At 39.0% G+C, this 557,449-nt stretch overlaps 6 protein-coding genes, 2 non-coding genes and 2 pseudogenes across 11 annotated transcripts; 5 read left to right on the top strand and 5 right to left on the bottom strand.

The window, feature by feature from the left end:
* The first annotated feature begins 19,797 nt into the window (after window positions 1-19,797).
* Window positions 19,798-69,342, top strand: Rpgr (retinitis pigmentosa GTPase regulator). Of its 3 annotated transcripts, XM_077106397.1 has the most exons (17): window positions 19,798-19,998; window positions 23,129-23,254; window positions 23,679-23,771; window positions 25,176-25,238; window positions 26,336-26,494; window positions 27,871-28,020; window positions 31,485-31,643; window positions 36,490-36,645; window positions 39,713-39,837; window positions 41,416-41,601; window positions 42,742-42,901; window positions 48,394-48,491; window positions 48,876-48,941; window positions 61,562-61,741; window positions 63,299-63,356; window positions 65,132-65,223; window positions 68,817-69,342. In XM_077106397.1, exons 1-17 carry the CDS (start codon window positions 19,836-19,838, stop codon window positions 69,021-69,023), a joined length of 2,241 nt encoding a protein of 746 aa, XP_076962512.1. In that variant the 5' UTR covers window positions 19,798-19,835; the 3' UTR covers window positions 69,024-69,342. The 3 variants fall into 3 exon arrangements, with proteins under 3 accessions (XP_076962512.1, XP_076962511.1, XP_076962510.1); XM_077106396.1 differs by lacking the exons at window positions 61,562-61,741; window positions 63,299-63,356; window positions 65,132-65,223; window positions 68,817-69,342 and adding exons at window positions 51,215-51,479; window positions 51,540-53,755; XM_077106395.1 differs by lacking the exons at window positions 61,562-61,741; window positions 63,299-63,356; window positions 65,132-65,223; window positions 68,817-69,342 and adding an exon at window positions 51,215-53,755.
* Window positions 69,343-82,394: 13,052 nt separating this feature from the next.
* Window positions 82,395-85,237, top strand: LOC143638875 (pre-mRNA-splicing factor CWC22 homolog pseudogene; annotated as a pseudogene).
* A 14,452-nt stretch (window positions 85,238-99,689) lies between these two features.
* LOC143639379 (uncharacterized) lies at window positions 99,690-100,430 on the bottom strand. Its single transcript, XM_077107526.1, has one exon. It carries the CDS (start codon window positions 100,428-100,430, stop codon window positions 99,690-99,692), a length of 741 nt encoding a protein of 246 aa, XP_076963641.1.
* Window positions 100,431-141,030: 40,600 nt separating this feature from the next.
* Window positions 141,031-235,729, top strand: Srpx (sushi repeat containing protein X-linked). The gene is made up of 10 exons (XM_077106918.1): window positions 141,031-141,219; window positions 205,360-205,419; window positions 209,860-210,051; window positions 211,471-211,647; window positions 219,867-219,993; window positions 223,731-223,852; window positions 224,582-224,761; window positions 226,891-227,024; window positions 229,979-230,100; window positions 235,194-235,729. The coding sequence occupies exons 1-10, from the start codon at window positions 141,126-141,128 to the stop codon at window positions 235,375-235,377; spliced, it is 1,392 nt and encodes a 463-aa protein (XP_076963033.1). The 5' UTR covers window positions 141,031-141,125; the 3' UTR covers window positions 235,378-235,729.
* An 18,967-nt stretch (window positions 235,730-254,696) lies between these two features.
* Window positions 254,697-254,770, top strand: Trnas-aga (transfer RNA serine (anticodon AGA)). The gene has a single exon. It is a non-coding gene; the product is annotated as a tRNA-Ser (tRNA).
* Window positions 254,771-258,670: 3,900 nt separating this feature from the next.
* Window positions 258,671-364,906, bottom strand: Sytl5 (synaptotagmin like 5). 2 transcript variants are annotated; one of them, XM_077107446.1, is made up of 17 exons: window positions 364,788-364,906; window positions 336,577-336,786; window positions 317,265-317,380; window positions 314,544-314,652; window positions 310,272-310,406; window positions 301,001-301,142; window positions 295,844-295,973; window positions 294,128-294,234; window positions 286,673-286,759; window positions 285,246-285,311; window positions 280,790-280,968; window positions 278,189-278,288; window positions 275,580-275,741; window positions 266,321-266,429; window positions 264,088-264,223; window positions 260,268-260,476; window positions 258,671-258,813 (listed from the first exon to the last, which is right to left on the bottom strand). In XM_077107446.1, exons 1-17 carry the CDS (start codon window positions 364,904-364,906, stop codon window positions 258,671-258,673), a joined length of 2,259 nt encoding a protein of 752 aa, XP_076963561.1. The 2 variants fall into 2 exon arrangements, with proteins under 2 accessions (XP_076963561.1, XP_076963562.1); XM_077107447.1 differs by lacking the exon at window positions 285,246-285,311.
* On the bottom strand, window positions 346,150-346,222 carry Trnaa-agc (transfer RNA alanine (anticodon AGC)). The gene has a single exon. It is a non-coding gene; the product is annotated as a tRNA-Ala (tRNA).
* Window positions 364,907-390,292: 25,386 nt separating the features above from the next.
* On the bottom strand, window positions 390,293-390,706 carry LOC143639170 (V-type proton ATPase 16 kDa proteolipid subunit c pseudogene; annotated as a pseudogene).
* Window positions 390,707-403,332: 12,626 nt separating this feature from the next.
* H2ap (H2A.P histone) lies at window positions 403,333-403,668 on the bottom strand. Its single transcript, XM_077107525.1, has one exon. The coding sequence runs from the start codon at window positions 403,666-403,668 to the stop codon at window positions 403,333-403,335; it is 336 nt and encodes a 111-aa protein (XP_076963640.1).
* Window positions 403,669-546,480: 142,812 nt separating this feature from the next.
* On the top strand, window positions 546,481-555,973 carry Dynlt3 (dynein light chain Tctex-type 3). The gene is made up of 5 exons (XM_077106773.1): window positions 546,481-546,579; window positions 549,042-549,083; window positions 553,737-553,860; window positions 555,008-555,085; window positions 555,436-555,973. The coding sequence occupies exons 1-5, from the start codon at window positions 546,550-546,552 to the stop codon at window positions 555,510-555,512; spliced, it is 351 nt and encodes a 116-aa protein (XP_076962888.1). The 5' UTR covers window positions 546,481-546,549; the 3' UTR covers window positions 555,513-555,973.
* The last annotated feature ends 1,476 nt before the right edge of the window (window positions 555,974-557,449 follow it).

The raw sequence follows: 557,449 nt of genomic DNA, 5'->3' as shown, positions 1-557,449 counted from the left end.
GGCCAGTTGTTGGACAGGTTTCAGAAAAGTCAAATTGCTCACTTAATACAAGGGAGGGAAACTGGATGTTTGCACGGGAAGAGTGCATATCATTACCTTGTTATCGTCAGCAAATTGTGCTAACCACACAAACAACTTGCATGAGCAATTCTCAGGGAGAAGTCATTCTTGTCTTCTATGTTTGCAGTTCTGAGCTAGAGAACGTGGGTACCACTTCCGAGATGCTGAAACAACACACAAATCTGAATTCTAAGGAAGTAGGAGCTCAAAGCTGGAGGGGACTGAGGGAAATGGATGCTGCCCATAGAAATTAGTAGCTGCACTTAAAGTGAGTTGAGATTAAAGGCAATTTCACTGAATCTGAAAAGATAGGCTCTCTCACTGATTAAGCCATCTCTGGAGCCTATTTACCATATTAGCTTTGATGTCCATCCTCAGAATTCATCCAAGGGCTCTTGTTGACCCCTCCGTGATTTCTGTAATCCAGCTTCAACTGCCTAGTTGGACTTCCTACCTTGTTCCCTTTGTTTATTCTGTCTTCCATTCATTCATATTTTTTTCTGTGCTGGGTGGGCTCTGAGGAATATAGTGATGAGAGATGAGTCCCTTCTCATCTGGAGTTCATCATTTGGAATGACTCTGGGATACAACTTTTGTCTCTGTCCTTTGACTCTGTACATCCTAACCAAGGGAGAGGGTTTTGTTACCTACTCCCTTCTTCAGGCCACATGAGATCCCTCAGCTTTGCTTGACCCTCAATCATCTTCCACCATCAGAGGATAGGGATTAGATAGGTTTTCTGAAGGAGGTGGTCCTGATCTTCAATGAATTGCAAGAACTGGAGAATTTTCAAAATTGGAAAGATCTAAAAGGAATTTATAGCAAATGAAGGAAGCTTTGAGTAGACACAAATAGAGTATATAGGGTAACAACCAGTGATTTACAGATGAAAAGAATGGTCCACCCCAACCATTAACTATTTAAATGAAGTCCTGCTACCACCAAGAACACCATGGAAAATATAAAACCATGAGTGTCTGTGTCCTGTTTGTATCTCCTTGGCATTCAGTCTTCCATGACATACCTGACACTCCTTTTTATTATTATAATTAACACATATTAATTGTGTAAGTTAATGGGATATTTCCATACATGCATATATTCTGCTTTATTGTGTCCATCCTTCCTTTTCCCCACAACCCCCTTCCCAGTCCCTCAAAGTCCCTCTCCTATATTTAGACCATCTTCTTGTTTGTTTAGTTTCCTCATTGACAGAAAACATGATACTTGTCTTTATATGTTTGGCTTATTTTGCTTAACATGATGTCCCTCCAGTTACATCCCTAGTAAAATCAAAGCACTAGACAGGGAATCAATGTGATGTAAAAGAAAGAATGAAGAGAATGATGTTTGAAGATCAAATGTGATCTCTGACTCAGTCACTGATGGTGAACTTGATTGAATCACTTGAGATCCTCAGAATCCTCATCTATCCAACAAAAGTTTTTATAAAATGACTTATGACAGTGCTTGGGAAACCTTAGCATGCTTACCAAACATGAGGTAAAGTGTCTAACAGCATGGTATAGCTATTACAAAAAAACATATATTGCAAATTTGAGCTCTATACAAAAAGGAATATGGTTGTTACTATAGTGAGAAGCTCTGATTTATTTCTGAGTTTGACTAATTACATAAATAATGTTTATAGCCAGTTGTCTAGACTCCTAAAGAAATCACAGCATTTGCATGCAATACACCCTTTTGTTGTCTTCCAAGTTCTGTGAAATTGTTGCAGATGTTGTATTTTCTACTGGATATGAACAAAAAAACTTGTATCCTTGTCTGAGCCCAGTATCCATCCTGTGGACATGTGAGGAAGTAGCCTTAGAATGAAATTGTGACTGGCAGAGTGGAAAAAGGAAAAAACTCAGTCATTTATGACATTATTAAATTTTAAAATCAGCCAACATAATTACCTTCACTACCATTTAACACCTTGTTATGTGAAATAATTAATGTCCTTGTTCTTGAAATCACTCCGAAATGGGGTTTAGTTACTTGTTGCCAAATGCCTACTAATACACAATTTGGATTAAGTTTTGAACGTTTATTTCTTATATAACAACATGGAAAAAATCATGTCTAGTTCAGAACCTATTGCTTATTGGTTGAATAACCTTAAGCAAGTCAATTTCCTTATTTATAAATAGAAACAAGTTCCATCACACCAGAAAATCTGCCTTTATTATTATTTTTTTAGTTGCTGATGGATCTTTATTTTATTTATTTGTACATGGTGCTGAGAATCAAACCCAGTGCCTCATGCCTGCTAGGCAAGTGCTCTACCACTGAGCCACAACCTCAGCCCCGGAAAACCTGCCTTTAAATCTATAAGTAATCACACCCTCTCCTCTAACCCATTGTATACTGATGATTTTTCTCTCCCTTACAGCTTTGCCTTTTTCAGAATGTAACAAATTGAATCATACAAAATCTTTTCAGATTGGCTTCTTTCACTCAGCATAATGTCTTCAAAATTTATCTTTGCTGCATGTATCACTAGTTTTTTCCTTTTATTGTTGAACAGTACCCAATTGTAAGAACACATCACAGTTTATTTATCCATTCCCCATAAAGGACACTTGGGTGCTTCTTGGTTGGGGAGCTTATAGTAAACAGATCTGCTATAAACATTTCTGTAAATGTTTTTGTGAGAATATTCGTTTGATTTACCTAGGGTAAATATCTAAGAGTAGAAAGACTGGATCTTATTGTAGTTATATGCTTAACTTTTGAAAACACTGTCACATTGTTTTCCAAAATGACTACACATTTTGCAGTCCCAGAAGTAAAGCATGAGAGATCCTTCCAGCACTTGGTATTGTCACTATTTTTCAGATATGTAGTGCAAATTATGGTTTTAATTTGCATTTCTATAAAGGTTAATAATTTTGAACATCTTTTCATGTGATTATTTGTCATATACGTCTTCTTTGGTGAAATTTCTGTTAAAACCTATTGTCCACCTTTTAAAATTAATTTATTTCTTATTGTGTATATATAGTCACATACATATATATTCTTGATACAAGATCTTTATTGTATATATGACATGAAAATACTTTTTTCCCAGTCTGTAGCTTGTATTTTATTCTCCAGACAGTGTCTTTTTTCCTTATTTTTATTGGTGTATTATAGTTGTACATAAAGTAAGGATTCATTGTTACATATTTGTACATGCACATAATATAACAATATAATTTTGCAAATATTATTCCCCAGTATTCCCCCTTTCTCTTCCCTTCTCCCTCCCACTGGTCAGACAGTATATATCTTTTAAGTTTTAAAAAAATATTTTTTTTTAGTTGTAGATGGACACAATACTTTTATTTATTTGTTTATTTTTATGTGGCACCAGGGATCAAACCCAGTGCCTCATGCATGCTAGGCAAGCACTCTATCACTGAGCCACAAACCCAGCCCCTAGGCAGTATATTTTGTAAAGAAAAAAAATTTAAATTTTGATCAAGTTCAATTTACCAATTTTTTTCTTTTCACGGATCAAGTTGTTGATACTATATCTATAAACTTTTTGCATAACCCAAGGTCACAAAGATTTTCTTCTCTGCATTTTGAAAGTTTTATGGCCATACACTTGGTATTCAGATCTATGATCTATTTGAGATAAGTTTCATCTAAGGTTTGTGGTTTAGATTGAGGATTTTTCCCCCAACATATTGATGTCCAATTTCCTTTTTCTTATGAGCTCTCTATGTCCTGGATCAGATCCAGTATGGGGAAGAATCCAATAATTCTTATGCATTAATATCCCTGGAATGCTTCGTAAGCTGTAAAGCTCTGCCTATGGAAGAATTATTATGTGACTTGGATCTTCATGGGAACAGGCAATAAGAAAAAAAATTAGAATTATGGTAGTGAAAGAAATCACCTATCAGCTGGCTATATTTTTCTCTCCCCATGTTTATATGTTACCCAAGGAGCTCCTGATTTACAGAAAATCTGAAAATTACTTTTCAATTAACAGATGGTAATGGGACTTTGTCTAAAAATATTGATTCAGGGGTGTTTTCTTGCTACGACACTGCTAAGTGTTTGTTCAAATGGCAGGCCCTAAGGGAAATTGTGAAATCGGTAAAGATTATCTCTATCCCTTTTCCCACTATATACTTTCAACTGAGGCATTTGAAGAAGGTAATCAGTTTCCCCATGAAGTCCAAAATTCTGAACAGAGTGTGAAATGCTGTTCATCAAATTTAAGATTGGCTTAAATCTTAAATTTGATGTAAAGAGAAGAAAGTATAATCTTTCTTCTCTTGAAATATAGACCACATTGCCATTGAAGTCATTCTGATGTTCACTTAATCTTGCAGTTCTTGGTTTTAATCTGAGCTCTGAATTTTCCAGAGCTTAGAAGGGACAAAAATCTCAAGTTTTTATGCCTAATGCCTTTTACTTTATGATCTAGTAAATTTCAGCATAAAAGATAAGAGTAAGAAATGCACAGCACAATTTATGAGATAGGAAAAGGGTAAAAATTTTATGGTTAATGATCCAACCTCATGTCAGAGGCAGATGAGATGCAAAGGGCAAGTTCTTTTTCAAGGGTACCCTTTTATTTGCTCAAGCTCCCACCCAGAATCCTAGAGCCATCTCTTCCCCCATAGGCTGATTCCAATTCCTCCCCTTGGAAGTGCAGAGGTCAAGTTGTGCATAAAGGAGATTTATTGGCAGACCAAAGACTATCAGGCATTAAGCAAACAGGGAAATCACAGATGTTCAAAGTTCACCAGTGTCTCAACCATCATCCCTGAAGCTCCCTGGGACTACTAGACACTTCCAGGCCTGAGTAGTGAAGACCTTGTGAGATCATTGGCATTGCTTCCTACTTAGTCTACAAGCACTGTGTTGGGAATAATTTCCATGACAATATTCTCCCCTCAAGTCCAGGACACATATCCTTAGATGTACTCAAAAGCCATGCTTATTGAATGCCTTCTATGCCCATTTCTACTTCTTGATGAAACATGCAATCATCTTTGTGGTTGATGCCTCTCTCCAGACCCTACTTGAGAAGTCATCTTAACTTACTCTTGATTGTTTTTTAAGCTACATGTGCTAAGCAAGTGCTCAGCCCTCACCTTCAGCTGTTGGTTAAACACAGCCTTCTTTTCTTAAGGCTGATCCATTGGAAACAACTCGGTGGCCTGTAAAGATGCAACCTATCCAGTGTCTAGAAGATACACTATGGGAATCTTTTGTCCCTAATATAAAAGAGAAAGAAGCCCTTTTAATGCAACTTAGTTGAATATTTGGAGGCCAGGTTATGAGACTGGGCACCCACCATCGCTGATTTCATCCTCCAGAATTTTTCAACTGGAGTTCAGGATCATTTCTTTTGGAAAACCAAGTAGTTCATTCCCAGGTCACCCTTGATTGTTACCCAGTGTATTGCCATTAAGGAATAAGCAAATCATTTGGGAAGCAGTGTAGGCAAGTTAATCCAAGGATTTGGGAGGGAGCAATTTATCTTAAGCAAATTAGTTTCTCTAACCCTCAGATCCCTCCTTTGTTGATTGGTGGCACTATTAGTTCCTACTTGTAGCTATGTTGTAAGGATGGAATGTGATAGTGGATTGTAGGGTACATGGCTCAGTGTTTGTCATGAGACCCAGGAAACAGGGCTGGAGGTCTGGCAATTGAAAGATGAGATGCATGGTGGGGATATTGGTCATCCTTTATTTGGAGGCTGCCATCGCCATTAGCAAGCCCCCAGCTTCAGCTTCAACCACCAGCCAGTTTCATTTTAGTCCTCATTTTGTCCCAACTAGCCTATCCCTTTTATATGCAGGCCAAACAAAGAAGGCACACTGCCAACAGGTTACATAAGGGGGCGCACGCTTACAACTTAATATTTATGACCTTAAATCTAAACACTGAATCACAATGTTAACTAACCATAAATAACTGAATCCCTGCCTTGGTACACACAAAAAATATAACATAGCCCCCCAGAAGTCTTGGCAAAGGAGACTAAATACAGCCATGTTTGTGCCTAACCCATCAGTGTTCAATAAATATTAGCTTTTGTAAATTACTACAATCAGTACATGTGGTGAGAGCCCCCACCTCTGGTCCTGTGGTTGTTTTATAATAGTCACTTTCCTAGAAATAAAAGTATTTGGGGGCCTCACTTTCTTTCATCTACTCTTTGGGGTTGTATGAAATTTCAAATCACCCTGTTGTTCTCTAAATAAAAAAATAAGAAACAAGTGCAATGGTTTTCAGTGAGTACCTATGGTGTGGTTTCTTTTTCTCTTTTCCTTTTTCCCATAAATGATGTGAAAACAAAGAACTTTGTTCTCCCTCAATACATCAACTGCCTAACATTGTAAGTTTCTAATCTTTTATTGTCCTTCTGTGACCCTGTCACGCTAAGCAACCTATCCCATTTGAGATGAAAATGAGATAAAGTAATTAATGATTGTTAAGTGCTTCAAAAATACAAAGCACTCTATAAATGCCAAGAGTGATTATTGCCTTCCAGTGTAAAGAAGTATAATAAAAATGGATCATAAAATCTCTTCACTATCATGGCCACTACTCTTTTTGCCACTTAAAATTTACAATTACAGTCTGCTTATTCAAAGCAATGAGGGCCATGAAAACAAGGCAGTCATTTTCTAAAGGAGGTTTGCCCCAATCAATTGAACACAAAATGACTCTGGAGACATCAACAATACATTTTACAAAGTCCATGTGGAAATAACACATCAAAATCACCTTTAGAAGCCAGGCATGGTGGTGCATGCCAGTAATTCCTGTGACTCTGGAGGCTGAAGCACAAGTTCAAGGCCTCACTCAGCAACTTAGTGAGGCCCTGTCTCAAAATAAAAAATAAAAAGGGATGGGGCTAGAACTCAGTGGTTGAGTGCCCCTGGGTTCAATCCTCAGTAGTAGAAAAAAATAATTTTAAGCCAAACATGCACTTAATACACCTAACCTACTGACTATCCTAGCTTAGCAACACAGCACACCACAATTGTTAGTTGTTTCCCCCTTGTGATTATGTAGCTTACTGGGAACTGGAGCTTGTTGCTGCTGGTCAGAATCATGAGAGTATCAGATTGCATAGAGCTAGCCCAGGAAAAGATCTAAATTCAAAACTGCAAGTATAGTTTCTGTTAAATGCATATCATTTTTGTACCATTATAAAGAAAACAAACAACAACAACAAAAAAGCCAAACCATTGTAAGTTAGGAACCATCTATGTATCACTACCATGTATTTGTTCTCATACTCTCTGCATCATAGCAGCAGGACACTAGACAGAGAGAATAAATAATCCAGATAACCTTGGGTTAGGAAGAGGGCAAAGGGTAAATGCATTATTGAGTTCAGAAGAAACTATTTGATCAACTTAAAGTGAAAGCTATTTGCTAGTTTCCCTACTTTAATTCCAAATTGAACTGCATTTTAAACTTGCCAGGTATAACTGTCATGTCTGGAAGCCCACCTATTTCTTTGAGTTTAAAGAATCCTGGGGACTTTAGTAGGATTCTACAAAGGGTTAAGACATGAGGAGGGATGTAAACAATTGAGTTTTTCATTGGAGGGCATGAACATATTCTTGGCCCAGGATTTAAGGTTGTTTTGGAGCCACATTATTATAGAAGTGTTTTATACTTTTGAAATGGACCACAATTTTCAAAACATTCTGAGGTATTTTCTTCTTTTTCATCCTGACTCTGCCCTTTGATTTGACAAAGTGATGTTGGCACCTGACACCATTCCTTAACTTTATTAAGAGAGTATAATTAAAAGTTATTTGTGTTCAATTATTTGCTTATCTGCTTCTTTGATTGTGCTTTCTCTTTTCATCAATACCAATTTTAGCTTCATTTAATCAAAGTGGTGAAATAATTAGATAGATAAGAGATTTAAAGTAAAAGTGATGCATCAACCTTGATAAGACCCTAAGGCCTCCTGGAATATCAACTTCCTTTATCACTGTTCTCCCTAAGATTCACCTTGATTTTTATATGCATTTTAAATTGGCAGGGGAGGAGGTTACCAAGGGAATTATTAAAATTAACAAGAAATGTCATAAGGCAAGTAAGGTAAAAAATGCTTCAGTATTTAATATTATAGGGAAATTCAATAAATATGTAGAATGTGACATATGTAGAAATATTATATTTAATAAACAACTGGGTCAAAACGATCATTTGAAACAACTCATTAGATAAAAGGTAAGAGCTTAAATTATGCATGCATTAAACTCCTAATGTTAGCCTTGTACAGGGATAAGGCGTGTGCCACTGCGTCTCGCCTCTTTTTACTCTTGATTGAGGGAAAAGGAGGGGTTTTCACTGCCCAGCATCTAAACCCCCACTTCAGTTAGTATAAAGTTTTACTCTCTCTCCACCCTTCACAAATATAACTTATTGGCACACAGTCCAGTAGATGCTCCTACCTTGGGCTTTGAATCTTGAATGACTAAAGAAAAAGATCCAGTGAAATGAAATTTACCATGTATGGGGTTGGGGAGAGCACCATTGGCTCATTAAGGGGTTCCTCTTCCTGCCCAGGATAATCTACTCTAAAACAATCTCAAATAATTAGTAAATAAAAAAGCACAAATACTCAGAAATATATTTTCAGAAAGCAAAGCCCCTAATAGATCTAGTCCACATGGATTCTGAAACTAGACAAAGACAAAATGACATCTAGTGGTTTATTTAAGGGGGCACATCAGAGGCAGGGATAAGGTTTCAAAGGCAGAGTTTTGCTTTGTGATGTCTTGTAGTCAGCAGGTTAATTGACATCTTGGCAGGTCACACCCATCTCAGGTGCTGTGTGGGCCACAGCAGAGTGGGATAGAGGTTCACATTGTCCCTGGACAATTGACCAGAGGAAATGTCCACTGGCCGTTCCCAGACACCAGATGTCTCTATCCACGAGGCTTCCATGCACAGTCACCCACATGCAACCCATGGACGGATCCTGACAACCATGCTTGTATCCACCAGTATTTCTGGCCATATCCAGTGGTTAGCAAGGTCTTGCCTTAGTGACAAGGTCCAGTAGTAGCTGTGGAATACAGCAAAGATACTGGCTACACTCCAACCTAATCTCCTATTGCCTCCCCTCTCTAGTTTCCCACCTTTACCCAAGCATTCCTCTCCAGCCTTCCTGTTAATTCTATGAGTTCCCTGATGGTTTCCCACTAAATCTTTTTTTCCTCCAAGAACCCTGATTCAGAAATTGGTATCATAAAATAAGCTGGAGGCAACTGACCTTCAGAGAAAATTGATAAAACTGGAATTGGTTGACTGACAGTAAAACTCCCCCTTAGAAACACAGCAGCGAACCAGTTTATTAAACAATTGCCTATGGTTGCCTGGAATGTCCAATGAACATCCAATTCAAAGGAGAATAGTATGAAGGGCAACAGGAGTTCAATGGCAGCTGATGAGGTGACTGCTTCTTATAATAAATAGCTTAATGGTGTAAAAAAAGTCATTTGCCTCAGCAGATCTGAGATGGTTGAAGATAAATTCAGACTTTGACTTGATCCAGTGTGTTGATGAATTACAATATCAGTAGTATTCACAGCCCTGACAGGTTTCTGAGTTGCATATTGTGGCAATATCTGGGTTAGATTGAAAGCTGGAAAATTGACATGGAAATATATGAGAGGATTTAGAGGACCCTATGAACGTTGAACCCTTAATTCTCATTGAATTTTCCTTGCCAGCTTAAGAAACCTTTCCTACCTTGCCTGATGAGACTATTCTTCCCTTGATTGAAGATGCTCTTTCACCTGAGGGAGTTACCTTGCAAGATGAAGCTGGTTCACTTCATCCTCCTCCCTCCCCCATCAATTCCCAAGATTGTCAGATGTCAGCATGACCCTGAGAAGGAGGTGGCACTAACAAAGTCAAAAGCCAAAGAAAGTCAATGAACTTCCAAATTTCTAGTTTTTGTTGGTAAAACTCTGAGAAGTGTATATGGGAATAGAATATAATGATGTTTGATCAAGGATGAGAAATGTAATTTTATATTGGTCCAATAATTCAAGAATCATTGTAGATTGAGGAGCAGCCATCTTGAATCCAAGGAGTGAATAAGGTAATGTTCCCAGTGAGCACACTGCATTTTACCTGAAAGGAGAGATGATCCAAGGCAAGGATCTATACCACTTCATGAGCAGTGGTTCATGATTTGGCCAGATAATTAGGCATATGGGAAGAACAAGATTAAAGACTGGAGACAAGAAGGTTTTTGCGGAAAATGTGGACAGACTTCTTAGCGGGTAGGAATGTTGATGTCCCTATGAGTACACACCAGAAGCTATATAGGATGGCAGCCTCTTATGTCTGTCATGTTTATTACTCAGTTAATAAATGTTGCATTTCATTTTAAGGACATAACTATCATATAAATGTTTCCTATAAAGATAGCAGCTGAAAAACTCCAATACTGTATTAGCAGAAATGCATGTTCGGTGACGTTTACACATCCATAGCCCAAAAGGTTTTAAGCATTCTACCAAGAAAATATTGACTAGAGAATTCTACTAGATGGACCTGTATATATTTTTGACTGCCCAGCATTTGAACTCCTAACTAAATTTGGGTATCATGGTCTTACATAAAGATCTAGAGACATAAAGAGGCCTTCCTGATTAGGAAATGGAGGAGGGAAGGAAATGAGAGAGAGAGAGGACAGGGAGGGAACTAGAAATTTTAAAAAGTCAGTACTCTTGTTTGATAGTCTTACTGTTGCAGATTAATAAAAACAAAGACTAATGAGGTCATTTGTTAGTAGAGACTTGTCTGTTTTTAGAAAGGACACAGCCTTGTTTCTGAACTTTTTTTTAATACCTAGAAATCTCTAATTGTGTGAGTTTCAAAAGGCAGTTTCCCAGTTCCCACCAGGAAAGCCAAAGACAGGCAATATTGCCTCTACCAGGCACTTGGAAAAGAGGGCGTGGACAGGTGAATTATCCTCAGCCAATTGAATGTTCCCACTCAGGACTTTGCTCTTGAGAGTGTGATCAAATGGTGAAGGAACAATCAATGAAATTAGAAATATGGTGAAAGCAGCAGCTACATCCAGAAGTGATGTCTGAGCTAGATTACTCCTGCTGAGTGGCCTTTCTTGATCTCTGTCTTTGCTATTACTGAGCCTCCTTCCCCTGTCATCCTCAGCCTTTGCACTGATTCTGCCACAGTTGATTGCTCCACATATTAGATATCTACCTCTGAAAGTTAATTTGTGTGGGCTACATCAATGAGCTCTCTTATTCTTCCAGCTTTTGGTTGGATTTGACTATTGGAATCCCAGCAGGAAAATGGGGAAAGGTCAAGTGAAGATTGTTTATTTATTCTCATTGTTCTCTCCCTATCTGGATATCATGGCTTGCTCTTCAATAGAAATTTACTTTTCCTTTCAAGGTGACCTGCTTTACACAACTCCTTCTCTTTCCAAATTCTAATAAACTCTCCATCCCTTTATGTCTTTGGGCCAAAGGATAGTAACACCTTCACTGCTGTTAGCCTTGGGTGTGTCCAACATTGATATTAGCACTATGCCTTGGGTTTGTGCCAACACCTTTAAAATTGGTTCCTTTTTAAAATTTTTTTAATTTGTTCTTTTTAGCTATACATGATAGTAGAGTGTATTTTGACATATCACACATACATGGAATATAACTTCCCATTCTTATGGTTGTACATGATGGGGAGTTACACTGGTCGTGCATTTATATGTGAACATAGGAAAGTTATGTCCGATTCATTCCACTGTCTTTCCTATTTCTATCCCCACTCCCTTCCCTTCATCCCCCTTTGTCTAATCCAATAAACTCCTAGAAACTGGTTCCTTTTAAATTCTGAGATTATCCTAACAAGAGGGTGTCATCTGTTAGTTGGAAACCTAGTTGATGGGCCTTCAAGTACATTCCTTTTCTAGTTAACTTTATGCCATGGAAAACCAACAGACTTAGCATTTTAAGAGGAGGATAAGGAGGGAACAAAAGTTCAGAGTTGGGATCAAAGGTGAAATTTTCAGTGAATGGTAATGGTAAATGGGCTGAATGTATCCAAGCGACCCCGTTAGGAAAAAGTGACCCATGGAAAGGCTGAGATAAAAATGGCTCAGAATACACTGAGAGAGTTTTCAAGCCTGATTCCCAGTCACAAAGGGCAATGACAAACAGCTGATGTAAAAGGGAACCTCTGTTCACAGACACAATTGCTGAACAGTTGGGCCATTCATTTTTAAGTGTCTGATAGTCATTAAGTCCTCCCTCTCTCCCTCCCGATCCTATAGTGCTTTACACAAAGTAAAATGCACACAGGTTCTTCCAGATGTCTCCTGCCCAGTTTTCTTTGCTGTGGAAGAGAAACAGCTGCGCCATGTTTAGAATGATGCAGCATGAAAAAGCTATTAATCTGGCTCCATCTAGATGCACCAAGCCTAACTGCAAGTCTGCTTCCAACTTAATTACAGGAGTGTGTACAAAGTAATGAAACTTTAAAAACAGACCATGAAACACAAATGAGGGGAATCAAAACTATGAGGCAAAGTAATATGTAAAGAGCTTGCCAAAAGACAGGAACTATAGTTTTGTTCACAGCATCTCATTTAAACTATATAATTCGGCAAATTAGAAGTTATTATCCTGATTCAACAGATGAAGAGTCAGAGGCAGAGAGCAAGAAACTGCCCAGAGTACTAGGGTAATGCCTGGATTCAAAACCTTGCTATCCCAAGCCTAGTCTGGGATGTGTGTCCCCCATGGGATATTCAAGACAATCCATCTCAGTGAAGCAAAACAAATAATGGAACTTTTAGTTATTTTTTTTAGTCTTACCATTTTAAATCTTCTATTGTTTTATGAATGTTTTACAATGCATACAACATATTAACAGTAGTATATACATATAAATATGTAAATACACATTACTGCTTTGGCTGTGTAGTATCTTTTGATCTCTGCCCTCTCATCTGAGCCTCATTCCTCAGTCTCCCCCCACCCCGAGTGTGTGCACCAGCTGATAGTCTTAAGTGCCAAATATCAACCCAGGAAAGCTGATTTGCGGGCTACATAATGAGCTCTTATGTCTTCTGACTTTGGGTTTATGAGAAGTGAAGACGTGTAATCTAAAAAATTTGAAGGGTACTGCTCAGTACTGTTTCAAGAGACAGTAGTGTAGTTTTTAAAAGCATAGATTCTAGAACCAGTTTGCCTGTGTTCAAACCTCAACCCTACTGTATTTTAGCTGAGAGACCATGGGTAACATAATCTCTGTATACCTTGGTTTTCTCTCCTGTAATATATAGAGTTAAACAGTTAATACATGGAATGCTTAGGAAATAGCTAGTGCATAATAAGAGAGATTAATCTAAGCTATAATCACCACACTACACGGCCCTTCAAAGTAGCTATCCAGGACATTGTCTCATCATACAACTATGGTCACAGTTACTGGAAAATTCTTCTTTTGGAACTGTATCCTGATTTAATTTATGAGCCATCCAAGATCATCAGATCTACTTCTTGGTAGTCATCCTGTATTTGCAACTTATTTTTGTTCTTGACAATATTTTAAATTTTCACCAATTTACGCTTCAAATTTTCTTCAAAATAACTTGGTTCCCTAAAATCTAATCAAAAGAAAATTGTTTTCTAAAAATCTTTCTTATATGCGAAGATTAAGGATTTTCCATTTCCATAGTTTTTTAACCAAAACATATCCCATGCTTTGGTGTCTCTTCCAAAAAAAGAGTCCAAGAATTTTCTCAGCAATTTGCAGCAATGCTAGGCTAGGTGACCTCCCAAAGAAAGGGACTCATCTCATTTGGATATATGAGTTATGTCTAGCAAAAAGTAATGCTCATATTAGAGCAAAAAATCACCATCTTACTAGAGCATGGTGTAACGGAGGGGGTCCAGTGTGGAATAAAACTAGGTTTAAATCCTGGTTCAATATTCGCTAACAGAATCACTTAAAAATCACTAGCATATGTAAAGTGATTTAATTATTCTTTGCTGTTCAGATTTAGTGTGGGAGATAAGCTCAGTGAGGTAGAGAGCCATATAATGCAGTCATGTAGGCTATGGTTGGGACTTTGGCTTTCAGACTTTGGTTTTCATTTTGAATGAACACAGTAGCCACTGGAAGGTATTTCTGAGTTTAATTTTTTAATAAAATAGCATAATATAATATACATCATTTTGTGATTTTATTTTTCTCTCATAATTATGTTTTCATGAATTCTTCACTTTCATACATGTAGAACTGGTTCGTTAGTTTTAACTGCTACATAATATCCTGCTATATAAATAAACAGTGTGTCCACTCCTTTACTGATGGACATTTAGGTTAAATGTTAGTCAGCTCTCCATTACTGTAACAAAAATATCTGAAATAAGCAACTTATAGGGAGGAAAGTTTTATTTTGACTCAAAATTTCATAGATTCAGTTGGTTGGCCCCACTGCTTGAGGCAAGGTAGTACATTGTGGAAGGAGGTGTGACAGAGGAAACTTCTCACCTCATGGCAGACAGGAAGCAAAGGAAATGAGAAGGGACCATGGTCTCAATATCTACTACAAGAACATGTCCCCAATGACCTAACTTCCTTCAGTAGGCCCTACCTACTAAAGGTGCCACCATCTCCCATTATTGTGGTAGATTAGCAAACAAACCTTTAACACATTTCCCTCTTTTGGAGGAAACTGATGCAAATCATATCCATTTTTTTCCTAGGTTACTGCTGTAATGAGAATCCTCATGTATGCCTCTTTGGCACAGGTTACCTTTTCAATTTGATTAGTATTAGCAAATTAATTTCTAATGTGATTGCAGTAGTCTTCCTGTGAAGATATATCCTGCATAAACACTCAAAACTAAAGTTATTGATATTATCACATTTAATGCCAATATTACAAGTATAATATGTTATCTAATTATTACTTATTTTACATTTCCCTTATGTCCAGTAGGGTTGAATAGCTTTTGGTAAATATATTGGCCATTTGGATTTTTACCTCTATGAAGGCAATATCCTTTGCCCATTTTTTATCTTTATTTTTGTTTATTTTTATGTGGTACTAAGGATTGAACCCAGTGCCTCACATGTGGAAGGCATGCACTCTGCCACTGAGCCACAACCCCAGCCCCTCCTTTGCCCATTTTTTCTCATCTTTTGCCTTTTCCTTATTGATTTATTGGTGTCCTATACATATTCTTAATACTAGCCTCTTTGTCCATTAAAAAGGATACTGACCATAAAGGGAGAACCTACAATCACATATATCAGTCTTTTCCTTTCTGGCTTCTATAGACTAGTTTTGATACCTTTCCACAGTTTAAGTTCTTGTTACCTACTATTGTTTGGATATGAGGTATCTACCAGAAGCTCCTGTGTTAATGCAGAAATGTCTGGGGTGAAATGATTAGATTAGGAGTGCTATAACCGAGACAGTAGATAAATCAGATTTTATGGATTAATAATTTGAATGAACTAACTGGGTGGTAACTGTAGACAGGTAGGTGTAAATGGAAAAAGTGGGTCGTTCCTGGCTCCTTGTGCTCCCTATTCTGTTATGAGTTGAACTACTTTCCTCTGCCATGCTCTTCTAGAAAGATCTTATGCTTTATCTCGGGCTCAGGGCAATGGAGTTGGCAGACCATAAACTGAACCTCTGAAACCATGAGCCCAGAATTAACCTTTTCTCCTCTAAGTAATTATTGTCAGATATGTTGATCCCAGTGATAAAATGCTGATTAACACACTACCCAAAGTGTGATCTATAATCAGCAGCAACAGCAGCAGCTGGGAACTTTTTAAAAATTCAGATTACTCTAGATCTGTAGAATCAAAATCTTAACAAGATCTCTAGATGATCATTGTACAAATTAAGGATTTTAAAATACCAACTAATTATGAAAGAAACAAAAATGCAATTTTTTTCCGGTGGGGTAGTAGCATAGTACACCCCACCTACCTTTGTCTTTTTCATAAATAAACTTTGGCCAAGATTTGTACTCGTGAGTCCTCAGTGCTGCATGAAAAAATTCAGAAATCAAAAAAGCTATTAGAATATGTTTTGAAATTTTGGATGCTTGTGGAAATTTCATAATGGAGGTTGCAAAGTGGAGACACATCAGTTTATCTGGTTCCAAAGAGAGAAATAAACAGTGATGGCAGCTGCACTGTAATGCAGCTCAGAACGCAGACCTTGGAAGTTTTGATGAATGCTGTCAAAAAAAGAAATGAATTCAGCTAGGAAGCATAATCTATCAAATGTCTTCCCTGTTCATAAATGCCTCTATTTTTAGTTGACACAAAATGCTCCAGAAATGAATAACAACTAGAATTAATAGAGGAAATTGCTAAGTCTTGTACATGTTTTCAGATGTATGATGACTTTTGTGTATCAACACGATTTCCTGAGGAGTATCTGAGTGTTTGGCCCTGTATGCAGAGGACATCAAAAGAGCACATGACTGCTGCTGAGAGTCATAAACTGTGGAACACCCTGCCTTCTCCAACATGAGGGAGGAAACTCCATGAGCTGAAGCCATCTGACTGCAGTGATTGCAGCAGAGGTATTTACTGCTCACTGAATGTTCAAGGGCTCTCCCACATTCTTCAGCCCCCTGGTAGAACACAGAGGCACATAACACTGGATCTGGTCAATGGGTTATAAAAAGGAGAAACATGTCACTTCTGACCTCAAGCATTTAATTTCCTGCTCCATCTCTCTGGCCCTGCTATAGCATCCAAAGAGATCACAAGTTGCATATGATGTAGCTACAAGGTAACTGATCCTCCATCAGTAGCCTGGGTCCCTGTGTAACCAGAAGGAGCAGTTCTCCCCATTGACCCACATTGAACGTGTAGCATGTATGAGAAAGTAACTTCTTTGTTTGTGTTAGGCCACTGAGATTTGGGTGTTTGTACTGAGGCACAGCCTAAATTTTGCTGATGAGCACAGTTGGCACAGTCAACTCTGTCTCATTAATAATAGCTAACATGATTGAGTGCTATTCTATTCCAGGCTCCAAGCTGTTTCACATGCATTACCTAATATCTCCCAAAAGCCTTCTGAGCTGGACAACAGTATCACCATATATTGTATCATATATTATCTAGAACTATATCATAGCTATAAGTATGATGTATATGACATAACTCTAGATCATATATATTAACAATATATAGATGTCATCTATCTACATATATAAATGTATCATATACATCAAAATTATATTGTGAAATGGGGTCTTTCTCCCTCACTTCCTGTATTCTAGAAATGTTGTCTCCTTCTAACTAAGGCAGCTCCTCCACATGGGGTCTAGATGTTATCTCCTCCTGCTCTATGTTATTGATCATTCTCACACTCTCCTGACTCTGCACACTCTCTCTCCGTCTATTCCATTTGAGTCCTAAGTATTCTCAAGTTTCTCCAAGTTTCACAAAAGCCCTCCATCCACCTAACTTCCCTGACTATTATCTCCTCTTCCCACTGAATCCATCTCTATATCCTATCCAAAGCTAGCACCTTGATGTCTCCCTCAGTTTCTCCCATTCTGCAACTATTCAAATCATCCTACCAAACAGCTCTTTTCAACAACACTAATGATCACCACATTGCTCAATTAAGTAGCCATTTGGCTTTTACCCTATTTGTCCATATTATGTAACCCAATAGGCCATGCCCTTCTTGTTGATACACTTTTCTATAGGTTCTTCCTTTATGGTCAGTTTAATCTCCTTTTCAGTTTAACCATCTTTTGCTGAGCCATTACATTTTAAATTTTAAATTCTACACTACTTATAATAGCCTCTTTTTCCTTCCCATTCTAGTTTACCTGTCCCCAAGGTTGTTATCACCACATAAACCCAGGAATTCACCAAATATGTGCCTCCATATGGGGCTTCTGCCTACCAATTGCCTGCTCAGCTCAACACCTCCACTTGGATATCTTAGTGTGCTCAAGGCTGAACTCACTGTACCCCATCTATCTAACCCAAGTCTCCTTCCTTAGAGTTCCCCATATCCATAAATTGTGCCACCCCACTCCAATTTGCTTATGTTGGGAACCTGAGTGTTGGGTACATCAATACTTACAGAAGTGCTCAGCATCAAAATGTGCTTTACCGCATTCTGAAAATTTTTTAAAAAAGCAAATGAAAGCATATCATAACTAATGTAAGTCTTTTTTTAAATTCTGATTTTCCCACAGTAACTATTATGATCCCTTAAAAGTGAACAACAAATCCTTTGGGCCCTTTTTTTGCTGTTGATCTGTTATTTGGTAATCCAGCAATTTTTAAGAGTTGATACACAGACAACATTTCCTATAGATTTTACCACCTAAAATATTTTTAAATCTGCCTGCTCCTTTCCAGTGCCAATGCACTGAAATCCAAGTCAGCCTGACCATTTATCAGCACCTGTGATAGTCTTTGAACTGTTTTCACTGCTCTAATTTACTCCCCACGGAGTAGCCAAGCCAGGCAGAATGATTTCAGGAACACGTGTAATTGATCCTGTCCTGTCCCTCCATTGCTTAAAACCCCTCAGTGGTTTCCTGAGGATAAAATCTCAGATTCTTTAACAGGCCCCAAACCCTGCCCCTCACGTGGAGCCAGCCTCTTTGAGTTCCTGGAAAGAACCAACTGCCTTATGAGCCACACAGCCAACTTACTTTGCCCAGAGGTCTCATTTCCCTTTCAGCTTCCCCTTCTTCAGTTTTTAGACTTAAAGTCTTTTCTGTAGATAAGTCTTTTTTAACATCCCACACCAGATCAGTGTTTCTTGTTAAACAGTTTCTTAGTACGCCTCAGTGTGCTTTGTAAGTAAATGATTAATGAATGATTAATGGATAATTTAAACTGCCATTTTAATGTGAATTCCCTGAGAAAGAGTTGGGAACATGCTCTAGTTCACACAAATAATTCAAGGATCCTTGGGTCTGATTCTAGAGCCCTTGCTTACAACTACCACAGATATATAAATGTACTCATTCTGGAAGATGACTTTTTGCCTCTTTATTTTATGATGGTTACATATTAATGCATAGGAAAACAAGATGTGTCCTACAAAAATACAATATTACTGAGTGAATTCTATACACCTCAGTTTTCCCTTCCTTTGGGAAGCAAAGTTGTTCAGACTACAAACTGGACAAGCTAAGTGGGACTCCTACTCTCTCCATATATAATCTGCCAGATTTGTAAATAGGGTGACATTAACTGCCTTACAGGTCTGTAATAGCCCTCATTTGTTTAATAAATATTTAATGAACATCTAGTGTATGCTATGCCTTGGTTGACATACTGGGGGTACAAATGTAATTTAGGATATAAAATGTTTAGCAGAAAGCCTAGCTCATTTAATGCTATATATGGTTACTATTAGTAGGTTGTCATAGCTGCGCATCGACATTCGCATGTGTCACAAAGCCTCAGTGATCAAATATGTGAGATTTGTGACGTTTGCCACTAATCCAGGCAGGGTCCCTGTGGAGCCAGTATTCCTCCCAGCAGAAACGCTCACTGCAGGAATCGCAGCTCGGTGGGGCCGCTCCTCCCCTTTGAGCCGCCAGAGGGCGCGCGGTCTCTACCGCCCCGCCCGCTGCCATCTGCGCTTGCGCCGCACTGGCCGCCCTGCCTCCGTTCCCCTCCCCCGTCCCACACTGGGCGCCTGTCCCGCCTCGTGCCTTAACGCTCCGCCTCCGTTGCCCATAGCGGCTGTTTGTTGACTTCCGGGAGCGCGGCAGCGGCCAATGCCAAGAGGGTCGCTATGGGGGCCCCCGGGGGTACAGAAGCCCGCACTGTGGCTGAGGCACTGCCTTAAGCTCCCCCGAGCTGCCCCCGCACTCTTCCTAGAACTGACGGAGACTTCCCTTACGGCCCTCAGCATGGGGGAGCCCGAGATTCTGGTGCCCGGTGAGTCGCGCCCTCGACGGTGGCGGCGGGCCGGGAGGGAGGGTCCGCGGGCGGGCGAGCGGCCAGGCTCCGCCTCCAGGCGGGCCCGGTCGGGGTACAGGCCTGAGGCTTAGCGACCGGACTGAGACCAGATCTCTTGCCCGGCCTCCGCAAGTAACTGAGAGGACAAGATCAGACGGGACGGATGGGTTAGGGGACAGTGGGGAAAAGGGTTCCTGACTTTCTGAGTTTTAAATAAACTTTTGATGAGTTTCTCCAAGGCAGGGACACCTTTTTCTTCACTACAAACTTTCCGAAGCACGACGGGCTTCAGACTTGGGCGCCTTGGAGATCGGCAGGACCCGGTTACATATTCAGCGCAGTAAAAAGGGGCTGATGCGGGGGTTCGGGTTAAAGGGAGTGGAAAAAACGAATTGGAGAAAGAGGAAAGCTTGAGATAGTGATTTGGGGTTTATTTGTTTTTTAAGACCCCCACCATCAGCTCTACGATTTGAAATACATTTGACATTGTGACCTGTACCTTCTACGACATAATAGACGTTTCACGAAGCACTACTTGTTATAACCATTTGAGATGCTCTCGGAGTTTTCTATAATACATTTGTTATATGTATTATAGAAAACTCCGAGAGTTTTAGTCGTAGATTACTAAATTGATTTTCCTGACCCACTAGTGGATCACGACCAACAGTTTGAACTTTAAAAAAGCACTGACTAGAACAGAATTATAGTCATTGAAATGTGTGTTGCGTTTTGTGCCATGCTCCAGGCTCAAACAGTCTTAGATTCCTGGCCTCCTGGAGTTGTAAAAGTTGACAAGAAATTAAAAAAAAGAAAAAAAAAAAGTAACAGTGCAGTTTGACAATAGATGCCGGGGGACCAGAACAGAGCCACTAAACCCTAGCCTGGGGTGGGGTGGCAGAGGGAGGCTTCCTGGAGAATCAGGAGAAAACAGTAAAGTGATTCATTCTGGGGAAACTGTTCTTGATCCTGGCTTCCCAACTCTCAATTATTAATTCGAAATGTGATGCTTCACAAGGATTCTCAAAAGATTCTCCATAGTGGCTAGTCTCATGAGCATTGATATTTATTATTAATACTTATATTTGCTACATTTTCCTTTCTGGTACCAATTAGTTTATGTGATGATCCTCCTTAAGATTTCCTCAGAAGCTGGATCTGGCCTATTTAGTACAGGCATGTGTTTGTATTTAAATGGTTATTGGGAACTTACAGGGGTTTTCAGTCTCTCTTCAAAATGGTACTGGGCCAAAACAATTTGTGAATACTACTCAAATCAAGTAATGACTTAATTTAAGAATATTAAATTTCTACATTGCTGCCCCCAATCTCCTAGAACCATGGCATTTTGTTATAGTGTTTGAAGGAACAAAATAAACCATTCTTTCCCTTACAGAGCTTATGGTAAAAAAAAAAAAAAAAAAAAAAAAAAAAAACTCTATAACTAATGAGAAGCTTCCTGAGTACTTCTATTGAGAGAATCTTTTCATTATATACATGATCCTTAAACTGAATCCTCAATTCTCAGTAAAATCAGTAGGAAACTGAAAAGTTTCTCTATTAAATACTTAGATAATCTTATCTTTAACATTAAGAGTGTTGAAAGTTATGTTTGACTACCTGCTCACCATTAAGATGACCTGAAAACAGTTATGAATGTATGTGTGTAAGAAGGTAACAGACTTAAAAATAATTGAAGTTTATTAAAGGACCACTTTGTGTAAGGGAGTATGGGTACTGAGGACAATCTACACTCTCTGAAACTTTAGAATATAAGTGAGAAAACAAAATATTGAGCAACAAAAGATGTGTGTAACGATTTGATTGGAGAGGTTGCTTAATAGTGCATAGTTAATTGCCATATAAATTCTGTACATCTCATAATTCAGAGAAACCAATGATCACTTCCAGCTCTTAGAATAAAGGAAGTGTTTTAAGGTGGCTGTGAGCTAACATATTGGCCATTCTAGGCAACATATACTAGATTCTTTACATATACTATCTCATTTAACCCTCAAAACAACCCTATGAAATTGGTGTAGCCCTGTATTTACACTATTATAAATGCATTTTACATTCATTCACTATCCTGCTTATACCTGTGTGACATTCAGGGTATATAAGATGGAATATTGGTACTTAGACACTATCAAATAAAGACTAATCATCAAAGAGAAATCAAAGTCTTGGTAAAGTAACCTGTTCAAGATCACATAGCTAATTATTCAGAGTGAGAATCTGAAGACCTGATTACGCTTAAAGCCTTTTTGTTTAGCTGCCTTCCCATAGTACAAATGAAAGAGGTATTGTGTAAATAATTTGTTTCTGTCTTGACCCTGGTTTTATGGGTATTCATGGTGATTTCCAATAGACACATAAAGAGTTGACCATTTGTGGTTACATTCCTTTCCCTTAGCTTGAGAACACTGGAGGTTTTTTGGAAAAACTGGACCAAAGAAAATTCAAACTGACTTATATAAATCCTCCCCTAGAATGTCCTGGTGATCCTAATGAAGAAACTCAATACTGCCCTATTTCTGAATGTAGAAAAGAGCTCTTGGTCCAGGGACCAGACTTTGAGGTGTTAACCAGAGTGAATAGGGTACACATTGTACCAGCTCATTCCCAGGATCAGATGTCTACCTGATGACAGTAGAACTATTAGAAATAGATGACTGACTTCTTTGTGATAATATATTTCTCACTAATAGATTTTGTAGGTCAAACTAGAATGACGTTTAAGGAGTAAGACTGAATTAAGGGGGAAGAAGGGAAACTTGAAGTGCTTGAAGCTGGGTATGATGGTGCATGGCTGTAATCCCATCTACTCTAGATGCTCAGGCAAGAGGATTGCAAGTTTGTAGGCAGCCTCACCAATTTAGTGCAACCCTGTGTCAAGATTCAAATTAAAAAGGGCCGGGGATATGGCTCAGTGGTAGAGCATCCCTGTGTTCAATCCATAGTAACCCCACCATCCCCCCGAACAGTGCTCCAGTAAAGGCAGAACTGTCATGAGACAGGGATTTGTGTAGATATATTACTAAAAGTGTATTTTCATAACTGGCAGCATATTAAAAGTTGTTAAATAGAAATTGTCTTATATTTGCAGATTCGGGTGCTGTGTTTACATTTGGAAAAACTAAATTTGCTGAAAACATGCCCAGTAAATTCTGGTTTAAACATGACATACCTATATATCTCTCATGTGGAGATGAACATACTGCTATTGTTACAGGTTAGTATTACAATCCTTAATCAGAACAATAATACTTTGAGAATTCTAAATAATATAGATGTGCTGTGTTTTCAACATGTTGAAGATATATAGAAGGTGTTGTTTTATACTTAGCCAGAGAATTCTTCACAAACTGATTTCATCAAGAGTCTTTTGATTTTAAGTTACTTTAATATATTTAATTAAAATATGATTTCCTATACACACAACTTTCTTCAAATAAGTCTATTTCAATATAATAAAAATTGTTGCTGTATTATCTTAGAAGCTACTAATAAAATCTGGTCATACATTGAAGGTAATATGTTTTAACATAGAAAATCAGTGACTTTTTTAGGTGTGACTTTTTTATTGTCATGTGATAATGTTATCTCACATTATTTATTTGATGAGTGCTTTAATTTGTTATTTCTCTTCCCACTAGGAAATAATAAATTGTACATGTTTGGCAGTAACAACTGGGGTCAGTTAGGATTAGGATCAAAGTCAACCATCAGCAAGCCAACGTGTGTCAAAGGTTTGGGGTCTTGTCTTCTTTTTCACTTTAAATACTTAACAAACTACATTAAGTACTTCCATACTGATTGTGTAGTTCTTTAATGTCATAAATGATAAAGTCTTTAGCTCTTCATTTTGTAACATTCACTTGAATATTATCAGAACTTTATATGAAATTCAAACCTACTTTCATGTGGTAAAGTCTAAAAATCACACTGATTTTTAAACCCAGGGATCACAAAGGAAGTCATGATTTTACAGTATTACATTTGGACATCCTCTTTTTGCTTCTTTGTAAAACTACTTAAATATTACTGTTATTGCATATATAGATAACAGACATTATAATGTGCTAGAGTTTTGAGCTCTCATATATCATGGTCATATGTAGTTGTTAGTTTTGTAAAACATACTTTATGCTGTAGTACATAATGAGTGGATGAACTGAACAAAACATTAAGACTGGGATTGATTAGTACTAGTGTGCAAGAATTTCAGGACTAAACATCTGAAATCATGACTGTCCCAGAAAACCTTTCTCTCTATTACAAGCAAAGCCTCTGGGTATAACCATGAACATCAACTAAATTTGAAAGGGTGATAGACATTTCTTAGGATATGACAAGAACAGTATTCTTTATCTTTCTACCTAAAATTTAAATTGCAGCTCAGAATCTCAGGTGCAAGCTTATCTTATCCATGCTCTTTATATAGGTATTGTTGTGGGACTTTTGAAATATTCCACATGGTCAAACTGCTAAATGCTTGTGGGTATTCACAGTGCCCATAGTGCTTACTCTTTAATATCTTATCTAATAGTCTAAAAAGGAGATCCTTGAGACCAGGGGCTTTTAATCATCTGTGTAGATGCTATGCCCAGCAATTAGAAGATATTCTAGAAATGTTTTTTTAATATGTAGATAAATTAATGAACAACTTTAACATAGGTGTATGCCTATGAATATTGGACTTATGGTTTTCCATTGGATATGGTAAAAGTGAGCTTGATAATGGTGATGGCAGGTTAAGTAATGGATCAGGTTGGTGAGGAGGCAGCACAACAGAATCCAGTGGATTGTGGCATCTTTTAATTACCTGTGGGATTTTAAAAATATACCAATACTTAAGCCCTACCTCAGACCCACTGACTCACTGTTTTCAGTGACTCACTGTGTTATATTACAAAACTAGTTAAGAACATCAACTTTGGAAACAGGTAAACCTGCTTTTCATCTCAGTTCTGGGGCTGGGGATGTAGCTCAGTGGTAGTGCACATTCTTAGCATGCACAAAGCCCTGGGTTTGATCCCCATGACCAAAATAAATAAACAATTTCTTTTACCACTTAGTTACCATTTGACCTGGACTATTTATTATTTTCATAACCATAAAATATTTTAATTGTCATATTCATATATTTTTAGCTCTTAAACCTGAAAAAGTAAAACTTGCTGCCTGTGGAAGGAACCACACCCTAGTTTCAACAGGTATAGTATTTAACTGGTATGACTTCTTGCCCGGCTTTGAGAACTGAGATCTCACTCTGGTAATGTTTTGGGGTTTATAAAATTAATAGAAAATGGTACCTTGGCAATAGATAGATAGGGCTTTTAAAAATGTGTTTAGTACATGTTTGCCTTTGTAAATATGCAGATAAATGTTAAATGACTAAAGAAAAAGCCTTTGTTAAATTATATCAAGGGACAGCATCTCCTTACCTATAGGCACACCTCAAGATCTAGTTGCTTCTGTTCTTGTTCTTACCTCTTCCTTACTGAGGGTAAGTGGAAGCCAACCAAAGTCAGCGTGGTTCTGATCAAAATCCAAACAGGCTGTGTGTGTGGGGTGGGTAGAAATTGACAAAGTGATTCTAAAATATATGTGGAAAATCAAAGGACATAAAACAGCCAAAACAATTTTGAGAAAGACCAATTTATAGGACTGATACTACCTGATTTCAAGACCTATAAAGCTACAATATTCAAGACATCATGGCATTAGCAAAACGATAGAGAAAGATTAATGAAATAGAATAGAGTACAGAAATAGATTCTCACATATATGCCCCACTGATTTTTGACAAAGGTGCTACGGCAATCAGTGGAGAGTATTTTCTTTCTTTTTCTTGGGTGGGGCGGGGGGAACCAGGGATTGAACTCAGGGGCACTCAACCACTGAGCCACATCCCCAGCCCTAGTTTGTATTTTATTTAGAGACAGGGTCTCACTGAGTTGCTTAATGCCTCGCCCTTGCTGAGGCTGGCTTTGAACTCATGATCCTCCTGCCTCAGCTTCCCGAGCTTCTGGGATTACAAGCATGCACCACTGCACCCAGGGAAAGTATTTTCAACAAATTTAACAATTAGCAGTTCCTGACTACTTAACAATTCTTCTTGTCTCCTTCCTTTCCTCCAACCCTAAGCTGCTTCTATCTTTAGGCTGTTCTCTCTGCCTTAGCTCCTCCTCACCAGTCTGCCTTTGTTTATACTTTTCTTCACTGTTAATAGAGGGAATATCTGGTATACACTAACCTGTCTTGTAAGCAAGATGACTATAGTATTACAATGTTTCATTTCCGTGTACAGAAGGAGGCAGTGTATATGCAGCTGGAGGAAATAATGAAGGGCAATTGGGACTTGGTGACACTGAAGAGAGAAACACCTTTCATCGAATTAGCTTTTTTACATCCCAGCATAATATTAAACAGCTTTCTGCTGGATCTAACACGTCAGCTGCCCTAACTGGTAAGATGTATTTTAATTGCAATCTGGGACACATACTTTCATTTAGACCAAGATATATCAAGTTGGTAAACTCAAGACAGCATTGTCATTTAATTTTCTTGCATTGACTGTGTGCTTTCAGAAGACATTTGTTTTTATTATAGAGGATGGAATACTTTTTAATGTAGGGTGTAAATTCTGAAGGGCACATTGGTTTTAAAAATATGAGTAATGTGTGTGTGCCTCATATTTCAATATATTTTTAGTGAGATATAAATATACATTTAGAGGTAATTGGTAAATAAATTTTAAGCTCTACTATCCATCTACTAATTTAGATATTCTGAAATATTATCTTAATTGTTATATACTTCCAGTTTTAACTGAAGTTACTAATCAGAAACCTGTTGGGCATACGTTATAAAAATATTATGGTTTGTAATGTTTATTGCATATCTCAGCCATCCCTGTCAAAAGCACATATAAGAACTTTAAAAGTTGGTGTCAAGATCACCTTGGTGTCACTGAAGCTGTTTGCTATCTGTTTTGTTCCAAATAGGAGACTATACATGTCCAGTGTTGCTCTACTAGGAAAGTCAGAGTTGTATCTGAAGCTTTTCTCTTCAGTTTTGTCATCCAGATAGTTAGCTTTTTCATATTCTTCTTTCAGTTATCATTTTATTATTAAACAACTTCAAAGACTTTTAAAATTTTTAATAAAAAATTAAAGCAAATAATCATTAGTAATTCCTTTCTAAATTTTTTATCCTAATTTTAACTTTTTCCAACTTTGAAAACCCTTATCAGAAAGGTCATAAATGAACACGTTTTTGAGATGCTAGATATGGTAATATATCTCCTCATTCTCTGAAACTAGAATTTGTGTTTTCAGGTGTAAAGAAAAGAGATTAGTGAAACATATTTCTTTTCACTTCTTCTTCTTCTTCATTTATATAGTGTTCTCAAGAGCAAGGTCTTCCATTCACTTTTGACCTGGAACTTGCTCTTTTGATCTGGAAATGTTTTGTGTGACTTGTGCTGGCTCTCAGTTCAGTGGCAGGTAGACTGCTTGGAAGAAGGAAAATATTTCTGTTTAGAGACATTATAATGAGACAAGGTGATTATAGGAAATGACATCCTGTGTTTGCTATTGAGATAAAAGTATGAACATAATCAAAGAGATTTACAATCATTTCATTCTGTTTTTTATTGTTATTGATGTATTTCATAATAGAAATTGAACTCTTTAGTAGCCAGCTGATATAATTGTCTTGGTACTTTTCTTTTAAGACATATAATTTTTCTAAATTAAAAAAATAAATGGCCTGTTGGAATTACAATAGCTGCAGAATCCTACTACCTTTTAAAACTTTTCTCTCCTTGTGTTTTCTTTACAGAGGATGGAATACTTTTTATGTGGGGTGACAATTCTGAGGGGCAAATTGGTTTAAAAAATATGAGTAATGTGTGTGTGCCTCATCAAGTGACCATTGGGAAACCAATCTCCTGGATCTCTTGTGGATATTACCATTCAGCTTTTGTAACAAGTAAGCAGAACATTTTGGATTCATCACATTATCTCTCATTTCTGAGCTATTCAATTAATAATAAAATTATATTAACATATTCTACAGTTCTGTAGAAATAATGCCATGGTTATCCATGTAATGAAATGATTTCCATCTGTTTTACATCACAGTATTTCTCTATTTCTATAATAAATTTTGTAATTTTAGATTCTCTCTGACATGTTGGCTTTTTAGGTGAATGTTATGTCTATTGATATAATTGAATGTTATGTCAATTGATATAATTGAAACCTTTCTAAACATTGATTCTCAAGCTTTTTAAATCCCTTTGGCATTGAAAAAAAGACCTATGAGCCACTTTCCTCTGGACCCACTTGCCTCTGAATCTTAACCTACTCTACTCTTTTGTACTGATCATTTATTTTATTATTTCAAGTAAATGAATGGGAAGTGAGGTGAAGACTAGATCAAAAAGGAAGAGAGCTCAGTATGAGATAGTTTCCTTGGGTGGGACTTTTCTCAGCATCTCCAATTTCTCTGGGCCTACTGACAATCTCTTCTGCCTTAAAATATTTGAAATGTTGGGCTCTATTATAGTCTGCATCTACACTATTAATAATAGGAAAAGTATGGTTGTGGATTTCCATCTAATTTACTAGAGAAAATAGTCTTGTGAACCCTCTTAGATACCTCTCTAAATATTTATTTAAATACTTACTCTTGGGGCTGGGGTTGTAGCTCAGTGGTAGAGTTCTTGCCTCACATGGGTGAGGCACTGGGTTTGATCCTTGGCACCACATTAAAGATAAATAAAAAATAAATGTTAAATTTTTAAAAAATAAATAAATGTTTACTCTTTGTTCTGTATACTACAGATTGAAATTTAGAAGTGCTGACTGACCAATCCCAGTACCCCCAGAGTTACCAACAGATTGGTAGCAGCGTGATACCAAGATTGGGCAAACCTGACTGTTGGTATTGTTCATCACTGTATCTCTGGTTTATTGCACAGACTTAATAAATACTAAGGGAGCAAGCCAAGTTTATTAATAAACTCTGCTTTAGCCATTAGAGGAATACATAGAATTGTTATCTTAAGCCAGCAAGCATTATATTGAGTTATTTTGTTTTTGTTTTTATATCTTTTTTAAAAAATAGCTTTATTGAGATACAATTTAAATACTGTACTATTCACCCATTTAAAGTATACAGTTGAAGATTTTTTTTAGTATATTCACAGAAATATATTTACCATGAACTGTTATACTAAACATTTTTGCTGGAGATTCATTTATAACAACTGATTTGAATTGTGAGTAATTTTCACAGTAGCCATTATTTTATGACTTTAATAGTTTAAAGCAACTTTTTACACATCTTGGAAATAACCCAAGTATAAGAGATTTTACTTAATATGTATTTCATGATAGGTAAAAACGTTATATAGAAAAGGACTGTAGTTATCTTTTTGTCTTTGTATGTCAAGCTAGGAGACCAAAAAGAAGAGTGTAATTTTTAATAAAAATGCAGAACATATCACCGAGATAGTCACATTTAAGGCTTCCTACAAATTTTTAATTTACTTGTGTATTTGAATGCTTATGTTCACATTCTAAATTCAAGTTCATGGTTTTAAATTATATAAAATATTTAATTTAAATTTTTTGAAATAAAATATGTGGATTTTTCAGGTGTTATCACTGATTTCTATGTCTTTCATCTGATGCGTTAATAGTTGGGGTCTGAGCATTGCAACCAATGGACCATATAGTAAAGAGGGAATTATGTGCAACACAATAGAGAATATAAGTAAAGAGCTAGGGCTGTGAGGACTCAGGGCAGGGATGTGTGGAACAGGCTTCAGAGACTGGAGAAGAGACACATGGCAGGGTGGTTAAGGTCAGAATCTTGGAGAAGGCAGATATCAGAACCAGGTAGGTAGTTTGAGGAATCCAGATTTTATAAAAATTAGTAGACTCAAAGTAAAAATGAGTAAGATGAAATTACTATTTCTTTATCATGATGTTATTTTATTTTTATATATAAATAAGAAAAAGAATTTGAAGTTAAATTGAATGTTTTATACAGATAAAAGCACTTACCTTCACCTTTAAAGAGGGTCTTAGTGGTAGCTACAGGAAATGTATTTTCTAACCCTTTGTAAATGGTTTAAAAAGTTGACACTGTAAGAAATGATTCAGCAGTTTACCATGTACAAGTCATCTTAAAGTATGTTTCTTACAATGCCAGGTTGATTAAAACAAGTGCTTATCTTTCAGGAGTTTACAGTCTACTCACTCCAAAATGTATAAGGTTTTGGCATCTACAACGTGTTTCAAGTACAAATTACATTTCACTTAATCTCATGATAACTCTGAGAGAGAGGCAGTGGTGTCTCTTGATTACATATGCAGAAGCAGGTTTAGAACATGCTTTATTCAAGGTGGTGCTGCAGCTGAGTTGCAGAACCAGAATTTGTACCTTGATCTTTGGACTCTATAGGCCTAAAGGACTTTTGTTGGCACCCAGTTTTTCTAAACCCACATGAAGAGGAGGAGAATGTAGTAGCAACTCATAACAACTGAGCACTGACTGTGTGTTCTAAAGAGTATTCCTGAATGCATTAATTAATTTATTCCTATTAAATAACAACCCTACATCATAAGTACTTTTATTCCCATTTTACAGACACAGTGATTACTCACTATGACTCAATGAGTAAGTGGCATTATTACAGAAATTTATAAAATTCCTTTCAAGAAACTCACAGTCATAATATAGTGTTATAAGTGGAATAATACAAAAGCATATCATTAGTGTTAGTACATACAAGGCAGTCATAAGTGTTAGGCGCTCCTAGGGTAAGAGAGTCTAGAGAAAGTGCCATCTAACTGTAAAGTCTGCTATCTTAAGAATCACTCGACATTTGTACTTAACAAATAAAGTGAGTTTTCTAAAATGAGTTTCATAGAAAGCATATATTCAACAAGTATTCATTAAATTCTTGTGCTTGACACAGCTGGGTTTCTGGGATACCATGATGATAAAAACAAAAATCTATGTAGTTATGGGAGCTTAATATCTAGTCATCTGCTTTATTAAAAGCAAACAGGGCTGGGGGTATGGCTCAGTGGTAGAGCACTTACCTGGCATTTGGGAGGCCCTGGGTTCTATCCTAAGCACTGGGAAAAAAATTGAGCAGAAGATGATATCTTTTGAAAAAGAGCTAAAACTGTTTTCTGGTGATTTATTAGTAGTGACAGTCATGAATTCATGAAGATTATTGAAGTAAAACAATCAAGGGAAAAAGAAAATCTAGTTTCTTTCTTTACCATATAGTAAGAATATCTCAATAAAGGTCAAATTTAGTAAGTTTTCATTGTCTAAATTTTTTATGGAGCTTGAGAACATATACTAACAAGACCAGTGTTTTATTCATATTTATGCCATCATTGATCACTCTACTTTTCCTTCTTCAATAGTGGATGGTGAGCTGTATACATTTGGAGAACCTGAGAATGGAAAGTTAGGTCTTCCCAGTCAGATGCTAATCAATCACAGAATACCCCAGCTGGTGGCTAAAATTCCTGAGAAGGTGATCCAAGTAGCTTGTGGTGGAGGGCATACTGTTGTTCTCACAGGTATGTGTGGAATCCCTGCTTCTTGGGGTGACTCATGACATTTTTTTGATGATTTTTTTTTACTGTGGTAAGAACACTTAATATAAGACTTAACTTCTATGCAAAATTTTAAGTGTATAATAGGCATATCATACAGCAGATCTCTAAAATATTACTTGTATACTGAAATTTTGTGAGCTTTGTACCGCATCTCCCCTTTCTTCCACCCCCAGCTCCTATCAACAACCATTTGATTATTAGCTTTTATGAACTTGATTCTTTTAGATTCTTTATGGAAGTAGCCTTCCATCTAAGATCCCCACCTTTTAACTCTATAGTTAATATACATTGCTGGCCTATGGAATAATTTTTAAGTAGAAAAGAATGAATCTTGTCGAATTGTTTCTGCTAACATAATATCTTCATGGCCTTAAATACCTTTAATATCAGCAAATAATGTTTTTTTGGCTCATTTTCAAGGACAAACTGTTTTCTTCATATATATGTTTATTTACTTATCTATCTAAAGTTGATATTATTTTTCCTAAAATACTTTCTTTTGGAGAAGCTTCCTGTTCATGCTATTTTCAACATGTCATTGATAATTCTTTGTGATAGTCACAATATATAACTTAGGGATTTCTTTGTGATTTTACATTGTTATAGTAATTCATTAAAAAGTGGTAAGTTTTTAAATTATAGGTAATAAAAATTAGAACCTTAATAGTAATGTCACTTTTGGCTTCTGAATTTCATATTTGGTGTGTGACATGTCAATTCTTAGAATTCTAGTCAATATATTGAAATATATTCACATTTGAAAATATGCCTGCTAAATTGATGTTCTCAAATTTATTCAGTATTAGATTTATTTTAGATGAGTAATATAGGAGTAATGTAGTTAAATAGTGAATTATTATCATGAGTTTTAAGAAATTAACAGTTTGTAGTCACTACTTAATCTTTAGTAACTTAAAGCTAGAAGTATTCTAGACAAATTCTGAATAACCAATTCTTAGATGATATTTTTAATGCTGCAAAATGGAGGAGCAGTATTTTATCTTTAGATTTTCCTTTGTTGTATTTCTTTTCTTTGACTTCCTGTTCTAGTCCCAGTCATGTTTATTAAACTTTAGTTACCCAGAATTACAACTTCTAGATGTAAGTTTTCTAAGTTAGAAATAGTTTTTTCAAAATCTCTACTCTAAATTTGGAAATAATTCTAAGGTTTAAGATTATTTTGAATTCCTGCTTACAAAATGAGCTTTCATGTAATTTTAAAAGATGTATTCTAAATTAAATCTTTATAAATTGTTTGAAAATCTAACCTATAGTTAAAAAGACAACTTAGTTTTTATGCATTATGTGTTTTCTCTAGTTTTTACAAACAGAAAATTTACTGGGTGATTCAAGATTATTTGGAATGACACAGATATTGATTATATAATTACAATAAACCATTCAACTATATATTGTAAAATATATAATGTGAACAAGAAAGTAATCAATGATACTTTAAATTTTTCTTTAAAATTATGAATACACTTAAAGTGTGATTTTTTTTTCTTGTACTGTTATACATTTAGCTTTCTGTGAATTTGATTTTGAGTTTACAAATCATGTTTCCAGAAATTGATTTTTCTCTCCAGATTTTTGCACTTTGGGATCTCACAGATCAGTGAAGGTTTTTTTTTTTTTTAAATATGAGATATATTTATTGACAGATCTGGAGCAATTACTGTCTACTGCAAAGGTTTCTACTACAGATGCAGGAAAAAAAGTTTCTTTGTGTTTCCTGTCTTTCTGATTGTGGTAGACTGAACAGGGGAATAGAAGAGAAAAACCTGTAATACAGGGGAAAATATGAAGATAAAATTTGTATAAATTATAAGTAACCTTGGAAACAGTGAAGAACATGTTTTCTTTTTAAGTAGAATTTAAATTTTAAGTTAGAAAAATAATGAGAAATAACAGATGGCTGTCAAATTCTGACTTGCATTTGCTTAAATATGAGCATTGAAAAAAGTGACTGTTTTCACTATCATGTCATAAAATAAGGAACATTTTCAAAACAAAAGCTCCTAATTTTGTAATAAAATATATCTAGTTAGCTCTCCTTTTCCCTTTCCCGTTTCTTTGTAGATGTGACCTCTGTGCGCCTTGATCACTCTTTTGAAATTCAGGACAGATTACATGTACATAGTATTAGAAGAGGATAAATCTGATTCTAGTTTTTCAAAAATGTCTGAAATAGGTATTTTATTAAGTTTATTCAGAATGAGATGAGTAGAGGAGATGAGTAAAAAACTGGCTTCTAGGAAATTAAACAAGTTATTTTACTTAATTTGAAAGTCTATATGAGAATTTATAAGAACTGAATATTATTGAGATCATGCTCATTTGAATAAAATAAATTATTTCACATTTCAAAAAAAATATATCTAGTTAGATTGTACAAATTTATCTATATGGAAAATTCACTACTTTGCCTATTTTCCACATTGCTCCATGAATCTATGAGAGCTTTGTTGTTATTAGCCACCACTGGTGAGGAACCTGTGTACTGGAATTAGATAGAAATATTTAATATTTAGTCCTAGGTAATGAAGAAATGGACCTGAAGAGTATGTTGATCATCATTTTCACTAAGTACTAAATTGGATAATTAAGAAAGTTATGGAATACTTTCTGAGAACTTAGGGTAAAATAAGTAATCATCTATTCTAGATCATTCCTTTCACTTAAGTAGTGATTAGATGATTCTACGGAGGCCCTCCCCAACTTTGTTTTTTTTGTGTCTATAACTCTGATCTTACAATCAGTTTGGATCTCACTCATTAAACCATTTTAAAGATAAGCAGATCATTGCTGATCAATTTATCTAAAAGGTACTATAGGCATGTGACCACAGTAGGTTAGAAAATACAACCACGGCTTGTAGTGATGGCATAATTATAGTTTCTCCTTAGAAGCAGGAACAGTGGACTGCTGTGGAGAAAGGGCCAGACAGGAACTTGGGACACACTGAGACAGAGTGATGTAATCTTTTACATTACCCATAGCAGTTACCAAAAGATGAGAAAGGCCAATTATAAGAGGGGTCCACAATGAAGTCTGTGGGTCCTGAGGCAAATGATAATTAAGCTTCTCTAGATTATGTTTGGACAAATCTGAGTTCTCTACAGGGTAATAAATTGCACTGTTAAATATCACAAAGGTGATATGGCTAAAAAAAAGAGTTTTAGATATTTAAAAACCAGAAACTGCTGTCATCACTAATCATCCAAGCACCTGAAAGTGAACCTAACAGGATAAAATGAAACTTTTAAAATATGATTAAGCTGCCTACCTAAATGGCCTCATTTCACAGACTAATATCAGACAGCCCAAGGAAAGTTGAGTAATTGTTGATAAGCTAACAGTAAATAATTGTTTTAATTTACCTAACATTCTACTATTAAGCTGAACATTTAGAACTGGAAATATACCATGTGGTTATTAATTAACTAAAAGATTTTTTATATTAAAACAAGAATGTGTTTTGCCATTGCCTCAGTATGGCTTCATATCCTTGACACAGCATATTTTCTAAAAGGAGTAATATCTATGTTTTACTGATAAAGCAAACATTCTTATTAGGCAGAAAATGATGTAAAATGATGTGGTATTAGACAGTTTTGAATTCATCAGTAACCCCTGCAATTGCCAGAATTAGATGGGTTGATTAAATGATGACTTTTTCAAAGATAAATTGTTCTTTAAAACTAAATGTCTTCAAATCTACCTGAAATAAATAAAGATTATAACATAAGAGAATCTAAGAAACTTATCTACTGGCCACAGCTGGTAATACCACGATTTGAGTTTGGGCCCTAATGCAAATTTCTTGTTCTTTCTCCACATGATTGAACCAAGGACACTGTACTTCCTAACACATTGACCAGGGAAATTGTGTCTAAAAGAACCCATTTGTCACCATGCATATATCCTGCTTTTGTACTTGTGCATGTCTAGAAAATATATGAGCTAATGGAGTTATTGGAGGTCCTTTGTATTGACCCCAAAAGTATCAGTATAGAGGAAAGCTTCTCCTGTCCTTTCTTCAGCATTGCATTTCCTAATAAAGGAGCTTTACTTATGACTGAATATAGCATATCCATCATAAATCTTAATTTCTCTGCAAATTATTTTCAGAAATTGTTTTATAAAATAGATTTATTAAACTTCTTTTAAAAGTTAGAAGCTTATTTTTGTAGGAGACACTATTCATATTTTTATTTGTGGCAGTGAAAGAAATTGCCTTTATGAAGATTTATGATTTTTGAATTGACATGGTAATTATAGGGACATGTTGGTTAGTGTTCCTTAAGTTATGTATCTTCTGTTGTATCAGTTTCTTACTTATAGAAGTTCCTTTTGTGGTTATGGATATGAAAGATAAAACTGAACACCTGCCATAATTTTTTACAGTGTATACCTTTTCTTTATTATTTCTTCGTTTTTGGTTTTTGTGTGGATCCAGGAATGCTCTACCACTGAGCTACATCCCCAGCCCTTTTTATTTTGAGACACGGTCTTGCTAAATTGCCAAGGCTGGCCTCCAACTTGTGATTCTCTTACCTCAGCCTCCCAAGTAGGCAGGAATGCAGGTATGCACTGCCACACACAACTAATTGTGTGCCTTTGATTTTTGTCTTTATCACTGAAAAAATTATACTTCAGTATTAGTATTCTTAAATGAGTATTTCTTTCAGAGAAAAGTTACCTTTGTTATATAAAAGGAAGAATGTCACAATCTTTTTAGATATGATGGTGACAGTGTCTGCTTCCACGTAATCCTTTTCTTGTATTGTGCCTTTCCTTTCAGAGAAAACTGTGTATACCTTTGGGCTAGGGCAGTTTGGTCAGCTGGGCCTTGGCACATTTCTTTTTGAAACTTCAGAACCGAAAGTCATTGCAAATATGAAGGACCAGAGAGTAAGTTATATTGCCTGTGGAGAAAATCACACAGCTTTGATAACAGGTATGGATTAGATTTTTCTGTTTTATATTTCTAGAACTGGGTGTATTTTATTATAAACTAAATAATATAGGGAATGAATGTATCTAACTTAAGTAAAAGAATTAATAATTGAGAAAATTGGAATTCTTTGATAAATATCCCAAAGTATAATAAAGTTGTAAAATCCTTTTGATTATTTTAATTCAATTTAAAATAAATGTAGGGTCTGGGGTTTTAGTTAGGTGGTAGAATGCATGCTTAGCATGTATGAGACCCTGGACTCAATCCCCAACACGAAAAAAAAGTAAAAGATCTAAAGATTTAGAACGTCAAGATAGACCAACTGATGTCAGAAGACCATAATATACTGTACTTTGGCGGAAAGTTAGAATCCTACTGAAATTGAAGGCTTTTAACGCTGTGCAAGCCACAGGGAAGAAAGAAAGAAGTTTTTCAGAAGAACATTCTCATGTTCATTGTGACAGAGCTACATTCAGGCTGAGTAAATTCTTTATGCTGCTTTTGCCACCAGGAGGCGTTTTCAGGAATAACTCCTCTTTCCACAGTGATAGAGAGAAAGGTACCTCAAAGACCCCCAAGTGAATACATCTCTCAATATTGTGGCTTCTCCTTTATCCAGGGAGATGTTCCTTTGGGCCTGCTTCTTAACTTCAGAAATTAGGTTCTGCTAATAGTGTAGAACTCAAGAAAATGCTTCCCCGAAATAATTCAGTCACTTACTTATAAGTAATTGATAGACTCCACAACTTAAGTGCTTTATAAGAAAACCGTCTGTAATTTCACTATTTCTATCTGAAGATGAAATAAAGCACCAAATATTCAGAAATCATCTAGTATATTGAAATAATTCAGATACTTGTATTTCTACTTTTTCCCTCTTTCTAAAAATGCTACTGCTACAGTGGAGCTCATCTAACGATAACAGGTTAGGGGAAGTGTAGGAATCAGCATACACAAGGTAAACAGTTCTTTTTTCCCCACAGAACTCTTCAGAGAGGATGACCTGCCTATCATCAATTATTTATGTTCTTGTTAACATGGCATGAAAATAGTACTGTATAGAATGTAAAGAAATGTTATTCATTTGTTGTCTCATTAGAGTTGATATGTGTCCCTTACTGTGGGGTCCTAATCTCAGTTTCTCTGTCCTTACTGCCATTTTTCATCAACTCCAAATTGCAATTGATGGTAAACAGACTTTCATGTATCATCTAATATACAATTAGGTTATTTAGTTAAGATTTCATAGTATCTTTCTTCTTAATGAAAAGAGTTATATCACAAATAATTGAACATAAACTTCACTTGCCTTTTTGCTCTTCTGTCCTCCCCAGAGGACAAGTGTAGTTTTTTTCCCCTATAGACTGATGAGATGTGTATACTGAGTTATCTGTAAGTTCTTATCAATTCCTCATTATAGCCAGTGGCTCATATTTTTTAAATCACTCTGAGGTTTGAAGTGTAATCAGGCAGCTTGGATCAGAGTTTAGTTTTTCAGGCAAAAGATAATCAAATTAGAAAGGCAAGCCTTAAAAATCACTTTTGAACAAAGAAATTGGGATCAAAAGAAGGGAGAGGAAGGGATAACACTAATAGAGTATATAAAGAAAGGAAATAGAGTTATAAGAGCTAACACATCTTAACACTGGTTATTGGTTATTTATACAAATCTATTTCTGTAAGTTAATTTTTGAACTTATCACTTTATTGAATTATGTTATTTACAGTCATTTTTTTCCCGTCAATTTTTATATATTTTCTTGGTAGGCAGTTACTTTGCCTTCTTAAACCAGAAGTCCCTAAATATCATCTAATCATTTCCCAGCCTAAAACCATTCATTTGGCTTCTTCTTGCCTTTAGAATTCAAAAATTTATAATCTGAACTAATGGAATCCTCTGAGGTATGGTTCCATCTTCCTCCTCAGACTCATCTCATACACTTTCCCCTTTGTGCTTTGGGCTTGTTGGTTGCCTTCACCTTCTTGTCTTAGCTCTGATTTCTCTGGATTCAGGTGTTTCTACTTACTGCTGACTCTGCCTGGAGAATTCTTCATTCCTTTCTTCTTCCAGCTAAACCCTAGTCATCCTTTAGGTTTCAGTTTGAATGCTTTCCCTAATCCTCAAACTATAGGGAAATCCCTCTCTGCACACACATTGTCACTCATTAATTCTGCTTCCATGGCACTTACCTCACTTGAGATGCAGTATATGGAGGAGAGGCCTGAGAAGAGGAGCTGAGGTTCAGAATATCTGCTATGGTAGCAGGCAAAAAAAAAGATAACTGGAGAGAAGTAACCAGATCACTTATCAGCAGCTCAGCTATAGATGAGACCCAGTTATTGGTATAGGGACTGGTCAGCATTATTGATTGGCTTATGGTAGGTAGTTCTTTAGGCAGCATTATTCAGTCCAGGAACCTAATTAAGAAAAGAGAGGAGTTGGATTGATCTAAGTCAGTAGTTCTCTACCACTGACAATTTTGTTCCCCCCAGGAGACAGATGTGATGTCTGGAGAAATTTTTGACTGTCACAGCTGCAGAGGAAAGTTTTACTGGCATGTAGTGGGGCAGAGGCCAAAAATGCTGCTAAACATCCTACAATGAACAGGACCGACTGTCACAACTAAAAATAATTCAGCCCAACTGTCAGTAGTGCTGAGGTTGAGAAACTGATCAATCAGTGATCTGAGGAAAAAATAAAATAGGTTATATCACAACATAAGAGATCAGAATACAAGCATCTCTTTCTCCTTGAGAATATGATGTACATCACAAGATCTCATGCTGTATTGTTAGTGTTCCATATAATTTCTTGCACCACAAGGCATCAACTTTACCAACCACCAGGGTTTAGTGATTTGTTCTCAGAATATCTACTGCATATTGTTATGTATAGGACCATAGAAATCAGTGTGTGTGGAAAGATCAATGGACCAGAGTATTCAATGTAGAATTTGATGGGAAAATTATAACTGCAGTGTGAATTAATATATTCATCTGATTATAAATAGATGAATGCAAGTAACACTTGTATAATTTTCCTTATTTAATTATTTTTGCATTTTAGATGTAGGCCTTATGTATACTTTTGGAGATGGCCGACATGGAAAATTAGGACTTGGACTGGAGAATTTTACCAATCAATTCTTTCCAACTTTGTGCTCTAATTTTTTGAAATTTACAGTTCATTTGGTAAGGTTATCACATTCCCCTCCTTATGTTTTTTATATTTCTATAATTAAGTCTTTCAGTATTTCATAGATAATACTTACCTTTTTGTTTATATTAGAGACTATCATGTATTTATCTACTCAATACTACTAGTTTCTAAAAGTCAAATTTCATACATTATGCCACTCTGAAAATCTGCCCCTTTCCTAATTTTCCTCCTTTAACATTTTCCTTTTTGTTGAAATCTTAACTCTTCTGCTGTATTTTCATATGTCTCTTGAAACACAGTAGTATTCAGTAAATATTTGTGCAATTAAATGTTACTGAGACTCTCAAATCCTGTACCAGAGGAATCTGATAACAAATGAAGAGGTGTGAAAATGTTTTATTGACTAAATATTATTTGGATAAGAATGTGTGGCTTTAGTTTAACATTACCATCACACATTATATGTCTATTGTTTCTAATACTTTCACTAGTTAAGAGCTATATAGACTTGTGAAAATTCTGTTTATTTGACAATAATATTACTTCTCCAAAGATGCATTGTCTCATACTATGGAGCACCATTTGTTGATTTGACTATGTGCAAGATACTGGATTAATTATTAGGAATACAGAGTATTCAGTGATGAAGAAACTAATCCTCATTCATTGGGTTTATAATCTTACAGGGATTATCACTTCAAATGGTGATAAATAAAATTGTTCATGAATTTTAAATTTGAAAATATTATAAAAGAAAGATATAGTCAAAACACTATAAAATGGCTAGAATCTATGTATTAAAAATACTGGGGCCAGGTATAGTAGTGCACCTCTGTAGTCCCAGTGACTCTGGAGGTTGAGGTGGGAGGATCACAAGTTCGAGGTCAGCCTGAGCAATTTAGTGAGACCCTATCACAAAATAAAAAATCAAAAGGGATGGGGGTATAACTCAGTAGTAAAGTGCCTCTGGGTTCAATCCTCAGTACCTCCCCCAAAATACACTATGGGATCTTTTTTGGCATTTTCTTGGAAGCCATTGATATCTCAAAATTCTTTTTCATTGTTCCATCATTGTGAATTCTTGTTTTTCTCTAAGGACTTTTAAGCTTTAAATGTAGAAAATATTCATGTAAAGAAAAAGTTTTGGTTATATAATTATCTCAGGAGACTGTTTTATTCTTGGCTCATTTTATTTCCCAGTAGATCTTCTCTGAATAGTTTTTAATATTGCTCCCAGTTGAAAATACAACACCTTCTAACTTGTAATGAAGCATGTAGTGACAAGTACTTTTTCCTCTATGTTATGTTAAATGAAAGCAAATGGTGAATTAAACTTGTTCTAATTTTCAATTGTAGTGTTTAAAGAATATATACATTAATTCACATAGATATAATTCAGACATGTGATGTATACATGCACACTCACACATGTATATCTAAATGAAAAGAGGGAGAAGAGAGATTAAAAGAGAATCAGTGAGTCCGTCAGTTTAGGAAGTCTGCTGTGTACCACTAAGTAAATTTCTTGTAGCTGACCTGATAATTGTTACAAAATCCATTTGTGTTTGAATCCAATGTTGATTAATTTTTCTGTGGCTTTATGCTTGCAGGTTGCCTGTGGTGGATGTCACATGCTAGTTTTTGCCACTCCACGGCTCAATATATCAGGAGAAGTTGAATTCGATGAAATAAGTGATTCTTCCTCACCTGCAGCTAGTTCTCTGTCCACCACTGATCTGACCTCAGGAAATTTACTGCATAGAACTTTATCAGCACGTCTGCGGCGAAGAGAGCGGGTACAGTTGTGGCCTATTCTATATAATAGTATTGTATAGCACTGCTAAGAAAACATGAAGAAAAAATCTATTTTCTTTATAAAATCAAAGGCTCCTCTCAGATAAAATTGCTAATAAAGTGATTAGAGCTGAAGATTTTGGACTTTTAAAGTGAGTGCAGAATTAAGCCATTAAAGACACAAATTAGACAATTCAAATTATCATGGATAACCTCTGCTTGTAGACAGTGATAGTATACAAAGCATCCTTTTACAGACCTTTCTTACACCTCAGAGTAGATGCTACATTGTTTTTTTAACTTCATGTGATTCATCTTCTACTTTAACTTGTCACATCTTTTTTTTCTATTATTGTAGTAAGAACATGAGATCTACCCATGTAACAGATTTTTAAGTATACAATACAGTATTATTAACATAGGCACAGTGCTATGTTGTACAGCACATCTCTAGGACTTCATCATCTCGCCTAATGCTATATTCTTTTATCTTTTAGTTAGACCTCATGTGGTGGAAGGTTATATACTATAAACTATGAAACATGAAAAACCAAGAAGGACTTTAGTTGGAGAAAAGGAATATTTTCTTTCAATTAAATTTAGAGATTCTCATGTGCTTTAAAATTACTGTTTCAGTGACACTTATATTTTTTTAAAAAATGAAAATGCCAAATATTTAAAGGAGACATTCCTCTTTGAAAATTACTTTAAGTTCTTAAATTCTTTCCTTTTGGAGTAAAAGTTAAGTGTGACTTTTTATTTACAAAAAGTATATATGGAAATGTTGAGAAATATTCCACCCGTGTTTTGTAATTTTTTATATCTCATGAGCAAATTTTTGTTTCTATAAGAGAAAGCAGAGAAAACACACACACACACACACACACACACACACACACACACACATTTTTTCCCCAAAATGTGAAAAACAGGCTTTCTGATTGACAATTTAGAGCAACTAAGATACAGAGACAACAGAACAAAACGTTTTTGATCCCCTGGGGATTATTAAGAAGTGAATGTTATGGAATGTTGGTAGACTTTGGACTCTTTCTCTTAAATATTTTTAGCAACCGCAAGGAAATTTATGCCAATGTTATATATAACATCATTTGACAGATGTTTATTATTTTATTTTAAAGGAGAAATCCCCAGAATCTATTCACATGGTTCGAACACTACCTCCATTAGAGGAGACTGCCTCCGTACCTTATTTTTCCCCTTCTTCAATCTCTTTCCCTGTGCCTATGAATTACCTCTCAGAGAAATGCACCTCTGACTTCATAGAGCCACTGGATCCAGGTAATACTTGTCACCCTGCCTGCTCTTAGGAGAAATGTGCCTTTTATTCCTATTGCTTTCATGTTTTATCTTAAGATGTTTTCTCCAGTTCATTAAATTGTTTCGTCCCCAATTAGAGCCTGATATCACCCACTTGAACTCAAACCCAGAAATACCCTTACAAATACAAAGCACCATCAATGAATCTTGTAACCATAGCAGCATGTCTTTATAGAGTAATGGATAATATGCATGCCATAATTATATTACTTTCTATAAAACCTGAAGCAACTTCATGAAATAAGTGGGAATTATATTCTTTATTTTACAAATGAGAAAAGCTAGACCTGAAGAAATCAAGTGACTTACCCAAGGTCAGTCAGTTTATATCTGAAGTGGACAGGATTTGAATGCAGGTCTTCTGGATCTATGTCAAGTTCTATATTTAAGCAGTGATTCATAGTGGATTGAATTCATCAATTCAAAATTGATCTAGGGTTGCATGCCAGCTCTGACATTTATTAACTATGTGACTAAATCTAAGCCTCAGTTTCCTTATCATTTAAATAGTTTTAATGATGCCTACTTCAGAGAATGATTTCAATGATTAAGTGATATCAGGCATGTAAAATATTTAGCATTGAGCTCATCACCTCCAGAAACCCCTAAATAAATATACTTATGATTATCAGTAACACCTCTATCTCAGTCCCTATTAGATATTCATGCTTTAAATTGTAATCCCAACTCTTTTACTACTATACACCTCTTCCACATGATTGTGTTCATAGACTTTATATCTTGAAGGAGTGTCTGTATGGTATTAGAGGGTGTATGCTTGGATGATGGGCGCAGGACCAGGAGATCAGAAGAAGAAGTAGATTTGAAATTAAGTAGATAAACCAGGCTAGGCTTGGTGGCACAGGCCCATATTCTGTGACTTGGGAAGCTGAAGCAGAGGATCACAAATTTGAAGCCAGACTCAGCATCTTAGCAAGGCCCTAAGCAACTTAGAGAGACCCTATCTCAAAAACTAAAAAGGGATGGGGTATGTAGCTCAGTGATAAAGTGCCCCCTGGGTTCACTCCTCAGTACCAAAAAAGAAAAGAGAAAGATAAACCTGTACATTGGGAATTAAGAACCATGGCACATAATTTTTATTGTTTGCGATCTATCATCTAGACAGGACCTTGATAATGAGCTGAGTTTCTTCACCACAACTTTTGTATGTTGTTTTTTTAAGTCGTAGATGGACACGATACCTTCATTTTATTTATTTATTTTTATGTGGTGCTGAGGATTGAACCCAGTACCTCATATGTGCTAGGCAAGTGCCCTGCCACTGAGCTACAGCCCTAATTCTCCTGTATGGTCTTTTTGAAATAAGAATCAATGTCAAGGCTGGGTGCGGTGGCACACACTTGTAATCCCAGCAGCTTGGGAGGCTGAGGCAGGAGGATCACAAGTTCAAAATCAGCTTCAGAAACTTTGTAAGGCACTAAGCAACTCAGTGAGACCCTATCTCTAAATAAAATGCAAAAAAAAGGGGGTGAGGATGTGGCTCAGTGGTTAAATGCCCCTGGGTTCAACCCCAGGACCCCCACCCCCCAAAAAAATCAATGTCAAATGATGCTTTTCAGTCCTAGACATGGAAAGCGTAGTAGTAGATTCTGACAAGCACTGTATACAGGGAAGAAAAGTATGTGGTTTGGGGAAAGAAAGTCATTTCCCACTTCAAGAGATTTATATGTAAATATATACATAATTTTGTACCTAGATCAAAAGGAAAAATTTCCCTTATCTTTTTGTGACTGATAAAACTTTCTTTATAATAAGTAGCTTATAAGTTATACTCAGTATATAATGTGATTTGTTCTAAATCATTTGCAGACTTTTGTCTTTATAAGGGAAGAAAATGGATCAGGGTAGGTCTTGCTGAGAAGATGCCATTCATGCTAAAACATAAAGGATAAGAAATAGCCCCATAAATTGACAGTAGTTGCATTCCTGGCAGAGAAAATAAGAGGCAAAGAAAAGGAAAGACCAGTAGGGCTATAAAGTGAGGGAAAAGACAGAACAGGATGATGTTGGAGAAGAGACAGTGAAAAATTATTCCTCAGTTTATAGGCCAGAAAGAGCCTATTCAATTTGAATGGTTCTCTCTCTCTCTCTCTCTCTCTCTCTCTCTCTCTCTCTCTCTCTCTGTGTGTGTGTATGTGTGTGTGTGTGTTAGTGTGTATGTCATTAGGGATGGAACCCAGGGATACTTTACTGCTCAGTTACATCCCCAGTCTTTTTTATTTTGAGACAGGGTCTCTCAGTTGCAGAGGCTGTCCTCAAACTTTGATCCTACTGCCTGAACCTACTTAGTAGCTGGAATTACTGGTGTGCACTACTGTGTCAAGCTTGAATGGTTTTAAATACAATAAAAAGCAACTAGTGGGTTTTAAAGAGTGGACTGATATGTTCCAATCCAATTGATATTTTAAAATGATCATTTCTACCTCCATGTGGATTCTAGGGAAGCCATATTAGAAGAAGAAGAAGAATACTTGTCAGATTTTTTTTTTTTGCAAGAGAGAGCAATGTGTGGACCAAGGTCTTTGCAGTTGAGATGATATGTTTCAGACATACAACCAACTAGACTTGCTTATCATATTAATAAATTACACACAGGGATGACATAAAGGGAAGAATCAAGGGTAGTTCCTAAGCAATAGGATGATGGACAAGTTTGAGGAAGAAATTTAAGAATTGAGCCTGGGGTATCTATGAGACATGCAAATGGAAATATTAAGCAGGCGGTTGAAAAATAGCCTAAAGTTCAGAAAAGAGCTCTGAACTAGTGATAAAATTTGGAAACCATCAGTAGAGAAACAGTATTTAAAATGTACAAAGTTGGTGAAATCAACAGAGTAGAGTCAGAAGAGAAGAGGGACCAGGATATAGACATAAGAATATTTATCTTTCTCGATCTCATCAGTCAGTAAGAGAGGAGGAGGAAAATTAGGAAAAAGTAGAGGCATGAATGCAAATCTCTGCTCAAAGATTAAGGGAAAAGAACTCAAAGAAACATCCAGTGCATTTGGTATCCTGGAGATTACTGGAGACCTCAACAAAGAGCAGTTCCAGGGAAAGATCACAGAAGCCAGAATGATAAGTATTAAAGCATGAATAGGGAATGAGGAAGTGAAGAGGAGATAGGCTGTGCAGATCATTATTTTGCTTATTTGGTCATGAGATAGTCCAGAACACTTGGCAGGCAGCTAGAGGGAACTGTGGGATCCATGGGAAAAACTGGAACACATATGTATACCTATAATCGGGAGATCTTGGTAGCCCTAGGAGACAAGATGCAAAGCTCTTGGAAGACAGAAGAGGCTGGCATACAGAGCAGTCTTTGGTAATAGGAAAGACATTTTACATTAACAGGAAAATGAGAACTTGGGCACAAATTTAGGTAATAGTGTATGTTGGTGAGAAGATCAAGCACATCAGGTCTAGTGATTTCTGTTTTCTCTTCTGAGACAAAGCCATCAGCTTAAAAAAGCTACTCTATTTTCTAAACCTACATTTTCTTACCTCCAGTATATCCAGTGTAACACTTTTCACATTAATCTCCCTTAAGTCCAGTTCAGATCCTATCTGCTCCACTGTCTTCAGAGGATCCCTGATATTTATGAAAATAAATGTTTCCTTATAACTCCCAACTGCTTTTCTGGCTCTCTCTCTCAGTAACCTTTTTTTCTTATAACATTTATTTAAATAAGGAGTCTGGAAACTATGACCCATGGACCAAATCTAGCCAGCCACTTGTTTTTGTAAATAAACTTTTATTTGAACCCATTCATACCCATTCCTTCATGTGTTGTCTATGGCTGTTTTCATTCTATAATGTCAGAGGTTAAGTTAGGACAGAGACTGTATGGCTCACAAATCATAAAATATTTACTGTGTGGTCTTTTAGAGAAAAAAAATGTAACCCCTGATTTTGATCAAACTGAGCAATTCAGAGTCTGACTTACTGGAAAGAACATGGGCTATGGAGTTACATAGACCTGAGATTGACATTAGGTACCATAATGGTAAATTAAGTATACTTTTCTCATTCGTAAAATGAGAATATAATGTTTAACCTTTCTTGTTATCATAGGATTAATCCAACACAAAAAAGAGTATATGTTCTTAGGACATTGGCAGCCTTCAACACAAGTTGCTTCCTTCTATTTGCTTCTCTCCCTACTCCTTGGCTTTATTAGGAATGGGAATTCATTTATTCCCTTTCCAGCTCTATCTCTGCCTGCCTCTCAGAACACTACTCATCCTTCCATGCACCTCTTGAAACCATTCCTGATTCCCAACATTCATGTGTGATTTCTCTTTCCTCTATGTTTTTATATTCCCTTGATAATTGATACTTCTTAATGAACTTATAGTCTATGTATATCAACATCTGTTGTAAAACTTAAATATAGATAATGAACAACAAAAGAATTAGCAGTTAAAATTTAAGTTACTGTCTCTGCATATTACAACACATGGAATAGATACAAAATGAGTTCTTGCTCATGGAGTTGAATAGATTTAAAATGGAGAGATCAGTGTGGACTGGCATTTGTAGTTAAGACTTCATTTAAGAAACTCCCCTCAAATAAATGGACAGGTGATCAAAGAATATAGTGAGAAATTTTAGAAAAATGTAAGGTCAAATAGAGCTTATGACTTTTAATTTTCTGCTTTATGATATAATAACTTGCCATTTTCTGTGAAAGGTACTTGAGATAGTTATTTGTTGCTACATTTAAAAATGACCATAAAACTTAGCAAGTTAAAATGACAGACACTATTTCACATAGTTTCTGAGAGTCAAGAATCCAGGATCACATTAACTGGGTAATTCTGGCTCAGGCTCACTTATCGAGTTAAAGTCATACGGTCATACAGGGCTGTAGTTGAATTTCCAGCTCATTCATGTTGCCATTGGCAGAGGGCTTCCTGTACTCTTCACATAGGCTTCTATGTAAAGATGCTCACAAAGTGGCTTCCTCCAGAGCAAGTGATCCAAAAGAGAGAACATGCATACATGTAGCAAAGCAGAGCTAGAATGACATCATAGTTATGTATGCTTTATTTAATTGGCCATACAACCTGATATGATGTATAGGGGAGCTACACTGGGGTAAAAAGCCAGGAAAATATGGGTGATTGGAACCTTTCTTGGGGCTAGCATCCAGTGCTCAATATGTGGGTTGTAGGTATCCCAAAGGAACAGTATTAACCTGTCCATATGAATGACACAGTTATTATCTAATTGGTGTCAAAGTTCTTAAACCTTGAAAAAGAGATTTTAAAACACATTATCACTGTGGTTGACTTCTGTTCAGCTCCCCTGACATTAAATCAAAGGACCTTTGGTAAAATTGTACTCACACTTTGTATTATAGAATTTCTGTCTAGTTGCTTTTTATATTTCTATTGAAATCTGAATTTCCTTTTTCCTTCTCATCTTTCAGACTTTTTTCAAGATAACATGACCAAAGAGAAAGAGACAGAAAATTCTTCAGCAGCAGACTCAGAAAGCCTTGAAGAAACTAATGATATCTTAAATATGGTAATGATTCTGTATCTATCTAGATGAGTTTGGTATAAATTTTGGTTCATGTGTTTATGTGTGAACATGTATGTATATGTCTTCTATATTCTCGTGCACAAAAAAACTATTTCTTTGGTGTTGCTAATTTTAACCAACTTTATTGATTAAAAATTAGCAAACAAAGTTTAATTAATGTATGATAAAATTTATTTCTATCTTCACACCATTAGCATGACAATTGAGAGTAGATTATATTATTGTCTGAACTGTTTGGCATTCATTTTACTGTGTGTGTGTGTGTGTGTGTGTGTGTGTATTTAGAATGCACGATCATATATATAGCCTGCATTAGCCTATATATAGCCTATATTTTTGAGAACATATACTTCTCTTTTATTTCAGACACATATGATGAGCCTGAATTCTGATGACAAGTCATTAACATTTTCGCCAATTCAAAAACAAAAGGTATAATATAGAGAGTTATTTTTATTATGGTAGGTAAGAACAGTTTAAATTATTTTGCTTTGAAAAGTTTCTGGGAAGACCACAGAAAGGTAAGTATTCATTTATTTAAGAATTTAAAGGACAGAGGAGCACAATGTAGATGACCTCCATTTGGCTTGTTCTGTTGGTATGTATTTTCTGTGATGCAGCAAGAATGCTAGAATTTCATTACTGAAATTTGTTCTTTGGAGTTACTAACTTAAGTTATGATAATTATATTTTCTTCTTTCTAGCAATAGTTCATAATTGTATTTCTTACTTATAGAAAGAGGCCACTGTTTATCAGAGTGGCTCTCTGACTGGTTGAATATGACTTTGGTGAGTTACTATGCTGACTTTACTGGGTGATATTAACATTTTTTTCTAGGTCTGATATTTTGTGATTTTTAGTAAAAATATTTGATAATCACTTCCAATTTTTGGATTTGTCTTTAATTTATTAAGGAATGGATAGCATAAAACATGATTAAAATAAATATTTGGAAACTCGAGACTGTTTATGGGTGAAAAGGAGACCTTTAATGAATAACAAATAGCAAGATGAAGGAGTAGTCTATGTCTTCCACAACCCTGGAGAAATAAAGGCCTTCCCTTAGATTTTTTGCTTTCCCTGGCTTTAACAACTAGTGGGATAAAAGGATGAGGAGTTTGGAGATTAGGAAAATAAAGCAGAGAAATGTAAATTAAAGGAAGGAGGCTGTAAAAAACATTTTCTATTTCTAGTGTCTTCGCCACATTAAGATAAAAATTCTTCCATCCAAAGCCACTGAAATGAAAGAGCATCTTGATAAATCATAAAAATTTAGAGCCAGTCTTCATTAGTCCTGTGTATATCAGTGAGAGTCATGGTGAATAACAGCATGCCTTTGAATATGGCTTCCACCGCAGTTGTGGAAGCTCAATGAATGTTAACTGCTTTAGTTACTGACTATACTTCCATCTTTCCTCTTTCCTTTCTCTGCTCTTAGACTCTGGGCTCTGCCTCTTCTGGGCTGCCTTTACTGTTCTGGGAAAAGAAAGGCACATACATTTAGAAATCAGTTCTGACTGTTGGGCCAGTTTCTCTTAGGGGTCTGGAAAGAACTTTCAAGTTTTAGCACTTTTGAAATGACAGACCTAGGACATAATAGAAAAGTACTTCCTTTTAAGCTGATATGTATTTCATTCTTTAGATAGTCCTTTTAAGTTTAGGCTCTATCAGGCCTACTTTAGTGAGTAAAACATATTTGTTATACCATTTCTCTATATCAGTTTGTTAATTCATAACTTGTCCTGTTTTAATTATTTCTTTGGTAAAAGTTGAACCTCTTCCTATGCCTTAACACTCATCACAATTTATAAAATTTGATTTTGTGAGCTTTTACCATCCAAAGATCCAAATTCATCAAATATTTGAATTCATTAACTTGTAGAATTTAGGTCAACAATTTGGTTTTGCCTTATTTTGTTCAGCAGGAAATTATTTTTATATTGTTGATATATCATTCAAATCTCAATGTGTGATTTCATAGTTTTTACCTAAATCTTACATTTTTCCCTAAGTATTTTTTCTTTTTAGTGATTTTTCATGTTTGCAAATTATTTTAAAGAATATAATAGGGTACAACTTTTGAAAATTCATACAAAGATTTTGATTATGAAAGAAAAACACTGTTATTAGCTTATAGATTAAAAAAATTCATGTGCGGTTTTCCTTTTTTTCTTCTAAAAATAAGCTACTCATTTTTTTCAATTTTAAAATTTTCATATATTGATTAATTTTGTGGATTTCATGAACTCAAAGACTAATCAAAATTTGGAAATTAAAAATGATAGAGAAGGTGGAAAAATTATACTGAAATGATTCATGCAAGTGCGGTGTAAATTTTGAAATAGCATCTTGCAAAATCAATCTGGAAATGTCATAATGTAAGGATTTACTCCAATTGAGAAAAAGGGTAGATAATAAATATTGGAATTGTGATTGGCAGAATTAAGGCACATGATTAAAACTGAAAGCTAAACAAACACAGATACATGTTACTAAGTCAAAATTAGGTATTCTGCAGACCTAGAAAGGTGGTATAAGTTATTCCTAAAGAAAATAAAACCTTAGCAAAATATCTGGTATTTTTATTCTATCTGGACATTTTTATTCTACTTTTAAAAATGTAAAATTGTAGCAGTAATTTATAGAAGAAAAGTTGCCATTGTCAACTAATAGTAGTATGATGATTACTTCAAAAAATTTACAGAAACAAGAAGCAGTTGACCAATTGATTCAGCATGCAGCTTGTACTGAAAATGATGATAGTAATGAATATGAATATGAAGAGGTATCAAAAATGAAAGAAGGGAAAGCATATAAGGAACAGGTAGATGAAGGGATCTTCATGATGCAAGCAGCTGAGACTATGGAAACGTTTACAGATGAGGAAGTAGATAATGACTCAGACCAGGAGGACCCTGAGGCCAACATCAATGAAGAGGGCTTGCAAAAAGAGATATTTAGACATGAGAGTAAAAGTGAGGTTGATGAACTTGATACTAAGGACACAGAAAAGGAAAGTGATGGAGAAGAAATAGTGTCTGAGAAGAAAACTGAGCTGATGGAAATGGCAGGTCTGAAAGATACACAAGAAAGAAAAGAGAATATAGAATGTTTACCATATGATACGTTCTTTGATGAGTTACCAGAAAAAGATGTGAATTTTGAGGATGAAGACGACAAAGGCTTTACTCAGGAAAGGAAATGTAGGCAGCAAGATATGATCTTTGACCCTGAAAGAGAATTGATAGAAGAGCCAGACAGTTACATGGAATGTGAAAGCCAGAGACAGATGGGTACAGCCGACATATTGGATCAGCCCGAGTCAATAGAATTTGATAGTGAAGAGAAAGAGGATGAACTGGAAACTGATCATCACATGTGGTTCAGCAGAAAATATGTCGAACAAGGACTCGAGACTGAACCCAGAGTATCCAGATTCATGTCAAAATATGATTTTAAGTGTGATCACTTGTCAGAGATACCAGAGGAGCAGGAAGGAACAGAGGATTCAGAAGGAAGTGGAATAGAGGAGCAAGTGGTAGAGGCACATAAGGAAAATGTCGAGGTGGAAGGACAAACAAAGGAGGAGGAAGCAGGAACCCTGTCAGATGACCTTTCAGACAGAGCAGAGGTGAGTGAAGGCAAGGGAGAGGCAGAGGATGGGACTGACGGTGAAAGGAACCAAATCTGTGAGGAGGGTAGTTCAGAAGTGGAACAATGGCATGGGAAGGAGGAAGGGGAGAAAGATGGAGGAAGAGGAAAAATGGAGAGTCTGGATAAGGAAGGCAAGTACCTAAAAGAGGAGGAGGAGTGGGAGAAAAGAGATGAGGTAAAACAGAAGAAAAAGGAGGGGGACAAAGGCCACCAGGAAGAAAGAAACCAAGAGATGGAGGAAGGAGAAGGGGAGGAGCAAGAAGAGGAGGAAGAAAGAGAGGAGGAGCAAGGAGAACAGGAGAAAAGGGAGGAGGAACAAGGAGAGCAGGAGGAAAGGGAGGAGGAGCAAGGAGAGCAGGAGGAGGGACAAGGAGAGGAAGAAGAGGAGGATGGGAAGAAGAAAAAGGGAGAGGGAAAAGAAAGAGCAGAAGAGGAAGGAGAAAGTGAAGAGGAAGGAGAAGGGGGAAAGGAGAAAGAAGATGGAGAAAAGAATGGAAGGGAGGAAAGAGACAGAGAAAAAGAGAAAGAGGAGGGGAAGGAAGAGGAAGGAGATGGGGAAACAGAGGAAGGAGAGAGGGTAGAGAAAGAAAGAAAGGGAAAAGAGGAAGAATATGAAGAGGAAGGAGAGGGCAAAGAAGAAGAAGAGGAAGGGGAAAATGAAGGAGAGGGAGAAGAGGAACAAGGTGAAGAGGAAGGAGAAGGGGAAAGTGAGGGAAATAGGGAAGAGGAAGAAGGAGAGGGGGAAGAGGATCAAGGGGAGGAGGAAGGAGAAGAGGAAAATGGGGAAGAAGAGGAAAATGGGGAAGAAGAGGAAAATGGGGAAGAAGAGGAGCAAGGTAAAGAGGATAGAGAAGGGGAAGATGAGGAAGGAGAGGGAGAAGAGGAAAGTGAAGATGGAGAGAGGGAAGAGGAAGAAGAGGAAGGAGAAGGGGAAGAGGAGGAGGAAGAGGAAGGAGAGGAAGGAGAGGAGGAAGAGGAGGAAGGAGAGGGGGAAGAGGAGGAGGAAGAGGAAGGAGAGGGGGAAGAGGAGGAAGAGGAAGGAGAGGGGGGAGAGGAGGAGGAAGAGGAAGGGGAAGAGGAAGAAGATGAAGGAGAGGGGGAAGAAGAGGAAGGAGAGGGGGAATGTGAGGAAGGAGATGGGGAAGAGGAAGAAGGAGAAGGGGAAAATGAAGGAGAGGAGGAAGAAGAGGAAGGAGAAGAGGAAAACGAAGGGAAGGGGGAAGAAAGAGAAGAAAGGGAAGGAGAGGGAGAAGAGGAAGGGGAGACTAGGGAAAGGAAGGAGAGGGAAGGGGAGGAGGAAGAAGAGGTAGACAATGAGGAAAAAGAGGGGAAATACCAGGAAATGGGTGAAAAAGAGAAGGAAAGTCAGGGTAACAGAAAAGAGTCCAAAAAAGAGAGCAAAATAAAAGGATCTATGAAATGTGTCAGACATAGAACATATCAAAAAAAGTCTGTTACTAACTCACAGGGAAAGGGGAAAGAGCAGAGGTTCAAAAGGCCAGTGCAGTCAAAACAACTTTTAGAGAATGGGCCACCAGGTTCCAAAAAATTCTGGAATAATGTATTACCACATTATTTGGAATTAAAGTAATAGACTTTAAATTTGACCTGATTATGGCCAGCTAAATCATTTGAACACCTTGCATGTGATTGGCACTTATTTTACTAAACTGATTTTGTATTGTGGTTATTTTACATGTGGTAAAGAAGCAACTGATGCAGGTTGTGTTAAGGGGTCAAAGGCAGAAAGAGGCACTGCAAAATTAGTTTCTTCTAAACTGGCATCTCATTGTAGTTTTGCCCCAAATTATAAATTTATAACCAGAAAATATTAAAAGACCATAACAGATAATTGACATTATATTTTCATCATTAAGTCACATTTTGGAAATAGAAATATACTACAAGAGTATTTTGTTTGTATTAATAATCAGTCCATTTAAAAATAGTATAGATTCTTAAGGGCTATCAGAATTTCTGAGTTCTTATACATATGTTAGCACATTTTTTTCAGTCTGTGTCTACAAAGTGACAGCTATGTTCAGGGCTTACATCCTAATTGAGCTCTCCATTTCATTAGAATACCTAATGAAATGGAGATTTACTTAAATGTGTAATCTGAAAGTATGTATAACTTTTAAGTGTTTATCAGATGGGCAGAGTGATTCAGTAAGCTTGTTTCCTCATTCATGAAATAGAGTGGATGAGATGATATAACTATGGTCTTTTCTAATTCTTAACAATCTTTCCATTCTGACAAGCAGATTTGCTCTATCATTTATGTTATTTGTATAATAAGTTTTTAAGGAAGAAAAATATATACTTTAAAGTTAACTTAAGTTTTTATAAATTTTTGTTTTCTACTCTTAACAAGTTTTGTTGGCTTTAATGTCTCTTGTCTTCTGTATTTCTAAACTATCATTTCTGAGCTCTAACTGTACTGTCAGAACCTTCAAACTCAGTGTCTGTTACCTGCCCTGTATGTACTCTTCATTGACTATCCTGTAATTCTCAGTTTGTCTATTGCATATCAGGATGTTTCCAGTAAAATAAAGATTAAATGTATACAGTCAGTAATTGTGTGTGAAAAGAAACTGTCTAGTACTAGATATTGAATTTTAAAGAGACTAAAGTAGATTTAAGACTAATTTCCACTAGAGTAATTTTAGTCTTCCCATAAATTTTCAGTGTATAAAATGCAGTTAATTTGATTGTTGTGTATTTATTGCTCCCTTTTCAACTGATTTCCTTTCCCAGTAACTTCCATATTTTGGACATGAGGGATTTCTTATTTTTTAATCAAAGAAGATTTTGATGGTAAACTTCCTATGAAATTTGTGTAGATGAATACTTTGCACATTCGATTCTCTTAGGTAAAAGTGAAAAAGAGAAGAAAGACTAGAATCAAAGTGAAGAATTTTCTAGAAACAGCTATAAATTGTCTCTTAACTGCTGGAATCTCTGGTAGCTTCCCATATCTAACCGAATACATTGATTTAGCATTGCAGCCCTCAACCAAATTCTACCACATTCATTAAGTGTTTGAGAAGTGGGATTAATAATACTGTAATAAAATTTATGTGCCAAACATGGTTATTGAAAAAGTAGACTTAAAGTGATTAAGTAAGATGGATGATAGAGACAGAGTTCAAAAGGAAGCCCATAAAGGAACTCAAGGTCTCGAGATGAGAAACTCTAAACTCAAGTTACTAAACTTAAAGGTAGCGGCATTCATCTTCCAATTAAGAGATAACCGGCCAGCAATACTGAAATCATGTTCTAATATGTGCACGTATTAATATTTCAGCTGGTCTGGATATCCACTTTTAGACAACATTTCTTACCATTTCTTTCCATTTCCATGGCCAAAAACTTAGAAGCAGTAGTTTCTATAGGGATAATGTTCTGGTCAAAATCAGTATACTAGTCATTTTGAGGCCAAGGCCCTGCTTCTAGATTTGTACTTTAAAGCTATATGAATTTGAGCCAGTTTTTTTTTTAACCTTTGCAGGCTTTGGTTTCTTTACCTGGAAAAGTATGGAATTAGAATGGGCAAGTTAAGTAATTCTATAGGAACGCTAAGTGTTCCTTACCAACTACAGCTTTGTCAGAACCAGAATTGCTGGTATCTCTTTTTCTGAGAAAAAAAAGTCTTAATCACCAAAATCATCCCACCTTCAAGCATACTAACAGACTAAACTAAGCATGCAAACTTTCAGTGCCCACTGCTCAATGAACATTTATTTAATCATGTATGTGGCAGGCCTCCTGCCCTCTGAAGTTTATGGAAGGGAGTTTGTTGCTAGTTAGTGGTGGGATGGTGTGGGTAAAAGAACCGAGACCTTTATGAATAGAAGGGATTTGATTATTTATAAATATTATATATAAAAATTGCATTTTTGTAAATATTATATAAAGATAAGGAGAGAAAGGAAAGGAAGTTAAGAATGAGACCACATTGTCCCTCATGAATTAACACTTGGTTACCTAGATTAAAATCACTGGTTGCTTCTTTATCATTCCTATCTGCTGGTTTCTTGAGCTTTTACTATAGCTTATCACTGGTCATTACTGAGGGAAGTATAAGTTATATATGTAGAATCCATTGAGTTACTATTTCCTAATAAGGACTTTGGCAGAAAAAGACTTTAAGGTAAGCTGCTGAGGAGTACTGGCAGAAGCACCTGCTGCTGCTGAACAGCAGCACTTGAGGTGAGTGCAACTGAAATGTCTTTTGTTAATTCATGATAGAGATAAACTGCTCTTCATGTGTATATAAAAAATAAATTGTGCACCTAGAAGAAGGTGCTGTAGTTCCTTCCTTTATTCTTTTTATTGTGCAAATTCAGTACCAGTACCTGAATCATGGCTTAATATTTGGTACCTATTATTCATTCAACAAATACTTATGTACCAAACACCAAAAAAGCAACAGAAGCTTCCCCAAGTCAGGTCAATCTCAAAAAGTGAGAACAGCTTACAATCCACCTCTTGTGGCCCTCTTAGCTGTCGGGGACTTTAGGTATATATTTCTCCAAAGGACATCAGGGAACACCAAGGCAGCTCTGCCTTAACTGTTTCTTAACTGTGCTATTTGTTTCCTGGTACCCCTGTGTTCTTTGCCAGGACTGCACAGACAAAAATATGACCCCCAAAACAACTCCATGACTTTTTTCTTCCATTAAATTACTTAATGAGTAAGAAGAAAAGGTTTTCATGCTTTGGGTATGCAGGGAGTAAGATGTGGCTCCTGATCTCAAGGAACTCTGTAGTCTGGGAAATTAGTGTTTGTTTGGCATGGAAGTTCAGCTGCTAGACAATGGTTATGAAAAAGCTTCCTAGGAACAAGTGGGAAAACTTGAATTGAGTCATGTCAAATAAAACAATCAGGTAAACGGGTCAAGGAGATATGAGGACTTTCCAGGCTGATGGGAGTCATGAGAATGTTTGAAGTAATGACAGCCTAGGGTATACTTTGGTCTTAGAAGTAGAGAGGCAAAGGGCCTGATGTGTTTGTTTACCAAGATGTTAAAGGTTTTTTTGTGTGATCATTCTAGTAGCAATATGGAAGATGGATTTGAAGAGGACAGGATGAGTTGGGAGTCCCAGTTAAGAGGCAGTTGTTGTAACCAGACAAAGAATGACAAGGGCCTGGAATAGGATAGGGAGGATGAAGACAGGGGACCTTTGCAGGGAATGGAATCAGTTCTAAACTTAGAAAAATAAATATCAAGCATAGAGTGCTCCTGGCATATTTCTCAGTTTAGAAAGGGAAATATATATTCTCAAGACTTGGATACTTCGAGGAAAATATTCTAAATTTTTATTTGTTTATTAATACGTACAGTGGTACATAAGAATGTTATTGGCAGGAGCTTATGAACCACAAGAAGAGTCTGTGATACTTTAAATATCAGTGTTGGAGGGGAAAAATAGTTGTGAGGGCAGCCCATATGATCTTCAAATTATTTGGGCAGAGTTGGGAAATAATATGGGTTCTAGGGTCCAGACCTGAATTCAAATCTCAGCCTTCCACTGATTAGCCCTGCGTCCCTGGAAAAGGTTTCTAGTTATTGTTTTGTTTACCTTTCTGAGTCTTATTTCCTCTTTTAATAAAGGAGGGGTCCTTTGATCCAGAGTACTTAGTACATGAAGTATGTTATGGGCACTCAGCAATAGTATTCTGTATCCTGTAATTATCGTTTCTGATCACACCAAGTCACACACAAAGGTACAGTCAGGAATTTTCAAGTCACTGACTGATGTGCATGAGTTTAGTCCTATGAACTTGGCTTTTGTTTAAATACAATACACCAACCAAAAATGACTTATGGGAATAGATCTTTGGGAATAAATTAGATTATAATATTGATAACCCTTTAGCAAGAGGTGGAGTGAAACTACTTTTATACACCATTATGTGGGTCAGTAATGCCCCTCCATGTTTGAAGTGCAGTGAAAGGCTGATCACACTCGAGTGGTTAATCTAAAATGTAGGTGTTAATGCTGTCACACAACAGATTTTCCTGTGTACCAACATTATTGTCAAATTATATAAAGTAATTAGCACAGAAAGTATGATCATGCATCATATATTTGTCTAAGATACAAAAAGGAAATAAACTGTCTAAAGAAAAAGAAAGGGAAATAAAGAATAAATATGAAAATGCCTATCAGCAGGAAGGTCTGTGTCTTTCAGAGTTAAATTACAATACATTCAGCAATTAAAATGCAGAATTAAGAATGGAATAAGAGATTGGTGCCTAGAAAGAAGGAAGACTTAAGAGATTTTAAAGTGGTATCAAGACAATAATTTGGAAGTCACAACTGGTAGCCCATGAGTGTGATCTGCCCTATGTACACAGTGATTTTTTAAAAATTTGGATTGGTTGCCAATGTTGAAATATGGGGAGATTTTACATTATTAAAATATTAGTTGGACTTCGCTTGGAAAGCCTGAGTGCCTAGGAGCATCATTCTCTGGGGCAACCCTAGCCTGAAGTAGAGTCAAGGCTGACGCACCCCCAATTTGCTAAGGTCCCATGGATACTTCTAACAGGTATGCAGCTGCCTTCTCACATGCTTAGCTGCAAGACTCCTGGCTCAGAAGAAAAGGATGTACAGATGAGGGTAGAATAAATACAAGGGTACTTTAAACAAACTATTTTCTAATGACAAGATCTAGGACATAAGGGCAAAAAATGTCCAACTTTCTTATTTTTTTGCCAATCCTCAGTGCACACTAGAAATACTCTTTATGGAGGGCCCTGTATAAAATAACTGATATTTATGTACAATATATACACTATTTACTCATGTTATTTTTGTGTAAGTAGTCTTTTTAATATTTACGCAAACACTCCGAATAAGGTGTTGCTAATGTTATTTTCCCATTTTACAGATAGCCTGTAAAGTACATTGATTAGGTGTCATGCTGAGGCCGTGAGTTATAGAACAAGGCTTAGAAAACAGTGCTTAAACCTTTGTATTTAATGTCCTTCCCACTCCTCACTACTACCTTGGTAATTTCTAGTGTAGTTAAAACATGAAGGCTGGGGGTGTAACTCAGTAGTAGAGCATGTGCCTAGCATGCACAAGGCCCTGGTTCAGTCCCCAGTGCCATACAAACACACATCCAAATGCACAAAGAAAAAAACAAAACTTATCCTTAAAAAAAACCCTGAACTTAAAGTCTAAAAATAAAGACATTTTCCTGACAGATATAACTTAAGATGCAAATGTTTATGGCTATAATAACCTATTTGGAAAAAGTTCACTAAGTGACATGGAAGCATATCACAAATACAGAATTATAGCACAGCATTTTATGCTTTATAATTTTGTGGAATTTAGGGTTCTTTTAACTGTATAAAACTATACTATACACAAAATGCATATCCCATACATACATAGTTCAATGTATTTTTCACAAACTGAACACAAGTTACAAACTAATCAGCATCCAAATCAAGAAAAAGCACACTATCAACTCCCCAGAAGCTCCCTTCCAGTCTTTTACCATTTCCTCCCCCAGGGTAACCACTATGCTGATTTCTGACACCAATTTCTAGTTCTTAAAATATGCAATGCAGATTTTTTAATGTCCTGATATTTAAAAATACTGGTAATTGAACCCAGGTCCTCACATATGCTAGGCAAGCACTCTACCACTGAGCTACACCCCGAGCCCTGTAATTATATTCTTAAGCAAACTGAAACTTACAAGGAATGTTGGCTTTCTTGATAATCTCCATCAGAAATATTTTTTAAAATGTCACCTGGAACCACACCAAAGACTTCAGCTCATTGTGCTATGTCTGAACCAAGAGGTCAAGGCCCACTTGTTTCTTTACTGATGTCCTAACATAAGACACATACTTGACCATTTCAGACTACCTTACATGCCTTATATGGTTCTAGTGCCAAGAATGTGCTTAAATTTCACCCTTTCTTTTTATAAAATGACAGTATTCTGCCAATCTCTCCTAAATTGTTTCAGTTTGAAGGTAAAGTGCTTTCTGTGATTTAAACTAGTTGTCCAGATGTGTATAGAATAATTTAAATGTGCTTAGTAAGCTCAAAGTCTTACAATTGATGTAATTTTTAGTGAACAATGTCATTTTCTAATAGCTTTCTCAAATTTTAGAAAATGATGCAGTTCCAAAAGTTTTTTTTATTATAGATTTTCTTAGTTAATGAGTAAGATTGTAATTCATTATAACAGATGCTGTGTTTTGCTTATTTTTAAATAAGGTAAAACTCCAAATCCCTTTTTATAATAGCATGCTCTTATCCTATGATGACATTAATACCTTAGTTAACAAGCCTGATTGGAGTTGACCCAGGTGCTAGATTAGCCGGACTCTCCAGGTGAGGATTATTCTGGGAACACTGCTCACTGACCCTCCCTCTGTGAGATGGGGGTGGAGGCATGGGGAGCATAGTCTGGAATTCTATTTCTCAGGAGCACTGTTACATCTAGTTAGCCTTTCATTTATATTTATGAATATATCTATTTATCACCCATTACCCTTTGATCTAGTAGCCTTGCTTCTTATTCCCTTTCAAAGTGAAGTTGTCCCTGATAATGTTAACTACCCACAATGTGTACTGGCTAGGCATATATACCATATAATACACTTAGAGGGAAAACATGCAGAAAAAAAGTTTTAGAAGTCTTTGGTAAGTGGTATCTACCTCATGGTTAACCCTACCTAACTTGACTGCAAATATGTTTTCAGTATAGAACAAAGACTAAAATTAATATTTTATGTCTTTTCTTAATATCATTATATGATTTATTAACCATCTGTTTGATCCATACACTGGGTGTTTTATAATTTGGATTGGGTGAATAGTAGCCAGATAAACCAAATTCTATCTCCAGTTGGTTTTCCCTTTGTTTTTAATAACCAAGAGCAAAGCATTTAAACTATGTCCTTTTATCTTTTTGCCTGAAATGTAAATAGTTATACTTGCCTCTCTTATGGAATATCAGTGAATTGGACCACTGGAGGAATTCTAAATCCCTATGTCTTAGAAAATGAACATAATAATGTTATGCTGCTATAGTAAATAAAAAGCTTTTTAACTTCTCAAGTTTAAAAGCACTCTGGAGACAGTTAAGAAAATGAATTTCATTTTCCCACTTTAACCTTGCCATAGGTACTAATAGAATTTTGGGAATCTTAGTAATTGAAATAGAGAAGCATGCATAAAATACAGTACATGATATTCATCATGGATTATACAGTATTTTATTCTTTCAGCTTCTGTATGTGATTTTATTTGCTACATGTTCTTTTAGGTGGTATGAATTATTTATGACAGCTGTATCAAATCTCTAATTTTTAAAAAAGAAATTCTTACTCTTCTCTGATGATCAATTTTGTCACAGAATGAGGAATCTTCAGAAACTGAAACAGAATCAGAAGACATTAATAAGGATATTAATAACAAATATCTGACAGAAGAAAAGAAATCTGTAAGAAGTGATGAGAGTATTTCTGCAGATGACCATGGTGAAACAGAGAAGTTGAACAGTATCCATGACAGCCCAGCTGCAGTTGATACAGAGGTATGATGATGGATGCTTAAGTCCTGAGATCATGCCAAAGAGAAGCATGGGGTCCTCTGGTCCCTTCAGAGGGAAGATTACAGTTTCCTTTGGGAATAGAAATAGTTATGTGAATAACTTCATTTATGTGCCAGGAAAAGGCTTTGGCTGGTTTATGAGTCAAGCAAACATCTATAGCATATTTGCTACACTGCTTGGTAGCATGCTGTTCCCTACATGAGTGGAAATAAACTTGTATGGGCCACAATAGTACATTGTTGGGAAGTGAACCAAAAAGTTGGGCACCCAGTCTGAAATGCAAAGTTAGGAGCCTCGTGCTGGTGGCAGAAATGGGAGATATATATATATATATATATATATATATATATATATACACACACACACACACACACACACACACACACACACATGTATATGTATATAGGCAAAGAAAGTTGGTCACAGCAGTATCTGAGGTTGTGATCAGTTCTTCCTTAGATTCACTCTAGACAAAAGTATATGTAGGAGAAATAAGAGGGAGAATCACTGAGGAAACAAAGACTATCCTGAAAGTGGAACTAGAAATTCCAAAAATATAATCTGCATTTGGTGGTTTTGTCTGAGAATGACCTTGCTAGGAGACAGTTGGTAGGTTTGAAATCATTTGTTTTGCTAACAGTACTGTGGATTCACTTCAGAGGCACAGAATTCTGAAAACCAAAACTAAATGACATTGTATTAATTCATTTGCGCTTTTGGGACTCTCATGAAGAACATGAGTTAGTCTTGCCAATAGCTGAAACACTCTCATCCTTGCTCTGTACCCAAGGTCTTCTCTCTTATTTAAATTCATTCCCTTTTAGGCCTCTGCCTGTCTCCCTTTTCCCTAACATAGACAACTACTGAATCATATCTGTCCTTTATTTGAATGTGTAGTTGTGAAACATGCCTTGTTTTATATGCATGTACTTTTAACTTAACAAAATATCACTGTTCTACAGAGGTCATTCTCTTCATTGGTTCCTTCTTTTTTCTAAGACTCCTTCCTCACACTGAGGAAAAAAAAATGTTCTAGCAGTTATTTGTTTTCTTTCAGAAGGGGAAATGATTCTGTTCATAGAGAACATTTATGAATTCAAGTTAGGATGGTCCCTAAAAGTTTTTAATGTAGAATCATTAAACACCAATTTGACATTTTAAAATATTAAGACAAGTCATATACCAATTGGTATTCCTGAATCTTTTTTGAGAATTCTTTAATTGTATAGCATATATATTATATGTATGTAATGTATATAATATATATGCTATATAATTATATATAATATATAATATAAGTAGGTATAAGTATGATATATATAAATATATATCCATATACATCTTACAGTTATGAGCTAGGAGGATATTAGCAGTTAATCAACATCTAAAATGCCCCATTTTACAAGAGCCCAGTTAAGTGATTGTCACACATTTAAGTCATTATAAAGGCTTGCTCTGGAACCTTGCTTTAAAACTAAGACTAAGTTTTCTACCACCACATAAATGTTTTTTGTCATATTGTTTCTTTGTTATTTATAGGAGAAAAAAGTCAACCTAGAGGAACGGGCCATTCGTGAATACAATGAAAATCCAAAAGGTATGAGCATACTTCACTTCAAAAGCATATTTTTAAAAAATCTAGATACATAACATACATACATATGAACATGTATGTGTTTGTGTGCTTGCACGTGCACCATGATTGGGTAACTATAATACATACATTCCTTTTTAAAAATTTTTTTTTCAGTTGTAGTTGGACACATGCCTTTATTTTACTAATTTTTATGAGGATCAAACTCAGTACCTCGCACGTGCTAGACAAGCGCTCTACCGCTGAGCCACAACCCCAGCCCCTGCTTTTTATATTTCTATGTCAGAGGACCCTCATAGCAAGTTATGAAATATGTAACATACCCTTATCTGTTCTCATTTATAACTACCACAGCTCTTTCATATATAGATATTCACTATACTCGTGTGTATTCATGTGTCAGTGTTCAGAGATTTAGGACAGCTTTTTTTACTCCCTATTTTTTTCCAACTCAATCAGTATTATTAAGTTGAGATTTTGCCCCAAATCCCAGTTTATATCTATGGTGAGCACTGTGGATCTCTTTACCCATGTTATGTTGGCCAAGAGTCCCTGTGGCCATCCAGTTATTCCACCCGGGGTCCAGACCTGAGTCTCTGACCTTACATGAGCATTGAAAAGAAGTCCTTTCCCAAGCCAGGCTATTGGCATTAGAGAACAGGTGCCACAGAATAGAGCAGATTGTCACTGCCCTCAAGACCTACATTTTCTAGACCCAAATCATCTGTGATTTTGCTTCATGGTCCCTACATTATGTTTTAATACCCCTACACCAGGGTGTGATTTTTATCATGTTCTCATGAAAAATAACTGTGCATGGGCTGGGGATGTAGGTCAGTGGTAGAGTGCTTGCATAGTATGCTCAAGGCCCTGGATGCCATCCCCAGTATCACAATTAGTCAATCAGTTAAAAAAAAAAAAAACTGTCCATAATACTGCCTATCTGATCTAAACTTAAGCAAGGGAAGGAATAGGGTTTTTTTTTTTTAATCCTTTTGTCCTTCTAACTTCTACAAAAAGAGTAGTAAGTTTTAGAATATTTTAAGCAAAATGTTAAAGTATTTATCACCTCTTAAATATTTTTAGCATATAGCCAATAGTGTCAAAAAGAAATTAAGCCAGGCACAGTGGTGCATGCCTGTAATTCTGGTGGCTCAGGAAGCTGAGGCAGGAGGATCACTAGTTCAGCATCAGTCTCAGCAAAAGTGAGGCGCTAAAGTCTTTAAATTAAAAAAAAAAAAATAGGGCTGGGGATGTGGCTCAGTGGTCGAATGCCCCTGAGTTCAATCCCTGTTATCCTCCCAAAAAAGAAAAGAAATTAAATACAAGCTGTAAGAAGTCTATAATGTTAAAATATTAGCATGCTTTATAAGTGTACTTTAAAGATTGTTATTCAACCACATAATATGTGGATTAATTTGAAAATTTGAAACACCCTAAAATAACACGTCCATTTGAGTACAAAGAATCTAAATATAACTAGGCCAAGTTTTAAAAAGTGATTTATGTTTTTACAGAAATCTTCTCTAACTTTTTCTATTACCTTTGTGACTATATTTAGATACAGATCACTGAAACATTTCAATACTGGTCAGGTTATTCTGGGCATTTAACCTTAACTCACCTTTTTAGGAACTACAACTATATAGACATTGTCCAGTGGTGAGCTTTTATTTATATTACCCTATAAGTCAAGGTCAATAGAGTTTGCTGAAGTAAACAGCTTTTTTCTTTTCCTCATCAGTTGGAACAATATTTTTAACTGTATTCAATTGTAGGATGCGTGTATGATCGTGCAAAGAGCAGTTCTTCAGAAGCTTCAGAAGTTAGTGAATCAACACCAAATAAGGATATTAAAAAAACCAAAAAGGTGAGTGAAATGAATTTTCCATTGTAGTGTTAAGACCCAAGTATCAAATTGCCCCTTTTGCTTTTCATATGGTGATCCACAACATTTAACTTTTTTTTTTTAAACTGTAGTTGGATACAATATATCTTTATTTATTTTTATGTGGTGCTGAGGATTGAACCCAGGGCCTCACACATGCTAGGCAAGTGCTCTACCACTGAGCCACAATCCCAGCCCCCCTTAACTATCTTAATATAAGTTTTTATGTCCCAAAAATATGTGAAGAATTTCAGGTTGATGTTTTACATATTAATAAAATATCTTTCCTTTAGTTAGCATTTGCTTGATAGATTTTCTTTCCACCTTTTACTTGTGTTTTAGATACCTTGTAAATGACCTATACAGCTGGATTTTGTCTTTGAAATTTTTGACATGCCTACCTAAAATCTAAAACTAATCGGAGTTCCTATCTTTTTCCTGAAAGATAAGATCTTAGAATAGTTTTCTTTCCTATCACCTTTTCCTTCCCATTTTACAAGTTGTCATATCATACCCTGTTTTAATTTTTTTCATTTCACAAATCAAGTTATTATTTGTCTTCTCTACTACTTGGCTTTATTCACCATTTCTTTTTACATCTCCAATGTCCTTTCTGGCATCCTTATTAGTCTTCCTGAAGAAATCCTTTGGAAGTTGTTGTCATAGGTGTCTCTTGGTAGTTCTTGAATGATAGAATGACTAGTTGGCAGTTATTTTTCCTTAGTGTTTGCTTCCATTGTTAAGAATATTGCTTTAATGTAATTGCTGACAACTTTGAATGTAGTCTGTCATTTCATTGGCTGCTTTTTTTTAAAAAAAATCACTTTTTAGTTGTAGTTGGACACAATACCTTTATTTTTAATTTATTTATTTTTATGTGGTGCTTAGGATCGAACCCAGGCCCTTGCACCTGTAAGGCAGGTGCTCTACCTCTGAGCCACAACCCCAGCCCCTCCCTGGCTGCTTTTTTAGATTCTTTGATATATTTCTGTTCACAATGAGTTACCTAGGTGTAAATTTTTTTATTTTAACTTTCTTGTAATTTTTTATTACTCTTAACTCTGAGAATTTATAACATTTTTCATAGTTTTTAAAATTATCATCCATTATATATTTGATTCTTTCCTCTCTTCCTCTTCAAACTCTGATATAAAACTTTTCAATCTGTTATTCATGTCTTTTATGGTTTGTTTAGGGTTTTTTTTTGTTTTGTTTTGGCGGGGTACTGGGGAATTGAACCCAGGGCTTCCCTCATACTAGACATGCATTCAACCACTGAGCTACATTCTTAGCCCTTGTCCATATCTTTCAATGTCAGTTTCATATTTTCTATATCTAAGTGATATTCTGGGTAATTTCAGGGTTCTTATTGATTCCATAGTTTCTCTTACCAATCATCTTAAAAATTAGCATCTTGTTTTGTGCTTTAAATAATTTAAGCGTACTGTTTCTTTTCTTTTTTTTTTTTTTTTGAAAGAAAGAGTGAGAGAGAGTGAGAAAGAGGGAGAGAGAGAGAATTTTTAATATTTATTTTCTAGTATTTGGCGGACACAACATCTTTGTCTGTATGTGGTGCTGAGGATCGAACCCGGGCCGCACGCATGCCAGGCGAGCACGCTACCGCTTGAGCCACATCTCCAGCCCCGCGTACTGTTTCTTAATTCCAATGTCATTCATCCTTAAGATTGAAATTTGTGTGTTGCTTTGGCTGACTTGCTAGTGATGACTTATTTCCATATGTGTTTTGGAATTTGGATTATAAGTTCATGTTTAATCAGGTTTTGTGGAAATCCTATAAAAGTCAGATTAAAGTGAGTCTATCCATAGAGAATGTTTATTAGTCTGTTCTGAAGCACCTAAGGGTTAAGGGTCACTCACTCACACTGGTAATATGAACCTCAAACTCACCTCAACCAAACATTTTTCTTCTTCACTCAAATGCCAGGCCAAGAGAGACATTTTGTTATCCCCCAATGTTTGTGGCCTTATGTTAAAGACATAGTCCTTATAGGATACCCACATTATTTAGGGGCCTCAGCTCCAATTTCCCACATTTTGTGAGATTAAAAGCCGAGCAAGTGTCTGTTATGAGATCAAACTATGTCAATACTCACCTCTGAGGCTTTTTGAAGCTCCTGCCTTATTTTTTCATCCACAGGGGATTTCCTTTAATTTTTTTCAGAGATTACTCACACATTATAAAACTCTACTTTTTATACTTAGCATTTCTTGGTATTTAGTGGTGGCAGAATTTTTCAAGATGTGTATTCTTCCAATGTAGCAAAAACAGAAATGCCTCCATTTTCATTCATAGACCCTAAACTTTGGGGGTTACAAGTTTTCACGTTCTCCTATTTTTTAAAGATAAAGGTTTAGCTACTATTATTGTCACCATTTTGACTTCTGAAAGAGACAAGTTTTCATCTAGTGTTTATTTCCTCTTTTTCGGGTTTTGGCATATTGTCAGAACCATTATTTGTATTGTAACTCTTTAATAATGCTATTATCTTTCTCTCTGGCTAAATCTTCAAAGGGCCTAAATTAGATGAATTATGTCATCATCTTGCTTGATCTCTCCTGTATGTAGGCCTGTTGGCCATTCCCTTCTTGTATTTTCTTCCCCTGACTTCCAAGCTGCCTCATTTTCCCAGTTTTGCTCCTACAAACCTCCATCCTCAATGTTGGCTCCTCTCCCTCAGCTTGCCTCTCATATTTTGCTCCTCTTCAGTCTCTTTTATTAATATTTTCTTTTCTGCATACCAAGAATCCCTAGGTTACTGAATTTTATCAGTTTTCTGCATATCTACAGCCCTGGCCTCGCCTAAGCAGCATCTCCATATTCCTACTGCCTACTCAGTCCCACAGGGTGCAGACTGCTATTATTTGTCAGCACTAACATTTTGCCAAAAGATCTGATCCACAGGAATAGGGAAATAATATCTTCCTTCACCAGCACATTACAATAGAAATTCTATGTAACTGTGATACACCGGCAGTGGCAGAAATGCCCCCAAAACAACCCATCCTGGTTAAGTTTAAATATTATAATAAATGATATCCTTGTTTTCCTCTTTTTTTCTTCTTATAATGCAACAAAATGAAATATTAAATGTGTCCTTTGAAGAAAAATGATAATATATTACCAAGATGCTAATGTTGTTAGATATTAAATCCTGAAAGGTCTTGCTTTAGAGTGGAATCAGGACCGCAATTTGGTAAAAGAGAAAAGACAGATGGATGCTAAGAACATACCATTATACATGTACAGCCCCATAAAGGTGTGAGAAAATCATGTTTGTACTTGTTAAAAATTATACCCCTAGCCAGGTGCCATGGCTTTGCCTGTAATTTCAGCTACTTGAGAAGCTGATCACAAGTTCAAGATCAGCCTGGGAAATTTAGTGAGACCGTGTCTGAAAATAAAAATAAAAAAACAAGGCTTGGGGATGTAGCTCAGTGGTTCAATCCCAGTCAGTACCCCCCCACACACACACACACACAAAATGATACCCCTCAATACTAAGTGAACAGTTGACTTACTGAAATGAAATATCTTGTTTGTGTGTCTTTTCCAGATTTTCCTCTTTAAGCGGATGTCATTGACAGGTCAGAAAATTATGCAGAATAATAGCGAGCCACTCCCAGAGATAAAACCAATAGGAGATCAAATAGCTTTACAAAGCAATAAGAAAGATGCAAACCAGAACCACATGGGACAAAACCTTCAGGATACTTCACCACCAACTATGGAGGCAAAGTCAAAATCCTGTACAATACTATAAATATACATTTATGTTTTCATGATCACTGAGCACATTCATAATTTATACTTGAAAAAATGGTATGACTTCTGAAGGAGATTTTCTGATAAAAGACTTTTAAAAATATAAGTTAATATGTTTGGATCTGTTTAAATAGTACGACCAGTTTTGATATTTATTTATGTTAATTTTTTAACAGCAGTTTCAAAATATGTGCATCTCAAACTCTTCTTAAAAAGTGTTGTGGCCTTAACTGTTCAGTGTTTCATAAAACAATATATTTTTATATGTGAAAACTGAATTGATATTTCATAATTTTTACTAAACAGGTTTACATCTTTATAATTTCATAAGACAATGTTTGCAATCTTATGACACTAACAGTTTTAATGTATTTGCACTTTTTAAAAACTGAAACAAAATTGTAATGATTTATTTTAATAAACTTTGGTCGGTTCTGCTGTGAAAATGGATGAGTATGAATAAAATTTGGAGGTACATGGAGTTCTCTATTGATCAAATGGAAGCAAAACATCTAATTTTTTAAATATTGAAAGACACAAAATATCTTTACCCCTGAGTAAAGAAAATATTAATGCAACTGTGTTAACATATTTCTGGAGAAACTACTAAGTGTTGAAATTTCTTTGCTTCTCATTCCTTTCTTTAGGGAGGTGATTGAACACCTTTAAAACATTATAGATTATGTGGTGTGATCTGGAGCATTGGACCCTGCCACAGACTGTTAGCTTAAAAGACCCAAACATAGGCAGGCTTGCTCATTTCCAATGTCTCTAGCATTGACAGTGGTAATCAAATTTGGTTCAATGACACAGTGCACTGCCACAAGGATGTGAAGGATAAAGATTTTATGTTTATTCTGATAGAAATATTGCTTTCCTTTCTCACAGGTGCTACTTACTTAATGGCTCAAGCCACCTTCATTTTCCCCATGTAGCTTGTGAATAAAACACTTTGCTCTTTAATCACATTAATCCTTGCCCCATTTAAACAAAGAACAAAACTCTTGTGTTTCATGCACAAAGATTGTAAGAATGTTAATCCAGAGTAGATATGATTTTTAAATCTCAAAGTCTTCTGTGTGAATATTACATTTAGTAGAATTCTAGTTTTATTGAAAGTAAATGCAGTTTTAAAACTCTGGCTATTTACTAGTACAATATTGCAAAAAATACCAAGACAAACTATAAGAGCCAAGTAGAAGTAGGGCTCACAAATGGTACTAAGACATACCATTTGTAGTGTACAATTCTAACATAACCCTAAGGTTCCTACTTGCTGGTGCCACATGCCCTTGAATTATCCTTTTCCTTGGAATATGGATGGGATCATTGAATACAATTGGATGACACTCCCTTGGTTAGGTCACATCATATGGAAAGAGTGAAAGATTTTGAACACATAAGTAAAATTCCTAGTTGATTAATTTTAAGTTAAAGAAAAAAATGCTGGGCTGGGGATGTGGCTCAAGCAGTAGCATGCTCGCCTGGCATGCACAGGGCACTGGGTTCCATCCTCAGCACCACATAAGAATAAAATAAAGATGTTGTATCCACCAAAAACTAAAAAATAAATATTAAAAATTCCCTCTCCCTCCCCCTCTCCTTCTCCCTCTCCCTCTTTTAAAAAAAGAAAAAAGTGTTGATCTAAGGTGGCCCTGACCTAAGTCAGGTGAGCCCCTTCACAAAAGAGACTCTAGAGTTCCAACATAAAAGTAGTCAGTCCTGAAGACATAGCTCAGTGGCAGAGTACTTGCCTAATGCACAAGGCCCTGTGTTTGATACCCAGTACTACAAATAAATAGGTAAAATGTAAGTAAAAATTAAGAGGAAAAGTATTTTAAAAAAGAGAAGTGAGCTGGGTGCAGTGGTGCACACATGTGTCCCTAGTGGCTCAGTAGGGTGATGCAGGAGGATCACAAGTTCAAAGCCAGCCTCAGCAGATTAGTGAGACCCTATCTCAAAATTAAAAGAAAAAAAAGATGTAGGCCAGTGGTAAGGAGTCCTTTGGGTCCACAAATAAAAGAAGGAAATAAATCAAATAGCTGATTTCCAAGGAAAGAAACACTTGGAAGAGGTACATGAGAGAAACCTCACTGAACTGATAAAATAACCCTGCTCTATTGGAGGTTCCTAAAGTAATTTATATTTATAAGGTGGTTTTTTGAGAATCAACATTCAAGTGTCAGTTTTAATGGTGAGAGTAAATGCTTTTACAAAAACTCATAAAAACATACCAACCATGTACCCTTGGACTGTGAATGCTTATATTTCTTTTCTAAATTTGGTTTCCTATCTGGCTTTTACATTGAAGAAATACTACTTCCTATGTGCTAGATGTTATGCCAGAAACTAAGAAAATGGAAAGTCACAGTTATGTGGAAGAAAAATGAAGAATATGGGATATGATTTTAATGATCAGTTGGAGATAATAGGGAAATTTTAAGACCTAAGTTTCTTAATTAGATAGAAAGGAGATTAGTGAATATTAAAACAAAAAAAGTAAGCTAACATATTTGAGAATGCTTTAAAAGAAACATTGATTGAACTAAATATACTAATTTCAAAAATAAAAGTATTTGCCAGACATGGTGGCACACACCTATAATCTTAGTGACTGGGGGGACTAAGGCAGGAGGATCGCAAATTCAAAGCCAGCTTCAGCAACTTAGCAAGACCCTGTCTCAAAATAAAAAAAATAAGGAATGGGGATGTAGCTCAGTGTAAAGCACCCCTGGGTTCAATCCCCAGTACCAATCAATCAATCAGTCAATCAAATAAAACAAATTGCATTTACTGATTACCTTATAACTTTACAAAAAGTTAAATGAATTTTAATACCCAATCTATTCATATTTCTTATCTTTATTCCTCTTTCCTCTCTATAAAGATGTTGCTTCAGACTTTCATTTTTTTTAAAATTTTACTTACCTATTTATTTATATGCAGTGCTAAGGATTAAACCCAGGGTCTCACATGCTAGGCAAGTGCTCTACCACTGAGCCACAACTCCAGCCCCAGACTTTCTTATTAATGTTAATCTGACCTGAAAATAGAGACCATTGATACGAAACTTGGGAGATCATTGACATTGTTCTTATATATTCAGGATCAATGATAAATGGATATTAATTTTTAAAATATCAATAGTCGTAGGATTTTTAAGATCTTATAAAAGATCCTACAAATCCATGTCAAAACATGAAAGATAAAAGAAAAAATTAACAGTCATGAAAGACCCTCCTATGTATGAAGAACAAAATGTATAGTTCTGGGAGGGTGTTATATTAGTTTTCTGGTGCTGCCTTAACAAGGACTGCAAACAGGGTAACTGGAAATAACAGGTACCTATTGTCTCACAGTTCAAGAGGCCAGAAGTCCAAGATCAGGGTGTTGGTGGAGCCATGCTCCCTCTGAAGGTACTAGGGAAGGATCTCCTCCAGGTCTTCTAACTGCCGACAGTCTTGTAGATACATCATTTCAATCTTTTGTCTTCACATGGGGGGTCTGTTGAGAGCCACAGCCGAAGGGGCCCCAGCAAACTTTCAGACTGCCAGCTGATGAGCTGAAGGGGCCCCAGCAAACTTTCAGACTGCCAGCTGATGATTGGCTCACAGCGGCCCCAGCAACATCTAGATGATTGGCTCCTCTGCGGTGAAGCTCATTGGGCTGTTTCCCTGCCCTTTCAGGCCACGGAGCTGCTCATTGGGGGACTTTTTGGCTCCACCCATGCGACCCAGCCAATCGGCCTCAAGAGGAAGAGGATTGTGGGAGGTGTGGAGGCTGGTGGTTGGGGAGTGTGGCTTGTGGGAAGCCGGTGGTGGCAGTTGGGCTCTGAGGGTTTTTTCCTGAGGAGCTGTTTTGTTTGGCTTGTGTGGTTCTAAAAATAAAGTTAGTTTCTTTTGACAAGTGGCTCCTGAATTGTGCCCAGCCAGATTGCGGCATTTGGTGGCTCGCACGGGGAGCGACTGAGGGTAAGTAAACTGTTCGCCCCTAAGGGCAGGGCGAGAGGATGGGTAGCCATTTTCCTCTTTTGTTTTGCTTCACTTTTGTTTTAAGTTGCCTGTACCTGGAGATGTGTAAGATGGAAGAAAAACCGCTCACATCTGAGGAACAGATAGGGAGAAAGGACGGATGGACATTTCAGGAGGATAGAAAGGCTATAATGATTTTCTGTTGTTCCAATTTTGTTTCACTCTGTTTCAGTTTTGTTTGGCGTTATCTTCTTGGGTTGTATTATAGTTATAGTAGAAATATTCAAGTAAAAGAGAAGGTCTCTTGAGCTAGTCAGACAGAGAAAAAAATTCAAGTAAAAAAGGTCTCTCGAGCTAGTCAGACAGAGGAAAAGATTCAAGTAAAAGAGAAGGTCTCTCGAACTAGTCAGAGGAAAAGATTCAAGTAAAAGAGAAGGCCTCTCAAGGTAGTCAGACAGAGAAAGAAAGTGTAAAGCAGAAAAAGCCATCAGGGGGAAAGTTACAAAAGGAGACTGCTACTAACACCTTTCTATCACCAGAGGGCTTAAGTGAACAATAACAGCACCACCTCTACAGGAGACTGCTACTAACACCTTTCTATCACCAGAGGACGTAAGTGTCCAACTGACAAGGCCACCTCCATATGCTGAGAGGCCCCCAACCCCCACAGTTGATAGTTCGGATCCTGAGACAGGATCTCAAGTATTAACATGCCCTGTATTTGAGGTAGGAGGGCAGCAAATTTACCATACTTTAAATTTCAAAACAGTGAAGCAGTAAAAGAGGCTGTAACAACCTATGGTCCTCAAGCACCCTTCACTGTAAGCTTGGTCGAATCCATTACCAACTTGAACATGACGCCAGCAGATTGGGCTAATATGTGTAAAGCTGTGCTAAATGGAGGACAATACCTGTTATGGAAGGTTGCCAATGAGGAATTTTGCAAGGAGACGGCTAGGCGAAATGCAACAGCTGGTTATTCTCAGAGAAATCTAGATATGTTGTTAGGAAAGGGACCTTATGAGGATCAGCAGCAACAAATTGCATATGATCCTGGTATATATTCACAAATTGCTGTAGATGCAGTTAAGGCATGGAAGACTTTACAAGGACATGGAGGTTTACAAGGTCAATTATCTAAGATAATACAAGGAGCTAATGAATCTTACGCTGAATTTGTAGATAGGCTTATTCAAACAGCTACCAGAGTTTTTGGGAATATAGAACAAGCAATGCCATTAATAAAACAACTGGCTTATGACCAAGTGAATCGTTGGTGCAGAGATATCATTAGACCATGGAAACATGAAGATTTAAACACATATATTAAATTATGTAGAGACATTAATGAACAAGAGCAAGTCATGGCAACTGCAGTAAAACAGGCTTTAGATGCCAGAGACATTAATGAACTAGGGCAAATTGTGGCAGCTGCAGTAAAACAGGCTTTAGATGCCAAGCCAAGAACATGCTACAATTGTGAACAAACAGGACATTTTAAAAGGAATTGCCCCATAGGAGGAGGGTTTAACAAAACTAGGTATCAAAGGAGTAGAATACCAGGTATTTGCCCACAATGCCGCAGAGGGAGACATTGGGCTAATGAATGCCATTCTCAAACCACCATAGAGGGTATTCCATTATCAAAAAACGAACAAGGACCAAGTGTTTATCCACAATATCGTGGAGAAAGGCATCGGGCTCCATTGCCAAAAAATGGACAAGGAGGCCCAATGCTCCAGGGCCCAAAACCACAAATATACAGAGCACTGGAGGAACCCATCAGGGTAGTGCCCAGGACACATTGTCCATCAGATCCCTCATCAGACAAACCAGAGGGAGCGCAGGGTTGGACATCTGTGCCTCCGCCAGAGCAGTACTAACTCCAGAGATGGGAGTTCAAATCATTCCCACAGGGGTAAAAGGACCTCTTCCCAAAGGAACAGTAGGCTTATTATTGGGACGCAGCTCTTCTACTCTAAAAGGACTTATGATAAGTCCTGGGGTAATTGATCCCGATTATGAAGGTGAAATAAAAATTATAGCCAGTTCTCCAAACAGTATATCTCTAATTTCACCAGGAGATAGAATAGCACAGTTACTAATAATACCAAGCCTACATGATAAATTTTCCAGTCGTGCTGTAGAAAGAGGTTCCAAGGGATTAGGCTCCACAGGTGTAGATTGGGCTATGCTGTCTTTAAATTTAGATTCTCGCCCCATGCTAAAACTAAATATTCAAGGACATGAATTCAATGGGCTACTGGATACAGGTGCAGACCTTAGCATCATCATCTCTTCAAGAATGGCCAAAACATTGGCCATTACAACAAGCCACTCAAACACTTCTAGGCCTAGGAGTGGCGACTAATCCCCATAGAAGTGCAATGGTATTAGATTGGAAGGATCCTGAAGGATGTGAAGGAACTATACAGCCATATGTATTGGATCATCTTCCTATAAATTTATGGGGACGAGATGTCCTAGATCAATTAGGTTTGACATTAACAAATAACATCAACCAAAATGCACCCACTATTATGACTAGACAAAGTTTTAGGAAAGGAAAAAGATTAGAAAAACAAAAACAAGGTATAGCAGCACCAATACAAATAGATCAAGGAACAGACAGACATGGGTTGGATTTTCAGAAAGGGCCATTGAGACAATAAAAATTACTTGGAAATCAGAAAGACCAGTATGGGTTCCTCAGTGCCCCCTGACTAAAGAAAAGATACAAGCAGCCCATGATCTGGTCAAACAACAATTAGCGGAAGGACATATACAACCTTCTGTATCTCCCCATAATACTCCCATTTTTTGTCATCAAAAAGAAATCTGGTAAATGGAGATTATTGCAAGATTTAAGAGCCATTAATAATGAGATGGTTATTATGGGACCTGCTCAATCGGGGATTCCTCAATTGTCTGCTTTGCCAAAAACTTGGTATGTTTTAGTTATAGATATCAAAGATTGTTTTTTTTTCAATTCCAATTCATCCTGAGGATAGTCCAGGTTTTGCATTTACTCTCCCTGCACTGAATCATGAAGGTGCTGATCAGAGATATGAATGGAAAGTACTCCCGCAAGGGATGACTAACAGCCCAACTATGTGTCAAATTTATGTTAACAAAGCAATCCAGCCACTTAGAAATCAAAATCCTGAACTAAAAATATTTCACTATATGGATGATGTACTATTAGCACACAAAGCTAAAAACACATTGCTAGAATGTAATGCCACACTTACAAACTTATTAAAAAATTATAATCTAGAGATAGCAATAGAAAAAGTACAATTAAATTTTCCAATTAATTATTTAGGAGTTCTATTATCCTCAACCATGGTCCGTCCACCAAAAATTCAAATACGAGTAGATCAACTCAAATCACTTAATGACTTTCAAAAGTTATTAGGAGACATAAATTGGATAAGGCCTTATCTAGGTATACCTACAGGAGAGTTGGGACCTTTATTTGATATCCTAAAAGATCCATCAGATCCAAATTCACCCCGAATGTTAATGCCTGAAGCAAGAAAGGCATTAAAAATCATTGAAACATATATGGAAAATATGAATTTGGATAGAATTGATATGTTTGCCTTTATTATTTATTGTACTACCAACAAAAAATATTCCTACAGGAGTATTTTGGCAAGAAGGTCCATTATTATGGATACATTTATCTTATTCTCCTAATACTATTCTTACTAGGTATCCTGAGGCTGTAGGACAATTAATACTCAAAGGAATAAAAGCAGCAAAGGGAGTGTTTGGAATTTCTCCCAATAAAATTATTACTCCATATACTATGAATCAAATTGATGAGTTAGCTAATGAGTTAAATACTTGGGCAATAATCATGTGCAAATCTAATGTTTCATTTGATAACCACTTACCATCTTATCCTTTATTGTCTTTTTGGTCATCGCATCCTGTAATTTTTCCAAAAATGACAAGAAAAACACCTATCGGGAATGCTCCAAATATATTCACTGATGGATCAAATAATGGTACAGCAGCAATAGTTACACCTGATCAAACTTTTACATTTTTAGTACCCAAACAATCAGCTCAAAAGGTAGAGCTTAATGCAGTATTACAAGCTTTTGTGATGTTTAAAGATTCTGTATTTAATTTATTTTCCGATAGTCAGTATATAGTTAATGCTATAGTATCCCTTAAAGATGCTGGTAGGATTTCCCCTTCCTCTACTGTTTTCTCTTTGCTTTCCACTATACAAAGTCTAATCTGGGACAGAAAAGATCCATTCTTTATAGGACATATCAGGGCACATACAGGATTGCCTGGAGCCCTTAGTTTGGGCAATGATTTAGCAGATAAAACTACACATGACATACATATTTTCTCTACACTAGAAGAAGCTACAAATTTTCATAAAAAGTTCCATGTCAATGCTAATACTTTACAAAAGCGTTTTAAAATAACTAAGGAACAAGGTAGACAAATAATAAAACAATGTCAAAATTGTGTGACCTTTTTACCACAAGTTAATCTTGGAGTCAATCCTAGAGGACTGATACCTAACCATATTTGGCAGATGGACGTCACACACTTGCCAGAATTTGGAAAATTGAAATATTTGCATGTTACAGTTGATACTTCTTCTGGATTTTTGATGGGCTCCCTTCATGCCGGAGAAAAAACTAAAGATTTTATAGCTCATTGCTTACAAAATTTTGCCACTGTGGGCGTTCCAAAACAGTTAAAAACAGATAATGCCCCTGGTTATACTTCTGCCTCTTTTAAACAATTTTGCTCATCATTTGGCATTACTCATATAACAGGAATCCCATACAATCCACAGGGACAAGGCATAGTTGAAAGAGCTCATCAAACTATTAAAGTGTACTTATTAAAGCAAAAAGAAGGAATTGGGAAGGGGTATATATTCCCCAAAGATAAACTTAAAATAACCCTTTTTACTCTAAACTTTTTAAATTTGGATTCATCAGGGCTTAGTGCTGCGGAAAGGCATATGTGTCCAAAAAATGTATATAAGCCCAAGGTACTTTGGAAGGATATTCTAACAGGACAATGGAAAGGTCCTGACCCAGTAATTGTCTGGAGTCGGGGGTCTGTTTGTGTGTTTCCACAGGGAGAACAGCAGCCGATTTGGATTCCAGACAGATTAACTAAAGCGATTTCTACAGACCAAAAAGAAGATGTGATATCCAGAACTCCAGTTTGGTTATTCTTACATCTGCGACAGAACCAGAATGCTTTTTTCAATATCTATTTTATTATTGCCCTTTCCCATATTTTGTTTTTTTGAGCTCATACAGACCTAGGTTAATGTTTTGCTGATCAGTTCTATTTTTTTGACTATAGAGTTTTTAAACATTGCAATGGAGATTTCACCTGTAAAAAGTTATAAGGCCTTTACTATTATGTTATGTGTCATATGTATTATGTGTGCACACTTGTGTTTTGTGTTTGAATGTACGTATGTCCATATGTCATATATGATGAGCGCTCATGAAAAAATGGATCCAAATATATTTTTTTTTATTCACGTGATTTAAATGGTTTAATTTAAATTGGGTAAACAGCTGTTGAGGATTGTTTTAAAATGTGAACAAAAAAGGAGGTTAACAGATCTGTTTGTTTACTTTCACCTTTCCTTTTCATTATATTTAATAATTCTCTTAAAATTGTTAAGAAAATTGTTTTCTTTTAATGCCTTCTGGAATGTTACATAATTTTTTCTTTAGCCATTATTGCCAGAATTCCTATCTTCATCCCAGTGCATGAAGACAAAGATAAAACCAATCTACAGCTTCTGCAATAGCCATCACTGAACTGCTTGCAGAACTTGCCTGGACTATGTATCACTTATATGCATTGTGAACTCGCTTGTATGCATTGTGAACTATCTGTTGGTGCAGCGACTTCTGGTAGTGTTGGAGTATTTATGCTGATGGTGTCATCGGTGGTACAATTTTTCCAAAAGGAGCCGTCAGCTGGCTTGATGTATCTTCCTCCCTTCTGCTTGTCATGATCGTTCAGCTAAAATTTGGGGGCCAACAGAGGTGAGGCAAAGAACCTCACCCCCCCCACTGGTACGAAGACCTCTACACAGGTGTGGCTGTATACTGGACTGGTAGTCAGTGACGGGTAAGATCCAATTACTATGGTACCAACCTAAGACAGGAGGCTGACGCCTTGAGGTCAGCTCATCCGATAACGGGTAAGGACCATATGTACTATTGGACAACCTAAGGCAGGCACGGTCCCTAAGCCACATGCTTGTTGTTTAAACAGAGAGGGGGAGATGTTGAGAGCCACAGCCGAAGGGGCCCCAGCAAACTTTCAGACTGCCAGCTGATGAGCTGAAGGGGTCCCAGCAAACTTTCAGACTGCCAGCTGATGATTGGCTCACAGCGGCCCCAGCAACATCTAGATGATTGGCTCCTCTGCGGTGAAGCTCATTGGGCTGTTTCCCTGCCCTTTCAGGCCACGGAGCTGCTCATTGGGGGACTTTTTGGCTCCACCCATGCAACCCAGCCAATCGGCCTCAAGAGGAAGAGGATTGTGGGAGGTGTGGAGGCTGGTGGTTGGGGAGTGTGGCTTGTGGGAAGCTGGTGGTGGCAGTTGGGCTCTGAGGGTTTTTTCCTGAGGAGCTGTTTTGTTTGGCTTGTGTGGTTCTAAAAATAAAGTTAGTTTCTTTTGACAAGTGGCTCCTGAATTGTGCCCAGCCAGACTGCGGCAGGGGTCTCCCTATGTCTCTCCATATTGTCTTCTATGTGTATCTCTATACATATTTCCCTTTAAAAAAATATTTATTTTTTAGTTGTAGTTGGACACAAAATCTTTATTTCACTTATTTATTTTTATGTGGTGCTGAGGATCGAACCCAGGGTCTCGCACGTGCAAGGCAAGTGCTCTACTGCTGAGCCACAACCTCAGCCTATATATTTTGCTTTTATATAACACCTGTCATATTAGAATTGAACCCACTATAGTTACCTCATTTTAACTTAATTACCTCTGTAAAGACTCTGTTTCTAAATAAGATCACTTTCTGAATTAATTATTGGGGGTGAAGACTTCAGCAAATCTTTTTGGGGGGATGCAGTTCAACCCATAATAGTGCTTCAAGTTGAGAATTCCTGGTCATACAAAATAAACCTCAGTTGTTTATAGTTTAAATGCTTTAAATTCTTACTATTGCTTTCCTAAAATACAGAGCCTCTTGCTAAATCCTGGATCTTTAATGATACATCTCTAATAGAGATATAACTGTGTTGTTGAAACTTGCATTTAATGTGTCACCAGTTACACCAATCAAAGCAGGAATTATAGTGAGGTCACTTTTATTGGGATTCCAGACATAGTGAGCAAGTATTGAAAGTTAAATGATTACCAAATAAATTGACCCAGTTAGGGTTTTAGAGTTGGATGGGGATTTATTTCTTAGAAATTTCTGCACCACACTTTTAAGGTTTAAAAAGTATTCCTCTAAAGCATGTACCATATGGTTCTTTACAGTATAGTTTTACCCTTAGGTTATTATAAATCCATAGAGGGAAAACAAAGTCTTTCCAGAGCAGGAGAGGCTCTGTCTCTTCCAACTGAAGCAGTGAACACCATCAAAAGGGAAAAGTTTGTCCAGCTAGTTTTATAATCACTGGGGCTGGCAATAAGAATGAGAACCCAAGTTCTTGTCAGACCTCTGCCCACAGGAGAATGGAATGGCAATAGAACTAGAGACAAGACTCGCGATAATTACTTTGGAACAGAGCCAGACTGATTTCCTTTATTATACTCATCAACTTAAGAGTTTTTCATCCCACTTTGATTTTATGAGACTATCAAAGTTGAAAATGCTTCCATATTTAAAAATCCCTTTTTCCAGGGCACATAGTTCAAAGATTTTTCATGTGAAGAGTTGAAGGAATGTAGCGAAGATATTTCTGCTGGAAGAAGCTACAATAAAGAGAGAACAGGCTCAATTCTTTAAAAGCTTTGAGTATGTATTTAGATAGTCTTTAAAATGTGCTTTACTTTTTTAAAGATAAAGAATAAGAAATCGGCAGGCTGGGGATGTAGCTAAGTGGTAGATTGCTTGCCTAGTATGTGCAAGGCCCTGAGTTGAATCCCCAGTACTGAAAATAAATAAGAAGTCAGTAAGTGACAAGTTCATAGCCAGCCTCAGCAACTTACCAAGACCCTGTCTCAAAATAAAAAGGACTGGGGATGTAGCTCATTACTAATTATGGAAAACATCAGGAAACATTATCCTAACCTTGAAATAAAAACTACAGCAGGAAAACTTACCTGACCAGGGCAAGCTGCATTCCCATTAGTTTCAACGGCTTCCATTTTCATCTGGTATGGATAATTTGTTTATTACAATAGATGAGATGTTTTGAGGGGTGTAGGTTTGGGGGTTTACCAGGGATTCAACCCATGGGTGCTCTATCACTGAGCTACATCTCCAGTCCTTTTAATGTTTTATTTTGAGAGTGTTGCTAAGTTGCAGAGGCTGGCCTCAAACTTGCGATCCTGCCTCAGCCTCCCTAATTGCTGGGATTACATGTAAGTGCCAATATGCGCAGCTTAGATGAGATATTTTTAGTAGCAATGGACTAGAAAACTGTCTCTAACTTTAAGGAATGTGTAAGTGACAATAAGATACCTTATTTTTACTTAAGAAAAATTTTATATTTTTCAGTGGTAAAAATCTATCCCAAAGTACATCATTTTTTGATACTCTAGAAAACCTTTTGAGATTTCTCAGAAGCAATCTTTCCACCTAATTTGTTGAGAACTTGTAAAAATAGTAGTAAACTACTTTTAAGGATTTTATAGGATTTTTTTCCTGTGGACTGAAAGTTATTACAACAGAAAAAAATTCTGGTATATTTTTAGTCTACAGTTATTTAAAAATCCATGCATAGGAATTTCCAACTTGCCATTATATTTATATTGATTTGTTATTATAATATCTAATTCACTACATATAGCAATTTAAAATCATGACAATTATAAAAAAGTCTAAACCAGTTTGGGAAAAGTTTAAGCATCACATAGATGTTTAAGTTGACTTCCTCAGTAATAATTAGATAATATAAGATTTATAAATTAAAGCTAGAGCCAAGTATGGTGGCACACACTATAATCCCAGCAACTCGGGAGGCGGAGACAGAAGGATTACAAATTTGGGCCCAGGCTCAGCAACTTAGTGAGGCTCTAAGCAACTTAGTGAGACCTTGCCTCTAAATAAAAAAATAAGAAGGGCTGGGGATGTGGCTCAGTGGTAAAGTGCCCCTAGGGTACAGTTCCCAGTTCCAAAAAAGAAAAAGATAAGACATTAAAGCTAGAAAAATTACTCTGTAAAAAATATTTATTAAAATTGATCCATTGGCGCGGTGGAGCTTTAGGTGATGTTTGCAGACAGAAAAAGTAAACTGTCCAGCAATCCAAACTATTGTGTACTTATTACTTGGACCAACTTGAGGAACGATTCTTTGATCAGACTAGTTGGCAATAGAAAATGAAAAGTAGTGTGGCACAGATAAAACATTCTTCTAGTCATGACAGAAGGGAAAACTATAATTCATATCAGAGGACCTCTTCTCCAGAAGACAGATATGCAGAACAAGAAAGGTCTCCTCGGGATAGAGATTACTTTGATTATAGCAGGTCAGACTATGAGCATTCAAGAAAAGGACATTCTTATGATGCTGGCATGGAATCACGAAGCAGGGATCGAGAAAAACGCAGAGAGAGAGAAAGAGATATGGATCGGAAAAGGTCCCGAAAATCCCCATCTCCTGGGAGAAGAAGCCCAGAACCATCAGTAATCCAGAGTTCTTCCCAGGATGAACCTACTGCAAAGAAGAAGGATGAATTGGACCCTCTTCTTACTCGCACTGGTGGAGCATATATTCCTCCTGCAAAGCTCAGAATGATGCAAGAACAGATTACAGATAAGAACAGCTTAGCATACCAAAGGATGAGCTGGGAGGCCCTAAAGAAGTCAATCAATGGTCTTAACAATAAAGTCAACATTTCTAATATAAGTATTATTATTCAAGAGTTTCTTCAGGAAAATATAGTTAGAGGAAGAGGACTCCTGTCCAGATCTGTTTTGCAAGCCCAGAGTGCTTCTCCAATCTTCACCCATGTTTATGCAGCATTGGTGGCAATAATCAACTCAAAATTTCCACAAATTGGAGAATTAATCCTCAAGAGGTTAATTCTTAATTTTCGAAAAGGCTATAGAAGAAATGATAAGCAACTTTGTCTGACTGCTTCAAAATTCGTGGCACATCTTATTAACCAAAATGTGGCACATGAGGTTTTATGCTTAGAGATGCTCACTTTGCTCCTGGAAAGACCAACAGATGATAGTGTTGAAGTAGCCATTGGTTTTCTCAAAGAATGTGGCCTCAAATTAACACAAGTGTCACCAAGAGGTATCAATGCTATCTTTGAATGCCTTCGAAACATTCTGCATGAATCTGAAATTGATAAAAGAGTTCAGTACATGATTGAAGTGATGTTTGCTGTACGGAAGGATGGATTCAAGGATCACCCTATTATCCTGGAAGAACTTGACTTGGTTGAAGAAGATGATCAGTTCACCCATATGCATCCTTTGGAGGATGACTATAATCCAGAAGATGTTCTTTATGTTTTCAAGATAGATCCTAATTTTATGGAGAATGAAGACAAGTACAAAGCTATTAAGAAGGAAATTCTTGATGAAGGAGATAGTGATTCAAACACAGACCAAGATGCTGAAAGTAGTGAAGAGGAGGAGGAAGAAGAGGAGGAAGGAGAAGAAGATGAAGAAGGTCAGAAAGTGACTATCCATGACAAAACAGAAATTAATCTAGTCTCATTTCATCGTACAATATATCTTGCTATTCAGTCAAGTTTAGATTTTGAAGAATGTGCTCACAAACTGCTGAAAATGGAGTTTCCTGAAAGTCAAACAAAAGAACTCTGCAATATGATACTTGATTGTTGTGCCCAACAAAGAACATACGAAAAATTTTTTCGCTTACTAGCTGGGCGATTTTGCATGCTTAAAAAGGAATACATGGAATCCTTTGAAAGCATATTCAAAGAGCAGTATGATACAATCCATCGCTTGGAAACAAACAAATTGAGAAATGTTGCTAAGATGTTTGCTCACCTTTTGTACACTGATTCACTTCCATGGAGTGTTCTAGAATGTATAAAACTGAGTGAAGAAACTACTACATCATCTAGTAGAATTTTTGTCAAAATATTTTTCCAGGAACTCTGTGAATACATGGGCCTTCCTAAACTTAATGCAAGATTAAAGGATGAAACTCTACAACCATTCTTTGAAGGATTATTACCACGAGATAATCCAAGAAATACTCGGTTTGCCATCAACTTTTTTACTTCTATAGGTCTTGGAGGTTTAACGGATGAACTTCGTGAGCACCTTAAAAATACACCAAAGGTTGTTGTGGCACAAAAACCAGATGTTGAGCAAAATAAATCCTCCCTGACTTCTTCATCTTCAGCATTGTCCTCTTCTGAGTCTGACTCCTCTGACTCTGATTCTGACAGCAGCGAGAGCAGTTCAGAGTCTTCTAGCAAGGAGAGTGACTCTTCATCCACCAGTAGTCAGAGCTCTGCCTCAGCTAAAGATGTAAGAAAGAAGGGACAAGGGAAGACTAGAAGTAAAGAAGTAGATAAATCAATCAGGAACCAACAAACAAATGATAGAAGACAAGAAGAAAGAAGACCAGAACAAAAGCACCAGGAAACAAGGACTGAGAGAGAAAGAAGGTCAGAAAAACAAAGAAGTCAAAATTCAAGAGATCTGAATTGGAGAGATCCCATAACAAAACACATGTCAGACAGAAGTATTCCTTCCGATGGAAATAATTATAGTAGAGTTGGGAATAACCGAGATGAGGACATGTACATTGATTTGGAAAATAGACGTGGTGATCCAAAAAAGAAGAGAAGAGAGAGAAGAAATTCTTTTTCTGAAAATGAGAAACACAGACTCCAAAATCAGGACAGTGAAAATTTTAGAAGAAAAGATAGATCAAAGTCAAGGGAAAAGAACAGAAAACATTCAGGCTCTAAAAGTGATGAGGATAGGTATCAGAATGGTGCCGAGAGACGATGGGAAAAATCTGGGAGATACTCTGAACATTCCAGAGAATCAAAGAAAAATCAGGACCGACGAAGAGAAAAATCTCCAACGAGGCAAAAATGATTCTACAGAATAACATAAACTGAACATGCCTTATATTCAGTTCAAACAAAGTATTTTTTACATTGATTAACAAACTTTGTAGAGAACTGTTGTATAAAGTACTGGTTTGTATTTGTAAATTTTAAAAATGTTTTCAACATGTTTTGTAATTGATATATCTCAAGGCCCTCCGCATAAAATTATTGGGAGAGAAAAGTCTCAACAGAAGGAGGATGTTAAGTCTTACTTATATTTTGTGAATAAGATGATCAAATGCTTATTGAATCAGTGATTTCTTTTCATTGACAAAATAGTTTTTCCTGAAAATAATGTTTTTAGTTACTTAAAAATGTACTATAATTATTAATGGCTTTTTGTGTCTCACTGAAGACCAAAATAGATAAACCATTTTAATTTAGTATTTTTACTTTAGTAATGAAATGTTATGAACTTTTTACAAGTTACCACATTTTTTTCAGAGTAGAGGATTTATTACAAGTTTCATATTATGTCAAACAAATTAGGTAATGTGTAATTTTTTTCTCAAGTATTTTGGTGAAGCAGGGTATTTGTTAATCTTTAAAATGATGCATGGCTATATTATGTAAAATTATTTCTCTGTTTGGTAACAGTTCTTTCTCTCTGAACTACCACATATGTTAAATTAAAACTCTTCTATTTCTCAGCCCTGAAGTTCTATCATTGGTGAGTTAATGTGTATTTAATTTGGATTAATATATCTTTGAAAAACATATGGTCATGAGATATGCAAAAAGCCTATGATATAATTCCAATTTTTTATAAGATTTTTAAAGGTTCCCATCATTGTAACTTTACTAATTATTATGTGACTATATTATTTATTACCATTGAAATAAAATATCACCTCTGAGAAAAAAAAAAAGAAAAAAAAATTGATCCATTGTGGGGCTGGGGTTGTAGCTCAGTAGTAGAGATATCAGATTTTAAGCAAAGGACAGTTAAAGAATTAACTAGAAAAGTGATATTCTACTAAGGTGATTTAAATTTTAATAAATATTAAAATTTATTTTAATAGATTTTAAATTTTATTTTTAAATAAATATGAACATGTGAGGCACTGCGTTCAATCCTCAGCACCACATAAAATAAATAAATTAAATAAAGGTATTGTGTCCACCTACAACTAAAAAAAATTTAATTGATCCATTGTGGTTATTTAAAACTTCTTTATTCTGAAATATTTAAAATATACAGAAACGTAAAAAAAATTAATATACACCCATATAGATTTGTCATTTACACTTTGCTATGTTTTCTTCCTATTTTAGCTAAACATCCTGACATGCCACCTTAATACATCAGGATGCAGTTCTAAAAATGACATTTTGTATATTTTTGTATATAACCACAATGTAGGTACCTTGTCTAACACAGTGAAAAATTTTCTGATGTCAGCTATTACCCAATCTCATATTCAAGTTTCCTTTCTTCTCAAGTCTTTTGTAAGCTAGTTCATTTAAACTGGGACTCAATACAAATCTATGTATTGCATTAGGTTGTTATGACTTTTAAGCCTCTTTTAATATAGAAGAGTTTCCTCCCCATATTTTGTCCATGGTAATGACTTTTTACAAACAGGAACAGTTGTCTTATATTGTATGCATTTAAAAAGCAAGTCTCTAGTCTTCCGGTAATTCCTAATAAGTTGCTGAGACCACCTTACCACTGGGAACAGAAAAGCTGGACAAAAGTATATAGATTTAAAAAGCATTTGCAAGTATCAGAGTGCTACCAAGACAGTAAAGAATTGTGGGACTACCATTTGGGAGAGGAAGGAAGCCCAAATGAATGTGCCTGGTACCTGGGGCTACTGTCCAACAAGAACTGTTAATTGCTTCTGAAGTTTAATATTTTTAAAGAATGAATATAAGAATGTGGATTTTAGTAAAACATTGAAACTATAAAACTTTCTATAACTAATTATAAGCAATGAAATTAAGACATCCATGTATGGATTTAGTAATAGATTCATAGAAAGAATGAATAGAGAGATAAAGCCCTCACCAGAGTGGTCACCTGATCATGAACTTTCCAGTCTCCAGAACCATAAACCAAAATAAGATTGGGGGAGGGACAGGTACTGGGTATTGAACACAAGCCATTTTAACACTGACCTACATCCCCAGCCCCTTTTTTAAAATTTTGAGATGAGGTCTTGTGAAATTTTCCAGGTTGGGCTCAAACTTGCAATCCTCCTGCCTCCACTTCCTGAGTAGCTGGAATTACAGAGGTGTACCACCATACCCGATTTCCAAATTAGAATTCTATATCCAGAGAAACATAATTTCAGAAATGTTAGATATAAGTTTTTTAAGATAATAGATGGCATTTGTCACTAGCAGGTTCACACTAAAGTAATACTACATGTCTCTGTTCCCCTAAGACAGTAGTTATCAGCCAGGGAAATTTTCCCCCTTCCACACCCCTGGGGAAATTTGACAATACCCAGAAACATTTTTTGTTGTCACACTTGGAGGGAAAGAATGATATCTGGGGAGATGAGACCGGGGATGCTACTAAACACCCTATAATGCACAGGAGAGTCCCCCAAAACAAAAGAATTCTCAACCCCAAAGTGTTAATAATATTGAAGTTAAAACAAAACTGTCCTGGAGAAAGGAAAACTTGAGTACACAAAAAAAAGTATGCAAATATTTTCTAGCAGCTCTATTCACAATCCACAACACCTACAAAGAACCCACATATCCTTCAATAGTGAATGGAAAGCAAAGCACAGGGCTGGGGATATGGCTCAAGCGGTAGCGCGCTCTCCTGACATGTGTGCGGCCTGGGTTCTATTCTCAACACCACATACAAACAAAGATGTTGTGTCTGCTGATAACTAAAAAATAAATATCAAAAAAATTCCTCTCTCTCTCTCTCTCTCTCCTCTCTCTCTCTTTAAAAAAAAAAAAAAGCAAAGCACAGTAGGTCTATGTAATGGAATATTTCTGAGCCTTAAAAAAGACAAATTGCCAGGGCAAAGGACAATTAGAGAATTAACTGGAAAAGTGATATTCTACTAAAATGATTTACTGATTTACAGTGGTGCACACCTGTAATCCCAGTGGCTCTGGAGGCAAAGGCAGGAGGATGGCAAGTTCAAGGCCAGCCTCAGCAACTTAGCTAGGTCCTAAGCAACTCAAGGAGACCCTGTCTCTAAATTAAAAAAAAGAGAGAGAGAGAGAGAGGTATTCAAGATGGTGGAATAGAGGAGGTACTGATTCTGGTTGTTCTGTGCAATTAAACCAAGAAAGCAGTCAGGGGGCGTCTCCACAAGATCTCACCTAGACAGAATACAACATCCCAGAGCGATCGACAGGACCCCTAAACAGCAGGTTTTCGCATAAACCATCAGAGCTGCTACCAGCTGCACAGAAATCAGAGCCTCTGTGTTCCAGGAAGACTCCGGACTCTGGAACCAAAGTCCGCAGTTCTAGTGTGCACACGGGCTCAAGCAGAGTAATACAGTCACCTAATCTGCTGCGCGGGCTCCCAGGCGGGCCACACAGCTGCAATCTAGCGACAGCACAAGGCCATCCCAGCTCCTCCCAACTCACCAGACACCCCAGCGCAGGAAGCAGACGGACTCCATGTTGGAAAACCTCTCTTGCCATTTTTGGTGGGTGTGGCTCTCAGCCTGGACCTCAACTTGAATGGGCACCTGGTTCCCACCTTCCTTCCCCGTGCCCCTCCCCAGCTGCCACTAAGCGCACAGTGACTACCCTGCGCAAAAAACCGCTCTCAGCTGAATGGGAGAGCAGTGCGACCAGGGCACCGCCCACCTGGTGCGAGCCTGAGGGCAAGAGGTCCGCAGTTGGGACCTGATGAGCAAGAGAGGAGAGGGGTCAAAAAACCTGAAGCAAATCAGAGAGACCAGGATTGGGAAGCTCCAGGCAGGAGAGGGAGAGGGTTCCCAGAGGCTGTCCACCATGAAAAAGAAGTATCCTGTGAAAGGCACAGTGTAAACAATCATGACCGCCTCCCCTGGAGTCCATCAGGCGGGACTAAAGTTCACAGCCGTGCTCCAGAGAGAGACCTCAAGATCAAAGTAGAGGATTCTTTGGAAACGTGACTGTTTTATGCTGTTTGTCTTTTTAAAAATGGATTTAAATTATAACAAGTATAAAATAATATTCCATACGCCTTCATTCAGTTAATTGTGAAAGCACATGAATTTGCTTGGATGGCATAGAGAGTAAGAATGTTGAGTTAAGGCAATTTTATTCTCTTCCTGGGCTCACAATTAGCCTGCATTTTCCAACTTCCCTCACAGTATGTTGGACGCATGTCACTGAATGCCAGTGGAATGTGGACAGAAGTTATATGAGCCATTTCAGGCCCGTAGAATGAGAAAACCACCAGATGATAGAAGCCAAGTCCCCGAATGACAGAGACACAGAAAGTAGATTCATGGTTTCTAGGATTGGGACAAGAGGAAAAAAGGAAGTGACTACTAATTGGTATGGCGATTCTTTTTGATATGATAAAACTGTTCTGCAACTAGTGGCATTGGTTGTATAGTTTTGTGAATACAATGAAAACCACTGAATTGTATACTTTAAAAGTGACCCTACTAAAAGGTATGATTTCCTTTTTCCCCACCCCCGTAATACCAGGGGATTGAACCCACGATCTTGAGCATGCTTGGCAAGCCCTAAGTCCAGGGCTTCTTAGTATATAATTGCAGTCAATTCCACGGAGTGGCCACATCCATAGTTCTTTGGGGGATATAGTTAACAGACCTGGCACATATATTGCTGCTTTGTTAATCCTTGTTCTTTCTCTTTCTTGATTTCATGGTGAGGGAGTCTACAAGAGACAGAGAAAGCCATAATCCTAATCATAATTTTCCCTGAGTAATTTTATGCAAGAAAGAAGTTAGTGAAAGCCACAAATTTAATCTGATCTTTACCCCACTTTTGAAGAAGAGCTTTATTGAGATGTAACTGAAATATAATATACTGCAAGTATTTAAAGTTCACAGTTGAACAAGTTTTGACATATAGTCACACTATCACCATACTTAATATGATGAACAAATATGTCACTCCTAAAAGTTTAGTTATACCCCCTTGTATTCTTTCTTTTCCACCCATCTCTTCCCCTACCCCAGGCAATCACTAAAAGATTTTCTTAATGTAGATTAGTTTGCATGTTCTAAAATTTATATTAATGGAATCATACAGTATATACTCTTTTTGTCTGATTTTATTCACTTAGCTTTATTTCAAGTGGGATGGCTGTATCATATGGTGAGTGGGAGTCAGTTTTTTTAAAGAAACTACCTAAATCTTTTGGATGTGCCATTTAATATTCTTGCCAGAAAAGTAGTATTTCAGATTCTCCATATTTCCCCAACAATTGGTATATGTGCTCATTCTTTTAAATTTTAACCATTCTAAATATGTAGAATGTAGGTATCTAGTGATATTTCATTATGGTTTTAATTTAAATTTCTCTAATGATGTTGAACATTGTTTCTGCTCTTATTTGCCATTTGCGTATTTACTTTGTTAAAGTGTCTATTCAATATTTTGAGGGGTTAAAGCCGGGCATGGTGGCACGTCTGTAATCTCAACAATTCAGGAGGCTGAGACAGGAGGATCACAAGTTCAGGGCCAGCCTAGGTAATTTATCGAGGCCCTAAGCAACTTAGCAAGATCCTGTCTCAAAATAAAAAAAATAACAAGGACTGAGGATACAGTTCAATGTTAAATCATCCCTAGGTTCAATTCCAAGTACAAAAGAAAAAAAAAACTTGGGCAGTATTTATTATGATTGGTTTTAGTAGTTCTTTATATATAGTGGATATGTAATTGAAAATATTTCTCCCATCTGCGCCTCATCTTTTAATTCTCCTAGCACTGACTTACAAAGAGCAAAAGTTTTCATTTTGATAAAGTCTACTTAACATTATTATTTTTTCTTTTATGGATTGAGCTTTTGGTGTCATATCTAGGAATCTTTGCCAAGGTCACAGAGATTTTCTGTTCTGTTTTCTTCTAAATATGGATCAAAGTTGTTTTTCTATTGGCATATGGATGCTTGATTGTTATAGTATGGTTAATTGAAAAGGGTAGCCTTTTTCCACTGCATTGCCTTTGCATCTTTGTCAGAGATCAATTGATCTTATTCAGTCCCCAGTAAGACTGAGGGCGGGGGGAAGAAATAAGGGAAGAAGAAGAAAAAGAAAAGAAATTGTTTTATTGAATCAACTTCTGGAGTTTCTGTTTCATTGTTTTATTGGTCTACAGTTATGCCAACACCACACTATATTAATTTATGTAGCTTTTAATGAATCTTGAAGTCATAGAGTGTTAGTCTTCCAAATTTTCAAAGTCATTTTTCTGCCTTAGGTCCTTTACAGTCCCATATTCATTTTAGAATTAGTTTGTTCATTTCCACCAAAAAAAAAAAAAAATTCAACTGAAAGTTTTATTTGTATTCAATTGAACATATAGATCGGTTTGGGGAGAATTGGCATTTTTAAAATATTGAGCATTCTCATCAGTGAACTTGAATTTCTCTCAACAATGTTTTATTGATTTTAGTATATACACCATGCACATCTTTAGCCAGATTTATCCATAAATCTTCCATACATTTGATGCTGTTTCAAAAGGTATTATTTTAAAATTTCAATTTCCAATTGCATGTATAGTATAGAGAACTTGCTTATTCATTCTAACCACTTTACAAGTAGATTCCAGTCAATTTCCTACACAATTACATCATCTTTGAATAGTCAGTTTTACTTTTTTTCTTCTCAATCCAAATACATTTTGTTTTCTTTTCTTGCTTGATTTCACTGTTTAGAACTTCCAGTACAATATTGCATAGAAGTGGCAAGAGTAGGGCTGGGAATGTAGTGCAATGGTAGATCACTTGCCTAGCATGTACAAAACCCTGATTCAATCCTCAGTACCTCCAGAAAAAAAAGCATTTAAAGAGGAGTGGCAAGAGTAGATATCCTGATCTTAAAAAAAAATTATTCCATCTTCACCATTAAGTATATAATATTTAAATTTTTTTTTACTTGTAGATGGGCACAATACCTTTATTTTTGTTTATTTTTTAATGTGGTGCTGAGGATTGAACCCAGGTCCTCACACTTGCAAGACAAGCGCTCTGCCACTGAGCTACAACCCCAGTCCATTAAGTATAATATTAACTGCAGTTCTTTTGAAATATTCTTTTCTGGGTTCAGGAAGTTTCCTTCTAGTCTTAGTTTGCTGGAAATTTTTTCCAGAAATAGATGTCAAATTAAAGATTTTATTTTTTGATCTGCTAATGTGGTAAATTATACTGGTTGGATTTTCAATGCTACAATTAGTTTGTGTCCGTAAGATAAACTCCACTTGATCATGATGTATTACAATTTGAATGCTATATACCATTTGATTCAATTTGCTAATATTTAAAGAACTTTTACATCTATTTTCATGAGGGAAATTGGCCATAGTTTTTTTAAATATGTTGATTTTATTTGTTTATTTTTATATGATGCTGAGGTTCAAACCCAGTGCCTCACACAAGCTAGGCAAGTGCTCTACCACTGAGCCACAACCCCAGCCCACAGTTTTCTTTTTTGTAATGGGTCTTTGGTTTTGCTGTCAGAATCACACTGGCCTCTTAGAATGAGTAGGAACATATTCCTTCTTCTCCAATTTTCTCTAAGAGTTCATGAGAATTGGTGTGAATTCTTCCTTAAATGTTAGGTAGAGTTTATGAACGAAGTCAACTGGGCCCAGAGTTTTCTTTGTGGAAAGGCTTTCAACAGCACAGGCCGACACTTACATGCTTAAACCTAGGAATGAAACATTACATTTTTCACAGAACCAGCCACATGATTTCACCTAACCACAAGGCAAGGAAATGTAAAGGAGCACATCAATATTTGGTGGTCAGTAAATGTCTGTGTCTTAGGGTCTTTCTGAAAAAAAAATGTCTAGAAAATTAAAATCCTGAGAGGTAGCAACTATGAGATTGGGCTGGATTGTTCTCTCCAACACTCTGCAAAAAGGCCATTGCTTTTATCATACAACTCTGAAAATAAAATCCCATTCTCTGTGCTGTGACTCTCTTCTCTGCTCAGTGGAAACTCAGTTTTCTCCTCCTATGGCTTCTGCTCCACATTTGTGAAGGAGAGGATCTTATCCAAGTTAGACTTTGGCAGGAAAAAAATAATTTCTAGATTGGTTCCAAGATGGAAAGGGTTCCTCAGTCTTATGGAAACACAAATACCATGAGTCTTCCTGTCTTCCACTATAAATTTCCAATGTCTGCAGCAGCTTCTTTTGGCTGCAGAACTGTTTAAATATTTCATGTCTGCTGATGTTTGAGCTACAAAAAACCACAGAAGTTTTAATTTTATTAATATTTTCATGTTATCAACACTAATTTACTAGGCAGGTCAAATAAGTTTATTTGTTCATAAATGAAGAACTTACTGGAACTTAAATTCCTCAGAGCAAATGCCAAGATACTGCAACAGAGGCCCACTATTCAATGGCTGATTCAAGATATATGTTTCTCTTTCAGATAATAGTACAGAAATGTGTTGGTTAAGGCCAGTACAGCCATTTTGTCTGTGTTCCTCAATATGGGGTTTCCATTTCATGGCTCAAGATGGCTGACCAGTTCTCATCTTCTCCCAGCCAACATTACAGGGAAATCCTTAGGAGAACATAAGAGCATTCCATTGCAGAGGAACAACTTGGAAGTAGCATATATTACCTCTTCTTAATTCCAATGACCAGAATTTAGTATCATGGCCACATCAAATTTCAACGAAAGGTGAAATATCATCCTTAGCTTAGAATTCAAGTGCCTAACTAAAACTTGGGAGTTATGTTACTAAATAAAGGAAAATTGGATATTAGTAAAAAGTGAGGATTTTTGGAGTATACAATGTTGGCAGGAAGGCAGAAGAAAAAGGTTTGGATACAAGCAAAAGAAAGGCTGCTTTGTGAAGGAGTTGGGGCAGAGGATTGGTAAATGGGCATTGTAGAAACAGATGATGCTATTGAGGATTTTTAAAATACAACAAATTTCATCATTTCTTCTGTCACTGATTCTATAGTCAACGTCCAAATGGCTAAAAAAAGGTACTTACCTTACACTGTATTGAAGAAATAAAGAAGAATCAGATAGTTTCTACCTCTTGGAAATTGTTGGCCTTTAATAGTTGGAGGGGAAGCCATTTGACTTCCTATATGACCAGATGTTTCACAATAGGGACCAGTAGTTCCCCAGAAAAAAAAATGGGCATACCACTTGTAAGGGGTGCTGAGCTATGACAAAACACATATCTATTACATCAATCACTTAAAATATCTGCCCGAATATTGGTTCAATCATTTGCTCCAAAAACATAAAAGGTTGGAACTATTAAGTCACCGGAGTACTCCAGATGCTACCAAGACCAAGGTTTTACTGACACTTTTTTTTTAGTTGTAGATGGACCTTTATTTTATTTATTTATTTGTATGTGGTGCTGAGGATCGAACCCAGTGCCTCACACAGGCTAGGCAAATGCTCTACCACTGAGCTACAGCCCCAGCCCATTACGGACACTTTCTTTATGACATTTTTTTTTCTCCCTGTGCGTTTTCCATCCATTCTCTGTATATTTTCCAAAGCTTATCATCTTTTGCCTGATGATCTTGGCTAGCATGCTTTGGATGCAAGTAAGAGAAACCCATAACTCAACTGATGCACAAGAAGGACATTTATTACCATCTTTATAAAGGAGCCCAGAACTCCAGGTATTCTCCAGACACCACATATATGGCCTCTGCTTCTGTTTCTCTTGCAGGTCTCTTCCTTCTCTTCTTCTCTGTATGTTGGCTCGAATTTTAACCTGGTTCTAAAATGGCCACCTCATTCCAGGCATTACATTCATATGGAACATCAGTGGGAAAAGAGGGGCTTTCGCTTGTCTGTATGATTCTTTTAAGAATATGGTGGACACTGCACTATACTGCATATATCCCTCTTTAGGTCTGAAGGACTTATTCTCCAAGCTTCTGGGAGTGTTTCCTACAAAGAGCCTGCAGTTGTCAGCCCTTTTGGAAATGCCCTTTGCTGAAGACTCCTGCCTTGTTCTAAGTTCACCTTCTCTACCAAGGAGTAGCCAATATCCAATAACAGTTTTCCACAAGCATATTAAAAAGTCCTGTTCCCTCACCCCAACTGAATACAACTGCACAGAGCCATCTTCAGAGTTTCTTGTTGAGTCATTTGAGGCCTTCACCAAAACTACATCACAGCTCACCTTTCCTTGGGTCTCTCCTGCTGCCTTCCTTTTTCTCCCATAGGTGTCCTTCATGAACTTCCAGTATGCTCATCACCATCCCAGTCTGCTTTCAGGGAACCCTGTCAGCAATGAGAAGTGAAGGAAACTTTCACAAGTCTTCCCTCACATCTCAGTATCCTGCTGTGCCACACCAGCACCCCTAAATGGATTCCTGGTAGGGGGATTAGGTCTTTCTCAATTGGCTAACACCAAGTAGGATTTGCCCCTAGAGTTGGAGATGGAGTGAAATTCACCTGACTCTTATAGAGCAGGTGGGGGGGAATTGGAGAAATGTGGGGCTCTGCCAGCAATGAAAAGTAGGCAATGGATGTTGGGTTGATACCCACCAATGTCTGAGGCACCAACTTCCTCCCTCTAGATAGCCTTTCTTCTTACTCTTTGGACTCACTATCACATTTATCTTTTGACAACCCCAGGAAGCTGTATTGGGGTATGTTTTACCTCATCTTATTGCATTACAGATGCCCAATTTCATGTTTCTGGTCACATTGCTTTTTCCTTCCTTCCTTTCTTTCTGTTTTTTTTTTTTTTTCATATTAGGGATTAAACCCAAGGGGACTGAGCTACATCTCTAGCCCTTTTTTAAAATTTTGAAACAGGATCTCCCTAAGTTGCTAGGGTGTCACTAAGTTACCTAGGCTGGCCTCAAACTTGAGATCCTCCAGCTTCAGTCTCTCATGTAGCTGGGATTACACATATGTGACACTACACCCAGCTGTTTCCATTTTTCACAATACCTTAAACCTGCCCCCTTCATAATGGCTTTCTTGACTTCTCCAGTTCTCTTTGACTTCTTTTCTACTTTACTATCCCCCAATAAATCTCCTTATGTTACTGCTGTTTACTGGTGACAAGTCCTTGCTTCCCCAAATACTGAAGTATAGCACCAGAGAAGCACGCAAGGCAAGTGGAGAGTGGAAAGTGGAAGGCTTTATTAAAGGACAGTAGAAAAGACTTCTCCCCGGAGGAAGAAGGGGACCCGAAAGGCAGAATCCATGGAAGGGCGAGGTCTTCCCTTTTTTGTACCTAAGGTCTTCTTTTAGTCTTCCCACATTTCTGTCCTTTACCCTGCAGTGATAGAATGCAGGTGGGAAGGCCAAAATGTGGGAGATAGGTGGGCTGAAGGAGTAATCTGGGCAGGAAGTGCCTGGGGTGGTTTTTGATGAGCACCTCCCTGTTTGCTGAGAGCTGCTTCATTAACAGTTCCTTCATTGGTGGGTATCAACCCAACATCCATTGCCTACAATTCAGGGCCTTGGGGACATTAACATTTCAATTTCCCCAAGTGCTTCTCTGGTTTCCTGGACTCCATTCTCTATAATGGCCTTATTTTCTTTATCTTACTGTATGTTAGACCCGATTAACTACACTAACTACCTATCTGTAAATCTGGCTTCATTCCCCCCTCTAATTTTAGGAACTCCTTACTGCTGTAAGGAAAGTGGGTGATGTCCGTTCTGACTTCTTCAAGCTGAAAGGGGGTGGTGTGGAGCAAGCAGTTCTGGAGTCCCCTTTTTAAAAAATCGGGTCTATCAAGAGGTCCATGATAGAAGTCCAATTGAGAAGTAACAGGCTGGAGGGCCATTTGAGTGATGGGTGGTCTATAAGAGAAACGAAGTTATTAGTACTGGAATGAGATTAATGCAAAAATAAATGCCACAGAATAGGACTATGCCAATGACTATAAAGACAATGATAGAGACTAACAATGTTTTCCACCAGGAGGTACCAGAAAACCAGGAGCTAAGGTTGGTGAGGACATGGCTTCAAGTTGTCCGTCCTCCCCACGGAACTGTCCCATCCTTTGTAATCCTGGGGGCTTCTTGGCAGAATTCAGTGGATTTTAGAGTCAGTGTAAATATTAATTCTCTGTTGTTTCCCTATTTCAAGTGCTCTTGTTAGGGCTATCAATTCAGCTAGTTGTGAGCTTGTGCCTGGGGGCAAAGATTGTGCCTCTATGGTGTCATGTAAAGTCATCATAGCATATCCAGCTTTGTGTTCTCCATGTTCTATAAAAGAACTCCCATCTGTGAACATGGTGAGGTCTGGTTAGGACAGGGGAAGGTTTTGAAGGTCCTCTGGGCTGAGTAATTTATAGCTAGGATTCGTTGGCAGTCATGTTTAGGATTTCCTTCTAATTTCTCTGGGAGGAAGGTGGCTGGGTTTAAATTAGAGCAAGTCTTTATTTGAGTTACAGGTCCTTCTAAAAGTAAGGTTTGATATTTTAGAAGGTGATTGTCTAAGAGCCATAGTTCTTTTGTATTTAAAATTCCTGAGAGATCATGGGAGGTATAGACAATAAGGTCTCTACCCAGGGTGATTTTAATTGCCTCAGGGACTAGTAAGGCTGCTGCTGCTGCTACCCTCAAACAGTGAGGCCATCCTTGAGACACTAGATCAAGCTCCTTACTGAGATAAGCTACTGGCTGTTGAGAAGGTCCCTTTTTGTGTGTGATCACTCCCAGGGGTATTCCTCCTCTCTCAGTGACAAATAGGTTGAATTTTTGTTCAGTAGGTAAACTGAGGGCAGGGGCTTGGAGTACGGCCCCTTTCAATGCCTTAAAGGCTTTAATGTGTTCTGGTTCCCATATCAGGGAAGTTGTTCCTTGGCGTAGTGTCTCTCTGAGGAGGCTTAAAGAGGCTCAGCTAATTCCCCATATCCAGGAATCCAAAGCCTACAGTATCCAGTTATCCCTAGGAAGCCTCTGAGTTGCCTTATGGTTTGAGGTAGAGGATATTGTCGAATAGGAGTTATTCTTTCTTGTCCTAGTTTGCGGGTTCCTTGAGACAGCTGTAATCCTAAATATTGAACTTGTTTTTGGCACAATTGAGCTTTTTCCTTTGAGACTTTATAACCCTTATCAGCTAAGAAGTTTAAAAGTTCTTTAGTGGCTTCTTGACATTCCTTTTGAGTGGAGGAACATAAAAATATGTCATCTACATATTGCAGGACAGTCAGAGATGTTTTATCTCTGAATTCTGTTAAGTCCTTAGCTAGGGTTTGGCCAAACAGATGAGGGCTATCTCTGAATCCTTGGGGCAATACTGTCCAAGTTAATTGAGATCCACTATCTGGTTCCTCAAAGGCAAACAGATATTGTGATTGGGAGTCTAAGGGTATACAGAAAAAGGCATCTTTAAAATCTAACACAGTAAACCAAGCAGTGGCTGCTGGAATCTCAGATAACAGAGTGTATGGATTAGGAACTATAGGGTGGAGAGGAACAACTGCTTCATTAATTATTCTCAGATCCTGAACTAGTTCCCATTCCCCATTGGGTTTCTTAATTCCTAAAATGGGTGTGTTACATGGGCTGTTGCAGGGCACTAAACGTTTTTGTTGTTTCAGGTTCTGAATGCTCTTCAATAAGCCCTTTTTTGCCTCTGGGTATAGGGGATATTGTCTCTGATGTGGAAAGACAGAAGGGTCTTTTAATACTATTTTGATTGGAACTGCACTTTTTTCCCTTCCAATTTTGCCTTCAGTAGCCCACACTTCAGGGTTTATATTACATTCTAATAAAGGCAAACATAATGGTCCTCGCGGTCCTAAATTCATTGTAATGGAAGTCTGAAGTTTTGAAAGTAAGTCTCTTCCCAATAAAGGGGTAGGACATTCTGGGACTATCAGAAATGCATGAGAAAACATCATCCCATCCCACTCTCAACTCAGTGGGGGAGTAAGCCTACTGGTAATAGGCCGTCCAGACACCCCTTGTATGGTTACAGTATTAGAGGAAAGAGGTCCAGGATAAGAGGTGAGCACAGAATAACTGGCACCAGTATCTAAGAGGAAGTTGACCTCTTGGATCCCTACAGAGAAGCATACTCAGGGCTCACTTGCGGTGATGGGAGCCAGAATTGAGCCGGGGCCCCCACAGGCCTGTGTGGAGGAGTCTGGCTTCAAGGACCTACGCCCCTGGGGACAGTCACTCCTCCAGAAATTGCCTTGACATTTAGGGCATGGCTTTTGGGGTGGTCACTTGGCTATTGGGCAATCCCGTTTGAAATGTCCTTCCTCTCCACAATGGAAACAAGTCCCTTTTGTGGATTGAGGAGCATTTCGTCTTCCTCCTTTTTCACCCTGGGAGCTTACTCCTCTAAGAGCCACTACCAGCGCTTCAGTTCTTTTTCTGTCTCTGAGTTCTTTCTCCTTCTTTCCTCTTGATCTGTATTATAAAAAACAGAAGTAGCAAGTTGGAGGATGTTATCTAAAGATTGATCAGGGCCATATGCCAATTTTTGTAACTTCCTCCGAATGTCTGGGGCTGACTGAGTGATAAATTTGTCCTTTAAAAGTAGGTGGCCCTCTGTGGATTCAGGATCCACGGTGGTGTGTTTTCTCATTGCCTCTCTGAGTTTTTCCATGAAAATAGCAGGGCTTTCCTGGGGGCCTTGAATAATTTCTGAAACCTTAGAATAGTTAATGGGCTTCTGCTTGATTTTCCTGAGGGCATCGAGGACCAACATTTGGAAATGTCTAATTTTCCAAGCATCTTGCTCGTCATTTGGGTCCCACTCAGGATCATTTCTGGGAACTGCCTGTGCCCCAGATGGATAATTGGGTTTGCTCCTACTCTGTGCTGCTGGGTCATGAGCAAGGTACAGGTCATCTCCAAACTGTTCAGCTGCTCTTAGGGCTGCTTCCTTCTCATTGGAAGTCAAAGTCTGGTTGAGTAATAGCATAATATCTTTCCAGGTGAGATAAAACACCTGGCATAGGTTTTGAAATACCTCAATATATTTATCTGGGTCCTCCAAAAATCTCCCTAAATCTGTTTTTATCTGCCTTAGGTCTTGAAGGGAGAAGGGGGTATGTACTTTGATTGGTCCAAATTTTCCTCCTGGCATCTCCTAGAGAGATAATATATTTGATCTGTCTATTGGGGTAGATGGAGAGAGGCCAGGGTATGGGGGACAGGAGGGCCGCTGCTGCACATCAACAGAAGATGGAGATTTCGTGTGTCCTCCTGATTGTTTTTCCTCAGCAAGTGACTCCTTAAGATTTTCTCTCTTCATGGCAGATATCATAGATAAGTCTACTTTACATTGTTGACATAATTTGGGGTTTTCCCTTAGGGCAAAGAAAACCTGGACATATGGCACCTCACACCATTTTCCTTCCCTTTTGCAAAATTTATCAAGCTGTAAAATTGTATTAAAGTTGATACTTCCCTCTGGTGGCCAGGTTTCTCTATCAGGGAGTTTGTATTGAGGCCAGGCCTGGTGGCAGAAGAAAATGAGGTGCTTTTTCTTGAGCATCTGTGGATCAAACTTATCCCAATTTTTCAATATGCAGGTAAGTGGTACACCTGGCATACTGGAGAGAGAGTCTCCCATCTGAGTGAGAAGAGAAAAAACAGGACTCAGGTGCCCACACTGTAGAAAACTGTTCTCATTAGGGAGGTCTCCCTATGAAGTGGCACCCCCTTTCTCCATAGAAAAGCCCTCATCACCATGGCTGATTTTAGGACTGTCAGCAAAAGAGTCCAATGTAGATAAACTTTCTATTTTCATGTCACCCTGTTTACTTGACCACTGGCTGAGAAGATACCAGCACTCCAGGTGCTGGACACCCCCTTACTAGTTTTTCACAAACATGTATCCAGTATAGTACTTTGTAGAAATGTGCAAACAAGGCCTCTGGCCTTGAGCTGGGCTTCACAGAGATGACTACATTTTTAAGATAAGTTACAAATGGGCTCCATGGTAACAGGTGGCAGGGGGAGGAAAGAAAGGGGAGAAGAGGCTCTCCCCTTCTCAGGAGTTGTCCTTGAGAGTTAACTTGCCCAGAACAGTGAAAGAAAAGGCTGCTTTTACATGAACTTCTGCAGACTGTGAACTTCTGAGCCCCTTCCCTTACATGCTGGGTATAAAACACTAAAACTCTCTGAACTCGGGGTTCAGGGGATTGATTGATTACAGCAAAGGCTGTACCCTCTGAACCTGGCTGCAGCCAAATAAAACTGTTTCCTGCTATCTTTGGTGCCTTGCCTCGTTTGTCCCTACAACATTTTTGGTGAGCCAGATGGGACAGAGGAGGTAAGGAAGGCTATTCTGTCTCTCTTGTCTCCAGGGACCGGCTTCCCTGGGGCGATGGGGAACAGCGGTTCCCTTGGTCCACCCAGGCCATTCTTGGCCTGAAGGATGATCATTGACTCACCCAGCGCCCTGGGGCTGCCACCGGAGCACAATGGAACCCACAGGCAGCAGGAACCAGAATTAGGGTTTTGGAGCACCGCCCATCTGAACAGGTAGGACCCAGGTCCATTTGGTTTTGTAGCTCACCTGACTTCCTCTTTGAGGCCTAAGCAGGTGGAAGAGAGGCTTGATCACCCTCTGTTGGGTCCCAGTACCCTCCAAAGTGGTTGGAGCTTAAACGGACCCGGGGAGTCGCCCGAGTAGTCTCTGTTCGGGGTCAGCAAGCAGAGGGGAAACCGTGACTCCCTTTTCTGTTTGGTTTGGAATTGTTGGAATTTGAGCGGTATAGAAATTCTGTCCTGGCCATGTCTGTGTGAAAGTGTGTGAATGAGACCAGCAAAGGGAAGGGTTCCGACCCAACCCGAGGGCCGAAGCGAGTGCAGAGTCCTGATCCGGGGTTCCGAGGCACCTCATACAGTCTATGGCGGAATTTCACCAACCAACGTGTAGGTGAAAGCTCCATTTTGGGGGTTGATACCGACCCGCACGGCTAAGAGGGCCCTGAGTCCCAGCAAGGGGAGTGACTGGAGATGGACGAAACAAGTCTTGTACTAAATGTGTTTTGTTCTAAGTGTGCGAGGCTGATGCAGGATGGAACATGGGAGGCACACTAAGGAAACTGAGCCTTCTGAAATGTGTGTTAGAAACCTTTAGGAAGGTTTTCCTGGTAACTGTGGGGTGAGATTCACTCCACAAAGGTTGCATACTCTGTGAATTAGAGTGGCTCACCCAAGATGTGGGCTGGCCACCAGAAGGATCTTTAGATGAGAGAGTCATTGCTGAGGTCCTTTTGATGGTTGTTGGAACCCCTGAACCAATTCTCTTATATTGATTGCTGTCAAGAGATAGTACAAAAGCAGTCCCCTTGGTTGAGAGCCTGTCTAGATGGATGTTAGCCAGGAGCACAGTGGTCTCTAAGACCCAGCAGAAAGCAGCTAAACAGAAAACCTGACTAGGAAAGACAGAAAAGGAAACAATTTTCCCCGTGAGCCAGAAGAGGACCCAAGACCAACTTTGCCAAGACCACTGGGACAGCAGGCTGTCCCTTCAGCCCCCTTGTCCTCAGAGGCAACAAATGATGGCCCCCAATACTGGCTATTCCTTCCTCTGTGACGGCCTCAGAGCAAAGGCTTCCTAGGACCAAAGACTCTTTCACCTCCCAGGATGAATGTGGGAGATTTATCCCGAGACCAGAGCCACAACTCAGATGAGAACTCTCCAGATGCCCCTGCAAGGGACTAAAGGATCTGCCCATATTGACCAGAAGGGAAACATCTGAGGGAGACAAGGCAGTTTTGTGTGCCAGCCTTTCTCCACCATTGAGCTCATAGCTGGAAAAATCATACTCCCTCCTACACGGAGAAACCCTGGGTCATGACTGATCTGATGCAGCCCATTATCCAGACCTAGGATGGGGCCCCAACAAAGAAGAAGGTCTAAAATAAAGAGATGTCAAGAAGCCCTCATAGAAAGTCTAAAAGAAAAGAAAGAGAGAGAGAAAATAAAACACACTGTCTGTTCCCAAGAGTTAGAATGAATCGGAGCCATCTCTGAGCCCTAGCCTAAGCCGAGCATCTGCAGACAAACAGAGCCCAAATAAGCCTCCCGATGCTCCAGCATCTCCCTCTCGCACCCTCGATAGCCCTGAACATTTCTCTTGGCCCCACATCTGCCTAAGGCCCCTCTGCCCTATGAAACTGGCAGCAATGATCAAAAGAGATGTGCCCAACTGACTCAGAGCTAAATGTCCAGGCCACCGCTGCTGCCACCCCTCTCTCTGCCCAGAGGTGCCCGGGGGAGGAGGGGCACATACAAGTGTAGCAGCCACAGTGCAAGTTTGTCAGTGAGGAAATGCACAGGCGCAAGCAACAGGTGATCAATGCAGCCTTTGTGGGTCAGGCTCAAAGAGCCACTTGCCAAATTTACAATCCTAGACGGCTTTACTGAGAAGTGTGCCAATGAACTGATTAAGGTGGCCACCACAGTTTGCATCAATGGAGATCCAGAGACTAAAAGATAGGCAGACCAAAAAGATAAAAAGGAGGATAGATCTCCTTACAGCTGCCCTCACCACAAACCCAGAGGTCACTTAAAGGGGGATCTCACTAGAACAAAGACAATGGTCCAAATGTTTATAAGGAAAAAAAAAAAAACGTGGCCAGACAAAAGGGGAAGCCCCCAATGGCCCTGGCAGACAAGTACCCACTGCCATGCTCAAAAGCTAAGACTTGAACAGAGAAGGAATGAATGTTTTTGCCTCAGCCCCTCCTTTCAGTTTGTTCCCACTTGCTCGGAAGTGATTGATGAATATGGCATGGGTCTGATAGACCCACACAACCTGCATCTGATGCACGGGACCCAGCACCTCAGGAGGGCTCAGCTGCTGCAAGCCCCCAAATGAACCAGGAATAAGTTCATGTTAACAGCTGATAGTGAGCCATAGGGTGCTCACTCCAAAAGGACATGCCACTCTGGCTCCAAGCCACACGCTGTGAGCCACCAGCAGGAAGGGCCACAGAGCCCCATGCACCCAGGCTTACTGAACAAAACACAAGTGGGGCAGCCGCTATATACAATTAGAGCAGGCTCCCACCTGGCAAGAGGAAAAAGCCACGAAGTCAAAGAGCAACACCTAGGTGGGCACAATGTGGCTGCCACACTGGGACCTTCACGGAACAGTACCGCTGCCCTCAGTATGCAGACAGCCCACAGCAAAATTGACATAGGTGCCTTTTACACAAATGATGTCCCAGGTCATCAGTCTCTGCTAAGATTTACATTAGATTTAAGAATTGGAGAATCCCAGCAGCCAACATCCTGCACTGGGAGATAACAAAAAATTTCTGCATCTTAAAGTGCCAGATGCTCTATGTATGCCTCCCTTCCCTAAATGACAGTTCCTCCCAGGGGTTCGAGTACAACCATCCTTGGGACAGCACTGGACTCTGACTTGAAAGCCCATATCTATCAAGAAAAAGGTCAAATACTTTGGTTACCATCTGACTCGGCAACAGAACAGACAATAGCAACTGGGTCTCAAAAGAAACAGGAGATCTGCTCAATTCCAGTCCCTCCAACCTGCCATCAGACTAGAGAATTCTTGGGGGCTACTGGGTTTAGACATATATGGATCCCCAACTTTCAGTTTTGACAAAAGCCATCTATGAAGCCACAAAGGGGGGAAAATGGGATCCTCTCATATGGAGGTCAACTAAGCAAAAGGCCTTTGAGGACATTAAACAAGCACTCACCAGTGCACCTGGCTTAGGGCTCCCTGACCTCACAAAGCTTTACTTTCTGTATGTCCATGATCTGTCTGGAGTAACTGTGGGAGTTTTAACTCAGATGCTGGGGACATGGCACCGTCCAGTGGCCTATTTGTCCAAACAGCTGGACTCTATAGCCCAGGGCTGGCCACCTTTTTTGGGCCCTTGCAGCCACAGCTCTTCTGGTATCAGAAGCTGACAACCAGTTCTTGTCCCAAGGCCAGTTTGTCAGAGTTCCTCATTCAATTGTGACATATAAAGGACACTATTGGTTGACTAATGAAAAATTGGTCAAATATCAGGGCATGTTATGTGAAAACCCACATATCTCTGTTGAGGTCGTCAGAACTCTAAACCCAGCAACTTTGCTGCTCATTGGACCTGGGAAACCTGATCACAAATGTGTTGAGGTCATAGATGAAGTGTTCTCCAGCAGACCAGACCTAACAGACCAGCCTCTGGAGGATGCTGATGCAGAGTACTTCACACCTGGAAGCAAGTTTAAAAGATGGGGTATGTTTTGCTGGATATGCAATGGTCACTCTGGACTCTACTGTCGAGGCAGAACATCTGCCTCAGGGAACTTCAGCACAATAGTAAAACTTATTGCTTTGATTCAAGCACCTCAGTTGACAGCAGGAGTCTATGTGGATATTTACAGACTCAAAATATGTGTTTGCTATCTTCATGTTCATAGGGCCTTATGTAAGGAAAAGGGGCTCATTAACTCAGGAGAAAAAAAAAGGCATGATGTATGGGCAAGGAATTCTTGAACTTTTGGATGCACTGTGGGCTCCCAGGAAAGTTGTGATTATATATTGCCAAGGTCATCAAAAGGGAAACACTGTGGTTTTTCAGGGCAACTGGAGAGCTTATAGAAAGGCCAGGTTAGCTGTCTGCAAGAAACGGAAAGAAAATCCAGTCCCAGGTTTAAATGCTGCCCTTCTGCCTGGCTGACTAGCTAACAGAATAGGAGCCAACACACTCCCAACATGAAAGTAAGTGATTTAAGACTGAACAAGAAAATTTTCTCCTAGGTGGATGGTGGAGATTTTCTGATGGCTGGAATAGCCATCCCAGAGTTTCTAGCCCCAGCCTTTATCAAACAGTTTTGCAGGAAAATAGTTGGACATACAGCACTTGAGACAGTTCTGAGCCAACATTTCTATGACCCCCAGCTCACAAGCAACACCTGGATGATCTGCAAACAATATGAGGTTTGTGCTCACAACAATTCTTGTCAGGGGCCAAAGCTTTCACCAGGAATCCAAACTATAGGAGGAGCACCTTTTGAAGACTTGGAAGTAAACTTCACTGAACTACCATGCTCAGGGGGCTATAAATAACTTTTGTTTTTTTTGTGAGTTCATACTCTGACTGGGTGGAAGCCTTTCCCACCCGCACTGAAAAGGCTAAGGTGTCCCAATAATTATTGGCTCAGACAACGGGCCAGCTTTGGGGCAGAAGTGATAGATTACTAACCAAGAGTTTAAATATCAGATGAAAGTTACCTACTGCCTATAGGCTGCAGAGTTCTGGTAAAGTTCAAAGGATGAACAGGACTTTAAGGCTCAATTGGGTAAGCTATGTCAGGAGATTTACTTCTCCCTATCACACTGTTGTGGATTAGATCCACTCCCACTAGGGAGGACTGGATTCTTTTCTTTTGAGATAATATATAGGAGGCCCCCCTCTTATTAGGGGACTACCAGGAGACTTAAAAGAGATAGGAAAATTAACCCTGAGTCCACAGCTTCAGGTCTTAGGGAAAACTTTACAGGTTCTCAACCAATGGGTTAGAGAGAGATTGCCAGTGAATTTGACCCAGGTGCACACTCCTTCAAGCCTGGAGATTGAGTCTGGGTAAAAGAATGAAATATTCAGCCCCTAAACTTCTTTGGAGGGGCCCTTTCAATGTTATTTTATCCACCCCAACTGCAGTAAAATTTGCAGAGATAGGTCCCTGGATTCACTACACCAGACTCACACCTGCAGCTGCGGACTGGGAGTGCTCTCCAGATGCTGCTACGCCCTTGAAGCTGACCATCCTGAAGAAAAAGGAGCACGGGAGAAGCTTGAGGATCAGCAGGACAACAGCCCTGCTCCAGTCACTCCCGGAAGCTGACTGGTCTATGCAGGGCCAAAGCTTGAGGAGACTACGGCCCTGTTTCAGCCACACAGGAGGGACTAACTGATCAATACATGGTGAAAGATAAACTTCCCACCAGGATTAATAAACTCTTTCAACCTCTGAGATAGTTCTTATACAGTAATGCATTGCCACCCCTTGCTTCTGAATATATGCACCGTTCTCTGGTTTTAGCTACTGGTTTGTTAACAGTAACTCCTAACTGACTGGACTCTGGGTAACAAAATTTCACTTTTTTTTTAACTTGCTTATATAAGTTTTCTAGGATTTGTTTGGTGTTATTAGTTTGGCTTTGTTAATTCATGCTGTTTAACCTATGCTAACCAAAACATTACTCTATTATTTAGTTTGGTTTCCTTTGATAACCTTAAGGGATCCTGCCCTACTCCTATTCCAACCACAGAGATCATGTGAACCATGTGTCAAGACAATCCACTATAACCAAGAGGTGGTAAAACATATATTTAGGACCTGTCCCACCAGAGGAATGTTATAGATGTATGACTTTTTGGAAAGGAAAAAGAAGTCCATTGGAAAGAAACTTGATTTAGGAGGTCACTAATCTTGGGGTGAAGGTAACTCGCCACCCCAGAGGATTATTGCCACTTATGGTCTCACTATCTGGGCACAAAATGGCAGTTGAAATTATAGAACTCCTATTTACATGTTAAACAGAATTATTCACTTACAAGCTGTACTAGAAATTATTATTAATCAGACTTCCACAGCCTTTGACATCCTAGCCACACAACAGATCAGATGCAAGTGTCTAACTATCAAAACTGCTTGGCAGGAGATTACCTACTGGTTGAGGAAAAAGAAATATGTGGAGAGTTCAACAGCTCAGATTATTGCATCCAAATGGATGACAATAGACAAACAGTTAAGTATATAGCCAACAACACAAGAGAACTAGCACATGTGCTCATTCATACGTAGAAGGGCATTAAAGTTTGGGTCCCAAACATGCTTTTGGGAGATGGTTTTCAACTCTTGGTATATTTAAAAGCTTAACTGGTGTAATAGGTATTCTTCTGTTAACCTGTTCATTGCTCCCATGTTTGGCTCCACTGTGCATTAAAACTATTGGGTCCACTAAAGAAGCTGCTGTTGAAAGGATGACAACAACTAAGGTTTTGACATTCTATAAGGCTTTAAGCCAAGATAATGGTAATGATGCTCTTAAATTTAAAGGATTAAATTATGGGGAGCATCATTAAAGGGGGGAATTGAAGTGGCACCCCCTTTCTCCACAAAAAAGCCCTCTTCACCATGGCTGATTTTAGGACTGTCAGCAAAAGAGTCCATTGTAGATAAACTTCCTATTTTCATGTCACCCTGTTTACTTGGCCACTGGCTGAGAAGATACCAGCACTCCAGGTGCTGGACACCCCCTTACTAGTTTTTCACAAACATGTATCCAGTATAGTACTTTGTAGAAATGTGCAAACAAGGCCTCTGGCCTTGAGCTGGGCTTCACAGAGATGACTACATTTTTAAGATAAGTTACAAATGGGCTCCATGGTAACAGGTGGCAGGGGGAGGAAAGAAAGGGGAGAAGAAGCTCTCCCCTTCTCAGGTGTTGTCCTTGAAGAGTTAACTTGCCCCGAACAGTGAAAGAAAAAGCTGCTTTTATGTGAACTTCTGCAGACTGTGAACTTCTGAGCCCCTCCCCTTTCACACTGGGTATAAAACTCTGAAACTCCCTGGGTTCAGGGGATTAATTGATTACAGCAAAGGCTGTACCCTCTGAACCTGGCTGCAGCCAAAAAAAACCTGTTTCCTGCTATCTTTGGTGCCTTGCCTCATTTGTCCCTAAAACACCTAAGCTTGAGCTTCCTTATGGTCCAGAAAACCTATCTCTCACCTTGCTTTGCCAAGGTTGTTTCTGGTAAAGTGCGAGGTCCCAGTTTGCCCTGTGCCAGAGACCCTGGGAGGATTCAGACTTAAGGACATTACTACTTTCCTCCCTGCCACTATAAAACCCACAGCAAAAGAGAATCCACACTCTTCTTGTTGCCTTTTTGCCCTGTAGATAAAGGAATCTCCTGAGGGTGAGGGATATCTACTGGTTGTAAGGCATACAGCACTTTCTATTGGAGGGACTCACAGAAGGGTTAACTTAAAGAGAACACAACACATTTTAAACATCGGAATGGTAATGGGAAATTTTAAAACAGATTAGTGAAAGTTACCTATGCACATTAGGGAACCTGGGCAGCTTTGACTAATCATCCCATGTCTTTCTCTCAGTCCTACAACCTGAATTGCTAGTGTTTCTGACAGGCAAAGGAAGAGGAGCATCTAGGAGGGTATGGATGCAGGGTTGGGAGTGTTGCCCAGCCCACATGGAGGCAAATGTAATTGGGGCTTTCCCTCATTCATCTACCGATTACCCCAGATATCCCTTAGGGCTGTCGGGAAGGGGTTCAGGAGAAAGGAACGTTAGGAATACATCTGAGTGTAGCCCAGAGTAGAATTCCGCAGTTGTCCCAAACTCCTTCCTCCACCTCCATGCAGATCAGCATTAGGGACACTGTGCACTCACGCCAATTGCTCTCCGGGCACAGACAGAAAAGTGGGAAGCGGCTTTGGCAGAACCCAACATGCCTGCTCTGCATTGAACAGGTGATTGAGAGCTGCCTAGGCCAGGAAACCTGAGTCTTGAAGAGTGGCGGCTGCACTAGTTGCTTAAATAGATGTAGGGTGCCCACATCACCCTCCAGAAAGAAAGAGAGAAAGATGCACCTCAGACAGACGTGCAGTACATGGAGAGGTGCTTACCTCCTTGTAGATCCCACTGGGAAACTCCAATCTGTTACCGCTGTTTACGGATGACAAGTCCTTGCTTCCCCGAATACTGAAGTATTGCACCAGAGAAGCAAGCCGAGGCAAGTGGAGAGTGGACAGTGGAAGGCTTTATTAAAGGACAGCAGAGAAGACTACTCCCCAGAGGAGAAGGCAGAATCCGTGGAAGGGGGAGGTCTTCCCTTTTTTGTACCTAAGGTCTTCTTTTAGCCTTCTCACATTTCTTTACCCTGCAGTGACAGAATGCTGGTGGGAAGGCCAAAATGTGGGAGATAGGTGGGCTGAAGGAGTAATCTGGGCAGGAAGGGCCTGGGGTGGTTTTTGATGAGCACCTCCCTGTTTGATGGGAGCTCCTTAATTAACAGTTCCTTAGGATGGGTTCAGGACCCTGGGGACATTAACATTTCAATTCCCCCAAGTGCTGTTCTGCTTCCCCGGCTCCATTCTCTATAATGGTCTCCATTTTCTTTATCTTACTGAATATTAGACCCAATTTACCTAACTACCTATCTTTAAATCTGGCTTCACTTGACATTCACAAAAGCCTTCTAAACCATCAAGATATAAACTAGAGATATTTCTCTATGTGTTCCTAGACTTTTCCCTAATCACATTTTGGTAGAATCAAGTGATTCCTGAATGTAACAGTACTACAAGTTAATTGATTCAAAAATACAGAGGCTTAATCAGTTTAACAGCATGTAGCTGGACATGGTGGTCCATAACTGTAATCTCAGTTTACCAGGGAGGCTGAGACAGGAGGATCACAAGTTCAAGGTCAGCCTTTGCAAGTTAGCAAGGCCCTGAGCAACTTAGCAAGACCCTGTCTCTAAATAAATAAAGAAAAATGGCTGGGGACATAGCTCAATGGTTAAGCAGACCTTAACACCAGGCCCTTCCTGCCCAGATTACTCCTTCAACCCACCTATCTCCCACATTTTGGCCTTACCACGCATTCTATCACTGCAGGGTAAAGAAATGTGAGAAGGCTAAAAGAAGACCTTAGGTACAAAAAAGGGAAGACCTCCCCCTTCCACGGATTCTGCCTTCTCCTCTGGGGAGAAGTCTTTTCTGCTGTCCTTTAATAAAGCCTTCCACTGTCCACTCTCCACTTGCCTCGGCTTGCTTCTCTGGTGCTATACTTCAGTATTCAGGGAAGCAAGGACTTGTCATCCATAACAATCTATAGTACCAAGAAAAAAAAGGGAGAGAGAAACACACACACACACACACACACACACACACACACACACACAGTGAGAGAGAGAGAGAGAGAGAAAGAAATATACTATTTAACAGAAGGAAAAGAAAATTCTAATGAGATTTAGATGCTAGAGTCAAGATTGTTCATGTACCAACTAAGCAGCTACACCTTTAAGATTCAAATAAGTGGGCTGGAACTGGGGCTCAGTGGTACAGTGCATGACTAGCACGCCTGAGGCACTGGGTTCAATTCTCAGCACCATATATAAATAAATAAATAAAATAAAAGTCCATCCACAACTAAAAATTAAATAAATAAATAACCTTTTAAAAAATTCAAATAAGTGCTTCATTAATTTTTCACCAAAAATTAAACTTAGTTATCTTAGTCTATCCAGGCTGCTATTAAACTAATTAATGTATTGAAAGGATAAAAGAAATTGAAGTTAAAGTGTAAAGGACCGGGTATTGTAAAGTTTCTAAACTGCAAAGCCTGAGTTAAAATGTAAAGGACCAGGTATTGTTAAGTTCCTATGCTACACTCAAGGCCTGAAATTCCTTTAGCTGTTAGGACAATTCCCGGGACTGCCCATTAGATAATCCCCCCTGACCACTTAGTTGTTTAACAACCTGGACCCTGTGCAGCTTGGCATGTAGGCACCTCAGGGCCCAAACCAATCATTTTGAATGTATCCCCCTCCTTAGGACTGACCTATCACTCCAGCCCTACCTGTTCCCGCCAACGAATGTACTAATCATGACTGAGAATTGTTGTTTGATTTTCCTGTGGTGTATGGTGATTTGTTAAAGGGGACTGTGATGTATGTAAAGTCCCTGCCCTCCCTAAAAGAAGTGTACTTAAGCACTGCTCAACCCCTGCTCGGGGCTCTGGGCCGGTCTCCCTTGTTGAGTGAGCACGGAGCCCCAGCGCGCTGGATCCCCAATAAACCCCCTTTTGCTGTTGCATGAGTCGGTCTCTTGGTGGTCTCTTCCTCCGTCGTTCGCCGGACCCTTACAGTATAAACAACAGAAATTTATCTCTCACAGTTCTGGAGACTGGAAAGTCCAGGATTAAGGTGCCCACAGATCTGGTGTCTAGTGAAGGCTTGCTTCATGGTTCCTAAGTGGTGCCTACTCACTGCATCCTCCCATGGTCAAAGGAGTAACAGAGCTCCCTTGGGCCTCTTTTATAAGGCCACTCATGTCATTCTTGAAAGCTCTACTCTGATGATGTAAATTATCTCCCCAAGCCCTCATCTCTTAATATAAGTTTGTGAGGGGCTAGGATTCAATGTATGAATAGTGGAGGAATACAAACATTCAGACCATAGCAACAGGGAATGTGGAATCCTTAAATGCCAGTGGTCTCTGGAAGTATTCTACATGTGAGTAACCAGAGCACAGAAACACTGTGGTGTAATTTTTGATATTCCCAAAGTGCCTTTGTATATGGTCAACAAACATTTGATGAACTAATGTTAAATCATCATTTTATTATTATTATTATTATTATTATTATTATTATTATTATTTGGTACCAGGGATTGAACTGAAGAGTGCTTAATCACTGAGCCATATCCTCAGCCCTTTTTATGTTTTATTATTGAGGCAGGGTCTTGCTAAGTTGCTTAGGACCTAGCTAAGTTGCTAAGGCTCACTTTGAACCTTATGGTTTCTTGCCTCAGCCTCCCTAGCTGCTGGGATTACAGGTATGTACTACCACACTCAGTATCATTTATTATTTTTTACTGTGAAATATCACCTCAAATAAGCATTAAGAGATCATACAATTATATAGTTTAAAGTGTTCATTCAAGCTTTCATGTGAAAAAGTTGGTTTTCTTTTTTTTTCTTTCCCTTTTTCTTTCTTTCCTTTTTTCCCCCGTGTTGGGGATAGAACCCAAGGTCTCTCTCACACATGCTGGGCAAGTACTCTGCCACTGAGCCATATCTCCAACCCTGACATGAAAAAGGTTTTAAGACTTGCACAGACAATGGAATTCATTCATTTATTTTTTTTTAATGCTCACAACTTCTTTTTTTTTCTTTTTTTAAAATATTTATTTTTAGGTGTAGATGGACACAATGCCTTTATTTTTTGTGTGGTGCTAAGGATCGAACCCAGGTCCCACTCATGCTAGGCGAGTGCTCTACTACTGAGCCACAATCCCAGCCCATCATTCACTTATTAATTTACTCCAAAAGTGTTTTGTGAGTAACTACCATGTGCTCATTGCTAGTGCTATAATACAATAATGAACAAGCAAATAGGACAGTGTCCCTACTTGCATCAAGGAGATTTTGGTCTATTAAGAAGTGCAGATATTATCCAAAAGCTTTATATAAATAAATACTGTGATGAATCCAAACAGTTTAGACAAATAGAATCATTCTATTACTTAGCTATCTTTTGCTGCATAATGAATAAATTCAAAATTTATTGGCTTAAAACCATACCTATCATTTATTATTATTTTTCACATCTCTGAGGTTAATTTGGCTTAGCTGAGCAATTCTCACTCAGGGTTTCTTGTGCTGCTGCAGCTTACAGTGATGGGGTTAGATTAATCTTGAAGATTTTCCTAATCCCATGTCTCACAGTTGATTCTAGCTCTTAACTGGGATCCCAGTGACCCCTTTATTCCACTTCTTTATAATATGGTTCCTGGCTTCCAAGAATGAGTATCTTAAAAAAAGGTGGGGGAGCCTGTGTGGTGGTGCACACCTGTAATCTCAGGGGCTCCAGAGGCTGAGGCAGGAGGATTGCAAGTTCAAAGCCAGACTAGCAATGTAGTAAGGCCCTGAGTAACTTAGTGAGACCTTGTTTCTATATCAATATTTAAAAATGGGCTGGGAGATGTGGCTTAGTGGTTCAATCCCAAGTATCAAAAAAAATAATAATAAAGGAAAGAACAAAGATCAGTCAAAAGTGGTATCACCTTTTGTGAGTTAGCCTTGGAAATCATATAGAATCAGTTCTGGCACAGTCACAAAATCACCTTGATTCAAGAGGAGCAAATATATTAGAGACTCCATGGGAGGAGTGACAATGTCATGTTGTAAGCAGAGCATAAGGATTGGGAAGTATTGTTACAGCCATCTTGGAAAATATGCAGTTCATAAGACAGGCAGGCAAAATCACCTATAACAGAATCAGGGAAAGCTTCCCTGAAGAAGTGTCATTTAAGATAAGATCTGAAAATAAGATGTTGGGCTGGGAATGTAGCTCAGTGTTAGAGTAGTTACCTGGCATGTAGGAGGTCTTGGGTTCTGTACCCATCACACACACATACACACATACGTTATCTAGAATAAAGACTAAGAAAAGCAAGCAGTCAGAAGAGTATGTGCAAATTATCAAGAATACAAGTAACAATAAATTTTGGCAAAAACGTGAGGGAAAAAGGTACACTCATACATTGCTGATAGGACTGCAAATTGGTGCAACCACTCTGGAAAGCAGTATGGAGATTCCTAAGAAAACCTGGAACCACCATTTGACCCAGTTATCCCACTCCTCAGTTTATATCCAAAGGACTTAAAATCAGCATACTACAGTGTGCAGACCCATGATCTAAATCATGGCCTATCTGACTCTTGTGGCTGCGTTTGCACTGAGAGCTGCCTGTGCAAAGGTGCAGGTCAAGATGCCCCAGTTGCTGTGGTAATTCTGGTATGCGTATCAGTTGAGGTGGCTACATGCGTATCAGTTGAGGCCTTGAGTTCAGCCCCTTCTCCCAGGGATGGTGAATTCGGAGCAAAACAAGATGACCCTAATGTCTCACCAGTCCTGTGTCCTTCAAATTCCCTACTTTTTTGAAACTTTCCCACAATTAAGCTTTCAGTGGTGAAACCTATATAATAAACTTGCTGAGCTAGCTCCAAGTCAGTCAAGCCTCACCAGGGCTTGGCTATCCACCTGGCCCCAGCTTTCTCTATACATGTGCCTGTTTGTTTTTTTCTTTATCCCCCATCACCCCTGCATGGCTGATATCTCCCTTAATTATTGGCCATGGCTCCAAGAAATGAAAGGGTCACAGCAAATGGTGCCCAAACAGGGACAGGAAAAGGCCACGGCACTACAGTGATGCAGCCACATCAATATTTATAGCAACTCAGTTCACAATAGTCAAGCTATGGAACCAACCTAGGTGCCCTTCAACAGATGAATGGTTAAAACAATGTGGTCTATGTACACAATGGAATATTACTGAGCCATAAGTGGCTCAGTGGCAGAGCGCTTGCCTAGCATGCATGAGGCACTGGGTTCGATCCTCAGCACCACATAAAAATAAAATACAGATATTTTGTCCATCTAAAACTAAAAAATAAATATTTTTAAAAAGAGAGAAATGAAATTATGGCATTTGCTGGTAAATGGATGGAACTGGAGAATATCATGCTAAGTGAAATAAGTCAATCTCCCCCAAAACAAAGGCCAAATGTTCTCTCTGATTTGGGATGCTAATTCACAATGAGGGGTGGGATAGAAGCTCATTGGATTAGACAAAGGGGAATAAAAGGGAGGGAGGGGGATGGGAATAGGAAAGACAGTAGAATGAATCTGATATAACTTGCTATGTTCACATATGATTATGTGACCAATGTAATTCTACATCCCATACAAACAGAAGAATGAGAATTTATACTCCATATCTGTCTAATATGTCAAAATACATTCTACTGTTATGTTTAACTAACATGAACATATAAAAAATTAAAACAACAAAAAAGAAAAGTATGTGCAAAGGTCCTGAGACAGAAAGGAACAGAACACAGACTGAAGGAAGTGTTCTGTGAAGAACAGAGAGTGAAGGGGAAGGACAGTGCTGAAAAGGTAGATAGAGTCCAGATCAGATGGGCCTTCGCTGCCTATGTTCAGAGTCTTGTCCTTTATTCTACACACACCAGTAATACATCAAGGGAATTTGACCTGATGAGTGATAGTTGGCTCTGACTTTAGCAAGTGAATGTAAGGGATCGGCGAATGAAGGAGGAAGAGACCACCAAGAGACCATCTCATGCAATAGCAAAAGGGGTTTATTGAAGAATCCAGCTAGCTGGGGCTCCATGCTCACTCAACAAGGGAGAGTGGCCAAGAGCCCTGAGCAGGGGTTAAGCAGTGCTTAAGTACACTTTTTGGGGAGGGTGGGAGCTTTGCATACATCAGAGCAAATCATCATGAGGCACGGGAAAATCAAACAACAACTCTCAAACATGATTAGTACATTCATTGGCGGGAACAGGTTGGGCGGGGGTGATAGGTCAGTCATAAAGCGGGGTGCACATTCAAACTGATTGTTTTAGGCCCTGAGATGCCTACGTGCTAAGCTGCACAGGGTCCCAGATTGTTAAACAACTAGGTGGTCAGGGGAGATTATCTAATGGGCAGTCCTGGGAATTGTCCTAACAGCTACAGGAATTTCAGGCTTTGGGTGTAGCATAGGAACTTAATAATACCTGGTCCTTTACATTTTAACTCAGGCTTTGCAGCTTAGAAACTTTACCCTTTCATTCCCCACTCCTTTTTCTGACTACTTTTAATCTTAAAAGTAATGAATTGTAATTACTGGGGAGTCTCATTTTCCATCTCTGTCAGTGGAGCATATTGCTGTCTGATTACCATGAGTTGTCCTGCGTTTCCTGGAATCATTTTCAGCATGGCCTCCATTTTAGATTTCACTCGGTATTAGACACCGATTTACCTATCTACACTGACTACCTAACTTTAAATCTGGCTTTATTCCCCCTCTAATTTGGGAACTCCTTACTGTTGTAAGGAAGGGGGGCGAAGAGGATCTTTCTGGCTTCTTCAAGCTGAAAAGGGACGGTGTGGGGCAAGCAGTTTGGAGTCCCCCTTTAAAAATCGGGTCTATCGAGTGGTCCATGATAAAAGTCCAATTGAGAAGTAATAGGCTGGAGGGCCATTTGAGTGATGGGTGGTCTATAAGAGAAACAAGAATTCATTAGTTCTGGAACCAGATTGATGCAGCAATAAATGCCACAGCTCAGAAATATGCCAATGAGTATGATGGCAAAGACAAAGACTAACAATGTTTTCCACCAGGAAGTACCAAGAACCAGGAGCTAAGATATTGTTCCCATGACAAAGTTGCTGAGGACATGGCTTCTGTCTGAGCATGTAAATCTTTAAGGATATTTGTCACATTGTCAGAAATGTCAGGGATGTAAACATCACAATTAACATTTAGGTATAGTCTAACAATTTAATGTCATCTGTTCTTGCAAAATCCTTTTACTAGTATGACCTGTGTCTAATAGAGAAATCTTTAATTCTGTTATTTGGGGCTGGATAACCATACTAGCAAACATTAAGCCTACCTGTGTTGGTTAGAAATAAAGGCCTTAAACTAAAAACTACTTTGGCAGTTTCCTTTGATAGTTATCAGGCATTCCTGTCTGAGAATCTCTTTTGTAGCCTCCAGTTTATTTATTTTTGGAGGTTACATTTAATTATTATTATCATTTAAAATGCCCAGGAACAGCTGTGTTTTGGCTTTGACTGTCTTTGCTAAGTGTTTAAGATGAAGCAAGTCAAACTGACTTTTGTTTCTATCTATTGTTAACAGTCAGCTGAGTTTCCCTGGGAGTCCTCGGGGAACTTACAGCAGCTTCTCAGATCTGCTAGTGCCATTTGCACTAGGATGGGTCCAGGCCTTACTTGACCATATGGCTTCCCTCGGAAGCATCAGGGATGTCTCCCTTCTCTGATGACCCTCCTCTTCATAGCAAATGCACTGATTGGCTTTTCGTCCTCCAGCCGTCTCATTAATCTCCCTGATCTGATCGGTATGTTATGTGGCCCAGAGTTGCAAAGCTCCTTGGAGAAGTCCCCTATTCCCTGATTCAGACTGATCAGAGGGCAAGAGCCAAATATTGGTTTTCTTTGCCCTTTTAATTTAACTTTAATTTTAGAACTTAATCTTAAACATCCAGCAAATAAGCTAACAGCCTTATATTAAGAGCACTGGGCTTTAATGTCTCTCTCTCTATCCTGTAGGTGGTAACTCCTTATCTTAAATTAACCCAGGTTGTGAGTTCTTAAAGCAGTACCTCTTTAAAACATTAACAGGCAATCCTTAGACCATCTATAAGCACACTACAAACTAAAATTAACTAGGGTAAAAACATATTTAGTTTATATAATAGCTACCTTGAATTTTGGCAGAGTATATCCCCTGTTTGAGATCCTGGCAATCGTGACAAAAACCAACTTTTGGACACAACTTTAAATGTACTGAAATCTGGCCTACTTCTTTCATAGTCTCTTTCACATGAGGTGGGACATAGAGCCTTATCTCAAGTAAGGCAGGGCTCTTCATAAATCTTAAGTACTATAGTTCTGAAGCTGATCTTTGCTTTTCAGACATCATTTCATAAAGCCTACATAAATTGTTGCTCAAGTTTACATGAATATTAGCTAACACAATATAACACAATATAATATCACATCTAAAACATGAATTAAAGAAAGGGTGACAGTTTTTAACCTCTTGTAGAAAAGTAGCAAAGTACTTTTGTGTTTTGTAATAAAACCTTTACATAGATTAGGCTCTCATTAACTTAAAAATACATTTAAATTGTATCTCAGTGTAAAAAGTAACATAGAAATTTACATAACTTAATGATAACAAGTCCAGTTATAGAACACAAATGATATAAATAAATCTCCAACCTGTTTTTCTTTTAAGCCTAAAATTACCATACAACTTTAGAACACCAGCTTGATATAATGCTCTTTTGAAGCTTCTACCTTACAGACTTGTATACCTGGAAGATATGAATACATTAATAACACCACAATTACATTGATGATTTTATATTAACCAAATTTAGCTTTTAAACAAATAACATTACAATATTGAAAAATAACAGTTGTTGTTTAACCATAGTTGTATAATTTTTAATTTCTTTAAGATTACTTACTCAAAAACTTACACATATAACCAACTTACACAAACCTTCTTTATCACTTACTTAAACCCTCTTAATTACTTAATCACATAGACTCTCTTATCCAGAAACACATTTTCCCTCTATTAAATCCATATCTAGAGCCTTCTAGTTTTTCTTTTCCTCTATTAAATCCATATATAGAGCCTTCTAGTTTTTCTTTTTCCTCCTTCTGTTCACATTTTGAAACAATACTTGTAAATTTTTGAATTTAAGCAGATTATTTTATAGACATCAACATTTTATTAGAGCCTTTTTGAACACCTAGAAAAACTTATAAGCTTAATTTTAAAGACATCTTTACTTTTTTCTGTTTACCCAATTTAAATTGAACCACTAAGCAAGGGGGTGTGAAAGGAATCATTAAGTCTCAGAGTTGGGGTTAGGTCCCTTACTGGAGGAGGGGAACCATAGAGAATCTCATAAGGGTTGAGGTTACATAAAGAGGTGGAGGGGGTATTTCCTGCACGAAACAGTGCATAAGGTAGGAGCATAGTCCAATCTTTTATGCCGATATCCAAGCTTAATTTTGTTAAGGTCTCTTTGATGGTTCTATTTATCCTTTCTACCTGTCCTGAGCTCTGGGGTCTATAAGCACAATGTAACTTTCAATTAATCCCCAGGGTCCTGGCCAATCCCTGACTTACCTGGGCCACAAACGACGGTCCCTTATCGGACCCCATTACCTTAGGCAATCTGAATCTTGGAAGGATGTCTTTTAGGATCTTTTTGACCACCATCTGAGCCGTTTCTTTCTTTGTGGGGAAGGCTTTGACCCATCCTAAAAAAGTATCTACAAAGATGTTTTGGAGGAAGCTGCTCCCGTCTGTAAACTATACGACCTCAGGGCGAGGCAGTGGCTGATCCTTTAGGTCTCGTTCTACACTGGTCTCCTCTGCCAGTATGTGTTGACAATCACGAGCGATGGGTCCTGATGATTTTTTTGGCAGCAATGTAGCCGGGTTGAGTGGAGCAGGGGGTCCCAGCGTTATTCTGTCTTTGTCAAGCAAGAGGCTCTGGTAGTGGGTTATTCTGGAGTTTGATAGCCACCTGTCTGGAGGCTGACGGATAATGCTCTCCAGGGCATGTGGGGCTATAATATTCAGATTCTGTCCCAACGTTAATTTACCAGCATCCTTTATTAGAAGGGCTGCCGCTACTATAGCTCTTAGGCAATGGGGCCACCCGCTAGCCACTGGGTCCAGTTTCTTTGATAAGTATGCTATCGGCCTTTTCCAAGGTCCCAAAGTCTGAGTGAGCACTCCCCGTGCTATTCCTTTCTTTTCCTCGATGTAGAGAGTGAAGGGTTTTCCTACATCTGGGAGTGCTAAGGCCGGAGCAGATAGCAGTGCCTTTTTGATATTATCAAAAGCTTGTTGGTGTTCAGGGGTCCATTGGAATTGGACATCCCCCTTTATCAGCGGGTATAAAGGGGCAGCCAGAGACGCAAACCCAGGAATCCATAACCTGCAAAAGCCGGCAGTCCCAAGAAACTCTCTGAGTTGTCCCTTATTAGATGGGGGTGGTATCTGCACAATGGTTCGTTTTCTGGGCTCAGTGAGCCATCATCTGCCACCCCTAAGAGAATAACCCAGGAAGATTCCTTCTTGCTGGCAAATTTGGGCCTTTTTGGCAGAAGCCCTGTATCCGAGCTGAGCAAGCTTGGATAATAGTGCTTGGGTCCCAGACTCACAGTTCTTCTTGGTGTTGGCTGCCAGCAGCAGATCATCACATATTAGAGTAGGGTGACTTCAGGGTGTGCAGTTCTGAAGTCGTTGAGGTCCCTGTGGAGAGCTTCATCAAAGAGAGTGGGAGAGTTTTTGAACCCCTGTGGGAGTCTAGTCCAGGTTAGTTGGCCAGATGTTCCTGTTTCTGGGTCTATCCACTCGAAAGCAAACAACAACTGACTGTCCTTATGCAGGGGCAAGCAGAAGAAAGCACAGTGTACGATTTCTGCTCTGGATTCAGAGTGCTAAGCAAATTACATGGATTTGGTACCATGGGGTGAATGTCCTGCACCCTGTTGTTGATCTCTCTTAGGTCTTGAACAGGACGGTAGTCCCCAGTTCCTGGCTTTCTTACTGGTAGCAGGGGGGTATTCCAGGCCGACTGACAGGGCCTTAGGACCCCAAGAGCCAGGTATTTCTGAATATGAGGCCTTATCCCCTCCCTAGCTTCTTTGCTTAGAGGATATTGTTTAACACTGATTGGAGAGGCAGAGGCTTTTAATTCTACTACTATTGGAGGTTGTTTTATGGCTAGACCTAACCCAGCAGTTTCTGCCCAGGCATCAGGATAATCTTTTATCCATTTCTGGGGTAATTTGCCTGTTTGATCGGTCCCAGGGGGCACAAAGAGTTGATGTTCATCTTCTACTGACATAGTCAAAGCCGTGACTATGGGGGTTTTTACTGAAGGATTTAGAAATTCCACTTGGGGACCATCAGGGTTAAAGATTATTTTAGCCCGGAGCTTGGTGAGTAGATCCCTGCCCATTAATGGGGCCGGACATTCTAGGATTACTAGGAAAGAGTGATGAACTTTTCCCCTTCCTAGGTCCATAGTCCTCTTTGTTGTCCAAGCCCGATATTTATTGCCATTAGCCCCTTGAACTAAGGATCTTTTATTAGAAAGAAGGCCCAGTGGGGTCTTAAGGGCTGAATATACTGCTCCTGTATCCATTTCAAAGTTCACTGGGGTTCCCTCCACTTCAAATGTTACCCTGAGCTCAGGGGGGGATCCGAGCCCCGACTTTCCTAGTCATCTTCTAGAGTTAGCATGGCAGGCTGGCGTGACTGCTTCTTTTGGGGGCACTCTTTGGCCCAGTGTCCTTTTTCTTTACAGTAGGCACATTGATCTGAGGCCAGGGGCAGCCTTTGGCATGGGCCCAGGTATCCCTTCCTGTCTCCCTGCTTTTTAACTTCTGGTCTATCTGCGGCTGTGACCAGGACCTTTGTCAATGCTTTAGTCTGCCTCTTGCTCCTTTTGTCTTTCCTTTTGTTCCCTCTCTTCCTCAGTTTCTCTCTTATAATATACTTTCTCATCTTCTCTAACTAAATCTCTTAAGGTCATATCTTGCAATCCATCTAAACGTTGTAACTTTTTCTTAATATCTAGGGCAGCCTGCCCAATAAAAGCCATTGCAACAGATGCCTTTTGGTCCTCCACCTGAGGATCAAAGGGGGTATATCTCCTATATGCTTCCATAATTCTCTCCAGAAACATTGAGGGAGATTCATTGGGCCCCTGGATAATCTCTCTTACCTTGGCCAAATTAGTTGGCCGCCTGGCGGCCGCTCGGAAACCCACTATAACAGCCCGGCGATAAGTGGACAGATGCTCCCTACCTTCAAAGGTGTTAGGGTCCCAGTTGAGTCTGCTCAAGGGGAAGCCAGCTTCAATGATGTTGGGAAGTTGAGTTGGCCTCCCATCTGGTCCGAGGATATTCTTTCTGGCTTCCAGGAGGATTTTCTCCTCTTCCTCTGTTGTGAAGAGAGTCCCCAAGAGTTATTGGCAGTCATCCCAAGTGGGCTGGTGTGAGCACATCAGTGACTCGACTAAACCTGTGAGTCAGGTGGGGGAAGGAGTTGGAGTGGGAGCTGGAATAAGGAAAGGCTTCACCCATGTGGGAGGAAATTTGCAGAGATCCTGAAAGGTTAAGATATATGGCTGTTGATCTGGATGGTCATGTGGCCCTGGGTGAAAGACAATATCTCTGACTTTGCGGATTAGAGGGAGGTGGAAGGATCCTTCTGGGGGCCATTCAACTCCGAGGGTGGGCCATTCTGAAGCGCAGAGAGTCTGCCAGGTCTGGTGTTTCACTGAAAAAGAAAGATTCTGGGCCCTTGAGCGGACATCCATCCAATGACCAAGGGTCAGGGACAGAGGCATGGAATGGCTTTGTCCCATAATGGGAGTTACTCAGACAGAGACAGGGACAATACAAACACGACACAGACAAGGACAAACAGTAAACGTTTAACACGAGTACCCTAAAGGCAGACAGTAAACTCAACACGAGACAATGAACAAAACTAAGTAGCCGGCAGAACCTGATGGGTTGGCAGCAGAATCACTGAATACACCTGAGTTGAGGGCGCTTCCCCCAGTTTCCCCGAGTCCTCCAAGGCGTCCCTTGGGGACGTGGCCTGTGGCTTCAGGACACATCTGTCCACCACCGCCAGGGGGAGCTCATGCTCTCCACCGGCAGCCACTCTGCCAACCCTTAAACCGAAAACTGAAACTAAACTGAGAGCTAAAAAGGCGCCTTACTTACCCCTAGAGGAGTCCGTTGGGGTCTCCTTGTCCGGCGCTGCGGGATTCCCGGCCAACGCACCAAATGTAAGGGACCGGCGAATGATGGAGGAAGAGACCACCAAGAGACCATCTCATGCAATAGCAAAAGGGGTTTATTGAAGAATCCAGCTAGCTGGGGCTCCGTGCTCACTCAACAAGGGAGAGTGGCCAAGAGCCCTGAGCAGGGGTTAAGCAGTGCTTAAGTACACTCTTTGAGGAGGGTGGGAGCTTTGCATACATCAGAGGAAATCATCATGAGGCGTGGAAAAATCAAACAACAACTCTCAAACATGATTAGTACATTCATTGGCGGGAACAGGTCGGGTGGGGGTGATAGGTCAGTCATAAAGCGGGGTGCACATTCAAACTGATTGTTTTAGGCCCTGAGATGCCTACGTGCTAAGCAGCACAGGGTCCCAGGTTGTTAAACAACTAGGTGGTCAGGGGAGATTATCTAACGGGCATTCCCAGGAATTGTCCTAACAGCTACAGGAATTTCAGGCTTTGGGTGTAGCATAGAAACTTAACAATACCTGGTCCTTTACATTTTAACTCAGGCTTTGCAGCTTAGAAACTTTACCCTTTCAGAAGACTATATTGAGGTTACAGTAGGGACCGGAGTAGATTTAGGGGACCACTTAGAAGGCCATTGATGGGAGCCCTCTTGAGAAATGATGGTATATAGCTTTGGCTAACTAGGTGGCAATGAATATTGAGAGACAAGGTGGCCTTCAAGCACTGTAGAGAGGAAAATCAACAGGACTTAGGGGTGGGTTACATAAGGATGGGCTATAGTGGAAGGAAGGAGTCAATGATTAATTGAGGTAACAGCCATAGAGACACAGAAGACAACTTGGTTTGCAGAGTAGAGTCCACCATGCGGCCAGCGCATTGGTTTCATTAATGAGGTCCTTGGCATAAAAGTTAGCTAGTGAGATCGAAATAAACACACAGACTCAGTTACCTTTTTCTATGACCAGGTCTGAGATGGCTCCCCTCTCTGGCTCCCACCTCTAACCACCCATAGGGCAGCAAGGATTACTCAGGGCTAACAGGAGAGAGAGAGAGAGAGCATGCCAGGGAGTAGCCTTTTATTGGGGAACAAGAAATTCAGGGGAGAATTCCATCCAATGAAGGTTGAAGGGGGGCCGCACTCCAAGGTCAGGGTCAGTGATTGGCCCCCGGGGTCAGTGGTCAGTCACACCCCCACCGGACGGGTTCTCTCATCAGGAGAGGGCCAGGAAAGCTCCGACATAGTTAGCCAGAGCGCCTTAGACCCAAACCGGGAGTCGCCCAGTCACGTGTGAGAATGGCTCTCCACAGTAGAGGTCCTGAATTTATTTAGCATACATGGAGTTGGTGCATTCAAACAATCCATGAAAGAAAAATCAGTAGGACCAAGAACACAGATGAGAATGGGAAGATGCACATTTATAAAATCTCAGTGTTTAGCTGGTAATTAAAGCTGTAAGTCTGGATAAGATGACTGACTGAAAGACAATATTCTCTTGGAATCCAAAATCTCATGGTTTCCCAGAGACTGATGGGTGGCCAGAGACTAAAAAGCATCCAGAGAGGTTACAGGTAGGATAATATGGTTTCCTGGAAGCTAAAGGGGGTCACTGTTACTGAGGTGGTGGAGTGGGAGGAGTTGGGGGACAGTCAGCATAGATAATGAATGATTGGGTTCCCAAGATGGGGACTGATATCTCCCTTAATTAATGGCCACACCTCCAAGGAATGAAAGGGTCACAGCAAATGGTGCCCAAAGAAGAAGAAATAAAATGCTAATGACCTCCAGAGGAATTCCTCCTTCTCCAACCCGTTGCCAAGGTTACCTGCCTTCAGGGAAGTGTTCCTCCCAAAAAGGAGTTGTTAATAAAGTACCACCTGGTGGGGGGGCTCTCTTCTTGTCTGTACCCCTGGAAGGCTCCTTTCCTACCTTTTGCCCTCTGGGGCAAGATAAGGGGAGGAGGGGGGCATGAGAACAAAGGAAATCTGAAATCTATAAAAGGAGCAGGACACCCCCACTCCCTCAGGCATCAATTTGAACCCCCTCCTCTGTGGAGGAGCCTCTGTCCCTCTCTCTCTATATTCTATACTTTAAATAAAATGTTTTGTGCTTCCCTTGGCATTTCTCAGGTTGAATCTCCAACACCAGGGGAACAGGACTCCAACCCAATTCTCAACACTGGTATCATTACTAGAAGTGATATGCAGCTGTTAGTGGTGGGTACTCCTGCGAGGAATATAAAGAAGAAAATCGCTACTGGGGTCAAAATCATCCAGATTGTGAAAACAAGAGCTATTTCATAGGAGTATGGTGATGAAAGCAGAGAGTTTAGTCAACGTTTTGAAAGGGAAGGAAAGAGTTGGAGAAAAACTATTTAATATGATCATCATGTAACAGAGACAATTTTGAGAATAAAATACTAAATATTGGATTTCACAGTACCATATCGTATGCTGGAATGTCACATCACTGTGTTTGTTCTCCTTTTAAAAGAAGGGAGCATGCTGGGCATGGTGGCACATGCCTGTAATCCCAGGGGCTTGGGAGGCTGAGGCAGAAGGATCGTGAGTTCAAAGCCAGTCTCAGTAACAGCAAGGTGCTAAGCAACTCAGTGAGACTCTGTCTATAAATAAAATACAAAATAGGGCTGGGGATGGGGCTCAGTTGTTGAGTACCCATGAGTTCAATCCCTGGTACCAAAAAATAAATAAAAGAAGGGAGCATAATGCAAATGAGGAACAAGCATGTATCTTATGTGTTCCAGACAAACAGAAATTGGAACCCACCGAGAGAGAGAGAGAGAGAGAGAGAGAGAGAGAGAGAGAGAGAGAGAGAGAGAGAGAACCTAGCACAATGCAGGAAAACTTCAGGCAGCAGCATTGAAAATATTAATGTAGAATGCTGAGTGCTAAGACCAGGGCAAAAGACAGGTAGCTGATGATCAAAGAAAAGGAAATGGGTAGATAGCACTTCCCCATCAACGAGTTGCTAACAGCCTTCCAGGAGAGGAGAAGGATTGCATTTTCTTTCTTTTCTTTTTTTTTTTGGGGGGGGGCGGTTACTGGAGATTCAACTCAGGGGCACTCAGCCACTGAGCCACATCCCTATTCCTGTTTTGTACTTTATTTAGAGACAGGGTCTCCCTGAGTTGATCAACACTTCACCTTTGCTGAGGCTGGCTTTGAACTCATGATATTCCTGCCTAAGCCTCTCAAGCTCCTGGGATTACAGGTGTGTGCCAGTGCTCTCAGCTCAGGATCATACTTTCTAACATGAGCAATCACCCTCTGGAAGGCTCTCTTCCTGCCTTTTGGTCATGTAGGCATGAGAAGAGAGGAAACCTAAAATCTATAAAGGGGCAAGACACCCCCACTCCCACCGGCGTCAGTTCTGGGTCCCTGTTCCTCTCAAGATCTCTCTCTCTCTCTCTCTCTCTCTCTCTCTCTCTCTCTCCTCTATCTCTTAAATAAAATGTACTTTCTGCTCTTGCCTCAGCATTTCTCAGGGGTTTAATCTTCAATGCTGGGAGAACAAGGACCTGATCCTAATTATTTTTTATAATTTATTTATTCTAATTAGGTATTTATGACAGCAGAATGCATTTTAATTCATTGTTGATTTTTCAAGACTGGTATCAACTCCAACATCAATAGCTCAGAATCTATTCAGCTTCAGTGTGTTCAACTCTTGTGGGTCTTTGTGCAACTCTTGTAACCTTTGCACACATATACTTTTCTTTAGCTAGTTTCTCACAAAGGTCAGAGAAAGAGTGATCCTTGGAAAATCCTCGGAACAAAAAGTCCAACAGGATTTGACTAAATGAAGCATTTGATTACTTATCGCTAACAGCATGATGCAAACCCAGGAAGTTCTATTAACTCATTGTTTCTGAACTTGGCCTGATTTTTGTACTTGGCTCCAGCTCTTAGAGCTCTGGCCAAATAGCAGGGTTTCTGCATGTCCTCTGGCCTCCCTGAGGACCTCCCAAAGAGCCAGAAATGCTCAACATCCAAGAGAGGTCTTTAGGAAAAAGAGGAGAGAGGCCATGGACATAAGCACACGGAGAGGCAGCCTATGCTGAGTGCACCCATAGAGGAAGCAGGGAGGACAGAGGGAAACAGGAGATGTGTGTTGGCTTCTCTTGCAGCTGGAAGCCCTACTATAGCCTCCAGAACAAATTTTCTAGTCTAAGTCATGGCAATGATGATGGCCTTTGGGTGGATTACAAATGAGTATTTGAAAGCATTCCCTCTCCTCCACACATTGTTCTTTGACTTGAAATATGTGACTAGGCTGATAACCTCCAGCAGATGCTATCTGGATGAGTCAGCACTCTAAAAGACCCAGCCCCAGATGTACCAAAACATCAATACAATCAGCCAGGGGAGAGACAGTTGAATGGATGCAGGGGAGGGGAGACAGTTACACCATGTTCAAAGTTGGCAGCCCAAGACTCTTGTTGAGAATAAGGGGTGAAAGGATCAAAGCTACCTCAGTGGAACAGAGCGGATTCCACTGTGCCTAGGGCTGGGTTGCTTTTTTTGGTTGAGAGGAATCAATATCATAATAGTTGGGTGGAGGCACACCTCTGAGAATAGTTTTCATGCAGAAAAAGTTCCAGTCCCACAACTGTTATACTCCTTTTCAGCTGCATAGCCTCAGGGATCCATATTGGTTGCTTCTTCATTCTGGCATTAAAGTGTCCTTGCCTGGATATTCTGGCCTCCTGCTTCTTTCTTATGCAGAAAGAGTAGTGCCACAAGCCAAATTACAATCTAGGCTGAGGGCTTCCAAGTGATGGGGCTCAAACCTTACAGGAAAAAAAATTAGCAACACAATACAATAGATGTTTCCTCACCTTGTTCCATTATATCCATGTGGGCTCGCCTGTACTTGTATACATTCATCTCCAGGTCTTATTTGGAAAAAAAAAAAAAAGTCCTTCCCTTGGGATTCAGATGACCTGCATCAAGATCCAGAAGCTTATGTTTGCTACGGCTTCCTTCATTCTCCCTTGTTTGAGTTTTATATCCTAATACCTCTCCATTTTTTCCCTTCCTTGGGGGATTGAACCGAGGTCAATCATGCTCAGCAAGCTCTTTTCCTCTATGTTACATCCCCAGCCCCTAGTTCTCCTGTAAGTGTCCCACGAACGACGGAGGAAGAGACCACCAAGAGACCGACTCATGCAACAGCAAAAGGGGGTTTATTGGAGATCCAGCGCACTGGGGCTCCGTGCTCACTCAACAAGGGAGAGCGGCTCAGAGCCCAGAGCAGGGGTTAAGCAGTGCTTAAGTACACTTTTTGGGGAGGGCGGGGGCTTTGCATATATCAGAGGAAATCATCATGAGGCATGGGAAAATCAAAAAACAACTCTCAAACATGATTAGTACATTCGTTGGCGGGAACAGGTCGGGCTGGAGTGATAGGTCAGTCCTAAGGAGGGGGATACATTCAAAATGATTGGTTTGGGCCCTGAGGTGCCTACATGCCAAGCTGCACAGGGTCCAGGTTGTTAAACAACTAAGTGGTCAGGGGGGATTTTCTAATGGGCATTCCCAGGAATTGTCCTAACAGCTACAGGAATTTCAGGCTTTGAGCGTAGCTTAGAAACTTAACAATACCTGGTCCTTTACATTTTAACTCAGGCTTTGCAGCTTAGAAACTTTACCTTTTCACTCCCTGTGTTTTTTTTTTTTTTTCTCCAACATCCTCAAGGGTCTCATCTACTGCATTAACTTCTGCTTTTACTTCCAGGCAAGGATTTTAAATCTACACCCTCTCATGTCTTCTTCTAAATTTTAAATTGCATTTTTTTTTGGTACTGGGGATTGAACTCAGAGGTACTTAACCACTGAGCCACATCCAGCCCTTTTACTTTTTGAGTCAAGGTCTCAGTAAAGTGCTCAGGGCCTCACTAAATTGCTGAGACTGACCTTGAACTAAAGATCCTCCTGCCTCAGTCTCCTGAATCACTGAGATTACAGGTGTGCACCACTGCACCTGACTGCATTGAAATCTTGATATGTTCAAAACTAATCTTATCTTCTCTCCACACTGGCTCCTCAAATGTGTTAGTCCAAGATCAATCAGAGAAGCAGAATCAGTAGGGGATAGAGAGCATCAGACCAGCATGTATTTGTTACAGGCAATTGCCTGTATGTAACTGTGGGAGCTGGTTAAACAGTCTGTGTGTGGCTGTTTTCTCAGAGTCTGTTGCTGGAATCTGAATCTCATGGGGCAGACAGTAAAGGAGGAAAGACAGATGCAAAGTGGGAAAGATTAAGAACAAACTGGAACCAACAAGCCTGAGCTAGAACTCCATACTATGAGGAAGGACTGGAACTCAGCATGTTATTTCTTCCTCTCTCTGACCTTGCAGAAGTGGGGCTTCTTGTCACAGAGCCAAATGCACACACCTGGCCTAGGACTCAGACACTGTGTCAAAGAAGATCAGTTGTAGGCGCTGTGGTTGCTTCACACCAACGAGGTGAGTCAGCAGAGCAGCAACATGTGTGAGTTCCAGAATGGCCAGTGTTTCCCTTCCAGCCTCCAAATCTCCCCCAAACCTCCCTGAAATTTCCCCTGTGGCTGATCCTAATTGGAAACAAACAAGAGTGAATTCTGGGAATGTAGCTCAGCCTAGGCAAATTGATACATTACAAAGCCATCAAAATCCACCCCTGGTCAATTTGGCATCCATACACATCTCCTTAAAGTTGACTTACTCCTTGAATAATGATAATACCAAAGTCGTACTTCTGTTTAACTTTATGCAACTGAGAAAAACATCAACCTTTTCCCCAGAAGAGAATACAAAGCTTTCATTTTGTTTTTTGTTTCTTTGGTAGTGCAGATTAAATCCATTTGGCATTATACCACTGAACTACAGCCCTGGCTTTTTGATTTTTTTTAAATTTTGAGACAGGGTCTTGCTAAGTTGTTGAGACTGAGTTTGAATTTGTGATTCTCCTTCCTCAGCCTCCTGAGGCACTGGAATTACAGATGTGCACTACCATGCCCAGCTACAAAGTTTCTTCTTTTTTTACCTAATATGTCAATGATTCTATTCCAAGCTGATTTACATACTTCCTTTAGAATCTCATAACTTCAATTTGCAAATACTGAGATACAAAGTAAACTCTTTTTAAGGCATCTTGTGTTAGATGATAAGATGATGAGAAAGGGAAGAAAATAAAAATATCTGGTTAGCATATATACAAACATGATTGTATTGAAATAAGGATGAAATACTCATAACTATTATAGTCCTCATTACTACAATGGTCAATTTGTCATAGCTGATATAAACAACTACCTTCTTCCCATATTCTACCCATTGCTCTTCATTTTGGTATCAGCAAGTACCTCACCTGGTCATATTTCTTTTCTTGGTGAACTGACACAAAGCTTTATTCTAACAGACTATTGGCTATTAGCAGTCCTGCCTAAATTGGATTATTATAGTTTTCTATTGCTTTTAATCTAGGGCATAGGAGTATTAAGAGGCACATCTGAGGATTTCCTGTATTCATATATGTTCCTTGTTAAACTCATTGTGCAATAGTTACAACACAATTTTTGCCTGATAGGACCAAACACCCTAGCCAGTTACCTCTCTTTCTGTCTGTTAAATGGAATCATTGTTGTGTTCCCTATTGGAAGAATACCTCCCCTTGGAACTAGGACCCACAGAACCTATATCACAGGGAAGGAAGCAACATTTTGCTTCTAAATCACTAGAGTCAAGGTCATTGTACTGTCATGTATAACTAATTAAAACAAATAAGAAAATTTAAAAAAAATAATAAATGAATCACTAGAGTTAATAATGAGTGGTGGTCCTCCCATTTTTTGCTCCTGGCCTCCTGGATCTAAGAATCCTGACTCTAGGAGAAATAAGCCCACATGTTGGACTCTGACTTAAAGCATCTGGGAGGACATTGTCCAATCCCAAAAGGTGTTACTACCTAGCTGGTGCCATATCTGCCTGTGTCTTCAAAAGGCCATTCTATCAATTCAGCTGCTTCTGGATGATGAGGTTTTTAGTCAGCTTTTGACCAAAAGACCTGACAAGAACAATCTTAGAGGAGAAAAAGTATATTTGGTGTTCATGGGTTTCAGAGGACTCAGTCCATACACAGATGATTCCATTGCTCTGGGCCTGAAATGAGGCATAACATCATGGCGGAAGGTGTGTGGAGGAGAAAAGCAGCTCAGCCCATGGCAACCAGGAATCAGAGAGATCTCTACTCAACAGGGGCACAATATAAACCCCAAAGCCACACCCCAGTGGTCTGTCTTCTCCAGCTACACCATACCTGCCTGAAGTTACCACCCAGTTAATCCATTCAAGTGGATTAATGCACTGATTAAATAACCCAATAATTTCACTTCTAAACTTCCTTACATTGTCTCATACATGAACTTTAGGGGGACATCTATCTCCTATCTAAACCATAACAATGAGGAATAGAGTAAAACTAATAAGTATCATGAACCTGGCTCTACTGCTACACTTCATTTACTGTGAAACGAGTTCTTCATGTGGAGGTGACGCTTTGTGGAATACCATGATGGTAGATAAGGCATTATAAAAGTCCATAGATGTTTTGGCAGAAGCATTGTGAACAGTGATGGAAAATCCATATCCAATTTAAGTGTCCATTCACGTAACCAGGTGGACAACTCGTGATCCTGATCACTGTGAGGATTTCCACACACACTTGTCTTTCAAGGATGTCATAGAATAGAGCTGTAGATGCTGCTTGTGTTTGTCTGCCTTTAATTACTGTGACACAATATACCTGAAAATAACAACCTGGACAGGAAAAGTTTATTCTGGGCTCGTGGTTTCAAAAGTGCAGCCTATAGTAGGATGACGCCATTGCTCTGTGCCCAAAGTCCATCATGGTGGAAGGGCATGGCAGAGGAAAACTGCTCAGCTCATGGCCACCAGGAAACAGAGAGAACAAGTAAGTCCCAGAGCCAGAGTCAAGATAGCCCCAAAGAAATGCCCCTGTGGACCTACATCCTCCAGCCATGCCCCACCTGCCAACAGTTACCACCTGTACAGTAGTCCTTTCAAATCATTCATCTATCAAATGGATTAATCCAGTGATTAGGTTAAGATCTCATAATCTAATCATTTCACCTCTGAATAGTGCTCCATTGCCTAATAGGAGCTGTTTGGGGAGCAACATCTAATATCCAAACCATACCACTGCTTTGTCTACTTTCAGATGGGGACTTTATGCCATGAAGAACCACCAGTTGGGCTGGGGATGTGGCTCAAGCGGTAACGCACTCGCCTGGCATGCGCAGGGTGCTGGGTTCGATCCTCAGCACCACATAAAAAAATAAAATAACAATGTTATGTCTACCAAAAACTACAAAATAAATATTTTAAAAAATTATCTCTCTCTCTCTCTCTCTTAAAAACAAAACAAAACAAAAGAACCACCAGTAAAGAGTCCTTAGGTTTTCTTTTTCTGTGAGTTCATTATAGAGAACTGTCCATCAGGTCACTGGTGTGGCCTGGAAGAAGGCATTTGAGCCACCTTTTCATATAATTTGCTTGTGTCTTCAGGGCCTGCTTGAGACTGATCACATATACACCTCTTCCATTTGATGATGGTGAGATTCTAGGCATACCCAATTCATGGATTGTCCAGTTGAGCTATGATGCTCAGATTACATGGTAACTTGGTGATTCATGGTGTAATACTCAGTGTCTCCTAAGGCCAAGAGACAAGTCAAAACTTGTTTCGAAGAGTAGTTACCTGCAGAGGATGTCATTGTCCCACAAGGGCTTGCCATACACTTCAAAATTCACCTCTGTCTGTCCCTGGTACTTTAAACACTATTGGATCTCCTGGGTTACATGGCCCAAGGAGCAAAGCAACTTACACAGTAGCCCAGATGAAAGCCTTCTCTTGTTCTGGGGTCCACATGGAACTAGCATTTCCTTCATCACATTTATACAGTGTCTAACCAAAGAGGAAAGTAAGAGGGATTCTTTCAACCAGCTTCTGTTTTTAAAATTGCTCACCAGGACTTGCTTCTGACTGGCTTCACTGGGACCTGTGCTTACCCCTGTAATTACAGAGACCTGGGAGCAAAATTCTACTATTGATCCAGCCTAATTCATACAACCACACCTATGACTAGGGTTGGCGGGCTCTTGTGTCTGGAGGTGTTCCTCAAATGATGTTCAGTGCCTATTCCTGAGCTTTCGTGGGAAGGTGAGTACTGGAGATTGAATCCAAGGGTGCTCTACCACTGAGCTACATTCTGAGCCCTTTTTATTTCTTATTTTTAGACAGGGTCTCACTAAATTGCTCAGGCTACCCTCGAACTTTTGATCCTCCTGTCTCAGCTTCCCTAGACACCAGGATTACAGACATTACAGGCATGCATTACCCCATCACCACGCCTGGCTGGATTAAGTTGTTTTTTTGTTTGTTTGTTTTGTTTTTTAGTACCAGGAATTGAACCAAGAGGTGCTTAACCACTGAACCACATCCCCAGCCCTTCTTATTTCTTATTTTAAGACAGGTCTTGCTAAGTTTCTTAGAGCCTCGCTAAATTGAGGAGGCTGGCCTCAAACTTGTGATCCTCCTGCTTCAGCCTCCTGAGCCACTGGGATTACAGGTGTATGCCATAGCACCTGGCTATCTGAGCATATTTCAAATGATGGATCTTCCTTTCCTCTCACAAGAGCAGGAAGGGACTTTCTTGGACCTTCATCATGAAAATTTGGGAGGATTTTTGAAGGTAAAGTGCACAGTAGTGTGTGGGTCCCGGCTATGCCTCTAGCCACCAGGAGTCTCTCATTCTCATATTATTCCACACTAAGCCTCTAGGAATTTTTCCAATTTGCCATTTAAGTTTATGGCTTCAGCATGTCTTCTGCTTCAAATCCCAGCTATGACTCTCTGGACTTGTCTTTCCAGATGGTGAAGGATGGCAATTTGCCCTGAAAACTCAGTTCTCTTTTGAGTTGGAGAAAAGTCTTCAATTTTCAGTATGCCCAGCTTTTTCTTGTTGTAAGGACAAGAACGATGCTTCCAAGCTTTTGACAGCAGCAATTGAAAGTTGTTAATTTCATTTTTTAATCTTTGCATTCTTATAATTCTCCATCCGCCTTATGACCACCTATTCCTAATTTATGAAAGTATTTTCCTTGAATCTTTACTGTAAACACCAAATATTTTCTGAAATTGCCTTTTCTTTTTTTTTTTTTGCAGTTTATTTTTTTATAATAGAGATCTGTTTTCCTTTTAATCTTTAGAGTAAAAATATTCCCTTTCCCTTGTGTTGCAGAATGTTTTTCAATCTGGAGATCTTGGGTTGTTTGATTCTGAATATTTATCCTAGAAATAAAAGAAATCTCTTTAAATCAGAGGATTGTAAACAGATACTATTGTTATTCAGTTCTTAGCTTCTTTGATCTTGACCTTGAGTGGTGGTCTGATTTTAACTCTCTCAGAACTAGATTTTTAAAATATGTTTTAATTGTCAATGGGATATATATATATAATCTGAGAATTGAACCCAGTACCTCACACATGCTAGGCAAGTGCTCTACCACTGAGCCACAGCCCCAGCCCCCTCAGAGCTAGATTAAAAAAAAAACAAAACATTTTTAAGGCGGTATAGGGGATATTGGGGACTGAGCCCATGTCCTTGTGCATGCTAAATTAAACACAGGGGCTGGGGATGTGGCTCAGTGATAAAGTGCTTGCCTGGCATGTGAGAGCTCTGGATTTAATCCCTAGCACCAAAAAAAAAAAAAAAAAAAAAAGTTAAGCACAGCCTCCACCATTCACTAAGCTAGATTTTTACTAGACACCAGTGAGCACAAGTTCCAGCCCAACTCACACTACTCATCTGGCATTCATTTAGCATGGTTCCATTAGATTTGCACCAAATCACCTTGTCCTTCTAGTCTTTAGTTCTTGGAAAGTCTGATATAGTCCTTAGTTTGTATGGGTACATTATGTGAAAGACTAAGCCCAGTGTGGTCCCAGGACTGATGTTGCTCTCTGAATTAATACTATCCACCTTAAGATAGGTACAGAAAAGTAGGGAAAGACTTTAGAAATTTAAAAAAAAAAAAAATTTTTTTTTTTTTTTTGGTACCAGGGATTGAACCCAGAGGTGCTTAACCACTGAGCAATATCTGCAGCCCTTTTTTGTATTTTATTTACAGACAGGGTTTCACTGAGTTGCTTAGGGCCTTGCTAAGTCGCTGAGGCTAGCTTTGAACTTGCGATCCTCCTGCCTCAACCTCCCCAGCCACTGGGATTACAGGTGTGCGCCACTGTGCCTGGCAAGACTTTAGAAATTGTTACTGCAATTTGATAAAATAATTTGACATTTGTGGAATTGAATAATACAATCTTGAGCTTTTATTTTGTATGTCATAGCACTGGGACAATTTGTCTCTCCAGTGTATTCACTTTTAAGAATTTTTCCTTGGATATTCATACTAAAACATCCTAAAACCAAAAGTCAAAATACCACATTAATTAACAGGAAACTATTCTGATTATGGAATTAAAGGAAACATCATATTAGTTAACAGGAAATTATTTTGCTATATTCGGTGAAAGGAAATTGAAAGAACGATTTCCCAATCAATCATACCACATAAATTTGGCCAAATTCATGACAGACTTCTATATGGTCTTGCACTTTGTTTTACATTTGCTTCAATAGGACCCACAGTTTTGGGTATGCATGTCAAGAGGTGACACAAAAGTTGGGATTATTGTGGTAGATCTGAGAATATCAGAAGCGCAGAGGCTGAATGTCATACAAAACTTATGAATTGGAGTAAATGGTAGATCTAGGTTGAATTATTTATTTCAAAAGAGACAGAAAATTTTGTGTAGCATGATCCTGATGAATAACAAATAACTGATTGAGGAGTAGTATCTACAAAAACAAAACCCTGTATTTCCCTTTCTGGAGCATGGCTTTGATATATTTGAATTTTGTGGCTAACATAGGACTCATCAATTTGTAAGTAATGAGCTGGCCCACCAGGTTGTACGAGATGTAGCTCAAAGTAATATTTGCGTATTTCATGACAAATGTTGTTCAATTGAAGAATCCCTGGAAGAATTTGACTCTTAGGGACAAATTGTTCAATTGATCTGTTTGAATTTTGATTTGTTTTGCATTGTAGTTCTCTAGTAAGTCATATTTATTGATTTGACAAAAAGCAGGGATCCATGATGAATTGGAATTTGTGTGTGTGTGTTGAGGGTATACCAGGGATTGAATCCAGGGGTGCATTACTACTGAGTCACATCCCCAGCCCTTTTAAATTTTTTTCTTAAAATTTTGAGATAGGGTCTCACTAAATTGCTAAGGCTGACCTTGAACTTAGACCCTCCTGCTTCAGCCTCTGGAGCCCCTGGGATTACAAGCATGTTTCAACTACACCCGCTTTAGACTGGAAATTTTTAAAAATAGTTTTTCACTGCTGATGGTTTGGGAAACACTGCCCTAAAATGCCTCACTCCTGAGTGTCTCCCTGGCTTTTACTGTACTGCAATCCATTTCCCAAGGCTGAGCCACCAAAATTCCCCTTAAACTTCCATTCCATTACTTTGAGAAAATATGTAAAGAAAAGAACTGAAGAACTGGTTTGATAGAGTGGGACAGTGAGGAATGTGGGAATAAGGCATGGCAGAGACAGGGGCTGTCCTTAGCTGGGTACAGTGGCTCATACCTATAATCCAGCAACCCAAGAAGCTGAGGCAGGAGGATGGAAAATTTAAGGCCAGCCTGGGCAATTTAGTGAGCCCTAAGTAATTTACAGAGGGCCTGTCTCATGTTCTGCTGTAAAGCTAATGTTCTCTTCCTCTGTATCTAAGTAGTTGTGTTTCTGTGTGCTTGTTTTGTCTTTTTTTTTTTTTTTTTTTTTAACTAGGGATTGAACTCTGGGCACTGTACCACTAAGCCACATCTCCAGCCCTTTTTATGTTATTTTATTTTTTACTTTGAGACAGAATCTTACTAAGTTGCTGAGGCTGGCCTCAAGCTTGTGATCCTCCGGCCTCAGCCTTCTGTGTTGCTGGAATAACAGGCGTGCGCCACAATGCCTGGATATAGTTGAGTGTTTTGAAAAACTTTAATTTAATGATTTATTTATTTGTTTAACTTACAAAGGAAATATCATCACATGGTTAAACATTTAAACAGCATGTAGGATTGTACAGTAATAAAAACTAATTCTTCCTCCTCTGCTTTCCCGAAACTCTGGTATGGTATTCTACTGTCCCCATACCACAAAGGTTAGCAAGATATATACATTATTTTGTTCCTTGTTATTTCAAAACAGAATATCTTGGAGTAAATTTCATACCAGTGCATATGCATCTTGTTCATTCTTTTTAAAGGCTGCATGGTACTCCATCACACAGACACACATATTTAACAAAACAATTCCCCTATTAATGGATATTTATATTAAAGAAGCATCGAATTGCCATCCTTTTGCTACTATGATACTCCTCAATGGAACCCTTCTATACATTTGTACTGATAATCCTGATAGAGGGAGGAGACTACTAACCTAGGGATTCTTAGACTCTTTGTGTGTGGTTGAGTTTTGAGATCTAATATATGGCATTATATTTTTTCCTTGCTGTTTTTGAGGTTTCAAGTCCATATATCATTCCTGCCCGTACAGGTATTTGGAACCTATTTCTTGCCTTCCCATATTTATGTCTCAAGTCAAAAATGTTCTTTTTCTATTTCATTAATAGTAATATTAAGCAGTCCAGGCATGAGGTCATGGCTAGGTGGCATTTGTTTCTATCAACTCATTAACCCAATAGTTATTTGACAGATTATGAATCTATTTAACTATCTTATTGTTTACCAAAATATTTGGTAAACACCCTCCCTCTGCCCTCATCCCTTCGATAAGAGAAAGACCTGGGATGATGATGATGATGATAATGATGATGATGATGATGATGATGAGCATCATCATCATCAGATTAGAATTTGCTTATTTGCTTGGGGTAGTAAAGATGACATTTAAGAGCTAATTAAGAGTACTACTTTTTTGTATGTGTGCCAGGGATTGAACTCAGGTGCACTTAACCACTGAGCTACATCCCCAGCCCTTTTTATTTTTTATTTAGAAACAGGGTCTCATTAAGTTGCTTAGGGCCTTGCTAAATTGCTGAGACTGGCTTTGAACTTGTGATCCTCCTGCCTCAGCCTTCCAAGTCACTCAGATTACAGGTGTGCCCCCCTGTACCTGGCAGAGTACTGCTTCCTATAATTCAATCAGATTCAGGTGATAAGAGAGATCCAAATGTTCTTTTTCAGCCCAATAGAATGTGTACTAGTATTTATGAGACCTTGCTTTAGGAATGACACAGGAAAGAAAGGCCACTGGACAGCTAACCTGGATTTGGAATTTGGGGTGCCCATTAACTCTTGTTCCCAGGCCTAGAAAAATAGTTCCCAACTGGAAGCAATAGTCCCCCTGGGGGATATGTGGCAATATCTGGAGACATTTTTTGGTTGCCACAACTAGGAAGTGAGGAGTTGCTACTGACATCTGGTGGGCATATGCTAGCAATGCTGCTAAACATCCCTCAATGTGCAGGGAAGCCCCTTCCCCAGCAAAGAATTTTATGGTCCCCAATGTCACTATTGCCTAGGTGGAGAAACTCAAATTTATCCTCCTCAACACTGCACAATGTTTTACCACTGAACAAGGAGGAATAAAAATATGCATCTAGTCAAGGTCACATCCCTAAGGATTCTGATTTTATTGGTCTGGAGTAGAGTCCGAACATGGTATTTTCATAAAGGTCCCCTGGAGGCCTTTCCAGGATTGAAAACTACTCCCTAGAGAGTCTGGTCTGATAAAAGCCACAGAAGAGTCTTGACCTCCCTCACTTTCGTGGGACTTAAAAAGGGCTGTTGGCTCCTTGAGGAGGTATCAGCAAGCAATAGAAAGAATTTCCCCCAGACACTAGTATAAGATAAAAATTCAAGCCCAGGGGCTTTTGTGAGAATTAGGAAAGGCATCCCTTCTGGATAAACACATTCAAAACCTTCTGAGTGAGTGCTTCCAAGGACCTTGACCTAGCTAAGGACCCAGACAGCTGTTGCAAAGAGAAAGATGTATCTCTACAGTGGATGTGGTCCCTGTCAATGCACCCAAAGGCAGATGGATTTTGGCTCTCTCTTATCCTTTCCTCTTGGAGCCTTTGGGCAGGGACCGAACTGTATAACTTAATGTAGCAGCCCCCATTGGAATTTGCCTTAGTTAAGGACTCTCTGGCTGGGAGTTGTGGTTTGACTGGGGTGGGGGGAGGGCTAAGGAGGATTGCAAATCCAAGGCCAGCCTCAGCAATTTACCTAGACCCTCAGCAACTTTGAGACTCTCTCAAAATATAAATAAATAAATAAATAAATAAATAAATAAATAGAACTGGAGGTGTAGCTCAGTGGTAGAGTACCCCTGGGTTCAATCCCCAATATGAAAAACAAACAAAAATCAAAACAAAAATTATTTCTCTGGGGTAGCAAAGTAGCACAGAACTGCCTATGGGTTTACCAAAAACACAACAAAAATCAAAACTGTGGAGAGGCTTTCTCAAATGCCTCAAAGAAACCAAATCCATCCTGGGGGCAGCCTATCCTGACGCCAGGCCACAGGGTGGAGACTCTGGGCTGGTTCTGATGTCCTTGGGGTGGCTGAGAACAACCCAGGAAATATGGAGGATATGGCTTCGGGAAACTGCAGCTGGATCTCTGAGGATGAGACAGGGAACTTTCTGTGCTTTGTACTCTGTCCCATCAGCTGAGCCTGGAAGCAGAGCCTTAGGTCCCATCCTAAACCACAGCGGCGGGCGCAAACCGAGCCCCGCCTGAGTCATTCCTTTGCAAAAGAGAAGCAAAAAGCCCTGTAGTATCAACTTTGTCACTGGCCTGCCTATCTGCACACCTGGGTTCTAATTCCCGCTCTGCCCATGAGAGCAGGAACCTAAGCAAGTTTCTAAGCCGCATTTTCTTTTTGGTACGGTGGGCATAATGTCAGCGAACTTGGGGCGTGGTCATTAGGGTTAATCAGCGACCTGGCTGTAGTATCCAGCCTCAGTGGGTCACTATGGACCTCTAGGTTGTTACTTCTGTGTGTGACTCAGGCAGATTTTTGCGCAGATGGCATCATTCTAGAGTCCCAGGATCTGCGAGGCTGTGGAGTCACCAGTGTATATTGGGGGTAAGGGGGACGTGCAAGTGGAGTAAAGAAAGATACTCTTGGAATATTTTGTTGGTTTGCTGGGGCACGTCCCTGGCGATCTCTGGCTGTGGGGGACAGCCTCCTTTCCAGAAGAATCGCTGACACAAAAGGAGCGGGGAGGTGGGTGGGTCAGAGCCCCAAACTGCGCTGTGTTCCAGGGAGGCGGAGGAAGGAGGGCAGTCCCCAGGCAGGAGGGAGGGGAAAGAGGGAGGGAAAGAGGCGAGAGGAGGAGTTTTCCAGCCCGGCCTTGGCGGGCTAGCAGCGCAGCCCCCAGGTCTGCTCGGTCTCCTGCCGCCCCCTGGAAGCGCGCTGCGCTGCGCTGCTGAGCCCAGCGAAGCGCCCGCTGGCCATGGGGAGCCCGGTACTCCGGTCCGCGCTGCTGCTGCTGCCCGCGCTGCTCCTTCTGCTCCTGCTGCTTGTCCCGCCGAGCCACGGCTTTCCAGGTAGGAGCCAGAGGTGGGGCTTTCTCCCCAGCTGGACACCAGGGTCCCCGGATCGGCCGCTGGAACCCTTTTGATCAGGGAGGTACGGGGGCCACCCTTTGTTTACCCCCAACTAGTCTGTCATAGCCCCCAGGAACTGGGCGACGCGGAGCCGGGCTCGCACCTGGGCACCTGGAAGGGAGAGCAGCCTCTCGCTTTGCCAGGCGCGGGATGCCCTCGTGGCGCCCGGAGTCCGAGCCCGAGCTCCCTTTGCTTCCAGGGTTCCAAAGTTCAAATCACACCCTTGATCGCATACGAGGCTTCGAAGAGAAAGTTTGGCTGCAGGCTTGCTACTTTCTCATCACCCGGCATTTTGCCCCTCACACGGTTGCACACGGCCAGGGCTCCGGGCCTGGCTGCTTGCCTGGAAGAAGTCCCTACTCCCTCCCTCTGGAAGTCCCTGGTCTGGGCAGAGAAAGAGATTCCTGTGGACCTCACGGGCGGAGCCTCCCCCGCATCTCTTAACCCCCCCTGCTGGGGATTCCAAGAAAGTCTGCTCCTCTGAGGGAAAGGTGCCAGCTGAGAGTGGTGACATGTGGCATGCACTTGGTTAGCTCCAGGGAAAGAGGGAGAAGCGCGCAGCTCTACTGGGCAGGGAGTGCGGCTGCTTGTTGAGGGAGGGCGTGATCTCCAGCATCTAAGGGAATCCTGGGGTTTACTGGGGGCTCTCATGATGTAGGTAAAATTCTCTTTGGAAATGACCTTTAAAAAGCTCCAGCTAACTTCTTCAACAGTGAGATTCAGGGGAACAGAGCAACTTGTCATGTACCCCTGCGGCCTTGGAATAAAAAGGAAATCCATGCACGGGCTTTTAATTTAGTATTGATAGGAAAGTGGGTGACATGAACTATGAGGCATGTAAATATTTGGCTTTGCATTCATCAACACTGTGGGGTCTGGATGGCACAGGCCTTAATCTCGGTAACTCAGGAGGCTGAGGCAGAAGGATCACAAGTTTGGGACCAGCCTCAGCAATCTAGGGAGGCCCTAAGCATCTTAGCAAGACTGTCTCAAAATAAAAAATAAAATGAAAATGAGCTGGGGATGTAGTTCTGTGGTAAAGCACCTCTGAGTTCCCAGCATCAATAAATATTTTAAAAATAAAGTGGGGCCTGAGAAAGAAACTCTCAAATTCTGATAAAATGAGTAAGGGTTCCCAGGTAGATGCTTAGAAGATGTAGGGGATGGCTGCTGGGAATCCTCTGCGTATTCCAAATGAATGAATGTGTAAAACAAATGTGTAGATTAATAAACAGGAACATTTGGGCTCTGAGCTGATGCTTCTAAGTTTTAAGCTTTTTTGTAGGAACTGACACGGGACAAAGTGGAAAGGAGATCATCCTTAGTGCCAGGCAACTGCCATTCTCATGGTGTGTTGGTGTCCCCACTCCCACCTGCTTTGGCAGGAGTGAGGATAAAATGAACCTTGAGGGGAAGAGGAGGTCAGTAAGTGGACCAGGAGCAGCTTTTGGGGAGATGAGAAGGTGGAACCTTTCACACTGAATTGGGAGGTACCTGTGAGCCACCCTCAGAATCTCAGCTTCTGGTTGAGCCATTCCCAGGCAGGAGTTTCCTCTCCTTTTCAATCAGACCCTAACCCCCTTTGCTCTGCCCTCCCCATTCCTTTCTTTCAGCTTCTACCCTTATATAGTATAGCTTGCTGCCAAGACCCAGCACCCACAAGAAAACACATTTGCCAGTTGGGACACTTACTATTCTTCATGTTTTGGGCCTTGCTCCTGGCTTCCCTGGCTCCCTCTGCCAGTCTGCAGGTCCCCTCTGCGAGGAACTACTGTGTTCCTCTTTGTCACCACTTCCATTGATTCCTAACCTGCCCTCTGAGTCTACTCAGACAACAGATGAACTAAAGCCAGTTGGAGCAGCTTGAAATGCACTCCTCTGGGGTATGTTGGGAAATGAGCTCTGCTGGGGCTTTTGAATCCAAAGGAGTAGATTTCAGTCCAAGCCAGAGGTTTGGGAAGGCTGGGGAGGGAGAACTCTCCAGACCCACAGGCAGATCACATCCATTGAGTTTACCCTAAGTGTGGGTGACAGATTTTAAAGATCACTTCAGAGTGTCCATCATGTCTCTAATAAGAGAGAAAGTTTTGAATCTGGAACTTCTAAAAGAGGGAGGTAGTGATCCAGGGCCTCATCAGCACCCCATTATGTAACCATCTGAGCTTTTATAGCAAATCTGTCAGAGTGAGAATAAATCATTCCCATTCCCACCCCTGGAAGGTCTCTGGAGTTCTTCCATCTTCGAATTTGTTGCAGCTTTTCTGGCTCTCTGATTTATTCTTTGCAGCCTAGCAAAGATGCAGTGTCCACCAAAAAAACACAGGAAGTCTACGAAGATTTCCTAGTAAAATTGTGTGTGTTTTGGGGCTGGGGATGTGGCTCAAGCAGTAGTGCGCTCGCTTGGCATGCGTGCGGCCCGGGTTCGATCCTCAGCACCACATACAAACAAGGATGTTGTGTCTGCTGATAACTAAAAATAAATATTAAAAAAAATTCTCTCTCTCTCAAAAAAAATCTTTAAAAAAAATTGTGTGTGTTTGATTGTGTTTGTATGCTTATGAGAGATGATGGAGGTTTTGTTTTGTTTTGTTTTCTCATACTGGGGATTGAACCCAGGGTGCTCTATCACTGAGCTACATCCTCAGCCCTTTTTGTTTCTTAATTAATTAATTAATTAATTTCACTTTTTGGTACCAAGGATTGAATCCAGGGAGTTGAACTTCCTCTTTCCCTCTCTTCCTCCCTTCCCCACTCCTCTTCCTCTACTCTACTGATCTCCCTTCTAGTTGCACATGGCAGGCATCCCCCACCCCCAGTCCCCTGCCACCTTTCTCTTCCTTTTTCCTCTTTAGCTCCCACATAGGAGAGAAAACATGTGATCTTTGACTTTCTGGGTTTGACTTATGCCTTTAACATAATGGTCTCTAGTTCCATCCATTTTTTTGCAAGTGACATAATTTCATTTTCCTTTATGGATGAGTAAAACTCCATTGTGTATATAAACTACATTTCCTTTATCCACTCATCTGTTGATGGACACCTAGGCTGGGTCCATAATTTGGCTCTTGTGAATATTGTTGCTATAAACATTGGTATGAATGTATCACTATAGTATGCTGACTTTTTAATTTTTTAAGATAAATACCAAGGAGTGGTACAGCTGGGTCATACGGTGGTTCCATTTAAAATCTCTTGGGGAATCTCCATTCTAATTTCCATAATGGTTGTACTAATTTACAATCCCACCAACAGTGTAAAAGTGTTCCTTTTACCCATATCTTCAGCATTCCTTATTGTATGAATTATTTTTTATTTTAATTGGTACTAGGGATTGAACCCAGGGGCTCTTAACCACTGAGCTGTATCTCTAACCCTTTTTAAAATATTTTGAGACAGGGTCTCACTAAGTTGCTTAGGGCCTCGCTAAGTTGCTGAAGCTGGCTTTGAATTCACAATTCTCCTGCCTCAGCCTCCCAAGCCACTGAGATTACAGGCATGCGCCACTGCATGTTGCTGAGATGGGAATTTTTTAGATTTTAATTTGTTATATATGACAGCAGAATGCATTATAATTCATATTACACATATAGAGCACAATTTTTCATATCTCTGGTTGTACACAAAGTAGAGTCACACCATTCATGTTTTCGTACATGTACTTAGGAATGATGTCCATCTCATTCCACTGTCTTTCCTATCCCCATGCCCCCTCCCTTCCTCTCCCTCCCTATTGCCCTATCTAGAGTTCATCTAACCTCCCATGCCCACCTCAACCACATATGAATCAGCATCCTTAAATCAAAGCAAACATTCAGCATTTGGTTTTGGGGGATTGGCTAACTTCACTTAGCACTGTATTCTCCAACTCCATCCATTTACCTGCAAATGGCATGATTTTATTCTCTTTTAATGTTGAATAATATTCTATTGTGTATATATACCACATTTTCTTTATCCATTCATCTACTGATGGGCATCTAGGTTGGTTCCACAGTTCATCTAATATGAATTGAGCTGCTATAAACATTGATGTGGCTGTGTCCCTGTAGTATGCTGTTTTTAAGTCCTTTGGGTAAAGACTGAGGAGTGGGATAACTGGGTCAAAAGCTATCCCATGGTTCCATTCCCACTTTACCAAGGATTCTCCATACTGCTTTCCATATTGACTGCTTTCCATATTGGCTGCACCAATTTGCAGTCCCACCAGCAATGTATGAGTGTGCCTTTTCCCCCATATCCTCACAAACACTTATTGTTGTTTGTGTTCTTTCTTTAATATTTATTTTTTAGTTTTTAGGTCGACACAGTATCTTTATTTTACATTTATGTGGTGCCAAGGATCAAACCCAGTGCCTCAGGCATGCTAGGTGAGCACTCTACCACTGAGCCACAAACCCAGCCCTGTTGTTTGTATTCTTAATAGCTGTCATTCTGACTGGAGTGAGATGAAATCTTAAGAGTAATTTTGATTTGCATTTCTCTAATTGCTAGAGATGTTGAACATTTTTTCATATATTTGTTGATTGATTGTGAGATGGGAATTTTGATTGATTCTATTCCTTACTTACATGTGAGATTTTGGAAATTCACTCCACCTCCATCGGCAGAGCCAAAGATAGGGAATGAGCACCACAGTCACCTAAGAAAGGCTTTCAGAATATTCTTAAGTGGAGAAAACTGGTAAAGTAGCTTTGCTTCACCAGTGAGAAAAACTGAGCAAGATTTGCAAAACACCAAAGCAAATTGTATCAGCCAAGGCAGTCTTCTGAAATGTCACATTTCGAGATAAGTATTAGGAGCAGAACACCTGGCTCAAGCTATACAATTAAAGTCTCACCAGGAGCAGGCTAGAAATTTCTATTTGGGTTTAAACATGTAATCAGCTGACAAAATTACTCTGCAACAGAAAGGAAATATGTTAGGGAGTGCAGGCCATTTTTGTCTGACATTGTCTTCACTGATGACACTTTTGGTACAGTACATTGTTGTTACTACTTCTCATTTCACAGATTTGTGAGCTGAATAAGACTCTAGAAACCATCATTAAAGTGCCAACTTGAAACCTTCCCACCTCATCAGTCCTCACACCATAATCAAGGCACAGCCCTTCTCTTTTATATTATTGCTGTAACATTTTCCTTTTGAGTCTCTCACTTGAACTCATTTTTTTCTTCCTTTAGCCAGATACTGGTCTTTTAAGAACATTGACTTAGCGCCTTTTTTGTTATACATAATATTAAGGTTCATCTGGAAATAATTATACAAGCAAGAAATATAATTTGCTCTGATTTAGTCTTCAGTGCTTCTTACTCTTTCCTCCTCCCTCCCTCTGTTCCCCTTCATCTGAATCCATTCATCTTGTTAATGGGCACCTAGGTTGCTTATAAGCTTGACATTTGTGGATTGAGCTGCCTTGAATATTGATCCCTATAGTATGCTGATTTGGGAACTTTTGGATAAATACCAAGCAGTGGGATAGTCGGGTCATATGGTGGTTCCATTCCTAGCTTTTGAGGAACCTCCATACTGCTGTCCAGAGTGGTTGTGCTAATTTTCAGTCACACCAACAATGTACAAGTGTACCTTGTCCCCCACATTCTTGCCAACACTTATTATTATTTGTATTCTTGATAATTTTAGTACTATTTGGAAACTCAGAGCAGCAGATCCCCTGTCCTCTCTCTGTGTGGTTATCTTCAGGTACATAGTTTGCTTCCAGCCTAATTTTTGAGCCCCTCTCCCCTAATTTCCTATAACCCAGCAAAAATAGACTACCTGGTCCTTGCAGAACTTGAGTTACATCTCCTTCTTCTTGTCAGACTCTGTTTCCTATACTTGGAATGCCTCCCCCGACTTGCTACTTGTCTGCCCAAATTCTTCCCATTATCCAGCACCCCACCACACACACACATTCTGATGAAACCCTCCCTTTTTCTGTGATGCTGGGGATCAAACCTTGATCTTGGTACATGCTAAGCATGTGCTATACAACTGAGTCACACCCCCCAATCCCCTGAAACCTTTCTTTTTCTTCTTTTTTTTTGAGAGAGAGAGAGAGAAAGAGAGAGAGAGAATTTTAATATTTATTTTTTAGTTACACAACATCTTTGTTTGTATGTGGTGCTGAGGATCGAACCCAGGCCTTATGCATGCCAGGAGAGCACGCTACCGCTTGAGCCAAATCCCCAGCCCCTGAAACCTTTCTTTTTCTAAATATTTCTATTAATTATTGATTGTCCTTTATTTATTTATTTGTTTATATGTGGTGCTGAGAGTCTAACCCAGTGCCTCACACATGCTAAGCAAGCGCTCTACCACTGAGCTACCATCCCAGCCCCCAAAACCTTTCTTTGATCCCTGAAATGAGAAACCTTCTGCTTTTCTTTAAACACCCACAGCTCTTCATGGCTCTCTGGCGGTATTTATCACATATGCCATGCATTATAATAATCTTTGCACTCCTCTTGCTTCTCATAGATTCTGAGCTCTTAAAAGCAGGGCTGTGGTATGTCTTGCCCTTATTCGTATTTCCCACGATGCCTAGCAGTGCTATCTAGTGCCAAGTGGATATTTGTGCTTTATTGAATTAACTATACCCTGCAACTCCAGTGTTGGGCTATTAGATGGGAACGAATCTGAAAGAAATGTGTGCAGGTAAACAGGGCCTTGTGCCACCATGAATCTACATAGACATTATGGCTTGCTGTCTACAGAGGTTCCTTTTAAATCCATGAACACTCTCTGTTTAAGCAATAACTTTCCCTGTTGGGGGCTGTAAGTTGAGAGACTGAGAGCAGCCACAAGCTGGAGTTTGCATTTATTATTTTTGTTGGACGCTTTGCTCCAGGCCTTTCCAAAGTAGTTGAATGGTTTCCTTAGAAAATGCAAATATGTGTGCTACATCAATTCCCCTTTCATCGAACACAACTGAAATTGGCAATTGAAAGTGAAGAGAGAGTTTAAACAGAAGAAGGTTTACTTTTGCCAGGCTATAGCATTGGATGAAATTTGTAGCAGCCAAATGATGATTAATATTCAGGCTAAAGATTCACTTCCAAAATAGCAGCGTGAATAATCACCTCTCCCAAGTTCCAGTTTGTAGAGAGATTCTCAAGCCAGCCCCTTAATTCTCAACTGTGTGATTTCTTGACTGCTAACTTTTTTTTTTCCTGGTACTGGAGATTGAACCCAGGGGTACTTTGCCACTGACCTATATTCCCAAATCATTTTATTTTTATTTTGAGGCAGGGTTTTAAATAAGTTGCTTAAGGGCCTCACTAAATTGCTGAAGCTGGCCTTGAACTTGTGATCATCCTATGCCAGCCTCCTGATTAGCTGATATTACATGTGTGGATCACCACACCTGGCTTGACTGCTAATTTCTGTGGGCCATTTTTTGGGGAAGAAGAATGTGGTCTTTTAATCCTGCTCCTTCTCTGGGTAACTTAAGTTTTGAAATAGAATCAGTTTCTGCCTTCTCTCATGAAACCTGAGCTCTAGTCAGAGATTAAAAGTGGACATAAATGATGAAATAGTTAATATGGTTGCGATTTGAGGATGAAGAAGGTATATAATTCCTTCTCTTTGATATTTACCTGTCTTATGGGAAAATAGACACAGAGTTATCTCAGTTGGCAAATGTTATAATACAAATGAGTCAGTTGGCCTTAGGGGTACAAAGAAGAGACACACAGGCATACTGGACCTGGATACTGAAGTTGATGCCAAAAGATGCTGATGCCCAGATGGCAATGCTTAAAGGTTCAAGGAAGGTTAAATCATCTGTGGGCTTCCCTAAGAACGCTTTCAAATTGAAATGAAAATCTGTATGGCTGTCCTTTTTCTAGGGAGAAGGATCTTCCCCAATTGAGAAGCACTTATCACTAGATCATCTTCATGAATTCTATGAAAAAACATGTGCATTTCATGGACACAGAAGTCAACAAAGTCAGATGAAATTACCAGAGTAGGAAAATGTTCAATCAATGAGCAGGTAGCCTTTCCAGTTATAGCCAGCTGTACAGTTTCCAGTTCTCATTTAAAAAGCAGCACCAGCTGGGTAATCCCAGCAGCTCAGGAGGCTGAGTCAGGAGGATTTTGAGTTCAAAGCCAGCCTCAGCAATTGTGAGGCCCTAAACAACTCAGTGAGATCCTGTCTTTAAATAAAATACAAAATAGGGCTGGGGATGTGGCTCAGTGGTTGAGTGCTTCTGAGTTCAATCCCCAGTACCCCCAAATTTAAAATAAATAAATAAATAAAAACCAGCACCAAATTGGGAGTGTAGCTCAATGATAGAGTGCATACTTAGCATGTATGAGGCCCTGAATTCAATCACCAACACCTTAAAAAAAGGTAATAAATAAATCAATAAATAGCAATACCCAATAAGACAGATATAAATAGTAATTCTAATTGCTTTCAGATATGATCTGGCAACTTATTATACTTCCCACTCAGGACAATGTCTTGGAGCTGGGGAAGGATCTTGAATCAATATTTGTGGGTTGATTAATTGAAGTAATTGTGAATGGAACCATTCTATTTCAAATATCCCTTCAGAATTTAATGAGAATTTCCAAGATGATACTTTCCAAAGGAAAAGAAATGCAAGATAGCAAAATGTCAGTGGAAATTAACAGTGCCCTGAACCAAAGAATCCAACTGGACAGGCAACAAGTCAGGGCAGAGTCAATTGCTGAGACTCTTGGATATCATATCACCCAGGACATTATTCTGAGACATTTAGAAACACCAGGGAATTCTGGGGGTAGGCTTTCCAGACAAAAATTTCAGGGAAAAGCTTGCGCAAGACAAAAGTCATTGGTAGCACTGTTAAACGCCCAAGGTTTCCAGATGATAATTGATTGCACCTGGCTCTTACGGGGAGCATGGCGCACTCTGGCCTCAGAAACCTCTGGAGCACTCATTCCTGAGCTGAATGATTCACTCACCCGTAATCCTTAGCTCATATTGGATGCCTTGTTATGCATTGTTCTCCAGGGAGAAGATAAATGGGTTTGGATATAATGGTTTAGATTATCCCAGAGACTTGAGGTTGTAAATTGCGTATATTGGTTTTAAAACTTTTTTTTTATGAGTAATAGACAGATCCAAACATAGAAATTGAGGGCAGACTTTCTGCCTTGGCTTTGAAATATCATTGCAATACTTTTTCTGTCCTCCTCTTTTATTGACCTGTAGTATCATCTTCACGAACCAGTGACTTGTTTTTCCAGCTGTCACTGACTATTTGCAACATCCATCCAGTTGTGCTTAATGAGCACTTTTTCCATGCTAGTTACTCCCCCAGATCCTCTAATGGTTAACCCTGGCCTGCCACTTATGGTGTGGGTGGTTGAGATGAATGGATCTGCCAATTCCAGACATCCAAGAATGTTTGAAAACACCAGTTAAATTAGGGCAACAGGATGAGAATTGAACCAAGGGTTTGCAGGCATAATGTGGAATGGTGAGGAAGTGGTGGTGTGGCCATGTCCCCCACCTTCAGAAACTGTTCTCAGAGTGGCCATTCCTTATAGGGACTCTGACAGACATGTTGCCAATGACTCAGCATTTGTCAGGCCAAAGTTACATTTCCTTTCTCTGTTTTCTTTCCTTCCTTCCTTCCTTCCTTCCTTCCTTCCTTCCTTCCTTCCTTCCTTCCTTCCTTCCTTCCTTCCTTCCTTTCTGATTGAACCCAGGGTGCTTTACCACTGTGCTATACCCCCCAACCCTTTTTATTTTAATTCAAGACGGGATCTCACTAAGTTGCTCAGGCTGTCGTCCAACTTACAGTCCTCCTGCCTCAGCCTCCTGAGTTGTTGGGATTACAGGCGTGCACCACTGGGCCCAGTTTCCAATGTTTTTGATAGCAAACATTGAAATTCTGTTTATACTTAGAGTTTAATTCAGCTTTTCAAGGGGAAAAATCACAGTGTTTCAGTATCAACCACTCATAAATCTGATGCCATATGGGCAGGTTGTAAAGTCTTGTTCCTTTTTTTATCCTCATGACCTAATAGGGAACCTGGTTCTTGGGAGACTCTCCATGGGTATGGGTGGCTTCTGCTGGGGATCATGCCCCTGGCTAGTCCTGAGCCCCTGGGTGGGTGTGACAGGTCCTGCGTAGATTCCTGTAAAAGTTTCTCTCATCCATACCCAGGCTCTGCTACATGGGTTTCCTAATTCATGGAACTGTGCAGTGTTAGATTAAGAGGATGTCCAAGACAGTAAGATCCTCTGGCCTCAGTGTTTTAGTGAGAAGCCTCTGGGCTCAGTCACTTGAAGGTCACCCAGAGAGTTAGAAGCAGACTGAGCTGTACAGATAGTAGGATCTTCTTGCAGTTCTAAGGGGAAGGCAAAAGGGCGCAGTCTAGTACTTCCTGGAAAAGTATCTGTTGGAGCTAGATTTTACAAGAATAAATCACAGTGCAGCATTAACTGAGCCCCCTGACCAGGGGTCAGCCCAGCATTGTTATTTATGTGGATACTTGGCTGCACTCTCGGGTCTTATATCTGAGGCTGCTTGAATGTTTCTCAACAGTTCTGAGAAGTTGCTGCTCCAAAGCCAGACCTTGCTCCCTTTTGAGGACATCAGGGTCCACAAAGCTTTGTTTCTATTTTACTTGCTTTGAGTTCCTCACCTGATTTGTGATGGCATCTTAACAGCTTTATTGGGATATAATTCACATACTACACAATTCACTCACTTAAACTGTATGGTTCAATGGTTTTAGTATATTCCTTGAGTTGTATATCCATTACCGCAGTCGATTCTAGAACATTTTCATTACCTTGAAAACAAGCACTGTGTCTCTTAGCCTTCACTGCCCATCCCTCATCACCCCTATCTCTAGGCAACCAATAGTCTATTTTCTGTCTCTATAGATTTGTCTGATTTTGACATGGCATGTAAGTGGAATCATTCAATGCTTGTCTTTCTTTCACTTAGCATAATGTTTTCAAGGTTTATCCACATTGTAACATGCATCAATACTTGATTCCTTCTTATGGTCAAGTATTCCATTCTAAGCCAGGCATGGAGGTGCGTATCTGAATTTTCAGCAGCTCAGGAGGCTAAGAAAGGAGGATTGCAAGCTTGAGGCCAGCCTCAGCAAGTTAGTGAGGGGCTTGTCTTTAAATAAACAAATAAATAAATAAATAAGGGTTGGGGATGTGACTCCATGGTAAAGCACCCCTGAGTTAAAGCCCCAGCACTGAGAGAGAAAGAGAGAGAGAGAGAGAGAGAGAGAGAGAGAGAGAGAGAGAGAGAGAGAGAGAGAGAACAAACTCCATTCTATGAATATACCACATTTGATTCATATGTTCAGTTAATGGGCATTTGGATTATTTCTACTTTAAGTCTAACAGGAATAACACTTCAATGAAAATTCGTGTACAGGTTTTTATGTGGATATATGTTCTTGTTTCTCTTGGGTATGTACCTAGGAATGGAACTGCTGGGGTTTATGGTAGCTCTAGGCTGACCCATTTGAGAAACTATTAGACTGTTTTCTAAGAAGTACTAGTCTGCGCCCTTTTACCTTCCCCCTAGAATTGCAAGATGATCCTACTATCTATACGTTCTCTCCAACCCTTATATTTTCTGTCTTTTTTTAAAATTAAATGAGATCATTTTATCCCAGCTTACTAATAGCTTCCACTCAAGGTTTGAAGATACTTGTATCTTCTCCACCAACCATGGTGGGATACTGGCAAGAGTCAGCCAGTGGCAATTGCCCCTTCTCACTGTTGAGTTCAGGGACCCTGCTAGCCTATAATGCACCTTTGAGTGAATTAGAAAAGGATTCCCAAGTAGTTCTATGGACACAGGGATTGGTCAAGAGACAGATTTGGGGGTAGTTAGGAAAACTATGATAGAGGCAGGCCCGGAACTCAAGATTTGGAGAGTGGGAGGGCAAATTAGAGTTGAAACCCTGCTTGCTGTTTTGGTGGGTGTGACAGTGGCTTTTGTGGTGCAGGGATGTCCCTAGACAACCATATTTGCAGTCCTGAATGTCAGTGGTTTGACCCTAGGCTTTTTGAAGCCTGTGACTATTTATTTATTTATTTGGTTTTGGTACTGGGGCTCTTAACCACTGAGCCACATCTCCAGCCCTTTTTAGTTTTTTTTTTTATTTTGAGACGGGGTCTTACTAAGCTGCTTAGGGGCTTGCTAAATTGCTGAGGCTAGCTTTGAACTCATGATCCTTTGGCCTCAGTCTCCTGAGCTGCTGGGATGATAGGCATGTTGCACCACACTCAGCCACCTTTCGACTATTTAAAAGAAAAACAGAATGAAAAGGTGTGCTTGCATGTCAGCAGGATCCTTGTAGCCTTGGATCACCTGGTACCAAGTCAGAAATGCAGAAGCTCAGGCCCCACCCAAGACCTACTGAATCAGCATCTTCACTTTAACAAGATCCTGCTGATGATTCCTAGACACAGTGAAATGTAAGCAGTACTAGTCTGATGAAGTGAGTTCAACCCTTTGCCAAGACAGGGTGGCTGGCCTGTTTGTAACTGCCACACAATGTCTCACTTCCCTTTCTCTCCCTTTTCCTGTTGGCTTGCCTTCATCATTGAATCTGCTAGACTTCCTTTCCTAAGATCCCCCACATTCCTGAGATAAGCGCATACAGCCTTTAGGTTTCTTCTCCCTTCCCTAACTCAAAAACAAAAACAAACCCTTCAGGGGACCTTGACTTCATCCCTTCTAAGTCCTCATGCCAGAGTGCAGCCCTGCCAGGCCTACCCTTTAGCTGGCTGGGTAACAGGGCTCTTTGCAGGGAATTTCCCTGCAGCTAAGATGTTCCTTGTTAATCTCTGCCTATTAAGAAAACTAAGTGAGTATGATCAGGGTTCCTCTGCCTTTCTAACCAGACCCTGTCCCAGAGCTGAGCATCGCTGGAACTGAGCAACTGCCAGAGACAGAAGGACTACATATCTTCATATCAGAAGTCAATGCCAAGGGGGTTAAGGAGGAAGCAGGTCCTTGGAGAATGGGTGACAGTGAAACTAGTGGGGAGGTTGGGAGCTCCAGCCCTTCACATTAAGCCCCCCAGACTCCACAAATTGGCAAATCAGAAAGAGTGAGCTGCTACCAACATTTAAAGGAGACCTGTTGCCTTTTGGGGGGGGGTATGGGAAGAATTAGGGTCACCTGGGGAGTCTAATAAAATGAGGTTTCCAGGGCCCCACTTCTGGATTTTGATTTGATAGATCTGGGATAGGGAACAGTAATCTGGGGGGATAGTAATCTGGGGTGGGTGAGGGGTCTACAAATTAGTCCAGGCAGATAAGATTTGTCCTCCATCTGTTTTTCAGTTTTGTTGTTGGGTTTTTTTTTTTTGGAGGGGGGGTACCAGGGACTGAACCCAGAGGTACTTAACCACTGAGCCACATATCTAGCCCCCCCCCTTTAAAAATTTGAGACAGGATCTCGCTAAGTTGCTTATGGTCTTGCTAAACTGATGAGGCTGGCCTCATCATGCAATCCTCCTGCCTCAACCTCCCTACTCTCTGGGATTACCGGCATGTTGTCACCACACCCACCTCCTCCTTCTGTTTTTATATGATCAGTTGAGCTAAGAATGGTTTTAAAATTTTTTAAGTGGTTGAAAAACTGGAGGGAAGAAGACTAGTTTGTGGCACATGAAAATTATATAAAATTCAAATTTCCTTGTCATGGGAACACAGCTGTGTTTATTCATTTCAGTATTTGCCTATGGCTACTTGGTGATATAATAGAATTGAGTAGTTTTGACAGAGATCATATGGCCTATAAAGCTACAAAAAAAAAAAAAATCCCTCTTCTTTACAGAAAAATTCTGCCAACCCCTAACCTGAGGCCTTGTTACTGAAAGTGTGATCCCAGAACTGACTTCACCTGAAAGCTTTAGAGACATGTAGAATTTTGAACACCAACTCAGACCTATGAAATCAGAACCTACCTTTTAACAGAAGGCCTAAGTGTTTGGAATTGCTTCTTCCCCAACATGCAGCTCAGCTCAGAACTCACGTTGGAGGTTGAGGCCAGCATGTTGTAACTCACTTATATAATGTACTGTTAATTTATGGGGCACAGAACTGTGTGTCTCATTCTTCAGGTTTGAGGCTTTTACCATCTGGAGATCTTAAACCCTCTAGAAACTAGGTCCTTGTTTTATTCTTGCCGATTGTTGGCTAAGACCCAGTGTCCTAATCCAAGCTGCAAAGGGACTGGCTTTTGCTGCCTGCTGACAGATTTCCTTAATGCTGCCTGGATTTCTGGAAACAGACTCTGGTCCCTCCACATCTGCTTCCCCTGCTAGGATTCTGATACGTGGTATGACCCACAGCCCTCCACCGCCTTCTACCCACTTCCATGAAGCATTGCTTCTCAAAGAGGTTCATAGATATTCTATGGACAGCACGATGCATTATATAAAATTCAAATTTGGGGAGGTTTGGAAATGTTGGATGCTATAAATATTGTCTCCTCCAAAACTCCTGTTGAATTTCTCTTTCTTTCTTTTCCTTTTTCTTTCTCTTTCTTTTTTCTTTTCCATTTCCTTTTCCTGTTTCTTTTTCTTTTTTTAAGTGGTACTGGGGATTGAACTCAGAGTCACTTGATCATTGAGCTACATCCCAGCCTCTCCTTTGTTCTTTATTTTGAGAGAGGGTCTCACTAAGTTGCTGAGGCTGGCCTTTTGCCTGTGATCTTCCAGCCTCAGTCTCCTGAGTTGCTGGGATTACAGGCACGTGCCACTACACCCAGCTCATGTTGAAATTTGATTGCCTATGTGGTGATGTTGGGAGGTGAGACCTTCAAGAGGTGATTAGGTTATTAGGATGGTTTAATGCCTTTCTCATGAGAGTGAGTTCTTGTTCTCACAAGATTGATTAGTCCCTGTCAATAATGAGTTATTATAAAGTGAGGCTACTGGGTTTTTTTTTTTTGTGTGTGTGTGTGTGTGTGTGTGTGTGCATGCGTGTGTCTGAACACATCCACCAGCTTGTCCTTCCTCTCTCCTCACCCTGAGTTATAGCATCATGAGGCCCATACCAGATATGGCTGCCCAGTCTTGAACTTCCCAGACTCCAGAACCATGAGCCAAAATAAGCCACATTCCTTTATAAATTGCTATGTCTCAGATGTACAGTTGTAGCAAGACAAAATGGCTAAAGACACTGGATTAAGTAGGTTTTTTTAATTGTACAATACAACTGCTCATAGTCATTGATATGCTAATGTATCTTGTTACTCTCTGAGACAGGACAGGGAGAAATAATGAAGACCACAATCAATCTCTCTCTCTTTCTCTTTCTCCCCATCTCTCTCTCTCTTCTCTCTCTCTCTCTCTCTCTCTCTCTCTCTCTCTCTCTCTTTATACCTGGGGATTGAATGCAGGGGTGCTTAGCCACTGAGCCACATCTCCAGCCTTTTTTTAAAAAAAATTTATTTTTAGTTATTGATAGACCTTTATTTACTTATACACAGTACTAAGAATCAAACCCAGTGCCTCACATATGCCAGGCAAGTGTGCTAATGCTGAGCCCCAGCCCCAGCCCTCCAGTCTTTTTTATTTTTTATTCTGAGACAAGATCTTGCTAAGTTGCTTAGGGTCTCACTTTTGCTGAAGCTGACTTTGAACTTCTGATCCTCCAGCTTCAGCTTCCTGAGCTGCTGGGATTACAGATCTGCACTACTGCATCTGGCTGAAAACTACAGAATTCAAAGTACAGTCCCCAGACCAGTAGCAACGTGGGAACATATTAGATATAAAAATTTCCAGGCCTCACCCCAGAGCTACTGAACCAGAAGTAGGGCTTGGGGGAACTTGGACCCAGAAATCTGTGTTTTAATGAATCCCCTAAATGATTCTGATGTACACTCCAGTATGAGAACCATTGGTGTAGACATTTCCACATCGTTTTCTCAGAGTATCTCATTAGACTAATGTTTTGTGTTTATTGTTTTTAATGAGAACTGTGTTTTTAATCTCAGAAGAGAACATTTGGGAACATGACATTGAATTTATCAAAGTATTTAGTGGTGGCAATGACTACTGTGTGCTCAAAGGGGGGCAATCTTGGGGTAGAAGCATCTGTCCTACATCTGTCCCTCCAAGCAGTTTCTGTGCATACTTGCTGAAGAAAAGTTTCCTCAAGTTGAAAGCCACTAGCCTTTGTTGCAAACATATGTTCTTTAAAATGTGTTTTTGTGTATTAAAATATGAAGAAAGCTGGGGAAGAGCCCTTAGGATATTTCCCTCTTCTCCTCTGCACATTTCTTCCTTTCAGAATACTCTCCTCTCCTCTGAAAATTTCCTCACCCAAATCCCAGACTCATCTTTCTAGGCCAGCCAAGTCCAAATGGCTTTTTGCTTCTGTCTTAGCTCACAGTGAGTAACCTTCTTTCTGTGGTAAAGCCCCTGGAGGTATTTATTTATTACTTATTTATTGGTACCAGGGATTGAACCCAGGGGCATTTAACCACTGAGCCACATCCCTTTTAGTTTTTATTTAGAGGCAGGGTCTCACTGAGTTACTAAGGGCCTTGCTAAGTTGTGAGGCTGGCCTCAAACTTATGTTCCTCCTGCTTCAGCCTCCCAAGCTGCTGGGATTACTGTCCTGAGCCACTGCACCCAGCTTCTGGAAGCATTTAGATTAGAGGTTATGGCTTTCAGCACAGGGGAACTGCTCTTTAATTCTCAGACTTTGTCTCACTACCTCTCATTCCAGAACTTGTCCTTTGTCATTTTTCTCAGGGCTACAGTTGACACAACGTTAGGCCTGCATGTGAACACTTTTCCTTGTTTGCTCTCAGGTTTGTAACTGCTGTGTTGTCACTTAGTTTGAAAGTCTTGGTGACGCTGAGTGTTGCAGGTGAGGTAGGAGGAACCACTAAGTTATTCTACCTCCATTATGAGTTGGTGGCTGAGGGCCACAGAGGGGAGTGAGGGATGAGAAAACCACCCAGACCTAGATATTCAACAGAAATAGATGAAGCAACTCACAGCCTCCATTTTAACATTTCATTTGGGGAAGAAAACAGAACTCTTATGTTATAGTTTACTTTTCTTGGCCCTGTGATCTGAATAGTTCTGCTTATCTTTAAAATGGTTCACTTGAGTTGGGTGCAGCAGCACATACCTCTAATCCCAGTGAGTTGGGAGATTGAGACAGGAGGATTGCAAGTTCAAGGCCAGTTGGGCAATTTAGTGAGACCTTGTCTTAAAATAAATAAAAAGGGCTGGGGATGGAGCTTTGTGATAGAGCAAAGCTGGGTTCAGTCCCCAGTACTTCAAAAATAAAATAAAATAGCCCTTTTGATGTTTCAGGCAAGCTGGAACTCCCTTTGATGAATGTACTTTAGTAGTGCTTTTAAAAAATTATAAAAATAGAACATGCTCAGTGTGAAAATATTCAGAGGCATAAAAAGTTAATGTGATGGATTCAAACTAAAAAAGTTTCTTCTGAGCAAAAGAAACAATCTGTGAGGTGATTAGAGAGCCTGCATCTTAGGAGCAAATTTTTACCCTTCACACATCAGATAGTCAATTAATCTCTCGGGTATATAAAGAACTCAAAAAGCTAAACATCAAAAAAACCCAAATAACCCAATCAATAAATGGGCCAAGGACCTGAACAGACACTTCTTAGAAGATGATATACAATCAATTAACAAATATATGAAAAACTTCTCATCATCTCTAGCAATTAGAGAAATGCAAATCAAAACTATTCTAAGATATCATATCACTCCAATCAGAATGGCAGCTATTATGCATACAAACAACAATAAGTGTTGGCGAGGATGGTGGGACTGCAAATTAGTGCAGCCAATATGGAAAGCAGTATGGAGATTCCTTGGAAATCTGGGAATGGAACCACCATTTGACCCAGCTATTCCTCTCCTTGGTCTATACCCAAAGGACTTAAAAACAGCATACTAGGGACACAGCCACATCAGTGTTTATATCAGCACAATTCACAATAGCTAAACTGTGGAACCAACCTAGATGCCCTACAGTAGATGAATGGATAAAGAAAATGTGGTACATGTACACAATGGAATATTACTCAGCAATAAAAGAGAATAAAATCATGGCATTTGCAGGTAAATGGATGGACTTAGATAATGCTAAGTGAAGTTAGCCAATCCCCCCCCCAAAAAAATGCTGAATGTTTTCTCTAATAAGGAGACAGATGCATAGTGGGGTAGGGAGGGGGAGCATGGGAGGAATAGATGAACTCTAGATAGGGCAGAGGGGTGGGTAGGGAAGGGAGGGGGCAGGGGGTTAGAATGATGGTGGAATGAGATGATCGTTATTATCCAAAGTACAGGTATGAAGACAGGAAATGGTGTGAATATAATTTGTATATAACCAGAGATATGGAAATTGTGCTCTATATATGTAATATGAATTGTAATGCATTCTGCTGTCATATATTAAATAAATCAATTTAAAAAATGATAGGAAAAAAGTTAAAGGCAGGCCCACTCCTCATTTTTCTCCTGACTCCATTCTCTTTTTTGGAAGTTGCCACTATTAGTCATTTGATATAAATGTCAAGATATTTTTCTATATGTGTGACTTTAATTTGAATTTAATTTCTTTATTTGGTACTGGGAACTGAACCCAAGATGCTTAACCCCAGCTCTATTTATTTATTTATTTATTTATTATTTTGAGACAGGATCTCATTAAGTTGCTTAGAGCTTCACTAACTTGCTGAGGCTGGCCTCCAACTAGCAATCCTCCCGTCTCAGTCTCCCAAATTGCTGGGATTACAGGCATGTGCTACCATACCTGGTGATGTGTATGATTTTTAAAGAAATAACAAGTGGAAAGGAATGTGTTTCCACATGCAGCAACAATGATGAATCTCACAGCCCTGAGTTGCTTAGGGCCTCGCTGTTGCTGAGGCTGGCTTTGAACTCATGATCCTCCTGCCTCAGCCTCCCCAGCCACTGGGATTATAGGCGTGTGCCATGGCACCCTGCTAGAAGTTTCCTATATAAAAACACATTGAGGGCTGGGGTTGTGGCTCACCGGTAGAGCACTCGGCTAGCACACGCGAGGCTCTGGGTTCGATCCTCAGCACCACATAAAAATAAATAAATAAAGGTATTGTGTCCAACTATAACTAAAAAATAAATAAATACTTTAAAAAAACACACATTGAGCTATATACGCTTAAGATGTTTGCATTGAACTGTATATGTTTAACTATACTATAGAGAAAAAAAATGAGCAGGGGATGTAGCTCAGTGGTAGAGAACTTGCCTAGCATGCATGAGGCTCAGGGTTCCCTCCCCAGCAACACACACACACATACACACATGCCCAAAAATATTTGCAAAGATATGCATGGATAGGGCATAAATGGGCTTAAGAAAGTTCTGCAACTTTCATGCCATCACCAGTCTTCCAGGGGACATTTGGAAATATGTGGTGGTGATTTTGGTTACCACAATGATGGGAGAAGGGCCCTCCTGGCATTTAATGGGCACAGGCTAAGGGTGCTGAACACCTTAAAATGTGTGAGAAAGACCTGCACAATGAAGACCTGGCCCCCTCAAAATGCTCTTAGCACACATTGATTTTTAATATTCAGAGTGTTCTGCTGTACAGATGTTCATAACAGAGGTATACCTTTCAAGTAGTTTTGTCTAGATCTTTCCTCTGTCGTTGTTTAAATGGAGATGAAGCCTCAAGAGCTCATGTAGATGAGTGGATTCTTGATTTGCTTTTGCCTTCTGAATAGAAATGTGAAAAAGTGAAATCACATCATTTGCCAGGAAAGAGAGGCAATTTGACAGTCCTCAAATGTGAAGATGGTGCAAAAGAGAGCTCTTTTCTAGTTCAGCAACTCCCTCCCATATCTTGGCTCTCAGGGGCCACACATCCTCCACTTTGGCCTGAGGTCCTCCTGCTGAAGGCCTTGCGGCAAGTTCCCTTCCTTTCTGGAATTTTCAGTACACCCCAGGTGATCTCTGTGGAGGACAGTTCAGACTTTTGAGGACCATATGCCACATCACAAAATTGCTTTTGTTACGCTATCTAGTTTTATTTCAAAGGCAAATCCTCTTTTTTGTCTGTGTTGAATGAGGACAGTCAAACTCCAGGTCTTTGGAGATGCCCCATAGTGGGAACAGGAATTAGCATTTGTTGGGGACCCCTGCTTTGAACTGACCTCCTCAGATTGAGATGACTTTTTAAGTGTGTGTAGTCCTGGGGATTGAACCTCAGAGGCACCCACCACTGAGCTATGTCCCCAACCCTTTTATTTATTTCATTTTACTTTGAGACAGAGTCTCAGTAAGTTGTTGAGGCTGACCTTGAATTTGTGATCCTCCTGCCTCAGCCTCCTGAGTAACTGGGATTAGAGTCATGAGCCCCCACATCTAGCTAGGTACCTGTCTTTTTCCTGTTTTCTCAGTTCTAGCCAATGAGTAGGGACATACTTTAGCCCTTCATAATATTAAAGGATAGAAAGAGACTAAATTGGAAAAATATTATTTTTCCTTTGGACCAGAATAATGCTTTCATTTATTAAGTTAGCCTTTTAACTTTTTTTTGTTAGCTCTGTAAAATATGGCCACAATTAAAATTTCACAAGCTACATGCTGCCTTCATTTTCTTTGCTAATTAAACGCAGAGAGCCTGTGGACTGTGGATGCCATCCACTCTGCCTAGAGTCTTCCTTTTAAGCTCTTGTGCAGAAGAGTTGGGGTAGAGGGTTGTCTTAGATTAAGCAGCTATGGAGGCAAGCTGACCCTGAGAGCTCATGTCTGACAGGAATCAACAGCCCACTCTACTGCCATATTTCTCTGGAGGAAATCAAGTTAAAAATAGATATTTAAGAGTATCCTTAATGGAGAAAGAAGTCACATAAGGGTAGTGGTTGGCTGTAAGAGAGGGAAGAGGAGTCCCCAGTAAGGTGACCCACAGCAGTGGCCCAGTAAGCAGTGACTACATTGTCTTTCCTTCCTTCTCTATTTCTCTTCTCCAATCCATCACTGTGTTCCTGGGCTCACCTCCCAAATGAACTACTGTACCTTATCTTAGTGCCTGCTTTGGGGGGAGCTCACATAGATGATGACTAAACTGGAACTTAACTCAAAAATGTGGTTTCCCATTTGAAGTTCTTTCTACTGATAAATTGGTTCCTGCTGAGTAGAGCTATCTGGGTTGGTCAGTGAACTATAAGAGGAGCTTCTGTGATGTAAACTTGGAAATTTTTTTACTTATGTAGTGTTTTACTTCGGTATTGTAAGAAACTACCCCAAAACTTTGTGATTTAAATAAGCAACTACATATTGCTCATGATTCCATAGTTTTGTCAGGGCTCTGTGGCAACAGCTCATTTCTGATCCATGTGATATCCTTGGTCATGGTGGCTCATTTGGGGCTACAGGATCCAAGATGGCTCCACTCACATGTTTGGCATTTCATCTGCAATGACTGAATGGCTGAGATGGCCAGGCCTCTCTCTCCAAGTTTTTGTAGTCTCCATTGTCTATATTTTCTATATCTGTCCATGTTGTCTTTCTGTCCATTAGGGTAAATGGGCATCTTTCCATGAAGCTACCTTCCCAGTGGATGAAAGCCAAAGCTGCCCAAATGCTTAAGGCATAAACCCAGAACTGTCACAGCATTACTCCTCTCAAATCTATTATTTAAAGCAAATCACAAGGTAGGCCCAGATTTGGGCTGGGGGTGGTAATGCAGATTCTGCTCTTCATGGGAGGAGTGGTTTGCATGTGCAAAGTAGCAGGAAATGATGGTGGTCAACTTTGCAGGTCATCCACTCCAGGGCTGATTTGGGAGGACATATTAGACATATGAGTTTAATTTCCTAGAATGTTTTCTGGATGCATTCTGATTAAATGTTGGACCCCTGGCTAGCTATTCAAGTGTATTAGGCAATTTATCTATGGAATGTGGCATGCCCATGTTCGTTGAAAGTCCATAGAAATGAGGCAATCTACAGCCTTGGAAACGTCTGAGGTTCATTTCCCATTGTTTTCTGGTACTGGTGCCTACTTTCTTCCCCACTCCCTGACTTCTCTGTCATCCTTAATCAAAAGCAAATACTCTATTAAATGAAAATTAACTCAAAATTGATCATAGACCTATAAGTATGAAAGTATAAAACTATATGAGGATAACATGGGAGAGAACTTTTGTGAGCTTAAGATAGACAAAGATTTCTTAGATATGACATCAAAAACTCGGTCTGTAAAATGTATGATTGATAAATTGTATTTTATCCAAATTTACAACTTTTGCTCTTTAAAATATACTCTTAAGGGGCTGGTGTGGTGGCTTAGTGGTAGCACACTTGCCTGGCACGTGTGAGGCACTGGGTTCAATTCTCAGCACTTCATATAAATAAATAAAATAAAGGTCTATCAATAACTAAATTTTTTTTTTAAAAAAATATACTGTTAAGAGAATGAAAAGACAAACCACATACTGGAGAAAATATTTGCAAATGAAATATCTGATAAAGGACTTTTTCCAGAATATATAAAGAACTCTATTAAGTCAATAATAAGAAAATAAGTAATCCAATTTTTAAGGCAGGCAAAAATGGTTGGACAGACATTTAAACCAAAGAAGACACATGGCAAGATGCTCACCATTGTTATCCACCTGCTAGCTGGATGAACTTGGCCAACTTCTCTTTTCATCTACCAAATATGAACAAAGCCACCTGCTCTCCTAGGGAGGTGATTTGTAATGTACAGTGCAAATATAAGTTATGACTATTACTCCCCCTCCAAAGTAAGTTACACACATTTATGATCCTCTGAGAGGGCTGACTAGCCATTTTCTCTGTTTCTCTTACTGGACTTTATGTGACACACATCCACAAATTGCTAGCCATGACCACTGGCCACTAGCAATTTGAGGCAGATCATTTACGGTAAGTTCAAGTGAACGTGGGTGTCTCCCATCATGCTTTTCCAAGCTAGTCTGGTTGTTAGAGCTCCCTTAAAAATCTCCCACTGCCTACTTTCTGCCCTCAAGTATCCTAATGTCCTTTCATTTCAAGGAACTTGCATCATTTGAGCTCCATAACAAAGGGCTTTAGTGTTCTTGGTACTACTGATACATAAGAGATTTGCTTTGACCTTGATTTTTTCTTTGAATTCATTTGTAATCAGTGGTAAAGCCTGAAATATTTTATATTGTCATGTTATTTTTCTTTAGGACTTAATGTTAAATTCAATGCTGAGTGTTTAATAAGAATACTCAATATGTGAAGAGTAAGTAACATAATATTTTTCATCTAGTTTCTAAATTTGGAACCAGAAACTTGGATGAACATCTGCAATGTCCCAAATAATTTTCCATTTCTGTGAATCCTAAAGGCTCCTCTTCATGTATTTAACATTCCTGAAATTATTGGAATCAAAAAATGTGAGGAGAACCCACAGGGGTTTTTAAAAACAGCTTTACACTTGAGGTATACTTGGCATGTAATAAACTCCATGAAATTATCTTTATAACTTTTTCAAAAATTAATTGACAGTCTTTTGGGTAGATCTGTTTCTTGTTCTTTATTCTGATCCATTGATCCATGTACCCAGCCTCTTGCCAACACCAATAATGTCGTGATCATTGTAGCTTTGTAATAAGTCTTAAAACTAGACAGTGTGATTCTTCCAACTTTATTTTTTTTCCAAAATTGTTTTAATTATAAATTCCATATAAATTTTAGAGTTGGGTTGGTCTATATCTTCAAAATATTCCTGCTTAGATTCTTTTTTTTTAAATAAATGCCATTTACATGCTTAAGTACTTTTTAAAAAAATACCTTTGTTTTATTTATTTATTTTTTTTGTGGTGCAAAGGATTGAACCCAGTGCCTCACATGTGCTAGGAAAGGGTTTTACTGCTAAGCCACAACCCCAGTGCCCCCCCAGCCCTGCTCAGTTTCTGATTGTAATTATTTTAAATCTATTGGTAAATATGGAGAAAATTGATGTTTTTACTATTTAAATCTTCCAACCCATGAACACAGTATAGCTCTCCATTTATTTAGGTCTTATTTGATTTCTTTTATCAACATTTTGTAGTTTTTGGTGTACATACCCAGTACATGTTTTGTTAGATTTATGACTATTATGTTTTCTGGCACTATTAGAAGTGTGTGTGTGTGTGTGTGTGTGTGTGTGTGTGTGTACGCATGCATGCACATGCAAAATCCACTCTACTGGTTCATTGCTAGCATATAGAAATTAGTTGATTTTCATGGTTTGACTTCTTAACTTTTCATTCCAGTTGTTATTTTGTACATTCTTTAGGATTTTCTGCATAGACAATCATGTCTTGCATAAGTAAGGACAGGATTATTTATTCCTTTGCAATCTTTATGTCTTTTTATTTCTTATGTTATCATGCTGGCTGGGACTACCAGTATAATGCTAAATAGGAGTAGGGAAAGTGGTTGTCATTGTGTTATTCCCATTCTTAGGGGGAAAGCACCTTAGTCTTTCACCATGAAGTATTATACCAATTTTAGGTTTTCTATAGATCCCTTTCATCAGGTGAGAAGTCCTCTATGTTTTTAGCATTTTGACTGGATATTACATTTTATAAAATGCTTTTCCTGTACCAATTGATATGGTCACGTGAATTTGCTTGTTCAGACCATTAATGTTGTAGATTACTTTGAATTATTGAGTTTTGAATATTAAGCCAGCCTTACATCTTCAGGGTATATACCATTTGGTACTTGTATGCTCTTATTTTTATATATTCCTGGGTTTTACTGGTGGTGTTTTGTGAAAGGCTTTTGCACATGTACTTTTGATAGGTATTTTTCCATAGTTCTATTTTCATGAAATGTCTTTGTGTAGTTTTGGCATCAGAGTAATGCTGGACTCATAGAATAACTTGGGGCATGTTCTCTCCACTTCTATTTTGTGAAAGCAATTCTATAGAACTGATGTTATTTCTTCTTTAAAGATTTGGTAGAATTACAAAAAAAAGACTTGGTAGAATTCACCAGTGAAGTCATCTGAGCCTGGAGTGTTTTGTTTGTTTGTTTTGGTATTCATTATATCTGTATTTATAACAAATAAAAGTGGAAACAATAAGCAAATGAGATAACGGTTAAATAAATATTACATCAGGTTGATAAAATATTATGTAACCATTAACAAACTAGAAATAACAGATAACATGGGGAAATTTTATAATACATTAATATTTTTTTCAATATAATCTTGTTATACTTTATTTGTCAAAAAGTGTAATACATGGAAATTCCGTTTTTTGGGAAGGATTTATTTTTTTTTTTAATTTTTATTTTGAGACAGGGTCTTGCTAAGTTGCTAGGACCTCACTAAGTTGCTAAGGCTGGCTTTGAACTCACTATCCTCCTGCCTCAGCCTCCTGAGCCACTGGGATTACAAGCATGTGCCACCACACCAGGATCTTATGATTTTTATTATTTATTTATTTGTTTAGCAGTGCTGGGGATGGAACCCAGGGCCTCATGCATGCTTAGGCAAGGGCTCTATCACTGAACCATATCCCCAGGACACTTTTTTCTTAACTATGGTAACATGTATACTGTTAGACTTTGATAAATAACTTTTGGCTTGATTATGTTTTAGATGGTAAAAAGTCTGTTTTTTGATTATGATATTAGGATTGGAACCCAGGACTTTGCACGTGCTAGGCAAGCACTCTACTAGTGAGGTGTATTTGCAGAACCTGATGAAAAGTTGTTTGCATGAGGTTTTATAATATTAAAATTTAGAGAAATGTTTGGGATGCTTATCATTAGAAAACTCTGTTTTTCAAAGATATATCTACTAGAATGAGAGAAGGAAAAATTCACAATCTAAAAAGTGAGGAATAAGCTGAATGTGGTGGTGCACACCTGTAATCCCAGCAACTCAGGAGGCTGAAGCTGGAGGATCCCAAGTTCAAAGCCAGCTTGGGCAACTTAGAGAGGTCCTAAGCAACTTAGCAATACAATACCCTGTCTCAAAATCTAAAAAAATATATAGAAAGGATTAGGGTTGTAACTCAGTGGAAAAGTACCCCTGGGTTCAATCCTGAGCTCCACTCTCCCCCCAAAAAAGTCAGGAATAATGATTTATGGAGTCGCTCTGAACGTTCGGGAGGATGATATATTTGTACCCAGCACAGATTCAAGTTACCTCTGTTCTTTGAAGTAAACCCAGTCCCACCCAAAGTCTTTTATTTATGAGGAAATGTCAATAAATACATGTGAATAATGAAAGGAACATAACCATGTACATGACTATGCATCAAATGCTATATGTCCATCTTATTTATTGGCTTACCTGCCCAAGTAACGATGAGCAGTACCGGCTTGTAGCCTGAGAAATGGAAATCATGAAATCAGAAGAGATTCAGTAAAAGATGCTCTTCTGTTCTACGCACAGAGGAATTGTGAGTCGCTTCCTTCCTGGGCTTCCTTCCTGGTACAGTCATGAGATGCTACTTCCTGCAGCAGACCCATGAGCCATGTGGATCATGTGATAAGTGGCCCTAATTCAGGTGTTTGGCTTGATTTCCTGCTCCACCCAAGCCATTTCTTTCCTTCCTTTTGGTGGTTCCAGGAATTGAACCCAAGGCCTCAAGCATGCTAGGCAAATATTCTACCACTGGACTTCCATCTCCCATCCAAGCTATTTCTACTCACAGATGAACTAGCCATACCTCCTTATTTTGAGCAGACATCTGAACTTGACTTCAGCTTAATTCCAGTGACAGCTGAGGTTTGGAAAACAACTTTTGTGTTAACATCCAAGTTCTACTCAAATAATCAATATAAGTTAAACCCCCCAATTTAATAGGCTCCTTTGAAGTCTTCTCTTTTGAAACAACATAGCTGACATGTAATTCATCATAAGCTCATAAAAACACTTTGGGAATATGAACCAGCACTGAGGTTTAAAATGGAGTCCTCCTGCTATAAGTAGAGCATCTAACCTTGGCATCTGAGACCTTCTGTCCTTTTCTCCAGCCGCTCTGTCATTTCATCAATTTCAGCTCCATCCTCATGTGATCCTGCTCATACTCTTGGTATCCAGTCTTTCCCTCTGATACGATGCCTTTTTCTCAGTTTAAAAATCTTTAATAGAATACACCAATTTTGTATTTAAACAGGCAGAAACTAAGCTTCCTGAGAGATGGTAGGGCTGGCCAAAGCAACAAGACCAACTAGTAGGTGAGCTAGATAAGAATTCTTAGCATTCTACTACATTATTTTACTCCTATTCTTCTAGAAAGACTCTTGCTGGTCCCAGATTCTCACTTTAAAAAAAAATTATGGACTTTATTTATATGTGGTGCTGAGAATTGAACCCCATGCCTCACACATGTTAGGCAAGCACTCCACCACTGAGATACAGCTCCAGCTTCCCCAGATTCTCACTTCTGGAGATAGCACAGAGCTTTTAATCCACTCACAATATTTTTCCCCAATACATTAAAGGTATATGAAAAAAAGCCAACTTGCCATGTTAGAAATTAAGATGGTAGCAGGGTTCTGGTCATGTTCTGTTTCTTGATCTGAGTGCTGTTACATTGTGTGTGTTTAGTATGTGGCAGTTCGTTGAGCTGTATTTTGGGAAACAGTCAAGTGTTTATTCAGAGTACAGAAAAGAGAAATAACTTCAGCAGAGGATAGATTGGGAAATGTTGGGAAGAGAAGAGACAAATAGTTTATGGCATATCCCTGTTTTTTGCTTGGCCTCCACAACTTAATATTCTACTGATGCCCTTCATTATGTAACAAGTCACCTCTCTCCTCCATCTTAACAATGCATTTTCTTCTTAAAACCCTTTTATTCTGCTCTCCAGGGTGCTTTTGCTTCCTGGTGCCTGCATAATGTTTGTATCATCCGTTGTGCAGAATCCTACTTAAAAAGAGGCATTTGCCACAGCCCAGATCCACAATGATAATCATGCAGTGATCTTGGCCCCCACCCCAGGGTGCTTCTTGTTTAATATTTGCCGCGAGTTATTCTAACAAGCCAGGGCACATCTGTATCCATAGTTTCCCTGCATGTCTGTGCTCTGATCCTCCAACAAGATGTGTGATCAAGTCTGCAACTTATTTTCTAAATGACAGCACTGAAACCACTTGTTTTTCTCTCTTTCTGTCGAACCTGAGACACATGAAATCAGACATATGAAATCTCTGAGGCTTCTCTTTTTACCCTCCCCATCTTTTATAGTAGGGGAAGAGCAGGAGCCCAAGTGTGTAACCAATAGTGGATTGGGAGAGCCTTCCCTCCTCCCTGGAGGTGAGAAAATGACCTTTGGGGGGCATCCATCACTCTGCCTTTTTATTATTTCTCTCTCTTAAAGAGTCTTAGAATCTTGTTTCATCCCTATCTCCATCTTTCTGTCTGCCACTTCCTTCCCAAAGGTTGAAGGGCATGCCTTCCCCATGCTGGCTGTATAGTTTAGTGTGGGGAAAAAAATACAGGACTTCCTGTTTATAGTCTCAAGTAAATTCTTTCTTATATGTTTCAAACCAATTACCACCTACAAGGATTTGTTTATCTGTTATTTTTGCCCATCTGTAGTGAACACTGTTGATACCCTGCACAATCTTCCCTCAGCCCACCTCTTGTGAGTAGATATTTCCCCCACATACTGACTGCCCCTCACCCCGGATGTCTACATGTCTCAGAAGCTTTGCCTCCAGGCTTTCTCCAGTGCTGTGGGAGCTTACTCAGCAGAAAGTTCTGGAAGATGGGCGATTTGCCACCCAGGGGCCAAACTTCAGTCAAGAAGGGGAAGGGATCAGTGGATAAAATCCTCAGCTTCCATGTCCCTGGATTGCATTTCCCCAGAGTTTTCCCAGTGGGAATAACCTGCTCATGGGCACAATTTTATGGACTTTTTCCATTCTCACTTTCTGTACCCCTTACTTCTGGGGATCACCTCACAAATGAACTATGTGCACTCAATTCCTTGTCTTAGGAAGGGTATGTTTTGAGAGAATCCAAACTAAGATTTTGTCCACCTTCAGCTTTGTTCTGCAGATTTATTCTTAATTCTTTCACTCATGGAACTACAGAGACCTACACTTTTCAAGAGGACATTTCCTGTTAATGGGTTGTGAAAGTCATTTAATGGATCATGAAGAACACTTTATTCAAAATGAAAATGGGAAAGAATAGGAAATATGGAAAGGCATCACACTTTCAGTGTTGTTCTGTGAAACTTATATTTCATTTTTTCATATAATATGCTTTTTAACACAATGCCTTTATTTTTTTATGTGGTGGTGAGAATCGAACCCGGGTCCTGCCCATGCTAGGTGAGCACTCTACCACTGAGCCACAATCCCAGCCCAGAAACTTATATTTCAGTTGTACAAATGTATGTGTGTACCGAGACATGAGACAAAACTTTTTCCTTATTGTAGGTTGTGACTAAGAAAGTTGAGAAATCACTGATCTCCATAAATCAGCACTTTTTAAAAATCACTGTGGCTTTATGCACACTAAATGTGCTATAATGTAAGAGTCATTCTCTTGAGTAAACTCAGGAAACGAGGTTAATTTTCTCTGATTTGTTCTTTGTTTGAACCAATGCTGATTCCAAATTATATCACCACTCTAAAAATATCTTTCTATTTTTGCTGGTTAATAATATGTTCTAAAATTAAAGCTGAGAGTAGAATTGAGAATAGAATTGAAAATGTTCATGTCTATAGTTTCCATACTTTGTGTTTTTATAGGTTTGAAAATTGCCCATTTATAGACTTTGACATTTCCTTTGTTTCTTTTGGGATCTGGAATGTCCCTCAAAGGTCCATGTGTTAAAGGTTTGGTCTCAGCTGAGGTTGGGCCTACTTGGAAGAAGTAGGCCACTGGGGATGTGCCCTGGAAGGGCATATTAGGACCCCTGCCCCTTCCTGCCTGCCCTCTCTTTCCCTTCTTCTCTTCCTCCCTTCTGTCTGCCATAATGTGAGCCACATTAATCTTCCACATAGTCCCCACCATAACATTCTGTCTTACCATGGGTCCTGAAGCATTGGAGCTAGGTGACCATGGACTGAAACCTCTGAAATTGTGGGCCAAAATAGTTTTCTCATTTAAGTTGTTTGCCTCAGGTATTTTGTCACAGTGATAAAAAGCTGACTCACACAGTTTCCCTGAATTTTTCAGTGGATATGATGAGTAATTGCACTATCTGCCCTCTATATTTTTTAGATCCTGAGATAAGGTTTCCTTGGATCTGGAAGATTTGGCCTCAGGTAAAGCAGCCAGCTGCTCTTGAGTTTCAAGCCACTCTTCCTTATTAGTGACATTTCCTACCATGCATATTAAAGCAAGAAAGATTTTAGGTAGAACTTAAGGAAGAACTTTTGTCTGTCTTGGAGGTATAATGTTGAGAATAGCTTGAGAGTAGTCTGGGATGGCTGTTATTTCCAAACTGTGGGTTTTCACTGGGACACTCTCAGTCCTTGAAGTTTGTGCCTGCATCAGATGATCTTCCAAAAGCAATTCCAGACCTAAGGCTCTCTAATTTTATTGGCAAAACATGCCTTTTATTTGGAGTCCCAAATGGTTCTTCTTAAGAACTTCTAGAATAAACAAGTTCTGATAATTGCAAACAAATGAGAGACAAACCTAACAAACAAACTCTTTACATCAAAGACAAATTAATTGCTGTGGCTTAATTTTTAAAAAATTAAACATTGAATAGAGCAGAACAATATTTATATGATATGGATCAAGTAGAAAATATAACAAATTCTACTGAGCTTACCTGCCAGTTTAATAAGAACATTGTACAAAAAGAACACATATATTACCCTGAGGACCTTGCTATTCCCCTCCTGCACTATATCTCCTTCCCTGTTTCCTCAGAGGTAACTAATACCCTAAATTCTCTGCTTACCATTCTTCTGATTTTTGTTATGGTACTATTGAATATGTTCATATTTCTAATAACACATTGCTTACTTTTCCATGCTTTTGACCTTGGTATAAGCGGGCTTGTACTGAATGTATTCCTCTGCAACTTGCTTCTTTTCATTCGACTTGAGATTCATTCATATTGTTGCATGGGGTTGTGGCTTAAACAAACCACATATACATTATTTCTAGGATTCTATGGTGTAAATATACCATAGTTCACCCATTCATCTCTTGATACTGGGTTGTTGCTAGTTTTATATTCTTAAAAACAGTGCTGTTGGTAAGATTCTTGTCCATTTCCTTGGAACAACATGCAGGAGTTTCTCTAGAATAAGCATATGAGTGGATTTGCTGAATCATAGTGTATGCATTTCTTTGACTTTGTTTAGATTTACTGTTTTTAATTTTTGAGAAGAGTCTTGCTAAGTTGATGAGGCCTGGCCTCAAACTTGTGACTTTTCTGCTTCATCCTCCTAGTTTCTGGGATTACAGGCATGCACCACCGCACCTGACCTTGACTTTGTTTAGTAATGCCAAATTGTTTACTAAAGAGGTTACAAAATTTGAAATTGGACTACCAATATGTGTTTCTATTGCTCAATAACACTTGATCCTGTTAGATTTTTTTAAATCTTTATTTATTTGTTTATTTATTTATGTTTATGTAGTGCTAGTGATAGAACCTAGTGCCTCACACTTGATAGGTAGACAAGCACTCTATCGCTGAGCTATAAGCCTAGTCTCTCTTGTTAGATTTTTAGACTTTTTTCAAACTAATAGGTGTGAAACAATGATACCATTAGGGTTTTAGTTTATTATTAATGAGATTTTTGTAAGAATGCAATTGAATAATAATATGGTTATGAATTCCCAGGGGAGGGTTTTGTCATCTTCCGCTTGGTGCCAGGGTACAAGATAAGAACTTTTCTTTGTAACTCCCATACAAGGGGTGGATTTATTTCCAGTTCACCATACACTGTAAGTGTGTGGTAGGAGTGTATCAATTTTATGGTTGGGGGTGAGAAGAGGGAGGAGGCCTTTTCTAAAACTGCTGATCTTGAGTGGTCCCTGGAGTTTGTCTTCTATAATCCAGACCTAACCAGTATGTGGAAATCAAAGCACAGTTTTGGCAGCTGTCCCTAGAATGAAAGGCAAGCCTCAATATCTGCTTACCTGGCCAGCATCCTGCTTTTGCAGAGGTTTTGGCTCTGAACATTCTGAACATTGCTTTTCTGCAAGCTCACAGTAAATTTTGAAATCTTTAAAAACATGTTTCATCCAGAATTTTTGAGTTGATTTTCATGTGAGCACAGTCAGGCCAAATGGCTTACCATACTGCCTAAAATAGAACCCTAATTGCTTGATTTTGAAAGTGATTCCCTTTCAACCTATCGTTACTTTTCAGTGCATTTTGGGGAACTGGGCTGGAGCAATCTAGTAATTTGATGAGTCGAAGTGATACTGGTCTTGGAAATCTTGTTCCCTTGGTGTTGAAGATTAAACATCTGAGAAATGCTGAGGCAAGCACAGAAAGCACGTTTTATTTAAGAAAGAGAACGGAGATAGCAGACTTCTCCGGAGAGAAGTCAGGGCCCAGAGTTGGGTGCCCATGGGCGGGAGGTATGTCTTGCCCTTTTATAAATCTCAGATTTTCTCTCCTTCCCCACTTCTTTTTTCCTAAGGGCAGGAAGGAGCGGCCCAGGGGATAACATTAGCAGCAGCTTGTGCTAGGAAGTTCTCCAGAGGTGTTAGCAACCCATTTTCTTTTCTTTGATAATCAGCCCTGTCTTTCCAACCCAATCATTTACTATCAAAGCTGACTACCTATCTGCTCCTTCGCCCCTGTCTCAGAGGGACACAGGAACCTTCTCAAACTGCCCTCCTTAGATTCACAAATCAGAAAATTCTCGGGGGCGGGGGGCTGGGATAGTGGCTCAGCGGTAGAGCGCTCACCTAGCATGCGCAGGGCCCTGGGATCGATCCTCAGCACCACATAAAAATAAATGAATGGGGGCTGGGGATGTGGCTCAAGCGGTAGCGCGCTTGCCTGGCATGTGTGGGGCGCTGGGTTTGATCCTCAGCACCACATACAAACAAAGATGTTGTGTCCGCTGAGAACTGAAAAATACATATTGAAACTCTCTCTTTCTCTAAAAAATAAAAATAAAAAAATAAATGAATGGAATAAAGATATTGGGCTAAAAAAATAAATATATACAAAAAAAATTCTCAGGGGACATAGCTAACTCAGAACTTCTTTGAGATTTTACAATAAAACAAAAAATTGATATTTGCTAATACTTGAGAGTTTTGTGTGTATGTTCACCAAGGGAAGTGAAAAGAAGCCTGCTTAGGATGTTTCCCATTTACTGCCTGCGTTAATTTTTCATTTACAACTACTTGCTCAGCATTTCATTGAAGAGGGATAGTTGTAGGGCACATCAGCATTCAGGCTCTGAAAATGCCCAGTCTTTACTTTCCTGATGCATCCTTAACAAAGAAGAAACTCCCGCACCCTATTGGATTGCAACTGTGTCAATTTGAGTGTGACCTGACTAGATACACCCAAAACAACATTCAGAGACCCATACCAACAAATAGTCACTGACAATTCTTGTAAGGGGTGCAAAACAGCTTGTATGCATGTCCTCTTCTTTTTAGATAGGTTTCACATGAATACACTGATTACCTAATTTATGTAAATCATCCAAGGCACTGCCTGGAGTAGTGTATGTTACCGAATAGTAGGTCCTTCTTCTTTCTCCCTTGCAAGTTACAAACACCTGTGTTGGGACTCACTGGTGTTGATTTTGGCCAACAAGGCCTAATAAGGTGGTTTTGCACAAAGCTGCTCCTGGGTGGTGACAGGCTGAAGAAATATCTGTCACTTCATTTCATTTGCTCACTCTTCCTTTCATTTCCTTTGCTTTCTTTTTCTTCCTCTGCTTCTCTCTCTCTCTCTCTCTCTCTCTCTTTCAGCAAATGAAAGAGAATAGAAAAAGAAAAGAAAGGGAGACAGACCTCAACAGATCAGCACTACTTTATTAACCAGTGGAGGGGCACATTCTCAAGAGGAAAATGGCAGCTAGCTACAACAAAGATCTGAGTTTTATAGGGTTTAGCAGGGCCACATCATGGAAGGAGTTGGGGCAATGTCATCATATCTAGATACTTCCTGTTGGAGAGTGGTGGAGTAGGGAATTCCCTATCAGAGATATGGAAGAGGATAAGGATGTGGGAGGTATTTTAGGCTCCTATACAGTCCTGGAAGTTGTGGCTTGAGTGGGATGTAAAGGGAGGGAACTTTGATGTCCTTGTGGGTGATTCATTCCTTATGGAGCTCAGGAGAGTCAGGTTGTGAGTGAAGGAAGTGAATGGCTTTTGCATGTTCTTGGGAGGTGGTCTAGGTTAGACGGGTCACCTTGTCAAGAAGTTGCTTCTGTACAAAATTAAGAAAACAGAGAAGAAAGGTTATTACAAGAAACAATGAGTATTAGAGGGGGTTAAAAGAGGAAGAAGCCAGGAAGTCCATCATTTTAGGTCTCCCAATGAGGTCCACCAGGCCCACCACCAATTGGCTTATTCTTGTCTCTGTTGTTCCAATCAGTTCTGTAGTTGCTTAACCTGTCCCTTACCAGTCTTGACTGATTGACCTAGAAGTGACATTCTTCCCTGAGGAAGAGGCAGAGGCCACTTTGTTTGGCAGTAAAGAGATCTAGGCCTTGATGATTTTGCAAGACAACAGATGCCAGGGATCCAATTGATTTCGTAAAGTCAGCACCGAATCAGTGACCTGTTGTATATCTTCAATAACCTGTTTTGACAACTTTTTATAGTAATTAATAGAGGTTCCTAATCCTACTGCTCCTGTGCCAATCCTGGTGGATATCTCTAGCCCTATGAGTAAGGGAAGAACTTGTCCCTTTTTGTAGGTAGATCTCCACAGGTAGGAGACAATGTTACAGATGTTTATCAAAGACTATTAGATTTAAACTGTTAGAAATTTTTTAAAAAGCCTATCATAATGTTATGGCTTAAATATATGGCAGGCCTGTACAGTTGGAAATATTAGGTGTAAAGTCCAACAGCCATGGTGGACACTGAAATCAAAGGGCTACTTTGTCCTCAATGGCTATCAGATTTATCCCCAACACCATCATGTCTATGTCCTTCTTAGGATTTTGTAAAAGGAGATTTTCCAATGTATTTGAGAGTTAATCCTTGAAAATTGGCTTCTGAACAAAGACAGAGTGTAAAAATTTCTATAGTTCGATAATATAAGACAGATCAGAAAAAAAAGGTATTAATTTAGGTGTACAGGATCAAATGTGACTTCACCATAAAACCATGAGCTCAAAAATATAGAAAAAAGGGGGGGGGCTCTAAAAAAAAAAAAGAAAAGAAACAGTCATAATTACTCTAGTAAAGGAGCATGAAGAACATCTTTATCATCTCAGAGTGCACTTTTGGGTCAGATAAGGTTAGTCCAGATATTTAAAGAATGTGAGAGTCCTGAAATCCTCAGGTAAAGAGTCTCAAGGTAAAGAAGACGTGGTGTACATATGAGTTCATCCCACTTTTCCTTTCCTAGACTGTACCATTTATGGAGGAAAGTGTTAAGAAAGCAGAGTGGTAGAGTGCAAGAGCAGATAAGATACCCAGCCATTTGGGTCTCACAGCAGGTTTAAAAGTGACACAGGTTTTTTGACTGGCAGGGGAACTTTGGTAGATAAGGGAAATTGATTTACATAAATTAGGTAAATTAATCAGTGTATTCATATGAATCCTATCTAAAAAGTCACTTTAAAAGTGACAGTTTTTTTTTTTGTCTTAAAGTCTTAAACCAGTTTTGGGCAATTGCCTCTGCAAGACTTGTAAGTCTTGCAAGCTCTACAAGCTCTGTAAGCTTTGGAGAGAGAGATCTGGCAGAAGCTAGATAAGGGAAGCTGCTGTTTTGATCAAAACATCATGCATAGGGCATTTTAACCATTTTTCATTTCCCCAGTTGGTAATCAGGCCAGGTTTGGATACAGAAAATTATTAGACATCTCCTTTAGCTCAACTGTGATTAGGTCATCCCCAACTATTATTTTTTGAGGACAAGGCTCCCCTCTGAACAACAATTTTTGAAAAATTAAAGAGAACAGAACATGGGGGCCTGTGCCAAGAAAACTGTCTCTTTGGCTAGGCAACATCTCCCTGATCCCAGAGCCTCTAGCAGTCAGCAGTTTCTGCCTTTCCTTCCATGACCTCTGGTTCGGGCCTCACTTAGGCTTGAGGATAACTAACTTCTTGATAGCTAGTTATGCCCTTAAAATTTCTTACATGTTCTCTTTGTCCTTTTGGGTCCTCATACTCACAGGACCATGACTTCATTTTATGTTCTTCAATGTGCAGTGGGAAGCAAGCCTATTAGTGCTCTGAGTGATGTCTGCACTAGAAAAATAAATAATTTGGATTCTTAAACTAGGACAGATAAGGGGTAGTTTTACTCTAATTAAGTGAGACAGATTTTCTGGTCTTTTCCTGCCAGAAGAGGGGAGTACAGAAAAAAAAATGAGTCTTATGAGAGACTAGAGAAGGTAGTCTAATTTTAAAGCTAGGGGAGCTCTATCTTGACAATCTCTCATAATGAGTCCCTGTTTAAGAAGCATTATGGGTCAATATGGACAGAATTGGGGTAGAAGCATTTCTGAAAAGGGAGAGAATTCTTGGCTCATGCTTTGGGAATTAATGGAAATGTTATGGAGCTGGAGCCTTCCAAGAAAGTGAGGCACCATGAAGACACTCTCTTCAAACCCCTATTCTTGTGATCAAGTCAGAAAGATTTCAGACATGTCACTCAGAGTAACAGGGATGAGTTTATTGAAGGGGCAGGGAAAAGGGAAAGGAGATATTCTCAAGGGAGAGAGTGGGTATTCTCAGAGAGGAGAGGGACAACGTGCCTCTCCTGCACTTCAGTTTTATTGGGGATCCTAGAGAAGTTTCCAGAGAGTCCAGCCCAGGTCCATCTCTTGACTTTTGACTGAAAGCAGAGTGACATCAGACTTTCAAGTCCCCACTGTCATGGCAACTCTAGGTCACCTTGGCCCATGCTGACTGGTTCTAATTGGATTCCTAACCATACAATCTTGCAGATTTTATGGCTAGGAGGAATAATCCTTATCTTCCAAAGTTTCAGAATCTGGTCACAAAAGTCTCCTCCTTCAGGGTAACTTGTGTTCCTCTTATCAACATTATTTTGGGCCTGAGTTTCTCCTGCAGTGAACAGGTAGTTTGCTAAGGAATGTGACATATCCTGTCCACAGAGGCCAGGCAGGGCTGCAGGTAAATTTCTTCTTGTAAAAGAAAGCATATGGAGGTCAGCACAGTAAGCACATTTGATAGAATTATTATACTCAACATTTAGGTTTTTTAATGTCACAGATGTTCTCATAAGCTGGAGTTAAGATGTCTAATGCCATTTAATTTTTGCAAAATATGTTTCTTTTGGCATTATCTTTGTGTTTAGTAGAGATACCTTTGTCTGTGTCAGTTAGGGCTTTCTTGGTCCACATTACATCTTTTAGAACAATATGAGGTAAATATTGGGGCTAGATAACCATACTAGCAACCACAAAAAAACAGATCAAGCCTACCTATGTGGGAGGTTAGGAAAATTTGTAGGTTTCAATTTGACTCAGAAAGAAGCTTGTGACTCTGACAGTCTCTTTTGATAGTTATCAGGCACTCCTATCTATAAAACTTTCCTTTATAGCCTCCAGCTTTACTTACTTGTGGTGGGGATTCATCTGCTATTTGGAGGGCAGTAAATGAAGAAGAGGGTCGGGGGGTCAGGACATGATCTAGGGAGCTTATGGAGTGGGGAGCCAGTGAGAATTAATTATAGAGCAGAGCAAAGTTGGCATAATGGGAGCCTTGAGTGAGGGTAAAAGAAAACTTGGAGGTAAGGAACCTCAGGCCATTTTCCATTTCATTGGAGGAAGTCTTGGAGGATTTGGGGACCAAAGATCCCAAATTTCGAATTTGGGCTATTAACTAGGTTGTCTATATTGAGCCATTTGAATACTCAGCCTAATAATGTGTTTACTTTTGAGATTGGATTGGAAGTGGAGGATATTAAAATTTTTTGATGAGACAACATAAGGGCAAGTCCACGGGATGGACTGGTTAACTCCCATATTGGAGAGGTTTGACCAGGGTGGTGGTCAAGATCAAAATGTTCCTGGATATCTTTTGTCACCAGATAGAATAGTTTCACTGAGATGAGAGGGTGTCCTCTTCTACAATCCCTATGGTGGAGAAGCCCCAGGGTCCAGACAAGCCAAATGGCAGAAGGTCTAGGGCAGGGTGCCTTTGTGAGAGACTAGAAGAGATCTTACTTCTCAGAAGATTGAGGAGGTTGGTGTTGCATGCAGGAACAAAATGGCAGAAAGTGGCCCCTGATCTAGAGGTCTCAGTGTATAGGAAAGGAAAATAATTGAGCGAGGTAAGGTTAGAAGGAGTTTGCTATCAAAACCAATAAAGGACCTGATACAGGTTTTTGCTCCATCCACGTAAAAGTGAGGCACCAAAACTCCAGCCCAGAAATGGGGTCAATTTCAGGTCACATACTGGCCAACCTTTAGTGGACTGTGGAGGGTTTTAAGGGTCTCCCTCTATTATGAGGAAAGAAGGAAAGAAGAAAAGGCGCCTTCCTTTTAAGAGAGGAGAACTAAAAGATGACAGAGGTTTGTTAGGACAGGAAGGGTGGGAAGCCCCAAATCCTGTCCTGGGTTTCAGCATCAATTGAAAGAGAATACAAAAAGAAATGAAATGGAAACAGACCTCAATGAATCAGCTCTGCTTTATTAAGCAGCGGCGGGGCACATTTTCAAGAGGAAAATGGCAGCTAACTACAACAAGGATCTGAGTTTTATAGGGTTTAGCAGGGCCACATCATGGGAGGAGTTTGTCACATACTTTTGGTGGGCTGACTTTTGGCAGGCAGGAGAACTTTGGCAGAAGTTGCAAAAGGGAAATTACAAAAAGCCAGAGTCCTCAGTTTCCTTTTTTTCCCCAAGGTTTATAAGTTTCTACCTCCTCCACTTTCTTCCTTTTGAAAGGAAAGCGAGGAACTAGGAGACAGGCAAGTGAGAAATGAAAGATGGAGACCAGACAGAGATACACATAAGAGCTTATTTGTCAGAACTGACAAATAAAGGCACATCTTTCCATAGATGGAGAGAGGCAAAACAGACTTGGGGTTCAGGACTTTTATGGAGCAGGCTCAGGGATTAGAGCTGGGTGGGTCCTAATGAGAGCTGTGAAGGGTGGGGTTGGTATGAGTTAGTGGTGAGCCTTTCTCAGAAAGGCCCTTGGGTGGGAAAGAGAAACTTTTTCCTTAAAATGTTGGCTGTCACTTAAGATGGCCATCCAGATGCTAAGCAAGGACCTTACATTCCCCCCATTTTTGTTTGTTATTGGGTCCCTTAAGGGACAGGGGTGTAGATTAGTCTTCTGTAGCTTTTTCCTGCTGGGAAGGGGTAGCATCTGGACCCTTGTTAGGGGCGTGGGATGTCATTGAGGCAATGGTGATGTCCAGGAGGTGCTGGGCAATGCTGACTCCGGATGACTCAATTTTGGTGAGGGGTTGGAAGTCCTATAACAGAAGCTGGTTCATGGTTTGGTTAGAGATCCTGTGAATTTGGTCTTGAATAAATCTAATGACATGGGGACAAGCATTAGCAAAAGGCCTATGACAAGGAGAGAGGTCAGGAAAAGAAGTGCCCACTGGAGAAGGGGGTTACTGCTGCCATCTTTCAGTTCCAATGGCAGAGAGAAGCTTTGAGGCCTGAAGGAGATGGGAGATAAAGGGGGCATTTGTAATTGAAGTTCCCTTGGTGGTAAGGAATCTGTGCTCCTTCCAAATAGCAACGTGGGAGAGAAATATGTGGAAAGCATATTTAGAGTCAGTGTAGACATTGAGGGAGGCTCCCTTTGCCAAAGTGAAGGATCTGATGAAGGCAACAAGTTCAGCCTGCTAACTGGATGTATTACTCAGGAGGGGAACTGAGCCACTTCCACAACTGAGGTTAGAGAGACTATAGCATGCCCTGCCAGACCAATTCCCTCCTGAAGGAAGGAGGAGCCATCTGTGAACCCTGTGTATGTTGCCTGGAGAAAGGGGCCTTCCTGTATGTGGAAGGATGTGGAAGAAGCTCCTCCAGAGTTTCAGTGCATGAATGGGTAAGAGGAGAGGTGGAGAGTCCTGAGGAGTGGGGAGGAGAGTATCAAGGTTTAAAGGTGAGCACCTGTGGAAAGTAAGACTGGGATCTTCCACCAGGGAAACCTGTGGAGATAAAAGGTGACAGGGGGTAAGGAATGGAAGCCCTTGTAGGTGAGGAGTTCCTTTAGGGGATGGGGAGCCAGGATGGTGAGTGGAGCCCCAAAGATGAGTTTCTTTGACTCATTAATGAGAGGCTGTGGCCAATGTTTGTAGGCAAGGGACCCATCCCTGAACAGTAGGGTCAAGATCCTTTATTAGATAAGCCACAGGGGCAAAGGTTAGCCCCAACATGTGTCTGAAGACCCGTAGAGCAAATCCCTGCTTTTCACCCACATAAAGGTGAAATGGGAGGGCATGTGAGATCAGGGAGATAGGAAGTTTTGAGTCAATTTTCTGTGTAGCCAAGGGGAAAGGTAAATTGACACTTTTTTTTTTCCTTAGGCCTCTTATCAAGCCTGCTGAGTCTGTCCTTTGTATTTCAATGTTAGCTTCAGTGTGGCCTTGGCCAGGGAGATTGTTGCCTAGAGCTTCACAATGTATGAGAGTTCTGGGTCTCTTGTTTGTCTAGAAGTAGGGTCTCTGGAGGAATCCAGAGCTATAGTGGCAAGTAGAAGCTGGGTGGGGGAGCAAGAGGAGCAAAGGGAAGGCTTAGAATGGAGAAAGGAGAAAGCCTGCACATAAGGGATTTTCTTCCATTTTCTGAGTGCTCACAAAAGTTATGAAGATTGGAAGGTTGAATTGGTCAATGGGCCTTTAGATCAGGAGCCAAATGGAATGGGGCTAAGTGGGCAAGGAGGCAACCAAGAGGTGAGTCAGATGGGATTTGTGAGTTCCTTATGGTGAATTGGAGTCTGGGACTAAGAGAAGGGAGTCACCTGCTACTTCCCTAGTCCCAGGTTTTGCCCTTAGAGAGTCTTGGTTGCCTGGTCAGGGCTTTTGTGACCTCTGCTGAGAAGTGAAGAACCAAGACCTGAGAGTGAACTCACCAAAGGGAAGGGATTGGGAGTTTCCCATGGCGAGTTGGAGTGAACTCACCAAGGGGAAGCTATGGGCAAGAATCTTGGTGCTGGGCCAAGATCTAAGTTCTAGAGAGAAGAATAGTCACTGCCATCTCTTGAGTGTAGACTTGTGAGGAGGAGGGGAGAGGAAGGGTGAAGTCACTTGCCACAAATGAGGCCTGAGTGTGGATGAAGAAGAAGAGCGCTAGGTGAATGGAAGAAGGTGTGTGGTCATTGTCCTGGGCCCTCAGGCCAGGATCCCAAGGCAGCTCAAATCTCCAGAGGGGAGAGCAAAGCTGATGGGAGAATGTGATGGAGTCACTGGCATCAATGGAAGAAAAGTGGCGCAGGACTAATCACACACCCCTGGGATAAGAAGCAGTTTTATTGTCAGGAGCCTGACAAGGCTGCTCTGCAAAAAGACAGGGACAGCAGCAGCAAGGAGGGAGAGCAGGTATTGTGATTGGGCCAGAAAATGGAGGGGGTCTTTGAGATGGATATGAATGGCCTTGTGGTGTGAGGCGATAGAAGGACTGGAAACATCCCAGACAGTAGGGTCCACCTCAGAAGGGGAAGGCACTGGCAGATGGAATAGGGGATGGTCCTAAGGTAAGGGTGAGGATCAGGGAAGCAGCAGGGGAGTCTGGATGGAAGCGTATATGAAGGGAGAAGGAAAGCATAGCCCCCTTGTGAGGGACATTGAGAGGATGTCCCTTCCCATAAGGGGAACAGGGCACTGTGGAATGACCAAAAAGGAGTGAGTAAAAATTAGAAAGGCAAAAGCTCAAACAAGGCTAGGTGTCTGTAAGGGCTGGTAGGGTTTACCCTCTACCCCAACAATAGAGGTCATAGAATGAGCAGTAGGCCCCCAGAACTCCTTGAAAACTGAATATGTAGCCCTGGTGTCTAGGAGGAGGGAGACAGGCCTACCTGAAATATGCAGAGTTATCCTGGGTCCCCGTGGAGTGATGGTAGTGGTCAGGTGATGGGGACCTGGGCCTCATCAGTCCTCTGAAGCTAGTCCTAAGAGTTAGAAAAAGGAACCAGAAGGGCTGGATGGCTGGGGGCCATGATAACCTGGGGACAGTCTGTTAGCCAGTGTCCCTTCTGATGGCATTTAGGACAAGAGCCTGGAGGCCTGCGAGGCTTAGGACATATACAAACCCAGTGACCCATCTGACCGTATTTAAAACATGGTCCAGGAGATCCTGAGGGACCCTTCCATGGGCCAGTGGGACCAGAGACAGATGCTAACGCCAGACGGACAGCTTGAGTGAGCATTTGATATTTCTGCTTCCAGGCCTTCTGGTCTCTCTTGTTATACACCTTGAAGGCCACTTCCAGAACCTCAGCTTGGGGAGTTAGGGCCCCCTCTCACGGTGACTTAGTTTGGTCTTAATATTGGGGAACTCTGGGAGAAAAAGTAGGTCATTAGTAGTTGTCTCCCATCTGGAGTCTCAGGTCCCAGATTAGTATATTGTAATAAGCCTTGGTCAGGTGGTCTAGAAATGTTGAAGGTTTTCATTCTTATCTTGGAAGATTTCCTGGAGCCTTATGGACTGCCTTTCTAAGTCCTGCCATGAGGCAAGTAATGAATTGGTTTCTACTAGTTACTCCTCCAGGCGAATTATAATCCCATTTGGGGTCCTGATCAGGGACTGCTTCAGTGCCAATCAGATGGGCAGGGGAGTCTGATGTACCTCATCAGCATAATTTCTAGCTTGCTCCCAAACTCACCTGTGCTCCTCAGGCAGGAGGGTGTTAGACAAGATCATATGGACATCATGGAAGCTCAAATTATATGGTTGGGTCAGATATTGAAACTCTTGATATATGTGGTAGGGCTTGAAGTATAGGACCCAAGCCGATTTTCTATCTGTGAAACATCTGACAAAGAGAAAGGCACATGAACCCAGCCATCTACCCCAGCCACCTCACGTAGAGGACACAGCAGCAGCAGCCCATGTGTGTGTGGCAGGAGGAAAGAAGGGTGAAGGGGCTGAGGGGACAGTTGCTGTGGAGGCTTCATTAGAAAGAGAATTGTGGTATGGCGGGGGCTCATCTGCTGGGTGGGTAGGATCTTCTGTGCCTCCCCATAGGGGAGGTGAGAGCTAAGAGGACTTGTGCGGGAGAGCAAAAGTTGCAGAGATAGGGCTTAGAACAGAGAGAGGAGAAGGCCTGAACATATGATATCTCTTTTCATTTTCCCAAACTCTCACAATAGTTGAAAAGATCCCTGATACTATTGGGATCTAGAGTGCCCTTAAGTGACCATTTAGAGTCATTATCCAAAGGATATTGAGGCCAGATCTGATTGCACAAATGGATAACTTTTGGGGGTTTTAGGTTTGGGGTGAGAGAGAGACAACCTAGGTGAGCCAGGAGGCAGCCTAGGAGACTATGGGAGGGAATGGATGAGGAGCTGCCCATGGTGAGACATATGAGGTGAGTTTAGAGGTGGGGTGTCCCCCAGTCTCTAGTATCACCCAGTCAAGAGGATGATTATGCTCAGGGGGTCATCACCACCTCTGGGTAAGCATCAGGGCAGAAGCCTGTAGAGACACTTGGGCATCTGGCTGGGACTATGTAGTAGCGGCAGAAGCTCATAGAAGGGGCAGAAGCCCATAGAGATTATTCCACAGCCAAGAGGTAGTGTCACAAGGCACAACTCCCAATCATCCTGGGTGGTTTTTCTCAAAACCCAGGATCCAAATAAAATACCACCTATAGACCCAGTGGACAGTAAGGATCAACTGTAGCTGTGAAAGCTGTGGCTGCAGGTGCCCCTGGCCCACATGGTAACCCTGGGAGTGCTGGACGATCCACGGATACTTCCTGGAAACCATAGATCATTTAGGTCAACCGGAGACAGGGGTCTTACCTGGAATGCCCAGTGGTGGGTGCAGAGAGGGCATTTGGCAGAATGGAGGACCTGGTCCCATGATGGAATTTGAATTGGGACCCGGGGATGCTCATGACCCTCAAAGAGGGGAGCAGGCACATTGGGGAACCCAATCCCGGGTTTTGGCACCAATGAAAGGAAAGCAAGAAACCAGGAGATGGCTGAGTGATAAATGAAAGATGAAGACCAGGCAGAGTTACACACGAGAGTTTATTTTTCAGAGCTGACAGATAAAGGCCATCTCTCCATAGATGGAGAGAGGCAACACAGGCTTGGGGTTCAGGACTTTCATGGGGCAGCCTCAGGGATTAGAGCCAGTCAGGTCCTAATGCAGGTGGTTAAGGGTGGGGTTGGTATGAGGCAGTGGTCAGAAAGGCTTTTGGGTGGGAAAGTGAAATTTTTCATAAAATGGCTGCTGTTGGGCTGGGGCTGGGGCTCAGAGTTAGTGCACTTGCCTGACATGTGTGAGGCACTGGGTTCAATTCTCAGCACCACATATAAATAAATGAAATAAAAGTCTATCAACAACTAAAAATATATATAGATAAAAAAATGGCAGCTGTCACTTAAAATGGCCGTCCAGATGGCAAAGACCTTACACCTTTTTTTTCTTTCCTAGTACCAGGGATTAAACCCAGGGGAACTCTACTAGTTAGCTACCTCCCCAGTCCTTTTTATTTTCTTGTTTTGAGACAGGGTCTCCCTAAATTGCCCAGGCTGGCCACAAACTTTCGATCCTCCTGCGTAGCTAGATTATCAGCATGCACCACTGTGCTAGGCTTTCTTTCTTTTTGGCCTTTTCCTTTATACCTTCCACTTTTATCTGCTCACCGAGATGCTGGAAAATTGCTTACAAAGATTTGACTTTGGCAAAGTTCCCTTAAAAGCATATACTTCCTTCTTCACTGGTCCATAGTTTAAGAATGGGCCTCATCTCTGCAAATGGGCACTTCACTAGCCCCACCAATCCCCTCCATGTAAGCACTCTTGTCCTGGCCTTGAGGATTACCAATGAATTGCTGGAGAAAAGACAAAGGGAGCTTGTCATGGAGGGCCCTTCTCCAGTGAGGGGGCTGTGAGGGGTCATCATGCCTGTAGACTCCTATATTAACAAGATGTAGAGCATCCTTTTTTTTTTTTTTTTTTTTTTTTTTTTTTTGGTACCCAGGGCTGCTTAACCGCTGAGCCACATCCCCACTCCTTTTTTTTTTTTTTTTTTTAATTTAGAGACAGGGTTTCACTAAGTTGCTTAGGGCCTAGCTAAGTTGCTGAAGCTTTGAACTTGCAATCCATCCTCCTGCCTCAGCCTCCTGAGCCATTGGGATTACAGGCCTGTGCCATCACACCCAGGGTGTTTTTCTTTGTTTTGTTTATAGATTTGTGGTTGTACATAGTAGTTGGGTAGTTTTCATCTCAAGAAATTCATACATGCTGAGGCTGGCTTTGAACTCAGTATCCTCTTGCCTCGGCCTCCCAAGCTGCTGGGATTACAGGCATGTGCCATTGTGACTGGCAAGTTGCAGCATCCATTTTTCACTTGAGAGCAGTGGATTTTTTTAAAAAAAGGTAATTTGTGTCTGCATCATTTCTGAGCTTCAAAATCTTGGCTCACAGGACTCTCAATAAGAAAAACCATGACACACACATAAGAACCCATATACATATTACACTCTTTGTCAGACTATAGGTCAGCAGATCAAGACTGATAACTAGTAGGATGATTGTACTGGAAATAGTATGTACCCTATTGCTGTGTCCTGGGGCAGGGGGCAGCAGGCATGGGAGGGAGGAGAAAGTCCTCTCTTTTTAGTGCACACAGAACCACCCCAAGGCATTATCTAGAGTTCAGCTACTTTATGGCTTGTAACAACTTTACTGAATTCTCCAGAGTACCTGATCACCACTGATAATATGGTTTTTAAGGTGTGTTAGTTAGCTTTCTGCCATTGTGACAGATACTCTAGATAAATCAACTTAAAATAAGAATTTATTTTGGCTCACAGTTTCTGAAGTTTCAGTCCATGGTCACTTGGTCCTGCTGTTTTGGGTCTCTTATGGCACAGTGCATCATAGCAAGAGCATGTGGGAGAAGAAACTCTTAACTCACAGTGGCAAAGAGAGAGAAAGGGGCCTGGGACCCAATATCCTCTTCAAGGACACACCTCCAATGACGTAACTTCCTTCTACTAAACCCCGCCTCTTAAAGGCTCTACTACCTCCCAAATGTACCACAGGCTGATGACGAAGCTCTTAACAGCCTTTGAAAGATACTTCCAAACCATAGCACAAGGAAAAGTGCATTTCAGGTTACAAGCAACAGATTGGAAGTACACAAAGATACTGCCATCTGTAACTGGGAGGCTACCTGTCACCCCTATCATCATCGTCCTGATATCCTGGCAGGATTGCCAACAATCCTATACTCCCTGTGGGCCTCTCTTTGGCTGGGCAGAGGGCCACGTGTGAATAATGTCAGAAGCCTATAGATCTAACATGAGGATTCCCCATAGATTTAAGAGGTTTCCATAATGAGATGGACGCCATTTGGGGGACCCTGTATATTTAGTTGTGTTAAGGTGATGTAGGACAGATGAAGCTGGACACCTGAGAAATTTTCAGGAATCAGGTTTAATTTAGCTGCAGTGGTCCAGAGGGGCTAATGCTTAAAAATCTGGAAATTCTTTAAATTTTATAATCAATAGGGTGGTTACATGTCAGTGCATGGGCATATAACAGTTAGTCTTTGTCCCATATTCTTAGGCTAGACAGGGGTTTTACAAGTTTTTGCCAAGAAAACAGAGAGAGTATCTTTTGCATAGCAATAAGCTCTCTTTGACACAGACTGTATCACACCTATTGTCTGCAAATCTGGCACTTACAAGAAAGAGGAAGCTTCAAACCACAATGCCCTCTTCAGACATCCTGCTGATAGTCTTTGTAAAAGTCTTTCTTGACAAGAGGAGAAGCTTAATTATGGCAAGAGTCTTTTGGTTGGATGGGGGTTCCCCTGGAGAAGCTTATATGTTACAAATGTGGTGGGGGGTCCCTTTGGTGGGGGTACCTGGTCTACTTCAAAGGATTATATAAAATATGAGAGTGGATAAATGCCTTACTTGATATATAGTAGTCTAGACTACTCTGATTATCAAGCTGAGATCCCTAGATCAGTTATGTAATACATTTGTTTTCAAACTCATTGCTAGCTACCTGCAGTAAAAAATCTTTTATATTATAATCCAGAACACACACATCCAGACACACAGTATGTCATTAAATTAAGACTCCCATCAGTGGTGATTTTTTAGAGTTTTACTATTATTTTAGGTATCATTAAGAAAGAGTAGTGCCAATTAAATTATGCTATTCCATTGATTATAGAGCTCATCCTGAGTACAGAGAAATTAAAATGTAAAAAGGGTATTTTTATGGTCAATAAATATGATGTGTGTGTACATTTATAAATGAAACAAGAGTTAATGAAACAACATGATCATTGTTTTACTGTGTAAAAGGTCAGTGTGTGAACTTGATTATGTACAGTGTGTTATAAGTATTTACTGTGTTTTTCCAATTCAAATTGAATGCATTCTCTTATTAATAAAACTGATCTCACTAAATTTATGGAATAGCTCTCTAATATGTTTTAAATCTGAGCTACAGTGTGGCTTTAAAATATAGAGAATTGAAGGTGATACACCAAGACTGATTTCTTATCTCAAGCCAGATGCCATGCTATATATTTTAGTCATTCATTTCATTCAAATGTGAATCGAGAGTCCTGCTGTTTGAGACAGAACTCTTGATGGCACATGACAGGAACTGATCTTAAACTAGCTCTGGAAAATTTGGGGGGAGATTTTGTTGTTTTATGGCAGAGGTATGCTAGTGGGGCCAAAGAATACTGGAACCAAGAGCTCAAATATTATGGGATATCTTTTTTACTTTTTCTGTTTTGTCTTTGCTTTTATTTGATGTTTTCATTTTTTCAAATTAGCATCATCTCTGAGATGTGACCTTTGTCACTGACAACTTTAGGCCTCACATCTTCCTTGATTTACCACCACGGAAAATCCTCTGAAGGATCTGATTGTCCCAGCTTGGTTCACATGATCATCCCTGTGGTCAAGGGACAAGATAAACTCATCTCCATAGGAACCACATAGGTGACATGAGGAGTAATGCAGTTCTCCCAAAGTAGAAAGAAGGAAAACAACTTCATTTACAATAGCCTCAAAAAAATAAAATACCTAGGAATGAATCAAACCAAGGAGTTGAAAGACCTCTATAATGGAAATTATAGGACACTGAAGAAAAAATTAAAGAAGACCTTAGAAAATGGAAGGACCTCCTATGTTCATGAATGAGCAGAATTAATGTTTTTTAAATGGTCACACTACCAAAAGGATCAACAGGTTTAGCACAGTCCCAATCAAAATACCAATGACATTCTGCACAGAACTAGAAAAGCTAGTCTTAAAATTCATTTGGAAGAATAAAAGACTCAGAATAGCCAAAACAATTCTAACCCCTCCACACACATACACAAAAAAAGCAATGCTGGAGACAACACAATACCTCACTTCAAATTTCACTGTAGAGCTACAGTAACCAAAGCTGCAGGATACTGGCTTAAAAACAGACGCATAGACCAATGGTATAGAAGTGTTACGGTTTAAATATTAGGTGTCCCCCGAAAGCTTATGTGTGAGACAATGCAAGAAAGTTTAGAGGTGAAATGATTGGGTTGTGAGAGCCTTAACCTAATCATTGTGTTGATCCCCTGATAGGGATTAATTGAGTGGTGACTGTAGGCTGGTAGACTGTGACTGGAGGAGGTTGGTCATTAGGATATACATTTGGTGAGCTGATCTTACTCTCTGCTTCCTGGTGCCATGTTAGCAGTTGCTCTCCTTCACCACACCTTCTGTCATAATGTTCTGCCTCCCCTCCAGCCCAGAGAAACAGATTTGGCCATTTATGGACTGAGACCTGAAATTGTGAGCTCCCAAAATAAACTTTCTATCCTCTAAAATTGTTCTTGTCAGGTCTTTTAGTGACAGCAGTGAAAAAGCTAACCAAAACAAGACACAAAGATAAACCCAAACAGATACAGTCATCTGATCCTTGACAACGGTATGAAAAACATATGTTGGAGAAAAGACAGCCATTTTAATAAATGGTGCTGGAAAACCATATATCCATATATAGAAGAATGAAACTAGACCCTTATCTCTCCTTTATCCCTGCATAAAAGGCAACTCAAAATGGATCAAAGACCTAGGAATTAGACTAGAAATTTTGCAACTACATAAAGAAACTATAGGGTCGACACTCCAAAATATAAGCTCAGGCAGTGACTTTCTCAGTAGAATCTCTAAAGCTCAGGAAATAATGCCAAAAGTTAATAAATGAGAGGGCATCAAATTTTAAAACTTCTGTATAGCAAAGGAAACAAGAATGTGAAAAGAGAATCTACAGAATAGGAGAAAATCTTTGATAGCTGCTTTTGTAACACAGGATTAATATTCAGAATATATAAAGAACTCAAAAAACTTAAGAAACCAAATAACCCAATTAATGGGCAAATGAATGAAACAAACACTTTTCAAAAGAAGAAATTCAAATAGTCAACAAATATATGAAAATATCTTCAACATTGTTAGCAGATAAAATGCATATAAAAACTACACTGAGATTTCCTCTCACTCCAGTCAGAATGGCAGCCATCAAGAATTCGTACAATAAAACTGGGCATAGTGGCACATGCCTGTAATCCCAGTGGCTGGGGAGGCTGAGGCAGGAGGGCTACAAGTTCAAAGCCAGTCTCAGCAACTTATTGAGGCCCTAAGCAACTTTGTGAGACCCTGTCTCAAATAAAATATGTATTTTAAAAAGGTCTGGAGATGTGTCTTAATGATTAAGAGCCCCTGTGTTCAATCCCTGGTACCAAAAAGTTCATACAATAAATGCTGGAGAAGACATGGGTAAAAGGGTAAAAGGAACGCTTTTACACTGTTGGTGGGATTGTAAATTAGTACAACCATTATGGAAATCAGGATGGAGGTTCCCCAAGAGATTCCAAATGGAACCACCATATGACCCAGCTGTACCACTCCTTGGTATTTATCTTAAAGAATTAAAAAGTAGATAAAGGAAATGTAATATGTATACATAATGGAGTTTTACTCATCCATAAAGGAAAATTAAATTAAGTCATTTGCAAGAAAATGGATGGAACTAGAGACCATTATGTTAAAGGCATAAGTCAAACTCAGAAAGTCAAAGATCACATGTTTTCTCTCCTATGTGGGAGCTAGAGAGGAAAAAGGAAGAGAAAGGTGGCAGGGGACTGGGGGTGGAGGATGCCTGCCATGTGCAACTAGAAGGGAGACCAGAAGAGTAGAGGAAGAGGAATGGGGAAGGGAGGAAGAGAGGGAAAGAGGAGATACCGAGGAATGAAACTGACCAAATTATACTGTTATATAATGTGCATGTGTGAATATGTAATAATGAATCCCACTGTTACCTGTAATTATAATATACCAATAAACATGAAAAAAAGAAAAGAAAAAAACACAGGAGTCATTTTCCCCTGAAATCACAATAGATGCCCATCACACTTAGAAAGTGGTGGCACCAGGCATTGTGTGCTTCCTCAACAGGTATTGTACAAAGCCTGCAGATTATCATTTTGAAAACCAGAATTGCCATCAGTTCAGTTCCACTGTCCTCTTCCCCCAGAACTTGAGCCTCCCAGTGAAGATCATAACTGACAGCAGCCAGTGTGTGACTGTCAGTTTGAGAGCACTGAATGGAAAATGGATGCTTCCAAAACAGTGAGGCCGGACTGGGGCTGTGGCTCAGTGGTAGAGCACTTGCCTAACATGCGTGAGGCACTGGGTTTGATCCCTGGCACCACATAAAAATTAAAATAAATAAAATAAAGGTATTGTATCCATCTACAACTAAAAAAAGTTCTTAAAAACAGAGTGAAGCTACACAAATTGGTGTGAATATACTTTGTATACAACCAGAGATATGAAAAATTGTGCTTTATATGTGTAGTAAGAATTGTAATGCATTCCACTGTCGAAAGAAAGAAAGAAAGAAAGAAAGAAAGAAAGAAAGAAAGAAAGAAAGAAAAAAGAGTGAAGCAACCCAGCAAAGAAACCATTGTACCCTCTTGTCACAGGCAAAGTCAACAAGACAAAAACAAAAACAAACCAACAAACAAAAACTGAAAACCCCAAAACAAAGAAAACTAAACCTCTGTGAAAGACTTTAAGCAAACTTTAAATTTTTGTCCTTGGATGCTGGTGTTCTGTCCTCTATTGGGGAATCAGAGAATGTTCCAGAAGGCAGAAACTCTAGGTTTCAGCTAAACAGGCTGCAACCTGTCACTCATGAAACCTGACATTTCATGATGTTCATTTCAGGGCTGTTTTCTGAAAGTATTCTTTCCTTACAATCTCTTCTTATTTTCTGTCATTTAATCTACTGTATTAAAATATTCTGTAGGTGGCAATTAAAGATTTGCTGCCTACCATCTCAGTACACTGTGTGATGATTTTCTTTTCTTTTCTTTGTACCTCTCTTTTTTTGAATCCAGTTATTCTCAGTTTTGCTATGATGTGCCAGAATTTTATAAATTATACCACTGGTTGACTGCCAAGAACTATGTATCCATCACCATTTTATTTGGGCTGTTTTTTTTGAACCTTAAATACAGTATCTGTTTCTGTAAGTACAGCCTTCACAAGGAGGGAGAGGTATGTCCCATTTTGACACTGGGGAAACAGCTTGAGCAGATGAGCAGATTAAAGTCTCAAGGAGAGAAGAATCCTTGTGAAGGCTTCTTAGGGAGAGAGACACTTTGTTGGTTTCAGCAGGGCAATAAGAGGAAACAAACCCCCATCGTATTCCCAGAAGAGTTTGCTAAGGCAGAACTACCAAGGCAGAACCTATACACATTTGAAACGACTTCTGAAAATCCAAAACAACATAAGATGAGTACTAATGCAAAAAATCTAAACAGAGCACATCAAAGTGAATGGAATTTAAAATGACTAGAAAAGAGACTAAAGGATCTGGGCTTTGAAATATCTTTTAAAACAGGAACAGAACTGCAAAAGCTTAAAGATAGAAATAAGTACATACAATGGGGTTATGTTCAGATAAGTCCATTGTAAATTGAAAATATCGTAAGTTTAAAATGCATTTACGGACTGGGGATGTGGCTCAAGCGGTAGCACGCTCGCCTGGCATGCGTGCGGCCCGGGTTCGATCCTCAGTACCACATACAAACAAAGATGTTGTGTCCGCCGAAAACTAAAAAATAAATATTAAAATTCTCTCTATCTCCCTCCATCTCTCTCCCTCTACCTCTCTCCCTCTCTCTTTAAAAAAAATAAATAAAATGCATTTAATCCTCCTAACCTACCAACCATCCCAGCTTAGCAACACAGCATAACGTAGAATGTCTGTTATTTCCCCCTTGTGATTGTATGGCTGAGCAGGAGCTGTGTGGTCTCCGCTGCCCAGCATCCAAAGACAGGATTTGACTGCATATTGCTAGCCCAGGAAAAGATCCAAATTCGACATCTGGATTTCCATTTCTACCAAATGCATGCATATCACTTAAAAAAATAAATATATATACATACATACATATATAATTCTTAGTTGTAGATGGACACAATACCTTTATTTTATTTATTTATTTTTATGTGGTGCTAAGGATCAAACCCAGTGCCAAGCGCTCTACCACTGAGCCACAACGCCAGTCCCACATGCATATTACTTTTGCACCATGATAAAGTTAAAAATGGTAAGTAGAATCATCATTAGTCAGGAACCATTTGTAGCTGTGAAATTGCATGAGATAGGGTCAGAAGAGTTCAATTCTTGTTTCCTCTGTGATTGCTATTTTATTCTCTGAACTGAGAGTACAGTCGTGAACATAGTAGCCAACTGCTCTTCTCTGGTTTACTTGCATCTAGTTACTGAATGATACCTATCGAATGAATGGAGTTAAAGAGGACTTAAAGAGGCAATGGAAATTAAAGAACCTGATGGATTTAAAAGTCATCATCATGCTAATTGTTTATTGCTAATTGGAGAAGGAGGAGGGCCAGTTGATTTGCCTGAGTACCATTATCCCAACTAGAGTTTGAAGATTAGAGTGTTCTGGGCTGGGGCTGTAGCTCAGTGGCAGGAAAATAGTTTCTTCAGTCAGAATCATACACTTAATGGTGGAGGAGGAACTTAGTGAGTCTAAGGGCTCATAGAATTGCATCCTACCAGAGGGGACAACCAAGAGTGGTTGAGAAAACTCTGTACCTGCTTGGCATTTCATGGGTTGTAACATCTATGTCCTGAGCAAATCAGGGGAAAAGGAAAACTTCCACCTTCAAGCACCACCCCCAAGGCCATTCTCCAATCCTCAGATTTCCTTCATGTTGAGGGAAGAAGCAAAAAATTAACTAGACAAATCTATAGGTTTCAAAGTGTTCTAAGTTACTCTGCTTCTAGAATTTTTTTGTTGTTGTTGTTTGATTTTGTACCAGGGATTAAACCCAGGGTGCTTAACCCCTGAGACACATCCCCAGTCCTTTTTGTATTTTATTTAGAGACAGGGTCTCACTGAGTTGCTTAGGGCCTCACTAAGTTGCTGAGGCTGGCTTTAAACTTGTGTTCCTCCTGCCTCAGTCTCCCTAGCTCCTGGCTCTAGTTCTTTTGACTAAGACTCACATAGAGAAATACACACCACTGTGAACTGTTATTATGGTGAATATATTATTTATTATACAAGTCAGGAAAATTTTGAGTGTGAAAGTACTCATAGTCATAATGGTGAATAACAACCATGTGACATAATGGACATGCTAATTAGCTTGATTGTGGTGATTATTTTACAGTGTGTATGTGTATCAAAATGCTACTTTGGGGCTGGGGATGTGGCTCAAGCAGTAGCGTGCTCACCTGGCATGTGTGCGGCCCGGGTTCGATCCTCAGCACCACATACTAACAACAATGTTGTGTCCGCCGAAAACTAAAAAATAAATATTAAAAATTCTCTTGCTCTCTCGCTCTCTCTTTAAAAAAAAAAAAACCCGCTACTTTGCACATCATAAATATTTACAGTTTTTGTTTATACCTTGGTAAAACTGGGAAAAAAGTAATAATTCTGGGACAATAGGCATAACATTTTACTGTGCCCTGAAAACTGGGACCCTCCTGCACACAACACATACACCTATAGAATTGAAACAAAAACTACACCAAGTAGTATTTATCCCTACTAGGTGCAGTGCACCCTGACATTTTCAAATCCCATTCAAAACACTGTTCATGATCCACTAAATCGGGCTAATGGTTTGAACTGTTGATTGTTGATTCATGTAGGGGCTTTGGGATGGTGGCAGAGAAGAAGAGGCATCTAAACTTGTCCTATCAGAAGATTTTGAATCTTCTCTCCCAAATAAAACATTGGTAGTAAACATTTTCTTCAATCTCTTCCACATGATTAACAGAAGACTTAGATCAGTCTTCCTGGCTCTTTTTATTCCACTTGAAATAGGGGGTCTTTCTTACCTTAGGTCATCATCTGTTACTCTGCCACTAATTTTGAAAAATGTCTCATTAATAGTTTCTGCTTTTCTGCATACCTGTTCTGGGCCTACATCTTCAAGTTGAAGACATAGTTCCTACCACCGAGTGATTTATACACATGATTTATCTCCCTATAGGATATCTTTTTTGTTTGTTTATGTGTTTTGGATACTAGGGATTGAACCCAGGGGTGCTTTACCATTGAGTCCCCCCAGCCCCTCTACATCCCCAGCCTCCCCCCTTTTCTCTTTAAATTTTGAGACAGAGTCTTGCTAATTGCTGAGACTGGTCTTGAAATTACAATCCTCCTGCCTCAGCCTCCCAAGTAGCTGGGATTACATGCATGTGCCATTGCACCCAGAATGAATCTGAGTTTCTGCTTTCTTAGCCAAAGTATAAATTGTATTTGTGTGGGGAAAGCATTAAAGCGTTCTTTCTAAAGAGTGGTGATGTGAACCATATGCAGGCTGATTAATAGTTATATCATAATAAAACCTCAATTAACATCCTAAAGGAATGATGGCTTTTTGTAAATAGAGCTATACTAGGAAACTTCTCTTTCTCCATCTTCCACCTCTCTATCTTTCTTCCTTTTTAATTTTAAGTTTCTGGAAAATCTTTTGGTAACATACATGAATTTGTTTGCTCCTTTAGTAAGTGCAACCTATTGAACATAGTAAGTCTGTCTGATATTATTGTATCCTTCAGGATATCTATTTTTTAGATCAGTCATTTTTTTAGAAGTGATGTATACGTTCAGGTTGGATATAAACTGGAAATTTCCTGGGGATGGCAATTAATACCCTTTTATTTTCTTTCTGCTTTTAAAAAAATTTCCTATTCATAATAAGCAGGAAAGTTTCCATTCATTTGTATATCCCTTTGGATGCCTTCAGCTGAAAGTAACAACCAGTGCTATTCACAGTGGTTAAAACTGAAAGGATACTTAGTGTTGACCTAACAACTATGGAGGTGAGAAGTCTAAAGTTGACCTAGCAGCCAAAGACTCCAGATTATTTTTATCCATGCACTCTACCATCCTCACCCGAAAATATTTAGTCCTGAGACCTCTTACCTCATGCTTGCAAAATGGCTACTACAGTTTCAAGCGTTCCTCTTTACACCATAGTCTCCAAAGCAGGAAGAGAGGGAAGAGAGAAGAGTCTTCTCCTTTTACAGTTCTCTCTTTTGTCAGGGAGAAAAATCCTTCTGGTGAGACCCCCCCTTCTCCAAAGCAACTTATTTCCATTTGTCCAATTCTGGATGATATGCCTATTCCTGATACAATTATTGGAAAGGGGGGATTAAGTTTTGACTTAGCGTCATTATGGTTCATCTCCTGGAAAGGGGCAGATTGTAGCTGAACCTAATCTGACATATTTCATTAAGAAGAGAGAGGGCTGGGGTTGTGGCTCGGTGATAGAGTGCTTGCCTAGCATGTGTGAGGCCCTGGGTTCACTTCTCAGCTCTGCATAAGAAAAAAAATTGTAAAAATTAAAAAAAAAAAAGAAGAAGAAGAAGAAAGGAGAGAATGGCAGCTGGATAGGCAATCAGCAGCGTCTGCCACACAGATTCTTCCTTTTGCTTTGGTGAGGCCCATTTTGGCATACCTACTGAAGAGGCCATTTGCTGTTTGCTTATCAATAATCCCAAAGCCTATTATCTCATTTGTGTGAAAATGCAGAAAGAGAAGGCAGTAAGTCCTAGGGGAAAGAGCATGATAGATTTGGAGGTCAGGCAGACTGGATTTGAATCCCTGATTTACCACTTAACCATTTACCAAGTGACATAACCTTGGACAAGTAGTTTAAAACCTTTTAGACTTGTTTTCCCTACTAGTAAATCCAAAATAATGACATTGACCTGCCAGGGTTATTATATAGGTAACAGGAGACAATGCCTAGAAGTTGTCTAGTGTAGTGTATATCATAGGTACTCAGTTTGTGCTATTTCCTATCCAGGTGGATTCCATTGCTCAGAAATCAACATGCTATTAAGTGAGGAGAGAGACTAATTAGGAAAAAGACATTTGATGGCAGTTTTTCTTTTCCTTATTCTTCCATATGCATGCACAATGTTTTCTCCCATCTTCAAAAGACTTACATATAGATAACAGAGTGGCCTGTGTTAGGGTAGTGTCCAGTTAGTAAGAGAAAGCTGCTGTGTTAGATTTCTGTCCCTGTGACAAAGTACCTAAGAAAAATAAACTTAAAAGAGAAAATGTTCAATTTGGATCATGATTTCAGAAGTTTCTATCCATGGCTCCATTGCTTTTAGGGCCTGTGACAAGGCAAAACATCATAGTGGGGAGGGCATGGCAGAGGAGGCTGCTCACCTGGGGGCATCCAAAAAACAGAGAGATAGAGATAGAGACAGAGACAGAGAGACAGAGGGACAGAGGGAGAAAGAGGGGCCAGGGTCTCAGTATCCCCTTCAAGGGCACATGCTAAAAGACCTAACTTCCTTCCACTAGACCCCACCTCATATAGGTTCCACCACCTCCCAGTAACACCACCACCACCCTGGGGACCAAGCCTTCAACACATGAGACTTGGGACAATATTTCAGATTCAAACTATAGCAGCTGCTAAAATCATATACTAGTTTATTAATTGATTTGCTTAAGTATCTGATCAGGTTTAATATAAGAAACAGAATTCCCTCTAGATATTTTAGGGTAAAGTGTGTGTGTGTGTGTGTGTGTGTGTGTGTGTGTGTGTGTGTGGTGGGGATTGAACTCAGGGCCTTGTGCATTCTAGGCAAGCACTCTACCAACAGAGCTATATCCCCAGCCCAGTAAAAGGGATTTAATGCAGGAAATAAGGCACTTACAAACACTTACAAAATCAGAAGGGCTGGAGCAATGGAAGATCAACACAGTTTCAATCCAGATTCTAGAAATTACTTCTGTCACTTAGAGGTTAGGAAACTGTTGCTGCTGTGACTTACTGCCACTGACAGTGCCACATCCTTTCTACCCAACAAAGCTGGTGAGGGGACATTGGGCTTGGCTTCCCACTGCTGCCAACACACTCAATAAAACGTATAAGACTATGAAAGAGAATAGTGCCTTCCCTTTCATCTTCCAAATCTTCAATGAATCCTCCACAAGCTAGGGATCAGGGAGTCCTAGGAACTATTTTCCAACCTTCCAGCTTCCAAAATAAAGAAACAAGGATACAGAAGATACTGGAAATAGGTGCCCATAGATAACATTTAGAATAGCTCATTTATTCATAGATGCTTACATATAGGATCCTTTTTCACAAACAATCTTTGGTTGAAAGCTGTCTACTATATTGTTTGACATGCCTGTTTGTGTGGGTGGTGTTCTTTGTTTTTGTTTTGTTTCAGGAACCAGGGATTGAACCTGGGGTACTTAACCACTGAGTCACATCCCCAGCCTTTTTACTTTTTTTTATTTTGAGACAAGGTCTCACAAAGTTGCTAGGTTGCTCACTAGGAGGCTAGCTTTGAACCTGCGATCCTCCTGCCTTACCCTCCTGATCCACTGGGATTACAGGCGTGCGCCACTGCAACAAGTCAGACAATCAATCTTAAGTGTTGTGGACAGTGATGCTATAATGCTCAGGGAAAGATGAGATTGTTAGGGAACTAAGGCTGCACTCATAAGACAGCACTCATAGACAGCCTGACAATTGAGAATCTTGGCACATTGGTTACTTTGTTTCATTATAGAAAAGTTGGCACTGCAGGCCCACTCTGACCATAGACTTCCAAGATTGCCCAAGACAGCTGCCACTTCCATACTGTGCATCTACCCTTCTGCAGAGTATGTGCAAAGACCTCAGTTGTGGGGAACTCTGGGTCCTAGGGGGAGGAAAAGTCCATTGTAAGTACCTTGGGATTTATGCTTTCATTTCTGTTTACTTCAAGTGCATAAAAACACTGCCATTGTTTTCATAGTGCCTCTGAGCCACTTGAAACATACAATATTTCTACTAAAATTAATTTAGAAATAGATGACATTTGGAACAATGAACACATGTATTTCTAATCTTTTCTGAAGGTTTCCTGCCTATCAGCTGTAAGTAATGACAATGCCTTAGAGGCAATACAATACAAGACAATGACAATAAGAGGCATCCTGCCAACCAAAGGCTGGAGGAGTACAACCTGAGTCTAATATCCCTAAGTGCTACTGATTTAGTGAACCAGTAAGTTCTATAGAATTTTAGAGGAGGAATGAGTTTGGAGTTTTAATATTTCTTGCTCTCCAACTCTGGAGAAATTTGTATAGAGATGTTTTTTTTTTAAATCAACTTTTATCTTTAGTTTTAGATTTATATAACAGCTGAGAATATAGTGAAGAGAGTTCTCATACTTCTATTATTAATATCTTATATTAGCATGGCACATTTGTCACAATTAATGCACCAATGAATTATTATTATTAATTATTATTATTAATGCTTTATTCAGAATTCCTTTTCCTTTTGCAGGATATTGCATGGAAATTCAGTGATCATGTCTCCTTATTCTCCTCTTGACCGTTGACAATTTCTCATAATTTCCTCTTTTTTTTTTTTCTTTTGGTACCAGGGATTGAACCAGGGGTGCTTAACCACTGATCCATATCCTCAGTCCTTTTTGTTTTTTATTTGGAGAAAGGGTCTCGTTAAGTTGCATGAGGTCACACTAAGTTGCTGAAGTTGACCTCGAACTTGCCATCCTCCTACTTCAGCCGTTCAAATCACTGCGATTACAGTCCTGCACCATTGCGTCCAGCCTATTTTCCTTGTTTTTGATGAGCTTGACAGTTTTGAGGAACACTGGTCATATATTTTGTCGAATGGCCCTCAGTTGGAATTTGTCTGATTTTTTTTTTTTCATGATTAGACTGGGATTATATATCTTGGGGAGGAAGACCACAGAAATAAAGCATAATTCTTATTATTACATACTGTCAGCATGACCAATCACTGTTGATGTTGATTTTGATCGCCTGGCTGAGGTGTTTGTCAGGTTTAAGTTACTCTCCACCACTGCTTCCATTTCCATATTTTACTATATGGAAGAAAATCACTATGTGCAACCCAACTTAATGAGTAGGGAGTTAAGCTCCTCCCCCTTGAAGATGGAGTATCTACATAAATTATTTGGAAGTCTTCTACATGGAAGATTTGTCTGTTCTCTACTTGCTTATTCACTTGAGTATGGATTCATGGACACTTATTTTATATTTGGGGTTATAGTCCAATACTACTTTATTTTGCAGCTCAAATGTTTAGGTTTTGGCCAGTAGGTTTCTGTGTCCTTTTGACATATCCCCATCATCATGTGTATATTTATGTGTGTATTTAATACAGTACTTCTTTATTTTATGTTTTACAATTCTTATTTAGGCTATAAACTCCAAGAAATAACTGAGTTAAAGGCCTTCATATTTAAAAGAATTTGATGCTTGACTGTAAGTTCTTTTATATAGAATGAATCTATCAATTCATATACACTTAAATATAAGAGTGCTTATTTTAGCAGGGCATGGTGGTGCATGCCTGTAATCCTAGTGGCTTGGGAGGCTGAGGCAGGAGGATCGTGAGTTCAAAGCCAGCCTCAGCAAAAGTGAGGTGCTAAGCAACTCAGTGAGACCCTGTCTCTAAATAAAATACAAAATAGGGCTGGGCATGTGGCTCAGTCAGTGGTCAAGTGCCCCTGACTTCAATCCTCAGTACTAGAAAAAAAAAGAGTGCTTATTTTATCAACCATTCAACAGCAGCAATGTTCTAATTTCATTTTTAATTTGATAGCATGATAGGTTTACATGACTGTTTCAGTGATTTTAATTTACACTTTATTTTTGAGTTTGAACATTTTTTCATTTGGAACTTGATCCTTTTGCCATTTGTTGATTTTAAATTTTGATAAGCTTTAATGTTTGGGATCAGGAAAGTTATCATTGAAACGAGACTTGAAAGACAGATTTGGAAAGCAAAGGAAAGGTCATTCTGAGGGAAGAACATGGTGCAATGACCCAGAAACACCATCAGAAACAATATCATATCATGGGGTATTTGGAGAGCAAGTCGGCTGGATTGGGGCCGGACTGAGTGTACCTTAACTGTGATATTGAGGACTACATTTAATTCTTTAGACATGGGCAAATGCAAAAGGTATTTGCATAAGTGAATGACATGATTTGGGTTTTAAAAACTAACTCCCAAGGTAATGTAATTTCAAGGATATCTGTGTGTGTGTGTGTGTGTGTGTGTGTGTGTGTGTGTGTGTTTGGAAGGAGGTGGTATTAGGAGTGTGAACAGAGACTAATAGTGAGAGATTGAGTAGGAGGCTATTGCAAAAGTCTTATCGAAACTGCTAATCTGCAATGGGTAGAAAGTTGGAATTAGGGGTTAGGTTGTGGCTCAGTGGTAGAGCACTTGCCTAGCACTGGGTTCAATTATCAGCAGTGCATATAAATAAATTAAATAAAGATCCATGGATAACTAAAAAATATTATAAAAGATAAATTTGGAGTTAGATAAGAGGAATAAGTTCCAGTGTTCTACCAACAGTAGACTGATTATAGTTAACAATAATGTATATTTCAAAGTCCCTATAAGAGAGGATTTTGAATGTGTTCACCACAAAGAGATGATGAATGTTTGAAGTGATGGATATGCTAATTTCCCTGATTTGATCATTACACAATGTGTACTTTTATGAAAACAGCATGTTGTATTCTAAATATATATAATTATTATGTATCCACTAAAAAATAAAACAAAACAAAGAAAAAGACTATTGACTTGAAGTAAGATAGTGGCATTTAAAATGGAGAGCTGGAAGTGAATTTGACTGGGGTAGATTTGAAGGGTTTAGGCCATGTAGAATATAATATATGAAGAAGATAGGAGAATAAAAGGCTGGGATTTTTATTTATTTTTTTTTAATATTTATGTATTTATTTTAGTTTTCGGCAGACACAACATCTTTGTTTGTATGTGGTGCTGAGGATCGAACCTGGGCTGCACGCATGCCAGGCGAGCGCGCTACTGCTTGAGCCACATCCCCAGCCCAAGGCTGGGATTTTTACATGTGACAGATTAGCTTGAAGGTGATGTTAACTGATGTAATAAATGGGAAACAGTTTGGGGATGCACAGATTTGGTGGTGAAAAAAGGAATCTGGTTTTGAACAGGTTGAGTATGAGTATGGAAATAGCCAGAAAACAGTTGAAAATTCTAGACTGACTTTTAGGGGGAAAAAAGTTCAAGGCTAGAAATAATGACTGTGTCCTCAGTACAAGGAGTGTATTTGAGTCAACTATATGGGTAGGATAGCCCAGGAAAATAGTCTTGAGATATGTAAAGGACCAAGACTGGACCTCTGAGAAATATTTATATAAAAATAGCAGGCTGATGAAGAGGTGCTATGGAGGGCTGGGTGGGGTGCCTCACGCCTATAATCCCAGCAGCTCAGGAGGCTGAGGCAGGAGGACTGAGAGTTCAAACCAGCCTCAGCAAGTTAGTGAGGCCCTAAGTAACTCAGTGAGACCCAAATAAAAAATAAAAAGGGCTGGGGATGTGGCTCAGGGGTTAAGTGCCCCCCAAAAGAGGTGCTGTGTAGAGAGTTTGTTTAGAAAAAAGGAAGAGAATAAGGAAGGCGTTGTTGTTTGGAATCCAGTGCAGAAGAAAGCTTCATGGAATAGACGGATGGTTATTCATACTAAATGCTGTAGACAGGTTAACCAGGATGATAACTGAGGGAAAGTGTGTGTGTGTGTGTGTGTGTGTGTGTGTGTGTGTGTGTGTGTGTCTGTGAGAGAGAGTGAGTTTGGTGCTCATGCATCTGATGTGTGTGTGTGGGGGGGCGCACACACACACACGCACATGCACCCATGTATGCTTAATTTGGATAACTGAAGATTCACATGCAGTTCTATTGTTTCCTTGGGATAGATTCCCAGCAGTGGAGTGACTTGGATCAAGGGGTTTGAGCACAAGCTTTTGATTCACATTTCTGGGTTTTATGTTCACTTTTTAAAAAATATGGGACAATGAATAGTTTGTAATTTTGTACATGCTTGGGTGGCCAGAGACCAGGTGAGGAAATCTGCAACAATGCAAAATGCAGAACAGGGTTTCTCTAGTTGGGGAGTCTTTTCCAAATGGACATGGTCCAGCTGTCATCACCTCTTCACTTTCAATTTCCACACTCTATATCTCTCATCCAGAATACCAGTGGAATGGGGACCATTGATTATTAATTCATCCTGCTTGGGGATTTGAATAACTGCATAGAAGAGAGTTTTTCTGTTACAATTGCTGGTACCTGTAGGCAAATGTGTGTTCAATATGGTGTTAACTTGAGGGTTGGTGATCAGACTGAAGTTTAGAGGGAGGTTCTCTAAAGTTCAGATTGCTGTTTTGAAATTTAGAAATTGCTACCACCTCGAGGATTAAAGATCCACTGATCCCTGGAATTCAATACTTTTTTTGGGGGGAGGTACCGGGGATTGAACTCAGAGGCACTTAACCTCTAAGCCATGTTCCCAGACCTGTTTTGTATTTTATTTAGAGACATGGTCTCACTGAGTTACTTAGCACCTTGCTTTTGCTGAGGCTGGCTTTGAACTCACAAAAGCCTCTTGAGCCGCTGGGATTATAAGTATGTGCCACCGTGCCCGACTGAAATTCAATACTTAAAATTGCAAAAACAATTCAGGTTCGACTTCCAAGTGAGTTCATTTCAAAATAATACACAGACTTTCTCCCTGGGACTTTGGTTATTTGGACAAATAGAAAGACTCATTATAATATTTTTTATTTTATCCATGGCTTGGTGAGAGGTTCTGAATAAACATCTAGATCATCTGCTTCAGACCTTATTTCCTACAAATATACCAAAGAAGATCTGCATTATTTTTTTGACATTTAGATAAGACATTTGACTTATCACCTTATCATTCACCCAAATTCATTTCACAAGAACCAGTTTTCAGATGCCAAAAACACGTGATCCTATTGGGTTTCCTTTTCTCCTGGAGAAACTGTGGGTTGTATCTGAGTCACACATTTTACTGCATCTTCCCTGGCATGAGATTCATATACACTGGCATCTTCTCAGAGTGAAGTTGACTCCCTCTCATTCCTTATTCCAGAATTTCAGTTGGCATATGGTGATTCCAAAATGGTTCAAGGCTCATTTTAAATGGCTTTGGCAATCTCCGCCCAGCCAGGTTCACTCTGAGAGGTCCCCTGTCCCTCCATGAATGGCAGCAGAAACTTTTGCTCTCCGCTCTGCGTTCTAATAGCACCTCTTGCATGAACTAAGCCCAGGCAATGCTTTGAAATATGTGCCCATACCTTGTGGCTTTTCTTGCTGCAGTTTCTGTTCTTTTTTTTATTGTAGGATCGGGAGACTCACCGCTAGAAGACGATGAAGTCGGGTATTCACACGCTAGATATAAAGGTGAATGCTTTGCTTGTGTGCTAATGACAATCCGCTGATGCCAGGAGAACTTTCCATTTTGCCCTGTGGAGTAGACTATAATAAAGTGACCGGACAATGTGATTAAGTTCTAATTCACTGTCCAAGGGGGAAAAAATTAAAAATAAGCGCACATGTGCTCCCATTAAAAAAGAAAAAAATGCCAAATAAAGAGAACAAAAAAGTGCATTTGGAAATCTCCTATGTGTTACCCATCAGTACCTAATGGTCATTTTATTCTCCTAAGTTTCTTTACTGTCCTCACTCTGCAAAGGCAAGCTCTAGCTGACAAAAGTGAAAATCAAGCCCTGAGTTCTGCCTGATTCATACATTACAGCCAGAATCATCCAGAGTAAACCCTCCAAGGTCAAGTCTGGACCCAGTGCTGCTAATGTACTGAGCTGAATGGGGAATGAGAAAACTTGATTTTCATAAGCTCCTTTCATCATGCTCTTTCTGAGCCCAGCATGGCTCCTAAAATGATAAGTAAAGTGTGTCACTCAAATGAGACTTAATGATAAAGGCCTCCATCTCTATACATTTCCAATAATCCACCCCCAGCAGGTATAAAAAGCCTAATCAAGACCCTTCTATGCAGGCTCATGTAAGTATGTCCACAAATATTTCTACTGATGAAACATTGCTCTTAGACCTGGAGAGCCCTGGGGAAAATAAAGGTAAATTTAGATTCTCTCTCTCTCTCTCTCTCTCTCTCTCTGAAACTGGTTCCTCTTACCTCTTACAGTGGAGGGAGAATTTGAAGAAAATTGGTTAATAAAGTTATATTGTGGCATTTTTCCCAGGAAATTTGTCCCCATTTTTGCAAGAGGACCCTGCCCTTCTCTGTTGTGATATGTCTGAGACATAGGAGAGTCAAGGCAGTATGGTCAGCCTAAAGAGCATCCTTCAGGAAAACAACTTCTGTTATTTTCCACAGAAGTGAGCAATCTTTCTAAATAGTGCCTATGAGTAGGAATGCTGCCCACTGTAACCATGTTTCCTTAGACTTCTGAATGCAGAAGTTGTTCCTATTTGTAGCTCCTATCTTCATAGCTTCTGGAATTAACCAGTCAAGTACAAATATGTCAATCAGATATGTGGGGTAAGGAGATTCTCTGCTTCATACAACTTTTTAAAAATTCAGGGTTTTTAAAATAAAAATTTTTTTTGAATTGCTTGTTGAAAAATCTTCCTACAATACACACAGTGAACCTTCATATATACAAAACAGGTTAACTATAACCTCAGATCATTGTTCCCAGTATCCACCCTGACTTTATAGCATTGCAAAGTGGAAGGTAGACCACATAGCTAGCATATGTCCCTGTCCTAGAGCCTGCCCTCTGTGTGTTAGGAATAAATCCTTTTTGGGAAATTGTTTCCATTTTCAGTAAAATTGTTTATCTGTAGTGATCATTTCACTATGTATATGTACATCAAAAAATCATGTTGTACACTTTAAATTTAAACAATAAAATCTTTAAATTTTTTTTTCAGTGCTGGGAATAGAACCCTGGGTCTCATGAATGCTAAGCAAACACTCTACTACTGAGCTACACCTCCAACCCTTAAAGTCTTCTAGTTTTAAAAGTTAGAGATGGCGTGTCAGGAGGCACATGCCTAAAATTCCAGCACTTGAGAGCCTGCAGTAAGAGGTTTGCAAGTTCAAGGCCAGTTTGGGCATATTAGCAAAATAAGAAAATCAAAAGAGCTGGGATGTAGCTCAGTAGTAGAGCACCCTGGGTTCAACCCCCAGAACTGTTAAAAAAAAAAAAAAGATGTGAGCCTTTATTAACCAAGGATTTAGCCCTAGACTCTCAGGTCCCTGCACAGTGCCTGGCACAGAGTATATGCTCAGTAAGTGTTTTCAAGTTAAAGTAAAAGAAGAAAGAGAAATTTAACTGCCACTTATTGGGTTACCAGCCTGTGGCAAGCATCACTTTTGATTCTTTTTTTTAAAAAAAAAATTATTTTTTAGTTTTAGGTAGACAAATATCTTTATTTTACATTTATGTGGTGCTGGGGATCAAACCAAGTGCCCTGTGCATGCTAGGCAAGAGCTCTACCACTGAGCCACAACCACAGCCCACTTTTGATTCTTTTACTTGAAATCTCATCATATATTCATACTAATTGAGGAAAGGGGGAGGTATGTAGATATGTCAGTATTATCCCATTTACAGATGAAGAACCAAGGACATAGAGAGTGGGTGACTTGTCAGAGTCACACAGCTAGCCAACATTACACTTGGGTCTGAAAGGGTGTTTTGGTTCACAGCCAGAGTCGACTAGTAGCTCATTAGTTTGCTACATGACGTTGCCTACCTCCTGAACTCCATTTAGCTAGAGTGCTTTCTTTCCACATTGGCCCAGGGGGTTGAAAAGGCTTTCTAGAATAATCGATTTAGATTCTACTTAGTAAACCCCATCTTAACTAAAGCAGCACAAGAGCTTTCTTTTTCTAAACCTCTGTGTTGAACATTTTGTTAATTCCCATTAATTCATGGTGCTTGCAGGCACTTTGAATTCAAGTCATTCACTGACATTTTAATTACTATCACTGCAGAGCTGTTGAACTGTCAAAATATCTTCCAAAGATTTGTCTTGGAAAGTAACCCAAAAGAAATATCTTTTGCAAATAAATGAAAACAAGATTCCCTGCCCGGCCCCCACCATGTTGACAACACTACAGCTTTCTTGGCCAGCGCTGCTAGGAGAATTTGAAGACTCAGAATAGGAGGCAAAATTGGCTAATTGCATGTGAATTTGTGATGTGTGTATATGCTGCTTATATTTGCATGTATCACAGATATATGTAGTACATATACAGACTATATGCATAAAACCCTTAGAGGAAGGAAACTGTTTAAGGAAGTCTGCAGAACTGGTGTGGGCTTCCTCGAGTTTATATCTACATTAATTTAATCAGCTCTCAGGGCAAGCTGTCAGAATATCACTTTAAATCAGAAAATCCAGGGAATATTACTCAAGTCCTGAGCTTAGGACCCTCTTGAAAACTGTCTGCAAAATATTATATGATAAAAGTATTAGTCAAAGGAAATATGAAAGCACAGACATTAAGAAGTGGTGCATGCCTAAGACCTAGACAGGACCTTTTTTAAAAATATTTATTTTTTAGGTGTAGATGGACACAACACAATGCCTTTATTTCTTTTATTTATTTTTTTGTAGTTGTACACAATAACTTTATTTTTCATTTATTTATTTTTATGTGGTGCTGAGGATCAAATCCCAGGCCTTGCATGTGCAAGGCGAGCGCTCTACCACTGAGCCACAACCCCAGCCCCAACAATGGCTTTATTTCTATATGGTGTTGAAGTCCCGCCCGTGCTAGGCAAGCGATCTAAAGCTGAGCATAATCCCAGCCCTAGACAAGATCTTTGTTTTTTGTGGCTGACAAGCCGTTACAAGCTCAGTAAAATCCTGGGAAGGTGAACCGAGGCCTGTCCTCCTTCCTGGCCACACGATGGCAGACTTACCCCACTCGCTGACAGCTCAGGTGCTGTAGCAGTGGGACAAGACAAGCGCTGTAAGTAAGGGGCTCTTTTTCACATTCAATGTGTCTGGCAGAGTTAAGGGAGATTGTCACAGGCCCTCATGGATTGTGGGAACTTCTGCACCAAGAAGCTAGTCTTGCCCTTGTATTTAATGACTTTCAAAGAGCCAAGGGACAAGTTCTGATTTATTAGTGTCATTCTAGGTGTGCTCTGGGCAACAATAAGACTGAAATCAAAATATCCTGCAACTTTGCCATCTGGAAAAGTGTCACTCTCTTATCTAAATGGGGCATAATTAGGGACATCTGGAAAGGGAAGTTGCTTCCCCATGAGGAGCAATTGTTCTGTGGCTTGAAGCCAAATTTTATGCTGTTGCAAACACCTGGAAATTGTAACTTAAATCAAATTAACAAAAAACATTGTATGTGATTTTTTTATACTGGATATGTATATTACTGACTTCCTCACATACACTATGGCTAGAGTTAGAGTTCACAATCATATCAATGGACCCTGAAGAGATTTATGTTTCCAGTTAAGGGAAATACTAGAAAGACAAAGCATTTATTGAACATTTACTATGTGCTAGGCACTGTGGTCGGTGATGAACAGACATTTTTTTAAAATTTAGTCCTTCTAACAGTCCTATTGGCATAGGCATAGGTTAGAGAGGTAGGGTAACTTGTCCAAGATCACACAGCTAGGTTTTAAGGAACTTGGAATCACATTCAGCTGTCTGACCCCTAGATCATACTCTCCTTGTCCAGAGGCATCCACAGTAACTGGGTGCTACTGGAGGTCCAACATCTGGAATGTAAACAGGTTGGGACTGCAAGAGTGAGGGGATGCGTTTTCTGAATATGTTACTTCCTATTTTCCCCTCCTTTGTTTCTGCTACCTGTAGACACTCCTTGGTGCTCCCCCATCAAGGTGAAGTACGGGGATGTGTACTGCAGAGCCCCTCAAGGAGGATACTACAAAACGACTCTGGGAACCAGGTGTGACATTCGCTGTCAGAAGGGATATGAGCTACATGGCTCTTCCCAGCTCATCTGCCAGTCAAACAAGCGGTGGTCCGACAAGGTCATCTGCAAACGTGAGTAGCCTAGTCCTGTGCCTGGTCCTCAGGGACAATCAGAGTCAGAATTTTTTTTTTTTTTTTTTTTTTTTTTTTTTTTGCTCTGAGATGAGGGCTTTTCAATGAATGTTGATAAGCAAAGCTCCCCTTGTGAGTGGCAGCCAGTGGGTTTCTAAGACATGCTGGACTTGACAGGGCTCCTTTCAGAAAGGGTGGGATCAGCTGTCTGGGGAAAGGACAGAAGAGAGTGCAGCAAATAGTTGATGTTTGTTCAGTAAATTCTGGGTCCTAAATAGATGTTGGGATTGAGAAAAAAAATGACACACAGAGGCTAAGAAAGCTGTTTGTAGTACAGCATTGTTGAAGCACATTTTAGATGCCCTGGTTACTCAAAGCAGCCACCACTTACTGAACATGTAGTGTTTGCCTAGCATTTCACAAACATTCAAATTTTGCAATGATCCCTAGAAACAAGGGTGCCAGTCATTGTTGGGGAAACTGATACTCAGGGCTGCAGCCAATTGATCCAGGCCATGCAGATTATGCAACTGGGTGAGTGCAGTGGACACTTATCAATGTTTCACCCAAATCTCCCCAGTGTTTTTACCAGGCTGGTTCACCTGTTCCCCAGCTTCTGAGCACCTTGCCCTTAAATTTGCTCAGAGCCAAGAGCAGTGGTGCACGCCTATAATCCCAGCAGCTTGGGAGGCTGAGGCAGGAGGATCATGAGTTCAAAGCCAGGCTTAGCAAAAACGAGGTGCTAAGCAACTCAGTGAGACCCTGTCTCTAAATAAAATACAAAATAGGGCTGGGGATGTGGCTCAGTGGTCCAGTGCCCCTGAGTTCGATCTCTGGAACTCCCCGCAAAATAAATAAATAAATAAATAAATAAAGATTTGCTCGGTCTACCTTGTTGCTCTTTCAGAGGACTCCTCTCTGTTTTTTCTTACAAGGGAAAGCATCCCCCACAGGCAGCCCAGAGCTGTACAATGTCTAAGGCGTAAAGGATTAACAAAGGCCAGCCTCCTTGCCTGGAGTCAGACAGGCTCAGAGCTGTCATTCACCCTGCAGGCTGATATTGACTATGCTGGAGATCACCCCTTGCTTGGCTCCCTCCCCTTCCCTGTCCTGCTTTCCCCTTCTCTTCACCGGTCTCCCCTGGGAACACTTTCTTACTAAGCCACTCACAGACAAATCCTCATCTGAGACTCTTCTGGGAAATAGCCTCTGACAGTGGCTTGGCTGAGATGCCAACCTAAGCCAGTCCGGCCTGAAACTTTGTATCTCTTCCGTGTGACATATAGCCAGCCATTGCTTCTCTACTTTCATCTGTTCCATTTCAATGAACTTTTCACTGTATGCTTATAGAAGTTTCTGGATTCTGAAACACTATGGTCAAAAATGAAGAAATACTGAAGATCTGATTTTCCTTTTCAGAAAAGCGATGTCCTACCCTTGCTATGCCAGCAAATGGAGGGTTTAAGTGTGTTGATGGTGCCTACTTTAATTCCCGGTGTGAGTACTATTGTTCACCAGGATACACATTGAAAGGGGAACGGACAGTCACATGTATGGACAACAAGGCCTGGAGCGGCCGGCCAGCCTCCTGTGTGGGTAAGAAAATTCCACAGTCCCCGGGAAACACATGCTTGGGGAGGAGCAGTGGGTGTTCAGATAGTGGATTTTAAAGGCAGCATCAATATTCAATGAGTGAAGTGTAAGCACCAACTTTGCTTAGTAGCTTTCTGTATCCCTGGCTTGCTGGCCTGGCCTTAGACTTAACCCTAGTCTCTGTCTTAAGACTGACTTCAAGACTGATGGCTTCCATGTGACTTTTGTCTCTTTTCTGGCTGGCTATTCAGGCAGCTACCAGCGAGCAGAGGTGGCACACTCCTACCAAGATAGTCCAGGGTCCTATAGCATTGAGCAGAGATTCCAGGGATAGTCGCAGATATTTGCAGAGACAGTTGAGAACCACTGTTCCAGGGGATCATTTACAGAGATGAAATGATTAGCTTATGAGAGTTTCAACCTAATCAGTGGATTAACCCACTGATATGGATTAACTGGGCAGTAACTATAGGCAGATAAGGTGTGGCTGGAGGAAGTAGGTCACTGGGGGTGTGCCTTTTGGTGTTATGTTTTGTTCTTGGTGAGTGAAGCTTTCTTTCTGCTTACTGGTTGCCATGTCCTAAGCTACATTCCTCCACCAGACTTTCTGCCATGATGTTCTGCCTCATCTCAGGCATAGAGCTATGGAGTCCACTGACCATGAACTGAACATCTGAAACCATGAGCCAAAATAAACTTTTCCTCCTCTGTGTTTTTCTTGCTGAGTCTTTTGGTCACAGCTTCGAAAAAGCTAACTAAAACATAAACCCTGAGAGCTGCCAGGACCTCCCTTAGAGAACATTCTCGTTCCATTCCCCATTCTACAGATGAAGCCTGAGAGATGGATTGACTTGCTTGAGGTCACACAGATCCCAGCCTGGGGCTACATCTCCAGGCTCTCAGGCCTAAAGTCCCTGAATCCAGAGATAGCTCAGGTCCTAAGACCTGATATATCTGACCCAAAGGATCAGAGTGAGGGAGGAGGGGTGGGCAAATTAGCTGGCCTTAGAAGCCTGGCTCCTGGGTACTTTGTGTTTGTTTGTTGTCCAAAGAGCAGTTTAGTTCTGTCTGCTAATGTGATTTACCCTCAAAGACTCCTTCCTGACTACTCAGTGTCTGGGGCAGTTACTTCAACAGTAAGACCAAAATCTGATGTTATCCTCTAGGGGCCAGCATGAGACAACTTCCCTGGCCTGGCTTGGGTTGGCATCAGCCATTCTCACTCTGGAAATTATGTGCAACCAAACCCTTCTATATCCAAGTCACACCTAGAGTGTGTCTTGAATTCATTTGACAAAAGCAATGAGTCCAAATAAAATATCTAATAAAAGTAGAAGGGAGATCATTAGGGTAAAGGAAGAGGATTAGGGCAAGCGAAGTATTAGGAAATTGAATTCATCAAATTATGTTATATGCATGTACAGATATGCCACAATGGAACCTACCATTCTGTGTAATTAATATATATATATATATATTTTTTAAATTCAGGTAACTGACTCAGATTTATTCTAGGCTTCTCTTCTGGCATTTAAGTGGGCACTTGTTTTGGTCAGTAATCAGGGCAACAGAAACCACTTTAGATATTTCAAACAGAGGAATTTTATATAGGGACTGGAGCAAAATTGCACAAATCCTGTTATCAGCAGTTAGTTAGATAAGGAAGCCACTACTGACCACAGCTGGAGGAGCAGAAGTAGGATCATAGTGGCACCCAAAAGTCCATAAGCCTACTTGATGCTGACATTTCTGTAACTGACATCATTACTGACGAAAAGGAAGTCAGGAGCCCAGGGTAGTGGTAGTGGCTCCTACCTCTTTCCCGCTTCTAATCCATGAGAATGTCTCCTACTGGCAAGGCTACGTGGCACCCAGCTGGCAAAGAACTCTGCAGGAGCCGGGTATGGTGGCACATGCCTGTAATCCAAGTGGCTCAAGAGGCTCAGGCAGGAGGATCACGAGTTCAAAGTCAGCCTCAGCAATTTAGAGAGGACCTAGCAATTCCAGGAGACCCTGTCTCTAAATAAAATACAAAAAAAGGACTGGGGATGTGGCTTAGTGGTTAAGCACCCCTGGGTTCAATTCCCAGTATCAAAAAAAGAAAAAGAAAAAGAAAAAGAAAGAAAGAAAGAAATCTGCAGCAATGTCATTGTGATACTCTCTGCGCACTGTCAGTACAGAGACATTAAAGCAAAACTAAGTACCAACAGAATGTTTGGCCTGGTCACTGTCCTCTGAGGATTTCAACTTTTCTTCTTGAGTCTCGTCATGCTCAGTGAAAATAAAACTGCAGAACAGTCCTGCTCAAGGAGTGCAGGTGGAGTGTGCTGCAGGGGTTCGCTTTGGACCTGTGCTTCTTAGGAGACATAGCCTAAGGCTAGATGTTCAGATCATAAGGACACTGGACAGATGTTGCTTTTAGTATCTCCCTGAGCTTTGTTACGTGCAAGTTAATTCTTGAAAACAAACCAAAGGGGGAAACATGAATCTCTGTTCCCTCCTTTTGAAAGGGGCAAATGTAAGGATGGGAGGAGAGGAGAAACTCAAAAATCTTTGGGTTAAGCAAGCTTTGGCAGAGCCTGCTAGGGACCATACTGTTCAGATTTCCAGATTGTGTGCAACAATGGAAAGAAAATGCTGGTTGTTCTCAAAAAGCAACAAGCATGTCTAAAGCTGGACCAGATGGTCCTGGAACTTTCCCAGAGGGAGAAAGAAGAAACTAAGAAATGAACCCCAATTTCAGGAGATTTATTGTACAATTTGCCAGTATAAGGTTCAGGCATATTTGGGGAAAGAGCATTGTGCATGCAATTAGATGGCCAAAGCGGGCAGAGGGAGCCACAGGAAAGCTTGGAGCTCCCAGGAAAAAGAAAAATAGGGAAAGCAAGCCGGCAGTGCTTTCTTTGATTTGAGTACCAGACATGTTGGAGCTTGTCCCCAGCGAATTTTACCCCAAAGGTATCATTTACTTCTCTGGCTTTAAATGTATTAAATTAGCTTAATAAGTTTGTTTGTGTGTTGGCAGGGATAGGGGTTCCTTGAGCATAACTTAGAGCCTCAGCCTGTTTTAGGAGCTGACCCATGGGGGCTGAGTAGTTCCCAGGTTTCCACACAACCTTGAACCAGAATATCTTGGCCAGAACTGTGCTGAGTGCTGAGAAAGTTGCTCCAATTCTCTTCCAGAACAGTCTGGAAGAGGGAAGTCTGGGCTTTCTTTGACTCTGAGGTGGTCAGTCCTGTGGTCTGGCTAATTTGAAAGTGCCACAAGTTAAAATTAATTCTCTTATTCAGACTCTACTCTGGCAGTGGACTCAAATTCATGGTTATTACAGAAATAGATATAGATAATTCAATGTAGGAGAAAAAATATATTGTAAATTGCAGGATCTCCACAACCTCCACTGATATATTTTTAAAAACCCTTAGAATGTAACCACTATTGTTTTGGGGGGTATTTTTTTTTCTGTCTCTTTCTATTTTCAGTCAGTTTTGGTTACATAGAACAATGGATCGTTGGAATTACATCAAGTCCTCATTTAGAGACCAGATTTTCAGTAGACACATGATCTCTCTTTTAGACTAACACATCTTCCAAGGCCAAAACAGGAGAAAAAAAAATTGATAGATTTAAAATCATGGACAAAGAAAACCCAGCAAATGTCTTTCAACATGTAGAAGGCACCCGTTTAATTGTTTTACTAAAGGACAGGGTAAAAGTCAACATGGCTTTTGGAATTGTTCACTTATTGTTTTATGTTTCTTATAGAGCAGAACATATAGATATTCATTAACACAAAGGAAATTCTGGGGGAAAAAAACTCTAACACTTAAGATATGCAAATTGATAGCACATTTTTCTAGCTTCCCAACTGTCTGACAGTTTGATTTACCCAATGACCCGTAGGAACATTTTCTGGGCTGAACTGATAAAAACAGTTGATAAAAACATCAGTGGACTAAGAATAAATGTGTCAGTACATTGTTGCAGGGCCCTTCAATGATGCTAATTTTTTCATGGATTGACAAATACATATTCTTTCCGAATTTTCAGGAATCCAATTTCAGTTTTAAAACCATTTGATCAATTGAGGTATTGATCTAGTTTTTACTTCTTTGGCTTGCCAGTGCAAACTGAATGGGTACACTTTGAGGGGCCCAGTCTAATTTTAAGGTATGACCAATGAAATTTTAGCTGGGCATCTCTCAGGTAAAGATGGTAACTATTAATTGCAGACTTTATTGCTCCCCTTTATTGTTTCTGGAATGTTCTCTGAAGTCTTAGAATGCCAAAGAAATGAAACACTTCCCAGAGCCATCTACAGGGACTGTGCTCTGGTTAGGGGAAGCAAACAATTGAGAGAATCATCAATGGGCAGGTTCTGCTGTGCCTTGTGGAGTCACTGACTTCCTATGCCTCCACAAAATGAACTCTTCTTTCTTCCATCACCAACCACACAAACTGATTTTTGTATCAGTGATCTATTCCTCTACAATGGACCACCCAAAACTTAGTGATTTCAAACAACTATGTTATTGCTTAACATAGTTGAGCAATGGTTGGAAATTTGGGCAGGATTTCATTGGGATAGCTCATGTCTACTGTTCACGGTAATAGTTGAGATGACTAGGGATAGAAGATCCAAAATGGCTTCCCTCACATTTCTTGCATCCCAGCTGGGGGAAGTTATACAGGCTGGAGTCTGATTGAATTAGCCTCTCTCTCTCTCTCTCTCTCTCTCTCTCTCTCTCTCTCTCTCTCTCTCTCTCTCTCTCTCATACACACACACACACACACACACACACACACCCTCTCTACATGGTCTTTCTAGTCAGTCACTTTAGATGGCTTCCAAGCCAGTGAAAGCAGAAGGTGCCAGACTTATGAAGAGCTTAGGTCTGTAATTGGCATAGGGTTACTTTCTTTGCGTTTTATTTTTAGTTGGTGAACAAGTGATTGTCCTTTTGAAACTCTTCCTTATTTCCGCCACCTACAAGGTTGGACATGTTAAGGATTTCCAAGTAAATAGTTAAGCTGTAGTAGTTGAAACACTGTAATATATAACTTCTCTTCTTTTATATTTTTTAGTTGTGCATTTTTCAGGCAAAGATGGTGACTTTTAATTGTGGATTTCATTGCTCCACTTCTTGGCTTTTTTCATTCTTTTTGGAGAGTTCTCTGAAAACTTATGGTGCCAAAGAAACTGGAACACAAAGAAGGGAGATGGTTTGTCAGATGTCTCCAATGAATGAGATAGAGAGCAGAGGACAGGATTTTTATTAAGGCTTCAGGGTTTCCACACAATAACTGGCTCTTCAGGCATCCTGACTCAACAAGGAATAGTAATTATGTTTCTATAGTAACTTTGTTCATTTCATTCATGGAAATTTATCATAACTTATAAGAAGCTATGGTGACCCAGGGCTGGGGAATAACAGGCTTAGGTCTTTAGAGCATCGGCTGATGGGCAGGCCAGCTGGTCTCATCAGCTGAGAGGGATGGCAGCTGTTTGAGGATGAATTAGAATTGAGTCCTGCTGTTGCTCTTCAAGGTTTTATGAGGAGATGGTGGCAGGCAATCCCAAAAGAATATGTATGCAAAGGTTGGAAGAAAACACCAGGCCAACAGCCAACAAACTCACAGAAGTGTTTGGCTTATTAAAATAAATTTAAAATATGTAATGGTGCCTTAAGATCCCGGACCACAAAGAAATCCTCCAAGAGAAGAAATGCTTCCCAGTCTATAAATGGGAATGTTATTAGCACTGCTTAATCTAATGGGTGGTTGTTGGAATTCAAAGAAATAATGCAGGGGGAGTGCTTAGCATGCGGTGGGCATATAGGAAGGGTTCAGGAAATATTAGCTATTATTTGTAGTGACTTATTTATTCTTTTTCTGGTTTGGAAGAGTGCTACTTCTGAAAAACTAGGCCAGTTTCCATTGGTCATTGTTAACGGGACATAAGCTGGCTGTGGGAGGCTCTGACACTCTACTTAGATGACCTACTTTGGAGTGCATTTGCTCACACTGTCACTACATAGAGTTGTTATAGGACAAAACCCCAGTGTATCATCCAAAGGTTTAGTTTACCTGGCACACTCTAAAAGTCTGTCTTCCTTCTGACAATTATCTCTCCAAGAAAATATGGTAACATGATATGATTCTATATGGAAATCTATATCCTCTCCTTGCTCCTCTTGTTTTGCTTTAAATTTTTTTCATAAATAGATTTCCTATACAGTAAGTGCTGGCTCTCTCTGACCAGCAGATGGCAGACATTGTATACTCGTCTTTCTGATCACCCACAGCTGTGAAATATTCATATGTCTTCTATCACCTATCATGGTAAAAAAAAAAAAAAAAAAAAAAAGGATTTTTTTAAGCTTAGAAAATAGACTCCTCAAATGCATTTAAATCATCTTTCATATAACATTTATATACTTTATAAGTGCTAAGAGGCATTTTTTTTTACATTTTAATATCCCTGAAATTGGAATGCATGGCACAATAAGTAGTGACTTAGATTCAATAAAATATGGTAGTTGTTCAATTTAGGATTAGTATATTAAAGCTGTAAATGCATGCTCCATTGAAGCATGACACAGAATGAAAATGAATCCAGATAGCTAAAGGTAAAATTGTTTAACAAACTATTCATAGTTTCTTACCCCAAATAAAATGAGCAGTTATAAGACACAGAGGAAATATAGGAAGAATTTTACTTGATGCATGTAATTTTCAAAGACCTTTGAAATTCTGGATCAAAAGGACATTTAATTTTCTTTCAGATTGTAATAGTATTTAGATAATTATTGATTGATATGTAGAGCAATACAAAGCTGAATGTCCTGTGCTCTCTTTAAATACATTCTCTACCTGCTCAGAATCATCAAGTAGAACTTGCAAAAGTTCAAACTGCCTCTTGTGATTTCACTTCAGCTATCAGATGAAATATAAGCCAATGCAGAATTGGCATCTCCTTTATTTCTTTACTTCATTATCAAACCATCTGGAAAGTAAGGGGACAGAACTTCTATAGCCAGGTAGAGAGACTGGTTTGGGGAAATTTGGGAGGCCTTTAGAAGCTATAGCAAAGGTAAAACTGCTGTCCCAGAACACAAAACCACAGGTATGATGTAGTGGAAGTTGGAGGGAAGAGTGGGCCCAGACAGACCATTACCTGTTTTAAGATACTGAATGCTGCCGGGCTCAGTGGCACACACCTGTAAATACCAGCAGCTCCGGAGGCTGAGACGGGAGGATGGCAAGTTCAAAGCCAGCCTCAGTAACTTAACAAGGCCCTGAGCAACTCAGCGAGACCTTGTCTCTATATATAAAAAAATTAAAAAAAAAAAAGAGCTGGGGATGTGGCTCAGTGGTTAAGTGCCCTGGTACAAAAAGAAAAGAAAAGAAAAGAAAAAGATATGAATGCTATGTTGGGACTAGATATACCAGCAAGAGAGGGAGCTTGCTCCAGTGATAAGTGCATCGTGTGATGTCATTCACACTGCCATTACTTATATGCATGGTCTTAAATAAATCACCCAAGCTCTCTGAGCCTCAGTTTGCACATCTAAAAAATGAAAGACTCAGGTGGCTCCTTTGCACCTCCATAGTATTCACTTTTACCCTGGCTGGGTTAGTGCCATTTTCCACCTTGTGTTATATTTCATGCATGGTGACATAATCCCCCTAGAACACTTTAAACTGACAAGTCAGGGTCACTAATTCTCTCACACCTCCTACCACAGTTGGAACGAAGCCTTAGGTAAGTTAGGCACTCATGAAAGATCTGTTGCCTTGAATTGAATCAGATTAGATGATAGGTAGGGTACCTTTGCTAGTATTTTCTATCGTTGCCTTTAAAGGAGGAGGGGCTCACTAAAGCCAAATGACTTTTAGCTTTAGCTTGGTAACTGCGATGTTGCCAAGTTAGTTGGCAGAGTTTAGAAGCGTGGAGAGGAGCTGGAGCTAATGCAGTGCCTCATGGGACACTTAGCAAGGCCAGATGATTGCAGGTTTAGTTCTATGCGTGCGATTACCCACACAATCTCCAAAACTCAGCAGGAGAGAAAGAGTAATGAAAAGAGGGAAGAGAAATACAGGGAGTGAAGAAACTCTTCAAAAATATGTGTAGAAGTCTTGGTACATCAAGTGAGTGTCGAGCCCCAATTTGACAAGATATTTCTTGATGACGGTGAGAATGTTTGGGTTATATTTTCAGATATAGAACCTCCTAGAATCAAGTGCCCAAGTGTGAAGGAACGCATTGCTGAACCCAATAAGCTAACGGTACGTGTATCCTGGGAGACACCAGAAGGAAGAGATACAGCAGATGGCATTCTTACCGAGTAAGTGAAACTTGGCATCTGAAATGAGGTTGTCTTTCTTGCTCTTTTCTTTTCTTGTTAAGGTACTAAAGATGGAACCCAGGGCCTCACGCATGCTCTGTAAATGCTCTACCACTGAGCTACGTCCCCAGCCCAGGCTATCTATTTTCTGTGAGACATTTACAACTCAGAGTGGGAGAGTGTGTCTGTAATGGGCTACTTGTGATTTCAGGTGTGGCCTGCCCCTGGGGCCACCATCTAACATACTATATGTTTTAGTACTATGTTTGTTTATTGCCTATCTCCAGTACAGTATGTTCACAGCCATATCCCAATGGCCAGAATTGTGTCTGGCACACACAGTTAGTACTTAGTAGCTATTTGTAAGAAGGGGTGGAGGAAAGAAAGGAAGAGGAAGAACAGAAGGAGAAAGAGGAAGCCAACTGGTTAATTCTAGGATAGAATCCGCCTCGTTGCCTGCCCAGAAGGCTTCCATTCGTGTGTGCAGGCCTTACCAGGCCTCCAGCTACACTAGGAAGTCCCCTGAGTCTCGCAGGAACAATTAGGTGCTATCCCCTTATGTTCTGTGGGTATAGTTTAGCACAAAACTCTTCCACCCCTTGGTTTGGAGGCTGCATCCGCTTCTTTCCAAACATTTGATTTTTAATTTATTTTTTTAAACTTTTGACCACATCCACACACTTACAGAAGCTTATAAATAAAGCAAAAGTATCCTCTGCCTTCTTGCCACCTTGACCCTATTCTGCAGGACCCGTTCATTCATTGCATTAGTAGTTTGATGTTCCTCTGAGATGCTTTTAAAAATGGGTGGTTCTCTTTGGTGAAGTTCAGCACATGTTGTTCTAATCTGTCATTTGGGCCTGTACCCAGGCAGCATGTTCCCTGGAGGCCACTACTTCACTTCAGCATGCTCACATCTGTGCCTTAATGTATGTGACCCGATTAGGCCACTCCAGAGAATTTTCATCTGTGGATAAAAAGGTTGCCTCCAACGTATCCCCTGGTGAACCATGAAATGGGAAACACTTTCTAGAATCCTATCAATTGTGCAAGATAGAACATTTTTATACAATTATTAGCAATAACAGAACATTTCCCAGTAAGAAGAGGTTGAGTCTCTCACCCCTAAAGGATATTTTATTTATATATCCAGATAATCTCCCTCCAGTGCCTCATCTAGTTTAAATAGTACTAGTTGTGTTTCCCATTGTAACTTCTCAAAGATAAAGTCTGACTCTTTGTTGGGCATGGTGTTACTGCTTGTAATCCCATCTATTTAGGAGGCTCAGGCAGGAGGATATAGAATTGGAGGCCAGCCTGGTGACTTTGAGAGAACTTGCCTCAAAATAAATGTATTTGCTGTCACATATACATGTACATAAAGCCCTTAGGAGAAACTTTACGGGATTGGGATTGAAATGTAAGGAGGGAGAGAGAGAGAGAGAGAGAGAGAGAGAGAGAGAGAGAGAGAGAGAATAGAAAAAAAGTCACAGTTGACATAATTGGGGATTGGCTTTTATTTATCTTTGACTCTTCAGGATCTAGAACAATGCGTGATCCAGCCCCTAGCATATAGTAGTTTCTTAGATTTCTGCAACTATAATTGCTATTGAAATCCTTTATAATAAACATACAATATTAAATCACCAGATGCACCCCCTGTTTTGTCTAAAAGCTTTGCCTTGGGATTTTTATGGGTAACCTGTGTATTATGGTTATAAATGTGACATTTATTTATTTATTTTTGGTACTGGGGGCACTTTACCACTGAGCTACATTCCCAGGCCTTTTTATTTTGAGATAGGGTCTTGATAAGTTGCTGAGGCTGGCTTTGAACTCATGATCTTCCTGTCTCAGCCTGAAAAGTCTGAGTGAAATGTGACTTTTTTTTTTTTTTTTTTGGGACTGGGGATTGAACCCAGGGCCTTGTGCATGCAAGGCAAGCACTCTACCAACCAAGCTATAACTCCAGCCAGAAATGTGACATTTTAAAAGATCATCTTAGTAGCCCCCTGCCCCTCTGTCCAGCACAGCTATCTGCTTCCAGAGTTCTCCAGCCCCAGGCTCACACAGGCTTGGAGCAGGATGCTGTGGGGAAGGTGCTCCAGCAGGATGAACAGTGAGAGAAGGCTGTCCTGTCCCCATTTCAGCTCTTGCTTGGCTCCTTGCTTCCCTGACATTTCTCCCGTGACCCCCTCCTCCCGTGTCCTTTCCAAGCCACCATTACATAGTTTGCTTCTAAGAGGAAAGGTTGTAGTGTCAAGTTCTGAGACAAGTGTTTCCTTTGAATTTCCCTTTTGACTCCTGTTATTTGCATGTCACAGATGAAATGGAGTCTCAGAGAGGTTAGCAGCTCCTCATATTCAAAAGATCACTCCCTTCAGATTTATGTGAATTTTTAACCTGCTTCCTAAGGATCTTAAAGCATCTAAAGCCAAAACTGACATATCTTTAAATGGTGGTATTTGTGACACTTTGCCAGGAGGTCTCACTTCATACCTTGTGAACAGCTACTTCACCCACCTATGTGTAAGGCTTTCCTCAATGGTGACAGTGATAATTCCACATATCTATTATTAGCAAATATCATCATTTTCCCCAAGAACTACAGAGAGCAGGGAATTATCTGTATATTGCAAAATAAACAAAAGCTGGCATTTGATTATGTTGTGGTTATTGGTGTTCTCATCAGATAGCTAAGAACAAATATGCTAGAGTCACCCTAGCTGTGTGATCTTGGGCACAACTTCAGTCCTCAACTTCCTCATCTGTAAAATGGAGAGTATTACCTACCTGATAGGGTTTTGTAAGATTAAAGAAACTAATATGTAAAAAGTCTAGAACTGTGCCTGGTGTGTGTAAGATTTATGTAAGTAAGTGCAGAGAGAAATTATTGTTATTATCATTATTGTTATTATTATTATTATTATTATTATATTACAATAACAAAGGACTCACAGAGAATTTGCCTTTTTGTTCAGAAAAGTTCTCTACTGATCCAGAGTCTGAGGCAGGAGGATCATGAGTTCAAAGCCAGTCTCAGCAATTTAGCGAGGCCCTAAGTAACTCAGTGAGACCCTGTCTCTAAGTAAAATACAAAAAAGGGCTGGGCATGTGGCTCAGTGGTTAAGCACCCCTGAGTTCAATCCCTGGTACAAAAAAAAAAAAAAAGAAAAAGTAAAAAAATTTCTTGTGCTCCCTGTATGGCCAAATGGCCAAATTGTCAATAACTCCTTGGACTACACTTTTAAATGATTTTCCTCATAAACTATTCCCTAGGCCTCCCAATAGGGAGGCCATTCAGGTCCACTCGAGAACAAGGGTAAGACTGGAGAGTCTCCACCCTCTGTTCTATCCTTCAGCATGAAAATATAATCTAAACTTTCTAGTCTTAGGGGCCTTGTTTTCAGATCTCAAACTGCTCTTCCAAAACAGAGCAAAGCTCAGAAGATCCTATTCTTCAAGAAACTTTTGTTCTGATCAAAGTGGTTCAGTGATGGCCCTTTAGTCTCCCTAAATCCTGGGCAGAGTAGGAGCTCAACAACTGCTTTTTAGGTCTATAAGAGTCACCTTTGCTGGGGTTGTGACTCAGTGGTGGAGCGCTTGCCTAGCATGTGGGAGGCGCTGGGTTCCATCCCCAGCACCACATAAAAATAAAATGTATTGTGTCCAACTATAACTAAATATTTTTAAAAAATTATCTTTGGTGTTTTTGTTTTCTTTTTTTTTCTCCAAAGTGTTATTCTAAAAGGACTCCCCCCAGGCTCGCATTTTCCAGAAGGAGACCACAAAATCCAGTATACAGTTTATGACAGAGCTGAGAATAAGGGCACATGCAAATTTCGAGTTAAAGTAAGAGGTAAGAATACCGTTTAGGGGCTCTCCCCACCCCACCCTATAGGAAAACAAATGGGAAAGAGAAAGAGGCCTTTGAATAAGACTTCTCTGAGTGCTCATGTGGAAGGGAGGCGTGCCAGCTTTGGAGTAGCCTCTGATGAGTCTGGGTGAAGTGTCCCATTTTAATGTCTGGATTTCAGTGATGGAGTTCAGTGCTGGCAACTTATTTAAGATTCCACAGATCTGGTGTCACAGGGGTCCACAGCTGGCTGTCCGAGTAGAATATTACTTGATAACTTTTCCATCCCTGTGAGTGGGTAACCAGCTAAAACCTACAAGTCCTTCTATAACCAGAGTGGTTAGGAGCCCCTAGTTTGGGCCACTGGGAAACCATGTTCTTGGTGTTTTAGACCTTTTATCAACCTGAAAAAAAAATGTTTTTAAGGATTATTTTGTGCCTCATGGTTTGGGCAGCTAATAACTAACCCATCTTTACCCTTTACTCTTCTGGGCTCAACCTCTTGTAACACTAGGGACTGAAACAGTTGATCTTAGTGGTATCAAGGGTATGGATGGTCACCATTCCAAGGCCCACCCACTGATCAAATAGTCATCCTTGTCCCCTCACCCATGCCACAAACTGATATAGAAGCCTCTTTGCAAATCTGGGGCCTCTGAGTCCTCACTGTCCCCGGTTATTGTGTGGAAAGAATCTCAGCACTGAGACCCCTCTGGTTCTGTGTCCTTACAGTCAGACGCTGCGGCAAACTCAATGCCCCAGAGAATGGTTACATGAAGTGCTCTAGTGATGGTGACAATTATGGAGCCACGTGTGAGTTCTCCTGCATCGGTGGCTACGAGCTTCAGGGTAGCCCTGCCCGAGTATGTCAATCCAACCTGGCTTGGTCTGGCACGGAGCCCACCTGTACAGGTATGTGTACAACCCTCTCTTTGCTCGGCAGCAGAACCTGAAAAGACCTTAGTTCTAGATTCCAGTACAGAGAAAGAAGGTTTCATTTCATATATTTTGTAAAGTGCATCACTGTCCCTTATCATCTGAGTGGGTGAACATAGTCCCTAAGTCCCTGCTCCTACTCACCTTACCTGCCCTGGTGTCCGTTTTATGACTTTTTTTGCCTCTGGTGTCCGTTTTATGACTTTTAAGAAAGAAGCCGAGGTGGAAACCCAGGGCCAGTCTTTGGTGATGATATGAATCAGCAAAGTCTGTTCTAGTTACTCTAGTTACTCTCTTCTATAAATGTAGCATCCTGCTTATAAAGTCACTGTGCTGTCACACATAAGCATTGCAGTACCTCCTTTGCAGTAGTGACTTGAACTTGCAGAACTTGAGCATTGGGAGTCTTTCCTCATAAAATGAGGAAAATAACACCTCACCTACTTCTTGAGTTATTGTAAGGATTAAATGAGGTCATTCATCAAAAAGTGGAAAGGGTAGTACCTGGCACAGGGTAAGTCCTCAATACATGCCTGCTATTCTTACTGGCTGGGTAGCAACAATAATGCAAAATCTGGACTACCTGAAAAATTTTGGACCTATCTTATATTTATAGACTTCTCTTTTTTTTTCTCTCATTTCCTGGTATCTTTTCAACTTTATCCTTAAAAAACAATCACAGGAACACCAGTAGCACTTGTTTTTCAACCTAGAGGTGGTGCTACAAATATTCTCAGAAACTGGTTGGAAAGAGATACAAACCACTAGGCAATAAACTGGTAACTAGCTATGAGCTTGTGGGACTCACATTATGCTGAATAAGGTCTTTACTTGACCTAAACCGATTTCAAAATCTTAGTATAGAAACAAAGAGCTTTCTACTGTCATGTATAACTGATTAAAACTAATAAATAACTAATAAAGATAAAAGAAAAAGCAGATGTTTTCAAATAAAAAATCTTAGTACAAATCAAATATAAAGAATCTCTACTTTTTATGTTGATTACATGTTGAGATGAAATATTTGGCAGGCAGAATAATGGTCCCCAAAGATGCCCACATCCTAATCTTCTAAACCTGTGAATATATTACCTTACATGGAGAAGGGACATTGCAACATTGCAGGTATGATTAAGTTAAGGATTTTGAGATGGGGAGAGTACCCTGGGTTATCCAATGGGCCCCAATGTTACCACAGGGGTCCTTATATAAGGCAGACAGAACTGCTGAAATAGTCACTGTGTTAATTTTTCATTTCTGTGACTAAAATATCTGACCAGAACAACCGAGGAGGAAACCTTATTTTGAGTTCACGATTTCAGAGATTCAGTCCATGATCAGCCAACTCCATCACTCAAGGCCTGAAGTGGGCTGGAGCATCATGGCAGAAGGGCATGGTGCAGAAAGCCAGGAAGCAGAGAGAAAGCAGGAGGAACCAGGGACAAAATATATCATCCTTAAGACATGTCCCCAGTGACCCACTTTTTCCAGCCACACCCCACCACACCCAAATTATCAATTTATCAAATGGCTTAAATCACCAATTATGTTACAGCTCTCATAATCTGATCATTTCATCTCCTGTGTTAGCACAGGAGCTTTTGGGGGCCACTCATCCAAACTGTAACTGTTACAAAGACATGGTGGAAGGAGACGGCAGAAAGAAGACAGATTTGAAGAAGCAACACTGCTCTTTGGCGATGGAGGAAGAACCCAATAGCCAAGGAGTGAAGGTGGCCTCTAGATCCTGAAAAGGACAAGGAAAACAGATTCCCCCCCCCCCATACATCAAAGCCTGCTGATACCTTTATTTTAGCCCAGTGAAACTCATTTTGAATTTCTGATTTCAAGGAACAAATAGAATAGATTTGTGTTTTATTAGGTCACTAAGTTTAAGGCGATTTGTTATAGCAGCAGGAGGAAACTAATACACTTTCCCACTCCTCTACCAGTGCTTCTTTGCACCATCTCCCAAATAAACTACTTATACTCAAATCCTTATCTCAGGGTCTGCTTCTTATATATATGGTTCTGTATCATTACAGGCCATGTCAAGCATAGAGCACACAGGATTACGGGCTTACGTGGCTATTTTCTATTTACAGCCATGAATGTCAACGTGGGTGTCAGAACAGCAGCTGCACTTCTGGATCAGTTTTATGAGAAAAGGAGACTCCTTATTGTATCCACACCCACAGCCCGAAACCTCCTCTACAGGCTACAACTGGGAATGCTACAGGTGAGACTTTGAGGCAGGGTCAAACTGGGGAAGGGAGACCTTTAACAGGAAGGGCCTAGGCAGTTCACTAAAAGCAAAGGCCAGATTCACTGCCTAATCCATTTAAGGTGAGTTTCAGGAACCAGCACTTTAAAGTTACCCATTCATTTCTGGTGCTGAAGCATAACCTGATTAACATTGACTCCCCAGAGCTAACCCAATCGTTTTCTAACTAATGAGGTTTGTCTGTCTTCACTAATAGCCTAATTGACGTACTGTCCGGGCCCTGGAACAATTGTCTTTGCTGAGCCTGCCCAGGATCTGCTTGAGCTGAAAGCAATCAATCCATCAGTTTGTCTGCTCAAAAGGCTGGCCCAGGAGATGATGGGGGTCCAGAGCCCTTAGGCTCCCTCCTCAGAGAATTTCAGTGACACTCTTGGTGCTCCTCAGAGAGTGTCTCAGAATAGTAGTTCACAAAATGTGATCAGTGGACCAGCAGTATTAGCATCCTCTGGAACTTATTAGAAATGTAAATTCTCAGGCCCCACCCCAGACGTGCTTTATTACAAGCAGGGTCAAAGCAGGTGTTTTAACAATATACCCTGGTGATTTCTAAGTACTTTAAACTTTGAGGAGCACTTCTCCAGGAACTCTTCCCTTCTTGGCTATGTAAAAGAGAGGTGTAAGCTTGCATTTTCTGAAGATCAAATCCCTGAGACAAGAGGATACAGTGGGAGATAAGGTGGCTGATAAATGAGGTAAATAGCATCTTGGGCCCTGGTGTGGGGGTTGGGGGGCTAGAAACTGTAAGGATCATACTAGAAATTCCTTGTTTTGTTTTTTGTTGTTGTTTCTGTTTTGTACCAGGGATTGAACCCAGGGGTGCTTAACCATGAGCCACAGCCCCTTTTACTTTTTTTATAGCTTTATTTTATTTTATGTGGTGCTATGGATCGACCCCAGTGCCTCAGGCATGCTAGGCGAGCGCTCTACATCTGAGTCACAATCCCAGCCCCCCCTTTTATTTATTTATTTTTTATTTTTGAAACAGGATCTCGCTGAGTTGCTTAGGGCCTCGCTGAGTTGCTGAGACTGGCTTTGAACTCATGATCCTCCTGCCTCAGTCTCACAGTGGCTGGGATTACAGGCCTGCGATACCTTGCCCAGCCAAGTTGCTTGATTTTTGTCCTGAAGTTGATTTACAATAAGAATGACCAACCTGGAGCTGGGATTGTAGCTCAGTGGCAGAGGACTTGTCTAGCATGTGTGAGGCACTGTTTTGATCCTCAGCACCACATAAAAATAAACAAATAAAATAAAGGTATTGTGAACATCTACACCTAAAAAAAATGAATGACCAATCTGACTGAACACTAAAGAGACAGTATATGTGCTATGTCATGGACACAGTGGTGCTTCACATATTTTTTGAGAATATTTTATTCATTCATTACTGTGATTAGGACTAAGTGTTTAGAATAATCTTGGTTTAATCAAAAGCTACAATTTACCACTCATGGCGCACTAATACAATGAATAATAAATCTTCTTCACTATTCCCATATACTTGACCAACTGCCTCTAAAGAACTGTATGAAAAATTTTTAAGCTTCCTTGATAAGAGCCAAATTTATACATCTGTACCCCCCAGTCCCTGCCACCTTATCTCCCATTGTATCCCCTTGTCTCAGGGACTTGATCTTCAGAAAAAAGCAAACTTACACCTCTTTTTTTGTGAGAAATTGGCATGCAGCCTATATTCCATGGCCAGACATTCCCTGGCCTCTTCTTAATCCATAGAAAAATGAAGAAGCCAAACAACTTGCTTTTCCTCTATATGAGCAAACTAATGGCATGCTGGACCAGATTTGGGCCCTTGCTGGGTTTTGTAATTAAATTTTATTTGACGCAGCCACATTCATTCATTTGTGTTTTGTTTCTGGCTGCTTTTGCACTCTAATGGCAGAGTTGAACACTTAGGCTAGAGGCCATCCAACCTCTGGAAGCCTAGAGGCCATCCAACCTCTGGAAGCCTAAGGTATTTACTATCCGGCTCTTTGCAGAAAACATTTGCTGTCATCTACCTTCACCTACCTCTGTTCCTTCAGATACTCACTAAATTACTAATCAACTTGTTGCAGACCATATTTTGGATCAAAATGTTTTTGTATGTGATCTCTCTTCCCACCAACATACTTAACATTTGCATTTTAACCAGAGCCTTTGAGAAAGGTTTGATTGACTTAGGCATTTCAGTTAGAATAATAAAAAAGTCTATTTCTATTTTTGCTAACTTCTCTACCAATTCTGTCACTCCATATAATGTTTCAGTGGAATTTTGGCAAAAATCATTGGGCATTCTAATAATTCAAGACTTGAAATTTTCTTTTGCCATTAGGCAGATTAGACTTATGTTAATTTTTGTCCCTTATTGCCACTGCTATTCCTGGTGAGACCTCCTGGCACATGGAGGTCTGAGCCACATTCTCAAGGCTCTTGTTAAGGGCCAGCTCAGAGATCTGAAACCTTTTGTCCTTGTTTCCTCCTGGGTTTGGGTTTTGGGGGCATAGAACATGGGGATGTGAGGGGTGGAAACAAGGACTAAGAAGGGAACTCTGGAAATATTCTTCTCTCCCTGCAAAGTTAGAATCCTCTGGGGTGGTCTTGGACACTTTTTAGGAAATTTGACTCATGTAAGGTCTCACCCTGTCTGGAAATACCATAGACTGCCATTTTTCTTAGGTTTTCAAAATCCCATTGCCAAGCCATTTCTTAATGATGCCACTAGGAAGGTATTTAGATTTTATAGCCATCTGTTTACTCCAGTTTCTCACCGTTTTCAGGATAGTTTGGAGTGGACAGATAAATTTCCCCCAACAGACCATTGCTGTTTCTGTCAGTCTGCAGTTTTGACACGGAGGTTTCTTTCCTTAGCCATACTCACTCCCCACCCCATTGGTTCCCCCCTTCCCCAGCAAGCACAGTGTGGCCTGGATCTTCGACACATCACTGTGGTGGAGCTGGTGGGCGTGTTCCCAACCTTGATCGGCAGAATAGGAACCAAGATTATGCCTCCCCGCCTGGCTCTGCAGCTCAGGTAAGGGAAAATTTGGTCTTTCAATTTGATCCCCTGTGAATGCACTTGTATCTGATTAGGTTCCCTGATTTCTTTCTATTCAGTATTGAGTTCAGGCAAACTTCAACGGTTAATTGCTTTTTATTCGAGGAGTATTATGACCGTGCTAATTGGCATGTTGCTACTTGTCCAAGTAAATTATGCAGTGGGTAATTACCAGTGTTCTTTTCTTTCCCCCTACATCCAAGTGTTTTTGCTGTGTGTGAGTGTGTGTGTGTGTGTGTGTGTGTGTATGTGTGTGTTGGGTTGGCAGGGGAAGAGGATCTGAATAAAAGGACCTAAGCAATCCTTGCTTTATTAGTGAGCAGGCATCCAATTAGTATTTCCAACCTTGACCTCTTTTTTCTCCATGCTTCCAGAGTACTTGTCCATACTTTTTTTTAACAATTATATTTTATTTTGGTCAAACTTATAAAGCTAGAGCCATGGTGTTCAGACTCTGAGTAATAACGTATTAAAGAACAGGATTCAACAGCCTCAAGGCAATTTCAGAATAACCCAAATTTTTACTTGAATCTCCTGACCACTGTGAAATAGATAATTAAACTACAGTAATACTACTTTAAAGTCCTTCTTTCTTGCCTAGCTTTTTTTGTCACACACTGCAGGGCAAAGTGCAGATCTCTCTTCTCAGGGTCCCAGGTGGCTCCCTAGTTTTCAGGGTCCCAGGTGGCTATATCATCTTGTACATCAACATCCAGAACATATGCTTCCAGGTTTTTGCAAAAGGGGAAGAAGGAGAGTAAAATTAAACTATACTATATTAGTCAGCATTTTGTTACTGTTAGAAAATGCCAGAGGTAATTAACTTATAAAGAGAAAAGATTCATTTAGCTCATGTTTCTGAAGTTTGCAGCCCAAGATCAGGCAACCCCATTGCTTTGGGTCACTGGTGAGGGTGATACATCAAAGAGGGAAGACATGGCAGAGCAAACTGCTATATCAGGAAGCAGAGAGAGACTGAGAGACCAGTTTCTTTATAGTGTATACCCCCAAATAACCTAAGGACCTCACACTAGGCCCCACCTCTAAAAGGGTCTGCCACCTCCCAATAGTGCCATCCCAGAAACCAAGCCTTTAATTCATAGGCCTTTGGAAGACGTTCAACATCCAATCCATAGCACACATCCACTCTTCTATGGTTCACCTAGGAAGTATCATACATTGATCCTTCTTCCAGTCTATTGGCCAGGACTGGTCACATGATTGCAATTGAATTTCAAAGGAGGCTGGGAAATGCAGTTTTTCTGTATTCTCAGGAAGAAAATGAAATGGTATTTAGTGAACCCTATCACAGGTATTCAGAGAGGTTCATAGAAATTCTTTAAGAGGCCATACAATAGAAACATAGTCTTAATAAATAATGTTATAGGTAGAGATAGTAGCTTCTTCCTCTAATTTTCCTATTGTACAGCTGCATTTGATCCCTTCTGTGTTTGATTTATACTTCTATCCAGCCAAAAAGAGTTTGCCCCCTTCCTACCAAGGACAAAAATTCAGCCTACTAGGGAAAAAATAAGAAGAGTTGTGAGTTCTCTTAGACAGTTGGCTGATGACAAAAGAAAGCTGGGTACACTCCTAAACATTTGTATTTTTTCTATGCTACTGCATTTGCATCTAGTACCACCCAGAATGTAACACTTGAGGTCAGGGCCATATTTTTTTTCCCCAAATAGTTGCTACTCAGTACCTAACACAGTGCTTGGCCCCACATTGTTGTTAAGTAAGTGGAGTAGATGATACCAAATTTCATGGAAATAGCTTACTTATTTCCAGGGGTGATAGTAGTCTTGAAAAATGTATTTGTAATATTAATACCTTGAGTTGAAGTCTGTAGAAGTCAAGATAGAGGAATGTGTTGATATCTAAAAATCTATAATGAGCATTCTCAAAGTAGGAGAATGAAGCTGTTGCTTATTTAGACTTACCTGCTCAAACCATGTTGATGATTTAAAAAAAAAAACCTGTTGCAAAATTTGCTAACTGGTCTGCTTTGGATAGCAAATATGTATACATCTATATCATATATTTTATTTATATATATATATATATATATATATATATATATATATATGATCATATGTATCAGATGTATGTATATATACATGATCACTTATATATACATGTATATATATTTAAACATATATATGTCTTCATAAAATCTTGATGTGATTGTAAACTCATCTAGCTTGAGGAACAGCAAAATCTGACTTAAGAAACAAAACCTCTATCATTCAGGTTGTATATGTTTGGGTAACTATAGACCTCTGTAGGCTGAGAATGATTTGAATAACCAATAAAGTTGCTTAAATGAATTATGCAGTGGTTCTCAAATTCTAGCCTGCAACAGAATTCCCTGGGGGAAGCTTGTTGGAACACATTGCTGGGTTCTACCTCCATAGTTTTCAGTTTGAGGAGTTTTAGGGTGGGGTCCAAAAGTCTATATTTCTAGCAAGTTCCCAGGGGATCACACTATGAGAACAACTGACCTAATGTTTTATCAAGGGTGTAGAAGTTTTGAAGCAGAAATTTTGCCAAGTAGCTTTTAAAGAAGAAGATCAGTCTTTATTGTATAGCTAGAAGATGGTCCAGGAAAAGTCACTCCAAGACAATTGCTTAGGCCCATTGGCTAAGGGATCCCATGTCAGGCCACTTATCTGACATATAAGTGAGGCACAAACAGGTAGATGTTATCTTCTTTTTCCCTTTGAATTCCAGCCTAGTGTGGGACGAAGGGAATGATTTAGGTAGAACATGGAACACAGGAGAAAAGAAAAGGTGAAGCAGATTGCCTAGATAATCCAAAAATGCTCTTGTCTGGTTCGAAAGCTATTTTCAAATAGCTTGAGACCATGATGAAACTGCTGAAGGGAATCAGTAGAAAGGGGAAGCTGGGTGCCTGTATTACAGGGTTGCCACCTGCCTTCTTTCTGTTTCCTCATTTCTTTTTCTTTTTCTTTTTTTTATAGAAGATCATAAAAGGGTTTGCTTAATAATGAAGTGGAAGTAAAGTTACAAAGTCTATGGAGCCAACTGCCTCCAAGAGAGGAAATTACCTGGAGCTTCACACCTGGAGAGATTTTATATTTGGTCTGGGAATCTCTCTTCTCTTGCATTATGGATTTGGTGCCATTACTATAGTTTCCTGCCATGGTTTAGTGCGCTGGCACCCATTTTGCCACAATGGAAAATTTTCCAACATAGATCTGGCCCTCTTTTCTTTTAGATCTGGATGTCTGAGCTAATGAATGCTCCTTAGGGTGATTTTTTTCCACCAATTCCAAAGATGACAGGGGCAAAGAAAGCCACAATGTTAATCCTCACGTTATTCTTTGAGTCCACAGGTTTGGATAGAAGATTCTCCAGGAAAAAATTCCTTCCAATCAGATGACAGGAATCTGTGTAACTCAGACATACTGCTGGACCCTCCCCTCATCCCTCTGAGGTGTTGAGTCATTTCTGAGCTTTCATGGCCTCAGTGCTAGTGGTTCCATCCTAGCCTCTTAAGCACTGTAAAACCAAATGCTTCAATGTCTCATGGGTCACCTTTCCACAGGCTCCACATTGTTTGGCCCTTTTCTCCCTTCTTACATTCCTGCCCCTCTATTTTCCTGAACCACCCCCCCTGTGTTAGGATTTCTCCCCAGAAATTTGGTACACTCCTCTTAAAGATATAGAGCAATTTAGTTCTCCATTCCCACCTTACCTACGCCTACATTGAGGTGTTCAGACTCAGTAATGCACTTGGCTAAGACATCTGCTCCCAAGCTCTTCTCTTAGTGCCATAGGACACCTGGTAGAGGCTGAGTAATTTTATCTTTCTTTCATTTCTAGTCCCTAAAAGTGAATTAGCAATTTAGCTTCCCACTGCAATAAAATATAAATTATCCTTTTCTTCCCTGAAACTCCACACAAAAATGTGCAGTCAGTTTGTATTTTATGTAATGGTTTTTTAAAACCTAAGATCCATTTGTATGAGAAAAAAAATGCTTCACTTTAAATCCAGATGGCAGTTTACTTTGTGTCTCACACAATCTCAAGATATCTCAACTGAAAAAGACAAAAAACAGAGGAGACAGAGTGGGGTCATTATTTTATTGGACTTAATTTATCTGTTTGTTTGATTTCTCTGGCTTTTCATATCTAAACATGTTGGTATTGATATAAAACATCAACAAGGATGAAATGCTAATGTAGTAGAGTGGAAAAAAACATCAGACACGTGAAATCATGTCAAATCCCTGTTTGGAATTACTTGGGGTACAAATTATAATTAACAAAGCCAGAATATGTGGGGTGTACACCAACATCATTCCCTTCCATTGATGCAGTTCTGAGTTGGCCACTGAACAGGACACAATTATATTTGAAAAGTTATTTCAATTAGATTTACCTCATCCAGGGTTTCTCAGCCTTGGCCCTTTGGACAGTTGGGGGATGGATTTATTTGGTAGGGAAGCGGTGTTGTGCATTGTACAATGTTTAGCAGCATCCTTGACATCTACCCACTAGACAGTAGCATCTTCACTCCCCATTGTGATGACCAAAAATGTGTTTAGACATGGCTAAATGCCCCCAGAGGGATAAAAATCACCCCCACTGATAACCACCCATGTAATTCTAGCATGTATAGGGTCATGCAAAACCAGTCTTCAAACTCTAATGCCCCAAAAGTCTCTTAGCCTTGTCAAACATGCCTCGTAGCAACTATTGGTGCATAGCCCCATTGCAGGTCTGAAGTCCTCCTGACCATACTCTAAAGCAGAGCTGCTTAACCTTTCATGGCCATATCTATCATCTGGGGATCTCATTAATAATGCAGATTCTAATTTGGTAGGTTTTGAGTGAGATGTGAGTCTTCTTTTCAAACAAATTCTCATGTGATGCTGCTGGTCCAAGGACCACACTTTGAGTAGAAAAGGTCTACAGGATGATTCAGGTCCTTCATGGTATCAAGCCTTTCTCAGTATACAGTGTCTACGGTTCTGGTTGGCCCACTATAACCATTGGAAGTTGAGGTTTAATCCAGTTTCTCTTTTCTTTGTCTGCCCCAGGCTGTTGCTACGAATCCCACTCTACTCCTTCAGTATGGTGCTAGTGGATAAGCATGGCATGGACAAGGAACGCTATGTTTCCCTGGTGACACCTGTGGCCCTCTTCAACCTGATTGACACTTTCCCCTTGAGAAAAGAGGAGATGGTCCTGCAAGCGGAAATGGGCCAGACCTGTAACACCTGATGTGATGTTCCTTTCTTACTGGTCCCTCTTCTCTTTCTACACAGTGCCGTGCACATGAGAAGGCCTTAAAAATATCCTTGATGTACAGATTTTTATTTGTAATTTTAAAAGTCTATTTTATTATGAGCTTTCTTTCCCTTAAAAATTGGCACAATGCTTTTTTTTTGTACTTCAAAATAGTTCAAAAAACTATATGAACATATATATTTACTCTCTTTATTCCATCATGGCTGGTTAATTTTGTAGAGAAATTAGAAACCACAACCATAAACACAATTTCAATGTGTTATTCAGTGTGACACATCACTGTCTTCTATTTTGTCTATATGAAACTTTTATTAATAAAATATTTTGGAGCAAATTTATTAAAATTCATTTTGTTTATCAAGCACCAGCCATACTTGCTCAGTATGGCCAATGGTTTTAGCACTGTGATTCTTTGTGGTATTTTGGGAATAGAAAAATGCAGTCTTCCCAGGAGTTCACTGGAGCTGGGAGACAGCAGGGCTCTCAGGTGGCATAGTAGGCAATTAAAGCAATAAGCCAAAAATGAAAGTTAAGCCTTTAATTATGTTCCATTGTTCTATATATAGGTTCACCTATAAATACTTAAATGGAACAATTGTAAAGGTCTTTATAGGTGTCCTATATATTGGATGATGGGAACATAAGAGTCTCAAAACTAGAGAAAGCACCAACTCTCCCTGTTCCATTTTTTCCCATGAAATAGTGCACTGGTGTGTCAAGAGTCGGGTGGAAAATGCAGATTTGGAGCCATCTCACTCCACAAACAAAAGGTTCTGGTGGTCTTATAGACTCTGGAGTAGGGCAGATAGCTAGGCATGGAAAAGTATTGAATACTGAGTATTCTGAGTGGGGAAAAATGTCTTCCAAGTTTCCCTTCCCTCTTCCAACCACACAAAAAGATCTCAGCAGAGGCATCTGAAGAGGCACCTGCCCAAGGCTTCAAATAGATAATACTAGAAATGAAGACACCAGATCCCAGAATGCAAATACAGTCACCCCTCCTTATCTATGGGTTCTGTACCTGTAGATTCAACCAACCTGGGATTGAAAATATTCAGAACAAAAAGATGGCGGCAGTACTGAACATACACAGACTTCTTTTTCTTGTTGTTCCCCAAACAATGCAGAAAACAACTATTTACATAGTCCTTACCTTATATTAGGTACTATAAGATATCCACAGATGTTTTAATGTATATGGAAAGATGTGTATAGGTTTATAGGCAAATACTATGCCGTTTTATATAAGGAACTTGAGTAGCCAGATTTTGATATCCTCAGGGGTTCTAGAACCAATCATCCATGGAGAATGTGGATGAAAGAGCATGATTGGCCAAGGAGCCTTAAATCCTTGACTGTAACTCCACACAGATAGGTCAATTCACTGGCTGTGCTTCTCTGTGGGAGGGCAACTTTCCCTGTGAGGCCTGCCTCTGCAATTGCTAGTGATGGGGCCTGAAAAATCACACATTGGTTTTTAACCAGGAGCTGGACTTTTCAACTCTCCCAGACAAACCTTTTCCTCCATTTTCAGAATATCAGTTTGTCCCATAATCTATTCCTAAACAGACCAAATAACAAAGCAAGTGGTGGAAAGGTCAAATTCCAATATCTAAGATTTAAAGCAGGAAGCTCTGCCAGGCGTGGTGGTGCACACCTATAATCCCAGTTGCTCAGGAGGCTGAAGGAGGAGGATCTTGAGTTCAAAGCCAGCCTCAGCAACAGTGAGGTTGAGTGCCCCTGAGTTCAATCCCCAGTACCAAAATAAATAAATGAATGGATAAATAAAAAGTAGATTTGACACTATTTTGATATTATTCTTTTGAAGATCAGGCAGTGATTTCTCAACTGCAAATAGATTTATGCTCCATTTACAAATATGATTTTGTTCACCAAGCATACTAGAAACCACTCTGACTTCTGTCTCCTTCAGACGTATCAGATAAAGGTCAATGGCATGGCCAGAAGAGGAATGTCAAATGGTGACTAGCTTGACAAGCCAGCCAGAGCCCTTTGCCCCATAGCCTGAGAGTTCCAAGCCTTGAAGATATGCTGACATTTAAGGAACTGCTCTGACTCCTTCAAACTAGTCTTCCTAATAAACTTAAAATATTACACTCACTTTACCTAACAAGATACACAGATTACTTGAATATAAATGAATGAATATGCTGTGGTATTTTTTTTAAAAGATACCCTAAGCCAGGTGCAGTGGCATACCCTTGTAGTTCCAGTGGCTTGGGAGGCTGAGACAGGAGGATTGCAAGTTCAAAGCCAGCCTCAGCAACTCAATGAGGCCCTAAGCAACTCAGTGAGACCCTGTCTCTAAATAAAGTACAAAATAGGGCTGAGGGTGTGGCTCAGTGGTCAAGTGCCCCTGAGTTCAATCCCTGGTAGACACACACACACACACACACACACACACACACACACACACACACCACCCTATAACAAAACTTGGGAGGCATTTTTATAGTCTTATTAGTAGGCTGTCTTTAGAAAGCTCATTTCTCACTGGAAATATCTCAGGACTTTTCTATGTAGATTTTGGACCCCATGGGGGAAAAAAAATCTCCAGTTTGGCTTGTTCACACTGATACAGCAGATCTCTCTCTCTCTCTCTCTCTCTCTCTCTCTCTCTCTCTCTCTCTCTCTCTCTCTCCTCCCCCCACCTGTCTGTCTGTCTCTCTCTTTCTCTCTTCCCCTCTCTCCTCTCTCTCCCTCTCTCCTGCTCCCCACCCCCTGTGTGAGTAGGAAGGAGTAGGCACTTTTTAATGGGTCAAACTCAAATGGAAAACCATTTCCACTTCAGCTGAACTCTCGGTGCAGTTCTTTTAACCTTAGTTGGACTGCTTGGAATCTGCCCCAATTCCCAGCCTGCAAATGCATGGTTCAGTGACCTGTCACAAACTTAGGCAGCTTCTGTACAGAATCTGAGACTCCTCCTGTCTTGCTTTCTCTTTTCTGAGATGTCCCTCCTCACTTTTCAGTTGCTGTGTTTGTCCCTATTCTCTCCTCTGCTTCTTCCAAGTAATAAAAATGCAGTTTTCCCAGCTTCATTAAGCCTTCTTTCATCCCCACCCCGAGGGTGGTACATATTGTAACCTGCCCTTAGACAACACTTTCCCCCCATACTGATGACTCATCAAGTTTATTTGCTTCAAGTGATGGCTGTCTTCCAGTACCTGCCTGCCTTTTGGGTTTTCTCCAAAGTTTTCAGGTAGCTTTTGAAAATATGGCATGATATTTTATCCAGATATAGTTGTTTTCTGTGGTTGAATGGTCCAGTGGAGCTTCTTGGCCTTTCTCAGAAAGCTAATGAAGAGTGAACCAGGCAGTGGAGAGATCTAGGTCATTCCTGTAGAATTGCAAATGGGACTTCTACAAGCCTTAACTCTTGAGTTTGAGCTTAGATCATTGGGGTGGGTGATGAAGAAGCAGAAAGGCAGTATGATCATCCAAAGCACACTGAAGGAAGGTCTTCGATGTTGATACTTGCATTAGTTATCTTTCCTGCAATAAGATTACCCCAAAACTTAGCGGCTTAAAACAACAACAAACACTAGATTATCTCTCACGATTACTGGGGGTCAGGGATTTGGAAGCAGCTTCACTGACCAATTCTGTCTTAACGTCTGTCATGAAGTTGCAGTCATAATGCTAGCTGGGACTACATTCATCTGAAGGCTTCTCTCAGGCTAAAGAATCTACTCTCGTGGTAGCTCACTCACATGACTGGCAAGTTGGTGCTGGTTGTTGAGAGAGGCCTCTGTTCTTCCCCACATGGACTTCTCCACAAAGTATTGCATCAGTGTTATCGGAACATGGAAGTTGGCTCCTTCTTGTGGAAATAATCCAAAAGAGAACAAAGTGGAAGTGACAGTAAATTTTATGACAGTTTCAGAATATACTCAATGTTACTTCTATAGTATCCCTCTGGCCATACAGGTCAGTCCTTTTCAATGTAGGAGGGGACTACACTAGGGCATGGCTACAAAGAAGTAAGCATCACTTCAGGAGGCCATTTTGAAGGACAACTTCCATTGGGCACCATACCTGCTAGCAACTTCTTAATAAGGACCATAGCTTCTTATGGTAGCAAACATGGGGTAGCTTTAGAACAAGCAAATATAATTGTGGCTTTCTGATTTGATAGGCCAATTCTTAATTTTACAGCTTTGGCAGTTTCCTTGGTAGTTCCAGGTGTTTTAGGAAGTTCTTGAAAATTCACTACGAAATCTATTTCTTCAGCCTTCCATCACCAGATCGGAAGAAAATCCTTCCTTAAAAATAAAGGTGGAGTCAATTCTGTGCACGGTTATTAATTCCAGAATAATACAAACAGCAAAATTGAAAATGTGGTCTTCAAACACAGATTTCTTACATTTTTCTTCCTTGCAATTCTACAGTTAACAGATATTCAAGTACCTCTTGGAGAAATATCTTATAAGTCATGATAAAATCAATCAGCACGACTGACCATTTTTGTCACGCAGGTTGAAGAAGAGAGAAGGCATATTGAAGGACTAATCCAGGGGTGGATGGTTATAGTTAAGGTGTGATAGCAGAATAAATCTGAGGGAGCTGATTATAGCATTGAGAAAATGGATCATGTGATGACCCACAGGACCAGGGTCAGTCTGAAAGGAAATTAGGACAGTAGTGAGTGGGCTGGTATACTGCAAGAATATGGGGAAGGGCTAGTGATCCTAATATGGTTGAAGAGTGAGTAAAATGAATATAAAGATAGAAGGTATTTGGAAGAGAAGAAGAACACATCATGGTGACAGGGAGTTGATGAGGTTGTCCACATGGATGATGAGACTTCCCAAGGTACTGGCAAGACTTGAGGCAGAAGAGATAAGTGAGAGTCAAAGTTCAAAGACATTTATCAGAGTGGAAGACAGAACTGAGTATAGACAGGTGACTGTAGGGGGAATGGTAGCCAGTGATATGGTCGGTGGAAGGAATCTCAGACAGGGTCTTTTGCATAGACTAGGAAAGAATGGTCAATTAGAATGGGGCAGTAGGGAATCGGGAGGATGTGGCCACTACCTCTCAACCAAGAGATTGTGGAAACAAGGAAAACTTCTGTAAGAAAACTGCAATTCTCCTCAGAGTATGGTCTTCCTTCTGACTGCTGGTCCCTAGAACATTTATTAATGTAAATCAACAATGTCAATAAATGCATTATTTAGTTCATCAGGGTTTGTTTATTTGTTTTTCTATTTTTTGATACTGGAGATTAAACCCAGGGGCACTTAACCACTGAGCAACATCCCAGCCCTTTTTATTTGAGACAGAGTCTCACAAAGTCCTTCAGGGCCTTGCTAAGAAGCTGAGGCTGGCCTCAAACTTGTGATCCTCTTGCTTCAGCCTCCTGAGTCACTGGGATTACAGGTATGTACCACCATGTCCGGCTCAACTGTTACTTTTGGATAGCAAAACTTTCTCAGTGAAGGAAAGAGCACATTTTTTTACATTATCTCTCTGCCTCTATCAGGAAAATTAGGGAATTCAAAATTAGAAAAGAAAATGCATTCAAGTTTTTCAAAGTCGCAGCAGCTCTTGTTCTATGTTGAGTAGAGGCCCTTGCTGGTGTTCTGTAATATGACAGCCTATACAATTCTGATGAGTGGTATTGCTGAAGTGTTGGTAAATTCTAGACAGGCAACTTAGACTAAAAAAATGTTTTACAAAAAATAGGATAGGGAGGGAGAGCATGGGAGGAAGATTACCTCTAGATAAAGAAGAGGGGTGGGAGGGAAAAGGGAAGGAGAAGGGGAATAACAAGGATGGTGAAAGGAGACCCTCATCATTATACAAAATACATGTATGAAGATGTGAATTTGGTGTCAACATATCTTATATACAGAGATATGATAAATTGTGGTATAAAGGTATATTAAGAATCGTAAGGCAAAAAAATAATAATAAGAGAGCTCATGTAAAAAAAAATAAATAAAAATTTTTTAAAAATAAGAGCAATAAGGAAGACCATGTCTGCTAAAATAGTCTTGCCCATAATATATACCAGCTCTCTCATGGCACAGTGAATGTGAGTTAACTGCCACCCCTGAAGAATCTGGAATGTTCCCACAGCAGTGGGCTATTTTCTTCTTGCAAAAAGACTGGAACTCAGTTTATGAAGAATCACAAAGAATGGTAATTTGTGCTGCCTCATAAAAAGCAAAACTGTACCAATGTTTACCAACATTTGCTATGGAACTATCTCACCTCATTAAAAATGCAATAATTAAATAGCATTTTAATGTTTTGACTTCTGGTGTAACACTAAGGGTCTTGGGCAAGACCTTTTTGCTACTTATCAGAAGCAAGCCTGAGAAAGAGCATCTAAGTTCTCAGGGAGAAACAGTATCAATTCTGATTTTTGAAGTTCATTCTGAACAATACATAATCTATAATACCACTACATACTAATGTATAGTTTTTTTGTTGTTGTTTTGTTTTGTTTTGTGGTACTGGAGATTAAATCCAGGGCCTTGTGCATGCAAGGCAAGCACTCTACCAACTGAGCTATATCCCCAGCCCTGTTTGGTTTTTGAGCTGTACTGTACAGAATGCTAATCATTCATTGATTCATTCATTCATTAGGGCTATATAGCAATGATCCTAAGGTGCACGTTTTGTTCACATTTTAACATCTCTGAAGAGGAGACTATTTTAAAATTAATGACATCTTTCTCAGTCAAGATCCTCATGGGAAACAAATGACAGACACAAACGGAAATTGAAGAAGGCTTAATGAAAGATCTATTTATAAAGATATGGACATGGTAAAAGGAACTCAATAAGAGGTATTGAAGTACTCCAAAGCTAGTAGCATCAGGGGGACATTTACCCTAGACCTGAAGGTCAGGGGAGGGAGTGATTATTGGAGTCCAGAAAGAATTGCAGGTATAGTTAGAGCCAGTCATGGTGGTACACAGCTGTAATCCCAGTGACTCAGGAGGCTGAGGTAGGAGGATTGTAAGTTTGAGGCCAGTCTCAGCAACTTGGTGAGGACCTGTCTTAAAATAAAAAGGTCTGGGGATGTAGCTCAGTGGTAAAGTTCCCCTGGGTTCAACCCCCTGGGAAAACAGAAGAAAAGGAAGAAAGAAGGAAGAGAGGGAGAGAGAGAAGGAAAAGAAGGAAAAAATTCATAGGTATAGTATTAGAAAAGACCACCTGACAGGATCTGTGGCAGAGGAAAACAGCCTTTAACAAACTTTAGCCCAGCAGGAAGGGAGCATGGGAAATAACACATGACCTTTCTCTCCTCCTGTCCTCTGATCTCCCTCCCACTATTGGCTACAATTGGTCAAGACCAACTGAAAGCCAGAGGGCAAAGGAATAAAACAAATTTTAGTCAACTCTTTAGCTACTATGACTAAAAGACCCGACTAAAACAATTTTGGGGGAGGAAAAATGTATTTGAGGGCTCACAGTTTCAGAGGTCTCATGGACAAGTCTTGTCTCCATGAACAAGATTCCATTCCTCAGGCCTCAAGGTGAGGCAGAACATCATGGAGGAAGATTGTGGTGGAGGGAAGCGGCTTACATGGTGATCAGGAAGCAGAGAGAGACTCCACTCTCCAGGTACAACTATAGACCCCAAAGCCACGTCCCCAATACCCCCCTCCTCCAGCCACACCCCACCTGCCTCCAGTGACCACTCAGTGAATCCCATCAGGGATCAATTCACTGATTAGTTTAAGGATATAGCCCAGTCATTTCTCCTCCAAACCTTCTTGCATTGTTTCACATGTGAATTTTGGGGGACATCTCATATCCAAACCTTAACAAAGCACTAAGAAGTCTGGAAAGTTGGAGAGAGTAGGTATGGTGGGGCAAACTGAAATGATCCAGCATGTTTCATTGCCTTTACCCTCAACATCCACTCTATTTTTCTTCTTTCTTCCTTCCTTCCTTCCTTTTCTCCTCCTCCTCTCCCTCCTCCTCTACTTCACTTCCTCCTCCTCCTCCATCTTCTTCGTGTGTGTGTGTGTGTGTGTGTGTATACTGGGGATTGAAACCAGGTGCATTCTACCACCGAGCCACTTCCCAAGCCCTATTTATTCATTTATTTAGAATCATGGTCTTGCTAAAATGCTGAGCCTGGCCTCAAACTTGCAGTCCTCCTGCCTCAGTCTTCCTGTTGCTGAAATTACAGGTGAGCATCATGACACCTAGCAATATTTATAACTTTATCTACTTATCAGTTAGATAGGAGGAAGAAGTTCTCGTGTACTATTGCACATGTGGTGACTCTATATAACAATAATGAACTGTACATTTCAAAAAGCTAGAAGTTTATTGAAAGTTTTCAGCATTTACTCTTTTGTTGTTGATGATATTGTCTGAATAAAAAAAAAAAAACTCATTCCGTTACATGTGGTGCACCCCTGTAACCCAGCATCTTGGGAGGCTGAGGCAGGAGGATCACGAGTTCAAAGCTAGCCTCAGCAATGGTGAGGCACTAAGTAACTTAGCAAGACCCTGTCTCTAAGGGCTGGGGGTGTGGCTCAGTGGTTAAGTGCCCCTGAGTTTAATCCTCAGTAACCCCCCCCCCAAATAAAAAGAAAGAAACATTCATTCCTCAGTTCAGGGATCACAGAAGTTAGCAATCCGCAGCCCACAGACGAGCCATCTGGTTTTGTTAGTAAAGTTTTCATTGGGACACAGCCACACACATTCTTTTATGTATTGTTTATGGCTGTTTTTGTGCTCCAACAGCAGAGATGAGTGGTTGTGACAAAGACCATATGGCCCACAAAGGCTGATTTATTATGTAGCGCTTTCAGAAAATGTTCTGACCCGTGACTACTGTATCATTGCAGGGTGACAGCAGTTCTGCCACACTCCCACATGAAATCGAAAACTTTAGCTACCACCTTTTCTCTTCATGCAGGACAGCTGGGAAGAATGAGGTTGGAAGGAAGAGTTAACAGAAAACACGGGTGCTTCAGTCTCTGTGGCCAAGCACAGGATCAAATTCTCCTTTACTCTCTGTCAGTACTTCAGCTAAATGGATTTCTTTCTTTTCTTTCTTCCTCCCTCTTCCTGCCTTCCTCTGCCTTCCTTCCTTCCTTTGTTCATTTCTCTCTCTCTCTCTCTCTCTCTCTCTCTCTCTCTCTCTCTCTCTCTCTCTCTTCCCCCACCCCCCTTGGTACTAGGAATTGAACCTAGGGGCACTATGGCCACCGAGTCACATCCCCACCTCTTTTTTATATTTTATTTAGAGACAGGGTCTCGCTGAGTTGCTTAGGGCCTCACTAAGTTGCTGAGACTGGCTTTAAATTTTCGATCCTCCTGCCTCCACCTCCCAAGCCACTGGGATTATATGTATATGCCACCGTGCCCAGCACTAACTGTTTATATACAGAATACCATGCTGATCCTTGTCATTATCCATGATTTATTGGATAATGATATCAGAGTTAACACTTGTAGGAAAATAAGTGAGCAAAAATTGAAACAAGGGAAGGTTTAATAGCTGAGCCCCAATAGCTGTTTGACATGGTTATTGCCTTAAAAACAGAAGCTGGATGCTCATTCAATCTGTGTGTGTCAATTCAGAAAGTGTGCTTTTCTCCAAAGATGAATAAGTATAAAACACAGGAGGAATAGGTGACATATAATCAATATTCAAAGGACATACAATCAATCTTCAAGAAGTCAGGAATAACTCATAGTAGAACATGCTAGAGCTATTAGGAAAGTGAATTTAGTGAACAAGACATTAGAATTTGAAGCATGAGTTAGAGTAGCTTCTATTTTTTGTTTTATTGTTGATTTCTAATTTCATTCCATTACGATCTGATAGAATGCAAAGTATTATCTCTATTTTTTATTTGCTAAGAGTTGTTTATGGCCTAAGATATGATCTATTTTAGAGAAGTATCCATGTGCTGCTGAAAAGAAAGATGGATTCCATTTTATCCATCGGTCTTTGATGGATGAAATATTCTATATGTCTGTTAAGTCTAAATTATTAATTGTATTCTTTTGTTCTATAGCATCTTTATTTAGTTTGTTTTTTTTTTTTGTTGTTGTTGTTGTTGTTGTTTTTGGAAGATCTATTCAATGGTAAGATAGGTATGTTAAAGTCACCCAGTATTATTGTGTTGTGGTCTATTAGATTCTCAAAATTAAGAAGGGTTTGTTTGATGTATGAACACACTGCATTGTTTGGGGCATAAATATTTATAGTTGTTATGTCTTATTGATGTTTAATTCCCTTAAGCAGTAAAAAATGACCTTCTTTGTCCCTTCTGATTAACTTTGGCTTGAAGTCCACTTTATCCAATATGAGAATAGAAACCACTGCTTGTTTACGAGATCCATGTGAATGATATGTTCTTTCCCATCCTTTTACCTTCAGTCTGTGGATGTCTTTGCCTATGAGATAAGTCTCTTGGAGACAACAAGATAAGTCTCTTGGAGACAACAACAATATTGTTGGGTCTTCTTTTTTAATCCAATCTGCCAGTCTTTGTCTTTTGATTGGTGAATTTAGGCCATTTACATTCAGCCTCAGCAACTTCCCGAGGCTCTAAGCAACCTAGTGAGACCCTATATCAAAATAAAAAAGAGCTGTGGATGCAGCTCAGTGGTTAAGCACCATTGGATTCAATTCCTGGTACCAAAAAAAGTGGGGGTAGAATTAGAAGCATGTAAAATATGGACAGGGTGGCACAAAGCTTTGGTCTAGGATACATATTCCACACAGAAGGTAGAAGTCAGCATGTTAAGCTACTTTGGAAGAAATAAGAGGGGTAATTTTCCAACCATAGACCAAGTCTACACATATGTTCATTTCTGCTTTGTCCCTACCACCTATCTATATCAGTAGCCAATTTACTCTCCTAAACTTCCTGTTCTTGTAGGAAGTTGGGCTTATTAGTTTATTTTTTTAATTAACAGGCTGTATTTCTAAGAGCAGTATAAGGTTTACAGGAAAAAAATGAGCAGAAAACTTCTGCTAATTTTGCACTAAAATTACTGCATTAAAATTGCTACTAATTTTGCACTAAACATGATTAGATAAATAAACAAGACCACTGTTTGTAACTGATAACAGCAATAATAACTCTAACAAATGCAGACTTCCCATCATCTGATGAGATTTTGGGAGGAGGATACTAGGGATTGAACCCAGGGGAACTTTACTACTGAGCCATATCCCCAACCCTTTCTATATTTTATATAGAGACAGGGTCTTGCCAGGTATCTTAGGGCCCCACTAAATTGTTGAGGCTGGCTTTGAGCTTGCAATCCTCCTGCCTCAGCCTATAAAGCAGCTGGGATTACAGATGTGTGCCACCATGCCCAGCATCTGATGGGATTTGTTTAAATTGTTATTGTTTCCTCAGAGTTCCATTATTTTCTCTTTCTCACTCTACTTAAAAACAGCACAACAAGAACAAATACTGTACTGCATATTTAAAAATTTGTTGAAACAAGGCATGGCGGTGCACACTTCTAATCCCAGTAACTAGGGAGTCTGAGATAGGAGAATCACAAGTTTGAGGACAGCTTTAGCAATTTAGTGAGACCCTGTCTCAAAATAAAAAATAAAAAGGACTAGGGGTGTAGCTCAGTGGTCAAGTGCCTCTGGGTCCAATCCCTAGTGCCTGCTTCCCTCGAAGAGTGTTTGTTTTGTAGATGGCAGATCTCATGTTAAGTATTCTTACCACCATTTTAAAATTTTTTAAATATTTGTTTATGTTGGTACCAGGGATTGAACCCAGAGGTGCTTTACCACTGAGCCACATCCTTAGCCCTTTTTATTTTTTATTTTGAGACAGGTTCATGCTAAGTTGCTTAGGGCCTCACTAAGTTGCTGAGGTTAGCTTGAACTTGTGATCCTCCTGCCTCAGCCTCCTGAGCAGCTGGGTTTAAAGGTTTTCATCGCTATGACCAGCCAACCATGGTGTTTTGATTGTTTTTTGTTTGTTTGGTTGGTTTTTGGTACCAGGGATTAGACCCAGGGCCACTTAGCCACTGAACCAGATCCCTACCCCTTTTTTGGGGTCTCACTGAGTTGCTTAGGGCCTCATTAAATTGCTGAGACTGGCTTTGAACTCGTGATCTTCTTGCCTCAGCCTCCTGAATCACTGGGACACCACTGTGCACAGCCCACCATAGTTTTTTTTTTTTTTTTTTTTTTTTTTTTTAATTATAAAGTCACAAAAGATGTGGAGAAACCCAAAATGCCTATTGATATGCAAAAGAAGCAAGTCTGAAAAGTCTGCTTACCATGATTTTAAGTATATGACATTCTGAAAAAAGACCATAAACTTTTTACTGAAAATAGTAAAAAGTTAATGGTTGCTAGGGTTTGGAGCACAGGAAATTTTGAGGACAGTGAAGCTATTCTGCATGAAAATGTAATTATATATATATCTTATATTATGCACTTATCAAAACCTATAAAACTGTAAAACACAAAGAAGGAACTCTAGTAGAAACTATGATCTTTAGTTAAAAATAACATATTAATATTGGCTCATCAATTCTAACAAATGTACCACATTGATAAAATGTGTTGATAATAAGAGAAACTGGGGTGGGGGTAGCATATTGGAACTCTGTACTTTCTGTTTGATTTTTCTGTAAACCTAATACTGCTCCTAGAAATAAAGCCTATTAATTAGAAGCAAGCCAAAGAGCCCAAATTCCCATCAGAACAGGATGTTTAGGAGAGTGCGTTGTTAGCTGATATAGGTAGACGACAGGGAGAAAGCAGAAATGAACATATGTGCAGATCATGGCAGAATTTGGCAAATTACCCTCTTATTTCTTCCCAAAAAAACCGCATTCCAGAGTCCCAGTAATCCAGTGATTAATAGATATTCACAGGTTATTGAAAATGTATCTTCCTGCCAGGCACAGTGGTGCCTCCCTGAAGCAGGAGGATCGCGAGTTCAAAGCCAGCTTCAGCAACTTAGCAAGGACTTAAGCATCTCAGTGAGACCCTGTCTCTAAATAAAATACAAAATAGGGCTGGGGATGTGGCTCAGTGGTCAAGTGCCCCTGAGTTCAATCCCCAGTATCTGCCCCCTGCCACAACAACAACAAAAAAAAAAAAAAAAAAGAAAGAAAGAAAGAAAGAAAATGTATCTTCTTTCTCTAGCCCTTTAGACCCCAGTCTCCAAGTCCCAGAGAAAAACACCCCACTTATTCAGGACTACTGTGTTCAATCCAGGAATGGAGACCTGGTGCCTTCACAGAGCTGAGCCAATACATGAGCTGATATACCACATGGTACACTTTTCAGATGCTTTTTCAATATTTGTACACGATTTATTTTGAGTCACACCTACCTGGTTGGTGGAAAGGGTACAGAGGAAATCCTCAGTGAAGGCAAAAATCCTCTTTTCCCTGTGTTCTTTGTTGTTGTTGTTTGGAACCAGGGATTAAATTCAAGGGCACTTAATCACTGAGCCACATTCCCAGCCCTTTTTTAATATTTTATTTAGAGACGGGATTTTGCTGTCCCTGTGTTTTTAGCAATTCAAATCTGACCAGAACTTGTATGCTCCATTCTGCAAAACAAAACTCCCACCTCTAACCAGACCTGTTCTTCTTAGAAGGCAATTTATCAACCATGAATATCTCTTCAGGTATGGGGTCCCCACCTCCTCTGTCTACTCAAGTAGATATATTCCTTCCTGCTCATACCATATTCTTCCTGAGAGTAGTTCTCCACCTCATTACATTTCCAGGGATGTTTAGTGCCCCTTATAATTGGCACCCTGAGTAGCTGCCAGCCAGCCCACCTCTTCACTTGACTCAGAGCATTCAGATGCTTTGCAAGCAAACAACTCTAATAGAGCCAGGTTCTGCAGCAACAGGAAGGAGTTGAAAAGAAATAACAAAATTTCCATAAACCCATGCATACAAAAGCATGAAGGGGACCTCCCATGGTTCAGGTGTGCACCCCATGAGTCAGAAAGATATCAGAAAAGATTCCAGAAAAGTCCAAATATCTCTTTCTTTATATTCACTGAAAGCCAAGAATCTCTCTTTTTTTTTAAAAAAAAAAGTCCATTTATGAATAATGAATATAGGAAAAGATGGAAAAGAAAATATATTCACAACCCCCAATCACTCGAACTACAGTTTAACCATGAGTGATTGACATGACCGCTTTGTGATAGAATGATTTCCTTCCTTGTTTCCAAATGAGAAAGATTTAAACATTAGTATTACTACCAGGACTCATTAATCCCCACAGATTTGCACAAATAAGTTTCAACTTTCTGAAGACAAAATGAGCCACTGGCTATATAGAAAAGTGCAATCAGTTTCCTCCCCCAAATTAAGTATATCTAACAATAAAGAGGATAAAAAAATATAATATTTTGATTTAAACACATATCTAGTTCTCTGCCCTCCTATAAAGAGACATCTTTCCCTCAGCAAATTTCAGTGATTTAAACTTGCTTTAATTACTATAATGAAATATTTGATTTATGTGCTGCATTAATTTCGGCCTCATTCAGAGAAAAAGGAAAGCAGAGACAAGTCTCCTTTTGTATTAAAATATTGGAGAGAGCTCCAGACACTGAGGCAGGAGAATCACAAGTTTAAGGTCAGCAACTTAATGAGGCCCTAAACAACTTAGCAAGACCCTGCCTCAAAATAAAACATAAAAATCAGGTGGGGGGTGTGGCTCAGTGTTAAGTGTCCCTAGGTTCAATTCTGAGTACAAAAAAAAAAAGGAGAGAAAAACATGATTTACTACTTTATATGAGTGTTTTGCCATTCATGCACAATTCTAATTATATATTGTATTTTCCTTTTTCGAGTATGAAAAGATCCCTCCTCCCAAAATTGTCTGATGAATTCTAGTGAGGTACAATTGATAATCTTTGAAACAGTATGAATTACTCATAGTGACAATAGTAGTTTGTGTTTCTATGGAATTTGTTTTGACAGAATAGTAATTTTGTTTCTGTAGATAAAAAGCATGAGTTTGAACAACATTCCTGTGAGAAAGGCAGGTTTCATCTCCCTGATGTTGCGGGGAAGGGATGGGTCATAGAAAGAGATAGTCATTCCTCTAGAAGAGGATTTGAGGAAAGAGGAGAGAAGATGGTTTGCTTGCAAATTCTGCAACCTGTTGACAAAAAGCTGACCACAGTTTTGTTTTGATCGGAAGGACTTTTTAATGCTAATATTGCCATTTACTTTGTATTTTTTCATAAGTGCATTATAATTAGTGGGATTTATTGTTACATATTTATACAGTTTTGATCTCCATCAAATTAAACATCTTCTGTAATATTCACTAACTAATCAGTTGAAGTATGAAATTCTAACCTAAAAATAAATACTTATCACCTATGTTAGCTTTTCATTATGATAACAAATATTTGTAATAAATCAACTTACAAAGAGAAAAAGCTTGTTTGGGCTCACAGTTTTGGAGGTTTAAGTCCATGGTCAGTTGCCCTGTTGCTTTTGGGCTTCTAGTAGAGAGGGGGTGGCACATCATGGCAGGAGTGTGTGGCAAAAGTGTTCACCTCATGGCTGGGATAGGAATGAGAGAAAGGAAGGGGCCAAGGTCCCAATATCTTCTTCAAGGGCATATCCCCAGTGACACACCTGTTTTAGTTTCCACCACCTCCTGATAGTGTCAACTTGGGGCCTAAACCTTTAACACATGGGCTTTTGGAGGTCATTTAAGATACAAACTAGAGCATCAGCCACAATGGGTAAAGTTGTGTGTGTGTGTGTGTGTGTGTGTGTGTGTGTGTTATACTGGAGCATTCTATATACTTCATTGTAATTTTGTTTCTGTAGATAAAAAGCATGATTTTGAACAACATTCCCGTGAGAAAGGCAGGTTTCATCTCCCTGATGTGGGGGAGAGGGAATGGGTCATAGAAAGAGTCATTGTAAGATATACAATGAAATATATAGAATGCTTAAGCCCTAACCAACCGATCAGGTAAAACAGGTCCCTAAACAGATTATGAACCTTGTAGCGCTATAGATAATTCATTTTTTAAAAAGCGGTTAAAATTTACAAAGCATATTTACACATATTATCTCATTTGATGTCTTCAATTACTCCAAGATAGCCTCATAATTCCTATTTTCTAATCAAATAGGCCAAGGCCTAGATTGGATAATTAACTTGCTGAGTTCACATGATTGATAAGTAGTCGAGATTTGAGCTAATGTCTTCTGAGACTAAGGTTAGGCTCTTTCCACCTCATTGTAGTTGCCTTGCAGTTGATAATCTTTGGATTATTTAAAAGGGAGATTATTCCAAGGCCAAATCCAAGCAACCATCATGACATAGAGATGGTCCAAATTATATAGTTGAGATCATTTGTCCTCTAATACGGTGTTTCTTAAAGTGTAATCCACTTGTATTAGAATCACAGAAGTTTGATAAAAATTATTGGGATTTCTGAAGATTTTGTCTAATAAGTTTGGAGCAGTGCTCTGAAATCAATATGTTAAATTCATACTTCAGGTGATTCACACAATCTTTTGGAATTTTTGATGTGGCACAATTTTCCTAGCTATTGTTCAAACCTTGTCAGATCTAATTTTGGTTATAACCTTGCCAGTGTAGACTTTTCTTTTTACTGTTGCTTTTCTTTAATTTCAAAAGACACTACTGTAGGAGGAAAATTCTCCTGCTAATTCCTAGAAGCAATATTCAGTTTAATGTGAAATATGTACATGGGGAAAAAAAAAACACTGATAACACCCAACACACTATAGGTTCTCACTCTCCAGGCCTTCTCTCCACTTTGCTTTAAAAGAAAGGGTTTTAAAGGGTTTTAAAGGGTTTCCCCTTATTTCTCGCATGGCCCTCTCCTTCTCCTCTACTGACTGTTAAACCTTGGCATGTGATAATGAGATTAATATTACTGTGAATCTGGGCTCAATTCATTCTAATGATTATTACTTATGTATTTGTGCTCCTTTCTTGTTTTTATTTTTAGTTGTAGTTGGACACAATACCTTTATTTTATTTATTTATTTTTATGTGGTACTAAGGCTCGAACCCAAGGCCTCACACATGCTAGACAAGTGCTCTACCACTGAGCCACTGTTAGCCCCCAAACACCTGGAAGAATGCAAACTTCACAAATCAGCTCAGCACTTTATTCAGGAACAAAGTTTCACTTAGGAGCAGGGGATGCAGGGATGAAATGATGCCATGGTGGGACCCACTTTCCTCGTGGAAAATGAGCCCATGAACAAAGGAAGGGCCTGGGCTTATATAGGTTATCCTGAGAGGTTGGTCTAGTGAGCATATCAGTTTTCTTGGGCACTCAGGAATTTGAGGTGTGTTCTATCAATCCGTGAAGGGGTGAGTTTGAGTGCTAAGGAATTTGAGCTCTTGGGTCAGGGTCTATGATCCACATCTGGAGAGGATTTACTCCAAGGATGGTCAATACCCGTGAGAGGCTATAACCTTAGTGTGATGAGACACCTCCTTCCTGCCTGCAATTAACATCAGGGAAACATTTGTCTTGGGACATGAAAGCTGGCAGTGCTTGGCTTTCTTTTTACTCCCTTTTTCTCAGGCTACATTATTTTGGGGATTCTTCATTTTCCATATCTATTAGCTACAACCCCAGCCCCTTATGTTCCTTTCTTAAGGAAAGGGAAGTATATGAAGTTCCATCAAAATACCTTTGTTTTTATGATCTAGAAAATCTGCATCCTGATGAGTAAGTCCAATGACAGCAGCAACATAAGTGAAACGAGCTGATTACCCGAATCCTCTGTGTCTTGCAGGTGTTATTTATACACTGGGTGGATACAGTCAGGCTTTTCTGTTTACCTATGACTCTACAACTTGTTTGATTCATCTGAGGGAAAAATGAGACTCAATATCTCCAAATAAGGAATGGAATATTCCAGGCAGGGCCATGATCTCTTCTTCCAAGAAGTGGAATGCTGGAACCAACAGTCTAGGGTTGTAATTACAGTCGTTGCAGAAAGTTTACCTTTATTTTGTTTTTAATTGACAAATAATAATTGTATACATTTAGGGAGGTACAAACTGATGGTTTTTTATGTGTACACATTGCAGAACAATCGAATGAGGCTATGTTGCATATTTATGACCTTGAATGGTTATCCTTTCTTTGTGGTGACAACAATTTAAAATCTCTTTTAACTGTTTTGAAATGTACATTATTATTAACTTAGAAAGGTTACTTTGAAAATACCAATCAGTTAGCATATTCAGAGATTTTTCTTGATCTGTGTGACTCCTGGCAATTGGGAGTTAGAAATGATGGTCTTGGACTAGGGGTATGGTTCAGGGGTAAAGTAGGCTTACTTGTTACAAGTGTGGCCTTGTTTGATCCCCAGCAAGGGAGGGTGGGCTGAATAGGTGGTCTTTAAAGATGCCTATTGTTCTAACATTCTCCGATGTTATATCTTGCTTTCTTTTCAAAATTTATTTCACAATTTTTTTTGATTACCTATTCTGAGACAAGTGTTGGGGATGTAGCTGTGAAAAAAATAGTGTTTCTACCCTTATGAATCTTACATGGTGGGGAGGGAATAGATGCAGACATTAAAGGACTCATTACATGAATAATTTATTATAATTGCCATGTGTGCAGTGAAGGGGAAATAGAGGCAGACTGCTGTGACCTAGTTCAGCGGAGGATGAGGGGAGGTTTTTCAGAGGATGTAACATTTAAGACCCAGATGATTAATGGGAAGCAGGCTGGTGAGGAGAAGGACTAAGAGGATGCCTAGCAAACACCGTGAGGTGGGCTGCAGCCTGGTACTGTGGACAAGCAGGTCAAGCACTGTGTGTCCAAGGAAAAGGGAGGGAAGACAGTCTGGGACAAGCCAGAATGAGGCAGTGCCTTTTTTTTTTTTGTAGTTGTAGATGGACAGAATGCCTTTATTTTGTTTGTTTATTTTTATGTGGTGCTGAGGATCCAACCCAGTGCCTCATACATGATAGGCAAGTGCTGGGCCACTGAGCTACAGCCCCAGCCCCAGCGGTGGCCGCCTTATGCAGGGCTATGAACAAGAATCTGTGTTTTATAATCAAGACAATGGAAAGCTGTGGAAGGTTTTAAAGATCACTCTGGGGATGGAGAGAGAGATTTATCATGATGAGCAAATGGTAGATGGTGAATATAGGTGATGGGTCTAAGGGTGTTTGCCATGAAATTCTTTCAGCCTTTCTATATGTTTGAACATGTTAAATAACATTTTGGGACAAATCATTCTATCTAAAGTGTGGAGGATGTATGGAGGGAGGACAAGAGTGGTTGCCCAGGGGCTGTGGATATAGCTCAGTTGGTAGAGTGCTTGCCTAGAATGCACAAGGTCCTGGGTTCAATTCCCAGTACCATGACATCCCCCACCCTTGCAAAAACACACACACACTCACAAAAGAAAAAAAGAGTAGTTGCCCAGATTACAGCAAGGACACCATTGAAATAATTTTGGAATGGGATAATGGTGGCTTGCCACAGAGAAAGGAAACTTTCATAGGCTCTAGAGATATTGAGAAGACATAATTAATATGATTTCCTGATTGATTTTTGCCTCAGAGCAAGGGAGAGACAGAAATCAAAGATTACTACTAAGTGCTTAGTTACCGAAATTGGTTGGATGATGGGACCAAGTACTGAGACAAGGAGCACTGGAGGAGGAAGACATGGTGTGAGAGAGATGGTGGGACGAAGAACTCAGAATTCAGTTTTGAAGGTGTTTGAAACACGAATTATTTTGGTATCATAGAAGCGAATGGATCTGGTTTGTCAAAGTCAAATACAAATACAGCAACAAATTTCCAAGAAAAAGACTTTATTTGGGAATAAAACACAGGATTACAATCAGACATAAGACTGAAGCAATCTCTGGTATGGCCAGAGAATTAAGTAAAAGATTAGGGTTTTATTGGAGAGAGGGGATTACACAAGTTATTTTGGAAGCAAGTTCATAGGTGCTGGCAATGACTTTGGGGAGCAGGCAAGCTCTGATTGGTGAGCAATGACAGTTGCTAAGTAAAATTGATCTTAAAGTCATAGTGGGTCATTTCATTGGATTGGGCTTGCATGAGAGCGTCTGGAGCAGGAATTTATGACTTATGGCTTTTGGGCTGTTTCCAATCTCTTGCAATAAATGCCCTTATAAGTACTTATTTCTCACATATGCACCTATCTCTTTAGGATATATGCCCAGAAATAGAATTTCTGGAAAAAATACATATCTCATTTTGAATTTCATAATGTTTATTTTTAAAGCAAACATTGCTTAGAGAAGCCATTAAGCACAGATGGCTTAGTTAGCCATATTTAACATGGCATTTGACAGGCCTGGTTAAATAAATATTCCAATAGTGTGATACCCTGTAGCTATAAAAAAGAACAAGGCGGTTGATATATATATTTCTATCACAATTTTGAACTATTGGAATCTGTGCCATTCATAAATATTACCTATGTTTTGAATTATTATTTTATCTCAACTTGGTAAATGAGGTTTCTGATAGACTTTTGCATATCTGGGTTTTTGTCTAATAGATATCCAGTTAGGTGTTGGATTTTATGAAACCATGATACAGAGAATTGCTCAAAATGCAGCAAAGTTCTGAACATATAAATTTCATGTTCTTCTTGAATTCAAGTTATAAATTTGGGGATTTATTATTTTGCCACATTTATTATTAGTGAATAAATCTACTTTGTTGTATCTACTTCAGAGATATCTCTAGACTTCATCACTCCTTCCCCTAAAAATATCACTGAAGACAGAATGAGTCACATCAAGTCTGAAGACAATTTATTTCTTCTGTGGGAAGTGGTGATGATCATCTACCTTTTGTTTTCTGCTTTTAAAAAAGGCAACATGAAGATATGAGTGTGGTTTTTTAAAGTACCATACTTTCTAAGTGATGCTAGACTAATAACGTCAGTTTTCTAGAATTAGATGGCCTATTTTTGAACAATATTGAAAACGGATTTTTAATTCCTTTGTGAAGAATAATACTACATACATTCTTCAATCAATTTTCAAAGTTCAAGAGGCAGTCTAAAAATAAAAGAAAAACTGTCCAGAAGAAACCTGAACATGATTCTGGTTCTCCTACTATTAAAATTCAGTTGCTATGCTTTTTAATCATTTTTTAATATTTTTTAATTGTAGATGGACATGATACCTTTATTTAATTAATTTTTTTATGTGGTGCTGAGGATCGAACCTAGGGCTTCACACATGCAAGGCAAGTGCTCTACCACTGAGCCACAACCCCAGCCCTCACTGAGCCACAACCCCAGCCCTTCTATACTTTTAAGGATTTTATATGTATTCAAGTGAGAAAATGAGCTGAGGAGCCAGACTATGGCTCCAGAACATTCCTAGGTCATGCATTTCATGCGCAAGTAATCAGACTCTCACCTATCTTCCCTGTGTCCACCTTAATAAGCATAGAATCATGTCAAGGACTGCAATGGGACAAACACTGGCCTAAGATTGAAGTTCAGATTCTGCCACAGCCTCCCCATGACCTTGGGCAAGTCATCTCAGCTCTCTGGGCTTCAGATTTAGAATTCTCAAAATGAAGAACCAGGTCTGGATTAGAATTAGCTGTAACTACCTTTGCATCTAAGTTTGGTGACTCAAGTATCTGGAATTCCAGGTAAAGAAGATACAACAAATTGAATTATTGGCCCCAATTTTTGTATCCCTTCCTACATGCTCATTCTTATCATGGCTTCAATGTGGGCAAAGTATATTTCCTTGCCTCCTGACTTTTGGGCTTGGCCATATGGATTTCCTTTGACCAATGGGACATGACACAAGCAGGGGATCTAAATGTACTTGAGCAGTGGCGCTCATTCTGTTTCATCCAAGAAACAGATGCAAGCTGCAGACCTAGACTCTCAGGCCTGTAGCAGGAAGCAGAGCTGCCCTAGGCAGGCTCCATAACTATGAGGAAAAAAGAGATTGTTATTTTAAGTCGTTGACATTTGGCATAGTTTTCATTCAGCATTATTATGGCTATAGCTAACCACTACCAAAAGAGCTAATGAGAACTTGGGGGAGGGAAACATAAAAGGGAGAGAACAAATAGAGTCTCTGACTCCTATATTAGTATAGAAGAGAGACAGAAATGAGCCAGGTGCAGTGGCCCACTCCTGAAATTCCAGTGGCCCCGGAGGCTGAGGCAGGAGGATCACTGAGTTCAAAGCCAGCCTCAGAAACTTAGTGAGGCCCTAAGCAACTCAGTGAGACCCAGACTCTAAATAAAAAATGAAAAAAAGGGCTGGAGATGTGGCTCAGTGGTTAAATGCCCCTGGATTTAATCCTGGTACACAAAAAAAAATAAAAAATAAAAAATAAAATAAAACAGAGAGGCAGAAATGAAATAGCAGCATTAAACTTTAAACTTGTCTCAATGAACAAAATGTGAAAAGATGTATTGATTGCCTTTTTTTCTTATTCCTTTTTAGTTAATGTCTTAGAACATTTCTAAAAATAAATGTTTATAACAGAGTTAATAGTTAGGTCATCAGTAGGGTGACCCTATAGATCCCAGTTTACCCAGGTCCATTCTAGTCTACATCTGTTGTGGTGGTATAATTACTGAGCTCTCTTCTCTCAAAAGTAGGCTGATTTAGAAGATGAACTCTATAGTCACCAGAGCAAGCCCTGTCAGTCCATCTTGAAACACTACCTGCTCAATTTAAGTTTGCTACCATAACAGGAACAGGAACAGGAAACCATCCCCCATCGCGCCTTCTTTGGATTGCAGGAATTCCTAGGGTGAGCAAAGGGTGGCCAGTATGCCTGCTTTTAACTCTTCAAATGATCTGCCTTCTTAGTGGTTTCCTTTCTGCTCCAACTATTTGAGAAAACCTAAAGTAACTCAGAGAAAGATTGGAGACCCCAATCTCTAATTGCTTTAAATAAGCTTGTACCATTTCTATTACCATATAAAGCCTATGAACCACTACACAATTTGCTTTTTGACAGGACAGTGTGGTATACTTTCTATTATCTAATCAAGGAGGCTCTGGTCCATGGACAAACAGAAGTGCATGGTTTTTTCTTTCTTTTCTTTTTTTTTTTTTTTTGGCACTCAGCAAGATCCTGAGTGTTCGTAACACTGACATCTCTCCCCTCATGTCCCAATACCCTCAGGTGAAAAATAGCAGGGAAACAGAGTCCAATGTCCTAGACTTGGACTACTGGTAGGAAATGGCAGCCAGACAGACAATCCCCAGTTATCCTTGAAGAACTGCTTCCTTCAGAGCCTACACTTCCCCATGCTGGAACGGAGCATGAGTATCCCCTCCACAGGGGTTCCAGGATTGTCGGCCATCTTTTGCCAAAGGCGTTGCTCTTCCCCCTGAGAGTCCATCCAATCCACATTCTTCCCATGGCTCACACCTGAAGAAGGGAAAGGGGAGCATTATATTTCACAGATGAGATATATTCACCTTCTGAAAGGCACTTATCAGCCAGTGAGGGAGCCTTTTAATGAGAGAGCCCTTCTCTGGCTTGTTATCACTTCCCCAACTAGTGAGCCCTGTCAGAATGGAATCAGTCCTTTGCAGCCTGCACTACTTTTTTCTGCTTAGACAATGTGAGACCAATCAGGCCAGCTCTGGTGGTTCATTTCCTCTACACTTTGGTAGTTCCATGGAGAGCTGGCTCACTGGGACTGAGTTAACATGACAGAATGAGCTGACTTCAGCTCTCTTTCTAACACGATCACTTCTCTGATGGTAGATGCATAGATACCCTTAGATCTAATTAATCTACAAATAAGTAAAGCATTATAGGGGGTGGGGTTTTTCTCAACAGAAATAATAGTGCAGAACATATATGTCTGTCTAAGCAATGGGATAAGGAGGGTTTGGGGGACTGCATATGCTCTGCTAGTGCTCACATGCTCAAATACTAGAATGTGCCCCTCCCCCAATACACCCTGTTATAGTTCCATCTTGTGGCACCAGTGGTGTGTTTCCATGACCTGTATAAACAGCACTAGTTATTATTTTTTAGAGAAAATAATTGATTTTGTTTCAATTCTACCAGTATGAATAATGGCTACAAGTGCTAGACAGAACAGAGAAGAGGATTAGGTAAACTTGGCCTTGAAGGTCCTGTCTTCACTATCAAAAGCCTGTGCTGTGCACACCTGTAATCCCAGCAGCTCCAGAGGCTGAGGCAGGAGGATCGCGAGTTCAAAGCCAGCCTCAGCAACAGCAAGGTGCTAAGCAACTCAGTGAAACCTTTTCTCTAAATAAAATACAAATAGGGCTGAGGATGTGGCTCAGTGGTCCAGTGCCCCTGAATTCAATCCCCAGCACCTCCCCCACAAAAAAAAAAGAAGCCTGTGCTGTCTTGAACAGTCTTTCCTAAGTAAAACCTAAAGTAAGACCCAAGAAAAATTTTTTTTTTTGTACTGGAGATTTAACCCAGGGGTACTTTACCTCTGAACGACATCCCCAGCCCTTTTTGTTTTGAGACAGGGTCTTACTATATTTCCTAGGGCCTCATTAAGTTGCTGAGGTTGATCTTGAACTTGCAATCCTCCTGTCTCAGCCCCATGACCCTCTGGGATTACAGGCATGCACCACTGCTTTGCCCAGCAATATAAATATGAATATAAACATTATACCTCCCAAACGTCTAGCCTAAGGATATGAAGTTATAGGAGTAATGGTTCTATTTTATCAATAAGCAAATCTTTGGCTAAAGGAATGGAATGTCTGTGATAATTTCAGGTCAGTTATTGCTGAAACTATATAAACATTTACTACACCTCATACATAAAGAAATCATGCCCTTGTGCCATGCTCAGCCACAGACTATCTCAGGGTTCCCAAGTTCCTCACCACTTCCAGAATTCAAACGAACTCCTCCTAGAAAGATGTTGCTGGAAAAGGCCTCCTTGTCCCAGATGGTAAGTTCTAGGCAAACATTCTTTATATCCTGGGGATGCAGGCCACTGAACATGAAAGTATGATTCCACTGAGGATTAACACTCTTTTTTACGACCATAGTTTTGTGCTTTGTGGCTTTGTTGTCATCAGGGAGCAGGTAGCTGTAGGAAAAAACACAATCAAACCATCAGTGGGATATGCTCAAGTAATCATTTGAATTATGGGTAATTCCTGGTGTGTGTATGTATGTGTGTGTGCATGTGTGTGCATATGTGCACATGCACACAAATGTATGTATTTGACTTTCTCTCCCAGGTTCTTCTTTTGTGTGTGTATTGGGGAGATTGAACTCAAGGGCACTCAACCACCGAGCCACATCCCCAGCCCTTTTTTGTATTTTATTTATAGACTCAGGGTCTCACTGAGTTGCTTAGTCATTGCTAAGTTCTGAGGCTGGCTTTGAACTTGTGATCCTCCTGCTTCAGTCTCCCGAGTCACTGGGATTACAGGCATGTGTCACTGTGCCTGGCTTCTCCCAGGTTCTCCTATGTTTACATCTGGATTTGCATTGTAGAATGGCTGTTTAGTTTTCTTTTAAGTGAGGCAATAGTAATACGCCCCCTCTCTTTTTTTCTAATCCTATTTTGGTCCTTCTCCCCATCTTGTAAAGGAAATACCTCCTCTAATAAATACTACCAAATGCCCTTTTTTGTCTTTTCTTGGGTCACCTCTGAGCTGACTCATAGCCAGGATGGACAGTTCCTGGCACACACTTTCAGTTCTGCACATAGAGCACCTGTGTGTCTCAACTTCGCCAATTAAGACTTTGTTCCTGTGTGAGCTCAACTTATGTAGAGAGCACCTTGGAATTACTGGTGATTCAATACCTTTGGGAACAATCCTCAATCAATGAGTTTTGGAAATTGGGGTTCCTTATCCCTTGAAGGGACAACCCTAAGGAACATTTACAGAGTTCCTTGTTGCCTCCTTAGTAAAATTGAGTCCTAGTGACCCAGAATGTTAACCTGCCCATTAACATATACTTTTTTTTTAATTTAAAGGAGAGAGAGGAGAAAGAGAGAGAGAGAGAGAGAGAGAGAGAGAGAGAGAGAGAGAGAGAGAATTTTATAATATTTATTTTTTAGTTTTCGGTGGACACAACATCTTTATTTTATTTTTATGTGGTGCTGAGGATCAAACCCAGCACCCCGCACATGCCAGGTGAGCGCGCTACCTCTTGAGCCACATCCCCAGCCCCAAACATATCTTTTTTTAAATCAACCTTTCTCCCTCTTCTATCTCACCTTCTCCACTCTCTCATTGGTGCTTTTTGGAATTTCTTGTCCAATTAAACACGTGTGCTTAGGCCTTTTCTACTATAGACAACTATCCCAGGCTCTATGTACATGATGAATACTACTTTTTCCTCCCTCAGGGAGCATGCTTTAGGGAAGGAGATTGATATGTGTATGGAATCAGTGCATCTGACAATAATGAAAAGTAGCACAAGCAAGTGAGTTTACAATAAAGAAGATACAACAGATCACGTAAAATATCATTTTGTGTACAAAATACAACATTCAGTCTCTATGTATTCCTCTAAAAGAAATCCCCATTTAAAAGTGTGACCAGAATAAAGACTACCTCTAACCTAGGTAATGACATAGGCATATAATCCCAGCATCTCAGGAGGCTGAGGCAGGAGGATTGAAAGTTCAAAGCCAGCCTCAGCAACTGAACGACTTAGCGAGACCCTGAGACCCTGTCTCAAAATAAAAAATACAAAAAGGGCTAGAGATGTAGCTCAGTGGTTGAGCACCCTTGGTTCAATCCCTGGTTTAAAAAAAAAAAAAAAAAAAAAAAAAAAAAACTACCTCCACCCTCACCCCCTGCCGCTTTGTAGCTAGTACAGCAACATGACTAGGTTCTGGCCAGTGGGACATAGGAAATAGTTTTGTATGAAACTTATGGGAAGTATCCTACCAGCTGGGATTGGGATGGGATAGCTGAAATCTGAGCAGCTATCCTGGCCCAAGAAGTAGATACCATAATGAGATAGAAAAAATACTGTGTCACTTATAATTATGATGTTTCCATGCCTGCCATGGGTACATTAGCTTGAGTCTTTTCTGACATGTAAGAGAAATAAAGAGAAACTTTTGTCTTTTTTAAGCCACTGTTAATTTAGCTCACTGACAAACTAATATAATTAAGTAATTATGTAATTTTAAAATGTCAGAATATTAAACTTACATAAAGGTCTATTCTTGCTCTCTCTCTCTCTCTCTCTCTCTGATTTTATGTTTGTTTGTTTTTATTTTTTAATTTCAGGGCTGGGTGCAGTGCCACATGCCTGTAATCCCAGCAATGTGGGAAGCTGAGGCAGGAGAATCACAAGTTCAAGGCCAGCCTCAGCATCTTGGTGAGGCCCTAAACAACTTAGCAAGACCCTGTCTCTATATCAAAAATAAAAAGGGCTGGGGATATAGCTCAATGGTAAAGCATCTTTGAATTCAGTCCCCATTACCAAAAATATATATACATATATAATAAATAAATAACTTAAAAATGTCAGTTTCCTTTAAAATTAGCTTAATATTTAAGTACAAATAAGAAGAAAATTTACTGGAAAGTTAGACTTTTTTAAATAGAGCAAAAATGCTATCCTTTATTATTTCTGTTTCATAAATTCTCAATAGGAGAAAGTGAAAACTGTTTCAGAAGACAGTAAGTCACCCCTGTAAGGTCACAGTGAGGTCATGGGCCAGGAGCCATCCTCTTATCCCATAAGACAGTGAGCAGCAGAGGCCACAAGTGGATGGTGGGGTTGGTGAGAAAAACTGTACCCTCAAAATCCAAAAAAAGTATTTCTTCTATGCTTCAATCTATTGCAAGAAAGAATGAAAAACTGATGAAAGAGGACACACGTTCACCAATGGGGAAGCCCCAGACATTGGCTTCTCCTCACTATTGGCTATTGGCTTTACCAAAGTCACAATGTGCAACAGTGGGATGGGGTCAGATAGCTCAGTGGTGGAGTGCTTGCCTAGCACGTGTGAGGCCCTGGTTTTAATCCCCAGCATGGCAAAAAAACAAAACAAAACAAAAAGAACATTTGAGGATAAAGGCATGACTCATTTTCTTGTAAGAAAAATACATATTTCTAAGAAGGCTGCACGAGAAGAAAAAAACTGTCATCTGACTCAAAGAATTAACCTGGTGGCCTGCCAGCAAAGGAACTTGCTTTACCTAATGTGCTTTATGATTCTCTGTAAATCCAGCATCACGTCTTAGCTCAGCAGATGGTTTTGGAGGCTCTCCAGAACACTCTCTAGTGCCTATCTCCAAGGAAGATGCTCTGATTTGTCTACTTTAAAAAATTTCCCAAGAGAGCAAAATAGCAAGTATCCAATATTTTGGTTGTTGTTTTATATTGGCACCAAATAATAACAAACCATAATAAAAGTACATTATGCACAGAAAATCATACTTTTTCTTCCTTTAAGAAATGAATATCAAAGGAAAATCTGCTGGTCTTGAGAGTGAGAGAGTCAGGAACTCCTGAAACATTCTGGAAACACAGTGTAAGCTTCAAGAAGTGACTCCCTTGACATTTCTATTGTTTTAGATATAAGAGCCAGCGCTTAGGGTGGCTGGCTCTTCCTCAGGACATGTCCTAGGAATGGAACATGGAAGCCTCATAGCCACCAGTCTTGTGGATCATAGATCTTTTCATCTCCCAAGTATCAGAAATGCACTAAAACAAAATTACCCCTTCACAAAGCTGTCAGAGGTGCCTCCTGATTTCACCGCTGTCAAATTCTTTGCTTCTTTGATGAACACTTCTAGTATTCCTCCAGACATTACAGGTGATTCCTTTTTCTTTCCCTTTTTAAAGGTCTTCTTTCCTGCATCAGCCACTAAAATGATGGGGGGGGCAGGGGTGAAGAGATGATGATCATGGATTCCACTTCAAAATTTGCAAAGAACATCTGCAAACATTGACTTCATTTGCTGACTGAATGGGGTGTTTATGCTAGTGTATATTTTATATTTATTTAAATTGGATTCTCAATATGGAAGTTCCGCAAAAGACTAAGCATGGAATCACCACATGACCCAGATATACCACTCCTCGGTATTTATCCTAAGAATTAAAATCACCATACTACAGTGATACATGCATACCCATGTTTATTCCAGCACAATTCACAATAGTCAAATTGTGGAACCAGTCTAGGTGTCCACCAACAGATGAATGGATAAAGAAAATGTGGCACATATACACAATGGGGTTTTATTCAGTCATAAAGAAAAATGAAATTATGTCATTTTCAGGAAAATGAATGGAAATAGAGATATAATGTTAAATGAGATAAGCCAAACTCAGATGTGGTGGCACATGCCTGTAATTCCAGCAGCTCGGCAGACTGAGGCAGGAGGATCGTGAGTTCAAAGCCAGCCTCAGCAAAAGTGAGGTGCTCAGCAACTCAGTGAGACCCTGTCTCTAAATAAAATACAAAATAGGGCTGGGGATGGGGCTCAGTGGTAGAGTGCCCCTGAGTTCAACCCCTGGTACCAAAAAAAAAAAAAAGAAAAGTGGGAAGAAATAAATTTGATTCCTTCTAAATGGGTCTTTCATTTGTATTTGTTGCAAGAAAGTGAACAAGTAAACTTCAAACCTTAACCAGTCCCCTAAAAAGCATACTTATCACAGGATCTGAAAGAAGGCAACAGAAAAGATCCTGAGAGCTGCTTCTAGAGTCACCATTATATGAGAATTAGCTATGATGAAAGCCAGACACAAGCACCAAGTCTCCAAAAGAGAAAATTCCATAACTCTCTTTTTGTAAATTGTCAGCTTCAGGCAGGATCAGCTCTAGAGGCTACAGCCCAGGCACAATTACTATTTTTTTTTTTTTTTTTTGGTACCAGGGATTACACTCAGGGGCGCTTAACCACTGAGCCACATCCACAGACCTTTTTATTTTTTATTTCCCTACAAGATCTCACAAATTGCTTAGGGCCCTACTAAGTGCTAAGGCTGGCCTCAAATTTGTAATCCTCCTGCCTTAGCCTCCTGAGCCACTGGGATTACAGGCATGTGCCATCAAGCCCAGCAACAATTACATTTTTGAATGAGAGAAAACTCTCTCCTACCTCACATTGTTATTGGGATGAAATATGTTCAACGGGAATAACAACCACCATCTTTATCAATTAAATACTTTCAACAACCCTTTGAAGTGAGAAAACCGAGGCTAGGAGACGGCACATTCCTTGTATAGGGGCACATTGAAGAGGGTGATCATGAATGGGAAGATATTGGAGGCTGCCTGGTGGAGGTGATGGAAGGAGAAGGGCAAGAGAGATTTACAAATTAACTCTATCTGGATTTTTCCTTTGCATTCTGTGTTGTACGTGACCTTCTTCCTCAAGACTCCCTGAGTACCTATGAAAGACAAATCCATACAGCATTCCTATACCCCCTTCCAGCAGACCCCCCCACTCTGGGGAAGATCCTATACCTCTGGGAATGAAACAGGACACAAAGCTCATCATCCAATATGGTTTCTAAGTATGAACTTGTTTTCCTTATAAGAATCTCACACCTTTCTCCATATATGGTATATACTCTCACCACTCTTCAAAAGACAGTGACACCTCACTCTAAGTTTCATCTGTTTAGCATTAAAATAACATAGTCTATCCAGGCAAGATGGTGCAAGCCTATAATCCCAGTGACTTGGGAAGCTGAGGCAGAAGTATCGGGAGTTCAAAGCCAACCTCAGCAAAAGCAAGGCGCTAAGCAACTCAGTGAGACTCTGCCTCTAAATAAAATACAAAATAGGCCTGGGGATGTGGCTCAGTGGTCAAGTGCTCCTGACTTCAATCCCAGGTAGCAAAAAAAAGTAACAGTAACATAGCCCAACCAATCTCTGATTGCCACTCCATACTTGTAAAAACAGAATGTCATTGATCAAAGTCATTGATTTTTACTCTACCTTGAAGCTGTCCTTGTGGAAGCATCAGGTAATCCTCTGGAGGAATGTAGCGTAAAACAACTGTTAGTTCTCCTTTGTATTGAAGGCCAGTGTCAGCAGCAAACTCCATCTGGCCAAAGGGAGACAAGAAAAAGTGAAATGCTTGGCATAGAGTATTGCAACCCATGTTTGAATGTACAATATTTGCTTGGTGACTTCAATGTGACAATCCATTTCCATTCAACTATGTTAGTTCTTATTTTTTGAGATGACTTATAAGAAAGGCTAGAAAAGTATACTAAGACATTTGCATATAACTTTTTTTTGCATATAACTTTTAATATTAAAGTAAAAGGAATTTGAAAGGAGATATATTACACATATTTTTCCCTCAATGGATATTGAGTAATACCCTGAAGATTGAGCTATCACCTATCATATGCATACAGTATGCAGTGTGAGGCAGGAATAAATATGCCTCAGAAACAGTTCCAAAAGTTATGTCTCCTTGTCTTTGATGTCTTGAAACTTTTCTAAATGATCAAGATGGGAAATGTAGGCAGTCATGCTTGATTACAATGGGCTGCCAGCCACCCATTATTGAAGGCAATATTGGTAACTTGTATCATCAAATATCAATATAGATAAAAAAAATAAAATAAAAAATGTAGAGAAAATAGTTCACTTAAATATTGCTAGCAGGAATGTAAAATGGTGTGGCCACTCTAAATAACAGTTTTATAATTTCTCCTAAAACTAAACATGCAGCTACCATGCAACTTAGAAATTAAACATTTGGGCATTTATTCCAGAGAAAAGAAAAATTATATCCACAGAAACATGAACACTAATATTCCTATCAGCTTCATTTGTAATAATAAAAAACTGGATCCCGGTGTGGTTACGGATGGCTGTAATCCCAGCAGTTCAGGAGGATGAGGCAAGAGGATCCAGAGTTCAAATCCAGTCTCAGCAACTTAGAGAGGACCTAAGCAATTCTGTGAGGTCCTGGCTCTAAATAAGATACAAAAAATGGGCTGGGAATATGGCTCATTGGTTAAGTTCTGTTGCTTTTTGGATTAAATTAAAATATACTGGTGATGTTGTATAAAATAGACATCAAGTCTTATGAAAGTAGAACACAATACAGATGAAGCCTTATAGCATTATAATTACATACTGCAAAGGTCATCTTGCAGCACATATCTAACATCTTGGTGGGGGGTAGTTTTGGTATTCTTTCTAGAAGATTCCAAGGTAACACCCTCTCCTGGCATATTACCATTTCCCTTCTGCAATGAAGTCCTGCTCGAAATAAGATAGTGAAATTGAATTCAGTTCCATTCTACAAACATATCCAGAATGCTTACTTTTTATTAAGTACTTTGCTAAGTGTTGTGGGGACACATGAGACACAGACCCTGCTTTCAATCAGCTTTCAGTTTATCCAGGAGATATCTGTGGTAAATGCTCTATTAATCTACCCACATTAACTGACTCATCAGATTAATTAATGCTCTCCATCCCCAGTGAAGAGCAGGATCCTCTCTACAACAATCACTGTGTCTGTTTCCATGAGCAGAAAGGCATGCTCACCAAGAGTCCACTGCATTAGTCCCCTAAGCTCTTTCTGCTAGCCATATTTGTGATTGTCATTATATAATTTGATATCACATAAGTTGATTGGTGCAAAAGAAAGCTGTTACTATAAAAATTTAAGTTGAATATTTTAGAAAAGCCTAAGATCCTAAAACAAGGTTGCTATTATTTAGGTGTGGGCTTAAAACTGTAAAAGAACTGGATGTGGTGGTGCACACCTGTAATTCCAGTGGCTCAGGAGGCTGAGGCAGGAGATGGCTAGTTCAAAGCCAGCCTCAGCAACTTAGGAAGGCCCTCAGCAACTCAGTGAAACACTGTCTCTAAAAAAAATACAAAATAGGGCTGGGGATGTGGCTCAGTGGTTCAGCACTCTGTGTTCAAGTCCTGAATAAAAAAAAGGCTGAAAACATTAGAAAAATACCATAAACATTAAGAAAGATTTTGCATTTGGTTTGCTTTGAAACCAATCTGAGTTTTTGTTTGTTTGTTTGTTTGTTTGTTTGTTTGTTTTGGTACTGGGGATTGAACTGAGGGGGATTCTAGCACTGAACTACATCCCCAACCCTTTTAATTTTTTTTTTAAGTTTGAGACAGGGTCTCTCTAAGTTGCCCAGGCTGGCCTTGAACTTGTGATCCTCCTATCTCATCCTCCCATGTAGCTGGGATTACAAATGTGCGCCACTGTGCCCAGCTGTAAATGTTCATACATTCTGGTTTTGCTTTAGAAAAACTCAAGTGAGAAATTTTTGTTAATGATGCATTAGGAGGTAAAATTAATTCCAGAAAGATATTCCAGAATTTTAATTACTAAACCCATAGTCAAACAAAATTGTCTTCAATAATGGAAGATATACACATGAATGGACAGGTAATTGTTTTAAAGTAAAATATATGTTCAAGAAAAATATTGAGAAACTGAAGTAATCAAACCAGCATGTTACACACAGACCTATGGAACAACAGAACCGAGAGCACAGAAATAAATACACACCTTTATGGTTAACTGATTTTCAACAAAGGTACCAAGAACATACAAAGAGGAAAGAAAAGTCTCTTCAATAATTAGTGTTGGAAAACTGAATATTTACATGCAGAAGAATGAAATTAAATCCTTATATCACATAAAAAATCAAGTCAAACTAGATTATAGACTTAACATAAGACCTGAAATGGTAAAATTAGCTGAAGAAAATAGGGGAAAAGTTCATAACACTGGTCTTGGAAAACATTTTTGGGATATGACCCCCAAAACACAGTCAACAAAAACAAAAGTAGATAAACAGGATAGCATCCAAGTAAAACACTTCTGGCAGAGGAAAGAATCAACAGAGTGAGAAAATAATCTATGGAACGGGATAAAGGGTTAATATTCAAAATGCATTAAAAGTCAAATAACATAATAGTAGGAAAATGAATAACCTGATTAAGAACAGGCAAAGGGTCGGGTGCAGTAGCACATGCCTGTAATCCCAGCACATGCTCAAGAGAATCCCACATTCAAGGCCAGCCTTAGCAATGTAGCAAGACACTGTCTCAAAATAAAAAAAATAAATAAAAAGGGCTGGGATGTAGCTCAGTGGAAGAGCAACACTGGTTCCATCCCCAGTACCAAAACATACAAATAAATGGGCAAAGGATATTCAAGACATTTCCCAAAAGAGGATATGTGAATGGTTAACAAGTTTATGAAAAATGCTTAAAATCACTAATAATTAAAGTAACACAAAACAGGGCTGGGGATGTGGCTCAAGCGGTAGCGCGCTCGCCTGGCATGCGTGCGGCCCGGGTTCGATCCGCAGCACCACATACAAACAAAGATGTTGTGTCCGCCAAGAACTAAAAAATAAATATTAAAAAAAAATTCTCTCTCTCTCTCTCTCTCTCTCTTTAAAAAAAAAAGTAACACAAAACTATAATGAGATATCACCCCAAACCTGTTAGACTGGCATTATCAAAAAGACGAAAGACAACAAAAGGAAAAGGAAAAAATATAGAGAAAAGGAATCCCTTTGCAGGCTGTTGGTGGGAATGCAATTTAGTATTAGCTATTATGGAAAAATCATGGAGGCTCATTAAAAATTAAAACTACAAGTGCTGGGAACAGTGGCGCATGTCTGGAATCCCAGTGGCTCGGGAGACTAAGACAGGAAGATTGTGTGTTCAAAGCCAGCCTCACCAATGGCAAGCAACTCAGTGAGACCCTGTCTCTAAATAAAATACAAAATAGAGCTGGAGATGTGGCTCAGTGGTTAAGAGACCCTGAGTTCAATCCCCAATACCAAAAAAAAAAAAAGAAAGAAAAAATTAAAACTACAACTACCATATGATCCAGCAATTCCATTACTAAGTGTAAATTCAAAGGAAATGAAATCAGTATGCTGAAAAAGATCTATCTATACTATTATATTCATTGCAGCATTATCCAAACAGTCAAAGTTATGAAATAAACCAAAGCATCCATCAATGGGTAAATGGATAAAGAAAATACAGCACATAGGTGCAATGGACAATACCATTCAGGCTTTAAAAAGGAAAGCCTGCCCTTGGCAGCAGCATGGATGAAACTGGGGGACACGATGTTAAGCGAAATAATCCAGGCACAGAAAGACAAATACTGCATGATCTTACTTATTTGTGGAATCTTAAAAAAGCTGAACTCGTGGAAGGAGAGAGGAGAATAGTCATTACCAGGGTGGTGGAATTGGGGGCAGGGCATGTTGAGGAAATACTGATCAAAAGGACACAAACTTTCAGTTAGGAGGAATAAGTTCATGATATCCATTGTACAGCAAACATGGTGACTATCCTTAATAGTGATGTATTGTATTCTTAAAAGTTGCTAGGAATATATATATATATATATATATATATATATATATATATATATATATATATATAGTGTGTGTGTGTGTGTGTGTGTTTACCAGGGATTGAACCCCAGGGGTGCTTAACCACTGAGTCACATCCCCAGTCCTTTTTATGTTTAATTTTCTTTATTTTTTTTATTTTTGGGGGGGGGGGCACTGGAGATTGAACTCAGGAGCACTCAACCACTGAGCCACATCCCCAGCCCTTTTTTGTATTTATTTAAAGACAGGGTCTCACTGAGTTGCTTAGGGCCTCATATTAAATTGCTGAGGCTGGTTTCAGCTCATAATCCTCCTGCCTCAGCCTCCTGATCTGCTGGGATTACAGGCATATGCCACTGCATCCAGTTTATTTTTAATTTTTTAAATATCTTTATTTTATTTTTATGTGGTGTTGAGGATGGAACCCAGTGCCTCACACATGCCAGATGAGCATGCTACCACTTGAGCCACATCTCAGCCCTTATTTTTAATTTTGAGACAGGGTCTCACTAAGTTGTTTAGCGTCTCGCTTAAGTTGCTGAGGCTGGCCTCAAATTTGTGATCCTCCTGCCTCAGACTCTCAAGCTGCTGGGATTATAGGACTGCACCACCATACCCAGATTTGCTAGGAATTTTTAAGTATTCTCACTATAAAAATAGGTATGTAAACACATGTGTTAATCATCTCGATTTAGCTATTCTACAATGTATTATTATTATATTTCAAAACAACATCTTGTACATGAAAACTATATACAACTTATCTGTCAGTTCAGAAAATGAATTCCTATTAAAAATCAAGTATTAAAATGCTTTGAGAGCAAGTATTTGAATGTGGGGGGTTTCTATAACTTTATTATTAATTGACCTACTACTGGTACTCTTTGCTTCTACTACATAGAAAATTTAATGTCAGGCTGGGGTTGTGACTCAGTGGCAGAGTGCTTGTTTAGCATGTGTGAGGCCCTGGTTTCTGTCCTCAGCACCACATATAAATAAATAAAATAAAGGTCTAACAACAATTAAAAAAATATTTAAAAAATAAAATAAAATAAATGGATGGAACCAGAGACTATCATGCTGTGTGAAATAAGCCAATCCCCCCAAAACCGTAGGCTGAATGTTCTTTCTGATATGCGGATGCTGATTTACCATAAAGGAGGGGAGGGAACTAGAAGTTCATTGGATTAGACCAAGGAGAGTGAAGGGAAGGGAGGGGGATGGGAAAAGGAAAGACATAGAATGAATTGTACAGAACTTTCCCATGTTCATATATGAATACACCACCAGTGAAACTCCATATCATGCACAACCACAAAAATGGAATCCTAATTAGAACAAGTCATACTCCATGTACATATAATATGTCAAAATACACTCAACTGTCATTACAACCAGAGATATGAAAAATTGTGCTGTGTATATGTAATAAGAATTGTAATGCATTCTGCTGTCATATATAAAAAATTATAAAAAGAATAAAAAATAAAATTAAATTATTGAAAAAAATTTTTAAGTAAAAAGAACAAATTAAAATACAAAAAAAAAAAAAAGAAGAAGAAGAAGAAGAAGAAGAAGAAGAAGATTCAGACGACATCCACCATTTTCTCCTTTCTCAAAAGAAAGATCCATTTTCCATTGGAGCAAGAAACAATTTCCAGTGCATTTACAGGTATAAGGTGGGGTAATAAATCACAGATCAAAGTCTGCCCAAACTGCTAAGCATAGAGAGTCTTTCAGCTAAATGTAGTTAAAAGCTAAAATATAAGTTCCAGAACTTGCATTTCCTCTGTGTCTGAAGACAGAAAAGGAATGTTTCCTTGGAAAACCACTTAATCAGACTGTCGTGTTTCAGAAATCCTTATTTTTATAATAGCACCTCTGGGAAGGCTAGAAAGGCAATCATACTGACAAACACTTCTTGTCTGCCTCCCTAACATGCCTTTCAGAAGGATAATGAGTTATAGCTAATAAATAGTTCCATGTCATGTGGCAAAATGGAAGCTAGACTGTGAAACTACTTTATGGTACTTGAGTTTGACATCTTGAATTCTTTCTCTGTCTGTACCAGCCTCCTACTGGCTTCTGCTAAGACCTAACACAAACAAAGCTAGGTACCAAGAGACTTTCAGCAACATAGAATCAGTAAGCAATAAGGCAGGATGTTTTCTGCCATTCCCATTGTAAAAGGATGTCAGTATTTTCGAATGTTTAAGAACTATTCATTCTAATTCTTCATTACTAGGGAAGTTGGTCCTTGTAGCTCATGCTTGGCTTCCTCAGATGGATAACCTACCAGAAACATCTAATCTCCAGGGCTGCTCATATCCTAAGTGCAGCTGTTGGAGTGCCTATAGCACCAAATGTGTAAGACAGGAGATTGAGAATAAAATGACCCTTCACATAGCTGGCCCATAATCCACCACACATAGCACAGCTGCTATAGTTTAGATCTGGAATGTTCCCCCAAGGCCTACGTGTTAAAGGCTTGGTCCCTAGCCTTTGATGCTATTGGGAGGGAGGGAACCTTCAAGACGAGGGTTATAATGGGAGAAAGCTAGGTTATGGGGGTCCTGCCATTGGAAGGGATATTGGGACCCTGATCCTTCCCGTCTCTCCTTTTTGCTTTCTGGCTGCCATGTCATGAACAGGCCTTCTCTACCACAAGCTCCTGTCCTTGGTGTACTGCCTCACCACAGGTCCAGAAACAACTAGATCAATGAAACTGTGAACCAAAATAAACCTTCCTTTTTTAAAAAGTTGATTATCTCAAGTATTTTGTCACAGCCATGAAAAGCTGATTAACAGACAGCCTTTGCATCTGTCCTCTCCAAAGCAAGTCTGAGTCTTTGGCCTTTCTTCTAAATGTGTCAGAGTAGGCCTGGCAGAGGATGATGATATGGATTAGAGATGCTAGCTTCTTTTGGGTTCCCCAGTTTGGGTTCAGCAAACTCTGAGGTAAAGCGTCTTATGCAAGTGATTTATTAAGGAAGTGTTCCCTTGAGACACCAGTGAAGGGGTGGGAGAAGCAGGTACAATCCTGGGTACAATGGAAGGCAGCTTTGGCCTGAGGTGGCAGGGGTGCTCTGGCATTTTTCTCTTTCTCAGTAAGGAAAGTAGGTTTGCAAGCTTCCTCACCTGTTGGTTATTGACTAAGAGTTGTCTCATGGCAAGGGTACAAAACCTCTCAGGAATAAATGACTATCTACAGGGGCAAAAGCTATACTAGTCTGAGGCCAAGTTTCTAAAAAAGAGTCTCAGGTGGAAGCTGTAGAGCATAATCTCCTAGAATAATTAGAAATCTGAAGGGATCTAGCAAAGGAATGATGGTTTATTCAGACAGTGAACACAATCAGAATTTTCACCTTCAGTATCTCAGAGAGACCCAGAGAAGCTTCCTGCTTATGACAGAAAGGGAAATACCCTATGGTAATATGGAGGCGATTACTTGAAAAACTGTGACCTTAGGTACAAAAATGTCTTAAGAGAACAAAGTCTTTCAATCAATTCCAGAAAATTGCTGGAAAGATGCTGCTTTTATCTCCAAACTAATCTTCAAAGAGCCCCTATGTCTCCCTGCCCTCCTGTCCCAAGTACTGGGGATTGAACCCAGGGGTGCTATACTACTGAGACACATCCCCAGCCCTTTTTTTTATTTTTTATTATTATTTATTATTTTTTTATTTTGAGATGGGTCTTGCTAAGTTGCTTAGGACCTCACTAAGTTGTCAAGGCTGGCCACCAACTTGTGATCCTCAGCCTCCTAAATCTCTGGGATTAAAGGTGTGCACTACCATACCTGGCTTTTACTCTTCGTTTGACTTAAAAGTTACTATAAATGTAGAGAAACCCTAGTTGCTTAGAGTGAATCCAAGGATCTGTTGGTCTAGATTACAATATGACCTATTATGGGCTGGGGTTGTCACTCAGTGGAAGAGCACTTGCCTAGCATGTGTCAGGCACTAGGTTTGAGTCTCAGCACCACATAAAAAAACAATAAATAAAATCTTGACAACTAAAAAATATTTTAAAAAAATAATATGTCATACTATACTGGTGCTTCGTTTCTAGAATATCAGCTCTAAGCTTGTTTTTCTTGAGTTATCTCAAGGCCTAGGTTATGAATCTCAAAAGTATGAATGTAGTAAAACAGATATTTCGGTTCACTTCCTCAAGTGAACCAACGCAAGACTATTCTGTTTATGGTCTGTAGAGAATGCGAAACAGAGATAATGTTTTGAGATTGAACATGCTCCATAGGTTTGTTTTTTTCTATGTGAAAATGAAAAATTTCTCTCTTTTTATTTTATTTTTTTGGTACTGGCAATTGAACCCAGGGATACTTTACCATTGAGCTACATCTCCAGCCCTTTGTATTTTTTTTTTTTTTAATTTTGAGACAGGGTCTTGATAAATTGCTGAGGCTGGCCTCCAATTTGCCATCCTCCTGTGTCAGCCTCCTGAGTCGCTGGGGTTACAGGCAAGCACCATCACACCCGACAGACTTCCTCATTCTAACAGGATCATATAATGTATTCTTCATGGTTACCCATAAAGACCCTCAAATGATGAATGCATTTTTAGTAATAAAACTAATAATATATATGGTTATACAGCTTGCATTATCAGACAATCTATATTGATGAAGTTTTCAGAGCAATGGTATTACAATGTTTATGATAATATTATTCCAAAATATGCTCAACTAATCTTTGTAGGTTATCACTGGAAACCTGGAAGCCTTCAGATTCTTCAGGAGGCCTATGACATTAATTTTGCTTAAACTTGCCAGACTGCATAACTGTTTGAGTGGTTTGGAAGTATTTTCCTACCTTGGGCTGAAGCACAAACCACTCATCACATGGATTTTCAAAGTTCCATGAGTCAAAAGGAATCTCCACCTCTCCGAGGAAGCTGTTATGTCCAAATCGATCATAGTGCCAGACGGAGAGCTGCAGAGTTCTCGTTTCCAATTGGGTATGGCTGATGGTGTACTGCAAAGGAGATTTACAATATCACACTCCGAAAGGAGGGTTCTATCCAGTCCCCAGACAGGTTGACATTTACTTCCATCATCTTCAGATCACAGACATCAGAAATATGAACAAAACTAACACAAAGAAAACTTTCTTTGTTTTTGTGACAATTGAAGTTGTTTCATAAAAATCATTTTGCACCAGACCTGATGCTGAAGTATATATCAATAAATTATCTGGGGGGAAGGGCAATAAACTCCAGGTATGGAATTAAAAAACATTAGGTGATAGAGCTTCTCCTCTGTCTAATTTTTACCTGATTTTTCTTTGCCTATTTTTTCACATCTACTTTTTTTGAGGGGTGGGGAGTACTGGAGATTGAACTCAGGGGCACTTAACCACTATGCCACATCCTTAGCCCTATTTTGTATATTATTTAGAGACAGGGTCTCACTGAGTTACTTAGGGCCTCACTTTTTGCTGAGGCTGGCTTTGAACTTGTGATCCTCCTGCCTCAGCCTCTGGAGCCGCTGGGATTACAGGCGTGTACCACTGTGCCCAGCCGCTCACATCTACTTTGTAGTTCAAGATTTAATATATCAATTCTCCAACTTCTGTATTTATTCATAATGAAACCCCTTAAGTTCCCCAAAGTTGGGAGACATCATTCTTATTGACAACAAGAAGCTTGTAGACACCAAACTTCATAAAGCCTGGTCTAAAAGCAGAGATGAAGATGAATACATAGTGAGCAGAAGGGACAGATTACTGGGCTAGCGTTTTCTTTTCCAGCAGAACGATACAGAGGGCCCCATGCCCACACACCCTCCAACCTTCTGCTCATTCCATGAAATCACCATCTGGGCCATACTTCAGACTGATTTCTCTCTCTCTCTCTCTCTCTCTCTGTACTGGGGATTGAACCTAGGGTGCTCACTTTATCACTGAACTATATTTCCAGCCCTTTTCATTTCGAGACAGGGTCTTGCTACGTTCCTTAGGGCCTCACTTTTTGCTGAGGCTGGCCTCGAACTTGGGATCATCCTGCCTCAGCCTCTCGAGTTGCTGGGATTACAGGCGTGCACTACTGAGCTCAGCAAAACAGACTGATTTCTGATCTTGAATTTGTGTCTATTTCTGTCCTTGCTGCTACTGACATGATAAACTTTGGCTCCCTGCTTCCTGAATTTATTCTGCCATTATGTTTGGCCTTGTCTTTGTGACCTTGTTATGGCCACTGGTCTGTCTTGATATTGGCTCCTGTTTCCAAACATGCCTTCACTGAACCATGTGGGCTCATGGCTTTTTGCCATCACCAACTTCTCACATATTGGCTTTCTGACACTATCATTCTGAATACAAGTCCATACATTTTCCTGGGATTGGCAATAACTTCAACATTTCTTTTTTCTTTTTTGCACTGGGGATTGGACTAAGGGGCGCTAAACCATTGAGCCACACTGATTATTTTATTTTGAGACAGAGTCTTACTGAATTACATAGGGCCTCGCTAAGTTGGTGAGGCTGGCTTTGAACTCCTGCCTCAGCCTCGTGAGTCTCCGGGACTACAGGCATACACTACTATACCTGGCAACTTCTATATACATTTTATTCTCGCGGAATATTTCTTATCAGGTAAGATTGGCCCAGGGTGAAAGAAGGGGTTGTTGTATGGAAGTCCATTAGAAATAGAAATATCTTTAGGATTAGGACCTGGGTCATATTTTATCTAGACCACTTTCTCTGACATTGCTTAAATCTCACTCACTCTGCATCTCTACCAGTCATTAACCACACACTTAAATTTACCCAAATTCTGAAACTGAAACCCTAACAAGAAACAATACATATCCATGCTGTTAGCGGAATAATGGATGTGTACAAAGTGACCTACTAAATAAGGGTCAAAATTGTGACAAACTTCATTTGGAAGGGCATCTGAAAAAGCAGTTTTCCCAAGGGTAAAATGTACTTTGTGACAAAATGGGACTGATGTTCAGATGTAATTCTGTGGAATCAAGTCTACTGAAGGTGCAACTTTAGCAGCAGCAGAGAAATAAACAAATTAAAAGTGATTTACATTTTTTTTCTTTTCCAAAAACTGTTAGGAAGCTGGGCGCAGTGGCGCACACCTGTAATCCCAGCACCTCGGGAGGCTGAGACAGGAGGATCATGAGTTTGAAGCCAGCCTCAGCAATTTAGTGAGATGCTAAGCAACTCAGTGAGACCCTGTCTCTAAACAAAATACCAAAAAGGGCTGGGGATGTGGCTCAGTAGTCGAGTGCCCCTGAGTTCAATCCCTGGTGGCCCCCCCCCCAAAAAAAAACCTGTTAGGAAAGCCAGGGTATTACAATCACTTATTCCAATTCCAATTTTCTAAAACATACATAAGTTTTGACATGCAAATTAAACCAATGAGGTTGTGATCGATATCACATGAGTTTACTATGAGAATATTTACTTACTTTTAGTATTTCATTGAATTCTGGATTGGTGCCTGTTCTGATTTTGGTCTTGCGCTTATTGTTCCGGGACTTGTCAGGAAGAAGGTATGACTTGACATAACTGTGGATAATAAAGGATGAAAGTAATCATTTGGAAACATCTATTTTGTAAGAAATGCTCAGGGACTTCAGTGAATAAAGGGCAATAGGTCAGTAAGTATAAGAGACAGAAGGAAAGAGAATGTAGTGTATATATCAAGACACCTTAAAATATAACTCTGATTGGGCTGGGGATGTGGCTCCATGGTAGAGTGCTTGCCTGGCATGTTTGAGGCCCTGGTTCAGTCCCCACACTGTCAAACAAAACAAAAAGAAACAGACAACTCTGGGCAGCCGGGCACAGTGGTCTACACCTGTAATCCCAGCAGCTAAGGAGGCTGAGGCAGGAGGATCACAAGTTCAACGCCAGCCTTAGCAACTTAGGGAGGCCCTAAGCAACTCAGAGAAACCCTGTCTCTGAACAAAAAATAAAAATGGTTGGGGATGTGGCTCAGTGGTTAAACACTCCTGGGTTCAGTCCCTGGTACCAAAAAGACAAAAACAAACAAACAAACAAAAAATAACTCTGGGCCCTTAAAAAAAGAGAAGAAGTAAATTCTAGTGGTAAAGATGGCAGATTCTGGAGTTATACCCATAGATTTTGGATCACCCATGCTTCACTAGGTCTCAATTTCTTCTAGTGTAAAACTGGGATGAGGGGCTGGGGATATAGCTCAGTTGGTAGAGTGCTTGCCTTGCATGCACAAGGTCCTGGGTTCAATCCCCAGCACCATAAATAAATAAAATAAAACTGGGATGATAACAATATGTTATCATGGCATTCTGAGGATTAAATTAGTTGACACCTTCAAGGAGAAGACATATTGAACCACTCAATAAATGTAATCTGTTTTCATTATCAGTGTTCTCACAAATTTTCTAGGGTATAGGCCTCTCTATTCTTCATCCTTCCTTCTGATGTTGGGGAGTAGGGGTCAATGGTAATGAGTGAAGAAAGAAAATAGTGAAAAAGGAGAAATAGAAAACAACAACTGGAAGTCATAAGAGCAATTGTACCCAACACCTTGGCTTGAGCTATCTTTTGTGGCAGGGGCGTCATAGTAGACATAGAAATGCGTGAGTTGCTGCCAGGGTTCTAAAGTATATCTGTTTTATATTTTATTTGTTTATTTTCTTTGCTGCTGGGTTTCAAACCCAAGGCTTCACGCATGCTCAGCAAGCAGTCTTTGCTGACTCACAAACCCAGCTCCTGCTAGGGTTTTAGATGGCCCCCTTCCATGCTAGTCAAAATGATTATTATATTGGTCCTGGAACCCTCTGAAATGTAGTTAAGGAGGCAGATGGACCAATCTATAATCAGAATCCGATCATCTGTCTACTTTAGGATACTTGGAACCAGCTTTATTGAGTTGTTTATTGGGCTTAGGTCACGTAATATGCAAAAAAGAGTTAACATAGCAGGCCTGAGATTGCCATTCTTAGAAAAGCTTGCTTGCAAGTTTGGCCCTTAGATGTCATTTGGGAACATGGATTTCAGGAGGGTTCCTACCATTTTTAAAACTGATAAATGTGGCTCATTGGGCCTAAACTGTTTGTACAAACAATATAACTTATACTGAACATGTGTTTTCCTTCTGGGAGCCTGGAAATTTGGTACATGACCAACTGAGCCTCTTAGAAGCTTCCCTGGTAGACATTTCACAAGAATTAAGAGCATCATGTGTTATTCCCTTGGAAGCTTGAGTCTGGTTTATTCAGGACTTTCCTTCTCATGTGTCTTTTCTCTTTATTTCTTATAACTACATGTACATTCCTGTGAGCCTTTCTAGTGAATCAATGAACCTGGCAGTTGTCATGGGGACCCCTGACTCATCTTTACCTCGAGCTTCCCTCCAACATGTCATGCTTCATATTGGACCACTCAAGCTGATCCCTAGGATCCCCAGAGCCTCATTAATTGCCCTTCTGAGTTGTTAAATTGGGTAACAGCTTGGTAATTATGTCTGGAAGTTTTCCCAGAACAAAAATCAAGAGGATACTCTTGTACATCCTGGGTATGCCAACATGTCGGGCTTCTACCTCAAAGAGTGATCTCTGTGCAAAATACAAATTTGTCACTGCTGAATTATGTTGAGTAATGGCCTCTTAAAAATAAGGTAACCAGCTGGGACCCGTGGCGCACATCTGTAATCCCAGCAGCTCAGGAGGCTGAAGCAGAAGGATGGGGAGTTCAAAGCCAGCCTCAGCAAGTTAGTGAGGCACTTAGCGACTCAATGAAACCCTGTCTCTTAAAAAATATATATAAAAAAGGGCTGGGGATGTGGTTCAGTGGTTAGGCACCCCTGGGTTCAATCCTCAGTATCCCCCCACAAAAAATGAGGTAACCAAGGATGTGACCATTATATGTGTACTTCAGACAACATTTAGAAGCATGTATGGGAGGAAGGTCTCCGAGCATGCTCTGAATCCAGAGGAACGCTTAGGCTCTTTGGAAACAGAAACACACATACACACAAAGTAGGTGGTACTTGGCATGGTCTGAGGAACATGCTATGTGCTTACGCATCTGTCCTCTGTTTCTTTTCATCTCCTATGGCCAGATTTCTGCAATTCTTGACATAAATGTAGAGCCCGCCAGTTTTGTAGCAGTAGCTGATGTGCAGAAGGATCTCGCCACTGACCTTCACGTTGCCATAGTCTCCGGTTTCACTGTAAACACTCATCATGCTGTTAAGGCTAGTCTGGAAAAAAATAAAAGGAAAGAAGGCACCTGGTGTTATTGTAAGAATTTCTTCACAGAATCCACCCCCTTCGTGGATTACCATTCCTGTTCTTTACAAGGAACAGAGAAGGGGGGTGGGTGGTGAGGGAAGAAAGCCAGCAGCTTGTTTTGCTGGTGGAGAAAATCCCAGAGCAAGATAGGCAACAGATCTTGTACCATTCATAAGGAAGGCAGGCAACTTGCTCAGAGGGGAAGCACTGCCTTTCCCCAGTTAGCTAGACCTTTTGCTTATTTATGAGGAATTGTGAACGCCCCCTCCCCTCTACATCGCTGCAACTTTCTGCATTTTTACTGGCAGACTCAAGTTCAATGTGCTTCAAAGTCTAGAATATACTGAGCAGGACAAAGAAAAGCTCATCTCATACTCAGTGCTAGCAAAACTTCTTTCTCTGACATTCAACAAGGAGCATGCATTCAGTTTCAGGGAGCCCAGGCAGGAACTTTAGCTTTAGCAAGGGCAGGAACTCATGCACTGATATCTGCTTTGATTCCTCAAGTTACTCTGTGCCTATGTAGGAAGTAGCTTTGTAATTCTCTGTAAAATAGCAATCCACAAACTATAACACTAACCAATAAAATCATAGCCCTACCAAATAATAAAATAAAAAATTCTCCAAAGGTCCAAATCTTCCAGAATAGACGAGGCTTTTGACACTAATGACATGAGGCCTATTTTTAATTACATGCAACAAAATTATCCTTTAGTGCTAAAAGCAAAAACTCTATATCTTTGTAATGAAATGAAGACCCTTTCGAAATGAAAAGATCTTAATTGTTTTAGCTTCCAAACTTCCTCATGCTAAGAATGGAAATTGAGAAATCCCCACCCCACCCCACCTGGGGTCCCCCCACCCCGCAGGTGCCAGTGAAGCCCAAATTGTGACATGTTTTCTGACTAACACAAGCCAGCTAAATCTACATATGTATATTTCCTGGCTTTTATTTTGTTAAACTGCTGCTTCTATAGGACCTGCAGAGAAAGAAACCACACAGCTGCTTCTCTCCAGTTTTAGTTAAAGACACTAAATTCGTTTTCTCCTTTGGGGTCCTTTGCTTTTTATTCATGCTGGTGGGCACTGAAATCTCACCAGCTGGGATCTATCTAGTAGATTCCTTGGCTTGGCTGCCAGTAACATTAACATGACTTTCACATAGACCAGTGACATGCATGAATATCATAGAAGGCTTTCATGAATGATGGAATGATCCAGTAGTTTTCATAAATCCTCTTCTGCAAACCACTGAGGACTATGGTAAATACAAACAGAATTTAGGTTTTCTACTTGTGTGTGTGTGTGTGTGTGTGTGTGTGTGTGTGTGTGTGTGAGAGAGAGAGAGAGAGAGAGAGAGAGGCTGTTACAAAAGCCATTGTGTTCCTTCAATTGCTTAGAGTAGAGCTATTCAAACAATAGTATGTACGTGACATTGCTCCTGTCTCTCTTCTAAGCTTAAGACAAGGGCAAAAGCAAATCAAGAATTCTGAAATTATTTGGAAACTACAGCTTAAAGAGAGAGAGAAACCAAATTTGTCTTTCTCATTCCTAAAACAAAGCGACAGAATGTACATGCATAGTAGGTGGCTTTCAGCAGTGCTTTTCAAATTTTCATTGATATAAATCACCTGGGGATTTTTTTTTGGGGGGGGGGGACTGAGATTGGACCCCGGGGTTCTTAACCACTGAGTAACACCCTCCAGTTCCTTTTATTTTATTTTTTTAAAAACATTTTTAGACAGGGTCCGGCTAAGTTGTTTAGGGCCATGCTAAATTTCAGAGGTTGACCTTGAACTTGCAATCCTACTGACTTAGCCTCTGGAGCTGCTGGAATTACAGGCATGTGCCACTGTTCTGGCACCTGAGGATCTTTTAAAAATGAAGATTCTGACTAATGATGCAGTCTGGGTGGGGGTCTGAGATAATGCTTTTCCAACAAACACCTAGATCCAAAGTTCCCAAACAGTAGGTACCCTAGAACACAACAGCAAGTTCACAGGAGCATAAGAAAGTATTTTAAAGAAAACACAGCATCATCTATCAGACACCACACAATATACTAACAAGTAGTTTCCAGTGTCACCGTTAAATCATAATACTTTTTTTCAATGGCTACATGAAGTTGAACTTTTGGCAGTTTCTGCAACACAAAGCAAATATTTCATAAAAATGTGGAACGGGAAATGAAAGTGATGATGTCTAATCAGATTCCAAGATTTGAGAAACCATGTGAGGCTCAGCAGACACATATGTCCTAATCAGTAAGTAATTGGGGCTACTTAAGAATGGAGCCAAGATATTATTTTGCCTTCTATTGACCTCCATTATTTTTTCAAACGGTTATTGTTAGTGCCCAAGTGATTATTAAGTTGTTTAGATCTAATGACTTAATAAATTGACTAGTCAGTTGTTGCTTTTGGTCTAGGAGAGCCATAAAAGAATTATCCAGACTCTTAGAGGCTTTGTGAACTGAAAAGGTTTTGGAGTCTATCTCAGTTTATATAAACTGGTCCACGGACCAGGCTTTGAGTAGCAAGGGCTTCAAGAATAAGCCTCAAGAGGCTGGGGATGTGGTTCAGTGGTAGAGTGCTATGCCTAGCGTACACAAGGCTCTAGGTTCCATCCCCAGCACTGTAACAGTGGTAGCATCACCTTTTGAATATAGCCCTTGCTGCTTATTTTAAAAAGAATGTGTTTTTATTTTCCACTTCTCCTTCTCCCCCTCCCTAACCTGGGGACGGGAACAAGATTACCTTGAGATATCAGTCCTTCAAGAGAAGGAGATGTCAAATTAACAAGTGAATTTCATCAAACTATCAGGATATACCTGGAATGCAGCCTTTAAATAGCTTCTTTAAAAGGTCTGTGCTAGGGCTGGGGGTATAGTTCAGTTGGTAGAGTGCTTGCTCAGCACTCATGTAGGCCCTGTGTTCAATTCCCACCACCACATTAAGAAAAAGCTAGTTGTTTTCCCTAAAGGGCAAAACCATGACCTGGGAGTCCTCTGTGCCTCTCATTTGCTAGCAAAGCAATAAAACTTCTTTTTCCTTTTTCTCAAAACCATGTCCTCTTAACTGGATTGACTTTGGGGACAAGGACGAAGCTCGAGCTTTCAGCAACAGCAACAGCACCACCAAAAAAAAAAAAAGCCCCAATTCTCTCGTATCAATTCAATGAAGCCTTAATTCCCACACATCTGGCTCACAAAAATTGTTGGCAGTGTCAAAAAATTCAGAGAGGTTAGGTTTCTAGTCGGAGGCCCTTTCTAGTCGGAGGTACATTTAGATAGGTCCACACCTCACTGTCTCCTTGTATGGCTGACTTGTGTCTTCACATCCCTCTGTAGCCACATGGTCCACATCCCTCTGTAGCCACATGGTCAAAGAATAATCTCTGTAAGCAAGGGATCCCCACGGTATAGGAGAAAATCTAAGAACCCACAAATGCTGAGGTTTGGGAAAATTTAAGGTAGTATGGCAATTTTACTCCTAGCCAAACTTGATGCTCTTAAGCAAGCCCGGGCTGTGACTATAAAGATGTTCACTCCAAAGATCTTGTTAATGATGAGTCATTATAGATTGTGCCTTTTTTTATGATACTGGGGATTCAACCTAGGAGTATGCTACCAATGAGCTACATCCCTAGCCCTTCTTTTTTTTGGTACCGGAGATTGAACTCAGGGGCACTTGACCACTGAACCACATCCCCAGCCTTATTTTGTATTTTATTTAGAGACAGGGTCTCACTGAGTTGCTTAGGGCCTTGCTAAATTGCTGAGGCTGGATTCAAACTCATGATCTTCCTGTCTCAGCCTCCCAATCCGCTGGGATTACAGGCATGTGCCACAGAGCCTGGCTCCCAGCCTTTCTTATTTTTATTTTGAGACAGGGTCTTGCTAAGTTGCTTAGGTCCTCAGTAAATTGTCCAGGCTGGCCTCAAATGTGTGACTCTCCTGCCTCAGCCTCCTTAGTCACTAATATACATGCATGCACCACCAACACTGGCTTGGAGGTTTGCATGGTGTCTTTTGACTAGCACCCAGATTCTAATGTTGAATGAATTGGAATACTTGAGTTCTCCTAACCTCATTCATCTTTTCAAAAGAGAATCTCTGGTTAATGGGACACAAATTAAAAAAAAAAAGATATATGCTGGAAGAATTGCCCACCAAATCATGTTTCCCGAACCATGGAATTTGTAAAGTACAGTTGGAAAGAAGGAAAAAGAAAGGTTGAAAACTTACAGTGTCTGAATCAGCATCAGGTACATTTAGGTAGGTCCACTTCCTGTCAGAGCCTGCTTGAGCATTCTTTAAGACAGCCAATGATCAAAAGAAAAGGGAGATTAGAGCATAGAAGTCAGAGAAGCAAAGAAAAAGACTTACAGGCACACAGATTAAAAAAAAAAAAAAAAAAAAAAGACACAGGGGCTCCTAAAACCTTCCTCTCAAGGAACACTTTGAACACTAAAGAATGGGCTTGATTCTGTAGGCAGTGGGAAGCTGCACTAGAGACATCTGAGTGGTATATGGGGTTTTTTGTTTTGTTTTGTTTAGTACTGGGAATTGAACTCAGGGACACTTGACCACTGAGCCCCATCCCCACCCTATTTTGTATTTTATTTAGAGACAGGGTCTCACTGAGTTGCTTAGCACCTTGCTGTTACTGAGACTGGCTTTGAACTCATGATCCTTCTGCCTCAGCCTCCCAAGCCCCTGGGATTACAGGCATGTGCCACTGCGCCCAGCACTGAGTGGTATGTTTTACAAATTGACTGACAGTGGTGTGGAGAACAGTTGGGGAGTGGAGAGAATGGTGTCATGGAAATTTGCCAGCAGTGAACTAAAATCATTGATAGGCTTGAACTAATTGGGCCTAAACTAGAAAATGGAGATTTTTAAAACTCCACACAAAATTGTACAAATTTATGGGGTAGTGTTTGAAAATTCAATACATGTGCATGATGTATAACGATCAGATAAGGGTAATTACATTTCCATCTCCTTAAACACATTATTTCTTTGTGTTGGGAACCTTCAAACTCTTCTCTTCAGGCACTTTATAAAATGGGAATGAAGATAATTTTTTTTATTTTTTTTTATTGTTTTGGTATTAGGGATTGAGCCCAGGGTCACTTTACCACTGAGCTATATCCCCATCCCTTTTTATCTTTTATTTTGAGACAAGGTCTTGCTAAGTTGCTGAGGCTGGCCTCTAACTTGAGATTCTCCTGCCTCAGCCTCTAAAGCAACTTGGATTATATGTATGTGCCAACATAAAAGGCTAAGAATTAGGGGCTGGGGTTGTGGCTCAATGGTAGAGTGCTCACCTAGCATGCACACACAAGGCACTGGGTTCGATCCTCAGCACCACATAAATGTAAAATAAAGATATTGTGTTCACCTAAAACTAAAAAATAAATATTTTTTTTTAAAAAAGGCTAAGAATTAAGAGATTTTAAAGAAACATGGAAGGAACCAGGAGCCTTAGATAAAGCCCTCATAAAGTTAGACTAAATAGTACTCTGTGGCAAAGGATAAGTAGGAATCTACAATGACTTTTAATTCAGTCTCACACATTTTCTCAAGAACATTCATTTCTTCTTTGGAAATGCACAGAAAATTAACAAGAGAAAGAAGAAAATTTCTGTGTGTGCTACAGAACTGCTTACAGTTGACAGGCCACCTGCCAGACTGTGGGTGTTTGCAGAAAACTGGGAGGATGCTAAGTCAACACCATCAGTGTCTTCCAAGGAGATCTAAAAAGGGAGGACAGAAAATCAGTGGTTTTATTCATTTCTTTCCTAGAAACTGTTTTAACTGAAACATAACTTTCTTTCATAAATATCTGAAAATCAGATTAAAATATCTAGAAATCACCCCATTCCTAGGACACCCTCCCCCCGAGTCAAATTGAATTACAGCATTGGAGGAGTAGACAGGGGCTGGAGGTGGAGGACAGGGTCTCTTTTCTAATAGTGTTTGCAAATTTGGAATCATACAGACTTGGGTTCAATTCCTACTTCCCCAGCCTCTAAGAAGATTCCCTTTGGGGAACATACTTATTTTTAATTTTAAAATAATTTTGGGCCAGTGACTCAGGAGGCTGAGGCAGGAGGATCACAAGTTCAAGGTCAACCTCAGCAACTTAGAAAGGCCCTAAGTAACTTAGTGAGACCCTGTCTCAAAATAAAAAATAAAAAGGGCTGGGGATGAAGCTCAGTACCAAAAAAGGAGGAGGAGGAGGAGCAGGAGGAGGAGGAGGAGGAGGAGGAGGAGGAGGAGGAGGAGGAGAATTATTATTATTATTTTGGGTTTGTGATTGCTTATGCCATTACTGCACTGTACTGACTATTATCTTTGCATAGTGAATTTTGAAATCTATTAGTATAAGTCTTCCAACTTTACTCTTCAAATTTGAAAATTTTATTTCTGGGATCTTAGAATTTTCATAAAAATTTTAAATCATCATGTCCATTTCCACAAAACATACTACCTGGATTTTCATTTGTATTAAATCTACAGATTCATTTGGAGAGATTTGATCTCAAAAATAGCAAATTTTTAAATCAAGGAACATAGAACATGTCTCTATTTATTTAGATCTTTAATTTGGTGCAGCAACATTTTTGTAAATTTCAATGTACACATCTTACACTTTTCAAAATAAATTAATTCCTAAGTCTTTCTTTAATATTTTTTATGCCATTGTGAATGGAATTATATTTTTAAATTCATCGTCCAATTGTTCATTTCTCCTCTTTTATTTTATTTTATTTTTTTTTTGAGACAGGGTATGGCTAAGTTGCTGAGTCTGGCCTCAAACTTGCAATCCTCTTGCCTCTGCCTCCTGCTCCTGACTTGCTAGGATTCAGGTATATACCACCACACCTGGCTCCAGTTTTTCATTTCTAGTATATAAAATACAATTGACTTTTGTGCATTGATTTAATATCCTTCAACTTTATTGAATTGATTAGTTCTAGTCATATTTTTGCATATGTTTTAGGATTTGCAATACACAAAAGTATATCATCTTCAGGTAAGGAAGATAATTACTTCCTTCTTTCCAATGAGATATCTTCTTTTCCATTTTCCTTTTCCACTCTTTTCTTTCTCCCTTCTTTACTGTAATAGCTAAAATCTCCTTCCTGTACAATGTTGAATAGAAGTGGTACAAACAGAAATCCTTACTTTGACCAGGCATGGTGATGTAAGCCCAGTGGTTCAGGAATCTGAGGCAGGAGGATGGTGAATTCAAAACCAGCCTCAGCAACTTGGTGAGGCCCCAAGTAACTTGGTGAGACCCTGTCTCTAGCTAAAATATAAAAAGGGCTGGGATATAGCTCAGTTGTTAAGCATCCCTGGGTCAATACCTGGTAGAGAGAGAGAGAGAGAGAGAGAGAGAGAGAGAGAGAGAGAGAGAGAGAAAAGAAGGGAGGGAGGGAGGGAGGGAAGGGGAGGAAAGGGAGGGGAAGGACAGAAGAAAAGAATCCTTGCTTTGTTCTTCCACTTAGGTAGGAAGAACTTGGCCCCTTTTGCCATTAAGTATGATGTTAAGTTGTAGTAACTTTGTAGATGTTCTTTACTAGACTGAGGAAATTCCCTCTATTTCTAAATTGTTGAGAATGGATGTTGGATTTTGTTAATCAATTTTACTGCACCTACCGAGGTGATGTGGCTATTACATTAATTTTATTTATTTATTCTTTAGCACTGGGGATTGAACCCAGGGGTGCTTTACCACTGAATTACATCCCCAGTACTTAAATTTTTTTTTTTTAATTTTGAGGCAGGACTGAAACTTGGGATTCTCCTGGCTGAGACAGTTACACTTGGTGCATTAGTTTGTTTTTGAATGCTAAATCAATCCTGCATACCTGGAATAAATCCTACTTTGTTATGGTATATGATTCTCTTTTGTTACTGGACTTAATTTATTAATACTTCATTAAGGACTTTGTGTGTATGTGAGAGAGAGATACTGGGATCCGACCCAGTGGTGCTTTACCACTGAGCCACATCCCCAGCCCTTTTTAAAATTTTGAAACAGGGTTTCACCAAGTTGCTTAGGGCCTTGCTAAGTGGAGGAGGCTGGCCTTGAACTTGTGATCTTCCTGCTGCAGCCTCCAAAGTCCCTGGGATTACAGGTATGTGCCACCACACCTGGCTTTATTAAGGATTTTTGCATCTATATTCATAATGGATATTGGATGCCCCATTGGCTTGGGAGGCTGAGGCAGGAGGATTACGAGTTCAAAAACCAGCCTCAGCAATGGTGAGGTGCTAAGCAACTCAGTGAGACCCTGTGTCTAAATAAAATGCAAAATTGTGCTAGGGATGTTGCTCAGTGGTCAGTGCCCCTGAGTTCAATACCTGGCAAATCTCACCCCTTCAAAAAAAGACATAATGGATATTGATTGGTCTGTAGCTCACTCACCCGAGATATCTCTCTCTCTCTCTCTCTCTCTCTCTCTCTCTCTCTCTCTCTCTCTCTCTCTCTCTTTCCTTTTGTACCAGGGATTTAACCCAGGGGCACTTAACCACTGAGCCACATCCCCAACCCATTTTATTTTTTATTTTGAGACAGGGTTTCACTAAGTTGCTTAGGATCTCACTAGGTTGCTGAGGCTGGCTTTGAATTTGAAACCCTCCTGCCTCAGCCTTCCAAGTCTCTGGGATTACAGGCATGCACCACCACACTCAGCTGTTTTCTTTTTATGTCTTTGTCTAGGTTTGCTATAAGTATAATACAGACCTCATAAAATTAGTTCAGAAATATTTCTTCCTTCATTTTTTTGAACAAATTTGTGAATTATTAGAATTATTTCTTCTTCAAATACTTGATGGAGTTCATTAGTGAAGCCATCTGTGCCTTGGATTTTCTTTGGGAAATTTTAAGGTTGGCCTAAAGCTTCCTCCATACATATTTTAAGTTTGGCTTTAATTTCTCCAAACAGTGAACTGCAACTGAACATGATATGTAAATAGAATGCAACCTACTCTTATAAAAGTAGACACCTATGGCCAATCACAAACAGCCGACTGTTCAAATCACATTTAAATAAGATGGATTGAATTGTGACCAATTAGGGTGTCTCTATGCCTTATTTCCATCTTCTATATGTCACTTCCTTTTCTCTGCCTATAAGTATAACCTGCCCATGTGGTAAGGCATTCCAAACCACTTTTGGTCCACACTGCTAGCAGACTCTAGAATTGCAAATAATGCCAATAAAGGTCCACAAAGTTAGATTTGTGATCTTTTTTCTTTTAATAAATAAGGCTTAAATTATTAATTCAGAGTAGAGGAAAGGGACCGGGGGAGGGAGGAGGGGAGGGAAAGGAAAAATATGGGGGAATGATATTGACTACATTATATTGCTGTATTGTGTGCATGTTTAAATATAAACAACAAATGCCATCATTATGTACAATAATACACCAATAAAAATATGGAAAAAAAGAAATGTACATGGGCAAAAAAATAATAAATTATTAATTCAATATCTTTACTTATTACAGATCTACTCAGATTTTCTACTTTATGAGGTATTTCTGGTACTTTGTGTCTTCCTAAAGATGTATCTATTTCATCTAAGCTGTCAATTGTGTTGGTGTACAGTTGTTCACAGTATGACCTTATAATCATTAACATTTTTGTTATATGGGCAGTTGTATCCCTTTGTTTATTCCTCCTTTTGTAATTTGTGTCTTCTCACCTTTTTTCTTGGCTGCTCTTGCCTACTTTAACTCACTGGTTTTCATCTGAGATGGATTTGTCCCCTCTGGGACATTTGGTAATGTCTGGGGAATTTTGAGGGCACAGTTTGTGGAGACTTTTAGGTGCCTAGATAAAGATCAGGGATACTTCCAAACATACTACTTTACACAAAAGAGAATTCCTCCCACTCCAACAAAAAATTATACAGTCAGAAATATCAATAGTGCCAAGATTTAGAAATCCTGGCTAGGAAAATCCTAGTTTGTCAATATGGTTGATCTCCTCAAAGAACCAATATTTATTTGCAATCATGTATTGTAACAACTCTGGATTCTGAGGGTTGCTACTGTTGCTTGTTTCTATATGCTTGATTTTTAGTTTGTAGGTTAGCATCTTGCCTGTACTCATCTGTAGAATTTGTTTTCTGTTCCATGTGTCTGCTGATGTCTCTGCTCAGTTTTTACTTTTAACAAACTTCCTATGATTCATCTCTGTGTGTGCAGAATTTAATGGTAAGTTAATGATTGTGAAGATATTGTGCTCAAACACCTCCAGCCAGTGACCCTTCATCCTCATTTCAGTGGATCTGTGTGTTGTTTTTAGAGTATATCAAAATCAGTCACCTTTTAAGTCACCCCCCAGCTGTTACTTCCCTATGTTTTCCGTATGTTCTCAGGTTTATGATCAGCCAGGGATGTTTGCATAGCTTGTGCCCATCAGCTTTTCCCTCCCCCCAATCTTCCACATGAATGTTTAGAGTGCTTATCAAGGCCATATATGACTTTCTTGTTGATTGATTTCCTATTACATTTCTGGCTAGTTCAGGGATCTATTGCTTACCCCAACCAGGGCTATAAACTCAGAGTAGCTGAGCTATTGGTCTTCTAAAATTCTCTTGTTATTTCTAGTACCTTATTTATTTATTCATTTATTTTAGTTGTAGATGGACACAATACCTTTATTTTATTTTATTTTTATGTGGTGCTGAGGATCGAACCCAGTGCTTCAAACATGCTAGGCAAATGCTCTACCACTGAGCCACAACCCCAACTCTAATCCTAGTAGCTTTTAGTCACTAAACCACATAGGGTTTTTTGATCAGGCAAGAATATTATTAGCAAAATGTGTAATTTAATATCTTATTTAATATTTATAAAGGTCATTTTATTTTCGTATTGCACTTTTCAGAACCTTTAGAACAATGTTCACTAATAATAGCAACAGTGAGAATCCCCTTTTCTCATTTTAATGAAAATAGCTCCTTCACATCAATATTTAAAGTGAAATATTTTGTGGCCTTTTAGATATTTAGTATCTGAGAAATCATATTCAAATCAGTTTTTTTATTAAATAAAGCTGTAGAATTTTGCCAAAAATTTTGCCAAAAATCCTTTGACTTAGTTTTGTGTGTTCTTCTTCTTCTTCTTCTTCTTCTTCTTCTTCTTCTTCTTCTTTTTTTATGGTACTGGGGATTGAACTCAGGGCCTTACTCCTTACTTCACCAACTGAGCTATATCCCTAGCCCTGTTCTCAAATATAGTGATAATGTTACCAGATTTCTTATATACATTAATTCTTTAACTCATACCTAGAATAAAACTTACTCTTATTGTAATATTTTTTGATTCACTACTGTTTTACTTGTTATTATATTTCAAGTTTTATATAAATATATATAAATTTATAAATATTATATTTAAATTATATACATACATATACACACATTTATGTAAAAAATACATACATACATACATACATACATATATATATATTTTGGTACTGGGGATTGAACCCAGGGGCACTTAACCATGAAGACACATCCTCAGCACATTTAAAAAAAAAAATTGTTGATAGACCTTTATTTTATTTGTTTATTTATTTTATATGCAATGCTGAAATTGAACCTAGTGCCTCACACATGCTACGCAAATAAGTGTTCTACCACTGAGCTATAGTCGTAGCCCCTCAGCCCTTTTTTATATTTTATTAGCGAGAGAGTTTCACTGAGTTGCTTAAGACCTTGCTAAGTTGCTGAGGCTGGCTTTCAACTGGAGATCCTCCTGTCTCAGCCTCCAAGCTGCTGGGATTATAGGCATGCACCATTGTGCCCGGCTAAGTTTTGTATATATTTTCATAAACCAGTTTGAATACAATGTTAGTTTTTAAACAATTTTTAAAATCAAATTTGAGTTTAGAGGTTAACTGGCTGGCTTCATACTATGAATTTGAAGATTTTCATAGTTTTCTAAGGACAGGAATAGTTTAATAACATTTGAGTTAGCAGTTCTTTAAAGGTAAGCAGTTCTTTAAAAGTAAGTCTTGGAATCATCGGATCCCATTGCATACTTTCTTCTTCTTCTTTTTTTTTTAAGAGAGAGAGAGAATTTTTTAATATTTATTTTTTAGTTTTCAGTGGACACAACATCTTTATTTTATTTGTATATGGTGCTGAGGATCGAACCCAGCGCCCCACACATGCCAGGCAAGCATGCCACCGCTTGAGCCACATCCCCAGCCCAAATACCTTCTTTATTTTAGTGGATTTTAAAGTACTTTCCCAGATTTTTATGCTGCAGTAAATAATATTTAGTTCCAGAGCTCTAAGTTTCCTGGCTTGCTTTGGAAAAACTATTAATATCAATTAACATTTGTGCTATATCTTTCTTCTAAGGAGTTCAAATTTCATTATGGCAGTTACAGAAATCAGAATATCAGAATATTAGAGTGGGAAGTTACCTTAACAATAATCGAATTTAACCTTCTCATTTTATAATTGAGTGCACTGGAACATTAATTCTCACATAATTTAGTCTCAGGAAGGCAGTTTACTGGGGACAACTTGATATATAAAAAAGGGTCATGTAAAATATATAGTCAGAAAGTAATATTTGGTTTAGAAAATGCCAAGATCCCTTAGATCCAAGGTTTAGACAAACTGATGAGCCTTTAGCCAGGAATGGAAATAAATCTCTTGACAGATACTTTGCTAGAGATAATCTATCATTAACCTGATTAGTTGCTTTTTAATAAATAATTCTTTTAGTTGCTCCTTTTTTTTTTTTTTTGGTACTGGGATGCTTAACCACTGAGCCACATCCCCAGTCCTTTTTATTTTTATTTAGAGACAGGGTCTCCCTGAGTTGCTTAGGGCCTTGCTAAGTTGCTGAGGCTGACTTTGAACTCACAATCCTCCTGGCTCAGCCTCCTGAGCTGCTGGGATTACAGGCATGTGCCACCACCACACCTGGTTTAGTAGCACTTATTATGTTAAGATTAACAGGAAGAGATAACTTAGATAACTAAGTTTCTTTAGGTAACTCATCATCACTTAAAAGTGGAACTACTTGGAGAAAGACCATGACCTTCTTTTGTCATATCTTGGACTCTTACACATCCAACTTACCAAGTCTTTGTCTAAAGTCCCAGGGACCGATCTGCTTCTTATGCTTACAGTATCTTCTAAGTCTTCTGTAAATGATTCACTCAAATCTAACTCAGATCGACTCCGGTCTGGAGAGAGAAAAAGAAAAAATAAGTATATCTTCTTACTTTGGAGATAAGTTCTTATTTTTCATTGCAAATGTTTCCTCCTTATTTCAATTCTTTTTAGGCACAGAGTATGGATAGTCATGCTAACAGCCAGAATCAATAACTTCATGCAGTTTATGTTAAAATACTTCCATTTACAATAATCTTCTGCTTTACTCCTAGAATTAAAAAAAATCTAATAGATTGGGTCTTTAAACTTGGAAAATAATAATTAATAATTAATCTTTTTAATTTTGTTTTTCATAGTACAAAACAAAATTGAACCCAGGGGTGTGTAACCACTGAGCCATATCACCAACCGTTTTTAGTTTAATTTTTTTGTGTGTGGGCGTGCTAGGGATTGAACCCAGGGCCTTGTGCATGCAAGGCAAGTACTCTATGAACTGAGCTATTCCCCAGGCCCCATTTTACTCTTAATTTTGAGACATGGTCTCACTAAGTTGCTTAAGGCCTCATTAAGTTGTTGATGCTGGCCTCGAATTTGCAGTCCTCCTGCCTCAGTCTCCTGAGTAGCTGGTATTACAGTCATGTACGACTATACCTGGTGAACATTTAGCATTCTTGATTTCAATATTTAGAGAATTTACTGTACTTTCATATTTGACATAAAATACAAGTCGACCAATTTTAAATATCCACTTTCAAATGATATACCAAGTTCCTTTCACATAAAAAGGGAGTGACTACCAATCATTGAAAGGAAGTTCACTAGGCACCAGAACATTCTTCCATCAATAAAAAATCTTTTTTTTGGGGGGGGGGGTGCCAGGGATTGAACTCATGGGACACTGTATTTTGTATTTTATTTAGAGACAGGTTCTCACTAAGTTGTTTAGCACCTTGCCATTGCTGAGGCTGATTTTGAACTTGCAATGCTCTGACCTCAGCCTCCCAAGCTGCTGGGATTACAGGCGTGTGCCACCATGTCCAGCAACAGATAACTTTTTAATGTTGAAGACTTCATCATGAAATCAGTTCTATATATGGACCTAAACTTCATAATTATGACAAATTTCTCTAGAGCTTCCTCATTCATAGGTAAAAATATTTGCAACATAAATAATACCTGATTCACTGGATTGCTGTAATAATGAACTAAAATGATATGTGTGAATGTGCCATACAAACGAAAATGGTTATTATTAATACCTTAATGCAGCTTGCAAACAAGCTCCTTCATTAAACCATGCAGTGGTTTATCTGGATATAGGGAACTTCGGTCCACCATATCAGTTGAACGACAATTTCCTTGCACTCTGGGCAAGTATTATATATCATAGCAAACATATTCTGGAACCATTTATATTTCCTATACTTCTATACTGATACTCTAATATAGCTCTAAAACTTGAAGATGATGCCTAACAACAGTATGCACTCAATAAATAGATTTGCACTTGGGACCACCTTCAAGCAGTTCTCACACAGGGAGACTACTACCATAGGTACAAGAATTGGCAACTGTGTTCTGAGGCAGAAAACATACACATGGTATAACATAAAGCAGCCAATTCCATCTGATTCGGTCATTTTTTTTTAACAACAGAGTAGTCATGTTGTAACTACCCACCTGAGGAGAGGGAAGTCCCAGACACTTCAATGGAAGGCGTGCCTGAAGTGTTTCTGCGGTGACTCTTTGTAAGCTCCTCAGAGGTGCTTTCAATGGCAGCCAAACCCATGGAATGTTCAAAACCACGCTCCTTCCCACAAGGTAGAAATGAAGAAAGGAGCATTATACTGACCGTAGCTTAAAATCCCTCTATAGAAATAAACATACTTCAGTATAAACACATTTGTGCATGTTCCTTTTTAAGAGAAGTGAATTGACATTTGAAGGACCTTTGTCAGAAAACCACATGATTCCTAAACTTGCTATCAATAATTGCTAAGGAAAATCGATTTCCAGAGATTTATTATTTAACACAAAAGGTAGTTTGAGTAATTTTTCATTCACAAAGTGAGTGTTTTAAAATATGGTTAATACAATGGTAAAGGTGACCTCAATGCTATATAAAGTAATTTTAAGAATCTGGCAAGCGTTATACCCTCAGAATAGCACTTGGGCTTAGAAATGTGTTTGGTCTTATGTTTGCCCCCACTCTCAACATCCCCTCTCCTCAATCACCTGATACAGTTTGAGTTTAGAATGTCTTCTATTCTAAATTGGAGGCTTTGTCCTTAGCTTGGTGCCATTGGTAAGTGGTGGAAAGCATTTGGATGTGGGGCCTAGTCAGAGGTTTTGGGTTATTGGGTGAGTATCCTTGAAGGGAATTGTGGAATGCTGGTCTATTTCTGTCACTCTTTCAGTTCTTGGCAGACTTCAGTCTGAGATGGGCTTTCAAGTAACATATGATAAAGGAAACCTGTGTCCCAACTTTGTCCATGCCCATAGAAGCTTGACTACTATATCACCCCAAGCTTGTGTGACTAGTAAAAACAAACAAATAAACAAAAATTTTCCTTTTGTGAATTGAGCTGAAGGTTAAATGTCCATGCTGGTGGTATCATGGTGTGATAATGATCAAATCTGAAAAAGACTTTACAATTCTTCCTTCTGTAAACAATCAAAAATTGCCTTTCAAAGTCTTACAGGATGGGGGCTGATGTAGCTCAGTGATGGAATGCTTTATCATGTGCTGAGGCCCTGGGTTCAGTCCCCATTATACAATAAACAAATAAATAAATAAAGGATTTCTGTCAAAGGTCAAATTCTTATAGGATGGAATTCCCTTTTTGTTGCCTTCATCTTAGACATTCAGACATACTTAGATAAACTCACTCCTTAGAGATATGACTCTCAGTTGCTTAGCATACTAAACAATTCAGCTGCAATAAAGACTGGTCTTAATTGTTCATTGTTTTCCAACAGCTAAGACCTGTAATAGGAAGTTTATAGCTCTTAAGTTCTCTAAATGTCATAGACCAACGTGGTTTGTCAAAAGCATGACAGAGGTCAAATAGACAATTTAGTTTAGGTTAGTTTTTGACACTGCCTCAAGAAGTTCTTCACATGCAGAGCACTGTAATGAATCAAGACCAAGTTCCTTACAGGCAATTATGATGATGGCAATACTGCTAATATTGAGCACTAATAGGCCTATTAATATTATACAGTCATTAACATGCAATACGTGCCCTGGAATTTCCAGATGTCAAACCTAAAATTAACAGATTACATCATAGCAGAAGACAGTTTAGAGACTATCATGTTGTACAAGTTCTCCACTCAAAAAATTACTTCTTACATGCTAAAATAGAAAAGAACATTGAAACAGAGATGCTAACAAATAGGAGAAATTGAGAAGATGTGACCTCGCTCACCATTTAACTCTATATACCTCTTCCCTTCATTGTGAAAAAGCAAATGTGCTTCATGAACTGTGATGCTGTCTTATTTTTATTCCACAGGCAATATTTCTCTTTGTCTCTCTTTTTTTTCTTAGAAAACACCAGTTTAGACCAGCTAGAATTCAAGAGATCAATTACAGATACACTGCCTATGTATATGTAAATGAACTCAAGTCAATTGCAGGGAATTTCTGTTGACAGGTGATTTATTATTATTATTATTATTATTATTATTATTATTATTATTATTATTATTATTTTGGTACCAGGCATTGACCCAGGGGCGTTTAACCACTCAGCCACATCCCCAGCCCTTTTTATTTTTTATTTTGAGACGGGGTCTCACTAAGTTGCTAGGGCCCCACTAAGTCACTGAGGTTGGCTTTGAACTTGCCATCTTCCTGTCTCAGCCTCCCAAAATGCTGAGATTACAGGTGTGTGCCACCACAACTGGCTTGACAGGTGATTGTTACTTCCTAATCATCTGAAAGGGCTGGCCCTTAGGAAGATAATCTATCTTTCTTTTTTTTTTTCTGTACTAGGGATTAAATTCAGGGGTACTTTACCACTGAGCTACCTTCCCAGACCTTTTTAATTTGAGACGGGGTCTTGCTAATCTTCCTAAGCTGTCCTCAAATTTGTGATTCTTCTTCTTCAACCTCCCAAATTACCAGAATTATAGATGTGCACCACTGTGCCTGGCCAATAATCCTTATTTTGAGAAAAACTTGATTATTATTATTATTATTTGGTTATTGGACTGATAGGTGCTACCCAGTGGCACAGCTGCACCAGCTGCTAAAATTTTAAAAATACTTTTGTATTAGTTGCTGAACAGCACTACTCCTCATCTACCTCCCCTTCCCCATGTTTCCCGTTATCTACAGGTCTCCCCATAATCCAGGTTAATGAGTAGCATGGAAGGGACCCCAGGATATTGCCCCAGCTAGTATTTATTCTGATTACTCAGTGTACCTGCCATACCAGTTACTAAATATTTTGCATATCATTCCTTGTTAGGTCACAAAGAAATAAGCATAATCAACAACTATCTGTGTACTTTTCTGACTACTGAACATAATCAGCTTGCTGAGCTTAGCATAAATGTTTATGAAATTTAAAATATGCCTTTTATCTTAGCAAGTACAACCTAGACTGTAAGTGTTTAAACAAATCTATTATTGCTATTAAATCAGTCTGAATGCCTTTTGGCTCTTCCTTAAAAATATTTATAGAATCTGATTGCTCACTGCCTCCACTGTTATTTCCCTTTTACAAAGCCCAGTCTCTTGCCTAGAATATGACAATGGCCTCCCAATTGGTCTCCTGGCTTCCACTCTTGTTGCCCTGCAGTTGCTTCTCAACAGTTCCCAGATCCTGCTTAAACAGAAGGCAGATCCTATCACTCCTCTGCCTCAAACCCTCCAGCTTCCCCCATCTTAACCGGAGTAAATGTCAAAGTACATGCAGTAGTTTTCGGGTCCTATTTGGCCTATGATTTCTTTGAATTCATTTCCTAGTACCTTCCCCTTCATTTACTAGCAATAGCTACAATGTCTACTTGGATCCTTCTTGAATGTGCTAGGTGTATAGCCCCTCAGGGTCTCTGCACTTGCTTTTCCTCATGAGGCATTAAAAATATTTTAGAAACTGGTTGAGCCAGGTACAGTGGTGCCCGCCTGTAATCCCAGCAGCTCAGGAGGCTGAGACAGAAGGATGGTGAGTTCAAAGCTAGCCTCATCAAAAGTGAGGTGCTAAACAACACAGTGAGACCCTGTCTCTAAATAAAATACAAAATAGGGCTGGGGATGGGGCTCAGTGGTTGAGTGTCCCTGAGTTCAATCCCCAGTACCAAATAAACAAACAAAAAAAACTGGTTGAACAAGTCACTGACCATTCAAGATGGAGGCTAGCTGTAGGTAAGTGAAGCTTCTTTCCCCAGGTGTGCCTGCCAAATGTCATCACTGTCTCTGCCTGGAGGACACCTAGACCTGAACATTTTACTTCCTTCAAGTCTTTGCTTGACTGGTGCCTGTCATATACTAAAACCTCCACTAGATATTGGCTAAGTCAAAGAATTGTGGTTCATATATAATGGTTTCTTATATATACATGCCAGCAATCTATACTGAGTTTGTTATTTAATTAAAAAAATATATCAGCTGGTGCACGCCCGTAATCCTATCAACTCAGAAGACAGAGGCAGGAGGATCACAAATTCAAGGCCAGCTTCAGCAACATAGCAAGACCCTGCCTCAAAATAAAAACTAAAAAAGACTGGGGCTGTAGCTCGGTGGTAGAGTACCCCCAGGATTCAATCCCCAATACCAAAATAATTTTAATAAATGTAGTAGATGCTAATTCATTCCAAGAAAGACTTCCAACAAAATATTTCATTAAACATTTTTCTTTTCTGTTTTAGTCAGCTTTTTCACTGCTGTGACCAAAACACCTAACAAGAACAATTTAGAGGAGGAAAAGTTTATTTGGGGCTCACAGTTTCAGAGGTCTCAGTCCATAGATGGTCAAGTCCATTGCTCTGGGCACAAGATGGAGCAAACCACCATGGTGGAAGAGGATGGCAAAGGATAACAGCTCAGGACATGATAATCAGGAATCAGAGAGAACTCTCACTCACCAGAATGGAAATATATACCTCAAGGGCACACCCCCAAGGACCCACCTCCTCCAGCCACACTATACCTGCCTACAGTTACCACCCAGTTAGTCTTTGTCAGGGTATTAATGCATTGATTAAGTTAAGGCTCTTATAACCCAATCATTTAATCTCTAAATTTTCTTTCATTGTCTCACACATGAGCTTTTGGAGGACACCTCAGATCTAAACCATAACACCTTCCAAATACTTTCTCCATCTTCTCCCTTAAAAGAGAAAGGCAACATAAAATGTAATTTACCACATTTGTAAAATATTCCATTTAAGCATTCATTATGTGTTGACACCTTATTTTAACGGATACATAGAACACTATAACAACATTTCAAGGTTCTACTTTTCCAGGTGCAAAGCAGCTTGGAGAAATTTTAGTGCTGTCCACTTATGAATATTTTGTCTGAGAAGAAACATGGAGGATTAAAATCAGAGCTTTCAACACATTCTTTATATTTGTTTAGACCATTCAACCATGTAAATCCCAGCATACAATGACACCTTTACATCTTGTCTTTCCATTTCCTTTTCACTTTGGATTTTGGGCCAAAAACTAAGGATGCAGGAGTCTTGGTCCTGGTAAAGAAATTTTTACCATTAAATGACATAAATGACATGCCTGAGATACAGAGAGGTTAAACCCAGTCATGCCTTAATGGTATAGTGAAGTCCCAGAGGCTGGGGGTCTCTTTACATTTGTGTACTTACTCTGCTGCTGATTGAGGCCACACTTCGAGTGCTTGGGGCTGGTGACCTCTGAGTGATTGGGGTCATACCATTGCTCCGGATGCTCTTTGGGGTCCCAGGTCTGACCTCTTGGTCCATGAGATCTGAAGAACCGATGCTTCCTCTAATGATAAAGCACATTCTGATTTTAACATGGTAGCCAAGCGACAATCAAAGACACAGGCAGGGGACAGCTTCAAAAAAAATAAAAATGATGAACACATGTGACCTACACTTAGATCGAAACAGCCGCACTGGAACTGCTCAGCAACTATCACATCACCCTCCTCCTCAAGACCCTACAGGGGCTCACTGAGTTTAGCCCCATTTGCCTGACTGCAGGGTCTTTGGAATTGAGCGCCCCCTGAACTTTTTGACTTTACTTCCCAGTTCTTACCAGCATGCTCCCAGCCATTCTACATTCCTGGGTATTCTTTCAATTCATCAAGTTCTCCCCACCCAATATTACCCTCTGTGTCTGTAAATCTTGTCCATTCCTCAAGGCCAGAGCAGTTCAGCTTTCCTCGTGAGGTCTTTCCTGTCAAGCGCAGGCCTTGTTCAACTGTCTTCCCCTTAGTTGCTGCTGACTTTTGGTCTTTGCCATACCATTTAGTAACAGATTTGGTCCTGATAAAGAAGTTGTCACCATTAAATGGCATTTAAAACTTCAGAATGTCTTATTTGGTTCTCTAATTGATCCACACTTGTGGGCCTTGGTGTTTCTTTGATCTGTGAGCTCTATGTTATTTTTACCATGATATCTCCAGCATCTTCATAGTGCCTTGATACAAAGAAGTTACTCAATACATGTTTTAATCAAAGATCAGAAATTATATTTCATTTCTTTGTTGTTTTAGTGTTTGACCCATGATGCATATTTAATAAACGTGGTATAAAATAATGATGTTTGCTAAATGGGTTTGAATCACTTTCATGCTTGCTAAAATGATTTAATTTCATTCAATAATGATAAAAGAAAAAATAATTTCTGCCTTCCAGATGATCACAATTTTCTTATTAAAGAGAGCTTCATAAGTAAGTGTAGAGTTTTGACAAATCACAATTTAAGTGTTTGTTCTTATTTTATCCATCATTAACCCCCAGTGCACACAAAATATGCTACAAATTATGCTGGGTTGTATGCAATATATGCTGAGTTTCATTCTCTTAGTTACTATCTTAATAAGTCATGAAAGTAAGTAAGGTATTGGCAAAGCACACCAGCACTGGTTAACAAGTGATTGTTTTGGCTTACAGTTGAGTCAATCAGAGAGACCAGATAGAATAAAGGAAGGATCTTTTTTTTTAATGTCTGATCTTGCATATATCATTACCACAAGATAAATCTGGCAGAAGAAAGAATAGGCAATCATCAGAGCTGTCAACCACAACTCTGAATGATTGTTTTTTCCATTCTGGGCACTAGAGAAGCCATAAAAGTCAGATATAACCCGATTAACACTACCATCTTAAATAACTATGCAAAAAACAGCTACATTTACTGAATATTTTCTAGGTGTTAGTTTCCATTGCCCAACATCCCTATAAAAACTTTGTATTGTCACAGAGCTTGAAAGAAAGTAAAAATAAAAAATGTAGCAGTAAAGAAATTTCTTGCCAAGACTCTGCAACACAACCCTGCCAGCCTTTGTAATAAATGCTACTCTTCAACAATTAAAAATGTTGGGGCTGGGGGCTGGGGTTGTGGCTCAGAGGTAGAGCGCTCGCCTGGCATGCATGAAGCACTGGGTTAGATCCTCAGCACCACATAAAGTAAAATAAAGACATTGTGTTCACCTATAACTAAAAAATATATATTAAAAAATGTTGAGGCTGGGTTGTGGCTCAGTGGCAGAGCACTTGCTTAGCATGTGCGAGGCACTGTGTTTGAGTCTCACCATGACATATAAATAAATAGTCCATTAACAACTAAAAAAAATACTTTAAAAAATGTTAATAAAATCATTAAAATGTTAAAAGTAAAAAAAAAAATTCTATTTTAATGAGTAAACTGAGTCTTGGAGAGGTTAAATAATTATTCCATATATGTATGCATACATGTGTATATACACACACCTGTCACCACACTACCATGCTGTCACACAGTACATGACAGTCAGGATAAAAATAGTATTGTCCATCCACACAAAGCCTGAGTCCATTCTAGTTTCTCATACTGCTCACGTATCATTTCATCAAGATAAAATCATTTCAACCAGGGGAGTTCTGCACTAATAGAATAAATGATCAAGAAGAGAATCTGAGGATCAGAGTTAGGGGTTAGTTTCTTGGGATTTGATTAAAATAATTTAGAAAATTTTCTGGCAACATCCCTTTGACACTATGTAGATCTCCAGGCTCCTCTTTCTAGAACTGATATTCTAAATTATAGTGGTATGAACTCAGCTCAGGAGGGACTCATGATTGTGTTTATTGATCCTGACAATGAGAAAAAAATATTTCTAACCCAGTAGATTATTGTAATTTGGAATTTTAAGTTTCTGGGTGATTTTCCAGAGCTTTCCTACCTCAGGTGTTACATTGCTACATTTGACAATAGCTAGTCATAGTCCTATCTTTCCACGTGTTTTCTGTTCATCCCAGGAAGGCCTTAGGGGACCTGCCCAGTGCTGTGGTGTGGTGACCATAGGTACTCTACTCTCCTAACTATTATCATAAAAATCTTTCTCCTTATTGTTTTAGGTAAAATAGTTTCAAAAAATAAAGGCTGGGGTGAATCGTGTACAACAGAACCAAGAAATTACAAGCAAAAGGTTTCATGTGGCATTTCTGTTTGTGTGTGTGCTGAAGATATTCTCAGATCCAGGTGGTTTGGAAAAAGTCCCCATGGTGGATTAGCCCTGTTGAACCCAAAACTCCTACTTGTGTAGAAACTCTGGCAGAAGTTGATTAATTGTGGTGATGACATTCGAGAGGCTATCCTGTAATAAGGAAAGAATTGTTGTGATCGCAAGTCAGCTACTGGAAATCATCATGGCCAGCAGCATTATCTCAAAAATGACATGCACTTTCTCATTTGTTCCTGACATTTACTGTGAGCCTCTCAAAAATATTTTCCTTTCAGTTGATTAGACTAAGAAAAGGTTTAGTCTAATGAGGCAGATCATAAATATTTGGGTGCCAACTCTTTTAGATGTTATATAAAACATGACATAAAATACATGAACCTTTGCTACTTAAATAGAAAGAGGGAAAAAAGCATCCCGAAGTCTAAATTAAAGCAGAGAAGTTTAAAGACCAATTAAGAAAGAGCTATTTGGGATTCAGATATCATGTTACTGTGATTTAATTAAGAAGAATTATAAATCAGTGCCATCCAACCTTCAAGCTCAATGTGGTTAAGGGAAAATGGGCAAGAAAGCGATCCATGTATCTTATTCTAACAGGGACCAAGTGAGGGGATGTGAAATTGTCTGGGGAGCTTGGTTATCATGGGTTATAGAATGACACATTTTCTAGGTTAGAAAAAAATCTCATTTCTTTAGGATATAAAATAAACTTTTAAAATCCCCCAAATCTTGATAATGACTTTACAGATGTATCCATTTCTGGATAGAGGATCCAAGGATAAGGGACAAAGACTATAATTTAATGAGTTGCCATTTTGGTTCATATAATGGTTTCCCAGTAGTCATAGCCAGGAAAATAATTTCTCAGGAAACAACCTTTCTGGAGTCTAGAAATCCTACTCAAGGACATTCATAGTCAATGCCTGACAGGTGTTGGAGTGCAATGGTCTAGCTCTTCCAAATAAAGCTCAGGGACATAGTTCATGCTCCAGAGTCCCCCGTGGAATCAAGCTGGGTCCTGAGACTTGGACATATCTTAGACAGCACCATTACTTAGCTTCTTCACCTTCTCCTTTTTGCCTCTCCTACTTCCTTACTGGTTTTTGTGGATTAATAAAATTAAAATTGGATTAATAAAATTAATAACTTGCTTGCTTATGAATCCTTGTTTGAGGGTCTGTTTCTGGCAGAGAATGATTGAAGATAGAGAGGTCCCAAAAATCACAACACTGTGACTACTCATCCCAACTTAGAAGGGACTCAGAATCACTGCATTGAATAGCATTCTCTTTATCAACTATAATTTACATTTATATCCATTTAAAAACTCTCCTTTGTCTCATATGTTCAGTCTCTAGCAACTAGCAATTTGTTATATTCTGAGAGTCTGCTAGGCCTTTCCTAGCCCATTCATATTTTTTCTTGCTTTGAAACCACTGAAAAGAAATAGTCAATTAGACATCTGCTAAAACATTATTTCCACTCTTTTTAGAAAATATTTCTTTAGTGGTAGATGAACACAATACCTTTATTTTATTTTTTATGTGGTGTTGAGGATCGAACCTAGTGCCTTACACGTGCGGGGCAGGCGCTCTACCACTGAGCTATAACCTCAGTCCCACCTCCACTCTTTTCTGATATACTTTATAAGGTTATTGGGAAGATTGAGATAGCACATGTACATTACTTATAAGAGTGTTGTCCTACTTCAGATAAAGCATTAATTTCCAGGATATATAGAGAGCTCAAAAAAATTAACACACACCCAAAAATAACCCAATCAATAAATAGGCTAAGAAACTGAACAGACACTTCACAGAAGAAGAAATACAAATGGTCAACAAATATATGAAAAAAAATGCTTAACATATCTAGCAAATAGAGAAATGCAGACCAAAACTATACTGAGATTCCATCTCACTCCAGTCAGAATGGCTAAATACAAGAATACAAGCAATAATAAATGTTGATAAGGATGTGGGGAAAAAGGTACACTCATACATTGCTGGTGGAACTGCAAATTGGTACAACTCCCCTGGAAAGCAATGTAGAGATTCCTCAGAAGACTTGGAATGGAACCATCATTTGACCCAATTATCCTACTCCTTGACATATACTCAAGGACTTAAAATCAGCATACTACAGTGATGCAGCCACATCAATGTTTATAGCAGCTCAATTCACACCAGCCAAGCTATGGAACCAAACTAGGTGTCCTTCAAACAATAAATGGATAAAGAAAATGTGATATATATACACACACACACACACACACACACACACACACACACACACAATGGAATATTACTCTTCCATATGAAAGAATGAAATGATGGCATTTACCTGTAAATGGATGGGTCTGGACACTATCATGCTAAGCAAGATAAGCTAATTCCAGAAAAACCAAAGGCTGGATAGTCTTTCTGATATGCAGATGCTAACACACGACAAGGCAGGTGGGAATAAAAGTTCATTGGATTAGACAAAGGGGAATGAAGGGAAGTGGGGAGATGGGAATAGGAAAGACAGAAATAATCGGACATAACTTTCCTGTGTATATGTATGAATACACGACCAGTGAAACTCCACATCATGTACAACCTCAAGAATGGGAACCTAATTAGAAGAGGTTATATTCCAAGTATGAAAAATATGTCAAAATACACTCTACTGTCATGTAAACTGAAACATAATTGAAATATTTTTAAAAAGAGGAAATAAAGAAGAGAACATAATGCATGAATATAAAAATTTAAATAATAAAAGAATATTATGGGGGGAGTAATATCCAAGCTCAGCTGCTCCAGGAAAAAGATCAATGAACCATGAAGAAATCTGCATTGTGGAGGAGAAAGGAGAATAATTCTCAAACTAAGTCAGGTAATAGCCCAAAGAAAGGGGAGCTCACAATCTCTTTAGATGATGGGAATTAAGAAAAGATGGGACATCTCCTGCCTCAACTTTCTTAGGAATCATTTGGGGATAATGGAACACATATCTTGCTGTGGCAGTCCATTAATGAGTCATTATGGTGATAAATACATGTTCCAGGAAAAGGACATTTTGCTTTATTGATCTCCAGAGCACTTCTATTCTTTCTTAATAGGAAAATATTGTTCTTAGCATGCTTACGCGAAAGCAATCCTGACTACTATATTCCAATTATCTGTAAACCATTTCAGGTACTTACAATTTTAAAAATAGTTTACTTAGGGACCTTCTCCATTTTATAATAAGAAGTCTCCATGTACATTTACAAGGTTTGTAATCTTACACAAGCCACCCAACTTCTCTGCGTCTTTTTCCTTATCTGTAAAGAGAGATTAAAATACACGGCACAAGATTGTCTAGGGCTTTGTTTCTCAAACTAATAAAGAACTAGTTTTTTGGCCAAGCACATACCTGTTATCCAGGAGCTCAGGAGGCTGAGACAGCAGGATCCTGAGTTCAAAGCCAGCCTCCGCAATTCAGTGAGGCCCTAAGCAACTAAATACAAAAAGGGGCTGGGGATATAGCTCAATGGCTGAGTGCGGTTCAATCCCTGATACCAACAAAATAAAACAAAAAACTAGTTTTTTTTATCAAAAAAGAACAAGAACTCCCCATGTCAATACCTCAGTATTTTGTGAAACATGTCCATATGACTTTATAGCTTAGATTATTTATACTTAGCAGTAGATAAGACACAAGGAGTAAACCTGGGCAGATAGATTATAAAATAAATATAAGCAGTGTGATATTGGGGAATATTCTTATTTTTGTTCAGTAACTGTAAGACAAATAACTTAAAATGGCATGATCTAATTTTTTGGTAGGTCTGGAGCCTTTCTTTTTCAATAAGAAACTCTGTCTTGCCAGGCGAGGTGATGCAAACCTGTAATCCTAGCAGCTGGGGAGGCTGAAGCAGGAGGACTGTGAGTTCAAAGCCAGCCTCAGCAAAAGCAAGGCACTAAGCAACTCAATGAGACCCTGTCTCAAAATAGGGCTGGAGATGGGGCTCAGTGGTCAAGTGCCCCTGAGTTCAATCCCAGGTACCCCCCAACACACACCAAAAAAGGAACTGTTTTTCCACTTTTGATATAGTGTTCTTGTTAAACACTAGTCACAAAGAATAAGCCAAGATGGCTCAACCCCAGAGGACTGAGGAAAATGAGCAACACTTACCTTAGCTGCATATCATTACTAAGTATTTTATATATACTGAGGATTGAATCTCAAGGGCGTTTTATCACTGAATTACATCCTCAGTACTTTTTATTTTTTATTTTGTGACAGGGTCTCACTAAGTTGCCAAGGCTGTCATCTCTAAATAATTTTGAACACTACTACCTCAGAGATCAAGAGTCCAACAAGCAAAAACAAAAAATGAAATTTTTATAGCAGGTTTTTGTGGGTGACAGTATGGGGCTTCCCTAAAGGAAGACAAATGAAATTATTTCAAGGACAAAAACAATTGTAATTTACATTTTTTATCATAAAAGGAATTTATCTAGATTCTTGAATATTTGGAAACTATTGAACAGTGATGATCCTTTGATAGTGGATGAAAATGACTTATTCTGTTTTTATAAGGATTTTTTTTTTTCTGTATGGATTTACATAAAAAGACACCTGCTTGCAAGAATGCTATAGGGAAAAAAGAAATAGGTATGGAGAGTCATCATGGGAAAAAAAAACAATAGTGAAAATAAGGTACCTTCTAGGGAAATACTCTGGTCTGTATTCTAAAATGATCACAGTGAACACAGCCCTGGGTTTGATGACTAGCACCACAAAAAACAAACAAAAAAGAATAGGATTATAGGGAGAATGTAATGCTGTTTGCAGAACCTAAGGAGAAAAGAATGTCTGTCAGTTTTACCGCCTGGCTTAGCAAAATTACTGCAGCCCCAAGTAAAGAAAAGGGAATTAACATAGGGGTGTGCTGGGCACGGTGGTGCACACAGCAGCTCAGGAGGCTGAGGCAGGAGGACCGCGAGTTCAAAGCCAGCCTCAACAAAGGTGAGGTGCTAAGAAACTCAGTGAGACCCTGACTCTAAATAAAATACCAAATAGGGCTGCGGATGAGGCTCAGTGCCAAAACCGAGTTCAATCCCTGGTAACAAAAACAAAAAACAAAAAACAAAACTAGGGGTGGCTCTTTTTTCTCATCTCTAGTTTTGATATCACACTAATAGTGAAAATAAGCCTTGACTTATGTATCCACAGGATTGAAAAAATCAAATCTGATGAGAAGTGACAATGCTTTTAGCTGTCCTACTTTTTGTTACTTTTTCTGACAAGTGATAGCTTTGTGCACAGGAGAATCTCACTTGGCCCTTCTGACAATCAGTTGGAGGAAGTGGAATTTAGGGAACAATGCCTGAGGCAATCCAAATGATAAAATTATTAATATTTTTATAAGTTGCAGAAAGTGCATGACACTTAAAGTTTCCTATTGCAGAAGCTTCAATACAAAAAGATCAAGCAATTAAATGAAAAGGGGAAAAGGTACACTCTTACATTGTCGGTAGGAATGCAAATTGGTGCTACCCCTCTGAAAAGCAATGTGGAGATTCCTCAGGAAACTTGAAATGGAACCACCATTTGACCCAGTTATTCTAGTCCTCGGCATATACCCAAAAGACTTAAAAATCAGCATACTACAGTGATGCAGCCACATTAATGTTTATAGCAGCTCAATTCATAATAGCCAAGCACCTAGGAACCAACCTAGGTGCTCTTCAACAGATGAATGGATAAAGAAATTGTGATAAATATACACAATGGAATATTACTCTGCCATAAAAAGAATGAAATTGTAGATAGAACTGGAGACTATCATGCTAAGTGTAATAAACCAATCCCAAAAAACCAAAGGCTGAATGATCTCTCTGATATTCAGAAGCTAACACACAATAAAGGGAGGTGGAGAATAAAAGTTTATTGGATCAGACCAAGGGGAAAGAAGGGAAGGGAGAGAAGATGGGAATAGGGAAGGCAGTAGAAAGAATTGGACAGAACTTTCCTCTGTTCATATATGAATACACGACCAGTGAAACTCCACATCATTCATGTACAACCACAAGAATTAAATCCTAATTAGAATAGTTATTCTCCGTGTATGTATGTCAAAGTACACTCATCTGTCATAAATATCTAAAAAGAAAAAATCAAAAAGAGAAAGAACATATTTGACCTGTACATCTCCAATTGAACTATAATCCTGAGTCCCCAAACAGACACTTGTATCCCTGCAGGTGACACAGACAATTCCAACAACTCTAAGTCCATGAGGAAGGTAAATGCTTTCTCTTTCAACTAAAAAATATCCTCCTGACTTTCTGTATTATGTGTTGGTTCTCTAAGTGGAGATACTTTACAGATAGCCAGAAGTCCTGTTTGGATGGAAATTCATCAACCTCATCCCCAAGCTACCTGATTGCCAATGGTATGTGTCTTACCTGTCTGAACCAGGGGCTGACTTTAAACTGCGAAAATTTTGGCTGTCGAAATCCAAGCTGTAGCTCCGCCCACTTTCAGTTTTTGGAGTTACGATTTCTCCTCTGGTTGCTGATCTGAACTTGCTAAGTAGAAATCTGAAATTATATATATTTGTAGGTATTTAAAAGTAAGATAAAAAAGTATTTAAAGATATTTCAAGAATATAATTCCTACTAAATTATGTTATGTGCATGTATAAATACATCCCAATGATCCCCACTATTATGTGTATTATAATGCATTAATAAAAACATAATATAAAGAATAAAATTCCTAGTACTTTGTATTTTTGGAGGGGCGAGGTACCAGGCACTGAACTCAGGGGCACTTGGCCACTGAGCCACATCCCTAGCCCTATTTTGTATTTTATTTAGAGACAGGGCCTCACTGAGTTGCTTAGCACCTCACTAAATTGCTGAGGCTGGCTTTGAACACGAGATCCTCCTGCCTCAGCCTCTGGAGTCGTTGGGATTATAGGCATGCTCCCTCATACCTGGCTTCCTAGTACTTTGAATAATAAGTAGTTCTTCATTAAAGAAGCCCTGGGCCTCAGGCATTCTGGGCATTCACAGTATAGTGTCATTGGTGGTAAGGTAGAAGGGTGTGACATTCTCCCAGGATCATAATACCTGCTGGTAAGCCAGGACTCTGTCCCTGCTAAGCAAAAGACCACCTATATAGGGAACTCAGCACTATAAACTGGGAAGGGAAAGTATCACTTGGCCTGGGCATATTTGCAGAATAGATTGCTCACACTCACATGGCTCAGAGAGGGGGCTAATTCTTTGAGACAAACTGAGGTAGCAACTTGTTAGACTGCATCTCCATGATAGCAGTGAATACCTTTCTCATTCCCTACCACTTTCTCTGAGCCTAGAATGATACGTGGCACATATTAGAACCAATCAATTCTTGTGGAATGAGTGACTAAACTCTTGTGGTGGAAGCCATCTATATCTTCCATGACATTTCTTCCTGTGATAACAAAGTTTGAATAATGGAGTGCCTCATGTTAGATGAACACTTATTGAATTTCCATTTTACTAAATTATTTGAAACTTAAACAGAAATAGCTTTTCAGGAACCCTGATTCAAACACTGATATTACAGAGGGCCCCAAACATGGCAGTTTCCAAGAGCAATTTAATAATAATAATAATAATAATAATAATAATAATAATAATAATAATGTGATAATATTCTTTTGGGGGATGGCTTTGGGAAAGACCAGTTAACTTACTTTACATTCAACAGTTTTCTAGGGGAAAAGTGGATTCCAAAGGTACTGGCAGGATCTTAATAGAATCTGCTAAGTTGTCTCTGCTTCAAAGAACCCCAGAAGTGTCACTGTCAATTGTCAGAAGGTTCAATCTACTGGAAAATTGATTTTTTTTTGTGAGAATGGCACTAATATAATGTCAGTTTATGCTGCTCTGAGAACCAACTCGTGCATGTCCCCACCTGTGCACCTCTATTTAATGTCTCCTCTGCCGGAAATCATTCTTCCTCCCTTTTGATATCCTGAGCTCCATCCATCTGCCAAGGTCCACATGTTTTTTTTTTAATTTTATTTATTTTATTTATTTATTCATTTTAGTTCTTATGGACCTTTATTTTATTTATATGTGGTGCTGAGAATCGAACCCAGTGCCTCACATATTCGAGGCAAGCGCTCTGCCACTAAACTATAACCCCATCCCCCAAATTTTTTGCAGGGGGCGTTACTGGGGATTGAACTCAGGGGCATTTGACCACTGAGCCCCTCCCCAGCCCTATTTTGCATTTTATTCAGAGAAAGGGTCTCACTGAGTTGCTTAGCACCTCGCCATTGCTGAGGCTGGCTTTGAACTCAAGATCCTCCAGCCTCAGCCTCCCAAGCCACTGGGATTACAAGAATGTGCCACTGCACTTGGCTACAATTTGATGTCTTTCTTGATAGCTCCCATTACCCTATCAAGCAGGAATTTATTATTTAGCTACTCACTTAATACTGAGTAAGTTATAGCCTTATGACTTCTCTTGGGATTTATTAGCACTCTGCCTTGTTTAGAGAAGCTTTTGGCAACTCATATTGCTATTTTATGTTTTCTTGCAATTCTTTTTATACTTATTATTATTTTGGGTACCAGGGATTGAACCCAGGGGTACTTGACCACTGAGCCAATTCCCAGCCCTATTTTGTATTTTATTTAGAGATAGGGTCTCACTGATTTTCTTTTGCTGAGGCTGGTTTTGAACTCATGATTCTCCTGTCTCAGCCTCCTGAGCTGCTGGGATTACAGGCATGCGCCACTGTGCCCAGCTCTTTTAGACTTATTAACTTTTCATGTATGAACCTTTTCTTTCCCAACTGGATGTCAAATTCTTTTTTTTCTAATCCTCTTAATGGGGATTGAACCCAGGGTTGCTCTACTACTGAGCTACGTACATCCCCAGCCCTTTTTACTTTTTATTTTTAGTATTTATTTATTTGTTTGTTTGTTTATTTATTTATTTATTTATTTATTTATTTATTTATTTTTGTGCTAGGGATTGAACTCAGGGTCACTCAACCACTGAACCACATCCCCAGCCCTATTTTATTTAGAGACAGGACCTCAACTGATTGGTTTAGCATCTCGCTTTTGCTGAGGCTGGCTTAGAACTCAGGATCCTCCTGCCTCAGCCTCCTGTGCTGCTGGGATTACAGGCGTGCACCACCACGCCAGGATTAGTTTTTATTCTGAGACATGGTCTCACTAAGTTATCTAGGCTGACCTAGAACTTGCAACCTTTCTGCCTCAGTCTCCTGAGTTGCTGGGATTCCAGATGTGTGCCACCAAACTAAATAGATGTTATATTCTTTGATGACCAAGAACCATGGATGCCAGTTTTCAGTTTCAGCAGGGCCCAGCTGAGAATCATGAATGAGTCAGGATTTGCATAATTCATTGTGCTGGTGGGTTACTTACTGTCTGTCAGCTCAAAACTCTACTTAACTCTGCAACCTAGTCTGTGATGCTTGGGCTGGGATCTGTAAATGGTAGCTCCTAGCAGCATTTGGGGGCTCTGAATCACATATTCAATCAACCACTGATTGTTTTTCAGGAATCAGGCACTATGCTAGATATTGCAACCAAAAGCAAAGAAGCCACTGGTCTAGCACTGAAACAGCTTACAATTAAGAGTGGGAATGGGAAGGTCAGAGTGTAATGGAAAGAGTGACGCATAGGCACAAGGCATTGTGGGAGTCCTGAGATGAGATAAATGGATTCAATATGAGATGAAGGATTGATACCTGGGATAGGATATTTGGGAGACTTTGGATTTTCTTTCCCATTCAACTCTGCTAAGTAATGAAGATGTGGCTAATCAAGAGTGTTTGAGTTAGAGGACATTTAGAGTTCAATCCCACTCAGAGTTCAGGATTCTAAAAAAAAAAAAAAAAAAAATCCCAGACTTGTTTTTAGAGCCAGATAAAGGCTGAGACACTGTCAGCATTTCAGGCTGCCTTCTGCTGAGACAATGAAGCAATGGTACCTAGAAAGGATCATAACATGACTTGGCACATATTAGAACTCTTGCTACTTTGGCCACAAAACTGTTCAATAGCTGCCTCAGAAACAAAGACTACAAAGTACAGAGCTAACACAGAGTAATTTGCCTTTTGATCCTCAGAGTCTGCATGGGGCCGACTCTTCTAGGTGAATTCTCTTGCCCCCAGGTCACCTGTGCCTTCTGGCATCTTGCTGCCCTGTGTATCTCCCATTGCTGTGTTTAGTACTTGACACATGTATTTGCTTTCTGAATTCAGTTGAGGTGGCTAAATGTTGTTTTTTTTCTCCTTAAAGAAGCCTGAATTTTAAACAGGGGATAAAATGTGTGAAGCTCAAATAAGATATCTCTGATTTGAGTGTATCAGTGCTCAGGTTGGTGGGGAGGAGCATCCTACAACAAAGGTAGTCGTCACCTGTTTATAGACAATACTCTACCTGACATAAAACCTTCTACCTAGAAGTAATGGGAGCAGATATGTGAAAAGAAAGAATTCATACATGCTTTATTTACCAAAAGTGGAAAGTAATTAAAAATGCATTTCCTGAGAAGAATGCTAAGAAAATGTTACTTCAGTTGAGTCTCTGGCCCTCCTCAGGGTCACTGAAGGGATAACAGACTTGAAAAACAAAGGAGTCTTTATTTCAGAGATGACTGAAATAAAAATTCAATTTTCCCCTCAATAAGCTGTTTCTTACCCCTTTCTCTTGGGCCCATCATGGCTGGCTTTCTGCCCAACAGAAGGCAAAGTGTCTGATTTCTCCACATCCTGGCGGGTTTGTTCTTGGCTTCGTATTTCTTCAGATCCTCATTAAAAACAACCAGAAGACAAGTTTATACACAAAATGGCCAGAGATGAGAGCAAATTTCTTTTTTTCTTCTTCTTTTAAAATATTTGAATTTTTCTTTTCTTTCTTTCTTTCTTTCTTTCTTTCTTTCTTTCTTTCTTTCTTTCTTTCTTTCTTTACTGGGGATTGAACCCAGGGTTGCTTTACACTGAACTACATCCCCAACCCATGATTTTTTTTTTTTTTTGGTACCAGGGACTGAACTCAGGGGCATTGAACCACTGAGCCATATCCCCAGCCCTATTTTGTTTAGAGAAAGGATCTCACTGAGTTGCCTAGCACCTCGCCATTGCTGAGGCTGGCTTTGAACTCATGATCCTTCTGCCTCAGCCTCCCAAACCGCTGGAATTACAGGCATGCACCACTAGGCCAGCCACAGCCCTTGTTTTTAATTGATTGATTGATTTGAGACCGGGTCTCGCTAAGTTGCTTAGGGCTTTGTTAAGTTGCTGAGGGTGGCCTCAAACTTGCAATCCTCCTGTCTCAGACTGTTGATTCACATGGATTAAAGGTGTGTGCCACCATACCCAATGAATGCAAGTTTCTATTCTGCAGCCACTGTCCCACAAAGATTCTTGTGCTAATCCAGAAAAGTAAATGCAGAGTAAATGGTAATGACATTCCCACCCCAAATTGCTCATGTACACAGTTATTTCTAACTTGTTGAAATTTTATAGACTTAACTAAAGACTAAGATCAGGACTCATCTATGGGAGGTTTGCTGGGATAAGCTTTCCGGGGGAAGGAATACATCAACCCTCTATAGGGAGGAGAAGTCTGGGTTCATGACAACTTCAAATCTGTAGAAGCTGAGTTTTAGCATGAGATTATAGTAACGATAACCTCACTTCTGAGCACATAAGCCAGTCATCCTGGGAGGGCACCTGTTCCCCATCTGTGAAAGCCCTTCCTGGAAAGTGCCATACCTAGAAGTGGCAATGGAATCAGTTGCAGGGCTCCCAGTGCAGTCAGCCAGACTTAAAAGCAAGGGTACTAGTCTCCTATCTATGAAAGATGAGATAGTGTAGGGATAGGCCAGAAGATGCCTGTCTACTGGGCACGAGAAACATGCTCCCAAGGACAAATTGTACTTAATATTTAACCAATTAAGGTGTAGTTTGTAAGCATTCTGAAGGTGTTATTTGCATTCGGGGCCAGTATAATTCTTCATTGAGAGAAACTGTCCTATGCATTTCTGGTCATTTAGCATCTCTGGCTCCTACCTACTAAATACCATCAACCCAACCTAGTCGTTGTGGCAACTAGAAATGCCCCTTTGCATTTCTTTTTTTTTCCTTCTATCCTTTTTTCTTTTTATTTTTTTAACCATCAGAAATTTATTGGTTGCTCAAAATATTACATTGATCTTGACATATCATATATCATACATTTGTTTCAAGTGGGGTATGAATTCTTATTATTCCCCTGTGTACAGATTGCAGAATCACGTTGATTATACAGCCACGTTTATACATACTGCCAAACGAGTGTCTGTTGTATTCTGCTGCCCTTCCTATCCCCTTCCTATCCCCCCTCCCCTCCCCTCTACTCCCTCTACCCCATCTACCATAACTCATTTATCTCACTCTCTCTTATTTATTTATTTATTTATTCCTCCCCTTCGCCTCACATCCTCTTATATGTATTTTTGTATAACAATGCGGCTCTCTTAGTGCAATTCCCCCTCTCTCTCCCATTCCCTCCCACCTCTCCTCCCTGTTTGATGGTAATCTTCTACTCATGCTCTTCCTCCCTGCTCTGTTTTGAGTCGCCCCCCTTATATCAAAGAAGACACTGGCATTTGTTTTTAAGGGATTGGCTGACTTCACTTAGCATAATCTGCTCCTTTGCATTTCTAAATGCCCCTGTTTGGGGAACAAGAATGCAGTGCACAATATCAATGCTTTGTCAAGAACCAAGGATTAGCTGGGTACAGTGGAGCAGCCCTGTAATCCCAGCGACTCTGGAGCCAGAGGCAGGAGGATCGCAAGTTCAAGGCCAGTTTCAGCAACAGGGAGGCCCTGAGCAACTCAGTGAGACCCTGTCTCTAAATAAATACAAAATAGGGCTGAGGATGGGCTCAGTGGTTAAGTGCCCTGGGTTCAATCCCTGGTACTTCCCCCACAAAAAAAACCCCAAGGATTAGAAAAAGTATAATTTAAATAAAATACATCTGAAACAAAACTTGTTGAAAAAAATCAAGAATTGCTTTCACAATGTGAATCATTTAATTTAATTTAATTCACTTGTTTTATGTTACTTTCTTGGCTATTTAGTAAAATATTAGAAGTTCATCAGAAAGAGAAGGAAGTGTCTGTGATGAAGACAAGTGGCTCCTTTGAAGCCCTCAGCATGTTAGATTTATGGAAAATCACTATGAATTTTATTTTTCACTGTATTCCTTTTTTTGTATGAATTACATATTTTGATTTCGTGCTACTGAGGTGTGAAATAACCTTAGGGAGTCAGAAAATTTAGTTGTGCTCATTTTCTACATAACACAGGGAGGTTATTTAGCATGCCAAAATAAAGATGAGAACAGTTTTGAAAGTAAATCATTGCTTTAGTTACCTGGACTTCTTCTTAAGATGGACTGCCGGACAACATCAGTGCCCAGAACATTCACTTGCTTGAAACGCTTTGCCTTTTCTTCAAAGAACCATTCACCAGTTATAATCCTTAGCTGCCTTCTCAAGGGAAAAAGGGAGAGTATTAAAATTTGATTATTCAGCTGCATAATTAACTCTCAAAAACGTCTAATGAAGTAAAAATAGCTACTTAAGGAGTCGATCTCAATCTCTGTAGTATTTTATAGTGACAATAAAAGACACTACTGTATTAATCAAATATACGTATACTATCTGCTAGGTACTTGTTAATGACTCTTCATACTTGTTCTGTTTTGATTCATAACAAATTGTGTAAATCTCCATTTTTATAGCTGAGGAAACAGAAACCTACATCAATAAAAAAATGGCATATCTCACATCACATAGCTGGTAAATATTAGAGCTAGAGTCCCCTCCCAAATAGTCTGGTTTAGGGCTCATGTTTTTTCTTACCTGCTACATTACTGGGGAGAAATAATAGCAATAATAATAATTATTATTATTATTACTACTACTACTACCAGGGATTGAAACCCAGGGTGCCTAACCACTGAGCCACACCCCCACCCTTTATATTTTATTTATATTTTTGGTACCAGGGATTGAACTTGGGGCACTCAAACACTGAGCCACATCTCCAACCCTATTTTGTATTTTTTAAATTTATTTTTTTTAGTTGTAATTGGACACAATACTTTTATTTTATTTCATTTTTTAATTTTTATGTGATGCTGAGGATCAAACCCACCGCTTCACATGTGCTAGGTGAGCGCTCTGCTGATGAGCTACAACCCCAGCCATATTTTTTTTTTTAAGAGACAGGGTCTCGCTAAGTTGCTTAAGTGCTCTCTAAACTGCTGAGGCTGGCTTTGAACTTGTGGTCCTCCTGCCTCAGTCTCCTGAGCAGCAAGGATTACAGGGGTGTGCCACTATACCAGGCAGGGGAATGATCTTTGATGTAAGCAATGAGGAACAAGTGAAGATTCCAAATGAACAGGGATTACAATTAGACTCAACTTTAAATTTTCTTTTTTCTCCTTTTTTTTTTTTTTCTTCTCTTTTGGTTTGTTTGTTTGGTGCTGGGGATGAAACCCAGGGCTTTGCACCTGCTAGGCAAATGCTCTACCTCTGAACTACACCCCAGCCTAGAAAGATTTCTTGATGTAACATGAACGCTGGATTACAGTGGAGAATAAAGACAGGTTGGCCATTGTAGTAGCCCAGGAGGGAGGGGACAGAACCCATGCTAGGACAATGGCCAGACTAACAGACACGTTCAAACTGCAGGCGGAGAAGAACCTGCTTGGATTTTGCCATTGATTGAAAGTTAAGATGGGAAAGGATCTTTGAGTAGCCCTTTCCATCTTTTAAGCCTTACCTGCAATGACTATGTGAAATCATCTCCCGTCTTCCCTCCTGAAATGCCTATTACCCTCTTCTTCATTTGCACTTCTCCTATGACCTATAACATTTTAAACTTTATTTTAGAGTTATATCTTCCCAGGCTTTTCGATACCTACTGGGCTCTAAGCTCACTGAGAGACAATTTCTGTCTGATTCATCTTTCTCCCTGGTGCCCAGAAGAGAGTTGTTCATAAACTGTGCTCTCAAGTACTACTTTAAAAATGAATGATTGACTGCTCCCCACCACTTTAACACATTACTCTTTTCACATCCTCACAGCCCTCAGTACTATCAGTGGCATAAGGGCAAGAATTTTGGCTGTGTTGTTCACCATCTCTAGGAGAAGTACTTGGCACTGTGCTTAGTAAATATTTGTGGAATGAATTAAGACATCTAGAATTCAACCTATAGCAGCTGTGCTGCTATAAAATCTATTTTGAGCCGAGTATGGCTGCACACGCCTGTAATTCCAGTGACTTGGGAGGCTGAGGCTAGAGAATCGAAAGTTGGAGGCCAGCCTCAGCAAATTAGCAACACCCTGTCTCAAAATAAAAAATAAAAAAGGCTGGGGATGTGGCTCAGTGGTAAAGAACCCCTGGGTTCAATCCCCAGTACTGTGATAAATAAAGTCTATTTTCAAGCTTACAAAGAGAATTTTAACAATCACAGAAGTCATTCAGTAGTCTAAACAGATTTCTAATTAAAAACGAAGAAATGTATTTAGCTACTTAGGGAACATTCTGAGAATGGTAAATAGGCCTATGCGACTAGGGTAAAGAGTTTGTGGAGGAGTGTAGTGGAAAGTGAGGTTGAAAAGTAGGCTTGGGGCCATGTAATGGAAGTCTGAATACCATACAAAGGAGCCAGAATGTCACTGTGGAGGCGATGGGGTACTCAGGCAGTTTTTCTAAAGTTCAGATTGGGTATTGTAATCTCTGGAGAAATATAAGAGAAGAGAGAAATCAAAAGAACCAAGCAGGCCAATTAGGAAGTTATTGCAATAGTCACGATAGGAAATGATGAAGATATAAATCAGGGTTTCATGGGGATGAGGGGTAAAAAGAAGGATAAAGATCCTTCAACCATTGAAGATGAGATTAGCAAGAACTGGTGATAAGTTGAATGTGATGGCTGAGAAAAGAAACAGAGCAAATAGAGGTATCTAGCCTGAGAGTATTATATCCACAAAATTTAGCAATTGGTTGGATTATACATCAACAGCTGGATGGCAAATATAAAAATCCAGAAAAAAATATGTCACCTTTGTTCCCCACAGCAATTACCATGAAATCCTTCTGAATATAAGTGAGAAAGGCAAGTTATACAAGGAACAAAGTTCCAATACTAAGGAAAAAAGTAAAAATGTCAACCTTGGAGAAACCATTCATTGAAAGGTGAGACCATAGCATGTCCAACTCAGGTTTACTCCCAAGTGACTATATCACCTATTGAGAAGCACAGACTGTTGTTAGGGTATATCCAATCTAAGAAGGTCTAACCTACCAAAACCAAAAGGCTTGAATATGTTAAACTATTTCTGGGTGCAGCTCAAGTGATCTATACATTTATACTTATGTTAGAAATCCAGGAGATAATTGTGGTATTTAAATGCTAAAGATGTCCTCTCAAGATTACTGCCAATCAAACACTAATGTACATACTGATGATATCAGACTTTGCAGATGGAATTAGGTTGCTAATTAGTTGACCTTAGAATAGCAAATGATCCCGGATTATTCCTGTGGGCCCAAGGTAATCATATGAGTCTTTAAAAACAGAGGAAGAAACAGAAGTCAGAAGTCAGATTGCAAATGTGAAGCTCAACATGCTGAGGAGGCTCTAAGATGTGGGGATCTTACAGGCAAGGAATGGAAAGAGAGGCCTCAAGGAATTAAGAGTGGTTCTCAGTTAATAGCCCACAAGGAAATGGCGACTTCTTTTATACAGCCACAAGGAACAGGATTCTGCCTACAAGAGTATTCATGGAATTAGGTTCTTCCCAGAGCTGCTTTATAAGAGTTCAATCAGTTGACAGCTTGATCTCAGTCTTGTGGAACCAGAAGTAGAAAAATGAGTCAATCCAATCCAGACTTTCAAGCTTATGGAATGATCAGATAATAATTTTGTATTGTTTAAAGCTGACAAATTATGATAATTTGTTAAGCGGACAATAGAAAACCACTATAATAATTAAACATAGTCAAGTATGTATTTTAAAATTTAGCACAGGAAAGATCTGCACACGTCACAAGAAGATAATAAGAAAAATCCAGAAGCACAATAGGGTAGAGATGGACACACTGTGATCTGTGGGTCAAATTCACCCTACCAACCTATTTTGTCCAACATGCAAGTTAGGAAATGGTTTTTACATTTTTTTAAATGACTGGGAAAAAAATCCTGAAAGAATATTTCATGACAGATGAAAATTAGATGAAACTCAAAATTTAGTGTGTGTGAGTAAAGTTTTATTGGAAGATAGTGAGGCTTAATTATTTATGTGTTTTTCCTGGCTGTTCATGTGCCTTAACCACAAAGTTGAACAGTTGTAACAGTAGACAGTATAGCCCAAAAGGTCTAAAATATTTACTCTCTGGTGTTTTAGGAAAAGAAAAAAGTTTGTCAACCTCTTTAATAAGTCAGGATTTTCACAGAATGAAAAAGACTAAGAGGAACAATGTAGCTCAGTGGTTGAAAACCACCCACTGGTGACATGCCAAGGTCTTAGCTCTTTTTTTTTTATATGTTCTTAGGATAAGGTATGGAGTGAATAATATACTGATAAAAGTTTCATGCATGACAGGAGAAAGTGGGACACTTCCAGTATTCATGCCCCAGGAAATGAGCCTCCATATCACCTTTACCACAGACATCTAGAGCTGCCAACACCTAACACAAATAAGATCTTTCTAGAATTGTTAGGCATTACCTTTTGCTATCCTTGTATTTGCTCAACTCAGATATGTGGTTGAGTCATTTGTTACTTTAGAATTTCAAAACATCAGAACAATCTCTTGGGATTATACCTAAGTTACCTGTTCAAGTCCTGAAGGTAGATAGAAGCTTGGCAGAATAATAGGAAACTAATACTAATACTAAATGAATTCATACCAGGTATTGTAATCAGGTAATGTACCAAGCACATTATATATGCTATCTCTAATCCTCACAATGAGACATCAAATAGCTATTGTTATTCTCAGTTTACAGACAAGGAAAGTAAAGCTCACATGTGTTAAATAATTTTCCAAAAGTTGTAAAGGTGTTACCACAGAGACAAGATTTATATTGAAAGCCTATACCCTTTATGTTTGGAAACATTGTCAGAAGAGAATTTATACCTGCCAACTTTAACAAGGATTTGAGGAAGGGTGAAAACCTACAGAAAGCAAGGAATAACACATTGTGTGTGTGTGTGTGTGTGTGTGTGTGTGTGTGTGTGTGTGTGTATTTTGAGGGCAGGGTGGACAGAATAAAGAGAGGCAAAGAGAATAGAAAACCAATGTGACACATACTATATATTTTATGTCCTTATCTACCATAAAGTATTTGAAAAACTCAAGGCTTGAAATAGACTCTGTTTCCTCTAAATTGTACTCTAAAGAATGGGTTTGACTGGATTTACAATGAGTTATACTCACGATTTGTGAATAATGATTACGGAGTATTCAGAATTTATTAAGTCCTGGTTTTATTTGACATTAAACTCCTGGGACCTCAAACCACTTGGAAACTTATTTCAATGTGAATCCAAGTTAGGTTCTCTTTGGGTTTATAGGAGGAAAGTAGGGACTCTTATACTAAAAAAGAATAATGACCCCAAATTTCACTTTGTTTCTTTATCTACTATGAACTTTTTTTTTTTTTTTTTTTTTGTACCAGGGATTGAACCCAGGGGTGCTTAACCACTAAGCCACATACACAGATTTTTTTTTTTTTTTAGATTTTTAAAAATACTTTTTAGTTGTAGATGGACACAATACCTTTGTTTTGTTTATTTTTATGTGATGTCGGATTGAACCCAGTGCCTCACACATGCTCAGCAAGCACTCTACCACTGAGCCATAATCCTGGCCCATACACAGACTTTTTTTATTTTGAGGCTGGCTTTGAACTCACTATCCTTCTGTCTCAGCCTCCCAAACTGCTGGGCTTACAGGTGTGTGCCCCTGTGCCCGATTTGCTGTTAACTACTGGAGACATCTGAGATAAGATACCCTATTAAATATGCTGAGATACTTTTCTTCTATTATTTGTAAGGAAATGAATTAGAATTATTTATGAATGGATTCATTACCTAGCACATATTTATTGCATTCCTACTGTGTGTCAGGCCCCGTGTTTAGGGTTAAAAATACAGGTGAAGAAGAAGACTAATGAAGACCTTGGCCATAAGGTGATGATGTTCTAGGTTTATTCCTTTCTTCCTTCCCAAGCAAGAAAAGTGAAAAGAAACCCCTATGCACATTATGGCAAAACTACAGACCACTTACAGGCCAAGAGAACATCTCAAACATAACTAGGGAGGAAAAAAAAAACAATTACCTATAAAGGAAGAGCAACTGGAATGACACTTGAGAAGCCAGTAAAATGATATATTCAAAGTTCCAGAAAAAAAAAAATAGCTGTCAATCTAGAATGTATTATCCACTGTTTAGGAATAATGATGAAATAAAGAATTTTTCAGCAAAATAAAAACTGAGATAATTTATTACCATAGATTCTCACTTACAGAAACTTTAAACACCGTACTTGAAAAGGAGATAAAATAGAGCTGATATATAAAAAGCAATGGTGAACAATGAAATTGAAAAAATGTGCATAAATATAAACAAATTATATGTACACAAAATTAATATTGAAATTGTTGGATTAAACAACAAGGTTTGTCTAAACACAGGACAAAATTTATATGCCAGCCAGACAGGAGATATTTGCAATTTAAGAATACTGAACTCAAAAAAAAATTAAAAAAAAAATAAAACAACAACAACAAAAAAATACTGAACTCATCCGGATGTGGTGGCGTAAGCCTGTGATCCCAGCAGCTTGGGAGGCTGAGACAGGTGGATCTCGAGTTCAAAGCCAGCCTCAACAATTTAACGAGGCACTTAGCAACTCAGTCACATCCTGTCTCTAAACAAGGGCTGGGGATGTGGCTCAGTGGCTAAGCATCCCCGGGTTCAATCCCTGATATCAAAAAACATAACAAAACAATAACAAAAAAGAATATTGAACTCCTTTTACTGATCAGAAGAAAGGTGAAACTATTGATTTTCGAAGTTAAATATGAAAGTTGTCATTTCTAGGGTAACCACTGGTGGGGGGGGAAGGATATGTATTTCAATCAAATTATAGATAATATAAATTAATGCAAATATTATAGTAATAACAAAGAATATGTTCACTGAACTCTATTTTTTAAGAATAAATACTGTCAGCTTAACTTTTAAGATTACATACAGATATATTTATATCACATATATACATATACAGGATACATAGCATGTATTATAGCAAATATTTAAATATATATAACATATTTTTTAAGTAGCATATATGTCATATGCAAGAGATTCACTTCAAACAATATAAACACTGAAAGGTTCAAATTCAAAGGATGGAAAAATACATACTGTGCCAATATTGTATTTGTACCAGACAAAATGGACTTAAAACATCTGGAACAAGAAAAGGATGTCCATTCTCAGCATAACTATTTAATATAGTGCTAGAAATTATAGCCAGAGCAATTAGGCAAGAGAAGAAAAAAAAAACAACTCTACAAAAAGACTGCTAAAACTAATAAACCAATTCAGCCAACTAGGAGGGTGCAAAATCAACATACAAAAATCAAAAGTTTTCCTATACACCAACAATGAATCTGCTGAGAAAGAAATCAGGAAAACAATCTCATTCACAATAGCTTAAAATAAAATAGCTAAGAATAAATCTAACTAAGGAGGTGAAAGACCTCTATAATGAAATATAGAACACTGAAGAAAGAGATTAAAGACATAAGATTTCTCACCTTCATGATTAGGAAGAATTAATACTGTTAAAAAGGCTATCTATAGCCAGGAGCAGCGCTGTACATCTGTAATTCCAGCAGCTCAGGAGGCTGAGGCAGGAGGATTGTGAGTTCAAAGCCAAACTCAGCAACTTAGCAAGGCCCTAAGCAACTCAGTGAGACCCTGTGTCTAGATAAAATATTTAAAAAGGGCTTGGGATGTGGCTCAGTGGTTGAGTGCCCCTGGGTTCAATCCCAGGTATCAAAATAAAAAAAAAAAAAAAGGAAAGGAAAGAATACAAATAATAACAAATGCTGGAGAGGATGTGGAAAAAAAGGAACAGTTTTACACTGTTGCTGGGACAGTTAATTAGTATAACTTCTATGGAAATCAATACGGAGGTTCCTCAAAAGACTAGGCACAGAACCACCATATGATCCAGCTATAACACTTCTTGGTATTTATCCTGAAGAATTAAATTTGTCACACTACAGTGATACATGCATACCCATTTTTATAGTCGCACTATTCACAATAGCCAAATATGGAACTGGCCCAGGTGTCCATTAATGGATAAATGGATAAAGAAAATATGATGTGTGTGTGTGTGTGTGTACACACACACACACACACACACACAATAGAGTTTTATTTGGCCATAAAGAAAGAATGAAATAAATATCATTTGCAGAAAAATGGATGAACTAGAGACTATTACATTAAGCAAAATAAGCCAAACTCAGAAGGTCACAGGTCTTATGTTTTCTCTCATGTGTGGAAGTTAGGAAAAAGGAAAAAAAAAATGGTGAGTGTGTGGGGAGGGGTGAGGTTTCATGAAAATCAAAGGGAGACAGTAGAATAGAGGAAATGGACCAGGGTGTCAGAGGAAGAGAGGAAGGGGGAAGTGCTGGGAGTGACACTGGCCAATTAACATTGTTAGGTTGTGTGTGTGTATGAATATGTAACAATAAATCCCACCATTATGTACGACTATAGTGTACCAATAAGAACGTGGAAAAAATAGACTTAAGACAAAAGCACTTCTAGAGATGAAGAGGGTCATAAAGAATATGTCCAAATTAATTAGGTAAAAACCAATAACCTAATAAAAATTATGTAATATGCAGAAATAGTCCTAACACAGAAAATGAACTACAGAGGCAATAACCATAATAAAAAGCTATCTAACCTCATTAGTACCTGGAAAAATACAAATTAAAACAATAGGGAGAGATACCCTTCTATTTATTGATTTGGAAAAAATTAAAAATTCTCATGATACCAATATTGGTAAGATTACAAAGCAAAGGAAACCCTTAAACAATGCTGGTGGAGTTTAATTTAGTACAACTGTTATAAAAACAAATACTGTTTTATGGGCTGGGGTTGTAGTCCTGGGCTCAATCCTCAGCACCACATAAAATAAATAAAAATAAACATATTGTGTTCATCCACAACTAAAAAAAAGTTTTTTAAATTTTTTTTTTTAAATTTTAATTGTAGTTGAACACAATACCTTTATTTTACTTATCTATCTACCTATCTATTTATTTATTATGTGGTGCTGAGGATTGAACCCAGGGCCTCACACATGCTAGATGAGTGCTCTACCACTGAGCCACAACCCCAGCCCTAAAAAAAATACTGTTTTATAAAGTTGAAAATGCTCATAGCATTTGCCCTGCAATTCCATTCCTAGTTATCACTCTGTAGTAGTCTTTTTAAGTATTTGTGGCAGACAGTGAGACACATTTTACATCATAATCCAGAAGATAAATATACAGATGTTATGTACATCTATAAGTACATATGTATTTGCATACATAAATGTATATGTAGATGACATTTTCTATTATATTTAATTTTTAAAATACTGATTACAATCTACAAATGCATTATGCTGTACAGATTTAAAAATCCACCCTAGGGTGTACATGATAAAAATTTTACCCTAGTTGAACATGATGGCACACATCTGTAATCCCAGTGACTCAGGAGGCTGAGGCAGGAGGATCACAAGTTCAAGGCCAGCCTCAGGAACTTAACAAGACCTTGTTTCAAAATTTAAAAAAATTAAAAAGGACTGGGGATGAATCTCAGTGGCAGAATGCCCCTGAGTTCAATCCCCAGAACTGCCAAAGAGAAAAAAAATCACAAATGAATGCAAATAGTATGATTTTAATTTCTACAATGTCCCAAAATATACAACTAGAAAATACATTACCTAGGGAAATACCCAAATACAGTAAAACCATAAAGGAATGAAAAATGCAAAACAAGAATGTGATGATCTCGGGGGTTTTTTTGGTGGTACTAGGAATTGAACCTAGGGGTGCTCTATCACTGAGAGTCATCCCCAGCCCTTTCAATATTGTAATTTGAGACAGGATGTTGCTGAGTTGCTGAGGCTGGCCTAGAACTTGCCATCCTTAGCCTCCTGAGCCACTGGGATTACAGGTATGTGCTACTGTGCCTGGTTGAATGTGTTGATGCTTAAACTAAATGATGAATACACAGGTATTCTCTTAAATATTGTTTCGACCTTACATACATATTATAGAGTCTTTGAAAGGTATGATATTTTCACATTTTAAAAAAATATTTCTAGTTTATGTAGGTTTAAGATACCAATCTCCCAGTGAACAAAGCATTTTGAAAAAGGGTGGGGGCGCTTGTATATAATTGATAGGCATTGTAAAATAGCACATCAAGGCACCCCAAACAGCTTCTTACCTTTCCAAATAACTTTGGGTCAATGGGGGATTGCTGATGTGAAATTTCTCCTTTGCAGCTGTATTATGAAAATTTGCTAAACTAAGGGGTGATTTTGAAATGGCTATGTGTCAACTGTAGACCCTCACCAGGAACACCAGGAACCTCCCTATGGTTGAATATGTTGACATTCTTACTTATTTTGATGAAGGAAAATATATGACAGAGGAGCCATGGGTGGTATCACTCAATAAGAGGTGCTCGAAAAGATTTACTATAGGATTCAGGTTCATGTTGGGTAATTTAGGGAAGAGTTCAGGAGAGCAGGAATTTTCTCTGGATTAAGTGATGTCAGTAAGTGAGGACATTTCTATGATGGCTAGGCTAATAAACTTTATCTAGTAAGAAAATAACAGGCAATTCATGTTAACTAAGAAACGGGGGCCTTGGTACTGTATGGCATAATTGTTTTCCTTGTGTTTGTCTATGCTTAGACAAGGTTATGACGTGTTCTTGTTTTCTCCCCCTTCGTTGTGGTCGTAGAATGATCTTGCACATGCTGGTCTCTGAGATTTTGTCCAATAGAACACCATAGCCCACCTCTGAGTGTCAACACCTAAGAACACCAACACCTACATGTGTCAGATCACTTTCTAAGTGTCAGGGACCACATTGTTCTTTAACATAATGAAGAACTATACATTCCTCCTGCACTCTCACTATGTATGTGATATCCATTGGCACTAGCTTTTCTCATTTTTTAAAAATTTTGTTATTTCTTTTTTTTTTTTTTTTGTAGTGCTGGGGATTGAACCCAGTACCTTGTGAATGCAAAGCAAGCACTCTACCAACTGAGCTATCCCTAACCCTAAACCTTTTTTAATTTGAAAAATATTAGTGCAATCTCCAGTTGTGGTGGCACATGCCTGTAATCCCAGCAGCTTAGGGGGCTGAGACAGGAGGATTGTGAATTCAAAGCCAGACTCAGCAAAAAGCGAGACACTAAGCAATTCAGTGAGACCCTGTCTCTAAATAAAATACAAAATAGGGCTGGGGATGTGGCTCAGTGGTCGAATGCCCCTGAGTTTAATCCTTGGTACCAATATATTAGTGCCTTATAGTTATACATAACATTAGGGTTCATTTTGACATAATTATATAAGCATGGAATATAATTGCTTTAATCAGTCCTCAGTACTTCCTCTTTACTTACCTTCCTCCCTCCACCTTCCGTTCCCTTTCCTCATCAATATGGTATTTTTTTTCCTTTGGTTCTTCTTAGTTATACATGACACTAGAATCCATTTTGATAAAAATATACAAGCATGAGATATATCTTATTCTAATTAGGACATTCTTGTGGGTAAGCAAGATGGTGGGGTTCACTTAGGTATTTTCATACATGTACACAGAAATATTGTGTTAGATTTCTTATACTGTCTTTCCTATTCTTATCCCCCCCTCCCTTCCGTTCCCTTTGTCTAATCTACTGAACTTCTCTTCTTCCCCTCCCTGCCTTTATTGTGGATTAGCTTCCACCTATCATTGAAAACATTCAACCTTTGGTTTTGGGGGATTGGCTTATTTCACTTAGCATGATAGTTTCCAGATGGATCCATTTACTGGCAAATGTCACACTTCAAGGGTTTTGTTTTTTATAGACACTCTTCTATTTCATGTATTGCAGTTATATTTCATCTATTGCAGTAATCATTACCAGTTCATAAAAAAAATTCAGGCACTTCCTACATCATGTTCAGCAAAATATTACATATCCTCTGTCTTATGTGGAGACCAAAAAAACAAACAAAGAAGAAGATGAGCTGAAAGTAGGAAAAGGTTCACTAGGGACTAGGAAGGAAGTCAGGGGAGGAGAGGGATAGAGGGCCAAGTGGAAAAGGATAAAAGAAGGGTGAATAGACATGATCATTCCATGATGTATGGACGTATGGAAATGTCACAGTGAATCCTATTAATTAATATGTACTAATAATTATAGTACTAAAAAATAGCAGCATGAGATATCACAACATGCTATGAATACAAGATTAGTTAATCAATGCCATATTAAAGGTATTTTATTTTTGGTGGCTTTTTATTTTATTATTATTTTTGGTGTCTTTTGGGGATCAATTGGTTGCTAATTCAGAAAAACAATCATTATGACCATCTTTATGTTAGATGGCAATTGCCTCAGCTAACATAATCATATGGAATTTTATAGATCTTATTGAGATAGCAAAATGAACCAACTGGTTGGGTCAAGGTCCCTTTCATTTTGTTTCTATAGAGTTGTTTTTCAAACTAGACCTAGAGAGGCCAACTTGTTGAATTGGGTTGGAGAAAATGTCAGGAACTGCTCAGCTCATTTGAACAGGTAGCATCCCTTCCATCAGTCGCTGCTGTAATCATTTCAGGGTTTCAGAAATAAAATGTCTTTACTTTTATCCAATCCAAGGTAAATGACAATAAAGGTTGTTCTTCCAGCTGATTAGAGAATGAGTCACTTTCTGACTCATCTCATCTCTTAGAGGTCAGGGTGGGAATTTCAATTTTATGGTCTATTAAACAAGGAGATAGCCCAGTGGGGTTGTAACAGTCTCTCATAACAAACAAAGGGTGTGTACTGGCAATAAAATATCATTCATGCTTCCTTTTTGAAAACTGCTCTATGAATAGCAAACAAGATTCTTCCAATACTGACGAATAGTTTTGATCTTCTGGGATCACTCACACTGGTAGCTGGAATATTGGAGAGTAGTATACTCTGATTTTCAGTTTGAAAATTAAGCATGGATTTTGATATCCTAAATTTAAACACCCATCATGTAAATTTCCAATGGTTGCAGAAGGATATAACTATAAATGAGTTGTTGTCACAGAGATATAAGAATCACACATAAAAGCTGTTTTCTTCTTAGGACACTTTAATGTATTTAAACAGAATTTTAGAGCCGGGTGCGGTGGCGCAAGGCTATAATTCCATCGGATCTGGAGGCTGAAGCAGGAGGATCATGAGTTCAAAGCCAGCCTCAGCAACTTAGTAAGGCCCTACCTAATTAACTCAATGAGACCCTGACTCTAAATAAAATGCAAAATAAGGCTGGGGATGTGGCTCAATGGCCGAGTGCCCTGAGTTCAATCTCTGGTACCCCACTGAATAAATAAATAAATAAACAGAATTCTATTTGTGGATGAAATGATAAATTAATAGATTCACCTTGCTCCTTAGCTTATGAAACCATTGATGGTAGTCTTTTGTGTCCTTGGCCCCTTGTATAACAACAAGTTATCAATTAATGTGCAGCAAGGATGAATGAAAGGGTCTATGGATAGATCAATTAAATAGGTGAATGGTTGGTTTTATTCAATTATTATCTCACCAATAAGAGGAATGCAATTGATTCAGAAAGTTCTTATTAAGGCATTAACATGCCCAAGAAAAACACAGAATTTTCAGTTTGTTGTTATTTATTCTTATACCTTCTGACAACAACTTGTGTTATTATAATATTTTTCTGTGATAACTAAAAAATGTCTTTGTTCAGAAGACAAATGTATTTGATATAGCTCATTGTTTTAAACCCCTGATCTTGACAGAATAACAAAACAAAACATAAACAAAAACAAAAAACTTTATTTGTTTCAGTTGCTCAAGTCTGAAATGCTTTAAGTAGAAGCCATTTGTCCATGTATTTATCAGTTTGTTTTCCATATATTCATTTAACACATACATTTTGAGGACTTATTATATGCATTCTTTTAGGCACTAGAACTATATCAGAATAGATAAAAACCTTGCCCTCATGGTTATGAAGCTTATATTCTAGTGGAGGAAGAAATATAAAAAGGATAAATAAGTAAAATATATAGCACATAAGATCTAAAGGAAAAACACAGAAATAGTTTGTATTGGCTTGGGTAGGCTAGCTTCTATAACACTTGCTAAATCCTACTCACTTAATACATTTAAAGTTAATTTCTCATTAATACAGCCTAAATGTAATCAAATAAGCTTTAGAAGGAAGGTCTCAGAATTAGACTTCAGTTACCATTCATACTAACTAGTAAATGAGTTGATGGCTAAAAACATAAGCTTCTTTGGTCTTGTATTGAAAAGTATGCTTCAGAAATTGCCAGTGGTATTCATAAATTAAAGATAAAAGTCCTCTTCCCATATCAAAGCTTGGGGCTACCTGGGAATGACTGAAGGGCTTTTGAGTCACTGTTACTAGTTAGTTCAGTCTGAGTGAATGAGGGTCTGGAGTGTAAAGTTGAGGATGAACAGAAGTGGAATAAAAATGGAAAAGAATAAATACTGAATCAAATAAAATAACATTGTATAAGAATTGGAGAAATGGTCATCAAGGAATCCCATCAATTCTAACTCTACAGTTGAAACATCAGTTATTTGTTGAAATTTTATTTCCTTCTTCATTGTCCTGAAATGTCAGATCTCAACTTGATATAGTCTGGTGGGAAAGGAGCTGGGTGAAGAAACAAACTCAAAAACATTGATACACTTCCCAAGTCAACTAACACACATACTATCTCTTGTGCTCTTATTTCTGCCATCTATAAAATGTAAACCCAATTGTCTCTCTTACGTATGCTATGAGACCTTGAGAGAGTATTCCCTAAGAGTACATATGATCCAGAAACATGTTAGCCCTCATGGGGACTGAGGCCCCAATTTTGAAATTTTTTCAATCTTAAACTTAAGGTAATCAAGGATATGCAGTGTCCCTGTCCTATTTCCCTTCCAAAAGAAGAATTTATATTCTCAATGGATTCATATTATACAGAATCTCACTAAGCCTCACCATTTTTCCTATACTTTGACCATCAGTCAAAGACTACCAGGTTTATAGAAATATATGACCAAAACCCAGAGAAACAACCATCAATAGAAATAATCCCATGGGACTCTCAGATAATGGAGCTGTAATTTATAGATTATTAAATAACTACAAATAATTTGAATACATTACAAGAAAAGAATAAGAAGATCAGCAAAGAGATAGAAAGTACAACTGAAACAATATGAAAAATTTAAAACTGAAAAGCACAATAACTGAATTTAAGAATTAAATAGATGGGTTTAACAGCAAATTAGACATAACCAAAGATAAGACTTAGGAACTTGAAGAAAGGCCTCACAAAAAATATACAAACTGAATTCTGATACAAAGGATAGAAAATACAGAAAGGACCATGAGTGATATACAAAAAGATGTTGAGCATGACTAAGATACACAGGAGCAAGATAATGGAGGAAAAGAAATATCCAGAGAGAGATTGTCTGAGAAGTTTTCATGTGTGACAAAAATTAAGACACAGATTCAAGATGCTCTAGGAACCCCAAGAGAGATTAAAAACAAAGAAAATCAGACTGAGATATGCTACAGTAACTGTTAAAAGCCCAGTAGAAAGGGGAGAAATATTAAAAATAGTCAAAAGAAAGTGTCTGCAGTTGAAACATCAGTTATTTGTTGAAATTTTATTTCCTTCTTCATTGTCCTGAATGAATTATCCTAAGTTCAGTGGCAGAGCACTTGCTTAGCATGTGAGAGGCCCTGGGTTTGATCTCCAGCCCCAGAAATACAAAAAAGTAAAAGATAGAAAGAAAGCAAGGAAAATATTACCTACAAAGGGGCAACAGTATACTGATAGCTGATTACCTAACAAATATTAGAAACCAGAAGCCAATGGAATCTTCAACTTACTGAAAGTTAATAACTTCCTGCCTAGGATTCAATAACCAGTAAATATTTTGAACATTTTTGAGGTTCTTCAAAAAAAAAATTAAAAATAGAACTACTATATGATCCAGCAATCTCACTACCCAGCATATATCCAAAGGAAATGAAATCAGTATGTTGAAGAAACATCTGCATGCCCACGTTTATTGCAACAATATCACAATAACAAAGAAATGGAAACAACCTATGTGTCCATCAACTGATGAATGGATAAAGAAAATGTGGTAAATATGCACCATGTTATACTATTCAGTCATAAAGAAGAGTGGAATCCTGTCATTACTGACAACATGGGTGGAACCAGAGATCATTATGTTAAATGAAATAAGCCAGGCACAGAAAGACAGGGAGCACAAGATCTCACTCATACATGGAATCCAAAAAAGTTGATCTCATAGAAATTGAGACTAGAACGGTGATTACCAGAGGCTGGGAAGAGTAGGGGAGAGGTGTCATGAGCTGTCCTGGGCTGTGCGTGGATTGTGTTGCACATAGTGGCCTCTTGAGGGGAGAGGCCTGGCTCTTCAAATCCATGTCAGGGAGTGATCCGCATGATGCAGGTGCACCTCCCCCTCTAGCTCTGCCTAAGATCTCACACCGCACCTGAGATGGGTGTGACTCGCCAAGATGTCAGTCAATCTGCTGACCATCAGGAAGACATCAGGAAGCAAGACTCCACCCTTGAAACCTTATCCCCCTTTGATGCCCTGCCACACACCCATCGCTATAAATAAAGGGATTCTGGGTGCATGTACTCCCTTTTCCAGCCCTCTTTCCAGCATGGAAGCTGACCCTTAAGGCTGCAGAGCTGTCCTAGTCTCGGTTTAAAAACTACTCTCTGTATTGTGTGATTTTTTGTTCCTTTCTTAGCTTAATGTTGCAGCCAGCTCTTTTAAACCCAGTTCACCTTGTTTGTGTGGGTCATTGGCGAGAAAGAGGGAAGAATGGGGAAAAGTTATCAATGAGTACTAAGTTACAGTTAAATAAGAAGTTCTTTTCTTAAAATATTTTTTATTCATACATGGACTCAATATCTTTACTTTGTGTATTTATTTTTATGTGGTGCTGAGGATCTGACCCCGTGCCTCACATGTGCAAGGCAAGCAGTCTGCCACTGATCCACAACCCCAAGAAGTTCTGATGTGCAATTGGATAGGAAGATGGCTATAGATGACAACAATGCATTGACATTTCAAAAAGAAGAAAGGATTCTGGAAATTTTTACCATAAAGAAATGATAAATGTTTGAGAAGATGAATATGTAAACGTTATACAATCTGTAAACATTATACAATACATACATGTATCAAAATATGCCTTCAATTTTTATGTTTTTATGATTTCAAATAAATTTAACTTAAATTTAAAAAGTAATAAACAGAATAACCATTGAAAACTCAAGAGTGAAATAAAGTTATGCCAAGAATAACACATATTCATCAGTAACAGAATGACACTAAACACTAACGAGTACCCTACCTTTAGGCAAAATGAAAAAATATATATATTCTGAATTAAAGCAAAGAAATGTAGCAAAGAATATACAGAAATAAAAATAGTAGCTATGTTGTAAATCTAAATATATAAGCAAATATAAACATAACTAAAAGGATAAATAGAAATTTCACAATGGTTATTGAGAGAGTTTAGTATATCTCTCTCAATATCAATTCCAGGTAGATTATCTGTTAACTGGTATATAAGTAATTTTACATGTAAATTAATAAAAATTATAATAACAATAAGATACAATAATAACAATTACAGAAGATCACATAAGAAAATGTTTCCATGATTTGGGGGCTAGGGAAAATTTCCTTAAAAAGAATACAGGAAGAAGAAATTCTATTAATCATACAAGAAAAAAATTAATATATTAAACTACCACAAATTAGAGATTTCTGTTCACTAAATGGAACCATTAAGCAAGTGGAAAGCCAAGTGAGAAGGTGGGAGAAGATATCTTCAACGCATGTAGCCAACACAACTTGTGTGCTGAATGTATAAAGAACTCCTTCAAATCAGAAGGCTATGTTGAAACCCACATATCAATGATTTCTCCTAGATCTGATAGAGGATGTTCACTAATGACAGGAAGGAAGTATTAAAAGCGATTTGCTTATGTGGGACCTTTGTTGAATTGAATATAATCACTTAAGTCAATCAAAGTAACATATCCAAAGTGAGTCATAAAAAGAATTTGGGCTGGGGATATACCTCAGTGGGTAGAGTGCTTGCTTTGCATGCACAAGGCCCTAGGTTTGATCCCTAGTGCTACACACAAAAAAATAAATAAATAAAAGAACTTAAATGCTCCATTTCTTTACAATGGCTTTTCTCAATTCATTGCTGAAACATAGTATATATAAATTGCTCTATTCAGGGTTACCTTTATGAAACAACAGAAAAAAAATAACAAGTTAAGTAACTCAGTCACTGAATATAAAAATTTTCAACAGAGCAGTAGTTCTTATTGAGAGAAGCAGAAATGGAGAAATGGAGTCACTCTGGTACCACACCACCCACATTTCCTTCCAAGATAATTTTTTTTTTTTGTAACAGGAATTGAACTCAGGGGTGCTTAACTACTGACCACATCCCCAGCACTTTTTTTTTTTTTTTTTTTTTTTTGAGACAGGTTCTCACTAAGTTGCTCAGGGCCTCACTAAGTTCCTGAGGCTGGCTTTCAACTTGTGGACCTCCCGCCTCAGCCTCTCAAGCTGCTGGGATTACAGGTATGTGTCATGGTATCCAGCCACAGTTATTCTTTTAAATATTGTTCTCTGCTGAGATGGTGGTGCACACCTCTGATTCTAGCTACTCGGAGACTGAGGCATCACAAGTTTGAGGCCAGCCTGAGAAACCTAGTGAGACCCTGTCTCAAAATAAAAAATGAAAAGGTATATCTCAGTAGTAGAACATCCCAGCATTCAACCCCCAGTACCATAAAGAAAAGAACTTTATTTTATATTTTTGGTATTGGGGATTGAACTCAGGGCATTGCCCATGCTAGGCAAGTGCCCTACCCCCTGAGCTAAATCTCCCAGCTGCAAAAGGAACTTTAAATACTCTTTTCTGTCTTTGAATCTACCTCTATCTCAACTCTTCTATCTGTTTCTCTGTCTCTCTCTCTGTCTCTCTCTCTGTCTCTCTCTCTCTCTCTCTCACACACACACACACACACACATACACACACACACACACACACACACACACCCCAGAGTCCTGCCAAGGCACTGCTGAACGTGACTGGGCTATACTTGAACCCTATCTAACTCTCTATCCCTAAATTTATAACACACTATTTTTCTTTCTTGCTTTCCCCACTCCAATCTATCAAATTTTCTCTTTCCACAAAAAAAGGGAGGAGGGGCAAAAAACTCACGCGACTTTGGCGCAGACAGTGCACTTCCAGCTGCCATTGAGGCCCACAACCCGACATTCACTGCACACCCTCAGTGAGCAGGCCTGGCACGGGTCTCCCCGGTCAAAGATGAGGCCCAGGTTTCTCTGACAGTGAACACAGACTCTGTTGGTCTCTTGTTGAGTCTTCCCACTTCTACGTTTTGCCTCCAGGAGCTCATTTTTCAGCTTCCTGAAAGAGAAAAAAAAATCACTTAAAAAAGTACACACAGAGCCAGGCGTGGTGGCACATACCTATCATCCCAGTGACTCAGGAGACTGAAGCAGGAGGATCACAAGTTCGAGGCTAGCCTTAGCAACGTAATGAGACACTGTCTCAAAATAAAGAAATAAAAAGGGCTGGAGATGTAGTTCTGAGGTAAAGCACCTCTGGGTTCAATCCGAAGTACAAGAACACACATACATATAGGAGCGGACCTATTTTTAAGAGATGTTTTCGTTTGGAAGAATATTCAAATCAAGGAGTCAAAGCCAAATACTTGCAGAGAATACAATTTCTCCTTCCAGAATCAATGATCCATTGATATGTAGTTGAAAATTACGTTCATGCTTTATTTTTTTTATTTTTTAGTTATAGATGGATACAATATCTTTATTTGGTTTGTTTAATTTTTTTATCTTTATTTTGCTGGTTTATTTTTATGTGGTGCTGAAGATCAAACCCAAGGCCTCACATGTGCAGGCAAGTGTTCTGCCAGTGAGCCAAAGTGCCAGCCCCTCATGCTTTATTTTTGACATCTTCCACTAGCACTATTTTTCTATGAAGATTTATTCACATTCTACTCCAACTTATCCAGGACATCTTTGATGCCACAACACTGGAGCATTGCTGGGGTGCAAAGGCACGCATGGTTGCAGGGGTTTTGTCTGCCTGGATGTACTACATGAGACAACAGTGCAAAACCAATCGACACACTGGTACTTTCCTTCCTGATCCCAAGAATGTTGTGCCTACAAAATACTGTCTAGCATTTCAGATATTGACACTTCTGCTTAGCATTTGATAGTATCCAACAATTTCCATTAACCTATGACGTTGCTATCAGTCATGTCTATGAATCCAGGTTCCTCATGTATTAGCCGTCCAACCTTAGGCAATGATTTAGTCACTCAATTTCAAACTCTCATTTTTTAAAATGAGAGTAATTGTATTCTTTCATAGTTGTTTTTAAGATTAAATGAGTTGCCAGGTGTGGTGGCACACACCTGTAATCCCAGCAGCTCAGGAGGCTGACACAGTGCGGGTGGATCTCAAGTTCAAGATCAGCCTCAGCAACTTGGCAAGGCCCTAAGCAACTTACGGAGACTCTGTCTCAAGATAAAAAAATAAAGCCGGGCACAGTGGTGCACACCTGTAATCTCAGTGGCTCAGGAAGATGAGACAAGAGGATCACAAGTTCAAAGCCAGCCTCAGCAACTTAGCAAGGCCTAAGCAACTCAATGAGAACCTGTCTCTAAATAAAATACAAAATAGGGCTGGGGATGTGGCTCAGTGGTTGAGTGTCCCTCAGTTCAATCCCCAGCACTATATAAATAAATAAATAAATAAATAAATAGGCTGAGGTGGGGATGTGGCTCAGTGGTTGAGTGCCTCTGGGTTTAATCCCTGATTCCAAATATATATATATATATATATATATATATATATATATATATATATATATATATATTAAATGAGCAAATATAAATAAAGTTCCCAGCATGGTATCTGGCACATAGGTACCAGGGCAGTCCTTTCTCCAGGGAACTTGGTAGGAATGCTATACTTCAGACCTACTGGATCAGAAAGTGCATTTTTTCAAAATCAGTGGTTTCATAAAATATTCAAGTGATTAGAGTTTGAGAGGCAAATTTTTTTTAGTTATAGATGGATACTATATTTGAAACATTTGTTCTCAAATTTGGCTATATGTTGAAATAATTTGGGAAGATTTTTAAAAAAAAATATAGTGATTCCCAGGCCTCACTTCCACACATTCTGATATCATTGGATTTGGATGTGGCCTATGCAATGGTATTTTAAACACTTCCATTATTTACTCAAATATAGTGCCAAAATTGGAAAATACTACTATAGAAGACAGGCTCATTCTCACTTAAATGCTTCAGAGACATTTGGTTCCTTCATGCTGTTGATCTCTATTCCCTTCAACACAACACTTCTATGTTCCAGGAAAAAAAAGTCCACAATCATCCCCCATATTTCATACCATCTCCTTTTTACATTTGTGATACTAAACTTTGTCATGCCCAACCCTCAGGGAGCAGGAAAAACAGAACACTGCAGTGTCCAAAATCTATAACAATCCATGCAACAGTGATAAAGAAACAAACTACTCAAAACAAGTAGAACAAAGCCAGCAATCCCAGAGAGCAGCCCAAGTGGGTTGATGGACCAAAGAGTAATAAACTAAGAAAATGGGGAATTGTGGAATATTCTTGAGGCAAATTCTCTCCTAGAAAAGAGTCTATGGTCAAGTTCCTGAAGTTTAACCACACAGCACCTCCTTAAACTGGAGGAGCTGAGACCACCTGGAGAAATTATGGCCACAAATTAGTCAAACATTTGTATTGCATTGTATGTATGTATGTATGTATGTATGTATGTATGTATGTATTACATCTTTCTTTTTGCTCCACTTGGCAGGACTTTATTTAGCAATTGGCTTTTACAGTTCATAGTTACAAGTGTTGAAAAGGACTTGGGGCCAAGTATAAGTCAGTCACAAGGAAGCAAAGATGAAAGGCCTGAACATCTTGGTTGGGCAACTGCTAATACAATTGGTGCTTATGGGCCCATATATTCTGGCAACTATCTCTGAGACATGCAGAGAAAACTGAGAAGAATTGCAGAGGTTGGTGAAAACTATTAAAGAGCTTACTGAGTTTTCCAGCTTGTCTTTGAAATTGAACTAATTCAATCAGATCTAGGAGAATCCATGTTATGTGGGCACAGCCATTTTCAGACACAAAGGAAGCAGAGGAAGGGCAATGGTAGGGTGTCTTGGTCTGTTTTGTGTCATATAATAGAATTGCATACTCTGGGTAATTGGTTAAAAAAAAGACATTTGTTTTTTACTGTTCTGAAATCCAAGATCAAGGGGCTGTCAATCTGGAAAGGCCCTTGTTGCTGTGTCCAACATGGCGAAAGGTGGAAGGGCAGGAAAGCCCAGGAGCAGAAGAGGGCACCAACATCACTATAATAACAAACTCACTCCTGTTTAATGTCTTCTCTGCAGGACCAAGGAGAAAGGAAAGCAGAGGCAACTAGGAGAGGAATAAGATGGGCTATGTCTCTGCCTTCCATTTAATGAGCACTTACAAAGCAAGGTGAACCTCTTTGGATTCTGCATGGCTGGCCTAGCCTCAAGAAGGTACCTGAGGAAGGTGAGCTTTTGGCCTGAAGGCATAGTATCTGCTCATCTTTCTCATAAGCTATCCACATAATCTAGAAATGCTTCTGGTTCCAAGTAACAGCCTTAAAAATGGGTCTCTATTTTTCTTCTTCTACATAACAAGAAATTCAGTGTTAGGCAGTTGCAGAATGACATCATCTGCAAAACTTAGAAGGATTCAAAGTATACTACAGAGCTATAACAACAAAACCATCATGATACTGGCATAAAAACAGACGTATAGACCAGTAAGACAGAAGACACAGAAACACACCCAAAGAGCTATGATCATCTCATTCTTGACAATGGTGCCAAGAAACATACATTGAAGAAAAGACAGTCTCTTTAACAAATGATGCTGAGAAAACTGGACACTCGTATGTACAAGAATGAATTTGGATCTCTATCTCTTCCCCTGCACAAAAATCGACTGGTGAAGGGCTTCCTGCACCCGCTGTCTGACAGGATCATAGTGTGGGGGATGCTGCGGCAGGGCCACACCATCTGGAAACCAGAACCATGGGGAATGTTAAGTGTTTTGTTTATGATACTCATGATATGGATAACAGGGCATACGTCAATCAATAATAAAAGTACGTATTGCCTGAGATTGCAGGAAAATTCCCAGAATGAGACTAAGGATACAACTGAGACATGCCACAAGGTGTGTTTCAATATCTCTCAGGATACAAACAATAGTGTTATTTTGCAAGAAATTTACGGGAAAAAGATTGCAAATTGAGGTTCCTGAGGAAAGCTTAACAATTTACATTAAGCCCCCTGTTCTAAAGCCACAACCTGTGCAACATACGTTTCCCCCACCAACAGACCCTCCTTTGCCTTACACAGGAATTCATGATAAGAATGGAAAACACATGGTTAATATTAATGACAAATGGGTTGAGGTGCAGAGCCTGCCCTTTAAAGATTACAAAAGACATAAGAATTGGTGTGCTTTGACCAAGGATCAAGGAAACTCTTTAAGAAAGCAGTTAAATAGGTCCTATGAAAAAAGGAAATTATCTTGGAAATTAAAATAAAATAATGTAAAATTAATATAAATATATTTTAGAGGCACTTCAGAGTAGTAGGCTTTTAAGTAATAGACTTTCACTATTTTAAGTGGGTTTTGCTGGGATTTTAGTTTAGAAGTAAGAAAGCTTACAATAATCATAAGTATGCTTTAAAGTTAAAGGTTAATGAAATAACTATAGGTATGCTTTAAAGTTAAAAGTGAATAATAGGTCAGGAGACATGTAGTCTAGTTGCGTAGTCTAACACCTACTGATTGAGGTAAAAACTTAAAAGCTTAATCATGATTGGCTAAGGGTGCTGGAATATATTTTGAACAATGTACTCAATATCTAAGGTAATCAATGTATATCAGAAAAGATTGTAATTCTTGAAAATTATGTAAATTAAAGAAGTTTCAGGCTTTGAAACTATTAACTACCTGAAAAAACACCTGTCAAAAAGGTATAAAAAAAGGCCCCTCTAAGGACAGCAGATTTTTTTCTGGAGACTGCTCATAACTTGCAACCTGTTGTCCCATCTTTTCTTTCATCGATGCCACTCCTCCTTTAGGACCCCTGGCTCTCCCGCCAGGGCTGGACCCAGGCAGTCAACTGAAAGTGGATCAAAGACTTAGGAATTAGACCAGAAATTCTGCAACTGCTAGAAGAAAACACGGCGTAAACACCCCAACATGTAGGCACACGCAGAGACTTTCTCAATAGGACTCAGGAAATAACACCAACAATTAGGAAATGGGATGGCATCAAATTAAAAAACTTCTGCACAGCAAAGGAAACGAGAGTGCAAAGAAAGAGCTTACAGAATGGAAGAAAATCTTTGCTAGGCACTCTTCCAACAGAGGATCAATATCCAGAATGTACAAAGAAGGGAGAGGTGTGGGGTGAGGGAGGGAGGGAGAGAAAAAAAAACCCAGCAAAAAAAACCCCACAAATAACCTGATCAATAAATGAGCAAATGAACTAAATAGAAGATGTAGAGAAAAAGGAACACTTTTATACTCTTAGTGGGGTGGTAAATCAGTACAACCACTGTGGAAATCAGTATAGAGATTCCTCAAAACACTAGGGATGGAACCCCATAAGACCCAGCTATACCACTCCTCAGTATTTTTCCAAAAGAATTAAAGTCAGCAAACTATTATCCATGAATACCCATGTTTTTCTGCAATTTACAATAAAAAAGTTAGAGAACCAGTCTAGGTGTTCATCCATGGATAAAGAAAATATGGTCTATATGTACAATGGCACTTTATTCAGTCATAAAGAAGAAGAAAATTATGCAATTTGCAGGAAAATCAGTGGAACTGGAGAGCCTTATGTTGAGTGAAATAAGCCATCAGAAAGTCAAGGGTTGTCTGTTCTTTCTATGGGAAGCTAGAGAGAAAGAGTTTTTTTTAAAAAAGGAGGACCCCATAAAAATAGAAGCAATACCAGCAGAGTTGAGGAAGAAGACCAGGGGGAGGGACGAGGAGAGAAAAACGGGGAGGGACTAGGGAAAGTAATTCATATACAAATATATAATAATGAATCCCACTGTGAAGTATAATCACAATGTACCAATAAAAGATAAGAAAGTAAAAATAAAAGAAGCTAAAAGTAAGACTATAAAAAAATTACAGAATATTCTCGATTCCTTTCTAAAGACTAAAACTTTTTCCATCTTCCTTAATCTTTTACTAACTACTCACTTTTATTTAGACAGCAAGACTTTTAAAATTTTTTTTTTGGTATCAGGGATTTAACTCAGGGGTACTTGACCACTGAGCCACATCCCAGCCCTATTTTGTAATTTATTTAGAGACAGGGTCTCAATGAGTTGCTTAGGGCCTTGCTAAGTTGCTGAGGCTGGCTTTGAACTTTTGATCCTCCTGCCTCAGCCTCCTGAGTCACTGGGATTACAGGTGTGCGCCACCGTGCTAGGCCAGTAAGAATATTTTGATTCCCCAAACTATTAAAAATTCTAACCATTTCCTCTAATATTTTTATTGAAAGAAAAGCAAAGAGTATGAGAGGTTGGTGAAAAAATGCATAGAAATAAATACGACCCCTTCTCAACTGTTAAAAACGGGTGGGATACAAAAAAAGAAAAAGAAAAACAGCTATTGAAGAAATTTAATTCCAGCTAGCACCAATTCTTCATTTGGGATAAATGCAGGATGTGCTTGCATTTTTAAAAATGTTTATTCTTTAGTTTTCTTTATTGCTATACAGAAGCATTCATATTAACATATGAATTGATGGGCTATACAAAGTTGAAATATTAAAGACTAAAAAAATGAACTATCTTGATTGTCATTGAATGATAAAATCTTTTCATTTCTATATTCTGGTAATATACTGAATTCACTTTTTTTAAAATTCCATCATTGAAAAAATTCAATCTGTTAAACTGACTTTTTGCTTTATCATTGCATAGACACATTTCTTTCAAATCAGGAATTGCTTTCATTAAAATTCCTGTCACATTGAATGGTGGTATTTTTCTTTTGTTTCCCTGCCTAGATAAAGTTGTACCGATTACTACTTTGTACCAAACAAGATAAGAATGGAAACAACTAGCTTCCCAGAAGAGGAAGTCATGAATAAATAATTTATAAACAGACCTTTATTTCTTGATGCTTTTAAACAATCTCATCTAGCAGAACACATCAAGACCCAAGGGACATAATAAACAAGTCAGAATTACATACTGACCCCAGAGCAGAGAACTCTGAAGTCAGACTGCCTGGGATCAAATCCTGGTAATGCCTCTTATTTCCTCTGAGACCTTACCACAATTACTTCACCTGTCTGTCTGAAAATTTAAGGAGACTTAATTTCTCTGTGTTGCAAACTATCCCCTCTGTAAAACAACTTCATCTGGCTTTGGTGAGCATTAAATAGAACACTATTTATTAACTTATAAAATTATTATTAATTTATTTATTAAAAGTATTAATATTTATTAATTTGTTAAGTGAAACAATATTTGTAAGTATTTAGTATAGCTTGACACATAGTAATTGTGGAATAGACCGGTATGGTATGTGTTTCCCAGTATCTGTTCTCCCTTTAGGTCTCCATTAATGAAGGCTCGTGGCTACTCAGACTAAAGACTAGATTTCTAAATAATCCTTAATTTCATATGGAGGTACAGAGGACCCCGAGTTTTAAGAAAAGCAAATTTGAAAAAAGTTGGAAGCATCACAGTACCTGATTTTCAAGACAGAGTACAGAGCCATAGTAACTAAAATAGCACAGTAGTGCATAAAAACAGACACATAGATCAGTGGAACAGAATGGAGATCCCAGAAATAAATTCATGCATCTACAGCCAACTGGTTCTTGAAAACGATGCCAAAAACATACATTGGAGAAATGACAGCCTTTTAATAAATGGTGCTGGGAAAACTAGATATCTACATGCAGAGGATTGGAACTCCACCTCTATCTCTCACCCTGTACAAAAATCAATTCAAAATGAATGAAAGAACTGAATACAATACTTGATAATATGAAAGTACTAGAAGAAAACACAGGGGAAACACTTCAAGACATTGGTATAGGTGATGATTCTTTGGATAAGACCCCAAAAAGCACAGGCAAAAAAAAAAAAAAAAAAAAAGCACAAGTAAATGGGACCACATATCAAACAAAAAGGCCTCTGAACAGCACAGGAGATGATCAAGAGTGAAGAGACAACCTACAGACTGGCAGGAAATATTTTCAAATTATTCATCTGACAAAGAATTAATATCCAAGAACTCAAAAACCTTAAAAAAAACATAAAAACAAATCATTCACCAGGTGTAGTGACACACATCTTGTAGTCCTAGCAACTCAAAAGGCTGAAACAGGGGAATAGCTTGATTCCTGAGGTTTGGGGCCAGCCTGGGTAACATAGCGAGACTCTGTCTCTCAATAAAAGGGAGAGGGAGGACAATGATCTAATTTTTAAAAAATGGATAAATTATCTGCATAGATGTATCTCAAAAGAAGTAATAAAAATGACCAACAGGATTGGGGTCATGGCTCAGCGGTAGAGCACTTGCCTAGTACATATGTGAGGTACTGGATTAGATCCTCAGCACCACATAAAAATGAATAAATAAATAAAGGTATTGTGCTTATCTATAACTAAAAAAAATGGATTAAAAAGGAAGTCTTAAGGGCTGGGGGTGTGGCTCAGTGGTAGAGCATTTGCCTAGCATGCATGAATCACTGGGTTCAATCCCCAGCACCACATAAAAATAAAATAAAGATATTATGTCCACCTATAAGTAAAAAATAAATATATAAAAAGGGAAAGTCTCAAACACTGGTGGTGGGAATGTAAATTAGTACAAGTATTATAGATAACATTATGGAGGTTCCTCAGTAAACTAAATATAGATCTACCATATGGATATACCATATCCAGCAATCCCCACTACTGGATATATGCCCAAAGGAAATGAAATCAGTACACTACAGAGATATCTGCATGTCCATGTTTATTGCAACATTATCCACAATAGCTAAGAAATGGAATCAACCTAGGTGCCCATCAATGAATGAATAGATAAAGAAAACGTGGTATATCCACACAATGGAATATTATTCAGTCACAAAGAAGGAAACCCTGTCACCTGCAGTTAACGGGATGGAAATGGAGACATTATGTTCAGTAAAATAAGACAGATACAGAAAGATAAATGCCATATGTGAGCACTCATATGTGGAAGCTAGAAATGATGGTCTGAATATAGAATAGTAATTAGTAGAGTTTGGGAAGGGTGGCAGGGAGAGGAGATGAAGGGAGGTAGGGGTAATGAGTACCAAAGCACTGTTAGCTAAGAGAAATAAATTCTGTGTTCTGCAGCACAGTGGAGTGACTTGTTCACAATAACCTAGTATATATTTTATGAAGAAGTAGGAGTGGAGATCAAAGTTTCTAAATGATAAAGAGAGAAAAATCCTAATTATCCTTATTTAATCAATACATGCTGTATAGACATGTTGAAATCACACTACATCCCATTGATATGCATAATTATTATGTTAATCAAAAGTAAAACTAAATTTTTTTTAAAAATATTTTTTAGTTTTAGGTGGACACAATATCTTTATTTTTTAAAAAAAAATTTTATGTGGTGCTGAGGATCGAACCCAGTGCCTCATGCATGCTAGGCAAGCGCTCTACCACTGAGCCACAACCACAGCCTTAAAATTTTAAAATAGTAGATTTCCTACTATTGCCAGTGAAATGTGATCAGAAAGGAGGTATGTAACCTGAAGCTCATTTCCCTAATGGAAAAGGAAGTACCCCTTTCCCTCAACCCCTTATCCTTTCCCAAAGACTGGGCTAAGGATACAGGTTGAGTCACTTTGGATCAAGAGCTAACCTCTCAAGATAGTGGAGCAGTAAAACACAAGAAGCCCAGATCCCAGCTTTTATGAGCCTCTATAATAGAACAAATCTATCAGCCAACCCAGATTTTTACATTACAACAGCATATATTTCCATATTGTTTAAGTCATTATTATAATGCATTCCTGTTATCTGCAGCCAAGTCTAGTTCTCAACAAATCCAATAAGAACTCAGTAAATATTAGCTCTTACTATACTTTCAGAGCCATCATTCCCAGGTTTTACTTCAGCCTCTGCGGCCATATCTACAAGCGAACTCCTTGTCTCGAGCCAGAGTTTCATATTCCATTAAGAGAGAAAAAACACAGTGACTGATGAGATACATTGTCAAACCAGAAACAACAAGACGAAAATCATTAAGATAATATATGCAGGCAGAATAACACCACTGTAGCCTGATGCCAACACTTGCACACAGTTCCTAACACTCCCATCTTATATTCATGTTTAGAAGAAATGCCATCAACTCTGGTGCTATGTCACATTTGATGAGGAAAGTTCATGGCTGAGTATATCTCCCTTTTGTACCCTGGATATAAAAAAAATGTTACCTGTTTGGGGGTTGGGGTTGAACACTCACTTAGCATGCCTGAGGCCTGGGTTCCATCCCCAGCATGGCAAAACACAAAAATCTAGAAAATTACAATATATTACCTCTTGTTTTGAATGTAGCTTCTATGATTGGCATGCTTCCATACATGTCATGCCATTAAACTTGGACAACAACCCATGAGAAAGGAATTGCGATTCCCACATGATAGGTAAGAAAGTAGATTCTCAGAGAGGCAACTTGCTGTGGGTCACGGAGCTCTTAAGCCAGGATTCAGATCCAGAGTTTTGTTTTTCAACATCTATGCTCTTCTCACACATCAGAGTCCTTTCACTGGTTCTCGATCTATTAAAATATCTTTGCTAGGAAAGGACTCTGTATTTATTAGTGACTGCTATTTCTTTCCCAATTGGGCAAAGCCATGTTGAACACTCAAAGTTAAGCTTCAGTGCACATGAAGGATTTCTTCTGCCTGCCCTGCTTCTCCCACCATATGGCATCTGCCCAAGTTCAACCTCACCACAAAGTCTTTCATGACACACATTCCCCAATGGAGCCATTCTTCAATAAGCACCACTCTGATCTAATAAACTTCATGAAGAATTTGATTAGTTTTCAAATCAAAATGTAGTAAAAAAGAACCAATACCCTCTGAAAATGCAGAAAAATTTGCCTGGATAAAAAATTGTTTCAGAGATCCAGGTGCAGTGATGCATGCCTGTAATCCCAGCAGTTTGGGAGGCTGAGGCAGGAGGATCACGAGTTCAAAGCCAGTCTCAGCAACAGTGAAGTGCTAAGCAACTCAGTGAGACCCTGTCTCTAAATAAAATACAAAATAGGGCTGGGGATGGAGCTCAGTCAGTGGTCAAGTGCCCCTGAGTTCAATCCCTCACATGTGTGAGGCACTGGGTTTGATTCTCAGCACCACATAAAAACAAATAAACAAAATAAAGGTATGTCCACCTAGAACTAAAAAAAAAAAAAAAAAAAAAAACTAAAAATATTGTTTCAGGGAAAGTAACAAGGAACAGAATTGAAAGACTACTTGTCTAGTTACAGAAGTTTTGGGAGCCAGTCCTGTGGCACATGCCTGTAATCCCAGAGACTCAGAAAGCTCAGACAGAAGGATTGCAAATTCAAAGCCAACCTCAGCAATTTAGGGATGCCCTAAGCAAGTTAGTGAGACACTGTCTCAAAATAAAAATAACAAATAAAAAGGGTTGAGAATGTGGCTCAGTGGTTAAGTGTCCCTGGGTTCAATCCCTGGTACCAAAACAGAAAGAAAGAAAAAATCTTGTGAATTATGCTAATTTCATGTTTAAACAGTATCTTAAGAGGCCATTATGAAATTCTCATGTCTGCAGATGACACCAAGCACTTCTTGACACTAAAAAGCTTGGCTCATAGGAATATACCAGGAAGTGTCACAAAAATCATATGAATAGACAGGCAGCTGACCACAGCAAAATCGCACAAAAAAGCAAACAAATGAAAAGAGCAATAATACTGAAAAGTGGTAGACTGAGTGGAACTAATTAAAAGCACACAAGGAAGAGCATAACTAATCCCTTACAACCCAAGAGAGGAATCAGTGGATCATTATGGACTTTTCAGAGATATTAAATGCACTCATGTATATTGCAAAAGGGCAATGACATTCTAAATGCTTTTTAGAGAGGATGATGGAGTCCAATCAGCAAATATTATCTGCTTCTGTGAAGTCGTGCTCAAGATCCCTCTGTCAAGCTCTGCCTGACATCTCACCCTTGCTTGGCCTCTTCCCTTTCCCTATTGCTTTCTCTACTAGTTTTTGGTTTGTTGTGGTCGTTTTGTTTGTTTGTTTGTTTGTTTTTTAATGAATCACCTGCATACAAATCGTGAGTTCAAGGTCTATGTGGGGGGAACCTAAGACAAAGATCTCATAAATCCTATGACAGAACAGCTTATCACAACTGTAAGGGAGTTAGGAATCATTGCTATTTGATACTTGGCTGTTTGTTAACTCTCAATTTAAAGTCGTTGCAGAAACTGATGATCTATGTAATCAGCAACCCAGTCTTGCACCTGGACTTATCTTAAGACACCTATTATCTCAATATCAGGGCCCGCCAAGGAACAAGGATGTGTTTTTGTCATCTGAAACCCAAAGAATATCTTTCCTGAATAGCAAAAACAGCAGAAAGTCCTGTCATCCATATGACAAATTGCTCCAAAAAAAGTGTAGGTGGAGATAGAATGAGGATAGCAAAAAGGAAGAAAGCTCTATTTCTTTAAGGAACAACATGGATAAAATACTGGGCTTTTAAAAATGATTGCAATGACAATGCAATGACAGAATTGACTGGATGGAAGGAAATTGGGTGTTTATACAAAAAAATACATACTTCAAAGGAACATGCTGCCCTTGAAAACTTCTTTAAAAACCACTTCTGTTGAATATGGGCACACACCAGAGGGTTTCAGTTGTAGTTTTTATAGATATATAGCTGAAATTTATCTCTAAATTGAATTTCTGCAAACTAGATTATTTTAAATACTGCAAGGAAGGGGTATGCATGCACAGTAAAAGCAATGAATACCAAATTTTTCCCATTTTACATTTTTAGGTGATGCTTATGGGGATTCATATTTTCATAGATGAGGGTTAATATAAAAATAAAAACACCATTAGCGGTTTTCCAAGTCGGTATCATGATTCAGAAAATCAAGTCACCATGTTTATTTGAAATTAATTGAAGATGATTATAAATGTTTACTTTATATGTTATTTTTTCTTATGTATTTCACTGAAAACCATCATTGACAATTACTTTTAGATTTGATATAAAGAAGATATTTGTGCTGAGTAATAAACAAATATGATCCATAAGATGCATGATCGTAATTGAATCCATTTCTCCATTTTCTCAGATTGCTGGTTGCTCCTGATATTTTCCTATTATTTATTTATTTATTTTTTAAATATTTATTTTTTACTTATAGGTGGATACAATGTCTTTATTTTACTTTCTGTGGTGCTGAGGATCAAAGCCAGTGCCTCACGCATGCTAGGCAAGCACTCTACCTCTAAGCCACAACCCCAGCCCTAATTTATTTTATTGTATTATTTGTTTTTGAGACAGTACCTTGCTAAATTGCCCAGGCAGGCCTCAAACTTATAATCCTCCTTTCTCAGCCTCTCAAGTATCTGGGATCCTGCTACTCTTGTATCAATACAAGATATATGTTTCTTGGTCATATGATTGCCAAGAGTAAAGGCTACATTTCCCAATTAAGTATGCAAGCTTCCTTGCAAGTAAGTATGGCAACATTCTAGCCAACTTGATGTAAGTATCATCCTATATGAAACTTTCCAGAAACATCTTAAAGGGAAAAGAACATACCTTTTTTTTCCCTCTGTTCTTTGTCCATTTCCCTACCTATTGGAACAAGGACAAGATGACTAAAGCTGGAACAGCCACTTTGACCATAAGGTGTGTAGACAAAGACTTTCTCCTTGACCAAACTTTAGAGAAATTTTCTGAATCCTCTTTTCAGAGAGGCCTTGTCCTGGGTCCCTGTATTTGGCCTGCATAACTGAGTTTTAATAAAAATCCTGCTAAGTAAATCTAGCAAGAATCCCCATTCCTGAATGTCTACTCTTAGGAATTTTCTGTCCATTGACCTGTTCATTCTGCTTTTGGTTATAAATCCCCAGCAGTCTCTGCCATATTTAAAGTTAAGTCCAATCTCTCTCCCCTACTGTGATAGTCTCAACATCTATTCTAGTAGTTCTGGATAAAAATCTTCCTTAAATAAGTTTCTTTCTTTCTTTTTCTTTTTATTTTTTTTTATTTAAACTTAGCCTATGTTGAAGATGGCAGGCAACCATTTTGAAGGAGCCTGGGTTTCTGATTAGCATGGAGTTATCATAACCAGACCTGATTGGTTTCCTCATGACTTTATCCAGGTTAAAAAAATAAAAAGGAAGAAAAGAAAGAAATAAACTTCTGTATTATTTAAGCTACTATTATTTTGATTTTTCTGACACAGCAAAACTTGTCCTAATTTTTACAATCATAAATGGTACACTATTACAGAAGTAAAGAATGCAAAGTTTGGTTGTGAATCAGTGGTAGAGCGCTTGCCTAGCACATGTGAGGCACTGAGTTCAATCCTCAACACCACATAAAAATAAATAAATAAAATAAAGGTATTGTGTCTATCTACAAATATAATTTTTTTAAAAAAAAAGTTTGCAAAGTTTGGCTTAAAAATACTAGTTGTAGATAGAGTCTATCAAAGATGTCAATTATTTCTGTTTTACACAATAGTATATCAATTTGATATGAATCTGTAGGAAAATGGAGACTTTAAGTATGCAATTAAATAAGATACAATTTTGCTTCTGTTAAATTAAAAAGTATCATCTCCATTCCCTATGTCTTGCATATAGTAAGTGCTCAATGAATTTTTTCTGAGTCTTGGAAAATGAATTTCCCAACTATACGAGAAACAAAGCTCATATAAATTAATACTGAAATGACACTGATATTCAATAGCAAATGGACAAAGGAAGTGAATAAAAACTCATGAAGGAAGAAATGTAAATGACTAACAATCATTTAAAAACTCTGTAATCATATAAATGCAAATTAACATAGAATGCCTCTTTATCAAATCAGATTTATAGAAATAAGACTGATGTTATCAGAGGTATAATGTAACACTTAAGAGGAAACTGACATAACATTCTTGACACACAATTTATCAATATAAAGGAAACAAATTAAAATATGAATCAAAACATAATTAAGACAAAAGATTTAAGAATAAAGACATTCATGGAAATAAAACAGTTAAGCAAAACCTTGCATATGCATGTTATTTATATATATGTATGTATATCTAAAAGATTTCATAAAATAGCATAAAATTTATATATATTTATATACATTTCATAAAATAACATGAGAAAGATAAGACTGTTACTTTACGAAATCATAGCTGGCCAATAAAATGATGCTCCCCGCCAAAAAAAATTTGGGGGGGGGATACCAGGGATTGAACTCAGGGGCACTTGACCACTGAGTCACATTCCCAGCCCTATTTTATTTAGTGACAGGGCTCACTGAGTTGCTTAACGCCTCACAGTTGCTGAGGCTGGCTTTGAACTCGTGATCCTCCTGCCTCAGCCTCCCCAGCCACTGGGATTACAGGTATGCATCACTGTGATCAGCTCCAAAAAATTTTTCATGATATGAAAACTATTCATGAGATAATATCAAACAAAAACAGAGAATATAAAATTATATATATGCAGTATGGCTCCAATTACAAAAAACTATGAATAAATACATAAATGTGTTAGGAAGGAATTCAACACAGGTGAAGACTATCTCAGAGAAGAGGAAATCTATATGAGGTTTAAAAGTTCAGGTTATATAATTTTCTGATTTTCTATCCTAAGCCTATAACTTTTATGATGAAAAATGTATCAGAAGATATTAAAAGATTATTTAATTGGGTAGAGGTTTTAGGATATATAAAATATTGTAGATATTGATGTCCTTTTTGGATCCTAGTGCAATTCTTGCCTGAGCATATAGCTCTTTGTTAGAGCGTTTGCCTAGCATGTGTGTAGCCCTGAGTTCCATCTCCAGCAGTGTAAAAAAAATCCTTTGAGGCTGAGGTTGTGGCTCAGTGGTAGAGCGCTTGCCTTGCACATGCAAGGCCCTGGGTTTGAGCCTCAGCACCACATAAAAATAAATAAACAAAATAAAGGTATTGTGTCCAACTACGACTAAAAAATTTTTTGAAATCCTTTGTTGTTTAAAAAGTTTTATTAATTTTAGTTATTTGCATTAAATGTTCAACAGTTATGCTTAATTGCTCTGTAGTAAAATAATTGTTAGAAAAATTATTAAACATGTCAGCCTAATCTTATTACTGATTAAAAGTGATTAAACAATAATTCTTAATTAATTTGGGGAAATTCTTATAATATTACTATTAATATAAAATGATCATCTGCCTGAAATCTGCAATATAAGAAGTGACATTTTTAAAATTTTTTAGTTGTAAATGGATCTTTCATTTTATTTTATTTTTATTTATCTATCTATTTATTTATTTATTTATTTGTATGTGGTGCTGAGGATCAAACCCTGGGCCTCACACATGGCAGGCAAGTGCTCTACCACTGAGCTACAACTCCAGCCCCGTGAAGTGACATTTTTATTAGTGAAAATTTTGCTTATATTATTTATTTAGAAATTAAATACTTATTTTCCCAACAATATAATTGATATTATTTATTTCCTTATGAATTGATCTATATTTGGGTGGGCATGAATCTTGTTCACTCTCCCTCCCAGACTTAACATTTAGTCACATTCTAGATAACATAAGGTGGATTATTCTATGTTTTTGCAATTTATAGTAAAAAAGAAGGGAAATTTACTGGCTATGAGTGCAAGTTAACCCCTGTTGCCTACAGTCATGTCCTCTATGCCAATTCTGGCTACAGAAGAACAAAAAAGAAGGGAAACAAATTAAAATGGGAATATGGGGGAAGAGTGAAAGATATTTAGAAATAGACTGTGTGTGTGTGTGTGTGTGTGTGTGTGTGTGAGTGTGTGTACACAGAGATTTGAAAAATACAGATATTGACAGATTATTTCTATGTTTCTCTACAGTCTATCTATATCTTTGAAATAATACAAATAATATTAGCATGAAATAATATAGATCTCTATAAAGACACACACACATATAGATATAGATACATAAATACATAAAACCTAGATAGGTAGCAAACTTACTTATGACTATTAATGACATATAGTTTCAAACAAAAAATGGCTGAGCAAGTATAAGTTGATTTATTTGAATAATCAAATGGTTGATATGTCTCCAAATATCAGATATTTGGGGTCCTGTGCCTACAGTAAGCACCAGAAGTAAAAATTACTTGGAGGAAAATGCTACAAAATCAAAGTATGTTAGTTTCCTATATATATGTTTATACTGAAATTAGTAAGATCTTGGTAGGAAAACTCCCCAAAGTTTTAAATTCATTTAAGGCAGAGCTGAATTTTTTGTTTCATTTACTCTGTGACTCATTAAGTGTTTGAGTTCTATTAGGGAACCAGTATGTTCATGCTGGGAATTTCTGTTAATCTATGAAGAAGCTTTGTGGCAATTCTATTAGGATTAAAACAAAATGTTTACCAAACTAGAAGTCTGCTCCAATAGTTCTCCTGGTGTTTTATGGAGACAGTGGGTCTTTGGGTTTTTGAGAAGGTCAAACTAATTTTGTTCTTAGCGGCAGTGCGATAAGATTTGGAAAAACAAATAATTCTGCAGATCAAACGTTTGTGGAGTACTAACAGGATATTAGTGCTTGGTACTTATTGCTCTCCTTGACTTCCAGGCTGAATGTATAATTCCCAGAATCACATCAAATCCATTTGAACCCAATCTTTAGCTTCTCTGCAGGATTCCAAATAGCCAATTTGAATATACTTTTGCCTTCTATTTCTCCTTCCTTCTCTTCCTCTAGGACTGAACTGAAGGAATCAACCACATTAAAGACAAAACCATAAGGTGAATGCTAATTTCCAGACTGGGGTCTATGGTCTCTTGATGATGCTAAGCTTTGGCTTGCATAGTGGCCCATTTCTGTGAAACCAGCTGTGTAGAACAAAACAATAAACTTGTACTTGGGTTTTCCATCAGCATAAAGAATAGCAGAACTTGAAGAACTTTTGTTCCTTTTTATTGTTTGAAACAAGTCATAGTAACTTTGGATAATGTCATACAGCTTATAGGTCAGAACTGTCAGTAAATACCAAAATTAGGAAATGTTTTTCTGTTTTGTTTCATTTCTGTGACAGCTGTTGGAAAGGCCATGGGCGGACATTCAAAAGGGCCTAAATACGTGTAAAACATCACAGCATAGAGAAAAGGGTAGTGATATGAATGAGACAACCTAAGCTGTGATGTTTCCCAGCTGGGTGAAAATTTGAATCTCTCAGCCAAGCGCAGTGGAGCATGCCTGAAATTCCTGTGAGTGCAGTGGAGCATGCCTGAAATTCCTGTGGCTTGGCAGGCTGAGGCAGGAGGGTCGTGAGTTCAAAGCCAGCCTCAGCAACGGTGAGACACTAAGCAACTCAGTGATACCCTGTTTCTAAATAAAATACAAAAATGTAGTTCTGGGGATATGGCTCAGTGGCCGAGTGCTTCTGAGTTCAATCCCTGATAACTGCCCTCTCCCCCAAATTTTAATCTCTCAAATTTCAGTTGCCATAGCTATAGTACATTATAATAACATATACCTCCAGAACAATCTGGGGATTAAACAAGAATATATGTGCGAATTGAGTAATACATTCTCTGGTGTAAGGTAAGCACTGGATAGTTTACTATCTCTATTTTGGCCTCTCCTATCCCAACAAAGTTTGATAAATTTCTCAGAAATTCCAAGTGGCCCAAGAGTGGAATCTGAGCTCTGAAGCCAGGCTGTGAGGTTACAAATTGCAGTCCCAGCACTTACAAGGTAAAGTGACCTTGGACAAGTTAACTGCACAACAGCTTCCTCATCTGTAAATGGGACTATTTATAGTTCTTACATCATCATATGAATGAATTTATAACCTGTCTATTGCAGTTTTGCAGAATGTTCCTCTATTTCTTGGTATCTTCTAGACATCCAGATTATTTTTACCATCTAAAGACAATGAAACACATTTAAGCTGTATCAGGACATGTGCTACTACAGACTGGGTGAGGCATAATCTGGAGATGGTGGGACTTTGTGAAATGATCAAACCTTCCAGACAGGAGTGATAAACCCAGTGTAATTCCCTCTTAAGATTGGGAGTCATTTCACCACAAAGGCATGAAAAGCTAATTTTGGCTTTACTATAAATTACTGAGATTTCTAAACTTGCTTGGAATGCCTGCCTGTGCCTTGAACTCACCCATGCCTGGCTCTCCCTGACCAGATAAAACCCTCTCTTGAAACTCTAATGACCCTCATAAATTCTGATGTCGGGGCCAGGTAAAATATTAACTAGCCTTTGTGCTATGTTTGTCAAAATGTTGTTATGTGTAAGTTCTCAAACCCCCCTTTGCATAACTTTCTGTGCTTTTATAAAGCTGTGCTCCTAGAGAGCTGGGGGAGGGTGTCTTCTGTTCCTGCAGTTTTGGGGAGAGACAACCCAGCTGGTTGAAATTATAAGCTTGCTTTAATTGGATTTCAATTGGAGTCGGTGGTCTTTTCTTTGTGTCGTGGTCTAACAAGGAGCAAATGCTCCATCTCTGAGAGCTGTTTATAGTCCAACTCCATTGAATTTCTTGGGCTAACCAAGCATTTTGGTGCACACCTGCAATCCCAGCAATTCCAGAGGCCAAGGCAGGAGGATCACGAATCTGAGACCAGCACAGCAACTTAGTGAGACTTGGTCTCAAAATAAAAAAAGAAAGGGCTAAGAATATAGCTCAGAGGTAAAGTTCCCTGGATTCAATCCACTACCTGCTGTCCCTAGAAAAGAATCTCTTGGACTATAGAGGTTCTACTTCCCCCTTAAGTAGTTATCGGGGCTTTCTAATGTAGCCAGCTATTCCCAAGGCTAGACCTATCAAGGTGTTGTCATCAACACCAAAAGTCAGCGCACTGTTGTTTTTGTAAACAAACCTTTATTGACATACAGCCATAGCAATTTGTTTACATATTTTCAATGGCTACTTTTATTCTACAATGTCAAAGTACTTGTAACACACAACATATGGCCCATAGAGACTAAGATATTTACTCTCAGGCCCTTAATGTAGAAAATTTGTTGACCTCCAGTCTACTCCATTAATAAATAAATAAATAAATACGTGATCCACAAATACATGATCAAATAAATACATGATCTATAACTACAAACTTCTTTATAGACCCAATAAGCATGAAAATTGTGTCTCAGCTCATTTCCATTATTTCAACAATAAAAATAACCATTGGGGTTAGGGATATAGCTTAGTGGTAGAGTATGAGCTTAACATGTGCAAAGACCTGATTAGATCCCTACAACCCTCCCAAAATAGCACTAGGCCTATAAAGGGTACTGCACAAATGTTGGTTAATTCTGACTCTTGGAGATTGTAGGATGCTTTTTAACTGCATATAACAGAGAATCTGATTGAAATTGCTATAAATAATAAGGAAGCATATTATATGGCTTAAATAAGAATTTCAGAAATGTGATAGATTCTAGATGCTAACAAATAACCTGGCATGGCGGTGCACACCTGTAATCCCAGAAGCTTGGAAAGTGAGGCAAGAGGATTGAGAATTCAAAGCCAGCCTTAGGAGGCCCTAAGCAACTCAGTGAGACACTGTCTCGAAACAAAAAGTAAAAAGGGCTGGAGGTGTGGCTTAGTGGTTGAGTGCCCCTGGGTTCAATCCCCAGTAACTACAACAAAAAAATGCTAACAATAATTATTGACCATTCTTTTGGCTCCATTTCATTAATCACTGGCCTTCGTCCTCAGTAATACCTGGGATAACATGCTTTCTTGAACATGTCCAATGGGGAAGAGAATCTTTAATAAAAACTAGACCCATTTATAACTCTCCTGTTTTGGGTATCATGTCCACCTAAAGATCAATTACAGTTGCCAGAGGAATCCTTGTCTAAGTATGACTAATTATTTTTTAAAAAATCTTTTGCTGGAGCTGAGCAAAGCAAGTTTGAATAGGGAGAGAAAGTAGAAATGTATGCTGTAAAGCAATGAAGAGGGTCTGCTACCGAGTAAAGCCCAAAATTAGGTACCCAAGAGAATGTAAGGGTTGCTGTATTTTAGTGTGTGGTGGCCAAATGGAAATGACATCCCCTTAGAGAGAATAAAACCCACAAATGAACTGCTAACATGAATAGTTATTTATAAGCTGAAGAACTCTTAAATGAACCAATATCACAAAGTAGACATTGAATAGTATTTGTTTTTAGGTATAGGAGATCAAGTGCATTAAAAATCTGTTAATGAGAATTTTTGGAGTAGATATTATGAGTCATGTATATTTTATGTTAGTCTGAGTTCTTTCAGTTAGAAAAATCTAGAATATGATACAATCAACAGTGATCTCTGTTTTATACTCACAAACTGTCAGTATTTTTTTTTCATTTGCAATTACTATTGATAGCTCAATTTTCTTTGTAACAATTCTTCCCTCTTTCTTTGATGCATTAGAGCCATCAAGAAATCTGAGTGATTTGTTTTCCACAGAGAACATTTAAAATTCTCTTATTCTCTAACAGTTAAACCCTGTGTCTAGTTGTCTACTATGACTCCTTTCTGCTTGGTCTGAAGGAAAATAATGTATATTTGGATGAACCTAGAATATAATGGTAGTGGGCAGGTGACTCCCCCTCCCCCAGCCCATAGCCCTTATGCCTGGAGGTAATTATCAGGCTTGCTCTGTACCTTCTGGGTATGGAGTATCTTCATGAGCCTCCAGCAACCAGTCCCACCTCAAATAATGTCACATTTCAGTGATTTTGTTGACTGTGGATAACATCTGGGCATAAGGTCTAAAACATTAATTTGATACAATTTTTATATTTTTTCTTCTTCCATTTTTTTCATTTCAAAGGAAGATCTACTCAAATAAACACACAAACACATAATCAACCTACTGCTTTTCAAACTCCAATTTCTTGACTAGTGGAGTAAGATTCTTCTTTGTAATCTTTATAATTCTTTAAAAAATTACTTGACTTCTATTTCATTCTGAAACTGATTAGCAGAATCTGAAAGCAATTTTGCATGTTATGGTAGAGAACTGAAATACAGCTGACCTATAATTATTTGACAATTTTGAAATCTTTTACTCATTTTGAAGTCAAGCTCAAACAATTCTTCAATTTGTATCTCATTCATAATTACATTACCTTCAACTTCCACAAGATATCAATTTATATCTCTGTAACATGGTGGAAACGATTTTTGAAATGGGGAGCATCAAAGTTTACTGCTGCAATAAAACATGTTACACACCTACATTCCTTGTGTTGATGGTTTGGGAGGATAAGAAGTAAAAAGGACTAAGTTCCTTGTCTGATCTGGCAAAGTTAGAGTAAGGAATAGCCACGAGTGGTGAGATGCAAGGAGAGAGATAGAGATAAAGAAGGAGAGAGAGAGAGAGAGAGAGAGAGAGAGAGAGAGAGAGAGAGAGAGAGAGAGAGAAGGAAATAGGAATGCAAAGCCAGTACTAACTATAAAATTCACAAAAGTGTAAGAAAGGCAGAAGTAGTGGTTCACACTTGTAATTCCAGTGACTTTGGCGACTGAGGCAGGAAAATTGTAAATTGAAAACCAACCTCAGCAACCTAGCAAGGCCCTAAGGATGTAGTGAGACTCTGTCTCAAAAAAGAAAAAGAAAACATAAAAAATAGGGCTGGGGATGTGGATCAGTGGTTAAGTGACCCTGGATTCAATCTCCAGTGCCCCCCCAAAAAAGTGTAATAAAGGGACTATATGGCAATAGTCCCTTTACTAATATTATATATATATATATATATATATATATATATATATATATATATATTTTTTTTTTTTTTTTTTTCTGCTAAGTATATGTGGCAACTTAACTGGGCCACTGAGTGCCCAGATATTTGATTAAACATTGTTTCTGGATATTTCTTGTTGCAGTGTTTCTGGATGAGATTAACAATAGACTAGATAAAGTACAATGCCCTCCCCAGTATAAGTGACCTTCAACTGATCTAGTAAAGAGCTGAATAGAATAAAAGGCTGAGTAATAAAGAATTCTCTTTCTCTGCTTGACAATCAAGCTGGGAGATCAGTTTTCTCTTATATTTGGCCTTTAGACTTGGACCAGAATTCACACCATTGGCTTTATGGTTCTCAGGCCTGTGGACTTGGATTGAAACTATGCCATTTTTTTTTCCTGGAACTGGGCTTCTCAACCTCCACAATCACATGAGTCAATTCCTTATAATGAATACCTTTACCTGTCCATGTATCTCTCCATTCTTCTATCTATCTATCTACATTCTATTGGTTCTGTTTCTCTGGAGAGTCCTGACTAATAGAATCCCCAAAGACAGTGTGTTCTATGCTAACCTCTGGGTTCTGCCTATAGTTTGTGCTTATTTTCTTTAGTTTGTTACATATCTGTCTTCCCCTGTGAGCTTCTATATTGGGCACCTTCCTGTTTTTGGTGCCATGAAGTATTCTGCTAGCCTGGTGAAGCTTAAGGACCCTGATCTCAGAATCATGCTTTTGTCTGCATACTATACAATACACAGGTTTACAAAGAAATTTAATTATAATGAAATGCAGTATTAAAATATTAAAAAAAACATTGGAGCTGAGAATATGGCTCAGTGTTTGCCGAGCACTTGCCTAGAATGTGTAAGGCCCTGGATTCCATTCCTAAGAGTGGAAAAAAAGAAAAAAAATTAAATTAAATTGCTCTACAATAATAGGTACTTCATTTTCATATTAAATATGAAAAATCCTCTGGAAGACATAATAATTGCCATAATTTTGTAGTAGTGATGAACATAAATGATATTTTGAAGTATTTGTTACATCATCAATGTGATATGTTAATTTCTACGACCTCTCCTGGTGACAAAGTCAGAGATACAGTTAATACTACTGTGGTGTTCTGCCTACATTCATAACTGAATGACATGCTGAATTTCACTTAAGGCTAATAAAAAATAAGGGTATAGTTTTCCTCCAATTGAATATCACAGAATCTTTGGATTTTATAGCAGAATACCCTGAGGAGTCTTCTGTTCTTTTATATCAATCTGCTCTTCTCTCAAGAGTCCAACATGGACCAGTAGAAAGCAGGTGATACAAAAGTATTTGCAGAGTTTCACTATCATGCAGACATATTGGGTCCAAATTAAGCTGCACTGAGTGGATTTAGGTTGTATTTTAACTTACAATAAAAAAAGAAGAAGAGGGGTGGGGATGTGGCTCAAGCGGTAGCGTGCTTGCCTGGCATGCATGCGGCCCGGGTTCAATCCTCAGCACCACATACAAACAAAGATGTTGTGCCCGCCGAAAACTGAAAAAAAATAAATATTAAAAAAAATTCTCTCTCTCTCTCTCTATCTTTCTCTAAAAAAAGAAAAGAGGAAGAATCAGAGAAGGATAAAGGAAAAAAAAACACAGAAGGTAATACTATCTGACCAAGGTGCTTAAATGTAGTGCCTCATTTCTTGTTTTGCCAGTATGTAAACCCTAATTACTATGATAAAAATTGCTGGGAACATCTTAATTTGTAAATCAAATAAACCAAAAATCCTCACTTTTAATGTTACCCCCAGACTTATTATATGTATATTTCCCTTAAAACTAACTTTGTTAAATAGCAATATCTTTAGTAATAAAAGCTTTACAGTCTTTTGGGCTGGATCTTCCGGAAGTAATTCTGAGATATACACTTGTGTACAAGTGACTTCTGAAGTACTCTCAGGGAAATCTGTAAGGGAGAAGGGGACGCAGGGGAGAGTTGCCTGTCACTTGTGGCTCTATGGGAAACCCCAGTCACCTAAAGACAACTGATTTAATCCTAAAGCCAACCTTATAAGGTAACTACTATTATTATTTCTATTTTGTCAGATGGGGAAATAGATTTATCTATGGAAGCTTCTTGTCTAAAGTAACCGAAAGATTTCATGATGCATCTAAGATTTGAATTCTGGATGTGTGATTCAACAGCATGTACTCTAAACATCTTGCCACCCACTTTGGGATGACTTCTCAATGCATGAGGCCATTAAGGGTGGCTAGGTCTGAGTCACCCAGCCTAAGCTCCTGTTTTGAGAGCTCAGACCAAAATGAGACAACATATCTAATGCAGTTATACAGAACACTCAATAAATATTAGCCACTATTATTATTAAAGAAGGGGGAAAAACATAGCTTTAAAACACCTATTTTCTATAAAAGTGTCTCTTGGATCTATAGAAGCCTTTTTTCTGCTACTCTCAAAAAAGTTTGAAAAATCCAGGAAATTAGTGATGGTATTCTGGATAGCTCTGTTGTAAATTACACAATTGGCTTTATTAATTTATAGTTGGTAAGAAGACAAGGAAAAAATAAAATGGGAAAAGAAAAGAGGGAGTAAAATATATCATTTCAAAAAGTTATTGAGAATGACAGTAACAAATATTCTGAATTAAATCCTATTTATTATATTTCAATGCTTCCTGGGATCTGGTATTAAATTATTTCTTCCTAGGGAATGATTTTTAATTTCCCTGAGAATGTCACCAATAAGTTAATACATCATCCCCCATAAACAGTGTCACTTTCTGCAGTGCATTACACAATTTATTCACTTTTGCAACTAGACTACACTAACGCCAAAAATACAGTTCCTGATTTCTTTACAATAACTAACTGCACTTGAATTCTAGGCCTCGAAAAAGGACAATAATTTTAATCAAAACCTTTGGTTTCTATAAGATTGGTTGAATATCTTGGAAAAGTAGAAATGAAGTCTCTGTACTTTTAACTATGAAATAAATATCAAGTCAAGAATATTTTGATGTAGTTCCAATTCTAAGGATCCTACTTGCTTCAGGAATAGTGAATATTTTTGTAACATGTGAAGATAATTTTATGACAAGTTTTATCCTCAAGTAAAATAAGTTTCATGAGCTAGGGGTGCAGCTCAGTGACAGAGTATATGTTTATCATGCTTATCATGCACAAGGCTCTGGATTCAATCCTCAGCACCAGAAAAATAAAATAATAAATATAAGACTCAGATTATTATTTGGGGAGCCATAAAAGACCAAAAAAATGCACCATGCACAGTTGGCAGTTATTGAAGAGGGACTTTCTTTATACTGATTTTTATGTATAACCTCTCTTCCGGGGTGAGGCGTAATAACCAGTACAGGCAGCAACCAATGACAATGGGTATTGCAACTAATCATAATGATGATATGACAATTCAGAGCAGATGATGCAAACAATCAGAGGGATGCTGGCTGACACACAGGTGAGGTCATATCTGGGAAACCAACTAAATATCAGCCCTGCCTAAAATGTATGTGAAACCCAACTGTATTCATATTGCTCAACTCCATTCACATAGAAACTTATGTCAATAAATTCAACTGACTCGGGAGATATCATGGGAACTTTTCATTATCCAGATCCCTTTCTTCTTCTCCCAGGTGTGGGCAAAGGCAAAGTTCCAAGAAGACTGACCTGAGAAAGGCATTACAAATAAATAATAACTCATGTTTATTGAATACTCAGGTACCAAGCGTTGCATTGTGTATCATCTTTCTTGATAATTACCTTTCTTCAACAATCCTGTGAGGTACTATTCTTTTTTTGGTACCAGGGATTGAACCCATAGGCACTGAGCTACATCTCCACCCCTATTTTGTATTTTATTTAGAAACAGGGTCTCACTGAGTTGCTTAGGGCCTCGCCATTGCTGAGGCTGGCTTTAAACTCATGATCCTCCTATCTCAGCCTCCCGAGCTGCTGGAATTACAGGTATGTGCCACCACGATTGACTTATTATCTTTGTTTTACTGATGAGAAAGCAAGGCATGAAGAAATTGAGTAATGTGTTTTCAGCTTCCTGTTACTATAACAAAATATCTGAAATAATCAACTTAAAAACAGAAAAGGTTTATTTTGGCTCATGGTTTCCACCCATGGTGGTTTGGTCCAGTTGCTTTTGGGCTTTGACAAGGCAATACACATAGTGGGTGCATGTGGCAGAGGATGCCTATTTACCTCATGGTGACCAGAAAGCAAAAGAAAAAAAGAGATTGGTGTCCCACAATCCCCTTTGTGGGCACAACCCCAATGACCTAAGTCCTCCCACTAGGCTGCATCTCTCTCTTTTTTTTAATTTTTTAAAATTTATTTATTTATTCTAATTTGTTATACATGACATCAGAATGCATTTCAATTCATAGTACACATATACAGCACAATTTTTTATGTCTCTGGTTGTACACAAAGTAGATTCATACCATTTGTGTCTTCATACATGTACTTGGGGTAATGATGTCCATCTCATTCCACCATTTTTCCTACCCGCATGTCCCCTTCCTTTCCCCTCCCTCCCCTTTGCCCTATCTAAAGTTCCTCCATTCCTCCCATGCTTCCCCTCACCATCCTTATTATGTATCAGCATCCTCATATCAGAGAAAATATTTGGCCTTTGGTTTTTGGGGATTGGCTTACTTTACTTAGCATTATATTCTCCAACTCCATCCATTTGCCTGAAAATGCCATAATTTCATTCTTCTTTAGGGCAGAGTAATAGTCCATCGTGTATATACACCACAGTTTCTTTATCCATTCATCTATTGAAGATAGGCCCCATCTCTTATAGTTTCTGACACCTCTAATGAGCACCAAGCTGGGGACCATGACATTAACATATAGGCTAGGCCTTTGAGGAATAGTAAAGGTCCAAATCATAGCAAATAACTTGCTCAAAGTCACACAACAAATACACACCAGAGTTGTTAAACGAACTTGAGTATCGTTCTTCTTAGGTATTAGTTATGATGTTGTTAGCAAATGAGTGTTCTCACTAACATCATATGATTCAATGGAGTTCATGTTCCTATTTTACTAAATGCTGAAATACTGAAGATGTTTTCTAATATTTGGTCCACTATTGGGAACCCATAATGTCCCTGACAAACATCTGTCTCCAATGCGGTCACACTTACCGTATTTCTGATTTAAATTGCTTCAAACAGGAAACAGTCAAGGAGGGAGGAAATGATAAAAGGGTCTTACCTTATTCTCTTGTCCTCCACTTTTTTCAAATATTCATCTCTCTTTAGGACTCCCAGGATCATTTCCTTCTCATGATCTAATAAAAATGACAGATTGATCAATTCCGAATTCTTAGACATGATATTTCAGTGGTAGCTGTGAGTAGGACTCACTGGTTGAATCTTCCAGAGGGTGAAATGATGTGGACGATTGCTGAGGTTCCCCCTGGCCAACTCAGAGTCACTGGGTTCAAGTTTGGTGAAAGTAGTTTTTATAAAGTCTCTGCAGAATTGCTGATGGTGGCTAGATAGTCTTCCAGGATACACAGAAAACAGACTCTACTGGAATTGTGTTCCAAGAAAGTCATTATTGTTTTAACTAAAAAAAAAGAAAAAAAATTTTCCAAAGCTTTACTGTGATGTGTAGTCAGACAGCGGCTGAATTTCACTAATGATGCTCAACTTGGGTTCTTCAGAAAGCTGCAAAGCAGGAATCAGATCCCCTGGGACAGAATGATTAAAATACTGAAAAGGTGGAAGAAACAAAAGAGAAAAAATAATTAGGCAATTTTCCCCACAGCACTTGTAAAACGACATGATTTTTGAAATACCAATGTACCTAACACAAACAACATTTTTAAAATCAGCAAACATGCATTTATTAAATACTTATTTCATGTTTTGTTTTTTAAATCACAAAATGGCATTGAGTTGATTCCAGGCCCTCCATGCAAATTCAGTTTCTTCTATTATAATTGGCTTCTTCTGACAGCCAGATCCCATCATCACTCTTGCAGCTGGATTGGGTCACCACTTTGGGACACTAAATGCACATACTGGATGGTCCACAAAAGGTCAGGACCCTTTAAGCAGCTCCCTCCGTCTCTCCCCCCACCAAACTAGGGCCATAGGCATAAAAAGCACAACTGGTGAAACAAGTATAAATGCATACTATGTATCAATCTAAATATATCTCACAAACAATGAATGAAAATGCTTCAGTTACAGAAGAAATCATGCAGAACGACTGCAATATGAAGGCTATATCTTGTATCTTTTATTTTATTTAATTTAGAACTACATACATTAGTAGTATAAATATAGGTAAATTCAGGGGAAATTCAAGATCCTGATTACTTTCATATAATCACAGAGGAGAACACAGGGCCTTCCCCTATACTGGGTAATGTTTTACTCATAAGAAGGGCTTTATTTCTCATGATTTATGCAGTCGTTTGTGAATTATCACAAATATGTATTATATATGTGTGTGTGTGTGTGTGTGTGTGTGTGTGTCCCCGCTCATTTGCAGTTTCAATTACCTGAAGTCAACTTCAGTCTGAAAATATAAAAAATTCCAAAAGCAAGCAATTCTGAAGTTTTAAATCATGTGCCATTTTGAGTAGAGTGATGACATTTTGTGCCATCCCATTCTGTCCTGCTCAGGATGTGGCTTCTCCCTTTGTTCAGTGTATCCATACTGTATATACTACCTGCCCATTACTCACTTAATAGCCATCTTGTTAATCCATATTGCAGTGTTTATGTTCAAGTAATGGTTATTGATAATGGCCTCACAGTGCAAAAATAGTGATACAAATGAGGCTTAAAACATATGTTTTAAGAAGGCATAAGACATAGGTCATAAAACATAGAAGGACAAATTAAATATGGTGCTATGTGGTAGACAGGAAAAAAACTTATTGTACGTATGCTTCATTACTATCTTCAGTTTCAGGCATCCATTATGGACGTCTTGGGATGCTATATGGGGGCAACTACTGAACTACAAAATAGATGTTTTAAAACTACCCCCTTGTGAACATAAGAAGCTTGCCCGGCCCTGTCTCTCATCACTAACTTTTGAGCACATTTTATTGATTTGGATTCTCTCTGTACAGTTCCTCAAAGATGATGACTCCTAGGGTGATCTGTTGGATTTTGTGATTGAACATCATCCCAACATACTATCCCTTAGTCTCTCCTCAGGTCTATGAACTACGTTCTACATGCGAGTTATACATGGTTTGCTTGGCTCTTGCCAGACTTGCAGACATAACCAGAGAGCCACTCAAAGACTGCTCTGGGGCCTTGCAATAGCCATAAGATCAGGATGACCTCAAAATCTCAGAACAACTGAAAGAACAGGTTCGAGTCCAGAGCCTTCCCAACTTTCCAATCCCCTGTTTTTTGTATACAGTAAGCACCAAACCAAAATGTTGTTGAAATGACTCAAAATTGAAATGTTTCCTACAGACCAAGAGGTAGCCACCTCTGAGGAAATTGCCCAAGTCATTGCAGACTGTCTGGATTTACTCTAAATCTTTCTTCTGTATCTAAAGCCTTAGAGGCATCAGGGATCAGAGGGCCCCAAGATTGAAACAAACAGGAAGAAGCAAGGTTAAGAGCAAAAGGGGCACTTCAGAAAATTTAATGGTTTGGATTGTGCATCACTGTCAACTGCTGTCTCCTCACATAAAGAACATGATTGATTCTTTCCATTCTTCGTGTGTCTCTTTGGTTTTATGCTGACATGGAAAAAATAATTGGAAACTCAGTCAATGAATATATTATCATTACAGCCGGATTTACTTAAGAAATATTTTATGTCTGAAATATCAGATTTAGAAGGTCCTACATGAGTATTCTACAGAATCATATTTAGCAATTATTCAAGGAGTGGAGAGCTATAAAAATGTTTGAATGATGCTAATTGTTATCCCTGCCTTTGGCTGTAAAATCTAGTCTCTGTTCTAAAAATCCAAAGGTCTGTCCTGTGAGGGGAATAGAGGAAGGGGAGCACATACAGATGACAGAGAAGATGGAAAGAATATAAGAAATAAAATTGTCCTCTGAGAGTTCAATTAGTTAAGCACTGAATGTATCTGTATGAATAGGCTAATGGGCTTGTAAATGAGTGGCCAAGATCAGAAACAGCCAAAACTTTATCAAGAAAATCAGGATGTTTCCTCCAGAAGACAGAGTGGACTGTGATTGTAATTCAGTAAGATGAAATCTATTTGACGATAATACAGTCCTTTAAAAGAAACACGGGATGGGGGAGAAGAGACAGTGAGCTTGGACCTAGTTAAAGAAGATCTAAGGAGCTAGATGCTGATGGTGTACATATGGACTGCAACCAGGGAAGAAATTTCCAGGTCTCTAAAGGGAAACAACTTGTTTGTACTCTATAACACATGTTCTATGTTGGGTGATGAAACAAATCATTGTCTGACAAATTTTCATACTATTAATCACTCAAATCATACAATGAAGTCCTCTTGCTCAAACTTCATTTCCTTCCAGAAACTCCTCACTGTAGGTTGGTTTTCATAGAGTTCTCGCTCCAGGAATGAATATTCTGGTCCTGCCTACAGGGAACTCTATGCTTGGTTTAGTTTGAGTTCGTGTCTCACCTGTTCATTATGTGCCAACCAAATCAAATTTCTGAGCCTTTGCACTGAGAACCAGAATCTCAGAATCTGGGCTGAATGAATTTATGTAAGTATGTAGCAACTTTGTGTGTGGTGTTGGGGGTGGGGGTGGGGTCTCGAGGATTGAACTAAGGGCACTCAACCACTTAGCCACATTTCCAGCCCTATTTTGTATTTTATTTGGAGACAGGGTCTCACTGAGTTGTTTAGTACCTCACTGTTGCTGAGGCTGGCTTTGAACTTGTGATCCTCCTGCCTCAGCCTTCTGGGCTGCTGGGATTACAGGCATGCACCACCATGCCAGCTAGTATGTAGCATCTTTTGATTCCTCTTTTCGGGTAGTTCATAGGCCCAGTTGAACAATCCTTTACCCACTACATACTTCAAATAAGTGAAAAACAAAATGAGGAGTTGATCCTCATTTTTTAAGTTAAATGTGCACAGTAAATACTAGTCAGATTAGGAGAGAGAAATTCATTTTGTTTTATTCTTCAATTCCTTACCTAAATGGCTCTGTTTAAACATTTCACATGTGGATTCTGTCCTGTGGTCAGTAACTGCTGAAATGGGCTAAACTGTTTGGAAAGATGACATTACTTGTATGTCATTCAGCTGCCTTTGGGCATTGATAGCTTTTGTAGGTCATTAACTCTCCTGATCATCAAAAACGATGCCATAATACAAAATTCTAACAGTATCACACAAGGATATAAATTTTAAAAAGCATCTATTTTGAGTAACACACTTAAAAATGATAGAGGTTGATATTTGAGTCAAAAGAAAGGGTATATCTTAAAATTTCTCTTTACTGTATACTTGAAATTGAGCTTTAAATACAGAATATTTATGGGTGTGCTCTTAGAATGAAATTAATAAGAATAATTTCAAAGCTGGGGATATAGCTCAATGATAGAGTGCTTGTCTACCATGCATAAGGCCCTGGGTTTTATCCCCAGTAAGGAAAAAAAAAAGTTAATTTCCTTTTTGCCTATTACTGTGCGACAACACAATTAGATGGATTTCCAACATTCTTAGAGGGATGTTTGGAAGAAAAGCTAAATAACATATGCACAATTCACTGGAGGGTGTCTTTCAAAAAGACAAAGCAGTCATCCTGCAGGGCAACTATAACTAGAGTATCAGTACGTATGGCTGTCAAAAGTAGGAACTATCATAGAGATAAAGATGCTGTGGGGAGAGAAAAAAATAGTACTTTTACTATAAAAGACTCAAGGGCAGATGCTATGGAATTGTAGGCATTCTTTTTCAATAGAACAATTTCTTCTCGCTGAGCAACTCTACGGTATATTATGTGGGAGTGTAGTAGCTGAGTTTTTTTTTTTTTTTCAAATTTCACATGGAATTGATTCTCCAAACAATAAGAAGGCCAATTAACAGTACCATTAACTTTATATTGATGCTTCAAGATCTGCATTCTCAGAAGATTCTACAATAACAGCTAATACTAACATGGCTCAACTAACCTTTATGATCCCACTTCATGAAATACTATCTCCATTATACAGATGAGAAAACTGAAGCATAGAGAAGTTAAATAACTCGTCCATAGTCAACCAGTTTGTAAATAACTTAGAGTAGTCTGGTTTCAGGGATCTTGTTTATAACCATCATATTTTCTGCATCTTAGTGCTGCCATGGAATAAAATTAGTCCACAAGATGCTATTAAGTATTTTATGGAATTTCAAAAAATTCTATAGTCTGACATTAATTCATATGAATGCTCTAATGTTCACTGTGAACTTTTACTGAATCCTTAGTTTGGAAAAAGATATTTAATATTATTAGTTTGTATATTGGCATCAGGTATCTTGATAATTTTAAAGTGAAGACTGTTTTGGGCTGGGGATGTGGCTCAAGCGGTAGCACGCTCGCCTGGCATGCATGCGGCCCGGGTTCGATCCTCAGCACCACATACAAATAAAGATTCTGTGTCCACCGATAACTAAAAAATAAATATTAAAATTCTCTCTCTCTCTTTAAAAAAAATAAAGTGAAGACTATTTTTAGTTTTAAAATATTGGTTAGGAGAAAACCTAAATAACAAATCCAAGAGAGGAAGTTTTGAAAGAAAAATTAGAAGATGCACTTACATTTTGAGATAATTACCAAAGAGTGGAAATTTTGATGTAGCTTCAAGTTACAGCAATATGATGGTGTAATTTAAACGAGGTACATAAAACACACCTGAAGTGTAAAACATTTCAGTTATAGTATTAGTTGAAAATAGGAAGATAATTAGGTTTTTAAATGCATGTATGTTTAATGCAACAGATATGTGCATATGTAATACATGTAGATACATAGGAAAAGGCAAAGCATGACGCATACTGGCCTGTGAATCACGTTACATCCAGAGATTGGAGGGGTTCAAGAAGGGATGAAAAAAAGACATTTCCACATTGTTCATTATTTTGAACATGTTCCTATAATTTTATATCATTTATGAGTTTAAAAAATGTTAAGAAGCAATAAGGTGTAGCAGTAGTCTGGAGTTAGAAACAAGAGAGGCAGAGGCTTAAAAAATAATTTTAAGAATTTGATCCTAGAAGGATACAGGTGACATTGACAGCAATAGGGAAATGGGAGGTAGGGGCAATTTGCTGGTTTGGGTGGGCAATCGCGAGCTTGGGTTTTAGACATGCTGTGAATTATGTGACACCCTAGTTCTCATAGCTTTCTGTCTCAATTTTGTTCTTCCATATAGGATTTCTAGTTTTGTTTGTTTGTTTGTTTGTTTGTCACTGTGACCAAAATACCTGACAAGTGCAACTTAGAAGAGGAAAAGTTTATTTGGGCTCATGGTTTTGGAGGTTTGTTCCATGATCAGCCAGCTCCATTGCTTTGGGCCTGAGGTGATGCAGAACATCATGGCAGAAGGGTATAACAAAGGAAAGCTGATCTGTTCATGGTCACCAGGAAGTAGTGAAAAGGGGACAAGGAAGATGCACCCTTCTAGGCCATATACCTGGTGACCCAACTTCCCCAGCCATGCCCCACCTGCCCATGGTTATCATTCAGTCAGTCCATTCATACTAGGATGGGTTGATGAGGTTACAGCTCTCAAAATTTCATCATTTTACCTCTGAACATCCATGCATGGACACGGAAGCTTTTGGGAGGGACACCTCCTATCCAAGCCATAACAGGATTCATCAAAAAAGCAAATTTAATAATTGTCACTCTCATACTGCAAACTCTTCAATGTGTCAATGTCTCCTCTTCCCCCTTTTATTTTCAGTGCTGGAGATTGAACCCAGGGGTGTTCTACCATTGAGTCACATACCCAGCCATTTGTATTTTTTATTTTGAGACAGGGTCTCACTAAGATGCTAAGGTAGACCTCCAATTTTAGATTCTCTTGCCTCAGCGTTTCAAATGCTAGGATTATAGGTGTGCACCTCTGTGCCTGACTTTCTTTACTGTTATTAGCTCAAATTGTTTAATATGGTTCACAAACCTTTCACTATCAGGCCCTTACGCACCCCTCTCTCACATATCTATCCCCTAGTCACGCTCAGTATTTCATTTCTCTAAAGAAGCCATAATCTCTCTCACCTCCAAATCTTCCTATTTGCAAGACTGCCTGGGACATTCTCCCCTCCTGTCTTCACATCCTAATTCCTAAGTATCCACAGAGTTCAATCCCCAGTACCCCTCCCCTGCAAAAAAATCCAGCAAATGGTGCATGTACAAATCCCTCTATTATGTACAACTATAATGCACCAATAAAAATGTGGAGGAAAAAAACCCATGAGAATCACACAAAAAATCCAGCAAATGTCATTTCTGTCAAAAATATATTGTAGCCATACTAGCTCAGCTTCGTATGTCATGATACACAATAAATATATCCGCTAATTATCATGCTTGGCCACCGAACAAGAAAAGAACAGTAAGTAGTAGAGTCATAGAGTAGGGTAGGAAAGCTGGAGGTTAACACACTTATTTAAAAAAAAAAACAACATTTTTTTTTTAGTTGTAGTTGGACACAATACCTCTATTTCATTTATTTATTTTCATGTGGTGCTGAGGATCAAACCCAGGGCCTCGCATGTGCGAGGCAAGCACTCTACCACTGAGTCACAACCCCAGCCCAATACATTTATTTTTAAAAGTATTCAATTCACGGGGGCATGTTCAATCTGAAAAGAAAATAAAAACCAAATAACCCAACTCTATTATTTCCCACTAAAACCATGGAAGAAGCATGTATAAACCATGCGTCAGAAACTGTTCTGGATCTAAGGGATGCACACATGAAGAAAGCATGGGTCCCATTCTCAAGGGCTTTGTTTACTTTGTCATGGAAACATAAAAATGTCACAAATGGTAACTCTAGCTCTGAGAGTAAAAAGAAAACAATAAGGGAGAAGAGAGTGGTGATTCTGGGTTGTAAAGACAAGTAAATGTGAAAAGTCACAAGAACACATAACTAGTCCAGGAATTAGTGACTAACCCCAGGGCCAGGGTCTGGGCTAATGGCAAAGAGTTGAAAGGATGGGGATCCTGGGATGGGAGGAATTTGGTATCCACTAAAGCATCTGGATTTTATCTAGTGTTTATAAAACTCTATCTGCAGGATGTTTTCTCAGGAAACACAGTAGGAGAGGCTGAGCAGCCAAGCCTGTTTTTATCTGTTCTATAAGTTGGATTTTCTGATCAAATTTTATTTGAAGCAAGAGTTCCATGACCTTAAAAAGTCTACAAAAACTGCTCCTATGGCATCAAGCTGTTGAAAGCTTTTAAACCAAGGAATAACACAGTCAGATTTCTAGTTTAGATTTGTATTTTGAAAAAACAGCACTCCTTGGTGACTGGTTGAAGGACAGGATGGAGGTCAGATAAACAACGAGGAGGTACCTGCAGGAGAGCCAGGGGAAATCTGGGAATTAAAGCAGTGATAGTGAGACAGAAAATAAGGTTCATTTTTGAGATCTTGTGGGATGATCTCAATAAGAACCAGTGACCAACTAGATATGAGTGGTAAGGAAGAGAGTGAGTCCAGCACGGCTCTCAAATTTTAATGCATATAAGAATATGTAAGGGGTTTGTTTTTTAAAAAATAGATTCATGTGGGATGCGGTGGCACATGCCTGTAATCCCAGCAGCTTGGGAGGCTGAGGCAAGGAGGATCGAAAGTTCAAAGCCAGCCTCAGCAACTGAGTGAGGCCCTGAGCAACTCAGCAAGACCTTGTCTCTAAAGAAAATATAAAAAAGGGCTGGGGATGTGGCTCAGTAGCCAAGTGTCCCTGAGTTCAATCCATGATACCCCCTTCCCCCAAATAGATTCCTGAGGTTCCAGTTCCAGAGATTCTGATTCAGTAAAACTGAGGTAAAATCTTGGAATGTTGATGGTAATACTCTTTGCAGATATGGAGAAGACAAGATGAAAAAGACTGTGAAAGAAAAATAATAATTAATTACAATTTAGATGCATTGAGGTCCAGGTGCTTATAAAGTAAGCATTAATAAAGATTTGTCCAAAAAGGCATTTGGAATATGGAACCTTCAATAAACTTTTTAGGGTTTATCAGAGAAATCTACACTAGTGACATTGAATTGGGAATCACTGGGCCCTAGGTGATAGCTGAAGCCAATCAAGTGAGATCACCCAGAAGAGAAAGGGAATAAGGATAGTACCATTACAAGCAACAATATTTAAAGAATGGACAGAGGAATAAAGGAGATGATGAAAGAGACCAAGGAGGGATAAACAAAAAATATGGGAGAATTAGTTGAGTGTATTGAGCCAGGAGTCAAGGATATTACTCAGTCAATGGTGTAGGTCTTTGCTACATTGAGTTTTCAACTCTCCAATCAGGTAAACAGTTACAAATACCTCCATTGGCAAAAACGTAGCACACTAAACCCAGAATCTCTTGCACCATATCAATAACTTAAATCTAATCCAGTGTAGTATCACAATTTCCTTAGGTTGACCACGATCACCCCAGGCTTCTAATAATACAAAACATATCTTGGAATTTTTTGGCATATAATCTAATTATTTACAGGTCAAACTTTGTACTTGTTCCCCTGTAGCATGCTAAAATCTGATCACCCCTATGGGTCTTATGGAAATGAGGGTTGTTTGGAAGGAGGGGTGGGTATTGAGAATGGGCAACTTCTTGTATCAAAAAGGGGGATCCCAAATTAACCATTAGTTAGGAGATCTAAACTTGTCAGTGACAAAACCAAAGGAAACAATAGATCAAAGTGGACATCAGGGAGGAAACTCTGCTCTAGAGGATTATGGTGCAGGACCCTACTTGAAGCATGGAGAATTTCGAAAGTCATGCATGTTCCGAAGTTAATATAGAATAGGTCTTTTCCATATGGGATCAAAGTGAGTTAATGTCAGGAGAAAATGAGCAGAAATACCTTAATACAAATGAAATACGTGATCACATAGCTTTTGAAATCTTAGTTCCCTGAACAAATATCTTAACTATTTTGAAGGCTGGTGTGAGAAGATGCAACTTCTACCCATAAGTTCCACTAACCACCATCCAAACCTAGTTAACCAAGCTTGTAACTTGGACTGAAGATTAATCCCAGGGAATCTTGCTTCCAAGGTTGTGGACACATGACTCAGATGAGAAAGAATCAAGTTCCTTGATAGATATCTGCCCGTGCTATCACCAGGAGAGTAGCTTGCCACTCCAGGAGGATCTATTTTTAAACTAATCCTGAACTTGACTCCCACTCAACTTACTTCTTTTTCCAACTAGAGAAGGAATGATTCATAAATACAGCCAGCTTACTGTCCCTTGTATTTAATTCTTGGTAATGCCATGTCTGTCACATGCAGCAATGAACTGTGGAGAGTAAGATGGATGACATTTCTGCTCCTCAAAGGGGACTTTACACCATGGTCTACAGCAGGAGTTAGCAAAACTCTTTTTTAGTCAGGACTGGCTAGCAAATATTTTAGACTTTTAGGACTAAGGGCCAAAATCATAGCTACTTCATAGATAATTATGCAACAACTGAGTTAACAGATGTCTACAATGTTTTATTGACAAAATGAAAGTATAGTAATAATCATTGAGCACAGGTGATTTTTGTAACACAGATCTGGTAATGAGAATGGACTTTTAGAGCACATAACATTTGACATCATTGGGTCCAAAGTTAGCACTCTTATCATCAATATGATGATAGTAAATGATAATAGCTCTGGCCTCACCCTGGGCCTACTGGATGTGAATTTCCATATGGGCCCCCAGTGATCTTTGTGCACCTCAAAAGATTCAGACCACACTGGTCTAGAGTTTCTTAATACTTTCTGGGCTACATTTTAGTCTCTTTGGAAAAAAATCATGAAATCTGTGAGTCCTAGAAAAGGTTCACAAACCATTAGAAGTCTAGTCAAGACTTCTACAGAATTCGTGGCCTTGAAATTAACACCTCAGGGACCCTGTTATCAGGCCCACCCCAAGATGAAAATGTTCTAAAATTAGATTGCAGTGATAAATACATTGTGAATACAATACAAAAGATAATGAATTGCACACTTTAAATGGCTTAATTGTATGGTATGTACATTAAATCTAATTAAAACTCTTAAAAAAAATTGCAGCCAGGCACAGTGGCACAAGCCTATAATCCCAGCAGCCTGGGAGACTGAGGCAGGAGGATCACGGCTCAAAGCCAGCCTCAGTGAGACCTTGTCTCTAAATAAAATACAAAATAGGGCTGGGGATGTGGCTCAGTGGTTGAGTGCCCCTGAGTTCAATTCCCAGTACCAAAAAAAAAAAAAAAAAAAATTCCAATTTGGAGGCCAGGCACCATTTTTTAAAAACTTCCAATTGGGTTCCAATGGAGAATTCAAATGGACACTTGCAAAAAGACTTAAGTTTGGGAAGTCAAGAAGCTCTGAGTTCAAAATCACAAATTTGTCTCTTACCATGTTATAGAAACTAAGCTAATTCACTTCTTTGTATTTTATATTGGATTGTATATTTCCTGCTTCTATATTATATTTGCGTCAACTCATTTTCACCGTGACTCTCGACAATAAAGAAAATAATTACATAGCATTTAAATAAAAATATCAGGTCCTGTTCTAAGGTCTTAATCATTATATATTACTAGTTCAATTTTCTTTTTTTTTCCTTTTTTATCTTTTTAATTTGTTCTAATCAGTTATACATGACAGCAGAATGCTCTTCGATTCATTGTACACAAATGGAGCACAATTTTTCATTTCTCCAGTTGAACACAAAAGAGGGTCACACCATTCATGCAATTACACATGTACCTATGGTAATGATGCCCATCTCATTTCACCATTTTTTCATTCAATTTTCTTATCAGCCTTTTGAGTTGATTTTATTCTTCCCATATTACAAATAAGGAAACCAAAGCAGATGGAGATTAAATCCCTCTGCCACGCAGCTTATTAGTGAAGCTAGAATTTGAACTAAAATAATTTGTCTCTAATAACTGCTCTTGATCACTATACTGTCCTATAGAATTCAATATTAAGCCTCTATATACACACACAAAACAATATAATATATAACATAATCCACAACATAATGCACAGTACAAGACCCTCCTGGGTTCGATTTCCCAGCACCATCAAAAAAAAAAAATATTCTAAGACAATGTGGGGGATATGAAATTGTGGCAAAAGCAGATTCCCCTGACTGAGGAAAGAAAAAATCCAGAGTATGGAGAGGGTAGAGAGGAATGAGACTAGCAAGGGCCTGAGGCTCTTTGGCTCCTATGAGTGTGGACCAACTGGAGAGCTAAACTGGGAAGAGGAGTCAGTCAGTGGTGGTTGGGGAATGGCAGTACTGAGGGAGCCAGTTGGCGTAGAAGCCTTGGGTAATAATGAGGGATCCTGAGAAAGTCCTCTTTTAACAAAAAGTCATTGAGGGGAAGCCAACAAGTATGAGGATAGGGACCAAGCCAGACTAGTGACAGTTTCATAGATACCAACACAGACTGAATAAACCTGAGAACCAGAGAGAAAGGTAAAAGTTAGGGTAGCAGGAAAAAATATTCCAGCAAGTTACTATTGGAAGTAACTTAACTCAGCCAAGGTGATTCTGATACCTGGTTTGAATCTAGGTTCTGAAATTTGTGAGCTTAGGGGATCTTGGAGACATGTCTTGGCTACCTAGAAAACCCTTGAATACTCCTTATGTCACTGTAAATCTTCAGAAAGTGTGAGCAGTAGACCTACAGCCCATGTTTGCTGACCCAGGTTCAATATTTTTTCCCAATATAACTGAAGATTTCTCTTGGGTTTAATCCTTGTTCAGAAGACTCTCTAGGTTGGGATGAAGCTGATAATTTAGTCATATCCTGTTGTGCCTAAGTGTAAGGCCAAACATATGACTATTACTCAGGAGAACAATGAGAGTCAGACAGGCATTCACTTGAAAGAAAATCAATAGCTGTTTGGTTTGCTGTGTATTACTGATTTAGAGACAACCTTCCCATGTTCAGAGCTCAAACTCTGCACTGGCCAACAAAAGTAAAATATACAGAAGCTGTGAATGATTTGAAGCAAGTTAAATTCTTCATTCTTTTTTTTAAAAAAAATTTTAGTTATGCATGGATACAATATCTTTATTTTGTTTATGTATTTTTATGTGGTGCTGAGGATCAAACCCAGGGCCTCACATGTGCTAAGCAGGTGCTCTACTACTGAGCCACAAACACAGCAAAATTCTTCATTCTTAAACATGGCTAGCCAAAACAGATCCTGATCTTTGTTTTTAGGTTATTAATATAGATTTCCCTATAGTTAAGATCAATAGCATTTCCCCTGTCCTAGTTTTTCAATTAGAGGAAAATGATTCTTCATCCCAAATTGGGTTTTTAGTAGACTTTTAGTTCTAGTCCAAACATGCAACATAAAAATCATACACTTGTTTGTGGGCACATTTTTGGATACATTGTTATCTGTTGAAAGTTGGAAAAATATCCATTTTATACTAGGCATTTACTGTTTCATTTGAAAACTTGATATATCACTTGATTTAGCAAAATTAACTCCAAAAATTTAATTATATACTAATTTCATTGTGACTTCACACAAGGGGACTGAAAATTATTGCTGTCTGCATATATCTCTTGGGAGGATATTTTAATGGATTTGACAATACTCTGCTATTTGAATTAAACAAATGTGTTTGATATGATCTCTCTTGGTCTGTGTTTACCAAGTGGGCTATTGCTGAACTTTCTTTTTTATAATCCAGATAAAAGTATTTTTAGCTTTAAAGTCTATTTTTAAACCCTAGAACATCATTATTTGATGGCTACATTCCAAGTTTGATTTCTGTCTATCTCCCCTTACACACCTGCCACTCCATCTCAACAATATTTTCTGGTAGAGTCTACTACTTTCATCATTAGAAAACATTGTCTGTTAAATGATTTTTAAAATTATATTGTTTGATCTTGAGCAAGGTGTAGTGGTGTACACATGAAATCCCAGCGACTTGGGAGGCTGAAGGAAGGGGTTCACAAGTTCAAGGGCAGCCTCAGCAACTTAGTGAGACCCTATCTCAAAATAATAAACAAACAAACAAACAAAACAAATGCTCAGTGGTAGAGTGCCTCTGGGTTTAATTTCCAAAACCAAAAAAAAAAAAAAAAGACTATATTGTTTGGTCTTGAGGATTTTACTTGCTTTAGGATGACATATACCTTAGAGGTTTTGTTTTAAATTCATGTTTTTAGTTTTTCCCCCAAGTCCTGATACTCTTAGAAATATTTCTGACTATACAACAGCAAAATGAAAATGCTACTGAAGTCTATTTACATGAACCACCAGCCCTTAAATGAACTGGACATGTTCTTCATGTAGGAACAGAGTGTATCCTGGCATTCTGTTAGAAAGATTAAATCAAATTAGCCTGGATAAGTCAACTGTTGTAAGGACTGGAAACTGCTAAATTAAACTTTAACAAGAGTTACAAATAGTACTGAGCCTACTTGGAAATGAATAAGGTTATTAAAGGTTCAGTGAAGATAAGTTTGATTTTTAATATATTTTTACTCAGTGAAGAAGAAAATAAAGCAAAGCCTATTAATTTTTGTACTTGGTTATGCTTAGAGAAAAACAATTTTTAAAAACTAAGATGAAAGAGCATTTAAATGAACAAGACTTAATTAAAACAGGAAACATGGTACCCCATAAATATGTATAGTCATGTCAATTAAAAAAGATAATTTAAAATTTTTTTAAATAATGAAATAAAATCGGAAACAAAAAAATAATATCAATTTAAAAAAAAAAAAACCCTGAATTTTTGAGACATTAGCAAAGATAAAAATGGAGGGCCTGGGGATGTGGCTCAAGCCGTAGCACGCCCGCTTGGCATGCGTGCGGCCCGGGTTCAATCCTTAGCACCACATACAAACAAAGATGTTGTGTCCGCTGAAAACTAAAAAATAAAATGTTAAAAAATTCTCTCTCTCTCTCTCTCTCTCTCTCTTAAAAAAAAAGATAAAAATGGAAACTAACATACACTTGAAAATATCTTCATGGCCAGCAGCATCAATTAAGCACAGACCAAGGCAGTATAATATACTGTCTAGGAAATAGAAAGTGTCAATTTTTGAGCCCTTTGATATTTAACTATAGAATCATGGATAAGAAAAAGCAGACTCTTCTTGCTCATCATTTCTAGATATTGAAATACCTGACATAAATATTTATTGTTTTATCTCTTATGAAAAATTATTATTTAATGCCACTTGTTAAGAAAAACTACTAGGACTCCAAAGCCTGCCCACACACCCAGATGCTAGAGCACACAGGTGCTGAGACGGTGGCACCGGATGGCTGATAATATGGACTCTGGTGCAGGGCTGAGTTTGAAACTTGATCCAACTATCCATTAATTATGAATGATCTTTATGATCCTCAATTTATTCTTATGTAAATAGGATGATGATGTCTATCGAATGAGGTTCTTATAAAGATTAAATGTTTTAAAAACTTACAGCAATACTGGGGATATAGCTCAGTTGGTACAGTGCTTGCCTCACATGCACAAGCCCCTGGGTTCAATGCCCAGCACCACACATACACACACACACACACAAAAAAAAAAAAAAAAAAAAAAAAAAAAATTAAAGCACTTAGAACAACCCCTGGGTGATTCTAAGTATCATTTTTACTTTCTTAACATGAAAAATAAAACAAAAAATCTTATTCAAGAGAACATTATGTGTTTGTAAAAGTATGTACTCTGGTCAATGGTCCTATAAATTGAAAATAATGGCATTTCTAAGGTCTCTTGCACTTTAAAATGCTAGAAATCTATGCTTGTTAAAGACAGGAACTTCTAGAATAGAATAAAGAGGTCAAACATGTCTGCTTTCTTAACATTTGGATATTCAGATACTGACATTTTGATTCCATGGCATACTGACACATTTCATGATCATAAAGAGTGAACTATTTAACATTCTTTTTTCCTTAAACAAAAAATGTATCTGGATGGGCCCATTCTTCTTCTTTTTTTTTTTTCTGGTACTGAGGATTGAACTGAGAAGCACTCAACCTCTGAGCCCCATCCCCAGCCCTATTTTGTATTTTATGTAGAGACAGAGTCTCACTGAGTTGCTTCGTGCCTCCCTTTTGCTGAGGCTGGCTTTGAACTCACCATCCTCATCCCTCAGCCTCCCAAGCCTCAGGGATTACAGGCATATGCCACTGCTCGGCTGGATGGGCCCATTCTTAAGCTCCACATGGTTGCTCTGAATGTTCAGGCCGCATCAGTGTGCTTTTGCTCAGTTCCACCCCAATGAAAAGATTTTTTTTTCTACCAGGAATTGACCCCAGGAGTACTTAACCACTGAGTCATATCCCCAGTCCTTTTCATTTTATATTTTGAGATAGGGTCTTGCTAAGTTGCTTAGGGCTTCACTAAATTACTGAGGCTGACCTCAAACTTGCAATCCTCCTGCCTCAGCCCCCCAAGTCTCTGAGATTACAGAACTGTGCCACCACACCCCCACAACAAGACCATTTTGGATTTGAATAAGGAGAGATTGTGCTAGGCAGAGGTGTCCACCCTGTGGTTCATCATTTCCATTCTAACTGTACCTCACCTTGTGACTCACTTCTAATAACTGGCTCTGACCTCATACCCATACCCAGTGTCACTGGCCCTACCACCTCTTATAGAGCACCTATGTGCCAGCTCCTGCTCTACATCTGTATTTTACATATTAACCCATTTAATTTACATATCAAATGTAATTTACTTATCAAATGTACACACCATTTATTTTGCATATTAATTATAAATCAATTTGCATATTGAACTTACATATTAAATGCAATTTACATATTAATCCGTGCATTTTACATATTCAACCTTTGAATCCTACAACACTTCCATGAGTAGAAACTATTAATATTCCCATTTTACAGAAAAGGAAACTCAGGGAATAAAGAAGTTAACTAAAGCTTCTGATTTCACATGGCTGATAAGTAGTGGAACTGTGATTCAAACTCAAGCCATCTGGCTGTAAAGTTTATGCTTTCAACTCCTACACTATATTACTTACTAGTTAAGACCTGAGGCCTTGGGACTGGCCCCTGAGTTATTCCAATTAAAAAATCTTGCTTTCATATTTAGATAGTGCTTCTAGTTCAAAATGATTTCACTTCCATGATCTTACTTATACCTTGCCACTGCTGCATGAAATAGGACATTGAGGCTAACTGGACACAGGAGGCTGTGAATGGAAGAATCAGAACTTGAACTTGGTCTTTGACTTTCTTCCCACACCCCATGATTCTGTTTGCAGGGTTTATGAAAAAAAGATATCCATGAGGTGTGAAATTTGATGGAAGTGGGGTCTGAGCAAGAGCTTGAATTCTCAGTAGCTTTGGAATCAAGAGAGGAAAGGATGAAAAAAATAGAGATAAAAAGAAAAAATAACAGAAAAAGGAAATGGGAGAGGATGGCTGCTAGGTATACTGTGATGGGAGGAATGAAAGGACTTGGTAGTAGTTTGGGAACTGAGAATGAGGGAAAAGTTAGAAGCAAATGGGCTCTAAGGTTTCAAATGTGAGAAAACAGAAGATCTTCAATGCCATTAGCAGAAACATAGATAAAAGGGGAAGTAGTTCAATACGAAAGGCAGGGAGTTGGCTATGACACGGATCAGGCAACAGTTGGACATGTAGGTGGGAAAACATAAAACAGATGGAAAGATAAGATCTGAGTCTGCACAGTGGCGAACGCCTCTGATCCTAGCAGCCTGGGAGGGTGAGGCAGGAGATGGCGAGTTTAAAGCCAGCCTCAGCAATTTAGCAAGAACCTCAGCATCTCAGCGAGACCCTGTTTCAAAATATAATATAAAAAGGGCTGCAGATGTGGCTCAGTGGTTAAGCACCCCTGGGTTCAATCCCTGGTACAAAAAAAAGATAAGATCTGGAGATGGGCATCCACTTAAAGGTGATATTTATAATTATAGGTTGGATGAGAAATCACAGGCACAGGAAAAAAGTAACAGGTTATGAGCTAAATGTTAAACCTATAGGAGAAGCCCACAGGTAGGTAAGAGAAGATGAAAAGGAGACGAGGAAAAATGATAGAAAAGTAGTTGAATGAATAATATAGATTAATGGACAACAAAGAAAGAGAAAATTCAAGAAGCTGGAGCTGATCATAAGTGTTACCTAAAGCAAAGGAGACAAAAGGGGTAAGGATTTAGAAAAGCACTTCCTAACAGCACTATATATAGGTGATACTTAGAAGCATAATCTTAGTAAAGTGATCAAGACAGATTTCATAACATGGGGGAATCTCCAAGGAAGTAAAATTTTAAAGAGAAATTGCGAAGTATTAGTTACCTCATATATATATATATTTTTTTTCTTTTTTTTTCTTCTGAAAAGCAAGAGAAGAGAAACCAGATCAGGTGAATTTCCTATCCCAGTATACTGTGCATTTATCACATTTGTTTCTCTAAGAGCTTTGCACTACTTCCAGATGATCTTACAGAACTTAAGGTGGTCACTACAGCTACCAGCTCTGCAAGTGACAGAAGCAATGAGATCCACTTGCTTTAGTGCTGTCTTTAGTAGAACCAGAACCGTGGGCTAGGCATGATGGGAGATGTGGAGAAAGCATAATCAGAAGATATGGAGAAACAGAGGTTGAAGGAAATGATGATAAGATACACAGAAAGAGACCAGCAGGAACTGCACCCGGCTGCAGAGAAGTTAAAGAGGTCTGGGAAATCATCTAAAGTGTGTGAATGTGTGCAGGAGGCAGTGGCTAGAGAGAAAGAGAAAAGAGAGCGAGGGAGCACACCCGAGCAACATATGGGATGAACAAAAATATAGTTAGAAGTAAATCCGAAATAGAACATATGAAAGATGATTACCCAAGAGTTTACATATGCTGGCAAAACAGTCACAACATATGTCATTGTGTAACAAAGCTTAGCTTAAACAAACTGCTCATTTCACACATTTTAAAGCTGTATTTCCCTTCCCTTCCCTTAACACTCTAAATAATTATAAGAAAGTGGTTTCAACAAAAGTACTAAATGTGCTCCAAGACACAAAGTGGTAGAAACCCAATAATTGTATTCATTAAACCTGTTATTAGAAAACTTTTATCAAAGCTGAATAAATTGAAAGACAACACATTCTAGCAGAGAATTTTTTTAAATTTTTTCTTCTTAGTTGTAGTTAGACACAATACCTTTATTTTATTTATTATTTATTTATTTTTATGAGGTGCTGAGGATCGAACCCAATGCCTTGCACGTGCTAGGCGAGTGCTCTACCACTGAGCTACAGCCCCAGCCCTAGTAGAGAATTTTATTATCTCATAAATACATAGAAACAATATGATTCAACGATGAAAAGACCAATAAGCATTTTCTCACCTTTCCCCTTATCCACTTTCCTGATATTAGTTACCCATATGTAAATACATATGTATGTGTGGGTATGTGCATATATGTACTAAGGGACATAGAGAACTATTTAAGGATTTCACTAGAGTCCAACTGAATGGTACTGAATGGTACTTAAGTCATGGAGTATGAATTGTTAATAGTGTTGTGTTTAAGCTTTGTCTAAACAATTCATCATAAGTTGAAAATATCAAACACTTAATTCTTGTGTTTAAAAGCTTTATAAGGCTGGGTGCTATGATGCACACCTGTAATCTCAGCAGCTTGGGAGGCTGAGACAGGAGGATGAAAGGTTCAAGCCACCTTCAGTAATTTATAGCAAGACCCTCAGCAACTTAGTGAGACCCAACCTGAAAATTAAAAACTAAAAAGGGCTGGTGATGTGGTTCAGTAGTAAAATGCCCCTGGGTTCAATCCCTGGCACAAAAAAAAAAAAAGAAGGGAAAAAAAGCTTTATAAGGAGGCTAGTATTTAAGCAGTATTTATTTTGAATGTATTATTACATATAAGTAATATTTTCTATTTTGAATGCTTTAAATATATAGCTCCTGTTTTCTCTAGTTTGATACATTATGTTGAAAAAGAATATATTTTAACTTAAATAAGGGAGACTGCATTGCAGAATAAAATGATCTATATTAAAGAGAAATTTTTAAAACCTGATGCATCTTTACATTCATAGTCAATATCTCATCTCCTGCTGTTAAAAATATCACATTCATGTTGAGATTATTCCAGGGTTTTCAAACTTGAAACCTTTCTACTGATTATCTATCCATACTGGATGTCCATCCATATCAAAAATGGAACTGATATCGTGTGCTTGTATGGATATGTAACAACAAATCCCACCATTATGCACAACTATATTGCAGCAATAGAAAATATAGAATAAATTTTAAAAATGGAACTGAATGCAAAAAAAAGATACAATAATGCTAAGTGCAACATCTGAAATTTCTAATAATTGAAAGAAATACAGAGCAAGATGACTGTCTTGTCTTATACATAGAAGTGTGAGAGGTTCTTGACAAAATGACATAGTACTTATGCTGTGAACTTCTATCTTTTGTCACTAGTGTTCAGTAGAATCTATTGCAATGTTTCACTTTGTAGATTAAATTAAGTACTCATAACAAAAAGATACCTCTCTTTCTCATCACAATTCATCAAACTTATAGCAGGCTGATGGTCAAAATGTCCTTGCTGCATGTATTTCTCCCTTTCTCTTTTCATTGTAAAATCCAATATCAAATGATGGGAGGAATAATTTCCTTCCTGACCAGTAAACCTCTCCCAAACCCTTTGAAAAAATACACAAAATACAAAAATCAAGAAAGCAGATACTACACTGGAGACCCACAAACATATTAGCCTTACCTCAGACTGAAGGTTAGACTGTTCAGTAGACTTGCTGTTCTTTCAGACACACAAACTGTACAATCCTGGGCTACCTGACCCTCATGCAGTGCTAGGAACTTGAAAAACCAGCCTCCCGTGTTTCCACAATCTATTTACACATCGAACACACCCCAGTAGCACAGAGTAATGTTTATCTGTGGTGGACAGCTTTTCCAAGACGCATGCAGTATCTGCACAGCTGAGCAGGGATCAGGAGGGGAAAGGTAATAAGTTTCATCTTCTAAAGCACATTTAAGAGGTTTTCTGACATGATATACTTTTTCCACTAGTGCTTTGAAGGTGATTCATTCATTCTTTTAACAGACTTTTCAACACCCGGAAAACTCTATGCTTAAAGGATCTGAGAAAAATATATGAAATAATAACAACTAACACCTGTGTGCTATATACTGTTGTAAATGCTTTGCATATGATCTCCTAAAACTCCCCACATTTATTAGGTATGTACTAATATTATTATTTCCACATTATGAATGAACAAACAATAGTCTACTCATTGTCACTCAATTAGTAAATGGTAGAACCAGAAGATAAGCCCAGGTACTCCAATGTGGTAGTAGTCCACTATTTAACTGTTGCATTGCACTGAGCATTACGTAATAAATAAGGCTCTCTTAGGGCATGTATTGCACTGCATCTTGAGTTGAAGAAAGTGAAGTTTTTAGAAAATTATTTTCCTAAGATGATTTATAGTACCACAGTCATGACTATTTTTAGCAACCGTGGGAATCCCAAAGAAGGGGCATAGTCATTACTTCTAAGGCTTCTGCAAAGTCTTGGCTGGATGTCCAGGATATTAACAAGGTATTTTCAAGGTCATTTTATTCTTGCTGCACCAAAGCTCCAACATTCCCCAACACTGGCTAACTAGTAATAACTTTATTCCTCTTTCAAACCTGTAGCAGACATGTGTGGCCCTCAGCCCTCAGCCAAAGACTCCTGAAAAACCTCCAAGTGGATTTGTGGAGTTGTTTTGTTTGTTTGTTCGGTTAGTTGGTTTTGTTTTTGTGGTGGTGGTGGTTTTTTTTTTTTTTTTTTTTTTGATACTAGAGATTGAATTCAGGGGCGCTTAACCACTGAGCCACATCCCCAGCCCTATTTTGTATTTTATTTAGACACAGGGTCTCACTGAGTTACTTAGGGCCTCGCCATTGCTGAGGCTGGCTTTGAACTTGCGATTCTCCTGCCTCAGCCTCCCGAGTTGCTGGGATTACAGGCCCAAGCCACCACACCTGGCCAAAGTTGTTATTTTAAACCATAAAGTTTTGGGTGATCTGTTATGAAGGTGCAACTGCAGGATAGACCCATAAAAGAAATAAAATATTGAACATCACGTGGTATTTTCTTCGATAAAAATGTATGAACATACCATAAAAGGGACAAAGGAGAGGAAGGTCAATTTTAACCTGGGTATGCCCTTGAGTCTGTGCATGTGTGCACATGCGTGAAATGACCTCCGGGTTTCATCAATGTGTCATGGAAGAGATGGGGGCTGGAAGAGGCTCCTTCCTACCTTAGCCTCCCAAGCCCCTGGGATTACAGGCATGCACCACGGAGGGATTTGTGAAGATCTTGCTCTGTATAGCAACTTCCTTTCTAATGCCCTGTCTTGCAAATCCCAGCTTTTTCAGGTCTATTGAACTCCAGTGTCTACCTCCTTAATTCAGCAGGACCACTGTACTGTGTTCTGCCTGGAATCCAGCTCACTTCCTTGAATTCATTATAACATTTTCCCAGGCAGAGCTCTAGTGTGATGGCTGAGCTACCTTGTAAGTTTCCTCTGAAATCACTGCATTGTCCTTCCTGTTGTACAATGCCTGAAAAACAGGTCATATATTTTCCCCCAATTTTTTAGTTGTTTATACACAGGAGCTCATCCAATGCCAGTTACTCCATCATAGTCACAGCGAAAGTCTCTCAGAGGGATTCATTATTGACTAAAGTGTCACCAAAAACCTCATTCATCCTGCCAAGCCTTATACAGTTTTTCACAATTCTAACCCCTCTCAGAACATGATCACATGTTTCATGCAACAGGAAGGTGATGGGAAACCAGGAGAAATGAGAAAATTTAGTTTGCATCCTGTATCCTTAGCAAGTTCCCTTACAAACAGATGTTGAGACAAGGATTAGTTAAAAGCTTATTTGGGAAGTGTATTAGTTTCTAATTGCTTCTATAATAAATTTCCACAGTGTCAGTTGTTTAAAACAACACACATTTATTGTCTTGTGGTTCTGGAAGTCAGAAGTTGAAAATCATTTCACTAAGCTGAAGTCTGGTTGTTAACAGGGCTGCACCCTTCAGAGGCTCAAGGGGAGAATCTTATTTGCTTGTGTTTTCAGTTCCTTGAGTGATAGTCCTTGTATTTCGAATCTTGTGGCCCTTCCTCCATCTTCAAAGACAACTACGGAGAATCCAAGTTCATTAGTCACATTATCTTCTTCAGTGTCAAATCTTCCCTACCTTCCTCATAAGTTCATTTAGGGCTTGGCCATTTAATCCAGAATAATCTCCCCATATCAAAAGCCTTCCCTTTATCATATCTACAGTGTTTCTTTTGCCACATAAGGTAACATTAACAGGGTTAGGGGTTAGAAATTAGATGCCTTTCAGGGCCATTATCCAGTCTAGCAAAGTCCATTCTGGCTCCCAGCAATTCATATCCAATGCACGTGCAAAATATATTCACCCCTTTCTATCAATTCCAAAAATCTCAACCAAGTTTAGTAGTAATCCGAAGTCCAAAATGTCATGGTTTAATCAGGTATGAGTGAGACTATAGATGTAATACTACCTGAGACAAAATTATTTTCCATCTGTGGACCTGTTAAACTAGAAAACAAATTGTATACTCTCAAATAGAATGGTGGGGCAGGTATATGATAAAAGTTATAGATAGCCTGATTCCAAAAGGGAGAGAAAAGTAAAAAGTAGAGTCAGTGGCCCCAAGCAATTCTGAAACCCAACTAACAAGTTCTATTAGGTTTTAAGCCATGAAAATCATCCTCTATGGCTTAAAGCTCTGCCTTCTCGGCCTACAGTTCAAACTTTGGGACAGAGGCTCCACCCTAAGGCTATTGCTTTGATCTCTGGGCATAGTTTAATATTACTGATTAATATTCTTGTCCCTGCTCTATGGATTCTCCTTTAAAATGGTTACAACATCTTTTAGTTGCCTCATGAGTTAAATAAAACCTTTCAACATGTGTTCATTTCATACCTATAATGAGTATCATGATTTAACCCTGTTTTAAAAATTGTCTTTTAATCATTTCAGATGTCAAACCAAAATGCCTGATATAGTCACCTACCATATCCAAGCAAATTTCTTTTTTTCTTTTTTTGAAATATCTTTATTTCATTTTTATATGGTGCTGAGGATCAAACCCAGTGCCTCATGCATGCCAGGCAAGCGCACTACCACTTGAGCCACATCCCCAGCCCCTCCAAGCAAATTTCAATGACAAATACACTTTGTGCATGGTTTTAAACATATAATATATATATATATATATATATATATATATATATATATATATATATATATATATATATATTTTTTTCTCGGCTCTTTCAGTGGAATCCAGATCACCTAAAGAATATCATGACTCTATTTTTTTTAGTTTTAATTTTAAGTTTAAACAAACTTAGTGTTTGTTTTATTTTAGATACATTTATAACCCACAAATTGTTCTCCAATGTTGGTAGAACGGATGAGAATTTCATTTTAGGGTCTGATGATTTTGAGATCTCTTTAAATGAATTCATGGCTTATAGAGACCTAATCTCTGTTGGGTGAAAAACAACAGAAAATATAGTTTTCCAGTCTTTTTGTTTGTTGTTTGTTTTTGAGCTCAAATCAATTAAGAATCTTGTATCCTTTGTGAAAAGAATTTTTTAAAATATCTAAACCAGTGTTTTCTCTTTTGGTGCTTACTTTTGACTATGCCTAAAATTGTAGAACTAGAGTTACAAGCTTTATTTCTCTCTGCCTGTATGTTTGTGAGTATGTAATGTTTTTGTACCTCTGGATGATATTAATATATTAGTTCATAAAAACTGATGAATTAAAGGAGCTTTTTCCTGATTATATATCTACTAGCCAATTATAAATTATAACCATTTAAATAATTTAAAGTCATACAGTTTATGCAAATCTTTAGCAAATAAGACTACCTTAATATTTTGTGTTTTTTTTTCCACATCTGAGAACTTCATTGGACACAGCTGGGCGCCAGGACCTGGTGGCTGGCGTTCTGCCCCTGACCTGGGCACCGGTCGCAAGGGGCGGTTCCATCCAAGGAGTCTCAGCAAGGGGGACCCCACATGGCAACAGTCTACCTAAAGGGTACTATATAGTTGGGAGACGAGGGTTGCTCCACAGACGCATGAACAGGTCAAATCTTTTATAAATAAACATCCAGTGAAGAGAAAAATTACAACTCTAATTCATCCTTATACACAGAGCACTCTAGGGCGGTGGGCGGGGGCCAGAGCTGGCATCCTCACTGGTCAGGGGCCTGGATGGGAGATGAGTGGGCCAATGTCCACAGCACGGGGAGGAAGGGGCCAGGTGGGGCAACACACAATGGGCACTAGGACACTTGCGCATTTACAAGACCAACTACGGAGGAGGGGGTGGCTGCCTGTGCGTGTTGTCAAGCTGTTCTTTCTGGAATGAGAAGGGGGTGGTCTTTACATCATGTCCTGAGACTGGTGAGCTTGAGGGGTTACTTTGTGGAAAGTATGAGGGCTACGATGAGACCGTAGAGTCTAAGCACCTCAGCGAAGACGAGGATCAGGATCATGCCCACAAACATTGGTAAAGCCAGCTGCCAGGCCACTCAGGCCGATTCTTAAGCCTGCACCAAGCTGGAGGAAACTCCTGTAGAGGCTAATACCATCATTCAGGGAGTTGGCGATGAGGACTGCCACCACCAGGCCGTAGATGGCGATGATCCCAGCCATGACCACTGGGATGATGGACTTCATGATCAGCTCCCGCCTCAAGACTGACATGGCTGCGATGCCGGTGCCACTCTTGGCCGTGCCATAGGCGGCACCCAGGGCGCTGAAGATCATGGGGGACGAAGCACCCATGACGGCGAAGAACGAAGCATACTCGGGGCTGTTCTTGGTCTCCGACTTGTCTGCGGGCGGGGCGGGGCGGGGGCGAGCGAGCGACCTGGCCCATCAACTTGCATGGGCTAAGGGATCCCTCGACAGCTGGTAAAACATTATTTCTGGGTGCTTCTAGGAGAGATTAGTCTTTGAATCAGGAAACTGAGTAAAGATTGCCCTAACCAATGTGTCTATGCATCATCCAATGCATGGAGGGCCCAAATAGAACAAGAAAGTGGTAGAGGGAGAATTCACTCTCTCTAAGCTGGGACGTCCATCTTTATCATGGGGTGGCCAGCACCTCACCAGGGAATTCTTGCCTGCTCAGAGGCATAAGCCTCCTGAGAAATTAAAGTCTAGAATAATTAGTGAAGAACAAAAGACAAAGAGAAAGGACAGTTTTAAAGGTGAAGCCCTGATAGGTCCAGTCCACACAGGAGCTGGAGCTGGACAACTAGAAAATGGCTCCTGTGGTTTATTTAAGGGGGAACATCAAAGGCAAGGGTAAGGTTTCAGAGGTGGAATATTGCTTTGTGACATCTTGCAGTCAGCAGATTGACTGGCATCTTGGCAGGTCACACCCATATCAGAGGGGCTATGAGGCTACAGCAGGTCACCCCATCTCTGGTGCTGTGCGGGACCTTTGGCAGAGCTTGAGTAGGGCTCACCATGTGTCAAGGCAGTCAGCCAGAGGAAATGTCCACCGGAAGTTCCAGACACTAGATTATCCTATTCACTAGGCTGTGATGCACCATGCAGTCCACACACAGTCCACAGATGGCTCTCAACACATCTTCTCCTGGCCTCATACATAGACATTCCTGGTTTGAGGGCCTATACACAGAGACTGAATTATACCTTCAAATTTCCAGGGTTTCAAGCTTTCAGGTTGTAGAACTTCTTGGCCTCCACAACTAAGTGAGACAATTTCAATAATAAAGCTCTTCATATATATGTATGTGTGTGTGTGTGTAAATATATATATAAAATCTCCAAATATATATAACCAGAAATGTATATATCCTATGGGTTCTGTTTCTCTGGAGAACCCTAATACAGATTTTATGAAAATAATAATGTCTTCCCTAATTTATCAATACTAAGTGTAATGCAATCACCTATTTTTATGTTTCTTGGGTGTATTTTTCCTAAATTATACAATTTTACTAATAAAATGATCTAGAATTGTTTCTACAACAAGTTTAAGATGTGAATATCATAAATTTGCTTCAACAATTTGAATTCTTTTTAGAGCATTCAACGAATGTCTTCATCACTTAAAAGTTGAAACACTGCAGGAATTTAGAACTTTTAAAAATGAAAAAGACACAAGAGGCTGAGGCAGGAGGACTTCGAGTTCAAAGTCAGCCTCATCAATTTAGCAAGACCTGTCTCAAAATAAAAAATAAAAAGGGCTGGGGATGTGGCCCAGTGGTTAAGCACTCCTAGGTTCAATCCCCAGTATCAATCAATCAATCAATCAATAAATAAATAGGATTGTGAATGTAGCTCAGTGCTAGAGCATTCCTGGGTTCAATCCTGAGTACCCTCCACCCCTTGGCAAAAATCAAACCAAACAAACAAAAACTCAAAGAGATGCATGTAGCTGAACAAAACTGAGTTAGATATATTCATGAGCTATCTGAGAAAAATCACAAACAGTACACAATTATCTACCTCTAGTTTTCTCCATGAAATAGAAGTTACTTGGCTTAAATGTTATAATTTGTATGTGTTAATGAAATTCTACTAAGGAGTCTCCAGATAAGGTTTATGATTTACTAAGAGAAAAAGTAAAATTTTTCTGTTCGGAAGTAAAATGGCTTTTTTGTCCCACAAGAGGAAAGAGACTGGCAGAAGACAAAATTGAGCAAGTATCAAAAGATTTGGAAAGTTCACAGAACAGAATTTGAAAAAGAGTACAAATTTGTATTAAAAATTGTCAAAGCTGACTCAATTTTCATTAGCTAATGCATGAATTTTCAAAAACAGCTTGTGATTTCTTTAGAATTAAGTATCATTTTGGATCTTGAATTCAACCTAAAAATTTGATTTGCTCTGGAAAAAGACCAAGTTTTATTAGAGAATGGATCTGATTTTAATAATATAATGTACAAGATAACTTTGCAAATTTATTCATTTCCTACATTGCTAAAACAAATTGTTAAAATCTTGGTGGCTTAAAAAGCACACAAATTCATACACTGATACTTCTGGATGTCAGGGAGTCCAACCTCAGTTTCTATAGGTTATTTTCTTTACAATCTGCCCCCAAAGTACAGATTACATATTGCAATAGAATGACTTGCAACACATTCTCACTTTAATATGCTCCAGATTATTATCTTTAAATAAAAGAAAATAAGTTACTACTTTAGTGTTTATTTAAATATTTATTGCAGTACCACTTTGAGAAACAGATAACTGAGCTACAACCATGCACATTCTCAGGTTTTTACAATCCTACTTAAATCCTGGCAATTTTATTTTTATCTTTCCCTAACAGAATCTTAAAATGAAAAATAAAATAATGCATTGAAATATATTTTTCACTCAAGACATCTTTTAAAATTTCCCATAAGTCCTTGGAAAATAACAAAAATTTACTGTCCCTTGATGATGATACTTCTGAGTTGTACAGGGGGAAAAAATGTCTAATCCAAAGAGGTTATCATTCTGCATTGTGTTAAAATTTTTTAAAATTTACCTTATTTATGTTTGACACATACCAATTGTACATATTCCTGGGGTACAATGTGCTAGTTGATATGTGTAAACATTGTGTTATGATAAAATCAGGGGAGGGAAAATATTATTAACAGAAATATTTTAGAAAGTCTGTCTTGTAAGAGAAGAATCTATATAAGTGTTAGAATCTCACTGTCAACTTTATATTTTTATGTATCAGAGTCCTGGAAGGACTTTCCCTCATATTAATCAATAACATTATAGTGTTATAAAGTATAATTTCAGTTTTTATTTCTAAATGTTTGGTTGCAATCTGACTATTTTAGTTTGCATCTAGCATTTTCTAGGTCATCACTTTTCAACTAAAGAAACATATCAAATTTATCTCTGGAGGCTCATTCAAATACAGAGGCTTAGTACTCATCCATACTTAACAGAAAATAGGCTAAATCATTTTGTTTATAGATACTTTGACAAAAACTCTTTGTGACTTTATATTCTTCTCCTTTTCTCCTTATATTCTTCAGTTATATTATTATTGTTGTGCTATCCCACAGAATTTTTACTTGTGGCAATTAAATATTATTTTACCTGGAATAAGTGAACCACAAGCATTTTACATTTCTGTCAACTCCAGAGAGTTTTTGATATATATTGACGCTTCCCTGAAATCCTACAATCAACTGCAAGACAGAAATTTTGTCTTCAAAAAATTTGTCTTCAGCCAGGTGCAGTGGTGCACACCTGTAATTCCAGCAGCTCAAGAGGCTGAGGCAGGAGGATCACGAATTAAACAGCTTCAGCAAAAATGAGATGCTAAGCAACTCAGCAAGACCCTGACTCTAGATAAAATACAAAATAGGGCTGGGGATGTGGCTCAGTGGTTGAGTGCTCTTGAGTTCAATTCCCAGTACCAAAAAAAAAAAAAATGTCTTCAAAAAAGTCCAGTCTCAGAATTCAAGAAAAAGGACAGGACCTCAAGTACTTCAGAGAATAGATTCTTGAACACAAGCTTCTCATGTTATCATATAACCACCTTTACAACCATGTCAGTGGATAGTTAGAATTTTCAGAAAGCTTAACTGAGAAGCTTAACATGGCAAATCGTATATCTTGAGTAGATCTTTGAAATACTTTTCAACCTCATTTTAAAACCCGGAAGGCTGATGGAAACCCAAGTAAATCAGACTACAAGAACAGAGCATAGTATTCTCCCTCTCCTTTCACTATTTTGACTCTTTCTGTCATGAAGACCACCCCACCCAGAGTTGAGTTGGTAGATTCCTTTCATCCTACATTTTAGAACTCAAATATCTCACAATCACATCAAACCTGCCTTCTTTGGTACATTTTGCTTTAACAGAATAAGTTTAGAGACATTTCACCCCCAGTTATTCTAGAATATTAAGAGAAATCAATCTTTTACTTCCTTGAAGGACTTCAAAGGATAAACACTAAAAGAATATTAAAATCACAGTCCTAAAACAGTACAAGAAAGTAAATTGAATATTCCAATGTTATGAAAAATAATTTCAGGATTTGTCCACGGTCACAAAAGCAGTGTACAAAAGTTCAGAGGTTGAGGTAGGAGGATCACAAGTTTGAGGCCAGTCTCGGCAATTTAGCAAGACCCTATCTCAAAATAAAAGATGAAAAGGGCTAGGAATGGCCGGGTTGTGGCTCACTGATACAGCGCTTGCCTAGCATATGTGAGGCACTGGGTTAGACCCAAAGCATCACATAAAATAAATAAATAAAAACAAATAAAATCAAAAGTGTTGTGTCCATCTACAACTGAATATACATGTATATAAAAGGTTGGGAATGTATCTCAGTGGTACAGCACCCTTGGGTTCCATCCCAGGTACCAAAAAAAGAAAAAAAAAAGCCAGAAATCTGAGAAATACTTATACCTCAGTATTGAAGACTTGAATTCTTTTTTCCCAAAGGGGAACATTTAACACGTTCTATCTCAAAGCATTTTTCTCAGGATACACTACAGGAATGAGCTTCAACAACAAGTAAGATTGACTCCAACAGGTACGGGAATTGAGCAACACCATTTAGGAAACTTTATAGAAATCTGAGATTGTCACATGTTTAAGTAAGTGGAATCTTCTTGTTGGAGAGAATGTACACCAGTCTGGATGCTATTGAACTCTAGTGATGATTCAAAGATGTGCTTTATATTAGTCATGCACAATAGGATCACATATCTGTCAACAATTGGATAGAACGAGAAACACAGAAAATACCAGTCTTATATCAGAGACAGTTTGAGGAGAATGTCACTATATTAATTGGTTAATAAGAATATTTCTGAACATCGTGGCTTTAGATTTAAATTCCAGCAGGAATAATGAATTCAAGTAGTATTTGGAGCCGTGCAGGTACTATAAATAAAGTTAACAATGGGATACAAGAGGGAAGGGTATGGGCTACAACCAACAGAGGACTGGTTTTAATGGGGCAGCAGCTAATCATTTCTGTGTGATGTGAGCCATGTACATGCCCAGGCCCTGTGATTTCCCAAGAGAAGTCACAAATTGAGATTTTTTAAATTGAGATTTTTGACTTTGATTTTTTTAGAGTTTTTAAATTTAGATCTTTAAATTATTTTTTAGATTTTTATTTATTCAGTTTGTTATTTTAATTTTTCTTAATTTTTTTGCAGCGGTGAGGATCAAATAAAGGGCCTCACTCTTACCAAGCAAGCATACTACCACTGTGCTACATCCCTGGCCAAAAACATGTTGATTTTTAAATGTGGATAGCCAATTAATTTTCTTTCTAAAATATCATTGTATTCCCGATGAAGCTGAATAGGAATGTGACCTGGGCATTTTGTGATTTGTGAATTACAGAATAGTATATTGGAATTCAGTAGAAGGATCGCTCTTTTTAGAATCATCTTTCGGGAGTAAGAAAGGACCTTTTCAAAGTTTCAGACTGTCAGATTCTGGTCATATCTTTCAGGATCTGTCACAATGGTAAGGGGACCTGGGGCTTCAAAAGGCAACATTTCCCCAGGCAATGGCAATATTATTCTAAATTCCCCTCAAGACTTGACTCTCGGGCTCATCCATTGTCACGGATGATAATTTCTGCTGTGTTGGCCTGTGTCAGACTCTGGCAGGCCCCGACAGTGACATGACCACAGACCTGACTGGTAACCTCTCTTCGGTCAGGTTTTAGCATTCTCTCTCCACAGGATCCGAGCTACAGGGAATGTTTCCTTACATCACCCACCCATTGTTCAAAAAGGCACATGAGGCTTAAACCTGGGTGGTCTCATGCCTTCTCAAGGGCAGTAGTTCTCACTGCACTCCCTTTCTTCCTGAGTATACATTTCCTTGCACACGTGGAAGGGGCATTTGGCAGGGTGCTGGATTAGGATGATGCCATGCTGGTCAGAGTCCCCATGTTTCCTGTGAACACCAAACACACAACTGAACATAATATATAAAGGGACAGTAGGGTCACTGCTGATCTTCTAGGCCCCTTGACTCTGTAGAGGGCCCATCAGCAAGGGCTCATTCAGGTTCAACCTCCAAGTGCCACCTCACACACCAGAGTGTGACTCAGACTACTCCCTGACATTGCCCATCTTAAAGGCACGCACTCTTCACAAAAGGACACAGGACTAGGAGAAACCCAGGCCCTGGACACTGAGATGTTTCACTGCAGGGAAGAGAGGGGCAATGGTGTCCCTACCATGTGATCAGCTGAAGGGGACCCTCCACCTGCAGTCGCTGGGGAGAGGCCTGCTTGCTACTTGCATGAGCAGCACAGGAGGAGATGAACTTGGCCAAGGAGTGCTTCAAGGTTCTATGTGGAATCACAGCTTTGTGGGGTGGACGTCCTGACCATGAGGTTGCTGTAAGTGTGAGGACCTGCGGGCATTATGTGGCAAGAAAGGCTTCTTGGGTTTCTACATGCACAGCATCCAAGGAGCCCTAAGCACAACCCTGACACTGTTTCCTTCATCTTCAGGCTGCTCCTGGGCATTAGCCAAAGGCCAAGCCAGGTGCTTCTGCTTCCACAGAGGCAGAGAGGGTGAGTCTGCAGCAGGCACAGGGAGCACAGAGGAAACCAGAGCGTGGCCTGTCACTGCATAAGCCATCTTTTAAAATGAGGCAGAGTGTAAGAATATGAATAAAGAATAAATGAATTAGCATCCTCATCATTCCTGTTTCAGACACTTCCTTGTGGTTTCTCCATCCCTCCTCCATCTTTGTGTGAATACCCCGTTCCATTAAGTTCATGCCAATGGTGTGCCACATTCTCCCCCCACTCCCACCACTGCCACCTTCTGACTTCAGACTTTCTCTACTGTGAAGAAAGCCTTCCCCACCTCAGTCATGGTTTTCAGCTGCTCCCCAGGTACCAGCTTCCTGCTGGGAATCCCACATGCCTGGGAAGGCCCCAGCCAACCCCCTGGCCTCCCAGGGTGCTCCTTGTTTAGGGCCCACAAGGACAGCTTCTCTGCCTCCTACCCCAGCCAGCTCCCCCCGCATCAGGGACCGCACTGTCCCTATTAGAAACCGCTCCACTGAAATCACTGATTTGAACACCCCACACTGACCCCTGCTGTCACCCCTCCATCCCTCTTTGGGATAACCCCTCCTCACAAATCCCTCCAACTCAACATGACAGAAACCGAGAGGAGTCACATCCACAAGCTTTGACTTAAATGCTTTAATGATGATGACAACAGCACAGGCTCCCTCCTTTATGGGATTTTGGAGCTGGGTGAGACATTTGATGGAAGTCCCACCAGGGCTGGAGACCCAGGCACCATTACTTCTTACTCTTGTAGGCCTTGTCAGTTCCCAGGGATTTGGTGTTAGCCTTGAAGAGGCGGCAGAGCTGCGGGTTCTTCTCCAGCACCTTCTTCACATGATCTGGGGTGATGTGTGCCCTGCGGTTGCTCTCGGCCTCCTGAGCTGCCAGATCCAGGATGTTAGCTGTTAGGTACTCAAGGACACCAGCCAGGAAAACGGGTGTAAAAAAGCTTAGACGCTGGGCATAGTGACCTTGTCTCAGGAGGCGGTCCACGCGGCTCACAGGGAACTGCAGCTCTGTTCTGGTGGATCTGGAGATGGTCTGCTTCTTAGTCCTGTAGTTCTGACGGTATTTTTTCCCAGCCATGATGCTTGATGGCTTCTGCTACCACAGGCTCTGCTTGATTTCTCCAGTGGCCAGGGCCTCTTGAAACATCAAAGCTTAGTCCTGCTTACTATATCAGTGTGTTCCAGTCCCTCATTGGTCAGAATCTGCCTTTGTGACACCCTACACTTTATGATATCACTGGTGTCCACTGGGCCCTGATTAGGCCTCGGTCTACAAATGCCCATAATAGGAAGTTAGTGGCCTTAGGGGACTCTCTTCTTGTGGGAATTCTAACTTTCTACTGGGCTTTAACATTCTAGTACAAATTCATGTTTCACTGAAAACATTACTCTACCTAGAGCACACTATACTAGGTTTTCTGATTATTCTAGCCTTACTTTGTCTTTATTCTTTTTCCCATCCCTTTTTAAATCTGGGTCACTGATAGACATGTTGAACATGTTGTCTGGGAGAGGTCTATCTGCCCTCTCATGTTGTAATAAAAACAATTTGCCTCCATTTATACAGTTACTTAAATATTCATGATAAACATTTCTCCATCTGAACTCTTTTTCTTTTTTTTTTTGGTGCTGGGAATTGAACCCAGGGCCTGGGCACGTGAGGCAAGCACTCTACCAACTGAGCTCTATCCCCCATGACAAACATTTCAATGTCTGTTTTTTGGATTATTTTTTGAACTGCTTATAATATCTGTCAATTCCCTCGTGAGTTAAGAAGAGTCTTTCAGAATATTTCCATTTCATATCTGCACGAGTACCATGATTTTACTCTGTTTGAAAATACCTTTTAAACTGTATTTGAGGCCTACTGATATTCCCAGTAGATTCACCTAGAAACTTTAGTAACAGAAATGTATCCTCAGGCTCAGTAAGGCCCAAGAGTGTCTTTTCTTGCCTGTTCTAGGTGTATCCAAAGCACAACAGAACTCTGTCAGTTTTGTTTTTTCTAGGTATAATTTCAATGTTGAATTTTTCATTTCATTTTCCTTCCTACTCATTTTATATGTCTAGTTTTTGGTCTCAAATGGCTAATACGTTATTCTCTTCATTGACAAAATGGTTGGAAATCTGGTTTTAGGTTCTGACCATCTGGAGATCTCTGTAAATGATTTATAGAAATCTAGTCTTTGCTGGGTGAGACACACAGTGTATTTGGTTTGTCAGTTTTGTTATTTGTCTATTTTAAGGTCAGATCAATTAAGAAATGCATACCCTCTGGAAGAACAATTTTTTTTTGTATCTGGACCAGGAAATTCTGCTGTTGCTTTTTCCATTTGACCCATGATTGAATTGCAGAGCTGAAGCTATAAGCTCTATTTCTCTGTGCCTCCATGTCTCTGCCATTCAGAAATATATATTTTTTAAATGTTTTTATTTGTTTTAATTAGTTATACATGACAGTAGAATGCATTTATGCACTTTGATACCTCTGATTATGTATTTTAAATTTTCCTACCTCTGGATGGTTTTGACAGATTATTAAGTTTCTCAAATTCATGAAGCTCTGTTCTGATTTGCATATGTAGATATATAATTGGTTATATAAATTAAATATTTCAAAAATTCACTGAAATAAGAAAATTGAACTATAATAACTTTAAACTTGATAGATTTAAACAATATATATTCTCTCAGAAACCAGCTCACAACTGTCTAAATTCAAATGCACATAATTTATGTAAGTCTTTGATAAACAAGATAGTTAGGTTTAATGAAAAAAACCTATATCTTCTCTTATTTATCAGCACTAGGTCTAATAAAACCATACATTTTTATGCTATTTAGGTGTGTTTTTTCCAAAATTATGAATTCTGCTAATCATTTAATTGGCATTACATCCTTTTGATCTTTAAGATTATGGGATGCTGGGTGTGGTGGTGCACATCTGTAATCCCAGCAACCTGAGTTGGTGGCAAAGGCAGAAAGACCACAAGGCCAGCAATTCAGTGAAACTCTGTCTCAAAAAAATAAGAAGGACTGGAGATCTAACAGTGGCAATGTGTCCCTGGGTTCAATCTCTAATACCATAATAAACAAAACATTATGAGAAATATAAATTCATGCTTAATTAATTGAATCATAGTAAAGAGGTTTTATAGTATGTCACTTTAAAGATAAATTCTAAGATTTGTAGATCATGCAAAAGCTTGGACTTTATTGTTATTACTATTATTATTTTGAGAAAAAGGAATAAAAGTTTATTGCTTTGCTAGCAAAGGAGAAACACAGGGGTTCCCTGTACCAGAGGCTGTGATTCTGCCCATCAGCAGGAACAGGGGGCTTTTAAAGAGGTGATTCAAAGGCTATCTTTCACGTGTTCTCTACTGGAGTTGTAATTCACTTGTTCTCTGTGAGCTGCAGCTCCACATGGCACATGGCACAGAGTAGTCATCATCCTAATCTAGCACCCTGCCAAATGCCCCTTCCGAAAGTACAAGGAAACCTATTCTCAGGAAGAAAAGAGGTCAGAGCAGGAATCTGCCCTTGGGAAGGCATGAGACCACCAAGTTTAGGCCTTTTGTGCATTCTGCAAATTGGGAGTGAGGATGGTGAGGAAGCTTTCCCTTAATTTGGGCTTGTGGAGAGGACACCACTGGTGACCTCTCCAGTGGGAGAGATGGTGGGAGTGCCTAATAATAATGATCATAAAGATCTTACTCAAGAGCCTCAAGTTTGTCCTGAGTTAATTTGAGCTTGACCTCATAGACCTACAAATCTTCCTAACCTCCTATATTGGTAAATTGATAGTTTTTCACTAATATGCTTATGAGTTACTGTCTTCCTGATTTTCAGAGACTAGCCAAAATATCAATTGCTTTTGTGCTGATTGTTTACAAAAAAGTAATGCTTTGCTGTCCTGTTTATTGTTATCTTAGTGTGATCCCTGCCCTATGTATGCTTTGTCCACCTGCCATCTGCTACTGTGGACCTCTGGACTGCTCTGTTGCTGAATGTCCTTAACTGTCCCTGTCTCACCTGATAGACAGCAAGGACTTTGGGTTACTTCCCCAAATTTCACCTTCTTTTAGCAGGAAGCAGCTTAGAGATGTTGTCGCCCATTTTTCCATAGAAATGGAATGTAGAAATTGACAGTGGGGAAATATAACAGTGACCCACTTTATGCTTTGAATATAGCCCTTGCTGCTCTGCCACTACCACTTGTTTTTAAAATGGACATGTTTCTTTTACTTCCTCTGTCTCTGCTCTACCCTACTCTCCCCTTCCCTCAGGGGAAACAGGTTACCATTCTTCCCCACTCTAGGCAGAGCTATCTGTTCTTGAGCACACACCCACAGGAATGAAGTAATCAGATTTTGGGATGGTACCAGAAGGTGTCAGAATGACTGTCTCCCAAATGAGTGGGAACTATTTAGACAAACCCAAGATGGAGGGACTCTCATGCCTCATCTCATACATGACCAAAGTGCTGCTCAGAAGGAAAAAATGAATATCCAAGATTATGTGGCCAGAAAGTGGTGCACGGGGATCTGAAATCTGGGTCTCCTGATTCTTTTTGGGAAGTGAACTTGGCAGCTTCTGACAGCCCTCTGTGAAAGACCAGCAGTCCCTTGAGGACCCGATGATCAATGAAAACCTCAAATATGAGCACTCACAGACAATGGGTCAGATTATTAAAATTGATAGCACAACTTTAAAACTTAGTATACAGCATGAAATTTACAAAGTATTATGTACTTCTGTGTCCACTACTCAGAACAGAATTACAGAGCTTATTCCTTTTCTTTTTTTGGTACTGGGAATTGAACCCAGGGGTACTTAACCACTGAGTCATTCCCCAGCCCTTTTTCTTTTTTGAGACAGGATCTTGTTAACATTGCTTAGGGCCTTGCCAATTGCCCAGGCTGGTTTCGAACTCACGATCCTCCTGTCTCAGCCTCCAGAGCCTCTGGGATTACAGGCATTTGCCACTGTACCTGGCTACATAGGTTATTCTTAAACCTATTAAAGCATGTATTTGGCCACTGATATTTCTTTCCTCTTCTATCAAATGTCACTCCAATTATTACGATTTTAATCCAAAACTAGGATAGATGATCATATTATAAATGTAATACATTCATAAGTAAGCCTGTCCATTAATAATTAATAACACTTAAGAACTGCTTAAGTGAGCTCATAGGTTTCAGATATCGAGGCCAATGTCTATAAAAGGGGAGAGAAAATTATATTCACTACACTAGCAAATAATCCACACCATAAGTCATTTTTTAGAATGAGACAGATGATACATAAATAACATATGATGTTAAGCCCATCCCATTAAGTTCATGCCAATGGTATGCCACCATTTCCCCCCACTCCCATCACTGCCACCTTCTGACTTCAGACCTTCCCTACTGTGAAGAAAGCCTTCCCCACCTCACTCATGGTCTTCAGCTCCCCCCCCCCGCAGTTACCAGTTTCCTGCTGGGAATCCCACATGCCTGGGAAGGCCCCAGCCAACCCCCTGGCTTCCCAGGGTGCTCCTTGTTTAGGGCCCACAAGGACAGCTTCTCTGCCTCCTACCCCAGCCAGCTCCCCCCCACACACCAGGGACCACACTATCCCTATTAGAAACCACTCCCCTGAAATCACTGGTTCAAACACCCCACACTGACCCCCACTGCCACCCCTCCAACCCTCTTTGGGATAGCCCCTCCTGGGCGACTCACAAACCCCTCCAACTCAACATGACAGAAACCGAGTCAGAACCATTGAAATGGATTTACATTCTTTAATAACATTTGTTGATGACAAAATTGGGGCTTCCTCGGCTGTGAGACATGACTCTAGCTGAGGTTCTGAGGCTGGACTCCTCAACGCATTTTTCAGCCATTCCTCCTGGGTCCAGGCATCTCATCGAACAAAGAGAAGGACACATTCTTGAAGACACGAGGGGGCTCACAGTTATGATCTTCTTTCTTCCCACGTTGAGGGGTGGTTTGTGGTATCCTGGCCTCGGAGCCTGCCAGCTCCAGGATGTAGTCGGTAAGGCGATCAAGCATGGTAAGGAGGAAATGGGTTGTTGAGGAACATATAAATGGGATGTATTGCTCTTCCCGTAGAAGGTGGTACACGTAGCTCACAGGTATCAGAATCTCAGGTCTAGAAGCAAGGTCTTCAGTGTGATGACTCTTTCTACAGGAGCTCTCTTTCCTTGACATGATGGTTTCTGGGTTTGGCTTGGGTCAGCTCTGCTTGATTCAACAGGTGGACTAGGTCTCTGAAGACACCAGCCCTCATTCCTGCCCATTATATCCCCAATTCCTGTCCCTCATTGGTTAGTCACATCTTTGTGACATCCTTGGCTTTGAAGTGTCATGGCTGCCCACCAGGCCCTTAGGAGGCCTCAGGCTAGAAATGCGTATCACAGGAACCTGGTCACTCTAATGATTTTTAGGGAATTCTTAATACTGTAGAAATAAATGTGTGCTTCAGTGGAAAATGTTGCCCTGCTTATAGGATACCACTCCAGGTTATCTGATTCTAGCCTTTTTATTCTCTTTGAGGGCTTTTACAACCTTCTCTTAGTTTCCTGTATCTACACATTAAACATGCCTGATCAGTATTCCTATGTCTATTTTTCTGGATTCTCTTTCATCACCATCTTTCTCTTTTAATACATGCTCATTCCACATCTCTATGAGGGTCATGATTTTATCCTGTTTGAAAAAAAAAAATGTATACCCATCTCAGAGCCAGGTAAACATTGCTGATAGAGAAGAGTACCCCATGCTTAGTTTTAGTCCAGATGTGTCTTTCTTGACTTTCCTAGGTAACACCAAGGTACCAAGAGATGTTGCTTCTTCTTCATTTTTTTTTAATTTTCCATTTTAATTTTCTTCTCCATTAATCTTGTGTTTCTGCTTTTTAAATTTATTTTTGTTTTATTTGATTTTTATTTTGGGGTACCAGGGATTGAACCCGGGGTCACTTATCTACTGAGCCACACTCCTGGTCCTTTTTATTTTTTATTTTGAGGCAGGGTCTCACTAGGTTGCTTAGGGCCTCACTAAGTTTCGAAGGCTGGCCTTGAACTTATGATCCTCCTGTCTCAGCCTCTCAAGTCACTGAGATTACAGGTAGGTGCTACCACGCCCAGCTGCATTTTTTCTTATGCTTTGGCTCATTTATAGCCATTAACTTTCCCATTCCAAAAGGGAGAAAGTAGAGAAAAGAAAGGAAATCTCCAATCCAAGCAATTTTAAAACTCAACTGTGTAAAACTCCATTAGGTTTCAAGGCCTGGTCATAATCTTCTGTGGCATAAGACTCTTTCCTCTGATCCTATGGACCCTATAACTTCATATGGGGCTATAGCTCTGGCCTTCAGGCACTAAGATCTGCCTCCAAAGTTATCTTCTTTCCCTTAAGTGAATGGCCACACAGTTTTGCACCTCTGTTCTTTTTTTTGGTACCAGGGATTTGAACTCAGGGGTACTCGACCACTGAGCCACATCCCCAGCCCTATTTTATATTTTATTTAGAGACAGGGTCTCACTGAGTTGCTTAGCACCTAGCTGTTGCTGAGGCTGGCTTTGAATTTGCCATCCTTCTGCCTCAGCCTCCCGAGCAGCTGGGATTACAGGCATGCTCCACCTGTACACGGCTGGACCTGTGTAGTTTTTTTTTTTTTTTTTTTTTGGTTGTAGATGGACACAATACCTTTATTTTACTTTTCTTTTTATGTGGTGATGAGGAGCAAACCCAGTGCCTCACGATGCTAGGCAAGTGCTCTACCACTTGAGTCCCAACCTCCGCCCCACCTGTGTAGTCTTATCAGCTTTATCCTTGCTACATTTTGGGAGCCTCAGAGCCTCCATTCATTGAATCCTCCATTGGTTCCTTTCAATATAAGCTGGCATTGTTTCTGCTGATATAACATTCTCAAAAACTTATAAGTCTTCCCTGCAAGTCATGGGAATTCATGGCATTGGACGGGAGGTTCCTTCATAGATCCTTCATGGAAAATTCCATCTCTATTCTTTGCTTCTGTTGAGAAGCACACCCCACATCTCTTCAATCATCCTCTGTGACTGAATACTTTGGTCTTTTTTATATTTTTCTTATTCATTTATTTATTGATAGTGGAGATTAAACCCAGGAGCACTTAACCACTAAGCCACACTCACAGCCCTTTTTACTTTTTATTTTGAGATAGGGTCTCACTAATTTGCTTAGGGCCTTGCTAAGTTGCTAAGGGTGGCCTCGAACTTGTGATCCTCCTGCCTCAGCCTCCCAAATGGCTGAGATTACAGGTGTGCATCACCATACCTGGCTGAATACTGTGACCTTTCAATTTCCTCAAGGGCACTAGCAAAAGGATGTCTAGTTATACCCTTGATTTCATCTCCAGAGGATGCTTTCCTGACAGTGAATCCTTTCATTTTGATGTCTTTTAGAATGTGGATAGGCTGAGACTATCATAGGATCAAATCCTGGTTCCTTTCTGCTTAACAATTCTTCCCTCATTTTTATGTCCTTCTTCTAACATTTTACTATAAGCAGCAAGCGGGGGTTGTGAGGGGAGAAAGAGTCCATGTCTTCAACACTTTGATATTTTGTTTGGAAAGTTACTCAGTTAAATATCCAAATTCACCACTTTCAAGTCCTATTTTTTAACATAATCGTTGGGTGCAATTCAGCTAAGATTTCTGTGCACTAGTATGGGCCGAACACTGACAGGACACCTGTCCACTCTTCAGTTTCCAATATTTTGTTCCTGATTTCCTTCTAAGCCTTTATCCACAACACCTATCAAATTCATATATTCATGTATCAATTGTCTGGGTATGATAGTTTAGGAATCCTCTAATATTGGCTTTCTTTACTGTGCTCAGCCATTATTCAATTCCAAAGGTACTTGTGTGGTTTTAGATATTTCTTATAGTATGTATATCCAGTACCAAAAGATACACTAGTTTCCTATGGATGCTATAATTCACAGCCAGAATCATTAGCATCTTGCTTCAGTGGCCATATTTCCTTCTTCATCAAATCTACCTGGACCTCCCTTTTATGTGGACATGTGTGATTGCATTTAGGTTCTATCTCATTGTAGAACATTTCTCCCATCTCAACAACTTTAACTTTACCTCTGAATTCTTTTGCCACATGTGGTATCATTTATAAGAGCAAGAATCTAGACATCTGGGGGGCGTCATTATTCAGCCTACCACGTGAACTGTTCCAGGAAACTCTGGCAGGGGAGTGAGGAATTGAGACAGAGAAAAGAAGGAGGCTAACAAAGTGCTTATTATTAAACAGACTAATGTTACTGAAGAACTTCAGGGAACACTGTAGAAAATAGACCTTCCAGAGGCAGACAATGCCCCATCATTTTGGGATGTCATATTCTTAGACAGAGTGGGCTTTGTTGACCTAGTAAAAGGCCTCATACAAAGAAATACAGGTTCTGACATTTGAAAGTCAGGAAAATATGCACTTAAATGGCACAGGCTGTGTGAAGTACAGGCAGGACTTTGACAGTATCTTCTATACCCTGAAATGTTTGTATACCTTCCTTACAAAAGGCTTTCCCTTTCTTCTTTCCTCCTGCCCATTATTTCAACCTTTATTTAACAAATATTTATTGTCCACCTAACTGGCATCAGGCACTGAAATACTAGATACTAAGTGTAAACAAAATAGACATTATCTCATGCCTATGGATTATAAAGTCTACTAGAAAAGACAGATGTTGAACACCCAAACACATCTATATATCTAATTCATTATATATGAACTAAAGCAGAGTTGATTTACTCAGTATTACTCACAGTTTAGACTAGATCATTCTTTAATGCTGTCCTTGACATAATAGGTCAGCATTATTCTTGGCCAAAATGTATCACCAGATATTGTCAAATGTCAAAACGTGAAATTATCCTCAATTGAGAATCACTCATCTACATTTTAAAAAAGAAGTTACTTTAAGATACAGTGAAGGGATATAAGTTACAGGGATAATCAAGGAATATCCTCTGACATTGAACCTGAGGATTGACACAAGAATAGGTACTGAGCTAGCCTTAAGCAACTTAGCAAGACCCTGTCTCAAAAAAATAAATAATTGAAAAGGGCTGGGGAGGGCCCAGCCCCGGCCCACATCCTCCCACACCGACCCTGTGTGTGGGACCCAGGCTCATAGTAGATCCGGGTCTATCCTGCCACCAGCAGACACCTGCAGGAGCTCAGGCTCTGGCACAGGACCACCTTTTCTGGCCAGAAGACCACCATGGACATATGTGGGATCCAGGCCCAGGGTAGGTCCAAGTTCACCACCTCCCACCTGGAGCCCAAGCCTAACCCACTTCATCCTGGGATACTGCAGACACCACCATAGCATTCCTGATGAAATAGCCCCTACTTTTTGACAAAAGATAGTGCCTAGAAGCAGCTGCATCTCAGAGTAGGCATCCCAAAGTCAGTATAAAGCCCACACTTTCAGACCCATCTCTGTAAGACACTGCATCCATCTTGGGGCACCTCAACTATTATCTCGAGTTACGCCGGCTATTGCTGACACCACCTTTAGTTGCAGTAGCATACATTGAGGGACACCAGCAGGGACTGGGAGCCCAACATCAAGGTGAGGTACAGACAATCTTCATGGGTACTACAAGAATACATGGTACAAACTGTAATATCTCAGATCCACACTACAAGAAAGGAAGACACATAGACAACATGAAAAAACAAAGGAGGAAAGTGCCCCAAACAAACCAGGACACTATAATAACAGAACCCATGGACAGAAAAGTTGATGAAATGTTAGAGAAGGAGTTCAGAAGGTTCATAATTAAAATGATCTGTGAATTAAAGAATGACCTAAATGAGCAAATACAAGCAAAAACTGATCACTCCAACAAAGAGGTAAGAGAGCAAATACAGGTAGCAAAAGATTACTTCAAGAAAGACATAGAGACTCTGAAAAAAAATCCTTGAAATGAAGGAAACAATAAATCAAATAAAAAACTCAAAAGAAAGCATAACCAACAGACTTGGAAGAAAGAACATCAGATAATGAAGACAAAGTATAAAATCTGGATAATAAAGTTGACCACCCAGTGAGATTAGTAAGAAAACATGAACAGAACATCCAAGAATTATGTGACAGCATCAAAAGACCAAATCTAAGAGTTATTTGGATAGAGGAAGGCACAGAGTTTCAAACCAAAGGAATGCACAATCTCTTCAATGAGATAATATCAGAAAATTTCCCAAATATGAAGAATAAATTGGAAAATCAAATACAAGAGGCTTACAAGACACCAAATGAGCAAAATTACAACAGATCTACACCAAGGCACATTATAATGAAAATGCCTAGCATACAGAATAAGAATAGAATCTTAAAAGCTGCAAGAGAGAGGAATCAGATCACATATAGGGGGAAACCAATTCCTATCTCAGCAGATTTGTCAACCACGACCTTCAAAGCCGGGAGATCATGGAACAACATATACCAAGCTCTGAAAGAAAATGGATGCCAACCAAGAATCTTATATCCAGCAAAACTAAGCTTTAGACTTGATGATAAAATAAAAAACCTTCCATGATAAACAAAAGTTAAAAGAATTTACAACTAGAAAGCCTGCACTACAGAACATCCTCGGCAAAATATTCCATACTCTTCAATTTATTTCAGGAAATAGAAAAAGAGGAGTAATTCCAAACTCATTCTATGAGGCCAATATCACCCTGATTCCAAAACCAGGATGAAACTAAAACAAAAAAGTAAAAAAAAAAAATTAAAACAAAAGAAACATGAAGAGGAAATGAAAAACAATGATGAAAATCAGCAGAGGAAGAGATTACACTAAAGGAAAAACTAATCAGAGGAGAAACCAAGTCAAGTTAAATACCAAAAATAAATAAAAATGGCTGGGAATACAAATCATCCAATAATAACCCTGAATGTTAATGACCTAAACTCACCAATTAAAAGACAGACTGGCAGATTGGATAAAAAAAGACCCAATAATATGCTGCTTCCAAGAGACTCATCTCATAGGAAAAGACATCCATAGACTGAAGGTGAAAGGTTAGGAAAAATCATACCACTCACATGGACAGCGGAAGCAAGCAGAAATTTCCATCCTCGTATCAAGTAAAGTAGACCTCAAGCTAAAGTCAATCAAAAGGGATAAAGAAGGACACTACATACTGTTCAAGGGAACCATACACCAACAAGACATAACAATTATAAATATATATGCCCCATACAATGGAACATCTACGTTCATCAAACAAACTCTTCTCAAGCTAAAGAGTCAAATAGACCACAACACAATAATTTTGAGTGACCTTAACACACTTCTTTCACTACTCAATAATATAATCAATAACTTAGACTTAACTGACATTTAGAATATTTCATCCTTCAACAAATAAATACACTTTCTTCTCAGCAGTACATGGATCCTTCTCTAAAATAGACCATATATTATTCCACAAAGCAACTCTTAGCAAATATAAAATACTGCCCTGCATTATATCAGATCATATGGAATGAAATTAGAAATCAATGATAAAATAAGAAATAAAAGCTACTCCAACACCTGGAAACTAAATAATATGCTACTGAATAAACAATGGGTTGCAGAAGATATCAAGAAGGAGATTAAAAAATGTTTCGAGGTGAATGAGAACACAGATACAGCATATCGAAATCTCTGGAACACTATGAAGGCAGTTCTAAGAAGAAAAGTTCATTGCCTGGAGTTCATTCCTTAAAAGATGAAAAAGTCAACAAATAAATGACTTAAGATTATATTTCAAATAAATAGAAAAAGAACAAATCTACACCAAAAGAAATAGAAGTTAGGAAATAATTGAAATGAGAGATGAAATTAAAACAAAAGAAACAATTGAAACAATTGAAACAATTGACAAAACAAAAAATTGGTTCTTTGAAAAAATAAATAAACTTGATAGGCCCTTAGCCATGCTAATGAAGAGAAGAAGAGAGAAAACTCAAATTACTAACATTATGTAATAAAAAAGGAAATATCACAACAGACAATACAGAAATACAGAAGATAATTAGAAATTATTTTGAAAACTTGTACTCCAGTAAAATAGAAAATATCAAAGGTATTGACAAATTTCTAGAGTCATATAATTTGCCCAGACTGAATCAGGATGATATACACAATTTAAACAGATCAATTTCAAGTAAAGAACTAACAGACGACATCAAAAGTCTACCAACCAAGAAAAGCCCAGGACTGGATGGACACACATCTGAGTTCTACAAGACCTTTAAAGAATGACTAATAGCAGTACTCTTCAATTTATTTCAGGAAATAGAAAAAAAGGAGTAATTCCAAACTCATTCTATGAGGCCAATATCACCTGATTCCAAAACCAGGCAAAGCACATCAAAGAAAGAAAACTTCAGACCAATATCTCTAGTGAACATAGATGCAAAAATTCTTAATAAATGTATGGCAAATAGAATACAAATACATATCAAAAATATAGTACACCATAATCAAGTGGGGTTCATTCCAGGGATGCAAGTTTGGTTCAATATACAGAAATCAATAAATGTAATTCATCACATCAATAGACTTAAAGTTAAGAACCACATGATCATCTCAATAGATGCAGAAAAAGCTTTCAACAAAATATAGCACCCGTTTATGTTCAAAACACTAGAAAAACTAGGGATAACAGGAACATATCTTAACATCATAAAAGCCATCTATGCTAAGCCCCAGGCCAACATCATTCTAAATGGAGAAAAATTGAAGGCATTCCCTCTAAAAACTGCAACAAGACAGGGATGCCCTCTTTCACCACTTCTATTTAACATAATTCTTGAAACACTGGCCAGAGCAATTAGATGAAAGAAAGTAAAGGGATATGGATAGGTAAAGAAGAACTCCAATTAGCACTATTTTCTGATTAATATGATTCTATACCTAGTAGACCCAAAAAATTCCACCAGAAAACTTCTAGAACTGGTAAATGAATTCAGCAAAGTAGCAGGATACAAAATCAACACCCATAAATCAAAGGCATTTCTGTATATCAATGACAAATCCTCTGAAAGGGAAATGAGGAAAACTACCCCATTTACAGTAGCCTCAAAAAAAAATACTTGGGAATTAATCCAATGAAAGAGGTGAACTCTACAATGAAAACTACAGAACGCTAAAGAAAGAAATTAAAGAAGACCTTAGAAGATGGAAAGATCTTCCTTGTTCTTGGATAGGCAGAATTAATATTCTTAAAATGATCATACTACCAAAAGTGCTATAAAGATTTAATACAAATCCAATCAAAATCCCAATGACATTCCTTATAGAAATAGAAAAAGTCATGAAGTTCATCTGGAAAAATAAGAGACTCAGAATAGTCAGAGTTAAATAGTTAATAGTTAAATCCTTAGCAAGAAGAGTGAAGCAGATGGCATCACTATACCAAACCTTAAACTATACTACAGAGCAATAGTAACAAAAACAGCATGGTATTGGCACCAAAATAGACTGGTAGACCAATGATACAGAATAGAGGACACAGAGACTAGCCCACTTAATTACATTTATCTTATATTTGACAAAGGTGCCAAAAATGTATATTGGAGAAAAGACAGCCTCTTCAACAAATGGTGCTGGGAAAATTGGAAATCCATATGCAAACCCCTATCTCTGACCATGCACAAAACTCAAATCAAAGTGGATCAAGGACCTAGGAATTAAACAGAGACACTGTGTCTATTAGAAGAAAAAGTAGGCCCAAATCTCTATCATGTCAGATTAGGCCCCAACTTCCTTAATAAGACTTCCTATAGAACAAGAATTAATACCAAGAATCAATAAATGATAAAAGCTAGTAAGCATGGCCAAACCTAAGTAAAAGTAAGGAAAGTGGTTTTAGACGACCTAATATGTGTACCTACAAATAAGGAAGAATCAGAATTTAATACACTTCTTGGCACTTAGATCCATCTCTCAAATTTGGATGAAGAAGAATATAATTTATCTATTTTGATTAACTAATGATAGATAGAAAATGGTTCTTTCTAAGGGTGCACAGGTATAAAATGAATGGTTGTAATATTATATGATAAATTATTTACAAAGTGACCACAATTATTCTATTATCTATAATCTACTCTATGTATCTATACTTTTTTATTTTTTAATTTTTTTTTAGTTGTAGATGGACACAATACCTTTATTTTGTTTGTTTATTTATTTTTTATGTAGTGCTGAGGATGGAACTCAGTACCTCACACATGCTAGGTAAGTGCTCTGCCACTGAGTTACAACCTCAGCCCTGTATCCACACTTTTGAAAATGTGACTTTGAATCTCCTCTCATAAAGACGTAATGCTTATATCCTCATCCCTTAACTCTGAGTCAGCATTACTACTTACTTGGGGAAATAAAACAGGTCTGGTCCTCATAAGACTGTGTTTCTTCACTCTCACTGGAAACATTTATGTCATGTCACAAGCATAAGCTAAACAATACAAAAGAAATAAAACTTGAAAATTTAAGTATTAGAACCCTGATGGCGCATGCCTGTAATCCCAGTGGCTCTGGAGGCTGAGGCAGGAGGATCTCGAGTTCAAAGCCAGCCTCAGTAACTTAGCAAGATTTGCTCAAAATAAAAAGGGCTGGGGGAAGTGTTTTTCAGTGGTTAAATACGCCTGGGTTCAATCTCAGGTACCAAAAATAAATAAAAATAAAAAATAAGCATGAGCTAGGGTTGCTGCAATATGAGAGATGTATTAGACTAGGTTCTCCAGAGAAGAACCAATACCAATAGAACCAATAGGATAGATAGGTAGGTAGGTAGGTAGGTGGATAGATAGATGATAGATAGATAGATAGATAGATAGATAAGAAGATTTATTAAGAAACTGAGGAGGCTTAGCAGTCCCACAACAAGCCATTTGTAAGCTGGAGACCCTGGAATGCTGGTAATATGGCTCAGTCCAAGTCCAAAAGCCTAAGAACCAGAAAAGAAGTCAATGGTGCAATTAGTCTGCAGCCAAAGGTCTGAGCGCCTGGGGGTTTGCTAGTATAAGTTCTAGAATCCCAAGGCTGGACAGCCTGGGTTCTGATATCCAAGGGCAGGAGGAAAAGAGTGTCCTAGCTCCAGAAGAGAAAGAAAATCTTTTTCTCCCCTTTTTGTTCTACCCAGGCCCCAGCTGATGGGAGAGTACCCACCCACATTGAGGGTGGATCTTCCCTACTCAGTACAATAACACATCAACCTCCTTTGGAAACAACCTGTCACACACACACACACACACACACCCAGAAATAATGCTTATTATCCTCCAAGTGTTCCTTAATTAAGTCATTTGATGCTTGTGCTTTCAGTGTCAAGTAAGAACCAATTGCAGAAACAAAGGTCATGAAGACTTATTCCTTTGTTTCTTTTGTTCAAAAGTTTTATGGTTTTAGCTCTTAGCACCATTTATTAACAGGACTGTGCCTGTTCCCCAGTGACTGGTGTTGCTGGTATTCTTGCCAACAAGCAGATATATATATTTCAGTACTCAATTTGATCCCATTGATCTAAATGTCCATGCTTATGCCAGTATTACTATCTTGATTATCTTCCAGACGGATTGTTCCTCTTTATCTCTAGTAGCATTTTTTTTTTTTAGTTTTAACATACTCATTTTCAGACATTAGTCTAGCTAATCCAGCTTTCTTGTGGTTGCTGTCTCTATGGTTTATCTTTTGCCATCCCTTTTTGTTTGTTTGTTTGTTTATTGGTGATGGAACCCAGGGGTGCTCTACAATTGACCTACATCCCCAGCTCTTTTTTATTTTTTATATTGAGACACAGTCTCACTAAGTAGCTCAGGCTGGCCTTGAACTTGCAATTCTTCTACCTCAGCCTCCTGAGTAGCTTGTAGTGCAGGTGTATGCTCCATGAATTTTTATCTTTGACTCTAAAGTATGTCTCCTTGAGACACCTATAGTTGGATTTTGTTTATTAATTCAGTCAGATAATCTGTCTTTTGTTTGCATTTAATATTATTCCTGATACAGTTAATTTTCCTCTGCTATTTTACTTTTTGTTTCCTATATCTAACATGTCTTTTTTAAAAAAAGATTTTTTTAGTTGTGGATGGACACAATACCTTTATTTACTTGTTTTTATTTTTATGTGGTGCTGGGGATTGAACCCAGTGCCTCACAAATGCTAGGCAAATGTTCTACCACTGAGCCACAACCCCAGCCCCCTCACATGTCCTTTTTGCTCTTATATTCATCCTTTACTACTTCCTTTTGCAGTAAGTGAATATTTTCTAAAGCAGCATTTTAATTCCTTTATTTTTTCACTATATTTTCTTGATTTACTTCTTTAGTGGTTTCTGTAGGGCTTATACCATATCTCATCAAAAACAATCTCTATGTTAATTCATTGAGATACTGAGCTATTAACTTGTCCTTTTTATGGTATTATTGACATACATATTAAATCAATAAATTCTATAAATCCAAAAATACATTGACATAATAATATTCCGTATGATCTTATGTACTTTAAAGAAGCCAAGAGAATAATAAATAATATTGACCTTTTCATTTGCCATTTCTCGTCATCTTCATTTGTTCCTGAGGTTTCAAGTTACTTTCCAGGGTCATTTCCTTAATTCAGTATGACATTGCTCACATCCACTCCCTTTATTTTTTAAAAATATATTACACTTATATATATTATATATACACTATATTATACACATATTATTTTATGTAATTGCTTTTTAAATCAGTTAAAGAAAATAGATATGCTCTAATCTGGTCTTTTGTAGCTGCATAATTATCTTCACCAGTGTACTTTGTTAATATTATTTATTTTTTGAAATTTATGATTTGAGTTAGTCTAGAGACATTTGCTTTCAGCCTGAAGAACTTCTTTTCATTTTTCTTCATTCTTCTTTTTTTCTGCTTCTTAAATTAGGTTATCTCAATTGACTTATCAGCAAATTCACTTTGCCATTCAAACTACTGGTCTGCTCTCTATTGAACTTTTCATCTCAGTTATTGTAATTCTCAATTCCAGAATTTCCATTTTTTTTTTTTTTGAGTGGAAAATAGAAGCTTCATTAAAGGACAGTAGAAAAGACTTCTCCCTGGAGGAAGAAGGGGACCCAAGAGGTGGAATCTTCCATTTGGTGCTTTGTACTTTCTATCTCTTTATAATCACAGCCTTGAGGTGTTTGTTAAATTCCTCATCTAAAATAATCCAGCCAGTCACTAAACAAAGAAGCAAGTAATAACAAGTACTTGGTGGGGGGGGGGCAATACCCAGAGTTGCTGTGATATAGTATCAAGGATTTCCATTTTCCAAAAAAAAAAAAAAAAAAATGAGATATCCTCTCACAGGCAGTTTCTGTTGCCTGCTTTTTTCTGGTGTACATGGGTCATAATTTCCTTTTCTTTGCATATCTCACCATTTTTTGTAGCAACTCTGGGTATTGGCCCCCTTCTCCAAGTGTTTGTTATCAATTGCCTGTTTATTTACTAGCTGGATTATTTTGGTGAAGTTTATCCTGCCCCCAGTGCAATGTAAGACCTTTGATGTTATTTCTTAAGGGGTGCAGACTTGAGTAGGACCACAGTCACCCTGGGCTGACAGGTTTGACAGAGCTCCCTTTGTCTCTTTCCCTGACAAGCCTAGCTGTCTAACTCCAGAATCACAGGCTGACTGCTCTATTGTTCTCAACAATGTCCTGGGGCATTGCTTTCCACTAGACTTTCACTGTTTTTGAGACTACCCTTAGCCTTAAACTTCTCCATTCTTTATTGCAAACAAGGTCATGAAATTCAGAATTCTTTGTTTTATGGCTTGCTTCTCTTCAAAGGCAAAAATCTCTGAACCGTGATTCTAGAGCTGGGACCTGGGACAATGGCACAATATTCTCCCCTATTATAGGAGCTAAGTACCTGTAAAAGGAAAGAGTAGCTTTGTGTCTTCTCAGCTTGACTCTGCCAGAGTGGACCACACATGGATTACAACCCACGCAAGGATGATCAGGTCCCAATATACTCAACGATGCCACAGAGAGTGGAGCTTCCATTCTATGAGTGAGGCCTGGGAGGAAGAAGGAATTATAACAGTGTTCCACTTTATGCTATAGCCCTTGCTGCTCTGCCATTGTGCTTTTTTTTTTTTTTTTTTTTTTTTTTTTTGTACCAGGGATTGAACCTCAGGTGCTTAACTCCTGAGCCACATCCCCAGCCCTTTTCCCATTTTATTAAGAGACAGGGTCTCTCTGAGTTGCTCAGGGCCTCACTAAGTTGCAGAGGCTGGCTTTAAACTCACGATCCTCTTCCCTTAGCCTCCCAAACTGTTTGGATTACAGGCACATGCCTTTGAGCCTGGCTGCAATTTCTTTTTACATGTTTCTCTTCCTCTCTGTCCTCCTCCCTAATCTCTCTCCCTCCCTAGTATCAGGGAAACAGGATTACCTTTCTTCCCCATCCTAGGCAGAGTTATAGAGTTATGTCCTTGAGAACACACCCACCACAGGAAAGAAGTAATTCAGACTTGGGGATAGGACCCAGAAGATCTCAGAAATTATTATCTCCCAAATTAACAAGTGAATTACAACTCCAGAAAACACATGGAATGTAGCCTTCAAATCACCTCTTTAAAAACCCCTGTTCCCCATGATGGGCAGAATCACAGCCTCTAGGACAGGAGTCCCCTGGGTTTCTCTTTTGCTAGCAAAGCAATAAAATGTCTTTCCTTTTTCTCAAAACTGTGTCCTCCTTATTGGATTGGGATTGGGGACAAAGACTGAGCTTTGGATAGCAATCTCCGATCTCTTAGCCACACTACCCAGAAATTTGCCATAGCAACAAGTGGCTGGGGGCAGAATAAAAAATGCTGGTGTCTTGAATTCCCCTAAAAATAGCCCTAATAGGAGGTAGAGGGGGAAGGATTTCTGTGTTCTTTGTTGCACTAGTCCCTGTGGGAGTTTCCATTTTGCAAAAGTAGAGGAGAGAAAGACACACTCAATCTCAGTTCAAATACTACAGAATCTTAACTCTCACAAGTTTTTGTTGTTGTTGTTGTTGTTGTTGTTTGTACCAGATATTGAACTCAGGGGCACTTGACCACTGAGCCACATCCCCAGTCCTATTTTGTATTTTATTACAGACAGGGTCTCACTATTTGCTTAGTGCCTTGCTAACATGCTGAGGCTGGCTTTGAACCCACAATCCTCCTGCCTCCACCTCTGGAGCCACTGAGATTACAGGCATGTGCCACCATGTCCAGCTCTCACTGTTTTTTTTTTTTTTTTTACTGTTATTTTATTTTTATTTAGTTTTTACTAGTGCATTATAATTACACATAATTGTGGAGTTCATTTTGACATATTCATATTCAAAATGTTTGCTCCATTTCAATTCCCAGTACTTCCTCTTTTCCTTACCTCTTCCTCTCCCTCACCTCCTTCCTCTACTCTATTGGTCTTCCTTCTATTTATCTTTTTTAATTGATACATTATCACTAAGTTTTAGTGGATTTTCTTGAATAAGTATTTCTTCATTTTCTGTTTGTCTTTAAGACCATTTCTAGAGACTTTAAATGGTTGTTTAAGATATATGTTATACTGAGCATGGTGGCACATGCCTGTAATCCCAGGGACTAGAGAGGCTTAAGGAAGGAGGATCTCCAGGAGCCAACTTTAGCAATTTAGGCCCTAAGCAATTCGGCAAGACTAAGCAATTTAGCAAGACTCTATCTCAAAATACAAAATAAAAAAAGGTTGGGGATGTGGCTCAGTGGTTAAGCTCCCCAAAATTAGAAAACTTTGATTTATAAAGACATTCGAATGAAGCTTAATTCCAAAGATAGCAAAAAAATAGCCAGTTTCTGCATCATAGAGAAAAAGTATTGCCACAATTCCCAGTGGCAAGCAAGACTTAAGATATGGCTTTAATTAATAGAATCCATCGTTACATTTGAAAATAATCATTTCATGAAAACTCAATTTACAGAGCAAGATCCCGTTTTGCCAGACATTTTGGCCAGAAAGTGAGAGAAAAGAGAGTGGGTATTTTCACATCTAAAAACATCCTTACTTCAATTCCCAGAGTCTGAACATATAAACTATCTGAGATGCTTTACCCATAATGCAAATAAAATGTCAAAATCACTGAACAGGAAATTAATTGCATTTAACCACCCATAGAATTTTCCAATGAAGAGAGCTAAAGAATCCAACAGCACTCTACCCTGAATTTCTTCCATCTTTTCTTGACTTCTAAGAGCAGCCACTCCTGGGATCTCTCAGTCTGACAATTAACTTCTTCACTACAACATATTCAAACTGTTTTAAAAAATAAAATCTGCAGCTAAATGTTCTGTGCCCTAGGAAATGCTAAGTCTAATTTTTGATTTATAAAGACCTTAATTACAACAACTAAAACAATTGTTGTAAATACCAGCATGTCAGGGAAGAAGAATATCCAAAAATGAGGGAAAAATAACTATTCAGGCAACCACACCTGCTGACCTCTGGCACCTGGGTCAGCAAGGAAGCTAGCAAACCCAGTTCTCAGGAGCAGACACTTTTAAATCAGTGATAATAGATTATTGTAACAGGCTGGTTCACATTTCTAAAACAGTCTGAGAAAGTAGCTTCAAAAATGTCTATCTAATTCGGTCTTGCCTAAAGGTGAAATAATGATATATTTCATATGCATATATTTCACTGCACAAACTTCATGTATAGCTGGGTGTAGTGGCACATCATCTACTAAGGAGGCTGAGACAGGATTACAAACCAGAAGCCAGCCTCAGCCACTTAGCAAGACCCTGACACATAATGAAAAATAAAAAGGATTAGGGATGTAGTTCAGTGGTAAAGCATGCATGACAGGGCTCAATCCCTAGCACTGCAAAACAACAACAACAAAAACACTTCACATAATTTATGCTTAAGTTAAATAATATGTACCTTTCCTTCTTATCCTGCACCTCCACTTTTAGCCCAGCTTCTTCCCTTTTATGGTGGGCAAATTGATTTGGGTCCTTAAAGATCCAGATCAAGTTGGGCACAGTTGTGCATGCCTGTAATCCGAGCAGTTCAGGAAGCCAAGACAGGAAGATCATGAGTTCAAAGCCAGCCTCAGCAATGTAATGAGGCCCTAATCAATTCAATGAGACCCTGTCTCTAATTAAAATGCAAAATAGGGCTGGAGATGTGGCTCAGTGGTCGAGTGCCCCTGAGTTCAATCTCTAGTACTCCCACACCCCCCTCAAAAAAATTTGCATGGTTAATGAAATAATTGTAAATTATTTAAAATCTAGACACTAAAGGTGTTCATTTTGTGACAGTCGCAACATGAGAAGAGTTGTTTATTATTTGTAGAACATAAACTCTTCATTACTGAGAGTCTTTTAGATCTCTAGGATGCTTTTCTATTAAAGTCAAAGTCAAAAAAAGCAATGTAGCTTCTGTGGCTGAAGACTCATGAGATGATCAGTTACTGGAATGGAAAGTGACTCACATGTCTCATTCTCCCTTCCCATAAAAACAGATTTGGACACTATAGATTATAGTGTTTTCTTCCGGTTTCATCCAGTATGAGCATGGTAGCTGCTTGCAATACGGAATGTGGGAAGCTAAGGGGGTATTTGAAAACATTGACACCATCTACTGTACAAAGAGCTCCCATAGTCTACCAGGTCTCCTAAATATTAACACTTTCTCATGCTTGCTTCCTTGTTCTCACTGTCTTTCTCACTGTTTGTTTGTTAATTGTTATTGTGGTAAAATTCACTTAACATAAAATTCTCCATTTTAGATGGCAATTCTGTGGCCTGTAGTACAGTCCCAAAATTGGGCAACCATCACAACCACCTAAGTCCTTTTTCTCATCTCCAAAGGGAACCCTTTACCCAACACATCATTTCCCATTCTTCCTGTTCCCCAGCCCCTAGCAACCATAAATCTTGTTTCTTGTCTTTATGGAGTTACCTATTGTGGATGCTTCGTAAAACTAACATCATTTAATATGTAACCACCATTCTGCTCTGTATATATTTGACATTTTTTTAAGATTCAACATCTAAGTGAGTCATGCAGTATTTTTCTTGACATGTCTGGCTTTTTTCACTTAGCAGAGTGACTACATTTAAGTCTTTGATTAACTTGGTGTTTCACCATAGACACAATTTTATGAGAGTAAGCCTACATTGCACTCTCTAGTACTAAACAACAGCAGGTACAGGGGTCCTTGTTTTCTAGCCACCACTGAGCTGGTGGGAACAGGAAATAGCAAATAAGTTAAATCACCAATTATCTTACCAAATGTTGGCAGCTTCTGTCTTCATTAAGTGCTTTCCAGGTTTTTGTGGGTTTTGAAATGTATCCCAGAATCCTGAAAAAGTTAGTTTTGATAGTTTATACTTAATTGTTCCGTGGGGGGATAGGGTTTAGAGTGCCCTACAGCAATTTTGGTGGCTTTTAAAAAAGGATTTGTTGTTAGCAAAAATATGTATGTATTAACCCTGCTCTTGGTTTTCATATGCTTCTTCTAATTTGCAACTGTTTCTTATGCCTTTTAAAACAGTAATTACTGATTAAACAGTGCATGTTTCATTATCTTAACTTTTTTTTCTTTTTCTTTTCTTTTTTTTTTTTTTTTTTAACCAGGGATTGACTTAGGGGCACTCAACCACTGAGCCACATCCCAGCCCTATTTTGTATTTTATTTAGAGACAGGGTCTCACTGAGTTGCTTAGGGCCTTGCTAAGTTGCTGAGGCTGGCTTTGAACTTGCTACCAGTCCTGCCTCAGCCTCCCAAAACATTGAGATCACAGGTGTGCACCACCATGCCTGGTTATCTTAGCCATTTTTACAAAGAGGCATGAATATTTCCCCACTAATTTGTGGATTTTTATCTTTTGTTTGAAAGAAATACCAAAATAACTTTCTAAATAATTATTACTCAATTTGATGAAATTAATAAAGGTACTGGAGTAGGACCAAATGACTTGAAACTTTCTGAAAACAATTCTAGACATTTCTTTTTACTTACTTGACATTTATGTTTTTTTTAATGCCTTGCCAATTTTGATTTGATAGCTTAATTAATGTCATTAATCATTCTCTAGACATAAAAATACACTTAGGGCATTAATTACACTGACAGTGCATCCTCATGACAAAGAAACTTCTTGTTAACGTGAATGTTTTTCAGCTGCCATCTTGTCAAACTGAACTACCTTGTTAATGCAGGTTCTTCATAATGTGACTAAAAGCCTGTGCTAGCAGTTGAACAACTGTTTCCCTGTTGATTTCCTGCTGTTCATTTGTACATTTTTTATTAGCATTAACACCAATTTGTTTTGTCTTTGAAAAAGTCTATTCATCTACTTTTCCATTTAGTGAGGGTAAATTGAATTAAAACTAAGTAAGATGGGGCTGGGCAATAGAATACTTGCTTAGCATGCAGGAGGAGCTAGGTTTGACCCCCAACCCTGCAAAAACAAACAAGCAAACAAAAATGTTAGGGAGGATAATACATAAATACACTTAGGCTATAAGAATTACAACACTTTTAAATATGCTGAATCCTAAAGACCCAATGACAACATCATTGCAATTCGTCATCTTAATAGAAGATCTTTACTTTCTTTGGAATCCCTATTCATCAAGAAACCACCGGACAAATAGATCGAGTATGCCTGGCAAAGCCATTTTCTCCATTAAATAATAGTCAGACAATTCAATCTCTCTTTCTCTTTTCTCCCTCTCTTACATAATCTCTCTGTTACATACAGATGTTCTTGTATAATATTCTCACACCATTGAGAATTATTCTCTGTACCTCACTATGGCATCTTTGCTTTAGAGCAATACTTCTAATACTGTGATGAAGGACCTTTAAAAAATATCCAATCCATTGAGGACCAATATTTTTGTAAAATGTATTCAAAGTCAATCATTGGAAAATAACCATCATGGATGAAAGACATATAAAACACAAGCCCCATGTTTTTAAATATTTGAGATCAATAATTATCAAATAATTCTTTCAAATTGTTCTAAAAGGCCAGTTGCTGTGGCACACGCCTGTAAATCTGGCAGCTTGAGAGCCTGAGGGAGGATCATCACGAGTTCAAAGCAAAAGCGAGGTGCTAAGCAACTCCAGGAGACCCTGTCACTAAATAAAATACAAAATAGGGCTGGGGATGCGGCTCAGTGGTCAAGTGCCCCTGAGTTCACTCCCCTGTACTGGCCCCCCCCCCAAAAAAAAACCAAATTGTGCTAAAAATTATTTATTTTTTTTAGTACTGAGAATTGAACCCAGGGATGCTTTACCACTGAGCTACCTCCTCAGTGCTTCTATTTTTTATTTTTTTAATTTGAGATAGGGTCTTGCTAGGTTGCGGAAGCTATCCTCAAACTTGGATCCTCCTGCCTTATGCTCCTCCTGAGAAATTGCTCTAATTTCTAAATATTTATTTTCCATTTCTTTTTCTCTTCTTCTTCTTCTTTTTTAATCGGTGCTAAATATCAAACCCAGGGGCCTTGCACATGTTAGGCAAGCATCCTACAACTAAGGTACCCCTCTCCAGTTCTATTTTTCATTTCTATATGCATCACAAGTTACTGTCTCAGAGGCTAGACGTGTAGCTCAGTGGTAGAGTGCTTACCTACCATGCATCAAGGCACTGGGTTCCATCCCCACACTGTAAAAAATGAAATAAAAATAGAGGAATTTACTATATTGGACAAATAGTAACTCACAGTTCATGGACTGGTATGAGTGTGCTGATCACAATTTGAGAAGCATTGCTATAGATCACAACATTCATCATCAGGATTTTCATTCTCTGGTCCTCCTCCACCTCAATGGTCTTTTATTTCCCACAAGCATGCTCAAATATTTTCTTTTCTTTTTTTGGGGGGGGGGGTGGTGGTACCAGGAATTGAACTCAGGGGCACTCAACCATTGATCCACATCCCCAGCCCTATTTTATATTTAGAGACAGGGTCACATTGAGTTGTTTAGTGCATCACAGAGGCTGAGGCTGGCTTTAAACTTTCAATCCTCCTGCCTCAGCTTCCCAAGTCACTGGGATTACAGCAGTGCAGCTACTATGCCCAGCTCAAAATTTTCCTTCTTAAAATAGCAACATTAATAGCCAGGTGTGGTGGAGCACGCCTGTAATCCCAGTGACTCAGGAGGCTGAGGCAGGAGGATTGCAAGCTCAAAGCCAGCCTAAGCAACTTAGTGAAGCCTTAAGTAACTCAGTGAGATCCTGTCTCTAAATAAAATATAAGAAGGGCTGAGGATGTGGCTCAGTGGTTAATCACTACTGGGTTCAATCCCCTTTCCAGGAAAAAAAAAAAAAAAGAATAAAAGTTTGCACTTGCTATCTTTGTATCTTCTTCTAATCCCTCCTTGGTGCCTTATAATCTGACTCTGTCCCCAGTTCAAGAAAGTACTTTTGCTATAGAACCATGAAACACATGGATCACATTTAGTCCTTGAGATGGGGGCCACTCCCTCCCCTTCCTTAGCCCTTCTTCACCCTTAGATTTAAGGATAAGACTCTTTTCTGGACTTCCTCCCATAGCTTTCCTTAGTACTTCTTTTCACTGTTGATTCCAAAAAGTGTATGTATAGAGTCCAAACTTCTCTCCTGGAGCTAGTATTGTTTTCCTGTAAGTTGGTCCCAACTCAGAGTTTGAAACTCTACCACCTAGTTAAGGTCACTTTGCTCAGTTTCTTTAACTTTTCCAACTTTCAATTTGAGTGTCTGTAAAATGGGAATAAATATCTAACTCAGGGGATTATTGAACAGATTAAATGATGTAATGCAGTAGGAATATATAAGCAGTGCCGACATATGAGATACTACTTACTTCCCTCTGGATTTTCTTCTTATACTAATCCTTTATCATATTGAATGTGGCTAGTGCTTTATCAGATTGTTTTGCCTCCCTCCCTTCCATCCATCCTTTGACAAATACTCAGTGAGCACCTCCTATATATTAGGTATGATATAAGGTGCTAGGGATAAAACATTGACTAAGACAAACAGGCCCCACCCTCATTAAGTTTGTACTCTATAAGTAATAAGGATGTTAAATAATTAATTCACCATAATGCACAGAAATTTGGGTTTCATATTTAACTTCTTTCTCTTCTTTATTGAATCCCCAGTCTGACCTCCATCAGTGATGAAATTCTTTCAAACTTTCTCATTATTTCTGAAGTCAATTCTTTCTTGGAGCTCCACACTATATAATCCAGCAGCCACTAGAGACATGTAGGCTTTTAATTGATTCAAATTAAGTAAGATTTAAAATTCAGTTCTTGGGGCTGGGGATGTGGCTCAAGCGGTAGCGCGCTCGCCTGGTGTGCGTGCGGCCCGGGTTGGATCCTCAGCACCACATACAAACAAAGATGTTGTGTCCACCAAATACTAAAAAAAAAAATATTAAAATTCTCTCTCTCTCTCTCTCTCTCTCTCTCTCTCTCTCTCTCTCTCTCTCCCTCTCTCTCTCTCTTTCTCACTCCCTCTTTAAAAAAATAAAAATAAAAAAATAAAAATAAATAAAATTCAGTTCTTCAGTTTCATTGGACACATTTCAAGAACTCAGTAGAAATATGTATCTTCTGGCTATTAGTTAGTACAGATCTAGACTATAAGGGCACAACAGAACAATTCTGAGGGGACACAAACATTAGTCCATACCAAGTACCACCATTACAGAAATTTCCATTGGTCAGCACTGTTCTATCTTGGTGACCTAAATAATATTCTTACCATCTCTTCTATATTACTAAAACAGCCTAACTATTCTTACTCTTTCAGATTTTAATCCTATACTTCTGTGATAAATATATATTTGGTCCTTGTCCTCAGTTCCAAATCCCTTGAAATTGCTTGGATGATAGAAGCATCTTTTGTTCTAATGAGGCCATTCTTGGTGGGCCTCTGGATAGCTTCAGGATCAGGGCTGGTTGTCAGAAAAACCAAAACATGATTAGAGGGTTCCAATTTTCAACACTGTTCCACCCCATACCTCTGGGGAGAGGAGAGGTGCTGGAGATTGAGTTAATTGCCAATGACCCATGGATGAATCAATTATGCCTACATGATGGGATCTCCATAAAAAACCCTGAATGATGGGTTTCATGGAGCTTTTGGATTAATAAATACATCATGATGCTAGGAGAGAGGACATGGAAACTCTGCACTGTCCACCCCCCTTGCCCTGTACACTTCTTCCATTTGAGTAGTATCCACTGCCCCCCCCCGCCACCTTTGTTGGTGGGAATAGTAGAGGTTGAACCCAGGACTTCATGCATGTTAGGCAAGTGATTTATACCTGAGCCACATCTTCAGCCCTTTTTAAAATTTTATTTTGAGACAGACTCTCGTTGACTTGCCAAGGCTGCCTTCAACTTGCCAACATTCCTGCCTCAGCCTACCCAGTACCTGAGATTACAGGTATGTATGCTTGAGTAATATCTTTTATAATAAACTGGTGTGAGTAAAGTCACTTCCTGAGTTCTGCAAGTTTTCCTACCAAATCAAGAGTGGAGAAGGCATTATGAGAATCCCCCACTTTATAGCTGGTCTGTCAGAAGTAAAGATGGCCCAGACTTGTAAACTGCATCTGAAGTGAGTGTGGTCTTGTGAGACTGATCTCTTAACCACTGGGGTGTGTGATACTCCAGGTCGCTAGGGTCAGAATTGAATTGAATTATAGGACTGTCAGTTAATATCCAGATTTGAAATATTGGTTAGTGTGAGGAAAATCCCAAACATTTGGTATCAGAAGTGTACAAATAAACAGTTTGGACCCTCCAATCTATTCTCTACTAATTTCCTAGAACGATTTCCAGAATGCATATATAACCTTGTTGCTCTTACATAAACAATTCTTTAATAGTTCACTAGTTTCAGGACATAGCTCTGTAGCCTGCCTAAAAATACCCTGTGTTATCTGAACCTTGACTAACTCTGTCTTCATCTCTTGCAATTCCCAAAATGATTTAAAAGAGAAGTTGAAAGACATGTCACCTGATATTAAGACTTATTATAAAAACTATAGTAATAGAGGCAGTATAATAAAATGATAGACTTTTAGATCAATGGAACAGATTTAAAAGACAAAAATAGACCCAAAATGTATGGTCATGAGGTTTTTTATAGAGTTCATCAAGGTAATTCAATGGAGAAAAGACAATCTTGTTCACAAATGGTACCTGCACAATTCAATCTTCATATGGGAAGAAAAAACCCTTAGCTCTTACTTACACATACCCATATAACATATGTATGATATATATAGTAATGTATAGTGATAGGTATAGACAATATATAATATGTCATGCATAACAATGATAATATGATATATAAAATATGCTATAAATTAGAAATGGATGATAGACTTAAATGTGAAAGCTAAAACACAAAACTTCTAGAAGAAAACACTGGAGACTATTTTTTTGTAACCCTGAGTTAAGTGAAGATTTCTTGACATCAAAAGCATGAATCATGAAAGAAAAAAATTTATAAATTAGACTACCAAAATAAAAACTTTCATCAATGAAACCATTAAGAAAATGAAAAGGCAAGTGGAAGACTGGGAAAAATTTATATGTTATATTATTTTTACATTTTGTATATACATATAAATACATTTTATATAGTTTATATATACATATGTATATAAATCATATATAAACATCCTTCTTAGGTAGAAGTACAAAAATATTATTCCTCAATTAGCAGAAGATAACCGATTAAAAATGGGCAAAATACATGAATTGGCACTTCATTTTAAAAAAGATATGTAAATGGCCAATAAACACATGAAAAGCTATCCAACATCTTTAGAGATTAGGAAAATGCAAATTAAAAATATTACAGTTAGTAGAAGAGTTCTGGTGTTCTACAGCACAGTAGACTGACTATAGTTAACCATAATGCATTGCACATCTCAAAACACTTAGAGAGGAATCTGAATGTACTCACCATGAGGAAATGATGGAAGTTGAAGGTAATAGATGCACTAATCACCCTTAGTTGACCATTACTCAATGTAGACATCAGTTAACACATGATATTGTACCTCATAAATATATGAAAATATTATGTGCCAATAAAATAATAAAATTAAATTTAAAACAACCATAATGACATACTAGCACATACCATTCATAATAAAACACCACTGCCATGTGTTGAGGAGAATTTGGAAAAACTGGAAGTCTTATACATACTTATGGATAAGTAAAATGGTATAACCACTTTGGAAAATTTTTGGCAGTTTCTTAACACCTTTAGACACTTTCCAAGCTACCTAGTTATTCTCCTTCTAGCTATTTTGCCAAGAGAAATGAAAATATATGTCCCCACAAAGATTGTACATGAATGTTTATATCAATTTTATTCATAACTGCTCAAAACTAGAAACAATTTGAATGGCCATCAATAGGCCAGTGGGGATGAATAAAACGTGGCATATCCACACAAGGAACTTCTTCTCAGAAATAAAAGGAAACAAATGACTGGTGTATATATAACATAAAAATAAATCTTAAAATATGTTTTTGACAGCACTTGGGATTGAACCCAGGACCTCGCACATAATAGGCAATTGCTCTACCTTTGAGCTACATCCCCAGTCCTCTTAATATTATAATTTAAGACAGGGTCTCACCAAGTTGCTGAGGCTAGCCTTGAACTTGTGATCCTCCTATTTTGACCTCCTGAATAGCTAAGATTACAAGTTTATGTCACCACACACTGGGCCTCAAAATCATTTTGCTGAATAAAAAAAGTCAGACACAAAATTGTACATCCTGTATAATCTGTTTTATGTAAAATTCTAGAAAAGATAAACTGATCTTCAGATACAGAAAGCAGATTCCTGTTGTCCCAGGGCTGAAAATGGAGGGTAAGATGGAGTGAAAGTGTCATTAGGAAATTGGGGGGAAAAAGCTATATTTGGTTATGGTAATTGCTTCCTGAGTGTATACATGGATCAAAACTTACATTGCATCATTAGTTTGAATGGACAAAGTTTATTCCACATAAATTATACCTCAATGAATTTGAAAATAAGAATTCAGGAAGACATAGTGGAACTTTTATAGTTGCTCAAACATGTCATGCTCTCGTAGACCTCCCTGCCATTATGTATAGCCCTGACTCCCATCCCCACTGCCTATCCAACCTTGTCTGGCTACCCTCTTTTAAACTTAGTTCTCATGTCTGTGGACTCAGGAAAACCTTTTTGTCACCAAATCTGGGTTAGCTGTCCTCATAATTGTCTCTATATCATTTTATATTCAATTGAATCAACACATGGGGAAAAAAATATCTCATGGTCCACGTAGTAGGGTCCAAATGGTGAGTGGCCCATTAATGTTCCAATAACTTGGCTATTAAGAAGCCTACCAGTGTTTGTCGCAGCTCAATTCACAATAGCTAAACTGTGGAACTAACCTAGATGCCCTTTAATAGATGAATGTATAAAGAAACGGTGGCATAGATACACAATGGAATATTACTCAGCATTAAAAGAGAATAAAATTATGGCATTTGCAGGTAAATGAATGGAGTTAAAGAATATCAATATCGTACTAAGCAGAGAAGCCAGTCCAAAAAAAAAACCAAAGGCTAAATGTTTTTTCTGATACGTGGAGGCTGATCTATAATGGTGGGGGAGGGGGGGTAAGGGAAGAATAGAGGAACTTTGGATCGGGCAGAGGGGAGTGAGGGGAGGGGAGGGGGCATAGGGGTGGCAAAGATGGTGGAATTAGATGGCATTACCCTAGGTGCATATAGGATCCCCCGAATGGTGTGACTCTACATTGTGTACAACCAGAGAAATGAAAAGTTGTGCTCCATTTGCGTATAATGAATTGAAATATATTCTGCTGTCATATATACCTAACTTAGAACAACAACAACAGAAAAGAACTCTACCAGAGTATGAGTCATGATCTTGGTTTTAAAAGAAAAACACCCTCTGACTGGGGATATAACTCAGTGGTAGAGTGCTTGCCTAGCATGAACCAGGCCCTGGGTTCCAACTCCAGCACTGAAAAAAAAAAAAAAAAAGCAAAGCAAAAAATGAAGTGGGTTAAAAAAAAAAAACACTCAAGGATTTCAACTGAACCCAGGTCCAGAAACAAGCAGATCAGAGGTTTACTGACATTAACCAATTTCACAAGACACACAAAAGAAATTTTTAAAACTATCACAGGAACTAGAATACTACCAGTAGAGAAAAGTAGCAGATTTCCCCTGCAGGTCAAGAATTTTCTATAACTCACACTTAGGACATGGTCAAAAAACATTTACTCAATTAATGAATTCTATATTGTTTCAGGGACACAAATAGAACATAACTAGAATCCATAAATAGAAACCATGGGTATTTGATATTTGTGGTTATTGGAAATATTTTCTTACCAAGACAGAAGATCAAAAATGGGGTAAACAGTCTCAAATTGTATGTGCATTTCCTGTCATTGGAATTACCTGAAATATTTGGCTGGTCCTCTGCCATGAAATAGTGGATGATGCAAAACTTCCTTATGTAAAAGAGCCTGATGGTCACTAAAGTTCCAATTTTCAAAACCTTTGTGCTTTCCCATCTCAATCCTAGTACACAGTAGTTCATACAATGCTATGTAACTTTACATAACCTTATAGCCATAGCTGTTGCTCCAATCCACTTTTTTTGGTCTTATATTTACTTGTTTATTTTCCCTTTTTTTCTTTTTTAATTTTCTCATTAGGATTTACTTTTTCAATGTGAAAAGACAAACTCGAATAATGGAAATCCATGGAACAAAATACGTAAGGTTATGCAGTTCAAAGAACACAGACATTGGGATCACACACACCTATGTTCTACTCCAGCTCTGCCGAGTATGTAACTGTAAGCAAATTATTTAACCTTTCCCATTCTAAGTTTCCGCATGTGTAAAATGTGTAAATTATTCCTTTCTTTCCAAATTGTGTAAGAATTAAATGAGATAATTCATCCAAGACATCTAGTTTATATCAAATGTGTAATAAGTATTGATTATCTTTCTCTTGAATTTATGCAGTTGATTAGAACATCCAAGTATTGATTCCAAGTAATTTCACTCTGATTTCACAGACTTCAAAAGACCCAGGCCCTTTACATTGGGCATTAAGTATTTATCATTAGATATTCATCTTAGAATATCTAATGCCAAGTCAAATCCTAGGCCTCTCAATAATTTTTGCTCAATAATTAAATGACATCGTGGTTGGGTGGATTTGCTTTTTCTCAAAATTTCAGGTGGTCCTTCAATTCAAGAAGTTCATGTTTTCCAGTGGTTTGTTTAACAATAACCACAGAAAAAACAAAAGCCAGCCAGGAAGTTGTTCTAGTAATCTGAGTGGTGAAAACAGTTATATCTTCAAGGGGGATCTTGTCAAGGTCAAGGATGAAACTGACGAGAAAGGAATGAATTAAAACCAGGAAATGGGGGACAAATGCATTTTTTGTAATTGTGGAACGCCAAACAATCACACATCTGTGAAGCATTAGTCACCTCTGAAAATAAGATGTGGGCTGTGAGTCATGCTAGCTTTTATGACAGCACTCAAAAGGCTGCATTTCAGTGAGCTGAAGCTCAACCAGAAATATTTACTCTGCAACTCTGCATCATGTCCTTTCTAGCTATTGAGGCACCGCCTGGAGTTTCGGTTAGAGATAAGAAAGCCAACAGTGATGAAGTGAAAGCAATACAGAAAGTTGAGCGGGGGAGACCTAAGCACCTTAAAATGCTCTGAAAATTAGAATGTTCTTTAAAGCTAAAATGACCTGAGCCCATCAAGGCACAGAATTGCCAAATGGTTGTTTGAGAAATTGTAATGACAAAGAGGTTCTTTGATAGATGACAGCCACAGAAAGTGGTCTTCCTTAATTACAAGCCTTTACAGCTCCATTTATAAGTTACATACATATTTTTTAAAGTTGATTTCTATTATCTAGTTTGAATATACTTGATTTGAGAATGTTAGTAGAAGTCACATTGTAATTCCTATTTAAATATAATATTTTAATGAATATATGATTCTTTGTTGTTATTTATATGTCAGGACGTAAAATTAGATAGGGTTTTAACATATCAATTCTAATATGGAAATGAAAGACATATATAAATCAATCAAGGAGCAAATTATGGAACTTCTATGATGATTCTTCCATTCTTGGGTCCACAGGAAGTTTAAAAATCTACAGGCTAATAAAGATGAATGAAATTACAACATTTGCTGGTAAATGGATGAAAATGGAGACTATTGTGCTAAGTGAAATAAGTCAGACCCAAAAAATCAAAGGTTGAATTTTTCTCTGCTATGTGGCAGCTAGTTCAAAATAAGGGGGGAGGGGGTGAAAGGAAAAGGAGGAGGGGATTCCATCAAAATGGAAGATCAGTGGACTAGATGAAGAGGATTGAGGGGGAGGGAGGAGAGACAGGATAAGGAAAGAACAATGGAATGAATCTGACCTCATTTTCCTATGTACATATATGAATATACTGCAGTGAATCTCACCATCGTGTACATCCACAAAACATTAATTAATTAAGAAAAAAAAACCCTGTAAGTAAATAGCAGAAAGATCAGTAGAATAGAGGAAAGGGAACTGGGAGGGAGAAGGAGAGGGAAAACAGAAGTAATGGGGACTGAATTAGAGCAAATTATGTTCCATGCTTTTATAATTATATCCAAATGGATCCTAATGTTATATATAACTAAAAAATAATCAATAAAAAAAGTCTTCCCTAAAAAAAAAATCTACAGGCTACATATAGTTAACAATACAGTATTGTATACTGCTATGGCTTAGATATGATTCGAGATTATTCCTCAAGATTTAGGTATTGGAGGTTCGTTTCTTAGTGTGGTAGTGTAGAAGTGGTGGGACCTTTAAGAGGAAGGACCTAACCAGGTGCAGTACTGCATGTCTATAATCCCAGCTACTCAGGAGGCTGAAGCAGGGGGATCACAAGTTTGAGGCCAGCTTGAGAAACTTAGTGAGATGCTGTCTTAAAATAAAATTAGACTGGGGATGTAGCTTAGTGGTAGAGTGCTTGCCTAGCATGTGTGAGGCCCTGCACCTCAATCCCAGTATAGCAGAAAAAGAAGAAAAAAGGTGTATATGCGTTGGGGGGCGGGTCACAAGGCATGCTGCTCTCTGAAGGGATTAAGGTAGCTATTATGAGACTGAGAATTCATTCTTGCAAGAAGGCTATTATAAAAAGAACAACACTGACTTCTCCTCTCACTCTGACTTCTTCTCTGGCAACATGCTCTCTTACATGCACTCTTGTCATCATGGTGCCATCTTTGCCATGAAATGACACAGCCAAAAGGGCCCTCACCAGAGCCAGGGTTATGTGATTTCAACTTTCAACCTCCAAAACTATGAACTAAATAAGTCATTTTCTTTGTAAGAACCCAACCTAAGGTATTTCGTTATAGTAACAGAAAACAGACTGATAAAAACCTATCAAGAGTCGGGTGCAGTGGCAGTCACTTGTAATCCCAGTGGCTCAGGAGGCTGAGACAGGAGAATCACAACTTTAAAGCCCACCTCAGCAATGGCAAGGCACTAAGCAACTCAGTGAGACCCTGTATCTAAGTAAAATACAAAATACGGCTGAGGATGTGGCTCAGTGGTCGAGTGCCCCTGCATTCAATCCCTGGTATCAAAAAAAATATTAAGAGGGCAGATCTTATGTTAAATGTCTTTATTATAGAAACAAAAACTAAAGGGACACAGAAAATTTTGAGAGGTGATGGATATATATATTTTAAACCTAGATTGTGGCAAAATTAAACATGTGTATACATATGTTCAAACTAATCAGATTGAAAACATTAATTATAAGCAATTGTCATATATAATTATACCTCCATAAAGTTGGGGGGAATCTATAGGCTATAAAACTAACCTTCTAGTAGTTTATGTGAAGAGTTCAAGTGTGTTAGTGTATATTGTGTCAAATTGTACTATCAAGGAAAGGTTAGAAATATTTAGTCTACAAAAATGAAATATTCATTATTATTCAATAAATTAGAGTTGTCTGAGACTAAGAGAAACTGTTCTAGGTAAGAAAGATGGTACATCCTAGAAGTTGAAATCAAGGCCTCCAAGCCAGAGTGCCTAGGTATGCAGCCCAATTAGTTTATTAGCTTTTTAAAAAATAATTTTTAGATGTTGATAGACCTTTATTTTATTCATTTATTTATATTTGGTCTTATTCAAACTTTTGGTGCCCCTGTTTCTTCACTTGTAAAATGCAGATAATGGCAATACATACCTCCTTGGGTTGTCATGAATTAGTATTTGTGGCACATTTATAACAATGCATAACAAACATGTTTGTTAATAAGAGGAAAAAATAAAGAGCCTGGTACTGTGGGACTCTGATTAACTAAAAAGTTCAATTATTTCAATCCAGTAACAAAGTTACAAAACAAATATAGTCAAACTGGCAAATTGCATACCTGAAGAGAATTACTTCAATAGAGAACTCAATAATTGGACTTATTACAACTAATTCCCTACCTGGGTCATAAATTATACAAAGTGATTTTGTCACAGGGGATAATACTCAGACACTGGGGTGAAGATAGCCTGGGTCTCAATCCTAGCTCTTCCATTTGTTATCCCTGTAACATAGGGCAAATGACTTCACTGTGCTTTTAGTTTCTTAACAAAATAAGGATGAGTATAGGGTTGTAGGGCATATTCAATGAGTTAATATTCATGAAGTAACTCAGGATGACATCTAGTGTTTTTATAGTTATCATTGTATTATAAGGTTCAGATTATATTACCAAATACCTACTAAAGTAATATAAAGGTTAGAAATTAAAATGATGAGTATAAATAAGATTAAAACATCATAGGTGATATTTATAGGATATCTACTTATCAGATTGTTAAGCTAAACAAACCATCAGGGGGTTATGGAATTATTGGAGCAATCACCCATTAGACATTTATGAGATCCTAAAAGATGTCAGAGTAACTGTCCTGGTTTAGCCCAAGCTTGGATCCTTTTCTACTCCATAATTATGGTGATCTTTCTAAAAACATAAACTAAAGCACACCTCGACCCTGGTTAAAACAGTCAATGACTTACCATCTTTCACTGCCCAAACCCATTCCACCCCAGAATAGGAAAGAAAATATTTGTTACAATCATATATAGTAATCATTCTCTCTGATAATTCTTTCCTTTTTTCTCTAGTTTACTGTACTTCCAGCACTGTTTTCCTGCCCTTAATCTAGCTCTGCAAGTCTTTCTGAGCCGCAAGTCTGTTTGCTCTCCCCAAAATCCTTTCTTTGAAGTTCCAGACAAGGTTAAGTTTCTGTTACTACACAGTCCCCTTTCCCTGTTTTTGTTTTGTTTTGTTTTGTTGTTTGATACTGAGGATTGAACCCAGGGATGCTTTACCACTAAGCCACATCCCCAGCTCTTTTTATTTTTATTTAGAGACAGGGTCTTGCTAAATAGTTTAGAGCCTACCTAAGTTGTTGAGGCTGGCCTCAAACTTGCAATCCTCCTTCCTCAGCCTCCCAAGTTGCAGGGGTTACAAGCATGCACCACCATGCCCAGCTCTCCTTTTCTTAATACTTAGTACACTTGCAGTTAATTATTAGGCATCTTTATTATTTCTAGTATGTAAAGTGGATGATGAATGCCACCCATTCATCAGTGTTGAATGTGTAGTTCCAGGCATGTCATAAATCATCAATAAATATTTGTTGAAGGATGGAAGGGAGATCAGAAAAGCAAACCAATAAGGCACTAGCCACATTTTTCCTACCTAACCCTATTCCTAGTTGATCCTACACCTCCAACAACACACCTTTCACCATTACCACTGAACCTGGGAAAACAGATCCTTTTTGTAGCCCTCATGCTGCTCCTTGTCATCTGCATCGATGGACAAGAACTAAGACCAGATTTCTGATTTCCCTAACTAACAGCATGATATTAAACAGATTCCTTCCTCCCCCTAAACATCAGTCAGGGTCCTCATTTAAAGCATGAGGATATGATTAGATTATATTTATGCTCCATTATTAGAAATTCCACTCAAATATTCATCACTGTAACTGCCCTGTTTGTACCAGCTTAGCCCTGTAAACAGTGGTATGCTAAACCAACTTATATAAGTTCATGAGAATCGACTATGCATATGTCTTCTCATCCTGACATTCAGGACCATCACTTTGGTGGCTTGAAATCAGTTGTGGTAGGAGTACATACATGGCAGTAGTCAGCAAAACCTATAAAAGAAGACTTCTTTTTCTGAGGCTGGCTGTTAAAAATTTATTGGGACACTACTGACTGTAAGCTCTGGCTGCTACCATGGGAACAGTGACTAGCCCTGGATTAACACTGACCTCTGGTGCTACAGGAAGTAGAACATGTTAATATGGCTAGGGCATAAGTAAACATACAAGAGAAAATCACATTTATGGGTGGTATGTATCTTAGTTCAAGGTACCCTAGAAACAGACTTGAGACAAGGATTTGAGTACAAATGAGAAGTGGCCCTGAGGGAACACCAATAGTAAGTGAGAGAAGGGAAGAAAGTCAATACAAAGTTCACTAATGAGCAGGCTTCTGCTGTGGACACCCGGTGCTCAATTCCATTGGGACTACCTAGGAGTTTGTAGAGAAAAAGTCTCAGAATTGTCTCAACCCAGAGTGAGGGAGCTGAGGTATCTATTCCACCCTTCATTATTCATTGAGCTCCTTCTATAGGCTTTAAGTCCCTGGATATATTTTTTCCTGTCTCTATAATGTGAAGTTACAACCATGGCCAGAAAAATAGTTCTAGGCAAAGACTCACACAAGCTTACAATAAGAAACCACAGGTGTGCATGAATGACAAAGAAATTAACTTCTCTGATTTAGCATTGGAGACTTTTAAAAAAATATTTATTTTTTAATTATAGGTAGATTTAATATCTTTTTTTTTTTTTTATGTGGTACTGAGGATTGAATCCAGTGCCTCACAATTGCTAGGCGAGCACTCTACCTCTGAGCCACAACCCCAGTCCTGGAGAAGACTATTTTTAACCAGAGATATCCAACTTCAAATTTATCTTTTCCAACAAAAGGCCAAGTTGTACCATCTTGCGTCTACCACCCCATTAGAGTAGAGAGACTGTCATTCTCCAGTCACTGCAGGTGATTTTGAAAGACAGTGAGTTTCATTAAATTTAGCATTAATAAATATGCATACTAGCAAATTAAAGTAATCAGAACAATAAATTTTAGTTGTAGAGAACTCTGGACTTCAAGTTTGAACTCAAAGTAATTATAGTTAGAATGAGGATCCTCTAAAACAGATACAAATCTTTTATAAAATATTATGGGTTGGACATGAGGTGTACCCCAAAAGCTCCTGTGTTAATGCAGGAATATTCGGAGGTAAAATGGTTAGGTTATGAAAGCTGTAACCTAATCATTCCATCCTACTTTGAATGGACTAACTGGGTGCTAACTGTAGGCAGGTGAGGCGTGGATGGAGGAGGTGGGTCACTGGGGTTGTGTCCTGGAAGGGTGCATTTTCCCTATGGTCTTTTCATTTTTTTCTCTATCTCTATATCTCTCTCTCCTTCCTGACCCTGCCATGAACTGAGCAGCTTTCTTCCACTGGGCCTTTCTCCCATGATGTGCTGCCTCACCTTGTGCCCAGAACAATGGGGTCTACCATCTATGGACTGAGACCTTTGAACCCGTGAACCTCAAATAAACTTTTCCTCCTCCAAATTGTTCTCATTGGGTATTCTGGTCACAGCAAAGAAAGGCTAACTAAAGCATGGGGTTAAGGTCATAGCTCAGTGGTAGAGCTCATTCCGAACATGAGGCCCTGGGTTTGATTCCCAGAAAAGAGATGGGGGGGGGAGGAGGAGGAGGAGGAGGAGGAGGAGGAGGAGGGGAAGGGAGGGCAGGGGAGGGGAGGGGAGGGGAAATCCTTTGTATGCAGAAGGAAGAAGTCTACTGAGAGATAAGAGTGGGTTCACAGCAGAGAATTAATGGATGGTTTGGAATCTCAATGACTAAAAGAGAAGAGAATTCCTTACATGAACCAGAGACATTTCCTTACATACATTTTGTTAAAGGTTTCATTCATTTTTATACTCCATGATTGGAAATTAATGTTAGGAACCATACTCTACATTATTTTTAAAATTTGTTGTAGGTAGATTTTTCTCAAATTACTTGGTACACACTATTTGGTTTATTTTACAATGTGTGTTCATCTTTTTCAAATTAATCCTTGAATTTATTAACATAAGACTTGAAAGGAACCCCTCAGGGTGTTAACAAAAAAAGTATTTCAACCAATAGTTTGGGTCTAGATTTTAATGTGCAGAGGAGAACAGATAAATAGCACCATTATACAATAATATTTAGACAAGGCCTATCCTGTTAATACATTACCCTGCAATTGAGGATGCTACCAAGAAGGGATAGCAGACAGATAATGGTCAACTAGACTCCCTGAATGTTAATCTGCTTTCATCTATAAAGAAATTAAAAACATAAGTTCTACAGCACTAAGTCATTGTTTGTTTGTTTGTTGTTTGTTTTTGCAGTGCTGGGGATTGAGCCCAGGTCTGCAAGCTAGGCAAGTTTCCCACTAAGCTATATCCCCAACCCAGCAACAGTTCTTAAATATCATACAAGATCCCCAGATCCCCAAAACTCTTTCAAGGAGTCACTGAATTCAAGACTACTTCTGTAATACCATTTTTTTCTCTCATTTTCTCCTGAATGTACAGTGGAGTTTTCCAGAGGCTATATGACCCCGTGATGATATCATCACTCTGATGGCCAATGGAACATTTGTTCATGTATTCTTATGTTTCAAAATGTCTCAATTTTAATTCTAATATGGTAAATGTTAATAGAAGCTTTTCAGGGTCCTCAATAATTTCTGAAAGGCACAAGGCCAAAAAGTTTGAGGAGACGGATCCAACATGGCGGCCGGCGAGGAAGCTGCACTTTCAATATCTCCACATTAACGGGATCAGAAACACCAATTAAAACAGCTACATTCTACCTACTGAGGATCTTCTAGCAAAATTCCGTTGAAAGGAGACCTGCCGAGAATTAGTAAGTTTATTAGACGTGACAGTTTGCCCCAGACAAGTGAAACTTGACCGGCAGCGCGGGCTCAGAGTCCAATCCCACGGCCACCCGCCGCTTCTGCAAGCGGCAGGCGGCCCAGAGCAGCGCGGCAGAAGGGTCCCCGCCCAGCCAGCAGACAGCTCCCGCCATCCCGGCTACCCTGGCGGCCCTGCTTTCGCTCGGCGAACAGCCACCCCACCCGGCTGGTTCTTAGCCACGCGGCTGCAGTCACCCGGCTTTACAAGCGGCCCCCGGCGGCCCTGCTCGGCGAGAAGGGTCCCCGCCCTGCCGGCAGACAGCTCCCGCCATTCCACTCTTGTTCTGCAAACAGCCACCCCGCCCACTTGGTTCTTAGCCACGCGGCTGCAGCCACCCGGCTTTACAAGCACCCCCGGCGGCCCTGCTCGGCGAGAAGGGTCCCCGCCCTGCCGGCAGACAGCTCCCGCCATTCTGCTCTTGTTCTGCAAACAGCCACCCCGCCTGCCTGGTTCTTAGCCACGAGGCTGCAGCCGCCCGGCTTTACAAGCGCCCCCGGCGACCCTGCTCGGCGAGAAGGGTCCCTGCCCGGCCGACAGACAGCTTCCGCCATCCCGGCTACCCTGGCGGTCCCGCTCTTGCCCTGCAAACAGCCACCCCGCCCGCCTGGGTCTTAGCCACGCGGCTGCAGCCACCTGGCTTTACAAGCGCCCCCGGCGGCCCTGCTCGGCGAGAAGGGTCCCCGCCAGGCCGGCAGACAGCTCCAGCCATCCCGCTCTTGCTCTGCAAACAGCCACCCCGCCCGCCTGGTTCTTAGCCACGAGGCTGCAGCCGCCCGGCTTTACAAGCGCCCCCGGCGGCCCTGCTCGTCGAGAAGGGTCCCTGCCTGGCCGACAGACAGTTTCCACCATCCCGGCTACCCTGGCGGTCCCGCTCTTGCCCTGCAAACAGCCACCCCGCCCGCCTGGGTCTTAGCCACGCGGCTGCAGCCACCCGGCTTTACAAGCGCCCCTGGCGGCCCTGCTCTGCGAGAAGGGTCCCCGCCCTGCCGGCAGACAGCTCCCGCCATTCCGCTCTTGCTCTGCAAACAGCCACCCCGCCCGCCTGGTTCTTAGCCACGAGGCTGCAGCCGCCCGGCTTTACAAGCGCCCCCAGTGGCCCTGCTCGTCGAGAAGGGTCCCTGCCCGGCCGGCAGACAGCTCCCACCATCCCGGCACTCCTGGCGGCCCGCCCGCTTTGCGAAGGGTCACCCCGCCCGGCTCTTAGCCACGCGGGCGCCATCTGCCTGGCTCTGTGGGCGCCCCCGGCGGCCCAGCGCAGCCAGAAGGGTCCCCGCCTGGCCCGATAGAAGGCACGTGCCCTTCCGGCTCTGCTAATGGCCCTGCCCACCCGGGAAAGGGCTCCCCCCCTTGAGAGGATGGGAAGGAAATCTAACCAAGCCTCTATGAATTAGCGAACTGGGATCTAAAACCAGAGATTGTGTCAGACCAGAGACAAGCCAGTTCCACCTCTCCCTTCGGTCACTCCTGCAAGGAGCCAGGGGCCCGCCATAGCAGAGAGGGGAAGTCACCAAAGATCGGCCAAAGAGATTCCTTCCCAGCGGATTCTAAATTAGCAGGAGCGGCGAGGGAGCCGGCCGGAGCTGGCGGGAACCGCGGCAGCGGCACGGGAACCGACGGGAGCTGAGGCGGCGCTGACGCAGGAGCCGGCGGGAGCCGCGTGGCGCGGGTCTCCCAGCTACAGCTCCCACCAGTGCTGACAACTGAGGTCTCTTGCACCAGATACGGGGGCGTGGCTACCAGAAGGTAAGCAAATTTGCTGGGGGTTCTCAGCCCCAAGCTCTACAAACTTAGGGCCTGAGGGAGGCAAACAAGGAGAGTGTGCCCAGGCACTAATGAAACAGCTGCTCCACGCGTGTGCAAGGTAGGCGGAACCGTGACCACCGACAAAACAGGCCCAGTGGCCCGCCAGATACATCGCCCCGGTCGGGGGAGGGGCAGAGCCGCCACCAGCGCCTTTTAGGTAGACAGATCTGCAACCGACAGACAGAACAGGCCTAGTGGCCAGCGGAGGGGCAAAGCCGCTGCTCACGCCTGCAAGGTAGGCGGACCTGTGACCACCGAAAGAACAGGCCCATCGAAAGTACAGGTACAGCGGCCTCCTGGCGTGGAAGGCACATTGCCTCAATTGGAGGAGGGGCAGAGCCACCGCCAAAGCCTGCGAGGGAGACTTTGCAGCTATACAAGAGCAATATAAATATATAGGGGGAAAAATCAATAACACAACAGTTTCACCAAGCAGAAAGAAACGCGATCAGTATGAAAAGACAAGGAAAGAAAGGACCACAAGCAATGCAGGTCAACTCAACTTTAGAAGAGGTAATATCTGCAGCAGATGGAATGTCAGATAAAGAATTCAGGATATACATGCTTCAGATGATCTGGAGTCTCAAGGAAGACATTAGACAGCAAAATCAGACAATGAAAGACCACTTCAACCACTTCGACAATAAATTACATAAACAAATCCAAGAAGCAAAAGATCAATTATACAGGGAGATAGAGGTTATAAAAAACAAACAAACAGAAATCCTGGAAATGCAGGAAACAATAAACCAACTTAAAAACTCAATTGAGAATACTACCAGCAGAGTAGAACACTTAGAAGATAGAACATCAGACAATGAAGACAAAGTATTTCAACTGGAGAAGAACATAGACAGCTCAGCAAAGCTGTTAAGAAACCATGAGCAGAACATTCAAGAAATATGGGATAACATAAAGAGACCCAACTTAAGGGTCATGGGGATACAGGAAGGTATTGAGGTCCAAACCAAAGGAATGAGCAATCTATTCAACGAAATAATACGAGAAAACTTCCCAGACTTGAAGAATGAGACAGAATCCCAAATCCTAGAAGCCTACAGGACGCCGAATGTGCAAAATCATAAGAGATCCACACCTAGACACATTATAATGAAGATGCCCAACATACAGAATAAGGAGAGAATTTTAAAAGCTACAAGAGAAAGGAAGCAGATTACATTTAGGGGTAAACCAATCAGGATAACAGCTGATCTTTCAACACAGACTCTGAAAGCTAGAAGATCCTGGAATAACATATTTCAAACACTGAAAGAAAAGGGGTTCCAACCAAGAATTGTGTATCCCGCGAAATTAAGCTTCAGGATGGAAGATGAAATTAAAACCTTCCATGATAAACAAAAGTTAAAAGAATTTGCAGCTAGAAAACCATCTCTTCAAAACATCCTCGGCAAAATATTACAGGAAGAGGAAATGGAAAATATCAATGAAAACCAACAGCGGGAGGTAGTACAGTAAAGGTGGGGGGGAATAATCAAAGAGGAAAACAAACCATGTTTAGTAACATAAATAAACAAATATGGCTGGAAGAACAACCCATATCTCAATAATAACTCTAAATGTTAATGGCTTAAACTCACCAATTAAGAGACACAGGCTAGCAGAATGGATCACTAAACAAGACCCAACAATATGCTGCCTTCAGGAGACGCATTTGATAGGAAAAGACATACATAGACTGAAGGTGAAAGGTTGGGAAAAATCATATCACTCATATGGACTTCGGAAACAAGCAGGAGTGTCCATACTCATTTCAAATAAAATAGATTTCAAGCCAAAGTTAATCAAAAGGGATGAAGAGGGACACTACATACTTTTCAAGGGAACCATACACCAACAAGACATAACAATCATAAATATATATGCCCCAAACAATGGTGCAGCTATGTTCATCAAACAAACTCTTCTCAAGTTCAAGAGTCTAATAGACCACCATACAATAATCATGGGAGACTTCAACACACCTCTCTCACCACTGGACAGATCTTCCAAACAAAAGTTGAATAAGGAAACTATAGAGCTCAATAACACAATTAATAACCTAGACTTAATTGACATATATAGAATATACCACCCAACATCAAGCAGTTACACTTTTTTCTCAGCAGCACATGGATCCTTCTCAAAAATAGATCATATATTATGTCACAGGGCAACTATTAGACAATATAAAGGAGTAGAGATAATACCATGCATATTATCTGATCATAATGGAATGAAATTGAAAATCAACGATAAAAGAAGTAAGGAAAAATCATGCATCACTTGGAGAATGAACAATAGGTTACTGAATGATCAATGGGTTATAGAAGACATCAAGGAGGAAATTAAAAAATTCTTAGAGATAAATGAAAACACAGACACAACATATCGGAATCTATGGGACACATTGAAAGCAGTTCTAAGAGGAAAATTTATTGCTTGGAGTTCATTCCTTAAAAAAAGAAAAAAACAACAAATAAATGATCTAATACTTCAACTCAAAATCCTAGAAAAAGAAGAGCAAAACAACAGCAAAAGAAGTAGAAGACAAGAAATAATTAAAATCAGAGCTGAAATTAATGAAATCGAAACGAAAGAAACAATTGAAAAAATTGACAAAACTAAAAGTTGGTTCTTTGAAAAAATAAATAAAATCGACAGACCCTTAGCCACGCTAACAAAGAGAAGAAGAGAGAGAACTCAAATTACCAGCATACGGGATGAAAAAGGCAATATCACAACAGACACTTCAGAAATACAGAAGATTATCAGAAATTATTTTGAATCCTTATACTCCAATAAAATAGAAGATAGTGAAGGCATCGATAAATTTCTTAAGTCATATGATTTGCCCAGATTGAGTCAGGAGGATATTGACAACCTAAACAGACCAATATCAATTGAGGAAATAGAAGATACCATCAAAAGACTACCAACTAAGAAAAGCCCAGGACCGGATGGGTATACAGCAGAGTTTTTCAAAACCTTTAAAGAGGAATTAACACCAATACTTTTCAAGCTATTTCAGGAAATAGAAAAAGAGGGAGAACTTCCAAATTCATTCTATGAGGCCAACATCAGCCTGATTCCTAAACCAGACAAAGACACTTCAAAGAAAGAAAACTACAGACCAATATCTCTAATGAACCTAGATGCAAAAATCCTCAATAAACTTCTGGCGAACCGGATACAAAAACATATCAAAAAAATTGTGCACCATGATCAGGTAGGATTTATCCCTGGGATGCAAGGTTGGTTCAATATACGGAAATCAATAAATGTTATTCACCACATCAACAGGCTTAAAAATAAGAACCATATGGTCATCTCGATAGATGCGGAAAAAGCATTTGACAAAGTACAGCATCCTTTTATGTTCAAAACTCTAGAAAAACTAGGGATAACAGGAACATACCTCAACATTGTAAAAGCAATCTATGCTAAGCCTCAGGCTAGCATCATTCTGAATGGAGAAAAACTGAAGGCATTCCCTCTAAAATCTGGAACAAGACAGGGATGCCCTCTCTCACCACTTCTGTTCAACATAGTTCTCGAATCACTGGCCAGAGCAATTAGACAGACGAAAGAAATTAAAGGCATAAAAATAGGAAAAGAAGAACTCAAATTATCACTATTTGCAGATGACATGATTCTATACCTAGCAGACCCAAAAGGGTCTACAAAGAAACTATTAGAGCTAATGAATGAATTCAGCAAAGTGGCAGGCTATAAAATCAACATGCATAAATCAAAGGCATTCCTGTATATCAGCAACAAATCCTCTGAAATGGAAATGAGGACAACCACCCCATTCACAATATCCTCAAAGAAAATAAAATACTTGGGAATCAACCTAACAAAAGAGGTGAAAGACTTATACAATGAAAACTACAGAACCCTAAAGAGAGAAATAGAAGAAGATCTTAGAAGATGGAAAAATATACCCTGTTCATGGATAGGTAGAAGTAACATCATCAAAATGGCGATATTACCAAAAGTTCTCTATAGGTTTAATGCAATGCCAATCAAAATCCCAACGACATTTCTTGTAGAAATAGAGAAAGCAATCATGAAATTCATATGGAAAAATAAAAGACCCAGAATAGCAAAAACAATTCTAAGCAGGAAATGTGAATCAGGCGGTATAGCTATACCAGACTTCAAACTATACTACAGAGCAATAGTAACAAAAACAGCATGGTACTGGTACCAAAACAGGCAGGTGGACCAATGGTACAGAATAGAGGACACAGAAACCAATCCACAAAACTACAACTATCTTATATTTGATAAAGGGGCTAAAAGCATGAAATGGAAGAAGGATAGCATCTTCAACAAATGGTGTTGGGAAAACTGGAAATCCATATGCAACAAAATGAAACTGAATCCCTTTCTCTCGCCATGCACAAAAGTTAACTCAAAGTGGATCAAGGAACTTGATATCAAATCAGAGACATGGCGTCTGATAGAAGAAAAAGTTGGCTATGATCTACATACTGTGGGGTCGGGCTCCAAATTCCTCAATAGGACACCCATAGCACAACAGTTAATAACTAGAATCAACAAATGGGACTTACTCAAACTAAAAAGTTTTTTCTCAGCAAAAGAAACAATAAGAGAGGTAAATAGGGAGCCTACGTCCTGGGAACAAATCTTTACTCCTCACACTTCAGACAGAGCCCTAATATCCAGAATATACAAAGAACTAAAAAAATTAGACAATGAGATAACGAATAACCCAATCAACAAATGGGCCAAGGACCTGAACAGAAATTTCTCAGAGGAGGACATACAATCAATCAACAAGTATATGAAAAAATGCTCACCATCTCTAGCAGTCAGAGAAATGCAAATCAAAACCACCCTAAGATACCATCTCACTCCAGTAAGATTGGCAGCCATTAGGAAGTCAAACAGCAACAAGTGCTGGCGAGGATGTGGGGAAAAGGGTACTCTTGTACATTGCTGGTGGGACTGCAAATTGGTGCGGCCAATTTGGAAAGCAGTATGGAGATTTCTTGGAAAGCTCGGAATGGAACCACCATTTGATCCAGCTATTCCACTACTCGGTCTATTCCCTAAAGACCTAAAAAGAGCACACTATAGGGACACTGCTACATCCATGTTCATAGCAGCACAATTCACAATAGCAAGACTGTGGAACCAACCTAGATGCCCTTCAATAGACGAATGGATAAAAAAAATGTGGCATTTATACACAATGGAGTATTACTCTGCATTAAGAAATGACAAAATCATAGAATTTGGAGGGAAATGGATGGCATTAGAGCAGATTATGCTAAGTGAAGCTAGCCAATCCCTTAAAAACAAATGCCAAATGTCTTCTTTGATATAAGGAGAGTAACTAAGAACAGAGTAGGGACGAAGAGCATGAGAAGAAGATTAACATTAAACAGGGATGAGAGGTGGGAGGGAAAGGGAGAGAGAAGGGAAATTGCATGTAAATGGAAGGAGACCCTCAGGGGTATACAAAATTACATACAAGAGGAAGTGAGGGGAAAGGAGGGAAAATATAAGGGGGAGAAATGAATTACAGTAGAGGGGGTAGAGAGAGAAGAGGGGAGGGGAGGGGGGAGGGGGGATAGTAGAGGATAGGAAAGGCAGCAGAATACAACAGACTCCAGAATGGCAATATGTAAATCAATGGTTGTGCAACTGATGTGATTCTGCAATCTGTATATGGGGTAAAAATGGGAGTTCATATCCCACTTGAATCAAAGTGTGAAATATGATATATCAAGAACTATGTAATGTTTTGAACAACCTACAATAAAAATTAATTAAAAAAAATAAAAATAAAAAAATAAAAAAAAAAGTTTGAGGAGCACTTTTCTATGGTATTCTTCAATATTAAGATAAATAAACATCATATAAATCTAAAAACCATCAGGAAGAGAGTCAAACTCAACAAATTTTAGAGGTATAAAGATCTAAGGTCATTATCCAATCACCTTTTAAGTAATTGAAGTAAAAGCTTCAAGCAGGCAATGAAGGGTCAGCATTAGAACACAACACTATTGAACTCTTAACAGATATCCCTGGGGTTTTGTTTGTTTGTTTTAAATCTTAGAAAGGCTTCTCAGAGATCAACCACTTCATCTTCAGGTGGAACCATTCAAATATTCAAGAAACATGAGAATCTATCCTAGACAAAACATTCTAAATGAACTTACACTAAATCAAAAAAATTTAATTATCTCCTCTTGAGTTACTTCTCCTATCATTTATTCAAAAAATTAATGTTCTCTTTCAAAGTAACGTAAAGAGGTAACTTATTAAAGTAACTGCAAAGAAATTGAATTTGTTACTCATCCCAAGGTTATTTTATCAGATTGCCCTTCTTACTCTTGAAGAAGACACTTTCTAAATACTCCTAAAAGTCTTCCTAAAATTCTTGCTAATCTGTAGATATAATTTCATAGGAAAAGAAATCAGCACACAAATCCTATCCCAATGATAGATCTGATAGTGCTTTATGAATAACAAGATGTGATATAAAGATCATGATTGTTACTAATATTATCTTCTGCTTGGCTGACAAACTGGTCCCATTTCTGAGGTATTTTGGGGGTTTCTGTGAAGCATTATGATGAAATGATTAAAAGTATTCACCCTTCTGTCAAACAAAACTAACTCCATGCCCTGTCTATCAACTATAGGCCACGTGACCTTTGACAAGGGACTTACACATTTAAGCCTTAAATATCTCAACTATAAAATGGAAAGATAAAAGAACTTACTTCACACAATTATTGTGAATATAAAGAAGATAATGCACTATGAGTCAACCAGAAAAAGGCAAATGCTATTTAAACTCAGCTTTTGCTATGACTCTTAATACTGCCATAATTGTTATAATGAATGTGTGACTAAAAATATAGATCTCAGAGGCTGGTGAGGTAAAGAAGAAAGGTGCTGACAAATTCTCAAAGATGATCAGTGGTATATTGAGAAAGAGAGCTATCCACAAGAACAGCTCAGTTTTAGAAAATGATAAGAAGTACCATTCCTGAGATTACAGAAAATTGGCTTGAAACTCATAACTATCAGAAAAATTGGATTTAGGAACGGTTAGGATCTGGGCTCCTAGTAGAGTTGGGAAAAAATTGAGATGCAAACTCTTGATACCCTTAGGCTTTCTTTGCTTGTAAGACTAACCAGTCTCAAGATGCTCTACTTATGGCTGGGGACATAACTCAGCTGGTAGAGTGCCTGTCTCACATGCACAAGGCCCTGGGTTCAATCCCCAGCACCACAAAAAAAAAAAAAAAGAAAAAAAGAAAAGATGGTCTACTTTATACCTGGATGAATTTCCAGTTTCCTTTAATAAAGTAATGTGTAAATAAATAAGATATTAGCTGATAAGGAGGGCCTTGGCTCTGTGTGGCATTTGTATTTCAAATAAGGTTCCAGAAGGAGAAATAACTTTCGTGCCCAAAGGAATGTCTTTATAAAGGGGAAATGTCAAGCCAAATAACAATAACAATACCTTCTATAATACATTTGGCAAGATGTAAAAGAGTTCATACTATGTGACTGAGAAATATATAACACAAACAATTTTGCCTGAGAATATAACTGCATGTCTACTCAATGACAATGAATCTAGCACCTGATTTTTCACTAAAGATGTTGTACCATATCTCAGATCCCTGGGACTTACATTTTATCTAGGTGAAAGTTAATTTACAACTTAACCTTCATGAATGAAGCCAGGCAATAATTATAATGTGGTATTTAAATTAAGAGCCACCTACATCCTCTCTGTCATTGTTCATGTGTGACTTGGACAGATTACTTAACCCCCTAGCTCTGTTCCATCATCTGTAAAAAAAGGATAATAATAATGATGGCCTCGTTATTATAAAGATCAAATAAGGTAATACATATTAGCATTTAGTATAGCAACTGTAATGAACTGTTTTATTATTAGGTCAAAGAACAGATTCTAAAATGAAAATCTTATCCTAATAGTCAGAATTAAACTGTCTGTGATGACAGAAAAAAAAATTGACATTTGTGCTATGTAGCAGTATTAGATAATAGCCAGGCATGGTGGTACACACCTGTAATCCCAGCAATTTGAGAAACTGAGGCAGGAAAATCTCAAGTTTGAGGCCAACCCCAAGAACTTAGTAAGACCTATCTCAAAATAAAAAATGAGAAAGGCTAGGGATGTAACTCAGTGGTAAAGCACCCCTGGATTGTGTCCCCAGTGCCAATACATCTATATACACACATACATATATATATACATATACATGTATATATACATATATATGACAACAAAGTAAGTAAATTGGCTTGGACTTTGCAAAAATAATATCAGTTATGGACATATAGGAAAACTACTTGACATTGGAATCTGATTTGCATATTCAATTTGTTTCAATAAATTATGTTTGGGATACCTATTACATGCCTGGTGTTAGGCACATCAGAACATAAATGAAGAGAACAGTTCTTGCCATCAAAGAGCTAATAGGCTATCTGGAAAGACAGTCATGTAAACAGATAATTGCAATAGATTATGTCTGTGCAATGAAAGAAATATGTATAAGATACAGACTTAGAATAGTAAACAGAGTAAACCATATACTGGTGGTGGTGAAGGTGAGTTATTAATGAAGTCTTCAGAGTTCAGAAACTACTTTACATATTCGCTGGGGACCTAGACAGTCCAGACATTCAACAAATGTCCCAAAGCAATTCAATTCAATTAGAAAAGGACAATTTTCAGTAAACGGTGCTAGAACAATTGTATACCCACATGGGAGAAAAATTAATCTCAAACTTTCCCTTATACTATATACAAAAATTAATGTCAAATGACTCATACACATAAATACAAGTGCTAAAATTAAATAACACTTCTAGAATGCACAGGAGAGAATCTTTGTGACCTTGGATTAGGCAAACACTTCTTAAGACACAAAAGTCTTAACAACAAAAAAAAAAAGCATTGATAAAATGTGCCTCATCAAAATTTAAGACTTCCATTCTTAGAAAGATGCTCTTAAGAAAATGAAAAGTCAAGTCACTGAGAAGACATTTTCAAACTAGGTATCTGATAAAAAGATTCCTATCCAAAATATTAATTTAAAAACACATACTATACAAAACTAAGAAAAAGAAACCCATTTTTTAAATGAGCAAGATTTAGACAAATGCTTCATGAAATAAATGTGTGGTCAATAAACACAGGACAAGATACTTAACTCTATTATTCACTACGGAAAAGCAAATTAAAACAATAATGTGGCTGTGCATGGTGGCTCACGTTTGTAATCCCAGCAGCTTGGGAGGCTGAGGCAGGAGGATCGTAAGTTCAAAAGCCAACCTCAGCAACTTACTGAGGCCCTAAGCAACTCAGTGTGATGGGGATGTGGCTTAGTAGTTAAGTGCTCCTGGGTTCAATCCCTGGTGCATGCACAGGCAACAGGTTACACTAATGTGTTGCCACTATACACCTAGTAGAATGACTAAAATTTAAAAGACTGCCCATACCCTCTGGTAGCAAATGAGTTCCTATACATAGCTGCTGGGAATGAAAAATGGTCATCCAACATTTGGCAAATAGTTTAGCTATTGCTTTTTAAGCTACACTTTTAGACACAGAATTCTACTACTAAGTATTTACCTAAAAGAAATGAAAATACTGGGCAGGCTCAGTGGCGCATACCTGTAATCCTAGTGGCTCGTGAGGCTGAGACAGGATTTCGAGTTCAAAGCCAACCTCAGCAAAAGTGAGGCCCTAAGCAACTCGGTAAGACCCTGTCTCTAAATAAAATACAAAATAGGACTGGCTCAGTGGACTGGCTCAGCACCCCTGAGTTCAATATCTGGTACCCCCACTCCTCTCAAAAAAATATCTATGATGAAAGAAACCAAATCAATAGTTACCCAGGGCTGGGGAAAAGGCATTGACTGTAACCTGGCAAGAAATAACTTTTTGGACTGGGCTGGGGATGTGGCTCAGTGGTAGGGTGCTTGCCTGGCATGTGCAAGGACATAAGCTCAATCCCCATTACCATACACACACACACACACAAAGGTATGGCACTTAGCCTCATACATTAGGAAAAATTCACCAAATATGCAATTTAGTTTGGGAAATTTTGCTGCATGTAGATTGTACCTCAATAAGTCTTTTAAAAAATGTTTTAGTTGACAATGAACCTTTATTATTTGATTTATTTATATGTGGTGCTGAGAATTGAAGCCAGTGCCTCACACATGCTGGGTAAGTGCTCTACCACTGAGCCACAACCCCAGCCCCCATAAATCTTGTTTTTGTTTTTTTTTTTTAAAAAGATCATTTACAAGTTCCACATCAAGAATCTATTAAATTGCTTGATGTTCTTAAAAAAAAATGTAGTGTCCTGAACCTCTAAAATGGTGCAGTTCTTTAGAAAGAAGCAGAGATTCAAAAATTAGCGTGAAGCTGGTTATGAATAAATTATATATAAATGGCCTTCCTTCGACATAGTCCTAAAATGTGAATCTATTGTTAAGAATAAGGACTCTCTGAGTACTATTTCATTGTAACCTGCATAATGGTCTATTCTTTAGAGAAAAGAAATTCTTCCCAACTCAAATATAACAATAGATGTACCTTGATTTAAAATTCCATATCTAAATGTAAAAAAAAAAATCGTAGCTTAAGAAAACCTGAGATATGAAAATTTGGGTATACACATTAAGTGATTATGTATTTTATGTGTAGCTCCATGATAGAGTACTAGTCTATCACGTGCAAGGCCCTGAATTTGATTCCCAGCACTGAAAAAAAAAAAAAAAAAAAAACCTCTAAATTTACTTGAACAGTAAACTTCTCCAGTACAATTAAAATGACTTGATTTAGAAAGGTAAGATGTTGGAATAGGAAATCTTAGATGTTCCTTTTCCCCATGGACGCACTGACTCAACAATAATACGTGCACAAATTTTCTTTGTGAGGACTTCCGAAATTAGTTAAGAGGTCACTGAACCCTGGGGGAATGAGAAACCAGCTACATCAAAGCCTGTAGGAAAATTCAAGACACTCTCTCACCATAATCTCTACTCCTACCATAAAACCATATAATGGGAAGGAAAATTCCACGTCCCATCTTTTCTTTGGGAATTGAAAAAAATGAACCATGCATCTGATGTTACAACCTTTGTAACATAATGCCCAAGGAGCATCTGTCTCACCTGTTTCAGAGCTTTGATGATACCCGGTATACTCTAGAAGGCTGGGGGCCCCCGAAGTCCAAAGATGGTGGTTTGAACTAGCACACAAACACCTGCCACATCCCCTTCCCTGGTTCAGTATATATGAGTGGACAAAAGCCTGAAATCCCAGAATCTCCTTGAGGAAGAAAAGAGTTGGATGTTGCATCCAATGATCCAGCTTTTCCAAAGGCTTCAGGAAAAACATGACCCTGTCTTGCCCGTCTCAGAGCACTGTCAGGACCTAGCATACTATAGGGAGCTGCTTTCTTGTCATTTTGCCATCCATACCTGGGGCTGCTATGAATAAAGACAGTAGTTTGGATTACAATGAAGGACTGAGAAATCCCCTGAATCTCTGGTGGGATTGATTGATGATGGTTTTCTTCTGTGTGAGATCAGTCCATGAAAACTGGGAGAGATGGTTGCTTTTTCTAATGTATACCAACACAAAGAGTGAAAGTAAAGGAAGAAACTAGGAAATATGATCCAGAAAAGTAAAAAAGATAAATTCCAGAAACTAATTCTAGTAAAATGGAAATACATCATGTACCTGACAGAGAATTCAAGCATCATAAAATGCTTGACAAGAAAAGAAGAAGAATGCATTTGAAAAGTGAGAATTTCAACAGAGATAGAAATTATTTTAAAAGTACCAAGCAGAAATATTGAAGTTGAAGAATATAATAACTGAAAAAATTCACTAGAGAGGTTTGACAGCAGACAAGATTATGAAAGAAGAAATGACCGTTGACCTCAAACACAGGTTATTGAAAATCATTCAGAATAGTGAAAAGAAAATGAATGAAAAGAAGTGAATAAAGCTTAAGGGACTTGTGGGAAACCATCAAGCTGACACACACACACACACACACACACACACACACACACACACACATATATATATATATATATATATATATATATATATATATATAAAATGGAAATACAAGAGACAGAAAGAAAGAGAAAGAGGCAGAAAGCTAATTCCAAGAAATAATCTCCAAAGCTTTATAAATTCTGACATGGACATCCAGATCCAGAAAACCTAATAGATTCCCAAATAAGATAAACCCAGAGAATCCACTTGGAGATACATTGTGATCAAACTGTCAAAACTCAAAGACAAGAAGTATTTTGAAAGCAGCAAAAGAAAAGTGACCTATCATATACAAAGGAACCCCCATAAGATTATCAGCAGACTACTCAGTAAAATCCTTACAGGCAAGAAGGGAGTGGGATGATATATTCAAAATGCTGGAAGATAAAAATTACCAACCATAAATATCATACATTGTAAAACTGTCCTTCAAAAATGAAGAAAGGTAAAGACATTCCTAAACAAAAGTAGAGTGAGTTCATTACCACTAGACCTGCCTTATAAGAAATGTAAAAATTGAAATGAAGGGACACAAAACAGCAACACAAAAACATATAAATACCATAAAACAGCATGATATGAGTGAATATATAAGCAGATGTAAACTACTATAATATTGTAATCATGGTAGGTGAATCACTTTTTCTAGTATAAAACTTGCAAGACAACAGTGCTAAAAAGAACTATAAAATGTTAATGGATACAGAACAAAAAGAAGCAAACTTTGAGACCAATAACAAAGTGCACAGGAAGTAAATAAAAATAGAGTTTTTGTATGTGATTGAAATTTTGTCGTCAGCTTAAAATAGACTATTACAACTCTCACTGGGGATGAAAGGTTCTACTGCTCATTGCTCCACTAAAACAGAGGTTGGTGGACGAAAGTTGATTTATTCAAAGCAGACCTTCTGTCTCAAATCCCCATCTTCTGGGGGCTTAGGGACATGAACAGTTTTTTTGTAAGAGGAGAGGGGTACAATAGGGAAAAAGGAGGGAAATATGCATATGTAGATTTACCTAAGCTGTGCTGGCCTGAGAATATGTCACAATTCCTGTTTTTCAAACCTTGCTGCTTTTTAGGGGAAGTTTCTAAGCTTGCACTGAAATCGAGAAAAGAACAATCAGGAAGCTGGGGAAGAAACATTTTGGGGTCTTTAATTTCAAAAGGGCTCTGTTACATAACTATGTTTTATATGTACCCCTCATTATAACCACAAGACAATACCTAACAAACGTTAAGAGGGGGAAGGAAAATGAGAATGGGGGAAAGGGAATCAAAGCATGTCAATATAAAGATTAATGAAATGCAAAGGAAAACTGCAAGGGGATAAAAGTACTTAAGATAGACAGAAAACAACAAAATAGTCTTAATTTTTTCTTAACAATAATCACTTTGAATATAAATATATAAACTCCCCCAAAAAAGGCACAGAGTATGGGGCTGGGGTTGTGGCTCAGTGGTAAAGCACTTGCCTCCCACGTGTAGGGCCCTGGGTTCGATCCTCATGTGCCATATAAAAATAAATACATAAAATAAAGATATTTTAGTCCAACTATAACTAAAAAATAAATATTTTTTAAAAATCATTTTTAAAAAAAGGCACAGAGTAGCTGAATGAATTTTTTAAAAAATGAGATCCAAGTATATGTTACCTATAAGAGACTCAATTTAGATTTAAATACACATATACTCTGAAAGTGAAGAACTGGAAAAAAATAGTCTATCCAAATTTTAACCAAAATCGAGCAACTGTAGCTATACTTGAATCAGACAAAACAGACATTAAGTTATAAACTATCATAAGAGACAAATATACTATATGATGATAAAAGGGTCAATGTATCAGAGATATAATAACTATAAATATATAAACACCAAATATCAGGTCTTACAAATATGGTAAACATTTTATAAAGAAATTATAAATTTTTGAGCAGATATGTTTATTCTGATTTAAATATCACATAATTATAATGCATCAAAACATTATATGGTATTCCATTAATGTGTACAATTTTTATGTTTTGTGTCTCTGTTAAAAGTAAAAAGTACAGGGCTGGGGTTGTGGCTCAGTGTTAGACCACTTGCCCCCCACATGTGGGGCCCTGGGTTCAATCCTCAGCACCATATAAAAATAAATAAATAAAATAACAGTATTGTGTCCATCTACAACCAAAAAAAAAATTTAAAATAGATAAATAAATAAATATGAAAACCAAACATTCACATAAACGAAGAGAGAAATAGATAGCAATACAATAATAGTAGAAGAATTCAATACCCCGCTTTCAATAATGGTTAGAAAGTCCACACAGAAAATCAATAAGGAAAGAGTACTCTTGAATCACACTATATAACAAGACCTACCCAATAGTAGCAGAATATACCTTCATTTCAAGCACAGAGAAAATCCTCCAAGACACATTATATGTTAGGTCACAAAACAAGTCTTAAGAAACTTTGAGAAGACTGCAATCATGTCAAATATATTTTCCAACAAAAGTGAAGTGAGACTAGAAATCAATAGCAAAATGAAAACTGGAAAATTCACAAATTCATAGAAATTAAACAACACACTTTTCTTTGACCAAGTGGTCAAAGAAGAAATAAAAGTGAAATTAGAAAATATTTCCATAGTTTCATTTTTCTGATTTTGTCATTCCACATATTTTGGCCAGCATTCATTATCCGTGAGGAAATCATACCTAATAAATTTTTAAAACTGGAATCAATTTCTCCTAATAATAGACTTGCTGATATGAACTCAGGGGGTATAAAATAGCGTAGTAAATGTATCATAACAGGACACAGATGGAATTTTAAAGCCTAAGGTTGCAGCTCAGTGGTATAGCACTTGCCTAGCATGTGTGAGGCCCTGGGTTCGATCCTCAGCACCACATAAAAGTAAATAAATAAAATAAAGATATTGTGTCAAACTACAACTATAATAATAATAATAATTTTAAAATAAAATAAAGATATTATATCCACATAAAACTAAAAAATAAATATTTTTTCAAAAAGGGGAGGGGGCTGGGGATGTGGCTTAATGGTTAAGCACCATGGTTTCAATTTCTGGTACCAAATATATACACACACACACACACACACACACACACACACACACACACACACATATATATATATATATATATATAAATGATAAATGATCACCCTGGCCTACTTTCAGCAAGAATTGTATTGAGTTGAGTTAGTCTAGTAAGCATCAGCATTTCCCTGATGTTTGGTTATTTTCCATCTATTGACCCCTACCCTGCCACTTGGCTATAAATCCCCACTTGTCTATGCTGGAGTTGGAGGGAAGCCTGATCTCTCTCCCATACTGCAAGCCCCACTGAAATGGTCTCTACACCCACCTCAATAGTCTCCCCTTGAATAAAGACTTTCTTACTGTTCTTTAACAAGTATCATTGAAGATTTATTATTTTTTCTTTGACATTTATACTGCTGTGACTCAGATGAGGTAAGATGTATCATTGAACCCCTGGACCTCTCTCTCAGGACTCCCAAGTATACCTATGAAATCTTTGTCTTCACTCTAGGATAACTATCTAGGGATCTGTTAGTGAGTTCAACTCCTGAACCACTGGTCTGAATAAATCTGTTGACTCTAGCAAAGATAGATTTTGACTTTTTTTCTTTTCTTTTCTTTTTTCTTTTTTATTTTATTTTTTTTAAAGAAAGAGTGAGAGAGAGAGGGAGAGAGAGAGAATTTTTTAATATTTATTTTTCAGTACTTGGTGGACACAACATCTTTGTTTGTACGTGGTGCTGAGGATCGAACCCGGGCCGCACGCATGCCAGGCGGGCACGCTACCACTTGAGCCACATCCCCAGCCCTTCTTTTCTTTTTTAATTCTTTTTTTTTTTTTGGTGGTGCTAGGAATTAGATTTGATTCTTAAGATTCTGATTCTGAGTCTAAGGAATGGAACCACTGTATGACCCAGCTATCCCACTCCTTGGTATCTATCCAAAACAACTAAAATCAGCATACATAGCGATATAAGCAAATCAATGTGTACAGCAGCACAATTCACAATAGCCAAATCATAGAACCAGAAAATGTGGTATATGTCTACAATGTAGTTTTACTCAGCCATAAAAGAAGAATGAAATTATTGCATTTGCTGGTAAATGGATGGAACTGTAGAACATCATATTAAGTGAAATAAGCCAGATTCAGAAAGTCAAGGATCTAAGGTTTTTCTCTCATATGTGCAAGCTAGAGCAAAACAAGGGAGGAAAAGGGTGGGGATGAAGGAATCCTATGAAAATAAAAGGAAGATAGAGGAAGGGGATAGATGGGGAGGGAGGAGGGGAGGGAAAGGGGAAGTGCAGGGGACTGAATTGGAGCAAATTATATTCCGTGCAAGTATGATTATGTACAAAATGAACCCCACTAGTATATATAACAATATTGAATTAATTTAAAAAATGATTTTGAGGCCGGGTGCAGTGGTACACACCTGTAATCCCAGTGGCTCAGGAGGCTGAGGTGGGAGGATCTCGAGTTCAAAGTCAACCTCAGCAAAAGTGAGGGGCTGAACAATTCAGTGAGACCCTATCTCTAAATAAAAAACAAAATAGGGCTGGGGGTGTGGTTCAGTGGCCTAGTGCCCCTGAGCTCAATCTCTGGTACCAAAACAAAAAAGGTTCTGAGTCTGCTCTAGAGGCCTATGCTTTCCTGTTTATAGAGGCTAATCTCTACAAGGAATATAAATTGGGTTTGAGTCCCGAGTATCTCTGCTTCTATTGTCAAGGTACTATTGGTTAAGAACATGGGAGCTTCTCAATTAAAAGCCCCCTTCTTGAAACTTTGGTCCATCGACTTGGTCTTCTTCCTTTCTTCTGGGCATACTTGTACTAAGGATAATGTAGAACTTCAAAGGCCTCTTTGGGAAATTTAAGAACTCCCTCAAACTGGCTCCTCCAATGTTTTTCCCTTCCCATCACCTCTATTTCTCCTTCCTTCTTTTACTACCTTTAATCTTGTCTTGAATTATCTCAAATCCTTTGATAAGTCCCATTTCAACCCTACCTGCTCCAACCCTCAGCCTACCTCTGTCAGAACTTTTCCCTCCCCATTTGAACTCTAGGTCACCTGTCTACCAGTGGAAGTTCTCAGGGGACTCAAGGATACCCAAAAGCAGCCCACCTGAGACTGAAAAGAGGAAAGAGGCTATTTAGAAATAGAAGTGGATACTTTGTCCATTCAGATAGGCTTGGGAGTCATCCAGACAGCTGCTAGATGTCTCTCCAGTTACCCAAAATGTAGTCCATAGCTTCCATAAAATTACATATCAATGTAAAAGCATTTTTTAAAAGTATATGAGGAAGATGGATGTGTTTTGATAAGAAAATGTATAAAGTATGATGAATGTGTTTTTGTTTGGAGCAAGGGAAGAAAGTAATTTTATTCTAAGGTGGAATAACTGGTTGCTACAGAATGAGGAAAAGGAAAATACAGCAGAAAAAACTGAATAAATGCTTTTAGAGGTTTATGGAAAAGAGATGTTATCTCACATAACCCAGCTGGCTAATTTCTCAATGGATTTATTTTGAGGTTGTTTTTTCTTTCTTTCTTTTTAATGAGCTTTAATGTCAAAAGTATATTGATGCAAAACTAGAACAAGAAATCTTCCTTGGATTATTATTTTTCTACTAATAAGGAGGAGTAAAAGGTTTTTGCTTATCTTTTCAGTTTTCCTGGGAAGACAAGATTCTGTGTGTTACCAGAATAATTTCCTATGCCTTATGTTATCCTTTATAGCACTCTTTTTTTTAATAAAATTTCTTTTTTTAAAAACTTTGTTTTATTTATTTATATGTGATGCTGAGGATCAAACCAGGGCCTTGCACGTGCGAGGTGAGCGCTCTACCGCTGAACCATAACCCCAGCCCCTATAGTATTCTTGATTATTTAAGAAAACCTAAGTATTATTTCATAGTGATCTGTAATCCTCTTTAATCAAGTATTCAAACCCTTTGGCAGCATCTCAAAATCAAATCTTAATTGAAATCTTCTTGTTCTTGAACAGACTTTGAGATTTCCCAGAGGATCCCTGCAAGATTTCAAAGGATTTGTTCTTTCACCTTATAAAATGAATATTAGAAATAATAAGGTTTATTCAATACATTAAATTGCACAGAGAAACACTGTCAAGTCAGAAGTGATGAATAACCCGCCCCAGGTCAGATCTGTACTTCAGAAATTAAATACAATTTCTAAAAGCATGTCATTACCCTTGCTATTCAGGATACATCTTGGTACAATGCTAATGATCATAATTCCAGTTATTATTTTTTGTTGCATGTCTCAGAAATTACCAAATTTTATTCTCAAACAAACTCCCATCAGATCTTTAATTGTGGCCATTTTTAAGTCTTTTATCATTCACATAGAGTCATTGCTTTACTCTAATTCTTTTCTAGAGCATTGACAATCTGCTACAGTTCAATGTGCTTCATCTTCAAAGAGATTCATGGGAAAAGACTCTGACAAGTACTCTAAAGTACAGGTTTCTGATAACTTTTAAGATCATACCACTGAACTGAAGCCCAGCTCAGTGGCACACACCTGTAATTCCAGCAGCTTGGGAGGCTGAGGCAGGAGGATCATGAGTTCAAAGCCAGCCTCAGCAATGAGGAGGTGCTAAGCAACTCAGTGAGACCCTGTCTCTAAATAAAATATAGAATAGAGCTGGGGATGTGGCTCAGTGGTCGAGTGCCCCTGAGTTCAATCCCTGGTAGCACCCCACCCCCAAAGGGAAAAAAAAAACCTGCAAACCAGGAACTTTGTCAAATTGTCACTCTTGTCCTCACTCTACCAAATGAAGTTGCTTTCACCTCAGAAACTGAATATCAGCTCTTAGCCTTGGTTTTCCTTTTTGTTCTCATGGAAATCCCCATTAGTAAATGCCCAATTGCTTGTACCTTCCAGCAAATATCCTCTTTTAACTAATCTGAACTGTTGGTCCAGCTGATTCTGTTTCTTTTTTCTTTCCTTTCTTTTATTTTTGGAGGGCTGCGGGGGAGGGGGGGAGATACTGGGGTTTGAACCCAGGGTTACTTTACCACTGAGCTACATTCACAGCCCTTTTTATTTATTTTTCTATTTCAAAACAGTGTCTCACTAAGTTGCCAAGGGGCCTCAGACTTAACTCCTACTATCTCAGCCTCCGGAGTAGTTAGGATTACAAGTTTCAGCTGATCCTTAGTGGACAAAAGGTGAATAAACAAGAATTGGACTTACCACACTCCTTGAGCAAGAAGAACTGAGAAAGACTCTTGGCCAAACTTTAATCAGGCTCCTCTGAGCCCTCTGCTCAATTAGGCCTGACCTTGGGCTTCTGTCTCTGTCCTTTTAGAATCCAATTTAAGTAAAAATCTTGCAATGTCAGTTTACTGAAACTCCCCCACCCTGGGCATCTGACCACACTCAATATAGGATCAAATCCCTCAAAAGTTGGGCACAGACAAAAGCCTTATGTATGATGATACCTCATACATACCTCATACACAGGTATGATGTGTTCCACAAAAATTATATTGAGTTAGCATAGCAAAAATCACTCTGACCCCTTAATATTTCCTCTTAGTCATTTTCCATCCACAGACTCCTGCTCTGCTTCTTGGTTTTAAGTCCCCACTTGTCCTTGTTGGAATTAGAATGGAGGCCAATCTATCTCCCACTGCAAGAATCCATTCCAGAGGTCCCCATTGTAAGGTTGTTGCTTAGCATCTGGACAGCCATCTTAAGTGCCACCGCCATTTTAAGAAAATTTTCACTTTCCCGCCCTGGGGCCTTTCTCAGAAAAGCTCACTACTTCCTCATACCAACCCAACCCTTCACCACCTACATCCTGAACGTGCCCCATAAGAGTCCTGAAACCCAAGCCTGTTTTGTATCGCTGCCTGGTCTCCATCATTCATTTCTCAATTTCCTTTCTCCCATACCTATTATGATAGTCTCATAGTCTCCTCTAACAAATCCCTCCTTCCTATCTTAACAAGCATCATTTTAAAGCTTTTTTTTTAAAGAGAGAGAGAGAGAGAGAGAGAGAATTTTTTAATATTTATTTTTTAGTTCTCAGTGGACACAACATCTTTGTTTGTATGTGGTGCTGAGGATCGAACCCAGGCCGCACGCATGCCAGGCGAGTGCGCTACCGCTTGAGCCACATCCCCAGCCCCTTAAAGCTTTTTCTTTAACAAAAGGCAACAACATATTTTCTAAGTCACCTTAGTTTTCCTTTCTAAACCTGGGCCAGGCCACACAAATACTCTCAGCAGCAAGGAGCCCTATTGTCTTTCTTTTGACAGATGGAGCAGAAGAAAAACTGGTACTTAAAATAATACTGACCACAGCCACTTCTTCTCTAAGGGAATGATCCAAATCACCTCAGAAGTAGCTAGCGCTTTCATTTAGAAAAATCCTATACTTTGATGATAGGCCTTGACTAGCTTTTTAATGGAGAAATGTGAGGACCCTTGCTCAAAGTTTAACTGGAGGAGAGCCAGAAAAGAGAGCTGAATGCCACTGTGAAACAGAGTGAGAGAGATTAAGGTGGCCTGGAAGGAAGCCAGGGAAAAGGGAGGTGGGGATGAGAGCAAGGGAGAGAAAGCAGAAGGAGCAGGGAGATAAGCAGTAAGGTAGGCCTGAGGGGAAATTCCAGGTGTCTGGCATAGCTAAGGAAACAGGAACATGGTGGTGTAAGTTTGTGGTACTGGGTTGGTCTGCCACCATGTTCTCTATACCCTGTTATATCCAAGATTCAGAAGTTGGGCACACCCCAAATCCTTAGGTTAGTTTTATCAGAGGAAAAGGATAAAACAAATCAGCAATGGGGGAGAGAACAGAAGAGCCTAGAAGTGACTAGAGGACTAGGGGTGAGTGAATGGCTGGTTTTCAAGAACTTGGCAGAAAATGAGGTTACACCATAAATAGGCCCAGGATAACATTAACCATCTGTGGGAAATTCTCAGAGATAAGAAGATGGAGGGCAAGGGTAAACACCAATGGCTTTCAACAGTATCCCACAAACTCTTTTCATCAATCAATCAATATAATTTCTTTCTCAGAATATATCAAGGAACTTTGAGGAGTAAAAGCACCAGAATGCATGAAAATAGCAACTCTCAGGTAACTGTCAAGAGAAGTGGCATGCAATACTTGACATGACTCATTTAGGTAGGAGGTGACAGCAGGTAAAATTAAGTCTGAAGTGACATTATTCCCTTTAAAAAAATATATGATCACAGAGAAGAAAATGCCATATAATTTACATATGTACTTAATTTAAAATGCTGACATTATGAACAGGATGAAATAATTTGTGTTTATGTTTATGAAGGGTTCATTATTATAAAGATTATTTGTGGAAGAAGTCCCATATGACCTGCTGAGATTTATGAATAATGCTATTGAATTTTTCTGGAATATTAGAAAACTGGTAGCACTAAAGAATTTTAATACTAGTTTAGTCCTTCCAAGACTAAAGAAAATTAAAATCACAGGAAGGGAATAGCTAACATAAAATATAAATGAAAAGTCCCCCCCCCCCTACTAGTTATTTCAAGTAATTGACTTCCATGGGTAGGAGGTATAACTAAAAATAGATTTTAGAAAATTATTCTACCAAAAGAATACATAATCAAATGTTGTTTTTTGGGTTTTGTTTGTTTGTTTTGTTTTGTTTTGTGTGCTGGGGATTGACCCCGGGGCCTTATGCATGTGAGGCAAGCACTCTACCAACTGAACTATATCCCCAGCCATACATGATCAAATCCTAAAATGGTCCTGGACGTGGCTCATGCTTTTAGTACAGTGGTTCTCCCAGTGTGGTCCCTGGCCCAGCAAGAAGAGTATTACCTGGTTATCCAAAAACTCCTTACCAGTCATTGGTTAAAGGCTACTTCTGGCCATCTTGCCCTGAATATGTTGCCAAAATCCCAATCCTTTTCCCCGATGCTGATCCATTAATGAGGACAGAGTTTTGAGAAAAAGGAAAAAGAAGCTTTATTGCTTTGCTAGCAAAGGAGAAATACAGCGGACTTCTGTCCCAAAGGCTGTGATTTTGCCCATCCACAGGAAAAGGGGGCTTTTATAGAGGTGATTCAGAGAAAATAAGATTAGAGAAAGATCAGGAAGGAGAAAATCAGGGAGGAGAAGTTTAGGGTAAAGAAGATTGGGAGAAAGAAAAAAAATCTAAGTTTCAAAGCCACAAGGGATATACTCAAAGCATCAAGTGAACCCCTGTTACAAATATAAGTTGAGTTTGCCTCCTTGGCCACAAAAATAAAACAAAAAAAATCCTCAAGCAAAGAGTAGCAGTAGCATGTGTTTCAATAAGCAGTCCTTTGCATGTCTGGTTGAACACTGACTTCTTCTATGATCCCCAGATTTTTTTTTTATATTTTTTTTAGTTGTTGATAGATCTTTATTTTATTTATTTATATGTAGTGCTGAGAATCATCTGCCTACAGTTATCATTCAGCCCATTCAAATTAGTATGGACTGATTAGGTTATAGGTCTCACAAATCAATCAATCACTTTACCCTCTAAACATTCTTACACTTGCATATGGGCATTTGGAGACTGCCTCATATGCAAACCATAACAATGAGCTTTAGTGATCCCTCTGACATGTTTAATAACCAAGTCTTTTTTCTTTTTGGTACCAGGGATGGCACTCAACCACAGAGCCATATCCCCAGCCCTATTTTGGATTTTCTTTAGAGAGAGGGTCTCACTGAGTTGCTTAGGCCCTCACTAAGTTGCAGTGCCTCACACATGCCAGGCAGGTGCACTATCACTGAGTCACAGCCACAGCCCGGTTCCCAGATTTTTTTATGAGGAAGATCTATGTACCTCAATCAACATTATTATATTAACTTCGACAATGAATTTCATGATCAGAGAGGGATTAAAGGTATCACGTAGTACTCTACAAAATTGTAATCAGACACTCTCCATTTCTCTCTGAGACTGTTCTGGCATAAGCTGAGGGTTGTAGCAGAGAATTCCTGAAGTTGATGAGTGTGTAGTCAGCTGGTGTCACTTTGACCAAAATACCTGACATGCACAACTTAGAGGAGGGAAAGTTTATTTTGGCTCATGGTTCCAGAGGTTTTGGCCCACAGTTGACTGAGGCTTATTTCTCTGGGCCTTACATGAGGCCGACCATAATGGCGGAAGGGCGTGATGGAGGAGTGCTGCACCATTCATGATAGCCAGGAAGCAGAGAGAGGGAGAAAGAAAGGGGCCACCAGAAGAACAATACTTCCAGGGCTCACTACCAGTGACCCACCTACTCCAGCCACACCTCATCTGCCTACAGTTACCACTCAGCCCATTCAAATTAGCATGGACTGATTAGGTTACAGGTCTCACAGTTCAATCAATCACTTTACCCTCTAACATTCCTGCACTTACATATGGGCATTTGGGGACTGCCTCATATGATGCAAACCATAAAAATGAGCTTTAGTGATCCCTCTGACACGTTTAATAACCAAGTCTTTTTTTTTTTTTTTTTTTTTTTTTTTTTGGTATACCAGGGATTGCACTCAACCACAGAGCCATATCCCCAGCCCTATTTTGGATTTTCTTAGAGAGAGGGTCTCAGTGAGTTGCTTAGGGCCTCACTAAGTTGCTGAGGCTGGCTTTGAACTCACGATCCTCCTGCCTCAGCCTCTGGAGCATGCACCACCAGGCCTGGCTAATAACCCAGTCATTTTAAAACTCTGTTTAAATGTTGCTGCAGAGCATGATACTTTGTATACCCAATTTAAAACAAACAGAAACTCCAATTGGTTTAGGCAACAAATTCATCTAATTCTACCATCAATTCATAGCAACCGCAAAAACTGCCAGCAACACTAGCAAAATTTTTCTGTGTCCTTCCCTAAAGCATTATTTTCAGAAACAGCCTTGAAGAATGGACCCAACTGCCTTCAGGAATGACTTATTTCCCCAGACTCTGTCACTTATCTTTTTATTGGGGTTTAATCAGGTTTTTCAAAGTCTCTTATTAGTGTTCCATTATAGGTTATCAGACCTCTTTCCCCAGAGTCACCACACAACTTAATAAAAAGATGCACAGTGGTCAAATTATTCATTACTGACTTCCTCTAAATTTCCCAGGCCCACTTCACACTCCTAGGTTGATTTTTATATAAAAGATGTCATTCTTACATAAATTATATCATTTATTATGCACTTATCCTTCACCAAAAAAAAAGTGCTTGTATACTCAATATGTACACCTTCTAAGTGAGAGTGCTAATAAGAAAAGTGAGATAACATGAAACCCTTGGTTTCAAAGGTCATCAACTGATCTAGTAGCTAAATCCAGCCTACAGGTGTGTTTTCTTTGTCATGGCTCTTGTGTTAAGTTGTTTGAAATAATACTTATAAATGGGGAAAATTCATATAAAATAATTCATGCATCTGCTTCCTCTTTCAAAAAGTCAGAGGATGAGGCAGTGCTGGTCACAAAATCTGAGTGGCAACATTAGACAAGGATTGGGGAATGACTGTCCCCTTCAGATAGCACACACACACACCCAGTTTACTATAGTTGACATCATCTGCTATTATATACCTGTCCTGCCTACAGAGGCATTGAGTTTGTGACACACCATAAACAAGATTTTAGACACAAAGTTTTGGAAATGTAGCACATCTTACCTTTTACACAGATGCCTCAGACTTAAGGAACTTTCACCTGGAATTTAGGGCACTCCAACCTGATTGATTGCACCTAGGATGACAGTGGACAGCACATAAAATAATCTAAGTCTATCCACTTCTTTTTGTCCTCTTAGCAATACTCTCCTGGTCCTGTTTCAAGTGAGGCCCTGTTCCTGTCCTACACAGGTCTTCCCCCCAGATAATTCGACACCAATACCAGCAAAACAGAGTAAGTCAGCTGGAACAAAGATGAAACTAAAACATGGAAAGAAATCAACCCTGAGGAATAAGCTTATACTCAAGGGAATAACCTGTTAGAAAGGAAACTGATCTGGGCTGGGGTTGTGGCTCAGTGGTAGAATGCCTGCCTCGCACGTGTGAGACCCTAGGTTCGATCCTCAGCACCACATGAAAATAAGTAATCAAAATAAAGATATTGTGCCCATGTATAACTAAAAGAAATTTTTTTAATCTTTAAAAAGAAAAAAAGGAAACTGATCTTCTTATGGAATGGGTTAATTATGTCTCAGAGCAACCTCAAAAACTTGGTGCCAAAAAAAAAAAAAATAAAAGGTTTGCATAAATGCAGGCTCATATGAAAGGTACATTACTTAGTCAATTGTTTAAAGTTCAACCTTCATATGGATGAAAGGGCAATTGCCAAAAGGTCTGTGTTCCTATTTCACAGTAACTTGTCATAATTAATCTTTGAAAATTCCTGAGCTTAGCTGATTAAAAAAGAAAAAGCCCAAGTGAGCGTTAGCCTTTGAGCATGAAAGTGAGATAGAGATTGTATAACTGAAACCCGAGTTTTGAGATGAGACTAGATTCCCCGCTTCACCAATTTCCTCTGGGTTTTCGTCTCACAAATGTTGAAGGAAAAAAAAAAAATCCACGGACAGTCACAGAAGGGAAGAGTACACGGAGCAGGATTTATTTAAGCAAGAAAAGATAGAACTCCCGCCACATGGGAGGGGGCCTGATAGGAAAAACCCATTATGGTGTTTAGCTTAGGAGTTTATAGCATGGAGTAAAATCTATGTAAAATAGGTATTGAAAAGGTATCCTGACCACCATCCAGGTTCACTTCCCTCCCCCTTTCACTAACTTCCATCTGGGGTCACCCCCACCTTCTGTTTTCCACCTCTGGGACTAAGGACTTGATTGGAGGTGTTCCCAGAGATGAGCCTCAAGGTTTTTCTACATTTGAAATGGGCCTTGACAGTGCTCCTGAATATGTCTATGAGTTTGCCTCCAGATGTGGTTGAATGGGGCCCCTTACCCTGAATGCCAGGTCATTTTACAGTCTATTGTATTTTATTCTCATTCATAATAATATAAAAATGGATTCTGTTGTCATGTATAACTAAAAAGAACCAATAAATAAACTTAAAAAAACCCACAAGTGGTCAAGAGAGGAGGCAGGAGAGGCAGAGGGAGGAAGAGGAGAGAGAGAATAATAGAGATGGGAAGTTCTTATTTTGAGGGTTAAGGATCAAACTCCTGTCTTTGTTTCCCACTCAAAACCTCAAAGCATAGGACCTTATGAACAATAGGATGAGATAATACAAAGAATGAAAAACTCAATGCAAATAAGTGGGTATTAAAGCCCGTCTTGCACTGATTCATATGGAAGCACAAGGTGAGGCCGCTACTATTGAAGAGATGCATCCCCTGAGAGCAGGACTTGGTGGGGCTGCAGGGTGACTAACACATTGTCTTTGCCACCTGTGTTTAATGCAGGGATATTCTCAGTGAGGGAAAACCAGTTAAGAAAGGACATCCCTAGATAAATTTCTCTATTCATTTTCCAAAAAGATCTCCTAAATAGATCCTGCAGATTCTACAGGTCCCATGAAAATACATCTTATCCGTATGTGCTACTGTGAAAATAGAGTTGAAGTTGTGCACTTGGATCATATATGCCCTTACCACATATTACCCAATACTGCCTTGGTTTACCTATCCCCCCCGCACAAGATTACAGCCCAAACTGCTGCCATGATGGAACATAATGATTTTTTTATTTGTTCTTTTTAGATACACACATGGAGTATCACTTCCCATTCTTGTGGTCGTACATGATGTGGAGTTTCACTGGTCATGTATTCATATATAAAAAAGTTATGTCCAGTTCTTTCTACTGTCTTTCCTATTCCCATCCCTCTCCCTTCCCTTCATTCCCCCTTGAAGCAATAATAAAACAGATTTCGTCTGTGTTGGGAAATCCCTGAATTTACCAGGCCCATCTCTTGCCCCAGACAGCATTGGTTTATATACATTTGCTGTGTACCTTAATCATGTGATCAGGGTAAAAAGACAGATAAGAATTAACACAGAAGCCAAATGCAGTGGCACACACCTGTAATTCCAGTGCTCTGGAGGCTAAGGCAGGAGGATCACAAGTTCCAGGCCAGCCTGGGCAATTTATGGAGATCCTGTCTCAGGATGTTTTCACTTGCCAGCTTAGGCAAATTAGTGAGATCCTGTCTCTAAATAAAAATAAAAATGGCTGGGTATGTAGCTTAGTGGTTAAAGTACCCCTGGGTTCAATCCTTAGTACCATGTAAAAAATAAATTAACAGGGGATTCTATACTGGTACTCTGTTGATCTGCTATATTGCTTTTCTATGGCTCTGTAACAAATTTCCAGAAACGGCAGCTTCTAACAATACTCATTTATTACCTCACAATTCTGAAGGTCAGAATTCCAGGTGGACTGGCTAGGTTCTCTGCTCAATCTCACAGGACTGAAATCAAGGTGTTGGCTGCACTGGGCTCTTATCCAGAGGATCTAGGGCTAGAATCTGTTTCAACTAAAGTTCATTTAGGTTGGTGGCCCAATCCCTTTCCTTGCAGTTGGAGACCTGAGTTCCCCACTCCTCTTCTGATGGCTGACAGCCTCCCTTGGCTTGTGAAGGCCATCATATTTCATCTCATGTAGTCCCCTCTGCCTTCAAAGCTACCAGTGGTACATTGTAGCCTACTCCTGTTTTGAATCTCCCTGGCCTTCCCTTCTGCCCTCTTCTACCTTTAGTGAGAAAATTCTCTGCTGTAAGGGCTTATGTGTTTTGATTAGGACTAAACTGATAGTTTACATGTCTGGGTTCAAGGTAATATATGTCAAAATGTACATTGATTTGGCAGGTACACTTTCTAAAAATGATCCCAAGAGCCCAGGTCCCCATCCCAAAAACCCATGAATGTAATTAGATACCATTTCTGTGACTGTATCTTGTTAAATGGTCACAACAATGCCTCCCATCACATGTTTTTCTGCCATCTTTTGCTCTGTTGTCAGGTACGTATCTGTTTAGAATTGCCACATCTTCTTGATGGATTGACAATTTTATCATTAAAAAATGTGCTTCTTGCCGGGCGTGGTGGCACATACCTGTAATCCCAGCAGCTCCAGAGGTTGGGACAGGAGGATTGTGAGTTCAAAGCCAACTTCAACAATGGTGAGGCGCTAAGCAACTTAGTGAGACCCTGTCTCTAAATAAAATATAAATAGGGCTGGGGGTGTGGTTCAGTGGTCGAGTGCCCTGAGTTCAATTACAAAAAAAAAAAATATATATATATATATATATATATATATATATATATATATATATACACACACACACACACACAGACACACACACACACATATTTCTTCATCTCTAACAATAATTTTGTTGTCTTCTTTTTTGGGGGTACTGAGGATTGAACTCTTACTGGTAAGCTTTATTTCTTCAGATAGAATAAAAAGAGTTACAAACAAAAAATGTATTTATGCTACCTTTTATATATTCATCTATGTAGTTAATTTCCTGTTGTGTTTTATTTCTTCATGGGATTTGAATAACTGTTTATTGTCCTTTCATTTCAGCCTAAAGGACTCCCTTTAATATTTCTAGTTTGAGCAAGTCTGCTAGTTGATAAATTCAGTTTTTATCTATCTGGGAATGTCTTAAACTTGCCTTCAATTTTGAAGGATAGTTTTGATAGATATAGAATTTTTGGTTGACAGGAGTTTTTTTTTCCTCCTTTCAACACTTCAAGTATATCAACACACTGCCTTCTGACCTCCATGGTTTCTGCTAAGAAATCAGCTACTCCATCTTATTGAAGATCCCTTGTACGTGATGTTATTTGCTTCTGTGACTCTTGTTTTGTCTTTATCTTTTGATAGTCTGATTATGTCTAGATATAGGTTAAAGGATATGCAAGGTTACAAGGACACAGGATCTGCTAGAGTGAGACTCTAAGAGATTCCCTCAGCCTTTTTATACTTGCTATGAAAACAAGAGATATTCAAACAAGAGTTTTTGAGGGGCAAAAAGGCACCTGGTCTTTCCTGGTTTCAGATTTTTACCCCAAAGTAATTTATCTGTTTGACTTAACTAAGTCAACCCTGAATTCCAATTCCTTTTGCAGGTAACTTCCTTCAGATAATCCTTGTGCAGCCTGACTTCTGAATTCATGTCATCTTTTTCTTCTTTAGAAGGATCAAAACCATATCAGAACCAGGTGCAGTGGCACGTGCCTATAATCCCAGCAACTCAGGAGGCTGAGGCAGGAGGATCTTGGGTTCAAGGCCAGGCTCAGCAAAAGCCAGGTGCTAAGCAACTCAGTGAGACTCTGTCTCTAAATAAAATACAAAATAGAGCTGGGGAATGGGGCTCAGTGGTCAAGTGCTCCTCAGTTCAATCCCTTGTACCCCCACCAAAAAAAACAAAATCAGTTATATTTTTCATGTGTCTCAATCATAACGCAAAATCCATTCTAATAACTATATTTGAAAATGCTTTTATGTGTTCCCTCTTTTGATTAAACCAAAAAAATAACCTTTTCAACTGCTTATGAGTTTATCTAAGATGGCTACATATCTTATCTTCTGCTAGAACCACCTCTCCTATCCTCCCAGACCACCTCTATCCATCTTTTCCTCCACACTGTTGCTTTCTCATTTCAATTTACTCAACAGTATTTTATCCAGTGCAGACACTGCCCTGCCCATTTCTCATCAAAGCAGAATAAATACTAGGCTATTGTTTTATGAACCTTATTGAAGCTTTATCATAAACAGAGGGTAATTTGTACACTAATCAGGAAAACTTTAGAACTCGTTCATAAGACTTTTTTTTTTTTTTTGCCTAGAACCTACAGTTTACATCCATTCCCAGAAGTTTCATACTAATTTCCTTCATCTTTAGCTACCCAGCATGCCATTCTGTTACTGAAGAAAAAAAAAAACACCTGTTTTCCTCAGATTAGAGGCGTCTGCTTGTCCTTGTGCCCACAAATTCCTGGGCCTATAACATATTCCCTTCAAAGGAAGCAAAAACATAAGAAAAGTTCACTAATAGCATAATAATCCTTCAGAGATGCAACTCCAAAGAAGACAACATTTTACATTTTTATGTATAATTGGATAGCTGGCTCTTGCCTCTGCATAGCCAAGAGATACATTGAAGTGGTATATTTTTTTCCATGAACACAAAAGTTCATATGCCCCAATGATAAATTCTGTTATGAGAGTTACAAGCATGAACTGCAGCTGGCTTTTAAAATGGAAAATTCTGGTCTTATTTCATATATTCTAAAGCCTAAACAACTGACTGAATGAAAATATTGAATCATGTTTACTTACCAGGGAATAAAGAGAAACGAGATAACTTACAAATTAAAAAAAAAAAAAATCACTACCACTAAGATGAAGACAAAAACAGAAATTTAATGAGAAAAGGAAAAAAAGTAATTGTGCTAGGACTCAGGGATGAGTCATTATACTGAGGATTAAATTTGATTTTGGACTTCTCAGAGGATGAGATCAAAAGAGCAATATGAACACTAGAACTAATTCCTTCTAAGTGTATTTTTCTAAGTTGTTGGTGGACCTTTATTTTATTCATTTATTTATATGTGATGCTTAGAATCAAACCCAGTGCCTCACACATGCAAAGCAAGTGCTCTACCACTGAGCCACAATCCCAGCCCTCTTAAGTGTATTTTAATACCTGTTATCTAACCTCTATCCCATCCCCCGACCCTAGTTTCTATGACCATTATTTGACTTTCTTCTTCTTTGAGATCAACTTTTTTAGCTTCCACAAATCACAGTAGGGTCCTCCATGGTCTTTAAAATAACTAGAAAAGAAGAATCTGAAGGTTTCCTACACATAGAATGGATAAATATTTGAGGTGATAGATGTGCCAGGTACCCTAATTTGGTCATTATACATTGTATCCATGTCTTGAATTACCATACTGTACCCCATAAATCATGTGTCAATTAAACATCATGTGTCAATTAAAATTTAAAAGATAAAATAAGAAGCAACATGAATATCTGGCTACTTAATATAATCTGCTGTCCTTTAAACCATCCAATAACACAGTGAATGGTTATTTTAGAGCCTTTGGAACCGGCTCAGAAAGAAGTGGGGCCAGAACACACAGCCATGGTATGAGAAAGGAGTTGGCAAACCTTTTCTATAACAGAGCAGTTGAGTAAATATTTAAGTTTTCCAGGGTTTTGGGTCTCTATGGCAATCACTCAACCCAGCCATCATAGCGTAAAGGTAGACAATCCATAAACCAATGGGTGTGGCTGTGTTCCAATCCCAAAACAGGTAGTGACCCAGATTTAGCTCTCAGGAGGTAACTTGCTGACCCCTGGTGTAAGGGAATATAGAACTGCAGTGAGTAAATCAGGTGGATTAGTCAGGTTGAATATATGAAGTCTTTATTTTGTAATCCTTTTCTTAATGGTAGCCATTTAAATGGTATAAGCTTCAGGTCCCAGAAAACCAGATATTCACTCTGTGCAGGCAGTAGACAAATAGATAGATATGGAAGTGTCATGGAGTCAGGAGAAGATTCTGGGCAAGTATATATCTAATGCTTTAACTTCCCTTTTGCAAGATCCGTACAATCCTTAAGTCATAGAATCAAATCCCTCTTTCTATCATTGGTTCACACAAGATGTGAGTGAGACCTATAGGACCTCAGCTTTTCCATTATATCTTCTTTGAAACTATTTTCAGAAGTATGTTAAAGTTGTTTCATGGATTAACCATCTTTTCAGACGATTTTTCTCTCCCAAGAAATGTTAAGGTGGTTGACAGAAGCTGGATATGGAAATCCAGCAGAGAGACAAGACAGAAAGAGTATTTGTGACTTCTAAGAGTTTTGTAAAACTGCATAAAACCATCTCCCCCACACTCATTCAAACAGGTATTTTATCAGTTTGCACTGTGTTGGTTTACCTGCTTCCATTTGTCATGAGGACCAGTCCTAGTAAGACAGATGACAAGTTACTTCAGGAAGACTTGGAGATAAGAATAGACCCACCATCTTTCCCTTTGGCACACATTTTCCTCTTTTTTAAAAAAATATTTTTATTAGTTATTGATGGACCTTCATTTTATTTATTTATTTATTTTTATGTGGTACTGAGAATCAAACCCAGTGCCTCACACATGCTAGGCAAGTGCTCTACCACTGAGCCCCAACCCTAGCCTACCCCATTTTCCTCTTCTTAAACTCCCTTTGGAGCTTTAAGTTGAACAGTTAGCAATTTTGGAATTCAGTTAGGGGTCTGTTTCCTTAGCCAGTTTGTTTCTGGGTCTCATGGAAGAATTCAAGGGTAAAAACTTAAAATCTAAGGGTTTAACTCTTCTGATATGAATGTCATATAATAAAACAAAGAGCACCAGGGTTTTTTAAAAAGTCCATGCCAGTCAGAGAACACATACCAGTAAAGGAATTCATCCAGGATTTCACCAAGAGGTCGAAAATTGGTTTCTTATAATTCATGGTTTCTTGGTGATTTATGATAATTAATAATTTTTTTCATTTTTTTAAATTTGTGGTACTAGGGTTTGAACCCTGGGGTCTTATGCATGTAAGGCAAGCACTCTACCAACTAGGCCATATCCCCAGCCCATGATAATTAATAATTGAATTCAGAAGTGGCATTTGAAAACACACCAGTATTTAGATTAAATACAACAGTTCAAACAGGTCCCATTGATCATTGATCCTTTATCACTGTCTGGTTCTTCACAATAGATAATCCTCCAAAAGTGGTAAATATGTCTCCAAAAATTTCATGAGATACTGGCACCTACTGGTGAAAATATGACAAAGCAGCTGTCACACAGAAATCACTGAGTCAGAGAGAGAAATAAAACAACTCAGATTGGAAATTAAAAATGTGAAAACAGCCTGGACTGATTCAACTCGACCATGAGGATGTATAGGAAGATAGACTCTTTAAGAATGGTAGACAAGCTGAGCACAGTGGTGCATGCCTATAATCCCAGTGGCTCAGAGGCTGAGGCAGGAGGATTGCAAGTTCAAACAAAGCCAGACTCAGCATTTTATCGAGGCCCTAAGCAACTTATCAAGACCCTGTCTTAAAATTTTTAAAAATATAGGGCTGGAGTTGTGGCTCAGTGATAGAGCACTTGCCTAGCATGGGCAAAGCCCTGGGCTTGACCCTCAGCACCACATAAAAATAAATAGATAGATAGATAGATAGATAGATAAAAGATATTGTGTCCAACTACAACTAAAAAGAAAATATTTTTTTAAAAAATTTTAATATATAACAAGGGCTTAGGATGTGGCTCATGATTGAGCATCCCTGGGTTCAATCCCTAGTACCAAAAAAATAAATAAATAAAAATGTGAAATCATAGATACCCCGCTCAAAAAGAAATTACCAGAATTGAAAGAGATTGATCAGGTTCAGGAATAAAGAGGTATTCTGGAGCCAGGCAAATAACACACAAGGAAAATAATAAATGAAAAAACTAAGAGATGACTAAAACTGACTCGATGCAGTTGTAAAACCTCAGTATCTGATGGACCACTTGTGAAAAGTTTTTAAGTTAATACAAAATCCTACAGAAGCTGGGCATGGTGGCGCACACCTATAATCCCAGCAGCTTGAAAGACTGAGGCAGGAGGATCATGAGTTCAAAGCCAGCCTCAGCAACTTAGTGAGTGAAGTCTTAAGCAACTCAGTGAGATCCTGTCTCTAAAATACAAAAAAGGGCTGGGGATGTGGCTCAGTGGTTAAGTGCCTCTGGGTTCAATCTCCAGTATTTAAAAAAAAAAAAAGGAAATGAAAAAAAAATTAAAGTTTTATTAAAATGTGTCTTAACCCCTATAATAATCATTTAACATATTTTATTGAGTATCGATTATATGCTAAGCACTGATCCACTGATCTAGATCCCAGTTATACAGCACAAACTAAATGACAAATCTCCTACTCTTGAGCAACATAAATTCTGTTGGGAGGGAAGGGATAGTCAGTAAGCAGAGAAGCAAATACACAATATTTCAAATGATATGTGCTAGGGAGAAAATAAGGTAGGATAGAAGTCTAGGGATACTATGCTGCTATTTTATACAGAGGAATCAGAAAAGGTGATGTTTCAAAAATGTTACAATTTTATATCTTCACATTGGAAGGTGTGACTTCTTTCTTCTATGTGCTATCTGAAAAGTATCCACACATTAGGGAATTTACATCTATTTGGTCAGTTTATGGAGCAACGGGAGAAGGAGAGGCATCTTCTAGGTACCTTCTATGTGCCAAGCACTTTATATGCTATATGTGTTACTGAATCCCCACCACCTTCTGAGGTATTATTACCATCATTGTATAAATGGGGACACTGAAGTTCAGTGAACATAAGTGAACATCCCAAGATCATCTAGTTATATGTCAGTTTTGAGGTAGGATTTGAATCCAAGTCTGTCAGGATCCAAAGATGTACAGTTGAACTTCAATGTCCTATGTAGCTACTAGAAAGTAGCAGTCAGCCAAATTATACAGTCTTGCTTATCAAGTGATATAAATGCACTTTTTCTCCAGACCATCTTAAGGTACAAAGATCTTTCTACCTTGTATTTATTTTTATTCATATTTATATCAATTCTTCCCAAGAGGCTATATAAGCTTTTGTGTGTGTGTGTGTGTGTGTGTGTGTGTGTGTGTGGTGCTAGGAATTGAACCCAGGGCCTTGTGCATGTGAGGCAAGTGCTCTACCAACTGAGCTATATCCCCAGGCCCTATAGAAGCTTTTTGAGAGTGAGACCTGTGTCCAAATCATATGTGGTGTCCGGTTGAGTATCTGATCCTTAACACAAACTCATTGAACACATGACCGAATACTTGATTGACTATAATAAACCCAGAAGCTTCGAATTCAGTCACTAATATTAAGTTTATCTTTCTTCCTGATTCTGTAGTCATAGTCACTTTTTGTGAACCATTGGACCAGGGGACAAAAATGCTGAGTTTGAAATCTTCAGAGCCACTTTGGAGAGCCTCAGTAGCCAAGCAGGTAAGATTACTACATGATCAAGACTGAACTAGTGGAGAAACCATGAATGAACATTGCCAAATGAGGAGCAATGGATTCTGTAGAAGAATGTAGAACAATGTCTTTGTTATGCCCAGGATCCATTAGGCAAAACTTACAATGAGTGTAAAGGGCTTTTGCTTCCTCTAGTATGGAGGAAAGGAAAGAATTGAAGATATGAAAACAATAGCTCTTATGGAAGGGGGACAGGTAGGCCTCTGCCACCTGGCTGCAGGACAAGAGGCAAGGAGAATGAAGACAGTAGGCCTCCCTACAAAGGGGAAGGGACAATGAAGTAAAAGCACAATATATGTGATTCCAAGTTTAAAATTTCCTTTCTGCATTGTAATTCCCCAGTGTTATCTGAACACTGAAATAAAACAGATTTCTGTTAGGTGGGTTTCTTTTTCCCCCAGACGGGGGATTGAACCTAGGGGTGCTTAACGAACAAGCCACATCCCCAGCACCCTCCCCCACTTTTTTAGTATTTATTTAGTTGTAGATGAACACACAGTATTTTTATTTATTTTTATGTGGTGCTGAGAATCCAACCCAGTGCCTCACACAAGTAAGGCAAGCCCTTTACCATTGAGCTATAGCCCCAGGCCCTCCCCAGCCTTTTTTTATATTTTAATTAGAGACAGGGTCTCACTGAGTTGCTGAGGGCCTCACTAAATTGCTGAACCTGTGATCTTCCTGCTCCGCCTCCTGAGCCACTGGGATTACAGATGTGTGGCACTACACCTGGCTGTTAGGTGGGTTTTGAGAAAGAAGTCCTTGTCCACAGTTTGAGGATGAAATGGATCAGAGAGAGGCAGTAGTAGGTTAGTTACTAGGAAGCAGAGGTGACAAAGAAAATCTGTTATGTGTGTGATCAGCTAAGTGAGGAGACATGAGACAGTCATGATAAATATATGACACACGGAAAAGCAGCCAGGGCTCCTCAGGCATAAGGGAGGAAGAAATGGATTCCCAGCACTCCCAAATAAACATGTTCCTGACTTATAAAGGCAGAGGGAATACAGTCTTTCCATCCATCTCTGAGAGCTAAAGAACTTGACTTATTTACACTACAGAAGCGTAAATTACACTATAGAAGTGCCTTTGTTTCCAAGGGTAATAAAGGGCACTGCCAGGAGGCACATGTAAGAACAAATGTGTATGTATGAAAAATTCCGTGGGCTGGGGATACAGTTCAGTTGGTAGAGTGCTTGCCTAGCATGCACAAAGCCCTGGGTTCAACTCCTAGCACCAAAAAAGAAAAATTTCCTTCAGTAGTCCCAGGTCACAACACAAAATGAAAAGATAATAATCCATAAAGTAAATCCACATTTCCTGTAGATTAACATTTGCTTGTTTTATTGTTTTAAACTCTCCCTTTTAAAATGGATCATCAGGGCTGGGAGTGGTGGCATACACCTATAATCCTAGCAACTCAGGAGGTTGAGAAGACAGGATCTCAAGTTCAAGGCCAGCCTGAGCAATTTAGCAAGATCATGTCTCAAAATTTAAAATAATAATAATAATAATAATAGGACTTTGGATGTAGCTCAGCAGTAAAGCACCCCTGGTTTTAATCCCCAGTACCAAAAAACAAACAAAAATTAAAATAATAAAATGAATCATTAATTATAAGTCCTAAAATATCCATTTTATTTCCATATGAAATTTTTTTTCTTCAGTACTTAAATGTCATAACTCTAGAAAATTCGGGAATCTTCATCCTAGAGGTTCTCTATCTGACATCATTTTAAGAGAGAGGAAGTGATATAGCCACAGATACCTTGATGCTCATCACTTCTATAATAACCCCATGCTGAACTCTCACAGGAAGTGCTTCCAAAAGAGAAAACATATGCCAACATGTGGGCTTTTAAAATTTAAAAAAATTTTTTAGTTGTAGATGAACACAAAACCTTTATTTTATTTTATTTATTTATTTTTATCTGGTGCTAAGGATCGAACCCAGTGCCTCACACGTGCTAGGCAAGTGCTCTACCACTGAGCCACAACCCCAGCCCCCAACATGTGTTTTTATACATCCAAAACTTCTGAACAACTTTGGAAATTTGATTCTTGGTTTCTGAGATGAGGATGAGGTTGTGATGGTGGGTAGGGGATTGGCTAATGTGTTTCCAAGTGGATGTCTCAGCTCTGAAACTAAAAAAGCCAAAATGGGACTGTTGTTCCTCCAATGAATAAGGAATGAATAACAGGAAATAAGCAACAGTCATAAAATTATAAATTAAATCCTAAATTGGTAGCGTTTCATTGCCAGAGTGACTCACTCCTCTTCTTCCAACTCACTCTTCCATTAACAAAGAAAACAAAGTTACCCTGTCCACCTAGATGTTTTGGGTACCCATTATTTCACTCTCACTATCCTCTCTCATGTTTACTGACATGTTTATTTAGTCCAATGAAGTAGAGGCAGGCAACTTCCTAGTAGATGTAAAAGCTAATTACACCATGCTTTGTCATGAGGAAGGATAGAAGCTAGGAAAACACTGTAGTAGAGAAGTAAGGGCTAACACTTATTATTTTCTGTGTCTGGTAAGATAGGTCAAGTAATACCCATGTTATAACCAATTAGTGGTGAAAGCAGAATTCCAACCCCTACACTATACTTGGTATGGATTCACATTCTGGCTCTCCATTTGCTTGTAGACCATATCTAATCTCAATGACATTGATGGTTCTGAAATCCTGTATTTTTTGGCCTTGGGGAAGTATCATACCTGATTCCCACCAATTTGATTTTTCTGCCAAGAGGATGTTCTAGAATTTTGGGTAGGTAGCACAATGAGAATAATGGAAGAGTTTCCAGGATTGGTATCTCTTCATTTGCTTACTTTCTGATCCAGGAAACTCTCATGTTTTCAGGATCATCTAATAGATAACACCTGGGTCTCTGGAAAGGTGGTATAGTGTAGTAGAGATTCACAGCATAGATCTGGGAGCCAGATGTGTTGATGTGGATCCTGGTTCCCCCACTTAATAGTTTGTGACATTAGGTTATTGATTTCCCCATGCCTCAGCAGCCTTATCTCTAAAAAAGAATAAAATGGAACCTAACTCTTAACATTGTTGTGAGGATTAAATGAGAGAATCAGTCAAATTCACAAGTCAAACACCGCAATGCCTTAGCACCCCATGCACATAAAATTCAAGGAGGAATTTGAGAAAACAGATGAGTGCAGAAAACTTTCCTTTCTTTAAGTGGAGAGAAACAGTAAAGAAATCATGTGACCCTTTGTAACAAAGGGATTATGTCGTCCTTTTAAAAGTAAGAGTAAAGTCAGAAGTTAGGACCACTTGGGCAGGAAGTTCCATGGAAATGCAAGGATTATTGCTGCCTCAACTCTGTCTCTTTATGGTATAAGTTTCAGGCATCCTATCCCATTAACTGGAGACAGATTGGATCCATATGGTACTGCTATAGGGGCTGGGGATATTGAGACTCACAAGTCAGTATATTTGTATCACCCAGAAACTAACAGTTTACTAGCTGTGAGTAGACATCTTGGGGCCATAGATGGGCTACCTAGATGCCAAGAGTAAACACACATCACAAGTGCAGAGAAGGAAGCAATAGGAAAAGGCTGAGCAAACTAGGCAAATTCTGGATTTTAGAGCTAGGCTTTCCCTTGGTCTAGACCTTGTATGGTAGACCATAAATGCCCAGAAAGAGCCAAGGAGATCCTCTAGGCAGGGAAAAGTAGGAAGCAAAGGTGTAAATGCACATGGTATCATCAGAGGTCAATAAGTCTACCAGTTGTCTGCAGGAGAAGAGTCTCTGGAGGGCAGTGGCAAGAAATACAGTGAGAGGTATAGGTAGAGATAGCTCTCCCATGGCCAAAGTCTTGGTTTCAGTTTGACATCTTTATTGAGCAGATGTTTCAGAACTTGTCACAAATATTTCTGGTAACATACAAGGAAAATTCTTTCAGAAAATAACAATAAGAATGAATGGCTACCACAAACTCCTAATTAGCTGAAAAGACTATTATTCCTATTTGCATTTTTCATCAATACACAGGGGATATTAAACCCAATGATTGAATGCACAAAGCCATAAGGGCCAAGTATCATGTTGGCAACATCAGAATGTCTTTTGATCCTCCAAGTAATGTTCTGGTCACATTGTCACTGTTGAGAATGTTCATAGACTGTATGCTCTTCTGAAATATATGTGTATTCCAATGGGTTTGCTTCTACTTTTACTGGTAAGCAGTCAAGGGTCCAGATATTGGCTACACTGCCGAATACAGAATTTTTCACCAAAATGTACTAAAACTCACTTTTTAAAATATTGCAGAAATACAATATTTTTCTTTTCTTTTTTTTTTAGTGTTAGCAATAGGATGTTTTTGCTTATTAAATTGAAACACAAAAAGATCACTAGAATGTGTCAGCAAATATTTAGATGGAATAAGATCTACAGAGAAAGAATGGAGAACAAATAAAAGTTCCACGTGGCCAGTCTCACAACTAGCACTTTACAAATAAATACACCTACACCCAAAGCCTTCTCATTTGGTGGAAATGTCTCCTATCAATCAGTTACTGTTATGTGTTCCAGACAGTGAAGAAGACCATACTAGCTTGTGGTGGGACTGAGTTTGGAAAGCCAGGGTAAGCTTACAACTGATCAGCCCAATAATATCACCTGTTAGGTATTTAGTTACTTTAGGTCAAAGGAGTTGGTATATGAATATAAGACATGGACAGAAATAAGAATTTCTTTTGTCCTCATATCCTCGCCTCAGAATAGCATGTGAATACTTCTCTTAGTGCCTTTTCTGGGAACTTTTCTCTCATATACATAGAAAATGAAATGAGGTCAAGCTACTTGATAACAGTGGCCAATACAATTCAAGTGTTGTTTCACTTGGAATTATTCACATGCTACTCATTTTGCCAGATGCCAACAAAGGAAAAGTCAGGGAGTACCCTTAGTCAACAAGATCAGAACCAAACTGTTTTTCTGAAACTAAGACTATCAAGGCAAGTATGGAATCAGGGCTTAAAGTCCAGGGTTTCTCCCCTTGGGATTCCAAGTTGTGAGAGTGTCAACACCTTGTCTTGTCTCCATGCAAAGATGGTAGGCCCACAGGGGATCAGAAAGTTAAGGTCTTTTCTCAAGGCCTCTGTGGCAGATAGTGGAGAGCAACTCACTCACACTTTCTCCAGACCCCTTCTATCAGGGTTTCTTGTCCTGTAGAGACCAGAAAGCTAAAAAACCAACCACCGCCACTACAAAAAAAAAAAAAAAAAAAAAAACACACGTTTTCCAGACTCCCTTGCAGCTAGAGTTCTAGGTGTGATTTAGATTGCATGAGTCAGAATCATCCACAGAATAAATGGAAAGAGAAAGTTAACTTCATGAGGAAAATCATTGATTCTTTCAAGCAGTATGTTGATTCTGGTACCTAGATTCTAGCATCAGAGGTGCTGAGCACTACAAGGCAGCAAAAGTTAAGTTTCTGCTAGAAATATCTTATGGCATAATTGGCAGTACTACTGGCTGATTTGCCTTCAAATGAGGTTCTTGACCCTCTCAGGGATCCTATAAATTATCAGTATGAGTTATTCGTTGCCACAATAACAAAGCATAATAATCCTCACATTTCAGTGACATACAAAAATTAGTTTCTGTATCTGTAGGGCTCAGATAGCCTGGGCCCGGCTTGCTCTTGTATCTCAGCTCACCTCCATATCTAGGGGTCAAGTGGCTGTCAGCCAATCTCATCTTCCAGCAGGCTAGCCTTGGCATGTTCTCTTAGAGATGATGGAGAAGCAAGAACAGAAACAGAAATTTACAAATATAAATACTTTTTCATACTTCTACATGCATCATATCTGTTAGCTAACAGCTCATTGCAAATCACATAGTCAACCTCATAACTACAAAGTCATATGTCCAAAAGGCATGGTTAGAGTGGGGAAAATTAAGCATCATAACTATCTAATACCTTTTAATAAACCCTCTCCTTAAACGAGGCAGAGATTTGGTTATTTTTCAACTAAGAAACTCAACTAATGTCCTCACATTGTTTGATAAGCAAAGGCTAAAACCCTCAGATGTGGAAAAATTTAATCAAAAAATTCTGGGAAAATTGAACTGTTTCCCAAGCAAATATACTTATGAGGAAGTCTATGATTCTTTGGTTAGTTCTAGTCCTCCTCTTTCCTATTTTCCCTTCATTGCCCTGCGATCCCTTCCTGAACCTTATCTTTAGAGTTTAAAGAAGTAGATTGATAGATATATGCTAATATGTGCATTAAAAATTTCTGGAAAAATATCCATAATAGTTGCTTTTGAAGAGAGACACAAAGACACAAAATGACAGTAGTCCTAATTTTCATTGTGTGCTCTTTAATGGTTGAATTTTGTACCATGTTACTGAATTATTCTTTTGGTAAACTATTAGACAAAAATTGGAAAGTCAAATAAACAAATAGATCAATAATGAACGAATTTCCATGTGTACCTATTCATTTTGCTCTTTTCAGTGCTTAGGAACCATAGGGCTAGTCACAGTTAGTCATAGAAATTTATTTATTTATTTATTTATTTTTTTAAGGATGCAGTTGAGCTGGAATTCCTGATGAGGACCTGACAGCTCATCACTTGTCATTGTTTCTTTTTTTTTTAGAGAGAGAGAGAGAGAGAGAGAGAGAGAGAGAGAGAAAGAGAGAATTTTAATATTTATTTTTCAGTTTTTCGGCAGACACATCTTTGTTTGAATGTGGTGCTGAGGATCGAACCCGGGCCACACGCATGCCAGGCGAGCATGCTACTGCTTGAGCCACATCCCCAGCCCCAGTCATAGAAATTTATACCACTGGACAGAAATAGGACTGGATTATTTAATTAAAAATTCATTACCATCACGCCATACTGATGTAAATAAGTGATTGAATAGATGAGTAAATAAATAAATAAGAAAATAAAATAAAATAAATAAATAAATAAATAAATAAAATAAGAAAATAAATAAATAAATAAATAAGAGAGAATAAACAAATCACCAGTGTGGAAACCTTCCAAATACTTTATGTAATCACTTCATCCTCAGGAAGTATAACATAAATCCTCATTCATTAAGTATGAGCTATGCCCGGTGACTTGGTATGCAGTAGGGAAAGGGAGAGAATCTTTATAGTAGAGAAACCTGACAAACACTACCTAAGCCAGGTGATCCAGGTAAATATTAACAGTGGTTGATAATGTTGACAGTAGGCACCCTGGATATGATGTGGTGACATGGTACTTTACCTCTGTGATCTTCCTCCACAAAACACATAGCCCCAGTCTAATATGAAAAACATTAGGCAAGTCCCAATTGAGGGACAATCTACAAAATATCTGACTAGTACTCCTCAAAATTGTCAAGATCATCAATAAACAAGAAAAATCCAAGAAACTATCACAGCCAAGAGGAACCTAAAGAGACACAAAAACTAAATGTCTCATGGTATTTTGCATGGGATCCTGGAATGGTAAAAGGCCATTAGGTTAAAAAATAAGGAAATCTGAATGGCATGGACATTAGTTAATGATGATGTATCAATATTGCATCGTTAACATTAACAAATGTGCTGTACTTATATGTTAATAACAGAGTAAAATGGATATAAGTGCATGTAACTTTGTACTATATTCACAGTTTCTTCTGTAAACCAAAACTGTTCCAAAAATAAAGTATATTAGCTGTCCACTGCTAATTCTGGAAAAATAACTAAAATAATCTATCAATCAAATAATCAATCAGTAGATATTGTGGAAGATACGAATGACACTATCTAAACACCAAATCAAGCTTGTACAAGTAAAAATTTCAAATAGGAGCCAAGTGTTTGTGTAGCTCAGCGAATGGCCATTATAAGATCTGGAACTCAGTAATGAGCCCATTTGAAAAGGGATGTGGAATGAATAAAGTATACCTGAACTGCATGACAACCGTACAGTACTAGCTTTATTGTGTGCTTGACCAGTGTTTTAATTTATGGGGCAGTCAGGAAAATACTTCTTTTTCCTTACATTTTAAGATTGTGCTATCTCTGAGAATCAGTGTTTTTAGTGGAGACTTAGAGGGGTGCATGGGTTCCGCTCACTACAACTCATCCAAATGTAAAGGCCTCAGAAGGAGAAAAGATTCAGGGAGCCAAAGCCTATGCTCTTGTATGGAAGCTTCTAGAGAACTATTCTACAGCAGATCTTGATGGGAAAATATGATGGAGAAGGGAGTCTAATGAATCCAAGGGTAAGACTAACTCTTGTGAGAAGGAATGCAGGATTTTCTAATGGAAGCACAGAAACGTACTTGCGGATAGATGAAAGGTAAGATTCTCTCAAAGAGAGGACCCTTAAGGTAAGAACAGGAACTAGAAAAAACCCATTCCTCCTCCACCTTGCACGAAGCAATGGAGTGAAGTACCTTTTTGTGGCATGTGGATTAGACTATATTTGGTATTCATTGTAAGATTATTTCTCTCATCTGTTGTAATTTCCTTTGCCTTCCTTAGAGCAAAGTTATCAATCAGGAATCTGTGGACCCCCAAGGATATATGGATAGAATTTAGAAAGTCCATGAACTTGGGGCTGGAGCTGTAGCTCAGTGGTAAAGTATTTGCCTTACATGTGTGAGGCACTGCGTTCGATCCTCAGCACCACATATAAATAAATAAAGATACTGTGTGTTCATCTATAAGTTAAAAAAATATTTTAAAAAACCCCACAAATTTAGAAAAAAAAGAAAAAGGTACATGAACTTGAATGAAAAAAAAATTACATCCTTATTTCACTAATCTCTAACTGCAATTTAATATTTCCTTCAATCATAAAATGTAGATGACAAATAACAATAGTATTAGTAGCACCTATGATTATCACCAATAGAAATCACAAGATATTTTTATATCACAATATAGTTAATGTAGATGTCACAAAATATCCTTTATGTTCATTTCAAATTTAAATTTGGGGTGGTCATTAGATCCTGTTGTTTAATAAGTCAATAAAGAAGTATATATATATTACTATACCTAAGATGTGACTTGATTTTTTTAAGATTCTGATAACTGTATTGGTGGGGAGACCGGGGTAAACCCAGGAGTGTTTTACCACTGAGTTATATTCCCTATTTATTTTTATATTTTAAGGCAGGATCTCACTAAATTGCTGAAGTTGGCCTTGAATTATAATTCTCCAGGCTCAGTCTCCTGAGTCTCCGGGATTATAGGCATGAGCCACAGTACTTATAACTGTATTTCAATACAATTTGTTTCCTTTGTAATTTAGCATTTGATTTTTATGCATTTAAACCACCATTCTGATAAGGAAGCCATAGGTTTCATTGATATTTTCAGGGCACAAAGATGACACACAAAGTGTTTTAAAATTTATAAACTCTGGCCTGAAGTTTAAAATCTGACACAACTTTATTGACTTGTGTGGTAGCATTGGTAAGGAAAGCAAGGAGTGGGGTTTGGAAACAATAAAGAAAAAGGTCATGTCATGACCTCGTACTCATTACCCTTATACCACCTCTCAACACACATCTGCCCGTGTGTGCCATAAAAAAGAGGTGGTATGCAACCATGAGTGCTGGGCTGAGACCAGCTGTGAAACAGCGGTGAATTATGCAGAGCAAGCAGAGAGCACTGGGCAGTTTCAGGACACATGGGAACCACAGGCAGGTAGACACAGCAGCAGAGAGGACACAAAACTGCTCTTTTCAACATGTACTAGAGGACGTGACCCTTAAGGGCAATGAGGAAAACTGAATCGTTTATCCTGCTTTTCTGGTTGATTACAATAGACTAGGTAACACAAAGAAGGCAAATGCATTACATGATGGAGGACAGGACTCTGAAAGCCATTAGAGTCAGAGTGAGGGCCAGAGGAGGCTTTCACAGAGGCCTCCCTTTGTTAGTCCAGCATCTTTGTCGGTGGGAGTTTCATTTTTAAAAAATTATATAATATCTGAGAGGCACAAAAGAATTCTATCATATTTAATAAGTCATAAAGGATAATAATAGACTTTATGAACCCGTTACCCAATTCAAAGACCTAGAAACATTGCTAACACCAGTGCATCTTCTGTACCTTATCCCACCCATCTCCCCAGCACTAACTTAAATTTTTGGTTTGCCTTATCAAATATACATGATTCCCAATGCTGTATTGTTTAGTATTGTTTGGTTTTGAGCTGTATAAAAATGACACCAATTTGCGCTCCCATTGACACAGTATAGGAGTTTCTGTTGATCCACATCCATATAGATACTTGATATTATCGTATTTCATAATGGATAGTCATATTTTTTTTTGTACCAGGAACTGAACCCAAAGGCCCTTTACCACTCAGCCACATCCCAAGCCCTTTTTAAATTTTTTTTTTTTACTTTTATTTTGAGACAGGGTCTTGCTAAGTTGCTGAGGCTGGCTTTGAACTCGTGATCCTCCTGTCTCAGCCTCCTGAGTTGCTGGGATTACAAGCGTGCACCACTGCACCTAGCTGTATTGTCATCTTTGTACACCAAAGGTAATATGCCACGTCATCATATAAGGGACACAAAAGTATCAGCAAGTGCCAAAGTTTTACCAGTAGAGTTTAATTCAAGGGTACACAGTCTTTTGTGTGGGTGTGTGTATGGGGTGCTGGGAATTGAACCCAGGGCCTTGTGCATGTAAGGCAAGCACTCTATCAGTTGAGCTATATCCCTAGCTCCCAAGGTTACACAGTCTTAACTAGGGTTCTCCTGGAATACAGAGCCTGAGACTTTGGTGGCTCGCACGGGGAGCGACTGAGGGTAAGTAAACCACTCGCCCCTGAGGGCAGGGTGAGAGGATGGGGAGCCATTTTAAGATTCCTCTTTTGTTTTGCTTCATTTTTGTTTTAAGTTGCCTGTCCCTGGAGATGAGTGAGACGGAAGAAAAACCGCTCACTTCTGAGGAAAAACTATTTACGTCTGAGGAACAGATAGGGAGAAAGGACGGATGCACATGTAAGGAGGATAGAAAGGCTATAATGAATTTTTGTTGTTCCATTTTTATTTCATTCTGTCTCGGTTTTGTTTGGTGTTATCTTGTTGGGTTGTATTATAGTAGAAATACGGGATCAGAAACTAGTAAAAAACAAACTGAAAGAGTGTTAAGTAAATTGTTAGAGGAAGAAGGCATCTCAGTAAAATCAAGAACAGTCAGGGCATACGTTGATACAATGCAAAAATGTAGCCCATGGCTTTTTAAGGAGGAGTTGTTAAATATATCACAATGGAACCATCATGGTGAAGATTTAAAAAGAATAGAAAAGAACAGCCCAGGAACTCTGCCAGCTGGCACATTGGCATTGTGGGCGTTGGTATCTGGTTTTCTTAGTCCAAAGCCTTCAATTCAGACAAAGGTAGAGGAAGGAGAAGACATATTGATTCAAGTAAATGAGGAGGTCTCTCAAGTTAGTCAGAAAGAGGAAAAGATTCAAGTAAAAGAGAAGGTCTTTCGAGCTAATCAGACAGAGAAAGAAAGTTTAGAGCAGAAAAAGCCATCGGGGGAAAGTTACAAAAGGAGACTGCTACTAAAACCTTTCTATCACCAGAGGGCTTAAGTGTCCAACCAACAGCACCACCTCTACAGGAGACTGCTACTAACACCTTTCTATCACCAGAGGACGTAAGTGTCCAACTGACAAGGCCACCTCCATATGCTGAGAGGCCCCCAACCCCCGCAGTTGATAGTTCGGATCCTGAGACAGGATCTCAAGTATTAACATGCCCTGTATTTGAGGTAGGAGGGCAGCGAATTTACCATGCTTTAAATTTCAAAACAGTGAAGCAGCTAAAAGAGGCTGTAACAACCTATGGTCCTCAAGCACCCTTCACTGTAAGCTTGGTCGAATCCTTTACCAACTTGAACATGACACCAGCAGATTGGGCTAATATGTGTAAAGCTGTGCTAAATGGAGGACAATACCTGTTATGGAAGGTTGCCAATGAGGAATTTTGCAAGGAGACGGCTAGGCGAAATGCAGCAGCTGGTTATCCTCAGAGAAATCTAGATATGTTGTTAGGAAAGGGACCTTATGAGGATCAGCAGCAACAAATTGCATATGATTCTGGTGTATATTTACAAATTGCTGTAGATGCAGTTAAGGCATGGAAGACTTTACAAGGACATGGAGGTTTACAAGGTCAATTATCTAAGATAATACAAGGAACTAATGAATCTTATGCTGAATTTGTAGATAGGCTTATTCAAACAGCTACCAGAGTTTTTGGGAATATAGAACAAGCAATGCCATTAATAAAACAACTGGCTTATGACCAAGCGAATCGTTGGTGCAGAGATATCATTAGACCATGGAAACATGAATATTTAAACACATATATTAAATTATGTAGAGACATTAATGAACAAGAGCAAGTCATGGCAACTGCAGTAAAACAGGCTTTAGATGCCAGAGACATCAATGAACAAGGGAAAATTGTGGCAGCTGCAGTAAAACAGGCTTTAGATGCCAGAGACATTAATGAACAAGGGAAAATTGTGGCAGCTGCACTAAAACAGGCTTTAGATTCCAGGCCAAGAACATGCTACAATTGTGAACAAACAGGACATTTTAAAAGGAATTGCCCCATAGGAGGAGGGGGTTGTTGGGGTGTGTGGCTTGTGGGAAGCCGGTGGTGGCAGTTGGGCTCTGAGGGTTTTTTCCTGAGGAGCTGTTTTGTTTATCGTGTGTGGTTCTAAAAATAAAGTTAGTTTCTTTTGACAAGTGGCTCCTGAATTGTGCCCAGCCAGACTACGGCATGAGACAAAGGTTTGCAAGTCAGGAAGTAATTCCAGGGAATAGAAGTAGGAAATTGGGAAAAGGGAAGAGGAAGAGAAAAATCAATATAGGAGTATATTTTTTAGTTTGCTCCAATTGTAGAAAACTAGGACTTAATCTTGCCTACACCCTCTGAGAATCTCATAGAAACAAGCCAAAGCTCAGATTAACTGATCTTATCAGCATCCCTGAATTTATCAGGCTTCAGGGTGCTGGGTGCTGACTCACACCCACAACATGCCTAAGTGTTTCAAGCCAGAGTGGTGGCTTAGTAATTTACAAAATGCAGTTAAGAATGATCTGGCCGAATATGGAAGAAAGGAAAAATCTATCTCCAGCTCCCATCCCGTATTAGCAAAGCACTGGCTCCTGGGCCTTTAACTTCCTCAAATTCCATAATGCACATGCGTGAGCACTGTAGTCTTCCAACAGGCCTCCATGTTGAAACGTCCAAGAAGTCCTTGGGTGGAAAAGTGAGATATTCACTGTGAGGCTCAGGCAAGGTGCTCTTGGGTTACACAAACATGAAACTGGTTACTGGACCAATGGCTTGACTAAACGGTGAATTATAAGAATGTGCAATAAGGCACCATAGTGTCCAGTAGACATAATAAATGTCAGAGATGGAACTTAAACATGTGTATCTATCACAGTTGAAATATTTGGGTTTGGGAACATAGTGTGGAAACACTGTCCATTGCCTACCCAATAACTATCCCTACATTCCCTCTCTGCTAACAGAATCACAGTTAATCCTGTAGTGGACAAAGAGTTCTAGATTAGAGCTGACACAGTAACTCCGAAGTGCCCCCAAGGCCCAGATTTCTTCTTCTACCTTACTGTTCCAACATTTTCAATGCTACCTTACATCCAGTAGGTCATTCCATGGTCCAAGATGGCTGCAGGTATCATGCACGCATTGCAGACTAGCAAAACAAAGAAGCAGAGAGGATCAAAAGGACTTCCTCCCAACCAAGTCAACTCCCTTTAATCAACCTTCCTAGAAGCACCAATCCAACACATTTATCTCATTCTGGCAAGACTCTGTCCGAGGTTCACACCTGGGTGCAAGAGATGCTGCATAACATAGACTATTTGCCAAATGCACCACTACCAGGAATAAACTGTCCCTAAGGCAGAAAGTGAGAATGGATACTGGATGGCAACTGAAAGTCTCTATCATAGTAGCCATCTGAGTTGGAGCAAGTTTTTAACCTACTTACCAGTTTTCTGACTTGTAAAATGAAGATAACATTAATTCACAAAGCTAATATAACTAAATGAGATGATACAAATAAAATTGCACGGTGCCTGGTATGCAGAAAATGCTTAATAAATGCTAGCTGGTTTGAATCCACTTTAGTGAGTCATCAGCATCAGGACCTGGCATCAAGCCAAAGCTCAGATTAACTGATCTTATCAGCATCCCTGAATTTATCAGGCTTCAGGGTACTGGGTGCTGACTCACACCCACAATACGCCTAAGTGTTTCAAGCCAGAGTGGTGGCTTAGTAATTTACAATGAAAAATATAACTGTCGGGCAGACCAGACACCCTGACCAGGTTATCCTCTCCCTGAAGGCAATGAACATGTGGCATCACAAGGTTGATTACTGAGCATGAAATCAGAAGAAACAGATTGTGTTACACAATTCAAATGTTCAATGGCATCGGGCTGTGATAACCTGTGATAGCCTTTACAACCGCGCTTGTCTGGTGGGTCAGATGCTCAGGAGAGAAACATGACAGGTTACCTCTTCCCCTGGACAGGGCTATAAGGTGCACTATCAATTGCTGGCAAAACCCACCCAGATTGTGGAAAATGTGGAAAAGCCTCTAGGATCAACTCAAAACTCCATGGCATCAGTAAATCTATTCTGCACAGAGGCCCTGTGGCATAACTTCAGGAAAAGTTGTAAGTAAGGGAAGTACTTTAGCAAGATTCATTCTTTAATCCAGTCCCAGAGTAAATGGGGTATCAAGAGACCTGATTATATCTTTGCTTGAAATATTTATTGGATTATGAATTCAAAATATTTTTATGTTTAAAATGGAAATATTCTAGAGATATACCATAAAATATATAATATATAAAATATAAAGATAAAATATTTCATAGATATAACAGAATATTAATAATGATTAAAAATAACATAAAAAGCTGGGTGCGATAGTGCACACCTGTAATCCCAGCAGAGGCGGAGGCAGGAGGATCACAAGTTCAAAACCAGCCTTAGCAAAAGTGAGGCACTAAACAACTCAGTGAGACTCTGTCTCTAAATAAAATACAAAATAGGGATGGGGATGTGGCTCAGTTGAGTGTCCCTGAATTCAATCCCTGGTACTCACCACCACCACCACCCCCAAAAAAAAACTCAACTTAAAATGCTTTAAGTTGAGTAAATAGAAAAATGTAACATATCTACATATATGCATATGTGAATATATACATAAATGCTACATATGTGTGTATATATGTATAAATATACATATATATGTATGTGTACATATATATACATATATATGTATATATATGGTGGCTAATAACATCCACAGATGTGAATTTTACTAGTTTAACACTCAAAGAGCAAGCAACATGTTTTCCTCATCTCCAGTTGTTTGGGAGAGGGGATACCATCTGATGTAGTTCATTATGGGTCTCCTGTGGAAATAACAATGTGATTAAATGAGAAATAATTTAAAATCAGCATGCTCCGAGAAATTTCCAGTGCCCCTTGTGATATACAATATCTAGAGTAGTTAATCCTTTTAAAAATCAGATATGGGAAGCTTTCAACCAGTTTCATAAAATCATCTTTGAGCTAGGAGAAGAGCAAACTGCAGATTAGCTCTGTGATTGAAGAATAAACAAGAATAGAGACAAATGGGGTGGTATGTAGCCTTTGTATTCATCCATCTATATTTGTGTAAGAGATTAAAAGAAATCCCAATACTGCATTTTTCTCTCATTTCCTCATCCTCTGTCCTATGGGCAGAAAAAGTAATTGAGCTTGGCAAAAGAAAAATGTGATACCATCAGCAATTAGGATAGCAAACATACAATGATATGTGTAATGACCTTGACTTGTCCAATACCACAAAGTGTCAAAATGTCAGAGATATGTGACTTGCAAACTATCATCCCTATTCCATCAACATCAATATCACCTGGAAACTTGTTAGAAATGCAAATTCTTGCCAGGCACCAGGATGCACGCTTATAATCCCAGCAGCTCCGGAGGCTGAGGCAGGAAGATTTCGAGTTCAAAGCCAGCCTCAGCAAAAGCAACTCAGTGAGATTCTGTAGATAAAATACAAAATAGAGCTGGGGATGTGGCTTAGTGGTCAAGTGCCTGAGTTCAGTCTGCGGTACACACACACACACACACACACAAAAAAAAAAAAAAAAAAAAAAAAAAGGAAGGAAGAAAGAAAGAAATTCTTGGACTCTACCCCAAACCTATAGGATCAGAAATTCTGAGACCAGACGCCAGCAAACTGCTTCTAGCAATTTCTCCATGGTGATTCCAATGCCTGTCAAAGTTTGAGAACCACTGATCTAGATAGACCAGGTTACCTAAAGCGCAATCTGTGAATGAGCTGCATTAGCAGCACTGAAACTTGTTAAAACTGCAGATTCTCACCTTGACTTACTAAATGAGAATCTGAATTTGAACAAGAATTCCAGGTGACCTGTATGCACAATAAAGATAGAGGAGTGCCATACTTAACCAATAGTTCCTGTTATGTGCTGAATTGTGTCCCCCGGATTTATATGTTGAATCCCAAACCCCCAGGACCTCAGAATGTGACTGTATTTGAAGATAGGACATTTAAAGAGGTGACTAAGTGAAAATAAAATCATTAGGGTGGGCCCTAATCCAATATAACAAGTGTCCTTATAAGAAAAGGAGGTCAGAACACAGACATGTACAGAGGAAGGATCTTGTGAGGACACAAACAGAAGGTGGCCACATACAAGCCAAGGAGAAGGACCTCAGAAGAAACCAACCCTGATGACACCTTGACCTTGGGCTTCCAAACTTCTCAACTCTAAGGAAATAAATTTCTGTTCTTTAAGTCATCTACTCTATGGCACTTTGTATGGCAGTCTTGGCCAATTAATAGTTTCCAAACTCAAGGGCATATTGGAATCATCTAGGGGGTTTTAAAAATATTGATACCTGAGTCTTATTCCCAGAGGTTCCAATTTAAGTGGTATGAGAATTGACCCATAATTCTGGATTTTCAAAAGCCTTCCAAGTGATCTTTAATGTGTAACAAAGTTTGAAAACCACTGATAATTTCTACCAATTTCTTGACTGGCCAGAAATCTAAGACATAGGACCCTGCAACTGTTAAATTTCAATCTCTTGACATTTGCTTATGTGATCTCCCACCATTATGTTCCCAAACCTGGTTCTTCCTATAAATATTTGAGGACTTCTACTTGCAAAGAGAAAGTTAAGAATCAAAGCTGGCAATTACATATACTCTTTTCATATATCAACTTTCTCATTTGTTTGGGGTTTTTGTTTTGTTGTGTTGTGCTAGAGATCACCTTGAACCTTTATTTCTTTGGTGATACATCTTCCATGGTACAGGTATAGAGAATGCCCCCAAATAAAATCTATTGACCTACGTTGTCAGTACCCATTACTTCCCTTTAGGTTCTTCTTGTCCCCCCTGTTAAATTGCTCTCAAGGTTCTTAGGATCCAAATTAATGACTCTTAAATTCTATAAACCAGCATGCCAGGACATAGGTGCCAAACCATTTATTTCTTGTTAATCCTTTGCCACCTTTTCCATGTCCCTGTGAAGTTTTGAGCTCCCAAACTCAATAGTCCACTCACAAAACAACAATTTACTAAATGCTTACTGTGTTCCAAGTTCTGACTAATACTTAACCAAAAGGAAACTGTATGAGAATGTGTGTGTGTGTGTATGTGTGTGTGTGTAGTTTCTAAAAGTTAACACACAATATTAATTTGTTTTGCATTACCATAATGAAATACCTGAAGCTGGGTAATTTTATAAGGAAAATAATTTATTTTTATTTTTATTTTATTTTATTCATTTAGGAAAATAATTTTATAAGGAAATTTATAATCTTATAAGGAAATTTAGCTTACAGTTCTGGAGGTTCAAGGGCAAGCATTTGGTAATGACCTTTTTATTGGTGGCATCCTAAGGTGGCAAGAGACAGGCAAGGAGTGCACGCACATATGTGTGCTGTGGTATCTGTCATCTTATAAAGCCACCTGGAGTTAATCATGGGGGCTTTATCCCAATGACTATCTAATCCTAATCATTTTCCAAAAGGCCCACCTCTAAACATCTAGTCAGATTAAGTTTTTACCCTCTTAACATCACACAGTGACAATTAAATTTCAACACATTAAATTTAAATTTGGGGGGACATATTGAAACTCTGTCCAAACCATAGCACACACTCCGCAAAAGTGATGATCTGACCTTAACATACTATACACGTTAGAGGAAAATCTGGATGTGCTTTTGCTACCTTGATTAATATCAATATTTTTGTGGTCTAATCATTGATACAATCACAGAGTCAAATAGAACCTATTTTCAAGACAGTCTTTCTGGTTAGCTTTCTAGCCATCTCCAACTTCCCTCTCTCTGACCACCTTTTCCACTGTAGAAGTTGAAAAGCCTGCTACTTTCCCAGCCTCCCTTGCCACTAAGAGCAGCTATGTGACCCAGATCTGGTCAATAAGATAAAAGGGAAACTCTGTTAAGGAACTTTGGGGAAACATTTCTTCTCTGATAAAAGTTGCACAAGGGGAAATACTCTGGCTTTTCTATGCTCTCTTTCTTATCTTTTTCTTCTTAACTTAATAACAGATTTTGTTTGTTTGTTTTTGTTTTTGTTTTTTTTTACTTATGTTTCCTGTCTTTGATGTGGGTGAATACATAATGTCTGGAGCTGTTGGAGCCATTTTGAAACCACGAGGATAAGGCACTGACCCAGAACCCTAACACTATGGGACCATAATGATCACTTGCTGTCCAACTTCTCTGTTTACTAAAAACCCTTTTGGTTCATGTTTTATTACTTTCAGCAAAGTCACAATACTTTCACAATTAATATACAGATATTGGAAAACTCTCATTTATTTAGAACACTGTAGTCTGAGGATCCACACTTTGAGTACCATTGAATTAAAAGGATTATCTTTTAGAAGTGAGAAAGAAATCTTGCCCAGATGGTATTCAAGGAATAGTAAACCTGGTCTGGACTGCCAAATTTATTTATTCATCATTCATTTTTCAACAGACCCCCCTACTTTATTAGGTTCCAATAATATAAATATGAATAAGATCCTAACCTCCCCCAAAGAAATTTTGCTATTCTGAGCAAAATTAATGTGTAAACAAAGAGGAGCAAGATGGTAAGAGCTATGACATAGGTACGCAGAGAAGAGAAGCTGTGACATTAGTGAAGTGGGAAATGTAACTCATTTAGGAGGGTCTCCTGGGGAAGGCAGTGCAAGAGGATAAGCAAAGATTCCAGTTAACTCTAAAGAACTCTCCCTGTGACCTGACTAAAAGTCGAAAGTTTCATTAATTTTCTTCCTAGGACCGGGAAGGGTATTTTCTATGATCACAGACCAGATGACAGTTCAGAAAGAGCAATTTATGATCAGGGACTAATCAACTGCCAGAAAAGATTCCCTTGCCCATCTTTCTCCCACGAAGCAGGATAAAGACATGTTTTATTTGGTGGTAGTGGAGCGGGGGGGGGGGGGGGGTGTATTTCCCTCTCATATCAGCAGGGATATTTTCTAGAACAGAATAATTCTGTGTTGTGAATTAAAACCACCTGTTAACATTGCAGCAAACCAAACGATATTGATTATAAAGCAACCAGTTGTCAACATGAGTCCAAAATTCACGTATTCTAGGAGGTTCTCTCTGTTGTTACTTTTAAGCAACACACACACACACACACACACACACATGCAACAATTAATGACTATTTAATGGTCAAAGAAACACTACTGTTTAAGGACAGGGATAGGGGAAAATACCTCCTCCCCACATTGATTTTTCTCAAATCAGTTAGTGTTAGCAACACACACACACACACACACACACACACACACAGAGAGAGACACACACACACACACACACACACATACTGGTAGAGGAAAAACTAACATGTAGCTTTGCATTGTTTAGTCCTTAGAAGACACAGAATAGGTTATCATTGATATTTCTTGTAAGGGAAATAATAGGTTTTGAAGCATTTCTGAAATAGAAAAATAAATAAATAAGACCAGCAGTAGTCTCCTAACATTTTCCTGAAATGTAATACGTTACAAATAAAATATTCAATCGAGTCCTTGAATGAATTGTTTCAACATTATCCTGGCATTCGCGTGGATAGTGTCCCTGATAACATTTAGATTCTATCAATGGTGACGAGATAGGTATGCATCAACTGCAGTTACCTTCCAGCCCTGGCATGTGCTGAGCTGGGGAGGGCTCTTCCAAGATCCCAACTCCGGCTACAGTAAAACATCTGCCTCCTTGCAGAGAATGAAGAAACCGCCCTGGCAAAGGATCCCAGCTCAGCCCTGGAGCTCTCCGGTCCCCACCTTTAAGAATCACTCAGCAAGAAAGTGGGGGAGGAGGGAAACACAAAACAAATCAAACATTCCTAGCCCCATAAACGTCGCATCTGAACATTTGAAGGTACCCGGGAAATTAGGAATATGGCTCCGGAGTTTGGTTTGTCTGGGGTCTGAGCATGAATTTGATATTCTCTGTTGCGTTTTTAAAATCTAACTTTCTGTCTCCGATGGAGAGAATCAGACCGAGGAAGCAAAGGCACAGACACAGGCTGGAAGACCCTCCTCCGCGTTGTCCCCCTCCTCGGAGTCACCCAAACAGGAGGCATCAAAAGAGGAGAAACTTACCTGGCCCTCACCTAGACCGAAAGGCGGCTGGTCCGGCCTCAGGAGGGGAATCGGGGTGCAGCGGGGAGCCGCGGAAGCTGGAGCAGAAATGCAGACCCCGGGAGGAAGGCGAAGTCCGGCTCCTAACCCAGGAGAGCGAAGTGACTCACGCGCTCGGCGCCCGCCTCTCGGCGCCCTGTGCCCCTCTCCTTCCCGCCCCCAGCAGGTACCGGGACGAGCGCTGGGAGGCGGTCTCCCGTCGCCCCGATCCACAGGGCTCACTGCCCGACGCCCCCAGGCGGCGGCGCCAGAACCGCGCCAGGCACAGCCAGCCCCTCCAAGACAACCTCCAGCTTCCACAGGACCAGAGCCTCCGTCCTGGGTCTCTCTCCAGCTCCCAGCCACCCCAGGTCCCTCCATCCTCAGGCTCTTCATCTGAAAGCAACACACCTTCCACATGCCATCTACACACGACATTGCCAAGCCCCTCCCTTGGGTCATGCCAACCTGGCTCACGGATGCCCCACTAGCCCCACACAACCTTCCACTCGCCCCCTACCCCATCCTCAGTGTCCCCCTGGTGGTTGTGTCAGAACCCCGCCCCCAGCCCAGAGACAGGGGCAGCCAGCTCCTCAAGATCCCAGGTGTATCTTCTTCTGTAGATGTTTCCTCTCCCCAGATCGTCCCTCTTCCAGGGCCCTACCTTGTAGGGACCTGCTCCCCTTCGTGCCCCTTTGGTTATCTGACATGCTTCCCACCTGCCAGCTGGATATGGTGATGTCCAGTCCTTTCCATGGTTAGTGTCTACACCCAGAGTACCCATACCACCCGCCAGAGCCAACACACAAGTGACTTGCACCTCCTAGGATCCTCTTTCTTGTGGCAAGGAGGCCTGGGATATCCCTGGGGTCCTGGAAAAGTACTATGGGAGAATAACGGGACCTTGGCACCAAGAGAATCCCTCCTAATCTGATTGAAGTGGGAAGAACAGCCAAAGCTCTACCCAAGCTGGGTTGGGTGGTGATGCTTCATCGAGACAGCCAAGGTGTCCTATGGTGTCAGGGTTATAGGCTGGGCAATTCTGCCTTGGGACCTGGCATTTTCTGGCAGAGGTCATTTTGTTCTGCAGCCCTGCCTGCATCATATCAAAACTGGGAGCAAAAGCATGTTCCTTTCCCTTTGATAGGGTGAGAGATTATAGTTTGGAGAGAAAGAAACAAGAATGGGGGGAAAGATGAAGCATTTTGTCCACTTAGGAACAATATTTCAGCTGCCATACTTCCTGCAACTCTGGGGAAAAGATGGGAAGGTTTTGTCTGTTCAGAAAAGTGATCTATCCCCTGGCAACATGCACCCCCTTCTCGGCATCCCATTGCTTTCTCACCACCATTATAAACCTAGATCTCTCCCAGAATGGGACTCATAGGGACTGTGAGTTTTTCATTTCCACTTCCCAATAGCCCAGCATATGGACTGACATGGTGGAAAATTAAGTTTTATTCAAAACTGAAAGGTCTACTATCCATACTTCTGCCTCCCCTTTCCACCTCTATACTTTCCATCTTTTCCCTTCTCTTTTCCTTTATTTTTCTTCCTTATCTATACCTATGTTACTGAATAATACCATTCTTTGGTTTCTGTACCTCTATAATTCTATAAGGTGGCGTTACTTTTCCAATTTAGTTTGTTCACTTTTTCCAAAGTCTTCCCTATTCTGCATTCACTCTTGCTGCCCTAGTTTCAAGTTTAATCTCAATGAAATGTGCTCTGGCTTGGATCTTGGGTGTCTGCCAGAGGCCCATGTCTCAAAGGCTTAGTCCCCAGCCTGTGGCACTATTGGGAGGTGATGGAGTGTTTAAGAGGTGGGGCCTAGTGGGAGGTCTTCAGGTCTTTGAGGGCATGATCTCAAATAAGATAGTGAAACCCTGGCCTCTTCTTTCTTCTCCTGCAGTTCTTGGCCGTGAACTAAGTATTTTGCTCTGCCACATGTTTCTGCCATGATGTGCCTGCCTAACCACAGGCCCACAGAAATAGGGCCAATCAATTTTGGACTGAAACCTCTAAAACCATGAGTCAAAATAAGCCTTTTTTTCCTTTTTTTAAGCTGATTTATCTCAGGTATTTGTTATATATATATTTGTGCCTTTTTGTTTGTTTGTTTTAAGCTTGGATCAAAATTCTTACCTATTGAAAATCCTATATTCCTTCAGAATTTATGTGTGTGTGTGTGTGTGTGTGTGTGTGTGACACAATGTGTCCACAAGGCAATCAGCCAGATATTCTATCAGAATCATATCTTTATTCATTCAACTCACATTTACTATGTATCTTCTATGTACTGGGTTTATAGATATGAATAAAGCAATTCTGGTTTTCAAGAATGCCAGAAACCAGAGTTACACAAGAATGCTATAAAAGAGATGTGTAAAATGCTATAAAAGAGATGTGCTTTGGGAATGAGTAAGAAGCTCACATCTCTTTGTGTGGTAGGTGTGTTTGAAGGGATAGGTCATGACACATTTCACCAGAAGATGATAACTGAACTAAGTCTTGAAAAAATCACTGGGAATCTTCCAGGAAAATAAGAATGGAAGAAATGCATGAAAGATGAATAATTTACTGAATTGTTAATTTTTGCCTCTTTTGTAATGGCATCATTTAAAAAATATGTTCTAATTATACATGACAGCAGAATGCATTTCAATTCATTGTACAGAAATGGAGCACAACTTTTCGTTTCTCTGGTTGTACATGATTAGAGTCACACCATTCGTGCAAATATACATGTAACTAGGATAATGATGTCCAACTCATTCTACTATCCCCCCCCATGTCCCCTTCCCTCATTACTCCCCTCTGCTCAATTCAAAGTTCCTCCATTCTTCCCTCGCCCCCCTTCCTGCCCTCACCCCCACCATTATGGATCAGCATCCACATTTCAGAGAAAACATTTGACCTTTGGTTCTTTGGGATTGGCTTATTTTGCTTAGCATGATGTTCTCCAACTCCATCCGTTTACCTGCAAATGCCATAATTTTATTCTCTTTTAAGGCTGAGTAATATTCTGTAATGGCATCATTTTAAAGGAAAATAGTGTCTAGAAAAACTCTAGAATCAGAGTTCTCCCTCCTGATGGCTCTAGGAATAATTTGATTGGCTCTGCTGGATCATTGGATCATGGGTCCATCCGTGAAAGAATTAGCATGGCAGGCAAGTATTGTATTCTGATTGGCTGGCTTGGGTCACGTGCGCACCTCTTTGGGGGGGGGTTCTTTTTCTTCTTCTTTTTTTTTTTTTTTTTTGTTTTGAGGGAGGAGGGAAGGGCATGTGTACCTGATAGAAAAGGTATAGTTCCTAAAGGTGAAAATGCCAGCAAAGATGTGGCCAGAAGTAGCATGCCAATTCCATGTATACAAGCATTTCTGATATAAAATAATATACCCAACCCTGGAAAATCTCTCATTTTGCAAAATAATACCCTAAAACTAAGGCTTATAGAAAAATAACAGAGTCAGGACAGAACACTCAAAATTTATGCAACTTTATAAGCAGAGCATTAACAAAATTAAAAAATTAATATAGCAGGTGATGACTTGAACAGCTCAGACACGCTGCTTGGTATGTCTAGAGAATGCCTCAAGGGATATTAAAAATGCAAGAAAGTAACAGAGAGGAAATTGTGGCTTGAGAGAGCTGAGACAATGCAGATGGAAGTGGGACTCTAAAACAGTGCAGTTGCCATTAAAGTGGGCCCAGAAACAAGGGCAATCTGCCGGAGGCAAGAACTATGCAAGGCTGAGGGTTACCTCCTTGAGATGAAGCCCTGAGTGCAGAACTTCACTTTGCATTTTCTTAAAATAAAGCTAAAGGGGCCCCCAACTGCAGCAACCAAGTTGAAGGCTTTTTCCTTCCTCTGACACAGCTGCATTGTTTTGACATTGTTCGCCTACATGCAACTGCATATAAACTATTTGTCATAGCAAAAGAAATTGGGTCTATCTATTTATTACATATTTCCAAGAATTCATGATCTAATCCTGTCTCATGCTTTAAGATCTCAATGATTTAGCTGGGCGTGGTGGTGCACACCTAGTGGCTTGGGAGGCTGAGGCACGAGGACCACAAGTTCAAAGCCAGCCTCAGCAAAAGCTGAGGCGCTAAGCAACTCAGTGAGACCCTGTTTCTAAATAAAATAGAAAATAGGGCTGGGGATGTGACTCAGTGGTCAAGTACCCCTGAGTTCAATCTCCGGTACCAAAAAAAAAAAAAAATTCTAATAATTTGCTAATGATTTCCAAATTCATCTCTCTGGTCTGTATAGTTCCCCTGAACTCCAGCAACCTGCTCAATGTCCTCACCTGGATAAGTTATAGAAATTTCAAATTTACCTTCTACAAAACCCAATTTTTGGTATCCCCCCCAGATTTGCACCTTTAGAGGTGGTCCCCATCTTGTTTAATGGCAACTACATCCGCATTGAAACTTAAGCTTAAAAGAAAAAAAAAAAAATACTTGTCATTTTTTAGTTCTATCACAGTCCACAATAAATCAATTAGCAAGTCCTGTCCATTGTACCTTCAGAACACATCTAGAACCTGACCACTTGTCACAGTGATCCAGCCACTGTGACACTTGTTACCCTGATCCAGCCACCAATCATTTCTGTATTATAACAAATAGTCCAACTGGTCTCCTTGCTCCTGCCCTTTATCCCATATCATATGTTCTTCAGTAGTTGCTGGAGTGATCCTGTAAAAGTGTAATTTCAAATATGTCATTCATCTGTTCAAGAAGATTGTCTCTCTTTCTCACTCTTAGAAAAAAATCACTCTTTCAGTGGTCAGTAGGTCCTGCATCATCTAGCCCCTGCCATCTTGCTAAATCTGTTCTCTTCCACTGTCTCCCTAGTTCACCCTACCCTGTTCATACTGACTTTCTTGCAGTTGTTCTTGCACACAAGGCTGGTGCACTTGCAATTCCATCTGCCTAGAAGAACTCTCCTCCTACAACCTCAACCTGCCTTACTCCCTTGCCTCCTTTGGTTTCTCTTTAAGAGTCATTTATCGGGATGGAAATGGAGAGTATCATGCTAAGTGAAATAAGCCAATCCCCCCCCCACAAAAAAAAGGCCAGATGTTCTATATGATTTATGGATACTAACACAATGGAGGGAGAGGGAAGACTAGAAGTTCATTGGATTAGACAAAGGGGAATGAAGGGAAGGCAGGTGGGAATAGGAAAGACAGAATGAACTGGACAGAACTTTCCTATGTTCATGTATGAATATACTACCACATCATGCACAACCACAAGAATGGGATCCTAATTAGAAAAAGTTATACTTCATGTATGTTTAATATGTCAAAATATACTCTACTGTCATGTATATCTAAAAAGAACAAATAAAATAATTTTTTTTTAAAAAAAGAGGAATTTATCCATGTGGTCTTCCTTCATTTCCTATTTGAAATAGTGATTCTCCCACCTGACTCCCAGAGGTCCTCTCCTCCACTCCTGTTTTATTTTTCCTCATACTTCAGTTCTTTCTTCATCTTCTGTTCTCTATAAACTCCATGAAAGCATGGATTTCTATTTTATTCAATCCTGTCTCCCCAGTACCTAGAACATTCTCTGGCATGTAGTAGGTGCTCAGGAAATATTTGAGTGTTGATTTGACTATGGTATACCAAACACTGTTCTAGGTTTTAGGATGGGTGTAGATAAAAGAGGTCAAATTCCTCCCATTGTGTGTGTGTGTGTGTGTGTGTGAGAGAGAGAGAGAGAGAGAGAGAGAGAGAGAGAGAGAGAGAGATCAACTCCTTAAACTTCAGCTTATGGAAAACAACACCTGTTTCTGTTTCATTCAGCCTATGTGAACAAGCAAAGCTGTTATGCTTAAGAGAACAAATAATGAATATTATATAATAAAGATTCCTCTGCATACCACTAATATTTGTAAATCATATAAAATCTAGTTGATATATTGCTTAATTTTTAAAGAAAAAATGTGTAAAGTCCATTTAATCATTAAGTCTAATTCCATTCAACCGTTTCTTCATTAGTACATAGTTCTATCTCATCTTGACATTAAACTATCATAAACTGACAGTTAATCTGTTTTGTCATGGAAATATTCTGTTCTTATCAGTACCGAACATAAAAGAAAAGGTTTGAAAAGTAAAATTTCAATGAATCCACATAGCACAGAAATAACACAATCGTAATTACGGAGCAGCACACTAGTGTCATGGGGCAGCACATAATTAAATGGCAAATGAAAGAGGGAGAGAGGATGTGTAGCAAGCTCACAAGGAGAGCCATAACTGGTATTTGCAATATCTGGCTCTAAGGATTGGACATTGTGTATTCCCAGATGACCAAATGTAGCACCCTAAGGCTGGGAGTTATACTAGAACAAAGCATGTAAATTTGTGAGCCTCAATTTCACTATCAGCAAAGTGGGCATGAAACGGATTGTTTGAAAGAATGTCATATATATGTAAAGATTTTCACACATGAATAATAGATGAATGTTTTTATTATTATAGATTATTGATTCTCTATACAATACTTCTATTTTTTTTCCCTAGTAGGGTATAGAGTTCTCATTTAAAATGCCATATCGTCTGGGGCTGGGGATGTGGCTTAAGCAGTAGCGCGCTTGTCTGGCATGCATACAGCCCGGGTTCGATCCTCAGCACCACATACAAACAAAGATGTTGTGTCTGCCAAAAACTAGAAAATAAATATTAAAAAATTCTCTCTCTCTCTCTCTCTCAAAATAAAATGCCTTATTGTCTCAAGTTTTCTACTCATGCCAAAAATTGAATTTATTTATTTATTTTAGTACTGGGGATTGAATCCAGGTGTGTTTAACCACTGAGCCACATCCTCAGCCCTTTTTTATATTTTATTTAGAGACAGGGTCTCGCTAAGTTGCTTAAGGCCTCCTTAAGTTGCTGAGGCTGACTTTGAACTCACAATCCTCCTGCCTCAGCCTCTTGAGCCTCTGGGATTCAGGCGTGCACCATTGCACCCAGCTCATACCAAAAGTTTGATATAGGAACAGTAGGTTTCTGGGGGCTCTGAGGTACTTGTAGCAGCTGAGAGAAAGGAACACCTTCTGAGCTGTAGTGGTTTTCTACAATCAGGACATCTACCACCTAACTTGTCACTGATTGTGACTTCCTAAAATGACACCATTGTATCCACAGTGGGGGGATAAAGGAGCAACCCTGCTTATGTGATGAAGGCCAGCTGGTCATCCCAGGTGATTCTGTAGATACTTAGTACTTCTGGGTAAATCAGTATACATATATTTTTAAGTACCTATTAGGTGCTGAGTCCTGAAAGAATCTGGGATCTTAGCTGAGTGTGGTAGTGGCACAAGTTTGTAATCTCAGGGGCTCTGAAGGCTCAGGCAGGAGGATCATGAGTTCAAAGTCAGCCTCAACAACTTAATGAGGCCCTCACAACTCTGTGAGACCCTGTCTCTAAATAAAAAATAAAAGGGGCTGGGGATGTGTTTCAGTGGTTAAGCACTCTGGCTCAATTCCCAGTGCCCCCCCCACCCCGAAAAAAAAAAAAAGAGAGAGAGAGAGAGAGAAATAAAGAAAAAAAAATCCTGGGTTTCTGGATGAGATTACCTGAGTTGGTGTCCCTACTCCATTCATTAACCATGTCACCCCTCTGGCCTCTGTTTCTTCATCTGTAAAAATTGGAGATAACCAGAGTAATTATTCACAGAATTATTGCAAAGTTTAAATAAGCTAATCTTCATCAGCTCTTAGCATCAGCTCTGGGCTGGATGCACTGTAGTCATTGAATGAATGCTTAGCTATTATTATCTTGTTCTATAAGCACAGCTGGGTAGAAGAAGAGTACCAAATAAATTGAGGGAATTATTCCTGTCTCTAAGAAACTAACCATCTATTTCAGAAGAGAAGGAATATATTAAAGAACTAGAGAGAAATCACAAGATAATTATATTAGTTGAGGCTCTTTTATTTGCAAGCAACAGAAATTAACTTTGCTTATTTAAGAAAAAAGGTTGAGTGTTAGAGCAAATTCATTATGATTCAGATGCATTCCACGGACTGAAAAAAAACAGGTTCAACTGTCAAACTTTGACAAGGACAAGGAAGCAGGCCAGCTCCTGAAATTCAGTAACTAGAGCTGGGTATGAATTCGGGGTCCTTTGAGTTCAGGCAGTGCTGAGGCCAGAATGTTTGTTCCTCTCAAAATTCATCATGTTAAAACCTAATGCCCAGTGTGATTGTATTAAGCGGCAGGACCATGGGCAGATAATTGGGTCATGAATGGGATTAATGCTCAGAGAGCTCTTTGCCTCTTCTGCCATGCAAGGATTCAGCGAGAAGGTGCCTATCAATGAACCAAAGAGTGATCCTTACCAGACACCAGATCTGCCAGCACCTTGGTCTTAGACATCCCAGACTCCAGAATGGTGAGTGATGAATTTCTATTGTTTTTAAGCTGCCTAGTTTTTTTTGGTTTTTTTTTTTTCTGTTTTATATTGTTTTATGGGTATTAGGAATTGAACCCAGGGTCACTTAACCACTGAGATTCTCTCCAGCCCTTTTTTAGTTTTTATTTTGAGACAGGGTCTCATTAAGTTGCCTAGGGCCTCGATAAGTTGCTGAGGCTGGCTGGCCTTGAACTTGCAATCCTCCTGCCTCAGCCTCCTGATCCACTGGAATTACAGGTATGTGCCACCATGCCCAGATTTAGCTACCTAGTTTATAGTATTTACTATAAACAGCAACCTGAACAAAGACAGCCAGTAAGGTGACTTTCAGCTCCAACACCTCCCAATTTTGGGATTTCTCATCTTTCACCTTAGTCCCACCTTCCATGGAGATCTCATCACAAATGGAATGGTGAACTCCTGGAATATCTGGCCCCTTCCTTGCTACCTCTCTGCCTTCATCTCCTACAGTGACCTGAGCACTCTGACCTCCTTGCTTCACTTCAATAAGAGCCCGACCTGCTATGCCTCAGGAACATTCCACTTGCTATTTTCCTTGCCAAGCATGTTCATTTCTTAAATAGCATGAGTCACTTCCTTATCTTCTTCAAACATTTAACATCCCCCTTTGACAAAGTTATTTAAAATTTCAACACCCCTGCATGTTTATACTTCTACTCTGCCCTTCTCTGATTTAACTCTGCAATCATAACATTCCAGAATCAGTTAGCGATTGCTGTTTAACAAAAGCCCCCAAGCTAGGGGCTTAAAGTGGCAACCATTTTATTGAGCTCATGATATTGTGCTTTGGCTGAGCTGTGGTTCTAACCTGGACTGATGAGGTTGGTTTCTTCTGGATTTGGTCATGCATCTGTGACCTCCTGGTAGGTCAGTATTTGACAGGCTGTCAGCTGGAACACTATTGGCCAAAGCAAGTCACATGGCCAGCCCAGAGAGAAGAGGTGGAGAAGCCTATGCAGACTCCAATATTTGGTGCTAAGAAATCAAAGTCACTCTGCAAAATAACGTGGCAAAGACTGTGCATACAGGGATTGGAAGAATTTCTGTCCATATTTGCAATCTACCACACCTTTCAACACCCCGTGTAATTGAATTATTTAGTTTGCTTATTGTAAAAATGACTCTTCATTTATTCCTGAATCCAGGCCACAAGAATAACACTGGGTGAGGAGAGATCTGTGTGGAACAATCAGTTTCAGTTCCTTTGCCCCATTGCACAAAAGGCAGCTGTTTATGTGAGACCCTTTCCTTCCACTCAGCCCATCAGTTGTCACATTGGTGTGTTAGAGCTTCTGTGCAGTCGTTTATCTGTTTTAATAGCACAATATATTAACTACCCTACTAATTGCACAGACAAAATCAACGTCCCACATGCACATTTAAATGAATGCAAATCAACCTAATGGCCTCTCCTAGAGGGAGCATTGTCATGCAATGAACATTTGCTCTAACCCATATTATATATGCAAATGAGATTTTAATTTTGATATACTTTCATATGGACATATTTTCAATTCAGTGCAAATCTACTTAGAATACATCATTAAGGCTGAATCCCTCTATTTTCTAGTGTGCTTAATATTGATGTAGACAATGACACTAATTTTCATGATATCAGGTGTTTTATTTCACTCACCACCTCTCCACCCCCATGGAGAACTTTATTTTAAGGATGGGGACATGATGTCTTGCCCTCCTACGTTTTAAATTCTTTTCTCTTTATTCTTTTTTCTTTCCCATCATGCACCACCCTCACACTTTTTCCAATGTCACCGTTGAATTTTTTTCATTTGTTAAGATAAGAGCTCAATACTGTTATTAGGGCTTCCTTTTATCAATTCTGGCTTGAACTCTCAAAGAAGAAGGAAGGAAGGAAGGAAGGAAGGAAGGAAGGAAGGAAGGAAGGAAGGAAGGGAGGGAGGGAGGGAGGGAGGGAGGAGGAAAGAAGAAAGGAGGAAGGAAAGAAAAGGAAGGAAAGAAGAAAGCAAACTAGAATGAATTGAACATTTGCTGCATGGCCAAATATTAAAATCTTAAGGCTAGTCCTGTGAAGTAGATTATTATTATCTCCATCTTACAGCAAAGGAAAAAGTAGTTTACCAAAGATCATACAATTGATAAATGGCATATATGGCATTGACCCTAGGTCTGTGGAAATAGAAATTTTCTCTAACCTTAGCAAAGGTGGACTGAAGCAGATATTTTTGAGGATGTTACTTATAACGTCTCCTAGAAAGCATTTAGCATTTCTGATAAAAATATTTGAGGATTTTTTTTTTTTGTATCAGGCATTGAATCCAAGGGTACTCAAACAGTGAGCCACACCTCTAGCCTTTTCTATGTTTTATTTTGAGACAGGGTCTCACTGAGTTGCTTAGGGCCTTGGCTAAGTTGCTGAGGCTGGCCTTGAACTTGCAATCCTCCTGCCTCTGCCTCCCAAGTAACTGGGATTACAGGCATGTGCCACTGTGCCCAGCTTATTTGAGCATTTTTTGTGATGGCCATTGATGAGGTTTACAGCCCTGTTTTAGACAGGGTTCTTCAGAGAAACAGAACCAATAGGAGATATATGTAGATAAAGCTAAAGAGAGACTGACTAATAGGAATTGGCTCACATACTTATGGAGCCTAAGAAGTCCTATAATCTGCTGTGTGCAAGCTGGACAAATTGTGGTATACTTATACAAAGGAATCCTACACAACAATGAGAAGAAATGAATGACTACATACAAAAAAATGGATTATGTTCTTAGATAGATAGATTTTTTTTTGATAGAGTCAAAGAAAGCCAGGCACAAAGGGAATATGTAGTATGATTTCATCTATATGGAAACTCAAGAATAGGCAAAACTCATCAGTGGTTACCTGGGTAAGAATAAATAGTATTGATTGGGAAGGGGCATGAGGGAGCTTTCTGAGTGTTGGGAATGTTTGGACCATGATCTGACTTGTGGTTACACAGGTATAAAAATTTATTCAGCTATAAATTTAAGATTAATGTATTTAGTTATATGTGTATTTGACTTCAAAAACTGTAAAAAAATCCTATTTAAGATTCTTCACCTTCACTTGCTGAAAGTTTGAATAAAACCTTCAACACATACTAGAAATCAATTTGCCCGAGAAATTGCTTTAACATATGTCTGGCTCCAATGTCATGTGCTTTACATTCACTGAATAAAAATGATGCCCCTTTGCTATGATCTAGCTACCCAGAAGGCAACTTATTCTCTACTGCTCTACTTAAACATCTGCTTCACTCCAGGTTTAGCTATGGTTTATGTTACAGACTAGTAGTTGAACTTCCATTCATTTATTTCATTCCATTCATTCATTTATGCACTGTTAATTAAACAGTAATCTGTCTCACGTATCTTGTATCTTTGTTTTTCCAATCTGTGCCTCAGTGCAATGCTAATTAAGGGACTCAAATATAATTGTGGAAATAAGCCACAGTGTAAGTTACATATTTCATACACATCTTATTTCTCAAAGAGATGAACAATCTGGGCCAGGTTTAGTATGCATGCTTTTCTCCCTAAGCATTCCCTGCTCCCAGATGTGCTTTTCCCTACATCTATCAGATGCCTGAAAAATGTAAGGCGATGCTAAAAGACAGTTGCAGAGCATTTCTAAGAGCCCACAAAAGATATACCTATGATATTTCCATTAAAACACATGCATTCATAGAAAGTTCTTTGAGGAAAAAATAAATATGCATGTGTGTATGTTATATGCATATATGTGTATATGTATGCATAGAAGCTTTATTGAGATATAATTTACATATCATGCAGTTCACCTCTTTAAAGTGTACATTTTGCTGAGTGCAGTGGCACGTGCCTGAAATCCCAGTGGCTTGGGAGGCTGAGGCAGGAGGATCTGGAGTTCATAGCCAGCCTCAGCATAAGTGAGGCGCTGGGGCTGGGGTTGGCTTAGTGATAGAGCACTTGCCTAGCATGTGTGAGGCACTGGGTTTGATTCCCAGCACCGCATATAAATTAATGAATAAAATAAAGGTCCACCAATAACTAAAAAAAAATAAAAATAAAAAAAAAGTGAGGCCCTAAGCAACTCAGTGAAACCGTGCCTCTAAATAAAATACAAAATAGGGCTGGGGATGTAGCTCAGTGGTTAATTGCCCTGAGTTCAATCCCTGGTACCCAAAACTAAGTAAATAAATAAAGTGTACATTTCACTGATATTTAGTATATTTACAGAATTATGCATTCATCACTGAAATCCAGGTTAGAACATTTTCAGTATGCTAAATGGAAACCCTATAACCACTAGCAATCACCCTTTATTTAATCTCCAAATCTTCCATCTTAGGTGAGCACTAATTTGCTTTCTGCCTATACAGAATTGCCTAGTTGGGACATTTCCTATAAATAGAATTACAAAGCATGTGATCTGTTGTGATTGGCTTCTTTCACTTAGCATGTTGACAAGGTTCATATATGTTGTAACATTTATCCATACTTCATTCATTTATTTTGCTGAATAATATTCCATTGTATGCATATAATACTTTTGGGGGGCAGGTACCAGGGATTGAACTCAGGGGCACTCCACCACTGAGCCCCATCCCCAGCCCTATTTTGTATTTTATTTAGAGACATAGTCTCACTGAGTTGCTTAGGGCCTCACTTTTGCTGAGGCTGGCTTTGAACTCACAATTTTCCTGCCTCAGCCTCCGGAGCCACTGGGATTACAGATGTGCACCACCCTGCCCAGAGACATAGCACATTTTATTTATCCATTGACTGGTTGATGGATATTTTGGTTGTTCCTTTTTTGGCTATTCTCAACAATATTCCTATGACCATTCATGTAACAGTTCTTATATGGATGGACATGTTTTTTGTTTTTCTTGGGTGTATATCTAGGAGTAGAATCCCTGGGTCATTGGTACTCTATGTTTAAAACTATGAGGATTCCAATTTCTCTGCAAACTCACCAACACTTATTATTATCTGCTTATGATTATACACAGCATAGTATGGACTTTTTTTTTTTTTTGTAGCGAGAATTGAACCCAGAGATGCTTAACCACTAAGCCACATACCCAGCACTTTTTCTATTTTATTTAGAGACAGGGTCTCACTGGGTTCCTGAGGGCCTCATTAAGTTGCTGAGGCTGGCTTTGAACTCACAATCCTCCTGCCTCAGTCTCCCAGCTGCTGGGATTACAGGCATGTGCCACCACTGCGCCCAGCTGGAGCAGTATCTTATTGAAACTTTGATTTTCATTTCCCCAATGAGTAGTAATCTTGAGCATCTTTTCATGTGCTTATTAGCCATTTATATGTTTTCTTTAGAGAAATGTCTGTTTAGATTCTGTGCCCAGTTTTACTTGGAGTGTGTTTGCATGATTCTCACACAGAGCAAATTACAAGTGCAAAACTTAAGAGAACATGTGATTCCCATGTGGTATTTATTCAGTGTCAAGGCCAACATACAAAGAGGTTTGAAGATATCAGGCATTCATGTAAACTAGTGAAGATAAAATAATGAAGAGGATGTAACTTGAGTAAAGTGCAACTGGGATATATTTTGATCTGTATGGAAAACAAATCGACTCTGGTCCTGCAAGACTGCACATATACCTCAAGCATTAGTAGCACTCCATTTGTTTTATTTTCTTTCAGCTAAAAGCCAAGGAACTGTTAAATTGCCAGCAGGCCTTCATTTTGTCAGCACTGAGATTAAAGTACCCAAGAGAAGTTGAAGTAATTCTTTTTCACTGGGTGGGCTATTATTAGGGAAATTGCATTTTGCTTTTCAATGTTTCTAATAAAGATCTTTGTATGATTTTCCCCCCAAAAGAAGTCCATCCCACATCTAGAAGGTATTTGGCTTCATATGACCTAATTATAAAAACATTAAAGCCTACAGACCATAAAAAATATCTCAAGTAGGAGTGATATCTGTAGTAGAAGATTCAACCTTACTGTTTTGTTTTTTGGGGTTTTTTTTTTGCTCCTTCAGTTTGGGCTTCCAATAAAAAAACCTAGAGTTGTCTCCACTGGACTACTAAGTAGACTGGTACCAATTCTCAAACCTGGAAGTGTCTTACCCTTATCAACACATGCTATAAGAAAGAACTATAATCCCATTAAATGATCTGTAACAAGCAAAATGTTACATCCTGAAGTCACACAGAGTCTGGTGGCTCTCCAGCACTGTACAGTAAGTGTTCTTAGGGTCTTATTACTAAGTCTGCTGAATCTACTTGACTTTAAGCAGGAAGAGAATTGTAAATGAATGTAAAGAAGCTCACTGAATGTTCAGAAGGGCTGGAGAACTGGGCGCATGCCTGTAATCCCAGTGGCTAGGGAGGCTGAGGCAGGAGGATTGCAAGTTCAAAGCCAGTCTCAGCAAAGGCTAGGCACTAAGCAACTGAGTGAGACCCTGACTCTAAATAAAATACAAAATAGGGCTGGGGATGTGGCTCAGTGGTCGAGTGCCCTTAAGTACAATCCCTGGTACCTCCCCCCACCCCCCCAAAATAAAGAAGGGCTGGAAAACTTGTCCCAATACTCAGTCCCCTCCCCCAGGTACTTAGCATAGCTATACTCTTCTGCCACCTAAGCCAGCAAGACAGATGCCCCAAGCCCTGCCTTTTAATTTCTATCCTGACATTTACAGTAAATAATTATTTATCAATGTGTTATATAGTTTGAATTACAAGATACAGCTAGAAATAACAGCATAAACCAACACTAATAGGGAACCTATGATTTTAAAGCCTGCCGCAACTCCAGTATTTAACAGCCAGTAGAGATGGACATGTGGAAGTGATTGCAGCATAGTGGAAGAGAAATAGGATGAGACAAAAGAAAACCCAGAATCCATGTTCAAATCTGTCAACTCATTTGCTGTGTGAGCATGGGCCAGGCACTGGACCTCTCTGATCTCAGTAGCCTCATCCAAAAGATGAAGTAATTGGCTCAAACAGTTATTAAAGCCAGTTCTTGAGTTCAGTAATCCTATGAAGATCAGTGAACTCTTTGAATATTATAAAAGTATATATCTTACATTTAGTTATTAATGGAATTCATTTGCTCATGGTTTTTTAAAAACTATATATTTTAAAATAGAAAACTATAAATAACAAAAACTACTTATAATTCTTATTATCTTGTATTTTATCTTTCCCCTTCCATCCATTATAATAGCCATTCATCTTAGAAGGCCAAAGTAAAGTATTACTATTATTTTTACAATAGCATTTCTTGCAGAAAAAAAATCTGGATTTGGGGGCTGGAGTTGTGGCTCAGTGGTAGAGTTCCACCTAGCATGTGTGAAGCACTGGGTTCGATCCTCAGCACCATATAAACAAATCAATAAAGGTACTGTGTTCACCTATAACTAAGAAAAAAAAACTTTTTAAAAAATCCTGGGTTTTGTAATGTCCAGTGTTAACCATTAAATCTGGGGGGGGGGGCGGGGGTTAAATAATTTATGTTACTTGTTCTCATCTAAATTTGAAAGTTCTATTTTAATTATTATGGTAATGTGCTGCCAAAGAATGATTTAAGTAACTATATTTTAATTTTCTATGTACTTAAATGTATTTAGAGTAATGGAGCAAAACTCCGAAAAGTCAAATTCTGTGTAAATCTGTCAATTTGCCACATAAGGCTGAACATGGGCCTGGAGAAGTGAGAGGGCATGATGAGGAATTGGTACCATTCTTTAAAACAAGATTAAATCACATGCGTGAGGCCCTAGATTTGAGTCCTAGTATTATCCCACCCCAAAAAAATCTAAAATGGAAAAATTAAACATTGGAGTGATTTTTTTTTTTTTTTTTTTGTACCAAGGATTGAACCCAGGAGCGCTGAATCACTGAGCCACATCCCCCGCCAGTTTTATATTTTATTTAGAGACAGGGTGTCACTGAGTTGCTTAGGGCCTTGCTAAATTGCTGAGGCTGGCTTTAAACTCATGATCCTCCTGCCTCAGCCTCCTGAACCACTAGAGTCACAGGAGAGCAGGGACCTGAAACTCTAAACCTTGGTTCTTGTGTTCTGAATGAAAGAAAATTTAGTCAGAATCCAGAAGTCATGCAAGAGAGCTTTATTACAAGTGAAAGTGAGGAGAAAGTAAAGGAAATGCAAAGTGAAGCAGAGAGCACTCTCAAGAAAGAGAGTGGGCTTCTCCAGCAGAGATCCACAAAGGAGACAAGGCTGTCTTCAAGTTTATTACTGTTGGATGTCTACCAGGAGAACTGGGACCACCTTCTGTATATTCTTTGCCAATCAGGTGTTCAACTTCCCTTTCACTTAGGTTTTTTGACCTTAATTTTTTTTTACCTTAGTTGGTCCTCTCTGGAACTGTTATGGTGGACATACTATGTAGGGGGGCTTCATCTACAATCAATCCCATGTTAATGTGGGTGCTGGGGTCAATTGCTGGTTGGAAGTTACCTTAGTGCGCCTGTGCTACTAAAGGAATTTTCCTTCCCAGACCATTGGAGACACCTATAGCCATAATTCCTAGCTTTATGTCAAAATCAGTGGACCCTGTCAAGAGTTAGTCCCACTAATCCTTTTTTCTTGTGATTTCCAACTAGCTCCCCTGCTTCTGTTTATTTTCTACAAATTAACTACCACCCTTTGCTTTTTTTTTTTTTTTTTTGTCTACTTTGGAAGGACTTTAAAGAAGACCCTAAAGTAATTTAAAGAACACTTGTGACCTTGCCATGAATTTCCCTGCTCATTGCTAGCTGCTACCTAACTCTAGGATTACAGGCGTGCGCCACCCAGCCTGGCTGGAGTGATATTTTCTACTAGCTTTGTCTCAGTTAAGAATGTCACAAACCTATGTGATATATTTGAGAAAAAAATGTCACTCCCACGTCATACTTCTGATCTGTTTCTGTGGTGAAATTCTACCATTCCTATGGGTGCAGAGCATATTTAATATTTATAAGTCACCTGCATAAAGATACAACTATCTTTTACAAGAAAGAACAGGGTTGTACCCACCAATAAGATAGAGAATATTGTTCAAGCCAGGCCTTCAGGAAATGGCTTCAGCGGTCACCCTGTGCATGAAGGCTTCACACTCTTCACTCATAATTCTGTGAGGAAATCAGAATCCCTTTTTCATAGAGGAAACTGACACTCAGAAAGGGGACATGACTTGTCTTGTGGCCTATTAAGTGGAACCAAGGACCTTAACTCTAAACCACTTGATTCCTAGTCTGTAACATTGTCACCTGCCTGTAGAATCAAGAGAGTAAAAGGACAAGAGAAAAAAAAGGAAAAGGAGAGATATCAAGGGCTCACTCTTTTGCATAGGGTGAAAAGGAATTTCCTTTGAAAATTGACAAAATTTTTTCTCCTTTGTCCTCAATGAACATGACTATTCTTACCTTTGGCTTAAGGGCCACAGTAGAGTATGTAAGTATCATGTAAGTATTTGCTAAAGTCTCTTTCCATAGCACTAAAGACAAACTGTATCTCAACTGAACAAGACTTCCCCAGAGTCTTCTTCCAACCATCATTCTGCCAGTACATTTCCAGTAGCTTACCCCAATCTCTCTTCTCACTCAAAAATCTCCAGGCACCTCTCTTACCCAAATCCCCAGTCTTTCCAGAACCTTCTCTTCAGGAAGTAACTCTCTACCCATTCATATGTTAATCAGGTAAGTATCTTGTGCTCTGCAATTATTTCTACTTCACAACCTAGCATCAGCATTTCAACAACTCCAGATTCTCAAAAGATAAAAAAAGGAAAAAAAAATGTTGGGAATTCATATCCATTACTAAAAGTAGTCCCTGTCATAGCTAAAAGCTGGATTTCAAGGTAAATTTGTGGAAAATTATCAGCTCAGTCCTATCCTCTCTTGCTCTCCTCCTAATTCAGTGCCTTTAGTGGGAAAGTAGGCTTATGATAAAGGATTTTTCTTCCTCTCTAATCCATGGCATTTAGATTATGCTGTTTGAATACTGAAAAAAATTGAGGAATTACAGATCTCTTGTCTAGTATTATAACCATCTTCCAGGATCTTGAAATGTCACAGAAAATAATTTAAGGACACATCAGGGTTTAGGAAAGAGAGGAAGAGCAATTTAGCTAGGCTCTAAGCAACTCAGTGAGACACTGTCTCAAAATAAAATATAAAAAGGGCTGGGGATGTGGCTCAGTGGTTGAGCACTTCTGGGTTCATTCAACCCCTGGTACCAAAAAAGAAAGAAAGAAAGTGCAAACTGCTAGGGGCACGGTGCCAAAGAAAAACCAGCCTCTACCTCAGAGCAAAGCCTGTTCAAGGAAGGGACATGACCTTTGTCCTTGAAAAGACCCACAGAGCACTCCTAGGCACATTCCCACCCTGCTAAGTTGTTTATCTACTAATAACAGGAGAGATCTGCTGTGCTAGGTGTCCCTGACTCAGTCAGGCTAGGTGGGGATCCATAGCAACCCCCTAGCAGCCACCAATCAGCATGAGACAGGGAAATACCTGGGATGCCAGATGACCCTCCCAGTTGTTTATGGTATTGGGAAACCATGTGGTTCAGCAGGAACACCCCCTCGTGGCTTAAACCAATCAGTTCAAAGGACTCCCCCTCTTGTAGTAACCAGTCACCTCTATCCAACTTGTTCCCCCCAGTGAATGTGCTAATCATGTTTTAGAGTTGTTTTATGATTTTCCTGTGGTGTGTGATGATTTGCTAAGAGATGCTATGATGTATGTGAAGTCTCTGCCTTCCCCAAAGAGTGTATAAAACTGCTGCAAACCCTGGGCTCGGGGCCTCTCAGCATCACCAGTTGCTGTGTGTGTGGGGAGGACCGAGCTAGCTCGCAATAAACACCTCTTTGCTGCTTACATCGATCTGGGTCTCTGGTGGTCTTTTGAGGGTCCTGCTTTCGAGCATAACACCAGCCTGTAATCCCAGCTACCCCAGAGGCTGAGGCCAAGAGGATCACAAGTTCCAGGCCAGCCTGGGCAATATAGCAAGCAAGATCTGTCTCAAAATAAAATTCCAAAAAGGCCTGAGAGCCTGGCACAAAGGTGCATGCCTGTAATCCCAGTGACTTGGGAGGTTGAGACAGGATCCCAAGTTTGAGGCGAGTCTCAGCAATTTAGCAAGACCTTATCTCAAAATAACAGAAGAATTTTTTTTAAAGGGCTGGGGATGTAGCTCAGTGGTAAAGTGCTCCTGGGTAATTCAATCCCCCTTACCACCCATCCCCTCCAAAAAAGTGAAAGATACACTATCTCAGAAGAAAGATGCACCTTCAGGGTCTCTGGCTCTTTTTTTAAAGGAAACTTCCTTTCCTTAAAAAAAAAACTTCACCAAGATGGGCATGGAAAGACATGTGGGAATGACCTTAGCATGGTGAACTCAGTTTTAAATAATTATTTATTTATTTTTAGAGAGAGAGAGAGAGAGAGAGAGAGAGAGAGAGAGAGAATTTTAATATTTATTTTTTAGTTTTTGGCTGACACAACAAATTTGTTTGTATGTGGTGCTGAGGATCGAACCCGGGCCGCACGCATGCCAGGCGAGCACGCTACCACTTGAGCTACATCCCCAGCCTGTGAACTCAATTTTTATTTTGCTCACGGATTTCAGGACATTTATGGTAGTCTGGTTGACTTTCAGGATCTTCAAGTGAACACTGTCTCCTCTAGATAATGTTTGGAATGGACCTATATTATACATTTCTTAAAACACATCTCCTTTGTTTTACCTAATCTAAAAATACACTGTGTAGGCAAACACTGAATATGAGTTTTAATCAAAATAAAGTCATTTTCATAAATGAGTGAATTTCTATTAACTCTAAGATTTGTAGATTTCTCAGAAATGTAGGAGTTAACAGGCATAGAGGAAAAACAGGTCTGGGGGGGCTTCTAGATTAACAGCTAGTCTCTTTTCCTTCCCTTTTGTCTCTTGAATAACTATCTTCACTTCTTCTATCCTACCTTACTGTTACCAATCTCCCACCTTAGGCATTCCCAATTTATTGAGAAAGATAGTATCTGCTTTAAAGATGAAACAGTACATACTTGATCTCAACATTTTGACCATTGAGCTAAGACTTCTCTCTTTCATTCCCCTCTAGGTTACAAACTCTTTAAGGGCATTACTGTGTTAATTTAGGTCTTCCTTGTATTTACACATAGTAGGTGCTCAATTCTTATTATTTTAAGAAGTCTTTCCAGTGATCAATAATGAGAGATGAATCATTTAGGAATTTTATTTTCCTTCCTTGTACAATCCCAATATCCAGCATCTTAAAATATTGTTTATCTGAACAGCATTTTCTAGCTCAGTTAAATCTATACAAGCATTAGTCATTCTTATCAAACACCAAGAATTCATCCATAACCCTGGAATGGCTTTTCTGATCTCCTGAGGGAAAATGCTGCTAAAATTAGATACCATCTTTATTTTTTATAAGGAAGAAGTAAGCAATTCAACATCCCTTATCCTAGGAGTATTCTGACTTTTTCATTTCTGGTTTCTAACTTGATTATAATAGATAAACTGTTTGGATATAGTGCTCATTTAATATAAGTCGTATATGACTAAGATAAGCCTCTGACTATATTACAGGTACAAACATGGTCATTATACTTTCTTTTCTAGTTGTAGATGCACACAACATCTTTGTTCATTTATTTATTTTTTTATGTGGTGCTGAGGATCGAACCCAGTGCCTCACACATGCAAGGCAAGCGCTCTACCACTGAGCCATAATCCCAGCCCTCCTTTATACTTTAATGTAGAAAGAGTAAGTGGGTTGCCTGGATGTTTACTCTGCAAATATGATAAGCATTGCATCCAGTCACTGGAATATTTATTGCCTTACTTGTCTCTACTGGGCATTGGTACAGCTTGTTATATCAGTTGAAAAAATTACCCATAGACGGAAAACTTCAAAACAAGACTGTCCTTTATAAGACCTGCATTGAGGAAGATAGAAGAAGCCAGGGGCTAGGTACCTCCACATTTTAGTTCCTTAGCAAATTGAAAGTGTAGACTTTCTTTTATATCTAAGTATATACAGTGTCTTCATTTGAATGGCATTAAAGCAGAACAATTTTTTTTTTCAGTACTAGGGATTGAATAGAGGGGTGAGATGTATCCCAAACTCTTTTTAATTTTTTTTTGTTTTGAGACAGTGAAGCCAAAATTAGACAGGCAGTCAGCATAGATAGGTAAATCCAGTCAGGTAGGATCAAGGAGGCCCATTTTGAGTGAGTCCAGCAAGTTGGAGAATGTCCCCTGAGGGATTGAAATGTTAATTCCTTCAGAGCCCTTCCTCCACCCTTAACAAGAACCAGCCCCTGCTCCAACCTGTCCCCTAGGTAACCTGTCCCAGGAATTGCCCCTCCCTACAGGGAGCTATGAAGTCGTTAATTAAGGTGTCCTGGGCTGCACCATCCTGCCCTTCCCTCTTCAGGCACCAGTTCCCCACCTTTTGACCATCCCACTGAGCCTTTCCAGGGCCTAGTCAAGTACACTGGAAGGAGAGAGATAAGGGGAAGAGGGCAGAACAAAGGAAGCCTAGGACTTTTTTAAAAAAAAATAAATATTTATTCTTAAGTTTTAGGTGGACACAATATCTTTATTTTACGTTTATGTGGTGCTGAGGCTTGAACCCAGTACCTCCTGCATGCTAAGCGAGCACTCTACCACTGAGCCACAACCCCAGTCCCCTAGGACTTATTAAAAGGGCAGAACACCTGGCTTCTTGGGATACCAGGATGCCAGCTATGGCCCCCTTCTTCTCCCAGGAGAAGTCTATGTTACCCCTTTTTAAATAAACCCTGCTTTGTATGCTTGCCTCCGGGAGCTTCTCCAATGTTCAGACTTCAACATGTGGGGGAGCAGGACTCATCACTGATAACCGGTGCTCAGACTGGCTTCAAACTTGAGATTCTCCTGCCTCAGCCTCCTGAATATCTGGGATTACAGGTGTGTGCCACCATGCCTGGCCTTGGCTACCACTTTTCAAAGTCCCTATTTACCTGGGCACATTTTGGATTTTAGGTACTGTCAGGTTGGTGGTGGTGACTTAGAACAAAGCAGCCCGCGCGGGAAAGAAACATCAATCAGGTGCCTATGGAAATGCTTGTAAATCAGTGGGATTTTCTGACTAATGCCTGTCAATCAGCAGGACCCCTGACCAACTCCAACACCTTTTCCTGTCCAAAGCCCTTCCCTTCCTGACTAAGCCCCATAAAATCCCAGTCGGGTCAAGCTCCCACGCGGTTTCTCCTCAGACCCTTCTCCTGTCCACCCTGTCGGTCTGACAGGGTGGTTCTGTCCAGGAGTGATATCTCAATAAGGCCTCATTTGGTGGCCTTTTTAAATCTGCCTCCTTTGGTCGCTGCCCGCCTTGCCTGATCTCACAGGTACAATCTTCAATTTTATCTCATCATTCTTATTTATTCTCAATGATTCCACATAGGGAGGGTATAAAAACTCATTTTCTTGTTTTCAGTAATTTTATAGATTTATTTATGGAGTTTTTGTTTTGGAGATTGGGTTGTTTTTTGTTTTGTTTCCGCCTTTTTTAGGAACTAGATACTAATACTTTTATGTGCTCAGTTGGTTGAGTGCTTGCCTCGCTTGCACAAGGCTCTGGGTTTAATCCTCAGTACCGAGGGGGGGGGAACTGAACTCTTAAATTTTTACTAACCCTGTGATGGTGTATCAAACAAGTACCAAAATATTTTAAACTCATTATAATCCCTACTAATGCATTAGTGACAAAGTGGATCTCAGATACAGAAACTTGTACTTGTCCAGAGCTCGCTTTTCTGCTTTTCTTCATCAAAATGTTGAGAGTGCTAATAGTCCCTTATATCTACTTTCCCTTTCTTCTTGCTAGTAGAATTCCTAAGTTTTAGATGAGCACATGGTCACCCAGCTAGAGATTGCATATCCTAGCCTCCCTTGCAGACACAGAGTAAATTCTAGCCAAAAAGATAATGAAAGCAATTGTGTGCTGGTAAATGTTTTAACAACCAGCTCTCAGTGCTGGAGGTATGGCTTACAACATTTCCCCTTTCTCTAATTTAAATACTCCCACCATGTTTGATTTCAGGCTATGCTATCACTAGATGCAGATTTGGGAAGAGATTTGCAGTAGCACACTCTTAAATAGTATTCCTACCATGCAGATAACATAGATGTAAATGACCTTGATGGTATAGATGATAGTAAAATAATTGAGAAAACATGTTATGAATTTTCACCTTATTTTTAATATAATTCGTGCAGTGATAAGTTTATAGAGTTTAATTTTTAACAATGGCTGCATTTAACAACAAGCTCACAAAATTCTTAAAACTTTCGCAGACGTCTCTTGTGGGCTGGTAAGAGCCAACTCTGGTACATCCTTGAATGGAAGTGTTGTGTAAAATCTGTGTCACATACTCAAAGAGAAGCTTCTTTCCTTCCACTTCCTTTGCCCTGTTTCTGTAGTCGAGAACACAAATAAAATATTTCTGAGCCACCTTTAACTGAACACATGAGGACAACATTCTAGGGGATTGTAAAGCAACAAAACAGGAGAAAACTGGATGACTTCTTTGAGCTTCCCAACTCCTCAGTCCACTTCCCAAGGTCAGACTTTTCTGTGAGGGAGACATAAATAATCTATCTTTGTTAAAAGTACTGTTATGAGCTGGACATGGTGGTATGTGCCTGTGATCCCAGCGATTTGGGAGGCTGAAGCAGGAAGACGACCAGTTAAAGGCTATCCTGGGCAACTTAGCAAAAGTACCCCTGAGATCAATCTCCAGTGTGTGGGGGGGCACTGTTATGGGAAGGGAGAGTGGGAAAAAAATCGAATTGTTTTCTATGCCCTGTGAATGCAGCTGAACAGACTAACACTGAATTTACTCTCAGAAGTGAGGCTGATTTAACAGAACCTGAAATATTTGCTTGACACTCGGGGAGCAGGCAGTGCATACAGGATAGATGGTGACCCTTATTATGTCATAGCAACATTTGGTAAGCCTGTTGTCAGTGTATATGAAGGAAAGTCATTTGCATTATAAGTCTGCAGGTAGCTCGCGAGCCAGTGGTTAGAAAAGCCACTTTGTTGGTGTACCTTGGCTTCTTTCAGCAAAGTACTACAGACAAATATTAAACAGAGGTAAGAACTGACCAGTTTGCAAAAATGATAGGGATCTGGGTATAATGGCACATGCCTCTAATCATATCTACTAGGGAGGCTGAGGCAAGAGGATCACAAGTTCGAGGCCAGCCTTGATAACTTAGTGAAACCCTATCTCAAAATAAAATAAAAACAGAACTGGGGATGTAGCTCAAAAATAGAGAGCCTCTGGGCTAAATCCCATGAACCACAAAACAAACAAACAAACAAAATATGTTAGGGAATACAGTTCTATAAGGGATGTTCTCAGCCAATCGTCTGCAACTAAGTTGATTAAGATTCTGATGATGTAATGGTTTCTGAAAAAGAGTCTGAAAAAGCCAACTGCTTCCATACTCCCGACACTGCAGAATTAAGATAGTGTTTTCCAAGCCTTTCTCAAGAGCATCTGACATAATTGTTCTTGACCAGGCAATAGAAGCCAGACCAGCTGGAAAGATAAGGGTTTTTTTGCTTTTCCTCTGAAACTCACTGCTCCAAGTACCTTTCAAAGCACCACTACACAGAGGAAGCATGGGGAAAAAAATAAGGTTTGAATACAGAAGTTAGTAAATAAAGCATTGGTAAACCGAAGAACTGCTTGTCCTTAGTTACTTTTACATGGAACTAATTGAAAGCAAATGAACTGGAAGTTTGTTAAATATTTTGCTAGAATTATGATGATGTCATAATCCATTAAAACCTAAAATGACCCTTAGTCCCACAACTCTGTGCTTTCTGTTAGAAATAGACAGGTGCCTCAAGAAATCAAACACTTGCTTGGAAGTGGGTGAGAAAGGCATGCTATAGAACCTGGCTAGCCAGCATGCCTGGGTAGATAGTCTACCTGCTTTTATCCCTAACACAGAGCTCCTTGCCCTGCTGGGAGGAGTTTAGGATTATAATCTACGCATTTCACTGATTTTTAAATTGGGACAGACAAAGGGAATGGCTATAGATAAAATGGCTAAAATTGGATCTTGCCAATTAAGGCTAAATACTATATTCTGAAAATAGACCACCAAACTTTCTATTTCTCACATTTCCAGCACCCATTTCAAATGTGATCATGCAGAATAAGAGACCAGGGTATTATTTCCCAGCAGAACCCGGCTGGCACTCCACCGGGAGCTTTTCACAGTTGCCATGCCGTAGAATTGAATAAGCAATGATCAAGAGTCATGTGTTTCCCAGAATGGGAGCCTTAAGTGTGGATATCCTACCCCTCCTTATTTGGGGACATTAGATGACAGGGAGGCCAATAATTTGTCTTTAAGTTTACAGGTTGTAAGACTACGAGAAGCTATATCCAAAATTGTTGGTCTGCCAGAACTATGTGTCACCCAGAGATGCTGAATTTTGAGTTAGATAAGAAATTTGCTGGGCCCTTCAGGTTTTCTTAGGGAAAATGGTACTCAAGCAAAGTTGGATGTCCAAGGGGTAAACTGTGATATGCACTGCTAAATGTTCCCAGTGTTCACTTTTTCTTCTTTCCGGCCCTTGGTCACCCCACCTTTGGGTCACCTAGGCAAGATAACAGGAGGATGGGGCATGAGAAGAAAGGAAACCTAAGATCTAGAAAAGGATCTGGACACCCCACTCCCTGGGCCACCAGCTCTGGACCCCCTTCTCTCCAGAGCCCCCCACCCCCTCATTCTATCCATTGAATAAAACATTTTTCTCTTGCTTTGGCATTTCTTGGGTGTTAAATCTTCAACATCAGGGGCCTGGGACCTGATCTTGGTTTTCAAGACTGGATTTGTTGTCATAAGGATGGGAATCACAAGTTCAAAGTTCTTTACGTGTTGGAGGTAAAACTAGAAGTCCAAAAGCATGCTGTCTTAACTTTTGATATTATGTTTGCATGTTATTTTGAAATTGAATGGAAATCACAAAGGAGTTTTTTGTTGTTGTTGTTTTATTTTGGTTTTGGTTTTTTAGTTGAAACTTGGAGCTGACCAAGAGGAATTGTTACTCCAATAATAGGATGTTTGGATTCTCTGGCAAGCTGTTCATATAGACATCTGGGTGGTGTGCAGAGTCTACTATGTCATATCATGCTATGTATGTGGAAACCTGGGCCAGAGAATTGGGTTGACTCTAATGCAACCACTCTGCAGGTTTCTGGTCTATTTCAGGGGAGACTCCAAGTCTCCTAGAAATTTGAGTGTTAGGAAATGAAAAGGAACAAGAAACTGAATGGGTGTCCAGACTTTGAGGTCATAAAAACCAGTAGAATTGAGGAAGAAGGCGTACTGTGAAGACCACCCGGACACCAAGAAACTCTGACTAGCCAAGACTTCCACAGAATGGGTTATGGTAGCCATAGGGTAATGTCATGGTTTCCAGAACAGTCTCAGACCCCAGCAAATCAGACTGAGGTTGCAGCTTTAGCAATGTGACCTTTAGGTGGGGAAATCTAATTCCAGGATATTCCAGTTCCCTTAAAGCAGGCAGCCTGTGTATTGCTTCAATACACTGCTGACTTGTGTGACTTCATTGCCTGGGCCCATTCATTCAATATTCCCTCTACAGCCATATGTTGTTATCCCTGTTGGTTTCCCTTTCAGTGTCTAGCAAATGATCCAAATCTATTTTCACCCACCTGTCCCTCTTGTACTCTGAGAGTGGGTTATTTCCACTAAAGAGAACCTGTTGGTGTTAATTAGGGAGGAAAGCCTAGGTGGAGATGTATAGGTTTAAAAGACAAGAAAATCCCCCATGGAGGTTCTGTGGAAGACTTTGGCTACACTGACAAGCTAATAAAAAAAACCTTGATTCAGTGACATTTTTAATACACTGGCATGGGGAAGTAGCACTGGAAAGAAAGTGACTTTCAAGGGAAAAATTGTTTTATTAAACTGTGTAAAAAGCTTTGATTGATCTTAAATCTCCTCTGTTCCATGACTCCCGAAGAGATACATCAAAGAACAACTGGTAAGGGAGGTGTGTTCCCTCTCAGGTGCCACAAGTTGATAACAGCTTCTTTGTGGCATTTGGTAGCATCATTGTTGAGAAAGTCACTCATCCAGAGAAAACAGGCTGAGTGTTTTGATTTCTCTCTCTTCCAGCCCTGTATTCACACAGCACTAACTTGGAGGAGGGGAAGAGAGGAAAGAAGAGAAGAGGGGAGAGGACTAGCCCCAGTGACACAGATAGATATGTGTGTGTTCTGGATGGGGACAATCACAGTCAGAACATTTGGTAGTCACAGTTTGAGAACACCAGGCTTGCTGTTCTTTGTTTCAGACGTGCAGAGGATCATTGGATTTGCAAAATATTCTCTTCCATCACTCTCATGGAAATAGTAGAAAGCTATTACTGTGTGCCTGAGCTTTAATAGTGTTCTAACAAGTTACTTGATATATCAGGCACAGTATAAGCAAGCAATTCAATGGTGAGTTTGTACTTTATGGCATGGTTGGGAAATGAGGGGGAAATTATAATTAAATAAGTGGCAGGGGGGCTGGAGATGTGGCTCAAGCAGTAGCGTGCTCGCCTGGCGTGCATGCGACCCGGGTTTGATCCTCAGCACCACATACAAACAAAGATGTTGTGTCTGCCGAAAACTAAAAAATAAATATTAAAATTCTCTCTCTCTCTAAAAAAAAAAAATAAGTGGCAGGGGCACAATATGCATAGTAGCTACTAGGATTAGCAATTCAACCTGAACAAAAAGAACTATATGAAATTCTAAGTGGCGTAAGTCCATCCATATTTATGACTACCATCCCCTGACATTTTAAATCATCCAATCAGACTAATCCAAGAGAAGTCATTCAGTCAAGCTCTCAGCATTTAAGCTTGTGTTCATGAAGTAGATAGAGTCAGACTTCCCATGGTCATGAATTTCAATAGTGACGTAAGAAAATAAACAGTGTGATAAACTTATAACAAAAATAGCTCCAATTCTTCCCCTTCTACATCTACACACTATGCTTCCTTCCTCTCTTTTGTCTATTTACACTGTGATAGTTCAGCTCCTCTGAGATTTCATCCTACTTTTTGGATCTGGGCTAGCCTTATAATTTATTTTGCACAGTACAATGCAGAAGAAAAAATATTATTCCAATTCTGAGTCTAAGAAGCAAGAAACCTTGCGTGTTTCTCCTTTCTCTCTTGTATTCTTTATTCTGTAGGAAAGCCCAGGCTAGCCTGCTGGAAGCTGAGCCACCATGAGGAGCAGAGTCTAGTTATCACAGCTGAGGGGAGACAAGACAGCCACCTACTAACTAGCCAACTGCCCACAGATAGATGAAAAACCGAGCTGAAGCAGCAGAGCTCAGCACAAATCAGCAAAACCCACATTCCTTAGTCAACCAACAGCTTTCTGAAAAATGATAGATTGTTGTATTTTAATTTATTACATCTCAGATTTATTATGAAGCAACAGATAATCAATATGTCAGTGAATAGTAACTTTCTCTTGGACCTGCTGTCTGAGTTTCTTTGGAGTCATCCTGATTTCTTTTTAAGTTTTAAGCATATGCAGTAGGGCTTGTTTTCATTACTGATATATCCATGGAAAAGGATATTGTTTTCTTTACTGATGTTAACTTTTACTTGACTAAAACCCCAAGTCTCTTCATCATAGTAAAAAATGTTAACATCCATCTGGAAAATCCTTTCTAGTCTGATGTTTTTTGGAGCTTCTCAATTCCAAAAAACTTCACCCTGTGACTCCTCTTCAACTATTCTTTATTGCTTAAATGGTTTCATATCAGAATTAGTAACCTTTAATATCCCTTAGCTTCCTTTCATTTCTTACCACATCTGATTTTCAGATTGATGGAAAGTTTCTATCCTTGGTTCCTCGATTTTATTTTTTACTTTTTGCCATGTGTCACCTTCCTCTTGGTCTCACTCGACAAACATTGTGCATTGGCTCACTCAACTCCAATATCAAATTCTTCTTCCTGGGCCTTCCTACACTGTAGTAACTGGAAAATTAAAGCCCTGAATTTGTTCTCCTTTGCAACAGAATGGGGCTGGGTAAATGGGGGAGTCACAGTGGAAGATTTCCCTTCCCAAGGTAGAGCCTCATTAAGACTCCTTCCAGGTACATACGGTGGCCCATGCCTGTAATCCCAGTGGCTTAGGAGGCTGAGGCAGGAGGATTGTGAGTTCAAAGCCAGTCTTAGCAACTTAGTAAGGCCCTAAGCAACTCAGCAAGACTGTCTCTAAATAAAATATAAAAAAGGGCTGGGGATGTGGCTCAGGAGTTAAGTGCCCTGGTTTCAATCCCTGGTATAAAAAAAAATCAGAGTGGGAAGGCACTAAAAATGTACATAATGATGGGAATGGATATAGGAAGGGGTGAAAATTAGTCATAAATGCAATTTACCTACTCTATTACCTTGTGTTTGTCTGTGCCTGTATTATCACTTCTATAACTCTTCTCTGTCTCTTGTGGACTCTGCTACTGCCCCTCTTTGGGATCTGAGTGTTTTCCTGGTATTTCAACATGTGTGGTCTTTTTTTTTTTTTTTTGCACTCTACATACTACGTACCCCTATATATTGAGGATGCCCACATTTATATTTCCATATGTTCACTTCATTTAGTCAAACTGAAGCATTTGTAGTTTTCTACACATACTGTGCCTTTTCATGCCCACATGCTGTTCCTACTTCCTAGCACTTCCACTTTTCTTAGCCACTACCCGTCCTCTTTGAATCAGTCAAATAAGTTGCTCAAGCCCCACTTTTGCTTCTTTCCCCTTGTCTCAAAGTTCAGGTCAGTGTTAGAACATGGCATCCCACCAACAAACACTTATTGAAATAGTTATTTTAAAAAATCATATATATTTAATTTTGTTCCAAAATGTTTTTAAAAAGTCAAAGACGAAGACATAATGCTAAAATTTATTTGAGCTAGTGTCATGTATAACTAAAAAGAATAAATAAAAAATAATAAATAAAAAATTATTTTTAGATTACATAGGTGAAAGGTGATATACAACCAGACTATATGATGCTTTTTCCTCTTAATCTTCAGGAAAGATCCACAACACTTTAGGTGCTAACTTGGAGTGAATGATTCATTTTATTTAGACCTGAAATATAACCTCTAAATGATAGTCCTTAAATAACTTTTTAAAAATCTTTAGTGGATAACATATTGCTCTCTGGAGTTAACCTTTTGTACTTTCACTTTTTTAAAAAAAGTAAATTGCTGAATGTTTTTTTTTCTTTTTTTTTTTTTTTTAGGAAAAACATTCTATGTTCAACCATGTCATTGGTATCTAACATCTATTATAAAATACTCTGATAAATGTCATAGAATAAGTAATCATAATTCTTTTTTTAATAATAATGTCCTCATTTCTTTTTATTTATTTATTTATTTATTTTGAGAGAGAGAGAGAGAGAATTTTTTAATATTTATTTTTTAGTTCTCGGCGGACACAACATCTTTGTTTGTATGTGGTGCTGAGGATCGAACCCGGGCCACACACATGCCAGGCGAGCGCGCTACCGCCTGAGCCACATCCCCAGCCCCAGTACTCATAATTCTATCAAAACATTTTTATATGCAGCTTCCCCTTCCCAGATTGAATGTTATTATTTAACTTTCTGATAAATAATTCACTGGGAAATTTACAAGTTATTAGTCCCTTGGTAGCAGGGCATTCTATGAATTTCATAAACTTTACAACCAGTTGAGGACATAGACTTGGTGTTAAGTTAGAAATAAAGAAGCAATGCAGATAAATTATCTAATAGCATCATTGCTTTGTTGATCAAGTATTGCTTACCAGGGCTGGAGCTGGGGCTCATTGGTAGAATGCTTGCCTAGCATGCATAAGGCCCTGGATTCAATCCCTAGCACCGCAAAAACTCTGACTACTTGCCAGTGTAGACTATCATGCAGGACCTAAACAAGACAAATTATTGAAATTGAACTGTAAAATATTGTGGATTCTATAACACCTTGCTGCCTCACTATGCTGGGTTCCATAACACCCCTTTGGGCTCTCATTGTTTTTTAAAAAAAACATGAACTGCATCAGGCATTGATCTTTGCACTAGAAATACAATGGTGAACAGGATAGACCAGTTTTCTGCCTCTCAAGGGATTACACTTCAGAGATACAAGAAAAGCAGTATGGCAGTTACAATAAGCCCTGGGAAACTGATTAAAAACAAAGGAGAAAGAAGAATAGCAATGTATTTCCATGGTCTGAATAAGAAGGAAGGAATAAATGCCAAATAACCTATAGAGGAATTCCCACTTCTGTTATAAGAGAAGCAAAGAATAGCTATGCATGTGTGTTGTTACACTCAATGGAAAGAAGTTCAGGGAGCCCTCATGTGATGGATTCAGTTTCTCGGTAAAGTAGAAGTTAATATTCTGGAATCAGAGGGTTGGAGAGTGGAAGAACGTTTGAAATGGCCATGGTAAACCAGAGCTGAGCAGACCAGAGAATCATCATCAGTTTTTCCTGCTGATTTGAGAATCTCATTGTGACTGGAGACCAGTTACAGAAGAATATTCTGGACTTATTCTGGAATCAGAGGGTTGGAGAGTGGAAGAATGTTTGAAATGGGATGGTAAACCAGAGCTGAGCAGACCAGAGAATCATCATCAGTTTTTCCTGATGATTTGAGAATCACATTGTGACTAGAGACCAGTTACAGAAGTCCCAATGATTTATTGAAGGACTTTTTCTATAAGTAGAAGAAAAAACAATGAAAGCTTTCCTCATTTTATGATGATTCCAAAAACCAAATGCCAAAATGACTCCAGGAGAGATGCTTTTAGTGAAAAGCCCCCAGTGAGGGCCTCCTTCCCATCCCACCACATTGACCTGATGTCGTCACTACAGTGACTGGCAATCTCTGGACTCCAAATCCTCCATCCCAGCAAACATTAACCAGGGGTAAAATAGAGATGACACTATGTAGCAGAAAACCCTTCCCAAATAGCTTGTATTGTTCTCTAAGTCCTCTTCTATGTCTGGAAGGAGATCATTGAGACTTGGACATTTAAGTGCTGATTCCAAATTTTTGTACTTTGGAACGGTCCCTTAAGGAATGAGACATGTGTTAATCATTTTGCTCCAGAGCAATGCTCAACATCTGTATCATCCATGTTTTTAACCTAAGGAAGATGGAGTATAACCATGCTTGTTACAGTGGAAAAATCTAGGCACACTCCCTTAATGTCAGCATAGGTTTATATTTGATTATGCATTTGAAAACCAGGACTGCACCATGTGTTGAATAAACATATGTGATTGGTGCTGGTGCTTAGCAAATGCTCTATTGTGTGAAAACCGTGACACAAATGCTCATTTTGTTTCTATTCAGTGTTTTGTCTCCCTGTAAAAAAGAAAAAAAAAAGTCACTTTGTTTTAAAATTAACCACTTTATAAGTCCTCATCTGGCCTATGAATAAATACTTTAAAATGTGCTTTGACTATGAAGAGGGTCATTAGCATATAGATTTTGACAATAAATGATTTCCTCTTATAAGGCTGCAGATTTTTGATGAGTCAAATGACTGAACTTAATGAAGTCATTTTATGCTTGTAAATACATTACTCTGGCTCTTCAAAAGCACCAAGAAATGTCCTTCATGAACCATGGTTAGAAGAATCATGAAAATTAAGAGCTGGGTGAGACTAAATGGGCCTCCTTGCACCTGTTCTTTCCCTGAAACAGTACAGAATGGATTCATGCAGTACATTTATGTTTCAACTAGTTTATAGTTCCCTCCAGGATAATAAAAATCTATCATACACAAACAGGGTCAGAGTATATGCCCTGAATCAAAATGTCAGCATTTCTTTCCACTAAAAGATACTAAATAAGAAATCTCTCTCTTTTTTTCTCTCTGCAAGGGAAGGAAATATTCTGAGGCTTGATATTTGTTTAAAGTTTATAATGTGTGGTTGAAGTAGGGCATGGCCTACTCATATTACATGTAGAATTTTTTAGTTGAACACATGGCTCAAAAATTACAACCTTTGCTAGAAATGGCAGAAATAGGATGGATCAACCAAAGCAGGGCCCTGAATATTTTTATATTATCATACCACCAGATTGTGTGAACAAGCAGATCATGCCAGACATAAGTATAATTTCACCTTTTTCTACATGAACAAATATTAAATTATAATGAAAAATTATGGCAGAGACAAGGGCAGAAAAAAAGAGGACAGGGTAAAAGAGGTCTCATAAAGAATCTCTGAGATTCTAGAGGAAGAGGATCAATCTATATGAAAAAGCCATCTTCCCTTTTCTTCCCTGGTGCAGTTTATTTTCCCCTACCCAATATACCAATCATGGTACTATATTCTAGACTTTTCCTCAGCTGTCTCTACTCACTCATACCAATCTATATACCAAAAAGCCACAGGAGGGCATCAAGTCAAAATCATAGAACCTGATAAAAACATTGTCCCCCAGCTGTGACACTGATACAGAGCTTCTTGTCCTCCTCTCCTGGCTACAATGCTCACAGTAAGATGTTAAAAAGAAATAGGAAGAGAGAATTCTTGCTGCTTAGATTGTTGGCCTCAAAAGTATTTTATATTCAATCATCTATCTTTCTGACCCTTACTCCTTTCTTCTAGAACCTTCACATCAGTAATTCTCTGATTCCATGTGGATCTTGAATCCAATGATCTTTTCATTTTTACACTCTCACAACTCACATAGCCTAGAATTCACGATCTGTCTGCCCAATCCCTCCCCTACGAATGCTTTCAAAGTCTCACTAAACAATGAAGAGAATTTTCTTTAGTCAAAATTGTGTGGAGAAATTCCAACCTTGGTTAATCCTACTCTTCTGCACATGCTTCCCAGAGCCAAACATAGAGTCTGCAATCTTAATGAATGGGCTCAATTTAAAATTATGACCGTAAAGCCCAATTGGGTTGCCTGAAATTGCTGAGAGCCATAACCAAGCAGGAATGGCACATGGCATTTTTGGTTGAAAGGTGACGCCAGCAAGCCATTGAGATGATATGATTATGTTAAGATCTGCATTCAATTGGATATTAGACCCCTGCTGTATACCTCGGCCTGCTACTTTGGAGCTCTAGCGGGACTCCCGGAGAGTTCCCATTGGTTGGGGAAGTGCAGTAGGAGGGATTTCCGGAGGAGGGATTGGCCGGTTGGAGTAGTGTGTCGCGGGAGGGGCCGCGTGGCTTGGTTCTTCGGCATTTTTCCCCAGGAGTGTATGTGGAGTGTGCTGGTGGAGTTCAGAAATAAAGTTTGTTCCTGCTTGAGTGACTCGTGATTTTGTGCCCAGCCATTCTGCGGCATGAAATCTTGTTGTTTTCTTAATTTATTCCCTTCCCCACACTCAGAAAAAATAATATCCTCCCATCATCTAATTTCCACTTGCAATTCTCATCTCACTTCTTTACATCATTCAAATGATTGCTATTGTGGTTGGGATCTGGAATGTCCGCCAAAGGCTCACGTGTTGAAGACTCAGGCCTCAGATGCTGGTGATGTTGGGAGATGATGGAGACTTTAGGACATGGGATCTAAGTGAAAATAGGTCACTGGGAGTATGCCCTGGAAGGGTATCTTTTGTCCCTGGTCCCTTCCTCACCCTTTCCTGGATCTTTGCTCCACCACACCCACCATGATGTTCTGCCTCACCACAAGATCACAGTAATGGGGCCAAGCAATGGTAGCCCTAAAGGTCTGAAACTGTTAACAAAAACAAACAAACAAACAAAAAAAAACCTTTCTTCCTTTCAGTTGTTTCTCTCAGGTATTTTTCACGGCAATGGAAAGTTGACTAATAAAATGGCCTAAACATTTTCTTAGGGAAGACTTCCCTCATTATAAAATAGCCTCACCCCAGGACTCTTCATAGCCTTACTTTGTTTAAGTCATCTTTCGAAGACTTATAACTACTTTGTGTCATAGCACACTCATATATATACACATTCAGATGTATATACAGTACACATATACTATAGATTATATATGTGTGTCAATAATTAATTTATATTGTTTTAATGGCATCCAGAATGAGGGAAATTGCACCAACAGTTATAAAGCCTGCATGTTATAATCACTCATCTGGGGAAGCTTTTGAAAAACTAATGCAGAATCTCAGAGAGTAGGATCTAGCATAGATATTTTTAAAAACCTCCTCTTGTGATTCTGATTTGCAGGCAGGGTTAAAACCCTGTTCTTTTCAACACTCCAAAGACTAATCCCAGGGCATAGCAATCTTCATCATCAGGACTTTCTCCTCCCACATCTACATTAGAGATCAGTGTTGTTGTTTTTTTAAATAAAAGACAGTGTATCTCAGTATAGTAACTTCCTGCTCCATTTATATCTTCTATTCCCTGCCCCATTGTTGATCCATGTTCACACTAAGTAAGGTAATTTAAAAATTAGTGTTCTAGTCTTGATAATTAGTTCTGGTAATTAGAAAAAAATTGTATTACTTTGCAATTTTCTTTGTAATAATGGTTTGTGCTATGGAAAAAAACACATTCATTCTGTCATACTGGGACCAGATATTACAAAGGCCTTGAAATAGTACTTTGTGAGTTTTGACTACAGTGGCTGACATCCTAAAACCAGCAGGATTATAGAAGCCAAGACCCAGAACAAAACCTGTAGGGAAGCAAGGTTAGCATTATAAATTGAGGAGTTTCATCAATATTTACTTGATATATGATGATCTTCTAGTGACAACATTAATAAATGTGATTTTAAGTATCTTGTTCAACGGTACAAAGTTTTTCATTCCCACCTTATAACATGATAAATGAACTCTAGTTCCAAAGCAAAATAAATGCTTTCAAATTCTTGAAAAGGTTTCTTCTGGGAAGTATGCATTTCTCAAATAAATTAGCTGATTAAGTACCTTAGCCAGAAGATCTACTTCACATAAAGTTTCATTGGTACTTCAAAAAGATACATATTCTTCAGTTGTTGTTTTTCTTTGGTTTGGTGGAAGTGCTGAACCCCAGGGTGGGTGGGCTCATTACTAAATTACATCCTCAGCCCTTTTAATTTTGAGTGTGTGTGTGTGTGTGTGTGTGTGTGTGTGTGTGTGTTTTACTGGGGATTGAACCCAGGGCCTTGTGCATGCAAGGCAAGCACTCTACCAACTGAGCTATATCCCCAGCCCTCAGCCCTTTTAATTTTGACACAGGGTCTGCCTAAATTGCTGAAGCTGGCTTTGAACTTGCCATCCTCCTGCCTCAGCCTCCTGAGCCACTGGAGTTACAGGCATGTGCCATTATGCCCAGCTCTTCGGTTGCTGCATTCAGAGTTCTACATATATCATTGAGATAAAAATGTGTTAATCATGTTCTTCAAATCTATATCTTTTCTGGTAGCTTTTGCTTTGCTTGCTTACTATGCCATCTATTGAGAGTGTCATTAAAATCTCTCATACAACTATAAATTTATATAGTCCTTTAATTTTATTAATTGCAATTTCTCATGTTTTGAAGTGAATTCAGTGCATAAAATTTGAAATTATTGGGGCTGGAGTTGTGGTTCATCGGTAGAGGGCTCATGTAGCACATTCGAGGCCCCAGGGTTCAATCCTCAGCACCACATAAAAATAAAATAAAGATATTGTGTCCAACTCCAACTAAAAATTAAATATATTTTTAAAAAGAACAACTATTTAATAATTTTTTTAAAATAATTTGAAATTATTATGTCTGGTGAATTGACTCTTTCATCATTATGAAATGTATCTCCTGACCTCTAGTAATATCTTTTGCCTTAGTGCTTTGGATAAGTTGCATGGCGCAACTTTTTCCATCCATTTACTTTAAAATTTTCTGCATCCTTGACATTTTTGTGTCTTTTATAAACAGCATATCGGTGGTATTTTAGTCAGCTTTTCTGCTACTCTGACCAAAAAGCCTGACAGGAACAATTTTAGAGGAGGAAAAGTTTATTTTGAGACTCACAGTTTCAGAGGTCTTTGTCCATAGATGGCCAACTCCATTCTTTGGGGGCACAAGGTGAAACAGAACATGGCAGAAGAGTGTGACAGAAGAAAGCATCTCAGGACACAGCACCAGGAGGAGGGAGGGAGGGAGGGAGAGAGAGAAAGAAAGGGAGAGAAAGAGAAAGGAAGGGAGAGAGAGAGAGAAAGTGCCCCCCCAACACAGAAAAAATATATACCCCAAAGACATGCCCCCAATAATCCACCTCCTCCAGCCATACCCTACCTGCCTATAGCTACCACCCAATTAATCCATTCAAGTGGATTAATGCACTGATTAGGTTAAGGCTTTCATAACTCAATCATTTCAACTTTAAACTTTCTTGCATTGTCTCACACATGTGCTTTGGGGGTACATTTCATATCTAAACTGTAACAGGTAGGGAATATTTTGTTCTGATCATAGTTTTTTAAATGGAACATATGATCTGTTTATATTTATTGTAGTTATGGTAAATTTTGGTTAAATCTATTATCTTATTTTTACCTGTTAGCCTCACTTATGGTATGTTCTTTTTTTTTTCCTTCTCCTTTATTTTTGGTTGAGCATTTATTTTGAATTCTGTTTTTCTATTCTGCTAGCTAAGTAGTTATGCACTTAAAAATATTTTCCTTTGGTGCTTATCCTATACAAAATGCATCTTTGACTTAACGAAGCATCAGCTGGCAGTCTGAAAGTTGATACTTCTTCTGGATTTTTGATGGGCTCCCTTCATGCCGGAGAAAAAACTAAAGATGTTATAGCTCATTGCTTACAAAATTTTGCCACTGCGGGTGTTCCAAAACAGTTAAAAACTGATAATGCCCCTGGTTATACTTCTACCTCTTTTAAACAATTTTGCTCATCATTTGGCATTACTCATATAACAGGAATCCCATACAATCCACAGGGACAAGGCATAGTTGAAAGAGCTCATCAAACTATTAAAATGTACTTATTAAAGCAAAAAGAAGGAATTGGGAAGGGGTATATATTCCCCAAAGATAAACTTAAAATAACCCTTTTTACTCTAAACTTTTTAAATTTGGATTCATCAGGGCTTAGTGCTGCGGAAAGGCATATGTGTCCAAAAAATGTACATAAGCCCAAGGTACTTTGGAAAGATATTCTAACAGGACAATGGAAAGGTCCTGACCCAGTAATTGTCTGGAGTCGGGGGTCTGTTTGTGTGTTTCCACAGGGAGAACAGCAGCCAATTTGGATTCCAGAGAGATTAACTAAGGTCCTGACCCAGTGATTGCCTGGAGTCGGGGGTCTGTTTATGTGTTTCCACATGGAGAACAGCAGCTGATTTGGATTCCAGACAGATTAACTAAAGCGATTTCTACAGACCAAAAAGAAGATGTGATATCCAGAACTCCAGTTTGGTTATTCTTACATCTGCGACAGAACCAGAATGCTTTTTTCAATATCTATTTTATTATTGCCCTTTCCCATATTTTGTTTTTTTGAGCTCATACAGACCTAGGTTAATGTTTTGCTGATCAGTTTTATTTTTTGACTATAGAGTTTTTAAACATTGCAATGGAGATTTCACCTGTAAAAAGTTATAAGGCCTTTACTATTATGTTATGTGTCGTATGTATTATGTGTGCACACTTGTGTTTTGTGTTTGAATGTACGTATGTCCATATATCATATATGATGAGCGCGCATGAAAAAATGGATCCAAATTTTTTTTATTTCACGTGATTTAAATGGTTTAATTTAAATTGGGTAAATAGCTGTTGAGGATTGTTTTAAAATGTGAACAAAAAAGGAGGTTAACAGATCTGTTTGTTTACTTTCACCTTTCCTTTTTCATTATATTTAATAATTCTCTTCAAGATAATGTAAATTGTTAAGAAAATTGTTTTCTTTTAGTGCCTTCTGGAATGTTACATAATTTTTTCTTTAGCCATTATTGCCAGAATTCCTATCTTCATCCCAGTGCTGGTGAAGACAAAGATAAAACCAATCTACAGCTTCTGCAATAGCCATCACTGAACTGCTTGCAGAACTTGCCTGGACTATGTGTCACTTGTATGCATTGTGAACTCACTTGTATGCATTGTGAACTATCTGTTGGTGCAGCGACTTGTGGTAGTGTTGGGGTATTTATGCTGATGGTGTCATCGGTGGTACAATTTTTCCAAAAGGAGCCGTCAATTGGCTTGGTGTATCTTCCTCCCTTCTGCATGTCATGATCGTTCAGCTAAAATTTGGGGGCCAACAGAGGTGAGGCAAAGAACCTCACCCCCCCGCTGGTACAAAGACCTCTACACAGGTGTGGCTGTATACTGGACCGGTAGTCAGTGACGGGTAAGATCCAATTACAATGGTACCAACCTAAGATAACGGGTAAGGACCATATGTACTATTGGACAACCTAAGGCAGGCACAGTCCCTAAGCCACATGCTTGTTGTTTAAACAGAGAGGGGGAGATGTTGAGAGCCACAGCCGAAGGGGCCCCAGCAAACTTTCAGACTACCAGCTGATGATTGGCTCACAGCGGCCCCAGCAACATCTAGCTGATTGGCAACTCTGCGGTGATGCTCATTGGGCTGTTTCCCTGCCCTTTCAGGCCACGGAGATGCTCATTGGGGGACTTTTTTGGCTCCGCCCACGTGACCCAGCCAATTGGCCTCAAGAGCAGGAGGATTGTGGGAGGTGGAGAGGCTGGTGGTTGGGGGAGTGGCTTGGGGGAAGCCGGTGCTGGCAGTTGGGCTCTGAGGGTTTTTCCTGAGGAGCTGTTTTGTTTGGCGTGAGTGGTTCTAAAAATAAAGTTAGTTTCTTTTGACAAGTGGCTCCTGAATTGTGCCCAGCCAGACTGCGGCAATGAAGTATATTACTTTGTGCTTTTATCTACTTCCTAGACAGTAAATGAAACTTTGAACACTTTAACTCAATTTATCCTCCTCTCAATCAACTTATGTGCTCTAGTTAACTTGTATTTTAATTTGACATATATTATAAACTCCATGAGATATTATTGCCATTATTTCACAGGGATGATAATCATTACATTTACCCACAGATCTATCCCTTTAGTTACTCCTTATTTATTCTTATATTTTTCCAAATTTCTATCTAGGATCTTTTTTTTTGCCAAAAGAATAGATATTTCTTGAAGACTTCTTCTGCTGTTGACTGATTTTCTGCATTTCTATGTGCCCCAAGTTTTTATTTTTGAAGAAAACTTTTGGTAGGTACACATTCTAAGTTTAAGTCTTTTTTTTTCTTCATTATTTTGAAGGTGTCAAAATACATTGTCTGAGTTTTCACTGTTTTTGCAGAAAATCAGATGTCAGTCCTGTTTCATTTTTGAAGATAATTTGTCTTTTTTGCGGGGGGTCACTACTATACAATTGTTTTATTTGACTTTTGGCCTTTTTACTGCAATATGCCAAAATATGTTTTTTTTGTTTTGTTTTTTTTATTCATTCCACTTGTGGTTCATAGTGATTCTGGGATCTGTGGCTTAAGGTTGGTTTTAGATATGCTTTGTTTGCCTCTCCATATCCACATTTCACCCTGTTTTCTGCCTTGGGAAGTTGACCTATATGTTTTGTTGTTGTTGTTGTTTGATTTTGTTTGATTTTGTTTTTTGTGGGGCTGGGGATGTGGTGAAGGGGTTCCTGCACCCGCTGTCTGACAGGGTCACAGCGTGGGGGATGCTGCTGCAGGACCACACCATCTGGAGACCGGAACCATGGGGAATGTTAAGTGTTTTGTTTATGATACTCATGATATGGATAACAGGGCATATGTCAATCAATAATAAAAGTACATATTGCCTGAGATTGCAGGAAAATTCCCAGAATGAGACTAAGGATACAACTGAGACATGCCACAGGTGTGTTTCAATATCTCTCAGGATACAAACAATAGTGTTATTCCTCAAAAAATTCACAGAAAAAAAGATTGCAAATTGAGGTTCCTGAGGAAAGCTTAACAATTTACACTAAGCCCCCCCACCCCTGTACTAAAGCCACAACCTGTGCAACATACATTCTCCCTGCAAATAGACTCTCCTTTGCCTTACACAGGAATTCATGATGAAAGTGGGAAACACATAGTTAATATTAACGGCAAATGGGTTGAGGTGCAGAGCCTGCCCTTTAGTTAAGGAATACAAAGACGTAAGACTTGGTGTACTTTGACTAAGGATCAAAGAAACTCTGTAAGAAAGCAGTTAAATAGGTCATATATTTAAAAAAAAAAGAAAGAAAGAAAATTACTTTGGAAATTAAAAATAAAATAATGTAAAATTAACATAGATATATTTTAGAGGCACTTCAAAGTAGTAGGCTTTTAAGTAATAGACTTTCACTACTTTAAGTGTGTTTTACTGGGACTTTGGTTTAGAAGTAATAAAGCTTACCAATAATATAAGTATGCTTTAAAGTTAAAGGTTAATGAAATAATTATAGGTATGTTTAAAGTTAAAAGTGAATAATAGGTCAGGAGACATGTAGTCTAGTTGTGTAGCCTAGCACTTAGTGATTGAAGTAAAAATGTAAAAGCTTAATCATGATTGGCTAAGGGCACAGGAAAATACTTTGAACAATGTACTCAATATCTTAAGTAATCAATGTATGTCAGAAAAGATTGTAACTCTTGAAAGTTATGTAAATCAAAGAAGTTTTGGGCTTTGAAGCTATTCATTAACTACCTGAAAAAACACCTGTAAAAAAAGGCATAAAAATAAAGGCCCCTCTAGGGGCAGCAGATTTTTTCTGGAGGCTGCTTGTAACTTGCAACCTATTGTCCCATTTCTTCTTTCATCAATGCCACTCCTCCTTCAGGACCCCTAGATCCCTGTCGGGGTTGGACCCTGGCAGCGATGGAACACAGAGCTGCACACTTGCTAAGCACGTGCTCTACCACTGAGCCACACCCCGAGTCCTGACCCATATGGATCCCCATTGCTCACATGCCCTCTAGTTTCCAGTTGAGTTCAACCAATGAGGAAAGTGGCTAAAAGATCAGAGGAAAAACTGGGTACGGTGGTGCATGCCTGTAATCCCAGCAATTCAGGAGGCTGGCACAGGAGGATTGCAAGTTCAAAGCCAGCCTCAGCAACAGCGAGGCACTAAGCAATTCAGTGAGACCCTGTCTCTAAATAAAATACAAAATAGGGCTGAGAATGTTTCTTAGTGGTTGAGTGCCCCTGAGTTCAATCCCTGGTACCCCCCCAAAAAAAAATGATCAGAGGGAGGGAGAAGAGGTTAAGATAAATATTCCCCTGACTCCCTTTTTGGGATGTCACCTTGGGCTTGGTATATTCCTTGACAAACGGTCACTGTTCCTTTTAAAAGTACTCTTGTCTACACAACTGTTGAAATCACTCTTTCACTTCAAACTTCTGGGCTTAACAGTCATGACAACCCCACTATTTCAACAGTATAACTTGCCACACTTCTGTAATTAGTTCCTTTGTAAAAGAGGACTCTTCAATTTATGCCAACTTGAGTATGTCATCTGCTTCTTCTTGGTAACCTGACTGGTACCAGAAGTAGCCTGTGTTGGTTAATTTTATGTGTCAATGTGACTAGACCATAGTGCACAGATACTCAGTCAAATATTTTGGATGTTTCTGGATGACGTTTTTGGTTTGAGATTTACATTTAAACTGATGGACTTTGAGCAAAGCAGATTATCTACCATAATGTGAGTGAGCCTCATCTAATCAGATGAAGCCCTGAATAGAACAAATTCGAATTCTTCATCAGAGTGCCTTTGGATTTTATCTGCAAAACTGGTTCTTCCTGGTTCTAAAGCAGATTGCCTTTGGATTCTAATTGCAATTCTTTCCTGAGTCACCCAGTTTGCCTACCCCATCAGATTTGGAACTTGCCAAGCCTTCACAATTGTGTGATCCAATTCCTTAAAATAAATCTCTTTAAACACTCACACACACAAACATGCACACACACATACTATTCGTCTTATTAGTTCTGTTTCTCTGGAGGACTCTGACTGATATAGGGGTAGATCCCTTATAATGAAATTCTGGGAATGGGTTGTTCACGGACTCAAGGAGCACACAGATAATATTCTTGCTGAAAAATGGGGCATAAGTGATTCATGACATGATTACTCATCTCACCACCAGAGGAGGCAGAGGGCAAGGCACTGGAGGTTGAGTGGCTGAAGCACTTAGTCTCTATAGCAACAAGGTTTATAATAAAGACTGTGGAATCACCTGGTCCCTTATTATAACATTATAAAGCACATACAAGGAAAATATAAATTAAGACTTATGAATAAACAATGAAGACCATGAACCAAAGATGGTCTCTACAGAAGGTTTGAAAGACTCCCTCTTATCTTATATTGATCCATTACATTGATGACATTAATTGAACCTGTGATTACAAGGTCCCTAGAAATGTAGTAGACAGGGGCTAGGACTGGGGCTCAGCGGTAGAGCACTTGCCTAGCATGTGCAAGGCCCTGGGTTCAAGCCTCAAGACCGCATAAAAATAAAGATGTAAATATTTTTAAAAAGATAGAAAGAAATGTAGTAGATATAGAGCCTAAAATGTACTATAGAGAGGAGGCCCATCTGTTATTGTATTATTCATATATGGGAGTAAGTTGATCATACAACCACCTTAAAAAAAAAACATTAGCCATGACCAGTGTCCTTCATATAAGATGGTAAAGTTAAAAGGAGGAGGGTGTCAAGTACCATGGTATAGCTGCCATTAGTCCCTACCTCTGGATCTGGGCAAGAAGATGGATGAGGAGGGGGGAAATGAGTGAACTTTATCAGGTTCCTGAACTATTTCTTGTAGATCTCCTACAAGAGATGATCTTGTAGATCATTCCGAAACATACCACTATAAATAAATTCTTCCTGAATATTATATTTTGGGAGGTTTTTATCATCTCTCTTCCCACAGAGATGATTAATGAAGTTCTTTCATCAATTTTAGAAAACCTTCAATGATTATTTCACTAAATATTGCTTCTGCCCTCTTTCATCTCCTCTTAGAAATCCAATTATATATGCTAAACTTTCTCATGATATTCTTTTTGTCTCTGCTTTTCTTCTGCATTTTACATTCATTTATATCTCTCTGCTTCATTTTTAATATTTTATTCCACCCAATTTTTTTTTTTTTTGGTGCTTGGGGACTTGAACCCAGGGCCTCAAGCATGCCAGGCAAGCAAGCACTTTACCACTGAGCCACATCCCCAGCCCCTACCCAATTTTTTAAACTTCACTAATTAAATCTTTAGCTTTGTCTCAACTATTATAGAAAGGTTCCTTTAAGATTTTGTACTTTTTGTTTGTTTTATTTTGTTTTTGCTATTCTACTTTTACCATCTAGAAATTCCACTTGGATATTTTTATAGTATCCAGTTTTTGAATGAAATTCTCAATCTTGTCGTTGACCTCCTTGAATAGAGTAGGCATAATTATTTTCAAGTCCATTTCTGTTAGCTCCACAACCTGGATCCCCAGTTGGGTTTTTCCCTTTGTCTGTTAGTTTATATCAATGTTGTTTTGTCTCATTATGTGCCTAGTTGTTTTATTATACATTCAATGTATATGAAAAATTACTTATCACTGGGCATGAGGGCCCACACCTATGATCCTAGCAACTCAGGAGGCTGAGATTGGAGGATTGCAAGTTCAAGGTCAATCTCAGCAACTTAGCCAGACACTCAGCAACTCAGGGAGACCTTGTTTCAAAATAAAAAATAAAAAGGGCTGGGGAATGTGGCTCAGTGGCAAAGCCTCCCTTGTTTAATCCCCAGAACCCAAACCAAAATTATGTATATATAATTTGAGTCCTAGCATAATGTTTTCTTTTTCCAGAAAGAATTTACATTTGCTTCTGGATGTTGGCCAGAGGCACTAGCAATTCTAGATCACTTTAATTCAATTTCAGGCATTGAAGTGATTTTTAAAATGAGCTTTAGTCTCTCCAAGATCAAGTTTTGGTGTTTTACGCCTAGGGCTTAACCCTTGAGGTTTCAACCCTAAGTATGATTACTTACCAGAATTCCCATCCTTGGCAGGCCATAGAATTTGATTATCTTACCCTTTGGCCCATAAGCAAAAGACTTAGTATCTTCTCACCCCCAAGTAAAAATTATCCCAAATTCCTTGCCCAAACTTATAGCTTTTATTCTTCTTCTAGGTCTTACATCCATACTTCTTCCTTCCCTCTTAAAGCTCCAATTCCTTTGAGTAATTATTATATTTTGTTCAATATTTCTAATTGTCAGTAAAAAGGATGTTTTTACTTACTTAGTCCACTATTAGACAAAAAACCTTTAAATATAATTTGAATGGCTTATAAAATGTGTCTAAATGTTTATCATCTAAGATTCCTCAACAAGATCTACTAAGATTTGTGGGAAATACTTATTAAAACCCCTGAACAGGAATAACTTATAGCCATTTAAAGCATAAAGTCAGATATAAAATTCTAAATTCATAAAAGCAAAATTGAGGGTCTCATTAAGATATTTGAAAGTACTTTATTTGGAAGGTTTTACAAATTTAATTTTTAACACCTTTTCTATTTGACACAACCAAATCCCATAAAGATGCCCACAAAGGCCTTCTAGTTTACCTGAATTTACCATGTAAATATGAACTTTTCTATGGGCCATGATATGAAAAAGTTTGGAAAGGCCTGAACTGCTAACTTTTTTTTTCATATCCAAATTTTCTTCCTAGCAGAACTCACTTTTCACTTAAGAAGATGAAAACACAATATGTTTTCCCAGATGGGGAATCATGGCTGAATCTCGGCCAATGGGACCTGAGAAAAAGACTCCTGGAGACTTAAAAGAAACATTTGTCTTCCTAAGAAAAATTGATCAACCCAATGCAGCATTCATTTTTTTTTCATTGGTTGTAGCATCTTTATTTCTGTGGTACCAGAACTGAAGCAGCCATGTACAATCCTGAGGCCAAATGTTGCTGATGTTCTAAGGACAGTAGCATTGTTATGGATTGGATGTGAGTTGAACCCCAAAACTCATGAGAAAATGCAAGAAGGTTTAGAAGAGAAATGATTGGGTTATGACAGCCTTAACTCAATCAGTGAATTAATCTCTCAAGAGGGATTAAATGAGTGGTCACTGAACGTGAGTAGTGTGTGGCTGGAGGAGGTGGGCATTGGTAGTGTGCTTTTGGGGTATATACTTTGTATCTGCTTTCTGATCATCATGTGAGCCACTTCCCTCTACCACATTCTTTTGCTGTGATGTTCAGCCCCACCTCAAGCTCTGAGGAATGGAGCCTGCTGTCTATGGACTGAGACCTCTGATACTGTAAGCCCCCAAATAAACTTCTCCTCTAAAACTTTTCTGTCAGTTCTGTTAGTCACAGCAGCAAAAAAGCTGACTAAAACAAATATGGAAGGGTGGAAAACACAGAGGTTCCCCAAATTTTTTAAGCAACTAAATTAATCTGGAACATCTCTACTGATGTAATTCTGCATTCTTTCAAGAAAATAAGTGTGATTATGTCAGCTCTTCCTACTGGGTCTTTTGTTATTTGCACTCAAATAATGTTACTAATAAACCTGTGGCAATTTTAAAGCACAATCCCCAAATTATTTGACATCTCTCCAGCTGAAAAGAGGATTCTCTGTCCACTCCCTTTGAGTCTGAGATGGTTGTGACTGCTTCAACGGTTAGAATATGGTAGATACACCAAGATATATGCATCAGAGAGTGAACGACCCCCTTCTAAATCAGCATTACTAATAAAATGGGAAATTCAGTCATATCTTGCTCAAGATCTTTTACAAAAATATTTTAAAAACTTAATGGTGAGCTGGGTGCAGTGGCGCATGCCTGTAATTTCAGTGGCTCAGGAGGCTGAGGCAGGAGGATTATGAGTTCGAAGCCAGCCTCAGTTGAAATCAAGGCACCAAGCAAGTCATCGAGACCCTGTCTCTAAATAAAACACAAAACAGGACTGGGGATGTGGCTCAGTGGTCAAGTGCCCCTGAGTTCAATCCCAAGTAACCCCCTAAAAATTTAATTGTGAAGTTAAAAAGAACAGAATATGGTGGAAGTGACTGCTATGTGGCTTGTGAAACTAGTTCATAGAAGGTGATAGAGCTGGGCAGGATGGTGCACACCCTTAGTCCCAGCTACTCAAGAGGCTAATGCAGGATGATCACTTCAGCCCAGGAGTTTGAAGCCAGCCTGATCAACTTGAGAGACCCTGTGTCTTTAAAAAAAAAAGGGGGGGGTAGGGAGCAGGCAATGTAGCTTCTGCCACACTTAATGGAAACTCATGCTTGGAGTCATGAGTCATCACGTAAAATGTCTGACTACCTTAAAGATTCCATTATGGTAGGAAGCCAAGTCACTTGATGAGATCAAATGTTGATGTTCCAGGTGACAGTACTAATACTTGATTCATCCCAGCCCAGATGCCAGGTAGGTGAATCAATGAATCTTCAGAGAATTTCAGCCCCTACCTGCACCGTCAAGTTCCTCACAGTCCCTGAGTCTTCTTAGCAGAGTCTTCAGATATTACGGAGCAGAGAGAAGTTATCTCCGCTGGGCCTTATTCCAATTTCTAACCAACAGAATCCATGAGCACATTACAATAAAATAAATAGATATTATTGCCCAATTCTTGGGTGATTTATTACAGAGACTACAAGTAGAACAACACTTCATCACCCCTTTTTATATGTATCATGAATTACCACATGACACAACCCTGGGATATGATAGTGTGGCCCTTGTAGCTTTCAGACTATCTAACTTCAGGGTTTGACCCACCTAGACATAGAAACATGTCTTTAGGGAAGTAAATTTGGTGTTCATAAAGCCATCACTAAACCCTCTCTTAATTAGGATGTTGACATTGCTCAAAGAAAAATAACTTTGGCTTGTAAAATGTCTTGAAATAGGATGTTTCCTCTGTGAACTACAATCATAACTTTTGTGCAGTAACTTTTCTCAACCCACAATTTAGAAGAACCAGTAACAAACTACATTGTCAAGTAAACAGCTCCATTTGGTTCTAAGCTCATAAAATGAGAGCAGAGAAATGGAAGGGCCTGAGATTCAGAAGCCCAGGGGTCTAGTTAACATCTATGTGCACTTTACAAATTACCTGTCTCTTAGCTCCTGTTCTGCTTGTAAAATACAAGAGTTGGACTAGAAGAGTAATGAACCTTCCAATTTTAATTTTAAGATCAAAATAGAAAAATGGTTATGGTTGGCTGAATGTTGCTTTCCCACACACATTAAAAAAAAGATGTGCACATCTGAATCAACATATCACCTTACATGGCAGAAAACAATTTACAGATGTGAATAAGAATCATACAGAGAAGAAGACTGATGCTTCTGGCTTTGAAGTTGGAGGAAGGAATCATGAGCCAAGGAATAAGGAAGCTTGTAGAAACTATGAACACCAAGGAAACAGGGTGTCCCTTAGAACCTCCAGAAAGACCACAGCCCTATAGACCCATTTTAGACTTCTGACCTCCAGAACTATGAGATAATAAGTTTGTGCTGCTTGAAGCCACTAAATTTGTGGTCATTTGTTAGTGCAGCAATAGGAAACTCATTCAGTGGTAAAGATCTTGGTCTGCTATGGGACTAAAGTACTTGAGTTTATGCCTCTTTTCTACCACTTGCTGAATGCATGACCTTAGACAAGTTATTTAGTTTCTCTTATTACTTTTTTCATCTTGAAAAAAGTAATAAGAGAAAAATCAAACCTTCTGGATTACTGAGGTTTTGAAGAAATATTTAGGGTCATCTAGAACTTAGAAAATTTTAAATAAATGTAGGTATTGTGCATCTGCTAAGGTTTGTAATTTAGGATATTTGTTCCTTCTCTCTTGTAAGTAATATATTTCTTTATGCACAGTCTTGGAGCAAGAAGGGAGCATCTGCTTTAGGAGTTTCGTATGTAGCATCTCATTTGATCCTTGCAAACAGTGGTGAAATAGTTATTATGTTTTCATGTAGGAAATCTGAAGTGGGGGGGGGTAAGTTTTCTAAATAACAGAGCTAGTAAGTGACCAATCAAAGTTGCTTGTAGGTGATTACATTAATCACACTTATTTGTTGGATAATGGTGAATGAACAAATTATGTGAGAGTAACCACAGCATTTAGCACTACACCAATTGTGTGGGTCACTAGGTCATCCATCCGTTCCACAGTGTCAACAACCCTAGCTTTTTAACATTCATCCCTTATTTTCAGAAAGGTCAGATGGAAGCAGGAAGGAATAGGCGTATGGCCTGACGTGGACTCAGTGTCCAGGAGGCCCCCTCCCGGGGTCAGACGACTCACGTCACCCCCGAGCCCGCCACGCGTTCCAGGCTCTGGTACGGCACAAAGGCGGGGCCTGCGCGGGTAAAGGCCCCAGGCCATAAACGGGGGCGGGGCCTCCCCGGAGGCCAGTGCGCGGCCGCGGAGTTAGACACACGCGTCGCTCCGCCCCCGGGGAGAGTCGGCGCCACCATGGAGGAGTACCATCGCCACTGCGACGAGGTACCGCCCTCAGCCCCGCCCGCCTGGATGCGGGGTCCCTGTCGGGTGGTCTTCCATTGCCTGGCGATCGGCAGAGTTGGGATGCGGTGTCCTCCAAGCCCGAGTCCTCTCCGCGGGGCCGGGGACACGCCTCGCCCTTCTCTGTCCCCTTCCCCCCGCCCCCGAGATCCTGAGGGTGGACCGATTGTCTGGGTGGCAGAGGCGGCCGGAAGCGCGAGGGTCGGGCGGTGGGGTCGGGGCGGGGATGTGGGGAAGAGGCCTGTGGAGGGGTCGTGGGTGGAGGGCGTCGCCCGTCTGCCGGGCGGGCCTGGGAAACTGGTCTTCCCGCAGCTTCCTCCACCCCTGGGCGTCCTTAGGAGCAGGTGCCGCAGCCCCTCGGGCACCGCAGCTTGGGATCCTGGAGACTCTGGCCTGGGTGGGCTGGAAAGACGTTGCTTTATAGATTACGCGAGCCCTTGCTTACTGACTCAGGCTTCTTAAGCCTCACCAGAAATCCCATGATGTCAGTTGTTAGCTTCCTTTTACTGATGGGGATTCTGACTTTTCATGGCCACTCAGTGACATGCCCCAAATTAAAACTGCCAGGAATGGCATGGTCGATTTGTAAAGCCTCTGACTATATAGCTACAGCTCTCGCTTCACTGTGACCGCTGGGAAGATGAGGCCTGTTGGATTGCAGCCTAACTTGTGACAGCTGGCAAAGGCGGAATAGATGAAGATATTTTCTGTCCAGTGGTAGGGAATGGAGCAGGAAACCTTGTAGATGTCTTGGAAGGGGTTTCTGCTCCAATGGGAATAGGTTAGGATATTTTAGGATATGGGCTTCTGCAGAAGTTAAAACCACATTTAAATGAATTACTTCTGTTCCAGGTAGCACGCATAATTACAGGTCAATGGTAAAATGAGGTAACTTTAGGAATAAGGACTTGAGGGCTGGGGATATAGCTCAGTGATAGAGGGCTTGCTCAGTATCCCCCTTGGTGGGAGGAGAGGGCTGGGAGGATCTGAGGCACAAGAAAATTATATGGCTGGCATATCCCCCAACGAAGGGAAAGGGTTCTTTCCTGTACTGCTTCCTAAATGCATATATTTAAAAAGAAATAAAATTACATGTGTTGCCATGGCCACTCAGTACATCCAGATTATTGTTAGGTAGCTTTCCAGACTGAAGCAAAATTGGCATCCTTTGATTCATAGGCCAATTTTGACAGTAGATAAGGATGTGATTTTAAAGTAAAATGGTCATTTTTAGTGGGGCCAAACTCTTTTTTATTATATAATAATACTCCTAAATGTTTAGGGTATTTTATTCCTTTGTCATTGGGGAATTCTGTGGGATAATTAAATGAACTGAAAAAATTTTTAAATCTAAAATCAATTTTGGAATTTACTTGTTTGAAGTAACTTTAATTTGTATAATGGTTTTTACAAAAATGCTGATATGATAAAGCACCTAAAAATGTCTCCATAGAAACAATTCTTGTATTACCTGAAGTGTCTTGGTTTAGATTTCAGTCTTATCACATAACCTAGTTCTGTTCTTGAGGACACTTGAATGTCATTGATCATTGTTGTTAATTCAGGATTCTTACAAGCTGTTCCCCCCAAAAAGACTAAGTTGTCAGACTAACTTACAATATGAAAGTGACAATAATTTTGAATGATTAAGTTTTGTTGTAATTTTTAATTCAGGAAAGTCATGTTTTGACCTAGTGTCAGTTAAAAACAAAACTGAAAATAACAAATTAAGCATTTTCTTCTCATGGACCACTTTATTCTCTCATCCTGGTGAAACCATTTCTTATATTACTGATAATACATATATCTTTTTTCATCCACATTTTTATTGGCGCATTATAGTTGTATATGATAGTGGGATTTGTTGTTACAGATTAGTACATACACAGTATAACAACATAATTTGGACAATATCCCTCCCCGGCACTTTCCCCCTGCCTCCCCTCTTTCTACCCCCTGGTCTCTTCCCTGTAGGCTATTGGTCTCATGAGATCACCTTTCTTTTCCTTGACCTTCTGAGTTTGGCTTATTTCACATATCATAATGATCTCTAGTTCTATCCATTTTCCTGCAAATGACATAATTTCATTTTTCTTTATGACTCAATAAAATGCCATTATAACACATGTATCTTTATAGTCACCACCTGCTTATTTCCTCAACTTTACAATACAATGATTCTCCATCTAAAATGTTCATCAGAATTGCTAGTACAAAGCATTTTTCAAAAAGATATAGTTGCCCAGACTCTGCCCTGACCTAAGGACTCAGAATCTCTCAGAAGGAAAGGTAGGGAGAGAATTCTATACTTTTAAGTGCCCCTTATCACTACAGTCTCTGTCACTCCCCTGTCCAGGCCAGTCAAGGGATTCTGTGTATTATCATCTCTACAAATAAAAGGAAGCCTGTATTGAAAGCAGTATTATCTTGGGTTTTCCCTTCAGGTTGGTTTCAATGCTGATGAAGCCCACAATATCGTCAAAGAGGTAAGTTATACATGTACATCTCAAGGCTTGCTGCATTGATGTATGTTTTGAGGTTCAATACAAAGTTAGAACCCTTAGTGTTAAACACAAGATTTTGAATTTTTCACCCAAGTCTTTAGAGGAGTGCTGCTCTGTTCTATCATATGCTGTCTGGCATCTTGGAGCTTCCTCAAAGAGATGCTTAAGAACTGTCATAGTGCCAGGTGTGGTAGTGCACACCTGTAATCCCACGGCTCAAGAGGCTGAGGCAGGAGGATCAAGAGTTCAAAGTCAGCCTCAGCAACTTACCGAGGCCCTAAACAACTCAGAGAGACCCTCTTTCTAAATAAAATATTAAAAAGGGCTGGGGATGGGGGTAGGTAGTTAAAAACCCCTGGGTTCAATCCCTGGTACTAAAACAAACAAACAAAAAACTGTTTTAGTCTAGAAAAATGGTTTGTTCTTTACTAAAATTGATAATCCTGTCTTTTGAATAAAAGAACTTTTATTCCAGAAAACCATCCATTTGTTAATACTATAAAAGTGTGTGTGTCTGTATGTGTATATATTTACAGTGTAAAGTATATGTATAATTTATATGTATATTATATCAAATAGGCAAAAAAAACCTAGAAATGTCTGCCTTTTACTTTGTGTGCTTGTTTTAACAATGTACTAGGAAAAATAATCACTTTAGCACCTTGTAGACACTGATGTGATGGTAAACCAAAATCTTCAGAAAACTATTTGAAATGTGAAATCTGGTCCTTTGTTAGGCAAACAAAAAGGAAGTTCTCTTTGGGAATCAATTCTGGCAGAGGAACTTTAATTATTCTAGTGGTATCAATACAGAGTACACTGTAGGTAAGGTACTTATGAACACTTTAATAGTCCTGAGTCATCTTTAACTCTGGCAAGGCCTACCAAAAGAGAGAGAGAGAGAGAGAGAGAGGGAGAGATGGCTCAGAAGGCAGGCTTGAATTGTGTGTATGACTGTTGAGGCCTGTGTCCTAGCAGGCCCTGACTGGTTAGCTGCTCCCTCTGGGAGCGCCCTCAGCACATCCTCCTGACAGTGCCTCACCTGCCTGAGTGTTCTGGATGATCCAGCTCACTTCAAGCTCCCACAGGTCTGTCCTTGTACAACAAGGATCAACTCGATGTCTGAAAGTGCTAGACAGGCACCCGAAAATCCTGCCATATTTGAATAGTTCAGAATCATGTATTAGAACAATATCACCCAGGAATGTTTAATCAATAAAAATTAAATGCAAATGCTTTCAGTACCTTGATGATAGAAAAGAAAATGAGGAAGGTTTTGGAGGTGGACAGGAGTGATAATAATCTCATTTTTCAAAATGGAATATCAAAAGAGACCATACTTAGTCAATGGAATGTGAAAGAAAGGATGTGGGGTCTTTGGCGTGGTCCCTTTAATTAGTGCTTTCTTCCTTACCTAAGTTCTAAACCAGATAAAAAGAGAAAAGAGTTATTAGAAGAGAACAAGACACTTTTATTATGGATAAAAACTAGGTTGATGATGTAGCTTGTTTACTTGCTCTCACTCAGTTCAGACCTTGGTAGAGACATCCAAGGCAAAGTTTGAATAGGCAGAGAAAAACACTTACAGGCTGATGCCTTTCATTGGTCTGGGTGGAGGAGAAGCAAAACCCCAAGTCCAACATGTCTGGAAGATTGGCTTTCCCATTTGAGAATGGTAGAACAATGGTCGTCCCCCACCAAGCAGGTAACTCACCTCCATCTCCAGGGGAAAGAAAAACTGGTGAGATAAAAGGCTAGGAATGTTAAGAAAAAATCCTCTGTGTACAAGGAACTGTCAGGAATAGCAATGAAATTTAGTCCTAACAGTGTAAATATATTGAATGACAATAGTAAATTCACTGTCTTAAGAGAAGGGCATGGGAGGAAGACACCAGGTGGCCTGGAGGAACTAAATTTTCACCTATCATGGCAGGATTTCTCATGGATATTATCAGTAATTCATAAGTGAAGAAATGGTGATATAGCTATGTGCCACAATAGTACATGCCTGGAATCCCAGTGACTTGAAAGGCTAAGTCAGAAGGATCACAAGTGTGAGGCCCGCCTCAGCAATTTAGTGAGACCATATCAAAATAAAGACGGGATGTATCTGGGTTGTAAAGCAGTTAAATCCCCAGTATTTCCCTTGCAGAGTGATATAAATGTTACTTGGAAATAACTTAAGTAACCTTTAGGAGAAATAAACATAATTATACACTGAAGGTGTTTTCCTCTGGAGAATGGGAAAAGGGACTGGAAAGGAAAGGGTGGGGAGGCCACTCTTTGTGTATTACTTTAATAGTCTATTTTTGAATCAAAAGAACCTCCTCCTTTCTTCCCATAAGCCAACTTTTTCCTGCCATTGAAACATTTCCATTGAGGCACTGGAAAAGCTTGAGAATAAGCTCTGTATTAAAACATTTTAGTACTTCCTAGACAATTACATAATTTCACCAGTTATTTCTGTTTTCCTTATCTCTTGCTCATCTTATTTTTTTCAATTCCTTGCTCTGAGCCCCCACACTAATATATTTTTTTCTACTGAACTCTAAGAGCCACTCATTTATTGGTTATACACATGCATTTTATTTATTGTTAAAGTAGAATTCCCCAAAAACATCCTTAAAGAAAAAAAATGAGTTACAAATGAAACTAAGTTGGAACTTAGTCTAAAGTGTATTTGATTTGGAATGTCCAGAGAGTATATCAAGGCCAATATTGTTTCAACAACACAAAGCACACCTGCTATGTGCCCCCGTCCTGAGATTGACCATGGGAATGCAGGTCTGTTTAAGGACCTCATTGCCTGGTAGGCCTCCTGGTAATTAGTTAGGCTAAATATTAGTTCATTATAATTAGGAGGGCTATTGACAGTAGGAACCACATCCACACAGTGTTTTCTGTTGTTTAGAGCTGAAATTGGAGTGATTCTTTCAGATAATCCAAAAGAAAATGAGTGTCCTTACTTTCCCCATTAAGAAAAGGCATCTACAGGAGGAAAAGTTTTGCAGTCCAAAAAAATAAAATATTCCCCTAATTTTTCATAATAGAAAAAAAAAAGATTATCAGCTTTGGTAATGGTAAAGCCAGAATTAAAACCCTATTCTGCTGACCCTTAAAACCCTGTGCTACTGTCCCTTCTACTCTGTCAGCACCTCTAAATTATTTAATTTCTCTTTTTACACCTTACTATTAGTAATGAGTTTATTTTTTTTAAATACCGGGGATTGAACCCAGGGCCACTTAACCACTGAGTCACATCCCCAGCCCTTTTAATTTTTTATTTTGAGAAGGGTCATGCTAAGTTGCTTATGGCCTCACTAAGTTGCTGAGGCTGGCTTTGAACTCAGAATCCTCTAAAGATTTTATATTATCCAGCTTAAGATTCTTTATTGAGAAGCATTCTGTATTAATTAGCAGTTGTAAATGAAAGCATGTGCACTTGTGTGGGTGTTAAGTTAGATTCTAAAAGTGAATGAGTGCTTCATGTTCCAGACTCTATTACTTAAATATAAGCAATAGCAGTATAACTGGGCATGGTGGCACATGCCTGTAATCCCAGGGACTCTGGAGGCTGAGGCAGGAGGATATCATGTTCAAAGCCAGCCTCAGCAATTTAGCGAGGCCCTAGGCAACTTAGTGACATCCTGTCTCTAAATAAAAAAAGGGTTGGGAATTTTGCTCAGTGGTTAAGTTCCCCTGGGTTCAATCTCTAGTACCAAAAGAGAAAAAAAACCCAAAACATGGCTGGCAGCAATAATGATAATAATCATAATAATAGTTATTTGTGTGCCAGGCACTGTGTTTGAGCATAGTTCATTATCTCATTTGAGTTCATTATCTCATTTCATCCTCTCAACAACCTGATAAAATGATGTTATTATTTCTCCTGTAAGGATTAGGAAATTAGGGATTTGAAGGTGATAAGTCACTTGCTAAAAGTCACAAAATGGGTAGGTACAGAGCTGGCCTTTAAAATCTAGGATTGTGATATTACAGCCAGTTCTCTTAATCAGGTGTCAGAAGTGGATGCAAGTAAGCATTATGGGAAATTATTGGACTTTCGCTTTCTAGAGCATCTTTATTGTCATTGGCAGGTGTGCTGGTTGCATTATAGCTAAGCAATTACATAGTATGAATGAGAATTTAATTATTATACATGAGAATTATGTTTTTAAATTAGTTCCAGCCTTTGTTTCTAGCATCTGGGTCCTAGTTAAGTCCCAGCTGTTTCAAAGCCACTCTTCAACCAATTAATATCACCTTCTTTTAATCCCTTCCCTACCCTGTAATCCTTTTATGACACAACTTATCATCTATGATTAGTCTTTCTTGTGTTATAGATATTGTATTTCTTTTATTAGCGTTTCTGCTAGAGTAAATTCTTCACCACAGAGCCTTGGCATATTTATCTTTAATATGACCCAGAGTATATCATGGAGTGAGATAATGCTTGTGGAAATGCTTTCAAAATGCTTAAGCAATTAGTGACAGCGCCTAATAAATATTTACAGATGCATATTTTCTGAGATACCTTCTTGGGTCATACGCGTATTTTATGCTTTGAATAAATTGTTGCAATTTGTGTCAAATGTGTTGGTTTTGGCTAATTTTAGCTGTTCTCTGCCCTTCTAGTGTGTGGATGGGGTCTTAGGAGGTGAGGATTATAATCAGAACAACATCAACCAGTGGACTGCAAGCATAGTGGAGCAGTCCCTAACACATTTGGTTAAGCTGGGAAAGGCTTATAAATATATTGGTAAGTATCAGTGTCCTTCCACACTAGTTCACGCACCTTTGTCCTTGGGAATTTCTATGAATTTTGAGAATGAATATGAATAGTAGGCACTGAAGGTAGATACTAATAGAATATGAAGGAATCCTGACTTATTCATTTAATGATAATATATAATCACACCTAGGCAGGCATGGTGATGCACGTCTATAATCCTAGTGACTCAGGAGGATCGAAAGTTTGAGGTCAGCCTTAGCAACTCAATGAGGCCCCAAGCAACTTAGCGAATCCCTGTCTCAAAGTAAAAACTAAAAAGAGCTGGTGATATAGCTCAGTGGCAAAGTGTCCCTGGGTTCAATCTCCAGTACCCTCCCCCCTCCAAAAAAATAATATATATGTTTTACACATTTTTTACATACCACACATGTGTATATATTACATATGTAATTATATATGTATATATACACATATGTGTATATGTGTGTGTATATAAAAGATGGAGCTCTTTCACTGCACAAAAAAGTATACTTGGCCTGGGGAGCTACCCTTCACATTTGCATCAGTTCTCTTTCCACTGAGGCCCCCATAGTCTCTCTGCCTTCCTTCTAGTAATCCCATGGCTCTATGTAGGACTGTGAAGTTCCACATATTCACTGTAAAGTGAAATATTTTTTGCAATTTTTTTTTTGGTACTGGGGATTGTACCCAGGGGTAATTAACCACTGGGCCACATTCACAGCCCTTTTTAAAATATTTTTATTTAGAGACAGGGTTTGCTGAGTTGCCTAGGGCCTCACTAAATTGCTGAGGCTGGCTTTGAACTTGTGATCCTCCTGACTCAGCCTCCTAAGCTCCTGGAATCACAAGTGTGTACCACTGTGCCCTACTTCCTGCATTTCTGTGTCCAAATTTTGCCTATGATACAAAGAACACAACTTGACCCAGAATTTCTCTATAATACTGTTGCAAATTGTTATAGCAATGGCCCACAAACTGACTAGATTCAGTGGGGTTTAAATCATGAGAGTAGATAAAGGATGAGAGACCTTTTTTTCCAGTCCACTGGCTGCATCATTTTCTGTTATTTTTTTCAGTTTTTATAACTTTGAAGTCACTTCAATCTTGGTTCTTTCCTCTGTAAGTGTCCTCATTTTGTGACTGTTTTTTGTAGTGACCTGTGCAGTGGTCCAGAGGAGTGCATATGGCTTCCACACTGCCAGCTCATGTTTTTGGGATACCACATCTGATGGTAAGAGATCTTAAGCTGATTCATACAAAATCAAAGTGTCAGAAAAGTCAAACAGGGTACTTTTTAATCAAATGCTTATTCGGCTCTAATTAAATCCTGAAAAGATCTTATCAACAGAATGGCTTTGTACCTAATCAGAAGTATGACTTCAGACCAGTATGAAATGTAGAGATATAACAGGTTGAAGGGAATAAATGATATTAACATCTATGAAAAATGTGCATGTGTGTGCAAGTGTGTGTGTGTGTGTGTGTGTGTGTGTGTGTGTGTGTGTGTGTTTTCCCCCACCCCCTGGTAATTTTGATATTTTGCTGCTGATATATCAAAGTCTTTTTCTTGTGTGTTTTCAGGAACCTGTACTGTAAGATGGGAGAACCGAACCATGAACTGCATTGTTAATGTTTTTGCCATTGCAATTGTCCTGTAACCAACTAAAAATGCTAGACTAAAGCCATTCACTTAAGACTTTGTCAGTGTATCCTTTCTAAACAAGAGTCATAGTTACTTATTAATATGCTAGACGACAAGTGTGCAAGCTATCAACAGAAACTGAGTATTATAAGCAAGCAGTCTTATTGTAAATTGGCAGATTATCTCATACTCTATACAGCATCATTGAAATAAGAAAAACTGAATGTTAGCAAAAAGTAAATGCAGAAATACGGCATGACATCCAAATATGATCTTATACCTACACCAGCTTTTCACTAACATTATCATGTATCTTTCAGCTAGAGTACTTACTTAACAGGGATAAATATTTGAGCAAAAAAGCTACAAGGATGAATGTAGAGAAGAAATGAATTAGCTAACACCTCTGAGTTTTTTATTTCTTCCCCTCACTTAGTTGTACGTAATACTTAATGGAAGGTATTTTTTGCTCCTTTTTTTAAATCAACTAATGTTATAGTAGCAATTATAATTTACCTGTCTACTTTTTCTGAGAATTGGTGAATCCATTTTTTTTTAATTTCAATTTTTTTTGGATTCACACTAAAGGTTGAGTTCGATCTGATAACTGATTTTCCTAGTTAAGCAAAATTAGGTACAGCATATGAGTCAGACAACTGCCTTACAATCTACTCATTCCATGTGGAACAAGCATTTACTGCATGCCTGGTAGGAGCATATTTCTCTGCTAGGCATTCTACTTACCAATGTGCTGTTCACACGCTAAGTTCCTTTTGGCAGCTGTTCAGTGGGAAAAGTAGCATTTGTTTGGGGATGAAAAAAAAAAAGAGTTGTTTTACAAGAGGGGAGGAAACCAAGTCTGGTTACCCAGGTAGAAGTAAGCAAAATGCAAAGCACTTATTAGTGACAGAACTATAGATGTCATTTTAAGAGTTGCTCCTAGCAATTTAAAAATGCATAGAATATGCAACTCTTAATTAAAGGCCTTATTAGTAGTCTTAACTATACAAGTAGTAAATTTTATCATTGCTTTACTTACAAACATCTGTAAATAGTTTTAAATACTTATTATGTGGGATATAAATTGAGCGGAGTAAAATACAAATTAAAAGTATACAATCATTAGCAGGTTATCTAATATCTCAGGGTTTATGAAGTGTAGTTAAAATGAAAGAAGAATTAGGGTACACAGCTGGCCACCAAATGCAAAGTCAATCTGCTATATAACCTTGAAAACAAAATCAATTTTGCATACTGCCACTAACACTAATACATGCAGAGACTGGAATCATGATTCAGTGAATTTTTAGGGAAAAGAAAAGTTTAGCATTAAGGCAGTATTCTTCTAGGAATGCTATGTGTATGGTTGCTATTTTGCTGAAGAACTGTGCAATGTTTAAGAAGAAGTTTAAGAAAATACAAGGATAGGGGCTGGGGGTATAGCTCACTGGTAGAGCACTTACCTACAATGTATGAGAACCTGGGTTCCATTCCCAGCACCACAAGAAAGTACAAGGATAGTTTTTAATGCAGTGACCTGTGTTTTTGGCAATCAGAAATTCTGAATCATTACCTTTATGTTCTATTATGCTGCTGCCTTTGTGCCCCTGAAGATTATAATAGTGACCAAAATATCTGTGCACTTAAGGATTGTTTTTGATTATTGTCATTGAAGCCTGGTTTCAAAAAAAAAAAATAAATTATACCTCGTGATCTTGCTATCTGCTCTATTTCTAGTTAAAGTATAATAAAGATTATCTTCCTGTGCTATACTTTTGCTTCCGATTGATTATTCAGTAGTTAAAGAAATAGCATTATGCTAACTCTAAGAAATTCTAAACAGGAGAAACGGGGACAAAAATGAATAAGGGGCCACATAAATATATTATGCCATTAAAATGGCAACCCAAATTCAGTATTCACCATTATGACATCACTAATAGCTTCTATTTT

The sequence above is a fragment of the Callospermophilus lateralis genome, chromosome X, assembly GCF_048772815.1.
Source record: "Callospermophilus lateralis isolate mCalLat2 chromosome X, mCalLat2.hap1, whole genome shotgun sequence".
NCBI lineage: Eukaryota > Metazoa > Chordata > Mammalia > Rodentia > Sciuridae > Callospermophilus > Callospermophilus lateralis.
This window is presented reverse-complemented; position numbering and strand designations above follow the sequence as displayed.

What these genes read in the sequence shown, in the direction of transcription:
- LOC143639379 (XM_077107526.1), bottom strand. Translation starts at nt 100,430, where the DNA reads ATGCCAGGAGGAAAATTTGGACCAATCAAAGTACATACCCCCTTCTCC.
- Sytl5 (XM_077107446.1), bottom strand. Translation starts at nt 364,906, where the DNA reads ATGTCTAAGAATTCGGAATTGATCAATCTGTCATTTTTATTAGATCAT. An exon ending in AAGAAACAGAGGACAGATGC is followed by an intron (nt 278,289 to 280,789) that starts GTAAGCACATAG and finishes TATTATCCACAG; the next exon opens with TTATGTCAAGTCATACCTTC. An exon ending in AATTCAATGAAATACTAAAA is followed by an intron (nt 275,742 to 278,188) that starts GTAAGTAAATAT and finishes TCTCCTTTGCAG; the next exon opens with TACACCATCAGCCATACCCA.
- Dynlt3 (XM_077106773.1), top strand. Translation starts at nt 546,550, where the DNA reads ATGGAGGAGTACCATCGCCACTGCGACGAG. An exon ending in ACCATCGCCACTGCGACGAG is followed by an intron (nt 546,580 to 549,041) that starts GTACCGCCCTCA and finishes TTTTCCCTTCAG; the next exon opens with GTTGGTTTCAATGCTGATGA. An exon ending in AAAGGCTTATAAATATATTG is followed by an intron (nt 553,861 to 555,007) that starts GTAAGTATCAGT and finishes TGTTTTTTGTAG; the next exon opens with TGACCTGTGCAGTGGTCCAG.
- Rpgr (XM_077106395.1), top strand. Translation starts at nt 19,836, where the DNA reads ATGCCAAGAGGGTCGCTATGGGGGCCCCCGGGGGTACAGAAGCCCGCA. An exon ending in GCCCGAGATTCTGGTGCCCG is followed by an intron (nt 19,999 to 23,128) that starts GTGAGTCGCGCC and finishes TTATATTTGCAG; the next exon opens with ATTCGGGTGCTGTGTTTACA. An exon ending in TGAAATTTACAGTTCATTTG is followed by an intron (nt 39,838 to 41,415) that starts GTAAGGTTATCA and finishes TTATGCTTGCAG; the next exon opens with GTTGCCTGTGGTGGATGTCA.
- Srpx (XM_077106918.1), top strand. Translation starts at nt 141,126, where the DNA reads ATGGGGAGCCCGGTACTCCGGTCCGCGCTGCTGCTGCTGCCCGCGCTG. An exon ending in TTCACACGCTAGATATAAAG is followed by an intron (nt 205,420 to 209,859) that starts GTGAATGCTTTG and finishes TGCTACCTGTAG; the next exon opens with ACACTCCTTGGTGCTCCCCC. An exon ending in TACAACTGGGAATGCTACAG is followed by an intron (nt 227,025 to 229,978) that starts GTGAGACTTTGA and finishes CCCCTTCCCCAG; the next exon opens with CAAGCACAGTGTGGCCTGGA.
- H2ap (XM_077107525.1), bottom strand. Translation starts at nt 403,668, where the DNA reads ATGTCAAGGAAAGAGAGCTCCTGTAGAAAGAGTCATCACACTGAAGAC.